General features: G+C 39.8%; 4 protein-coding genes and 2 long non-coding RNA genes across 16 annotated transcripts; 4 read left to right on the top strand and 2 right to left on the bottom strand.

Moving 5' to 3' along the window:
- Nucleotides 1-22416: 22416 nt before the first annotated feature.
- On the bottom strand, nucleotides 22417-47474 carry NDUFAF5 (NADH:ubiquinone oxidoreductase complex assembly factor 5). 5 transcript variants are annotated; one of them, XM_031674418.2, is made up of 11 exons: nucleotides 47207-47474; nucleotides 45006-45046; nucleotides 42581-42644; nucleotides 39432-39479; nucleotides 37835-37938; nucleotides 34936-34975; nucleotides 31744-31941; nucleotides 26717-26777; nucleotides 23121-23204; nucleotides 22701-22783; nucleotides 22417-22528 (listed from the first exon to the last, which is right to left on the bottom strand). In XM_031674418.2, exons 1-11 carry the CDS (start codon nucleotides 47426-47428, stop codon nucleotides 22436-22438), a joined length of 1038 nt encoding a protein of 345 aa, XP_031530278.2. In that variant the 5' UTR covers nucleotides 47429-47474; the 3' UTR covers nucleotides 22417-22435. The 5 variants fall into 5 exon arrangements, 4 of the variants coding, with proteins under 4 accessions (XP_031530278.2, XP_031530279.2, XP_072799873.1 ...); XR_012061606.1 differs by lacking the exon at nucleotides 22417-22528 and adding an exon at nucleotides 25202-25298 and having other exon boundaries at nucleotides 22733-22783; XM_031674419.2 differs by lacking the exon at nucleotides 31744-31941.
- A 76-nt stretch (nucleotides 47475-47550) lies between these two features.
- Nucleotides 47551-100983, top strand: ESF1 (ESF1 nucleolar pre-rRNA processing protein homolog). Of its 2 annotated transcripts, none has more exons than XM_015240869.3 (14): nucleotides 47551-47619; nucleotides 48409-49090; nucleotides 53549-53919; nucleotides 55138-55251; nucleotides 55816-55916; nucleotides 56928-57080; nucleotides 58405-58519; nucleotides 60184-60331; nucleotides 66535-66696; nucleotides 87742-87863; nucleotides 90342-90429; nucleotides 97107-97189; nucleotides 98560-98706; nucleotides 100237-100983. In XM_015240869.3, exons 2-14 carry the CDS (start codon nucleotides 48451-48453, stop codon nucleotides 100528-100530), a joined length of 2538 nt encoding a protein of 845 aa, XP_015096355.1. In that variant the 5' UTR covers nucleotides 47551-47619; nucleotides 48409-48450; the 3' UTR covers nucleotides 100531-100983. The 2 variants fall into 2 exon arrangements, with proteins under 2 accessions (XP_015096355.1, XP_006206253.1); XM_006206191.3 differs by lacking the exon at nucleotides 47551-47619 and adding an exon at nucleotides 47698-47865.
- Nucleotides 100984-150487: 49504 nt separating this feature from the next.
- Nucleotides 150488-407584, top strand: TASP1 (taspase 1). 5 transcript variants are annotated; one of them, XM_072943775.1, is made up of 14 exons: nucleotides 150490-150617; nucleotides 159143-159361; nucleotides 162405-162472; nucleotides 164201-164269; nucleotides 186939-187059; nucleotides 193375-193459; nucleotides 202190-202269; nucleotides 219200-219306; nucleotides 243147-243266; nucleotides 249023-249101; nucleotides 286627-286737; nucleotides 320864-320974; nucleotides 339784-339857; nucleotides 406929-407584. In XM_072943775.1, exons 2-14 carry the CDS (start codon nucleotides 159217-159219, stop codon nucleotides 406977-406979), a joined length of 1221 nt encoding a protein of 406 aa, XP_072799876.1. In that variant the 5' UTR covers nucleotides 150490-150617; nucleotides 159143-159216; the 3' UTR covers nucleotides 406980-407584. The 5 variants fall into 5 exon arrangements, 4 of the variants coding, with proteins under 4 accessions (XP_072799877.1, XP_072799876.1, XP_072799874.1 ...); XM_072943773.1 differs by lacking the exon at nucleotides 406929-407584 and adding an exon at nucleotides 380417-381416; XM_072943774.1 differs by lacking the exon at nucleotides 406929-407584 and adding an exon at nucleotides 374106-375153 and having other exon boundaries at nucleotides 150492-150617.
- A 35505-nt stretch (nucleotides 407585-443089) lies between these two features.
- On the top strand, nucleotides 443090-443917 carry LOC140687364 (uncharacterized). The gene is made up of 2 exons (XR_012061611.1): nucleotides 443090-443465; nucleotides 443742-443917. It is a non-coding gene; the product is annotated as an uncharacterized lncRNA (long non-coding RNA).
- Nucleotides 443918-454920: 11003 nt separating this feature from the next.
- ISM1 (isthmin 1) lies at nucleotides 454921-523500 on the bottom strand. Of its 2 annotated transcripts, none has more exons than XM_072943777.1 (6): nucleotides 523223-523500; nucleotides 480519-480758; nucleotides 471414-471678; nucleotides 463899-464042; nucleotides 461037-461126; nucleotides 454921-455833 (listed from the first exon to the last, which is right to left on the bottom strand). In XM_072943777.1, the coding sequence occupies exons 1-6, from the start codon at nucleotides 523358-523360 to the stop codon at nucleotides 455316-455318; spliced, it is 1395 nt and encodes a 464-aa protein (XP_072799878.1). In that variant the 5' UTR covers nucleotides 523361-523500; the 3' UTR covers nucleotides 454921-455315. The 2 variants fall into 2 exon arrangements, with proteins under 2 accessions (XP_072799878.1, XP_072799879.1); XM_072943778.1 differs by lacking the exon at nucleotides 523223-523500 and adding an exon at nucleotides 481703-481871.
- Nucleotides 481869-484952, top strand: LOC140687363 (uncharacterized). The gene is made up of 3 exons (XR_012061610.1): nucleotides 481869-482081; nucleotides 483477-483541; nucleotides 484680-484952. It is a non-coding gene; the product is annotated as an uncharacterized lncRNA (long non-coding RNA).
- Nucleotides 523501-568909: the final 45409 nt, after the last annotated feature.

The raw sequence follows: 568909 nt of genomic DNA on the forward strand, positions 1-568909 counted from the left end.
ACATAATAATAATGAAGCTAGAATTTGAATCCAGATCTAACTTTGAAATACATCTTTCCTCTCTATTACTGACCCAGAGTAACCTCTTGCTCCTCAACAAACTGCTCCAAACATTAGTGGCTGAAAACAACAATCATATCATTATATCTCAGGAACTTGGGCAGGGCGGGGCCATGCGATTCTTCTGTTCCACGTGGCCTGCATGGAGGCCACGGGGTGTTCCGCTGGAGACAGGCTGTTCTAGGGAGCCGGAGACAGTGTGTTCCTCACTGGCACCTTAACAGCGGTGGCTGTAAGGCTGGGCTCAGCTGTGAGTGTTGACCCCCAGAATGCCTCCACATCACTTATGACCTCTTCCACACGCAGGCAGAGCAGTGGGACATTTTACACAGCAGTTCAGGAGTCCAGAGAGAGTGTTCGCAGAGACCCAGGCAGACATCGTCGGTTTCCTAAGACCTAGTCTTGGAAGTTCTAGAATATCATTTCTGCCGCATTCTGTGGGTCAAGTCCTAGACTCCACCACTCAATAGAAGGAGCAGCAAAGAATCTGTACCCATGTTTAACCTGCTGCAAATATACTGCCCAGTAACCTGCCAAGGGTTCCATAAATTCCAGTACAAAAATTGGCGGAAGGAAATTGCAGCACAAACACTGAGCTGCTTATCTTGGAAGACAGGACTGGATAGACTGGTCAAATCCATGCCTGACTCTCTGTCTTCCCATCTTTCAGACTGAGGAAATCCAGGTGTCTGATGCTAACTGGAGGGAGGGAAAGATGTCCTGCTCTCTTCTTCAGCCAGGCACATGTGCACACACACAGTTTGAGAATACTCAGTTCTTTTTCTGCTTTGTGCTCAAGAGAGTGCAGAGTCCCAGGCTCAATGGGACTGTCCCCTGAAGCACCCTAGGGGCAGTTCCACACTGCATCTCACCTGACCCACACCTGACATGCTTTTAGCAGGTGGGAGACCCAGACCCCCTCCACTCCTGCCCATCCTCATTCACATTCCCTTCCCCACCCCAAGTCCCTATAGAAACCTATCTTCTCTGCCTCATCCTCTGGAACTAAGGTCCTCCTGCTGAGATGCGACCTTCAGCACAGGTAATTGTTGGTGCCCCCTGTCCTACAGTTGTGTTGCCAGATGGGGGGAAACAGGAAACTTTACATCCATGGACTGGGGAGTGGGACGTAGTCTGCACTGTGGACTGGCCTCTAGATTAGAATGTAAGAAAAAAACTCAGGCATCTCTTTTGCACTGTGATGGTTGTTCTTCTGCTAATGTAACTCCTAAACCTTATTACACAAAAGGAGTACCTGCTCCTTCTCAGCTTTAAGGTCCAAGTTGTCCTCCTCTTCCTTTAGCTCTGGGAGGTGCCAGGATATAGTCATGAAGTGTGAGGATCCAAGAATTACTCAGGCATACTCCTCAGGTCAGGCTCCAAGAGTTACTGACTGGAGACTTCTGGTCTAGGAAATTAATGGTTTTTAATTTTTAAATTTAATTTTACATTGTACTTGATCTTATATATGATTATAAAACCCAGAAGTCCCATTTTCCCTAAAGCACAAGTTATCCGGCCATGAATACTACCATCACTCTGTTCCATGCTCAGCAACCTCAATGGGCTTTACCTGAAAATTCCTCCAGGTTCTTCCAAGTCCTCCCACCTCCTTGTACTATTCCCCACATTGTTTAGCAAAGAAAACACATTGGCCCATAGCAAATGCCCTGAGTCTCAGAAGAGATTTACTCCTAATAAAGCCAAAGAAAAAGGTAAGGGAAAACACAGATGGGCTGTTAAAATGTTCTGTCCCCATCATCACAGCAACTGGAAAAACGGACCAGGACAATGGCTCCTGAATCTGAGTTTGTCTTCATGTTAAGAAAACAGGAGGACCTGCAACAGCCCCTGTGGGGCCGCTGTGGGGCCCGGGCCCAGGAACCAGCCAGCTGAATCAGGTGACTCCCCCGGCCTGTGCGGAGGCAGCTCTGGCTCCACAGGCGCGCAGGCCCCAGAGCGAATCTAAGCCAAGCCAAGTAATTTCCAAATTATACAGGGACCTGGAACCAAGCAGAGTATGGCATGGCTGCTGTGGGAAGGAGAGGGCCTAGCTTCACAAAGCCCCACAGGCATTTCCAATCTAAGTGATGCGATTGGCTTAGTTTCAGTTCCCCAGAAGCTGCCCAAGAGACAGAGCTGAGTGCAAGTAGTTTGTCTGGATCTTACGAAGCATAGGCAGGGGAGTGAGGAAGCGAGACAGCGAAGAAAGCAGGTGCAGGGTGGCCAGCCCCTGAAGCACCTGGAGCTCAGTCCCACGGGCGAGCTCGCGCAGCCCATGGAGAGTGCACACCTCACAGCGATCCGGTGCCAGGGACAAGGGAGCCGGGGTGTTTGTTCACAACTCCCAGCAGTCGCTGGTTGAGGGGTGCTCTAAGGTAAGCATTAACTCTGCACTTCCGGCCTTCCACGAAGGCAGGTGGAGTCAGCAGTGGAAGCCCAGTGTGGGGGCAGACAGACAGACAGACGCAGGTGCAGGCGGTTAGCAACCTTGCCTGCCGATGACAAAGGTAAGGCCTGTGGGCCTTGGAGCGGGGCCCCAGTGGCGCTCGCTGTGGTCATCAGAGATGCTTTCTGGACCTCCCACCCTTCTGCTCAGCAATGTCCTGAGCATTTACAATGCCCCAAGCACTCCGCTGAGAACCTGGGATATAAAAAGGAGGCCTACGTGGCCTGCCCTCAGGAAGCTTGCAACACATGCTACAGAAGAGACAAGTCCCCCGTCGCCAGGGCACCACCCAAGGGCCACGCATTTCCCTGGCGCTGACTGGCTTCCTCCTCCCCGACGCGGGATTCTTCTCCCGTTTTACAGGAGGTGGGATTCTTCTCCCGTTTTACAGACATTTCGGGTAATGGTCTGATTACTTCTTCAGAATAGCGTAACCGTGAGCAGAGGATATCTAAAAGTAGAATTGCAGAATTATGATTCCAGCTGCTGAACAGTTCTGTCTCTAAAAGAAATGCAGATGCTAGCAGAGTTAAATAGGTGATACGGTAAGCAGGGTGTCAAAAGAACTGAGTGCAGAAGCAGGCGGGGGCCTGCGTGCTTCAGCCTGGGAGCCTGGAGGGAGGAGGAGTGTGGGAAATGGTTAGTTTCGGCTGTCCCCCTCCCGCCCCTCTCTGGCTCCTCTGTGGTTCGTGGGAGTTGGGGTGGCAAGAGATGTGGTTTAAGGAATTAGGAAAGATTTTACTAAACCAGCACAGAAGTGGTCCCACAAATGTACCCACTGAGCACAGAATCTCACCATGTCGACTCCCAGCCCCTTTGTGGCTTTTGGGGGATTCCCTTGCTGGGAACCTTCTGTCTTTGGGGTCTTGCAAAAGCACAGCCTGAGACAAGATTTGGGTACAGGTGGTTCCTCTGGGAGGTGATCCCAGGACTCAGGAGTGAAGGAGTGCGAAATCTGAAAAGCCAGAAAGAGGTACGTTATCCCTGTAGGCAACGAGGGTTCTCTTCCACCAAGATCAGAAAACTACGACGCCTCGCAGAACTGCCCACCTGACAGGCGGGGGCCTGGACACTTACTTACCCACGGGCTCCTTTCTCCATCATTTGAGGATTGCCTCCAGGGTTCGCTGACTGCACCCTCACCCCATCAGGCTGTTTCTCAGAGGCCGAAAAAGGACCCCTGTGCCTTCCCTTGATGTTGGTCACAGTAACAGGAGTCTGAGCCTGCAGAGAAGGAAGCCACAGCTGCCCCTGAAATCAGGGGTGAGCAGTAAAAGCATCTGTTTCATAAGTGAGGCCCCCTGAGCCCCAAGGCCCTGGCCCTTCACCAGTGCATCCACCAGACCCCCTGTGATCAGCTAAATGATGGCCCCCAAAGGTATCTACGTGGAAGCTGTGACTGTTGCCTTATATGTCAAAAAAGGACTTTGCAGAAGGGATTAAATTAAGGATCTTGAGATGGGGAGATTATCCTGGATGATCAGGTCAGCCTCAAATGCAATCACAAGTGTCCTTATAAGAGGGAGACAGGGGAGATTTGACAGAGACGGAAAAGGACTGGAGGCAACGTGACCACAGGGGCAAGACTGGGCGATTCTCCCCTAGAGCCTCTGGAGGGAGTGTGGTATGGCCAACACCTCGACCTCAGACCTCTGAGCTCCAGAGCTGTGAGGGAACACATACTTGTTGCTTTAAGCCACCAACTTTGTGGTGCTTTTTTTATAGCAGTCCTAGGAGACTCCTACCCTCTCTCTGGCAGCTCTACACTGGCTCCTGCCCCGCGTCCTTTATCTGGTCCCTGAGAAACACATTCTTGTCCCTGCAAGAATGGAGATGGAAGTGCAGCCGCCTGGGATGGCAGCCCCGTTTCTCCTGCTCTCTTGGTTCCATCCTCTCTCCCCACACTAGGTGTGTGTCACACCCAGGCCACTGTGTCCCCCAAATTCTAGGGGTCACAGATCAAGTTCTCCAAGTGGCTTCCTTAGAATCCCTCTCCTTTGGCTGAAGTTGAGGGAAGGGTTCTCTTTTTCCCTTCTCACTGGAAAATGCAACAATTAGAAAACTCCCTGCAAGAAAATTTTGCCTCCACTGCCCAACGTTAAGCCTTAAATACCCAAGCCTGCACCCTCCACCCCTTTACAAGTCCGACTTATCCCCTCTGGTCTCTGGGTTTAGAAAATTGGCTGCTTTCGTTGATTGTCAGACTTTGGGCCTTGGCACAAGTTGAGGCACAGAGAGTCCTGTTTTATCCCCGACAAGCTCGTGACTGAGGTGTGTGCTCTAGGCTGGGAAGCAGTGAGCAGCTCTAGCCCTGGATGTGCTGGGAACTGATGCTGTGGCCTCAGTCAAGTCACATCACCTCTCCGGCTTTACCAGTTTCCCTCTCAAGAAAATGAGATGATTGGATGGGTCTACAACCCCAAAGCCACAAAACTCAGTGGTGTTCACAGATGCAACTTTGGAGCTAAGATGGGACCCCCTGCCTGTGGTAGGTTGTTAGAGAGAAAAGGTTCCTGCAGCCAAGAAGTGAAGTTTGTGCTCTGGCTAAAGGTCAGTGGTGTATGTCTGCAACTGGTTCATAAGAAGTGTTTGCCAACTTTATACCACAGCCACAGAAAACAAAAACAAACAAACAAAAAAAAAACCCTGAGAATTTAATCAGAAAGGGAATTAAATTTTTTTTTAAATTTAGAACCATTACCAAAAAAAAAAAAAAAAAAAGGAAAGTGGGAGAAGGGTAGAGAGACATGAGCTTTGGATTTCACATCTAATCTTGTCCCACGTCGGGCTACGTGTTTTCCCAGCACTTCCATCTTCCCTTCATTCCTTACTCTGCCAGAATGAATTCTCTCTCCTGTGGAGTAGTTTGCTTGTATATGATTAATACAGAAAAAATATTCACCTCTTCTAAGACAGATCCTTTTTAATAAGAAAATGTACCAACCCATAGCAACAATAAATGTGCCTTTCTAACAATAGTTTGTTATTAACAAGAAGAAAAAAATCATAAAACTAAAAATAGTGATTCCACTAGAACTAACTTGATGGAAAATTGTTGTGTGCTGATTCTTTTCCAGAGGCACAATATACCTGAAGCTTTAAATCCCCCCAAACTCCTCAGCCCCCAAAACTTCTCTCCTCAGAGTCTGCTTCTGGGAACCCCAACTCAAACAATCTGAAGAAGGGATTGTCAGGTTTTCCAGGTAAGGACATCCTGGGTCAGAGGGCAGATCAGCAACTTGCCCCAGGTCACGCCGCCCATTAGTGGAAAGATTCAGTATTCACACCTGGAGCCAACCCAAAGCCAGCGCTCTTTCTTCCATTCTCTCCTCCCCCTCATGTTATCTTATTAACTTATTGTCAAATATAGCTTTTGACGTGATATCTATTATTTTTCATTTTTCCTATCAAAATATTAAAATAGACAAAAGTTAAAATTTATATAAGAAAAAAAATCCTTTTTTTCTGTCATCCTACAAAAGCATTGTAGAAAAAAATCTAGCCAACATACAAAATCCAAAAGGATTTTGGACTAATCCAATCCATTAATCTTGCCATTATCAAGTAACAACTGATTCACTAACAACACAAACTGGAACGTGAAATCTGGATCGTGATTCATCCATACTGTTGTGATTCTTCTCTGAGCTACACAGACTTTCCACACTGCGTGACTTTTCTCTTCCATTATCTCCCCCTCTGTCTATGTAAATACACTTTGCAAAGATTTCTCCCTTTTCCAGATGGACAGTGTCTGTAGTAGACAGCATCACTGCCCCACCCATGACCCTCAGCCCAGTTCTGAGATCACCTGCCTCTTCCATGGACAGTCCCCCGTCATCTCTGGCTTCCTTCCTCAAGTACCTGCATTCCTGTGCCTGAGGACGCTCTCTGCCTGCAGGACCATTCTTGGCTGCACACACAGGGCAGGTCATAAGTACTGCCAGGGAGTCAAAGCTCCCAGGAGCAACCCTCAACCAATGAGAAAGAGGAACTGTCCAGTTTCCTTGCCTCCCAGTGGGCTGACTCAGAGTATTTTCTGTAAAGTCTCTCAGAAAGTGTCCAGCAGAACTGAGCACCCACCCCTCTGTTGTCTGCCGTGGTAACCTGCTCGTTTACACATTCCTTACTGGCATTCCTCACTTCCACTTTTCTACTCCCTCACCCTCTTTCTCCCTCTCCCTCACCGAATAAACCACCCACATTCAAATGCTTATCTCAGGGTGTGCTTTTGGGGAAACCCAAACCAAGAAAGAGTCTAAGGAAAAATCATGCTAAATCCACCAGAAGACATAGAGACAGTAAACGTGGGAATTAAATAGTATCTATTTATAGATCATACACTCTGTGGGAGCAGGGGTCGTTTTTTAATTTGTTCGCCATTGTATCTTCAGCACCTGGCATAGCACCTGCACATAATTGATCTCAAATGCTTTTTAATTAGTAAATTAATTAATTAATTAATTAATACATGAGGGCTCCTTGTTCTCTCCTAAGGTTCTTCAAAATTTAAGATGACAAGCTGTCTTAATGTCAAAGAAAGGGCTAGGATTACACAAGAGGAATTTGAAATGATGTAATAATTTAAACAATAATCTATACAATTTGAATAAATGGAAACAAATATATTGTATTTGAATACGACTATGCCAAAATATAGAGATGTTAAATCCCCAAATTAATCCTTAACTGTAATACATTCTTAAAACAAATACCAACGGAATGCTTTCTAAACTAGGCAAGTTACTTCCAAAGTTCATAAGGAAAAATAAATATAGATGAGTTGCAAGGACAATTCTGGAAAAGGAGAGAGAACGAGGAAGAGCTATGATAATTAAGGAGGAGGCTAAATTATTGAACAACACTATAAACCAACTAGACCTAACAGATATCCATAGAACTCTCTACCCAACCACAGCAGAATACACTGTGTAGAAAAAAATCTGGCAGTTTCTCAAAAAGTTAAACCTAGAATGACTATATGACGTCATGATTCCAGTCCTTAGTATAGACCGAAGAGAACTGAATCTGTATGTTTACACAAAAACTTGTACATAAATGTTCATAGCAGCATTATCCTTAACAGCCAAAAAAGTGATAGCAACTCAACTGTCCATCAACTATGAATTGATTTAAAAATATTGTATCTCAAAAGAGGAAAAAATATAAATACAAATTTTAAAATTTAAAGAAGAAAACAAAAACAAAAAATGGTATATCCATATAATGGAATATTATTTAGCAACAAAAGGAATGAAATAAGTAAAGATACTTGCAATAATGTGAATGAGCCTGAAAGGCAGTATGTTAAGTGAAAGAAGCCAGTCACAAGTGGCCACGTATTATACAATTCCATTTATGCAAAATATCCAGAATAGGCAAATTCATAGAGACAGAAAGTAGATGAGCTGTTGCCAAGGCCTGGGGAGAGGGAGACACCAAAGAGTGACTGCTAATGGGTACAGTGTTTCTTTTGGAGGCAATGAAAATGTTCTAATGTTATATACTGGTAATGGTTGCACAACTCTATGGAAATACTAAAGACCACTTTAACTGTTCACTTTAAAAGGGCAAATTTTACAGTATATGAATTATATCTCAGTAAGGCTGTTATTAAAAATAACTAAAAGGATGTAAACATGATGAAATTTTAATAGTTGTTAAGGTGGGTCTTGGGGATATAAATGTTATTTTATTCTTTAAATTTTACCGTAACAGAAATATCCCTAAATTAAAAGACAAGGGATGCTGGTGGCAGGGCGGGGTTGAGGGGTTAGATCTCAGTGATAGAGTACATGCTTAGCATGCACGAGGTCCTGGGTTCAATCCCCAGTACCTCCATTGCAAATAAATAAATGAACTTAATTACCTCCCCCAACCAAAAAAAAAAAAAAAAAAGACAGCGGGTGCTGGAACAATTGACTAGAAAAACTTAGTTTATTTATTCAGGCCCTCTAGCAGAATTAATTGGTGCCCATCAATAAATGTTCCACAAGCTCTCCTAAATTTCCCAGCTTCCTTGGTGGCGTGTTGGGCCCCTGGGACTAGCTCTGGCCAATGAACTGTGAGTAGAAGCAATACTTGTCACTTCTAGGCTGAGGCCTTCAGAAGCTGGTGTGCTTCCTCCATCCTTCTTTTTCTTGCCAAGACCTTGGCAACCACAGGACGAGACGGACGAGGCAGCCGCAGCAGGAGATGGAGCGAGCATGGATCCCTGAGTCACTAGACAGGGGCCCTCCCTACAGCCGAACAGACCTGGCCTGAGTGACAAATACGCTTGTTGTGCAAGCCACTGGCATCTGAGGGTTTGTTACTGCTACCTGGACTAGTCTACCTAAAATAAGTAACAGACACATCAAACTATTTATAGAACTATTTAAAAGTAGCCTAGAAAAAGTTAATCTTAAAAAATGTTTAAGATCTCAGCATGAGGAAATAATTAAGTACTAAAGCAATGAAAATTATCACAAAGGAAAAGCTGTACAGATTTGAATACAAATAACATGTAGGTGCATTAAGAAAGCCACCACACACAGAATGACAGAAATGTGGGGAAATGTCTGCAGTAAATGCTCAGACTGAGAGTGAAGGTCCTTAATGTTTAAAATAAATTACAAAATAGAAAAAAATGGGCAATGGATGTGAAAGTACAAATAATCAATTTAAAACATAAGCAACATTTATTTGTGCTCTGTGCAGGCACATTACGTCAGTCACTCTCACAGTCATTCTATAAAGGAGGCACAATTGTCATGCCCATTTGAAAACGAAGTAACTGAGGTTTAGTGAAGCATTTTGCAAGACTCAAGCTCACACAGCTATGAGGTGTGTGTGAACTTCGATCTTATCAAATGCCGAAGCTAGCCACTGCCCTTCCAAAGGAAAACACGTGAGCTTGTACTTAATAATCAAAGCGATATAAAGGAAAACAACAGTGAAATCTTACTGACAAAGATCAAATTGGCAAAGATCTAAGAAATAATTATAATCAACATACTGAGGGTGTGGTTCATTCACTCACTTTTCATTCATTTGTGATTTCTGAGCGCTCAGAAATTATTGAATACCCACTAGGAGCCAATACTTTCCAGGTGCAGAGAATATAACAATGATCAAAACAGACTAACATCCCTGCCCTCCTGAGGCTGTCACACCAAGCTAGTAGAAGGTGTATATTTGTACAACTTTGCCAGGGTGAAACTTGGCAATGATTAGCAATCATTTGATCTATACACTTAATCCAGTCATTTTAATTCCACTCCTAGTAATGTATTCTTTCATCATATAGGCATCAATAGTGGGAAGAAAAGTTGGAAAAAACAGCTCTACAAAATAGAAATCTTTTAATAATTTATGGCACACTCATGATGAAATATTATGTTGCCATTAAAAATTATGCTTTCTTAATGAATGACAGGGAAACGCCCACAGTATAATATGTGAAAAAGGCCAGGGTTCCAAATGCTATGTGATATGACTTGACTTTTATTATCTAGGTAGCCAAGCAGTTACTAATAACCTGGAGAGAAATACTCTGAAATTTAATGGTGATTTGATAGGAGTATAGGATTTAAAGAATTATCATTTCTCCACATTTTCACAATGAACATGTATAATCTTTATAATGATGGTGGGGCAGGGGGTAACTAGGAAAAACGTTTTCTAAACTGTCTTCGCCATCTTTCAAAGGCCAGCTCGAGTGAGAAGGAAGACCCCTCCCTGGGCTCTCTTTCCTTCTCACTCTACACATTCTCCCTGGACAATTTCACCCACACTCCCCAGGCTCCAAGCCAGTCAGTTAGGAAGCCCTATTGATGACCACCTCTTGGTCTCTCTCATCCTTCCATTTTAGTGTATGCCCACTGCCCTCACCCGAGTCCAGGCTGCTCCACCTCTCACCTGGACTCTCGTTACCCTAAATATTCTATCTCTCCTATTGCATTCTTCACACTGTATCCAGAGAGATCTTTTTAAAAAAGAAATTACGCATCATTCCCTTGAATAAAAGTCTTCAGTGACTCTACCCTGTCTTCAGGGTAAAGGCTAAACACCCTGTTATGTTTGGGTTCCCCCCGAAGTAGACACTGAGACAAGAACTTAGATGCAGGTCACAGATTTGGGAGGTGAGCCTAGGAAGCACAAGCGAGGGAGGAAAGGGAGAAAGCAACAGTGTAAATTGCCCACTGTTGTGGCAAATAGGGTCGATTCCAGTGGGTGTCCTTTGAGGAATCACGCAGAATATGTCTCAGAAACATTCCACCATGAATGGCGGGCTGTGGAATTTATCCACTGCTCCTGTCTCCCACTGGTTGAGGGTGGCCCCAGTGGTAATAGCGTCCCCACATCCCAGGTGCAGCCTGAGCTTGGCTGAGTGAACTCCTGTAGGGCTGGGCAAAGCCCCCAGACAGAGCAGCACAGAGATGGGGGGAAGCTGTCAGCATGCCAGGAACCATTTGCAGCTGCAGAAGAGCTCAGGTGGGTGAGGGGATCTGGCATGGGGCTTCCCCAGGATCTGCTCTATTCCCTATCGTGACTTCAAGGTCCCTAATGACCAGCTCTCGTCACTCCACACTCTCCTGGCTCCTGCCAGCCCACTGAGTACCTTTGTGTGAATTAGATAAAGACACCCCCTCCCTCAACCCCGACCCCTGGTGGATGCAGACTTGCAGCTGCACAACTGGGCCAGGGGAGGGCAGCTTGGTACTAATTAGATGACTCCTCAAAATGGACAGAGCCCTGAGCTGAGGGGTACGGGTTGGAGAAGCTGGATTTTGGTTCTCACCCTTAGCAAAGCATCCTTGTGCAGTCAACAACCTGCCCAACCAGAAGCTGCAGACTTGCACACTCCCCATTCCACATTTTAGGCTCCAGAATGACTGGCCATTCCCCCAAAGTCCTCTGCCCTGACTTACCACCTGGGCTTTTGTGTAGGCTGTGCCCTTGGCCAAGTACACTTTCTCATGACGCTCTCCCACCCCCGTCCTGCCTAATAGCCTGTATAGTACAACTCGATTTCCAGTCCTCAGCTTCCAAGCCCAGGAAGGACTCTCTATCTCCCAGGCCCGAGTTAGATGCCTCTCGCATGAGTCCTGCCTGAAATTCCCAGATAGGCGTCTCCATAGGACGAGATAGGGTCATGAGAAATGTGGGCCACTCATCGTTCCCTTTGTGGCCCCACCTGGGAGTCTCCTCAGCACCACCACCAATGACTCCATCCTGTGCTGAAGAGTGAGGGTTAGGAGGGGATCCGCATATGGGAAGGGAAGCAGCGTTTAGAATCTGTATTTTAAATATGATGCAGTAAAAAAGCACCCAACTGAAATCCTTCCCAAGGATAAGCAGGGTCCCCTTGGGGACACAGCCTGCTTTCCAGACGTTTCCGGGTCCTTAGGTCTACCTTCCTCCAAGGATGAGCCTCTTCATTAAGCTGCCACAGGTCACAGCACAACCATGTTTTGAGGCTGCCGCTCCTTCCTGCAAAGACAGACCTTCCTCAGGATCCATCAGCCACAGAACGTCCCCCAGTTCCAGCCCAACCACAAGCTGTCTGGAGTAGAGAGCAGTCTGAGCAGGTCTTTTGTCCTCAGACCCCAGTCCCTATTGAAGTCTTTCCACCAGGGTCTGTGGCAAACACGCCTCTTTATTTTCAGAGATTAAGCCTAAATTAGTAATTTTCAAAATTTAATGTGTGTAAGAATCACCCAGAGATCTGTTTTCAAGAAGAGAATTCCTTGGTACCTGACAAGAATTCCCATTGTCTAGATCTGCAGAACCTAATGCCGAACTCTGTATGCAATGAATGGAACCGATTTTTCTAAGGTACCCATGATTTGCAACTCTAACCCCCTTCAAAATGAAATTAGCACTCTGAGTAGTAATTTTTAAAGATCAAAGATTTTTGTTTCTTTGTATCTCCCCCTCCCACTCCCCCACCACCGCATTTAAAATCCTGCTTCTTTGGACCTTTTAGAAATAAGAAATGGATCATTACTGAGCCCCTACCTCTTAGCGGCTGTTCCCTTGGTAACACTGAAGCTTTGAAATCACCATCTGTAAAGATCTTAGACAAGAAACGCTCTTCCACAGATGGCCTAAGGGTGGGGGCAGAGGATTTAGCTTTCTAGTGTTCATTCATTCATTTCTTCATTTATTTACCATGTGTTTCGCAAAAGCCTGCTCAGTGCAAGCCACTTGTTACTGCATATAACTGCCTTTTATTAAGTAAAAATCACCATGTGCAAGTACTTAGGGCACTGCCTGGTCCACTGTAAGCACTCCAGGTTATCTATTAGCACATAATTTCATTAATTCTAAAACATGGCTTTTCCAAATTTCAACATCTCCAAAATCAGGCCACAATTCACAATGAATGGCACCCAGCATGGAAGAAAGCCTGTGTTATTTGTTGTTATTCTGCTCCACGTGACTGGAGGCCCCTCAGTGGCTCCCCAGCTCCCAGCACAGTGCCTGGGACCTAGTGGGTGCTTGGTGAATTGATGGGATAAAGGAAAGCGTGAACAGAGCCTTCCCGGACGGCCCCGCCCCTACTCTAGACTGCACAACATCGCGCTCCTCTGAACTCCCCAGGGGCTCTGGTCGGCCCTCCTCCCTGGCGTTTCTCAGCTACCCCAAGCAGTATTGGTTGGACACCTGTCACTCTACACACTGAAATGAAAGCAGGGCCTCTACCGTATTTATCTGAGTTCACCAGGCTCTGTTTTGCACAGTGCCTGCCCATAAGTGTCTTAATCAGTGTACTTTTGGTTGCAAGAAAATACCCCGTGTCAACTTCCCTCTGGGCTCCAGATGGCCCAGCTGTGAGCCCTGTGAGGGCGGCAGGTAGGTCGTCCCATCTCTAGGTATGCAGGGCCTCGTCTACAGCAGGTGCTCCCTAAATCCTGGACGACCATCTCGCCTACCCCCGCTTTCCTCTCCCCCAACCTGGTCCGACACACCCTACTCTCCAACGCAAGCGTGTCCCGAAGTACACAGCAACTCACATTTTTGTGATCAGCACAGCAGCTGGTCCGTCAAAGCTCCCAACTACAACAGAAAGGAGCTTAAAATGGGGTGTTTCTGTGGTTCACAGAGTTCTCTGTTCTCAGGAAGGCTGTTCTCTGGAGGAGGGTCTACAGCTTTTGAAACTCCTGATGGCAAATCAAACCAGACTCTCAGGGGGTGGGATCCAGGCGGCAGAGCCCAGGTCGAGGTCCACTGTAACCTGCAGCACAGAAATGTGCTCTAAACAGATTCAGCATAAAGGGCCACTCTGGGTTTTGCAAGACTGCGCTGAAGGCCTTTGGATGAAGAGCTCTGCTAGGGACGCTCCCCAGCCGCTCTTTCAGAGCTCAGCCTCCTGTGGGAGCAGGGCAGGGGGCGTGCAGAGGCTGGGCCTTAGCTCTGCTCAGGTTGCATGACTGACATCAGGCCTGCCGCAGGCTGCGGGACAAGACTCTGGAACATCTAGGTTCCAGGCCTGTCTCTCCAGGACCAGCTAGTGAACTTAGGCAAAATCAGACCCCGAGTGGGACTCAGTTTCCTCAACTGCCAAACAAGATAGATTTCTCTGACATCTTATAGCTCAGAGGTTCTATAATTCCAATCCAGCCTCTCAGATGTAACATTAGGATTTATAACAGAAAAATGTCTTAAAATCTTTCCATGTGTGGCAAGAAAAGAATTATTTTTCAGGCTGTGAGATTATTTTAATTCTTAGCTTTGTTCTTTTTGTTCCTGCCACCTAATTAATTTCAGCTAGCATTTGTGCCTGTGTTTTGATATGAAAACAGGTTTTTGAGGTGTGTGCTTTTGTGAGTTATCCTAATTTGTGTTTTATTAGTCAGAAAATAATTTCTAGGTAAAGATAAAGTGCCTCTGGAAAAAAAAAAGAAATGTTTAATCTTCACCTAATAGAACATTAGAACAAATATCTAATGAGATGTGGATTTTGCCATAAAGGCAAAGCATCTGTCTGAGGTCCTATATGGTTCATTCTTTCTTAAAAAAGGATAGTGACTTTAAGTGGTATCTGTTTATTAATCAATCTTCTTGTGTGAGCAAGAGGAAATTATATGCAGGACAAACGGTAAGCTAGCATCACAATAGCAGTCAATAATTTATTCCTGAAAGCTTCCCTAGAATTCATTCTGTCTGGAATAATAACAGCTAACATGTCACGCTTATAACGTCCCAGGCACTGTTGTAACCGAATGTATTATTAACTCATTAGATCTTTATAGCTACCTTCCCAGGAGGATTCTGTATCATCTTTCCTCTTTTGTAGAAGAGGAAGCTGGGATCAAGTAACTTGTGCAAGGCCCACAGCCAGGATGACCAGGTCCAGAGTCCATGCTCTTAACCACTGCACTGGACTGCCTTGAGGAAGTTCATAAACAACTCTTACAAATGAGTGCATTCTGATGGCTGATTGCTAAGTTTTCCTGCAACTATTCAAATTATTAAACAAGCCTTTACAGCACTAGGCATTGCACTAGGCTAACATTTCCCAAAACATGTTCAAAGTCTTGCAAGGTGCTCCTCGATATAAGGGTTATTGAGTCATTAAGTCTGGAAGATGCTATAACATATGGACTCCTCTGGGAGATTCACGAGAACATGAGCACATTAAAGATTCTGGGAAGTCTTACAGGGAAGCTATCCACTTCATTTTGTTTGACTCAGCTTTTCCCACCATACTTACTTCTGGAAACTCTTCCTCTCCCCCTGCTCCAGCTCTCAACTTCTTTTGTAGAAACTATTAACAATGTAATTTAAGAGATACTGCAACAGACATGTAAGTCATCTTATGAGCTTGGCTTTCCAAGCCTAAGAAATAACAACTGTGGTGCTAATTCTCTGCAGGGCATTGTACTAATGCATCTAAGAATGGCTCATGTCACTGCAGCTGAGTGACTTACACAAGATAAGCCGGTTCAGGGTGGAAAGGGGAGTTGTGATTTCAGAACTCACGCTGATCACTCCACCAGGTCACCCAGGTATCAGTGACAGCTGGACGTCTTGCCTGGACTGGAGACCTATCTTTCCGCAATAGAACACCCAGTCATCTCTGACGCGGGCCCTGATGTGACCTCGTATCATGGATGGTCCTAATACTATTCTCTAGGACCAAGACTTTCCTTGCTTCCTGGTCCAACTGCCCCCTGCTATCCACATTCTCCTTTGTTTGATACTCAGATTCCACTGGGCTAAGAGTCTAACCTTGAATCCCAGCCATGTAGCTGATCCTTGGAATTCGAAGATGAACGTTCCTGGTGCCCACGGCATGTCTCTCCAGTCTCCTCTGCTTGCTGTGCTCATGGGGATCCCCCCTTGTCTGCCCAGCAGCGACATCTCTGCCTGTCTCCATCAAGGTCTTCTCTGCAGCTGATGGGACCCTAGTTATAGCGGTGCCAGTGCTCAAGGGGCTGAACACTTAGCTGAAAGGCAGAACTTGTGGACAGAAGTCATCGCATAAAGTGCTAATGGAGATGGAACTCACAAAAGGTCAAGATGGCCTGGGACAAGAAAGCAAGATGAATTTGAACTAAATAACTGACTGAGCTTAGAGTGAAAAGGACCAGGAAGAGTTTGGGAGGCAGGCAGTCCACAAGGACAGATTCCAGCACAGGGCTGACATGCTGGAGAGGATGGACTCACCTGCCTGATGTGTACAAAGCTATGGAGGAAGGGGGACATGGAGAGAAAAAGTGGCACCTCACGGGAGGCTTTGACCTCCAAAAGACGGCAGCATAATAAAATTGTTAATCTCTTGATCACATACAAGGGTGAAGTCACATATTGGCTCTCAACAACCTCTCCAAGCCTGTTTCCTCATCTGAAAGATGGATATGAATAGTATTATATCTTCCTGATAGGGAGCATTAGGATGCAGTGAGAATTGAGAATGCATCTCAAAGGCTTAGCACACGGCCTGGCAGGAGAGTAATACACACTGAGCTTTAAAAGGAGGGCATGGCCAACCCACGGCACCTTGGTTACAGGTTAAATGAAGCTGCTTTTGTTTAGCTTAGCTGGCTTCAGATGATATCCAAGGTAACTCTGAAGACAGAAAGTCTCCAGACATCAACATGGAGGCTGAGAAATTGCCAAGATGGGAAGGCAATCCGGTCTACTTCTGTCTCGGGGCTCAGGTCCTAGGGCTGAGCTGAACGCTTCTGAAATCATCCTACTCTGTGACTCACAGCCATTTTCCCACCATAGCCTGATGGCGGGACGTGTCACACTCCCCTTGTGGACAGGGGCTCCCTACAGCCATGAGTCTCAACCAATGGGAGGAAGGCGGAAAACCATTTTGTTTGAAAAAGTCCCTCAGGAACTTGGAAGGCAGGCCTGTGGCATCCTTTGAGATCTGGTCCCATACCAGTAATTTTACAGATGAAAATCCCGAGGTCACAGAGATGGTGTTGGCCCAAGTGTTAGGAACCAGCAGGGCCAGGACTAAACCCACACCAGCCAACTCCCATTCCGCCCTGCTCCCTGCTTGCAGCTGTTTTGGAAAAGGCTGCAGGTCCCCCTTTGGAATTCCCCTCCCCAGCCCCCCCTTCCCAGTCTCAGCACAGGCTCCTGACACCGTGACCTGGAACTGCTCCTGGGTATTCTTCTGCAGGGCTGGCTCTGACACTCGCGTCCGAGCACACGCACTAGCCTCGTACGAGGGGTGGGCTCTGGACTGGCCAGGCTGTGTCTGCCACTGCCAAGTGCAGGCAGTTTACCTTGGCCTGGCTTGGCGATGCTCAGCAAGACCAAGACAGGATCATCTCTGCTTTCGACAGCCCTTGACGGTCTCCGCAGCACCGTGCTCACCGGAGAGCCTGTAACCAGCATGCAGCGTCAACAGTCCGTTGTGACAACGAGCCGTCAGCAGCTGCACGGCTGAGGGAGGAGGTCTGAGCAAAGCATGCCCCGCTGCCGTCTCACCGGTTCTCGGGGTCAGAGCCTTCTCACGCCCTCTGGCTTCATTATGGACTCGCCTCTTCAGCTTTCCAGAAAATTATCCTGATGCCCCTAGGAAATGAAATTTGAGGCCTACTAAATGTACCTTGGGATGTGCTTCTACTTTGAGATACCTCAAATCTCAAGGTAAGAGCATCTCGGGCCGCTTTCCCTGAGAACAAAGGTAATATGGTATTTTATGCCGACTTAACGCAATTTCAAATAAGCAGACTATGTTCTATACTTAAAGTAACAACTTGACACACCCTGGGCCCTTAACTTTTCCTAAAGAGAGCATGCTAGTTATCTTCTGCTGTGTTAACAAATGACTCCAAACATAGTGGCTTAAACAACAGACACTGATTATCAGTTCCTGGGGATCAGAAATTTGGGAGTGGCGTAGCTGCGCAGTCCTGGCTCAGGGTCTGTCAAGAGGTTGCCTCAAGGTGTCGGCCAGGATCATGGTCACCTGAAAGTCGGGCGGGTTGGAGGATCTCTCCCCAGATGGCTCACCCACTGGCAGGTCCTCACTGTCCTCTCCCGAGTGCTGCTTTGGTGCCCTCCCCAGGGAGTGATCCCAGACACAGCAAGGAGGAAGCAAGGCCTCTTACTTGCTCAGAAGGGACACACCATCACTTCCACATTCTGTTTGTTGGAAGCAAATCACTGAATCCAGCCCATACTCACAGGGAGGGAGTGGAGCCCCACCTCTTGGAGGAAAGTGTATCAGAGAATCTGCGGATAGACTGAAAGACCGCCACAGACATCCTTATTTGTTAACAACAGTACCTTCCACCATTCCCCAATTAATTTTTTTAAAGCAGCAAGATAAATACGTGTCAAGTACCTAGGCAGAGAATTAAAGTACGCCAATTTCTGCAAGGTCAGGTCCACTTACGATTAGTTTCCTGGAGATAACTTCACATTATTAATAACAATAACAAACCTCCCCAGAACCTGCCCTCACCCCACCAAAAAAGTTAAACCCTCAGAACATTTCTTCTTAGTCAAGAGAGGCTAAAACAGTAACTTAGGAAGGAATAAAATGATAACCACTATGAAAAGTACCCTTCTTTTCCCCAAATATCTTTTAATGTTCATCTCTTTCTTACACATAAGCCAATCTATGGTTAAATACTTTTATCTCATCCATGCTTAAGGGGTATATACTGAGTTACAAAAACTGTAATGTCTTCAATACAGGCCACACTGTAATTGTTTCCACCTCATGTGTGAAAATAGCACTAAAAGGGTTTCAAAAACAAAACTTGCTTCATAGCTACTTCATGAGGTACACCCTTCTGTAAGTGCAATTTTTTACATTCCTGTCACAAACTTGGTGCCTGCTGGTAGCTTTCATCTCAACAAATCCTGCAGAAATTCTTTGTTTTGTAAATATTAATTTTCTTATGTACTGCCACCTCTGGAATTCTCTAAGCCAACAACCTGGAATACTGCTAAGAACCAGGAAACACTCCAAAAGTCACCCGGCAGCCAGATGTCCCAGGTCCTCACACTGAAGCCCTGTCAGACTGAAAACTAAGAGAGCAGAGAACTGGGAGGCCAGCACATGGGCCTCAGTGAGGATTTGCTGACCAAACCAAACCAGCCCATGCATTTCACTCCAAAGGAGAGCCCTTCTGGCCGAAACGCCTTCCTCCTTCCTACCTCATACACCGGTCCTGGAAACCTTCCACTCTGGATTCTGATTTACACCTTAGAAAGGACAAGAGCGGACTCAAGAAAGGTCATTTTTGTCAAGCCCTTGAGATTGACAGCAAGTAAGTAAAGTGCTGGTAAACAGATAAACCACATCATTCTTGGGGCCAGTCAGCAATGCAGCGCAAGTTGTGATGATAACTGTTAAGTTATAAAGAAAAAAAGTTATAAAGTTATAAAGAAAAAAAACCTGTGATAATTGTTGAGATATAAAGAAAAGATTATGTTCTATACACTGTTTTAAGAACTAACATATGTTAGAAAAATTTTTGATAAGACATTTTTCTAAGCTTTGTTGCTTAAAAGGATGAGTCCTTAATCATTTGGAAAACACGGCTATTCAGAAAAACAAATTTCCTGAGGGTGCCAAACAATTAAGCTTGACAGACATTTCAAGCAGATATTAACAAAAAATATACTTTTACTACCGTCACTCATGTTAAACAAGTGACCTCAATTAGTTATGTGAATTCCTCTTTATTTTTTTAAACCAATGGAGCTTGTTTTTGAGATAGCTCAAGGCAGATTCCTCTCCAGCCAGCCCCACCCCACCATCCACATATTCACTGTTGGCATGAAATAAATGATAGTATCTTTAGTAACAAACTTCAAAATTTAAATAAAGATTAAAAAATGAAAGTGCAAGCCTCACTCCTTCTCTCTGCCTACCTTCTGCACCCCTGCAGGCGTTCAAACACGAGGCCAGGCGCAGACACACCTAGCTCCCGAGTCCCTTTCCTCAGCAAGTACCACTTAACAATTCTGTACGCGTTCTTCAAAAACAAGTCTGATGCATATAAACACTGTCATTTAGGGAACACAGACGCCATGGGGGGTACCTGTTCCTCAGTCATCAGTTTACACCTTAATATGTAGGCTTTTTTGTTTTTGTTCTCTTCTCCCTTCAATTTCTGAAAATTAAGCTAAAAGAAACTTTCCCAAATTCTACTTTTGAGGTATTATTTTACTTTGTATTAAAAACAAAAACAAAACAAAAAAGCTACCAAGAGTATTGCAATTTCTGGGGTGGGGGGGTTCAGCTCAGTGGTAGAGTGTGTGGGTCCTGAGTTCAATCCCCAGTACCTCCACCTAAATACATAAATAAATATAAACCTAATTACCTCCCCCTAACACCTCCAAAAAAGAGAATCCCAATTTCTGATATCAAATGAATATTCTAATTGAGAAGACAGAAATTTTTCTCCTACAAAGCTTTTTATTTTTTAAATTGAAGGATAGTTGATGCACAATATTGTGTTAGTTTCTGGTGCATAGCATAGTGCTTCAGTTATGCATTATACATTCTTTATCACACTCTTTTCCATTATGGCTTATTACAGGATATTAAGTATAGTTCCATGTGTTATATAGCAGGACCTTGCTGTTTATTTATTTTAAATATAGTAGCGTGTATCTGCTAATCCTAAACTCCTAATTAATCCTTCCATCTCCTTTGTTGACCATTTTGTTTTCTATACCTGTGTAAAGAAGTTCATTTGTGTCGTATTTTAAGATTCCACATGTAAGTGATACCATATGATATTTGTCTTTCTCCTTCTGACTTACTTCACTTAGTATGATTATCTCTAGTCCATCCATGTTGCTGCAAATGGCATTATTTCATTCTTTTTTATGTATGGCTAAGTAATATTCCATTGTACAAATATACCACAACTTCTTTATCCAATCATCTGTCAATGGACATTTAAGTGGCTTCCATGTCTTGGCTATTGTATATAGTGCTGCTATGAGCACTGGGGTGCATGTATCTTCTCAAATTACAGTTTTCTCTAGATATATGCCCAGGAGGGGGATTGCTGGATCATATAATAACTCTATTTTTAGTTTTTTTTTTTTAAATCTCCATACTGTTTCCCATAGTGGCTGCACCAAAATACATTCCCACCAATAGTGCAGGAGGGTTACCCTTTCTCCACACCCTTTCCAGCATTTATTATTTGTAGACTTTTGAATGATGGCCATTCTGACTGGAGTGAGGTGATACCTCACTATAGTTATAAAACTTTGGTTTTTAACTGTAACTTAGACTCTGAAAGGGTATGTTTGCCACATAATTTTATTCAATTCAAAATATAGCTGGGTATCTACTCTGTGCAAAGCACTGTACTATGCTCTGAGTAAGAAACAGCCCCAACTCCAGGAGAGCTTGGTGCTCACGTGGGAGAGGGAGGGAGGACAGGTGGGAGAGACAGAGAGAGAAGCAGATCTTACTATAACTGACCTCATGCCCCACTAGGGGAAAGGACAGCAGATGGCTGGGCACTGACTGGTGAAAACACACTCACGCTCACTCTTATCTGCTTCCTGGCTTCCTCCCTGCCTCCCCATCAACACTTCTGCCACCAGCTCTGAGGTGACTGCTTCCAAATCACTCTGATCATGACAATGGGACAGGAGAGGTGGAATGACAGTGCCAAAGGCCTGAAATGACAAAGGAAAGTCAAACACAAACAGCACTTTTCATCACTTTGCAAGTACTTTACAGGTGATTTTTGCCTCTGTAATTCTTTACAACGTTCTCCTCTTACCTAAGGTAGGGTGTAAAATAATGGGGATCTCTCCCAGATCATGAAGGTAAAAAGAAATAAGATTAGAATTCTGATGGCTTAGAAAATAAGATGAGGCAGGATTCAGTAAAGGTAAACACTCTTCCAAAGTACAAAACGACATAATGGCTCTAAAAAGGTGCACAGACCTCTGTTCCTCTTTATGGCAAAGAAGACAGTGTCACTCATAATTCTGCCTTAAGTACCTTAGAGTAGTTATTATAAAAGTCTACGTTTTTACTCTAAATGAGCCAAACACTAAAGAATCTACTGGCTTGTTCCTCCCCTCATCTCCATGGCCAAGGCCCTCTCACAGAAATAACAAAAGATTAGAAGGAGAAAGTGTCACAAAATGTCAGCATGTGCAATGTTTTCCGATCAAGTCAGGTGTTTATATGTGAATACATCTGTGGCTTTTTCAGAGAAATATCTTTCTGCTTTTGGGCTGACTTTGCAAATAAGGCACTCAAATTACTAGACAGCAGCCTCCACATGAAAACAGAAACCATGTGAAACTGTAATGATTACTAAATACAGATGTAGATTAGGTTATTCTCATTATTAGAAAAATCTGATAGTAAATAGCTTATATATTATTACTTCTTGCTTCAAAATGCAGTAATTTTAGATGTAAAAGTTACCCATCATTGATGAAAAGTCTGGACTACATTAACATTAAATAAAGTATTTATTGTGATTTCTTTCCCTGTGACATAAGATCATTTATTTTTCCCAGCTCTCCAAATGATACAGTTGCCGAACCTCTTTCAGCTGGTCTTGCCTGAAAATAATGATAAAGATTAAAGATATTAGAAACAGATAAATATACAGGCCTAATTAAACCCCTGAATTCATCATATTAAAAAAAAAAACTCACTCTAAGTAAATAAACAACAAAAAGCAAATGGAAACACAACCTCACTAAGGAAAGTGACCTGTCTTAATAATATTACCTGTGAATCATGGTATTTCCATCCTATCATGTAATAGATCTGATATGTGGCAGGTACGGAACCATCCTCATTTCTGTACATTTCTATAAATACAAAGAGTGGTTAAAGTCTGAAAAAATGCAAGTAGGAAAAAAATCTGCTCCATAAACGTCACGTCCTCCAAAGAGAAATGAATACTGGAATACTTATGGGATTCTGAGAAAGCCTCATGTGCAAAACCCCCAACACTGAGAAGCTGACAGTAAAGAAACAGTAAGGGCTGTTGGGAATATGTAGCCACAGGATCTGTGTTGTGAAAGGGAAGACAAGAAATCTGATGGGGCATTAACAGGAAAGGGAAATGCAGCTTTAGGGGACAGAGATGACAGGGCACAAGTTCACCAGTGGGGCCTGGGCGGGAACGATGCTCAGCTCCCTCACCTCCATACACGGCCGCCGCCGCCAGCATCGTGTCCCGGTGCAGCAGGGCTTTTCTGTTCCAGGCACAGTTACTCTCACCCATACCTAGAAATTACACTAGAGGCAGTTTGAGATAATACAGCCAACACCCCGAGCAGCTCAATACCACAGATTTAATCTTATTTCATTCAATAGTATACTCGCCCCCATTCTCCAAGAGTCATGTAAAATAACCCAGATAATCTCGTTTCGCTCTCAGATCGTAGCTTGTGACTCTAAGGCAAAAACTGCCTGAAGCTTCTGGATATTAGACAAGTGAAAAAGTCAGATTTCAGGAGGCAAGGCCCATAAGCACACTTTACTTGCCAGCAGGAGTCTACAAGCCGGGTGGGCAAAGCAAGGTGACTGGCCCTTCAGGCGAGCCATCAGGAGTTGGCAAGTGCCTTTCTAACGATACCACATATTAAGCCACTTTTAGCTGCTCTTCAAAGGAGGACAGGACATTGGTACAATGCCTCCTTCCTTCTAAGCTATAAATTTAAGTGTGAACATGTAACAAGGAAGAGGGTTCTGAGACTCATTAGATAGTACCAAAACTCCAATGTGTTTTCAGATTTTACATTTTACTGATCCAGACTAGGAAACAATTGTGTGCATTCTCTTCAGGGGAACTTTTCTTAATGTCTTAAAATTTATTTTTAATTTAGTTACTTCAAGTGATAGCTAAAAGCTAGGATTAAGCTACTCTGTTGTTCACTAAAAATTAGTGTTGTATATTTGATGTTTTTAAATGCATAGTCAAATGAAATTACTTTGAAAGGCCACATTTTAGGCTAGTTTGGAAAATTCAAACAAGTCCGAAAGCAAAAATCCTTTACAGTTATTCTCTATATATGACATGATCAAAAATAAGTTCCTTAGTTTTGTTTTTCTACTTTCACAAAACACACCAACAGACTTCCCAATGTCAGTGTTCTTTAGTGGTTTAAAAATAATAATCTCCCAAGTTTTTAATCAAGTTTAAAACAATCAACAAATTAGCTGTGATAAGTAAGTCTTCTTCTTGTCTTCCATCCCAGAAGGTTCCTATCATTCCCTAAAGTAATGAGTCTCTGGTACTGGCAGCAATGGCCCACACGCTATGAGTGAAACAGCCCCGATTCATGAAGAACAAAAGACACACAAACTAGCAGGTGAATCATCATGAAGGAATCATTATGAAGGAAGGGGTGCCATGCAGCAGCTAGATGACCTGGGATCAACCGCCCTGGATCCTCAAGGTGGCCAGATCAGATGATGTCTAAAGGCTCCCAATGCAAACACTTTAGACCCATCACATGATCTAATTTAAACTCATTCTCCCACACAGTGCGTATCAGCTGCATCAGGAGGCAGAGACGAACGGGGACTCGTAGGAAGGGCTTACTGCTGGAGGGGGTGTTTTCACTCTGCTCAACTTCCCGTCGCCATGACTGGCTTACACAACACACTTACACAGGTGACACCGTGGAAACAGGCTTAATTTTTTTAACGTAAATACTTAATACACTAGAAATTCTAAAATGTCACCTAAATAATGAGAATTGGGGTATATTAATTAAGATTAGGCACAACGCTCTTTCTAATAGAGAAATCAAGAGCACGACTGTACAGCAGCTGGTAACTCGGCTGCTCGGGAAGCCCACCCTTCCCTCGCAAGGGAAGCGCGTGGCCACGTGGGACTTCTCCTTGGGGAAGCAGCGTGGGGCGGCGCAGAGGCTGGACTTTGGGGTCATAATTCCAGTTCTGGCGCTCACATAACCTGGGGCCAAGTTATTTAAGCTCTTTTAAACTCAGTTTTATGATCTTCAAAATGGAAAGATAAAACTTCACAATGCATCCTGCTGGACCCTCACTGGAGACCACCTGGAAACACACTGGGGACTTCTGACCAGCTCAGGGCTCTGAGACAACAGAAAAACCTGGGAAACAGGTCACTGTTTAAGACTCTCACAGTGTTTTTAAGGTTAAGTTCAACTGTTTATTAAAAAAAAAACCTACTTTATTATGGTTTACTAAGAACAATACTGAGTATTGTCTAAAAAAATTATAACTGAACTTACCTTAAAACTACTGTGAAAGCCTCCAAAACTTTTCATGCATTCATCAGCTGATATGCAACTTGTTTTGTAAAATTAGGCCAACATTCTGGACTTTTTTCTGTGAATTAATAATAATGGCAGCTTAAATGAGAAACATCAAAACAATCAAGAAAAAAGTGCAACACAGTGCAAAATATTAAAGGCCAGTTTGAAGGTAACACCTTCTTCCAGTCTGCCAGGAGCACACCTGCAGTCTGCCATGCTCCTCCCCTCCTGCATTCATCCCTCGATCACTCTTCTTCCCAAGTCAGCTGCCTCTGACCTTTTCAGGATAGAGGGTCTGAGATCTCAGGGTCTGAGATCAGGCTGCACCGGGCTTCAATCCTGGCTCCATCACTTACTAAATAACATCACTTGGGCAAGTTACACCTCTCTGTGCCTCAATTTCCTAGTGCATAACAGGAGAGGTTAACCACGCTAGCTAGTCTTAACTTCCTCACAGACATGCCTCATAAACAATGTTGGAGGGTGAGCTTTCTCACACATCAAACTGATTGTCCCTCCTCTGCACAAATTTCTCCCACCAGACTGCAGACCTCACCTGACTAGAGTCTCAAAAAGCTTCTGATGGACCATCCTGCGTTGTTTCCCACCATCTTCCCCTTCTACACATTGAAGCACTGAATTACTGTCCAATTTCTTATTAGGAAAATGAAGGTAATGTGTATCCTCTTGAGTCTCCATGATTTTACACAGGCCTTTCCCCTGGCCGGGAATGCAATGCCCCAATCCCCCAAAAGGTGTGCCCACAAACTCATTTTAGCTTAGGTGCTGCCTCTTCTGCAAAAGCATCCTTGATTCCCTAAAGCAGATTTAGGGATTTTTCCTTGTGTTTCTCCCTGCACTTTAAAAAGTGATTATCTCACTTTACAGTAAAAGCATATGTCTGTCTATGTCTGTGTGTCTCTTTCTCTACGAGAGCGCAAGCTCCCTAAGATCAGGAACAGAGAATTCCCAACACTGGCTCAGTGGCTGGCACATGGTATATGCTCAGAAAATGGTAAGTGAATGAATATAAAATCAACCAGTTAATGTTTTTATTAACTTTGTTACATACCACTTTTACAAGTTATCTTTAGACAATTCCTCTTAATTCTCTTAAGGATAAGAGACATTAAAGACTAAAACACATGATTTGTGTAAAAGGCTTTACAGTAAAAGTAAGAGAAAGCCTCTTGAAGGTAAATATCAGGCCAGTTCCTCAAAATATATGATTTATTAAAACCCTTGGAGGAGGGGGTGTTGTCAACTGGGAAGGGGCATGAGGCAACCTTCTAGGAGCTGGAAGTGTTCTGGTCAGTGGTTTAGGCAGTGGTTAGAAATACAAGCAGCTGTACAGTTAAGATTAGTGCATTTTACTGAGCATCTCTGCCGACTTCAGTGGGAAAAAAGGGCACAAACCACCAAGTATGTAGTAGGACTCTGGATTCAAAATATGACTCAAATGGAGTGTAAAAATTCCTTAATGTGTCTTACCTTGTAAATCTTCCATCAGTTCAAACATTCCAGGATAGTTAACTTGAATTTCATCAGTGTCCTATTTAAAAACAAAAAAGAATATTCACTTGGCATTCACACAAAACAATTCCTGACTGGAACGAGGCTGTAGAGATTCCCAGACCAATCTCTCATGATAAGTAGGAATCTTCTTTGTATTTTTCACAGATGTCATCTGGCTTATGCTTGATGTGTGAAGATTTCAAATTACAGAATAAATGTTTGCCATTCTAAGAGTAGTCTTCTTAAAATTCCATCAACTGGTTCTTATTCCTTGAGAATAACATAGAATAAGTCTATTCTGTACTCTGCAGACGAATACTCTTTTCTTCAAGTCTTTGAAAACTATTCCAGGACACCACAGTTTTTTAGGGGAGGGGTTAGGCTTCTAGACAAAATTTATAGATCCTTACACATTGTGACTCCATTTTTCTGTACACAGCCAATATCAATCTCTCTCTCAAAATGTGGCACCTAGAACTGAGTCAAATAGGGCCATCTCCCAAGATGCTTTCACTCTACTCCCAGCGATGCAGTGCTGGCTCGTTTAGGAGACAGCACACCGCTGGCACACACACAGTTTATTTCTCAAATGAACTGCTGAGCAATGATGCCCCACTCTTTCTGAAGTTTGACACAGGAGTTCACTGTTGGGATAGTGGCAGGGACCACTGATACTCCCCAAATATCCAGGTACTCCGTGGCACTTGGCAACCCCAGACATTTCTTCTGGCAAAGAAAAGTGAGGTGGAGGCAAAGTAATAAAGAGCTGGTGAGCCTCTTCCAGGCCGTCTCTGCTGTAGGGAGCTTAGAGGATACAAGGGCCAGATGGAGCTGAGCTGCCCAACCAGCATGGCTGTGATGTGATAAAAATTTTGTGTTAACCACTAAGATGCAGGAGTTTGTCTATATAGGAAACTAGCCCTGAATACAGGACACTTACTTTTTTTTTCAAGTTCACTATTAAAATGCTGCATGTATCTCAAACTTTACTTTATTGGCACTAACCACTTTCAAAGTATCTAGATCTTTTTGTGTTCTGTAGCTTTATCTAATATGTTAACTATACATCCCAATTTTGGACTTATAATATTGCACAGAAACACTTATCAAAACATCCATTCTAATTCCTAAAGAAACACAAAACAAAATAACCAATTACCTTTTTTTAACCTTAGAGATACAAAATCTAAGTATAAGCAGGAGCTCACATACAGTTTTTTGTTTTAATTTTATTTTATTGAGTTATAGTCAGTTTACAATGTTGTGTCAATTTCCAGTGTTAGAGCACAATTTTTCAGTTATACATGAACATACGTATATTCATTGTCACATTCTTTTTCACTGTGAGCTACCACAAGATCTTGTATATACTTCCCTGTGCTATACAAGATAATTTTGTTTATCTATTCTATATATGCCTGTCAGTATCTACAAATTTTGAACTCCCAGTCTGTCCCTTTCCACCCCCCCACCCCCCTGGCAACTGCAAGTTTGTATTCTGTGTCTATGAGTCTGTTTCTGTTTTGTATTTATGTTCATTTGTCTTTTTCTTTTCTTTTCTTTTTTAAGATTCCACATATGAGCAGTCTCATTTGGTATCTGTTCACATACACTGTTGATGGAGCATATAAATTAATGCTACCTTACAGAGAGAAACTTGACTCTATCTGTCAAAATCTGAAATGTGTAGATTCTTTGACTCAGAAATTCCATTGCTAGAAATTGACCTGACAGACGTGCCAAGATTATGTGAAAGAAAATTCATTGCAGCACTGTTTGAAAAAGTATTAAAAAAAAATCAAATGTTTTGAGAAACCTCCATATTGTTTTCCATGGTGGCTGCACCAATTTGCATTCCCACAAACAGTGTACAAGGGTTCCCTCTTCTCCACAATCTTGCCAACATTTGCTATTTGTGTTCTTTTTGATGATGGCCATTCTGACAGGTGTGAGATGGTGTCTCACTGTGATTTTGATTTGCATTTCCCTGATACTGGTGATGTTGAGCAACTTTTCATATCCATGTGGGCCATCTGCATTTCCTCTTTTGGAAAAATGTCTGTTCAGTTCTTCTGCCCATATTTTAAATGGGTTGTTTGCTTGTTTGCTTTTTAATTGAAGTACAATTGACTTAAAATGTTGTATTAGTTTCTGGTGTACAGCATGGCTGGACTTGGAGGGCATTATGCTAAGTGAAATAAGTCAGACAGAGAAAGACAAATACTATGGTAAGATGTAACTTACATGTGGAATCTAAAAAAATACAACAAACTAGTAACAAGACACAGACGTAGAGAAGGAACTAATGGTTACCAGTGGAGGGGGAGAGGGGCAAGATGGAGGTGGAGGATTAAAAGGTACAAACTATCAGGTATAAAATAAGCTACAAGGATGGATTGTACAACATGGGCAATATAGCCACTGTTTTATAGTAACTATAAATGGAGCATAACCTTTGAAAACTGTGAATCACTACATTGTATACCTGTAAACATATAATACTGTACATCAACTATACTTCAATTTAAAAATATATTGTAAAATAAATACATAAATAAAGTTTAAAAAATTTTAAAGAAAGAGATGATGCAGGGTTTTTGGGAGGGTAATGAAAGTGTTCTAAAATGTACTGTGGTGAAGATTGCACAGCTCTGTGAATACACCAAAAACCACTGAACTGTACATGTGTATGGTATGTGAATGTATCTCAATAAAGTTATTTTAAAAAAAAAACCCAAACAACAAACCAGAAACAATCTAAATGCCCATTAACAGAGAACTGGTTAAAGAAATTAAACTATATCTATTTAATGAAATACTACACAGCTGTCAAAAAAGACTGTAGTAGACATACATTTGTAGGGGAAGATCTCCAAGATATGTTATTGACAGGGTGGGGAGGGAAACATGTAGAAAAAAGCAGGAGTATACATATTGTTGCAGGTGTACGTTTCAGTGATATAAATGCATTCTAGTCTATGAGGAAAAACTGTTCTGAAGGAATACACGAAAGTTAGCACAGGTCATCCTCGTGGAGAGGGGTGGGGTGTCCGAAGTCAGGGGAAGGAGACTTCTTTTCACTTTAGACCTGCTCTATTATACTCTCTACATATGGTTTTTTTTTTTTCATTTTTTTTAAAACATATGCAAGGATCATGCACTTTTTAATATGACCATCTCTAGATAGTCCATTCTTTCTGTTACTTTTATATATTAGGAAACTATTTTTAAAAAGAGATTCTAAGATTGAAAACAAAATTCCTTCCAAGCTGACACCTCTCTATTAAACAATATCCTCTGAAAACAATTCAATGAAACCAACTAAAAGCATCATCTCCTTCTCAGTCAAAAAGAGTACCACAGTAGCCTTGTCTTATTCAAATTAAAAAGGACCATATCTGCAGTTTTCTATTCTATTCTAAAAGGAAATGAGCTTCATTCAGAATGCCAACTAGCTCTAAAAATAATTCACTAAGAGGGTCATATAAATGTAAATATAATTATATGACATTAATTTAACTTGATTTCACTTTAAAAATAAAAATCCATTGCAGTACAAAATAATATATCTAATGTATGCAGCATAAACCTGTATAATTGATCATATAAAAGCTGTTTTGCATGCAATTTTTAGAAAATGAATTAGGATACAATGTTAATATAGCCCTTTAAAGACAATGTATATGTCTCACAGTACAAATTTGTACAGATTTATTATTACATTAGCAACTCTCTGTAAACTATAAAGATTATATGCCAATATTTTTGTATTATATTAATGTTTGAGTCATTCTGCTCAATTAAGGAGAATATGGAAGGTATTCTGAATTAATAGATTTCCCAATTAACAGAAATGTAGGTTTTGAAATGTAGTAATGTCAGATTAAACATTTTTAGAAGAAATCTTTCTAAAATGCACAACCTAATTTTACAACCATAGAAAACCTCATGTGGTTAACATAATTTAATTTCTTTTGATGACCGAGGATCGAAGTCTCATCGCTTTCTTAATGGGCAGCAACTTTTGAGTCCCCTAATATCACTCTCTAACCTGGCACTAGTTCAACATCACTCCCCGAACATTTGCACTCCACCTCTCCGTGCCACTCCCTCCCCTACTCCCGTCTACTTTTTAGTGGCTTCGTGTTCCCAGAGATTCTCTTTTGTTTCATTTCAGTTTGTAACACAGCAATATGACATCCTTTGGATTAACCTGGCTGCTGAAGGGAGTTGGAAGGGGGAAATCGCTGTCTCACCAGATGACTTCCTGTTGGAAGCCTTGCCTGGAAAGTGTCAGGAGTAGAGGGAGGAGAGAGGAAGGCAGGAACTAGTACTTACTGAGCATTTATTGTGAAGGTCCAGGCACTTCACATCCTTTTCATTATTTAATCCTAATAGCCACTTGAGGTGAAACATTTGCATGTTTTTTTAAAAAAAAGAATGCTCAGAGAGGTGAAGTAAATCCCCAAACCCTTCTGGCTAGTAAAGGGGGGCAAGGTAGGGATCCAACTGTACGTGTCAGACACCAATGCCCTGCACCATCGCTGTACCATGCTGACTCCTTGTTTTTGCATCCCTGACGCCCTACGGTCCTCTCTCCAGCTCTGAAGGAGGACAGCCCCCGACATGCCTTCTCCAGCCCTGATCTAATCCTAGGCCTCATGGATGCACATCCTCTCACTTCTGCCTCAGGCAGCACCGCCACAGTCGAGAGCTGGTGCTGGACGTAGAGCAACAGTTGCTCCCGTCTCTCCCCTTTCCTTGTCATCTGGAGCGCTCCACTCCCACCTTACACCTAGCTCTGCAATGAAAAATTCGGATGGAGTAGCACGTCTTGGAAAACAGCCTCCTTATTAGCTGAGGTATGTTTTTTTGAGTTACTTTTTCAGGTAACAAATACTAAAAACTGTACATTCCTACCTCGTGTCAATCATGATAAAAAGAGAGAGAGATTATTTCTGAACTGTGTAATTAATAGGTTACTTGATTCTCTTGATAATTACCACGGTCAGTGTTGTAAAGCCAGCTCTCCCGAGCAGATGTCCTAGGTCACTGACAGCAGTGAAAGGAGAGACGTGTGGAGAAAATCCTCCTTCCCTTTCTGTTTCTGCTAACTGTAAGGAACACCGGAGTTCATAGAGCGTGTCACCTCCAAACATTGCACCAATAAATACTCCATCCGGTTTTAAAACATAATGAATCTGCAATAAATGTAAGACAATAAAACTATTCAAAATTGTATACATAAAAATGTTAAAAGAATAAGTATATGGTGTCTAAATCACGATTTTGTGATAACCATTCTTATGTTGTCAAATTAATAACCCGATAATTTAATAAATAACACTTAGGCAACCGTCAGAAAGGCATTGCAGGATAACATTGTACAGACAGAACACTCATTGATAGTGCTATTATCTATAAAATATATTGTATGTCTTCAAATTTTCTAATAATAGACAGAACTTACTTTTATAATTAGAAAAATATTGAAAGAAAAAAATTTTAAAGTGTGGTCAATTGCAAATATCACAACCCTGCCTGTATCTGTGCTCTTTGAAATGTCACTTTCTAACAACCCCCATTAAGAGATGGAGCCTAACTCCCCCTCCTTGAACCCAGGCTAGCCTTGTGACTTGCTCTGGCCAAGAGAATGCTGAGCAAGTGACAGTGTGTCAGTGTCAGGTCCAGGTCGCCATGGTCCTGCTGCTTCCACCTGTTCTCTGGGAGCCCTGTCTGACCACCACCTATGAACAAGCCTGAGCTGGTCTGGTGAAGGATGAGAGGTTAGGGGAGTAGAGATTAGCCAGGTGTCCCAGCTGAAGCCATCCTTGACAGCTCCAAGACCATCCACCAGCAGATTAGACACATGGGTGAACCAAGTCAGACCCAGAAGAACTTCCTAACTGAGTCTAGCCCAAATTTCCAATTCACAAAGTTGTGAGATAAGTAAATTGCTGTTTTAAACCATGAAGTTGAGGTGACTTGTTATGCAGAACAAGTCTGCATGGTTATGGAGAAACCATTATGATTCACAACATTAATCTAGTAACATTTTAGTTAAATATTAATAGTAACATAGTAATTAATCTAGTAACATAAAGAATTAAGGAGAAATAACCAACTTATTTTTCAGCTTTAAAACAAAAATGTTTAATTGATAACTTAAGCAAAACAGTAGCCAGAATGAATTCCAGAATCATTAATGTTTCCTCAGTGACTCTTAGAACTACAAACTAGTTCTGACTCTATTCTCAACAGTGAGGAGTTACAAGACAGGGTGAATTCTGAAGCAAATCAGAACCCAAACCACAGTAGGCTCTTCTAACTGAAGTATTCATCTTGAATTTATATTTAACATATTTTGAAACAATTACAAAACAGTATATAAGCAAACTGTCAATTTCTTTTTCCTTCTGCTCTTTTAGTGGTACTTCCTTCTCTTGCCACCAAATTCTAGTAACAAGTAGCTTAAATTCAGCCCTCAGCTCTCTGTAGCTTCTCTCTAACTCAAAGGGTTTATCAGTTCCCACGGATTTCACAAGGATGATTTTCCAACCTTGAGCCTGGACAGAATCCGTGAACTCTAAACTCATCTTCTACTTCCTGTGCCATGGAAGTTTGTTTCTTGGCAAACTCATCCCCCACCTTCCCCTGGCATATTCAACACACACACAACAATTATTCTCAAACCAACTCCCCTTCCCAATTGCTGTATTTCTGTTAATGACCATTTTCTATTCGCTGTATCTGATCATTACCTTTCTTTCCTCTACTTTGACTGATTACTCTCCAGACATCCAGACTCAAACCTTTTAGGCAAGCTTTGACTCCTGCCTGTCTTCACTCTTTAGCTCTAACCAGCCACCAAACTGTTGGTTCTTACTTGACAGTGTCCTAAATATCTCTCTCTTCCTTTTAACTCCTACCATTGCTACTGAGGGTTAGTTTACCTCGCACCTGGACCACTGAGACAGTATCTCTTCAATTTAACCAGTTTCTGGCATTAGTTTCCTAATCAGCAAAATGAAGCCATCTTGCAGAGTTATTTAACACACATATGAAACAGAGCACAGTGACAAACAGTATGTGCTTAAGATACGGTAGTTATGATCCTGCCTACCAGCTTTTTAATCATGTCACTTTTCTCTTCAAAATTCTCCAGTGGCTCTGAATGGCATAAAGAATAAATTCCAAATTCCTTAATTTGTCACCCAAATCCTCCTAATTCTGGTCCCTATATACCTCATTTATGCCCAGCACTAAACTAATCCTCCAACAGGCTTCCTCTTTGTCCTTTCATGTTTCTGAGTCTCTTATGCCATCTATCCCGTGATCCTTCCTGGAATGCATTCCCACTCCAAATCTGACCTACTCTTTGAGGCCCTGTTCAAAAAATTCCTTCCTTTTGAAGCTTTCCTAGACACTCCAAGCCACAGTGATCTTCCCTTCACTGAACACAATGCTTCTTACCCATCCCTCACCTGTCTGCTGATAAATATCAACAACCAGAAACTGATACAACATTGTAAACTTACTGTACTTCAATAAAAATACATTTAAAAAATAAAATAAAATAAACCATTTCAGGGAATCACATTCAATATCTTGTAGTAACCTATGTGAAGAATATGAGAATGAATGTATGTGTGTTCCCATGTAACGGAAGTACTGTGCTGTACACCAGAAATTGACACAGCATTGTAAACTGACTGTACTTCAATAAAAATACATTACAAAATTAAATTAAATACCAATCAACCCACATTTACCAGCAATTGTCTAAGTATACAGCATGGGGAAGATACAAATAGGAACAAATAGGTTCCTACCCACAAAAAATTTATAGGCACTTAAGAAGAAGAGAAAGCCACACAGAAAATGTCTTATTATAGCAATACTATTTTACACAAGTTTTAAATATTTATGAAAACTTCTGTAACATCTCCATAATTAGATTTCCTGACTTCCCCAGGGGGCAAGAAGCCATCCATGTATCTTAGCACGCCAAAGGGCACCAAGTATATCCAGCCCATGAAAGATAATTAAATTCTTGATTTGCTTCCATTTCCAATAGTCAAAAATGTAAAACAGAAAACATCTATAAGTCTTGTATAAAAAAAGAAACATCTATAAGTTGCTAATAATAAATAAAATATAACACGGGCTATTAGAATCAACACTAAGGTTCTTACCTGTTCAAGTGCCCTAGGAAGGTCATTCACCCAGTGCAAACTAAAAGAAGAAAATACATACTTGTTTTAGCTTAATTTGTATAATTCAATAGTATAAGTAGCACTAATATGATAAGCCACAAAAAAAGGTATAAATCTTCCAGTTTGAAGTTGCATATCAAGTCACCGACTATTTTCATACAAGTTTTAAAACAAAAATATATTTTTAGGGGGAAACTTCCTCCCATTACAGGAGAAAATATGACAGTGTATCACTTTGCTGATAAGATTATCTGTGCAATTATTCTTCACTGAATAAAGTAAAAGCCAATTTTCACAAAAAAGACACACAAATGGCCAACAGGTACATGAAAAGATGCTCAACATCACTAATCATTAGGAAAACCACAATGAGGTATCACTTTATACCTAGTAGGATGTCTATTACCAAAAAGACAAGAGATGACAAAGGCTGATGAGGAGAAAAGGGAGTCCTTGTGCACTTCTGGTGGGAATGTAAACTGGTACAGTTGCCATAGAACACATTGTGAAGGGTCTTCAAAAAAATTAAAAACTGAACTACCATATGATCCAGCAATCCCATGTCTGAGTACTTGTCTGCAGAAGATGAAGTAATTATCTCGAAGAGGTATCTATACTCCCAGGTTCATAGCAGCATTATTCACAGTAGCCAAGGTATGGAAACAATCCAAGGAGACACACACACACACACACACACTGGAATATTATTCAGCCATAAAAAGAAGGAAATCCTGCCTTTTGGATCAGTATGGATGGACCTGGAGGGCATTATGCTGAGTGAAATAAGTCAGACAAAGAAAGAAAAACACTGTATATTCTCACTTTACACAGAATCTAAAAAAGCCAAACACACAGAAACACAGTAGAATGGTGGCTGCCAGGGGCAGAGGGAGACGGGGAGATGTTGGTCAAAGGATACAAACTCCCAGCTACAGGATAAACAAGGTCTGGGGATCTAATGCACAGCACAGTTTCTATAATTAACAATACTGTATCATATAATTGAAGGTTTTTAAGAGAGTGGATCTTAAATGTTATCACCATACACATATGCAAAAAAAAAATCACAATTACGTGAAGGGATGAAAATTGTTAACTAAACTTACTGTAGTAATCATTTTGCAATATACAGATGTATGTGACCATCATGTGGTACACCTTAAACTTGCATGTTATATATTATCTCGACAAAGTTGGGGAAAAAATAAGGTAGAAATCATTCCTATCTGGCATCTCACTTAAACAGTGCTATTCTGAAAACTTATTTGAAGTAATAAAAATAAACACCAGATAACATGTTCAAGGAAGCTCACCAATTAAATCAAACAATTAAGCTAGAGATATACAGTATTCTAAGTCTTACTTTTGTAGGAAAAAACAAAAACAAACCAAAACTTCATCAGCAGACATAATTTTCCCAAGGCGAACAGTATTATTCACCAAAAATAACTCGATGAGTTTTCTAATAAATAGCATCCCTTATTTTTTAAGATCATAAAAAATGCATAAATCCAGAGTTCCATATACTTAAAACTTAATTAAATAAATGTCCTGCCTTTTCTCTTGATCCTATTTACCCTCTCCCAGCGCGTGGTGTTATGGGCCAACAAGAATTAGTCTCTGCAGAGTCTGGTCACACTCTCCTGGTGAAGTCAGCCTCTTCTGCTGGCTTCCAGGACAGCAATGAAGACCCATTTCAAACCCTAATATGTTAAGCTCATATTTATCTTTCATAACACTTTCTAACAATTAGTTGATACTTTAAAAATTAAGGACACGTTATAAACTCTATCATACTTATGGGGAAACTGAAAGTGACAGAATTACAGCAGTTACCTGCAAACAGCAAGCAGATAAGCTGAAGTTAAAACTTGGGTTCTGACTCCCTGCCCAGGGCTCTTTCCCTAAGACCAAGGCTCTGTAATGTTTTTCACTTCACAATATAATCTGAATACTTTTTAAAATTTGTTCAGCACACCTCAAAAAGGGAAAAAATTACAAACTCACTAAAGAAAACAGCAAGGGTGACCAACTCTCCCAGTTTGCTAGGGACTGAGGCGTTTCCTGGGACACGGGCCTTTCAGGGCTAACCCTGGTAACGCCTGGGCAAACCACGATGACAAGTCACCCTAAAAACAGCCATCAAAGGGTTGTACTGCGCATGTTGAATCTTCGAAAGAAAATACAGCTATGATAGACAGGAGAAATAAGCCACCACAGAGAATAGTTCATTTTCTCTATTAAACACTGAGTTCTTTGAGGACAGGATCCCTCATTTCTGTATTCCCCAAAGCCATCAAGCTCAGTGCCGTGTACATTACAATCTAGTCAATGAATACTTATAATACACGTTAGTGTAATAAATGTGGAGGGACATGGTAGGAAGCACAAAGGTTACTTTTTAAAGTAACCTCAAGGACTATACCCAAATTAAAGTTGAAGGAAATACTGGCTTTTCCTTATTTGCCAGAATGAGTTTATAAGGGCGCTCTAACAGATACATTTTGGAGCCAGTATGCCTTTCCAAATTCCCATCCCCATCAACATGCAAGCAAGTTACATTGGGGAGGAAAACCCTTCTATCACAAATGAACTTTAGCAAATTGAGGAAAGTTGGGGAAAAAAAAGTTGAGGTACTATACCATATTATCTCCACTAGGGAGCATATGTTCTGCAATTCTTTACCAGAGAAAAGTTTATAGCTTACAAACCAAGAAAACTGGTTAGTGACTTCAAAAAAAAGTTATTAAAAATTTACACACACACCAAAAAAAGAAATTTACACCATCACCTATTTTCTTTAACTCATAAGATTAAAACTTTTTAGCATAAGCTATCTATTTTTAAAATTTTTTAAAAGTATGAATGGATTACCAACCTTAAACTGCTAACCACCAGGTCAAATGTATTTTCTCTGAAGGGAAGAAATTCTTCATCAGCTAAAACACTGACAGTAGGAATTTCCGTTTCTAAAATATTTTTCTAAAGGTTAAAAAAATGAAAGTTCAAAAACAAACTCATATAACATCTTAATTATTAACATAACCATTGTTAGTTAAATTTAAGTCAATGTTACATTTTTCTGGCAGTTTCTAGTCCTTCCAAAAAATCAAAATTTAAAAATTTAAAGAGAAAGCACTAAAAAAAATTTCTTAAATGACACTTAAGACCTCCCAGAAAAAATGGTTAGCTGGTTGGAAAAGCACAAACAGGATACCACCTCACACTAAAACAAATCTCAGAAAGCTAGGCGTTCCAGTGGAATAACTGAAGCCATAAAAGTCCTAGGTGAAAATATGGGTGAACACTTTTATACTCTTAGACAAAAAGGCCTAAGTAAACATGACTCAAAAACCAGAAACTATAAAGGCTGTTATACTTGGTAAAATAACCAAAACTTCTAAAAAGCAATAAACAATGTAAACAACACATTTGGGGAAATATTTACAAAACAGATGTAGAAAAATTAAAATCCCTAACAAAACAAGTTCTTACAAACCACCTAGAATAAGAATACAACAATGTTAACGTAGATAAAGGACCAGGGTACAGAAACATCACAAAATTACTTACAAAATTCACAAATTTAAAAATACCAATAACCAAATATCAATAGCCAAAAGATAGCAACAGCTATTTGGTTGCTCTAGTAGTCAAAGAAATACACTCATGTATAACTGAAAAACTGTGCTCTACACTGGAATTTGACACATTATAAAATGACTATAACTCAGTAAAAACTGTTAAAAACAAAAAAGAAATACAAACAAAAACAATAAAATTCTACTTTCTGCCCATTAGGTTGATAAAGACAAAATAACTGGCCCAGTGTTGCCAAAGAGAATAAAAGAGTGCTTTCACTTAATACTGCTGCTCAGTCTTTCTAAGGGCAGTCTGGAGATGTATATTAAGAATTCAAAGATGAAAATCAATGAATCCATATATTCTACTATTAGGAATTTATTCCCAGGGAGAAAATAAATCAAACACACAAAATTGCTTTATATAAGGATGTTCATCACAGTATCAGTTATTGAGAAGCTAGAAATCTAACTGTGTTTTAAGAGAAATGTAGCTAAGTAAATGATGAAATATTCACACACTGGAATACTATATAGGCATATATATAAGTATATGTGTGAATACACCATTCACTGATATAAAAGAATGGTATTCTGTGACAAATATGACATGTTAGCATACATTGTTTGTATAAAACCACGTTGGGGAGATAGTTACATGTCTACAAAAATGTCACCAGTGGTTGCCTCTAAGCACTGGGACTAGGGGTGATTTTTCCTTTCTTTTTATATTTCCTGTATTGTTTAATTCTTCGTTGTGTGTGTTATATATATAAAATTAGCTTAATCATGAAAACAAGCTAATTTCATTTTGAAGGAAATAAAAATAAAGAAGTAAAGAACTAAAATCCAAACCAAGAGATCAGAAACCAATAGCAATAAAAAGCTACCTACCAAAGCATTTTCTGCAATGTCTGTTTGGAAAAACTTTCCAACAGTTTCCTACAATGGAATAAAGATCATCAGATGATATAAAACAAACAAACAAAAAGCCCAGTAATACATAAAACAACTGTTGCTAAAGGAAAAAGTGTTAATTACAGATTAATATTCAGCTTTGCAACGGTATTTTTCTGCATATAGTCAGTATGGTACACAAATATCTTTAATAACACATATTAAATTACATAGAATTAAATATATACAGCTGACCATACATGTAATGTATTTAATAAAACAGAAAACACAGGTGTAAATAATCAACATCCTGAATTTATTCTACTGGGTTAAAGCTTATCTGTTAACTTTTCCATGGCATAATATGCCAAGAGCTGGTCCCCACTCTTGTACCACAGAAGATCTGGTTTTCCTACCGTTTAAATGCTCATTCAAAGAGCTTACAAAGAGTAAAGACTTAACAAACACAGATGCCTGGGAGGGCCTAAGTGGTTTCATTTTCCCTCTCTCTTCCTTCCAAAAGGAAAGGGTACCATGGTACCTCTTTCCCAGATTACTACTTTCCACTGTCCTCTCTTTTCTCCAGGATCCTGCCTCCTCCATCTCCATCTTCTGGGTCTCTTTCCCTCACCTTACAATTGGCATCAGCCTTCCAATATTGAAAAATCTCCTCTTTATATTTCCTGTATTATTTAATTCTTTGTTCTGTGTGATATATATATATATATATATATATATATATATATATATAATCAGGAAAGCAAGCTAATTTCGTGTTATTTGTAATCCACAACTCTACTTCTCACCATCTTTCGCCTCAATTCCCAGTAATCCACCTCCACTTTCACTGCTCCAACACTATAAAGATCACTTGTAACCTAATCACTACTTACAACAGTCTGTCTGCTCTGAGTCCTACTTCACTTGGCCTCTTTGAAGCTCAGCACTATTGATGGTCTCCTAGAAATTTCGTCAATACTTTCTACTCTGGTTCCCCATCTTCATTAGAGACGCCAATCCTCTCCACTTCACCTACACCCCCTTCATAAAGAATGTCCCTGCCCGCAACTTGGAAGGGTTACCCTACCTAGCATTAATTGGCCACTGCTGATGACCTGAGGGCAACTGGTATACAGGTAAATGTTTAACTACAGACAGAAAGGAAGGAAGAAAGGAAGGACGGGAGGGACGGAGTGAGGGAGGGAGGAAGGGAGGGAGGAAGGAAGGAAGCAAGGAAGTAAGGGAGGAAGGAAGGAAGCAAGGGAGGAAGGAAGATGCCCTGAGCCGTAGTGTTTGCCTCTTCCCACAGTGAACTACAACCACTGTGGATTCCACACTATCAGCATGCTGCTGTTTACAGCAGAATTGGGAAGAGATGTGCACAGCAGGCTCTCACGAGCCGGCTCCAGCACACCAGGGCGAGGGGTGAAAGTTAGGTGAGTCATACTATCTATCCCTGTCTCTCACTTGAAAATTTCAACTAAGAGACTTGGAGAAAGGACAGCAGTTCCCAGAGCTGGAGGAGCATGTAGACTTCGGGCTGCAGGCAGAGGTGTGCCAGCAAGTGTTTAATAACTGGCTTTTGGTGGGGGACTGCTGGTAGCATCTGCCAACTTCCATAGTGTAAAACTCCCACCATGGCTGATTTTAAGCTATTGATAAATGATGTCACTGAACACAGAGTTGGGAAGGGATGCTAACAACCAGCACTTGTGAGCTGTGAGCTGGTAGGAGCCAGCTTCAGTGCACAATGGGTGTTGGGATCTCACACTGGGCGCTCACACTGATGAACACCAGGGACAGTCTGCAGGGGAAAAAACAAAGAAAGAAGGCAGTGTGCAGATCTACGTAATCCCAAAGAGCACGTGAACAGGAGGGCCTTCGTTCTGATGCTTCAAAGTTCCCATCCCTGTAAGGCCTGGATGTACTTCCAGTTCCTTGTGTGACATAAGAGTCTCTAATAAATGTCCTAGTATTTAAACTAACTTCAGTGTACTTCTGCTTCTTATAATCAAAATACCTTATTAAGACACTTTCCATCTTACTCTTCCTGGCATCTTTGTTGGCTCCTCTTTCTCCCACCCCAAACACAATTATGAAATGTTCCTTTCTATATTCTTGCCCCAGACAGCTTCCCTATTCCATCAGTTCTGTGAGTTCTCCTGGTCTCTGCATCCACCCCTTCCTTTATATTCTGCTGCCTCCACAGGGAGAGATGCCTGCACCTGCCGATAACCCAGCTTTCTAAGTGGTCTGTTTCTCTATCCTCTACCTTCTTCAATCTTTCCTGCATACCATCCCCAAAATAATCTTCCTTAAACATCATTGTATCATACCCTACAGCTTTCTACCTCGGTCTTACCTCCTGCCATGCCCTTAATTCCAATGCCTATGAAATTCAGATTCTTTCACTCCCAGGGCAGATTTTGTGCTCTTTCAGAAGCCTCTGATCAAATGAACTCTGCTGATTTTCCTTTCCCTTGACTCCTGTGCAGTTTAATGACTGCACCATTTCCATGGCATTTACTATGATCAGTAACAGTGTTTTGGGAGGCTCACATATGCCCCTCCTACTGCCCTGGCCCCAGTTTTTTCTAAGTAGAGTTTATTTAGAAATCCCACTTTAATCTGTGTCCAGCACAGTGTCCTATATAGAGAGGCTAAAACAATAAATAATTTTTTTGGTCTGAATGACAAAATGAAAAATAAAATGGCATAAGCATTAATAAAGACTTCATATTAAATTACACAGAAAGGTTTCTAATCAACTGATGAAATGAGTATTTTAATAGCTAAAAAATTAGCTTAATCACATTTTCTAAATGAATGTCACTGTGATTTTTATTGTGAATTACCAAAAATGTTTGAATGAAGTGGGAATAAAGGGCAATGTATCTTACATAGACTTAAAGAAACTATCAGTAGGAACACTGTATAAAATGGATTCAAAGGAAAGAAAAAATCATTTAAGAAAAAAATACTTAAGAGCAGACACAAAACAACCATAGGTTCTTTCACTTAAAAAAACAAATTAGCAATTCTGATAAAATTGAAATATGATACAAATTGAACTGATTAGGAAAGCCTTTCCTTAAAATCAGCCAATTTTATTTCTTAAAGTAAATTAAGTCATCAAATAAATTTACCTTATTCAAATGTTGTGCTATGTATCCTCTTCCACAACCAACATCCAAAGCAAGGGGGAAATCTCTGAAAAATAGACACAGAAGTAATGCTTTGTCCATACAATGCTTTTGTCCATAGAACAATTATTAAAAACTAACTTTTCTTAAGTAAAAACATTTTAGGAATCACAACTTTCAAAAAATTTATATCATCTGTCTTTGTTGCCTCACCTTATAAGGTACATTTATCAGAGGACACATTGGACAGAGCAAGCTGTCTGGCCTAACCATTCACAAGACCTCATAAAGTTGCTTCATGATGTGGATTTGAAGAACAGATTCAGTGGGGTTATTTTAATTTGACAAGATACTTAGATAAAGAATGAAAAGAAGTTAATGTAAATTAACATGAAACTATTTGGCATACTCATCCCTGTTTCTCAAATTTGTTGAGGCAGCAGACGACTTAGAAATCATCATATGAAATACCATGAAATATAACATGATAAACTAAAAACCAAAGAAAACATCAACTAAATAATAACAATCTTTTACTGAAATCTTACCAGCTTCAAAGCAGTGTGCTAAGTGTTCAGAGTTAAGGAAGTCAATCAACTAGTAAGCAGCAGTCAGAACCTGAATTCAGTCAGCTTGAATCCTGAACCAGAACTATTATCCCCTATGCTATGCTGTCTCCTCTAAATATATCATGTCATACTAAATCATACACACATCTAACTGCAGGTTTAAGAAAAAATCTGTAGCAAAAAAATTTTAATTGTATCCATTAAGAACATTTTTCCTATTTGAACTAAGAGTCCCTTTTCAATGCCTGTTAAATATCTGTTGGAGAACCACTGGTAAGAGAACCATTTATGTACCTAACGCCCTCTATTTCGATTGTGAACACAGGCATTGTGGCAGGGTGAAGCACCTGGCTCTGCAATCACAAAGACATGAGATAGAATTCTGGGCCTGAAACTTATTAGCTCTGTGACCATAGACAAGTGCTTGAATCTTGCTTGATCTGTTTCCCTATCTGTAAAATGGGAAAGTTACTATCTTCCTTAGGGCTGGTACAATAATTTTATGATATAGTGCATTTAAAGTATTTAGCAGAGAACAAATGCTCAACAATAGTTAGGAGTTATTATTATCACTGATTCTAACAGTATTAGGTGAGCCTCAGATATCACAAATAATATTTAATAATCTGTTGGGTTAGTTTTTAAAAATCAACATTAGATCAATGTCAACAATATAAATTACTCTTTCTAATGATAGAACACTAGTGTAAGGACACTTTAGACTGGTATTTTTAATAATTTAATTCCAAAGAGTTACTGTTATTTTAAGGCATGCTTTTAGTCAAATTCACAGGTCCTCCAAAGACCTGTGTTTTGCTCAGTACTATGATATAAAAAGGTTGTAAAATCCAAACTGACTTAAAAAAATTGATATTTCATTTATTAAATCGCAAATGGCCTAAAATCTAAGCAAATGAATAACTACAGTGTAGATAATTAGCTATTTTACATATTTTTAAAATAACAAAACTAATGAAACAGATGAAATGAGGGTGATTATTTGTAACAATGAAGCATTTTTTTAACTTTATGAAATTAATTCACCCCAAAACTCTTTCAAGTAGCCAGCACATACCTAAAATATAATTAAAGAATTTTTAATTATACAAAATTCTTTTTTTAAGACAAATGTAAGAAATTCATCCCATACTGGTCCAATTTAATGGATGTTTTTCACACAAAAGAGCACAAAAAGTGATTTGCTAACATTACAGAGCAATTACATGGCAAAGCCATTATTTAACTGGTTCCTGCCACCTGACTGTAGCTCGAATCTGTAAAGCTTTTGTTATGCCTAGTATACAGCAAGGAATTCTTCCAGGATTTAATAATACTTGATGAAAGTATTCTTTTCTCAAATCTACCTCTATATAATTGTCACAGAACCCTTATTGCTATTAATGATACATTAGATAAAATAGCCAAAGTCATATAACCTGATTGTGGGACAAATATAGGTAGACTCTCTCTTTCACTTAGATGGTTAACAAATTCTGTTATTAATTTTAAACTTTAAAAGCTAGGCTTAGTAAATCTTAAAATTCACAGCTCAATTCTTTATACCTATTTTCGGAGAAATCTATCCACTATTTGCTTTTGGCCAAATCAAGTGGAACAGTCATTCAGGCTTGGAGAGAAGCTGAGTTGTGCTTCCATTCATTCTTTTTTTAGGCAATAATGAAGAAAAGATCTGCTCTCCCAGACATAAAAAAGGAGAAACCTAAGAGTGATTAAAAACACTAATCTTGGTAATAAACTCTTCTAGATTCTGCCATTCCAGATATCAAGCCCTCAGCACTTAATTTCCAGAGTCCCCAGCCAAAAATTAATTGTGTTTTATTACGACTATCATCACTTACCTGGCTACATCATATACACGGTCGGCGATCCGACTTCCAACCTGACAGATTATAAGAGGCAGTGATGTACAAAAGTTAAAGATGAGTTGGTTCAACAGAGAAAACACTTTTTCCAGTATTCAACAATCCATTGGTTACTTATGTTTCAACAGATTAAGTACTTCCCTTTATCCTTTTTTTCAATTTGGCCCCACCAACTTTCTTTTCAAATTCTGAATAGGAACATCATAAATTAAAATATCCAAGGAAACATACTGAGAACAATTAGTTCGTAAGTCAATTTAAGAAAAGTAGGACTAAACACTATATATATGACTTTTTATTTCACGCGCTATAAGGTTGTACGGACTGAAAGCAACAGGAACATAACAAGCATATTTCTGTTCAGATATTAGCTTGAGGTATATGAAAGTGAAAAATTAGTGGGGGATTATTACAGATCAATGTATAAATGAACACTTAATAAAAATTCTTTTATTTAATAACTACTAACACATTTTGTGGAATTCCTGAATGAGTAAACAACTTTTCTGAGCAACATCTGCAAATGAGAAGTCAGTCAAATCTGAAGAAACCTCTTCCTTAATCCCACCCCAACTGAAAAGAGGTCATAAGGCAGGTGCCTCCCTTTTCTGGGTTACCTTCTTCTGATAGGAATAAAGATGTGGGAGCCTAATACCCCAGCGTTTCACTCATTCCCTTACAAATATCCCAGTTTCTATTAGGACTTGCAAGTTCAGAACATAGGTGTATTTTCTTTTGCAGAGGAAGAAGGGCAAGGGAGGAGGTACAGCAGAAATCTTTTCCCAGGGGAGTCCACTTTGTACATCATTCCTAACATGAATACTTTAGGTTATTTTTAAAAATTCTCATAGAATTTATCTCATTTATTCTAGTCCTGCACATTAGTGAGGCCTCAGTCACGATTTAATCCAGGTGCTTTTGTTGGAGAAGAGTGGCTAGGAATTCATATTTTCTAAGTACATGCCATCGTGAACCCTGAGAACAGAGAGTCAAATATCTGATCAGGTCAGGACTTGCACAGAGCTCTGTCTAAAGGAGGAGCTCAATAAACGCTGCACTGGCTTGGAAGAGCTCATTATAGTTGACTTCAGTTTTGGTCCATCCCTAAAGAAACATTTACTTAGGCCTGAGCTCGGTGCTTCCTGTCCAGAGCATAGAAACCCCCTCAAGTCCCTAGTCTATCTGGGCACAGAGAAGAGGTCTCTCACACCGACACAGTCAAACTAGAGATCTTAATTTACCTTAATGAATCTTTCTAAAACATGAGCCAGATCCTACCACTGCAATGCTTGAAACAATGCAACAGCCTCATGTTCCTCTAGTCATGTTGGACAATAGAAAAACAATGAGAGCCACACATGCAATTTAAAAATTCTTCTAGCAGCCATTTAAAAAAGAGTAAAGAAATTAATTTCAACATATTTTAACCCAATATATCAAAAATATAATTTCAACATGTAATCAATATAAAAAGATATTAATGAAATACTTTACATCCTTTTTTCATATGAAGTCACTGACATTCAGTGTCTTTTACAATCACTGCACATCTCAAAGGGGCATTTCAAGTCCTCAATAGCTATATGTGGTCAGAAATTACCATATGGAATGGATAGCTCAGAGAAATAAGAAAATCCAAAGCCCTTATCCATTAAGGCCCTAATAACCTTGGCCCTCCCTGGCTTTCTCTCCCACTCTCTTCTTCACTGGAACTTCACTGGAGGCCTCAACAAGGTCCCTTTGGCCTCTGGGCTTATTTTTTCCTTTGCTCAAGGCTTTCCCCCCCCGCAATGTCAGCTTGGCTAATTCCTCATCATGTCGTCTGTCTGAGTGGCCTTCCCTCCACCGCAGTCACTTTACCACTTTACTTTAACCCCTCGCCTTACTTCTTTAGCCGAAATCACGTTTTTTGTTCACAGTCTGTCTCGTCTCCCATAATAATTAAATCTCACGAGGGCAGCGGTCTAATTTTGCCCTGATAATACCTGTAACTCAAGCAAAATCTGCCGAGGGAGGGAATCAATGAACAGCCCAAAGAAATACCGGCGCCCGGCCCCTGCGTGACTCCAGCGAGGCCCACCCAGGCAGGGAGGCTGCACAAGGTCACACGGCGAGGTGAGGGCGGTCTGGGCCTGGCCACAGCTCCCGCTGCCCTCCCCGCCGAACGGCGGCCTCACCTCCTCCTTCAGGTAGTCAAACTTCATCGGCTCGGGCTGCCGGGCCGCCCAGTTCTTCTGTTTCCTCTTCAAATCCCGATCGAAGATGTTTAGGGCTCTGGGCGAGGCGCTACCCGGGGAAGAGACGCCGGAAGCCACCTTCCTGAGGCCCAGGTTCTTCGCAGGGAACGCCGCCGCAGGAGGTGGCCACCACCAGGGCAGGAGCCGGGTCAGCCGCAGCATCTCTGGCAGCAACGCCACTAGCCGGCCAGCTTATCGTGCGCATGCGCCGCGGCTTCGGCGCAGACTCAGGAGAGCTTCCCAGAAGGCAAGCGGAAGTAGTTTGACCCAGTTCGCGTGCCGTAACCGCAGTGCGTCGCGCGGAGGATTGTGGGTGTGGGGCCCATGTGAGTCTCGGAGAGGACTCGGAGGAGGTAAGTGGTTCTGTGTTCTGGAAGAAGGGCTGTGGAGGGGGCAGAACCAGTCTCTGAGGAAGTCTACTTAGGACTCGTGAGGGCCATGCCCTTCCTCCTTGCCTTTCCAACCCCATTCTTCAAGCCTCCTTGCTCCTGTTCCGGGTCCTGTCGGAGGACCTCAGCCCCAAGGCGGCTCTCTGAGGTTTAGGAGTTGGGAAGGAGATCCCAGTTCCAGAATCACCCTGGTGTTGCCTGCGTTAGAGGGTGGGTAGAAGGGGATGAGTGGGCTACGGAGGTGAGGGCCGGCGTCGGAGACGAAGTCAGGTCGCCTTCTGCTCTCCGAATATCTGACGTTTATCGAGTGCTTTCGTTCTATGAGGGAAGGATTAACGGAGAGAATGGGACCAGAATTTGAAGAAACAAATGAGACCAACTGAGGCTTGGGAATATTTTGATTGCATTACCTTTTTACTTGTAACACACTCAGGTATGCAAGTAGAAAGATAGAACACCTAAGTAAGTGCAGTTGGCTAGTAATCATTTGCCCACCTCCATGAAGTCCTGGAATTCTGCTTGGTTTTGCCTTAAATTTGTTTCTCCAGATGCTCTGAACTTGAAAGAAAATATGCTGATTGTTTTTGCTTTTCTGCATGTGGCTCAAAATAAGTTTGGGAAATGAAATTAGACCTATTTTGTTTTATTTAACATTTAACTTAGTATTGTGAATTAATATTTTTCCCAAAGCATCTTATTTAACTATATTACTGACCTTTCATTATTATTAATATTATTATTATTTTTTTTTAGTGTTTGGTTTCCTCAAGCATTTGTCCAGTCAGACACTTTAAAATGGCGTCCAAACAAGAAATAATGAGTGACCAGCGGTTTAGGCGTGTTGCCAAAGACCCGAGATTTTGGGAAATGCCAGAAAAGGATCGAAAAGTCAAAATTGACAAGAGATTTCGAGCAATGTTTCATGACAAGAAGTTCAAATTGAACTACGCGGTGGATAAAAGAGGACGTCCCATCAGCCACAGCACAACAGAGGACTTGAAACGTTTTTACGACCTTTCAGATTCTGATTCAGATGTCTCTGATGAAGATAACAAAGTATTGAGCCAAAAGAAAATGAAGAAGAAAAAAGCCCAGACTAAGAATGAAGTAGAATCAAAAAATCTTGTTGAGGAGAAAAATGAAGAAACTAAGAAAGTTAATCAAAAAGATTCTGGGAATAAAAACGATTTAGATAACTCTGAGAGAGTTCAAAAAGTAAAAAGCTCATGCAAATCTAAGAAGACAGATTCCATGAGTCCCAAGACTGATAGCAAAGAATTTACACAAAAAAGCACAGAAGGGAAAAAAAACATTGTTCAACATAGTACAGACTTGTTTCCCAAAGGAAAAGTAAGGATGACAGACTTGGGCACCTCTGAAATTGTGCAGTCTCCCAAAGTCAAGTATTCTGAGACAAGAAGAGGAATGCAATCAGGTTGGTTGGAAAGAGCTAAGGATTCTTTAGTGTTACCTTATTTGCTTTTATAGTGACTTTTAAAAAAAAGGAAATAAGTGCTTTCATAGTGTCATGGGAATAATCAAATACTTATTTGGAAGTATAAAGCTATAAAATAAGAAATACTATATGATTAATTTTTTATTTGGTGCTATAATAGAAGGGAGGGAAAATATTTTTGAGTCTTGAGGCTAAGCAGTGGTTTTTGACTTGTAGTGGGCACTGGTGGCAGCTACATTCTCTAACCAGTGAAAGAGTAACATGTTCTCATCACAGGATGAGAGGTATGTCTAAGTAAGGTAAGTAGAGTTGGAGACTCATCCATTCCTTCATTTGTTCAACTACTTTTAGTAACTAATATGTGACAGATGGTACATTGAGTAAGACATAATCTCCCATCTCAGGGCTCCTGCTAATTTATATGATGCCCATGCAAATTAGAAATAGATATGCTCTTCTGGACACACAGAGCTCCCAGAGCTCCCAGTTTGTTGAGGACAGCACCTTTGAAGCAACAGGTTCTTTTCCCTTGAGCAGGCACAGCTCCTCTGCAGGGTACATGGTCTGGTGATTGGAGTTTGGCCTTGATTTAAGTAAGCCCTCTCGCTTCATTGTAGATCCCCTTTCGCAGATAACAGCCTGCTAGACTCTGTGCCACGGCACTGGTCTAAAGCAGCACTGTCTGATAGCAATATATAATGTTGAATTTTCTAGTGGACATATTAAAAAGTAAAAACAAAAAAGAAGTGAAATTCATTTTTTAGTATATTTTATTTAATCCAAAATATCAAAAAGTTAATTCAGTATGTAATCAATATAAAAACTTACTGAGATATTTTACATACTATTTTCATGCTAACCTCAAGTTGGACGAGCCACATTTCAAGTGCTCAATTGTCGCATGTGACTGCTGGGTACCATACTGGACAGCACAGATCTAAAGTGGAAGAAATTATTCAGAACCATAATATGAAATAGAATAATTTTCAGTGCCATGAAAGATGTTCAGGATAGAGCTCTGAATTCAGAGGAGGTCACTCAAAATATGGTAATCTGAGAAAAATTCATAGGTGAAATGCTATTTTGGTGAGGATTTGGAAAAATTAAGTTTGGGGACCAGAGTATTCTACATGGGAAGACCTTTTTGAGTGAAGATATCCTTGGGCATATTCAGAAGAGATCAGTATTCTCATTTGATTAGATAATAAGGTCTCTGAAGGAGTGAATGGATAATACAGCTAGAAATGGTTGTTTGAAACTCAGTAGGAAACATCTGATTCTAGTTCATGTTTACATGTTTTCTGAGCTTATTAAAATTTTGGTTCACCTCTGGCAGCAGGAAATTTTGAGTGTTGGTGTTGCTGATTGTTGTTGTCACTGAAAATTCATGATGTTCAGATGAGCCAGGAAAAGGCTGGCTGTGATTACAGGACCCAGGGAGGGTAGGAATCAGGAAAAGGCAGAAAGACATCTTGACCAGCCAGTGTCACGTTTGGGAGGTAGAAAGTATCAGGCAATGGGCAGAATTCTAAATTTCAGGATGTAGGTAAATTGTAATATATCCAAACATGTCTGTGACATATGAAGTTTTAGAAATAGGTTACAAAATAGAATAAATGGTATGACTAGCTACTTAAAAAAAATCAGTGGGTGTATCATAGAAAACAAATTTAGGAGGTTATGCACCAGAATAACCACCTAGTTATCTCTGAATGAAAAACTAGCCATCTTTAGTTTCTTCGTTAAATCATATTTTCTTAATTTTTTTGCAATGAGCTTTAATTACTTTTATAATCAGAGAAAATGATAAAGCATTTTCTTAAAGTAGGTATGTAAGTAGTGTTTACAATCACTAGTAAAGTGGTACCATCTAGGAATAGATGCAGTTGCTTATTTTTGTATTCCCACATTATTTAGAATAAGGCTTTGTACAAAGTGGGCTCTGAGCAGATATTTAGTAAATCAATAAATACTCTGAATGTACTTGATATTGTCAAAAATACTAAAATACTAGGCCTCTTTAAGTCTCCCATGTATCAATTTATTATACAACCCAAAATGTGATATGTGTACCATTGTCATACATGAGGAGATGTTGTATGTTAATCAACTTTTTAATAGTAATAATCAAAGTTTAATAATCAAACTTTTTAATAGTAATAGTTATGTATTTCAGCATCTTAGGAAAAAATGTAACCACCACATCACATCTATGACTTCAAGGATATTGTTTGAAACAAAGCTAATATTTTTAATTTAAAAAAATCAACTTAGTGAAAAATATCAGTGATATGCAAAAATCATGGAAATTGTATAGTAATATCTGATGCTTGAGAAATACTACAATACTAGAGAGATCTAGGTCCCCAAAGTGTTATTTTAAGCTTACTGCTTAAAAGTGAATTCTGATGCTTACCTCATAGTAACTTTCTTTCACTATTGTGGTGGTGTTTTTCTGATCCCATATATAGAACTTCTGATAATGCCTTTTTTTTTTTTTTGACTTTTTCACATCTACTGGTTAGTTATCTTTTATTACTTCCCACTCTCTTTTGACACGAAGATAAAAGCCCATTTCCTGCTGTTCCTCCTAACTCCTTTTCATTTGGTCTCAAGTCAAATGGCATCTTTGTGAAGCCTTCCTTATTACAATTATCTCTCTGCAAGCAAATTTAGATTATTTCACTCTGTGGTGCTTTAGAACATAGTTCCATAAATCAGTAAATTATTCCTTTTTGTGTATGAGCCCATGAAGAGCATGGGATCATGTTACAAATCATCTCCATTTTCACTTCCTGCAGCTCAATGCTTAGTACGTAGTACTCAATATTTGGTTAGTGAATGAGCATTGTAAGATGATAGGACCAAGAGAAAAACTAAGTTTCAGTTTTATTTCATTTCTTAAACTTTTAGATTTGTTTTTAATTCTCCAAGCTTAGAGCCTGGGAATCAGCAGAAATATAAGCTCCAACTTAAAGATGAGTATAATGTATAAGATACATCTGCACACACAGAGATACACATACAGTAGATGGAAGCATATGATTGCTTTAGAAATAGGAAATGAGCCCTTGCAGAGTACTGAGGGCCAAAAAATCCCCAACTTAAGTGAAAACAGTCTTTATGTATTGCTAATCATAAGTCAGTTGCAAAGTGCATGATTTAGCAGAAAAGTTATTTTGCTCTCTTCGTAGGTGATCTCATCCACATCACAACTTCTGTTATTGCTATACATGAATGATCCAAAATTTTATCTCCAACTCAGACTTCTCCGAGCTGTAGACTCACAGTCTTTTCTGTGTCCTCTTAAATGACTCAAAGGCACTTCAAATTGAGCTTATCCAAAACTACATTCATGATCTACTTCCACCAGACAGACTTGTTCTCTTCCATCATTGCCTGTTTTTCTCTGTCCGTCTAGCCAGCTAGCTTGCTCTGCAAGCTGAGAAGCTAAGACTTACCTTTGATACTTTCACAATTCCTATGCTCCATATCAAGTCCCTGTCACTGATTACTGTTGGTTTTACCTCCTGACTCTGAAAGTCAAAACTGACTCACTACTCTGCATCTCTATTGCCACCAGCTTAGTGTTGCCTTCATTTCTTGCCCAGAGTGCTATACCACCTTTTTAATTCTCTGTTCGCATCCACTCATGACTCCTAGTCGAGTTTTCTACGGTGTAGTCAATATGATCTCAATTTGCAAATCTCATGATGCCCCTACTTCTGAAAAGACAGTGGCTTCTCATGCTTTTACAACTAAGTCCAAACCTTCTACATGGTTTTGGGATAGTGTGACATCTACCTAACTCTTTCAGTTTCATTGTACTGGACTCCTGGCTATCTGTAATCCAGACATGCTTGCCAGCTTTTTCCTACTAGTGGATCTTCACATACGCTTTTGTTACTGCTGTGGCATTCCCCTCATCTGTTAGTCTAACCCTGGTGACTTAATTCCTCCAGTGTTAAATCCCTCAAATAGCAGCTCGTTTATCACTCAGAGACCTCTGTTTTATGCTCTCATGGCATCTTACAACATTTCTTCTTGGCACTTATCCTAGTTGTAATTTCATATTTTAATGTTTATGAATTTGGTTGATTTTACTTGATCAGTATCTGTTCGTCTATCCTCTTACTTGATTGGAAGCTCACTGAGGGCATTGCTTGCTTCTCTTTTGCTAGTGGTAGTATACTGAGTACCTAGACGTAGCAGACATTCCATAAATATTGAATGAGTGTGTGAATCTTTGTGATCTGGGTATATATTAAGACCTTTATTATATAATGTGGTTTGGCATGAATTTTGCTGAATTTATATTTTCCTTTAGTCTCATAGAAATTATTATTTTTACTGGGTTTGAGGTCACAATAATTTGGATTCAGTTTAATTCAGTGTTTATATTTTGTTAATTTCTCCCTCCTTTGACCTTTTTTGCAGTGGTTCCATTCGTGATGGCAAGAGACAGTGATAGTCATGAAAACTCGAAAGATTCTCTGGAGGAAGATTCAGAAAGTGCTAGTGAAACTGGAGGTGATGAAGATTCTGAAGATGAAATTACAAGCATTGGTAGAGCTGCCACTGATGATGTTGACAGTGATGACGATGGTGGAGATGAAAATGATGATGATGAGGAGGAGGATAGTGAGGATGATGATGAAAGTGACAGTGGCCCTGATCTTGCAAGGGGCAAAGGAAATATAGAAACTAGTTCTGAAGATGAAGAAGATATGGCAGATTTACTTCCAGAGGAATCTGGTTTTGAGCATGCATGGAGAGAATTAGATAAAGATGCTCCTCGGGGTGATGAGGTGACCTTTTGAATAAATAAGATTATTTGTCAAGAGTACCGTACAAGTAGCTTTTATGGATGATAGAATTGATGTCATTAAATTAATAAGGAAAAGATTTTTTGGTAAATAATACTCTTGGTGGTGATTCTAATTAAAACTTCTTGATGCAGAATATACCTATTTAAATTAGATGTCTGTCCAAGCAGATAGGGATGAACTTCTGTATAAGTAAAAGTCATGTGAAATTTTGAGAAAATTGTTGTTTTAGCTAGAAGTTTACATTTCAATTCCTGCTGCACCTATTAAAAATGCTATAGAGTATTATACTCAACTTTACTCACACGAGTGATAAAATAGCTTAATAAACTTGGTAGTTAAAAAATCAGCTCGTCATCATATTCTGATTCAAGAACTAAGAACCAAAGTGCTTTTCTGTTGACACTTCTACCATTGTATTATCCATCTTAAGTGCTCTTTTATTTAATTTAATTTAATTTTTTTGTCCTTAAATGTGTCTACCATTTTATTTGGATACATTATTATAATGTATTATTAATATTTGGCGATAAATCCTGTTAAACATCTTCCTTTTGTGTAAACCTTCTCTTAAACAAAATAGATTTTCTTGGACTTTCATTCATTGAATATTTATTGAGCATCTCTTATGGCCTGATTACATAATCTGATGTTGGAAATTTTTCCATTTCTTTTTATTTTATGTAGGTACAGTCTCAGCTTAGAGTGTTGGGAACATGGAGATTCACAATCAGATAGAGATGGCTCAGAAATGAATAAATGAAGTTAGTTAATAACATAAGCTGATTGATTAGTGGGGTTTTTTATAACATTTTTTAATTGAGTTATAGTCATTGTACAATGCATCAAATTCCAGGGTAGAGTATAGTTTTCCAGTTATACATGAACATACATATATTCATTGTCACATTTTTTTTTTGCTGTGAGCTACCACAAGATCTTATATATATTTCCCTGTGCTATACAGTATACTCTTGTTTATCTAGTCTGCATATGCCTGTCAGTATCTACAAATTTTGAAATCCCAGTCTGTCCCTTCCCACCCCCACACCCCCTTAAGTGCTCCTTTAGATGTTGAAACCACTTAGATTAATGATTTCAGGTTTTGGGGGAAAGAAGGCATTATATTTTAAGTATCTTAATTTTGTAAGCATTGGGAATGATATAGATATGTAATACTTAATTTTTCTCATTTCTTAGATTACACATCGATTAGCAGTTTGCAACATGGACTGGGATAGATTGAAGGCAAAAGATTTGCTGGCTTTGTTCAATTCATTTAAACCTAAAGGAGGTGTTATATTTTCTGTAAAGGTGAGACTTGATTTCACTTTGATGTAGATATTTCTAAGCATTTTTTTCTCTTTTTTTTTTCTTTTTTAAGAAATTCTCTTCTGTTTTCAGAATTTCTTTAAAAGAAAGTCTTAGATAAATGATATGACTTAGGGATAAGTTGATTATTACAAATTATTTTTCTTCATTGCTTATGTTTTATGTGTTTCTTTAATCATTTTCATATATTTTATTTAAAGTATTGAATCCAGTCATTTTCATGTGTTTACATTGTATTCCTTGAGCTTAGAATCTTGTTTCACTTTTCTTAATTTTTCCTTTGGAACCCTTAGAACATATAGAGGAGATACTCTGTTTTTGTTCCCAAACCCCATATCTGTTACTCTCCAGCCAAAATGACTATTTTTAAGACTATTCCTCAGGATGCTTTAGCTTCCTATAGTGAGTTTGGAAGTGAGACATTACTGGTGTTTTCATTGAGTCAAGTTGTAACTCTTAGAGTTCCTGACCTTGACAGTTCTGGATATTATAAGAAAAGGGAAGTACTAATTAATTACATTGCTCTTATTTTGTGTGTGTGTTTAGATATATCCTTCGGAGTTTGGAAAGGAGAGGATGAAGGAAGAGCAAGTTCAAGGACCAGTAGAGTTACTAAGTATTCCTGAAGACGCCCCTGAAAAGGACTGGTATTAAATCATTCTAGAAAATAAAACTAAACCTCATATAAGTTCGTGTCACTAATTCAGAATTCTGATCACTTTAATAGTTGGGACTAAAGTTTTCACATGAGCCTTTGTAGTTAAAACTGTTTGCAAAGCAAGTTAAAGTCTGTCAGAAGTGGCACACAATTTCAACATTTTTTATGTGTATTTATATTTCTGTATTCGTGAAAATAATTACTGCATTTTTGAGAAACATTTCATGATTAAATTGATTTAGAGTTCTCAGCCTCATTGCTCTGAATTAGTAAGTTTTGCTTTTTTCTGAGATGTTGCTTTCTACCTAAGTGGCATTGAAACTATTTGCCTTTGAATTATGTAATTTTTCTTATTTAAGGATTAAATAGAAAAATTTAAAAATGATAGGAAAAATTCTTTGCCATAATGTAGTATTTAAAAAAATTTAAGATAGTTTTTAATCCACTAGATGGAGCTATATGTGCACTTAATAAAAATGGTGGTTAAATAGATGGGTGGCAAAAGAGAGCAGATGAAGACCTTCAAAGAATGTGTTGTAATTAAGTAAATTGAACTTATAACCATTCAGACTTGAAAAAACATGAATCTGGAATAAAGTTTTACAAGAGCAGGAGTTCCTTTATAATAAAAACTAATGCTTTCCTAGCATATTTAATAATACAATGATCCTCTCCAGTGGTTTTACTTGAGAAGGCTATATTTGATAGCGAAACAAATAACTATTCTAAGAATTAGAATCACAGGTAAGCACGTGTAATTCTTTCTTTCCTTTTCTAAATACCAAATTACAGTAAAAATCGCTAGTCTGTACCTTGTTGAAAAAAACAAAATGAACTTAAGTATTTAATGTACATGAAGGCAAAGTCATAAAGGAAGGGTGGATTAGAATGAAGACCAGGTTGTAATATATTTTTCTTGAAACAATTACATTTCTTTTTTAAAGGGAGGTGAAGATTTTTGTTTCTGTTTAAGTAAGTCTAATGAATTTTCCCCTTCTAGGACCTCTAGAGAAAAACTGAGAGATTATCAATTCAAACGACTGAAGTACTATTATGCAGTAGTAGACTGTGATTCTCCTGAAACAGCCGCTAAAATTTACGAGGATTGTGATGGCCTGGAATTCGAAAGCAGTTGTTCATTCGTGGATCTAAGGTAATCTAGTGTGTGTCTTACCAATTTAGTGTTGTAACACAGCATGATTATAAGAACTGAAATATTGGAACTGGTAGTGCGCTCTGCTGTTTCACGTTCTAAAAGAGCATAGAGCACTTTTAAGAAAAAAAACTGGAATGAGAAAATGCTAGAGTATTAGATATGAGTCACCTCACATTTATGTCCTTTCAAATATGTCGGTTATGTTTTTAGAATGATAGGTTTTATGTAGTGATACTTCTTTGCACCTCTTTTAGAACTAGCAACCAGGTGAAGTAACTTTTAAAAAAGCATTAAGGTAGGGCAAAGGAATTTGCTAATAAACTAGTATCTCTAGATCTGTGCCATCTAATACAGCAGCCAGTAGTCATATCTGGATTGCTTACATTTATTTAACTAGAAATTAAAAAATTTTAAACCTCATTTGCTTACTCACACCAGATACGTTTCAAGTACTTAATGGCCACATGTTGTACAGAACAGATATAGAATATTTCCATTGTCACAGAAAGTCCTGTTGGGCAGTGCTGCCTGGTGAATGGATAGTGTTGCTGGCATTGTCTTCAGACTTGTGTGTTATTTCCACCACGTGCTCAGGCTTCACTGACCTGACGTGAAAAACTGTAGAGGGTTGTGGATGTCTGTTCTAAGGAAACCAGGAATCCAAACTACTACACCGTTTTATCATTATCCTAGTTCTTTGAACCCAGTAAACCATTCTACTTTGACACTTAGAGTAGAAATCACTTCTTTGTATCCAGGTTTGTTAGAGGCTTTGTTCTGAGAATGAAATATTTTAGGGAAAAAATGTATTAATTCATAGTCACTATATAGCTTTCACACTTCAAAAGCATTCTGACTGGTGGAAAAATACGAATAAAATTTTTGAATTGATAATTGGGCATAAGATTTTAGCATGCATAAGTATATAGCAACAAAGGCATACATAGGTCATCAAACAAGCTGTTTCCTCCTCTTTTCTGTTAGCAGTTTCAATGGGAGGTGATTGTTTTGAATGTTTAAATAGTAGTTACCAAACATTCCTTTATACCTGAGTCATATTAACTGACTCCTAATGCAGGGTTTCTACCTACTCAGAGTTTACTCAGACTTAGTGGAATTACAGATTTATAGCTTATGAATTTCAGAAATTTTGTGCCAAGGTTATTTCTAACATTGTTTGCTTCATCCACATGTGTGTTCTTTAGAATCTCTTATATGGTATTTGTGGATAAACTACACATAATTAGAGGAGAATCTATACTCTGGTTGTTTATCACTGCAACATATGTTTAAATACATTTATTTTTTCTTTGTTTCTTAGGTTTATACCAGATGATACTACTTTCGATGATGAGCCGAAAGATGTAGCCTCAGAAGTGGATTTAACAGCATATAAACCAAAATACTTCACATCTGCTGCAATGGGAACATCAACGGTACCTCTTTAGAAGATGTATAGCTGCAGTGCTTTAAGAAAAGACTTTGTTATTGGCTAATAGCATCTTTAGAAATGGAAAGTATTCAAAATTTTAATGCATAAGTGCAAATAGAACTGAGGCACAAGTGTATTTGCATTTTTATCTGCCACATCTGTTTGAACCTATTTTCAGATTTTTGTTATGCCTTTATGCCTAGTCAGTTACCTGCAAATGTTTCTTCTTCTCTTCTCTTTCCCATACACTTGCTTAACTAGATTCTTCAGTAAGTAATATGTCAGTTATTAATATCCTGGGGAGTAGGGGGGAAAGAGAGAACAGATTACTTCAAATCACAGTTAAAACAAAACTAGTGAAAATTTAAAATAGGAACACATTTTTCTGCAGATATGATACAAAAAACTAGAAAAACAATTGAAGTAGAATAGCTCAGGACTACTAGATGTCAAATTAACCTTTAATAATGAACAGCCAGAAGATTTCTGTTGAGTTAGTTTGTTACTTAGCTGCCTGGCTTCTCTCTGCTCTTCCACCCCGTCTACCTTCTGTCCATGGCTGGACTCTGCGGCGGCCATACAGTCTTCTCACTGCCTTTCTGGTGACAAACCACTGTGTTCTTCTGAGGACAGGCAGGTGGCAGAGGGAGAGCTGCTGTATCTGCCATGGCATGTCACCTGCAGCCTGTGGGAACTGTGTGGCTGTTAGTGACTGAGTGTAGTGAAACCCCACCCTTATGCAATAAAGAAGGCTAAAAGATTCAGTCACATAAAATGTAGGATCATGTTGTTTTCAAGACTGAAAAATAGGCAAGCCTATCCAGCCAGCCAGTATGGAGTTCCTTCGGTCTGGCTGTATCATCCTCACCTGTGCCACTTTGAGCAGTGGTTTTGTGGTCATCAGCTCAGTCTTAATTATCAGAACAGGAGTAATTCTGAATCATGTGACTAGCTGGAATTTCTGCAACAATAGCAGCTATTTTAAGGATCACATCTCTTGGTTAACTGGTGCCCATTTTGTTGTTCTGATCTGGGGAGATTAACCTGAGGAAAAAAACACAGATATGGGACCCGCCCTGTGATGAAGGTAAAACCTCTAACCTGACTGAGAATGAAGGCTCCAGAGAGGGCAGGAGCCAGTCACTAAACTGACCATTTGACAGACCAGTTCCGGTGTCACAGGGGTTCACTGTACTTCCAACCAGTAGATGCCTTTCTCATCAGTGGCTCTTAATCTGTTTTGGAAAATGGACTGAATTGACGTGTTGAAAGGTTTGTCGATGAATTTCACATAGTTTCTAGACTTCCTGGATGCCTAGAACTCCAGGTGAAAAACATGTTTTGACTCATTCATAATAATGTTAACTTTTTAACTAGTGCATTTTCTTATTTCTTTTCACCATAATTAGTCCACACACTGGTGAATTTTTATTCCCAATAATGAAACACCTTGCATAAAGCAGAGAGTTAGGAGGAGAAAGGCACAGATTAATTGAAATGGTTCCCTTTCCACGAATAGAACACTTCTCATTAAGCATGTTATTTATCATTTGTTTTAGCACATGTTAACATTTTTAGTTTACTGTTAAACATCCAAGTTAATGATAAATATTCTTTAACAAAATTGGGTTGCTGACATTTCCAATTTTTTTTCTTTTGTTATGAAAGGTGGAGATCACTTGGGATGAAACTGATCATGACAGAATTACAACACTCAATAGGAAATTTAAAAAGGAAGAGCTTTTGGATATGGATTTTCAAGCCTACTTAGCTTCCTCTAGTGAAGATGAAGAGGAGATAGAAGAGGAGCTACAAGGTACTTGTTCATCTTTCAGTGTTCTTCATTTGTAAGCATTTAGATGCCTCATCTAGACTTGTTAACAGAAATATGTCTTTGGCAGTAGCTTAAAAGGGAGTACCAAACCAATTCTTAATCCTTCTGCAAAGCACGCTCACATATACAGTATTATATACACGTATAGATAGTAATTGAAATTTTTTATTTAGAAATTTTTTTTTAGCCTGAATTTCTTTAACCATAAACACTTTCTAAAACCCTGACCTCACAAAAAAAGCCAGGCCTTATAGACTTGTCATGACTCATGTGTTATGCAATCACATAAACTAGTAAAGTGTTTTATTATCCCCCTTTTTTAAACTAAGAACTTCTTTTGGATTATTTTTTATATTCCATTTTTCTACTCAACTAGTTTAGGAAGTAGACTCTTTCTGTTCATTTAGTAATTATCTTAGAAATTATAACTTGCAGCCTTACCTTACCAAAGTTTAATGCTAATTAATATTTTTACCCTCCTAGAGAATACAAGGCGTTTTAAAACACCTTTCATGCTATCCTGTATATTGTAATTCTTAATTCCCGCAGGACATTAATGTTATTGTTTTGTTTAAATTTACTCACTTTTTTCCTCTACTTTCGTTCCTTATTCTTTTCTAAATCTCATACGTCTGTCTGGGATCATTTTCCTTCTCTCTTAAGTATATTCTTGATAATTTCTGGTAGTATCTACTGGTGTCAGACTCTCTTGAGTCTTAGTTTAGTCTAAAAATGTCCTTATTTTGCCTTCATTTGTGAAGATGTTTTCACTGGTAAAAAAAATTCTAGGTGGACAGTCCTCCCCATCCTCACATTTATAAGAATATTCTGCTGGCTTCTGGCTTTATTGTTGTTTTGAGAAGTCAGCTCAGTCTACTTTTTTCAGTCTTTGAAGATCGTCTGGGTTTTATTCTTTGACTGCTTTTTTTTTTTTTAATTGAAGTGCAATCAGTTACAATGTGTCAATTTCTGGTGTACAGCACAATGTCCCAGTCATGCATATACATACGTATATTCATTTTCATATTCTTTTTCATTAAAGGTTATTATAAGATATTGAATATAGTTTCCTATGCTATGCAGAAGAAACTTTTTTTTAATATTTTTTTATATATAGTGGCTAACATCTGCAAACCTCAAACTCCCAAATTTATCCCTTCCCACCCCCTTTCCCCGGTAACCTTTAAGATTGTTTACTGTGTCTGTGAGTCTGTTTCTGTTTTGTAGATGAGTTCATAGTGTCCTCTTTTTTTTTAGATTCCATGTATGAGTGATATCATATGGTATTTTTCTCTCTCTTTCTGGCTTAATTCACTTAGAATGATGATCTCTAGGTCCATCCATATTGCTGCAAATGGCATTGTTTTATTTTTTATGGCTGAGTAGTATTCCATTGTATAAATATACCATAACTTCTTGATCCAGTCATCTGTCGATGGACATTTAGGTTGTTTTCATGTCTTGGTTATATAGTGTTGCTATGAACATTGGGGTGCAGGTATCTTTTCAAATTAGAGTTTCCTCCAGATATATAACCAGAAGTGGGAATGCTGGATCATATGGTAAGTCTATTTTTAGTTTTTTGAAGAATCTCCATACTGCTTTCCATAATGGCTGCACCAGACTACATTTCCACCAACAGTGTAGCTGGGTTCCCTTTTCTCCACACCCTCTCCAGTATTTATCGTTTGTGGACTTTTGAATGATGACCATTCTGACTGGTGTGAGGTGATACCTCATTGTAGTTTTGATTTGCATTTCTCTGATAATTAGTGATACTGAGCATTTTTTCATGTGCCTGTTAGCCATTTGTATATCTTCATTGAAGAGTTGCTTGTTTAGATCTTCTGCCCATTTTGGATTGGGTTGTTTGTTTTTTTGTTATTAAATTTTATCAGCTATTTATATATTCTGGAAATTAAGCCTTTTTCAGCTTTGATTGCTTTTAAAGTTTTCTTTTTGTCTTTCTGCTGTTTCAATATGAACTAAGAATAGATTTTTAAATTTACTGTGCTTGGAGTTTGGTGGGTTACTTGAATTTATGGCATGGTATCTTTCTTCAGTTTTGGGTATTCTCAACCATCATCTATTCAGATATTTCTTTTCCCGTCTCCTCCTAGGACTCCAATTAAATATATTGTAGATCTTTACCCTGTAACTTCCATGTTACTACTCTCTTGTTTTTGGTTTTGGATTTTTTTTTTTTAATAGTGGTACTGTGGATTGAACCCAGGACCTTATACTTTACCTCTGAGCTATTTCCCTCTCCCTTCTCTTTTGATTTTTGATCTACTGTCTTTCTGTGCTGCATCCTGAGTGTCTTCTTTTACCAGTCTTGCAGTGCACTAATTCTCTTTTCAGCAGTGTTGAATCTGCTGATAGACTATTCATTGAGTTCTTAATTTTGGTAATTGTATTTTTTCACTTACAAAAGTCTGGTTTTAGTATTTTTCAAATCAGTAATGTCACTTTTTATAGTTTAGTCATTGCAGGTGTTTTCAACACTTTCTTTTATTTCTATTAACAGAATAAACATGTTTTTGTAGTGTATGTCTGATAATTTCAGTATTTATTTGAAATCTTTTGGAGTTGATTTTTGTTACTTCACAAGAGATTTCTCTTGTTTACTTGTGTGCCTGGTTAACTTTTTGTGCTGGTTTGGTATTTGAGGTGAGAGTATCTCATCAGAGAGAACTTTGATTTACTCTGATCATTCTGGAACCACATTATTCCAGGTTTTAACTTGAGATTCCCTGGCCCTACTGGGTGATGCAAGTCTGCATGAGAGCTGGTTTACTTGTGGTTGACCCTTGCTCTGGGGTATGTCCCTTGGGTCCCTGCTAAATGTGGGGGTACTACTTGATTCTTCAACTTTTGTCCTCTTGGCCTGCCAGGCTGCCAAAACTGTAGTTTAGTCTCACAGCTGTTTCTTTGATGGCTCAATAAATGCTCTCAGGGCAAAATAGGTCTTGAACGCTGGGGTCATCTCTCTGAAAACCTCTTTGATTTTGACTTGGTAATTCTTCATTAATTTGTCAGTTCTTTGAAATTTTCATTTTCTTTTTTTTTAAACCCCTTTGAAGCTCTTAAAAAGGTTGTTCAAATATTTCATTCACCTTGATGTCCTCAGTAAAAGGGTTGGTGTGATACCTAGCTTCCCATTAATGGAAGCGGAAGTTCTCCAATAGTCTATATCTTTATTTAAAAATTTTTTGAGGATTAAAATGATCAGTGCTACATTTTAAATTTATGTATGCTTTTGCTTAAAATGGCTCATTTTTTAAAAAATGGGGCCAAAAACCTCTTCTCCCCTATATTGGATCTAACTCTGGAAATTTGGTAGCTTGATTGCAATTTCTTAATCAGTTTTGGGTTGATACTCTCTCCCTGATATCTTCACATCTTCATTCCTATCTATTATAAGAATTCCCAACTGTGCACAGTTACGAATAAGACAAAATTATGTGCTGACAGCAAATGAAGAACCATAAATGTGAGACATAGATATCAATGTTTTAAACTAGCAGGAGTGAATATTCTCACTTTGATTTATAGCCTGACATTTTTCATAGCTATCCTTTTGGTTTTCCTTTTTCATATGTATTATTTTATAAATGTGAAATTAAATAAATCCTAAAATTCTTTTTTTAGTATTATCATAGGGACCATGAGATCTTAAGTTAACTTTCTTAAGATCCTGTGATTGGCCTGTCACTGTTCCTTTTAGACTACTGAAGGTTTTGCTTCATTTTCCTAAGTTTTTCATAAAGTACTACTCTTGAACTGTGTCACACATGGAATGAAAAATCATACTTAATCATTCTAGTTTCTTTGTTCAGAAATCTCATTGATAAAAATACATAATTTCTTAGGTATTTAATAGCCTTTTAAAAAGTATATAATTTGTGGCTGTAGTTATATTGGGCACAAAAGCCTTCACATTAAAGTCTTGATGGCTGTTGCTTATTACTTTCTTTGGCATCCAAACATCTGAGTGACTATATTATTTCTAGTGACTTCAGAACAGCCAAGTCTTCTTCAAATAGCCTTTATGTTTTTTCCCCCCATAGCTATGCTGATTTTCTTTTTGTTTATATACCTATATAGTCATTTAGCACTTTCCTGAAAATTCTGGATAGTTTTTCTTTACTAGCAGCTCTAAGATAAAGGAAAGAAGAGCATTCCACATATTCTTGTGAAGATTGGGTACAGATTTTTCAAATAGACTTGGACTGGTTTGGGAGAACTGAACTAGATTTTAAAATGACCTTATTGACATAAGAGTGACAAATATTGTGGGAAAATAACCATTAATCTGTTAGTATATTTTTGTTAAGATCTTAGGCTCTGCTGGTTTCAAATCCTGACTTCACATAGTGAAATTACATTGGTTAAGTTTGCTTAGCCCCTGTGCCTTTCTTTCCATAGCTGTAAAAAGAGGATCATAATAGTTCTGTTCATGGTTGGAAAAATTGAGATAATGTATATAAAGGCTTAGAAAGTGTTAACATACTACCTCATATCGTATATTTTTACTTTAAAACCTTAAGGATTAATAGCTTTTTGTTTGAAATATACTAATTAAGTTCTTAAAAGCATGCCTTTTTCTTCAGTATTTTGATTGATTGCAAGCTTACTTTAATTTATAATTTCGTACCTCTGGTAGATACATTAGTATATGTGAATGCCTTAGAGTTACTAGATGTTCCTCTTGTAGCTTATAAGAGATCATACATAACAGGGCTTCTTCCTGTTATAGTTTTTTTGTTTTGTTTTTTGTTTTGTTTTGTTTTGTTTTTAACTTAATATTAGGCTTTCACAAAATACTGTCCTTGAATTGGGAAAAAACAGACTTACATGAGTTAACCCACATTTTAGAGCTTCAGAAAGTAAAATTTTAGTACTGGAAAAAATCAATTTAAAGTAGGCCATCGGAGACTTACCACTAAAATTTCAACCTGGAAGGAGCTTGCTTCTAATTATGTTTTCAGAAGTAAGCTTTTAATAGAAAGAAGTACATTGCCATTTTGTTAATGTGTTCCTGATGTTTTATCCGTTGAATTACGGGATACATGACAGAATTCCATCCAACATTATTATTGTGGCACAAAGCACAAACAGGAAAAAAATGAATTTCAGCTGTTTGAGTGAAAATGTAAAAGTGTGATAGGATGGAAAGAATGTCGTGGACTATTTTTTATTCATTTAGAGAAAAAGCTATAAAAACATTTACTTAACCAATTTTTTTCATGTCACCTTTTTGAAGATATAAGGACCACCTTAGCATTGATGTTTCATGACTAAATGCTTAATAATGTCAGGCATTTTAGAGGGTCTTCTGTATGCTGCTTCTAAATTTTCCTTTAGTGGGGACATTTAGTCAATTCAGTAAGTCTGCATGTTTTGCATTAAACCTAGGTTCTTATTTATGTTTTTGACTTGGAGAATTGCAGTGGAAATATAAAGCAAACAAACTTTTCACATACTAGTTTTCTTTAGTATTTGTTGCCCATGAATTTTATGCTACTCCTTTGTATTATAATTATTTTTATAAAATTAATAAATGGAAATGTGAATATTTTCCATATAGGGAAATTAATAGCACTAACTTCTAATTTATTCATTTTTATTCTGAAGTGTTAGTGAGATCCTGATAGTAAGCATGCTTGCTTACTGTCCAATGGGAAGGATTCATTATTTTTTGTTTTGAATTACAAGTGACTTCCTTTATCTTTGTCATCAGCGGGAACAGCTAAATCCATGTATCAGATGCATTCCAACACTATCCAGGCTCATTTTACTGACCATACATTTTAAAGCCACAGTATTGGATGGTAGGGGACATAAAGAGGAATAAAATGCCATCCCTGCTGTCTTGCTTGTAGGGAGAAGTCCAGGGATGTTACATGACAACAGGATTATTTTAAAATATGAATTTTAATAAAAACAGATTCCCAAGTATACTACTGTGAGAGTGTCAACTTTGCAACTGATTTTTATTTTAAACAAGATCTAAGTCTTTCACTTAATTCATTTAGTATTAAGAAATTTAAGTCTGATTTTGACATTTTGTTGTTGTTGTATATCTGACGTCTTTTAGAAGGGTGCTGCAGTGACTGAGATTAAACACTGAAATTAGATGTGAATTATTTCCCTGTGTTAAATGAAATTGATTTTTTTGTTAGGTGATGATGAAGTCAGTGTAGAGGAAGATGGGAAAACAAAAAGAAGTCAGAAGGATGATGAAGAACAAATTGCTAAATATAGGCAGCTCTTGCAAGTTATTCAAGAAAAAGAAAAGAAAGGCAAAGAAAATGATATGGAAATGGAAATTAAGTGGGTTCCAGGTAAGAATTAGATTCTAATTAAATGTTTACTTGTTTTCCTTCATTTTGAGATGTTGCATGCATTTTAGCTGCAAGAGAAAACAAGATCAACTCTTTGGAAATATAAACTTAAAATTAAACTGCATTTTCCAGGAATGTTTTGGTGAGAAAGTTAACATGATGTTTGCATACATCATTTAATTCACTTTGGGACTAATGTTTTATACTCTTGCCAGCTTATTCTTGGTCTCTTTAATTTACTAACTGCAAATTACCCATTTATGAAAGTAGGCCTTTCCTAGGTTTGATTCGATTATTCTCAAGGTACAGAAATTTGAATCCAGGTACTATGTATTCTAAAGTCATTAAACTTTTTTTCAAAATATGTAATTCATAAGTGGACTCTTCTCCAGTAACCCCTAACTAGACTTTAAATTAGTGAAGTTTCACTAATACAAAATATGTAATACATAGTTTTCCATCTCAACTTGGCAATTTTTGAGTATTTTTGAATAGTCAAAGAAGTTTAGCATCATAAGTGATTTTTAAAACTGCCTTGAAGGTTTCAGGCACTTTTTTTAAGAGTGGTGCAATATTAGTACAATACTAATTAAAACCATGTCAAAGCTAAACAAAGATAAAAAATGAGATACATGAGGATTGTTTTCTCACATATGCATTTTTTTGTTAACAATCCTGGGCAAATCAACATGTGTCTTTGCAAATAATACTGCTTTTGCAGATTTCTGCTTTTCACCTATATGTATATCTTTTAAAGCTAGATATTGTGAGGGGAGGAAAAACATTTATTTATTTGTTTGTTTTTTTAATGATGGTACTGGGGATAGAGCCCAGGACCTCATGCATGCTAGGCATGTGCTCTACCACTGAGCCCTCCCTCCCCTTCCCCGAGGTATAATTTTTGACAGGGATTTAATTCTTTTCGTCTCAGTTCCTCTGGAGATGAAAAAATACTACTTATAACACCATTGCTTAAAAATTAAGTGTTCTATGTTCAGTTACTCTATTTCTTACAACTAGTATGTTTTTGCCCTGAGAGTAAAACATCTGTTTTCATAGGTTGTGTTCACTTGGGGAAAAAAAAAAAAATACTAGCATATTTTGATATTTGAGGATTGATTGTTTTCATAAATTTATTAGGATTGACACGTCTCCTCCATATTTCTGTAGGAATGTAGTGCTATGTTAATAGCTCATTTATTTTAAATGTTTGGCTTTTTCAGAAAGTGGTGGTAAGAAAAACTGAAGTTCAGTAGTGTTATCATGTCAACAGTGGTTGGGAGAACTCAATGTAGCCTGGAGAGGAAAAGTCTAAAAAGTGACTTAACATTTATTTTCAAATACTTGCGGGATAAATATGTAAATGAAGACTTAATCTCACTTATTACCTCAGAAGTCAGTGCTTTTGCCAGTGGATAAAGGTTGAAGGAAAGTTGTAGGGGGAGGGTGTAGCTTAGTGGTAGAGAGCCATACATGCTTAGCATGCTCGAGGTCCTGGACTCAGTCCCCAGTACCTCTATTCAGTCAGTCAATCAGTAATACCCACCCCCAAATAATCAACAAAATAAAATAGTTGGACCAAAAAATTTTTTTTAAGTTGAAGTAAAGTAGGTTTCAATGTAATATGAAGAGGAATTCTCTGTATCTTTAGAATTGTTCAGCAAAAGAATCCAGAGGCTGCTTTAAGGGGTTGAGTGTCCTTTGTCAGTAAGTCACAGTCAGGCAGTACAACCATACTGCTCAGAAATGTGTGTAAAGTTTTTCACTTGAGGTCCTTGAATTTATGATCCCAGGAAATGTTGAATTATATCTTTTAAGTCCAACATGGTGTAATTGTAGCTTAATTATAATCTTAGAATGAGCTTATTGAATGAGGATATTTTGAATGAACATGTTTTAAATTGAAGTATTCAGTTAACTATTTGAGAAAGAAGATTTAAAATAAACTTGATTGAAAAGTTTTATAGCAGATATTTTAGAGTTATATTGTGGGCCAGATTTAACCTTTGTCTTTATTAATATAGTTACGTAGTACAGCTACGTACAAAAAGGGGTGCATAGGAAACTTTAAGCAGTACAGTTTTCCTAGAATAAGCCTCACTTAGACATGGTACATTATCCTTTTTTTATATATATCCCTAAATTCGATTTAGTAATGTTTTGTTTAGGATTTTGCACCTGTGTTAATGGGGAATATTTGTCTTTCGTTTTTGTTTCTTGTAGTGTCCTTAGCTTTTGGTATCAGAGTAACGCTGACCTCATTGTAATGAATTAGGAACTGTTCCCTCTTAAATTTAGCAGTACATTTTTATCTTGACTCTGCTATTTGTGGATGTGATATTAATGTCATATAAAATATTTTTAAAAAGAAAAATGAAAAATGATCATCTGTAATTCCATTACCCTTATTCAGCCACTGAGTGATTAGGTAGATTGTGGTTTAATTTATCATTTCTCTTTTGTTGAATATTTAATCATATTTCTAATTTTTCACTATGATAGACCTGTGGCATTGGAAAGAAATTTGATCTAAGGCTGTTACCAAACCCAAACCCACAAATACCAGTACTTTCTTAGATCTCTTCACTTTCATCACCAGCCAAGTAATAGGCTTGCTATTTTAGGGCCTTGTACTTATAAAAACAATTTTTTAACAGAGATTCCCCCTCCCGCTCCCCTGCCATTTAAAAAATATCTCTGTGCATGTGAGACCTTGTAGAGACCACAAGGAGAAGCCAGTGCTGGCAGTCAGTCTCACTCCCCTGTTAATATGACTTCCTCACTCACACAGCAGCTTTACTTATGCTGTGGATCAACCTGTGGTTCTCTCACAAGCTGTTAAAACTACCAATGTCCAAGCCTCAAATTTTAAATCTCAGATGCCAAACATCTAGGATGTTATAAATAATGTATAGCTTTTTCCATATTTTGAACTATTTTCATAGGATAGCTTCCCAGAAATGGAATTACTAGGAAAGGACACGAACACTTTTTGTGTTTTAAGATTATTGCCAAATTGCTTTCCAAAAGGATTGTACCAGTTTTTAATGCCTTCAGCAATGATGAAAGTGCCAATTTCATGGAATTATCATCAACAATGGATGTATAATTTTTACTTTAGGTTAAATGAAGGAAAATTGATATTATGCATTTTTTAAAAGTCTTTAACCATAGTATTTTTTAAGGCTTCCAGCGGGGTATTGTTAACCTGTGAGTCTTTGGTATAGACATGCACTTGAGTGCTTGTGTACCTTTTCTATGCGTGTGTGTGTGTGTGTATGTGTATTAATGTAAAGGCTCTTTGACGTACTAGATGTGTTAAATGAGATAATAAACTTATCTTTCAGGACTTCAGTTTACTTATTTGGAAAGTGGGACTAATAATACCTTTCTTGCTTAATTTAACATATTATAAAAGTACTTTGTAAGCTACAGAATACTGTTCACGTCATACATGTATTTTGTTAGATACAAGTTTTAAGAAATGTATGTTCCCAGTAACAGCTACCCTGAACCAAAGGGCTTTTGTGATGTTATACTTCAGTATACCACAGAGGGTCAGTATGAGATTGTACTATATCACCCATCAGCTTTTCTGTGGCTTGAATTTATGAAATATTAAACTCTTCAGAAAAATAAATACTCTTAATCACTAACACTGGCTGGACTATGGCTTGGTTTGGTTTTTAAAAGGAATTTTAGTTTAGACTATTTAAACTTCCTATCTTTTTACATTGGATTATACAGTATTGTAACATTAGAAGTTTAATTCCTTAAGGGTGAATATTAAGGGAGGTGGATAGCAGGTACATGGGTATAACAACTAGAATGAACACTCTTTCTATTGCTATTTTAGTTCTTCATGGACATGTGATAATACAACCTTATTAATTAAAATTATAGATAAGTGAAAATGCTAAATTATAAGATTTTTAAGGAAAGTTGTAATTCATTTTTATGACGTGTATGGAGTAATATTTCCCATCTCAGTGTGTCGCTAAAGAAGTATCCTGCCTGGCTCTCTTTGATGAGTAGACAAGGTGATTCATAATTAGCATATTGAGCCTTCATCAAGGAATGTGCCTCAATTGGGGAACTTGTAGTATACATTTAAATGAGGCATACTGAGTTTTATCTCATAATATATAAGGTATAAATAACCTTCCCTATATTAATAGTTCCATTAATCTATGTGATAGTAATTTTTGTTGTAGATATTGCAAGCTGTGTATTTTAATCTTTGAAATTTCATCCAGAATATGAGCAGATAATGGCGTGTTTTTGTCTGTAATCTTAAAAAAGATTAGATATGTTCTTTTTTTGTTTTTTTTTTTTTTAGTTACTGCCTGATTAATAGACACAGGTGAAAAGGATATCTGGTCTTTTTTCTACTCAACATCCTTCAGTACCTCAGCTTTCCTTTACTTATTTACTGAGCATACGCCAGGAACTGTTCTACACACTATGTGTGCAAAACATACAAATTTTCGACCTCATGAATCTTATATTCTGGTTAAAGGGAAACAGATAAGTCATTAGTAAGAAAAATATTTTAGCAGAGACTAAAGGAAGTAGAGGTCAGGGGTGAGCCATGCAGACAAGAGTGGAAGCAGAAGAAATAGCGCATGTGTGGCCTTGAACCTGTGGCTTATCTAGTGTGTTTGGGGAGCAGCGTGGACAGCAGTGTGACCACAGTGAGTGAGTGGAGGAGAGACTAATGGATGAGGTGAGAGGAGTAGCGGGGCCAGACCATGAGGTCCTGCAGGCCATTTTAAGGGCTTAACTGGCTTCTCTGAGTGAGATGAGAAGCCATTGGAATGTTTGAGCTGAGGAGCATTAATATCTGACTCAATTTCTTTCCAGTTTTTTTGAGATACAATTGACATGTTACTGGATAAGTTTAAGGTATACGGCATAATAGTCTGACTTGCATATACTGTAAAATGATTACTGCAGTAAGTTTGGTAACATCTGTCATCTCATAGATGCAATAATAAAAAGATCTGATTTATTTTTAACAGGATCACTATGGCTGTTCTGCTTGAGGGCAGATTAACATGGGAGGAAAGGACAGAATTGGGAAGATCAGTCAAGAGGCTATCATAATAATCCTGAGATAATAAAGATTATGGGTGGAAGAGGTCTGCAAGGGAACTTCAGAAATTTTCTTCATCACACGTTAAATTTAAGATGCCTGCTATATATTGAAATAGACATGCCAAGGAGATAGTCAGATACATAGTTTAAGGTTTAGGGAAGAGATCAAGGCTGGAGATATAAACTTGGGAATCTTAGTTGTAGAACTTTATAAGTGAAGAACACCAAGGGAGTGATTATAGGTAGAGAAGAAAAGAAGTTCAAAACCTGATCTCTGGAGCGCTGCAGTAATTGGAGGTTGTGGAGGGTGAGCAGGGATCATCCAAAGGCAGCTGATAAGGTGTCAGAAATATAGGAGGAAATTCAGAGTTGTAGGGTATCCAGGCAGCCAGGTGAAGAATGCATTTCAGTTAGAAGATGGCTCAGTAAAATACAGGCTAAGAAAGACCTAGGGATCTAGCTGTGCAGAGATCATTGAAGAGTTCTGGTGGACAGGGTGGATGAAATTAGTGGGCTTCAAATCAGAGACCTTAAGGACAGACGACTCCTTTTTTCTGAATAGTTGATTGTTAAGAAGTTGCAGGCATCATCATGTTTCATCCTTAAAAATACTTCAACATGTAACTTCAAAAAACAAAGGTGCTCTTTACATGAGCAAGATACTGTTACCACACTAAGGAAATTTAACATCGTTAAAATAATAGTCAAATTTCTCACTCATTCCAGTAATACTCTTTACAGTTTTTTTTTTTTCCCCTGGTCCAGGATCAGTCATTTTTAAAATATCTACAATAACTGGCTTATAGAATACCCACAATCCGGGTTTATCTGATTGTTTCCTCACAATTAGTTCAGGCAGAAAAATTTTGGCAAGGTTTTTCCATAAATGATGTTCTTCTGTACTTCCCATTGCCTCACATCTGGAGGCACATAATATCAGTTTGGCCCTTTTTAGTGTGTGTGCTGTTAACTTTGCTCACTCAGTTCAGGTGGTATCTAATGGATTTTTCCATTGTAAAGGCCCATTTTTTTTCCTTTGTGAAGGGTATGTACTTTGTAGGATGTGTGACTATCCTGTTTTCCAATATTTTACTTGGTGACATTAACATTCATTTATCCTTGCTTGGATCAGTTATATCGTTGGTTGCAAAGTATTGATTTTCTATTTCTATCATTTTTTCTGCATTTATTAGTTACCATTCTAATAGAGCTCCCCCTCCCCCTTTTAACTTATAGTGTACTCATGGGTTAACAAGCCCTGAGGATTTTCTTTTAGTGGATCACAGAGGAATGGGAAGGAAACTGGAGGAGGAAGTGAGATCAAGAGAGCATTCATCTTTAATATGGAGGAAAAACAGCATACTGTATACTCCAGGAAAAAATGATGCAGAGACTACATTCTCAAGTACAAAGGGAGTTGGAATATGTTTGCACGAGTAGAGGAATTGCCCTTTGGTAGATGTGCCTGGACATATCATCCATTGTAGGAGAGAAGAAGGCAAAGAATATAGTCCCAGAGGGCAATGGGTAGAAATGATGGTGGCAACTTGTGGAGTCCTTCTGGTTGCTTGTATTTTCTTAATGAAATGGGAAGTAAGTCTCCAGCTGAGAGTAGGGAGGAGGAAGGAGGTAGAGGTTTGAAGAAAGAGGTGTGAAGTAGTTGTCTAAGAGTGGAGAAGAGGGGAGTTCAATAGTATTGTTGCAGTATTAGGGGTGCACGTGAAGTTGATTGTCAAGTAAGATGAGTCAACATGGTTATGTTTTTCTTTACTCACATTTAATGTTGTAGCACAAGCATAGAGTAAGGAGAGTTGGATTAAATCAGACTAGAAGTTTTGTCAGTCAAGTGTGACCAAGCAAGAGGGGAGTGATTGTAACGGTGGACCATTGTCTCTGTGTTGGGTTAGGAGGGAAGTAAGGGTATGTTGAGGGTGAGGGATGGGGAAAAGATGAGAGGATTGGTGGACTGTAGGTCCCTCTGAGACAAAAGAATTGTTACCCTTGGGGAACTAGAAAGAATGAAATGGAAAGAGTGGCACTAGTGTTTGAAGAGTAGGATACTTGAAATTAAGATTATGCTGGGATTGCAATTTTGATAATGACAATTTTAGTTATGATCGTGGGAGGAATTTCTGAGGATTTTCTGGTGGAGTATAGAATAATAGAAGAGGTCAGTGAACTGTGAAGCCCGGGGTGTTGGAAGGATCATCTATGTGGCCATTGGAATCTCCAAGAATTATGACAGGGCTAATATTTGGCAGTGAGCCAAAGCTTAGCTCGTTAAGAAATGAGGGGGTGTGACTGTAGTCATTAGGTGTCTGCAGTGGGAGAGGGGGTTATAGGTGGTATAGTCTGATACATGATATTCAAAGTTAGGGGCCTTGGGAGGAGGGCCATCCAGTGGACTGGAGTTGGCAGTGAGTAGCAAGATGGACAGGCTGTGGGAGAGAAAAATTCACCACATGAAAAGGAGACAAGGGAAGCAGTGTCCTCAGAGAAGAACCAGGTTTCAGTGAGACTCAAATTAGCAAGTGAATGGATAAAGAGGATTTTGTGAGTAACTATTAATGACTGATTATGACTGACTATTGTGTAGAAAGGCTTCATTACTGTGGAAGGATGGGAAATGGTAATGTTTTCAGCATGTTTTTAGGACAAGGGGTGTTTTGGACTTTGTAGACTTCTTGTGATGACAGAATTAAATAGATACAGGACATGGTGAGGTTAAAACTGTTGTCTTAAAGCTGTCCTAGTGGTGGGACTGGGAATGCCTGGGAAGATGTTGTGAGGAACACCCAGAGCTGCAGGATTCTTGCTCTTTGGAGGAGACTTGGCAGCCATAGGAGAAGGAAGCACTCTTGCCGCCTCGCCCCGCGAGAGGAGTCTTTCTTGACTCCCAGACTTTGACGCAGGAGGTGAGGGTGCAGCTCTTCCTTCCTCGACTTGCTGTTTCTCGACTATTTACAATTTTGATTCTATTTGATTCCGGTGTCTGTTCTTCATCCTTTGTACTTCCTCTTCCCCCACCTTTATTCAGTCTCCATTTCTCTATTCGGTGACCCAATGGGAAGCTTAAACACAGAGACACTGATGACATGTATCTGTGGCCATTGTCTTATTCATTCTTTATTTAGAAATAAAATGTTTCTGATCAGTTGGGTGTTCATTTTGAGAGGCAGCCCAGTTGCAAACATTTTAATTTTCAAACATTTCAGAACCTGTGCACTATTTACTTTAGGCTATATCTCTATTGGCATTTATTGCCAGTATATCCATTATTTGAAATATAGTTTACAAAAATTTTTTCGGTCAGAACTTTTAAAATAACCAGATGTTTAAAATTTTGAGTTCATAGTGCAGAACATGAAATGGAACTGATCTTAAAATAAGCTAAAAAGAATTGCAGTTTGCTTCGTATTTTGGTGGTAGGGAGAAAACCAGTTTGCAGTGCACTGTCACAAGTTGTACACAGCTAGTAAGTGGCTCGGATTTTAAAACTTAGGTGTACACTCGTTCCTTAAATCATCCAGTTAACAGGTTGACTATAAGAGCCTTGTAAGGTAATAACTGAAACTTTTTACTGTGCAAAAAAAAAATTTTTTTTGACTCATTTTGGAATGTGTAATAAAAATGAGAAGCAGCTAGGGTTATCTAAAAATGTTGCCAATAAAATTCTTCACAATGTTGCCAGTACATTTCTCAGAATTTCCTGGATTATTTTAGAGGTAATTTTCTCTCTTAATAATATTAAGATTTAATTTTTAAAAACATTTTCTAAGAAGCCTTAGAAAAAGGTCTAAAGCAAAAACTGAAGATATTTTCTTAATAGTAGTAGTTTCAGAAAGTGCTAAAATTCCCATACTTTTTGAAGTTTTAGGTTAATTGCTCTGCTGTTTCAGAATTCCATTTAAATATGTTACATCAATAAGGGCCTCTGGTTGCAAGCATCTAGGGCGATTCCGTTGACATGGTCCTTCCCAGTCTGCATGTGCATCACGTCAGTTGCAACGTTTGCATCTGTAGCCACTATTTCCAGACAGTAGTACTTTTTCGACTTTGCCTTAGATTTATAGTCTGCCTGAAGTCGATTCAAGAACAGAGAGCGTGTTTCATGGATTGTTTTCCCACAGCCCACAGTTATGCTGATTTGTTTGAAGTTGTGAATTCTTTAGTCTTTAAAGCAGAGCTTTTGCCTGTTCTGTTTGAGGTCGTCCCACGTCATCTTTCTGTACACTTACTGCCTGGCTAACAAACTCATTTTTCTCACACATGTTCCATATGTTGTTTTGACAGAAGTTACTCAGACTACTTTCAGCAGTTTCATTATTGCTGTTCTTTTTTTCTAAAATTGGTAAGTCATATAACCTTACATTATTTTAACACATTATGGATTTTTTAAACCAATTTTTAAAATTATCTTAGACTATGCATAAACTTTACTATCTTAACCATCTTTAAGTGTACAGTTCAGTGATATTAAGACATTCGCACTGTTGTACAACCATCACCACCATCCATCTCCAGATGCTTTTTCATCTTTGCAAAACTAAATCTCTGTATCCACTAAGCAACTCTTCATTCCCACTTTCCAGCCCCTGGCAACCACTATTCTACTTTCTCTCTGATTTTGACTAAATACCTTGTATGAATGGAATCATACAGTATTTGCCTTTTTGTCACTGACTTATTTTAGTTAGCAAAATGTCCTCAGGGTTCATCCCAGTTGTAGCATAAGTCACAGTTTCCTTCCTTCTTAAGGCTGAATTACACACAAACACACTTCAGCAGGTACACATGGTTGATTATATTAGATCCCCATTTTGCATTATCCTTTTTTTTCATTTCTCATACTTATTTTTACATGTTTCTAAATAATCTTTATAATCATAATGTCTGCATCATGTTCCATTGTGTATCTGATTTATTAGTTATGAGTCACTTCCCTGTTGTGTTTTAGGCTCTTTCTAATGTTTTGCTATTGTGGGTAACATAAGAACCTTCTATTGGATTTTCCTAGAGATAAATTCCTAAGAGTAGAATATTTTCATGTCTCTTATCATATTTCTTGAAACAGTTCTATTAATTTATGGTCCTAGCTAGGGAACTTCTTATTTTTTATTTTATGAGATACCTCAGAAATGCTGGTAAAATACACAAAATCAAATTTAGTTTCTACAATAGGTTTCTTTTGAAGACACATAAAGTAGAGGGCATAAGTACTTTCTGTAGATCTTTGGTTTGATACGAAACTTAATCCCATTGTGGGGATCATATGCCATTTTCCTGTGCTCTGAAAGATTTGCCAGCCTTTCTCAGTGCCCTTTTGGTTAGACCATTGTAGACAATTGCTCACTGACTATAATGTAATGATAATTTTCAGCTTTAAAGTCCAGGGTAAAGCTGGTAAAAATATTTGTGGTTTGAACTGGTGGCTCAGCAGGCTGAATCTGCAGGTTTTATGTGGAAGGGACTCTGCACTGTTTTCAATACACATTGGCACTGTTTGCCTAAAGTAATCTGCCAGGGGAAGAGAGTGTATGTATGGATGCTTTCCTCTCTCGTGATAATCTTCATCGAGGGTGAGTGGGATAGTTGTTATCAAGTGAGCTGTCAGGAGATAAGCCGTAGTTCAGTCTACTCATCCAGTGACATGGGAATCTTATCTGTAAAGTTATTTGGCATAAACTTGAAAATGTGATCCTATGTGTGTCAAAAGATAAGCGCCAATCATTTGACCTGGGCAGGTTCGTGGTGTTTGGAATGATGTGGTAAATTGAAGCTTGTACTTTGAAGGCATATGCTTCTCTAAGAATTAGTTTGCGTGAGTTAGGGAAATCTGTCTACCTTGGACTTAAACAAGCTTTTCCTAAGCATTATCAGCTTAGATTGTCACAAAATACATTTCATTTTAGATTTCCATTGCTCCTTTTTTCTCTGGAAGCATAGAGAGATTTAAAAATATTTTTAAAGTAATTTATTTGGATGCATAATTTGGAGCCAGAAGCATAGACTTCTCAGGATGGGGGAACATGATGGTCTACAGCCAGGGTCACGTGTGTGACAGTGTCTGAGAAGCCTGTCTTCTGATTAATAAGTTGTTTGGAAGGCTTAAAAAAACAAAACAAAACAAAAAGCAAAGGCAGGCTTTTGTGTATTTGCTATTGAACAGTGCAGGCTTCTAGGTGTGCATGTTATTAGTTGGTATTCCAAGTTTGATATATTTTGGACCCAAATAATGCTTAACCTGTCATAGATTTCTTTAGTAGATTCTATCACCAGAGAATCCCTAAGAATAGAAACAGTGCTTGCCTGTAGGACAAGTCATGGATATATTGAAGTCCTGAATTTTGATGTTACTCTCATTCTGTTTTACTCTCATCCTATGTATATTTTTTACTGTTGCAGTGGAGGATATTGCCAATGAAATAAACTCTGAATTAATTGCAAATACTAAAAAAGTTGAAAGACCTCAAGTGATATTGTACTTAAGAGATTCCCACCCAGTGTACCACCCGTGGATTACGAGTTTGCCGGAATATTGATCCTGTTAGCCTTTAGGTCAGCCAGAGTCCACAGCTTCATTTCCATCTCTGGTTGCCTCTTCCATTTACTCCAGTGTGCTGTTCAAACATTATTTTTTGTATCTATCATAATAGAGAAAAGGTTGGGAAGGCACTGTTTTCCTAATAGTTATTGGGAAGTCTTTTTAGAAGTAGTCAGAGTTATAGTTTATTTATGTAAACTCACCCCAGTAAATGTGGAAGAAAATACTAGATTACAGCAAGAAAAATCTAGCTTGAAAGACTGTTAAATATTGAAATGCTTGGGAGTTGGAAGTGCTTTTCATTTCTTTCTATTTTTATTAAAGAAAGGGGTTTTTTTGTTTAATTGATTTAGAAATGCCATTTTGGTTGTACTACAGCCCCCAGATGCCTTCATGTTAATGGCATGTGTAGCCAGAACCTCTCCTGGGGAGGAAAACAATGAGACACCCCTGAGTTTCAAGCCACCAATTTACAGGTGGATTTTCTACATGCAGTGTATAGCTTGGGACTTTCTCATCATGGCGTTTTGGGAAAGCACTAATAGTTTACTGTGCTCATGGAAAGAGCATGGAGGACTTCATCAGAAAATCTGGGTTTAAGCACTGTCATTTTGGTAGAGACTGAATGACAGAAGGCAGTGAAAGCCAGTTTAGCACACAGTTGTCAAAGAAAGAGCATTCACTACTTTTTTTTATACTTTATTATGGGAAGAAGAACGTAGATACAAAAGGTAAACACAATGTTTATACACAGATTAAAGAAAAAGAATAAGCACCTGTGTACCCAGCTTAAGAAAGAGCATTACCAATGTGTGCAGGCACCTGTGAGACTCCTGTTACAACCTCTTCCTTCCTCTATCAGAAGGAACTGTGAAACTACATGTTAATCATTCTTCTTTTCTGTATAATAGTTTTACCACATATGCATGTATTCCTAAACAGTCAATATTTGGTTTTGTCAATTTTGAAGTTTATAAAATCATCCTCTGTGTATTCTTCTGTCAGTTGGTTTTGCTCTTAACATTCTATTTGAGACTTACCCATAATCCATGTGTGAAGACATGGTCTGTTAATTTTCACTGCTACGTAGGATTCCATTATAGGTATGTCACAATATATCTGTTCTATTGCCAGTTACTGTAGTTTTTTTGCTATAATAAACAATGTCTTTGTGAATATTCTTGGGCTCGTCATGTAAGTATGTATAGAATTTCTTGGATATGTGTAGGATTTTTTGGTTGTACAGTGTGCTTATAGTTACCTTAACTAGATCACGCCAAATTGTTTCTCAAGTGCTTGTACCATTTTACCTTCCCATAGCTGTGAGTTCCCATAGCTCTTTATCCTCATCATTGATATTGTCAGGTGTTTTTTTGCCAGTTGAGTATGTAAGTAATGATATCGTACTATGTTTTTAATTTGTGTGTTATTCTCAAATATTTACTGAGTCCCTGCTGTGCATGCCTGACTCTTCTTTTCTCTGGATAGCACTGAACAGAACACAAAGATCCAGGCCTTTGTGGGGTCCTACATTTAGTATGTGTGCCTTGGGGAGAGGTGATGAAGGGATTAGTAAACAAATAAATAGGTAAAAGAATCAGGTGGTGATTAAGGGCTGTGGAAACAAAAGGATAAAAGCTGGATGGAGAAATAGGAAGTTCAGGGGTGGGAGTGGATAGTAGTTTAAATAGGACAGTCAGGGAAGGTTTCATTGAGAAAATGACATTTGTACAAAGACCTAATGGGCAGAACATTGCACCCTTTGTGTTATCCTGGGAAAGAGAATCTCAGGCAGAGGAAACAGTAAATGCAGAAGCCCTAAGGGGAAGCGTTTCTGATTTGTCCAGGAATAATGAGGCAGAATGAGCCAGAGAGTGGACAGTAATAGAAGATGAGAGCAGAGAGGTGGCCAGATCACAAAGGGTTTTGTAGACCTCTGGATGGACTACAGCTTTTCCTTGAAATGAAATGGGAAACGGAAGGGATGTGACCTGACGTGTTTTTAAAGGATTGCTCAGGCATTTGCCTAATTACTAATGAAAAGAACATTTTTGTGTGTGTTTTCTTTTCTATGAAATGCCTGTTCATGTCTTTTGATCATTGTTAGTAGCGTTCTTTGTCCATGTTTTAGTGATTTGTAGGAATTCTTCGTATATTTTGGGCTGGTCTTTTATCAGTCATATATTTTGCACATATTTTTTCCTAGTTTGTGATTTTTCTTTTTACTCTTTTGAAGAAAAATGGTTTAGTCAAATTTATTAAACTTGTCTATTTATTATGTACCTCTGGTTCACATAATTATATTGATTACAGTCTTTGGATTAAGACAGTCATCATTGGTCCAGCATGACCCTCTTTTATGTATTTATTTTTAGTAAATAATAAGTGAACCCACTACATAGCTAGAATTGTGCAACAACTTAAATCTATCCATTTGATCTCCTCTGCTTCCCCATACCTAAGCATAGCCACATCCAGATTTCAGTATTCACTCCTTCGCTCTCCAAAGCTTGAAAGTGCTGCCTTGTACAATATCTTCAGGAGACACCAGGTTTCAGTTAGAGAAAGAAGATGAAGAAAATGTTCAGAGATACAACAGTTGAGTTTTTACTGTGAATTCCAGAGAGTTTAGTGGTAGAGAATTGAAAGGGAAGGAGACAGTGACAGAAGCGTAGATGTATAGTTAACTTCTGAGGATTAGAACTTGGGAGATTAGGGGGAGCCTGCTGACCAGGGGCTCTTTATGGCAACCAAAATGAATAACGGATGAAAGACACAGAAAGAGACTCTTCCTGGTGAGTTCAAGGCAGATTTTGGTGGTGAGGTTGTGGGTGTTGAGGATTAGGGAGGGAAGAGTGTCTCCTGCTGTCCTGGATGAGCCAAATTAGTCCTCTCTTAATCCTTTTCTGGGGAGGGACAGATTTACTGTGAGCTCACAGGCCTTTCCCTTGACCCCTTTTGACAGAGTTACTGGTGAGGAAGCCGCTATAACCAAAGAATACACCATTAATCCCAGGGCCCGGGATGGGGGCACTTCCGAACCCTGTCAGGAAAGGGTCGGTCTTGTTCTCCAATGCTGTCTTTTGTCCCTGGCTTTTAAAATACTTTAGTGCTCTAGAGTTTCACTATAGTGTATCTAGGTCATTTTTTACTTCTTAGCATTAATTTTGCTCAAAATTAATTGGATACCCAGAATCCTGAAGATTAGTATCATTCCATTCACTTAAAAATTGTGAAAACTCAGCCATTTGCTCTTAAAATACTACCTTTTCCTCTTCTCTATTTTCTCCTTCCGGAAATCCTATTTGATATTTGCAGTGCCTTCTCCTGCTGTATCTAAGTCAGTTCCCATTCCTCTGAATCTGTGTAGCATGCTGGGCAATTTCTTCAGCTCTGTCTTTCAATTCATTTATTTTTTTCTTTACTTCTACATAATCTGCTGTTTAACTTGGTTGACTTTATAATGTTATGTTTTTTTTTTAATTTCTGAAAGGTCTTTTTTCCCCAGATCTGTCTCATACTTTTGGTAATTTTTTAATTTCTTCTTTTGTTTTTTTAAATGTGCTGATTTTATATTATGTTTCTGATAATTCCAAAATCTGTAGTCTTTATAGGTCTGACATGTTATTCTGTTTCTGCTTTCTCTGATTCATACTGAATTTTGGTTATGATCTCATTGTTCTTGGATCTTTCTTTACCTATGGGAATTCTCAGAGGCCGGGGTCAAAAGTGTTTTTTTAGAGAGTATTTGCCAGGTACCTAAGGGCATTTGAATCCAAGACCAATTGAAACCAAATTTTTGAATTAGGGTGTTTGGAGCCACACAGATAGTGTGAATTCAAGCCACAAGCCCATGGATTTGTGGGCTTGTGGTTATAAATTCTCTGGGGGGGAAATGTGTTTTTACTTCCTTTGTTCTGCCCATGGCCAAAGCCCAGACAGGCTTGTGTTCCTTCTTAAGTCGTTGGAAGAGGAGCAGCACCCACTGAAGGCAACCTGGAGGGTCTCTGATGGGACCTGCGGCCATGATGAGGCTCCAGACTTTTTGTCTCCTGCCTCCTTGTCCAGCAGCCCATTAAAACCCAAGATCCGTACTAGACCAAGCAGATCAGTGTATGTCCCCAAGGACAACTCCCTACTTCTGAGCTAGTTTAACATTTCTGTTTGAGCTTTCTTACTGCGGCTAGATTCTAAAAAGTTGCCTTTGTTTCCTTATGTCTTAGTCATTCATTTCAGTTTTCATTTACTTTCTACTCTGTCTATAAACATTATGTGTAAAAAATAACAATAGAACAAGTAGTTCTTCAGCCTTCCTTGCCACAAATTAAAGAGCAGAATGGCTTTATCAGACTTGGCCAGAATTTTAGTCTGTTAGTATTAAGGACAGCTTGCTATTATGTGCATTGTGATCACAAACTACTTGAAAGGCAAAGAAAACATACAAATAAAGTTGAGACAGATACAGGAAACAATAGCTCCCTAATGAAGCCCAAATGTCTTGTATTTGAAGTCAGCTTTTTAAGAACATTTGATTCTAAGAAGCAGGGACAGTTTGGTTCACAGTAAAATGAATATACTTGCAAATGGAAGGCATCATTCTAAGGGAGAGTAAAGGAAATGCAGAAGAGGTTAGGGAATGATAAGCTCAAATTCAAGGCAAACATAAAACAGTTGCTACCCACTGCAGTAGCTGTATACAGCAACAGCACAGAGCATTAACATTTACTCATTTAGTACATACTTTGATAGTATCTTCTTTGAATACCTCATTGACCATTTTGGGAGAAACAGAATTAAATGTTATATAAGAAGCCATTCCCAGTCTGCGTAACTTGATTATACTACTCTCTGATATTTATTATCTTTATGATAGCTGTCTGTGTTGTTTCCGTGTCATACATATCACAATACTAAGTGCCTACAAAGAGTATTTGTTGGCTCTTTCTGGCTGATTGGTACATTTTGCTATTTGCTGTTGTTCCCAAGGCTAGTTGTTATTTTACTTTTTAATTTCATGAATTGTTGGTCCCTGTCTTTAAGGTTGGGAACAAATTTGACTTATTTGTCCTTTCATTTGCACTTCCATTCATTCAGCAGGCATTTATTAAGTATGTGGCCCTCTACTAGTCCCTGGGGTTGCCTTTGTGAGGGGAAAAAAAACAAGCTGTGGCCTCTGCCCTCATGAATCTTGTAGCCTAGTATGGGAAATAGCCATTAATAACAGAAAAAAAAATCACATAAATAAATGCGAAATTGCAACTGTGATAAATAATACAGAATAAAAGAATGTGATACTATAAGAGTTTAGGAGAGAGGGATTTACAGAAGTTCAAATTATGAACCAAATTTTGAATACTGTTCTAAGCAAGTTCTTACTCTGAACAAATCTTGAACTGAGTTCAAAACACTTTAAATCTTTATCTTTCTTGTTACGAAGATTGATAGTTTTGCTTACCCAGTATGCTTTAAGGATACTCTTAAGTACATAATCACTTGATTACCATGGAGAAAAAAATGCCGCTGGGAAAGATCCCCATTACTCATACGGATCAACTGTTCCTGTGACCTCTATTATGTAAGTAACGTCTTTCCCCTCCCCACGCCATTGGGGATTCTGGCCAATTTGAAGGGGTGCCTTTGACGCTAGTGTTCCTCGGGGCATGGTTGGTGGTTTTCCTAAAAAAAAAAAAAAAAATCCCTAGACCCTGAGTGAATTCCAAATTGGGAATTCAGGTGGTGACGGTAGTTATGTTTTAAAAGCTACTTTTGGAATTGAGTGTTAACATGGTCTTATTTAAACATACAACCATAAATAAAGATTGATCCATAAGTGTTCATAAATATTCTCAATGGAGCCTAAGTTCTCAGTTATGAAAAAAAGTGCCGGTGTCAGCCTGGGTCTGAAATTTTGAAACATGTATTTTGTTTTTATAAACAAAACCAATTATACTACCTAGTTGAGTTATTTTAACTTATTCGTGTCCTTTGAAGACTTTTCAAAATTTCAGACGAGCAAGGTCAGAAGAAATGTATATTCTTATTTTGGTGGATTTTGAAAGGATATTTAAAAGTATTTTTGTGTGTATGCAAACTACCAAAATAATTCTGAATGAATTGCACTTCATCTGTGTTCCTGGTTGGCTTTAAGAGAGTTTTCACCCCGTTTGTAGGATTATTGATGTTATTTTTAACTAATTCCACAGTCCTTGGATATGCTTACATTTATTAAAAACAAATTTGCACAAAACTAAAAACATTTATAACGAAGTTGTTTTTCAGTCACATAGTGGTTGCTCTAAAATGAGTCTGAAACTGTCTGAAGAATGTTCTTGTGCATTTGCCAAGAAGCTTCTGGGATGGGCATATTTTTAAGAATTTAGAACAGAAACAACTGTGACCTGTGGCAAGAGATTTAAATGACCTCATGATGACAACAAGAACAAAGCATTTTTAAGTTATCGTGGTGGTGTGTTAATTCATTGCAATGTGTTTGTCATTCTGCTATTTTGGTGTATTAGGCGAGAGCCAGGCAAAAAATTACAGACTGTATTTAACTGAAGATACTACTTCTTTATTGTTGTAAACAAACTAAATACTGGCAAAATATTTCCTGAGAATGGTATTTCATGAATTATTCTAGAGCTAAGGTCCTTTAAACAAACAAACAAACAAACTGCATGAGCCACTTTGGGATAAAGGCATTTATAAAGTTCTGATTCATTTTCTGTTGGAGAGACTGTGTTCCAGACATGAAAGATCAAACAGTTGGCTTGAAATAATAATTCCTCCTTCAAGATTAATTAAGTGCTTATTAAGTACTTGCTGTGGGTCTGGCACTACACTCAATAGTATGGAATACAAAAGGAGGTGACTTTAGGCGCCTTTGTTCCAGTTGGAAGAAAAGGCATACTCAGTTGAAACTTCTAAAATAGAAAAGACATTATTATAGTCAAGTACCAAATAAAATAATAACCTCATTTATGTGACACAAATAATGAAATAGCCCTTCTTTTCTGAAGTGACTTCTAATCATTGTCTAAAACAGTGGTTCTGAACTAGGAGTGATTTTGCTGCCCAAGCGGACATTTGGCAATGTCTGGGTAGGCTTGATTTTCATGACTGGGGCTGCTGGCAGCTAGTGTGGATAGGCCTTCAATATTGCTAAAAATCCTGCAATGCACAGGATAGTCCTTCACAACAAAGAATCATCTGGCCCAAAATGACAGCGGTACTGAAATGAGAAACCTTGATGTTGATGTAGTCAGCGACCAGTTTTGAAGCTGTAGGAGGTGACTCCCATATTGCCCCTGCAGTGCTGTTTGCCTGAGGCCCTTGAGTCCTTAACATAAAAATGAGCATTGAGTATCTATAAGCTTTTGAACATTGTACACAAGTTTTTCCAATACAGTTTTTCAGAGAGAGATTCCATAGTTTTTATAAAATCCTCAGGGTGTCTGTGTTCCCCCCAAAATGTCATGACCCAGTCACGTGTGTAGTAGTTCACAGAGATTGAAACACAGTAAACCAGTGTTCTAGTCACCTAAAAGAGAATAACATAGAGCTTTCTTAGGATCATGCTGAGCTAGAAGTAGAGTTTTATTTTCAAGGATCAGAATTAACCAGAGAATACTTTTTGATGTGGGGAAAAAGCCCTCTAAATATATTACTTAATTTAGCATTTTGGAGTAATAAAATCTTTCTTAATGTATGAGGAAATTATAGTAGAATACCTTAAAGATTAATATTTAAACATATTTAATAATGTACATTTAGAATTTGAGACTGGACTGTGTGTTGACCCATAGGCTATTTGAAATCAACTTGACAATCAGGATTTGCTGCTTTCTCCCAATGGGAATCCAGTTTACATTTCCTAAGGTGCTGTGGTATCCACTAATTCAGTCAGAGATCTGGGCATGGTTTATATGATTCACTTTCTCCTAAAAACTATTCAGTGAAGTGAATTGTGTTTTCCTCATAAGAAACATTTTTGAATTGAGAGCTGTGTTTGTGATTCAGCATCCAGTAAATCAGAGAACCTACCAGCAGTGTGTCATAAATACAAATCTTTATAACCTTGAGTGTGCATATACCTTAATAGTTTTCTGAGTTATAGAAATTTTGAGATTAAGTCTTGGCTTAAAAGCCACATGAGAGACCTTAAAGATCATGTATTCCAGCTGTTTCATGCTGTTCTTTGGGGCTCAGGACCCAAAGCACTACGTTTAGTTATTTTGTATATTTAGACTTCTATCAAACATTTTCTTTGAGGGGAAAGAAAGGTGTATGTGGGAAGAGGGAACTGAATCCTTCTGATCAAGGCCAACCTGAGCTTGCAAACAAGGATCCTGAGGCCCAAAGCTTTAGATTTTATTTATGGGCTATACATTTCTTTATGCTAGATCAAGCCAGCAGTTCAGATGAATCTGATAATAGTATAGAGGACGATTAAGAGTTAAACTTCCAGCTGTGTAGCTTTCTAGACGTGTGTGCTTAGGCATGCTTCTGCACGTTCTGGCTCAGTGCACTCATCAGGGAAAAATGGGAATTATATCCTTAGGATTGTTTTCACTTTCTTAGAATTTAGAATGTGTCTGGGAAGATGATCTGGATTGACCTTCTCTCGAATCATTCCTTTAATTTTTTTTAAGGGATTTTGTGTCCTCTAAATATATGTCCCCTCTCCCCAAACTCAACCGTGACCTCCAAAAAGTACTACAAAATAAAACTAACATCTTTATTATCAAAGAGGATGGCACAGTGGTCACATTTCCTAAAGGAATTGCAGAATATAAGGAACAAGAACCTTTAGTCCTGAACTGTAAGAGCAATTAACATCATTGAAAGAACTAAACCATCCAAAGTGGAATCTGAACTTGTTGGTCCTTTTGATTGTAAAGATGAGGCCTCCCAGAGTGAGTGCTTGAGAAATTACAGGAATTCTTTCCTTCTGGGGTGTTTCAACAGAGATTGCCTTACTAATCAGTTTTTGTTAGTCACTTATAGTTTCCAGAAAATACAAATTTTTACTTGAACAACAGAAGCAAGTAGAAGTAATTATGACCACTTAGCTTTTGTTACCAAAAATTAATTAGTAATTATATCCTGAGAAGATTTTCTTCCAGAATTTTTCTTAGAGTCTCAAGCAGTTAAATTAAGTACAGAGAAGGATTTTTCTTTAGTGGCTTGACCATGTAATCTAGTTGCTGAGCTGATTTGTCTGTTTTGGTTTGGTTAGGTTTATTGTTGCTTGTTATCGGGAAATAGCTTTGATATAAGTTGATCCTACATTACTCTGTGACCTGGGAGTGTTGCATTTTATCTTGTTACTCTAATAAATATATGTAAGTTGCCTTTTTAAGGGAATGAAGATAATACTTTAAACTATTTGTGTTTTCCTGTAGGCCTTAAAGAAAGTGCAGAAGAGATGGTCAAAAACAAGTTAGAAGGAAAAGATCAACTGACCCCATGGGAACAATTTTTAGAGAAGAAGAAAGAGAAAAAAAGACTGAAAAAGAAACAGAAGGTATTAATGATAATTACGACTGAACAATTATTGAACAACTACTAAGTATCAGAAGGTACCAGGTGCTTGGCATCCATTATCTCATAATGTGACCACTTACTGGGGCAGACTTTGTTATCATTGCAATTTTAAGAAAGAGGAAAGAGAAAACCCAACAGGTTAAGTGTTTTCTGCAAGGCTACATAATGATATCAAAGCCCGTAAAAGCCCAGGTGCTGTGCTCTAATGTTTTATGTTTACATGCTACCTAAATAAAATACATAGTTAAGTTGATATCTGGATGTAAGACAGTTTGATTCTATCCTGTGTTTTTGAGGAAGAGGTGCATACAGACATTTTTACTTGAGGATATATACATATAGACGTTTTTAACGTGAGTGAAATTTTTTATATATATTTTTCTATTTCTCAACCTACATTTTTCATTCACTTTTCAGTATTATTTTGTGGATCCTTTAACATCATTTTGTCATTAGGTCCCTGTGTTAAGGATATTTCCTCTGTGCTAATATGTTGTCTATGAAAAATCTGATTTGACTCCCGTCATTCAGGGGTAACATCTTTTCCAGAGTTCGAGTCCTTAGTAATAGCAGGGAACACCTGGGGGTTTTGCCTCTAAAGATACTCTTGTCACTGAAATGCAGCATCCAAGCAGTACATTCCTTGTCTTAAGGTGTTATCACTAATCACAGAATTTTACATCTTGAGGAATCTTAAATGATTAGTTCTCGTCTGGTGTTTTATAGTTGTAGAAAATTAAGTCATTCATCTAAGGATATACAGCTTGTTAAAGGCCAAGCTGAGACCAGAAACTAGATCTCTTGCTCCAGTGTTCTTTCTTTTGTATTGTGTTTCTCTGTACTATGTAAGCTTGTGGTTTTGGTACAAGAGCTGCAAAATTATATGAGGCAGTGGAGTCATTTTGTACTCCTATTATACTCAGTGTTTCTGGAAATAGTAAAACAAGGAAGTGGGGTAAGGACCCTACCCCTGTTGATTTGCTGGCTCTCTTAGGCAGTAAAGTATCTTTTTTAAATGGAATAATTCCGCAAGTTATTAAGCCATCAGTTTTTGGAAGATTTACAAGTGGGTCTTTATGGGGTCAATAAAGTAGTCATTCTTTTCTGAGATCTTTAACAGCTGTTCTCTTTGATTATCATTTGATAGATGCTTTGAGATTATCTTATACTTTTACTCTTTACCTTCATTGGGCTTAGATTGGACTCATTTTATTAATCATATTAAAAATACATTTGTTGATGCCCAATTCTAGACTTAGTGCTCTGCACTGAACTTAGTGATTCCAGCACATTTCTTCCATCTCCCCAGGTTTTCCACCTGTAGAAAAGTTTCAAGAATTTTATTCAAGTTAAACATATATTTTCCCTTTTCAGCTTCATCACTTCAAATTGATATGAGAGATTATTACTGAAGAAATGAATACATGTTTATACACCATAGTTGATATAGCTGTAATTTAGATCTGAAAAACAGTTTTAAAAAATCATGACTAGAAATGTAGTTAGATATGTAAATATTTCATAATCTTTGTTAGAAACATCATATTACTGCTGAATCGGTTATAATAGTTTGGTGAAAAAGTTCTTAGAAGCCCTTGTTCTTAACAGGATATTAATATCAAAATGCATACTCTTTAGGGCTCTGCGGGTCCTCATCAGCGTGCAGGGCAATGTGCATTCTAAATGTTTTTCTTAAATGACTCATGTTTTAGATTCCTGGGGATTAACTCAGTCTGGTTAGTCTGATCTTAGTCCGCATATGTTCTATTTCTTTTATAGACTTGATTTTTAAAATTGAAATATACTAATTTAGTAAACTTCAGATTTGAGTAGGAAAATTGTAACCAACAGATATGCTTAAAAATAGCACAAGAGTTTTCACAAGTGGATTATAGATAAAACAAGATAATTGTTGAAATTGGGTGATGAGAACAAGAGCTAATAAATTGTTTTATTAAATAATAATTTGAAAGATAACCCATAATGCTCTACTTCAGACTGTTGATAATTACTGCCATTTCTCAGTTCTGTGAGACATAAGGCTACGTCTCTTCCCTGATCGCCCATCTAAAAGTATTCTTCTCCTTGAATGTCTGTGTTTTATTTCTGTCTCTTCTAGCATTCCCTATCTTGAATTATTATTACTGTGTACGTCTGTTTATGTGTCTAAATTCCTTTAATAGATTGTAAAATTTTTGAAGACAGAAGCCATGCATCTGATTGCTTTCATTTCTCCCATCAGCCCTACATAGTTCTTGCATTTATTAAGTATTCCATAAATATTTGTTGAACAAACAAACGAACTACTCAGAAGTTATTTTATAAACTGATATGTTTAAAAAAAACTAGTTTAATTTTAGATTGAACTACTTGATTTAAAAGAAATACGGTTTTTCTTCACATTTATATATTCTGGTCCTTGTAATAAACTATTTGTATTTCTTTATTCAACTTTAAGGCTCTTGCTGAAGAGGCCAGTGAAGATGAAGTTCCCTCTGATGTTGATTTGAATGACCCATACTTTGCCGAAGAAGCTAAAAAGATGGGTAAGTTAGTTCATATTTGTAGTTTTCAGTTGAAATCTAAAGAAAAAAAGTGTCTTGGGTAGAAACAGCATAAACTACTCATTCCCTTAAAATTCCCAGAATTTGTACAACTCTCTAGTGGCTTATAAGCAGGTCTGTCCCATGGGCTATAACTATTGATCAGATTAGGATGGGTCAATTTGGCCCTGTACATACAAGGAGTCATTTCATTCTAGGCAGCTTTTGGTAACTCTGATTTAACAGTTTACTAGGATTCCTTTCTAGGAAATATCCTTATAGCCAGACTGACTATAAAACGATGAGAAAAAAAGGAAGTCATAGTTTTGTGTGCTTTCACTGCTTTTTTTATAACACATCCACTCGGTCTGGTCTCTCTTTGCAAAGTCTATGAGGAATTGAAAGCATGGAATAAGTTTGTGTTTATGTGGATATGTGTATAATTTCTTAAAATTTTTGCATGGTTTACATATGTGAAACATGGTTTTATACATAGTAAGAAAGCTCTTTGGCTCAAATAGACAAAAGCATCTATGTTTCATTTTATCCTTTTTTCATTATTCTGCTTCATGATTAGCTTCATTGTAGCTGAAAGCCAGCTTCCTCTCCTTTTCCTTGAATCCCTGAACCGTCTGATACCTGATATCCTGTATCCAGGGAGCCTTGTTTCCATTGCGCATGCACCAGCCACTTGTTTCTGAATGCTTTCATTCTTACCTTTTTGGTGTGTATTAAATGTGTGTGGTAAGGTTCAGGCCATACTTGGACAAGTCAGTGCAGGACCACTGTAAGCATTTTCCGTTTGTTCTCATGCATTTTGCCTTCCCCTGCTCTGAATACCACACACGTGAACCCCAAAGGCTTGCTCCTGGAGCAGCTCCAAGCTGGCATTGTAAAGAGAAGGATTTTATGAAGTTTCCCTGCTTCTTGTCCCTCGTGACTAGTGGGCCAGAATAGTTCTCAACAGGAAAGTCAAAATTGCTCAAAATTATTTCCTGGTTGTTACAGCTTTTTAGCACTGACATTTTATTGATGAAAAAAGGAGATCAAGATGAATAAAGTCTATTACAGGATGTGAGATTCTTAGGAGTTGGAAAGGGAAATGGAAACTTAGCATATTCTGCTTTTTATCATACCTGAGCAGTCATTTCTAGAAGATGATGGATTGTAGCCCTGTCCTCTGATTTCAGGAAACCAAGTTTATAATGGAGAAATGCGAAGCATTATACTTTCCTTGTTCTCATTCCAAAGTGCTTCACTTGGCTTGTGAAATCTGGTCAAACTGTACAACTCAGGGTAGGATTCAAAGAAGAAGTTAAATAGTTTGGTGGCTTAGGGTAGCTTACTTCTTGGAATCAGCACATATAAATTGTGAGTGGTTTTCTCTAAAGTTAGTATCAGAAGTTCCAAGGGAAAGTATAGATAAAGTTTGCTTGTTTTCAGTATACTTTTGATTTCAGAATACTTCCTAGTAGTAATTATTTAGATATTGGCTTAAGTTGTTTTCTTTTAAGGAAAAAGAAAGACAAAGGAGTGAAAAAAATTTTTACATAAAATTTAGAACCACAAAGTGGTATCATGACATGTTTGTTTATTCATTCTATCAATAAATATTACTGAGTACCTGCCAGGTGCTGGGCACTCTACTGCGCTAGAGATACAACAGTAATGATACAGGCAAAGTTACATCCCTTGAGGAGTTTATAGTTTCAAGGAAGACATGCTAAACAGGTATAAAAAAAAAGATGAGAATATGGTCAGTATTTTAAAGAAACTAATAAATAGGGTAATACAGAGCATATAGGAGGAGGAGGAAGGAGAGTGGCTTGCTCTGTTAGGGTAGCCAGGAAAGCTTCTATGAGGTGGTGACATTTGAGCTGAGACCTGCAGAATGAGTAGGTTTCAGGCATAAAGAGCTGGAGGAAGCACTGCAGATGAGGGGAAAGTAGGTAGATCAGCCATGAGGTGAGAAAGCAGTTGTCATGTGGGGAAGCTGAAAGACACCAGTGCGGCTGGAGCAAGGTCAGAGGGGCGAGGCTGGGACACAGGATTGACCCTGCTGGGCCTTGTGTCACGGCAGCAAATTTGGCTTTTACTCTACTGACAGTGAAAAGCCGCTGAAGAGTCTTAAAGCAAGGATGTGACACAATCTGTTACATATTTTAACGTACTACTCTGGGTCCTGTGAAGAGAACAGATTGAAGAAAGGCACTGAAGAGGGCTGAGAGACCAGGCTTCTGCAGACGTCTGGACGAGAGATGATGGCTGGTGTAGACGGCATGCCAGTAATGGAATTGGAAGGAGCAAAGGGACTGGGGTTCTCGATATATTTTGAAGGTAGACTTGCTGATTTTTTATTTGGATAAGAAGGAAATTCAGCACACCTCCTGGATTTTGTTTGCTTTTGCATATAAAGACTTAGGAATCAGTAGCCTTTAAGTAGTATTTCAAACCATAGACTGAGAGGTAGAAAGCAGTGGTGAAGGGAGGAAGATGCAGGGTTGGGCTCTGAGGTCAGGAGCTCTGTAAGGTGCTCTCGTACTGGAGAGGGTACTACTTGGAAGGTAGGGGGAAGGTTTAAGAAGCTAAAATGAACAGCAGAGAACCAAAAGGAACAGAAATAGGAGGGAAAGCGTTAGTGTTTGAAAGGATGTGTAGTTCAAGTCCCACAGTTGAGCAGGACAGAGACATTTTAAGCCAGATGGACTTGGGTACATTTATAACACCTTCGCCGTAGGCAGTCCCAGAGCTAAACTTACACATTCTTCAAAATATGGAGAAATTGAGTTCATTGACTGATGCCAGACCTGGTATTTGGCTCAGGTTTGGAGCCAATGAGAGTACTAGAAATCTTTTCTAATTTTTCCTTCTATTTTTTCCCCCTACACTTATAAATGTACTATAATTTTTCTTTTTCTAAACTGCAAATTGGATATCTAATGAGAGTTTTGAAAATGTACTTCTAGATTTAATAAGATTTTCTTTTTGAAGAAATAGGAGTGAAATAAAGACCATCATGTGCAGATATACCCCATTAAAACATGCCCTTTGTCTTGACAACTGTAGATATTTGATAAATCACCATCAAAATCTATTAATACGGTTCACATATTTGATTCATTCAGCCAGTATGCTGAGTGCTTACAGTATACTGCTCATATGTTGTTTTACAGTTTACAAATGCTTTTACATGCATTCTGTCTTCTAATTCTAAGTTCGGCCCACTTTATAGATGAAACTCAGAAAAGATGGTTGAGTTGCACAAGGGCCAGTGGTAGATGGTAGAACCAGAATCCTAATGGCTCCCTTTACTTTTTGTAACTCGACAAGTATGTCCTAAAGACCAAAGCCAGAGCCAGTGTCCATATGTATAAGAGCTGGACACGAAGAATTGCTGGTTCTCCAAGCAAAGCCAGAATGCCTAAATCCAGAGGAAAATCAACAGACTGTATCTGTTATGGACCAGTGACCTTGGATGCAAGAACTTGCTGCAAAAGAGTGAATCACTAGGGGGCTGAGCACTCCCCGTCTGGTCAGTACTGAGACCAGTCTGCCCTCCAGTGAATTTTCTCAACAGCTCTCATAAGAAGTGCTCAACTGAACACTCTGGAAGGACTTTTTTTATGGGAACAATTCTCTGACATTACAAGTCCTGGAAAGTGGAATTTCCTTGACAGATACTCCTTTTACAGATTGTTTGCAACACATCTTTTTCCATAAATGTGTTCTCTGACATTTTTTGCTTACAGGGATAGTAGCCTCAGTAAGGCTTGTTTGGATTTTAACCCTAACATTCAATTTTTGAGTCTCTGATTAGAATCATCAGTATGTACTTTTTGCAGCAGTCCCAGGAAGATGTGGATTCTTACTTGCCAGAAGTTCACTGAAGTATAAAGATAACACTTCAGAACAGGGACTTTCATTTCCCTAGTACTTGTCATCTAAATTAGGTCTGAAAACTTTCCAGAGGGAAAATGATTTTTTTAAAAAAATAAAGATGTGCCCTCTTAATATAATTTTGTTAACAGTGTAGAAAGGGTCTCTACACATTATTTATCTTCTGGCTAAACAGTTCAGTCTAGCACACAGTAAATTCTTCCCAAGCAAAGAAATTTTTATCACACTAAAACTGGAGATCATTTTTAGCCCTGAACATCTTGGAAATTTTTTTTCCTCACTTGCTGCAGTCTTCCTTTCAAGTTTATTTTTATGACTTTTCACCAGGTTGTTAAAAAATCCGGAACAGTTCATTGTGGGCTCTTTGAAATTGTTTCCCACAGCTGTATGTGAAGATCTTTATCTCCTTTATGTATTAATCACATACAGCCTGATTTTCCCGCCACAGAGGGATCTTCCGCATGTGTCACTTGTCCATTCACTTCAAAAGGGGCTCTTGCCTTGAGAGCATTGGAGCAGAGGGAAACTTAGGGTGTCGGGGTCAGACCCAAAGAAATGGAACCTTGATGACATTTATATATGTAAATACGTACACATACTTTAAAACAGAGGAAAAGTTATCATCATAAAATGGAAGCCTCATTCCCCGGAGAACATTTGAGATAGGAGCGCAGTCTTACTCAGGGGAGGGCCGCAGACAGTGACGCTTCTTGGCCGCGCAGATGGTGCCTTGGTAGCAGTGGGGGTGAACCTGGCAGTGCTGCGCGGGCCTCTTCTCTCAGCTTTGGGCTTTGCTTTTCCCGTTATCCCCCACTAGCTGTGGCTTTTCAGCCGTCCCTGTATGTTCTGTGAATTTCATTTCATTATTTCCCGACAAGTGCATTTTAAATGGAAGGGGCTATTCCAGGGAGGATGGCATCTGATAGCGAAGGAGTGGAGTGTGGGTGGTTAACAGTAGAGGGCCTGCACCAGAGGGCTCGGGTCCGACTCCTGGCTCTTTCACCTACTGAGCCTGAGACAGACGACTTCACCTCTCTGTGCCTCAGCTTCCTCCTCCACAGACTGAAGATAATAATAAATAATACAGTCTACCTCCTAGCGTTGTTGTGTGTAGGGAAGGGGCTAGAAAAGAACCGCTTCCTGACACACAGCGGGTGCCGCAGGAGCACTGACTGTTCATGCCGTCGAGCCACTGGTTCCTCTGCACTGGAAGGACGGAACCCAGCTTCTCCAAGTAAGGCAGCTTCCAGCACTTCAGAGAAGGCTGACCTTGTGTGTTAACGTTCTAGAGTAACAGAACCTGGCTGTGCACACTCTCGACCTTCTTACTCTTCAGACTAGTTCTTCATACTTTGACACCAGTTCTCTTTCAGCCCCTCCCAACAGACACAAAAAGAGAAAAAAACACAGCATCCACATGATCACCAAGGAACCCAGGACATCTTATATATTGTAGTCAGACTTTCATAACAGTAATGGCAGGCACTTTGTAACACCACGTGCCAGACATTAACTAAGCGCCTCACGTTTATTAATTTATTTAGTCCTCACATAATCCTGGGAGGGGCAGTTATTACGATCCCTGCTTTACAGATAAGGACGCAGGCACAAACTGCTGTACGAGGGTGTAGTAGAGCCAGAACTGAAACCCAGGCCAGCTGCTCCACAAGTGCCCTTGACTGCTGTGCGCTGCAACCTCTGATTCAGGACGAGAGCATCTCTTCACCTGACACCTGTGTCTCCAGGAGTCCCTGAGCCCCTGGAAGCACAGGCCCTTCTAACCAGGAGCCACTTGTACCATAAGAAGTTTTGTCTAATAATAATACAACTAGAAAGTTAACCAAAGATCAGATTTATCTTTAGAGAAAGAGAAAGGGTTTTGTTAAACTTTTACTTACAGGTAGTTATTATCAAATTGTTGTTAGAAAGATGAATTTTTCATTTTGCTGATGAATTTTAAAAGTATATATATTAAAATTACGTGAGTTTTCTTTTTTCTTTGTGATTTCTTCTATTGTTCTCATAGTAAGAAAATATTTCTTCTATTTAAGATCAGGTAGCTATTCCCCTGTATTTTCTCATAGGGTTTTTTTCCCCTTAATATTTAACTCTTTAATACATCTGCATTTTATTTCCCTATACATTATACAGTATGGCTATAACTCGATTTTTTCCCCTGGAATAAAACAAATTGCCTAGCACCAGTTACTGAGTAATCTCTTCCTTATCCATTGATGTATGGTGCTATATTTTATTACATACTAAACCATACTGTTCTGTTTTTCTCACTGTACAGTATAGTATTGGGGTTTTTTTTTCCACTTTGTAGTAGTTTAGCATGCTGTATCACTAGTATATCAAATCTATCTTGTTAATCTTTGTAAAGATTTCCTTGAATAGAACTTTATTTAGAATTTTATTAAATATATTTATTTACATTTTTGTCATGAGTGGATATTGAATTTTATCAAGTACTTATTCAATGTCTATTGAAATGCTCTTATGTTTTTTCTTTTTAGTTGATGTATAATTATATATTAGAAGAAATACCTTTTTTCAATATACACTTACTGCATCCAGATTATCATTCTATTCATACTCATCTCAGTAATTTTTTTTACTTTCTTTAGTTTCTATATATTTGTTGATAAGGTTATTCCTAGTCATCTTGCATTTTTGTTGTAAACAAAATTTTAAAGATAAATAAAATGCTATAAACAGATTGTTTACCCTTTATATAGTCTTATAATTTTTAACCATCCTGTGTTCGTTTGTTGTGCCAGGTATAAAAGAAGAGAAAAAAACAATGAAATCTGCGAAAGATGGCACATCTCCAGAGGACGAAGCTGAAATCGAAAGACAGAAGGTAAAACGTGATCATGGATAGTGGGTAATTGATACGGACACTTCAAGCCAAGTTGTCCATATGAGTTTTCAGTATCCCTAATAAAAAAATCTAATTGATTTTAGCAATGAAGTTTTTAAATAAACATTTTAGCAACATAGTTTTTAAATATCACCTTTTTACCAAACATTTCTTCAGCTAGTATAAAGTTAAAATTTACCTCAAAACCAAGGCATGTCCCTTTGTGATTAAGAGGAAAATATCTTATTAAAAACCCTTACTACGACAGAGATTAAATAACGTACTACTGTTAAAACTTCAAAATAATATTGCCATAAGTTTTAATTCAACTGGAATCTGTCCTGTCACATAGGGGTTTGCTTTATGGCTTGTTAAATGCTTGTTTCTCTCTTTATTATTGAAAATAACATAAATTTAATGTACAAAATTAAAGTCCTTCTTGGAAGTGTGGTGAACTTTATGCTCCAGTGACTCCAAAGATCCATGGTACAGAGTAATGTGTATTTTTGCTGAGACAGGAATTGAAGTTGATAGCATTTCTATGGCTGATGTCGTATCGCTGTCTAGGAGTGACCCTGACTGGTCACCTAAACTCTGCATCTTAATGCATCTTCTACTGCATATTCAGTAATGTTCATAGAGTTAAGGAGCACAAAAAAAATCTGTTTTGTAGACAGTGGCTCTAAAGAGAAAGCCAACTGCAGATACCAGTGAGGGAAGGGAAAGGGAATTAAAGCAGTCTGAAGTGATAACATAGGGAGACTCACAAGAGTCTCATAGCATGTGCTGTATTTTCTCCAGTATGCATGGTTGTTTACATGATTCTTGAGGGTTCACATTTAATCCCATGGTGGGTAGAAACAAGCATTTTATTAGATTTCTAAAGCAAATATTAAGGTCCTGCTTTCATAGAAATATAGCAGTACTGGAAAAATAAAGGCAAAGCAAAAGAAAAAAGAAATTCCGTATTCCTGCACGTTTGGAAAGTTTAATTTGTATCACAAAATACTACATGTTTGCTAGATTTAGTGTCTACTTAAAAAAACAAAGTAAAAATCAGAGATTTTACTTGGGGGACTCATTTCTACAGCCTGCTGACCCCTATGTGAAATATGGTCTGGTTTTTAAATAAGACTTTCGCCTGTCTCCTGCTCTTAGTGATGTTGCTTCTAAAAATGACACCACTTGCTGCAAGGAGATACCTGGGTCTCTGAGTTTTGGTGATCCACTGTCAGTTTAGGGTGACAGGTGTTACCCCAGGGCATTGGTCACTGGGTGCTCCTTTCCTAGGGGGATAGCCGTGCCCCATGCTCCTGTTTGGGGGAAGAACAGCACTGTTGTGTACTGGAACCCTTTTCTTCTTTCCGCAGGCTGAAATGGCTTTGCTCGTGATGGATGAGGAGGAAGAGAGCAAGAAACACTTCAATTATAACAAGATCGTGGAGCACCAGAATCTGAGCAAAAAGAAGAAAAAACAGCTTATGAAGAAGAAGGAATTATTGGAGGATGACTTTGAGGTAACCAGCGACAAAAATTATCTTCTTAAAGCTGATGTTGAATCTGAAGTCAGCTCTGGAGATAAAAATTGAGCATGTCCAGAGTTAGCCTTGAAATGTCTCAGGAAGGGCCCACAGTGGGGACAGAGCTACCATCCTTTAGTCCAGCACAGCCACTTCATCCCCAGGGTGTTTCTTTGATTGAGCACCAGGTGAAGTAGTTGACTTGTATTTTGGTAGCTGTGTTGCACCATAATATGTAGCTTTTAGTGTTAGAACCACGTGCAGGTGATACGCTGGGAAGGCTCTGCATGAGGAAGCCTGGCTGAGTGTGGGCTCACGTCACAGCCTGTCATACTCTGTGTGCAGCCACCAGCGCGGGAGGCCGTGCTTTTTTAATGGCTGTGTTTCTTGTTTCCATCGCTCCGTCTCTTCACTCTTCTCGTTAAGTACGTATTCCTGATGGCCACACAGTCCCCGTGCATGAGTCTGAGCCCTGTACAGAAACCTCCAGACAGCTGTCAGGAGTGGTTAACATGGAAGAACAGACCCAAAAGAACATGGGGGAACTTCTGAATTTGTTTAAGAAACTGACAAGAGCATACAGAGAACTTCTAAGCGGCATGTAGACGGACGCTGAGCTGCTCCGTTGCTGTTCCACTGAACTTTTTGGTGAATTGATCTTCTTGTGAAAAGTTAAAAGCAAAGAATGATTTGTAATCACATCTCCTAATCTGAGAACTGTCTCCACACACTAGTCTTCATGCATAGAAACATTTTCCACGGGTGCGGTGGTGGCGGTGGCACGTCTGTTGTCCCTGCTATAACTGAGTAACTCTACAGTCCATCACGGTGGACTCATTTTTCCCGTGGCAGTGAGTCATTCTCCCTTTCTGGCTGGTCACCCCTGTGCCTGGCAACACTTGAATGCCTGGCTGGAGTTAAGGGTACACTCCAAAAATGTGGAACCACAATGTTTTTGTAGAAGGATAGAGGATAAATTTGGGGTTTATGTAGGACCAGATCTTGTCTCAGGGGTATTGTCTTTCCCATAATGGTCTTTAAATCTTTTGATCTATGATCTACCCTCAGTAGCTGCTCATTTTGACACCAGGGTTGAAAAACATTGTAATATGCTTAGAATGTGGTGACTTTGCATAAAACTCCAACAGGAGATGCCATCACTGGCTTACTTATCCCAGCCAGAAAGAGATTTCAGACTGTAAGCATAGGGAAACCTGCATACCCTGTGGTGCCTCCTCCACTCCTTCAGTTACTCGGTCTGCGTGGCCAGCGTGGTTACAGGCCGCTGTGTACATACACACTGTAGGCCCTTTCGAGGAGATTGTCATTCTGTGTAAGAACAGTGTGCTCTGCGCGTTGTGGTTCAAGAATAAGCCTTAAAACTCCATTGAAAGTCTGTGGGGAAACAGTTTTCTAAAGGATCAATGCAAAATGCTCACATTTGTGTTTTATATACTCAACCACTCACTGACTTGGCCTTTTGGTTTACTAATTTTATTTATTTGTGTTTTCCTTTTGGATTTGCAGGTAAATGTTAAGGATGCACGGTTTCAGGCAATGTATACTTCCCACTTGTTCAATTTGGATCCTTCAGATCCTAATTTCAAGAAAACAAAAGCTATGGAAAAAATCCTTGAGGAGAAAGCCCGGCAGAGAGAACAAAAGGAAAAAGAACTTACTCAGGCAATAAAGCAAAAAGAGAGTGAAATTCAGAAGGAATCACAAAAGAGGTCCATTGATCCTGCCTTGTCAGTGTTGATTAAATCTGTAAAAAACAAAACAGAGCAGTTTCAAGCAAGAAAAAAGCAAAAAGTCAAATAGGTCTATGTTGTTTCTTTTTGGATTGAGAATGTATAAAGTATGCAGAAGCAGCAGAAAGGATATTTATTGGGAACAGTGCTACCTTTCAAGAATATGAGTGAAATCTGGCCATTATAAAATTTCTCTCCATGTATAACAGTTAGACCTAATTGTGGATGATTGACAGATTTGTACTGTGTATTTCCACAGTTTAATCATAATTAAATTAATCCTGATTATAGGATTTATAAAATTTTTAGATTTATAACTCTGTTAGCTTTTTTTAAAAGACTGCTTACAATTCTATGTAAAAATAGAGCAGTGCCGAAGTCTTAAGTCTGAATTAGAGTTAGGAACAGTTTGAAAATATGTACATGTAATACATTAATTTCTCTGGAAGTAGGAGGCAGATTTATGTATTTGTTTAAATAACTTATTTTTCTAGCCATAATGAATAAAAGCCAGTAACTTTTTTGTTTGGTCATGTTTATTATAGTTTATGAAATTAATTTGTAAATAAAATATTATTATTTTATATAACACTGATTTATTTCACTTCATTCACCTCAAACTACTCTCTGGAAAAATATCTGAAAAACTGACTAACTCTTAAGAGGGTAACTCCATGGAAAGGCAGTTCCAGGTTTGCTTTGCTCGTAATTGTATTTGAAATGCTCGTGACTTCTGCAGTGATTTTTTTCTAATTGTAGTAACAGAAAATTCTTCTGTCTGCCCTTCACATTTTTGGAATGCTTGGGATGGTGGATATGCTGCTATAGAGTTTAAGGAATCTTAATTCTTTTTAAAATTAAGTTAAAGCACACACCTTCAAGGCCTTATTAAAGATCTTGGATCTCATCTGGTCTGGGTTTTATAAACTATTAACTGACCACTTAGGAGAATTAGGTGTGCTGAATAAATAAAAGAAAATAAAAACCAAAATCATCACTTGGAACAAATAATAAATATGGTAGCTTCTGAAAGGCAGTAGGAGTTTGGCCGGGCTTCTGGTTAATAGTAAACCTGACACTCTTGGTACAAAAATTCAGGCCTGCCAAAGTAGTGTGTGTTTTCAAGATTAAAAGGATATAAGATTCACACTGATACCGAGATAAAAGCATATAAACAGTCTCTGAAAGGGGAAGGGAAAAAGAGGGCATCTGAAACTGCTCATAGTAACAGAAACATGCAGAGTTTTGTGCAGGGAACTGTATTCTTATCATAAAGTACTGACAGTGTTAGGTAATTCAGCCAAATAAAGCATTATTTATGTACTCATCACTGAAAGATCCTGAATCTTGATGTATTTTTGCATGTAGTCTATAAACAGTTACATAATTATTCACGTTTCATTTTTACAAGGAAAAAGACTTGTTTCCTTTAAACTGTTCAGTCATAGTATGAGAATTACTCAGTTTGATTTTACGATTCCTAGGAAACTTAGCCTATCGGTTTTTCTGATCAGTTTGGTTTGGTTTCAATTATTGTTTTTGAGCCCTTTGTTGCTGAGTCACTGTATTTAACTGTTAAATCTCATTTTACTAGTCATGCATATAATTTATTATAACAAATAGAGTATGTAAGCTTTGTGCAGCCCTGGCTCCTTTTCTCACGTAGTTGATATTTTTTAAATAGAAAAAAATGAGAATAGCATTGTCAGGTGCTTCACTAAATAAACATTTACACCAAAAGTTAGGTTCTCAATAAATAATTGCTGGTAGTAAAACTCAGGATTAAAAAATGGCCAGTGTCACAATTCAGCAAACAATGTGAGGGTAGGTTCGGTGACTTAGAGTCACATTTATTTGGATTATTTGTTGTTGCTGTTGGTATCCTTGATACCAAAACCAGACAGTACGAATAAACAAAACCTGCAGGCTGGTATTTATGATTAATTTACAGAAATGCGATTGCTTGTGGAGAATCAATCTACCCCGCAAACTAGGGATAAAAATCCTCAACAAAATATTAGCAAATTGAATCAGACAATATATGAAAAGAACTATAGGATTTCTGGTCAAGATGGTGGGGTAGTAGGACCACGGGCTCACCTCTCCTCACGACTACAACAAAACCACAGCTGACTGCTAAACAACCATCGAAAACGGAGACTGGAGCCTAGCAAAAAAGGTCTTGAACTGGAAACAAAGAGGGAACCACAGTGGGATGGTAGGTGGGGTGTGCTCGCGATAAAATCAGGCCCCATAATCCCCCGGGTGGGTGACCCACAAGCTGAAGAAAAAGTCGCAGAGGCCCTCCCCCAGGAGTGAGTTCTGAGCCCCATGTCAGGCTCCCCAGCCCAGGGTTCTGGCATAGGGAGGAGGAGGAGACCCCAGGACATCTGGTTTTAACGGCCAGAGTTACTTAACTCCAGGAGCCCCATGGGACTGAGGGAAACAGACTTCATTCTCCTGGGAAGCATGCATAGAATCTCCCATGCATAAGGTCCAAGGGCAGAGGCAGTGATTTCATAGGAGCCTGGACCAGGCCTGCCTGCTGGTCTTGCAAGGTCTCCTGGGGATGTAGGGGACAGCTGCTGCTCACCAAGGGGACATAAAAGCTGGTGGCAGACATTCTGGGAGTGTTCATCTATATAACCTTTCCTGGAGGCTGATGTCTTGACTGGATCATTAGCACCAAGGCTTAAGGACTGGGAAGCCTCAGGCCAAACAACATACTGGGTGGGAATACAGCGCTACCCACCAGCAGACCTCCTGAGCCACAAACGCCCCTACCCACCAGAGGTCCAGGACCAAGCTTCACCCAGCAGTGGGCAGGCACTGGATTATCCTGCCAGGAAACCTGCATAAGCCTCTAGTCCAATCTCATCTACCAGGGGCAGATACTAGAAATAAGAAAACAACTACCCCAAAGCCTGTGGAAGGAATCCACAAACACAGGCCATACTCTACAATGGGACCAGCTGGACCCTGGCCCTTGGGTGACAAGAGGGGAGTGCACTGCTGGGACACATAGGACGTCTCCCACAGAGAGCCACCTCTTCTAAGTCAAGAAAGTAACGAACCTACCTAAAAATACAAACAGAAAGACAGACAATATGAGGCGGCAGAGGAATATCTCCCAGGCCAAGGCACAAGATAAAATGCCACAAGAAGAAATAAGTGATGAGGAGATAGGAAATTCATCTGAGAAAGAGTTTAATTATGGTGAAGGTGTTCAGAGAACTCAAGAGTGTAGATGCACAGAGCAAAGTTCTTAGCAAAGAGTTGGAAAATACAAATACCCAGAGTTGAGGGATGAAATCACTGAAATGAACAACACACTAGAAGGAACCAAGAATAGACTAAATGAGGCAGAAGAACGGATCAGCGAGCTAGAAGACAGATTAGTGGGAATCACTACTGCAGAACAGAAAAAAGAAAGAATGAAAAGAAATGAGGATAGTTGAAGAGAACCCTGGGACAACATGAAGCGCTCTAATATTCGCATTGTAGAGGTTCCAGAGAGTGAAGAGAGAGAGAAAGCACCTGAGAAATTTTGTGAAGAGATAATAACCAAAAGCCTCCTTAACTTCGGAAAGGAAACAGTCACCCAAGTCCAGGAAGCGCAGAGAGTTCCACACAGGATCAACCCAAAGAGGAACACAACAAGGCGCATAGTCATCAAATGGGCAAAAGTTAGGGATAAGGAGAAAACATTAAAATTAGCAAGAGAAAAGCAACAAATAACATACAAGGGAACTTCCATAAGGTTGCCAGCTGATTTTTCAGCAGAAACTCTACAGGCTAGAAGGGAGTGGCATGATGTATTTAAAGTGATTAAAGTGGACAACTTATAACCAAGAATATTCTATCCATCAAGGCTCTTGCTCAGATTTGATGGAGAAATCAAAAGCTTCATAGATAAACAAAAGCTAAAAGAATTCAGCACCACCAAGCCAGCTTTACAACAAATGTTAAAGGAACTTCTCTAGTCATCAAACCACAAGAAAAGAGAACAAAAAGAAGAAAGAGAAGGAAAAGATCTATAAAATATTGCTTTGGCAATTCAGGATCTTTTATGGTTCCAGATAAATTTTGGAATTGTTTGTTCTACTTCTGTGAAAAATGTCATGAGCATTTTGATGGTAGTTGCATTGGATCTGTGGGTTGCTTTGTGTAGTATGGCCATCTTGATAATATTGATTTTTCCAATCCAAGAACACAAGTTATCGTTCCATTTCTTTGTATAGTCTTCAATTTCCTTCATCAGTGTTTTACAGTTTTCAGAGTAAGGAAACCTCGTTGGTTAGGTTTATTTCCAGGTATTTTGTTATTTTTGATGCAATGGAAATGTTTATTATAAAATTCTGGTTTTTGAAGTGCAAAAAAAAGCAAATGAATAGGTGCAAATGCAAAATATGCTGCTTTTTTGTGAGTGAGTTGTATTTCATTGCACATATGTGCTACATCTTCTTTATCCGTTCATCTGTTGATGTGCACTTTGGATGCTTCTACGTCTTGGCGACTGTAAATTGTGCTGCTGTTAATAGCAGAGTGTTTCTTTTTGAATTAATATTTTTGTTTTTCTTGGGTATATGCCCAGGAGTGGAACTGCCAGGCCATATGGTGGTTCTGTTTTTAGGTTTTTTGAGAAACCTCCCTATTGTTTTCCATGGTGGCTGCATCAATTTACATCTTCACCAACAGTGTACAGGGGTTACCCTTTATCCACATTCTTGCCAACATTTGTTATTTGTGTTCTTTTTGATGATGGTCATTCTGACAGGTGTGAGATGGTGTCTCAATGTGATTTTGATTTGTATTTCCCTGATATTGGTGATGTTGAGCAACTTTTCATGTGTTTGTGGGCCATCTGCATTTCCTCTTTCAGAAAAATGTTCAGTTCTTCTGCCCATATTTTAAATGGGTTGTTTGTTTGCTTTTTAATTGAAGTACAGTTGATTTAAAATGTTGTACTAGTTTCTGGTGCACAGCATGGCTGGACTTGGAGGGCATTATGCTCAGGGAAATAAGTCTGAAAAAGACAAATACTGTAAGGTATCACTTACATGTGGAATCTAAAACAATAACAACAAACTTGTAAATATAGCAGAAAAGAAACAAGACTCACAGAGAAGGAACTAGCGGTTCCCAGTTGGGTCGGTGGGGGGAGATGGAGGTGGAGGATAAAGAGGTACAAACTATCAGGTATAAAATAAGCTACAAGGATACGCTGTACAGCATGGAGAATATGGCCAGTATTTTATAGTAACTGTAAATGGAGTATAATCTTTAAGAATTGTGAATCACTGTATTGTATACTTGTAACATATAATATTGTACCTCAACTATACCTCAATTGAAAAAATATGATATTGTAAAATAAATACATAAATAAGTAAAGCTAAAAAAAAGAGAGAATTATACACCGGGGCTAAGGGAGTTTAATTCCAGGTATGCAAAACTGGTTCACTCAGAATCCACTTTATCAACAGGCTAAAGAAGAGAAACTGTATGATCATCAATTGATGGGAAAAGAATTTGACAAAATCTAACACCCATTCATGGTAAGAACAAGTTTGGAAAGAAGAGAACTCCCTAACTTGATAAAGAGCATCAACCAAGAACCTACAGTCAACATACTTAGACAGAATGCTTTGCTCAGATTGACAACAAGAGCAGACTGTCTGTTTCAGCAGTTTTTCGTTTTCTGTATTTCGGTGCTTTGACCACTGGGGCCTTGCTGATGCAAGAGGGACAGCCCCTCCCAGTGCTGGCCCATTCCTAGAGATAGTAAATAACTTGCACACAAGCATGGCTTTCAACTGCAAACCAGCAAATTCAGAGGTGGTACCTCCAGCCACCTCCCTTATGGGCTTTCACACACTGGGCCACTATCCCCCTGCCCTAATCACCCTCGGGGCAGGCACCAGATGACTAGGGGCCGCTCCTATACCCTAGAGCCTACTGAAATGCAAGCTAAACCTGCTTCCCTGCCCCGCCCATCCCTTCCCAAAAAAGCCACTATCAGTCTTTCCCACGTTTTCCCCAGCATTCTGTCCCCTCACCAACCTGTTTCCCTGTGTAGCCCCCTTCCACGGCATGCTGTGTCTCCTCTTCCCAGGGAATGTGAGTATAAAAAACTTCATCATGACAGTCATTTCTGTGACTGATTAATACAAATGTCAGTTACCCTAAAAGCAACGTCCACTCTCACTACCCTGGACATTCTAGCCACTGCAGTAAATTAACAAAAGTAAGAAGCACACTGATTGAAAAAGTAAAAATAAAACTGACCCTATTTGCAGATAACATGATTGTCTACACAGAAAATCCCAAGGAATCTACAAAAACAAAAACAAAAAAAAACTCTCAGACTAATAAGGGCATTCAGCAAGGATGCAATGTCAGCAAATAAAAATCAATCACATTTCTATGTACTAACAATGAACATGTGGAAGAATTAAAAACACTGTTGTTCCAAATAAAATCATATACTTAGGCAAAAACTTACCAAAACATGTGCAGGGCTTCTATGCCGAAAATTACAAAAAGCTGATAAAAGATACTTTAAAAAAAAGTGTTTTAAGAGTCTATAATGATATCCCCTTTTTCATTCCTAACATGGTGATTTGTGCTTTTACTATCTATTTTTGGCTAATCTGGATAGAGGTTTATCAATTTCATTGATCTTTCTGAACAGGCTTTTGATCTCATTCATTTTTCTCTATCACTTTTCCATTTCCGATGCCTGTGGCAGTCTCCCCCAGCAATCCAGAAGCCAGATTCCCAGCCTGTCCCGTTAGTGTGGCCAACATCCCCACCACCCACTGGGCCATGGCTGCTCCCTCTCTCACCAGGTGTAGATCTCAGTCCAGAAGGAGGGAGAGGCTCTTCCAGATGTGCAACTTTTTTGAGTGCTTTGCTGCAGCCATAAGAATGGGAGCCTCATTTGTGATTCGTGTACTATTTAGAGTTCTCTTTTTCCCTTCATTACCCTGTTATTTGTGAATCCTGTTACTCTAATACCCTGTTATAATGATTAATTTTTTAAACTTTCCTTGTTCACATCCTTGTCTCTGTCTCCTGATTGGATCCTGACTGACACGCAAAGGCACAAAGATAATCTACCCACCTGAACCATTCTGGGTCCTCGATGATCCTCCCATTCCTAAGTCTATACCCCGTGCTCTTGAGGCCCCGATGTACCCCTCTTCCAGATCTTGAAGGGTTTCCTTGATTGTCTAATGCTTTGTAACAAACCACCTTCAAACTTTGCAGCTTAAAACAATCACAAAATCACTTCTCTTCTCAAAAATAGTCAGTTTGCATACGGCTCAGCGGGGAAGGCTCGTAATTCTCCACGTGGCATTAGCTGAGAACTACAAGATTTGCTTCCAAAATGTCTCTGACTTGCAAGTTAGTGCCAGCTGTTGTCTGGGAGCGTAGTAGCTGGGTTCCAAAGGTGAGTGACATGGACATTATCACTTTTTATGATCTAGACTCAGATGTCATGTAGTGTCACTCCTGTCACCCATAATTAATTGAGGCCATTGTAAAGACCTTCCCAAGATAGGTGATATAAATTCCACCCCTTAATGGTGGAGAGTGGCAAAGTCCTGGAAATTATGTGTGTCCAGAAATATTGTTGTAGCCATTTTGGAAAAATGAGACTTTCTGCAGAGGCCACTTAATAAAAAATCTGTCCCTTACCTTTAAAAATGTGTATATTACAATTACAGTAAGTGCTCCATTATCTGAGATCACCTGAATGAGTCCTTATTCTTTGCAATCATAACACTATAAGCCACAACCCAAATCAGCAGAGAAAACCCTGCCAGCAGCTGGACCACGTTAGATAGCTCATAAAGGTCAGACCAGGAGAAAGTTTATGCATGCTCCTCAAGGTGCTTTAAGTGACTGTGGATGAGGCCAGTGTTTATTTCCCAATATCTGTTCTTTCCATCTTACATAGTACTAGAATCTTTTAACTGAAGGTAGGGTTTTCCAGAATAAGACAATTTTACCCAACCTCCTTTGCAGTCTGCTTTGGAAGAAAATGACAGCTTCTGGGGCTCTTCCTTTGAAGTCATCAGACTAGTAAATTTTCCCTCTTACCTTCTTCCCTCTGCCACCTGGAAATACAGATGTAATGGCTTCAGTTCCTGCAGCCATCTTGGACACTGAGGCCAAAGCCCATTATGTAGAAATAATGTATGGCAAACTGGAAGGAGCCAGGGTCCCGGAGGACTTTAAATAGCAGAGCGACCATATCATCCATGGGCTGTCTTTTTTGGAACATCTGTGTGACAGAAAAATAAAGTACTACCTTGTTTAACCCACTATTTTCTTAAGTCTCTGTTACTTGCTGCTCCACCTGTATCCCAACCAACACAAAGATAAATACAGTGGTGTTGGGCTGTAGACTTTTTGGATGATTTTGCCCTACTTTGCAGATCATTTCTCCATATTCTTAAAGAAACTCTTGATACTACACTATGGTCAGAGTGCTTGCCACTTGAAAGTGCCAGAAGAGGATGCTCGGTCCTGCAAGTTTCCCAGGTCTTTGGATATGGACACGAGTCAAGAGACGTGAGACTAACCCCTTAGGAGGCAACTGGGACTCTTTGTTCCATGAGCCCCACTGACATTAGAGTTAAAAACTCTATACTCAGCATCTCTGGGTTCACATTATCACTTCCTTGAAAAGTTTATGAATAAGGAATTGCCAAGGGCGAGCCAGAACCAGGCCCATGGGAAAACGAATAAGCATGAATGAGAGTCTGTGCTCAGCCTGAAGCACGGATTCTGCACTTCCCAAATTTTGCCAAAATGTGGAGATGAAAACCGCATGCTCTATGCCAGTGCCAAAGCAAACAGACTAACAAATTACACTGTGTTGGGGAAAGTTGTGACAAATGCCAGCTTTGGCTTTATGAGCTATTTTCATGCATTTTTTAAAAATTAAAATTGAGTCATTATCCTTCATACTACATATGCTTTTGTCTTGAGTTTTTAACACTTTTTACTAAAATCTGAAAATAATGCGAAGTGTCTTTTCTCCTAGATCTTAGACTAATAAGAAATGATATGCTCTATCATATTTCCAAAAGCTCACCTGATAAATAAGGCTAGAAATAGCCAATGAAGTACATTAAAAAATTTTAAATCCTTCTGGAAAAATCATTAATCTAAACTGAGAATTATTTTGGAAAGACCTTTAAGTTAGAAGTGGAACAACACTAAAAGGTAGGAAAAGTTTAATCTGACAACAGGTCTTGATTGGACTAAAGAAGAGCTCTGAGAATGATGATTCGGTATACATTTGTTCTCCCACTTGGACCCAGTGTAGAGACTGGTTCTAGGACAATTACAGGGTCCTTCTGGAGAGCCCAAGCCGTAGGAAATGTGGTGTCCCTTCAGATTCCTTTGGATTCAAGTGAACCTCAATTCCCCCAACCACTGCCTTAGGAATGCTGCAAGTGACATAAAACTAACTAATTTAAGCAAATTTGTAAAGCTGTGAGAGATTTTTATTGTAAGGGCCCTGTGGGATCTCATAGCACTGAATCCGAAGGCAGAAAGCAGTTAGTCCTGAGGAAGAAACTGGGAACAGGAACGAGAATGTCCTCCCTTTCGCTCCTCTGTTCTCTTCTATTCACATTGTTTTACTCACGTTAACCCCAACAGGCCTCTCTCCTTAGCCAGTTGGGCACCTGAAGTAAGACGACCCCGTCAAAGTTCCCACATGTTAAGTTACAGGTGCATTTTTCTATGTTGTTAAGAAGGAAGAGGTTTTTGCCTTATGTTCAAGAATCAGGAATAAATTTGGAATTTTTCATTGTGATACCACTAAAGTAAAGATAAAGTGTGTCTACGTGATAAAGTATACTGCAATATTAAGGACTGCTCAGTAAATTTACTTATGAATATTACATTCCAATCCAAAGAATTAAGAAAAACCATTTTTACACTATTATGACCTATGTGATAACTAAAAGACGTTCCAAACATTTGAAACAACTAAATGACAAAGGATCCTTAATGCCTAGAGAGAGAGAGAAGGAAAATACGAAATCTGTTAGCAATAGAAAAACTTTTAGCCTTTCCACAGCACTTCCGACTGCTTGGGCTCTCCAGAAGTACCCTGAACAATGACTTTTGTGTTAAAAATGTGGGAAAATGTATTCACGTGGAAACTTTTCTTCTTTAACCTTTGTCTTGATGGAAAGCAATATAATTCTAAACAGAGATTCAACATCCTTAAAGGAGGAACGTCTACGTCTGATCTCCTTTTTCCAGGAGCTGAGAGGAACTTAGCAGACTAAATGGAATTCCACACGAGCCGCTGGTAACAGGCATTGTCACTGAGACTCACTTTTCCTTAGAAACCTCTTCATATGGCTTTGTTCTACTGTATTTCACTCTAGAAAGACTTTAAATAGTTCAATCTCTAATAACGAGAGACGTCACAAGTGATTCAGAACTGGACCCTTTTACTGTCAAGGACATTATTGGGACAACGGCAGAACTCGAATGGCCTGAGGATGTACTGGCCGCTGTTGTCAGTGTTGACTTCCTGATTCGGATGGCTGGATTTCAGTTATATGAGAGAATGTCTTTGTTTGGGTGATGGGACATCCTGTTGGGAGCTTGCTGTCCCATGACTCAAGGACCAACAATTGTCTTTACCGTCTTGCAAATTTTCTGTAAGTTTGAGATTGTTGGAGACACTTGTTCTGGGAGGTTGAGATGCTGACAGCTCACAGCTGAGCCCCTCTCGGGGCCCCACCCTCTGCTGCCACGTCCAAGATCACAGCCTGCCCTCCTCACCCAGGGCTTGTCGAGGTATAAAGGCCAGGCCCCTTTGCCTCAAGTTGGGACAATACTGAAGGGCCAGCCCTGATGTGAGCTCCCGGTGGGGTCAGCGGAGGTGTCTGTTGTGACTGTGTCCACTTCAGCTTCTCTCTCTCTGCTTCTCCTGCAGCTGTCCTCAGAGAGGGCCTCCCCAGTAAACTCCCTGCACGCAGATCCCCATTTCAGAGTTGGTTTCCTCTAACAAAGGGTCAGCAAACTACAGCCTACGGGCCAAACCCAGCCACTGCCTGCTTTTCTACGTTTTATTGGAACATCGGCTATACCCGTTCATTTGTGAATCATCTACAGGCTGCCTCATACTCTGCTCAGTAAGAGTTGCGACAGAAACTGGACCACGATGCCTAAACAAAAAAGTTTACAACATCTTCTCGAACAACAAATATACTTTCATACTTTATAACCTTTGGGGCAGTTGTCCCTACCCTAAAACAATAAATATACTTTTATAACCACAAAATTGAAAAACACATGTAAACCTATGGTTTTTACATAATTGAAAGTCAGCAAACTATTAAAGACACCTAAATTTAATTATTATTACATATGATTGGTCTTGTGTTATGGCCAACAAGATTTGAATGAGCAATAAAATAAAGACATCATTGATTTATAAATGTATTCCTTATGTACATATTCTATAAATTCCATAAAAATTCCATTATTTGTGTCATAATTTCAGCAAAATCACTATGTTTTATCATTCAGATTTTGTGATTTATATTTTGGTGATAGTAAAGATTGAAGTATTAAAACTAAAATATAATTGTACTTAAAGAGTATTTCAATAAATTTTCATAAAACTTGCAAAGTAAGTGTAAAAAAATAAAATTTTTATATTATTTTTCACATTTTGCATCACAAAATTTTTTCTAGAATATTCAAAAACTAGACAAGTGATTAATGACTTTCAAAATTAAAGAAAAGCTGTATAAAGGTCAAATTTGTATTTAATTTTCTTGTATGTATTTAATTTTTAACAATTTAATAAAACCTTTATAAGTATTTTTGTAACACAAATCTATGCACAGTTTTAGCACTTTTTTTGAAAATTCCTTTAAAAAAATACATTTTATTTAATTTATTTTTTAGTGAAGGTGCCTGGGATAGAACCCAGGACCTTGTGCATGCTAAGCATACGGCTCACCACAGAGCTATACCCCATGCCCCCAGTTTTAGCATTTGATGTGCATCCAGTTGCCACGTGTAGTGAATCAGTATCGTGCTTCACTCAGATGACATCTAGGAGGCAGACACACAACACGAAATATTCCTCACCCACCAGGTGAAAGTGTAACCACCATACTGAACATACAGAGCATGAATGAGAGCATCCAGAGAAGCAAGAAAATGGACACCGAAAACAATACTCCGTTACTCAAGAACTTACTGCATTTCTGAGGGGGAGAATTTAGCAAGTTAATGAATGTGTCTTTTTTCCTTATCTAAGGGCTCTGCCATCAGATCCTCTTGCACCCCGAGCATCGTCTGCACTGACGGTAGAGCTCTATCCCAAGAAACAGAGGTGCCCATGTGTCTTTTAATATGTTTTTTTTTTCGGGTTTTTTTTTTTTTTTGAAAGTGTCTATGACCTATGTTGCTCTATAAAGTATCAGGCCTGGGGGCTGGCCCCTATTGCCCAGGTCTAAGGGCAGTCCTACCAGGGCTCCTATTGGCAAAATCCAACCAGAAGCAGCCACAAAAAGCTCGGGTCAGCAAGAGTCAGACTGCCAGGCACCAAGAAGGGCAAGGAATGGTGGCGCACGGAGGGGGTGGGGGGCGGGGGGGACGTGGACAAACACAGACCACCTTACAGCTATTCACCCTACAGAGCGAGTCTGTGGGCCAGTGGAAGTTATCACATATGTCACCTCTCGAATGTGTGCTAAAGGTCACTGACCTGCTCCTATTTCACGCTTCCATAGTAACCTACCTCTCGTCACAAGAGAGCTGAGCATTTGGGTTATGTGCCACTTCAACTCATTCCTAAGTCCCAAGACTTTTATTTACAGCAGAGTTAACACAAATGACATCCAGAGCCCTCGCCCAGGTGGAGGGTTGAATGGTTTTTATTATTCTTTCTTTTACTACATAATAAAATCATAAATTGCAACTTTGGGGATATGAAAATAAACACCTTTTCATGGGCACAGAGTATGTTGATTTAAGAAACAATAGTGACCTGGTTCAATCTTACAGATTTGCCAAATCGGTCTGAGAACTTCTCAGGTCTTTCCAGAAGTGTGGCTTACCCAACTGGAAGTACGTTCTCTACGTTACATACGTGGAGGTCAGGGAAAAGAGTACTGCTTCAGGAACTCACTATCAAATAAGTATTCTTTTCTACGCAAATGGTGTTCATTCCCTGAAGGGGAAAAGAAAATTCATATTTATTAAGTGTCTACTAAGTGATTCATGGGAATTTACTTTCACTGAGTGTCTACCAAGTAAGTGAATATTTACTGAGTGTCTAAAAAAGCGTCTCTGGGGAGAGGGAAACAGTCAGCCAGGCTGGAGGGTCACCTACACTCAGGTAAAAGCCCTAACGAGCAGTTGGAGAGAGTCGGGCATCAAAGAGAAATGAGATGCAACAGACAGGTAGAAAGACACGGGGATGAGCCACCACGAGACTCTGGAGACAGAAAGTGGCTGCCACATTGTATCTGCTGCAGTTGCCACACTCAAGTCTCCCTGGGGTCCTTACATAAATCCATCTTTCCTTGAGTTAGCTTGAGTTAGATTTCTGCTCCTTCCCACACATTGTTTTCTGAGATGGCCAAAGGGTGTCCGTTCTTATCAACTTTACTAGTAATTTTACCCACGACATGAATGTAGGCTTATTGAAAACACTCCATTTTCACACATACACACAAATTGTGTAAGTCTCTCTGGGAAAAGATAAATCTTTCCCTTTAACAGAATCCTCAGTCACTCTCCTTGGGTTCTGTACAACGAATCTAAATTCTTGCATTTTTCAGATGCTTAAATAATAGTAAATAAAGCTGAAGGGTTAATTTAAATACCTACCTACCTGTTTCCACTTCAGAGCTATTATAAAAGGTACTGCTGTAAACATTCTTGATGCGTCTATGGTGGATACACACAGTTCTTCCTGCTCAGTATGTACCGAGAGCCATGCTGGGCCCCTGGAGATTCAAAATTTGAGCTACATCCCTCAGAACAATAGAAAGTGATGACAGCAGTCCCAGCAACGGGCAGAGGACAGGTTGTTAGCTTCACAGGCTTGTGGGACTCTTGAGAGAAGCTGCCCTCAGACAGGATTTAGGCTGATGCGGAAAAGGTACGGCTTTTAAACTTTTAAATTGTGAAACAACTTCACCTGGAGAAGAGGTCCAGTCATCCCAGAACCGAGCTCTGTCTGGAAACAGCCTAAGGCTCATTTCACTTCGCTGCACATCACCACATCTAAATTCACCGTAAGTAGGTCTTATTGTATTTAATTTTTCTGCTTGGAAAATTTAGGCCTGGGTGTTTGGCTCTCCAGCTCTGTTTCATTGTTTGATTTAGCATTAGGCTTTGCTCTGGGAAGGAGAGACTATTTTTCATAATTTATACCTTTTCTGAGCTTTTTGGGTCAAAGATCATAAGCTGGGAGTTGGCAATACAGCACTAGAAATACTGTCTCTATTTCAAAAAAAAAAAGAAAGAAATACTGTCTCGATGAGGGTTGCTGTGGGGTTCTGGGGAATCTGTGCTTACCGTTGGGTTGTATTGTTCTACCGGGTTCAATTTCACCATCCAAGGGTGCATTAGGTAGGATAAAGTGTTCACTGAGTATCTCTGGAGGCACCGACATTTTTTTTCCATCTGAATACTTTTCCTTCTGTATAGCATTCATTCTGTCCTAAAAGACGTAGAGCAGCTGCCCAAGAGATCACAGGCAACTGATTTTTAATAACTGAAAAACAAGTAGAATAAGCATTTTTCTTCCCATTTCACCACGGGGGAAACCTGAGACTCAGAGAACTTATGTAACTTTTCCCAGATCACACAAATAGTTCATAGTAGAAATGGTATTAGAAGTTAGGACACCTCTTCCTGTGTACTAAACCACCATGAAATGCCCCAAAACAGCATTCAAGCATGCTGGGTCCAGATTATCTCACCAAACTACGTCACCAGGCATGACCGTTTTGCCTAAATCAACTGTATCATTTCATTTATAGTGATTAAGTTCTAACCATGTGCCAAGTACTGAGACCCATTTTAATAACTGGTCAACATGAGCCAAACCATCACACTGTCATGTGCACAGACACAGTGATATTCTATTCCTCCCACGGGTCAGCTTCATTAGATTCTCATGGGTGATAGTTATCAGCCTAAGCATAATGGAATCCTTCTTAATAAATGCACGAAACTTCTCTCAAAAGTGTCTTTAAAATGTTCCTTGAAAGACCTTTAGGAAAGTTACCTTTGAAAGTCTTCCAGAAACACGCCACACTGGAGACTGACGCACCCAGTAAGTGCTGCTCATCGGTCCTTCCTCCAAACATTCTGTCCCTTTTGTTGAGTGTGGGTGAAGGCACTCACTGGTGTAGGGCCATCTTGAACGAAACGTCTACTAGAATCATATGTTTGGTGAAATGTTCATACCATGGGAGGAAGGACAGAACCAAGACGGGCCGAGGGAATAGTTGCTCACATCTGCCATCTCCAGTGAGGAGTGGAGGGGTGGGCAGAGCCACCCAAGCCATTTAAACTGTTACTGTATAAATAAAACTGTTACTTGTATAAGCTAAGTGTCCAGGTGATGCAACTCCTCTGTATTCAATCTCTCCCTGAAACTCAGGCTACTATTTTTCTCTTTTAACTAATTCATTCGAATGTCTTAGTTAACATTCTTGGGGTATAAGTATCAGAAGCCGATGCAGATGAGAAAAGAGGAATTATAAAGATTTGGGGGTGTCTGGCCAAACCAGAAGATGAACACGATGAACAATAATTGGTTCTCTTCCCAGTGTACACTTCCCTTCTGCCCCTTTGCCTAGAGTCTCAGGTTTCTACTTAGGGATCTGTGTGGACCCCAGGGTGCTGACCCAGCTCTAGCTCTAGAGGTGGGACACATGGTCTAGACTCATCCAATCACCATAGTTTATCCTACTCCCCACCCCACATGTGTAGTGATTTATGCAGAAATGGGCATGTCGGTCCAATGAGCATGACTCATGGGATTTTAGTGAAAAGTCTGGATTTCTTTGCTTTTGGATGAAAGAAAGAAAGCATATATCTCAGGGCGTGTGGCAATCATCTTGACGTTGTCATATAGAAGAGGCACAAAAGAGCCCAGTTCTTGGGGATATGGTTGATCCATTTGATCAAGTCTTACCTGAAAACGGATTCCTCTGTCTTTTCAGTCATATAAACCAAGAAAATCTCTCTCTCCTGCCCTCTCTCTTTCTTTATCTTTCTCTCTTTAACTCCCTCTCCCTCATCTCCTCTTGACCTGCTCCTCCCATCTCCTTTGTCCTCTCCGCCCCTTTTACTCTTCAGACCATGTCCACTGACCGTATAGCCAAACATGACTCCCCCAAATGATGGCTGATTTCTAAATTCACCTCAGCTCAAGTAGACAACCCAGACTGAACTAGAATGTCTTCTACCAAGATCACATTTCTCGGAATTGGGTATTTGATTGCCTCAATCCATAGTAGCCTTGATGAAGAACAAGAAAGCAGGGACAATCAAGAGGCAGGAGGAGGAACAAACTCCACTGCAGGTCTACCAAGTCAGTGAAGTGGAAGGGAACTGGACAGAACTCACACCACATTTGTATCCTAACAAACCTGGGGAGTCAAGATCCCCAAGATCAAAATGAACTGAAGGTGATGGGGAAACTTTTAAAGTGGAAGACAGGTGGTCAGGAGGTAAATTCTCCAATTACTTGGTTTTCCTTCAACAGAAATCAGATGCAACAATGTTCTTTTGAAGCAGCATACACAGTGAAGATTTCATCAAAGGCAGTTCCTAGAAGCCTTTTGAAAAACACATCTTAAACTCCTGTGACCACAAGAGCTGCAAGATGGATGTCAGGAAGCAGATGCTGAAAGAAGAAATGAAGAGCAGCGTTTGGGTTTGGGAACTTCTATTCAGATGCGTTGCTCAAAATGATTGCTCGTTGATTTAGGAAAGATCTGGGTTTTAAAGTTACAATTCTTTCACAAACACAGTGCTATGATTTCTTTAAAGCTGGCACATGTGAAAAGCTTCTGGTTCAAGACTGTGTTCTGATTATCCTGCTGTGGTGGCAGACAGTTCAGGATCGTTCTGTGCTTAGCTGAGCTCATTCTTCTAGGTCAGATATCTTTCAGATTGTTATTTATTTCAAGTTTCTTGGGGACAGGAGGGCTTTGAGCTTCAGAAGACGCTACTCAGCTTTGTTTCAAAAAAGTATTTTTAACAAAGAGATTTTTTTCCCCATAGATCCAAGAAACGACATTTTGAAAGATATTTTAAAGTTTTGTAGCAGTCAGGATTCTTTTAAGTTGACAAAAACCCAATACAATCCAGCTCAAGCACAAAAGAGAATTTACTAGTGTATTTGAGAAGTCTAAGCTTGGGTATGCTTCTGGCAAGAATTTATCTTTTAATGTCTATCAATAAGCATTAACAAACATCAAGATTTCAAGCGTTCTAATACAGATACACCCATGCTCATAACATAATTCAGAATTGCCAAAAGGTCTATCAACAGATTACAAATTGTCATATCTTCATACCATAGAATATTATTTAACCATAAAAATGAATGAAGTACTGATGTACACCACAACACAGATGAACCTCAAAACTGTTACGCTAAATGAAGTAAGCCCGACATAAAAGGACACACATTGAATGATTTCATTTACGTGAAATATCCACAACAGACAAATTTATAGAGGCAGAACACAAATTGCCAAAGGCTAGCTGAAAGATGAGACAGAGAATGACTGCTTAATTGGTACAGGGTTTGCTTCTAGGGTGATGAAACGTTTTGAACTAGATAGAGCTGATGCTTGTACAACACTTCCAAAGTACTAAATGTGACTGAATTACTCACTTTAAAATGGTTCTTTTTAACGTCACATGAATTTCATTTCCAAAAAATAGAAAGGGAAAAGAAATATCTTTTAAACAGATTTGGGATGTTTTGCCCTTAAAAATAGGTTTTTAGTAATTAAAAAAATACTGCCTACTAGGATCATAATTATAGTCATGCTCTTATTGTTGGTTTAAATCTTTTTTTAATTTTTAGTTTTGAAATAATTTCAGAGTAAGGCTGTGAGAATAGTATAAAGAGCTTCCATATAACCTTCACCTATGTTCCCCCATTGTCCAAATTTTACTGCATTTGTGAACTCAAAGAAACAAAAGAGCAGAGTGAGAATTACCAGGGGCTGGGGAAATGGGGAGATGTTGGTCAAACTTCCAGTTGTAAGATGAGTAAGTTCTGGAAATCTAATGTACAGCCCAGTGATTACAGTTAGTAGTTTTATAATATATACTTGAAAGTTGCTCAGAGAGTAGAGCTTAAATGTTCTCACCATCACACACATACAAAAAAGTAATTATGTGATGTGATGGAGGTGTTAGCTAAACCTGTGGTGGTAAACATTTTGCAGCATATAAGTGTATTGTCAATCCATTGTACACCTTAATTTACACAATGTTATATGTCAATCATATCTCAATAGTGCTGGAAAAAAATAAAATAAAAAACATAAAGTTTTTTTTTAAACATTTGCTTATTTTCTACCCACCTATCTATCTATGGATCTATCATCATCAGCATGTATCTACCTACCTGGTATGTGTGTGTATGTACGTGTGTGTGTACATACACACACACACACACACACACACACATATATTCACAGTGTTACTTCATTTTTAAGGAGGCCTGCAACTCTGATATTCCATGACTCTATGAATAATGGTGGAAACTGGGGTAGAGGAGCAAGTGAGTCTGAGGACATCCATAAAGTGAACCCTAGATGCTGTGGTTTGGGGTAAGAGTAGTGGAATGGGGGAGGGCTGAAACGTCTGTGGGGAGAGAGGAAGTCCCTGGCCATCTGAAACAACTTTGCAAGTGATGGGTCACTGCCAAGATGAGTGCTGGCGGCCACCAGCACAGGAAACAGAGGACGTGGTGGCACGAGTCCAGCTCCCTGAGAAGAGAAACCTGCTAATCAAGCCACCAGCCCCATCTGCCCACATTTCTGATCCTTCTTTGGATTGTGTTTGCTGTCCTCTGCCTTTGAAGATGACTCTGACAGTAATGCTCCCCAGCTGGGGGAGCAGGTGTCACTGATGAGACCAGTGGGGCCCAGCAATCTTCCCACACTGGGAACATATGGTGATTCCTCTTTGTTTGGGGGCTGTGGTTGCCACTCACAGTCTTGCACTAGGTGTCATTAGGTTTTAGACTTGTGGATTGGCTCGATAAGAGGCGTCTCATTTCTCCTCCTCCTGTGTGTAAGAGCCCTTTTAAGCCATAGTAAATACTTACCATCCAACACAGTTCTGTGGGCCTCTCAGTTGTCACATGGGAATCTATTCCAGCTTCAGTCACATTAATGCAGTTTATGTAATTGATTCTATAAATGCACACATACTTGCAGCTGTTTTTAAAGCAAGATGGCATATGTTTAGAGGTACTTTGTCTGCAGAATCCATAGAAGAGGACGTTTTCTGAGAGTAGAATACACACTACTGTGTGTAGAATAAAATGAAGAGGTTCACAACATTGCTTCCAGGTGAGAGTGCTTATCCCAGCTTTCATGCTTGTAGATGTGAGCGGGCGACTTGAATTTAAACCAATTCAGCCAATCAAAATTCACCAATATCCTGATCACAGGAAAGTCTCACCCTTGCCAGCACTGCAGAAGTGTAACTTGCTCCATCTCGACTCTCCTGGAAGCAGACTCTGAGGCAGGAATCTGAGTGCCAGGAATCTATCTGGGATGAGACTCGAGGAAACACTGATGGGGTGCAGGGAAGAGGAACAGGGAAGGAAAAGAAGCCAACAATGGATGAGTCGGTGGAGGCAGGTTACCTCTGTGCACAGGTAAAGCTTAACCCTACTGGGGAGCTTTGGGGACAGAACAGGAAACTGCCTTACAGTGACCCCCCCACCACCAAGGGCTGAGGGACCTGGGGCAATTACATACTTGAGGGCTGCTCAGGGGCAGGTAGAGTGGGGCAGAGCCTGGCCTAGCTAAGAAGACTTCCAGCAGAGAGACTGAAATGCTTGTAGTCGGAATTTAGGTGGGTCTGTATTATGACAGAAACGCTCGAGGGAATATGTTAATATCTGCTACCTAGGAGGTAGACAGGGTTTATAGTTTGACTATTTTGCTACTCCGGAAGCAAGTTTAGTGACTTTTAGTGATTTTTCCCAACATCATGTGGTGTACCAGAGCTCTTCTAACTACAAGTACTTTTATTGAAAACCTAACTCAAACTGGCAGAAGCAAAAGAGAAGATATTGATGCATGTAACTAAAAAGCTCACGAGTAGGTGGGTCTTCAGGTTCAGCTGGATCCAGAAACTCAAACCACGACATTCACACCATAGTCTGACCATTCTCTTCTGTGGATATTTATTAATTAAATATGTTAAATATTTATTTCCAGAAATGAAACCAAAGAAGTAGTTGACAGGTCATCTTATAACAACATAATTCAAATGAGAAAGTAATTACCTGTGGGCAAATTTTAAGTTAATTTAAAATAATTAAATATTAGTAAGTACATAAATAATATTAAATATAATGTGCATGTATATATATCTACAAGTAGAGTAACAGTTGTAAGCGTAGATGTTTGAATGAATGTATGCAAAAAGCAGGCAATTTTGAAAAAAAAAGGTAGCTGACTTCCTATCCAAGTTCCATTGGAGAACTTACAATTCAAGTGCCCTCTCTGGTATTTCAGAAATGGCTTAGCAGTTCAAAGTCTCATCACAAGGTTTCCAGTGGTGCCTGTGCACATGGGTGATGTGTCCCATCTTCTATCTTGGATCGTGGTTATCCTACTTCAGTGGGCTATTTCAGGAGACCACCACCATACATTCTGCATTCATCCATTCCAGACAGGGCTTGTAGTCCTTACCCTGTCCCAAGGCACTAGCATCAGGGCCCTCAAAATAGAGCCAAGAGTAAAAGGATTCAGCAGGTAACTGGAGGGTGTTTCCTGGTAATGAGTCCAACAGAGAACAGCTGGAGTGGCAGGTTCTGGAAAACCCTGAACAGAAGAACACATTATCAAGTTAGTTCTTGGGAAAGTGGGAGGAGATGCTATCACACCATATGCAAAAATAAATTCAAAATGGCTTAAAGACTTAAACATATAAGACAAGACACTATAAACCTCTTAGAAGAAAACAGAGGCAAAACATTGTCTGACATAAATCTCAACAACGTTCTCCTAGGGCAGTTAACCAGGCAATAGAAATAAAAGCAAAAATAAACAAATGGGACCTAATTAAACTTATGAGCTTTTGCACAGCAAAGGAAACCATAAGCAAAACAAAAAGACCACCTACGGAATGGGAGAAAATATTTGCAAAAGATGATACTGACAAGCACTTACTTTCCAGAATATATAAATATCGTACAATTTATAAGAAAAAAACAAACAACTCAATCCAAAAATGGGCAGAAGACCTAAACAAGCATTTCTCCAATGAAGACATACTTTAAGTGGCCAATAGGCACATGAAAAAATGCTCAGTATCACTAATTATCAGAGAAATGCAAATCAAAACTACAATGAGGTATCACCTCACACCAGTCAGATTGGCCATCATTCAAAAGTCCACAGGTAATAAATTCTGGAGAGGGTGTGGAGAAAAGGGAACCCTGCTACAGTGTTGGTGGGAATGTAGTTTGGTGCAGCCATTATGGAAAACAGCATGAAGATTCCTCAAAAGACTGAAAATAGACTTACCATATGATCCAGCAATCCCACTCCTGGGCATATATCCAGAGGGAACCTTAATTCAAAAAGATACATGCACCGCAATGTTCATAGCAGCACTGTTGACAATAGCCAAGACATGAACACAGCATAAATGTCCATCAACAGATGACTGGATAAAGAAGTTGTGGTATGCTTTTACAATGGAATACCAGTCAGCCATAAAAAAGAATAAAATAATGCCATTTGCAGCAACATGGGTGGACCTGGAGATTGTCATTCTAAGTGAGGTAAGCCATAAAGAGAAAGAGAAATACCATATGACACCACTCATATGTGGAATCTAAAACAACAACAACAACAACAACAAGAAAACAAAACAAAAAAACAAATGAGCTTATTTACAGAACAGAAACAGACTTATAGACATAGAAAACAAATTTATGGTTACCAGAGGAGATGAGATGGGAAGGGATAAATTGGTAGTTTGAAATTTGCAGATACCAACTAATACATATAAAATAGATAAACAGCAAGTTCATACTGTATAGCACAGAGAACTATACTCAATATCTTGTAGTAACCTATGGTGAAAAAAATATGAAAATGAATATAAGTATGTTCCTATATGACTGAAATATTGTGCTGTACACCAGAAGTTGACACAATATTGTAAACTGACTATACTTCAATAAGAAAAAAATACATATACATATACAAAAAGAAAAAAAAAGGAATAGGGAACCCAGCAGCACAGCTAAAACCAGAATGGGACAAGGGCGTGTTCTGCAGGCTGGTTTCTCTTGGAAGTGGACTGGGATGGAGCTGGGTGGGCAGGATGTTTACTGGGGAGTACCCTTGGGATCAAAACCTGAGGAGAGGAAGGAAAAGAAGCAGGAGTGGACAGAGGGAGAAGCCGAGCTGCAGTGTGGGGCTAATGCCAGACTCAGCCAGTCCCTGGGTAGCTCAGACGTCAGATTGGGTCTTCAGAGTTGTCCTGAGTCAAGCTGAGATGGTCAGGCCTCTGTGCTCCAGCATCAATTAGTCATTGGATGGGAGCCGCCCCAGGAAGGGGCTGGCCCTCAAGGAGCCAGCCCCCTGCAGCTGAGAAAATCCCTGAGACATGAATGACCCCAAAATATGACTCTGAGCTTCAGATCTCTGTGTGCTACTACCAACTCAACCTCCCATTCCCGTCTCAAAATGTGTTGGGATTGGGAGCCAGAAGTGGGAACACAGAGAGCAAGATGATGATTGTGGCTGTGGAAAAGCCAGAGGTCAGGGTACCAAAGCTTGTTTCACCCTTTTTATGAAGTTATCAAGGTCTGGTCATGATCTTAGAAATGGCTCCATAAAGAATGGACCCTAGATCTTCAAGCATTCCTGTGACCTCCCTTTTCCACCCAGCACCTCCATTAATGCTCTCCTCACACTTCACACAGTTGTTTGGTATTTTCTCCTTTTGCTTTGAAAGTTGATCTTCTTCTTCTTCTTTTATTACATAGTTCAGTGTTTACGAAAAAGACATTTAGGAATCAATACAAGACTAATGTAATTGAAAGAGCTCAGAGCCAAAAGACTTTGGAAGAAAGAGTCTCAGGCCTTTGAAGCAGAGATGGCAGCCAACAGCTTCAGCTATTGCAATTTTCTTGGGCAGGAAAACTCTGAAATACTGGAATGAGACTTTCCTCCTTTCTCTCTCTCCCTCTTCTGTCTGAAAATTCTTCCGTACGTCAAATATTGAAAGGGAGAAGACTTCAAGTTTGATCCCCAAAACTATGCTTTACCTCCAAAAATTTAGAGAAAGGAAAACAAAGAGAAAAACTTCAGAAGAATAAAATTATACATTTGTGGTGTTGGAAAGAGAATGGGATTGGAAGCCAAGAGACTTAGGTTTCTGATGCTGATTCTGCCACTGAAAGTAGCTTGTGACCTTGAACAAAACACTGATGTTTTCTTGGCCTTTTCTATAAAAGGAAGGGGTCTGGGCATGGGTATCTGCAAGTCCACCCCCCACTTGCTTCTTTTTATTTTCTTATTTTAACTGGTAAAGCAGTTTTATTCTTGGTTCTCCTTCATCTCATTCAGTTTACTCAGTGGCGCTGGTTACTCCTGCCCCTGGATGAAAATTTGGGGCAACCAAAATGACTCTTCTGATAGCTTGTAAGTAATACAGTTTCCCAGTCTAACTTGCCTTTTAATGCTGAGATTCTATTATTTACATAATAGTGAGTAATAATAGCACACATTGCAGGGTTATGTTGAAGTCAGTCATGAGCTTCCATATATAGTAATTCATTTGAGCCTCACAAATGTTAACAGGTACATAAGGTAGGCTGAACAGATAGTAATAATTTTCCTATTTTGATACATGGGGGAAAAGTTTAGAGACATTTAGTTACATAGTGTATCAGGATTATTTCAATTACAAGTTCTTCCTGAAAATCCAATTCAAACTGGCTCAGTCAGAAATGAGACCTCATTGGCTCATGCAATTGCAAAGCCCAAGGGTATGTCTTCAGGTTCAGCTGGATCCAGGAGCTCAAATTATGACATTAGTGCCTGTCTCTTCTCCATCATCTAGTCATTCTCTTCTGTGCATATTTTTCATTAAATTAACAAATATTTATTGAACACCTGCTATGTGTTAATCACTATTGGAGGCACAGAGGGTGCAGTGAATGAAACATTGTATTTAGAGCAGTGACTAATACACAGCTATGTTCAATAAATATTCACAGAACTTACATTCTTACATTCATGGAAATACTCATAGGACTTACACTCTACTGGAAGGAGAAGGCACAAACAAACAAATAAAAGATGTGTGTTGTGTCAGATGGTGAAAAGGACTATGAAGATGACTAAATCAGAAGGTCAGAATAAGGCGGTGTGCATCTGCAGATTATATAGTGTGGTCAGAAGACATCCATTATAAGGTAATTTAAAAACACATTTTAATATGGAAAGTTTCAAACACACAAAAGTAGAAAAAATGATATGAACCTATTACTTGGTTAACAACATTTTTCTAATCATATTTCACCTATCCCCCTTCCACACACACACACACAGAGGCACACACACACACAATCACAGTCACACATAGTGAGCCAATCTAAGACCTATCAGTCCATGCATAGGTAGGTAGTCACAACAGATGAGAGCATTTTGAGAGCATACTATCATTGTACCTAGCAGAATTGACAATAAGGTCTTTAGTATCAGTGAATATCCAATGATAAAGTGATACATGAAGAAGGTGAGAGAGCAAATCTTCAGCTTCCTAAGGGAAGAGCTTTGCAGGCAGAGAGCTGGAGGTCCAGAAGCTCTGCAGTGGGGCCTATCTGGCATGCTTAAGGAAAAGCATGGCAGCCGGTGTGCTTGGAGTGAAGGGAGCAAGGGGGTTAGTGGGAGGAGAGAGGTAAGAGGTGATCCAAGCAATAATCCAAGCGAGAGATAACAATAGATTGGAACAGACTAGTAGAAGCAATGAAAAGTGACTGGTTTTTGGATATTATTTGAGGGTAGAGCAGGAAGCTTTTCCTGATAGATCAACTGTGTCCTGTGAGAGGAAGAGGGGACTCAAGGATGACTCCATGTTTGGGCCAGTGGCAGAACCATTTACAGGATAAAGAAGACAATGGGAAAGCATGTTTGGCATGTGTGGACACCACGAGTTGCTTCTGGACACACGAAGTTGTGATGCCTATTCAACATGCAAGTGGAGATGTCTAACAATCCACTGGGCACACATGTACGGCCTTTAAGAGAGAGGTCCAGGCTGGAGTCCACAGTGTGAGATGTGTTGTTTCTCTGTGAAGATCTAAGCAGCAAAACTGTGCTTCAGTTTTGCTGCTTAGATCTTCACAAACCTAATTCCAGTGGAAGAGAAAATTCTTGCTTTCTGGTTATGGAAGCAGAAGATGATTACTTGTCTTGGTGACCTTGTCATCAGTTGCTGTGGTCAGGGGGAGGGGAAGCTCTGATTGGCCAGGACTGTGTCCTCAGTTCTTTCACTGAGCCATGGTGAGCCCAGCAGATGGACTGAGAGTAGGAAAAGTTGATTCCTCACAGAACTATGAGCAGAAGGGTGGCAAGACACTGGGATTCAGAAGCCATCAAGAATAGGTGGTTTATCTAGGACTCAAAGTAGGAGACCTACACTTTTGTCATAAAATTTTAACAGGAGAAAAACCCCCACCAATCAGGTTAACTGGTAACAATATGGGAAATGAGAAATCATTCAAGAAAGACTGAAATGCTGAAATATTTCTGTTTGTGCCTAATTCCCTATTTTAGGGCTCCATATTGTGAGCTCAAAATAAAACAGTTCCCAGCTGTATTGCAGAGTTACAAACCACCCGAAATCTTAGTGGCTTAAAACAACAAATGCTTTATTATCTTCACTGTTCAATGGATTGATTGGCCTTAGCTGGAAAGTTCTACTTTTGGTTTCATTTCTGTTACAGTCAGAGGGTGGCTGAGACAGGAGTCACCTGGAGATTCACCTGGGATACTGGGGCTGGGTCTCATTCTCTTTCTGTGTGGTCACATGGTCTCCCCAGCAAGGTAGCAAGACTTCTTAAATGGCAGCTCAGGCTCTCAAAGGTAAGTGTTCCAAGAGGGAGACAATAGAACTTGCCAATCCTCTTGAAGGGCAGGACTGCAGTGTTATTTCTGCTCACTCAGTTGGCTGACACAAGTCCCAAATCAGCCCAGAATCCATGTGGGAATGGGGAGTGGACCAACACAAGGGCATGGATAGCAGGAGTAGTTGGTGGGGGGCTATCCTTGAAGACCAGCTACCAAAATCGCATCACATGAAACCCAGGATTTTTGGTCTAGACCATCCTTGCTCAAAGTGTGTCTATAGACCACCAGCATCTCCTTACAAAATATTCATGAAAGAAAGAAGTATTGCAATGTCACTTAACTTAGAGAATGTTATATGCTATAAACAATTTTAGAATATCATGCTGCCCATTAAAAATTAAGGACTCAGAGTTCTTCATTGGAAAAACTGACTTGAAGTTGTTTCATCTAAAGTCTTGCCATAGATTATACAAAAAGCAGAGCCTGAGACAAGGGTTTCTCTGCAAACAGTTTTTTTTTTTTAAGTGATCGTGAGAAACAGGAAGAGTAGAAGAGGGAAAGAAAAAAAAGCCAATCCAAGGCTGTGATATTGAGTTGGTGATATTGAGTAGTCGGGGATCTACTTGGATAGGACTCCACTGATGAGCCGTGTAGAATGCACCTTAGAATTTTCTACCTGAGCAATGGAAGGAGGCAATTTTTATTCATTGGCTCCATCTCACATTTGTCAAAGGTTTCCCGAAGGTGTTACCTCCTTCTCATGTCCAGGGCTGCACATGCAATAGACGCTCTCAACTGGTTTCTGCAGGCATCTCAGCCTTCAAGACAAGGAAGCTCTGGGACTGAAGGCAAGGAAAACATGGTGTGGTACCTACTGACAGTGGGGTTGTCACAGCGATGGCTGGCGTAAAACACTGGGCCAAGAAGATGTGAAATGAGGCATGAGGTATGTTTGATACAGATAAACCTTAAACCTGTCTGTCTGAGGATCCCATTTTTCAAATGGTGACCACCATTATTCCATCTTGCCAATGTGCAGAACACACACTTTGGAGAGGCCCTTTATTAATGCATGGATTGGGATTTCCACTGTCATGATATTTCATGACTACAGAGAGGGTACAGGTCTACAAGACTGCCCTGGAAATCAATGCATTTGCAAGACTTGGAATTCACAGTTCTACACTGGAAGATGCCAAGCTGAAGGCAAATCTGTTTGTTTTATGATGCCTCATTAAGGGTCTCTGACCTGCTCTTGGAAGAATGCAAAACATGTTTTGGTTTGAGAGTAAGACAGATGTCAATCCAGAAAATTTTAAAGGCAGGAATTTGTTCAAATAAGACTTCAAGTCTCAGCTTGAAGAGAAAAAGGATCTGACGAAGAAATGCGGAGAAGGCTCATCTCAGTGGGTTGTTCTGGCACCCGTGGGTGAGTTATAAGCCAACATTTAGAATGAGTGAGCATGGAAAAAAGATTTGATGGAAAGAGGATGATTCACTCACCAATAATAATAGTGATAAATATTGCTGACAAGGAACTTTTAATTAGCAAATGGAAAATCAGCCCAAGACACATATGCTGAGTCCCTTAGAAGTGAGGTCAGAACAAATTCTTTTCAAAAATGGGAACATTTGTAGTAGCTCCTGGCCCTGGAATCTATTGACCTTGCTTTTTTTTTTTTTTTTTTTTGGTATTAAAATTTTTTTCAATGTGGTAGATCATGTTCTCCTCTCTTTCGGAGGAAATCTAATTACTTTCCCGCTGAGTTAACATGAAGATTACTCTGAAATGCATTTAAAAAAATCACTGCACATAGTACTGATTTCTTCCTCCAAGTAAAAAATATTTTAAGTTTTATTTTTCAGAATCATTAACTATGATTCTGATTCACATTCTGCAATTTGGAAAAGGAGGCCGGAACCAAATTCTGGGAAGTAAGCTCAATCAAAGCCTTAATTCAGAAACTTGCTTGGAGGACATCCTGTCCTCTAATGGGGCGGTGACTGGAGTGGAGGGAATGACACTTGTAGGGCATTTACGAGAGAGAGATTGAAGCTCTGTGTGGATGCCTCTTCTTGAATTTCTACTTCAGCATTGGGTCATCCTATATATCCTATGTTAGATCGGATCATCTGTGATTTTAATGTTTTTCTACCTTCTGACAGAAAATTCCCCTCAATCTCCTCTTCTCTTCCCTGTATTCTGCCCCCTCTTCCTTTCTCTTGTTCTTGTCTCTTTACTTCTCAGGTCCATGCCACAGTCTTCTTTGCCATCATCATCAGTAAGCTTTCATTTTGCATGACTCTAGGGAATAAGATACTGGGAATAGAATAAAAGGTGACAGCCAATAAGCCTTAAAAGTTTTCCCACTGAGGCTTCCTGGACCCTCCACCTCCAAGGCCCACCTAGAGTTTGGTATTACCATCTAAAAACATTATCAGCGGAATCATTTCCTCGAGGGCCAGTGCTGATTTGCAACCTGGTCCCATCCCTTGCTTAAGTCAAAGCCCCACCTGTCAACCCTCTGGATCCTTTTATCCTGAAGGGCTTGGGGCTGATGATGTTACTGTTCCTAATCCTTCACTGCTTGCAATGAAATTTATATATTGATGCCTTTAATGTTTTTCTGCGGAGTTTCCTCAAAAAATTAAAAATAGAACTACCATGTGATCCAACAATTCCACTTCTGGGTGTATTTCTGAAGGAAACAAAATCACGACGTTGAAGACTTATCCACACCCCCATGTTCACTGCAGCCTTATTTATGATAGCCAAGACGTGGAAACAGCCTAAGTACCCACATAAGAATGAGTGGATAAAGAAAATGTTATTATTCAGTCATTAAATAATTCAGCCACTAAATAAGAAGGAAATCCTGCCATTTGCAAAAACATGGATGGATCTTGAGGGCATTATGCTAAGCGAAATAAGTCAGACAGAGAAAGACAAATTTTCACATGCGGAATCTAAAACACACACACACAAAGACACACACACACATACAAAATCTAAAACACAAACTCATAGAAAAAGAGATCAGATTTGTAATTACCAGAGGCAGGAATAATGAGGGGGAAATTGGTACCAATGGCTAGTTATAAGATAAAAAAGTACTGGGGATGTAATGTACAACATGAAAAACAAAACAAAAACTAGAATTTAAAGATGTAGAGTCACTTTGTGAGCCTCAGTTTCCTCATGTATAAAATGGGCATAATAGATTGGATATAGAAAGGCTTTTAAACTTGAAATAGCTAAATAGAAGGAAGTTGCTATCTTCCCATCTCCTCAATGGGAAAAGAATTTAAAAAAAAAAAGTTATGGAAAGATTGATTGCTAGTGGCCGTTTCTGGCAAGTGATGAACATTGCAGTAAGAACAAAAGGAAAAAAAAACCCAAGACACGGGCTTCTTGAGGTTTTGGGCTGGGCCCCCAGCCAATCATGATTCCAAATGCTGGCCCGCAAAACAACACAATCACACTGAGTTAAGCTCTTCTGCGATGTTATGGAACATGCATTGGAAAGAGTAGGCTGAGGGTGTGGTACACCTGGGACTCTCAAGAATGTTGCCGAAGCTCAGCCAGGAGAGGCCGCTGAGGCGTTCCAATCGTGGAAATGGAGTGATTATGTGAACCAACTGTTCCTACTTGGCTGGACATCACAAAAATGGCCCAGCTAGTATGGCGGTGAAGGTAGTATGCCTGTAAACGTAGACATGCCGAGTGCCTTCTCCTCGGAAGCACTGCCGGGCTCCTGGTACATCGTGCATCCTAAGACAGAGGTCAGCCATGTTAGCTGTTTTTGCCTTCTTGACTGCGTCTTTCCAAAATAAACCCTCCTGTGTAACTACTTTAATGAATGAACCTGTTACTCCAAACTAATGGGTAGGCTCCTATTTAGAATCAACAACCCCTTCCTGATATAACAGTAGTTCCCAAAGCGTGGTCCCCAAACCCGCAGCATCAGCATTAATTACCTGGGAATTTACAAATGCAAATTCTCAGGTTTCATCTCAGATCCATGGAATCAGAAACTGTGGGGGTGGGGCCCAGCTGTCTGTGTTTTCACCAGGGTTGTGACTTACACCAAAACTTGGGAAATACTGCCCTATACGATCTCCTTTGGCCTGTTCAGGAACGGAGGCCCAACGGTTCTGCCCTGGGCTCCAACATCATCAGTTTCTCCCTCTCCCTTGGATCCTTCCTGTCAGCACACTTACTCACGCTGTTATTTTTCCCATGGTAAAAGAAACAGTCTCTTGACCTCACTTTTCGTACTATAGCTTTGTACTTTGCTTCACTTTGATTTGGGTAAACAAAACTCTTCAAAAGAACTCTCTGTGCTTTCCTCCCAGTCTCCTTTAAACCAGCTCAAATCAGACTTTGCCAGGAGTGCACCAAGAAATTGCTCTGGGCGGGGGTCGAGGGGTGGTGTAGTTCAGTGCTAGAGTGTGTGCTTAGCATACGTGAGGTCCTGGGTTCAATCCCCAGTACCTCCATTAAAAAAATTAATAAAAATAAAAAGACTAAGCAACTGTTCCAGTCAAGGTTACCCAATGACCTCCAATGCTATTATGGCTACTGGATAATTCCCAGCCTGTATCTTTCTTGATCACTTCCTCTTCCTGGGAACAGTTCCTCACTTGGCTTTCTGCTCACCACACCCTGGTAGTTTTCCTCCTCCCCCATTACCTCCTTCTCAGTCTTCTCCATGGATTCTTCCTCCTCTCTGTGGCCTCTCAATGCTGAATGCCACAGAGCTCCGTTTTATACCGCTTCCCTCCTTTATCTTCACCCACTCCCTTACATGCTCTTCTTTTTATTCTCAACTTTAAGTCTGAACTGTGTTTATGACTCTCAACTATGTATTTCCAACCCAGAAATGTCCCCTGAATTCTAGGCTCTTTTGATAAAAAATTAATCAGTCGATCAAAGAAAGAAATGCAAAATTTTATTGAGCCACATTTGAGAATTATAACCCAGGAAGAGTATCTCAGAAAGCTCTGAGGACTGTTCTGGCCATTAGAAGTCATATAACTTTTTTTGAGACTCTGGACTGACGTATTATTGACAGTTTACACAATCCAGATCTAAGCTTCATTGTGTCCCCTTACAAGATCAACAAGGAATATTATCTGTTAAGGAGTCGTCTTGCGGACGCTAGGATGGTTGAGCAGGTATTTCTGCCGAGGGAGAAGGTTTGGGCAATGCATGATGTAGCTACACGTGCACAGTAGCACGGAGAGAGGAAGCCAAAGGGCAGAGAAAAAACTGTATGTTTAAACTTTTCTTGTCTTGCCACGAAATATAAATTTTATTTCATCACTCGTATGTCCTACTGCCAGCCTGATCATTCCTCTTGGGTGTCTCTTAGATATGGCAAAGCTAGCATGTCCCAGCTTGACCTTCTGGTCTGTCCCTACCCCAGAGTCTTCCATCCACAGTCTGCCACATTTCAGTGACTGAAAATGCCATCCTTCTGAAGGAGGATTAATAAAATGGCCAGACTTAGGCTACCAGATTGTTTATTCTTATGCTTATCCTAAAAATGGTCAACTGAGCTGGCTGACCAGTTGCTACTCACAGTTCCAGGACCACTGTTAAAACTAAAGCCATTGATATTACTGTTTCTATTTTATTCCAGTAATCAAAAGCTATAATCATGCTTGGTCTCTGAGTTGACCTCCAGGGAGAAGGTCACAGAACTGTAATCTTACAAAGTAGGCTAAAATACCAAGAGGACCACACCTTGAGTGCTTATGAGATTGAAAAAGTGACAATTACTGGCCTTTATCAAATTGGTCGCCTGGAGGCATTGTGATGCCATTCTAAGTCTTCTGATGACAAAATGATTCTGTTGATTGTTATTGATGCTCTACTATTTGAGCTATGGCTGTATAGCCACCCCACCCCATCCCCAAGGTGGGTTCACAGTTTTGAAGGCACTAGCCTGCTGTCAGTCCCCTTTGCCTGGCAAAGCAGTAAAGCTGCCTCTTTTCTTCGAAGCTCTGAGACCCGGTCTCTGAGTTATTTGGCTCAGCAGGGACAGGGACTGATCTTTCAGCAACAATTCCAATAGCTAAGGCAGAGAAAGAAACTTAAATCACCCTTTACCCTGCTCCTTCTCACATGGCACACATGCAATCTAACATGAAGCCACATTGACTCTACCTTTGAAGTATAACCAGAGTCTGATCACTTCTTACCACATCCACCGCAACCACCCTGGCACAGAGACAGGATGGAAGGGGCAGGGTATAGCCACTCAAGGAATGACAGCAATTTAAACCAAAATGGTGGAAGATTCACCTCCTAGTCGGCCTTGAGGATTAAGAGATTTGACTTCTAGTAGACCCTGAACTTCATTATGTGCTCATTGTAATATAACATGCCCACAGGTGCCATGACAGTTCCAAGGCTAACTGCAAAAGGCCAAAGTACGGGCAGTGGCCCAACTCCTAGGAATCCCAGCCGCTTCCCCAGGGCAGTTGGATTTATCCCACCTGTAAGCCTGCGAAGCTACTGAGCCAATAAAAACTGACACCGCCAAGCCTAGCAGCCTTTTTCACTGCCCTCCTCTTTGGAGATGGCCCACACTCTGTCTATGGAGTGTGTACCTACTTTTACTTTAACTTGAGCACCCAATTCCCACACCTCTTTCCTTGCCTTTCTCTTGCCTTACACTCTATGCAGTGTGTATCTCTCTAAATAAATCTACCTTTACTCAGTGGTGGCTCGCACTTGAATTCTTCCCTGCGCGAAGCCAAGGACCCACACTTGGCGGGGCACGTCCCGGGCTCAACAGAGATACTCCACATCCGTTTTCCTGCATCAACACCACTGTTATCTCTCACCTAGATTTTTTTTTAATTGCTTCGTGAATGTTGTCCTTGCTCTTCCATTGCTGCTCTATAGTCAATTCTCAGCAACTAAAACATTTAAAATATAGTAGGATCATGTCACTCTTGATCTTAAAGCCACGTAACGACACCTATGATTTTGTGACCTTTAATAAGAAATGTGTATTTGGTCTCTGTCCTTTTCACAGGGCAGAGCTCCTAAAACCTTTGGAATGTCCTAAATGATGAGAGCAGTCCCTAAAGTTGGCTTTCATTATGTTAATGAGGTGACTTTTGGAAAGTACCTGAGGGTGGGGGCTGGTTTCCAGGGGAACCAACCACGTGATTAGAGGATTGGAACTTTCAGTCCCATTCCCCAGCCTCCGGGGAGGGGTGAAGGGGCTGAAGATTGAGTTCAATCACCAATGGCCGATGATTTAATCAGTTGTGGCCCTGTAATGCAGTCTTCATAAAACCTAAAGGAGAGCGTTCTGAGAGCTTTTGAGTTGGTGAGTGTGTAGAGACTGGGGAGAGTGGTCTAGCCCAGAGAGCGCGTGGAAATTTTGCATCCTTGCCCACGTATCTTGCTCTATGCACCTCTTATACCTGACTGTTCCTGAGTTACATTCTTTTATATAAGCTGGTAATCCAGGAAGTGAAATGTTTCTCTGAGTTTTGTGAGCGGCTGTAGGAAATTAACGAAACCCAGGGAGGGGATTATTAGAACCTCTAATCTATAAGCAGTGGGTCAGAAGTGCAGGTGGCAACCAAGACTTACAGCTGGTGTCTGAAGCAGGCGGATGGCAGTCTTGTGGGACTGAGCCCTTAACCTGTGGGATCTGACACTATCTCTGGGTCAGAATTGGGTTGAATTGTAGGACACCCACCTGTTGTCAGAGAATTCCTTGGTGTGGAGAAAAAAACAAAAACACTCAGTGTTAGAGAGCAGAATTACCATTCCCTGTGTCATTCAGAATCAAAATCTCCCCTTCAGTTACCTCTGTGCCTCATCTCCTAACTGTCTCCCCCAACCCCCACTTGCTCCTGTTCCAGCTGCACTGAACATGCTCTTCTTGGCCCCTCGGGCTTGTTCTTGCCTCTTGGCCATTGGACTGGTTGCTTCCTTGGTCTGAAATGGCTGGGGCCCTCAACTTCTTCAAGTCTTGTTTCAAATGTCACTTTTCAGAGTGATGCTTACTTTGTCCACTCAATTTAAATTGTGGCACCTTGGCTTCATCTGAAATACCCTGCTCTTTTTTTCTCATTGCATATGTCATCTTCAACAAATTATAGTATTTATTTACCTCGTTCATCCCCTGCCTCTCTTGCACCAGAATATAAATTTCACAAGGGCTGAGATCTTCGTCACGGATGAATCCCCAGCTCCTAGAGTGGTTCCTGGCACATGGTCGGCACTCAATAAATATTTGTTAATGTACAACTAAATGAATAAATGAGTATATGTGAGTCAATGAATGTGGAGTTATTTGGGCCTCAGTGATCCTGATGTCATCACTCTGTGTGTGTCTTTGATCTTAATGTATCTTGTCCAGAGGAGTTTGAAATTTTCCTCCAGTTGTCATAAACCCATCTGGATTTCATTTTTTATTGCTATCATCATGGAACACCGTATCTCCAAAGTCTCAAATGAAACAGAATATAAAAGTGGAAGGGGAAACAGAAAAGGAAGCTGCACATCCCAACTGTAAATTGCAAGAGAACTAAACTTCTAAGCTTGAAAATACTCACTGTGGTTGGTGTTAGTTTTGTACTGGGGCCAGAGGAAAGTGATGGCACTTGAAATATGACTGCAGTTGGGCTGAGTAAACAGAGGGTCAGGGAAACTGCAGAAGACCCTGGTGATAGCCAGAAAGAATGGCAGGAGAGTCAAAACTGAGTGAAAAGGAAAAGAATTATGGCTGTGACCCATGAGAAGGTTTTGTAGTTTCTTCAGAAGCAGTATTGAACCTGGAATGTGGACAATGTATCAGTTTTCTATTGTTGCTGTAACATATTACCACAAGCTTAGTAGCTCTAAACAACACAAATTTGTAATCTTACAATTCTGTAGTAGGAGATGGGTCTCACTGGGCTAAAATTAAGGTGTCAGCAGGGCTGTTCCATTCTGGAATCTCTAGGGGACAATCTGTTTTCTTGCCTTTTCTATCTTCTGGAGGCTGCTCACACTCTTGCCTCATGGCCGCCTCCTGCATCTTCAATGCCAGCAAGTCAAGTCTTTCTCACATCGCATTACTCTGACATCGATACTTCTGATTCTTTCTTCCACATTTAAGGATCCTTCTGATTACACTGGGCAACCATCTGGGCAACCGAGGATAATCTTATTTTAAAATCAGCTAATTAACAATGTTAGTTCTACCTGCAATCTTATTTCCCCTTTGCCTTGCGTGAGATTGTGATTTTTAGTAAGAAATATACATTTGGTCTTTGACACTGTTCCTAGCGTGGAACTCCAAAACTCTCAGAATTTTCTAATTGAAGAGGGCTCTAAAGGTGTCTTCTGCTATGTCAGTACATTTACTTTTGGCAAGCACCGAATGATAAGGGCTGGAAGCCAGAGGAGCCAACTATGTGATTAGACAATTGAAACTTTCAGTCTCACCCCCTGGCCTCTGGGGCAGGGGAGAGGGCTGGAGTTTCAATCAATAGCCAATGGCTAATGATTTAATTAGCCACGTCTATGTAATGAAGCCACCATAACACCTCTAAAGGACAGTGTTTCAAGAGCTTCCTGGCTGGTGAACATGTGGAAATTTAGGGAAAATGGTGTGCCTGAGGAGGGCATGGAAGCTCTATGTACTTTCCTCATATCTTTTTTTTTTAATTTATTTTTAATTTCTTTCCTTTTTTTTTTCTTTTTTGTTTTGGGAGGTTGGGCGGGGAGTTGGTTTATTTATTTATTTCATAATGGGTGTACCAGGGATTGAACCCAGGACCTTGTGCATGCTAAGCACAGTGCTCTACCACTGAGCTATACCCTTCCCCTCTCCCCATATCTTGCTCTATGTATCTCTTCCATCTGGGTGTTCCTGGGTTATATCCTTTTATAATAAGCTGGTGATCCAATAAGTAAAATGTTTCCTGAGTTCTCTGAGCAGCTCTAGCAAATTAATCAAACTTGAGGAGGGGTTGTGGGAAACTCCAATCTATAGCAGGTTGGACAGGAGCACAGGTAACAATCTGGGCTTGAGACTGGCCTCTGAAGTGGGACGCAGTCTTATGGGACTGAGCCGTTAACCTGTGGAATCTGATGCTGTCTCCAGGTAGAGGCTGTCAGAATTGGCAGCTTCCCACAGGAGTGTTTAGGATCTCTTAGGCCAAATAAGACCACCCCCCACCATTTCCCTTCTGTCATTATGTTGTATATTTGCAAACCTTAAAGATAAGTAATAGCAACTAGAAGAAAATTTTGTCAATAATCAAATGGCAATGTTCAGAGCTTCTCAGTGAATGCTGTTGGACTCAGATAAATCTACAGATATTTTCCTACTGGCCTACTTTCCATGGGTGTAGATGATTTGTATAACTTTCTGATCCATCTTTCCCGGCTTCTCTGAGTGTTGGTTAATAACACAGGAATGAGCACCGAAATGCAGGAGGTAATGAATGCATTTGCCATTGGTAACACCCTCACACTGGCCCTGACAGGAGAGAACATGGGCTCTGGGTCACTTACACTTACCCAGAGGTCCCTTTCTCCATGCGTACACTGTGCCCGCACATAGTAGGCCTTCAACAAATATTTGTGGATTGGTGGATTGGGTCAACCATCTGTGAAATGAGTGGGTTGGAGCAGATGAACTTCCTCTCAGGTACATGGAGTTCTTCAGAAGCAGTCCCCGAGATGAGGATTTATTTGTAAGGAATATGTCAAGGGAGGAATTCCAAAAGAAACAGGTAATGGACCTTGAAAGACAGGATGGGGAAGAGGAAGAAGCCAAGCAAAGGAGAGATTTCAGCTTCTGCTTGATCCCATAGCGGGTCTCTAAAGTCAAAATTATACCTCCAAGTTTGTACTTTCTTAAAGGAAGGGAGCTGGGCTTTGATACTCCCAGTACCAGTCCATTGTTGGCCAAAGGCCACACTAGGGGGACGTGGACCCCCAGGCACTTCGAGCTTTCAGCCAAGTGGCTCCAGCTGCCCCAAGAATGGGCTTTGAAGAGAGTCAAGGGTGCTGGCTGGTAAAAGCAAAAACACTGAAGCCAAGGGAGGGGCCCAGAAATGGATGGAGAGATCCAAGTTTGTCCAGGGAGCCCCAGCAACATTCAGCACAGCGTCATCCAGCTCCACGACTGTAGAAACGGTGCAGTCAAGTGTCGGCATGTCCGTGTTTGTATGTGCAAAAAGTCACATTTTGAGAATTCTGAGAGGCATCCCTGTAGTTGAGACACATTTGTCTTTAATAAATATAGCTTGGCTCCCAGGAAATAAATTTTTCCAGCAGCAAATCTGGCTTTAAATGACCATGGTGTATGTAATTTCTGCATTTAAAAAATTCCATGTGGTTGTTTCTAGGGCTGTTTGGGCTTTTCTAGTCCAGTTCTGCTATGCTATACTTGTAGAACTGGACTAGAAAAATGCCGTTGACCGCATGAGATCTAAATGTCGTCCCAATCAGTTATGGTATTAATTTGGTTAATATTGATGTTTTGGACATTATTCGTGGCATGGTTAAAAAGCCATAAAAATAAAACTTGAAGCATATGTTCTTGGGCTCATTTCTGAACAAATATCTCAACAATTAAAGGAAAAAAATTACAGAAAATAAAGGAAACTAAAGAGGCCCGTCTCCTCATGATCCTGGAACCACGGAGGGCAGAACAGTCCCTCAGAAGATTAAGACATTTCACTTATAAAGCTTTAAGTTAATCTGGTTTCCACTGAGAGCAGGTCAAAAAGGCACTTGAAAGCAATGCAAAGTGTTGGTTTTGGACCATTTTAATGCTAAAACACATATTTAAGCCATTTACACAAGATAAACTAACAATTTTTTTGGCCAAGGGCCTGCCAATTACGATGTTAAAAGAGCAAGCGTAAGAAACCACAAGTTGTTTGGGATGTAATTTGAGCCCGTTCTCTGGACCAGCAAAATTGTGAAAGACCAGCATGTTCCTTTTTAGGACCAGCTTGTTTCCATAGGCTTACAGGGCTTCTGTGTGTCAAAACTACTCTTGGAGCTGTTTATCTTTGTCTAGAAAGTGACTGGCTGTGTTACTGAGATACCATTTGGCTAACAGAGTTACAACAGGATGTAATAATTCAGCTGACCTAGAAATGGCAATGACTGATTGTTAAATATACCACATATACCTCCAGTCGTAATGAAGATGTTGATGGTGATAATGAAGAGGAGGAGGAGGAGATTGAGAATACTTTGCCAACGCTCCTGTCTGTGGCTGGAGTACCCTGGGGACTTCGTACTGGCTCTTCCTCCTGCCTGCATCTTGTTCTTCCATATCTTGTCATGGTTGGTTCCTTTCTTCATTGAAATATAACCCAAAAGTCACCTCCTCTATGAGGCTTTCCTAGGATTGATCTAACATTGTTTTCCCCACCACACAGACATGCACTAAGACATTACTCTGCTTTTTCTTCATAACATTCACTGCTAATGATATTATATTGCCCACTTATGCTTTTACTTGTTTATTGTGGGTCTCCTCTAGGTCACCGCTCTCATTTATCGAGGTTTCTGACTCACGAAACTACTGCCTTCCTTTCCCATCCCTGGCTCCATCCTGTGCCATGGGAGGGCCCTTGTACATGCATGTGGACAAGCCAGTTTGCCCATCCAAGCCCCATCCAACACACCATCATCCCTGTAAAGGCTGAGATACGGCATAACAAAAAGAGAACTGGTTGAAATTTACTTTGAAATTTGTTTTTTAAAAAATAGATAGGTTTATGTCCAGGTAGAGAAATGGTTAGATATGTGATAAGCAAGTATAGTTAAATGTAAATCATAGAATCTGTGTGGTAGGTATATATACAGCTGCTTGCTGTTTTTTTTAATGATCCATTTTTAAAAACTTTTATCATTATTAATAATAATTTTTTTTAGTGGAGATACTATGGATTGAATCCAGGGCCTCGTGAATGCTAAGCTAAACATATGCTGTACCACTGAGCTGTTACCCTCCCTCTGCTTGCCGTTTTTATTTTTTAAGTTTTCTGTATGTTTGGAAATTTTCATTATACAAAGTTGGAAGAAACACACAGAATAAAAGAACTGGTTGGGAAGTCAGGAAAAGTCAAGAGTCAGAATCTGATTGGGTCCCAGCTCTGCTACTCACTTCCCATGTAGCCTTGGACAAATCTCAAACATTGTGAGAATTATATTAAAAAAAATAGTTTGACTGTGTATTAGTCAGGACTCTTGGTTAGAAGTGACAGTAAGCCATCTCAAATTAGCTGAGAGAGACAGAGAGACAGAGATTGATCGGCACATATAACTAAGAGGGAGGTCATTTGAAATTTCTCCCCATCTCTTGACTCAGTTTTTCTTCATGTGTTGCCCTTAGATTTTTCCAACTTCAGACGGACTTTCTCCATGCAGCAGGGAAAGGGAATGGGCACAGAGTTTTAATTCTTTCAGTTTAGTAACCCCACACGTAAAAGAGGATCCTCTCTTCAAAAATTCATAATATAAGATTCCAGGAAAGAATCTGGATTGGCCTGAAATGAGTCATGAGATTAGACTTACAGCCCCAGGGATGGTATGTAACTAGCCAGGCTTGGATCACGTGATCATACCCGGGCCAGGCTGCCAGGGCACTGAATAGAAGACCCAGCGAAGCCACGTAAAACAGGGGTTGGGATCAGTCTCCACAGTCCAAGGGATGCTGTTACCAGGGGAAAAATAAAAAGAAAGGATGCTGGAGGGAAAAAAGAAAATAAATGCCTACTGCAGCCTGGGTTCTTTAAGGAATCTTCAAGTGCTAATATACTATAAGTGCTGATTGGACTGCTATGTACCTAATACGCAGAAAATGTTTGTTGAGTGAAAGAATATGTTAAAAAAAAGTCATGAAAATGGCAAGTTATTTAACATGTTAGTGATGGGAAAATTCTTTGGATATCAGTTTGCCTAACTGCTTCATTTCAGAGATAAAGGAAAATGAGGCCCCAAAAGGGTAAATGATAGTCCCAAGGACATGTGGTTACGCCTAGAACTCAAGCATTCTGATCTCCCACACTGCCTCTCCATCTCTCTTTAAAACATTCTTATTTCAGACAGAGTTCTCTTGCCCTCAACTCTCAATAGATTAACCATCAGCTAATACCACCCAAGCATCTGATAGCAAAGAAAACAGAGGCTAAAAATTACAAAGAAAAGGAAAAGAAAAAAAGATCCATCTTTGTTTAATTGTTATACTGATGAGTTAAGCCTTAGATTCAACAGAGGCAGGCTCTCCTAACAGAAAAGAAGACAGATTCACTGGCTGCCCCCACAGTCAGCTTGTGGATAAAAGTGTGTTTATACAGCTGGGTCGGTCCAGAAGGAGCCAGGGCTGAAAACAGTTGGTAAGCAGGCTGATGGCAGGTGACAGCTGGGAGCATGTGTTTCCCATTAGAGACCCTAGGCTACAATAGTGCTGTCCTCTGACCTCTGTGCCCAGCTTCCCTGGAGGCCTGAGTGTGTTCCCAGGTTTCAAGGTGCTGACAGCCAATTCACTTACTAACACATCCTAAGGGCATTCGTGGGTTAGAAGGCTCTAGTCTGGGATTTGGAAGTAAAGCTCAAAATTCAGATTTGATGGGTCAAGTTATTTATGTTCAGCTACCAAAGCACACTTTCATTCTGTAGTAAAAATTATCAGAAAGAACAGGTCATCTATTTTTCCTTCCTCCTTTCCTTCCTCCCTTCCTCCCTTCCTCCCTCCCTTCCTTCCTTCCTTCCTTCCTTCCTTCCTTCCTTCCTTCCTTCCTTCCTTCCTTCCTTCCTTCCCCACTTCCTTCCCCTCATTTCACTTTTTTTTTAATAGCAAAACAGGAATATTGGAAGGGACTGCTACCCTTAATATTTTGTAGAGAAGCAGAGGTAGGCTGCTTCTAATTTTTCTACAGCAGTTAGCCACATCAGCCAGCATCTTGAAAAATATCTTGAGTTCTGTCTACAAAAATGAGCTTCATAGAAATGAATATTAGACTTTGATGGTAACCAAAAGATATGACTGGATGAAGAATGCCAGTCTTAATGTGGGTTCCCTTGAATACAGACCTGTGACAGGATCAGGTGCAGGAGGTTTTCGAGGAGGTGGTTTAAGGAAGTGGAAGCGAAGGACTGTGAGGAGGAAGGCAGGGAGGAAGGAAAAGCCAATGAAAGAATATGTCATCAATTGCTGTTGAGGGCAACTCTCAGAACTCTGAGAAGTTTCCAGAATGCCTTTCAGATTGACCTGAAGGACAAAGGCTGGAGCATTTAAACACCTTGTTGTTTGGGGGTTGACCTCAGGGATGTTACTGCCCAAGCGCTTTCAGGCTGTGTTTGGGCATTAAGGCGGAGCAAGCTACTACTGCACTGGAAATGACCTTGGGCCAAAAGCAGAAAGACAGGGAAGGTGACATTGCAAGCTGAAGCTGCCTGCCAGAGATGGAATCAGAGGCAGCTAAGAAGATGCGGTACAGACACCAGAGGTATCTGCTAACAAAGTGTGAGCAGCCAGAATGAACCCAGGTAAACTACGGATTAATTACTGATTGAAATATGGAATGCTGTTATATTATCCTCCCTACTTTTTTATTTATGTCCTTGAAAATCTCCATAATAAGAAAGAAAAAGTTATAGCTTACTATACAAATTACTTTCCTTCGATGTCATCCTCACACTTAAGAGAAACATTGGAATAGAAACTAAATGACTTCATTTTCCCAAATACTATCAGGTACATTCTTCCTCTAAAGTTTTTAAAGGATGGAGACATGTCATTGGTTCTAAACTGCATAGAATAATAAGGATTAATAATTCCAAACAAATTATGTGCTTTAAGTTTGCTGAAACAGCACTGAATTCACAGAAATAGACAATATAAGCAGACAGATAGAAAGAAAAGAAAATTGTTGGGAGGGGGTAGACTCTGACTGGTCCTCTTATTTTATTTTAGGCAAAGTTCTAGTCAAAGCATCCTGGACAATGACCATTTGTTGTTTTGCAGCCTAGCATTCATGTCTCCTGCTCTTGGGAATGTTCCTCAGTTTCCTTCCCCTATTTTATGGGGCTTTAGTGGAATTATGAGTTTAAGGGTCTTGCTTTCTCTTGTATACAAGATGTGATCTGATTTAAGCTGTAATTTGTTTTTATACTGAAATTCGAATCTTGAACAAAGAGACACAAGTACCAGAAATAGCTGAAGTTGATTCAACCCGTGGTTGTATCTGGAAAGGCTTGTCCATCAACACTAGCTAGGGAGCTAGAACTTCTTTGGTTTCTATCTTTTCTGAGATCTACCCCATCCATTTAATACATTCATTTTCTTGGCTTTATTTAGCCAAAGGGGATCTTGGTCACATGCAACCATTGAATGCTTACTTATTGTGACAGTTTGTCTCCAAGAATGCCACCCTCAATTCCATCCCTCTCTACGAGCTTGTGCCATTGCCCCCATCAAGAGGTGGAGGGAGTCACATATTCCTTTAAATCTGATCTGGCCTTCCATATGGTATCGGTGGCACTCTGCTAATTCTGGGCCTAATTTAAGAGGATTGACAGTGTCCACTTCCTTTTTCTTAGAATGCTCACACAGGGGGAAGTCAGCTGTTAAGTATGAAGTCCAACAGCACTGTGACCTCCATGCTGTAAGGAAGCCCATGTCACACAGAGAGGCTGCATGTGGAGTGATGCCCAACCAGTGCCCAGCTGTTCCAGCTACACCTGTCCAGCCATCAGCCATGGGAGTATAGAAGCCTTCAAGTGACTTTAGTCTCAGCTGCCATATAACTTCAACTGCATGAGACAACCCCAAGTGAAAATTTCTCAGCTGAGCCCAATCAACCTCTGGAATGTGGGCCTGAGTATGACAAAAAGACGTGTACTAGAATGGTCATAGCAGTGCTATTTATATTAGTTTCCTAGTACTACCACAACAGAGTACTACAGACTAGGTGGTTTAAAACAAGAGAAGCCTATTTTCTCATAGTTCTGGAGGCTAGAAGTTCAAAATCAAGGTGTTATCAGGGCTCATTTTTAAGGCTGAGTAGAAGCCTTTCTTGCATTTTCTAGCTCTGGTGGCAGCCTTGGATCCCTGGCATTCCTTGGCTGGCAGCTGCCTCACTCTAATCTCTGCTTCTGTTCTTACAGGATGTTCCCTCTTTTCCCTCTTTGTGTTTGTGAAATGCCCACTTTTTTAGGCTCATATATTCTGTGATCAGGAATTACGGTTTGGGTTTGTTCCGCACCTTCCAGTAAATTACTTCCCTCGCTTTCTTTGAGCCCTCACTGCAGCCTCCTCGAAGCCTTTTAGACTCCTGCTAACATTCTCCTTTAGGATCCTCTCCCACTCTTGCTGCATCACCAAGTCCCAAAGCCAAAGCCATATGGTTTACTTTTTGTGATGTTATTATGTTAAGTTTTGTTATGATAGTCATTCCACTTCCAAGTAGCAAAACCTGTTCCAGTTACTATTGCCATGTAATAAATAAACTGTTACTATTACTACATAATAAACTTTCCCTCCCACCTCTAGAAGTCATTGGTCAAAAAATAACAAAGAAAAAAGCTGTACAAGAGCTGATGAATGGTGGCACTGTTGCTGGAGCCTGTCGTCAAATACCAGTAGCAGTAGAAACAGAGAGATGTAAAACGAAAACCATTTTACTATGCTCACCTGTTCTGTGGATCAGGATTTGGAAAGGATGTGTGGAGATGGCTTGTCTCTGTTTATGACGTCTGCAGCCTAAGTTGGGAAACACACAAACCAACTTCAGAAAGAACAGAATGCTGGAAGTTAATCCATGATTAAGGACTGTAATCTTTAAAAAAATATAGTATAGTCAGTTTACAATGTTGCATCAATTCCTGGTTGATGCACAATACTTCAGTCATATAGGAACATATATATATATTCATTTTAATATTCTTTTTCACCATGAATTACTACAAGATATTGAATGTAGTTCCCTGTGCTATACATTATAAACTTGTTGTTTATCTATTTTGTATATATTAGTTAGTATCTGCAAATCTCGAACTCCCAATTTATCCCTTCCCACCCCATCCCCCACCGGTAACCATAAGTTTGTTTTCGTCTTTTTATTTTTATTTTCTTAGATTCCACATGTAAGTGATATCACATGGTATTTTTCTTTCTCTTTCTGGCTTACTTCACTTAGAATGACAATCTCCAGATCCATCCATGTTGCTGCAAATGGCATTATTTTATTTTTTATGGCTGACTAGTATTCTGCACACACACACACACACACACACACACACAAAACACATCTTTATCCAGTCATCTGTTGGTGGACATTTACGCCACTTTCATGTCTTGGCTATTGTAAATAGTGCTGCTATGAACATTGCGGTGCATGTATCTTTTTGAATTAAGGTTCCCTCTGGATATATGCCCAGGAGTGGGATTGCTGGATCATATGGTAAGTCTATTTTTAGTCTTTTGAGGAATCTTCATACTGTTTTCCATAAAGGCTGCCCCAAACTACATTCCCACCAATGGTGTAGCAAGGTTCCCTTTTCTCCACACCCTCTCCAGCATTTATCGCTTGTGGACTTTTGAATGATGGCCAATCTGACTGGTGTGAGGTGATACCTCATTGTAGTTTTGATTTGCATTTCTCTGATAATTAGTGATATTGAGCGTTTTTTCATGTGCCTGGTGGCTGTTTGTATGTCTTCCTTGGAGAATTGCTTGTTTAGGTCTTCTGCCCATTTTTGGATTGGGTTGTTTGTTTTTTTTAATTATAAAATTGTATAAGCTGTTTATATATTCTGGAAATTAAGCCCTTGCAAATATTTTCTCCCATTCCAAAGGTGATCTTTTTGTTTTGCTTATGGTTTCCTTTATTGTGCAAAAGCTTATAAGTTTAATTAGGTCCCATTTGTTTACTTTTGTTTTTATTTCTATTGCCTGGGTAGACTGCCCTTGGAGAACATTGCTGAGATTTATGTCAGATACTGTTTATCTATGTTTTCTTCTAAGAGGTTTATAGTGTCTTGTCTTATGTTTAAGTCTTTGATCCATTTTGAGTTTATTTTTGCATATGGTGTGAGGGAATATTTTAACTTCATTAATTTACATGCAGCTGTCCAGTTTTCCCAACACCATTTGCTGAAGAGACTGTCTTTGTTCCATTGTATGTTCTTGTCCCCTTGGTCAAAGATTAATTGACCTAAAGTTTATGGATTTATTTCTGGGCTCTGTATTCTGTTCCATTGATCCATATGTTTGTTTTTGTACCAATACCATGATGTTTTGATTACTGTAGCTTTGTAATATTGTCTGAAGTCTGGGAGGTTTATTCCTCCATCTTCACTCTTTTTCTTCAGTAATGCTTTGGCGATTCTGGGCCTTTTGTGATTCCATATAAATTTTAAGGTTATTTGTTCTAATTCTTTGAAAAATGTCCTAGGTAATTTGATAAGGATCACATTAAATCTGTAGATTGTTTTAGGTAGTATGGCCATTTTAACAATATTAATTCTTCCAATCCTAGAACATTGGATATCTTTCCATTTCTTTAAGTCATCTTTGATTTCCTTAGTCAATGTTTTGCAGTTCTCTACATATAAGTCTTTCAATTCCTTGGTCAGATTTATTCCTAAGTATTTTATGTTTTTGAAAACAATTTTAAAAGAGATTCTTTCTTTACTTTCCTTTTCTGATATTTCATTTTTAGTGTAAAGAAATGCCACTGATTTTGTATGTTAATCTTGTATCCTTTTACTTTGCTGGACTCTTTTATCAGCTTTAGTAGTTTTTGTGTGGAGATTTTAGTGTTTTCTATATATAGTATCAGGTCATCTGCATATAATGACAATTTTACCTCTTCTTTTCCAATTTGGATCCCTTTTATTTCTTTTTCTTGTCTAATTGCTATGGCTAGGACTTCCAATACTATATTGAATAGAAGTGGTGAGAGTGGGCATCCTTGTCTTTTTCTAGATTTTAGTGGAAAGACTTTCAGCTTTTCACCATTGAGTATTATGCTGGCTATAGGTTTGTCATCAATAGCTTTTATTATGTTGAGATATGGTCCTTCTATACCCACTTTGGTAAGAGTTTTTATCATAAATGGGTGTTAAATTTTATCAAATGCTTTTTTTGCGTCTATTGAGATGATCATGTGATTTTTGTCCTTTCTTCTGTTGATGTGGTGTATCACATTGATTGATTTGCCTGTGTAGAACCATCCTTTGGGACTGGAATCTTTTGAAAGTCCATTCACTTATAGGTCTGGTAGTTGGTGCTGGCTGCCAGGAGGGGCCTTATTTGGGGCTGTAGGTCACTACATCTCTACATGTTCTCCTCATATGGCTGCTTGGGCTTCCTCAGAGCATGGTGGCTGGGATTAAAGAGTAAGCTTTTCAAACCACAAAGAACCACAAAGAAAGTGCATTTTTGGGGTGACTTTTTCTTAGAAGTCACCCAGAGTCACAAGCCAGCTCAGATCCAAAAGGAGAGAACACAGACACACTTTTAAATTGGAGAAGTATCAGTATACAAATATGATCATTGTCACTACTCTGTTCAAAATATTATGTAGCTGCCCATAGACTACAAGCTAAAACCCAAACTCCACAGAATGGTATAAGGCCACCATAATTTATTCCTCACACAGCACTTCCTTCCATTCTATGACCCCTTAGCAGTGAACTATTTAGAGTTCCCAGAATTCAGTCTTTTGCAAGTCTTTGTTATGTTGTATATAATTTTCTCTCAGCTTGAAGTGCTTGTCTCTACTCTCCAGACTCTCCTTCCCTCTTCTTGTGCTTTCTCAAATGCTTTTTTACATGTGACATCTTTTATAGTCATAGTACTAACTGCTTACTCATTGCTCTTGTTACAATGCCAATATGCTAAATATTTTATTTATTATTATTTAAGATGTACATTGCATCAATTACTCTGGAAAAATCCCATTAAGTAGGTATTGTTATTTCCATTTTCCAGATAAGTTCCAGATAAGATAAAAGTTAGGAAAGGTTATGTAACCTGTTCAATATCAGGCATCTAGTAAGTGGCACATCCAGGAGGTAGACTCAGGTTCATTTGATTTCAAAGTCCTTCCAAATAGCTACTACCCTGTACAGACTAAATATATGATAATTGTATCAGCTGTTATCCAGCTTTTGGTCCCAAGACACCATTGTCCTCTTAAAAATAATTGCAAATGCTCCAGATATTTTGTTTATGTGGATTATGTTTATTAATATTTACTATATTAAAAATTAAAACCAAAATGTAAAACAGTATTTCTCATTTAAAAATAACAATAATAAATCTATTGCTTGTGAATATAAATAATGCATTTTGATAAATAACTATATTTTTTGAAAAACAAACAAACAAACAATAAGGTAGAGAGAAAAGTGTTATCTTTTGCATTACTGTCAGTCTCTTTATGTTTGGCTTGAAGAAGCCAGCTAGATTCTCCTTTCGGTTCCTGCATTCAATTTGTTGTGATATGTTGCGTTGGTTGAAGTAGCTAAAGGAAATTCAGCCTCCCACGGGTTGCATCTGGAAAAGGAAAGAATATTGTAATGGCCGTATCAGGTGATTGTGTGTATTCTTTTTTGATAGTACACCAAAATTGAACAAGTGGAGGGTTTTTTTTAAAGTTAGTTGCAATATGAAATTTGAAATCCTATCTATGAACTTTTTGTACATTTACACTCGTAGGAGAATGAGAATAAAAAGGTAAATAAATATCTTAGTATTATTATAAAATAAGTTTGATATCAATGACCCCCTGACATGGTCCAGGAACCCTACATGTATGAATAACACTTTGAGAACTGCTGCAATATATATAAAGTCTAAACTGTACATTAACTGAGGACAAGTTGGTGTTTCTTGTCCTCATACATGTATACCTGTGGCTGGTACAGCTGCCTCTTGGAGGTGTCACTTGGGGGGCTGGGTGTGCTTGGCTCTGAGATTGACTGGTTGCTAACTCTTCTAGACCTCCAATCCTCTTTTCAAGCCTTCGCATCCTCAGCACTTCTTATGTAAAATGTGTAAGCTCTAATTATTTGTTTAATACATGAATGGCTGTATTATACAGTTTACCCTTCCATTACACAGTACTAATTTATTTTCCAAATTTTAATAACAGTTACTCTATAAGCAAACTGGACATTTTTGGTTTATTTAATGCTGTATGTCATTTACTTGAGAAAGAAGTTTGATTCTTTGAGTATTTTATAGTATATGGGGGTTTAATTTCTTTTTAAAGTAATATTTATTGATTACTTACTGTGAGCCCCATACTTTTCTAAGTACTTCACATATTTTAACTTATTTATTCCATACAACAGCTCTACGAGAGATACTATTATTATCCTCATTTTACAAGCAGGGAAATTGAGTCACAGAAATATTAAGTAAATTGTTCAAGGTGTTCCAGTTGGTAGGTGGCTGGGCTGAGCTAGCAACACAGATTCTTCTGATTCTCTTGCACTTAACCACTGCACTAACTCTGTCTATTCTGAATTAAACACTGTTTTTTCTTATTTAAACCACTTATTTTAATATAGGGCTCTATATTCCCCTTTAAGTCTAAAATTCTGTTTTTATAGGTGACTTTCACAATAGAACTTTTTTATATCCTTTTATTTTTGTTCGCGGAGAACAATATTAGCAGAAAAATATGTTGGATAATACAAAAGTTAAGAAAAATGCTTTGGGATTATTAGCAGTTATGAAGTACTTCCTGTACAATTAACAGATACTTTTATCTAGGAACCCCAGAGTGGGGATCAGCTCTGGGGTCTCATTCCCATACTAGCCCCTGACTCTCATTCTTAATTGCTGGAGGCACAGATCTCAGTTGCTCCCCTTTTCAGAGGCACTCCTTGTGTCACCCTCCCAACTCCACCTCTGAAACTCGGCTAAAGAGAAAGTCCCTGTAGATCAGCAGTTCTCAAATTTTAGAAGCATCTGCATCACTTGGAGGACTTGTTAAAACAGATTGTTGAGTCCCAAACCCAAAGTTTCTGATTTAGCAAGTTTGGGCTAAGGCCTAAGAATCTGAATTTCTGGTAAGAGTCCAGGTGATGTTGAAGCTGCTCATTTGGGGACCACACTTCGAGAATTTTCATAACTATTCCTTTCAATCTCTGCTTCTTAAGACAGGTTTAATAGTGGTTATATGGTAAAGGACTCACGTTAATAGATACAGGGAAACATTAAAGGAATTACATAATGTTACTCTGTCTTGGTCTTAGACACTGGATGGTAAAAGAAAGGCCACCCACACTTTCATTCTCCCCAGAGCAAGGCTAGCTTCCATCTCCCAAATGTAATCCAGGCAGAATTCCAGATTTCCCTTTTGTATTGGGGGTGCTGCAAGGATTGAATGAAATTAAGCTTTTAAGTGACACCTCAGTAAATGATGACTAGCTTAATATCAATTCGTATCACACCGCCGGTCGGCCAACCACTCAGATCAGAAGATCACATCCTTCTGGCTCATTAAGGGGCGGGGTGACGAGAGAGAGGCCACGGCGCCTGCGCAGCTCACAGGGAGGCTCCAGGTGGGGTCTTCGCGGCACCTCCACTGCCAGGTGAGCCGCTCCGGAGGAGAGGGCGGAGACAGAGCGGCGTGGGGGCGCCTGCTTCCGGCCACGGGGCTCTGCTCACGGCCAATGGGAAAGCTTAACGTCACCCCCGCTTCCTCACCCTGGCAACGGGAGGGTGACTACTTCCGGTGCTGTGAGGGCTCGGGACTGACGCGGGTGAGTGTCCCTCTTTCTCACGCTGTCCGCGCCGCTGCCGCCGCCGCGCGCTGCCTCTGTCCGGGCGCCGTGCTCTCGCTGGGACGTGCTCTCCGGGGCCGGGAGCGGGCGGCGCGCAGGACGCCTCTTGCCGGGGGCTGTGCTGAAGGAAGAGACCCGGGAGGTCCCTCGTCCCCTAGTCTCGGTCGCGCGTGGGGCCCGCGCCTGTGCCCTTCCCAGCGGCGGCTGCTTGGCGGCCTCATCCCCTCTCCGTGGAAGGGACTGTCTGTGTCTGTGTGGAGGGGTGGGAGAGTCCTTGCAGTCCTTCAGCCGCTTTGCAGTGCCAGGCTGCGAGTTCCTCCGAGTTTGAGGCTCGCAGAAACCCCGAGGGTGCGCGCCCTGGTCCTGAGTGGCCGGGAAGGGGTGGCCAAAGCAGCCCCGTAGTGTGATAGAGGCTTGCTTAGAGTCCCGCGGGACGTTAGCATTTACAGCTCGGGTGGAGGAGAAGGAAGAGGAAAGGACCGAGAAGATGGAGCAGGAGCAACTGGAGAGGAGGGTGGAAAACAGGAACTGGAGGTGCCCTGGAAACAGAGGGCATCGTGTTTCCGGAGGGAGGGAGTTCAACTTGATTCGCCTCTGTAAGGCGAGGGGAATGAAAGGTACTTTGGGGACCATGTGACTGAGATCGTTGTATACTAAGCTAAGGAATTTTCATACACCTGGGAGTTTAATAATTTGCTTTTTTGTTTAAATAAAGCTTTCCCCCTCACTATTGCTTATTAAAGAGTATCTGGAAAATGCAGAAATACTTAAATAGAGATCATCTGTGGTTCCACCAACCAAGCATTTTGATCTCTTTCTACATTTTTTAATAGTGTGTGTATGTATGTATGTGTGTGTGTGTGTGTATATATATATATATATATATTTTTAATTTTCTTTCTTTCTTTAAATGGAGGTACTGGGGATTGAACCCAGGACCTCGTGCATGCAAACATGTACTCTACCACTGAGCTATTACCCTCCCCTTATAGCATATACTTAACCTACTTAGAATCATAATGTATGTGTATAAAATATGATTTTAATTAAAAAGCATACGATTTGTACATAGCATCTTGGAAGGAGTGATTTTTTTTGAGATATAATTCATAAAATCCACCATTTTAAATTGTAAATTTCAGTGGTTTTTAGTATATTCACAGAGTTGTGCACCCATCACCACTAATTCCATAACATTTTCATCACCTCGGAAAGAAACTCTACCCATTATAGTCGCTCCCCATTGGATTTCCCCTCCCCTTGTTCCCCCAGCCCTTGGCAACCACAGATCTACTTTGTGTCTATGGATTTTCCTGTTCTGTACATTTCATGTAAATGGAATCATATAATATGTGACTTTTTGTTGTTCACCTTCTTTCAGTTAGCATTCTCAGGTTTCATCCATGTTGTATTATGTGTCTACTTCACTCCTTTTTATGGCTGAATAATACTCTGTTATGTAAATATGCCACATTTTGTTTATCCATCATCAGTTGATGGACATTTGGGATGTTTCTGCATTTTGACTATTATGAATAATTCTGCTGTAAACATCCATGTGCAAGTTTTTGTGTGGACATATGTTTTCTGTTTTCTTAGGTGTGTACCTAGGAGTGGAATTGCTGGGCCATGTGGTAACTGTTTAACTTTTTGAGGAACTGTTTTCCAAAGTGGCCTGAACAAGCAGGATATGGGGATTCTGATTTCTCCATATCCTTGCTAACACTGTCTGTCTTTTTGACCATAGCCATTCTGTTGGTTGTGAAATAATATCCTGTGGTTTTGATTTGCATTTGCCTGATGTCTGATAATGTTGAGCATCTTTCTCCTGTGCTTATTGGCCCCTTGTGTATCTTTGGAGAAATATCCATTTAATTCCTTTGCCCATTTTTATTTTTATTTAAAAATTTTTAACACATTTTTTGCTTTTTGTTTGTTTGTTTTATGAGGGGGAGGTAATTAGGTTTATTTATTTATTTCTATTTGGAGGAGGTACCTCATGCATGCTAAGCATGCACACTACCACTTGAGCTATACCCTCCCCCCGCCCATTTTAAAATTGAATTAAAAATTAAAGTTATAAGAGTTCTTTATACTGGACATGAGTCCCTTATCAGATATATGATTTGCAATATTTCTTCCGTTTTTCTCCCATTTTGTAGGGGTGTCTTTTGAAGCGCAAAAGTTTAAAAGTTTGGTGAAATCTAATTTATCTGTTTTTGGTGTTTGCGCTTTTGGTGTCATATGTAAAACCATTGCCAAATTCCGGATCGTGAATATTTACCGCTATGTTTTCTTCTAAGAGTTTTATATAGTTTTAGCTCTTACATTTAGGTCTTGATCTATGTAGAGTTAATTTTTGTATATGGTGTGAGATAGGAGTCCTACTTTATTCCTTGACATGTAGCTCTTCAGTTTTTCCAGCAACATTTGTTGAAAAGGCTGTCCTTTCCCCATTGAATGGCCTTGGCACCCTTTTTCAAAAACCAGTTGACCATAAATAAATAATCATTTCCTAACTATTTCTCTATGTTGGATATTTAAGTTGCTCCCAGATTTTTGTTCTTCTAAATTATCCTATGTTAAACACAGCATGAAAGGCATAAAACCTTTTCTATATTTAAAGTTATTTTGGTAGAAAGTGTTCTCAGAAGTGGAATTACTGGGTCAAGGAGGAATGTATGTTTGGAGCTCATTTAATGAGGCATTAAGCCTTCAATCTCATGATGTTAAGAGCAACAAAATGCTTCTTTATTCATCAGCTGCTATAGCTTAAGGGCTGGATTTCTCTAAAAGCCTTTTGCTGTAAGATGAATGGATTCCATGACTTCCTTCCTCCCTCAGTTGCTTCTAAAAGACTAAGTAAATCTAGAGTGAAAAACTTCAATACCAGAGGCAAACAGGACAGGTAGTGTTCTAAATGGCTTAAAGAAAAAACAAAAAGTGTCATCAAATGCAGTAGAAAATGCAGGAATCTTTGAGAGAAGTGGAGTCAAGATTTAGACCTTAAATCAGAGGTCCCTGAAGCAAAAACTGGTTTTATTCTGAGTTTCTCTTCTGGCCTTGATAATCAAGTTAATTTATATTCATCTTGATCTCAGAGACAGCCAAATTAAGTCTTCTCTTTTTAGTAAATAATACCTAGCTTTAAAAAAATTGAAATACAAAAGGTTATTAGGAGAAAATCAAGTTTCCCTTTCATCCTTGCCCCTCCCTCTTCCCCAGTCTCCCAGTTCTCTAGGAGTCCGTGGTACAGTTATTTGTGTCTGCATAGATTGGTTCATATATGGAGTATCTCTGGAGAGATGGTGTATACAAAATGATACATTTTAAGGCTCTTGATAGTTTCTGACAAATTCCTTTTCAAAATGGTTACATCTATTTATGTTGGCAGTACACTGCTTGTCAGAAAGATTTCTCTCTTTTTTTTGTATTTCTTTGAATACTCTTTCCTTAATATTGGATATCCTGTTTGTATTTCTTTTATGTATTGCCTGCTCATGTCTTTTGGCATGCTGTTTGTCTTGATTGGCATTGTCCTTTATGAGATTTATGTTGGCCACCTTTTGTAGATGATTGTTTTACGATAGCCTGGATTTGGGAAGAAAAGTTAAAATGCCTTTTGTAACACTTATGCTAAGAGGTATGTGAGCTGAGCAGGAGTCAAAGCAGTAGGGCAAAGGAAGTTAAATGCTTAAGAAGAGATCTGTAGAATTTGGAAACTGGGTGCAGTCCAAGATGACTACAAGGTGAGTTAGAAAAGGATGGTGCTATTATGTGGAAAGATCTAGATTTCTGGGGAAAGATGAATTTATTTTGGGTAGGCCTTAGCGAGGAGGATCCAGGCTGAACTATCCAATGGACTTGTGGCCACAGCTCAAGAGACAAAACATTAAGAGTTAGGAATCATCTGACTTACAGAGGGGATAGTTTGAAAGGTTGCCAGTGGATGAAGCTGCTGAAAGAGACATTGGAGAATAAGTCCATGGACAGGCAAGCTGTCTGGGAGTCATGCAAGAGGACAAAGCTGGAAGGGGTGAGAGGGTCCATGAAGAGACAGATTAGTAGACTGACATGATTGCCAAAGAGAACAGGGGGTCTGCAGAATCAAAGGTTGTAACCAGAAGGCTAAGAGAAGGACATTAGGTTTGGTGATTTGGAAAAGATACATCTTATGGGTAAAGATACAATTTATGGGATGCAAGAAGTACCCCACCCCCCAGAAAAAAAATTTAAGGTATAATTCATTTATTATATGATTACATATGGAAAGTGTACAATTCAATAGTATTTAGTATATTCAGAATTGTGCAACCATGACCACAATTAATTTTAGACCATTTTTATTCCTCCCCCCACAAAGAAACCCTGTCCCCCATTAGCAATTACTTGTCAATTCCCCTCTATCCTTCTAGCCCTAGGCAACAACTGACCTACTTACTGTCTCTTTAGATTTGCCTACTCTGGACATTTCATGTAAATGGAAACATACAATATGTGGCCTTTCATGTTGGATTTCACTGTTTTCAGGGTTCATTCATGCTGTAGTATGTGTCAGTGCTTCATTCCTTTTTATGCCTAATAATGTTCCATTGTCCAAATATGCCGCATTTTGTTTAACCACCATCAGTTCACGGACATTTGAGTTGTTTCCACTTTTTGACTATTGTGAATAATTCTGCTATTAAATATCTATGTACAAGTTTTTGTGTGGCCATGTTTTCAGTTCTCATCAGTATATACCTAGGAGTAGAATTGCTGGGCCATATGCTAACTTTATGTTTAACTTTTCAAGCAACTATGCAGAGGAAGGACACATTGCCAGTGTTTTTTAGAAATAATAAAATGAATTTTAATATCATCACTGGTAGGAAATTGCAAAGTGTCCATATTCAAACATATTATTCAGAAATACAGGCATTTTAAAAATGATCTATAAGATTGTTTTCTGTTGTGTAAAACTAACATTCTTATACATCTTTTATTGGAAACCTTTTGTATTGAGTGTTACCTCAAAGGCCTAGCCGAAGCATTAAACATTTTTTTTTCCTATGGATCAATATATTGATGTAAGTATGCTTCATCAGTTTCAAATAATGATTTTAATAACTACAAATGTGATAAAAAAATCACAGGAATATTTGATATTAATCTACAGTCAGATTTATTTTTTTACTCCTTAGTCTTAACTATAGAGATCAAATACTAATTTTATTTTTTTTTAAATTAGGATTATCTGTGGTTTGTATGGCCCTAGAAGTTCAAGATCCAGAAAAATGAAAACAAAAAAGACCCCTTGGGCCAGTATTGTTGATTGGTCATGTTATTGTCTATTTGTTCCCTAGCTGGGATGGGTTTTGAGAATATGGCGTTTCCTCTTCCTGAAGCTTTGAAGTGGGATCGCGTAGGCTTGCCCTGTTTTAGAACTTGGACTTGGCTAGTTACCTTGTATTATCATAAATAAATAAATGAATAAAGAAGTTTTTTTTGGTAAGTGATACAATCAGGTTGTTCAAAATCAAAAAGTATAAAATGGTGAACAGTGAAATTTCCATTCCACCAGTCACCCAAATCTTCTGGTAACCACTAGTGTAATATTTCTTGGTATATTCTTCCAGGTTGTACTTTGCATGTATATTTAGCTGAATTATTTCTTTTCCCCTCCCTTGAATATGGTACTGCATGTATTTCTGTACCATGCTCTTTTTACTTAACAAAATGTCTTCAAGATTGGTCATTTCGTATTTGTATATCAAGAATATCCTCATTTTTTTAAGGGCTGCTTTTATTTTTAACCACCTCCCATCAAGACATGGTGTTGGTCCATCTTTCCTATTGCAGACAGTCCTTCAGTGTGTGTTTGTAGTTTTGGTTGATTTTGCCATACTGAGTTGAGTTACCCTTGTTGAGTAGTACTAATTTATGCCACTACTAGCAATGTATGGGAGCTCCTGTTTCTCTATAGCCTCAAAACATGATGTCATCTTACTTTTTTTTTCTGTTTGTTTGCCAATCCAAGTTAAAAAATGATATTTGAGTGTAGTTTTATTTTGCAGTTGTCTTTTGAGTGAGGTTTGGCATCTTTTGATCTGTTTAAACTATTATATAATTTTTCTGTAAAGTGGGATTTGCCCACTTGTCCCTTTTATTTTATTTATTTTTTTGTCTTTTTTTAGACATTTGTTGGAACTCTGTTAGGAAGGTCAGACCTTTAATGAATTCTGAGTTAAACAAAAACTGATGTTGGAGTAGAAATTGCTTCATTTCTAATTGAATTAAAAATGTTTCAGTAACCTTTGGGAGTTTGGAGGCCAGAGTTGTACACTGGATAGCCTGTCTACTTGAATTCCTTTCCCAATCCAGCAAAACTTTGGGGCCAGCATTTTTGGAGGAGTTTATTGAGATGACATGGTTTGCTACATAAATACATTTCAGATAGTCTTGGAGGAATGGTAGATTGTGCAAGAAATAGCATATTAATTCATCTACCATGTTTTATTTTTTTCAGACAAGCTTGAGAAGCAATATTTTAAAATCTCTCACATATGTTAAAATGCCCATTACATCAAACCTTATTCATTATAAAATGTAGACATTCTGATTTGTTATTCATGAGAAAAAATGCATCTGATGACAGTGAGTCTGAGTAAGTTTTATAACTCACGCTGCTTGGATGTGTTTTCATTTGAAGTGAAGCTTTAATTTTCCAAAATTTGAGTTTTCACACAACTATGTTTGTGGGGCTGGTGGGCCCAAGCTCCTTTCATGGCTGGATCAGACATCATGGCCTGTATAGACTGGCAGATGAACTGCTGCTCATTTAAACTGACTATGTCAGCAGACACAGGAATAAATAGTAACCTATCTCAGAGAAATACCCGAAGTCAGGTAAAAGTAGTTAAGACAGAACCTCGTGAACTCATTGGAAGGAAATCCATCCTCAGAGGGACAGCTACCACCACAAAAGAAAACAAAAACAGACATTAAATTCACTGTTACTTAATTAACCTCAGCACTCTTGTAATCAAAAATTTTTTTCCTGCATTTATGGATATATGTAAACACACACACACCCCCATCACACACACCAGTATATATATATTTATATATATTATTTAAAATTATTATGTCCTTCAAATAAAATGATATATAATAAAATTAAATAGACTGTTAAACCAGGATTTAAAGGAAAGTAAAATACAATATTGCAGTGCTTCACAGACCATCTCTGTTGTGAAGGACCAACTTAAAAATTGTTTTTCAATCCATTGTTGACCATTTCTTCTGTAAAATATCAAAACAAAACAAAACAAAACAAAACAAAAAAACAGCCCACCACAAAAACCTCAAAACAAAACAGAAATATGGAACTGTGAATGAAAGATAAAAGTATTTATGTTTTATATTTGAAAAGACTTGTGCTCCTCCCCATTTCTCAATTTAAAATAAGGTACAGATTTTTACCTAACAGTGTGAATCTAGGTGTTTAAGTAGTTTCAACCACTTGACTCTTTCTTGGCTTTTCTTTAAATCTCTGTGTGTTGATTTTTAAGTGCTCCATTTCCCCCCAGTCTGAAATGTGTTCTGCCATCATTATAGTTATAAAGCCAAGATTGCTAGAAGCTTGTGAGCTTAAGAAAAATTAGAGACTTTTGGCATAAGTTGCCTGTAATTCTTTTTTATTAAATTTAGTATTTTATTATTTATCTTTTGAGAACCTCAGAAATAATGCTTTCATGAAAATTAACAGGCATTTGCAGAAGTGTTATTTTAATTTCTTGGTTTAGTCACAATTTTGTTAGCATTTGTGTTTTACAGTTGACCTGTGAAGCTTTAAACTTTTTCTGAAGAGGTTCTTCACAGGCAGGTGTAAATCTGTCCCTTGCTTCGTTTCTTTAAGCAGGCAATTTAAGATCTGTAGATCTTAAATGTTCTCACCACACACAAAAACTTGTAATTATATGGGGTGATGGATGTGTTAACTAACCTTGTTGTGGTAATCATTTTATACATATGTATACATGTATCAGATCATCATATTATACCCATTGAACTTATACAGTGGTGTATGTCAATTGTATCTCAGTGAAGCTGGAGAAAAAAATGAGCAGCAATCTAGGCTTTATATCAAGGCTCAGTGATGTTGCCAGCAGTGCCTGTGGTTCTAGAATGTCCTTGAGATTATTAGCATTTGTTCTGGAGGGAGTAGAAAGTGATATTTAAGTTATGTTGAGGTTTTCTTCAACATAGATAAAACAAAAGATAAAATATCTTTGGGCTCAATATGAAGACTTTTTATAACAGTTCTTTTGTTTATATGACTTCAAGCAATTACTGTCAGTGGACAGAGAGATTTAAATTATAACCTTTCTATATTCTTTGTATCAGCTAATTAAATAACTTTAAGATTAGGTTTTTTGAAAGTTATCTTTGCATGAATTTCTGTAAGTTATGTGTGTGTTAGTGGAAAGAAACGCATACCATCTTTGCCTGTTTTCCTTTAGGGTAATTCCTCTCCTGCAATCACTTTTGGGTGGAAGTATGCTCTTTTTCCAATAGAAGATGGTGATCTTGGAGAATGACCATGGAGAAGGGGATGAGTTCTGGAGAAGGGCTGCCTTCCAGATCATCTCAGGTTTCGGCTGTTAAAATATCAGCCAAAGAGCTGGAAACAAAGCAGTCCCATAAAGAGAAGCGAGGGGGCTTTGTGCTGGTGCATGCAGGTAAGCTCTAAGTGGGTGAGCTGTAAGATGAAAATGATTTTTTTCCCCCTTGCCTTGAAGTACACTGAGAATTGAATTTCAAATTTGGAGGAGGCAAACTGCCAGAGGAGTTGGAACCAAAGAGACTGACTTCAGTATAGTGAGGTCCTCCCCTAACTCCACATTTGGAAAATGTTATAATGATGGCTCTTTCTTTGTCTTCTTCACTCAACTGCTCTGTTATTTACTTCCCCCCATATAATAGATATATTTAGGTATTGTTAAAACCAGGCAATGTAATTATTTAAACTCTGGTTTGTGTTTTTGAAAATAATGCTGCTGAAAAAATTTTATTGACTTTTTTTTGACTTTGGCCATCTTAGAGTATAATTTACAGTCTTAGAGCTAGTTTGCCTTCTTAATGTTATAAATGAGGAATCTTAAAACTAGAGTGATTAAGTGGCTTCAGCCACATAGCTAGTTTATACAAGAGCCAGGCTGACAGACCCTTAAGTGGGCCCTTAAGACTCAGGCTCGTGCTCTTGGCACTGCATCAGCCTGTAATCTCCACTGCAGAGGACCTTGAAGATAGACACAGTGAAGTCCAACCCCTGGGTCCCCGTCACTGAAGTGTCTTGAGTTTCCAAGCAGTGTAGCCCTTCCTTCCTCTTCCTTAGTCATTTCTATTTGCCTACATTTAGAGTCTGAAGTTCAAGGCCTCTGTGAAGGAAGAAGGAATGGCTGGATCTCCTTTAAACTTTCCTCAGACAATCAAGCAGCATACGAGTGAGATTAACTTTGATCTGGGGTGAGGAGAGGAATTGATTTCTTCTTATCAAACTGGCGTTCTGCCTGGTCGTTAACCTGTGGCTGTATCTAGACTGGATGACTTGGGAAGCCTTACAGAATCTGGTACAGGAGAATCTGGCCAAAAAAAAAAAACCCAGGTTCAATTTTATTTTCTTTCAAATGATTTTTCAAAGAACTGAGGTAAATTTATAGAAAGAATTCAGTTAGATGTAGACTGGGGCTAGAACTCCTGCCTTCAGATTCCTAGTCCAGTATTCTTTCTAGTACACCATGTTGATGGCGCATCTTTATAGGACCCAGTGAGGTATTTTATTCAGAACGAGTCTTTGAAAAATGTACAAGAAAGGCCTGAAATGTGTAACAAGCAACAACATGGAGCTTTTGATTAGCTGGAAAAGATAGCCTTCTGGGACAGTCATGGTGATAACCCTCTTCTTTCATAAACACACATGATGGTAGTGGCTCTTAGACAAAGTTGGTGATGGGGGCCAGCTGTAATTGGAGGAGGTCTGGGTTATGGCAGGAAATTGTGTGGATTAAGGCTGACCTTCCCCTTCTAAATTATTAGGCCAAATAGAGTGATTGATTATGCAGAAGTATATATCTTGTACATTTAAGGAACAAAATTTCAATTCCAGTGTAGATTTTAAAACTTTTGTTTATTATTGTTTTTAAGAACTAGAGACTTACCCAAATTTTAGTCATTTGAGTAGACTGTTGCTTATTCCCAAATCTGTAAACTACCTATACTTTTACCTAATATTAAACAACTAGACACTTCTTACCCTTAAAATTTTAAAGATGAAACTTATCTTTAAGTGGAATGTCAGTATCACTTGCAGGAAGAGAAAATAACTTAACACAATGTAGAAAACCATTGTGATTAAATTTTAGCTAGATCCTGTTCCTGTCAGTGGTTTCGATCCTAAGCTTACCTTCCTTTGTTAAATAGAAGAATTAACGAGATTTAATCAGATATTAAAGGTATACTGGAAACATGCTGAGACGGTTTCCCTATTTTAAGCAGAGGATTTACATGTTGATGTTATTAACGCTGTTATCCATACACTAAAGTTGTCTGTTTGGCTGTGTTATCCCATGTTTTGGGAAACACTGCTAAAAGATTGGGACCCAAGTTCTAAGACAAGAGACCTGAGATCATTTATTAGAGAATCATGAAGAAAGTTCTGTTAAATATTGGCACAGATTCTATGAAGTTTCAGAGTTCTTTTGAGAAATAGGATTGGAATTTGCATGTATTATGGATTCCTGTTTGGGCATCTTTTCTGTTCTCATGGGTCCCTTAACTATAGCTTCTTGGACCAGTTCTTTCTCTGCCTTGAGGAAAGGTGGGTTAAGGTTGTGTCACAGTCTGCAGGCTCACAGGAGGAGCCCTGAAGCTTAGAAATATAGTTCTTTAACCTTCCCTAATTTGGACCCCTGTGGGGCCCAGCAGTAGCTGAGGATGGGGGCTGAAGGGGTGCTTCAAAACTCTGTTAAAGAATTTTGATGAGAAGCCTAATTGTCACAAGAGTTGAAGGTCTCTTGTATTGGTTTCTTTTTTTATTTACATTATTCTCAAATCCCTAACTAAACAAGTATTAATCCTTTTAGGGAAACAAATTTCAGAGCCATCCTCTTAGGAAGTTGCTGGTGTTTGATTAAGAGCTAGAGAGCAACAGGATTTCTAATTGGAAGTTGTGAATATACCATCACTGAGGTTTCAGAGGCACCCAGAGTTACATTCTAGGGGGTGAGAGAATGGAAAAGTTTGGGTAGGAGTGGTAGTGGTGGTGGTGATTGTGGACCAATGGGATTGACACCCCTCAACTTCAAATGTTGTTTAGAAACTACCTAGTTTTTTGAAGTTACTCCTAAAATTTTTGGCAGGTACTTTTCAGAGGTCAACAGGGAGGAACTTGAAGGGACTCTGTCCTTGACACTGCCTGGGCTATCAACTCCAGCCAAAAAGACTGGAGGAGAAGTGACCTTGGCGAAGCCTCTTTGGGGACATGAGCTATTTAGAAATAGAAATAGTGCCTCTGGCAGGAAGATAGCTTTTGAAAAAGGAGGTGAGGTAAATTAAAAAGGCTTACGGTGGAGAAAGAAACTATTACATTTTTAAGACTCTGTACACTTGGGGCAATAGTTTTATTGTCACTAGGAAAGCATCCATTTATATGAACTATTTATATAATATAAGCAGGGTCCCAGGTATCTTAATGATAGCTAACGATTGCTTTTTTCACTACAGGTGCAGGTTATCATTCTGAATCCAAAGCCAAGGAATATAAACACGTATGCAAACGAGCTTGTCAAAAGGTAGGAAGAGAATGTATTCTGCCTGCTCAAAACATTTTGGTTTTGACCATAAAGCAGCTTTACCTTGAAGTTCAAAATTTTAAGGTTCGATTTATAAGATGGTCTTTGATTTGGACCACAAAATAATTTTGCTCATATTTGTGGGATCTTGTTTTGTTCTGTTTTGTGTTTTTTATTCTCCAAATCGTGTTTAGATCTTTTCCTTCCTTTTCCAGATTAAAGTCTGTATTTTTGGAATTGTGGGCACATAATCATATATCTTTTAATCTTTGCAAAGGCGAGCTCTGTAGAAGGGGTAGGGAGAACAGCTCAGAGGCAGCCAATGTGTCTTTCTATGAAGGGATGAAAAAAATAATAAAAAATTAAAATGGGTGCTTTTCTTAGGGGGATTATCCTGCACTTTATCCTTCTGTTTTTCATCACGTAGTTTGTATCGTGGCTAATTCATTGTCGTTCCTGAGTTTGACTTTGCCCTTGTACTCAGTTGTACTTTTTTTTTCCTCTTTGGTTTTTGAGGTTTTGCTAAATTGTTGAATACTTAATGTGGATGCAGGAATGGGCTCAGAAGAAATATTGTTTATTTTTATTTTGATCCTGACTCTGTACTCTTGTAGGCAAACCTTCCATTACTTTTTATGTAAGTAGAATGCTAATTGGATATTGTATATCAAGTAAATATGGGTCTCTCTCAGCTCTTCTCATTTATATTTACATACTATTTAAAGAAGATTATACTTTATTAGAAATCCAAGCTTTTTCTTATGAAAATGCCATAAGTGAATATTTTGTTATAGGGATTTTATTTTATTTTTTTAAAATTTATAATGTTAAATGTTTTCTAAGCTATTTTATTTTTTTATCTCATTTTTCAAAGTGTGAAATCTTTTCATTATGTGAAAAGAAGTGGTTTACTTTTATAGGATTGTAGTCCTAGAAACCTAATACGTTTAGGGTGTGTAACCAGCCTCTTCAGTTTATGCAGTAAATGAAATAAACTTCTTAAAAGTTTAATGAGGAATAGAATTCTTAGTTTTTGATCTTTCTGTTTGTTGATTAAATTGGAGCTTCAGTAATTCATTTAAAATCAGCCTTCCTTCTCTTTCTTTTCTGTCCTCATGCATTCCTAAGAAGCAAGGTGATTTTAGTGACCTTTACTCTCTGTAGTTTCTATTAGAAAAGAATGTGATATGTTTCTCTCAGTGCAAAATGCATTGTAGTATCAGAAATGCTTTTGTCAAATGTATGCTTCCATTTCAGGATTCAGAAATGCCTCTGTGACTGAGTCACTGTATTTTATAGTTGGGGGTATGGAGAGGAGTAACAGTGGGAGAAGAAATTGTTAGCCTAGTCTGAGATTCAGTTATCTATATAAAATACAAATTCCTATTTCAAAACTGAATTCACTTAATTTCTATGGCTATTTGAATTGCCCTGCGATGAATGAAGCCCCTTCACTTACTAAATTCCTTGCACTTTGCCTTTAGTAGCTAGATTTTATTCCTTGTCTTAATATGAATAATTTTAAGTGAGCTATAGCATGAATCATCCTGAGTCACTGCCTATTTTAAACCTAAGTCATTCATGTCTTGAAGGAGAGATTGGAACTCCAGTGATCAATTTTTATTAACTCTAAATGTCTCCTGTACTTCTTTACTCTCTTGGAACGCTTCTGGGTATGTTGGAGAGGTTGTGGTTTTACAGTGAATGGTCTCTCCCCTTGGTTTCCAGGCAATTGAGAAGTTGCAGGCCGGCGCTCTTGCGACAGATGCGGTGACTGCAGCTCTGGTGGAACTTGAGGTATTTCTTTTCTCTGTTTCATTTAAAATACTTGTGAGTTTATGTTCATTTATTCTTAAATGACATGTAACCATTGTTTAATCAACCATCAATTATGTGACCAGTGTTTCCCAACAACATTAATGAGTTATGAAGAAGCCTGTGATTTTGTTAGGTTGTTTTCATTGGAGACTTCCTTGAGTAATATAAAAAGTTGGTTAAATTCATTTTTTCCCTCAGTTATGGGAGATTCATGAAGACAAGTTACTGGTGACTGGATACTTAAAATTTCCTTAATATTTTCAGAAGAAAAATTTCTGAAGTTAACTGCCCACCAAAGTAATACATGTTCTGTTGTTTAGAAAACAAAAAAAATTCCAACTGTCTAGGTGTGTCCAAAGTGCAGGGGGACATTTCCCGACAAACTGAGCAGCTGGATATCGTTTTAAAGTATACATAAGCTGTGTTCCGGGAGGTGTGTCTTGGCCAGTGTGATTGTTAGGCTGGTCTTCAGTCATCTGCAGACACTGAGGGCTTCAGTGAGGAGGCTCTCAAGTTCTCTGTGATTCTTTGTACTCCAGTGTGAGGCTCTCTGAGTTCTCTTAATCTGGAACCCTGAGGATGAGTTTGTCCAGCGGATGTTGAGGGATTCAGAAGACTGACTTCTGCTGCTCAAACTTAGAGAATGTAGATTTGTGCAAGTCAGTTTAGAGGATTGAGTGAGACATCAAGTAAGACATGAAGATAAAACAGTGATGAATTTGAGGGAGGAGGTGATAGAGTAGACTGCTCCAAGATGACTGGATGGTGGCCCCCACCCTGACATGCCAGGCCTTGCTTCTCCCTGTGAAGATTGCCCAGGAATTTACCAAAAGTCCTAGCCATGTTTTCTGTGTATTCTCCTGCTTAATTGTGGAGCTGCACTTTTGATCATACTTTGTAGATTTTACTCTCTCTTGTTAACATGTTGAGCGTGGTCCTAGTGTATGTAATGGGGGAGGGTAGACGTATATGGTGGGCACCAGTTCCATTGTGGTTTGGTCTCTGAGGCATCTTACCTGGGGTTATGTAGTCTCCTCCTGTTGAGATGAATGTATCTTATACCAGCTTTACCAGTCATCAGCTATGAGTCCCTGGGCACCTCACAGCTCTCCTTGACTCAATTTACCCACTTATAATATGGGGATAATAATTCCTACTTTATAGTGTGGTGAAGATGAACTGAGTTAAAATGTGATAATCACTTAGAATAGTGTGTTGCATATAGTAAGCACCCCATAACTGTTAGCAATTATTCCTATGTGAGGAGCTTTGGAAATGATATATATGAGGTGAATATTTATGGTAACTATTAATGACAAGTTTTACAATGTCAAAGAAAGGTTAATTATATGTTATGGATAAAAGGAGAAAAGTGTTGGAAGGAAGACTGATGTGCTTATCACCAAATCTTACCTTTACTCAAAACACACACTAGGAAGCTTCATCTAACTTAATTCAATTGTTGATTACAAATTACTCATCTTTGTGCAGAAGATGATGTCCTGAGGTTACAGGTGCATGGAGTCATTGTGGGTCTGGGGGAGGAAGGTTAATGAATAGCTGGGGTGTATACCATAATGGCAACTGAATACGTAATTGAGTAAAATTACGTTTTCCTTTTTCTTTTCATCTTAGAAGAACTTTAATTTTCTCAAGTCCTACTTATGCTGAATTTTTCATTACATTTTTCCTATGATGAGTCAATCCTACTTTTAAAGAACTTACTTATGTATACTTTAAAATGATTTAAAAATACATTCTGGAATGAGTTACACACGAGTACATGAGCTTTATAGATTTGAATGATGACCTGTGTCTTTTCAGAGTGTGGGTATGAAGGTTTTCTTTTTTACTTTTTTTTTCATTTTTCAGAGTTATTAGGTAGAATTGTTACAATTTGACTGAACATATACAACATATTGTATGTAAATACATATATACAATATACTGCACATATTTTTAAATTTACATATATATACTGTTCATTGTTTCTAGGAATGTTTAGAGCTTTAGTTTTTTAAACTTACATAGTTATCAAAGGAGTAAAGCCAACCACAAAATAAGAATTAATTAAAAAAGATACATACACTCTGCTATTAATAACAACATTATTTATAACTGCCCAGATATGGAAGCATCGTAACTGCACATCAATAGATGAATGGATAAAGAAGATGCAGCATATATATGCAATGCAATACAATTCACCCATAAAAAAGAAGGATATTTTGCCATTGGCAACCCTTCATTCACTTTTTTTTTTCACTTCAAAAACCAGAATTTTTTAACTGGCATAAACATTTCCATTGCATCAAAAAGAACAAAATACCTGGAAATAAGCTTAACCAAGGAGGTTACCTATACTCTGAAACTGTAAAACATTGATGAAGGAAATTGAAGACGATACAAAGAAGTGGAAAGACGTCTTATGTTCTTGGATTGAAAGAATTACAATATCAAAATGGCCACGCTACCCAAAGCAATCTACAGATCCAATGCAAACCCCCTCAAAATACTCATGACATTTTTCACAGAACTAGAACAAACAATTCCAGAATTTATATGGAACCATAAAAGACCCCGAATTGCCAAAGCAATCTTTTGGAGGTTTTTTTTTTTTTTTCCGTCTTTCTTCTTTTTGTTCTCTTTTCTTGTGATTTGATGACTAGAGAAGTTCCTTTAACATTTGTTGTAAAGCTGGCTTGGTGGTGCTGAATTCTTTTAGCTTTTGTTTATCTATGAAGCTTTTGATTTCTCCATCAAATCTGAATAAGAGCCTTGCTGGATAGTATTCTTGGTTGTAAGTTTTTCCCTCTCATCACTTTGAATATATCATGCCACTCTCTTCTGGCCTGGAGAGTTTCTGCTGAAAAATCAGCTGATAAGCTTATGGGAATTCCCTTGTATGTTATTTGTTGATTTTCTCTTGCTAATTTTAATATTTTCTCCTTATCCTTAACATTTGTCAGTGTGATGACTGTGCCTTCGTGTGTTCCTCTTTGGGTTGATCCTGAGTGGAACTTTCTGCACTTCCTGGACTTGGGTAACTGTTTCCTTTCCTAAGTTGGGGAAGTTTTCAGTTATTACCTCTCCAAAAATTTTCTCAGGTTCTCTCTCTTTTCTCTTTCCGGAATGACTATAATGTGAATATTAGTGCACTTTATGTTATCCCAGAGTTCTTAAACCATCCTTACTTCTTTTCATTTTTTCTTTTTTCTGTTTTGCGATGGTGATTTCCGCTATTCTGCCCTCTAGCTCACTGAGCCGTTCTTTTGCCTCATTTACTCTATTCTTGTTTCCTTCTAGTGTTTTATTCATTTCAGGGATTTTATTCTTTAACTCTGGATATTCTTTGTATTTTCCAACTCTTTGCTAAAAACTTTGCTCTGTGCGTCTATACGCCTCTTGAATTCTCTGAACATCTTGGCCATCATTACTTTAAACTCTTTCTCAGATAAATTACCTATCTCCTCATCACTTATTTCTTCTTCTGGAATTTTATCTTGTGCCTTGACCTGGAAGATGTTCCTCTGCCACCTCATATTGTCTGTCTTTCTATTTGTATTTTTACGTATGTTAGTTAGGTGGCCCTCTGGGAGTTGTCCCATGCATCCCAGCAGTACACTCCTCTTTTGTCACCCAAGGGCTGGGGTCCAGCCAGTCCCAGTGTAGAGTCTGGCCTGTGTTTGTGGATTCCTTCCATAGGCTTTGGGATTGTTGTTTTCTTATTTCTGGTATTTGCCCCCTGGTGGATGAGGCTAAACTCGAGGCTTATGTAGGTTTCCTGGCAGGAGGAGCCAGTGCCTGGCCACTGCTGCATGAGGCTTGGTCCTGGACCTCTGGTGGGTAGGGCTGTGTCTAGAGGCATTTTGGCTCAGGAGGTCTGCTGATGGGTGGGGCTGTGTTCCCACCCAGTATGTTGTTTGATCTGAGGCTTCCCTACAGGCTGTTGGGTGGAGCTAGGTCTTGGTGCTAATGATCCAGTCAAGATCTCAGCCTCCAGGAAAGCTCATGTAGATGAACACTCCTAGAATGTCTACTGCCAGCTTTTATGTCCCCTGGGTGAGCTGCATCTGTCCCCTATGTCCCCAGGAGACCTTCTAAAACCAGCAGGCAGGTTTGGCCCAGGTTCCTGTGAAATCACTGCCTCTGCTCTTGGACCTGGTGCATGTGAGATTCTGTGCACACTTCCCAAGGGAATGAAGTCTTTTTTCCCTCAGTCCCATGGGGCACCTGGAGTTAAGCCCCACTGGCCTGCAAAGCAGATGTCCTGGGGTCTCTTCGTCCTCCCAATGCCAGAACCCCGGGCTGGGGAGCCTGACGTGGGGCTTAGAGCTGTCACTCCTGTGGGAGAGCCTCTGCGACTTAACTGTTCTTCAGCTTGTGGGTCGCCCACCCGGGTGGTATGGGGTCTGATTATATTGTGAACCCACCCCTCCAACCTTCCTTCTGTGGTTCCCTCTTCATGTTTCCAGTTGAAGAAGATCTTTTTTCTAGGTTTCAGTCTTTTTAATTTTTGATGATTGTTTCACAGTCAGTTGTGGTTTTGTTGTAGTCGTGAGGAGAGAGCACCTCTTTTTTTTTTTTAAACAAAAAAATTATTTTTTTGACTGGACTGTGGTATGTGGCCTGAGTGAGTTTAGTGTACTTTCCCCTGTTTCACTATTAAATTCTGGGAAAAATTTCAGTGAGTTGTCTTTAAAAATTCATTTCTATATAGAATCTTTGAGATATATGTTAGTAGTTTAACGGTTAAGGCTACACTAAGGAAACATTTTCCTGAATCTTAAGAATTATGTTGGAAGTCATGCTTATACTGCCCGCGTCAGTCACCTTGCATAAGTTGTCACCTTGTATACTTGTGATTCATCACCTTTAAACAGGGTGATGTTTTCAAATAAAGTGTTTAATTGAAGAGATATTATAATAGTTTGGGCCAATGGAAAGATACATAAAAATTGGATTCTTGTATCTTCTGTTCTTAGAGAAGTATGAGTAACAATATGAAGTCCTTTCAGCCAACTGGAAAGTCCCAGAGAGTTCAGTTTATACTGTGTTATGTTTCATTTGACTAACCACTTACCTTCAGTTTTGATCAGTCTATTTAGTAGAAATAAGTTCTATCCTAATTATTAAGAGATATGGACAGTCATCATACTTTTGTTTTTTGGCTTTGCGATATACTTTTGACTTAAAAAACTGTACATTTTAGACATGCTTGTTACATTACTACTTAGGCAGATAACTAAAATTGGTGTGAATTTCTTGAGCACGTAACCAACTGTGGATTGAAATGACTGAAATAGTTTAATGGTGCTTATTGGCTATAAGGTGTATCTAGCCTTGTATTTTGAAAAATGTGAAAATTTGCATTTACCCAAATAGTGAAAAAATACACTGACCTCAAGTTGATGCCACAGAAGAGGTAGAGACGAGGTGAAAGAAAATAAAATTTATAATTAAAAAAATATGTGTTTTGGTGGCCTCTATAAATTATGCAGGGCACCTAGACAAATCATTTTTGGGCTTTTCTTGGAAACCCGTTACCTTGTTCCACTTTTCTCATCTACCAGGACAGAGAAGTTGTGTTATCCTAAGACTATGACTTCTGAACACCAGAGGGGATGTTTCCCTTCACTTAAATAAGGGGTGGCTGGTGGAAGGGGAGGCGCGCTAGTGCATACGTTCCTGCCTATTAGCAGGAACTGACTAGCTTCTCCCTTCAGGGTTTTGGGAGGGAAGGTGGCCACTACTGTATGAGAGGTTCTGCAGTGTGGAAATGGGTGAGATGATGCCAAAGTGCATTTAGTTTATCTTCAAAATGTGGGGAAGGAAATGGAAAGGTCAGTTCATCGATCATATTTTGATGATGTAAAGGTGATTTATCTTCTCAGAGTAGAGAAGACAAATCTGTGACACCATCTGGTCTTCATATCCAGGGCTATCCATTTGAAAGACAGTTGCTTTCATGGCTGCCTTTGAAATAGTTTTGGTTCAGGCAGCGATGGTGGATTTTAAATTCTAGACCATAATGTACATTTCGTATGAGTGGCTTTTAATATCAGTTTCTTCTGTGAGAGGATTGGACTCTGGGTGAGTCACGATGCCCCCGCTAAAGATGTATAAATTCTGATAGAAGATGAACTCATAAAATACTGAAGCTCCCTTCACACAGCAGTATTTTTTTTTAATAAGTCCCAAAACCTGGTTTAAAAAGTTCTAATAAGGAATACTAGGTGAAATATGAATGACAAACTTGAGAGGTTATTTGTAGTCTTGTATGAGGAAACTGATGAATCTGGCTGGGATTTTGCAGATCTCAGTGTGTCCTTTGAGAGATTTTGTTTAATTCATTTTGAAAACTGATTATTTTGGTAGGTAGAATACTGTGCATTAAAAATAGTGATTAGATATAGCTTTTAAAATTTCATATAGTAAGAGGCAAATTGCACAGGCTCCTTTGTTAAAAATGTTTCATTGAACTCAATGTTATTCTAAGTGGACCTTGCAGTTCTTCTCTTGACTTGAGTCATTCTTTAAGTCTTCCTGTGGTCAGGAGAGGTGGTAATTCATGGTTGAAACTAATTTGTTGTCCAAATGCCTTAGCATCTAAAGAGCAGATTATGCTGGGCACAAGTTCTTACATTTGTCTGCTAAAAATGCTTCATTGTTTTTGGATCTCTATCGAATCCAATATAGTGCTTGTTTATCAACTCTAGGAAAATCCTTTAAGAAGTAACTTCTTATCCAGATGGCTAATAGTTTGGGTTGTGAGAGACAAAAAGTAGGTATTTGCAATATTGTATAGTTTTATTATTAATATAATATTGTTATGCATTTATCTGACCTCTACATCTTGAAGTGTAGAGCCAGCTCTGTGATGCAAGGTTCTCCAGATGTCATCACCGTTGGGTAGTCGGTTGTTGGTGGACCCCAGCCGAGGCCTCTGTGCAGCTACGGGGTTAGGCCACACCCCCTTCCCTTGGCTGCGTACTTCTGGCTGAAATTGCTGGTCTGCCTCAGTGGGTGGGAGAGCATCTAAGGCCTGCCAGTCCTTGAGATGCTTCATGAGTGGTCATGAAGATGGTGTGGCTTGCTGCTGGGTTGGGGTGTATCTAGGATGAAAGGGAACACTGGTAAGATCTGATACGACCCTCTTTCTCTCATCAAGCCTGTAGCAAGTTCGCTTGTGGGGTTTCTTTGTAAGTAGCTGCTGAACCACACCTGCTCCCTACCTCACATCAGTGTTGGGTTTTTGTTGCAAAAAAGTTGGAGGCATCTGCTTTATAGTCATTTATGTTTATTTGAGAGATTAAGAATTATTTAAGTAAGTGAGCATCCCTCTCCTGCACATTTTTTGCTTTGCAGAAATAATCTTTTCCTAAGCAGAGGGTGGCTGAATATTTCAGTGGGTTAGTGGGTTATTTCAGTGGGTTCCTCCTCCTCTTCCCTCCCCGATAGGGCTGAACACATTGGAAAGACCACCAGTTGCATTTAGCTCACACATACAGAAGGGCCCGTTAACCATGAGCCTGAAGAGTCCAGTTTTAGATCTACTACCCTTGAAAGTCTCATTTTCTCTTCCATTGATAATATCTTTTATTTTCTGTAATGGCAGGGGAGGTCCTGTTTTTGTGTATGTGATGCAAGGAGTTTTACCTTCTTTCCTCTGCAGTACTTAAAATGTTTTCATAGCATGAAATTTGGATTTTGACTTCTGATGCTTTTTTCCCCCTTTTTTTTAATCCAACTTGGTATCATTGATTATTTCGGTCAAAGACCCTATTTTGCTGTCTGTTTAGCAGTGTTTCCAGTGGTGCTTCAGTATTTCTGTGTGTTCCAGCTGTTTATAGAGTCTTTATGTTTCTCTGCATTTTTTGTTTTATTTTTTGAGGTGTACACACACAGTTACACTTCATGGAGTTGCATCCAGCCAAGTGTCCATGTTCTTCTTGTGAAGAGGCAGAGAAAAACACCTCTCCCAAGAGTTTCCACCTTCTGACCAAGGGAAATGTGTCCTGAAGATCTGTACGCAGATGGGAGGCCACTTGTTTGCTTGCTCTGCTGCTAGAGCATTGATTTAATTAGAAGACAGGCTGTGGGTGGCCAAGTGCAGACAAAGAAGCACCAGACAGAGCCCAGTTAGCCTGGGACAGTAAAAGTAAGTTACACTCTTTCTAAACCACTGTTTTTTGAGTACTGACGCTGATTCTTGCCTTTAGTGCTAAGGGGCAACTTGCAGCTTACTGTCTGTGTTCACACATTAGGTGCATCTGTTCTTTTTTCTAAGACTCTAGAGATGAAACGTGCCCTCCAGCACAAAAGTACCTGCTTAATGGAAAAGCGGTGTTTTTTTTTTTCTTTTAATTTTTTTTTTTAGAATAAAAAGAAAATGGAATCAATGATCACATTCTAGATTTTTACCCTGCATCAAAGCTGTATGTTAGCTTTTGAATGCGGGACCTCACGCATGCTAAGCGCTAGCTCAACGATTGAGCTGTACCCTCCTGCCCCTGTATGTTCGCCTTTGACCTGGCTTTAAATACTCAGATACAGTGCTTGTTATGTTTTAACAGCACAGAGCTTCGTACTGATGGGGACCTGGAAACATTTTTACCCTTTTCCAGCCGTTTCTTGATGAGTTGTGTGGACCTTATTAGATGAGTTCATCTTGGCTGAATCTGGTAGAAGATACGGTCCAAGAGCAGGCTTAGCAGTTCCTAAGGAGCTTGTAGCTTTATGTATGAGCCCCTGTTCCACTGTGGGAGTTACTACTCTCCAAGAATATTCTACACTTTAGGATTCAGTTTTGTGCTGCTTAAAGCTGCGTTTGGTAGTGTGGCGGAGTTGATGGTAATTCTGTGTTTTGGTTATGTGGCAGCAATTTAGACTTTTGGATTGAGCCTAAAATGTCTTTTTGTTCAAAGTTAATAGAGATATTAGATTCATTGGCCCTTGGGATTTATAGTGTTGTAATTATTGAATCATTTTGTGTGTGTGTGTGTGTGTGTTTGAATCTGTATCATTTGAAGCATCAATTTTATAATCTAAAATCTGTTTTTGTTTTCTTGCTTTTGGTAATGAAGGGCTAGGCTCAGAAGATTTTTCTGTGTTGAGCAAAATCACAGGCTGACACCATGAAGGTCAACTGAAAGACAGCCTTTGATTTGAAGTTTTTGTCTATCTCTCAAATGTGGGCATTTATGCCAAATTTGGAAAAGAATGAGGAAGAAACTTAAGTTATATGATTTTTAGGAATCTCATTGAGATCATATCCTAAATCCTGCTCCAAAGCAAAATAAAACATTAATTTTTTTCATTCATTCTCTTTGTCTTCCTGTCATCTAATTTTTATGTGTATATCAGACTACCTAAGAGTTAGAATAATGAAGGATTGCATCTCACTGTAGCAGAACAAACAGCTTAAAATTGAATCCTAGTCATCCCAGTTGACAAAGTTCTTTGGCCATTCCCACTACCAGGGAGCTTTTCCTGGCAGTCATTCCCACTTGGGGTCCAGCCTCTTACTGGTATACGCATTTTCTGATAGCTCTTGACATGCATTTAACATAGGGCATTGACGCTATAACACTTAAGAGGCTTCTCAGAAAATTCAGAGTGGGGAACTTATTTATATTTTCCTCTTTTGGAGTGTGTGCAGATGTTAACATTTTCTAGTGGGTTAGAAATCTGAAATAAAAAGTATTGTTATAAGTTACTTCTTCTAAGTTAGTAATACCCTTCTCTCCCCTCCATTTCTGACCATGTTCTCACTCACGTTTGATAGAAGGATGATTTATGTCATTATAATTCCGTGGTCTGTTAGGTTCTTTTTGAGTGATATTTCCATATTATTGTCAACATGGTTAAAAGGTGTAATTATTTAGGTTGAAGGGAAGTATAAGTGGATGCCAAATTTGGCTTTACTAGAGAAACAGCTACATTTGTCTTTTCTATTGTAGCTCATGTGGAAAGGACAATTTCAGGTACCATGTGTGCTAACGTCTTCCTAGACATCGTAGAGAATCCAACTAAAACAAAGTTTACAACTATTTCAGATGTGCAAGTCTGTGGAAGCCAATATTTTATTGTAGAGATTGTGTTATGTTTGACAAGAAACTCTTTGCAATTCTGTGGCTTTCAATTTTAAAAAAAAACCATGAAAATAAACTGCTGTGATGTCATTTTTATGCTTAATGATATTATGTGTTTATTTGAAAATTAGGCAGATAGTAATAGAAAGGAGGTGAATACAGGTAGGCAGTGGTCTTTTTTATTAAAATACTTTTAAAAATAAAAACGTGTTCCTGTTTTTTTGATAGAATATTGTATGCCAGGTCAACAAATGCTCTAAAACAAACAGCAATATTAGTTGCATTTATTCTGACATTTCCAAAGAGTTTGGACACTTCAAGAAGATCATTAAAAAATCTTAGTTCCTAATACAGATGCTGTTGTGTGTTAGGTTTTTTTTTTTTTTAACATAAAGTATTTTTTGTGTGTGGGTAACTGAACAGTTAAAAGAATGAACTGTCACAAATACTAAAATTGGGTATTCAACATACTATATTTGACTCAAGTATTCACAGAGTGTGATGCAAACAAATGTTCTCTCAACTTATATCCAGGATGGCTAAAATATTACTTTAACACATGTTAAAAGTGGAACACTGTAACTATTTGGCTAGATACAATTCCGGGCTGTCTGAGTTGAGTAATTTCCTCAGGCATTTCTACTTTGATCAACCACGGCACGGACTTTTAGCATGTCTGTAAAGCAGCCAGTGCATCTGTAAATATGTCCTGAGGTAGACAGAAAAGAGAGAATGCCAGAAAAGAAAGAATACTTTCTGTCATTAAGGAGCAGTTACAGAATGAAAATGGAAAGTTTTTAGTTTCCCTAGGAGCTCTTTTTAGATAATTGAGCCTCTGATGTCTAAGTATGCCCTGTGGTTCTGTATTAATGAATGAAAGATACTTCATTTGGGCCTAGTGAAAATGTTTTCTGACTAACTCTGCTGGAATCTATTGGTTAGAGTCCATTAATTCTTAAACTTTCCAGTCTTCATTAGTGTAATATTATTCAGCTAAAAACCTAAATATAAACAATAGTATGTATCTCAGTAAATCATATTTTAATTGTTCATAACTAGTATTTGGGTGACAGTGTTACTATATGACCCTGTTTTAGAGACTAACTCTTAAGAACGGGCAGCACCACTGCAGAAGTAATCTCTTTGTTTTCAGCACATGGATGAAAATAGGCTTTCTGGGCTTCATCTTCAGTGACCTGAAAATGGACTTGCAAATAGCTAATGGTTTCTATACACAAACTAAGATTATTTATAATGGTGAATCCCCCTCTTGGACAAAACATGTTTGTATCATGTGGCTATAACTTCCCTGGAGATCTTTTAAGCTGTGGTAATCAACTACTTGCAAACTGGATGTTAAGTTGGATGATCTGTCTAGCTTCTTTCTGACGTTGCTTTCTGTTGTCCTGTGATAACAGATACCATGACTTCCAATTAGCTCCAATTGTGAAAATTCAGGTTTTTAAGTTAACATTGTATTAAACATTAGGAGGAACCCATGCTCTTCTTGTGATTTCTACATTGCAGGTCTCTGTTACTGTCCACATTCTGCAATTAATCAGCCATGGAAAACAAGGCTAACACAGTTAAGTAGAATTTACTAATAGTAAAAAAAGTTTTAGTGTAGTTTCATCCTCTTCATTTCAGAACTAGACAAGGGCAGTATAACTGGTAGATTTACACTCTTCCAGCACATTCCCGGTAACCTAAGAGAGGTGCAGAGAAATGGCGAAGGGGCAGAGCTGGGGAGGAAGGTGGAGAGGCAAGGCCTGGGTGAGCTCATGTGACCTTCCCGGACAGATACTTGAGCAGACTGCTAGGTTGGTTACCTCGTTGCTGTTTCTCTGTTTACCTAGGAAATTTTTTTCTTGTAAATATTGTCCACCTGAATGCCATAATTTCTTCAAAATTTACTACTTGTTTAATTTCACATGCCTATTGCCTTGAATTTAAAATCACTATAGCTATCACCAAGAACCTAAGAGCCAACTTTTACAAAAACTATGTGGTATCTGGTGTCTAATTTGTAGATAGAAGATTCTCACTATCCTTTATTTTACCCGATTATCCTTTGTCAGTTTTTTGCATGTTACCTCAACATTGATATTCCCCCCTCTCATGTAACTGTATACATTTTATGTGTGTTTGGGTTTTCTTGGTTTGTTTGTTTTGCTCCAGGTTACTAACTCCAAAGAGAATACTCTGTTTTTTCTTATCATTTTGATAATGGCAGTTCACCATTGGATGAAATTGCAGGTGAAGTTGTCTATACGAATGGTGATCATGGTAGTCTTGAGAAAAAGATCATATTTCATCATTCTTCTTGTGGATTCTGGGTAGAAAACTTATCTGACTTGTTTTGGAGAAGCAAAAAAGTATTACAAATTCTAATTGTCATAGTCAGAAGATACGTGGCTTTTCTGCCCACCAACCTGGCTGTTAGTAAAGTGTGTTGACACACGGTAGTTAGTCTACAGCACAGATTAAATGGCTTCTTTATTTATCGTTCTTGTTTAATTGGCAGGAAGTAAGAATATTCAATATTTTAAATATTTAACTAAGCATGAGAATGAAATCATGATTTGATATTGGGACTGACATTTGTGTCAGAGAGCTGCTTTGCCTGAAATCTGTATTGTGTGGAAAACTGAAGACTTAACCAAAGCTCAGAGTTTGCATCGGGAGAAATAGGAGACCTTATTAACCTTTACAAAGTGATGTAGGCCAGAGGTTGCAGAAGAGACAGTTTACAGATGTGTGTTGATTGGCCCATAGACTAATTCTTAAAAATTGGAATTTGTTGCCAACATTTGAAAACCAAGAGATTCATAAAAATCTGGATTTCTAATTTCTGAAAAAAAGAGAGACCTGGCCATATAGAGCATGCATTCTCTCAGGGTTGCAGTATGCCAGGGCTGAGTGACAGCTGTCCCTTTTGAGTTTAGGAAGCTGTGTAAATAAGACTGTATTTCAGCTTAAGGTACAGCTGAAAATAAGGCTTGGACACTTATGCCAACTTTTTTCTTGTTGGAAGGGCTGAAAAAATGAACTGATGATTTAATTGGCATCAGTTTATTGCTCTAGAGGTTGCAAATTGTTGCAACAGAGATTCCTACCAAAAGTAAGAGTAAGACTGGAATGAACTTTGATTTGCTTTTTTAAAATTGGAATTGGAGTAAAGTATTAACTTATTATTTTGAAAATGAACTTCAAATCAAACTAAAGACTTTTCAAAAAATTTCCCATTAAAGCAATTTGAACCAGGACCAAAGTATATCACTCCAAAGAGTTTGAACTGGAGCTAAAGCAAATCAAAATACTCTGTGACCTGACTAAGCTTGAACTAAATTGTTCCTTTATTTACTTCCAGTCCCAGAAGTAAAATATTATTTTCAGTGCTTGTGGTGAAGAATGTACCAGAAATGACCATAAGTACAAGCATATTACTGATTTCCAAACTTTGTCTTGCTAACCTCCTAAAGGATATTTAGCTTCCAACATCAGTTATATTATCTTGATTCCACTACTTCTTAACAGAAAACATACAAAGAAAAATCAATGATTTATGCGTAATATTTGTGGTAGTATCTGTGATGATTATCTGGAAACCTTTGTATGTCGTTTTTGCCAGGGACTGTCTCACGTTTTATTATTTTTTTCCAGTTCATCTAATTTTTTTTTTCTAGCAAAAGTTGAATCCCAGCTCCTGGAGTGGTTATCTTTTGTAGCCTCTCATGGCTCATTGTGCTTTCTTACTCTCTACCTCTTCTGTGCTGTTGCTGATAGATGCCTTTACAAGCCTCCTCAAGGTGGGGTTCGAGGAGAGAGTGAAGTTAAGCAGCTTGTGAAGTTCATTTAGGTTAGAATTTCTCAAGGTGAGGGCCAGGGTCCTGCGGATCAGAATCCCTTGAGGTAGCTTGTGCAAGTGCAATGAAGAGTCCCTGTCCACCTCACATGACCTAACTCAGAATCTTTGGGAAGAAGAACCTGGAAATTTTCATCTTTTTGATTTTGTTTTAAAGTTTTAATTTTGAGATAATTGTAGATTCACATGCAGTTGTAAGAGATGATACAGAGAGATCTTTTAGGTCCTGTAACCCAGCAATGGTAACTGATTTTTATAAATTTGCAGTGAATATATTTTATTTTAAAAAATTTACATTATAGTTTCAAAACTTTTTATTGAAGTGTGGTATACACAGAGAAAAGCGTACAGATTCATGGTAAGGGGACAGCTCCTTGAATTTTTCACAATGAAGCAGCACCCAGATCAGGAAACAGAACATCTGCAACCCTCTAGAAGGCCCCTTCTGCCCCTTTCAGTCACTCCAGGGTAAAGCCTGTTCTGAAATGGAATCATGCAGTATGTATTCTTTTGTGTCTGCCTTTTTTTGTTTAAATTACATTTAAAATTTAATTATTTTAAATAATTAAAATAATTTTGTTTAATTGAGGTGAAATTCATAGAACACACAATTAGTCATTTTAAAGTAAACAATTAAGTGGAATTTAAATATTCATAATATGGTGCTATCACCACCTCTGTCTTGTTTCAAAATATTTTTCTCTCCCTGAAGGGAACCCTGTAACTATTAAGCAGTTGCTCTGTATTCCGTCCTCCCCGAGTCCCTGGCAACCATCAATCTGCTTTCTGTTTCCCTGGATTTACCTATTGGTACTTCATGTAAATGGAACCATACAACATGTGACTTTTTTGTGTCCCACTTCTTTCACTTAGCATTATGTCTTCAAGGTTCATCCACACTGTAGCATGTATCAGTTCTTCGTTTCTTTTTGTGGCAAATTATTCAACATTATTCGTGTATATGCCACAGTTCATTCATCTACTGATGGGCATTTGGGTGTTTTCCACTCTTTTGCTATGAATAGTGTTTGCTGTGAATATGAACAGTGTTGCTGTGAGCATTCCTGTACAAGTGTTTGTTTCAGCATCAAATTGATCGGTTATGGGCTAATTCTGTGTTTAACTTGTTGCGAAATCACCAAACTATTTCTACAACATCTGAACCATCTTACATTACCAACAGCAATGTACAAGTGTTACAATTTCTCTAGGTTCTTGCTAGCACTTGTTATTTTTTGTTTTTGTGATTATAACCATCCTCATGGGTATGAAGTGGTACCTCATTGTGATTATGAATTATTTCTCTATGAATAATGATAAATATTTTTTCATGTGCTTGCTGACCATCTGTGTATATCTTCTTCAGAGAAATGTCTATTGACATCTATTCAAGTCCTTTGCTCATTTTTAAATTGAGTTTTTTTTTTGGTTATTGTCATTGAAAGTTATAGGAGTTCTTCATATATTGTGAATACTATACTACTTTTGCATTTCTCTGTAAGTCTGAAATTACATCAAAAGAAAGAAAAAGGAAAAGTAAATTGTAACTACTCCTGTGATTTCCTTGTCTCCCCCTTAAAGAAGCCCTCTTACCGTGCCCAGTACTTCCCATCTCCTGTTTCACTTTTCTCCATCATATTTACTGCTATCTAATATGCCATCTAACTTTTTTAATTTCTTATTGTCTGTCTTCTTTACCTAGAATTGAGGCTCCATATGGGCAAGGATATTTTTCTGTTTTGTTCACTGCTGTATCTCCAGGGGTTAGGTCAAGGATTAGTAAACCATGGCCTGAAAGCCAAATCTGGACTGTTGCCTGTTTTTGAATGACCTGCAAACTAAGAATGATTTTTCCTTTTCAAAATGGCTGGAAAAAAGTCAAAAGAAGAATAATATTTCGTAACACTGGAAAACTATATGAAATTCAAATTTCAGTGTTTTTAAATAAAGTTTTATTGGAACACAGCCATGCTTATTCGTTTGGGTGTTTTCTCTGGCTGTTTTCATGCTACAAAGGCAGAGTTGAGTAGCTGTAGAATTGTCTGTGTGGCCTGCAAAGCCAGAACTGTATAACATATGTGGCTCTTTACAGAAAAGATTTGCCTGGCATATAGATGTCCAATAAATATTTGTTGAATGAATGAATCTTAACCTACACCACCACAGAGGAATCTAAATTGGCAATCTTTCAACAGCCCAGTTCTTAAAAATTTGCTTCATCGACTGCTTAATAAAAAAAATCCCCAAATGATTTTCTGGTAATACATTTTCACTGGCTTCCATTCATCCTATAAATAGTGAGAATTGTTGATGAAATACCAGGGAATTTGTAATTCTTAGGATAACGTCAGGTAGGATAGGTTTATTGTACAGGTCTTTACCGGTGTTAGTTTGAAGACTATAATAACATGGGGTATACATCCTGTTTTTATTACTCTATTTAAAAAAGATTCAAGAAATAGTTTGTTTCAAAAGATACTTGGTTTTTCCCTCTTTCTCATCAGTTTCAGATTAATAAAGCTACCTGTGTATTAATCAAGGCAGTAATTAAAATAATTTTCATATCTTAGCATACTTAATTTTGAATAGGAAAGTGTATTATTACATAATTTCATTCCTCTGTTGAATTTGCCCTTGAATAACAGTGTATGAGTACTAACATATTAGCAATTTCCTGCAAATGTCTAACTTCTCCTTAAAGGAAGATTGGAAATTGGACAAACATAAATCATTTTATGTAAAAATGATTTTATAATGTGACAGTCTAGTTTTTTGTACAACATTTGAAAATTAAATTGTGTGCATCTGTAAAAGCTGTTAATAGAGGTCTCATAATAGATCCCCAGAGGTACAATATACCCCATAGCCTTGCAAACAGTTCTTATTTTATTTTATGCTTTCAGCAGAGGACATTAAATGGGTAATACAGGTTGTGGTTTATAGTGAAAGAGTAATGCTTTGCAGATCTTTACCTTGGCTTGGTGTTTCCAAATTTCATTAATAAGAAAGGGTTTCCATATCGTGGTGGGGGTGTAGCTCCTGACTCGCCTCTTGGCCTTCCTACCCTGTCTTTGCTGGGTTAAGCAGGCAAAAGGATCTTGCTTTTTAAAGCATTGTCTCCTTTGAAAGTTATAAATAAGCTTAAAAATATTTTGCTTTTAAAATGTTATCTTTTAGAAACTGAAAATTCTGTTGCCTGAATTTATTTAATTTCTTTTGTTTCAATTATGAAAAGACTGGATTTTTAATGCTCTATTACATTTTCCTGGCATTTCTCTGTAGAAATAACCTACAAAAATCAGTAAGTATTCACTTGCTTCAGGGATCATCCTTCACATTGAGCAGTTATTCTGTTTATATCTATTTGTGATTAACTCCTGTTCATTCTTCAAATATTTATTGAGTACCTACTGTGTGCCAAGCATTACTTTAGACATTGGGATACAACACCTCAAAATACAAATTATTATACTTAAGGAGCTTACATTCTGTGGGGAGAATTAGACAATCATATATAATGTCAAGTAACAAAAAGTACCATAAAGAAGAATAAGATAGTAAGAGAAAAAAACAGTTGGGGAAGGTTGGGGAAGTGCTGTCAGTGAGGGGAGGACCGACTCGCCCATTAGATGGCTCTTGAGCAGAGACTTGAAGGAAATGGGGGAGAAATCCAGGCAAGGATGTTGGAGAAGGGAGTTTTGGATTTGAAAGAAAAGTACCCCATTGTCCCTTCTTACTCTGTTTTCTTCTTTCTAATACTTATGACCATGGGGCATCAGCTATTTATACATACATACAAGCATGTGTGTGTTTCTGTATACACACATGCAGTCTTTATTTGTTGACCCTTTCCCTTACTATAATCACTCACTAAGCTCAGCATTTCAGAATATAAAAGCCCTAAGGTGGGCGTGTTCCTCTTGTGCTCAGGAGTTGCAAGGAGATTGTGTGGCTGGTTCATAGTAAGGGAGAGGGAGAGGGGCCAGGTCATGTAGGGCCTGTAAACTCTGCAAATTAGGAGTTCAGATTTTATTCTAAGTATGATGGGAAACCATTGCAACTTTTTGAATAGGGGAGCAACAGGATTTAAACAGATTGCTAACTTCTGATTGGACATAATGATTGCTAGTTTTACAAAATGATTCAAGTCAGAAAATCAACAACAAATGACCATTTAAACAGCTTATGTAGGGGGAGGGTAGATCTCAGTGGTAGAGTGTGTGCTTAGCATGCACAAGGTCCTGGGTTCAATCCCCAGTACCTCCATTAAAAAAAAATTAAAAGAATAAAAAGCTTATGTATATTATAAGGGGAAAGTTAATATATGGGATGGTCAGTTTATACCAGGTGATAGGTATACTTTATTGCCGGTTTTATTGAAATATAATTTATATACAATAAAATTCACCAATTTTAAGTGTACAATTTGATGAGTTTTGACAAATGTATACAATAATGTAGAATCAATACAATCTTGAAATATAACATTTCTGTCACCTCCAGAATCAGCTCATAATGCCTGTCTGCAGTGGATCCCTCCTCTCAGTGGCCCCTGGCAACTACTATCTGCTTTTTATCATAATTTTTTATTGTATACATATATATTTTATTGAAGTATAGTCAGTTTACAATGTTGTGTCAATTTCTAGTGTACAGCACAATGCTTCAGTCATACATGAACATACATATAATCGTTTTCATATTCTTTTTCACCATAAGTTACTACAAGATATTGAGTATAGTTTCCTGTGCTATACAGTATGAACTTGTTGTTTATCTAATGAACCTATGTTGACACATTATTATTAACAAAAGTTCATACTTTATTCAGATTTCCCTAGTTTTACCTGATATTAAAACTGTTTTTTGTTCCAAAGTGTTTTTTACCTTAGATTATTATATTTTTCATCTCAAGAAGTTTGTTTTTTTTTTGTAACTTCCTTTTCTTTCCTCCTTAACGTCATGTTTTTCTGCACATACTTGAACATATAGAGTGTGTTTATGAAAGCTAGTTTAACATTGTTAATTGACATTAGAATTGTTTGCTAACTCTGTCTGTGTCATTTCTGGATCTGTTTTGTTTGGTAATTTCTTCAGGTTATGAGCCATAAGTTTTTGCTTATTTGCATGTCTGGTCATCTTTGATACTGTACTCAACATTGTGAATTTTACTTTTTGAGAGTTAGATATTGTGGTATTTTTTCAAATATTATAGGACTTTGTTCTGGGACACTGTTGTTAAAGTCATTTTGATCCTTTTGAGGCTGCTTTAAACCACTGTTAGTGCTGGTCTGGAGTAGCCGCCTTTTTTGGGCTGACTTGACTCAACTCTGGACTTCAGCTCCTGACTTTCCCAGATATCCTCCCTCTGGCCGATGGGAACGTCCGTGTGAGCTCCAGAAATTGTTTAGCTTACTCTTTTCCAGAGGTTCTTGGGCTGTGGTAGCTTTCTCACAGTACTGCATATTCTAGCCTTCCCCGCCTCCTTGAACACAGCGTTTTCTCCTTCCCTGTGGAGGAATGTTGGCTCTTTTTTTGGGTTCCTCTTCCCTTGCTCTGGCCTAAAAAGAATCTCTAGGGATTAAGTTGAGGCACCTGATTCGTGTCTCTTTCTCTCAGGATCACAGTCCTGTGCTGGCTATTGAATGAAGCCTGTCTGCTTCATGTATTTTTGTCTGATTTTCTAGGACAAACACGGTCCCTATTATGCTTTGATAGCCAGAAACAAAGTTTAGTAGACACACTTTTGAAGTTATAAGTGTATTTTGAAGTAGCAGAAATACTTTCAAAAATTGCTTCTAAGATATCTTTTATTTATATCTTATACCTTTTTAAATCTGTTTTTAAAATGTCAAATTAAACCATTAGGCAAGAGTTCATTTTTAGAATAACTTTATTCAGTTTTTGCTTTCTAATTTTATATTATATTGAAATTAATTTTGCAGTGCTTACCAGCTGATACATCCCACTTTAAAGGTTATTGAGATGGTGTATATACTGTCGCGATCTTTTATGTGTATTTTGAGAATTATTAAATATGGATGCTTTAAATTTTTCTCACATTTCAGTTCGTTTCTCACATACTTTGAAAGATACATGTGATTAGACAAAGGAGGTTATGTACAGCTGAAAAAGAAAACAAAGATCCCTTGAGTGTGGTGGTAATTTGTTTGTGCTTACTTGTACCATCTCTGTTTTGCGTCACAGAGACTTCTGACCTGAGTTTTTATACTTTTTAATGTATGAAATAATCCAGGTCAAGAATTCAGTCTTCATCTGTTCCAAACCATAGTCTCTCTTTAGTTGTGATCTCTTTCCCAGGATTTAGTTGTGAACTAATTTAGCTAGAATATTCACTTGGAAGGCCTTATTCACACTCACCACACCTAATTATGCAGTCTCTTCCCTTCATCTTATAAAATTCCTTTTCTTATTAATGGTTTTATGTATCTCCCAGTTTGGAAGTTTCAGTCCTATTCTCTCTCTTTCTTCTTCCTTTTTCCTGCTGCTGTCACTTCATATGAAGTGGTGAATGTTTCAAGCCTACATTGTAAAAAAGCCTCCAGTGTGATCTCTCTGGTTTCAGTTCCCTCCCCTTCCTTTTCATACAGTGTATGAATGCCAGTTTATGTTTCCTTGACCAATTTACTCGTCTTGACTTTTTCTATTACAGAAAGCTTGAATGGCTTCTCATGTTCCCAGAGAAGTACGGATTCTGATGAGTGGCACGGGGGCAGTCTCCTTTTGGCTCCAGCTAACCATTTTTCCTAAACGTGTCTTCTGTGACTCCAACACTTCACGGCTGCCTACATGTGGCTCACATCATATCCACTAAGTGGAATTTTCTAGCCTCCTGACAGTCTCCGCAGGAATTTTATTTTACATCCTTCAGGAAGCCTGCTTATTGACTTTTTCATCTCATAGTGGGCCGTTCTGTTCTGCGAGCTCTAAGTACTTGTCTGTATCCCTCAGTTTCTGTTTAATTGTACAACTCTTTTGTCATTTTCTACCCTGCAATCTTTTAAAATTCTGTGGACAATTAGATTTTCTAACTGTATTAGGACAAAAAGCCCTGGTCTCGAATCCTTGACCCCTTTGCTCCAGTTACAGGTTCATATTAGGAAAGTCTTAATGTTGTGGTCAGTTTTCCTTGGATCTGGCAGATCTGGTAGATGATTTCGAGTATTTGATAATCTTTAGATTGATCCAAAATTATCCTGGTTTCCTACGGTAGTATTGGTCTTAGCTTAGAACAGAGTTAATTTTCTGGATTGACTGAGATTTCTTCTCAGATATCCCCTTGCAATGGATATCTAGTTGTCCCAGCACCATTTATGGAAAAGACTATCCTTTCTTTTTTGAATTGTTTTGACATCCCTGATGAATTGACTGTAAGTGTAAGGCTTATTCCTGGACAATTCTGTTGCATTGATTTACGTATTTATCCTTAGCTCTATGTCCGTATCACATGGTCAATTTGTAGTAAGTAATAAAATCTAAAAGTGTGAGCCCACCAAGTTTGTTTTTCTTTTAAAAATTGTTTTGACTATTCTTATTTCGTTGCATTTCCATATGAATTATAAGATTGATTTGCCAGTTTTTACCCAAAAAAAAAAGGCAGCTAGAATTTGATGAGGAATTATGTTGAATCAGATCAGTTTGGGGTGTATTACCACCTAAAAGATACTGTTTTCTGATCTATGTACATAGATGTCATCCTTTCATTTATTTATGTCTTTAATTTTTTTAAAACATGTTTTGTACTTTTTGCTGTACAAATCTTACACTTTTTTTGTTAAATTTATTCCTAAGTATTTTATTCTTTTTGATGTTGTTGTCAGTTGAATTGTTTTCTTAATTTCGTTTTTAGATTTTTCATTGTTTATGTATAGAATTGCAATTGATTTTTCCATATTGATCTTGCATCTTGGAAACCTATTGAACTTGTTTATCAGTTCTAATAGTTTTTTAGTGGAATTTTTAGGATTTTTTTTTGTATACAAAATCATGTCGTCTTCAAATAGAGATAATATTACTTCTTCCTTTCTAATCTCGATGCTCTTTGCTTTTCTTGCCTAATTGTCGTGTCCAGAGTATCCACGATGATGTTGAATGGAAGCGGTGAGAGTGGACATTGCTGTGTGGTTCCTGATTCTGAGGGAGAGGGTCTTTCACCATTCATATCAATGTTGTTTCTGGACTTTTGTGGATGCCTGTTATCATGTTAAGGAAGTTTCCTTCTTCTAACGTGTTGAATATTTTTTTATCATGAAACATTATTGGATTTTGTCAAGTTCTTTTTCTTTGTTAATATGATTGCAGTGTTTTTGTTGTTTCGTTCTTTATTTTATTAACATGGTGTATTGCAATGAGTTTCAGATATTAAGGCAAACTTGCTTTTCTGGAATCCCTCTTGTTCATGGTGTATAACCCTTTTATATTTTGCTGCATTTGGCTTCCTTGAAGATTTTGGCATCAGTAGTCATGAGGTATATTGGTCTGTAGTCTTCCTTCCTTATGATGTCCTTGTCTTGTTTTGGAAGCTGGGTTGTACTGGTATCATACAATGAGTTGGACAGTGTTCTCTCCACTTCCTTTCCCTTTCTAGTTTTTGAAGAGTTTATGAAGCACTGGTATTAATTCTTCTTTAAGACTAATGGTATTTTAATTTTTGTTTTTTATCTTTTAGGATTCTCCTTTTACAAATGCAGGAATGGGATCTAACCTAAATCTCCTGGGTGAAATTGAGTGTGATGCCAGCATAATGGATGGAAAATCCTTGAATTTTGGAGCTGTTGGAGCACTAAGTGGTATGTGGACATCATAGCACATTAGCTCTATTCTTTAAAAAAAAAAAAAAACTGGATGTTACCATTTCATCCTTCCTGAAGACTTAGCCCAGTTGTTTTCACCATTCTTGCTTGGAATAGTGTGCAAAACAAACATTTTTTTCTTTTACTGAATTTAAAATGAAATCTTAGCTACAGTTTTAAAGGAGACAGTGAAACAGCTTATGTTCAAGTCTTTGGTTAGAGTTTAATCATTTTCCTCTATACTCTCAAGAAATTGCATTTAAAATGGGAGTTAGCATATTCTATTAATTTTGCCATTATTTGAAATACACGAGTATGTTTTTATTATTAAAAAGCTCAAATGATATAAATAAAGTTTATCTTTGATCTTCCAAGCCTTTCCCTCCAAAATTCTCCTTGGGAGGTTTAACCAGTAAAACAAAGTGCGTTTATCCATATTTATATGTAGTAGAAACATAGTTTTGCACATATCATTAAAAAAATGTCCATATTATTATGAAACTTTCTCTTTTTCTTTAGATAGGATGCTTTGGAATCTTTTTCCACATCAGTACATATAATATATATCTAATATTTTACAGTTCACTTATTAAAGCAAAATATACATGAAGGGCACAAATTTCAAGTATAAAGCTTCATGAATTTCTAGATGTATATTACCATGTAAAGCACCATCTAAATCAAGACATAAAATATTTCCATGTCAAAATACAGAATATTTCCAAACTCCCAGGGTTTTTTTTTAAGCCTCTTCCTAGTTCATATCTCTTGTTCTCTGCTCCTGCCCTTCCCCGCCTCATTTTCCTCTAATTCTGACTTCAGGTACCATAGACTAATTCGCCTGTTCCTCAGATTCGAATGAATGGAACTGTATACTTCTGTGTCTGGTTTCTTTTTCTTAACGCTGTGCCTGTGAGATTGATTTATACCTTGTGCCGCAGTAGTTTTTTCTTTCGTGTTAGTAGCATTTTACTGCATGGATATATAATAGGATATATAATAACTTCTCTGTTCTCCTTTTAGTGGATATTTGAATAATTTCTAGTTTTTGATTGTTGTGAATAAAACTCCAGTGAATATTTTCATACGTGCCTTTTGGTAGACATATGCCCTTACTTCCCTTGGGTATAAACTAGGATTTGGAATGGTAAGTTGAAGTACATATGTGTTTCGCTTTAGTGGTTACTGTCAGACAGTTTTCAAAAGTAGTGTTACAATCTGTACTCCCACCAGCAATGTCTGAGGCATTTCAGGTCCTCTACGTCCTTGCCAGTGTTTGGGATTTTTATTCTTTTTAAAATTTAGCCCTTTTTGATATGTGTGTAGTGGTATTATTGTTTTAATTTGAGTTTCCCTGGTGACTAATGATATTGAGAATCTTTTCAATATGCTTGTTGTCTATTTAGGTTTCCTTGTAGAGTGTGTGTTCAAGTCTTTTGCATACTTTTTATTGGATTATATTTTTTATTGATTGCTGGAATACTTTATATGTTTTTGATACAGCTCCTTTGGTCAGATACATGTATTATGAATATCTCCTCCCAGTCTGTTGTCATTCTCTTAATCCTGTCTTTTGATGAACAGAAGTTTTGAATTCTAATGAAGTTTAAGTTGTCAACCTTTTATGTTATGGTTAATTTTTTTTTTTTTGTATTTTGTTTGAGAAATCTTTGCTTATCTAAAGCTTTTAAAATAGCCCATACTATTCTCTTTTAGTAGTTCTGTTGTTTTTTACTCTGCACATTTAGCTTTCTTATCAAGTTCAGATTAATTTTAGTGTATGTGAGCTAGCAACTGAAATTAACTTTTCCCCTCTTACGGATATCCAAATGGCTCATTGTCATTGTCAATAGAAAGGACAGTCCTTTCCTCACAGAATTGTGTGGGCAGATCAGGTGACTATATGTGTAATGGTTTATTTCTATACCTTTTATTCCATTGATCTGTCTATTGCCAGTGCCACACTGTTTTGATTACTATAGTTTTATATTGTATCTGGATAATCTGGTAGTATAAAAGTTCTAACTTTTTTTTCCCTTTATGATTTCCCCTTATGATTTATTGGCTGTTCTGTTTATGACATTTTCATAAAATTTTTAGAATCGATTTGTCAATGTCCATAGTAAAACCCTGCTGAGATTTTGATTGGTATTATATTAAATGAATAGAACCACATATGGACAACGGACATTGTGACAATATTAATTCTTCCTGTTCATGAACATGGAACATGTACTTTTATATAAATATTACTATTTTGTTCTCAGCATTGTTTATGGTTTGTAGTATATCTTTTATTAGATTTATTCTAGATACTTAGTTTTTGATGCCATTGTAAATATATATTTTAAAATATTCAATATCTGATTATTTTTTATACATAGAAATACAGTTGAGTTTTGTGTATTGCCCTTGTATTTAGTGGCATGATAATGTCACTTATTAATGCAAGCATTTAGAAAAATAGATTCTCCTGTAATTTCTGTGTCCACAGTCAGATTATTTTTGAGTCATGGCAGTTTTTCTTTTTTCCTTTCTAATATTTAAAATTTTCTATGTTTCTTTAAAAGTTGTTGTTCCTGATCTTAGTGGGAGAGCATTAGATGTTTCACTGTACTGTGTGCTACTCGGTGTAGGAATTTCGTAAATGCTCTTTACCAGATTGAGGACGTTTCCTTCTAGTTTTAGTTTGCTGGTAGTTTTTATTATGAATAGGTGTTGAATATCATTAAGTACTTTTCTGCATCTTTGAGTTATGACTTTCTCCTTTATTTCATTAGATAATGATGAAATTTATGGTTGACTTTTGAATGTTAAGCCAACTTTTTATTTCTGGCATAAAGTTTTTTTGATTATGTATTTTTTTGTCTTTTTATATTCCACTGGATTTGATTTGCTGATGTTTAAGATTTTGACATCTATGTTCAGATAACAGATTGGCTTTAATTTTACTTTTTTACAATATTCTTTTTAGGTCTTGCAATCATTTTATGGCTGGCCTCATAAAATGAGTTGGTATTTTTTTTTTTCTTCCTCTATTCTTTGAAAGAGTTTGTGTACGGTTGGAATGATGTCTTTTTAATTGTTTAGAAGAATTCGTTAGTTATTTTGAATTAGTGGAGTTTTCTTTGTGGGAAGTCTTAAATAAATAGGATTCAATTTCCTTAACCAGTTTTAAGAATATCTGTATTTTTTCTTATGTGTGTTTTCCAAAGAATTTGTCTTTTTCATATGAGTTGTCAAATTTATTTGCACAGAGACTTTATTGACTTCCAGTTTAATGTCATTGATTAGAGAACATACTCTGAATAATTCCAACCCCTTGAAACTTTTTGAGGCTTGCTTTATGGCTCAGCTTATGGTATATTTTGATGAGTGTTCCATGTGAACTTCAAAAGAGAAAGTGTTCTGCAATTGTTGGATGTATATTCCATATATGTCAGTTGGGTCAGTTTACTTATTATTTGTCACAATCTTCTCTGTCTTTTCTGATTTTTGTGATAGGTAAGAAAGGACATTTCAATTAGTTTTTATTTCTTTTATTATGAGATTTTATTGGTATTTAATGAAATTTCATATTTTTAAAGGTCATTAGCATTTCTCCATGAGCTGACTATTTATACCTCTTGTGTGGCTTGCATTTTAACTCTGTGTAAAATGTTCTGTATCATATTAGAATTTAAAATTTTGTTTGTCAACCATATTACTTTCCCTCTTGTGGCTTTTGTATTTTGTATTTCTTAGGGTTTCTCTTGCTCATAATTGTAAGCATAGTCACATATTTTTTTTCAAATACATGTATAATTTATTTTCATTGGCCTCTTGAATGCATTGTTTATATTTTTCTGAAATGACCAACAGATTATCCCTATATAATCCATTGAATAACAGTAATCATAAGTGCCATTTATTGGGTGACTATTACATATCATGCATTGTTCTTCAGTAGTTCAGGTATATTGAAACATTTAGCTCTCACAATAACCTTATGAGGCTGTACTTTCATCCCTGTTTTACAGGTGAGGAAACTGAGAGACAGGAGAGATTTAGTAATTTGTCCATGGTTACTCTATCAGTCTGGGTCCAACCAGGAGAAGGAAACCACACAGCAGTTTAAACAGGAGCAGCTTAATATGAAGGGCACAGGGAGAATACCCAAGTAAGGATGAACTTGGAAGGGGGTTCAGACCTCACTGAAGAGGGTGTGGTTGCAGCCTATTGTTTGGCAGAGAAGCTGCAGGGTTACCCAGGCCACAGTCACTACAAGAGCAGAAACAGTTCTGTGGGGCTCAGGCTGGTAGATGGGCACACGAGGACAGGGAGCCATGGAAATTAAACCTCTGTTGTGCAGGATGGAGATGGGCCTTTGGGCTCACTAGGCAGCCAGCCCCATAGGACACTTTGCTGAATGTGGTGCTAAGGAGAGAGTGTGGGGATCAGTGAGGATCTGGGCATCATCCTGTTCCTTCTGGGCTGTCCACTCTGCTGCTGTGGCATGAGTCAGGAGTTGGGGAAAGCATGTGATGTCCAAATGCTGCAGAAAGCTGCACCCTGCAGGCACCTAGGGCTGGAGAGTACCCCGTGGGCCAGAGGGTAAGAGAAACTGGTGCTCTCCAGGGGCCTGGCTAGCAAGCCACCCTTCCTCCTGCAGTGCGTCTCCAGTGCCCTCTACTAACAAAGCTGGCCAGTGTGCCAGTTGGCTGAGGAAACATACTCAAAGGGCCCATATCCATTTTCATCCACCAGACAACCAAGGGTGAATTGTAGCTGAGAAGCAGTCAACCGATAGCTGGTACAGTTATAAAACAGTCTGACTCCCATCACTCTGTGCTCTGTCTGCCTCTCATGAACAGTCCATCCTTTTCCTACTCATTGGAAATATTGTCTGTATCATGTTTAAATCTCCACATTCATGTGTCTGTGTCTCAACCTTAGCTTTATTCTATTCCGTTGATACATTTGTCTATTTTGTATCCAAACCACACTCACAATACCTTCTAATAAAAAATGATATCTTGTAAGGTGAGTATTTCTTCCTCCCTTTTTTCAAAGTTTAACAAAGCTTTCCTGATGAGTTCAAGAGTTAGCTTTGATGGAGAATTTATAGCTTCGAATTTAAAAGTTAATTTGGTAATTACCAGTGTCTTTACAATATTGAATCATCATATGCAGAAATACATTTTATTTTAAGAGCTAGTGCAGATATCTGCGCTTTTCCTTCTTTTGATATTTCATTCTTTTTTTGGTGACCGAAGTTTTTGGTGTCTAGTTTTTTTTTTTTTAAATCAACCCTGGTGACCTTCATTTGAATTTTTATTCTCTTTATGTCCCACTACTGGGTTTTGTTTTGTTTTGTTTTGTTTTTTGTATTAATAGTGTCCTGAGAGGAATCCATAGGTTAGTGGTTAAGTGCATGGTCTTATTAGCTTAGCTGCCTCTGTTAAAATTCTCAGCATGTGATCCTAGGCAGGCAACTTCACCCTCTGTGTAAATGTTTTCTCAGTAATTAGATAGCATTCATAGGTGTACTTATGTGAGAGAGTTGAAGGATCCACTGAACAATTTGATGCATTGAAGGTATGGCACTGGGCCTGGCACATGGAGGGTCCTAAGTTACTATAACCGTCTTCTGTCATCATCACTGTCGTATCTGTCATTGTCATCCTGACAGTTTTTTTCATGCTAATACATACTGTTCATCCTGTTGTACCTCCCAGATAAGCACTGTCTTCTCACCACCATTCATGTTCTGTCTTTCCTCCTGGAAACAATCTGAACTTCACTTTAGGCTCAGTCTTGTACATAGGTGGCCTCTTCTCCCCACCTTTACCCCATTTGTAGGACTTTCTCTTTATTCTGTCTCTCCTGCAGGTGAGAATTAAAATTTTTGGCCATTAACTTTTCTCCCCAAGGTACGTTTGAAGCTGTTTGTAATCATGTTTATTCTTTAGAGGAAATACATGGTTTTGATAATAGATGCCAAATTTTCAGTTTATTTTTAAAATTCTCTTCTGAAATCTATTAAAAGGGAACCTAATTTAAATTTGTATCATTTCAAATTCAGTCTTTGCTGCTGCAGCGCATGACAAAACAAGAATGTATGTTTTATATTTGTTCTTTTCTTGCACCTGTGGGTATTCATATATTTGTCCATTTGATCCTGATTGTTTATGATCATTAAGGGTTTTCATTAGTATATTTAAAGAAGAGCTTTCCAAGATATTTAAAAGTTGTTTTATTGAAACAGCCACAAAACTGAGTAGGAAACTTGAAGACTTCCTGACTTCATTCTGCACCAATTTTCTTTTTTAGGAATCAAGAACCCAGTCTCAGTTGCGAACAGACTCTTGTGCGAAGGGCAGAAGGGCAAGCTCTCGGCCGGCCGGATTCCTCCCTGGTAACTGCTTTGTTCTTTGACTTTCCGGGGTCTTTGGTCTCTGGTGCATGCGGTATTTGAAGGCTATTTTTATCCACAGAAGGCTCATGCTGTTGGTTACACACCAGTAGTAGCTTGCCTTTGAGAGGAAGACATGCTTTGTTCTGTGATCTTGGAACATTTTATATACTTGATAGAGCTCCGATTGGAACAGAATAGAACAGATTAAAGCAGAAGAGAGATCAGAGTTAATTTTCTGTTTTGTAGTTGATTATAGAGATGCTTTTGCTGTTAATTAGTGCTCAACTGGGGTTCTTTTTTATTAGGAAACTTTAAAGTATCTTACACATTTGGGTCCAGAATCTAAACTAATGTTTAATTTTGAGAAGTTCTTAGAATAAAAGTGCTTAATTTATCTCTTCTGGAGATACACATTGTGACCCTGAGATTAGTATGATTACATCTTTTCTCCAGCATTAACATACAATTTTCATTAAAAAAAAAACTTTGAACTTTTAAAATATTTATAAAAGTAGAGAGAACATTGTAAAGAACCCTCATAAACTTCTCATCTAATAATTCACCATAGTTTTGCCCTTTCTCTGTCTCACATGTCTCTTTTTTTCCTGTACTGTTTCAAGCAAATCCTCACCATCACAGTTCACCCCTCAACAATTTTGTAAATTTCTCTGTGTTTGTGAAATATAATCACCATCCTGTTATCAGGCCTAACAATACTAACAAATATGCCTCCATACTCCTTTGTACTCATGTGTCTAGCATGCCTGGCTGTGAGGGTTGCAGTAATGTCCTGTGTTGAAAGTTGTGATGGGGTACCATAGGAATCACTTTGTTTGACTACTGTAGTTTCCAGTCAGAGAGAATAAATGAATATAGTTTTGAAAAATCTTGAAACCTTTTACTCAAATATATTCAAGGTATCCTTTTCATTATATACTTTTCAGGTGTCTAATTGTGGTACTAGAAGAGTCAGTTATGAAAAAATTTCAAAGAAATATTAATTTCCAATATTATGTGTTTTCAAGAAAGCAAAGATAAGGAAAAGCGAATCTGATTTCTTGAAATCACTTCTAATATGTGTTTGGCTTGATATTTGTATGTTTACGTATAACTCTGAAAGTAGAGAAAGTGATTAAAAAATTCGAATGTATACTTTTCTCATAATTTATGTTAAAACCATGCTGCTTTGTTTAATTGGTGTAAAGTCACCAATCCAAAATTTACTAAGTGTTTGTTTAGTACATGCACAGAGTCCTACTATCCAGACCTTTTTAGGGGAGTAATAGGTACAAAGATACTGTCTCTGGATTTGTATTCCCCTCGATGTTAATTTAAATGTGATTGTTTTCTTCCACCCATATTTGCTATTATACATAAAGCATGATTAAATTGAAGCAAACCAATTTTGAAGACACCTGCCCAGTAGGGAGGAAGCAATGCAGTTGTTTTAGTTGACAAGAAAAATAGCATAGGGGGGAAGTTATACTCAGTGGTAGAGCATGTACTCAGCATGCATGAGGTCCTGATTTCAATCTCCAGTATCTCCATTAAAAAAAGAAAAAGAATAATGAATAAATAAACCTAGTTATCTCTCTCCCCCTCCAAAAAAGTAGCCTATTTTTTTTAAAGAGAAAAATAGCATAGACCCTGTGAAAGTTATTTTAAAGTTTATCTACAAACCCACCATAACCCCATTCCCTGCACTCCTCATGTCATTTACCAAGCAGATTCTCAAATTTATCTGGAGGAATAAGTGTGTAACAATAGCCAAGACAATTTGGAACGGATCAAATGTAATAGCCATTATGATTACTGTAATGCTATAGTGACTAAAACAGGTTGATTTAGGTATAAGGGTATGTAAAAGATCAGTAAGACAGACCTGAAAGTCCAGAAGCAGCCTTCTTGTATAAGTGAAATTAGTCTGTGATAATGCTGTCATCTCAAAGCATTCTGGGTATGTCTGATGGATGCTGTAGGTTCATCATAGATGCTCTCTATCATCTTGAGAAAGTTCCCCTCTTTTCCTAGCATGTTGAGAGTTTTTAATAGGAATAGATACTGTACTTTCCAAGTGCTTTTCTGCATGTATTGACATGATCTTATAATTTTTCTTATTTAGTCAGCTAATATAGTGGTTGGTTGATTTTCGACTGTTAAAGCAACAATTGCATTCCTGGGATAAACTCCACTTGGTTATAATATATTACCCTTTTTATATGTTGTTGGATCCAATTTGCTAACATTTTGCAAAGAATTTTTGCATTTATTCTTATGAGAGATATTGGTCTAGCTTTCTTTTCTTGTAATGTCTTTGGTTTGGGTTCATTTTGCTTCTTGGAAATGTAGGGAATATATATTTCATCAGATTTGGAAAAATTTTGGCTGTTATTTCTTCAGATAATTTTTCTGATCCCTCCTTCTCTTCTATCCTCCAGGACTCCAATTACACATGTATTTGATCTCTTGTAATGGTTCTACAGACCACTGATAATTTGTTTACTTTTTCTATTCATTTTTCTCTTTGTTTCATTTTGAATAGTTTCCATTGCTGTTTTCAAGTTTACTAATTATTTTTCAGCAATATCTAATCACCTGTTAATCCTGTCTAGTTTATTTTTTATTTCTGACAGTGTAGTTTTTATCTCTTGAAGTTTGCTTTGTATCTTTAAAAAATGTCTTTCATGCATCTGTTAACATGTTCAGTCTTTCTTGTAGCTTCTTGAGCATGTGCATAGAGTTAGAGTAACTTTAGAACATCTTTGTTTACTATTTGTATCATCATTGTCATTTCTGGGTGGTCTTCAATTAAATGATTTTTCTCCTCATTATAGGTTACATTTTCCTGCTTCTTTGCATGTTTGGTAATTTTTTATTGGATTCCAGGCATTGTGAGTTTTGCCTTATTTGGTGTTGGGTATTTTTGTATTTTAATTCTAGGATGTGGTTAATTTATTCAGAGACAGTTTCATCCTTTCAGGTCTTGCTTTATATTTTGTTACATGCAACCAGAGAAGCATTTAGCCTTGAGCTAATTTTGCTTTGCTGTTGGGCAGAACCCTTCTGAATACTATAACAGATGCAATTAGAATGAGGTTTTTAATTTTGACGGGTGGGACAAGAGTTCTTCCTTGCCCTTAGTGAACTTGGGGACTGTTTCCTCTAAAACTTTAATATTATTCTTTCCCAGGCTTTGGGTAATTTCCTCCTACACATACACTGCTCTCTACTCAGCTGAAGACTAGAGGGGGACTCTGCAGATTTCCAGAGTCCTTCCTCTGTGCACTCTCTCCTCTCTGGTTCTCTGCCCTGGCTTTTCTGGATGCCCAGCTCTGTGTCTTCAGCTCAGAGAGACTGCAGGACTCTTCCTGTGCTGTGGCCTGGAAACTCCAGGCAGTAGGCTGGGGCAGTCATAAGTTTACCTTGTTTGTTTCCTTTCTCTCAAGGATCACTGTCGTATTTTGCCTCCTGTCTAGTGTCTGAGAAACTGTTATTTTCTATATATTGTCTGATTTTCTTTTCATTGGCTAAGGCAAGAGTGTAAACGTATTCCCTGTTACTCTACCTTGACCAGAAGAAGAAATCTCTCATGTACCTGGAAGTTTACTTTATACTTGCAGTACTTAAAAAAAAAAAATTCCTGGAGTATCCAAAATCAACAAAGCCAAATTTATCATGTTTTTACTTTGCACTTATTTACATACAATCCAAATAAATCCAATTATCTAATTTCTGTAATGATAATAGCTAACTAACATTTATTGCATTTGTACATTATGAAAGGCACTGTTTTGTGTGGTTTGCATGCATTATCTCATAAAATTATCAGATGATTTATGAGGATAACACACATTTTGTAGATAAAGAAACTGAGTACCATACTGTTATGCTATTAGAAATTTATGGAGTCCCTCCATAACACATTGGAGGCAGCAGATTAGAATTTATAAATGGGGGAGTAGAATCCTTTTATAATAGTAAGAAGTAATTCTTCATACCCATTTCATTATTCATTCACTTACCCATTCCTTCATTTAGCAAATTTATGATTTACTTCCTGTATGCCAGGCATAGGGGTAGAAAAGCTATCAAAAGCAGATTGAACACTTAAAAACCATGGTTGTCTGGTGGCATCTGTTGAAGAGACAGGCCACTCTGTGTGGGCAGTAAGGCATTGCATATAATGCATATTTTCTAAGAAGTCTTTAAAGTAACAAGTTCATTTGTCTGTATACCTCGCTGAGGAAGGCAGGGAGTGTATCTGCTTCAGCTCTATCTAAACTTGTTAGACTTTTATCAACTCTTATTGCTTTGTTAGAAAAATCCTGAGCAAAACTTTAGGCAGAATGGTATTTCTATTAGCTGAGAACTTTTTGTTTTTTAATTTTCTGGTTATTGCCACCATGATAGGCATTGGTTAAGTACTGGCGTTTGGTCAGACTAGTAGAGTATTTGACATCTTCATAAATTTGATGGGACTACTATCATAAACTGTGTCACATTTCCTCCAGTTTTAAAATTTTATTTATAAAAGTATATTTTCAGAATTTTTTTCCTCCCATCATGATAGGGTGTAACGTTAATAGGCATTATTTACCATCTACAACAGGGGTCGTCAAACAATGGCCTGTGGGGCAGATCTGGCCTGCTGCCTGTTTTTGTAAATAAAGCTTCATTGGAACAGAGCCATCCCTATTTGGGCACATACTGTCTGTGGGTGTTTGTCTACTGCCAAGGCCAAGTTGAGTTATTGCAACAGAGACGTCATCTGGCCACAAAGCCTAAACTATTTACTATCTGGCCCTCTCAGAAAAAAATTTACTGACTCCTAACAGAATAAGTCACAATTTTTGGAAATTATGTTTCTTTTGATAAAAAAGGGAAAGCTAGAAAAGCATTGTTACTTTATGTTTAATATGATTGAAAGCCAAAGTGTTCCTTAGACACTTGGATTTTTTGAGAGGTACATTTAATTTTTGGTACATTGCTTATTTTTGAATGCTATTTAATCTATTGTATTTCATACATTTACTCAGATTTTAGTACTTTTATTGTATGAATGTGCAAAGAAAACTTAAAAACCTAAAGATTAAAAGAAACATAAGAGACCTATCAGCTAATCAGAAGATATGTATGGATTTGTTGGATTCCCATTCAAACGAAACAGTTTAAGAAACAAAATAACAATAGTGGCAAAAAGTTTTATGAGACAATTAGGGAAATAAGACATTGATTGAATAAACTATTTTGATACTAAGGGATTCATTGTTAATTTTTTAGGTGTCAATTGGTTATATTGTGCTTGTGTTTTTAAAAAAAGTCATTTTTTAACTTACATGCTAAAATACTTATATTTGAAGTTATAGGATATTTGAGATTTGCTGCCAAGTAATCTGGGTAGGGATGTAAATGCATTAATTATTGAGGAAATGGGGTGATGATCCATGGGGTTCACTACACTCCTCTCTGTAACGTATATGTTTGAAAATGTTTGTAATGCAATTTTTAAGAAGCGTTTAATCCTTGTTCTTTAATTTGATTGTTACGTGTTATTTCCACGTAGAGCAGACTCCGTTATATACACTTCGTGTGTTTGTATGCTTTAAGTAATCAGAAGCCACCAGTTTGTCTTTCTTCAAATGTGTGTATTTATGATAATTAAAGAAGTAATAAGAAAAGTAGATTGAACTGTTTTTAAGTGCAAAGAAGCTGCTCTAATTTTCTCCTATATCTTTCTTATCCAGAATAATGTATTTTAAGCAGTTCTGAGAGCTTTCTGAATCACCAAATTACACATTTTTAGACTGATTATAGTGTTGCAGTTCTTTGAGTATGGGTGGTTCCCATCCTTAAGACTGTCAGTGACATCACTGCGTTTGCCCGGATGGCTCTTCCCGGGTGCTGGGCTGTGCTGACACTTGCCGCAGCACTTACAGGCCGGCTTGTTGAAGGGTTTCATCACCCCACCTCGGTGCTGGTCTCAGCAGGGTGCTGCTTTTGTTTTACATACTACTTCAGATTTGCTTTAAGGCAAGGGGAGCACAGCACAAGGAAAATGCTGTCCTCTAGAGAATTCTGACAGCCTCATTTATTATTTTGTTTAATCTCTTGCCAGTGTTTATTTAATGCTTAGTGTGCTTCAGGCACTGTTCTGAATGCTTGGGATATATCGACATCAATGAAAAACAAAGATCTCTGCTCTTATGGAGCTTACAGTTTATTTGGGGAAACGGATCTAAACAATAGGGATAATATGTAAATTATAAAGAATATAGTATGTGAGAAGGTGGAAAAAAGAAAAAATGTATAAAGGACAGAATAAGAGGGTTTGGGAATCCTGAGTAGAGGAGGGCTGTGTGTGGGGGTACAGTTTTCAATAGACTTCATCAAGGAGGTATATTTAAACAGATGGGGGAATTTGCTGTTTGGGAAATAAGGAAGAGGTGGGAGCCCCCTTGGCATGTTTGGGTTTTTACAAGAGGCTGGAGTTGAGTAAGCAAGGGGGCAAGAAGAAGAAGAGAAGGGGTGAGGAGGGAGCAGAGAATCAGATCACTCGAGAGCCTGTAGATTCTTGTGAAAGCTCCAGATTTTATGCTGGAGTCCTCACAAGAACTTTTGCAGGATTTTGAGAAGGGGAATGTCATTATCTGACTTGGGTTTTACAAGGATGTCGGTGGCTGGTGTGTTGAGAGTAGGCTGAGGCAGGGGACAGAGCAAGGCAAGTATGGAAGTGATGAAGCCATTGCAAAACCAGGTAACAGATGATGGTGGCTCAGACCAAGGTGGTGGCAGTGGAAGTAGTGAGAAATGGTCAGATTCTGGATGTGTTAAAAGTGGGGTTTTCCAATGCATTGACGTGAAACTTCTCTAAAAGCTTTCTCCTTCGAGAGTCAGAATATTTGAGATAAATTTGAATTGGTACTGAATTTCATGTTCTAGAAAGTGATTTTTTGTTTTTGATAGTATAGTTTTTAGTAAAAGCACATGTAGCTTTATAGCATTTTAAAATGATTTCAGAAGCAGTTTTATGCCATTCTGTGTGATAACGAACTACTAGACAAGTAATTTTTGTTATATGGAAAGGTCAGATATTCAGTATTCTTATCCGTAAGATAGCATCCAAATATTCACCTTCCTGTGAATATCGTAAAACACCCAAAGTATTTAAAAACTTGTATAGCAGATGACACCAACTGATTTTACTTAGAATTAAACCTATGAATGATTAAGAAATGAAAAATAAAACTAAGAATATTTTATAAACTACTTCGGATTCCAGATACTGGGATTGAACCCCAAATGGCCAGTGGGCGTGCTGAGAATACTAGACTCAGCTCCAGACTTCTGTCACAGTCATTTAACTTAACTAGCTCAGTATCTCTTTTACATCTTCACATTGAAGAGAGGTTATTTCTTGTATCAAAGTCTTTTTCTAGAAGAAGGAAGTGCTACAGATGCCAGCAGGACAGCTCAACTCACAGCCAAGTTCCTGCTTCAGTTTTTCCTCCATTTGACCTTTGTGTGACAGCTTTTCTTTGCAGGGGTCTTCATTTGATACAGGAATAGGAGAAACTTTTCTGTTTTTGGAGTCCTTTAGAATTTTTTAAAAAATGGAAGTTTGAAGAGGTAAAGTTGTTTATTCTTGTTGGCTTGCTGTCTCCTCTTTTTTTACTTTAATGCTCCCTCCTTCCCCGCCTTTATATATATTGGAGAACAGTTGTTGGGCTTAGCCCTTTGGTTTCTCATTGGAACCATTTGGATATATTTCTGAGTATCTACTTAGATTTTGTTTTTCTAATCTGTCATTGGTCATCTTATTAGCAATCAAATCCCAAGACCACAATATGTGTTACTTTGAGTTTTTAGTGTTGGAATGATTCGAAGAACAGAAAGAAAAAGTAGGCAGCAGGAATCTAATGAGTAGGCACAAGTTCAAGGAGTCCATTACTAGCTGGCTGAGATCTTTAAGAAGTTGGCTGTGGAAGGAGATGAAGTGATTGATTATTATGGTAACTGCTCGCTGTTACTGCATTGGGGAAACGGGGTGGTTAATTATCCTGCATGCCATTTGAAATCTTTGAAAGAAAGTCTTTTACAGTTAGCTAACCATAGCCTTTTATTCACTTTGTTATGTTAAAACTTGCAGTCTGTGGCTTAAAAAATTACTTTTGGGACACACCACACTACTTTACTTTTACCACAGTAAAAAATGATTCTGCGAGTCAGATATATGTTTTTGTTGCATCAGTGCTTAGAAATGTAAGCACATCTCATTGTGTTTGGGCATCACTGGATGTACCCCTCTCGTTTTGGGTAGATCCAGGTGTTATACTAGGCAAGAATACCGAATTTGAAGACATTCACTTAACCTTTGACTCTTAATCTGATTAAATAGATCTTGTGATGTAAACAGAACCCTGCTGATCCAAGATAAATCTTAATGTTTGCCACTGGGAAATCAACCATTCTTACTTCTTATGTCGAATTTTGCCAATTTTCACTTGTTATTGCAGATGAAATTGTACCGTTTCCAATTGTAAAATTTCTAACTTGGGGAAAAATTAAAAGAAAATTTTTTTGGCATATAGCCATATTATTATTTTGAGGTAAGACTAGAATTGTATCTATATGCAAATTTTTTCAATTGATATACTATATTACTTATATTACTTTATTGAATATGTAGAAGATGACGCTGAATTTTTAAAAGAATTATTTTTCTGTTATTAGCTTTTTAGTTGGAGAAGGAGCCTACAGATGGGCAGTAGATCATGGGATACCCTCTTGCCCTCCTAACATCATGACCACAAGTGAGTAAAAACTTCTCAAAATTAAGCTATATTAGCATATATACCTGAAAGTGTTACATTGCTTTTGATCCATATAGTACTTCTTTTTAAGGAAGAAAGTTTATATGTTGAAATGTTTTAGTTAAAAGAAACATAGAAAGTTATTTGATTTTAAAGCCATCTTTATATTCCTGAGGTTTTCCCCTCCTTGCTTTCTTATGCTTTTAAAGAAGTATTGCTAAAGGATCTCTTTTAGGTTACTTAAAATAATTACTGCTAATAAAACTGTAATACCACCCACTCAGAGAGAGAGGAAAACATAGGTCAACACTTACCCATCTGTGAACTGGGGAAGGGCTATATAGGTACCAAGTGCAGGGGAAGGAAAACAAAAGCGTGACTGCAGAAGAGTTAAGGCTGAAAAAACAATTATCATGAATATGACAATAGGATGTGTTCCCTTAATCTATGAAGATTTTTCCAAATTAAAAACCACGCAAATACATGTAATACTCCAATAGAAAAAAAAAGGTCAAAAGGCATGAATAGATAATATAACGTAACTAATAAGGAAATTCAAATTAAGACAAGTACATGTTAAATTTGCTTCCTCTTGCTTGGTGAAAGAGTTAAAAAATATTATATTACTGCTGGTAAGTGTGTGGTAAAATGAACATAATACATTGTAGGAATAAGTGTAAATTAGCAGAAATTCTGGAGAATAGTTAAGTAACATGGATCAAAAGCTTTATACTTATTCTGCTTCTTGGAACTTGTCATTAGAGACATAGACAAAGATTTATGTAGAAGGGTGCTCAATGAGCATTATTAAGAATATAAAAAAATTCTGTTATGTGTAAAATAAGTTATAAGGATATATTATACAACACAGGGAATATAGTCAATATTTTAACTAGAAATGGAGTGTAACCTTTAAAAATTGTGAATCGCCATATCATACACCTGTGACATATAATATTGTACATCAAGTATACTTCAGTAAAGGAAGGGAGAAAAAGGAACAAACGTAAGAAAAAGATTATATATGGTATAGCACAGGGAACTGTATTCATATCTTATAGTAACCTGTAATGAAAAAGAATATGAAAACAAATATATATATATATGTATATGTATGGCTGAAAAATTATACTATACACCAGAAATTGACACAACATTGTAAACTGACTATACTTCAATTAAAAAAAGAGAAAACAACAACAACAAAAAAAGATTATAGAAATTGGAAAAAAAACCCACCTCATGTTCAATGCAGAAGAATGTGAGTAAATAAACTATCACGTATGAAATGTTATGTCATAACCAGAAATTGTTATAAAAACTGATGTCTGATAATGATTAAATCTAATAATGACTTACACTAAAATAGTGAGGTTATAAATATGTATATATTTATGAGTGTTTTATATATCTATTTAAAAAATCATGGCCACATATGTATGCATAAAACAAAGAAATAGTAAAACCATATACTACTTGTTTTTAAAGTTTTTAATTTTATTTTAATTTTTTATTATTTTTTAAATAGAGGTACTGAGGATTAAACCCAGGACCTTGCACAAGCTAAGCACATGCTCTACCACTGAGCTATACCCCATCCTCCTAAATTTTTAATTTTTATCAAGTAATCTGTGAATATAATTTAATCAAATGAAAAAAAATGAGGAATCATTAGTTCCAAGGAAACCAAGTTGCATGAAAAAGATGATTATATATCATAGCAAGTGTATAATAAAGATTGGCTGTTAGTAATACCATGTTCAAAATTAATATTCATAGAGCTGGCAGCTGTAGTGTCTGGAGGCTGGAAGAAGAGAAATGTGAATGTGCGAGGAAGCAGGGAGTGTGAGAGTCCTCAATTTTCACCCTCCCCAGCATGATTCTACCTTAAAAACTCCCCAGTGGAACTTGCTGTAGAGTTCTTATCTCAGGCAGACAGAGCAGCCCATCTCTCAGTTCCGTTTTGTTTCCGCTCAGAGACACGCCCCCTGGGAACTTGGGGTGCGGTGTGGGGGCTGCCGTACTGCTATCATTTCTCCTCACCGTCACTCTGGAATTCCCTTTTCCCCTCTCCAAAATCAGATGGTCTGTTTCCTGAATTCCATGTGTTTTTCTTTCTCATTTTACTCCTTCGTTTGGGATATGCAAGATGGGAAAGGACTTTCACTTACATTTCTGAAGAGGTTGCTCTGTCTTCTAACTTCCAGTCTTGGTAGTATGCAGTCCGCTGGCATTTTGATTCCCAGTTCTTTGTGGTGTATTTTTCCTCTTTGGAAAGAAGTCCTTAATTCCATGTTCTTAGTACCACAGTAATATCTTGGAATGGGTCTTTTTAAAAATTCATTGTACTGGGTACTCTTTTGGACTTCCCATCTGGAAATTTATGTGCTTCTGATTTGGGGAAATTTTTAAAAAACTGTGTAATAATCTCTTCCCCTATCTCTTCTCTCTTATGTTTTTCTAATTTCTGTGAGTTAAATGTTGGATCTTGTGTCCTTTTCAAGTTATTTTTTCTCCTTTTAAAAATCTCTATCTTTTGTCCTACTGTCTGGGAAGTTTCTTCAATTTTATCTCTCAAACTGCTTCCAATGAATTTATAATTTTGGTTTTCATAGTTTTAAGTTCTAGGGATACATCTGCAATTAATATTTTTGAAACATGATACACTGTTCTTGTTTCATAAACTCAATATTTTTGCTCTCTCTCTTAGGGTATTATGGTTTAAAACTTCTTATCTGCTGTTTCTGCTTCCTCTGTCTTATTTTGTATTTGTTTGTTTGTTTCAGACCCTAATACATATTAGCTAGTTTCCTTAAGTATCTAATAGTGACCCTCTGCTGTTTTCATATTGATGAGTGAGGTGCCTGAAAGCCAGTTGGCAGCTTTGTGAGGGCAGATCTGTTTGACCTCAAGTGGGAGGCGTAACCATTTCTCTATACATTTTTCTTTTGGATTAGGGAGAAGTCTTCCCAGCTCCAGCAGGGCAATTGCCAGTATTCTGGTACAGAGTAAAGGAAGGCACTGGAGGTGTCTCCTTGCCTTTATCAGACTTACAGAAAACTCTCTTGTAGGCGGAGCCCCATACCTGCACCCAGCTGTGTTCCAAGTCTACTAGCTGGGGGCCCATCTGGTTCAGCCTCTCCAAAGACTTCACCCCATGTTTTCTGCTGGCACAAGGAGGGGATTTGGGTATCTAATATTCCTTTTTGACATTTTTCTGCCAGTTCTCCTGTTTTTAGCCCCAGCCTGGCTTTCAGAGATACCAGGTGCTTTCTATCCTGAGTTCTCCTGATGCTTCTGTGGCAGGCACAAGTTTACTTTGGCAGGCATTCATTTGCTTTGTGATGTCTTGGCTACTGGACATTGGGGTTCATCTTCCTTTGCCCAGTTAGTTACTGTTTGTCCACTTGCTTTCTATTTTCTAAAATTGCATTGATATTGCTCATCTCATTATAATCATCCCTTGGTATATCAATCTTTTTCCCCCCTTAAGTTTCTTTTTTGGTAAGGTTTTAGTAGGGCATGGAAATGAATTCATGTGTTCAGTCTGCCAATTTCACTTCACAACATTTATATACAAATGAGTTATAAAATAGTACTAGGTTTTTTGCAGGATGGCAAAATTATCTTTGGCTATACATTAGTATTTTATATTTTTAATAAGAAAAACATAACATGTCATAGATTTTTTTTATAACATATAATCAACCAACAAGAAATGTTCTCTAAATAAATAAGATATTTGAAATTTAAGTGATATATTCATTTTTTGCAGAAAAGGATAGTTTTGACCTATGGAGAATTTAAAAGGAGAAATTAATAGCATTATGTAGATTAAAATAAAAAATGCCATCCTATATTCAGCCATTTGTCTAACCTTCAATAGAAATAAAATTCTGTGTTGATGCTGGTTAATGATAATGTTTTATATTCAGTTACCATTTTGAGGGGCATAACTTGTAGGTTATTATCCCTCTTCAGTGTTCAAAAGCTTTTAGAATGTCATTCTAAGGTTTATCTTAAATTTCTTACGCATTTTGACATGTAATTTCATATTTCATTCTTGTATATAGATTTGAATTTCTTCCTGGCATCACTTCCTTCAGTATGGAATGCTAAAGCTTTTCTGGTGATGTGGTAGATGTAGTGAATTTTTTTCTCAGCTCTAATTATCTGAAAAAAATCTTTATTTTGCTTTTACTTTGAAAAGACTTTTTTTGTTGTTCGATATAAACTTCTGGTTGACAGAGTTTTTTCTTTTCACACTTCTTTTCTTTTATTGTGGTAAAATATTCATAACATAAAATTTACCATGTTAATAATTTTTAAGTGTATAACTCAGTGGTACTAAGTACACTCAGTGCTGTTTAACTATCACCACTGTCCATTTCCACTTTTTCCTCAACCCACACAGGAACTCTGTCCCTATTAAACAAATGACTGCCTATTCCCCCTCTTGCCTGCCCTTGGTAACCTCTATTCTACTTTCTTTGTCTATAAGTTTGCCTATTCTAGGTCTCTTTTCTAAGTGGAATCACACAATATTTGTCTTTTTGTGTCTGGATTATTTCACTTAGCGTGTTTTCAGGGTTCACCCGTGTATCAGAATTTCCTTCTTCTGACTGGATAATATCCCATTGCATCCTTTTAGCACTTTTTAAGATGTTACTTCATTACTGTCTGGATTCCACTGTTTCTTAGAAAGTCAGTCATTATTACTGCTTCCCTGTGCGTAATATGTCTTCTTTTTTCTCTGACTGCTTTTAAGAATTGTTCTTTATTTTTGTTTTTGCCTAGATGTGGTTTTCCTCATACTAGTTTTGTCGTGCCTACTGAATCTGTAGGTACAGCTTTTAATCAAATTAGGAAAACTCTTGGACTTTCTGCTTCATGCTCTCCCTTATTGGTTTCTAGGATTTCAATATCACTTATAGTAAAACATTTGATACTGTCATGTGTTACTGAGGCTCTTTTTTGTTTTAACCTTTATTCTCTGTTCATGCTGTATTACTCAAGATTCCCCATAGAAACAGAACCAAAGGAGAGCGAGCGAGCGAGCTATCTCTCTATCTGTCTTTCTTTCTATCTTTCTATCTAAAGAGATTTATTATAAAGAATTGGCTCATGCAGTTATGGAGGGTGACAAGTCCCAAGATTTTCAGGGCTAGTCAGCAGGCTGGAGACCCAGAAGAGTCATTTTTTTTTTTTTGCTATAGCTTAAAAACTAAAATTTATTTCAGGTTTAAGAAGAATAAATAAAATTGAGATGCATTTGAGGCCTGGCTTTGCACACAGAAGTGGATAATAGGCTCATACTGGCTCTTGCAGCCCAGATTAAATTGGAGGTTCCTTCTGCAGGTAGACACCGTAATGCTTTGTTTGCCTTTGATTCACATTGCTCATCACTGCACTATAATGTTTGTATGTTGAATATCAATATCCAGAGAAGAAGCAGTTCAAGGATGAAAGTCATCCAGTCTTCAGCTGACAAAGCCATTCTAACAGAGAGCAGCAAATATTCTAACATAAAGTGAATAGTGAATTCATGAATCAAGAAAGTCCTTCCACACTGCATCCTTTGGAACAAAGTGTTTAAAATAGGAGCATGTCGATCCCAGGTGTGGAGGATTTTTGCTGGTATAAAATGTGGTTTTCAAGCAAAGATCAAGAAACTGTTTCATGAACAAGTAGCCTATTATAAAAAGTACCTCTTAGGCCAAAAATTAGAAGACAATCCAAATCCAAAGACCTTGAAACCACGATAGTCAATTGTGTCGTTCCATCTGAAGGCTGGCAGACTTGAGACCCAAAGGCAGATAGGCAAGAGGAATTCTCTCTTACTTAGGGAGGAGTCTGCCCTTTTCTTCTATTAATGCCTTCACCTGATTAGATGTAGTCCACTTACATAGGGAGGGCAATCTGTTTTACTTAGTCTGTCAATTTAAATATTACTTTCATCCTCATCAAACATACTCTCACAGACACATCCAGAATAATGTTTGACCAACTACCTGGGCACACCCTGGCCCAGTCAATATGACAAATAAAATTAACCATCATACTTTTATTTGTAAGATTTCTGTTGAATCGTCTTTGAGTTTACTGATCTTTTCTCCTGCAGTGTCTAATATGATAGTAATCTTATGCTATGATTTTAAAAAAATATAAAATATTGTTCTCCAGTTTAAAGTTTCCATTAAAAAAAGCAGCTAACATCTCTCTCTTGAAATTTCCCATGTCTTCACCCATTATATCCATTGTTGACATATTTATCATTGTTATTTAAAAACCGTTGCTAATTCTAAAATCTAGGTAATGTGTAGGTCAGCTTCTATTGAGAGATTTTTTTTCTTGACTTTGGTCATAGTTTCCTGTCAAATTGCATGTCTAATAATTTAAAAAAAATTACAACTTGAGTGTTTGTGAGTGATACATTTTGGAGACTGTGATTTGTTATTTTCCTTTGAATGATGTTTTCTTCTAGCAAAGTAATTAAATTATTTGCAGATCACCTTGATATCATCACAGCCTGGTTTTAGGCTTTGTTAAAGTGAGTCTATTTTCATTTTTGTCCTTGATCCCAGAGTTGTTTCTTAGTACTAGCTTGTGGTCTTTATTCCTTAGACATGGGCTTAAACTTTGTCTCTTCTACAGTGAGTATTTACTAAAATGTCTGCTTTTCAGCCATTGTTTTCCTCAGTGGACTTTATGGAATCTTGCATCCTGTATGAACAGTTAAGGGTTCATTCAGGGATTTGAGGGGAATTTTGTATAGATTCTGGACTTTCTTTTTTGTGGATTCCTCTTTTCCAGAATTCCTCCCTCAATTTCCGGTAGCTTCAGTAGCCCCAAACTGCATCATCTCAGGCCAGTAGGACTGCAGATTGCTACCTAAGCTTTATTTTCTGTGCATCTCACAGAGTGAGGAGTGCCTCATGGGGAAAGCTGTTTGACTTTGGATCTTACCTTGTGTATTTCTTTTCTTTCAGTGGTTGAATTCTCTCTTATTTCTGTCAACTTTAGGTCACTTGCCTTCAAATAGCTTTTTTTTTTAAATTTAAAAATTCTGTCCAGCATTTGTAATTATTATTGGTCTATGGGTTAGCCTGATATAAGCTATTCTTTCATTACCATGAGTTAGAACTGATGTTTTGTTAAGTGTCTGCTATTAACAAATATAATAATATAAATAATAAAAATAACATAAATTAATAAATGTATATAAACATATTTATTACTTTTTAATGTGTGATACAGGAATATGTTATCTTCTTAAATATTGGAGCATTCTGCATAAACCTAATCTTCCTTTTTACTTCCGTTCCCAATCCCAGTCTCCTGCCCAGTCTGATAACCACAGTTACTTGTTTAATTTGCTTCTTTCTGTTTCAGCAGAAATGCTGGAATATAGTAGATAAATGGTATCATACTGTAGTATCTTTAGTAAGTTTTTAGATAAGTGGTGTTATAATCTGGTTCTTTTAGTATTTTTTGTCAGCAAAATGTATTTTGAAATCTATCCATGTTGATACATATAGATCAATTAATTTTTAAATTGCTGAATAGCATTTTACCATGTTTATTTAGTTATTCCTTTATTGCTAGGCATTCAGGTTGTTTCTAGATTTTGCCATTAACATGATGATTCCATAAATATTCTTGTACACACCACTCAATATGCGCATGTTTTATTGGGGTAGATAGTTGGCAGTAGACTTGCTGACTCATAGAAGATGTGCATTTACTGTTTTACTAGCTATTGCCAGATTCCTAAAAGGTTTGCTGTCTACTTTTGAGAAGTCTGGCTTTGTAAAGTTGCTGCCATTGATGATCATATAGTAGCTCAGAGCATAGCCTTTAGAGTGACCATGGACAAGTTACCTCCAAGAAACTTTTCTCATGGAGATGTTGTGATTCCTTGAGGTAATGTATAAAGAATTCTTTCTTCAATTTATGGCACAAAGAAACACTCAGATGTTGGTTATTGATATCATTCTCACTGTTATTCATATGTTGAATGTGAAAACGATCTTGGGGATATGATTTCATCAGAATTTAATAGGCTTAGGTCTTTAACACTGACTGTTGAGATGATTTTAGTGATTGATTGCATTTGGGATTAGGTGTGACCATTAGAGCAGTGCTTTTCAACTTTGGCTGCACATCAGAGTTACTGGGGAACTTTGAAAAATCCTGAAGCCCTGGCTGCACCCAAAATCAATTAGAACAGCAACTCTGCAATGAGGTATCACTGCACACCAGTCAGAATGGCCATCATTCAAAAGTCCACAAATAATAAATACTGGGGAGGGTGTGGAGAAAAGGGAATCCTCCTCTTCTGCTGGTGGGAATGTAGTTTGGTGCAACCATTGTGGAAAACAGTATGGAGAATTCCTCAAAAAACTAAAACTAGACTTACCATATGATCTAGCAGTCTCACTTCTGGGTATAAATCTGGAGGGAACTCTTATACAAAAAGATGCATGCACCCCAATGTTCATATCAGCACTATATACAATAGCCAAGACATGGAAGCAACCTAAATGTCCATCGACAGAACACTGGATAAAGAAGATGTGATATAATTATACAATGGGATACTACTTAGCCATAAAAAAGAATAAAATAATGCCATTTGCAGCAACATAGATGGACCTAGAGATCATCATTCTAAGTGAAGTAAGCCAGAAAGAGAAAGAAAAATACCATATCATATCACTCATATTTGAAATCTAAAAAAAAAAACAAAAAGAAAGAACACTATGGACTTACCTACAAAACAGGTGGGAGGGGATAAGTTTGGGAGTTTGATATTTACACACATTAGCCACTATACATAAAAATAGATTTTAAAAAAAGTTTCTTTTGTATAGCACAGGGAACTATGCTCAATATCTTTTAATAACCTTTAATGGAAAAAATATGAAAATATATATATGTATATGCAAAACTGAGACATTGTGCTGTACACTAGAAGTTGATACATTGTAATTGACTGTACTTCAATTAAAAAAATAAAAAAAGAACAGCAGCTCTGGCTAAATGGGACCCAGGCATCTGCAGTGTTTGAAGTTATGTAGGTAATTTAAATGTGCATTCAGTTTTAAGAATGTCTGGAATAGGATGTTGTACATTCTTTTGAATTTGTCCAGAAAATTCATTAAAATTGAAGGAAAAGTAATTTTGTTGTTCTTTGGTAAAGGACGGCCTTAAATAGTTTGTGCTACAAAGTTTCTACCAATATTCCTTAGTTTTTAACTGTTTTATGCTTTGGGTAGACCTGAGGTAATGAGTAGAATAGGGACATTGTAACAATTTATGGGCATGATTCTGCCACAAGGAATCCTGTTTTCTTTTCTATTGGCTAGATTGTATTACAGTTTTCTGCCTTTAAGTAGGTTATTTTGAAAGACAGCATGATAATACTGAACATATTCTATAATTATAGAGTTTTATCATAATTGGTATACAGTATATCAGCACTTAATTTCATATGGCTGGTTAACATGGCCAGTTATATTGTTTCAGTTTTTTTATGTTGAAGTATTTATAAATTCATGTGCCATCACATGATATAATACAGAGAGATCCCATGTACCCTTTGCCCATTTCCTCCAGTGGGAGCACCTTGGCAAGCCTTTGTACAGTATCATATTCAGGATATTGACATTGATACAGTTGAGATACACAGCCCTTCCATCTCCACAGGGATCTCACACATTGCCCTTTTATAGTCTCTCCCACTCACCTCCTACCTTTACCCCTTCCTTAAAACCTGACAGTTACTAATCTAGTCTCCATTTGTGTGATTTTGTCATTTCAAGAATGTTATATAAATGGCATCATACAGGATGTACGTCTTTGGGAATTGCCTTTTATTTTAATCACTCAGTCCGATTCTTTGGAGATTCATCCAGATGGCTGTGCTCATCAGTAGCAAGTACCATCTCATTGCTGACTATTCCATGGTATGGATGGATGTACCACTGTTTGTTTAATTATTTATCCTTGAAGGGCATCGGTGTTGTTTCCAGTTTTAAGCTATTATAAATAAAACTACTATAAATAAATATTCATGTCGGGTTTTTTGGTAATTCTTTTTAAAAATTTTGATAAAATGCACAATGTAAAATTTACCATCTTAAACATTTTTAATGGTACACTTCAGTGGTTTTAGGTATATTTACGTTGTACAACTGTCACTACCATCTAGCTGGAAAATCCTTTTCATCTTGAAAAACTGAAACTCTGTATTCATTAAACTCTAACTCCTCTTTTCCTCCCATCTGGCCCTTGGCAACCATCATTCAGAGTTCTGTCCCTATGAATTTGACTACTCTAGGTACCTCATGTAAGTGAAATCACACATCTGTTGTTCTTTTGTGATAGGCTTATTTCACTTTGCATGATGTCCTCAAGGTTCATCCATGTTGTAGCATGTGTCAGAATTTCTTTTTAAGGCTGAATAATATTCTATTATGTATACATAATGCTGCTGTGAACATAAGTATACAGAGGTCTGTTTTAAATTCTTTTGGGTACTCAAATGAAATCGCTGGGTTATATGGTAATTTTGTTTTTAATTTTTGGAAGAACCACCATACTCTTCCATAGCAGCTGTACCATTTTTAAATTCCCAATAATAGTGCACAAGGGTTCCAGTTTCTCCACACATATTATTTTCTGGTTTTTTTTTCTGTTTATTTTATAGTAGCCATCCTAATGGGTATGAGATGATATCTCGTGGCTTTGATTTGCAGTTCCCTAATGATTATGCTGTTGACTATCTTTTCATGTGCTTATTGGCCATTTTGTATATCTCCTTAAATGTCTGTCTCTGAAAAGAGGGGAAAAGAAAAAGGTCGGGGCCACAGGAAAGCACTAACTTTTTAGATTCCCTATTCTAAGTCTTTTCAGCTGGAGCAGGAGACATTGCTACAGTGGCTGTCTACCTCTGAGTGTCTGCATCTCTGTGACCAGAACCAGCAATCAGAGTGCTGATTCGGGTAGTTGGAGGATAGGGTCTTTATTGCCCACCCTGGCTCTTACAGACTGTGTGCCGGCTGCCCTAGGAACGTAGGCATGGCTGCCTGCCATGGGGTTGGGGATGGGGAATGGGTAGCAGCTACTACACTAAGAGCTGAAATCGACCCAAATTAACCACAGTCTACGTCCAGGCCTTCCCCTGGGAACCCTCCTCTTTTAATAGACTCCAGAGTTTCATAATACTTAAATTAGACAGATTCCAGCAGGCCAGGTGTTGCCAGGTAGGGAGATGGATTTCCGGTGCTTCCTACCCTGCCGTCTTCCCTCTGGCTCCAACTTGTTCCTTTTATATTAGACCATTCTGATTAAAGGATATCAGTCCTATCTCATAGCTATTTTCATATACTTTAAAATTTAAGGATAGGTCATTTGTCGTTTACCTTTTGTATGATGTCTTCTGCCTTACAGACGTTTTACATTTTATGTGGTTTTGTCAGTGAGCCATGCTTTTAATGGAGTCTGGCTTTGGTAACATTCAGTGTGAAATATTCTACTTTAAAATGAAAACAAAACCAATAAAAAATAAAGTCTCTCTCAAAAAAGACTGATAGGCCTACTGTGTAATGGTTGAATCTTTTTGGACTCTTTTTTTCTTTTTTTTAGAATCTATATGTTTAAATCATTAATACCTGTAAGGTTTCATTTTTGTGTCTGGTGTGAAGTAGGAATCTAATTTGTGTTTTTTTCTCCAAATAGGGAATGTATTGTGCCAGGAAATTTTATTAATAAAATATACATTTCCTACTGGTATGAAATATCAGTGTCATCTCAAACTCCATTAGAATATACGTGAGTTTTTGTCTAAACTTGTTGGTTAGTTCCATTCATTTTTTTGTGTGTGTCCATTACTACAGTATTGTTCTTAGACTTTGTTTTGAGGGCAGCTCTGTTTCCCTTTCCATCTAATTTTCCCAACAAATTTGTTTTTCCTTATTTAAAATGTTATTGATTAATCTTAAAAGTAATATGTCAGGTATCTTTGTTCTTTTTTCATTGTTACTTTGATTAATTTACACCAACTCGGGGGAAAATTAATAGCTTAACAATATTGAATAATAATAATATTGTCCATCCAGGACAGATTTAATCAAGAGTACTTTTTTATTCTTCAGTAAAGTTTTGTAAAATTGTATTTTTGTTTTCCACATCTCATGATTAGTTTATTAGCAGATATTTTGCAATTAGGTTAGTATTGTAAATAATATCTTTTTTTTCACTTTGCTTTTTTGAACCTCTTTATTGTAAACTGTAGTATGCATACATCTTGTCAGTGGACAGTAGTGTTGGTTTCAGGTTGAAGTTATAACAGAGCTGCTACAAATTTTCTTACATATGTCTTTTGTATCAGTGGGCATTCCCTAGATACACGCATTGTAGTGGAATTTGTGGATTGTAACGGCTGCCTGTCTTCACCTGTACAAGACGATGCCAAAGTGTTGGTTTTTTTTTTTTCCTTCTCTCTCTTTTTTTTAATTGAGGTATAATTAACATATAACATTATTAATTTTAGGTATACAGCATAATGATTTGATATTTGTGTAGCAAAATGATCATCATAGTAAGTCTAGTTAACATTTGTCACCATATATAGTTACAGAATTTGGCTTTTTCTTTTGATGACTACAGTGTTTCTCAGAATAATTTTTTTTTTACCAATGAATATAACTGTGTATACACACACACACACACACACACACACACACACACATTTGTTTCCAGCTACCTTGCTAAACTCTTGTATTTTTCTTATAATTTATCTGTGGATTCTTGTTGATTCCCTAAATTCATAATCCTGTCAGTTGTGAATAATTAGAGTTTTGTTTCTTTCCTTCTAATTTTTATACTTTTTTTCCCTTTCATACTGGCAAAGGATCATTAGGATGGAGTTTAATAGAAATGATGATAGTGAGCATTTATTTTAAGTGTGATGCTTTTGATTGAAAATTTGTAGCTATGCTTCATTCTATTTGGGGAGTTTTTTTGGGTAAGATAAAAAATTATAAATGAGTCTTTAATTTTATCAGATCCTTTTTATCTATTAAGAGGATATTAAATAGGATTTGTTAGCATAATATATTATGTTGATTTTTTAAAATGTTAAACAACCTTATATTCCTTGTATTTATCACATACTATATACCGTAAGGACCTAATGAAACTTCTCTTTAGTTTTGCTCCAGTTGTTATGTATTCTACTTGCACATATATATTAATAGCCCCACAAGAGACTTTGGTTAAGTAACCTTTCTATTTTAAAGAAATGGCATTCTGTATCTAACAATACTTACTGCCTTAAAGTCGGCTTGGTCGATACCCAAATAGCTACAGTAGCTTCCTTCTGATTAATGTTTGAATCTGTATCTTTTCCCATCCTTTTGTTTTCAATCTTTCTATGTATTCTTTTATTTAAGATGTCTCTTAAAAGCAACATATATATTAAAAATTTGAGGGGGCAATCTTTGTATTTTAATTGATGCAGTAAGCCCACTTACATTTCATGTCATTATTTATATATTCGAATTTGAATCTACTCTTACTTTTTGCTATTTGCCCCACATGATCTATGTCTCCTTTAATCTAATTTCTTGCCTTTTTAAGGATTATTTTCTATTTTTACATTTTCTCTTCTATTACTATGTTGTTTTTGCCTTCTTTTATCATTCTCTACTAATTAACCTGAAGATTTCAACATACATGCTTGACTTATGAAATTCTGCTAGAAAATGTTACTTTTTACCACTTTTCAGGTAATGCAAGAACTATACAATACTTGAATGAACATTTAATAGCTTCTTAACTTTTTCATACCTTAAGTGCTACTTAAAAAACATCATAGAACTTTAATTATTGTTTTATTCAGCAGTTTTCATTTAGATGTGCCTGAACACACCTTTCCTTTGCACTTAGTTCTCCACTGCTCCCTGCTACCTTTCTTTGTTATTTGAGCTTTCATTTTGTATTATTTATTATTTTTCCTGTTACTGAAGCACACCCTTTAGTGTTTCATCAGAACAGGTCTTGCTGATGGTGAATTTGTTCATTCTTGTTTACCTGAAGCTATTTTTATTTCACGTTCATTTTTGGAGGATTATTTTACTGGATATAGTGCTCTAGGTGGGCAGATACTTCCTTTCTGCACATTGAAGATAATCAGTCCACTGTCTTGGGCTTCCACTGTTGCTGTTAAAAAGTCTGCTATTCTAACTGCCACTTTTTTGAAGGTAACGTTACCCTTACTGTTTTTAGATTTTTCTATGTCATTGTTCTTGTTCTCTTTTATTTGATGTATCTTGTGATGGGCTTTCATGATTTCAGTTTAATTTGTGGGTATTCTTCGGAATTATTAAATCTGTGGATTAATGGCTTTTGCCATTTGGAAAAATTCTTGTCCAATTTGAAAAAAATGAAACTTATGTCATTCTTTTACTTTTCACCTTTAGAAATAATGATTTAAGCATATATTAGAAAAAAAATTAGAAAAAAAATAACCAAACATACAAAAATATATATTAGACCTCAAATTATCTTCCCTGTTTCCTAACCTTTCCTGTGTATCTTTATTTTATCTCTTTCAGCTGCATTCTGGATAACTTCTTTCTGACCAGTCTTCCAACTTACTAATTCTGTTTTTTCTGTAGACTAGAGTATAGGGGCTGCAAGTCCAGGTTGTCACCTGGTCATGTAGGTGTGTTCAGCTACCTGAAATCTCTCCAAATCCTGTGCTTTTGGAAGCTTTATGGAGATTTCGTCAAAAAGGTGTGGCCAGTCAATCATTAATTCAATCACTTGTCTCTCTCCCCTTCCCAGAGAATGGTGATGGGCTGAAAGTCCCAAGCTTCTAATCATGACTTGGTGACCAGCACCCATCCTGAAGCCATCAGGGAGCCCACCCACCCCTCATTAGAGAAAAGACAGTCTGACACCCAGGACATTAGAAGGGATTTAGGAGCCCTGTGTCAGGAACAAAGGTCAAAGACCAAATATTAAAACAAAAGATGCTCCTAGTGCTCTTACCACTTACCAATGACAAGGAGTTTAAGAGCTCTGTGTCAGGAACCGAGGCAGAGACCAAATACCATATATTTTCTATTATTTCACACACGTTCATCAGAATCTTCCTTAAGCCTAGTTCAAAGCTGAATGTTCCATGACCCACTCAGGCCACATGTTTGCAAAAAGAACCCCGGTCAATCCAAAAACTTTCAGGGACAGTTTTCATCTTTTTTTCTTTCTGACTCACCCCATTACCCTTCCTCTCCTCCTTCCTTCTTGTTCTTGTGCTTGTTCTTTTTTTCCCTCCTGTTCTGCAGTGATCTAGGACAGCCTTGCCTGAACACGCTTGGTACTGGATAGAGGGTAGGGGTGGACTTGCTTGGTTCTGGCTCAGCCTTTCTGTGAGGGTATTGGCTCTTTCAATCCCCAGCTTTCTGTGCGAAGTGGCTCCTATAAAGCTCCCCCCTTAGTGGGCCCTGGGTTTGACTTACGCCCCTCCTCGATGCCGTGTAATCCAAGTCAAGTGTGCTGGTGTTGCAGGTGCTTATGGCACAATAATAATGGCTTAGTCCTCAATTTACCCTCAAAATTCAGCTTGGTGTTTTTTTGTAAGGTTTTTTAATGCTTTTAAGGTGGTGTTTTTCATGTTTTATCCAATATTTTTGATAATATTTGGTGGGAGAATTACTCTGAATAATTTAGTCTGCTGTTATCAGAAAACTTTGGTAAATCTTTTCAGTGTTATATTCCAGTTTGTAATGTCCCTTGTCAGCTGAATCTAATTGTTTAAATCTATATATCAAGTTTTAAAATTTCAGTTGTCATATTTTTTATTTTTAGAAGTTCTGTTTGGTTCTTCTTCAACTCTGCCTGGGCATTTTATCATCTTTTGTTCCTTAGTCATATTTTCAATACCTTCTTCTTATGTCTTTGAGTGTAAACCTGTTTTATATTCTGTATCTGATTATGCCAGTATCTGAGGTCTTTGCAGGTTGGATTATACTTTCTAATGTTTGACTGACTTTAATTTTTTCATCCTTGATTTACTTCTCATGTATTTTATGAGTTTTTTTAAACTATGGGCTCATGTTCATTGGAACATGGGAATTCTTTGATGTCTGGGTGAGTTAAGGTGGGTTTTTCCAGGGAGTATTTACATTTGTGTTTAGTGGGTTTTTGACTCATTACCTCACAAACATCATTTTTGTTTTCTTCAAGCCACACAGATCATATGAATTCTCCTAATCCTATCTGAATATTTAAATATTTTTTACATTTTTGTATTTTAATATTATTTATATATTTGCTTATAATTCCAATCGTTCTTTAAAAATAAACCCTCCCCACGTGTGCACCCCACCCCCAGCAGAAATCCCCATCCCAAGCCAGTTCCGTGTAACAGGACCTTTCTTCTCTTACATTTGTAGCCAAGGCTGTGTGTTGCAAGTTTCCTGCTGCTTTGCATATTGGGATTTTTTCTAATTTTCCTTTTCACTGGGCATTTCACCCTGTGGGGTTCCTGCCATTTTAGGTGGATGATCTCCAGTATGTTTTCTTCTGCTGCAATGGCCCAGCCGAGTCTCATCTCTTGTCTCTCATACAGAGACCTTCCAGACCAGGGCTGACCATGCATTATCTGCATTAGCAGATACTCCCAGACAGCATCTACCTTCAGAACTCACTTGTCTCTCTGGATTTGACCTTCTTCTTGATTTTTTAACCTTAGATTATTTTTCTTATCCTTACCACCTCAGTGTACACTGAAAAGACTTATAAAACTCTTTATCCAACATTCTCAGGGATTCTGTCCTGAGAAGGCTCTTCAGGATTTCTTGTCTGCCCCCATTGCCCTAATATTTTTCAAATGTTATTTTTAATGTTTCTTTTATAGGATTCAGTTTAGCTGCATTTAAAAGAAACAAGAGGAAACTAGAGCTGGCAGAAAGGGTGGAAACAGATTTCATTCAACTAAAGAAAAGAAGACAATCAAGTGAAAAGGTCAGGAGGTGTTTGAAATATTAATAATTAATGTATCATAATGATATATTTAGTCTGCATTTAGATGTATAAGCTTCAGAATAGTACTATCAAGTAAAAATGTAATGCATGCCGCATACGTACTTCTAAGTTTTCCAGTAGCTACGTTTAAAAAAGTAAAAAGAAACAGGAGAAATTAATTTTAATAATTATTTTATTTCAACCAGTGAATCCAAAATATTACTTCAAAGATGTAACTAATGAAAAAATTCTTAGTGAGCTATTTTACTTTCTTTCCTTTTTTGTATTAAGTCTTCAAAAGCAGTGTGTACTTAACACTTTTACATCATGTCTCAATTATGACACTAAATTTTCCTTGGCAGTATTTGGTCTGTACTTATATATCCTAAAATTAACAGTTGAAAAAGTAGGTTTATGTAACAAGTTATATTATAAGCATACTTAAAACTTTCCACTAATCGAATTGAATATCTGTTTTAGAATTAAAATTAATTAAAATATAATAAAATAAAAAATTTAGCTTCTCATTTGTCCTCGCTGCATTTTCAGTGCTCAGTGGCTGCGTGTGGCTCATAGCTGCTGTTTTTGGTCCTTGCAGCTCTGGATTAACACAGCTGTTCAGGGGATAGAGTGTTATAAGGAAATGTATATATTGGATTCATGTAGTTTTTTTGCACATTCTAATTACACGTCTCTACTGCTGCTTCTTATGCATTCTTTGTTTGCCTTTCATGCATTAGTGTTGCCATCATGAGTCCATGTGTGGCATTTCTTAGGTGTTTGAGGGATAGAAAAAAGTTAAAAACAGTAATATTCTTGCTCAACCTGTGGCTTAGAGGTCCACTAGCACACAGTTCATGATGGACTTCTCATGTCACATAGTCATTTGATACGTCTTGGCATCTCCTTAATATCCTTCACTGATTAGCCCTTCTGTAATTGCTTGTGTACTGGTTTATGTGTCCTATCATAGCTGTGTATGGTTTACTCATCTCTGAATGCATACTGAATCACCGCTCATCGTGATAGTTATTTCCCCAGTATGTTGCCGCATGGGCCTGTTAATCAAACATTTTGGTCCAATGCTTTTTGTTTTCTGCCAGAGAAGAGTAGGAGTTTAGGAGGCAAATGAACAGATGAGTAGGGAGAGCTTGGTGAAAGTAGACAGTAGTATGGTTCTGTCTTGGGTTTTGTATCTCATGTGATGTCTGAGTGAGCAAATTTAGGACTTTTGTCCTTTTAAAAAAAAGTGATAAAATTTGCATACTGTGAGCAGTTTAGTCATTTTTATAAATGTGTACACCTGTGTAACCCATATACCTGTCAAAATGTGGAACATTTCTGGTTCTTTTGTGCTTCTTCCCAGCCATTCTCCACCCTCTGTAGGCAGCCACTACTCTAATTTTTATCGCCCTGGATGTTTTGTGTTGCTCTTAAACTTTATGTAATTGGATTCATACAGAATGTGCTCTCTTTTCTGTTTGGTTTCTTTAACAAATGTTTTTGAGACATTGTATCTCAGGTTTATTTTTATTAATTACTGACTAGTATTTCCTAGTATGAATTTACTGTGATTTGTTTATCCATTCTCTTGTTGACAGACATTTGGTTTGTTTTCAGGTTTTCACTATTATGAATAAAGCTGCCATGACCATTCCTATACAGATCTTTTTTTCTTTTTCATGAGCATCAGTTTAGGGTTCTTGTGCATGGAAATATCAGTTGATCTCGTGGAGAATATCTTCAGCTGGTCTTATTCAAAAGATTCATTTTTTTATTCAGAAAATACTCATTAAGCAGCTACTCTTGGTACTGAGCTGGGTAGTAAGGAAACAGTGATGAACAAGCTGGAGGAAATTCATGCTCTAATGAAACTTTTCATTTTAGTGGATAGCGGTGCAAACATATAAACACATAACTAAGTGTGACGATTGCTATGTTTGGTAACTCTTGTAAAGGAAAAACAAAAGCACAAGCTGATGTGATGTAAAGTAACTCGGATGTGAGAGATGGAAAGGAGACTCAGAGGAAGACTCCTTTAGTAGGATGATCAACGGAGACCTCTATGAGGATGGAACACTTAAGGTGACAACAGAAAAATACGAAGTGAGTTTTATGGAAAGTCAGTGGGAAAATGTTCTGGGGAAAATGACCTGCATGTGCAGTTGCCCTGGTAGGGGCTTGGCATACTGGAGGAATGGGGAAGGAGGGTCAGTGTGCCCAAAGCAGAGTGGGCAAGAGGAGAAGGGTATGATCTGAAGCTGGAGAGTTAGGAAGGTGCTGGCTCTTTGAGGAGCTTCCCCTTGTACTTCAGGAATAATGAGTAGCTGTTGAAGAGTTACAAGCAGAGAAGCAGTGCGACCGTGTTCGCATCTTACAGAGTTCTGCTGGGCTGCTATGTGGAGAACAGGAGGAGGCAAGAATAGAGGTGAAGCGAGGAGACCAGGCATGAAGTTATTACAGTTGGGAGATGATGGCACCTTGGACTGTGGGTGATTGGGATGCAGACAGAGAGAAGTGAGTATATCCAGGATATATTTTAAAGTTCTTCTCTAGAAAGACAGGAATCACTGAAACCTTAAATATTGGTAAGCTAGAGAAAGGACCAAAAGATTTTAGCTTTAGGCTTTGGGTATTTGCCATTTCCTAAGGTGAGGAGGGCTGGAAAAAGTTGGCTTCATGGTAATGGAGGTGGGAAATGAAAGTCAAGAACTTTCTTCCTCCATATTCCCTTAGTAGACTCAGATTAACTAATGCTTCCTATTTTCACCATAAAACCTATTATTTGATGCCAAAGCACTCTAATCACCCAAAGCTAATAGACACTCTCAGTGTTCTGTGTTCCTTTTACTCCTTTGAGTTGAATTTTATGCCATCAAAAGCTTCATTATGCTAATTGTTTTTTATCATTGTAACAACATAATTCATCAAGAGCTTGTAAACTGATGAATATTGAGGCTAAAAAGAGACTTGTCTGCTTGAAAACTAAGAGTTTGTTTGAAAACTAACTTGAAAAAGCAGAATGGGTCTATAAAAATTTGCTATAGAATTAAGTATGGGCAAGCCAGCTGTAAGAGATTGCAAAAAATCAAAAAATCTAGAAACATTCTGCATTCAGAGTGCACTGTTAATGTCTTTGTATTCTTGTTCTATTTTAGATAAAAGCTTGAAATCATGGGACAATCCAGGTTGTTATAGAAAGATGATATGGAACATTTTTATGTGGGCTCACATTCAGAGAAAAGGCTTTGGTCTTACATGAAAAGGTTGGCTGGTGAGAATGAATTGATTTTTGTGTTTTAAATAAAAAGGAAATATTTACTATATGTATCCTTTTTTATGATTCTCTGCTTCACCAAGAGAATATTCAGATTTTGAAAAAATTGAATAACCACTCATTAGCCTGGTTAAGGAGATTTCCAATAAAAAGCTTGAGGTGGCAGGAAAGGAGTTGATTATATGTGTCTAAAGCTTGAGTGGGGCGGTTAGGAGGGAGAGTCCCATTTGGAAATTGTTGACATCAAACGGCATATAAATACGTGTGGCCAGATGAGCGAGTGGAGATGGAGGTCTGGAAACTGAACCTTGGGCCAGGCCATCGTGTACAAGTTGAGAGGAGGAGAAACCAGCATTGAAGAAGGATGGAGAAGCCAGTGAGGCAGAGGTGCCGCCAGGAGAGCGTCTAGTAAGCAGAGCAAGAGCATCCAGAGTTAGTCAATGCCTGGGTCAAGTGCTGCTGAGAAAACAGGCAGGACAGAGGACTGGCCATTGTATTTGGCACCTGGAGATGGTGGCCTTGGATAAGGACCGTTCTGTGACATGGATTGTAGACCAGTGTGGACCAGGTCCATCAGGGAGAGCAAGGAAACAAACGTGGAGAAAACTCTTCTGGGAAATCTTGCCACAGAGTGGTGAGAGAGAGGGAGATGGGGTCAGGAGAGTGTACTGTTGTCAGTTATATTCTGTGAATTCAGTGAATAATTTCACCTATGAAGGCTCAGTTTCCTTAACTGAAAATAGTGATATTCTGCTCTTGTAGCAGGACTGTTAACGAGAAACAGAATTGTTAATAATGGATGTTCAAGTGCTTGACAGCTGTCACTGACTTAGACACTGTCCTCTTTGCCATTGTGGCCGTCATCTTTAAGGTCACTCAGCCGAACAAGAAGGAAAAGTGCTACCGAAGGAATTGCCTTGAGTGGAGTCTTGTAATGGAGGGACGGAGAGAAGGGAGGCAGGTCATTGTGGGTGGAGAGGTTGAATTCAGGCATGATTCAAATAGAGTATTTTAGGCCCCAGAAATGATAAGAAGATATTTTTAATGTTCAGAATACATGAACTTCAATGTGTTCAAAGCACTGTGTTTGACATTGGTCTCTAAAAAAAACTAGGACCCAGCTCCTGCCTTCAGGGAAGGATGCTGGCCACAGGCTTTGTTTTACAGATGTTTGTTGCATAACCTTTGTAAAGGTAATAATGCTCCCAGAAAGAAAAGACCACCAGACAGTGAGCCAGTGGAGCATAAAACTGTCGTTTTTAAGAGGAAGTGTAGCAGTTTTTAGAGATAAGGCAGGAAAGGACAAATGGCTATTTTCTACGTCAACCTGTATTTAGTGTGTTTCTCCCTGCCCTGTGTGTATAGTCTCAGCATAGTCTTGGTTAGCCAGCGTTGACTAAGGCCCCATAGTGCTGGGGGATAAGCTACACAAAAGAGGCTGTGAGTTGGGTACATAAATATAGGAAGAATAGAGTTTTTGATAACTTCCCTAATGTTCACGTTTTTTATTACGCAGTGCTGAAGGAGATAAATATTGTTTTGAAAGGAGTATATAGTAGGATAAGTATTTTAAAGCCTGAGAATAAAGTATATAAATTTAGAAATTTTTCTTACATTGATACTTTTTTTCCAAAAACGAGAATTGATTGAACAGACATGATCACAGTACTAATAGAAATCAAAGTTAAAGCAAGAAAAATGTTTAGCTTGTTACTTCAATTAATTAGAGTATTTCTGTTTTCCTGTCTTTGACCATTTACGTTTACATCTGACTTAGTTTTAAGTAGGAATGGTTAATCCATGGAATGCTTTTTGCTGCAAACAACAGAAGACCTGACTGTGACTTAGGAAATGCAGATTTGTCCCTCTGCTCCCTGGCCTTTTGCCTCATAATAAAAAATTTGGGTGTTTGCGAGAATTCATTAGCTTAGGTTCTCAGTGATGCTAGAGCCAGCGCATCTGGGATTCTCTTGGGCCTTCCTCTCATGCCGTTCGCTTTATGGTTGTAATGTGGCTCCTGCAGTTTTAGATGTCACATCTGCATCCAAGATGAGAAGAAGGTGGGTGGGGGTGGGGAGACTAGTGCCGGGTGTGTCTGTCACTTTTTAATCAAAAGTTTCCCAGAATCTCTCTCAATAGACTTCTCCTTAGTTACTTCTTGGAGGGGCAGTAGACAAGGGGGACCATTTGGTCCCATGGCTGGCTATTCCCAGCTGCAAAGGCGCCTAGGGAATGAATGGATTTTCCTAATTACTGTCTCATAGTTCATGGCTGGCTGCTAGACACATTGTCTTCCCAAACAGAATACTTGTTTTGTTGTCAAAGGAAGGGGAGGGGAGTAGTAGGTAACTTATGGTACGTAGCATAAGTGGAGAAAGTTGTTTTTTTTTATTATCTTCCTCCCCACAATTAATATTGTTATTGTCCCTTGTTGCTACAAACCAGTACTGGGTTACGCAGCTAATCCACAAATAAATCAAATAAAAACACGTTTTGTCTTCACTTTCATAATACATGGATTTTCAGATATAATATTAAAAAATGAGGAATTATAAATTCCAAGTAATTGTGTATTCTTAACCATTGACATCTCTATGCCATTCATGCCTCTGTGTGTGCGTTGTGTGTGTGTGTGTGTGTGTGTGTGTGTGTATGTGTGTGTGTGTATGTGTGTGTGAGACTTGGAGGGAAGACATGCTGGAGAAAGGAAAGGTATTATTATTTACCTGTAGGGTTGTATAATGTATAATCAGTAGTTGTCTACTCTCTGTTCCACTCCCATCTCTGGGTAGACCTGGCTCTTCTGCATTTTTCCTTACCCTTCCCTTTCCCATATAGATTGCCACTTTGCTTGGCAGTGCCAGACCATAAAAATGACTGCAGACCAAACTGTACAAAGGGATCTTAATGGCAAAAAATTACACTGGTTCCATGATTTTTAACCATTTTTGTTAAAACATCAAAAACCCTTTTACTCTTGATGATAAATGTGTGGAAAAACAAATAATAAAAAGAGTGAAATGAAGATTTATTTAGTATACTACTTTAAAACGTTGAGAAGTAAAGTATGTTATTTCTGTGTAAAAACCACGTATCAAGAATCATTTGAACAGTGCTTGCCTTCCTGTCATATAACTTGTGATACAGAGTGAGCATCTGTTTATGTCGTGGTGAGCTGTCAAACTCTTTTTTAATTTTGAATCAGCTTTCAGCATTTTATCCTTTGCTGTTTCCATGTTGTATAAAATATCTCTCAGATATTTCATGTCAAGAATTTTTTGCCAGTGACACTTCCTCCAGGACATCTTCATCCTTTTGTCACAGCTGCATTCCTTATTTATGTTGATAAGTTTGTCTTCACTAAGTTCTCTGACTAGATCTACAGTCTCTTGAGTGGTGGCAGTGTCGAAAATTCCCACAGTCAACTATTTCTTCCATAACTTCATTTATCTTTTATTAGAATTTTACTTCCAGCATTGTCACTTTGTGTTTCTTTGCTTCACTTTCATCTTTCTTGGCTAGTGCCCTTTTTTGATGATCTGTTTTTGTAAAATGTCACGTGGATTCGTCACTGGGAGACAAGGAAGCAACACAGCTATACACTTTGCTGTCTGTGCAATGGCCCATCAGTGACAGACTTTGAATGAAATGGCATGGTTGGTCACTGATCATCATGGGCGTCTAATATTTACATAGTGATCTCTGAGCTGAAGAGCTGGTAGTGAAGTTTGTATTTTATGCAGTTACTCACAGTTCGTACACCATGGTAACTGAAATTTGAACCATGTTGTTGAGTGGTATTATTTAACCAGGCTATGGTAACTGAAATTTGTCTGTATCAGAACTACACAAAGTGAGGACTGTGTTTGTGAAAAGGAGCCTGAACTGTTTGTCCTGTGGAGCTTCCTTCGGCCTGAGTTTTGCTGATCACATATCCACGGTGCAGCTCAGCATGTTCCTCCATCCTTTCTCCTTCCTGCAAATTGGCATCTGCGTTCTCCCCAGACAGTATTGCCGTGGACTCTCATTGCTGTGAGGATATTTAGTTTATGTAATGAAGTGTTGACATGTTTTAAATTTACCTTTTGATACAAAAAGTAAAAGGTAGTTGTGTTGGTGTTAATCTTTATCACTTTTTGAAAAAGGAAAAACCATCTTGGAATGAAGTGGTTGACTCATTGCCCAGTCGCTATTCTTAGCTTCTGCTCCAGGACTGACTGAGTTGTCACATAATTGGAAGGGTTGTGCACAGAGGAGGTACACATGTTGGGAAAACAGACTGTGCACATCATGATCGAGATTTCCTAAATATCAGTTTCAAACAACTAGCCCTGGATATTGCTGGAAGAGACTTTTCTTTTTTGAGTGTTAAAAGAGGTTGGGGGTATTGTTTGATCTCAACATTTTTGATGTTTCAAGCCTTTTTTTCCCCCTGTTCACTTTTCACAAGCATATTGTTGAAATAGTTTCCATGTCTTTTTTTCTTTAATAACAGATTCTACAGTTGGATATACATGGAATTCTTTGCCTCCTCCCACCACTTTTACAAAGTAATTTAAGTTTCCAATTAATTTCATTGGTTTTAGGTAAAGCAGTACTTGTATAGGGCAGTGATATGAACGATAATCAGACCTTTTCCATCATGTAAGTATCTTTCATTCTTCAATTTCTGATGAATAAGTTTAGAAAATTTTGCAATGCTTTGTACAGTGTTGTGTGTCCAAAACCACTCTAAAGAGATGCTACAACTTTTAATTTTGTGTTCTTTAGCCACCACATAGGGACATCAAATTGGCCACATGTTTCAGAAAGGAAATGTTGGGCATTGCTTTGTGCGCTTCATATAAATATATTCTATTCTTTTGAAGTATATTGTGGGTAACATTTTTCCCTTTTATCCACCATCTTGAAATTATTATGTAAACGCTTAACTGTATCATACTAAATCACTGTATTTTTTGGGTGAGAGGTAGGTTAAGATCAAAGAAAATAAATGCACAAAAAAACAACATATTCTTCTCAGATTGTTCTATTTGTACTTGTGTACATGTCTGTGAATTATGTGTGCAGAAAAAGGAGTAATTAGCCTTTTATAGATGTTTACTTGATCTGGAGTCTTGCTGTGTTTCTCAAGTAGTTAATGCATAGGTATCCGAGTAAACAGAAGTAAGAAACTGCTTTGCCTCCTCTTTTACATAAAGAAATATACTTTATATATTTAAGATTTTTCATAAAACTGAAAATTCATCCCGTGGAGTGATTATCTTCTGTTGGAAATTATTTCTTTGAATTGTAAGTAATATATTAAAAATAATATTTTCATGCCCTCAGACTAGCTTGATTAAGCCTATAGAACTTACATGTAAATCAGTAAGTAGGCCAGTAGCTTGTTTAAGTATATTGCTAGATAACCACCACCAAATGCATTTATGTAGCTTCCAGAGCCTAGTGATCACTTTTCCTTTGCAATAGGGGTTTCGTTAAATGTCTGTGATTTGCAGCACTTTATGTCAGTTCACCAGTTATCCAAATCCAGAACTTTCAACCCTTGATAGCTGGACAATTGGAATATTTTTTTTCTCCAGCTTTCGAAAAAGCTTCTAAGTTCTCTTATAAAGATTCAATAGCTAGTAGGTTGGATTTCTTCCCAAGTCTTCCCTAAACCCTCACAAAGCTGTGCCTTAAATTTATACTGAGTCTTAAAGTTGTAAGTGAGATATGATTGAGGTAAGAAATGAGTGTTAACAGATCTTAACTGCTGTTTTTATTTTGTAAGGAAAGTAACTTGTGGTTTTCCAGGAGACTTGTTTTAGGTTGACATCAGATATTGTCGGACTTGTAAATCCCCCCTCCAATTTTAGTATCATCAGCTCTGTTGAGCCTCCTTTAAATTTTAGCGTTTAACAGAACCAAGGGAGGGGGGAAAACAGAGCTTTCCTTCATTGTCATAGGGATAGTCTCAGCTGATCCTGTATATAATGTGCAAATCACCATTTATAGCGTTCCTAAAAGGAAGTGCCTCCAGGGAATGGAATTTCACTGGGTCTACAGATAGATCTTCCTATCTGAGAACTGGCTCAGACCATGATGTTAAAAGCATCAGATACTAAGTCAGAACTTTTAAATATGTCCTCACACGATATCACCATGTGCTAATGACCTGAGTTGACCATCACAGGCGTAGTAGTGCTGACTCATGTATGGCTAATAAGACCAGTAGAATAGACAAACACATGAAAAGACAAATGTGTACACACACACACACACACACACATGCACGCATACACATACGCACACACAGATAAATAACAAGGGTGTTTCCAGATCACAAGATAAGATCCATGCTTAATTAAGTTGAAGGAAAACTATCTAGAATTTTTAAAGGCCTGATTGGCCTGTGTCTTCTGTAATCAGCCTAGAACCTTTTAAATAAAAGATCAGATGCCAGAAACTATTTAGAATTTAAGACCTGAGGCTAGGATTACTTGAGGAGCAGACAAAGCAGGGAAGCCTGAGAGGTGGGGTCCAGTGGACTGGGAGTTCTAGTCCCAGTCTGCCATTAACAGCCCGGAGACCTTGGGCAAACAGGGAGCCTCTCTAGACTTTAGTTCCCTGAGCAGTAAAGGCAGCATGCCGAACCAGATGATCGCCATCATTCTTTCCAGCTTGATAGTTCTCTGATGTGTTTTCACTGGCAACATGACGTTTGTCCAAACCTCTTGATCCTCTCACTAAGAGATTCTTTATCCTAGCGTTTGCTAAACCTGGCTGACCATTGTATTCATCTGGGGAGTTTTAAAACTGCAGCATCTTAGGCTCTGCTCTCAACAGACTAAATACAAATCTTCAGGGCTATGTAAAGTACGGGGCCAGTGTTTAAGACTCATTGCTTTTTCTGCCTGATGTGTCACAGTGGACCTAGAAGAGCACCTGCTTAGTGATCATTGTTTACATGAACGCAGAACATTCTAGAAGAGTTGGTAATTGCATGGTTGCATTAGTTAATAGTTTCATGTCCACTCTTACTCATGTAGCTCTCTTGCAGGTGGACTAGAGCCTTTTTCTCCTTACTCCAGAATTTTTCTACAGGTAATTGTCATTTTCCACAGGCACCTGACACAGTGTCCATTTAATGAAACTTTGTTGGAATGGATGAATCTAAAATTTTATTTCCTTGCCCTAAACTCTTCCAGTTGCTTTTACACATTTCTCTTCTTTGCCCTGTCACACCCTACCTGAGAATGTCTAGAATCAAGCGTCATCGCTGTCTCCTCGGTGACTACAGCAGCATTCTGACTCGTCTGCTGGTGTCCCTTCCAGTCAGTCTGCACACAGCATTCGCAGAATCATTTTAAAGTGTACCCTGATTTGGTCATGGCCCTGTCTACATTCTTCAGTCACTTCTAACTGCTTTTTAAAAATTGAAGTATAGTCAGTTTACAATGTGTGTCAATTTCTGATGTACAGTATAATGGTTCAGTCATACATATACATATGTATATTCATTTTCATATTCTAAGCTGCTCTCAAGAATAAAGTATAGGCCCCTTAACAGAGCTCATAGGACTTGATAGGAGCGAGTGCCTGTCTTTCTTTCTAGTCTTTTGCTCTTTTACTCTGAGTCTGGGTCATGTTAAGATTCTACCTGAGTCAGGGCCTTTGTCCCTATGGTTTCAGATCCCAGGAATATTGCCTCTCCCACCAAATCTCATTTCAGCTGTCGCGCTGCTCCCATTGCCTCTCCATTAGTGTGCTCACTTGACATCTTTCTCTTCCACTAGAGTGTAAGTTCCAGGAAGACAGGGATTATATATGTTTTGGTTATACCATGGCTTCTCAGCTTGGCATATTAGTGTTCAATAAACATTTGTTTAGTGAATACAAGCACTGTTTTTTTTTTTTGGTTTTGTGGTTTTTGTTTTTGTTGTTTTATTTTATTTTGTTTTTGTTTTTTTTTTACTTACTCCTTTTTGGTGTGTTTACCACCATCAAGTCCTTACCTTTTTGCCCTTAATGGTTGGACAGTTTAAGTATCTTCATAACTGGCCTCCCTGCTTCTAGCCTTTTTCCATTCCTTTTAATTCTGTGTATTATCCCAAGATACATTTCCTTAAAAGTGTCTGCATTGGTTTTGTTCTTATCCTGGGAGAAGCTTTGATAGAATCTTTACTATCTGTAGATTAAAACCCAAAGTTTTGAGCCTGACTTTATGAACCTCTTGAAACTTGGACCCAACCTACTCTTCCATTATAGCTCTTCTGGAATAATCTTTTTTTTCTCCTTCCAAATACATTTCTCTATTTGACTTTTCTTGAATTTGCTGAAAGTTTTCATTTCTAAGTTTTGCTCGTGTGTCTTTACCTTTGTGGAGTAAATAATACTTAATAATGGAATACCAACCACTTCTCTTCCTAATGAAATTTTAATCCACGTCCTTCTTTAAGGACCAGCTTAAATGCCATCCAGATCAAAATAAATTCCTTTCTTCTACTTAGTACATGTAATGGGTACTCAATAAATGCTCGTTGAATTGAATTATCTACTTTACATCATTGCCATTTTGAGATTGGTGTGTGTGGTTATTTTATCATATTTTTGTAGGCATATAGAGGCATGAACATTTTGTTTTTTATTCCTATCACAATGCCTTTCCTTAGTTGACATTACTAACTTAAATATCTACAATCAGTGATTCCAATATTAATTTTGAGAAAGCAAAGCATATGTTATTTTCTTTAAATGTAAATCTTATGGTCTTTCAAGATAAGTTTGAATCTTTTATTTAAATACTTCAATCATACGTGTCTAAAACTATGCCTCACTTTTAGCAATAAGCTTGTATTTGGGGATATAGTGAAAGTAGAGTTAAATTATCTGAAATATTACTACTAATATTGAGTGAGGGAAATGATTGCAGGGAAATAAGGTCTTAGAAACAGCTCATAGTTGCAACTGACCATTCCAGAGGTGAGTCAGGAAGTGTCCACAAGGGGGCGTGCCCATCTAGCCATCTAGAGAAAATTGACCAAGTCCCTCTTCTATTATGCAGGTAGAAATGCCTGTTTTACAAATGAACTCCTAGGTCATGTCTTTTTTTCTAGGAAAAAGAATGGAGCTTCACCACAATAGAAATTCCTACCCATTTTCTAATACCTGTTTATTTTGGTTGTGTGATTTTCCAGGGAGGGGCAGGGGACAGGATGGAAATGGGGATTGCCTTGTAAGCTAAGGCAAGTCTATGAAGCTTGTGATTGTGCATGCCCCCCCCCCCATTTTGAAAATATTTTCACTGTGCAAGCATTGTCATTGCTTCTGTGGTCATTTAATGTCATTTGCTCAAGGGACTGGCAGTGCTGCATTTTCATTGCTCCATTGATTTGCATAGCCTGAGGTTATGAGCAACTCACTGGCCAGGGACCTTAGGAGTGACAGGTTTTGAGTGATGTTTCCATCAGAGGTCATGGCCTCTTGGGATCTTCAGTTTTTCTTTCCAGTACCTGTTTTACCTTGTCTTCAACATTATCACCAGCAGACATTTACTGACTACTACTTACGTGCAGGTTTTAGGGAGAAAGTAGAGCATGTGGCCCCTGACCATTGTATGTGGTCCAGGGGAATGAAACGGTAAAGGGAGATCATACTGTTTGGTATGTGCTAGAAGAATGAAACCATCAGTGAGAACTACAGGGACTAGCAGGATGGAGAACTTGCCCTAAGTGCACTGTTTCTCACTGTAGGCTTTATGGAAGAGGTGGACTTTAAGCTGGGTCTTGGATAAAGATTAGAGCTTACATACCTGTGTGCAGAGAAAAAGAAAGTCCTAGGTTTAGAAGCCTGTGAGTGGATAAGCTGGTTGCACCACAGAGTTTCTGTAGGATAGTGGTTTCAAACCCAAATGCTTATAGGGGCCAGGCAAGTAGCCCGAATGTGGGAGGCAGTCTGGGGAGGGAGGGGCATGGATTGCAATACATATTCCACTTTAAGTTATTCAACAAACAAAATTCGCAACACCAAAATCCTATACCATGCTGGTCAAACCAGACTATGGTTTTTACAGCCTGTGATCCCCAGTGGGGCCATGACAGTTGATAAGATTCAGCTGTTCACAGAATTTAGCAAAGTGAAATAGGCCATAGAGGAGGTAAGTCCACAGCCAGAGTGTCCTCTCAATGTCCATCTACTTTTGTTTGCAGGAGAATATTTTGAAATATATATGAATGGGGCCCTTCCCCGAGGCTGTTTGCATCAAACACAGCCTTCTGAGTGTTGGGAATCTCTGAAAACATCATTGAGGTTAATTAGAATGGTGCTAGAATTTCTCAGATATACTAGTGTCTTAATTACTTTATATCCTAGAATATACTTAGCTTCTTTCCTGCTCTTTGTAATTCTTTGATCTATGTCTAATTTCTAATAAAATTTTAATCTGTTGAGGAACAAAAAGAAAATAAGCATATGGACACTTGTTCTTTTTTGCTTGTTAACATGTTTATCTTTAGTTATATATTTATGATTTTGAATAATAATTTTTTGTGAGTATACTCACATGGTCAAATAAATACTGCTTTATCTAAAAAAAACTCATATCAAATAAAGTCACTTGTTACTGTGTTATTAAACTCAGTGTCAAATATTGTTCTTCAGTCTGAAGAGGGTGGAATTTAAATCCAGGTTAAATGACCCATCCCATTTGTTATGGTGTTTCATTGGCAGGAATAGACTCCAGATTGTCCAAGTTACTTTCCAGTCCTTTATCTGTTATTCCCCACTGCTTTAAGACTCAGTTCAAAGGCCAGAGGGGCTCTGGTATTTAAAAGAAAAAGTGTAATTTTATCCAGAGAAGGTAAATGTAAGCTCTGAAATGAAAGAAAGACCAGAGGTCCAGACCACGGCCAGGTGTTCCTGGAAAGAGCCAAATTGGACAACTAAATTGAAAAAGGTTGCCTGCTCTTATTTAACAGACTTTGTTACTGTCTATTTAATTAGCCGGGTCTTAGCTCATTTATGTGTGTGTTTTTTAATCTGCCAAGGTAGTGACATTCATGGCCTGTTAGTGTGTGTGCTGGTAGTGTGTTGTGCTATCTCTGTCGCTGAAGTAGGTGATACATGTGCCTCTGTGAAGTGGAGCTGCCGAATAAGGGGCATCCCCTCCTTCTCCCTCGAACATGGTTCCCAGACGGCAGGGAGTGAGTTTAGGATCGTGAAGGATGACTAGCTCTCTGGTGGGAAAAGTGAAGTTCAAGCTAAAGTATTGTATGGGTATTAATTACTTAGAGCTTTTAGGGAAAGCAATTTGGAATTAAAGAACCTGAACTGATTAATCAAAAACGAGGAAAGTGTGATCTGGCGCCAGATGAACTAAGAGGATGGGAAGGAAGGAAAGAAGTGTCACTGAGTGGTGGAGTGTGCGACCGATACAAAGATACATACTTTCTTCATTGATAAAGTGAGAGGCTTAGTGTTTCATGGTAGGAGCCTTAGAAGTTTATTTTGAACAGGTGACCAAAGGGCACACAAAATCCCCTGAAATAAAGATCATTTCCATATTGTGAGAAATGAATCTAGACTTTGGTTGTTATGGGACGAGTAAAAGATTTCTCAGCAGTTGTTTAAAGATGTGCTTTGGGGGCAGAACCCATTTAGGAGGGATGTGCAAAAGCATTACATTTAGGGAAGCTCTAAATGTGAAATAATCAGAGAAACTTGTGAGGTTGTAGGAACACTGCTTTAAATAGGCTGAGTCTGGATTGTGAATACAAACTGAGAAAGGTGCAGTTTCTGAGGACGGGGAGTTTGAGTTGTATAGATGAGGTTCAATTAAAAATATTTATTTCTTGACATTTTGTTAGTTGCTGCTTACAGGTGGATGAAGGGCAGGACAAGCTTTGAAGAGTCCTGGAACAAGCCAGTGTATAAAGAGTCTTCCAGACTGGGGAGAATGGCTGTTTTTATGTTGTGCCTTTAGGGCCAGGGCCTCCCGAGACCTTTTCTGGGGTTACTTGAGGCTCTGGGACTTGAAGAAGGGCAGAGTTTTGATGTGGCTCAGGGCTGGGGAGTAGAGAAGAGCAGCATTTGGGCTGAACGAAGTGCCAGGGAGGCAGGAGTGGCCGTGTCTGCTGTCCCTCCAGTGGGCCAGGGCTGTGCTGGAGACGGGGGAGCGCGGCCTTTGCTGAGGCTGAGGTGATTCACAGAGAAAACGATCGCCTGTTAGATTAATTCATTGAGTTCATCCATTTAACAAGCTGTCTCATCACAGAACCAATTTTGCCCTTTTTTTCTTTTTATTTGTTTATTTTTTGTTAAAAAAAATTATTATTTTTAATGGAGGTCCTGAATGGAGGTACTGGGGATTGAACCCAGGACCTCACGCATACTAAGCGTGAGCTTTTACCATTGAACTGTGTCTCCACCCCCTTATTTGTTGATTTCCTTCTATTGCCTTTTTGGATCTTAATGTTTAATCATTAAGATTTTGATTTTTTGATTTTTCATCTTATCTCTCTTTTTTCTCGTCAAGTTTATCTTGTTCTCTTTCAGTCTTGTTTAGCTGGACACTTAGCTTACTAATTTTTTTTCTTGCTGTTGTTTTGGATATGAATTTCCCTGTGAGTACCATTTTTCCTATATCTCTCATAAGTTTTGCAATGTAGTATGTTTATTATCATTCATCATTAAGTATTTTTTGTTTCTATTTGGATTTCTAATTTGATGCATAATTTATTTAGAAGTGCTTTTTTCTTTCCTAATTTTCAAATTTTATTCATCTTTATGGACTCCTAGCTTAATTGTATTATATTCCGAGATTGTATTCTGTTTGATGTTGTTTCTTGAAATGTGTTGTGATTTAGTTTACGGGTTAATGTATGATCAATTTTTGTAAATATTTATTTGTCTTTGAGAAGAATGCTTCCCCTCTAATAGTTAGGTACAGAATTCTGTGAATGCCTGTCTATTTAAGCTTTTTAATGTGCTATTCAGATCTTTTATTTCTTACTGATTTTCTTTTCTTTTCCCTTTTTTGGTCTTTTGACCTATTCATAGCTAAGAGAAATGTGTTAAAATAGCTCATTGTGAGGCTTGGTTTGTTGATTTCTCCTTGTTGCTGTGTTTTTGCTTTATATAAATTTGAGGCTTTTTTTTTTTAGGTACATACAAATTTAGAATTATTATATCTCCTTGGTGAATCTAAACTTTCAGTATTTGTCATGTAGCTATCCTTTGGTTCCGTTAACACTTTGTGTCTTAAAATTTATTTTTCTTGCTGTTAATATAGCTACATTGTTTGGGTTGGTACCTGCCTGGATCTCTCTCTCTCTCCTTTTTCCCTGTCCTTTTACTCTCAGCTTTTCCATGTTCTTATTCTTCAAGGGTACTCGTATGAATAACATACAGCCAGATATTAAAAGCTGATTAATTAATTTTGATTTTCATGAAGGCTTGTTGTTTTATTTGCTTACCCATTCCTTGTTTCATGCCCGATTGTTCTTCTCCATCTTGGATTATTGTCTTATTCCTTTCAGGCTGCTGTAACGAAATACCATACGCTGGGTGGCTTACAGACAACAGGAATTTATCAGAGTTCTGGAGGCTGGGAAGTCCAGCATCAAGGCCTAGCAAGATTTGGTGTCTGGTTGGGGACCCACTTCCTAGATGGCCATCCTTCTGCTGTAACCTTTCATGCAGAAGGGGCAAAGGGCTTTGTGGGCTTCTTCGAGAATCAGGCATAATCCCATTCATGAGAGCTCTGCCTTCATGGCCTAACCATCTTCCCATGCCCCACCTGCTGACACCATCAGCTTGAGGGTGAGAATTTCAACATGTGGATTTTTGAAGGAAGGACAGATTCAGATCACAGCAGTTATTTTTCTTCTTTTTAAAGTATACATTTATTTATTCATTCATCTGTTTAACAAATATTTACTGAGTGCTTAAGATGTATCAAGTACTTTTCTGTGTTAAACACACAGAATGTTAGTGAATATGCATATGTTAGTGAATAAAACATACACAGGTTACTGCCTTGGTGGAGCTTCCAGTCTTGTGGGGGAGGTTGGCAGTTTAAATAATACAAAAATAAATTGTATATTTTAGAAGATGATGACGTGTTATGGAAAAAAGAGAAAGTAGAGTCAAGAAAGGAAGAGTAGGAATGCTCCTGGGTGGGAGGGTGGGAGGGTTAGAGGGAGGTCAGTTGGCGGTATTAGTATGATCCTCTGGGGCTTCATTTAGTGCAGGTCTCCTGGTGGTAAATGCATTTCATTTATTTATTTATAAATGTATTTTATTTTATTTTGTTCCTAAAAGGTAATTTTGTTAGATACCCACTTGTAGGTTTGTAGTTACTTTTCTCTGAGTACCTTGAATATCTATGACCGCCTCCTGGCGCCCATTGCACTTGTGGGAATTCCGCTGTCATTCTGTCGTAGGTGAGCTTTCCTTTCTGTTTGGCCCCTTTCCTTTCTCTCTGCTTCCTTGAGATCTGGATTCTTATTTTTCATTAGTTTGAGGAAATTTGAGCCATTTTCTCTCTAAATACTTTCACTTCTCTGTTCTGTTCTTTCCAGTTGGGCATACATGAGACTTTCTCTCATCAATGTTTTTTACCATCTCTTTCATATTTTCTGTCACCCACCCCCAACCACTGACAATTGCAATCAAATATGTATTAAATGTTATATAAATATAAATGTGTTATGCTATTAGGAAAAAGTTGAATAATTTGTTTATGACCTGACGTTTTGAATTCTTGGTTGTGTACTTTAATATAGATACACCTGTTGATTTTTTTTAAGGCAAAACTTACAATCGGTGAAACACACACAATCTTAAGTGTTTAATTTGGTGAATTTTGACATGTGTACACAACCGTGTAACTTGCACCCCCAGCAAGACAGGATGCTGCTCCTACTGTAGAAGGTTTCCTCGTACCCCTTCATAGTCAATGCCCTCCTCCAAGACAATCATGTTTCTGATTCTTTTTCACTGTAGAGTAGTTTTACCTGTTCTAAAACTTCAGGTAAATGGAATAATATATCATGTACTTTTTAGGATCTGACTTCTTTTGCTCCGCGTACATCTAAAACAGTATCCATGTTGTTGTACACATCACTGGCTCTTTACTGAATAGTCCTCCACTGTTGCTGGTTTCACAGTTTGTGTATCCATTCCTCTTTTGATAGACATTTGAGTTGTTTCCGCGTTTTGACTATTGCAATTAAAGGTGCTATAGACATTCTTGACAAGTCTCTCTCTCTTTTTTTAAATTGAAGTATAGTTGATTTACAATGTTCTGTTAGTTTCTGGTGTACAGCATAGTGATTCAGTCATACATTATATATACATAATTTTTTCATTGTAGGCTATTATAAGATATTGAATATAGTTCCCTGTGCTGTACCTTAGGTCCTTGTTGTTTATCTTTATATAGTAGTTTGTATATGCTAATCCCAAACTTCTAATTTATCTCTTCAACCTCCTTCCCCTTTGGTAACTGTAAGTTTATTTTCCATGTCTATGAGTCTGTTTCTGTTCTGTAAATAAGGTCATTTGTCTCATTTTTTTAGATTCCGCATATAAGTGATATCATGTGATATTTGTTTGACAAGTCTTTTGCCATATATTTTGATTTCTCTTGCGTAAATACTTAGAAGTTTAATTGCTGGGTCATAGCTAGGTGTGTTTATTCAATTTAGAATTTAAAATTTCTGATTTAGAATTTTAAAATTGTGATTAACATTTAGTCCAAAAAAAGTAAGAGGCCAAATTAGATCAGCATCATATTTTTTAACTGACTTTATGTCATTGGGATGTATTCTATAAGTGTTTTTACCAACTGAATGGAATTTAATGATCTAGTCAATATTTTCTTAAGGAAAGTGTCATAATTATCATTATTCTTAGATTCCTCAATTTTAATTTTAACTCTGGTATATCTTAGGTTTGCTATCCTTAACCTGCGGTTCATTATGAGTACAAATTAAATAATATTAATTAAACAACATATTAACAAGAATAAACAAGATTTAGAGCTGTATACAGCTACGATGGTGGTGGTTTTTATGGCTCAGCTGTGGAATAATCTACGTCACGAGCATATTCACCTGGTTTCCACTGTCACTTACACGTGCTCACTCAGCATGAACACTGAGGCACTCACAGGTTCCATTTGGAAGAGAAAAGAAAACCCATAATTCATTATTTGTAAGATTATTTTAAAAAACCAAGATTAAAACCACTGCCTTTTCCATCTTTAATGTTGCAGGCCCCAGAACACTATAGGAATTCTGCCAGTTGGAAAATTTGTCCTTTGCTACCTTTGAGGGTTTGGAATTTTTAGGTAATCCTCTGGAGCTGTGTTATAATATGAATTTATACTTAAAGCTGTAATCTAGGTATATTAAAGCCCCTTAAAAGCCTGGTTAACACACTTTATTTTTATTTTGAGCTGAAATTTTTTCTGTTAACTTTTGTTAAGTGACAGCGGATTAATAACAAAGATTTTTATATAATATATTTCTTTTCTCTGTTGTAGATGTGTTTGGCACTAATTTGTGTAGTGCGGCAAAGATTTTAATACATATTCATTAAACCAAGAAAATAAAGGATCATTTAAAAATAGGCATCGTGACTGGTTGACAGAAGCATCGTTTTTAGTATTGGGCATCAGAAGGGTGGTGTTTCTGGAGAAGCGAAAGGTCGTCAGGTATTCTTATATCCAAATTTTCCTTGGTTTCAGCCAAGCCAGAGATGTGAAAGTAGATAATTCTAGCTAAATCGTACTTTGTTTACACACGCAGTGGATATACTCTGAGCCCATAGCGGCCCCACTGTAGGAGATGATGTGGAGCCAGACCGAGGTCTCCGGTAGCCTATCATTCCATCATCAGGATGCTCCAGGGTGGGAGAGCTTTATGCTGCATCTGCTGTGTTGTGATGGAGGCTGTACGTCGACAGTGTTTCTCAGGTGGAGGCTCATGCCAGTTACAATGCTACTCACCGACCTAACAAAGGTGTATTAGGAAGGTTCGTTATCTTTTGAAAAGATGTATTTCTGTCTTTATTATTGTATTAGGGTAATCCCACCATACACTAGTTTCAGGATGCACTTACACATTTGAGATACCATTCTTGTGTTTTAGCTCTTAGATATTTGAGTAACTCTGTACAGAAGACAGACCAAGTTAATGAGATAAGTAACTGATGGATGGTGTCTCTTGGCAAGTTGCAGAGTTACAGTGTAGGTTCGAGGCTTAATTTTCATGTGGAAAGTACCTGCACTTTGTTCTAAGAGATTTATTCCTTTTAAAGTAGTTTACATGTGTTACTTAATTTAATTCTTACAATAACTGTGTAATAGCCATCTCCAGTTTGGAGCAGAGGAAAATAAAAACTTTTGACATTAAGCCCAACAGAGATTACTGCGTTATTGGTTACTTCAAGAAAGTTTTACTTCACTCTTTTCCATGACGCATGCAAACTCTGTGCCAACTTCATATACAGTTGTTTGTTCCGATGGGAACTATAGTTCATGCCGTTGCCTTTAGTCACATTTCTATCCAAAAAAAATAATGCACATAGCAAGCTTTGGTCAAGGACAGGAGGTATATGTGATCTGTGTGGTTCATGTACTGAAGTATTTATGGAGTGCAAGAGTATAATAGTAGCTCTGCAGAAGAACAGTCATTGTGTGTTTTTAGCCTTTCTAAGATTTCATTTCTGTATAAACAAGCTCTGTGAAATTATTATGGCCAAAATACCAATGTTTGTCTTTCACCCAGTTTATCTACACTTCATAAAAATGCTTAAATATTACTTCGTCATTCTTAAATTTGCTTTTCAGTATGTGAAATCTAGGAACTAATTCTCAAATATTTATGAAGCAATTCTGGTTTCTGCAGGTGTTGCAAGCCATTAGGAATATTCAGCTTAATTTGGAACAGGATTCTCTATTTTTTGCTTGATTTTTCAATTTTGGAAAACAAGTTACAGTAAATCCAGCTGCACATGATCCTTTTTGTCTTTCTAGAGTATTAGGGTTAGGAGTTACAGTTCACAATAGCGTGATTGAAATGCTAAGCGATTGTTTCGCAGGTAATGTACATCACTGTGTCTATGTTACGTGTCCCCTCAGTAAAGTTCTATTTGTAGAATGTTTGTGTAGGATCAGCAGTCACAGTTAATGAAAAAGGACTAAGCAGGAATACCCTTTCTTGACTTCGCTGTTGCTGTTGTTGAGGAAAGCTGTTTTACAGTGTCTATTTGTGCGACCGTTATCTATTTCTAAAGAACCAGTAGATTCAATAAGATCATACTTTAAAATACTTTGCAGTGTGTTCTTGGTGGTATGGTCATGGTGGTATGCTGCCAATCGGCAGTTAAACAAGATAGAACCTGACTCTTTCATGCTGACATAATGCTGGTCTTACGTGGCTTAAGTTTCTCCTTCAGCAGATTTGTGCCTATAGAATTATTTGCTCCTATAGAATTATTTACCTTGTAATGAGCAGAGCAGACATTTGACTGATAGTGAACTTGTGGGATGTTCTGAGACCTTGTTTCTCCAAGTGGGATCTACGGACCAGTAACATCAGCATCGGCATAGCTAGGAGGTTGTCAGAGGTACAGTCGTGACAGGTTGTAGATTACTCCATCGGCATCTGCATTCGACAGACTCTCCAGATGGTTGGTGTGTACTTGTTAGAGCGTGAGAAGCCCTCCTGTGGAGGACGTAAGACTCGGCATCTGAAGGAGGAGAAATCTGTCTGAGCTTGCAAGGATATAAAGGTTTAGGAATTATTTTTTGGAATAACGAAACACACGTTCACCTTAAAAATACATTTCTCTTTAGGGTTATCCCTCTTTTCAGGAATAAAACGTGTTCAGTGCATTTCTTTACTTCGATGCTTCCACCTTATCTTCCAAAGAAGACAGACTTCCCTTTGTCTATACCAAATGAGTAGGCCTGGTTATTGTCAAGTCTTCCCTTACATTCTCTGGATTTGTCTGAAATTGAATCCTGGGAAAAGGAGACAGAAGAGACGCGTCCTGGCGTGAGGACGGTATTGCACGTGTCGTCACTCACTGGGCTTGTGTTTGTGACACCAGGGATGCAGACGTGCTTCATTTACTCCTGATTAAAAAATAAGTGTGTCCTGAATGTCTGCTGTGTGCAAAGTGAAGCAGAATGGATCAGACCTTTCCTTGGTGTTTATAGTCGGGTTGGGAAACTATCCTTGAAAGTCAGACAACCTGCTGTCGGCAGAACCGTGATATTCTGGGATTTGGCTGTGTCAAGCCTTTGGCTGGACTTCTCCCAGCTGTGCTTAACAGGAAGCGTGGGACTGTAGCACTGATTTCAGTCAGTTACACCTTTTATGTTGAAGTCAGCACTGTCATAGAATGGCAGTGTGTTTAAGAGGAGTTAGAATTTAGAGCTAGAGTCTCCTAGCAGATGTAATGTTTGTTATGGTGTACTCTACCTCTAAATTTTCTAGTTTGCTTTAAGGCAAAATCTGTTGTTTGCATTCTGCTTCCAGTATTTCAGAACTCCCTTTTATGTTGCTCAGCTTCTAAGGTGGCCCTGGGGGCTCATTGGCTTTTCTGGGGATTGCCTTAGTGTGGCATTTCAAAACCCACCAAGCCGGGGACCGCCTGCACAAATAACATCTTGCTCAGTAGTTGGAGCATAAACCACACAGGAGGGGGAGCTGGTCTTGTGCCCTAGCGTAAGAGAACCACCACGACTGCTCTGAACCTCAGGACCTCGAGTAGCACGCCCTTTTAATACATTTAAAAGAGATGATGTTTCATGGAACTTACCCTCCCCTTCCCTTCCTTCTGATTTTCATCCAGCGTGTAAGATTTGTCTGTTTTGCACAGGTGACCCAAAAATCTTTGAGTAGGAGACAGCTGCTTGTAGTCACAACATGTGAAATGCCTTAAGCATGTGGAGCCTGAAACATGACACAGAAAGACAAAGATGCGTCCCAGGAATGTACAGTTTTCTGCCATATGACTGACAAGCGTATTATTAATATGCAGAGAAGAGAGCTTGCCATAAAGTTTCTCCCAAGGAAGGAAATATAAAAGAAAATTGCAGTATGGTCTTCTTCAGGACCATAAATGTCATTCCCTTCACTTACTGTGCTGAATATATTACTTTTAGAAATTTGTATATAACATTTTATAAAACACTAATAAGGCCATTTATTAGTTCACTTACACCATAGATCTTTTCCTCTATGAATTCTCAATCATGAACTTAATTCTTGAGATTAAGGAGACACTGGTATACTGTAATTTATATTAAAATTTTTTTTCCTCTCCCTTAGAAAGGCATGTTAGGCTTATTGTTAGAGTAAAGCAATGAGACACTCTTTGTTCAGGATTTTTTCAAAGGGAAATAAATTTTGACTTGAACCAGATTTAAGTGGCAACTTGATAATAGATAATTTCAGGAGATTACTGAATGTCCCCATTAAGGATTAGCTCAGATTTCGTTGTGTCACGATATCATTGTCACACACCGTGCTCAGCCGCTGCTCGGGCCACTTTTGCTCTGCAGGAGAACGACTCAGGCACTTTGGACACGGTGGGCGCGGTAGTTGTGGACCACGAAGGGAATGTCGCTGCTGCCGTCTCCAGTGGAGGTCTGGCCTTGAAACATCCAGGGAGAGTTGGGCAGGTAAGTAATTATAGGGTTTTTAAACTAGCTTTTTAAGTCAAAGCATGGAGTTTTCTAGCTCACAAGTTTTTAAACCAATAGAGACATTTTTTTTTCCTTTAGAAAAAAAAATACTGTTCTTGACACTTACGTAGTTTAAATCATCAGTCAAATACCTATACAGGATCCTGCCTAAAATTAAAACCTGCCTCATAGTAATAGGGTTCCTTCTGATCTTTATAATTGTTAATGTTACCAAGTCCCAACTTGTTCTGGTTGCTGCACATCAGTCCAGTAAATCAGGAGATGAGGTGCTGGGGCAAGGAATAACTTTATTTGGAAAGCTGGTAGACCGAGAAGATGGAAGATGAACGTGCTGGAGAACCATCTTCCCCAAATCAGACGTCAGGCTCCTTTTATACTAAAAAGGGGATGAGGTACGGTTGGTTGTTCGGCTGGTTGTTGCAAACTTCTTGGTGTCAGAATCCTTTGTTCTTGCAGCTGTCCACATAGGTCAGGTCATGATGTTCGTGTAAACCTCCAACAAGACAAATATTATTCTCTCTTCTGCAACTTTTTACCTCTATATAAGGGAAAAGTATACCCTTAAAGGTCAGAGCCTTGAGAATGGGCTCTCCTGTATATTTCAGGCTCTAGGCAACATTCTTTTACAAAAGGTGCAGAACCAGCATGACTGAGCCCAGGAGACAGAGCAGAGGGTTAGAGCCAAAGGAACAGATCTCATATGGAGTCAGACTTGTTCTTCCCTATTACAGTAATCCTGTGTTTTGCTGCCTTCCACAGGCTGGGTACTGGCCTGGGCATTTAGTAGACATTTAATAAATGTGCATTGATTCCCATTTTCTTTCTTTGTAAACGTCATTCTCTTTAGGAGCAAGCACCTATGTTGCTGCTTATTTTTCAGGTGGGAAATTATTTTAGAGTTACATTTTGTATTTCCTCCATTCAAGGGCCAGTAATATTTTGACCCTTAATCCCTCAGATTAAGCATATCAGCTATTATTTTTATAGACTGACTAGTATTCAAGTCACCAACACATGATACCACTCAGGAAACTGAGATATAATAAGGAGGGTCTAATTTACATGCAGCTGGCTCACTCTCAGTTCACTTGTCCATCTTCACCCTGACCCCCCCATCTCCAGCCTTTAGTACTGTACTGTTAACAATCCATTGGATCTAATAACCTTTGTGAGTATAGACCAATTTGGAAAATTACTTATGGGCTTAACAAATATTTGTTGAGTGAACAAATGAATTGGACACCCTCACGAAGTCTGTTGAAGTAGTTGCACGGGGTGTGTTTTAAGCTCAGTAATTGGATCTCGTGTTACACCTGGAGCACCACACGGCATGGTTTGTGTGCTTTGTCTGTCATGTTTGGAGGAGAGTCGGGGTCACAGTTGCTTTGGACATGAGGGTTAGCGAGTGCTTGGAACAGAGTGATCTGATTCATGGAACACATCTTTGCAAAGCCCCAAGCGATGTTCCCTGATCTGCCCTTTCTTGTGGACAAGCCACATACAGTCCTATGGTGGGAAGGGGAAGGGAAGAATAATTAATTTTGTGCTACTCTTTGCCTCCCATACAAGGGGATTTATGGGGAATGATTACCCAACATGTGTACAATGCTTTGAACTCATTATAAAAAGCCTTTGTCTGGTCATGGTATTTATTTTTTCACATTACAAAGCCCTGTGTATTTGTCACGTTTGGAATAAGACCAAGCTTGGCCTATCAGATTTGGATGCCTTGGTGGAGAAAGAGAGAGAGGAGCCAGCAGAGCTGCTTTCACTGCATTGCTGTTCCCATGACTTTCTCACTGGGTTTTGTTTGTTTGGGCTAGCAAAACAGCAAAAGCAGAACCAAGGACGACCCTGGACTATGTTAGCAGGATTATACTGGACAATCTTGAAGCCCTTCTGCCACTGATTGTCATGGAAAAAGAAATATTGTGAAACCTACACATACACATTTGAAAGTTGCTGACAGAGTAAATCTTAAAAGTTCTCATCACAAGAAAAAAAATTCTGTTAACTATGTATGATGATGGATGTTAACTACACTAATTATGGTGATCATTTTGCAATATATGCAAATATTGAGTCATTATTTTGTACACCTAAAACTAACATGGTGTGTGTCAGTTATACCTCAATTAAAGAAAGCTTACATACTGATTTTCCCCACTTGGCTAGTTTATGGAGACACAGTTTGAGGGCTGAGAGGTCGGGAGAGGGTGTGGAGGGGAGGTGTAGAGGTGCTTACAGAAAAACGCAGTTGCTTAATCAGGTGCGTTGCTCAGACAGGGGAGAGGCAGTAAGCTTGGAAAAATGTAAGCATCAGATGAGAGGGAAAGAGCCAGTCTTCTTGACAATCAGGACAGAATGAAATATAATTCCCCAGCAAATTGTTTAAAAAAGCAAAGACCAATTTTTTTTAAATGTAGTGAAATGAGATTTTTGATACATTTTAAGTGCACAAATAACTATTTACAAATTTTAGCATATTACTCATGTTAGTTCAAATGGTGAGGTGGTAATTTGAATTAGAACTTCTTTGTTTCCTTAACTTACCATAATAATTAGAATTTATAAGTGGGACATGAGAAAGTAATTACTATATTCCAGTCCTCCCCACCCCCTCCCCTTCCCACACTCAAACAGGCAGTTGAGTTTAGGGGTTAAGAGATTTTGGAATTAGGTAAACCTTTATTCTAATCACACCTCCCGTTTACCAGTCTCCTTACTGTGGCCAAGTAACTCAACGCATTTAAGTTCTGCTTCCCACAACTGTAAAATGGGGATAAATAGCTACCTTACAAAGTTCTAGAAGATTAAATGACATAATGCATTCAAATTGCTTATCATGGCCCCTGGCAATAACAGCTGTAGCGCGTGTTTGTTAATCACTTGCTGTGTGTGGCAAGTGTGTTGATTCCTGTGATCCTGGGACACTGTGAGGTGGGTGTCCTTATTATCCTCATTTTATAAAAGAGGAAGCTAAGACCCTGAGAAGATTAAATGTTAATAGTAATATCATCGTATATATGACCTACTTTTACTGCGTGATAATAGCTTTAATAAAATTTTGCTACTGAAAACAAGGAAGCTTTGGTTGTTGTTTTTGAAAGTCTGTTGAAGGCTTGTTATGTTTTATCCAAAGGAGTGAATAAATGAGGGACAATCTCCCATGCTTTCTTTTATCTGACCAATCATTGTCTCAGCCCAACCAATTTCAGAAGCTTAAGAAGGAGGACAACTTTAGGTCATGAAATTGAGAAGGGGTGCATAAAGGAAATCTGCTTAGAGAGGAGAAGCAAGAGTAAGACTAAATGGTCTTTTTTCCCATGACTTCCTAAATGGGTTTCTAAGGGGTATCTTATTTCCTATTTTTGGGGTGCAGGCTTCTGGTCAAGATAACTGTGAGGAATGGAAAGGGCAACGGGCTCATATCCAGGCTTTTCGGTGAGGGAAGAATGGGTCCTTCCATTGAGGTCGTGTGTTCTCTGAGGCTGTGGCTGACCCAGCACTTGACCTGGATAGTCCCAGTTAAGTGGCTCATCCCACAAGTCTGCCAGTTTTATTCCGAAATCCACAGCTGGATCACTCATGTAGGGCTTTTAGTTGCCACACTCATTCAGCCGTCTTGTGTATTTTAGAAGTACGGTGTTTTCAAAGACAGTAATAGATTTTCTGCTGTCTGCCGTATTAGGGGTGTTGTGTTCAGTTCTTGGCTTTACTTTTATGAGGGGAATTGTCAGTGATAATGGGGGATGACAGCTGTGGATCACATGAGCACGGTCAGACTTCATCTATAATTATCCTGGACTTTGGATTATTTCTCAAAGAAGGTCATTTGGGAGGTGGGGTGTGTACGTGCGTCTCAAAGTCATGGGGAACAGTTCACACATTCTTCAAGAGAGAAAAGAGGAATGAGGGCATTAGAAGAGCTGTTTTCAAGAATTTGGAGGACTTAGGGGGAGATTAAAGTATTTCTAGAGAGTAGAGCCAGGATTTGTAGGTGGAAATTATGAGAAAGTAGATATTCCTTAGAGCAATCCAAGGAAGAACTTTCTACCAATGGCAAGTGTCCAAAAGGAGGATATGTTCCCACATGAGGTTGTGAGCTTCTCAGTATCAGACGTGCATAGGATATTTCATGGAAATTCCTGCTTTGGGTAGAATATTGTAGCAAATTAGTTCTGAAGTCCTTGTAAAAAGGAATAAAACATCATAGAAAGCTGAAATCTGTCTGGTCACCATCCTCAGCCTTAGTTCCTTCTCCCAGTCCTCACAAGTGAGTTTCTAGAAAACAATAGTACTGTTTATGGGAGTATATATATGTATTTTTAAACAGCATCTCTCTCTTTTTTTCAATTGAAGTATGGTTGATTTACAATGTTGTGTTGGTTTCTGGTGTACAGCATAGTGATTCAGTTATACATATATATATTCTTTTTCATTATGGGTTATTATAAGCTATTGAATATAGTTCCCTGTGCTATGCAGCAGGACTTTGTTGTTTATCTATTTTATATATAGTAGTTTGTGTCTGCTAATTATGGGAGTATCTTTTACCTTCAATCACAGAGAATACTGAATGTATTGTAGTTTTATTTTTTTAAATTTAATATGTTCTCGGGTTTTTCTGTAATAGTTCTTAAAAATCTTTTTTAAAAAACTTAATTCTTTTTTTCTAATGTTTATAATGAACTTCATATGTTGCTATACCATTGTTTATTTAGCCATTTATTTACTGATTGACATTTATGCTGTTTTCAGTACTTGGTTCTTATCAAACAGGTGAAAATGAAGATGCTTGACCATGCCTCCTTGTATTTCTCTGTAATAGCCATCTAAGGGTTTTTTCTAATTCTACCTCTAAGTAAGGAATGGAAAAGTTATCAATTGTGATTCACTTCCAAAGGCAGAGAAATCACTGTCAATGTTGAAGCCATGAATCCAGAGATTCTGGGTGGCACTATTAGAAACAAAATAGGAATGATTGTCAGATACTTCTATAAAACCATAGTAGCTTATTGTGTTCCTGGTGGTTTCAGACATATAAGTTTATTCCACCAGCTCACAAAGTGATCAGCTTGAACAGGCCTTTTTGTGTCCATTATTATATCTGGCAGAATCTAGCACGGTGGTGAGCACACACTAGGCTCTTTGGTACATAACTGTTTGCAGTTCCTATTGTGCTGCCCTGAAGGAGGCATGGAAAAGGCACTTTTAAGGCAGAGCATAGCAGGTGGGCAACCTGTGTTCTAATCCCCCAGGGCCCTAGTTAATAATGCTGAATCCTGGGCCAACCTCCAGACCATTGCGTCGGGATATCTGGGAACCCATTCCGATCAGCATGCCCCCAACTAATTTGACACACATCTGGTTTGAGAAGCACCACTTTAAGGCAACCACAATGATTTCAAGGGGCCAGAAGAGCAAGACCTGACAACATACAGTAAGAGGAAGAGTTTTCAGGGAAGGAAAAACTTACTATTGATGAGACCAAGAAACTTTCTTCTGCTATTTTCTGAAAATTTTTAGATTAGAAGATAGCTGAAAATACAGTTTTGATGGTGTTAGAATCGCTGTTTGAGTGGGTCTTATATAAGCTCTGCCTGTCACCCGTTTTTCACATCATTATTAAATGAGGCTTTATTCGATGGGTATGATTTTGTCTTCTGTTGAAAGCCAGTAATTACGTATAATACTCTTAAAATCTTATGTTTATCTGTTTTTTCCCCCAGGCTGCTCTTTACGGATGTGGCTGCTGGGCTGAAAACACTGGAGCTCACAATCCCTACTCCACAGCTGTGAGTACCTCAGGTATTTGCTGCTTTCATGACCATTTTTCATGACTTCAACCTGTGGGTCATTTAATGATTGAAAACAGTATTTTTATTGTAAACATAAAGCATGTGCTAAGACACTGTGTGGACAAGAACACTGATGCCTGAAAGATCTTTGACCTTTGAGAGCCTTTGAGAATTGTTTCACAAAGTGAGTATCACAGTGTAAACGCTTTGCTATCCTTTTCAATACAACTCTGGAGTTAACTAGAATTTAATTACATCTTTAATAGATTTTTTTCCCTCTAATGACTCATGAGAATGCCAGGTTCAGATCAAAATGATGTAAGAGTAGCAAGGCATTTCAAAAACTAAGAGGTCATTTCTTAAGTAAAATGTTGACATAAAACTTACAAAGTGCATTTCAAAATGTATTGTTTATGATATCTACATTTTTAATAAAATGTATGTCTTCTTTTTGTATTTGCATTAGAAAAGTCATTATCATTTAGGTAGGGGTGCGTGTGTGTGTGCGCGTGAGTGTGAGTGTGTGTTTGGGGGAGTGGGTTTCAGTGGGTGGGATGGTTGTGGTCTAGAGCCAGGCTTTCGTATGCTCCTGCCAGGTGTACCTGAGGCCTGAATGCGGTTGACATGCATGGTTGACAAGTCATAGTATTGGTTGTCTCTCAAGTAGTAGTCCTAGGCCTTTCTCCCCGGCATCTTCAGGCTTTATCAGGAGGGCGGGTAGACAGGCTGTATTTCCTCTTTTTCTCTTCGGTTTCCGCCACGTTGTTTTCTGTCCCACCATTCTGATCACCCACCCAATCCAACAGCCCCCTTCTTCTGCGTACTCCTGACTCCCTGTGATCTCTGGCACCGGCGACACTCTTCTTTCTGTCTGGAGCATAGACCCAGGGACTCTCCTTGTTTGTCCCGCTCGCCTCACCTGCTCCGCCTTGGCCTTCATCACCGACTCTTCCGTTGCTGACAGCCCCAGGTGTGGCCTCTGTCAACTTTTCTTCACCTCACTCTGTGCTTCCTCTCGGAGACATGGTCTTATTGCTGTCGTTCTCATGATCTCAGTGGTTATCTCCCAGACTGCTGGCTTCTGCGTCTGTCTCTACTCTGACTCTTCTCTTGAAGTCCACCCGAGTCCTTTCTGCCTTCCTGTCGGACACGTCCCTGTGGGTGTTGTGTGTGCACACAGGTTCAACAGAACACCTTGTTCCACACCCTACCCCTGGGCCACCTCTCTCCTGTATTCTTGTTCTCTTTTACTGCCCTATTTGGTCAGACTTGGAATCTTGGTATTTGTAGCTTCTCCATTTCTGCTGACGATTTCTCCTGGGATTTCAGACCCATAACCGCCTGCCTGCCTAATGTAGCAGCCTCCTCACCTAGATCCATTACCAGGTGGAAAAATTTGATTTTGAGCCACTGGCCCATCAGGTGAAGTCCAAACAGAAATTAATGTTAAATCTAAACCACATTAATACAATAGACAAAAGATTTGCTTTTCAGTCTTTCACTTTTGAAGAGATGAGCATAATGTAATAATATGAGTTGAATTTTAATTTAATACTGGTGGCAAATAAAGATCTTTACACATAACATTTAGGAATTAGCTTGTGCATAATTAAGTATGCCCATGCATATGGAAAATTGCAGTATTTGAATAAACCAAAGTCTAACATAGATAATCCATTATTTCATTTTTAATTTCCTGGAGAAGTATCAGTTTGTATCATGTGTTGCGTTGATTTTCTTTCTGGATTGGTATGTGGTTCAGTGAGTTGGTTTGTTGCTGTTTAAATGTTACCCTCACGTCTAGACGTTTGGAGACCTGAATTCTACTTTAACCTGGAATCCTGAGAGCCTGCCTGACTGTCACTTTGGAAAAGAAATTCAGTCTCCTTAGGATTGTCCACCTCCTTTTTTTTTTTTTTTTTGGTGATATGGAAGTTGGAATAAGAGCATAGTTTATGTGGTGGTGAAAAAGAATATGAAAACAAAGATATGTATGTTCATGTATGACTGAAGCATTGTGCTGTACACTGGTGATTGGCACAGCATTGTAAACTTACTGTATATATATATATATATATATATAGAAAAAGTGTAAAAAGAAAGAGGACAGTCTATGAATTTGATTCTATTAAATGGAATACAGTGGGTGAAATTAAAATGGCAAAGTTAAGGTCCTTCTCTCTTCCCCTTGAGAATTTCCTTCTTTGCCCATCTTTGCATCAGTTGAAGATAGTTCTGTATGACTAATGGTACCTTCAGGTTTTCAGGTTATGATATCCAGTGCAGCTCTTTAGCCTGAATGCCCAGCTCATCGTGTTGTATCCTTCTTAAGTTTCAGGACTAATCACCATCAGCCCACAGAACCTGAGGGTAACAGACCAGTCTCTAGTCCCTTCCATCTGTGGGACTTTGTACAGTTGCTTCATCCTTTTCTCCTGGGGCTGTTGCTGTGAGTTTGACAAAGGAAACACATGGCAGAGTTGGGTGACCAAGTCAGAAGAAAGGTGGAGCACAGAATTTTGCAATTTATTAGTCAGAATAAAAGAGACATGTGCCTTGGGCTGTTTCAGAAGATCCAGAGACCTGGCCTGCATTGTAGGTTTATAGTTCTTGGAAGGGGATAATTGAGAGACAGAGGGAAGAGGGTTAGTTAAGGTCAGGGTAGGGCTCTCCTAAGGCCAGACAGGCGACTTGGTCATTAGCCTGAGGGATAAACTCTGGCATCTTGTTCTCATCATGGTGGGGAGGAATGGGTGGGGACTGGGGAAGACGGGAGGGTGGCAGGAGCTGACCTTGCAAATCCTGGCTAGTGTTCAGCTTCTTGGAGATTGGCCTGGCTAGGGAAGGGGCAGAGTAGACACTTGGGTTCTTGTTCAGACCCTTCCACTCACTGGCTGAGACATACATCCTGGCAAGGAGTTAATTGTACAACAGGAATAGGATCTATCTTAATATCTGTGAGGATTTAATGAGTTGATGTATAGGTCCCTAGAAATTGTTCCTCTTGTATAACTGAAACCATGTGAATTTTGAATAGCAACTCTCCATTTCCCCTTCCTTAACCCCTGGCAGTCACTGTTTTACTGTCTGCTTCTATGAGTCTGACTGTTTTAGGTACCTCCCATGAGTGGATTCATGCGGTATCTGTCCTGTGACTGGCTTATTGCATTGAGCATAATGTGTTCTAGGTTCATCCATGTTATATGTGGCAGGATTTCCTTCTTTTCAAAGGCTGAATAATACTCCGTTATATGTATATACTACATTTTCTTGCTCATCTGTCAAAGGACACTTAGGTTGTTTCCACATCTTGGCTGTTGTGAATATTGATGCAATGAACGTGGGAGTACAGATACCTCTTCGAGACCCTGATTTCAGTTCTTTTGGATAAATACCCAAAAGTAGAATGGCTGGCTGGATCATGTGACAGTCCTATTTTTAGTGTTTTGGGGAACCTCCATACTGTTTTCCACAGTAGCTGAACCACTTTATACTCCCATAAGCCAAGTATGAAAGTTTGATTATCTCCATATCCTCACCAACATTTATCTCTTTTTTTCCTTTTTTTAAAACATTTTTTATTGAGTTATAGTCATTTTACAGTGTTGTGTCAAATTCTAGTGTAGAGCACAATTTTTCAGTTATACATGAACATATATTCATTGTCACATTTCTTTTTCGCTGTGAGCTACCACAAGATCTTGTATATATTTTCCTGTGCTATACTGTATAATCTTGTTTGTCTATTCTACATATGCCTGTCCATATCTACAAATTTTGAACTCCCAGTCTATCCCTTCCCACCCCCCCACCAATATTTATCTCTTGTCTTTTTGAGAATAGCTATTTTAACAGGTGTGACACAATACCTCGTGTTTTGATTTGCACTTCCCTGATGATAAGTGATGTTGAGTATCTTTTGATGTACCTGTTAGCCATTTGTGTTTTCTTTGAAGAAACATCTATTGAGGTCCTTTGCCTATGTTTTAATTTTTTTTTTTTTTTTTTAGCTATTGAGATGTAGTTCCTTCCTTCTCTATTTTGGATATTAACCCCTTATCAGACATATGGCTTATAAATATTTTCTCCCATTCCATAAGTGTCCTTTTCATTTTGTTGCTTTTTCCCTTTGCTGTCTTGAAGCTTTTTAGCTTGATATGGTCCCATTTGTCTATTTTTGCTTTTGTTGCCTGTATGTTTACTGTAACATCCAAGAATAAAATATACCAATATAAGATTCATACATTAGGGGGAAAAAGGCAGACAGTTATGACACACTGCTTTCTCATCACTTAACACATGGCTGCTGCTTGACAAGAAACAGAATTGGGGCTATTCTTCCAACAGGAAAGATTTATTTCCCTGATAATAATGCCATGCCCCTTTGCTACTTCCATGTCTTCCGATGGATACAGTCTCTTTTGTTTGAATTCTGTATCCGGCTGTAATCCTTTTGAAGACACTCAACACATGTAGTTTCAACATAGCTCACAATCAGCTGAAGACTCAACACACGGGAGCAGCGAGGCGGTGGTGGCTGGTCCCAGCTGCAGCCTAGAGGGCAGACGGAGGAGGGGGCCATCAATTACAGCCCGTCTACCGATTTCAGAAGATTTAAAATGTAAAAAAAAGTATGCTTTTCTGATTCTCAGATTTTTAATGAAAATAGTTTCAAGTTTTCTTTAAGCTAGGACATAAGTCTTGAGAAAAGGGGGCCTGTGGGTATGTTTGTGTTTCCTGAGCGCGTGGACCAGGGCTTTGCACTTCATAAATGCTTATCAGACATGTTCAAATTAAAAAATGTGTCAGTACGGACAACAGTATTGTATTATAATCACCAAACTTGATAAGAGACTGGAACTTAATTATTCCAACCATTAAAAAGAGAGGTTAACTAAGTAATGTGGTAGAGGTGCTGATGATTGCACAGTGGCAGTCGTGTGCCAGTAGATAAATGTGTCAAATCCACGTGTTGTACACCTTAAACCACACAGGGTTATATGTCAAATATAAACAAATATATTTCAAAGCAAAAATTTGTATGTGATTCCTTCCTCTTTTAGAAGGATTCTTGTCTTCTCAAAAATATTATTCACCATGGAATTTCTTTAAATAACATTTAAAAATTTGATTTAAATTGCCAAAATTGGATTCACAGATAATTTTTCAGTAACACATCAGATGCATGACGTGAGATCCATCTGTGGCCTTTCCCTGGCTGTGGGGAGGGAGAGCAGGTTGAGGGTTGGAAGATCAGGAGGAGGAAGAAGCAAGAGGTGAGGGTTCTGCTCTGGCCGACCTCCGCACTGGCCTCCTGTGACTTGTCTGTAGAGTCTGGTTTTTTCCTCTTAAAGAGAAGCAGCGAGTCCAGGGGTCTTGTGGCAGGTGACTGGAGAGCAAGACGCTTCAGCCTCGCTCTTTTAGAGTTCTGGCGTGAAGAAGAATCTGCTACCTGGTGTGAGCCTCAGTGATTTCTGATTTTCTAGCTTCATTGATTTTCCGGGTCTTGGCTGTCCTAGAAACCAGAGGGCGGTGAGGGGGTGGCCGTGGCTTGCTGAGAGCAGGTTCAAAGGTGGGTGGGATGAAGAGTGCAGAGAACGAGCCAGGCTGTGGCCTTGACGTTTCTGAGCCAGTGGTTGCAGTGTCCTCCTCGGGGGCTGGGAAGGGTGTCCTGCTGCTTGACTCTCCCACCTAGCAGGCTGCCGCCGATCGTCCCCTGCCCGTCTGCGGGAGGTCGTCTGCTGAGTCCGCTGCAGACCTCCGCCCCAGGCGCCTTTTCAGGAGGTCACGAGAGTGAAGTCACCTGGCGCAGGAGCCCGTGGGAAATCCTTGATGAGGCATTTACACGTGCTGTGTGGTCACTGCTCCCTGGGGCCCGAGGGGGCGGGGAGGCAGGAATCCCTGCTTCCCCTTCCCTTCTGAGAGGAGCTGTATTTCTCTGTGTGACTGTCTGTCTGTCACAAGCTCTCTTGGTGGCCCACTCTCTTGACTATCATGAATAAAAGCCCTGTTCTACTCGGGACTGGATGCAGGTCACCCAGGGGTTCAGCCTCCCTTCCAGCTCTCTTCCCTGTTTCTTTAGCAGCCTCTCAAGGTGCGTCTTCAGGGAGTTGTCTCCTTGAGGCCCACTCCTTTTCTTCACTCCTTCTACTCATTGACTCGTAAGTCCACTTTCGTCCGGCCTCCTCCTCCACCACTCTGCTGGTCTGCTCCAGTCAAGATGAACAGTCGCCTCCAAAGCCCAGCGGTCACCTCCCAGTCCCTTGCACAGCCCTGGACACAGTTGCCTGAATGGCTTGCTCCTCCCGGAAGGACTGTTTGTGGTGGGCTTGCAGAGCACCAAACTCACCTGGTCTCTTCCTGCCTCGCTGGCTGCTGGTTCTCAGTCTGCTTTGTTAGTGTTTCTCGTCTTCTTGACCTCTCAGTGTTGGAGTGCCTGGTGCCTGTCCCTGACCTGATCTTTGTCTTGGAATACTTACTCCCTTGGTGTTCTCATCCAGTCCAGTGGCTCAGTACCACAGATATGCCAACTCCCATGTTTTTATCTCCAACCTGGGCCTCTCCCTGGAACTCAGTTACTTAACTGCTTGTTCAAAGCCTCGCTTGTGTGTGTAACAGGCAACTCAAACTTAGCCTGTCCACGTGGGAGCTCTTGCTGTTACCACCCCCTTCTCCTCTTGTGGTCTCCACACAGCAGAGGGCAACTCCAGCCTCCCACTGGCTCAGGCCAAAATCCTGGAGTCATACCTGAACCTCTTTTCTTTACTATCACCCGCCTCCACTCCAGCAACAGACTCTGTCCACTCTCCGCTCTAGATATATTTTAAATCCAGCCACTTCTTAGCACCTTCACTGCCGTCAACAGATTCCAAGTGCTGTCACCTCTAATCTGGATTATTGCAGCCGTCCCTTAGCTGGTCCCCCATTTTTGCTCCTTTCCTCCTTTGTTCAGTTCTCAGCAACTCTCCGTGGACTTGGTGTTGCAACCTAACTCCGCTCATGTGTCATACCTCCTCTCCAAACTGCCCAACGCTTCCCATCTCACTCAAGGGACGTGCCAAGGCTCTTACTCAGGACTGTGAGGCCTCATATGAGGTGCCCCCTGCCCCTCCAGACTGCAGCCCTTGCTTGACCCCCTGCCCATTCAGCTCCCGCTCCGCTGGCCACTGCTGTGCTTCACACCCGCCAGGCACACGCCCACCTCAGGGCCTCCGCCTGAGTCGCTGCCTCTCCCGTTAGCTCTCTGCCCTTAGTGTCTTAAGCCCCTGCCCCGACCTCACCAGCTCGTATTCGGGTGACTCGTCTTCTCACCGAGAGCTTCCTTGACCATGCCATTTTAAACATGTAAATCCTCCCTCAGCCAGTGTTCCCAGTCTCCCTTCCATGTTTTATTTTTTCCCATGGAATGTATCATGTCTAACATTTTATATCTTCTACATATTTATTTTGTCTTTATCTTCTACCACACTCAACCATGAGACTGTGTGAGGGTTGGGGTTTTCCTCAGCTTTCTGCACTGATGTGTGAAGGGTGCTTATCAGATAGGGCCTCTGATGTTTGTTGAGTGAATTGATGTGAACAAATAAATACATTGGCGTGGTGTCTTAGTCATCTCAGGCTGCCGTAACAAAATACCAAAGACAGTGGCTTAAACGGCAGACATTTACTCCTCGAAGTTCTGGAGGCTGGAAGTCCAAGATCATGGCGCCAGCAGGTTCAGTTCCTGGTGAGAGCTCTCCTCCTGGCTTGCAGGCTGCCACCTTGTTGCTGTGTCTTCATGTGGCGGGAAGAGAGAGCAGAAGAGAGAGAGAGCACACTCTGGTCTCGCCTCCTCTTTTTAGGGGTTTGGTCTGATGAGAGCAGAGGGGTGAGTGAGCGCAAGGTGTGTGGCCTTAATCTGAGGTCTTACTAGATGATCCCTAGATGGCCTTGACTAAGTGTTTACATTTTCTTTTGTATAAAGTGGAGCCCTTTTGAGGAGGGAGAGGCTCATTCTTCTAGAGGACGGATGAAGGCAGATAGAGCTCTGGTCTTTGAGGTTGCTCTGGAATGAAAGGCGAGAGTGGTCTCAGAGTTGAGTAAACTGCTGTAGGTTCTCCTGGGCAGCATCGAGGCTCTTCCACCCACACTGTGTCCTTTACCTGCCTCACTAGGCCGTGCTGCTTCTCCTTTCCGTGGCCGACACCGGGGCTTCTCAGAAGCGTCTCGTCTTTATGAAAGGAAAAACTTCATAATCTTGTCACACTCAACAAGACTCTTAGAGAGCAGCCACTTAGTCTGAAGTAATTTGGGATTTTAATATGTAGGGTTGGGGAGAACGCCATGGGAAATCTTTTCGTGTGAGTTATGACTTCTAGATGTGAATATAGATAAAACCCTACTATTTGTAAGCATCATCATCATCTTAGAATCATTTGACTCCTTGGACAGTTTGGCCAGTGGGAGTGGGGAAGAAATATTGTTCACTTACAGACAACGAGTATGTAAACTACCATCACTTTTCCCAAAACTAAGGGAATTACTTGAGATGGGAATTCTATTCAGAGCCGGTTGCTTACTCTAATTAGGTCACTTCATACCTGATGAACTATTAATATATGATTTCTTGCTTTTTAGATAATTAGAGTCGGTGATGGTTCAAAACAAACCAGAACTCTGAATCATGCTAAGTTATTTCCTAGAAAGCCAGTTCAGGGTGACAGCTTTGGTTATCACGTATCTTGGGTGTTTTAAATGAGTTTTTCTTTTTTTTTCCTGACTGTGAAACAATACATGGTCATTGAAAAGAGTCTAGAAAATGAAACGGATAATTCTGCTATGCTGTGATAGTGTCTTAATATTTTTGGTAGACTTTTGATAGACCAAACAAAAATGACAATATTGTTTAACTTCTGTTGTTCTTTGTCTATTTAATATTATATGATGAACATTTTTATATTTCATTACAGTTTTCTTCAAAATATAGTTTTAAAGGATGTGAAAGCTGTCTTTCCCGCATCCATGAGTTCAGACATTTTGGTCTTATGTCAAATGACTTGTAACTGCACTCATGCTACGAAACAGCATCTCTCATAGAGGCTCTTACCCTGTGCTCCATTGTCTGGGTATGCTGAGAGAAGACCATCCCTGTCTTCAAAGGACATGAAATTCAAGGCCTTACTTGATAAGACAGGGAAGTTCCTTGCCAATATAGAAGTACATTGGAATAATGGCTGTGATGAAGGCTTGCCAGCCCTGAATGAGGGGACGTGCACCACAGTCTCCCAGAGGGACCTGGGCGCGCCCAGCAGCCTGACTGTTGCTGCTGCCATCAGTGCATCTCCCTTCTTGCCACACACCCTCTCCCCAAAGTCCCACCAAGACCAGCTGCCTTTAAGCTGAGCGTCACCCAGCTCACTCATGTTCTCACTGAAATGTCTCTAGCACCCCAGGAGAGTTCAGGACATTGTGAAGGAAAGTCGGTTTCTCTCTGAAAGAGACTGTAGACTTGGGTTAGAGTGGATCAAGTGAGCTCCAAGATGTTCTTTTGATGTTGTTACTTTCTCAGATTTTTTTTTTTTTGCCAGATACTTATTTCGCAATGCTTTGTTGTTGTTTGGGGTGGGAGGAGGGAGTAGAAAAGACTTCTGAAATGCAGGGTAAAGAAATGGAAGAAACAGAAGCAGAAGATCAAGTGATGAGTTAAAATGCCAGTGCTGTGATCCTTAGTGTAATTCCCCCTTTGACTGTTCTCACTTGAAAGAATGCCTTTCCCTCCTATTGCCGGGCACTACCTGCTGTCGGTGGGAGAGGGAGTGAGTCGAGCAACTTGTCACAGCCTTTCCGAGCTCCCTTCATATGGTTCACAGAAACAGAGCTGGGTTTTCATTTCTTCTTTCATTCAACAGGAGTCCCTTTCATGTCTGAAAATTGAAAACGCGTGTTTTTCCGTGTGGAGCGAGGATGTGTGCCCTCTGGCACACCTGGTTCTCATTTCCTGACTTGAAAGCATAGCCCATCAAAAGGAGCAGAAAAACAATTTCTTTCTGACACGCTGCTCCGTGTTCCTCACTGGGCTGAAGGCCTTCGTGGCTTTGCCATCTCGGTCCCCTTGGTAGAAGGTTCTTGTTAGAGGCAGAGTTCACTCAGTACAAGAGTGCCTTTTACGGCACAGGGCCGTTTGGCGTATTATTTTGTTGCTGTGGTGGTGGTGGTAGTGCTTTTCTCAGCTCAGGAAATTTACTTGAAATAAGATTTATTTTTAAAAACACAGGGAAAGGTCTTAAAAAATTTTTTAATATTAAGTTTAGCTGGGCAGTATACGTTGGAAGTGTCTGTGTAAGCTGATCAGTGAACCGATTGGCCAGGAGTAGGGTTTGGTCGAGCGTACGAATGTTTAAATTCCAGAGCGCTGTTTAACATAAATCAAATATTTCCAACGCATTACTTCAGATTTGTGTGTACTTTAAAGTCTTGCCAGCTTAAATGACTGTGAGGCACAATATGTTGACTTTGAGTTTCGTAAATTGATAATTTGTTGCTATGAAAGTTGTACATGGTATAACTCATCACTTTCTGAAGGTACATAGTGTGTCTGATGTTGCAAGCTGTTATGGAAAAAAAAAATGATGCCCAGGGAATTCAAGTCTTTAGCGCTCAGATGCTTGAATTTGGATCTTCAGTTCCTCATGAGTTCCCTGGACATTGCTCTTTAGACACAAACTTTTGGTTTAGGCTTTCTATTTCTGACTTATTTCGGGTAATAATCTTAATGATATTTCTTCAGAAACAGTTTCTGAGGCTTTTTTTTTAACACTCACTTTTTTCATACTTTAGCACATATGAAATATCTGTTAAAATACAGATTATGATCCAGGGGGTCTGGGAGAGGCCTGGGATTCTGCATTTTTCATAAGTTCCCAGGTAATACCAGTGCTGCCGGTCCACAGATCATACTTTAAGTAGCAAGTCAACATTTTGGTGGGCAAAGTGGTGCTGTCCTCAACTGTGCATTGCTTATAACGCTCACACCATACAATTTACTAGCCTCTTTCATCATATTTCGCTGGATCTAAAGCTAAGGAGATCTGGTGTATATCCTTGACCCTAAGCATCCCTGAAAACTTTAACAGATAGTTAACTAGTGACTATATGGGCCAGCTTGGATAGGAACCCCTGAGAAAGGATTATTGTACTGACAGAAATGATATTTATGTTTCTGGACCCATCTGGGATACACCTAACCCTGACACAAATTAGCCAAGATTCATGTTGCAAACAGAAGTGGGTAAAACAAACTACTGACTGTAAAAGGTGCTGATAGAGGAGTTAGAAAGACATACTTTCTATGGATCAGATGCGTTTTAACCGGCTCTGTCCATGGTGGCTGGTTAATGTGGGCCAAAAGATTTATTGGTGAATCATGGAGAAAAAATGGAGACACTTAAATATAAAACGTAGACACATTTGCATTCTTACTACCTTGTTGTTGAATACACGTCCTGGTTCTCATTAGCGGATCACAGCATAATTTTTTTTTTTTTTGAGATTCTGAATTTTTTTTAATCTATATTTTCAAAATATTTCATAATGAAGTTATAGTAGTCTGGTCATTGGAAAGGTTTATAAAAATATATTTTAAAATAACTTATGATGTGCCACATTGTCAGTGTTCTCAAGTCACTGTAACTAAGTCATCTTTGACCATGAATCACAATGGTTTGCCTTCTGTAAGCAGTTTTCAGGATCACAGCATAATTGAGCCCATAGTGTAACACATCATGACCAAAGGATAACTGACATTTTTATGTTCAGAATGTTTTGTTCATATCATGGAAAAGTACATTTATTTGTATGTCATATTTGTCTTTTAGCTTTGATGAAAAAAAAATTTTTTGAACCACTATTGGCTAGTAGAAAACATGGATAGCCATTTAAAAAAAAATCTGAGTTTGGTGTCAAAGAACTAGACATTTCTTTAAAATTCCACAGTGGTATTTCAGGTCTACAGGTACTCACATTGAATGGAAGAGCAGGTGCACTCTGGAGGCAGTCTGGGGTATGGGATATCATGGACTTGGAAATCAGACTTGGGTTGGAATCACAATGGAGGGAGCAGGTTGGAAGGGTGGGTTCACCTGTGGCCAACCAGGACTGGAGCATCTTTTCTTTTATGGGGGAGAGACATACAGATATGCTAATTACCATTGATGTTGTCACTCTGTACCATCACATCTCCTGTTAGTTGGGATTCAGTGTTGTATGTTTTTTAATGCTGAGGAGTTCTGCTTTCTCCAACTACTTCTCTACATTCTGGCCCTGAATGAGAATGTTCCCCTGATTCTTCATCATTTCCTGATAAATTGTATGTGTCATAATCTAACAGAATAATGATTGTTTACTAATAGTGATGATAGAATAATAAGCTCCTGGTTGGATTCTCCTAGGATGATGTGGTGGTGTGTTCTGGGAAGTGCAGAAGAATATTTACCCCATGCAGCTAAGATAGCTAGTAAAGTTCATGTCAGAGGGCAATAAGGATTTAAGATTTACTGAGATCTGTTTCATATGAGTTCTTCTTATTCCTAAAATTTAGATTTGCCTTTGCTTACCTGTTAGGCTTTCTTTTTAATATTAACGTACATTGAGTGGAATATAGAGAGGTAATAATCTTAGTGGAAATATTTTTTATGTATGTGTCTCACATGTCTTCATTCCTCTGATTTGTCCCGTCCTGATTTCACTTCACATGTTGGTAGCAGTTTATTCTTTGTAGCCTTTCACAGTAGAGCTGTAGCCTTTCTGCATCTGGAGTAAATATAAGCACAACAAACTTGAGTTTGTGTACAGCCCTCCAGTTTCTGCTCTTCAGAACAACTTTTGTAGGTTAAACCCTGCCCCTGTCATCAAGTTCATGTATATTTTTCAGCAACTCACTATGTACATTGCACAGGTTTTATTTTGATCTTCAAGTTGGGGCAATTTTCATTAGCAAGTCCTAGCTAGCGTCGTTTACTTCATTTCTTTGTATCTGTCATTGTAACCTAAACAATTTAGCACAATTTCTCAGGGAAGGAGTACATATTTCTCTTTCCGCTCCTGCCTAGAATCCCTTCCCTCCTTATCACACCTGGTGAAGCCTGGCTCATCTAAGATTGAGCTCAAATGTCTTCTTTTCTGCAGCCTCCCTCCTCCTCTGCCTTCCACCCTTGCCCAGTCCCACAGATGTACTCCTTTCGTAGTCAGTGCTGCCATGACGTAGCACTTACACCACGCGCATGGTTGTTTCCTTCACCAAGCCTGGGAACTCCTTGAGGAAGAAACTGGTGCCTTAAAGATACTGTTTGATTAAATTCAGTAACCCTTTGCATATATTGAGGCAATGTCAAACAGATTCTGATGGGCATCGTGACTTAATTGTTCCACATTGGTAAACCAGAGCTAGTCCTCCTGCTTGTTTAAGAGCTTCAGATTTTCATGATAAAGGCTCTGTTCTGAAGAGAAGGGTGGTTTAATTTTAATTTAGTTTTGATAAAATCCATTGCAGTTTTCACACCCTTCAATGACCATAGTAATTGGAGTACTTTGAGCTGATAAGTAACAGAAATCACAACTCAAACTGGCTTCGGCAACAAGGAGTGGTATGATTTCACAAAGGAGGAGGTTCCAAAGTAGGTGGATTTCAGGATTGGTTGGTTCAAGGGCTCCATCAAGGGCAGCAAGGATCCAGTTCTCCACGTCCGTCGCTTGCTCTGCTGTCCTTGTTGCTGGGCTCTTCTTCAGGCTGATGGGAGAATGGCTGCTGCATTGCTAAAAAAGCTCACCACATAAAAATCTTGAGAGTCTGTTTCTGTTTTGTAAATAAGGTCATTTGCCTTTTTTTTTTCTTAAAGTTCTGTGTATGAGTGATATCATATGGTATTTTTCTTTCTCTTTCTGGCGTACTTCACTTAGAATGACAGTCTCTAGGTCCATTCATGTTGCTGCAGATGGCATTATTTTATTCTTTTTATGCCTGAGTAGTATTCCATTGTAAATATACGACAGCTTCTTTATCCAGTCATCTGTCATTGGACATTTAGGTTGTTTCCATGTCTTGACTGCTGTAAATAGTGCTGCATTATGTTGTACACCAGAAACTGACACAACATTATAAACTGACTATACGTCAATAATATATATATATATATATACAAAAAAAAATCTCTAGAGGAAGAAAAAGCAATTTCTTTGTGTAGCTCTTTTCTAGGAGTGAGGAACGCTTCTCAGAAGCTCCCCAGTGGACTTTTCACATTTTGTTGACTGACTAATTTTGGGCCGCATGCCCGTTCCTGAGCTGATCACTGATGAAAGGGATTGCCCTTGAACCAGTCATGGGCACTCGACATGCCCGTAGATCACGTACATGACTGTGGATGGGGGTGGTGATAGAAAGCAGAACAAAATCAGGATTCTTTTAGGACAGGAGAAGGAAATGAATGTTGTGCAAGTGACCACCAAGATCCTGCCAACCTGACACTTGCCATTATTTGTGGTCAGTAATAAGGATGGTAACAGCACCTGTCATTTGTTGAGCACTTGCTGTGGCCAGGCACTGTGCTGAGTATTTTTACATAACGATTCTCATTTTCAAATGAGAAAACTGAGGTTCAGAAAAATCAAACAGTGCCTGAGTGCCTGAAGAATCTAAACACTCAATGACAGTTACAGAAATGTGAAACAGTCGAGGGGCCGAACTGAAATTTAATTGGCTGTTGTTCTACTAGAAATGTTACAAGTTAGGTATTTAGAGAGTTAAAAATGTGAAGTTATCTTTTAAAATCTGTCCTTACCAAAGCCATGCCTCTTGCTTTTTTTTTTTTGGCTAACAGAAAGCTGGCTGTGGAAAATGGATGTTTTTGTTTTGAAAAATCAAATGCAGTAGATTAAAAAAAAAACCCGCCCCACCACAAAGTTTGTTTATATCTTCATTTCACTCAAATTGAATAGATGAAATGGGATCTGGCCATTTTCATATTGTTTATGTTCTGCTTTGCTTCTTGGTTCTAGGGCAGGATTCCTGGTTCTGCCTGAATTTGTTTTCCTCTCCAGTATCATTTGCAAGATTACTGTAGAAATTAATAAAGAGAAAGTACTTCTATTCAGTAAGCATTGTAATTGCCTTAATATGACATAATACGATGCTATTTTATTAGCATCATAAAATACCTTTCAAATGCGTGTTCCCTGAACCTCGGTCTACTTTGTTGTTCTTTTTTAGTCCAGAGGGAAGGAAAGTGATTTACATCAGTAACCACTGTAATATTTTATATGAAGGGTCATTTGAGGGTCTCATTTCTTTTCATCTCTTTTAATATAAGGACAAAGTTAGATGCTTGGTCTATGTTTCATTTATATGTAATAAAAGGGCCTATGTAAATAAAATACATGAAATCAAAGTGACAAAAGTTGTTTTTACTCAATGAAACTATTATATAAATGGCATCTGTGTGTGTGGATAGGGATTGCACAGAGGACTGGGGAGTGATGTTATATCCTCTGATGGATAGCTTCTGACTTTTGTTTCACCCATTATATTGCAAAATATTAGGTCCTTAATTAGGTGAGGTTACTCAGTCTGAACTAGCAAGTCCGTTGCTGTTTAGTTACCTACTACCATTTAACAAATCACCCCCAAACTTTGTGGCTTAGAAAAATAACCCTTTTCTTATTTCTTATGATTGTATGTGTTAACTAGGTCTCAAATGGATGGTTCTTTGTGAGTTATGCTTGGGGATTCTCACATGGCTGCAGTCTGATAGTGGTTTAACTAGGTGTCCATGATGGCTTCATCACATGGCTGGTGCCTTGATGGGCACAGCCAGAAGGTTGGGCTCAGCTGGTATGCTAGGGTGCTTTGGCCTTGCTGTCTTCCTATGTGGTATCGAGGAATCCCTCTCTCATGTGGCCTCTCCAGCAAGGGAGGGATCCTTACACAGTAGTCAGGACACTCAACATACAAAAGCAAACGTTATCAAGCCTCCTTAGGGCTTAGGCTTGGGACTGGAATTGTGTTAGTTAAGGTAAATCAGAGGGCCAGTCCAGATTCACTGTAGAAGGGGAACAAACATGGGTGCGAGTACTGGGCAGCTTTGTTCATTGGGAGCCATCTTTGAAGACTAGCTACCTTAGGAACTTTTTTTTTTTGAGTAAGCATTCTCTGTTTGAGAACCTAAAAACTATGGATCCTCTCCCTGGAAACATGCATGTGAACACAGTTACCTGCATAAATGGACACACATGTCTAGTAAAACCATGGGATTCCTCGCTGGAAAATCCATGATTGTCCAGGTAGGTATCTTTGGTTTAACTGGTAAAGTTTAGAAATTTACTAACTCCTCAGTTAATGATTTACATAGTAACTTATTTTAAAATAACTACATAAAATTCTTTCCTATGGCTGTTTTAGTCTCTTAGAATAGCCAATGAGTTATTTCCTGGTGTTCATTTTTTTTGCTCTTCTAAAAACAATGATTTTCTTGTAGACAGCTTTTATATACTTGTCTACTTCTTTACCATAAATTCCTGGAAATACATGATGTGAGTCAAAAGGAATGGACATTTTAATGGATTTTGGTAGATATTGACTATGTCTTTTTTTCTTATTAAGAACTAAGTTCTAAAAATTGCATTATTGGATACATATAAAATAATGTACTATATGTAAATTATGAAACAAAAATAAAATCAAATCCCTTGAACTTATCATTTGCTTAAACATTAATAGTAATCATATTGAATCTACTTCTACTCTTTCTCAAACTCTTCTCCAGAGATAACTACTATCCTTAATTTTGTGTATCATTCCCTTGCTTAAAAAAAGTTTAATCACATATGTATGTGTTTTTAAACAGTACATTGTTTAGTTTTATGGGTTTTATTGAGTTATAGGAACATGGTATTATATGATATATGGTCCTCTGTGACTTGCTTCTTTCACAAAATGTTGTTTTCATAGTATTTGTCTATGTAGTTTCTCTGTAAAATTTTTAAAAATTCTTTTAACTTTTAAAATATTTCATCATGCAACTATATCCCAGAATTCTGTGATTTCTCCTGTATCTATTAGTTGTAGTTTCTCTAAAAAGAAAATCTCTTCCCTGTTATCTATTTAACTACCCAGACATACAGTTTAGAAGCTCTAACATTTAGAAGTATTCTAAATACTCTGTATTTGGAAGTTATTAGGTACATACACATTTAGAATTGCTATATCTTCTTGACAAATTGATACTTTTATCATTATAAAATATTCTTTATCTCTAGATTATTTTCTTTGTTTTGATGTTTACTTTGTTTAACATTAATATAGTCACACCAGCTTTCTTATGCTTAGTGCTTGTCTGGTATATTATTTTTCACCCATTTTACTTTTAGCCTGTTTTGTCTTTATTGTAAAGTATATTTCTTATAAATAAATAGGTCCCTTCTTTTTTAAAATTAATCCAGACTGATAATCTGAGGCTTTTACTTAGAGTGTTTAGTCCATTTATATTTAATATAATTATTGATATGATCGGACTATATCTACCATCTTGTTTTTTGGTTTGTATTTGTTCTTTGTTTTCTTTGTTCCTCTGTTCTTCTTTTCCTGTTTTCCTTTAGATTGAATAATTTTTAGTATTTTATTTTTTTCTCCTTTGTTAACATTTTGTTACACTTTTATGTATTATGCTTTTTGTGCTTGCTCTAGAGATTACATATGCATCATTAATTTAGTATAGTCTGCTTTAGAGTAATAATATATTACTTCACAAACAATGTTAGATTCTTAGTATAAATCCATTATTCCTTTCCCATCCTTTGAGCTCTTGGTATATATTTTAATGTCTACATTATGTTATAAAAATGACATTATCATTATTTATTTTTGCTTTAAATAGTTGTCTTTTAAAGAAATTTATACATACATGCATACAAACACACATCTAATAGCTTTAAAACTTAAAAAAAAGTGTTTACCACACTAGTTCCTCTCTCTGGGACTCTTTATTCCTAATATCAGGCTTTTGCTGGTAGTATTTCCCTTTAGCCTAAAGAATGCCCTTTAGTATATTTATAGTTAAGATCTGCTGGTGATGAGTCTTTATTTCTTCTTTATTTTTGAAGGATATTTTCTCTGCATAAAGATTTCTATGTGGACTTTTTTTCCTTCAATAATTAAAAAATGTCTTTTGTCTTTTTATTGTCTTTTTTTACTTCCTATTTGTTAATTGTCTTTTTTACTTCCATTGTTTCTGGTGAGAATTTTTATGGTTGTTCCTTTGTATGTAACATGTCTCTTTTTTTCCTGCCTGTTTTTAATATTTTATCTTTTGTTTTCAGTAGTTTGACTCTGATGTTCCTAAATGTGATATTGTCTGTGTTTATCCTTCTCAGGCTTTGCTGAACTTCTTGGATTATTGGGTTGATGTCACTTGCCAAGTTTGGAAAATTCTCAGCTATTGTACCTTCAGATATTCCTTCTGTTCTGTTCTCTCTTCTGGAATTGCCATTATATGCATTTGGTATTATCCTAAAGATATGGGGAGTTTTGTTTTATTTTTGGTCATTCTTTTCCTGTGTTTTAGCTTGGATAAGTTAGTATGGCTTTTATTAAGTTCACAGATCCTTTCTTTTGCTTATCTTCTATTTACTCTTAAACCCACTGAATGCATTTTCATTTTTGATACTATATTTTTTATTTAAATTATTTCCATTTAGTTCATATTTGAAGCTTTTCTCTGCTGAGATTTCCCATATTATTATGAAAACTTCCCCCGTTTCCATTAGATGCTTACATAAAACAATTAATTAGTAGTTAATTAAGGTTCTTATCTGATAATTCCAGCATCCAGATCATTAGTAGTCTACTTCTGTTTACCATTCCTTCTCTTGTTTATAAGGCATGTTTGTTACTCTTTCATGTCTTATAATTATTGATTGTATGCTAAATGTTATGTATAGAACACAGACAAGACTAAAGAAAAGATTTGCCACTGAACAGGGACACACTCCTTCTGACGTGCGTCAACAGTCTCGTTTGTAATTACGTTGGGGCTGGGTATTCTCGTAGCAGTAGATACAGTTCACTCCTGGCGTCAGGTATTTTGGTGGTGGTATTCAGACTTACCATTCAGCAGAGCTTGGGGTCTGTATACCAGCACAATTCTAGATATCTGTTTATATTATTTATTGTTCAGCTGTCAGCTTTTGGAATCATGGGGAAACCTCTCTCTCTCTGAGTGGAAATCAGACTTGCTTAGTGAGCGGGGCTTCCCTGGATTCTAATTCATCATGTCAGCCCATGTGGTCATTTAAAGTTTGTTAAAGTTCAACCTGTTTCCCCTTAGCCTAGCCTATAGCATTTCTCCTTTTCCCACTGCTTCCTGGGGGATAAAAAGGCCACTGGCCTTTTCTGTCATAGGAAAGGCTTGTCCCTTTTGCGAATTTAGTTCCTTGAGGTATCTTTGCATCATCATCTCTCTGAGTTTTTAAAAAAACGCTAGTGTTGTAGCTTATCTGGCTTATTGGTTCTTGTTAGGGTGGCTCTGTTGGCTTTTGTTGTTAAGGTCGGAGTGATAAACTCTTGCCATTTTCTTCGTCTTAACTAGAAGTGGAAATCCAAGTCATTTGTTTTGGAGGCTTGCAGGACATTAAAGAGTTAGGGACCTTTTTATTCTTTTTGCTGGTAAAATTGTTCCATCTCTTGCCATTGAAAGCCCCTTTAAGTTGGTTTGTGTGGTCTTTGCCATGACTACCTTTGATAGTTTTCTTGCTTTTAGGTGGAACAAGATGTTTCAGACTCCTCTTGGGCACTTCTTTAGCCAGATCCAGAGCTGATCATTTCCCCAGGGATCAGTATGTCTTTTTTGTTTTTTACAGAAAATGGTATGATTCTAATATGATAATCTGATTTCATTATTTTCACTGCAATTTCCACATTAGACTCTGAGTCTTTGTCACACGGAGTTCATGGTCCCAGCAGTAAATATTTTTATTGGAAATCAAAATGAAAGTTCAGCTTACTGACTTATAACCACATGCTTGTAGATTTTGAAATAAAATGATAACTGTGTGGGTTCTTAATTTGGGGTTTGTGGACCCTATGGAGTCCATACATGGGTTTTCCTGGCGAATTCTGTGAATTTCCTGAGACTGTTTAATTTTAGGCAAAGATACATCTTTTTTTCTCATGACCTCGGTAAAATTAGCAAGCACAGTTTTAGGTAACATAAAAATTGTAAATACACTCACCTGTATTACTTTTTAACTTTTTATTTTAGCCAGGAAGTGTATTTCCTGTTTTACTAGCATTGTTTCTTAATAGTAGTGCCAGATGAAAACCTTGAGAAATGCTAAATTTTATATTGTCTATTTGTCTTTTGCTACATGTCTCATTTGATGTCTACCTAATTTGCTTTTTCCTTTTTTTTTTACCTGCTATATGATGGTTCTGCCTAGTGGGTAGTGAGATAGCTTTGGCACTATTTATTCTTATTCCTTAATTTATACTCTGATCTAGACAAATGAATATGATCACCATTTTCCTTTCCACCTTCAGAACTTTTGTGTCTTTCTCCAGTCTCAGAACCACCCTCAACACTGTGTTGAGTAGAGAAAGGAATAAGCAATGACTGGTGAACAGATTTAAAACTTTTTTCCCATCATCCTTCATGAGGCCTCCAAATACCGAATGTTGTTTTTTAAACTCTGAGTACAGCTTTAAAACTGATGAAATGATTTATATTGCCTCTCCTTTGTACGGAGGAATTTATTGAGAAGTAACATCAACTCAAACTTCCCTTTTCAGTTTTTAAAGAGGCCTTGGCCATTCAAATCACCCTCATAAATCACTTCTAAATTTTGTCATTAAGAAAATTATTAATTAAATGTTTAATATATTGGCTGGCTTAGTAGTTACAGGTTAAATTTATAGTGTAGTATAACTGTCTTGCATGCGTTCTTTCTGTTGTGGGCTTTATATTACATATATAATCAATATGTATGCTGAAATATTTATTTTACATTACATCACAGCTACATTATTGTGGATGTTTATAGCCGTGCCTTGGCTTTTTTTTCACTCATAAAATACACACTGTGGTCTTGGTGCAAAATGAAATCTCCAGTTTTAGCATTTTCCCTTTGGGACTGCTTCATGATTATGTCTAGGGTGTTGTGGTTAAAATTGGGGGCTACCTATAGACCTACGTGTTGGTATCAGAATTTGTTGTGCTTCTTATCTGCAGGTAATTATTACTTTGATCTTGATCATGGATTCAAGTTTTTGAGGCTTTTGAATTTTCTTTGTTTATATGTCCTTCATTTATATGATATATTAGTCTTATTTTTACAGTGGTGGACTCTCATGAAACAAGTGTATTATTTTCAGTTACAAGACTTGGATTTTAGAATCTTAGTTCTTCCATTTCTCTTTTCTTATTTGTCAAATTGAGATGACAGTCCCTTCCTTAAAAGTTAATTGTAAGGCCTTACAGTGATGATATTTGTGAATGCCCCAGATACGAGGTAGTTGATCAATTAACGGTGAATCAGTAAGTCAGTGATTTTTTCTTTTCTCCCTTAAAAAAATAAATAGATTAAAAAATAATCTAGATATACTATTTCATGAATTAACAGCTTTTTAAAAGGGTTTTCTCCTAAGTGGTATGCTCATTGCAGGCCTTTTAACTAAGTTTTAGCCAGAAAGTTACTGAAATTCCAAAAGTACTTCCATCTATAAAATTTTGTCCTGAGGAATTTAGAACCATTTAAGTTAAGCCATTTATTTTTTCCAGTGAGGAAACTGAGATACGGAGATCTGAAGTGCCTCACTTTGGGCTCCACAGATGGAGGTGGTCCCTCCCATCAGTATCCCTCTCTCGAATGGAGCAGAAATCCAGACAGAAGATGTACAAGAGCGTCAGCTGAACATTACAAACGGTGCCTGCTTCTGTTGTGGCTGCTGCTCTAGTCAAGTTCCCGAGTGTGGATAAGTCTCACGCTCATGCATGTAGCACGTTTTCCAGACAAATACAGTGGTAGTGCTAGGATTTTAGGGGCTCCAACGTAGCTAAGGAACAGCATTTCTGCAGGGGGTGGTTTTCTCAAATTCTTTCTGCTGCATGGGACCATTTGTTCCTGGGGCCTTGATTGGAGGTTGTATTTAGATAACTAAACGGAAAAAACTTGGAGCAGAAAGTAAAATCGTATTCTATCATCTGTATTCATGCCCTCAATGAGTACTGGATAAGTTGCTGCACTGAGATGTGACTCCGACAAAGAGAGGGGCCAAGGGAAAGAAAGGGTGGAGATACCTCTGTGTTGTGAACCTCAGAGCTGACACTCTGATGTGACAGGTAGGATAAGGGATTTCCACACTCTTTTTTTTTTTTTGAAGCTTTTTTGTTTGTTTTTATTCTTAGTTTCTTTGGGGGGGGTAGTAATTAGGTTTATTTATTTATTTGTAATGGAGGTACTGGGGATTGAACCCAGGACCTTGTGCATGCTAGTAAGCACGCACTCTCCCCTCCGCCTGTATGTCTTAGTTTTTTTGAAATAGGTTTCAATCTAGGAAAATATTTGCCTTCACAAACTAGAATTCTTCCCATTTATGCAGCTACTTCTTATAAGGACAAGTTAGATCTTTTGTGGTTTGGTTATACCTTCTCAATAAAATCAATGATAACCAATAAATACCCAGCATTTAATATATGTGCCATATGCCTAGCACTGTGCTCTAGATGAGAGATTTTCCTGTTTGAGTGTAACTATTCTAGTATATTTTTCTGCATTTTAAATAATTGTGAAATGCTAAAGCATATATGAATCACATTCTAGTTTGTAAGAGACGAAGTCTCTAGGAGATAATTGTAAAATTGGTTTTTCTTTTGATTATTTATTATTTATTAAAAAAAAATAGGAAAGCCTGAGTTGTTTTTGATAGATTATTGTAAATATCCAAAGTGTGCTAATGGGTTATGGGTTCGAGAGAGCTGAATGTAGAGGAAACACTAAGCGTGTGTTGGTGACTGCACCCTTTGGACTTGACTGGATTAGACATCTCCACTGCTTATTCCATCTCTTTATGAAGCTCCTTATATTTGCTTGTATATAATAGGTTCCAGGTTTGATAGCCATGGGGACACTGTGAAGACTGAAATCATGTGTGTTCTGTCACTTTTAAGTCAGCCCTCTCTTTAATTTCACAAGACAGGCTTGAAAACCAGAAGTAACCCAACTCCAAAATTGGCAGTAAATCCTCCGACAGGGAAAAGGTGACGTACTGTGTAATAAATTCCTTTGTTGAAAAAGAGATGTTGCAATACTGGAAACTGAAGTACCAAATGTTTCCTTTTAAATTTGGAAAGGCCTTTCCTCATTACTTATCTGTCCCTGTGGACTTCTAACAGGGATGTGTTGAAAGATTTTTCAGATGCCCACTAGCCACAGTGAGAGCAAATGGCAGCATTTATAAGATGACATAAATACTTCGAAATCATCAGTAGTCCTTGGAGATGCGTGGTGAGCCTGTGGAACTGAATGTGAGCTTTTGTTGTCACGGAGCCTGCTGTTGGATGCAGGCTGCCTGGGAATGTGGGTTATGTCTCTCCTGTGAGTGCAACTTCCCTTTCCTCCTCTGGGGGCCCTTTGTATCAGAAATGAGGTTAGACTTGTTTAGAAGAAATGTCTAGAGGAGGAGAGAAAGATTAGGAATTATACTTAAAAATCCTAATCTCATTTTGAGATCCTCTAAAGGAATTGAGTCATAATCTTCTACCATTTAAACACTGCACAACAACCCTACATTAAAAACTTGACACAGAAGGGCCTTTAATTTTCATTTTGTAATAATTTGGTTGCTTTCCACCACTGCTGCCTCCACTAAGTGAGACAAAGATGAAACAATTAAAAATTATCTTGAGATGCAATGAAGCTGTATCTTAAATGTCAGCCAAGAGCTGGTAACTTTTCATGTTTCTCTGTCCTCAATGCAGGTCTTTTCAGTTTGTTACTTGCTTTGTGGACCTAAAATGTGCTTTGACAGTATGATGTTACTGGGCTGACACATTGCATTTTTTTAGTTGTTGTGATTTGGCGGATGCATCCAGCACTCATACTGAAGTGAAAATACCAAGTGTGATGGAGGGCGGATGAAATAAAACACCTGTAGTGTTAGTTCACAAGCTCAGATATAGGGAAGTGAGGTGTACGGGACCAAATCCCATTATGGGATACCCGGTCTTGCCCTTTACTGTCTTATCTGGAGAGAAAGTATTGTGAATGCAGGACTATAACTTTGATGTTGGGCAATAAACCTGTTGTAAAGAAAGATAGTTGTTTTTTTTTTTTTACAGAAATTGGGAAAAATAACAGAAGGAATATATAATGAATAAATATCATGCATAATCCATAATTCTTGGCTAACTACAGTTAAAATGTTTCCTACCACACTAAGTGGACTTCTATCACGTGATTTGTTTTGTTCTGCTAATGAAAGGCTTACCCGAGTGATCATTTGGACCCTTTGAGAAGGCTCAGCTTTCTAGAAGCAGCGGATTTCAGAGCTGCAAATTAAAGGCTAAACTTTTTAACTCTACTTTGGGCCCTCAGTGGTGATTGTCAGGCTAGCTGGGAATCACCTTATTCCCAAGGTGAACAAGAGAGACAAGAAGATGATAGACGATGGTTTTTCTCAAGGCCGTCATTCTCCTCACGGCAGTACAGAGTGCTTGCTGAGTGTCCAGCCCCGTGTTGCGTGCTCTGTGCACCGTCTCATTTTGTGCTCAGGAGGTATTACTACTCCCACTGCCCATCTTTATAGGTGAGGAAACTGAGGCTTAAATAAAGTCCCCAGTCTTACTCAGTTGGATTCAAACATCTGTCTGATTGCAGAATAGAAAACTAACCCCTACTCTGCAGGATCTTTTGGCCTTAAGGTAGAGGGGGTGTGTGTGTGTGTGTAACCGAGGGAGAGAATGAGGGAACTGAATACATAGAATGCAGAAGCTCTTCTCTAAAAAAGACCTTGCTGCTTAACCCCGGAACTCCCAGCTTTTTCCTTTAGTAAAGATACAGCAGCTCTTTTGTAATGTAGGCGAGCATTTCACTAGAGAAATGATGGCAATATTGGAAACATTAAGATGAGGAAAAAGTAAAGATACTCTATTAACCCATCTAGTTTCCTCGAAACTCGAAAGTTTTTCTGGATTCTAAACGAACCCACAAACAAGCATTCTATAGATGGCCTCCCTGAAGTGGTTTCATATGGCTCAGGGAAGTGGTCGTCCTTTACCTGGATAAAAGGTGCTCTTAAATATTTGAGACTCCATTTTCAGGCATCAGAAAGGATTTATTTTAATCAAATTACTCTCATTTATTCAAGCAAATTAAAAAGAAATTTGGTTGTTGGTAGAAATTAAATATACGATGAACTTCCCATAATAACTCAGTTAAAATAAATGTTATCTTGCCAAGGGTGGGGGGGGTTGGGAAGAGATAGACTGGGATTTCAAAATTATAGAACGGATAAACAAGATTATACTGTATAGCACAGGGAAATATATACAAGATCTTATAGTAGCTCACAGAGAAAGGAATGTGACAATGAATATATATATGTTCATGTATAATTGAAAAATTGTGCTCTGCACTGGAATTTGACACAACATTGTAAAATGATTATAAACCAATAAACATATTGTTTTCTGTAAAAAAAAAATGTTATCAGACCAAATGACCTTTTTCATGTATTGCTGCTAATAATGTCTGATAAATACATCTACATGAACTTATCAGAAATTGTATTTGACTCAAAGCAAAGTCGTCTGTTTGAGCTGGAAGAAGTCTTCTTTCAATGTAAAGTTTTCTGAGCCATTTTCCTTCACCTGCAAATGGCTCTGTTTATAGATTATAAGAATGTATTTGGCCCCAGATATCCATTGGTGGATGAATGGACAAGCAAAATGTGGTATATACATATGGTGGAATATTATTCAGCCTTAAGAAGGAAGGAAATTCTGAAACATGCTACAGTATGGATGAGCCTTGAGGCCATTGTATTCAGCAAATTAAGTTAGTCACAACAGGACAAAAGTGTATGATTCCACTTATATGAGGTACCACATAGAAATGGAAAGTAGAATGGTGGTTGCCAGGGTTAGAGGGCAGGAGGGATGGGGAATTGAATGGGTACAGAGTTTCAGTTTGGAAAGATGAAAAAGTTCTGGAGATGGATGGTGGTGGTGGTTGTACCACAATGCAAATAAAAATGCCAGTGAATTGTATGCTTAAAATGATTAAATGATAAGTTTCATGTTATGTAAGTATTTTACCAAAATAAAGAAGAAAAGAATGCATTTGGGCTTAAAAAAGAGAACTCAGTTACAGTCCCTATACAGATAGTTTTTGTTTTCTTTTGTTTTTTATCTCATGTAACGAGAGGCCTCAAAAGAGACGGGCTGGTTGTGCTACCCAGCAGTGCTGTCTGGTCCTGGGTCTGCCCTCCGTCTCCTCCCTTCCTCTGTGGTCAGGCCTTCTTGCTTGTGCATGTCACCCCGTGGTTGCAGGATACCTGCTGTGCCTTGATTAGCTGTGCAGATGCAGGCATGGGAAGTTGCATTTAGTCAGATGTTGCTGAGACATTTAACGTAGCGCTCCCTGAACATCCACTGCTCCTCCATATTTCACAGCCCTGTTGCAGTTGTCTGAGCCCATATGGCTGTTTCTGGCCAGTGGACTAGAGTGGACATGGTATGTGTAACTTCCAGGCTAAAGCTGTAAAATGGCCCTGGGTAGCCCATTGGCTCTCTTGGTGGGGAAACGATCCAGGAGGTGCATTTATAGATAGTGGCGCTTCCATCACCCTAGGCTTGTTCCTGAGTGGCTTTGGAGCACAATCCCTGGTGATCCAGATACAGCTTATAACATTAAAGAGAATTTATATTTTTGTTGTATTAAGCCACTGAGATTTGGGGGTTGTTTGTTTTTACAGCTTTGTGTACTTGTTCTGACTGATACTCCAGTGTGGGCTTTTGCCAGATAAGTTTGATGAAGTGAGCAAAACATGGAGGCTTTCAGGATGGGTGTACGTTGATGAAGCATGGAATTCAGTTGGATAAGGAAGAAAGTGAGGGCCTAAGTGGAGTGAGGGATAGTTAAAAAGCAGCAAAATTAATGGGTGGCACTTTTTGATGAGGTGGAGAGAATGTTGGAATAGGAGTGCTCAAAAGATGAGCTGGATACAGCCTCTCCAGCATTTGTCATTTGTGGATTTTTGAATGACGGCCATTCTGACTGGTGTGAGGTGATACCTCATTGTAGTTTTGATTTGCATTTCTCTGATAATTAGTGATATTGAGCATTTTTTCATGTGCTTTTTGATCATTTGTATGTCTTCCTTGGAGAATTGCTTGTTTAGGTCTTCTGCCCATTTTTGGATTGGGTTGTTTATTTTTTTCTTATTGAGTCATATGAGCTGCTTATATATTCTGGAGATCAAGCCTTTGTTGGTTTCTCTTGCAAAAATTTTCTCCCATTCCGTAGGTTTTCTTCTTGTTTTACTTCTGGTTTCCCTTGCTGTGCAGAAGCTTGTAAGTTTCATTAGGTCCCATTTGTTTATTCTTGCTTTTATTTCTTCTAGGAGAAACTTTTTGAAATGTATGTCAGATAATGTTTTGCCTATGTTTTCCTCTAGGAGGTTTATTGTATCTTGTCTTATGTTTAAGTCTTTAATCCATTTTGAGTTGATTTTTGTATATGGTGTAAGGGAGTGTTCTAGCTTCATTGTATTACATGCTGCTGTCCAGTTTTCCCAACACCATTTGCTGAAGAGACTGTCTTTATTCCATTGTATATTCTTGCCTCCTTTGTCGAAGATGAGTTGACCAAAAGTTTGTGGGTTCATTTATGGGCTCTCTATTCTGTTCCATTGGTCTATATGTCTGTTTTGGTACCAATACCATGCTGTCTTGATGACTGTAGCTCTATACTATTGTCTGAAGTCTGGGAGAGTTATTCCTCCAGCCTCTTTCTTTCTCTTCAGTAATGCTTTAACAATTCTAGGTCTTTGATGGTTCCATATAAATTTTATTATGATTTGTTCTAGTTCTGTGAAATATGTCCTGGGTAATTGGATAGGAATTGCATTAAATGTGTAGATTGCCTTGGGCAGTGTGACCACTTTAACAATATTGATTCTTCCAATCCAGGAGCATGGAATATCTTTCCATTTTTTAAAATCTTCTTTAATTTCCTTCATCAATGGTTTATAGTTTTCTGTGTATAATTCTTTCACCTCCTTGGTTAGATTTATTCCGATATTTTATTACTTTGGGTGCTATTTTAAAGGGGATTGTTTCTTTACTTTCTTTTTCTGTTGATTCATCGTTAGTGTAAAGAAATGCAACTGATTTTTGAATGTTAATTTTATAACCTGCTACCTTGCTGAATTCTTCAATCAGCTCTACTAGCTTTTGTGTGGACCTTTTAGGGTTTTCTATATATAGTAACATGTCATCAGCATATAATGACACTTTTACCTCTTCTTTTCCAATTTGGATCCCTTTTATTTCTTTCTCTTGCCTAACTGCTGTGGCTAGGACTTCCAGGACTATGTTGAATAGGAGGGGTGATAGTGGGACTCCTTGTCTTGTCCCAGATTTTAGTGGGAAGCTTTTGAGTTTTTCACCGTTGAGTACTATGCTGGCTGTAGGTTTGTCATATATAGCTTTTATTATGTTGAGATATGTTCCCTGTATACCCACTTTGGTGAGAGCTTTTATCATAAATGGATGTTGAACCCTCCTACACTGCTGGTGGGAATGCAGTTTGGTGCAGCCACTGTGGAAAACAGTATGGAGATTCCTCAAAAGACTAGGAATAGACTTACCATATGACCCAGGAATCCCACTCCTGGGCTTGTATCCAGAAGGAAATCTACTTCAGGATGACACCTGCACCCCAATGTTCATAGCAGCACTATTTACAATAGCCAAAACATGGAAACAGCCTAAATGTCCATCAACAGGTGACTGGATAAAGAAGAGGTGGTATATTTATACAATGGAATACTACTCAGCCATAAAAACCGACAACATAATGCCATTTGCAGCAACATGGATGCTCCTAGAGAATGTCATTCTAAGTGAAGTAAGCCAGAAAGAGACAGAAAAATACCATATGGGATCGCTCATATGTGGAATCTAAAAAAGAAAAACAAAAACATACAAACAAACAAAAACAAAGCATAAATACAGAACAGAAATAGACTCATGGACAGAGAATACAGACTTGTGGTTACCAGAGGGGTAGAGGGTGGGAAGGGATAGACTGGGATTTCAAAATTTTAGAATAGATAAACAAGATTACACTGTATAGCACAGGGAAATATACACAAAATGTTATGATAAATCACAGAGAAAAAAATGTGACAATGAGTGTGTATATGTCCATGAATGACTGAAAAATTGTGCTGAACACTGGAATTTGACACAACATTGTAAAATGATTATAGATCAATAAAAAATGTTAAAAAAATGAGCTGGATAGATAGGAGTAGAATGATGGCAGTGAGACTATGGAGGCGTTAATGTTGCTGATTATGACATAGTCATGGGAATGAATTTACAAGGTAATGTGGGTAATTTGAAGAGAGGATATCAGAAAATCTAGAAGCCAAGGTGTTGGGATCATTATCTAGGTAAATATTAAATTCAGCAAGAATTATGACAAGGTGTAGTGTTGGGCAGAGCAGAAGTAAGCTTGGAGCTTAAATCTTAAAGGAATGAGTGTGTAAGTTTGAAACTTTTTATATTCAACTCATTCTAAAATGGTAGTTTAACTGACTCAAGGTTGACAAGTTTTTTTTTTCTGTTTGTTTATTGCCTTAGCATCTTTAAGATACTAATCTTCTGATGTCTTCTATTGCTTGAGAATATATAACTTGCCAGTTAAACTTATAAATTAAAAAATTTTGTAGATGATCTTCTTTTTCTTTATAGTTAGTTTTTAATGTTTTCCCTTTGTCTTTAGAGTTTCACATGGTACACCTAAGGATGGATTTGTTTTTTATTCATCTTCTTTGGAACTCTGTATCCATCTTCTCTTTAAAGATTTCCGTACAACTTACATTCTGGAAGCTCTTACTTATTATTTCTTCCCCTGTTCTTTCTCTTCTCTTTCAAAATGCCTGTTAATATGTTGGATGTTCTCATTTTACATTTCAGATTTCTTAACTCCTCATTTTTCATCTCTTGATCATTCTAGTTTGTTTTTAAGTGTTTTTCCATGGATATGTATTCTAATTGTCTCTCTTGCCTTGAGTTTTAAATAATTCTTTTTAATTTGAAAAGCTTTATTTGATTCCTTGAAAAAATCTGCACACCTCTCCCAACCTCCAGCTGCCAGATTGCCCTGGTTTTAAAAATTATGATCTCCCTTTTTATCTTTGTTCTATTACACGGCTAGTCAAACTATGATCTGTGGGCAGATCTGGCCTGTGGTTGATATTTGCATGCCCCATGAGGAAAGAATGATTTTTAGTTTTTTAAAGGGTTGTTACAAAAATAAAAGAGTGTTTGACAGAGATCAGGTGTAGCCTGCAAAGCCTAAAATGTTTATCTTTCTTTTTCTTTTTACAGAAAATGTTTGTCAGCCTCTGTTCTGTTATCACCACTTCTTGGTTTGGTAACCCCTCTGTGTTTTGCATCTACTCATTCTGCGTTATAAGCATGTGTGTGGTGCGTGTGCGTGTGCGTGGTTTGGAATGTTCAGTGTGGGTTGTGAAAGGTTGAGGATCGCTTCTAAGAGAGGAACTATGTTATAATTCTGATGTCTTAGGTGTGGGGCATATTGGAGTCTCACCGATAGGAAGCACACTAGGAAAGTGAGCTGGGGCTGGGCCAGGGGTTGGGATTAATGGTAGAAGACCTGGCCATGGAGATTGGCTGGCTCTCAGCAGGCTGTGGAATGTCTAGGGTTTCTGCTGAGTACAGGGTTCCAAACCAAATCCCCAAGGTTGGTCTATACAGCACACAGTCAAGGCCCTGGCACCTGGACTGGCCAGAATGACAGTTAACTGAATATTCAGTGGCCAACCAGAGGTCCAGCACCTTTGGGGAGATCTGACAACATGCAGCAGCTCCTCTCCCAACTACTGTGTACTCTGGGTCTAGCACAAGTAGGTGCTCAGTGACAGTCTGGTGAATGAATGGATGGGGGAAAAAGTGAAAATCAAGTTCATATTTTAGGGACTGATAAACACCAGCAGGTATCTGCTGAAAACCTTTGTCCTAGACTCCTAACTAGTAGGAAGAATCTGGAGAGATACCTCTAGTGGTGGTTTTGTAGATGCCCTGGAGATTTTCTATGTAAACAATTGTATCATCTGCAGATAGGAGCAGTTCTGCTTTTTCCTTCCTGGCCTTTATGCCTTTTATTTCTTTTTCTTGAATTAGTGCAATGGATCAAACTTCCAGAACATTGTTGAATAAAAATGATAAAAACAGACATCATTGCCTTGTTCCTGAACGTATGAAGAAAAAATTCAGTAGAAGTTCGTTATTTCCAGAAATTAGTGATTGAACTTAGAGGCTTTATCAAATTGAAGTGTAATTTTTTTGGTATTGGGCAAGACTACCAAAGTATAATTTTATTGAGACATCATGTCTGGTTGTATGTTTTTGTAATATTAGAAGCCATTGATGACTGTTACCTATATCAGTTATTACATTATAGGTTACAAATGGTTATATTCTAATTTTGTTAACTTCTTCTTCATTCATTAGCTTCTATGGAGAACATTTTCCTTCATGAACTTTTTGGTGACCCTGCTATGTGGTTCCTATAGGAAGGACAGAGAAATGCTTGATTGTTTTCTTTCATTTATCCTTTTCAGAATAGTGAATTAGTTCCATAGCATTTTCCAAAGGTGACAAATGCTTTTTAAAACATAAGTTGTGAATTCACTATGTGTTTCCATCCACCTAGTTGTCATTGATGCTAAATAAGTGTGTACTTTTCTAAGTTCTTTTTAAAATTTTTCATTTTTATTAAGTAGAATGGTTACAGTTTGACTGCACATTTACAATATATCACATGTAAACACACATGTACAATATACTGCACCTATTTTAAAAAATTTACATATGTGTACTGTTCATTGTTTCTAAGAATGTTTAGAGCTTTAACTTTTTAAACTTACATAGTTATCAAAGAAATAAAGCCAACCACAAAATAAGAATTAATTTAAAAAGATACACGTACCCTACTATTAACAGAAACATTATTTATAATTGCCAAGATATGGAAGCATCTTAACTGCACATCAAGAGATGAATGGATAAAGAAGATGCAGCATATATATGCAATGGAATACAACTCACCCACAAGAGAGAAGAGTATTTTGCCATTTGCAGCCCTTCATTCACTGTTTTTTTCACTTCAAAAACCAGAGTTTTATAACTGGCATAAACATTTCCATTGCATCAAAAAGAACAAAATACCTAGAAATAAACTTAACCAAGGAGGTTACCTATACTCTGAAAACTGTAAAACACTGATGAAGGAAGTTGAAGATGATACAAAGAATTAGAAAGATATCTTGTGTTCTTGGATTGGAAGAATCAACATTATCACATTAGCCCTACTACCCAAAGAAACCCACAGATCCAATGTGACTCCTGTCAAAATATTCACGACATTCTTCATAGAACTAGAACAATTTCAAAATTTATATGGAACCATAAAAGGCCCCAAACTGCCAAAGCAATCTTTTGTAGATCTTTATTTTTTTATTTTCTTTCTTCTTTTTGTTCTCTTTTCTTATGGTTCGGTGACTAGAGAAATTCCTTCAAGTTTTGTTGTAAAACTGGTTTGGTGGTGCTGAATTCTTTTAGCTTTAGTTTATCTGTGAAGCTTTTGATTTCTCCATCAAATTGGAATGAGAGCCTTGCTGGATAGAGTATTCTTGGTTGTGTTTTTCCCTCTCATCACTTTTAATATATCTTGCCCACTCCCTTCTGGCCTGTAGAATTTCTGCTGAAAAATCAGCTAATAACCTTATGTGAGTTCTCTTGTATATTATTTGTTGCTTTTCTCTTGCTAATTTTAATATTTTCTCCTTATCCTAAATTTTTGTCAATTTGATGACTGTGTGCCTTGGTATATTCCTCTTTGGGTTGATCCTGTGTGGTACTCCCTGTGCTTCCTGGACTTGGTTGACCGTTTTCCTTTCTTAAGTTAGGGAAGTTTTCAGTTATTATCTCTTCAAAAATTTTCTCATGTCCTTTCTCTCTCCCTTCTCTTTCTGGAACCCCTATAATGTGAATATTAGTGCACTTCATGTTGTCCCAGAGTTCTCATACTTCTTCACTTCTTATCCTCACTTACTTATCCTCACTTCTTTTCGTTCTTTTTTCTTTTTTGTGTTCTGCAGTAGTGATTTCCACTAATCTGTCTTCTAGCTCATTGATCCGTTCTTTTGCCTCATTTAATCTGTTCTTGTTTCCTTCTAGTGTATTGTTCATTTCAGTGGTTTTATTCTTCATCTCTGTTTGGTTATTCTTTATATTTTCCAACTTTTTGTTAAAAACTTCACTCAGTGCATCTCTACTCCTCTTGAGTTCTCTGAACATCTTCATCATCATTACTTTAAACTCTCAGATAAAATGCTTATCTCTTCATCACTTATTTCTTCTTCTGGGATTTTATCTTGTGCCTTGGTCTGGGAGATATTCTTCTACCACCTCATATTGTCAATCTTTGTATTTGTATTTTTGGGTAGGTTAATTACATTTCTTGACCTTGGAGAGGTGGCCCTCTGTGTGAGAGGTCCTTTGCATCCCAGCAGTACACTCCTGTCTTGTCACCCAAGGTCCAGGGTCCAGGCAGTCCCATTGTAGACTCTGGCCTGTGTTTGTGGATTCCTTCCACAGACTTTGGGATTGTTGTTTTCTTATTTCTGGTTTCTGCTCCCTGGTGGATGAAGTTGGACTAGAGGCTTATGCAGGTTTCCTGGCAGTAGGAGTTGGTGCCTGCCCACTGCTGGGTGAAGCTTGGTCCTGGACCTCTGGTGGGTGGGGTCATGTCTAGAGGCATTTTTGGCTCAGTAGGTCTGCTGATGGGTGGGGCTGTGTTCCCACCCAGTATGTTGTTTGATCTGAGGCTTCCCTACAGGCTGTTGGGTGGAGCTAGGTCTAATGCTAATGATCCAATCAAGATGACAGCCTCCAGGAAAGCTCATGTAGATGAACACTCCTAGAATGCCTACCACCAGCTTTTACATCCTCTGGGTGAGCCTCAGCTGTCCCTTATGTCCCCAGGAGACCTTCCAAAACCAGCAGGTAGGCCTGGTCCAAGCTCCTATGAAATCACTGCCTCTGCCCTTGGACCTGACGCATGAGAGATTCTGTGTATGCTTCCCAAGTGAAAGAAGTCTCTGTTTCCTTCAGTCCCGTGGGGCTCCTGGAGTTGAGTCCCACTGGCCTTCAAAACCAGATGTCCTGGGGTCACCTCCTCCTCCCAATGCCAGAACCCTGGGCTGGAGAGCCTGACATGGTGCTTAGAGCTCACACTCCTGTGGGAGGGACTCTGCGACTTAATTATTCTTCAGCTTGTGGATCACTCACCTGGGGGGTATGGGGCATGATTATATCATGAGCACTCCCCTCCTACTGTCCTACTGTGGTTCCCTTTTTATGTTTCCAGTTGAAGGAGAATTTTTTTGCTAGGTTCCAGTCCTTTTTTTGTTCGTTGTTTAGCAGTCAGTTGTGGTTTCCTTGTAGTCACAAGGAGAGGCAAACTCGTGATCCTTACACTCTGCCATCTTGAGCAGAAATCTAAGTGGTTTTAGAGATTGTTATTTATCACTTTTCCTCTAGGTTTGTTGTTAGGTCTTCATTCTTTGTACAATCCACATTTCTGCTAAAATCTCAGAATGTACACACACTCTTGCTTGTAGGATTAAGGACAAAAGGAGGATGTACTGGAAGAATTATTTCTAGTATCTACGAATAAAGAATGGAACTGTTTGCCTCTGAATTACACTTCAGCTGTATGGCAGCATATTCTAAGAAACCTTGGAATTTTGTGGACAAAACCACAGAAGTCAAAATTTTCTTTGATTGGAACCTGTAGAAGAACAAACCTTTGGTGTCAAGAATCTTATGTTGAAGGTGATATACGTCAAATAGAAGTCATAATTTTTTAAGTTTCTTGTTTAAAAAAAATCAATCATTGGAAAACTCTACATATTCCTGTGTAACAACAGAGGAAAAAAATCTCTCTGACACATACTATGTGTTTTTGATGTAATGTTAACTTCATGTGGTTTAGCTATTTGACTTGAGGCATGTGTACATAACCTTCTGAACACCCATTTAACTTGTAATATGCCAATTTCCTAACAATTATTATTGTTCTAAAGTATAACATTTCACTGTTCAACATCAAATATGTACACAAAGGGAATTAAAATTTATGGAGTTTCATGAGCTTAGCACAGTGTCTCTACATAGTAAATGTCAAAAATGGTTTCTTTTCTATTAGCTTCATTTTAATTTTTCCCTGATTATAAAAATAATATTGTAAAAAATTAAAAAAATTAGACACCATCATAGTCCTGCCCACAAAGTTACACATTAAATTGCACATCTAGATCTTTGTCTAAGGATAGATACTCACAAAGAGATATTTAGATCTTGAAAGATATTTACATTTACTTTACAAAAAATACAGGAAAGTTATTTCTGGCAAAAAATAAATGATTAGAAAAAACCTTTGACAGGTTGAATGGTTTGTATTTTTGGCAGTGAGTGTATAAGGTATGTGCATACATAATATACATATGTATGTGTGTGTGCATATGTGCATGGTTATCTGGAGGGCAGAGAAAGTGAGGGAGAGAGGGGAGAGAGGAGCTGTACATATGAAGAGAAAATTTCTCAAATGAATGGCACCAACATTATTGAACAATTACAGATAATATGTTTAAGGGAGATTTGCTCTTAGTGCCTAATGACTGTCACAGTATATACTACCCAAACAGAGACTGCATGTTGTATCAGTTTGTGTTGGTTTTGGCTTCCTGTATTTAAGATTTTTTTAGACATTATTTAAAAGAAGTTGTTTATTTCATAATCTTAGTCCACATTTCTTTTTGATTGCTGAGATCCTCCCTTCTCCATTTTCCATTTACCAATGTAGTGTGCCTGTGTGTGCGTGCATGTGTGCATGTGTGTGCGTGCATGCGTGTGCATGTTTATACCTGCATGCAGATTCATGATGTGAAAAAAACGTTATCTTGTCCTTGGTCCCCTTGGAGAATCTGAGTGGACTCTGGAGATGCTCCTTCTTTCTCTGTGATTTTTTGATCTATAGAGTTGAGCCTTACTTCTTTAGTCTCAACAGATGCTTAGATCATTTGATACCTTTCACCTATTACATGAATTAGCGGAGGGCTCGATTTTCTAATAAAGTAGTAGAACGTCTTTTGTAGGAATCTTCTTTTTTTAAGAGATGGGAAGCGGAAGTTCAGTTGGGGGAGGAATCATTTTTAATGGAAAAAGGTTTTATATAAAAGATACCAAAGTCTACATATCTACTGTTCTTGTTTGGGTACAAGGACACTGACCTTTTTGTTAATTAAATTGATTTTATATATAAAAAGCATTTCAAGTGGCATTTAGTATTTTTTAAAATGGGCATACTTCTCCAATGTTTATCAAAGTAGCTTTTTTTATATATTTTATATTTCTAGGAAAAAGTCAAGCTCTTTCTTCAGAAATCTTTTATGTGAACTTATCAGCCTACAAATTAAATTTCCCTTGTCTCTACTGTTGCGGCAGTTTCTACTCTAAGCAGGTAGAACTGCAGTGGAATTCTAGGCAGTGCCTCCCCCCACTCCATGCGTGCCCTTCCTCCCTGTGGCTGAAAGGTCCCAGTTCACCTCAGAGGGTTAAAATGCACTCTTTCTTTAGAACTACAGAGAGTATATGTAAATTAAGAAGGTGAGAAATGTGCTATTTTATTAAGTCCACTTTGCATTTGCTGGTGTATGGTGGGCATTGAGGTGGAGAGTAGGTGGGGGAGGTTGAGGTTGCCCCTGGCTGCCTAGATTTCTCCCACGCTCCCTCATGTGTGGGGTGCCAGAGAGAAAATGGGAGACTCAGGCCAATTGAATGTAAACAAATAAAGACATTCTTAACAGTTTTTGGTAGTTAGCCATCAATGAAAATGAGACAGAACCCTAGGCGATTCCTAGGCAGGGAATCTAAATTCCTGTATTATGTGAATTATTCCTATGAAAGGGGGGGTTCCCTTTTATTTTTCTTTGTGTCCTTCGTGTTTCTTTAGTTTCTGCCAAATCTTGTTACTAAAATTAGTAGATTGTCCTTAGAAATCATTTCATCCATCACTGAATTATTCTCCGGCATAACTACCTCTTAAGTGGCGCATAACGGTGTTTTAATGCTAGTAATTCAAGAAGGATGTTTAGTACTGCCTTTCCTCAACTGCTGTTGGTTTCCTTGTATTTCCAGGATGTGGGGAGCATCTTGTGCGCACCATACTGGCTAGAGAATGTTCACATGCTTTACAAGCTGAAGATGCTCACCAAGCTCTGCTGGAGACTATGCAAAACAAGTTTATCAGTAAGTATAATGTTTAGAAAATTACTTCCTTTGAAGTCGAGATTGTTTCACTGAGCTGTAAGTTTCGTGAGTCAGGTACCATATTCATATTGCTAGGCCTAGGTCCAGGGCCTGGCATAGACTTAGACCCTCAATTAATATTGGCTGTGAAAAGAAAGAAATATAGCTACTATAAATAGCTACTCAAAATAGCTACTATGGCATGCAGTTTACCATTATAATTAATCGAATGCCTAAGTTGTGAGACATGGTCCGGGATTAGAGTGATACACAGTAGAATAAAATTCTACTAAAAAAATCAAGGGACACCCTCCTCTAAAAGTTTTTTTGTAACACAGTTTCACTCTTTTTTTAAAAGTCAGTGTTGTCTTTATGAATCTAGTGCTGCCACGTACGTTGTATAGGGTTGAGTTGGGATCCTGCTGGGTTCCGTTTGCCAAACCACGTAACCTGCTGTGAGGCTGCATCTGCTTGGAGGAAGGGGTGCCTTTTCTAATCTCTAGAAAGATTTTGTGTAGCCCAGCAGTGGCTCTGTACAAAATCGTTACTTGGGGTTAAAACAATTTGACTTAGTCTGATTTTTCCCATCATTTAACATTGAGCTTATCACTGTGGAAAGACTTGTGAAGTTGTATAGGAAATACAAAGCACAGTGGAAAAGGGTAATAAGCCATGAACACATTAACTAGGAAAGGAGTATCCCAGGGTTAATCTGGGGGGTAGCTCCACTTAGAGAATTAAGACAGAATATGATAGGGTGCTAATTATGTGGTGAGGACGACGCAGACAAAAGTGTAGGAGAAAGTCACCCGAAAAGGACTCGTGGATGACAGGCCCCTGGAACTGGCCCCAGAAGACCCGGGGAGGAGGGGAGGGAAGGAGCACAGACCTGACAGTGGGGCTAGGCACGGTGAGGGCTAGACGCCTGTGCATCTTACCTGAGGGAAGTGGGAAGTGGGCAGGGCTGTCTTGGCCAGGTGGGGCCAGGGCACAGGGGGCCTTAAAATCTCACCGTAGGAGTTCATATTTGGTCTGATAGGAAAGAAAGAACCTTTATGTGTTCCTAAGTTGATAAATAAAATGATGCTTTAGGGGAGGGTTTACAGAGCAGATCTAAGGTTGTCCAAGCCCATGTCTGTGGGAGAGAGCTTGGAGGCTGGGAATGATGGGTGATGGAGAGGAAATGATGATTTTGAGGGAGGCATCAGTGGAGAAAGTAGAAATATTGATAGATTTTGCTACTGGAGAATGTGGCCCTCTTTGTCCAGTCAGGAGGTAGAAGCTATACGTAAGGTTAACCAGGGGAAATTTAATATAAGGAATCGTTAACTAATGAAAGAGTGACTGTAAGCTATAGGGAAACTCTCTGTGGTGCTCTGGAGCTGAGAGAGAGTCTCCAGGGAAGGACATACTTGGAAAGGGTTCAGACCTTGTTGGGGAAGGTGTGGTCTGGCCACCAGGTTGCAGAGAAGTTCACTGGTTTGGCCAGGCTGGGACTGGCCTGGAGTTGCTGACAAACAGTAGCCTACCCTCTGGAGTGCAGTGTGTACCTGTCTTTTGAGTGGTAGTATGTTTGATAACTCTGACCTTCTGCAGCAATAAGGGATTTTTTAAAAAGTAATTTTACACTATGATTAAATAATTTGTTTTTCTATATTTTTTTTCTGAAGCAGTCTTATTAAAGTGAAGATTTTTTCCTGCTTTTTTTTTTTTTGCCATTTGAAACAAACTCTAAAATGACCTTAAATGCAGGGTTCTTTAAAAACTCTGTTTTTGATAAATGAGACTTTAATGTGATAGAATGGAGTAAAATTGAAAGACATTTTGAAGATTAAAATGTTGTTTCCACTTGTATTACCATCATGTCAAGATCCAGAGCTTTGGTTTGACTTAATATAGGAAGCATAAAACAGAATAACCAATTCGTGCGTTTTTTTTTTTAAAAAACCACTGTTCGTGTAACATACAAAACCCATAAAAATGGGTACTGTAAAAATAGTGCCTTAATAATACTTCATGCTAACCAGCTGATTATAGACTGAATGCTTAGTTAAGTAGGGAAGAGAAATAAATAGATTTCCTTTTCAGTTGTGCTTTTTAAATCACACACACACACACACACGATTCAAATGTGACTTTTCCTATTCATGGTTATTTTTGAACGAACTTGGTTTCATGAATTATTCTTTTTTCATGCAAACTGTGGCTGCACATGTGGTATGTGGACTTCGGGGTGGCATTATAGCTTCCTTCTCAGTTCTCAGCAAGTAATATCACAGTACATTTTTTAGTTGGTTTGACTCTCTACTAAATATAATGGCTGATGAAATGTTATCTGTAAAAGTCAAATTTCCCTTGTCTTCTCTTTGCATTTCTAAGCTAAGTTGTTGGTGTCATCAGCCTGCAGTCTGTGTGACTGTTATTGAAAAACTCTACATGGTGTATAGTAGTATGATTTTTAAAAAGTGGTTTTTGCTCTATGTTTGTTTTATTCCTTTGGGGAATGTTCTTACGCTCTTACTGACATCATAGGTTTACTGTCGAGGGCTGAATGCCATCAACAATAGAGACTGAAGGGTCTCTAAGTCCACTCATGCTTTTCTGCCAACTTGAGAAGTTATGTTTGATAAATATTTTCTTTTAATGACCAGGTTCTTAGCTAAAACCCTGATAATTCATGAGCATTACCTTCACAGGAGGAACAATAGTACATCGTCATTACACACTTTAACCTCTTATCTGAGGTCATCGATTATGTTTCATGAGTTTCTTTATAATTTAGAAAACTTAAAAACATACTGTTCTCTTCACCAGTACATTTTTGGATTTTTACAAGACTTTTCTCCATATTCTGTATGTTTCTTTTTTTTTTTTTAAACACTAAAATCATTCCTAAGAGAACTATTTGTTTTCTAGTCAAAAATCAAACATGTTTCTCCTTCATTATTATAAGCATTGTGATATATGGCCTATTGTACACATATGTCCAAATTGCTAAATAAAGAAAATAATAAATTAGGCATTCCCCAAAGCATTATTCATTACTAATTCTGGGGCCCAAGGCTTTTTTTTTCCAATTCTATAATTCTATTCTTTTCCTTTTCTCCAAGGTTTTTATACCTTGAGAATTTTTAACATCTTTTTATTTAAATATTCGTTAAAAGTCATGTATGTACTTTGCTGGCTACTATTAAAGAGTTGCAAGTAAACACAGCAGAGCAGCCTTGTTATCAAGGAACTTGCCTTTTAGGAGAAGGAAAAAGGCAGATGTGCCATCAGTGAAATCCAAGATGCAGTATGTTTCATATTAAAGTTCAGGAAGTACAGGGACTTCCCTTCCTGGCAATTTCATGAAATGGAGATCCTGGAGCCTTTGCAAATAATCTAACAATTCTGGACAAAATACTCATGGCAAGATCACACTTACAAATGAATGAGGGAGAATTTTTGCTTAAGAGAGCCTTAGATACATGAAGCTGCCAGGGGCTTGACAGAAGAAAAAGAAGATCCTTCCTGAAGCAAGATTCTTTCAACTCCAGATCTCGAAGAAGAGCTCAAATATTAATTCAAAATAAAAGCTTAAATTAAAATAAAACACACATAAAGGAGAGCCACCATGAGAGAAAATATATCAACAGAAATTTTAACCAGACCACCAAAATCTTTAGATACTAGAATCACTAGGTAGAAAATATGCAATAAGTATGTTTTAGACATTGATTTTTTAAGTAGGTATAATCATTTTGGAAAATGTTTACCATTATCATGACGAGTAGAACATGTGTGTGCCCCACAAGCCAGGAATTCTAGTCCTAACTATGTGTGCGTGCCCTAGATTTCACGCACAAGAATACCTACAGCATTGTTTTTTCTTAACAGCAAAAAATAGAAACCACTGTAATGTCCATCCGTGGGAGAGTACTAGGTGGCAGTGAAAGCGGGTGGACTGCAGTGACACACATCAATCTGGATGAACCTTCAAATCATAATGCTAAGTTAGAAATACAGTTTGTGAAGGACTTCAGTCAGTGTTCCCACCATTAATACAACTTTGCAAAACCATACACTAATTATACATGTGCATATGGCAAGACATTATTAAAAAGTAATTCAGGGTAGTGGTTTCCTCTGGGAGGGAAGACCTGACAAGTCTCAACAGTACTGAGGGCTAGTGTTGGGTTTTTCTAGTTGTTTGGTGGATTAATGGACACATGCTCCATTCATATGCTTAATAAATTATATGTTACATACATTATTTCTATGTTTTATGAAAAAATTCCTAATTAAATGGAGTTTAAAAGAAGCAGAGGAAGAGGTGTCTGGTTGATCAAGGAGAGTGTCTTGAATGAGGTACTGTCAGGAGGGAAAATCTTGGACTGATTTTGTGAACAGCAAGTGATGTGGTTTAACAAGTGAACAGAGTGCATTAGGGAGAGTGGTGTAATTATAAGTGGAAAAAAACCCAAACCCCAAACTGGACTTACTGTAAGGCTTTGGCTAGTGTTACACTAGGATGTGGGATAGATTGGAGGAGGGAGATCCTGTAGGTGAAGCTACTAATTTGAAGCCATGACAATTGGAGAAGCGCAACTAGAGTGGATGGAAAGGAGAGTCAGGTGCCAGAGACTCTCAAGGGCAGAATCTTTGAGATTCTTGACAGATGATTAAAGGGACAGATGCAGTGAAAGAGGCATCAAAGTAACTAGAGTTTTGATTCTCCTGGACTTGGAATCTCAATGCCAATAAGAGATAAGAATGTCACGTATGAAACACTGGACATGTAGAGAGAATGAGCTTGATTTTGACCATGTTGGCATAGAGGTGTTTGCAGACATGACAGTTAGTTGGCTGTATGGGCCTGGAGTTTGAGAGGGAAGTTGAGACCTTGAGCTTGTCCTCAGAATTTATGGTGTCTTTCACAGAATTGGTGGTCCAGCTGAAGAGACCACATTTGCTTGCATGTCATCTCCTCAAAGAGGTCTTTCCTAACCACCCTACCTAAAATTTTAACTTCTCTTTCTCTCCTCCTACTCTGGTTTGTGTTTCTTCTTAAGCACTTGATTTATTCTGTACCTTTTTGTTTACTATTGTCTCTTTCCCTTCAGGATGTCATAAACTATGAGAGCAGAGATTTTGATTCTTATTTTCCCCCATTGCTGTTTTCCCCAGTGACTAGAAGAGTGTCTCGCAAATAAAATATATGTGGAATGAATGACTGAATGAATGAATGACAAAGTGTAAACCTTAAAAGATGTCTGTCTTCAGGGTGGGTGGAAAGATTACCTTGTGAAGAGACAAAAAAGAGAGAGAGAAAAGATGCAACTGAGGAAACCAACGATGAAGGAATCTTTTGAGATAAGCAAGGAGATGCCATGCATTTAGAGATGTGAATGAATATCAAGAGAAAACTTTTAGATTTAGGCATTAGGAGGGTTTGAATCAACTCTCAAGCGTGTGGAGTGGCAAGGTTAAGAAAAGAACTTCACTCAGCAGCTCAGGGGGAAAGAGGACCAGAAATGATGACAGCCTTTCAGCCAAGGTCCTTGGTGACCAGCTAGACAGTTTAGAGTTCCCTGATGACTGGTGTCCACAGCTTTGCATGCAAACTGTATACCAATAGTGCACCAACTTATCGAAGAATAATACTTAGTCTTTCACCTTTTTTCTTCTTTACCTGGAATATATTTCATGGAGGGTCACAAAGTTGCAAAGTCAGTCATATTTTTCTTCCCATGTGACATAAGATACATATATAGAATCCCAGAATATTTTTAAGTGTATTAAAGTTTTACGAATCAGAATAAATTTAAGTGAGTGGGTAGAATGGAAATAAAAGGAAAAAAAAAAGAAAGATAACAAATGACTACAAGGATGATAATCATTTTAGAAATGAATGTGATTTCCCAAGGGCCTTCAGAAATGTTCTTGAGGAAGCTAATGGCAGAACTGAATGCTTTTTGCTTGTCTCTCTCTGGGGAGTTGTGGTGAGCTCTGAAATACCTCTTAGAGTGGCATCTTTTTATTTTTTTAATAGAGACTTAAGAAATAATCTTGTATCTTATTTAAAGCAAGACACAGAAAGCTTGTGCAGGAAGGCTGGGCGGTTGTAGAGTAGGAAGAGTGATTAGTTAGAGTGTACTCAGTGGAACTGTTGAAAGTAGTAAGAATTTGAGACATTATTTCTTTCGTTCAGCTAGAATAAATGGTTAAAACTCCCATTTATTGGCCTGAGTAATCATCATTTGAAAATAAATAGTTCATCTGCTTGTTAATGGAGTAGCACATAAATTTGGTTCTTCAGTGCATATTGAGTTTCAGAAACAGAATCATCGCAATTCCCAAGAAACCCAGAAGTTGCCTTCTGTGACGTGGCTGATGCACTGTCCAGAAGGAGAGTCCTCGGGTGAGGCTGAGCCCTCCTGTCCTGGGCCGCTCAGTCGTGTTTCTCTTCTTCCTCTTACAAATAAGAAAAAAAGAACAACTTGTGATTATATTAAATCACTAACAGAGTTGATCAGTAGCAGATCAGCAAAATGGGCTTATCAGAAAAAGTGGAAGTGGGTAGCTGGTGGTGGAAGTGTGGCTTTGTAGGGCTTTGTGCATTCACAGCCCAAGTTGGTTTTCTTCCTGTGGCCTGGGTTTCCTGTTTACAAATAGCTCTAGCCTTCTCTTAGAGCCTGGAAATCCTGTTTATTTTGGACACTTGGAGCTTTTTAAATAGCAGAGGATGATTGTGTCAACAGCAAATGTGTTCTTACTCAATCAAGCCTTTTGGGAAACAAAGAAAAAGGCCATTTAAATTAGCTACCAAATTTTGATAACTGGAAATAATTTGGTAATATTATTTGGTTGGAAAGCAAGTAATAAGCATAATACTAAAAAATGTAGAAACAAAACAAAACAACTCTGTAAACAGTTGTCACATTACTTTAAAAAGAACCATAGTTTTGTTGCTGGTCTGTTTAATTTCAAAGGTGGCCAGATTTAGGGACCATGGACTTGATTATAAAGGTTGGTGCCATCGCAGAATTAGGAGCTGCCAAGCTATTGACAATAGGTACTTTATTTTAAATTTTATGTTAAAAGATGTTTATGAAGTATTCAAGTATAATTAAAACCACTCACAGAATTTGTTTTCATCCCATGCAGAAAAAAAAGAAAAAAAAATAAAGACCTTTGTTTCCATATTAGAATCTTTGTTTCCTCATAAGGGTACTGATTAGGTGATCAAAAAGGCTTTTGTCTGTTTCTGTAGTTGTGAGCATGTGGAGAAAACCACTAATATTAGTTACAGTAAACTCAGAGCACTTAATTATAATGTTGCAAGAAGGAAAGGAAAATTAAATCATATGAAGCTGAAGGCTGAGTTGTACGTATATTGACTGATTAGCTTGAATAGGGCTTAAGTTGCATTTGGTGGATGTGGGTAAATAAGTAAATCCATAATTATTATAACGTTCATAATAGATTTTAGAATTGTTTTTATGGTTGTGAATTTGTTTTCCCTCGTTGTAACCTAATTTTTCCAAAGCCACCAGCTATTTGATAGTAACTATGATTTTTGAGCCTGTGAAAACCACATATTCATGAGGGAAGAATAGAGTGCATGTAAACAACACTATTCTTAACCTTTCGTGAATGTGGCGAAACCCAGTCTGTTCGTTAGCATTAATCGTGGGCAGCTCAGGCTGAGGGCTTCTCACCTGGTCCATCCGAGGCTCAGTGACGCAGGATTTTCCATTCACCTCGCTTCTGGGTTGATTTTGGTTTCAGATGGGGTAAGCTTAGAGTATCTTCTCTTTTTGTTTTAAGTAGAAGATTTACATTTATTTAAAAGATTTAAATCAAGTAGCAGGCTTCATTATTTGAATTTGTGATTAAGAATTTTGTAATTGTATTTTTTGGGTAAATTTGGAATGCGTTGCTGTTAGTCTGTGTGTGCATGTGTATGTGTTTTAGAGGTTTTTTTTTTTTAAGGTCAAAAACAATCCTGCTTGTCTTCTTTCCCTTCTTTCCTTTTTTCCCGCTGTAAAATATAATATTCCGAAGAGCTTCTTGTTCTATTATGTAACTATTTAGGTACAGAGATGCAAAAGAAGTGGCTATTTTATAAATACAGACACCTGTATTTAAAGAATCCAAACCAAATACCAAATGACCGACAACCAATACAAATGATATAGGTTGAAATTAACTCCCTTTGGTTGAATGATTTTCAAGCAACACTTTAAGCAAAAACATTTGGGAGTGATAAGACTTTGATTTAAAAAAATGCTTTTTAAGACAATTGGAGAACTTTTAATAGATTAAATGATAATATTTATTATTTATAAATGTTATTTATAAATATTAAAATTTTTATAAACATTTGTCTTATTAATTAGAATTATTATTAATGCTCTTAGACATGGTAATATTATTGTGGTTAGGGAAGAAAATGTCCTTGTTCTTAGGAAGTGTCTTCTGCAGTATTTAGGATAAGGGGTTATAATTTTGCACATATTCAAATGGCTCAGAAAAAAGTATTTGTGAAGGCAGTGCCTTTGCACGCTAGGCTAGTGGTGACTCCATAAGGTGACTGGCTTTCTTTGTAGGAAAGCTTATGATAGAAATAGCAAATCTTTGAGACTTAAGTTATAACTAACCTGTTTACTGTTTAACAAAGCTGAGGGAACAGAACTGGTTGGTGGATCCTGATAAATTAATTAAAATTATAACATAGTCCATTAAACAAATGAAAAGGTATCTTAGGAGAAATGAACAGAAAATAAATGTGTGTAACTTTTGGATGTGCATTTATTTGACAGGAGGATTACATTTTAATAGGGAAGCACAAAAATGTAAATGTGTGACTAGTAGGTTAATGTTTTATTTTTGAATTTATGTAAAGCCCTCAGTATTTCCACTTCTCAGCTTATGCATCCAGTCTAAAACTTATTATATTGCCACATTTAAAAATACTCTCAAAGCAGGCAATAGAGAATATAAGCTGTCAGGGTCACACTTTATCACGGCTATATGCCAGCTGTTGCTCCCTATCAGAGTAATACGCAGAGTGGCACACACCGTGGGCTGGCTTGTCCTGCAGTCGTTCTCAGCTTCCTTTGCCCTTCCGTGCCTCTCCTACATAGACTGTAAAAATTATTTACATTTTTATTAAGACTCCTTTACATTTAGGAATAGCCATATAACATGGGTCAAGCCAATAAGACACAAGCCAGAGTCTGCTTGAGGGTTTCTGGGAGAGCCTTTTATCTTCTTGATAAAAAGGGCTGGCATCACCCCTTTTCCCTTCTTCCTGTCCTGAATGTGAGTGTGATGCCTGGAGTAAAAGCAACTATCTTGTAGCCATGAGGGAATGGATAAGAGAATCATAGAAATCATGGCCTTTACACTGTAAACCTGCTGCTGCAAATGCAAAGGCCACTTTCCTCCAAACTACTTGTTCAATGGGAAAAGTAAACCCTAAGTTGTTTTAAGTCGCAGCAGGTCTGGGTTCCTGTTAGTTGTTGCTGAATACACTCTATGTCTGTGACATGGAGAGTGCGTTGAAAATCTGGCCGCTCATTTATTTTCAAACTATATTTTATGCGTGTGTGTGTGTGTGAACAACCACATCCATCCATCCTTACATACTTAAATGACGGTGGTGCCCTTGTTTGAATGACTTGGAACCTAAGGTCATGTGTCAACCTCCTGACCTGCTTCTAGTTAGAAAGCTATGCCTTCAAGCCACATCTCCTAATCTCCTGGGGGTACTCACCAAAAAAGTGCTGTGTGTGTACACGTGCGTGTACACACTTCAACACTCCTCTTCCCATGTCTTCTGGTATCAGAACCCCTTTTTCCTGGGAGGAATCGTTCAGACCCCAGCTGAATGGGGCTGGCTCATCTATCATGCCACAGGGGTGAGTGTGTATCCCAGTCTAAGTTGATCAGCATAGTCATCCTTCTGGCTGTGGTGGTTGGTTCCAGGATGAGCACGGTATCCAAGTCAGGCCAATGAGAGTCCTCCCTTGGGCTTTTCTGCCAAAGCTCTTGGAGAACCAACTCTTTGCAGCTTAGGCTGCAACTGATAGGATCAGCAGTGTGGCTCCATGTCCGACTCTAGGTAAAATCCCCAGAATTCCTAGTTGTTTGAGCCTGAGATATGATCTTTTTTGGGTGGGAGCAAGGCTTGCTTAATTCACATACTGTCTGCTCTGTATGCAGTAGCATATTGTGGCTTTTATTCTGTCTTTGAGAGCGGACTGGCAGGGAGAAGGACTACCGAAGGCCCAGGATCAGGTCAAATCTCTGTTCTGCCTCTTCTGGCTTTTACGATCTTGGATGATTCATTTGCTTTCTTTAAAAGCTACTTATAGCAGCTTAACCAAAGATTTGTTTTCTCTCTTTAAAAGTCTCTCTTTAAAAGCCACTTATCATGGCTTAACCAGGGATTAATTTTTCCTCTCATTAAAAGACATTCAGAGGACCTGGGCACCAGCTCCACCAGGTCTTCTGTGTTCCTGCCTCCCCTCCTCCTACTCGGCCATCCTTAGAGGGTGGCGCTCATTGCTCCCTGGGGTTGCATTTGCGTTTCAAACAGGAAGAGGGGGAAGGGTGAAGAGCAAGAAGAGTGTGCCTCCTGTGAATGCTTCTTACAGGACTTTTCCTAAAAGGCCCTTCATTCGACTTCTCTTCGTGACTTCCTGTCCAGAACCATGTCCCACGGTCACTTCTAGCTACAGAGAGACTGAGAGATAGTTTCTGAGCTGGGTACATCGCTGTCCCCTCAGTAAAATCAGAGGGGAGGATGGATACTGGATATGCATCCCCTGTCTGCCGCGGGGGTTGGGTTAGATGATCCTGGGTCTCGATGGCCCTTTCTAGCCCTAGAAGTTATGAGCTGTTACAGCTTCTGGGAGAACTGGTGATTCAGGCCTTAATGCTCAGTGCAGCAGATCCAGTAACCCAGCGCAGGGTGTGGCAGACTGTAGTCCACAGGTCAAATCCTGCTAGCCATCAGATTTAAAAATTTTATTAAAACACAGCTCCACTGATTGGGTTACATACTGTCTATGACTGCTTTTACTTTACAGCAACCAAGCTGAATACTTGTGACATGGATTGGATGGCCTGCAAAGTTGAGAATACTTACTGTCTGGCTTTTTGCAGAAATAGTTTGCCAGTCCCTGGCCGAGACGATCCAGAAGAGCCCTTCCATCTTGGTAGTTACAAAAACATGCATCTATTTATTCATTCAATAAGTATTAGCATACGCTACATTTCAGGCACTAGACCAGGCACTCGGGGTACAGAAATGAACAAAACAAAGCCCATATCCTCGTAGAACTTACATTTTATCAAGTTAGGCAGACAGTAAATAAATAGGTAAAACTTACCTTCTGTCATACGGTAATAAGAGCTACAGAGAAAAATGAAGTAGGAAGGGTGGATAGTAAGTGCAGAAGAGGAACTTGCAGTTTTTAAAGAGATATTTGAACAAAAATCCAAAGGAAGAGGAACAGAGCCATGTGGCCAATGGAGGGAAGAACATTTCCAGAACAGCATGTGCAGAGGAGGTTGCATTGTGTCTGGAGAGACTGAGAAACAGCAGGGAGGCCTGAGCAGAGTGAGCAAGGAAAAGAATGGTGGGGGGTGAGCTCAAAGAAGTGGCTCCAGCCACCATGTTAGGACTCATAAGTCACTGTAAGCTGGGAGCCATGGAGAGTTTTGAGAAGAGGCATAGCATGACCTGACTTACATTTTAACCTGGTCATTCTGACTCCAGTGCTGACAATGGACTGTGGGGGGCAGTAGTGGAATCTGGGAGACCAGTTGGCTAAATCAAGCTGGATCTGATAGTGGCTTAGACTAGAGTGGTGGTGGTGGGAGGGAAAGATGTGGTTGGATTCTGGTAGTTCTCAAAGGTACAGCTAACGTGATTTGCTGATTGGTTGATACTGGGTGAGGGATAAAGAGAGTCAGGAATGGCTTGGTTTTTGGCCTGGGAAACTGAAGGAATGGTATTTCTGTTTCTTGATGTGGGGGAACCTCCAGAAAGATTAAGTCTTGAGGGAAAAGACCAGGAGTTTCAGGTGATGCTTACTGAATGCACAGGAGCAGAGTTAATTAGGCAGCTGTATATTTAAGTCTCTAATTCAGCAGGAAGGCCTGGGCTAAAGTAAATTAGAGAATTAAGAGTGTGCAGATGACGTTTTAAAGTCCTGAACTGTATGAGATCATCAGAGGAATGAATGTAGATAAGAGAAGGTGATGAATGGCTCTGTAATATTCCAAAATTAAGGTCAAGGATTTGCAGAGGGACCAGCAGTGAGACTGAGGAGGAGCAGCTGATGCTCTTCCTGGAAAAAGTCTGGGAGTTTGTGAAATCCGGGAAGGCAAGTAAAGTGCTTTCTCAGCAAAGAGCGGTCAGTAGGTTAAATGCTGTTGACAAGTTGTCAGTAAGATGAGGACCAGGGGGTGAACCTCTGACATTAGCACCCTGTGGAGGTTGCGGATGACCTTGGAAGGAGGGTTTGGATGCAGTGACAGGGATAGAAATCCCAATTTAAACGGGTAAGGAAAGAGAATGAGAGGAAAGTAATAGGAGACAGTGAGCATAGACATATCTTTCAAGGAGCCTTTCTTTTCTTAAAAGGAAGAAGAGGATGAGGAAACAGCTGGAGACGAAAGTGGATTTTATTTTGTCTGAATAGGAGACAAAGGATATGTTTACTTTTCTATGTAGGAGAATTTAAGAGTAAGTGACTTAGGTGAGTGATCCAGGAGAGAGACAAATGAGTGCTGTGTGTGTTTGCTGAGGGGTGAAGGTGGGAAATGGATCACCGTCTTGAGGTCCTCGAGTGAGCGAGAAGGAATGGGCCTGTGAACGGGCAGAGATGATGACCTGGAAGGAGCAATGAGCAGTTTTATCTGCAGTAACCGGAAGGACGTCCACGTGCCCAAATCAAGACGGTGTCGTGGGAGCTTGATGAGGGTTCTCTCTGATTGCTCCTGTTTTTTCTCAGGGAATTAGGAAGCAGGTCAGCTGCAGATTTAGGCTGGAAAAGGAGATCCTGGAAATTGGAGGAGAAATGAGAAACTAGAAGTCAGTACTTGGAAATACGTGATGACTGCTGGGCAGCATTAAGGGCCCAAATTGAGGTTAGTGATCATGAATTTATAGACACTGCTTAGCGGGCAGTGCGACTCCTCAGCCAAGCTCAAGTTATGGGTGCCGGCACAGAGGAGAATTTAGTTGTGGTTGGAGTTTTGCTGGGGAGTATGATGAACAAGAATAGGCGAGAAGACCTCACAGATTCTGCAAGGAATTAATTATAATGATGGACTGTGGATGTTAGCCCACTGAAGGACCAAAGTGAAGACTGGAGGGGGATGAGGGACAAGTTGAAAGAGCATTGGAGTCTGGGTGCTGGAGGGTGAGCACTGGAAAGTTAGGGGGCGATGCTTGGTAAGGACTAGGGTATGGTAAGGGGAGTGGGTGGCTGACCATGAAAGAAAAGGTCAAGGAATTGAGAGGTCAGGGAGTTGGAAGCATAACCTCTACACCGTGAAATCACTAGGAGTTCTGGCAGGATGGATGTCGGAGAAAAGATGAGCCAGGAACATAAATCTTTGAGGAGTGACAGGGAGTGACCTCTGGGGGCCAGTAGATGAACTGCCACCCAGGCAAGTCTGATGACAGGAAATCCAGATCGGGTTAAGAGTCTGTGGGCAGCTCCAGGGAAGAAGGAAGACACTAAACTACCCTGCTCCAGGCACAACATGGTATTTTATCGTTTCCCCCAAACTCATTTACATGAGCATCAATTTCAAAACCTTGTCTACCAATTAAGATAGGAAGAAAAATGCACAGTTCTCTGAACCCACAAGCACTAACGCTGTGTGTTGGCATGTGGACCTGCACATCCTCAAATCTGCTGGATTTTTTTGCTGAGCTGTGGCATTAACTGACACAGACACGAAACAGCCACAGGGCTCAGGAGTCCCAGGACGGAGCCCAGCCGGATGGGCACAGCAAGTGAGTGATTATTCTTTTCTTTAGCCCAGAAATTGAGGCATAAACAAGTACAAAAATGAAAAAATTTGTATCACTGGCACTGCCCCCTTTCCTTCAGGGTGTTGAGGCTTCAAAACAACATTGTTCACCGGACTGTCTGCATAGATCGTGCTCTGTTAAAAATATGTGTGCTGTTTCGAAACGTTTTGACTTGACCACTGTTTCCAAGGTTGCATGCTAGATTAAGGTTTTGTGCGGCACCACTGGCTGAGCTATCTTTAGTTGTCTCTCTTGGTAGAGATGCCTAATTGAAAAGACATCCGTCTGTCTTCTCTTCAAATTTAGAATTTTTTATGAGTCTCACAGCAGAGTTTCACTTGATTTCTGTGTCATTGGACAGTTTTGTGGGTGGAGGATCTTTTTGCTGTTTCGCAAATAGACCTTTCTTATGTGGAATTCTGTAGATTCTTAGAGTGACATTTCAGTGTTTTCCTCAGCTTGTTAACGCAACTCTTTTTATGAAAATGTGAATGTGCGTCTGTGTTTGCGGATAAAATTCCCAATCTGTAGATGGAGTTCTGAATATTCTTAAGAGTAACGTTTCGGCTTTATCCCAGATTATCAATGATTTTTTATGAGATTGCTATAGTTTTATATATTCATCCATATGTATTTATACAGAAAAATTATATAAAACAGTTTTCTTCATTTAATTTTATATTAATTAAACCCTTCAAGTAAATCTGGAATATGGTTTTCTGGATTTTTTTTTCTTACAAAAATTCTACAAAAAATTTGGTTTTGATCACAAAGATTATTGATTGATAATTTCCTAAAACCATCCTATTATATATATACTATCCTGTTTTTGAAATTTTATTTACCTAAATGATGGGATAATGTGTTTCTTATGATGTATATAATCTCAAAGAGCCTCATTTTCATTTTTGGTTCCTCTTCTCATATGTTACGGACAAAAGATAAGTTTTTCTTGTGGGTTATATTGCTCATTTTTTCCTACCAAGTATCTACTCTTGTTTTTTGTCCTTTTTTCAATATAAGCTTTTAAATTTTATTTTATTATTTTTTATTTTACGTTTATTTTATTTTGTCCTTAGAGTTGCTTGGGCTTGATGGTCTCCTGCCATCCTCCTATAAACTAAAGCCAAGGTGACTGACAAATTAATTTGGTCTTTCAATGCCATTGATGTCATATGAATTCTAGTAGAGGTACATCTACAAACACAAATTAAGAAAAGGAGTTAAATTTTTCATTACCTTTGCTTTGTTTCTAGCTGTTCTGTAATGATAAGATCTTACCTTCCAAAAAATGTTTTAAAAAATTTAAAAATTTATGGCTCTCATTTTTGCCTATCGACTGGTCTTTAAGGCATTTATGGTTTACTCCTGCAGTTCCTTTTTTCATTTTATTTATTAGACATAGTAAAAGTCTGCCCACAGCCCAAGGCTTCTAGGCATGTGTAGACTGTAAAAATCTATAATTAAGTCCAACAAGGCAGCTAAAATTCCACAACGAAGGGGAAAAAAGTTCTTTTTTTTATTTAGTAAAGAATGACAAGCTGAAAAATAGATCCTGCCCCGCAGTCTAAGGCTAACAGACTAGAGCACTGCTGAATGGGGCAGAAGGGCGTACTGGAGATGAACAAGACCATGATGGATGGACAGAGGGAGGGAGTCAGAACCTCGGACCAGGGAAGGAATTTCACAGGAAGCGACTCCCGCGCCGTGCCCAGGATTCTCAGCCCCAGCTGTCCTTGGGGCACTGCAGTCGATCTTACATGATGATGAGGGGACGTGTAAATAACCTGATTGAAATGACAGGTTGAAGTCAGGACCCCTTGCACATGTTCCTGTGTGGTACCCAGGCCTCCTGATAGGAGAACACCTGCCTTCAGGCCCCAGTGCAGTTTCTTCTTGTCCCACTTCTAGTCTGAGCAGCCTGACAGGGGGAGTACTGCCTGTTCAGCTGCCTCACTGGGCCCCGGGGAAGGGAGGCCATCCAGAGGGCAGCTCCACCCTCACTGAGGAGCTCTCACCTGGACGACCACAGAAGTACCCTCAACAGTCTTCCTCCTCTTCTCTTGACACCACCCCCAAGCCTGTCTGTTCTCCACATAGCTGTCCATTCCAGTTTCTCCTCTACCCCTTTGATGGTCCTCCACTGTAAAGAGGATAAAATGCAGATGTGACCTCCTGGCCTCAGCGATGTGATTCCTGACTGTCCCCTCAACTCCGTGCCTGGTCACTCTCCTCCCCTCCTTGCTCTTCTTTTATGTTTTTCTAAATCCCCAGGCTTTTCATACCCCAGGACCTTCACATGTGCTCTTTCCTCAGTCTCACAGGTTTCTCTTTCCATTCTTTCTTCCTTACCATCTTTTAGTCTAAATTAAAATGCCACCTGCTCAGAAAGGCCTGTCAACCACGGGTTCTGCCCCCGTTAGTCTCCATCTCAGCCCTTCTGTTTTCTCTGCGAAACTGTCACAACTGGAAATAACGTGTGTGTATTTACTTACTTGGGCATCAGAAAGTAACCTCCCCGTGAGCTCCAGCCACGTGTGTCTTGTTTACCGATGTAATCCCAGCACCTAGCAGAGGCTCAAGTGCATAGTTCACAGGTCCTCAATAAATACTTGCAGACAAATGAAAGAAGAGTGACAGTGATAGCCACACACTCTTCTAGATGATGGGCCACCTTTCTGTTGTCCCCCCCCCCCCGCTTTTCAGTGTAGCCTTTTTTATTTTCCTTAACCTAGGTCCCAGAGGTGAAACTCCCAGCAGGAAGGGGTCGCTTATACAGCTCTCACTGTGGGAACTCTGGGTCGAGCAGTGCTTGCTTGACTTTTTGAAACAACTGCAAATATTGTTGGAGCTCTGTTAGAAAGCTGATGTGACCACTGTCCTCAGCTTGCTAAGCAGGAGATCTTAGTGATGATACTGCCTTCTTGACTTTCTCCATCACCGATTGCTGCCATTTATAACTGTCATCTCATTCTCTTATTTTGCTCCACGAGCCCGCAGATCTTTTTCTTCCTCTGCTGTTCCTCCTTTCAGCAAGTTGACCTGCTCTGGACACTGTTTCCTTGGTAACTCACTATATGTGGATACATGACAGCTTCCTTTAGAGTTCACAGTGTAAACACTGCAGTGTTTCTAGACTGACAACGGTAAGCTCCAGCACTGAGAGATAACGTTGATAATAGGCATTTATAATTATCTAACTGTATACCCCTCAATACAGTAACAAATGGAAAAATACTGAAACATGCAGAACTTGATAGAAACTGCAGTATAAGCGGTCACCATTTGCTAAGGGAAAACACAGTCCCATGTGTCTTCTCGGCTCTCAGTGCTTCACTTCTGACACTTCTGGTCACCAAATGTGTTTGGTGAGGGGAGGATTCCCACACAAAGCAATTCTCCGAGTCTCTGGACACCAGCTGGGTGTCCTACTGTTGAACTCAATTTTGACACTCTTTACCTAGAGAGAGCATCAGATCCCACAGGTCCCACAAGATTGAATCCCTTCCCACCTGCTCCAGATGCCAGTCATGAGTCCAGGCTGTCACCTGCATTTCTGACCCACAGCTGAAAATTCTGAGGCTCTCACCACTGCCTCCTGGGTATCTTTAATTTGCTAGAGTGGCTCCTAGAACTCAGGAGAATTTTACTTACTAGGTTACTAGATAAATCTTTTGATATAAAAAGACACAATTCCTGGACAGCCAGGTGGAAGAGATGCATAGAGTAAGGAATGTGGGAAAGGGCAGGGAGCTCCCACACCTCCTCTGGGCTCACTGCTGTCCCAGTACCTTCACATATTCACAAACCTGGAAGCTCTCCAGACACCATCCTCTGGAATTTTCATGGAGGCTTCATTCCACAGACAGGATTGATTAAATCATTGCCAATCGGCGATTAGTTCAGCCTCCAACTGTTCTTCCTGCTCTGAAGTGGAAGGTGTGGGGCTGAAAGTTTCAACCCTCTAATCACTCGTTTGATTCCCCTGGCAACCAGCCCCTATCCTTAGACTACCGAGAGCCTTTGCAAGAGTCACCACAGTAACATAAACACTGGTGTGGTTGAAAGAGACTCACTGTGAATAACCAAAGACATTGATTTCACTTTTATTGCTCTGGAATTGTTTCAGAAACTGAACAAAACTAAATATTATACAAAAGATGCCCTTATAGCTTTTATATAGGAATATATATACATATATATACACACACACACACACGCGCGCACGTACATATGTAGACACACACAGACATATTCTTTTTCATTACAGGTTACTACGAGCCATTGAATATAGTTACCTGTGCTGTACAGTAGGACCTTGTTGTTTATCTATTCTGTACATAGTTTATCTATTCTATAATCATAAGTTTGTTTTCTATGTCTGTGAGTCTTTTTCTGTTTTATAAATAAGTTCGTTTGTGTCGTTTTTTAAAAGATTCCACATATGAGGGCTATCATATGATATTTGTCTTTCTCTGACTGACTGACTTTACTTAGTATGATCATCTCTAGGCCCATCCATGTTGCTGCCAATGACATTATTTCGTTCCTTTTTATGACAGCCAATATTTTATAATAACTATAAATGGAGTATAACCTTTAAAAATTGTGAATCACTGTGTGGTACATGTAAAGCTTATATAATATTGAAATCAACTATACCCCAATTAAAAAAAATAAAGGTTAAAAAAATACCAGCATAGGAGAGGTGGCCAAGATGGCAGAGTAGTAGGACACACATAGCTCACCCTCCCCCACAGATACACCAGACTCACATCTACGGACCCACTCAGCCAACCAGGGCACCTGTGGAACTCTGACAGAACATTGCCCTCTTCAAAAGACAAAGACAGCAAAAATCAGTTTTATTCCTACATAGGCATTAGATAGATAACTAAATAAACTCCTTTAAGGACCACAGTAGAAAACTGATGCTCCATAAGCCACAGGACCAGAGACATATAAGCAAGATGAAGAAGCAGAGAACCATTCCCAATTAAAAGAACAAGAGAAATCCCCTGAAAGAATGATCAATGAAGTAGACATCGATAGCCTATTAGATCAAGATTTCAAAAAAGGAGTGATCAAAGTGCTGAAGGAACTAAAAGAGATAGTGTTTAGAGATATAAAATATGTCAAAAATGAAATTGAAGCTATAAAGAAGAGCCAGGTAGAATGGGTAAACTCATTGACTGACATGAGGAATGATCTAAAAGCTGTGCAAAGCTGACTAGATAATGCAGAGGAATGAATTAGTGACCTAGAAGATAGGACAACAGAAAGCACCCAATCAGAAGAGCTACAAGATAAACAAGTAAAGACAAATGAAAATAGCATAAGGGACCTATGGGATAATATAAAGTGTGCCAATCTTTGCATAATAGGGGTCCCAGAAGGGGAAGAAAGATCAAAGGGGATTGAAAAGGTTTTTGAAGAAATCATGACTGAAAACTTCCCAAATACAAAGAAGGAATCAGAGATCCAAGTTCAGGAAGCTTAGAGGGTCCCAAACAGGAAGAACCCAAATAGACCCACACCAAGACATATCATAATCAAGATGGCCAGAATCAAGGATAAAGAAATGATTCTAAAGGCAGCAAGAGAAAAGCAAAGAGTAAGTTACAAGGGAACCCCCGTAAGGCTCTCAGCTGATTTCTCTACACAAACACTACAAGCCAGAAGGGAGTGGCAAGATACGTTCAAAGTCCTGAATGAAAAAAAGATACAGCCTAGGATACTTTATCCAGCAAGGCTATCCTTTAGGATAGAAGGAGTGAGAAAGAATTTCACAGACAAGAAAAAGCTGCAGGAGTTTAGCAACACTAAACCCATGCTAAAAAAACATTGAAAAGTTTACTCTAAATAGAAAAGCAGCAGGATGCTACGGAAATGAGAAACTCACAACTGGAAAGGTGATAACTCATGAATTACAAATAAAATAAAGACAAAATTGTAAAAGAACACATAGAAATCATTGAGAGTGGGAGAGGGAGGCAGGGAAATATAGAATATTATTTTTTCTTTCTTTTTTAAATTTTTTGTTCTCAGTAGGATGGTTTTGAGATCATGTTACTATCAGTTTAATAAAAACAGTTATAGTAAGGGGCTAATAGATTTACAAAAAAGGGTAACCACAAGCCAAAAACTTACAAGGGAGTCATAAAAATTAAATAAAATCCATGATAACACAAAGGAAAATTACCAAACCACAAAAGGAAGAGGAAAGGAACAAAGAGGAAATACCAATTCAACTGCAAAGATAAGTTCAAAATGGCAATAAACACACATCTATCATTAATTACTGTAAATGTTAATGGACTAAATGCTCCAGTCAAAAGACATAGACTGGCAGACTGGATAATAAAGCAAGAACCTTCAGTATGCTGCATACAAGAGACCCACTTTAGGGAGAAGGACGCATATAGATTGAGAGTGAAGGGATGGAAAAGGATATTCCATGCAAATGGAAAAGCCAAAAAAGCAGGTGTAGCAGTACTGATTTCAGACAAAATAGACTTTAAAACAAAGGCCATAAAGAAAGATAAAGAAGGACATTTTATAATGATTAAAGCAGTGACACAAGATGAGGATATTACACTTGGTAATATATATGCACCCAATATAGGAGCACCTAAGTACATAGAACAATTACTAACAGAGATAAAGGGGGATATTGATGAGAATACAATCATAGTTGGAGATTTTAACACTACATTAACATCACTAGACAGTCTTCCAGACAGAAAATAAATAAGGCAACAGAGAAATTAAATAATACAATAGAAAAATTAGATTTGGTGAATATTTTCAGAGCATTACACCCCCCCCCCCCAAATAGGATAGACATTCTTTTCGAGTGCACGTGGAACATTTTCCAGGATTGATCATGTGCTTGGGCACAAAAGAAACCTCAACAATTTTAAGAAGATAGAAATTATCTCAAGCATCTTAACTGACCACAATGCCATGAAACTAGAAATCAACAACAGAGAAACAAAGGAGAAAAAAAGTAAAGCATGGAGATTAAACAATATGTTATTAAAAAAAAATGGGTCAATGAGGAAATCAAAGCTGAAATTAAAAAATGCCTTGAGACAAATGACAATGAAAGCACCACCACTCAAAATCTATGGGACACAGCAAAGGCAGTGCTAAGAGGGAAGTTTATAGCTATACAGGCCTTCCTCAAAAAAGAAGAAAAATCTCAAATAAACAATTTAACCCACCAGCTGAATGAATTAGAAGAAGAAGAACAAAAAGCCCCAAAAGGCAGCAAAAGGAAGGAAATTATAAAGATTAGGCAGGAAGTAAATAAAATACAGATTAACAAGACCATAGAAAAAATCAACCAAACCAAAAGCTAGTTTTTTGAAAAAGTAAATAAAAATGACAAACCTCTGGCAAAACTCACAAAGAAAAAAGAGAGAGAGAGCACAAATTAGCAAAATAAGAAAGGATAATGGAGAAATTACAACAAATAAAATAGAAATACAGAATATCATATGAGAATATTATGAAAAACTATATGGAACCAAACTGGATAACCTAGAGGAGATGGACAAGTTTCTGGAAACAAACATACTGTCCACCAAGACTGAATCAAGAAGAAACTGACCACTTGAACAATCCGATCACTAGAAATGAAATAGAAATAGCAATAAAAACCTCCCTACCAATAAAAGTCCAGGACTGGACGGCTTCACTGGGGAATTCTACCAAACATACAAAGAAGAACGCATACCAGTCCTTCTCAAACTCTTCCAGACAATTGAAAAGGAGGTTATACTCCCAAACTCATTCTATGAAGCCACCATCACCCTGATACCAGAACCAGGCAAAGACACTACCAAAAAAGAGAATTATAGGCCAGTATCACTGATGAACATAGACACCAAAATCCTCACCAAAATATTAGCTAATAGAACCCAACAACACATAAAAAAGATTATACATCATGACCAAGTGGGGTTCATCCCAGGGACACAAGGGTGGTTCAACATACGCAAATCAATCAATGTAATACATCACATCAACAAGAGAAAGGACAAAAACCACATGATCATCTCAATCGATGCAGAAAAAGCATTTGATAAAATTCAACACCCGTTTATGATAAAAACTCTCGCCAAAGTGGGTATAGAGGGAACATATTTCAACATAATAAAAGCTGTATATGACAAACCTACAGCCAGCATAGTACTCAATAGTGAAAAACTCAAAAGCTTCCCACTAAAATCTAGGACAAGACAGGGATGTCCACTATCACCCCTCCTATTCAACATAGTCCTGGAAGTCCTAGCCACAGCAATCAGACAAGAGAGAGAAATAAAAGGGATCCAAATTGGAAAAGAAGAGGTAAAAGTCTCACTTATGCAGATGACATGATACTATATACAGAAAACCCTAAAAGGTCCACACAAAAGCTACTAGAGCTGATTGAAGAATTCAGCAAGGTAGCAGGTTACAAGATTAATGTTCAAAAATCAGTTGCATTTCTTTACACTAACGATGAATCAACAGAAAAAGAAAGTAAAGAAACAATCCCCTTTAAAATAGCACACAAAGTAATACAATATCTGGGAATAAATCTAATAAAGGAGTTCAAAGAAGTATACACAGAAAACTTTAAACCATTGATGAAGGAAATTAAAGAAGACTTTAAAAAATGGAAAGATATTCCATGCTCCTGGATTGGAAGAATCAATATTGTTAAAATGGTCACACTGCCCAAGGCAATCTACAGATTTAATGCAATCCCTATCAATTTACCCAGGACATATTTCACAGAACTAGAAAAAATCATAGTAAAATTTATATGGAACCATCAAAGACCTAGAATTGCCAAAGCATTACTGAAGAGAAAGAAAGAGGCTGGAGGAATTACTCTCCCAGACTTCAGACAATACTATAGAGCTACAGTCATCAAGACAGCATGCTATTGGTACAAAAACAGACATATGGACCAATGGAACAGAATAGAGAGCCCAGAAATGAACCCACAAACTTTTGGTCAACTCATCTTCGATAATGGAGGCAAGAATATACAATGGAATAAAGACAGTCTCTTCAGCAAATGGTGTTGGGAAAACTGGACAGCAGCACATAAAACAGTGAAGATAGAACACTCCCTTACACCGTACACAAAAATAAACTCCAAATGGATCAAAGACTTAAACATAAGACAAGATACAATAAACCTCCTAGAAGAAAATATAGGCAAAACATTATCTGACATACATCTCAAAAATTTTCTCCTAGAAGAAGAAAAAGCAAGAATAAACAAATGGGACCTAATGAAACTTACAAGCTTCTGCACAGCAAAGGAAACCGTAAGGAAAACAAAAAGACAACCTACGGAATGGGAGAAAATCTTTGCAAATGAAACCGATAAAGGCTTGATCTCCACGGTATATAAGCAGCTCATACGACGTAATAAGCAACAACCAAACAACCCAATCCAAAGATGGGCAAAAGACCTCAACAAGCAATTCTTCAAGGAAGACATACAAATGATCAATAAGCGCATGAAAAAATGCTCAATATCACTAATTATCAGAGAAATGCAAATCAAAACTGCAATGAGGTATCACCTCACACCAGTCAGAATGGCCATCATTCAAAAATCCACAAATGACAAATGCTGGAGAGGCTTTGGAGAAAGGGAAACCTTCACACTGCTGGTGGAAATGCAGTTTGGTGCAGCCACTGTGGAAAACAGTATGGAGATTTCTCAAAAGACTAGGAATAGACTTACCGTATGACCCAGGAATCCCCCTCCTGGTCTTATATCCAGAAGGAACTCTACTTCAGGATGACACCTGCACCCCAATGTTCATAGCAGCACTATTTACAATAGCCAAAACATGGAAACAGACTAAATGTGCATAAACAGATGATTGGATAAAGAAGAAGTGATATATTTATACAATGGGATACTATTCAGCCATAAAAAAACGACAACATAATGCCATTTGCAGCAACATGGATGCTCCTGGAGAATGTCATTGTAAGTGAAGTAAGCCAGAAAGAGAAAGAAAAATACCATATGAGATCGCTCATATGTGGAATCTGAAAAACAAAAACAAAAAAACAAAGCATAAATACAAAACAGAAATAGACTCATAGACATAGAATAGAAACTTGTGGTTGCCACAGGGGTGGAGGGTGGGAAGGGGTAGACGGGATTTTAAAATTGTAGAATAGATAAACAAGATTACACTGTAAAGCACAGGGAAATATACACAGGATCTTATGTTAGCTCACAGAGAAAAAAATGTGACAATGAATATATATATGTTCATGTATAACTGAAAAATTGTGCTCTACACTGGAATTTGACGCAACATTGTAAAATTATTATAAATCAGTAAATAATGTTAAAAAAATTAAATAAATTTTAAAAATACCAGCATAGCCCTCCTGAAGCAAAAGGCATTCATTGCTCATGAACATTAGTGCCTTGTAATGCTATACATTATTTAGCACAAATGGAATCTAGAATTCCATAAGCATTAATTTTATTATCCAGAAATTTTTTTTCATGTTTTAAACACTTTTATGTACTTGCTTTTGATTAGTGAACCTGAAGTTTTACCAGTCCAGAGTGTTTTCACTTCATTTACAGATAACTTGGCACCAGATCTCATAGAATTGAGGGGTTTTGTTTTGTTTTGATTTTGTCTTGATTTTGTGAGCAGGCTGAGGGTTGCTGAGAATGATTTTCTTTATTTGGGAATGTTATAAATGGTGACTGTAGCCTGTAGTAAATCTGGTAAGATGGATCAGAAAAATAAGAGCTGTCCATGGAGAAAAAATAATTTGTTGATTTTTCATATTAAGTTTTCATCTTAGAAGACATTCTACAGTATTTACTTGATCCTTTAAACTGTATAGAGGTGTGTTTACAAATTTTGTTTTAGAGGTACCATGTCACATTTCCTTTTCAAACATCCACATGGCCCCAGCATTTAGAGGTGTCAGAACATAACCAACTTCATCATTAGGCTTTCTTTGGGAAAAACTGTCAGGACACTCTGTCTCTAAGCAAAATCACGATTACTTTTATTAAACTGTGTTCATATGAAAATTCTAGTGAGAGTAGGAAGCAAGAATACTAAAAAGCAAGCCTGTTTTTAAGGTCATATTAAAAAAATCACATGAAAGCAACAAAGAATATTGTAAAAATAATGGATAATGTGAAGACAGTGAATAAGCAGAGGCTCAGTCAGGTAGAATGTACTTACAGAGCTATAATAAAGCCATTCAGTTTCATCAATGGAGCAGGGTAATCCAGATAGAGATGCAGATACATATGAAAATGTAATATGTGGTAAAAATGCATTTTAAGTCAATGGGTAAGAGATTAATTTTACAACAAATTTCTATTGGTCAATAAAGCAGGATCTCTACTGCAGTCCTTATACTAAAATGAATTCCAGATAGACTGAAGTTTTAAATGTAAAAACTGAAAGTATAAAAGCACTAACAAAAAAACACGGACAACTTATTTTCATAATTTTGGATTACATAAGACCTTTCTGTAAAACTCCCAACACAGAAGCCATAAAGGAAAAATACTGGTGAATTTGACCACGTAAATATTAAAACCTTACTTATTACCCAAAAAACTCATAGATAAAATCAAAAGATACAGACAAACTGGAGAAAAACCTTTACAACACATATGATTGATGAGTTTAGCAGATTAGAAGAAAGAAATCCAAGAACCCAGTAGAGAAATGGATAAAGGAAATTTTCAGTTTGGGATTATGTTTTTTCTTTTGACAGAAACTCAGCTCTAGGTGCTCAACAAAATGAGGGCTTTCCTTTCCTCACCTAAGTCTGAGAGCCCAGAGTTGGCACAGTGGCCCCAGAGTGCACCAGGGATCTAGACTCTCTTCAGGTTTTGCTGTCTTTATTGGGTGGCTTCATCCTTCATGGCCACAGGCTGGCTGGTCCACTTCTAGGCACCACATTCAAGGCACATGGCAGCAGATGATAAGTGCATGCTGATCAGTTCTGCCCGTTAACAAGGTCTCCTAGAAACTCTGCCACATGACCTGCCAGCTGCAAAGGAGTTTGGGAAGCTGGGCACATTTCTACCCCAAACAAAATGAGAGGTTTGTCTATAAGGAAGAGAGGGAGAATGGCTAATGGGTAGGCAACCAGTTGTGTATGCCACAGATATGAAGGTAGCTCACAAACTAATACAAATGACTTGTAAACATATAGACATTTAACTTCATTCATAAAGAAATGCAAAGTAAGCAACAGTATGATACCATTTTTCATGTATCAGATTAGTAATAATCAAAGAGTTTGCTAATATGCAGTTTTGGTAGGTTATGGGAAAATGGGCACTCTCAAACACTGTTCACTATGGGTATAAGACTTTTTAGAAGGCAGTTTGGGAATCTGTAGCAAATACTTTAAATGAATGTGCTGACTGATTCATCAGCTTCACACGGAGAACTGTATCCTATAGATACATGCACACATGTATAAAAGGTAAATGTCCAGATGTCCACTGAAGCATTATTTGTAATGGCAACAAACAAAACTAGAAACAACCTAAATGCCCATCACTGGGGGACTGGTTAAAGAAGTGATGGCACACATGTCCAAGAGTATAGCCATTGTTAAAAAGAATGAGCTAGATTTGTGTGTGCAGATATGGATTACATTACTGAATTTAAAAAGCCAGAAACAGAATAGTTTATGTAACATGGTCCAGTTGAGTGAAAAATTGAAAAGGATGTTTGTATAAGTATTGATAATCTCAGAAAGGATACACAGGGAACTCTTGGTGGTACTCACTTCTATGGAATGGGACTGCAGTAAGATATACTTTCATTGATGGTCATCACTCAGTATCTGCTGGGGGCTGGTTCCAGGACCGCCTTCGGATACTGTCCTCAGATGCTCAAGTCCCTTGTATAAAGTGGTGTACTGTTTGCATATAAACTTATGCATATCCTCCTGTATACTTTAAATCATTTCTAGATTACTTATAACATCTGATATAGTATAAATGCTATGTAAATAAGTGCTGGATCACAGCAAATTCAAGTTTTGCTTTTTGGATTTTTTTTTAATTAAAAAAATTTTTTTTGAAGTACAGTCAGTTACAATGTGTCAATTTTGGTGTACAGCGCAATGTTCCAGTCATGCATATACGTACTTATATTCATTTTCATATTCTTTTTCATTAAAGGTTATTACAAGATAGCTTATTGGATTTTTGAAATTTTTTTCAAATATTTTCAATCCACGGTTGAATCTGTGAATGTGGAACTTGTAGATACAAGAGAGCTGACTATATATTATTTTTTGAAGTATTTGGAATGCATGTATGGTTTTTATAGTACATTTGAAAAGATACAATAATGAATTGAAAATATGCCTTTTGTCAGGGGATGGTCAAGAGTGTTATTAATATTACCAGTCGGGACACCAGCCATTAACAGTCAGCCAAATACCAGCCCTTCTGTCTCTTGGCTTGAAATGAGGAACACCCTGGTAGTTAGGCATGATTGTGTATGGGGGTATATTTCTCTCCTACGCTGGAAACATTGTTGCCCCAAGGCCCCAATACCTGTATTCCTCTTCTCTCACTTGCTTGGGTTTTTTTCTTTAAGTGTCTCTCTTATCATTTATTTATCATTATCCCAGGAGAGAGAAGCTGGCCCTGATCATCCTGATTAAAATAGTCTCTGTGCATCACTGTATCTCCCTTTTGCTACTTCATTGTCCTCTCTACCACTGATGGTATTTGTTTATTGTCTTTCATGTCATAGATGACTTGGTGTCTCAGTCTATTCGGGCTGCTCCAACAAAATACCACATCCTGGGTGATTTATTAAAAATATAAAGAAATGTATTTCTCCCAGTTCTAGAGGCTGGGAGTTCAAGATCAGGTTGCCAGCATGGTCGGGGGAGGGCCCTCTTCCAGCCTGCAGACTCCTCATTGTATCCTCACATGGCCGAAAGGGCAAGGGAACTTTTTTGGGCCTGTTTTATAAGGTCACTAATCACATTCATGAGGACCCTGCCCTCATGACCTACTCACCTCCCAAATATCCCACTTCCTACCACAAAGGTCCCACTTCCTAACACTATCACATTAGGCATTAGATTTTCAACATACGATTTTGAGGGGACACAGACATTCAGATCACACTGGAGACAGATTTTGCTTTAATCATTGCATACTGAAGGCCCCCAAACAGTACGTGACACAAGGTGGATGTAAATAGTTTAAAGCGAATATTTACAAAATATGAAACATTCGTTGAATGATTGCTATACTTCTCAAATTCATGACTGCTAGTCTAGCATTAATAAGCAGGTATGAATCTACACCACCCACCCTATCTCCATGGAGGCCAGTTTACCTGGTATGGGCCCCGTCTTCAGCCACTATCACCATTTCTGCCTTGGGAAGCTCCTGGAGATAGAAGTTCTGACCCCTGGAACTGGGGAGAAGGGTGTCCTCTGCAACCCCCAGCAGTCTGGAGGGACCTGGCAGAGTCTGAGGGTTAAGAGGTTAGTGGGCAAAGTTCCAGGGCCAGGGCTCGGAAGCTGGCCCTTTGGCTTCAACTGCAGTGAGTCTTCAGTTCTCTGTAGGACAGTCTCACCTGCTTCTCTGTCAGGGATTCATTCTCATCCTATCCTTTTGCTTAAGTGGATCCCTCCACGTGCAGATAGAATGCTGGGCCAGAATATTCAGGAAAAGAAGACGCCTCCTGGTCCGTCTTGAATTGATTTCATGATTTTTGAAGTGTGTTGTCTTCTCCTCAGCTGAATTGTTCCCTTCAGGACAGAAACCCTGTATCAAACTTAAAAAAAAAAATCTCCTATCATTTCTAAAACAGTATAAGGGGCATGGTTTGGTTTCACCAAGAAGCAGAGGCTTTAATGGAATCCTTAATTTGGTTTCATGTTCCTAATCTTTGTAGCAGAATCAGAAAGTTTTTCAAAAGATTGAATGTCTCTGATACGTTTATGTTCTGATTATAGTTTAGAATTTTCTGTTCTGAAACAAGTTGACTTTTCCTACCTTTCAAACATTGGTAGATAAGGAGGGCCATTGGCTACATTTAACCCAACCCAACTCAACTCACCTCTTCCTCTTTAAGGAGTTAAATTGGAGTCTTTAAAACTATGCTGGTGATCAGAAAACTGCACAGAACGATGGCCCTTGAGCTCTGGTGGAGGTGCGTTTTCAAGGAGCAGGTGTGCTGTCAGGCTTTGTGGTGAGAGGACCTGGATCCATGGTTTGGTGCCTCTCTCCCCCCTTCCTCTTAGTGTTTCTGCAGGCCTGTCATTCACCTTCCTGGGCCTCACTTCTTCCTTTCGTTACTTTGGTTTCTCATCTGTCAAATGAATGGAGTAATAATCATTCCATTGGGATTTTTGTGGGAACAGGAAATGAGAGGATACAGTTAAGTTAATGTACATCTTACAGGGTGATGGCGCACTCTTGTAGACGTCTCAGAAGTGGAGTATAGTGGCACTTCCTTAATGAAGCTGTCACTTCTGAACTTAGTGATGGACTCCCTCAGTGTGTTATGTGGTCTTCATGTAATTCTGTTAAACTTCACATCCATGAAAGTTATGTTAACTAACTTAAGTGCATCTTCAGAGAAAAGGTCTTTGGTCTTTCAGGAAGTGTAAACAGTTATCTGGCTTTTGTGTCCAAAGAATATTTATAATCTCTCTTTTTCTTTTGGAGTTAGAGGTATGTGTTTTTAGTGGGGAACATTCATTATCCCCTAGTCTTCATTTTCTCACTCGCTTGACCTCCAAACCGTCTCTCTCTTTGTGCCAGTCTATTTCTTTTTCTAAATATATGTGTAATTTCTCAAAGGGAAAATAGTGTTCAAGTGATTTGTCATTTAGACATTAAAAAGAAGAAAACAACGCACAGAGTTGTATTTAAAAGATAGAAATTCTTTGTTAAATGTAACAGGAAGATGGAACATTAACAACTACATTCTGGCTATAGAGTTACTCTCTTGGTAAGTTCTCACATATTGAAGAGGAAGTTCTGTATCAGGTTTTACAAACGGAGCTCTAATGCTTTGGCTTGCTGGCGTCAGGTAATGGCTGGTTGCTGCTTGTGGGTAGACACGAGTCTTTAAAACTTAAAATACTCCTGCCTGTTAGGACTTGTAGAGACATCAGAGATTACTAGTCTAGTCTTCTAGTTTTTCAGATGAAGGTAGAAAGCAAGTTTCAGAGAAAGTGTCTTGTCTAAGTTCAGGTAGACAGCACCAATTTCCTGGTAGTGTCTCCTATCCATTTGTGTTTTGTAAACATCTTTGGATTTTTCTGTCTATGACCCCACTCCACTGGACTCTTGGACAAAGTGGATTGCTCTAGGCTCAGCCCCTAACCTAAAGCCAGGCTAGTCAGATTTCCCTCTCTTCCTAAGTCTGATTGATGGGCTCTAAGAATGCTAACACTGGTAGAGGAAGTCTCTCTGGTGGTGGAAGTTGTGTTAAGTATACTGCTCTGGAGCTGTCTGTAGATGACCATCGCCATCCAGAGAGGAAGCTGTTTCCAGCTGTTCCTGAAACCCATCACATCCTACCCTTCCAGAAGTTTGATTTTTTTTTCTCTTGGATTTTATGAGCCAGTGAACCCTCCTTTTTGTTTAAAATCATTTTAATTGGGATTCTGGCATTAGCAATCAAATCAATATGGGTTAATATTCCCATTAATTTCTCTCCTTCAATACTTACAGGGATTCACTTTTAAAATTTCTTCAGATTTTTTGTTCTTAAAGATTATGGCACAAATACAACAACTAGGTATCTCCTTTGTTTACAGTCTGGATTAACAATCTAAATGAAATCCAGAATACACACATTTGATCGCAGTGAATATGTTTCTTACCATCTGTAGTTATAATTTCATTCCATAGCAGCTACAAATCTGAGTATTTAAAGAATCTATTTGAGACATTTTAGTAGGGTGAAAGAAGCTTAATTTTTATTATTTCTTTGTTTCTTTATCTTCTTTCTTTTTTTATGCAACTACTTGCACATGGAACTGTGGATTGTTTTAGTTAATTTTTGCCCCCTGCCCATTTGCTATTTCATTATAGAAAGCACTTGTCACAGTCCCCAACATAACACTCTATGTCAGTTTTTCTTACTGGGAAGAATAAGAAAGTGTTTCCTTCTATATAGACACTGTTTAACATTTTAACTTGGGAAATAGATTTTCTAGCACCACCACCATCTGTCTAATCACAGAATGTCAGTTGAGCACTTCATCCAGCAGTTGTGGAAGGTTAATCAGGTAGGTACAGTAATAGATCTCGTTCAGCATGATAATCTTTGAGAACGAGCACAATGCTGAAGTGTGTTCCCACCATTAATATTACTACCACCAAATGTTTAAATAGCACCTCAGAGGTTACAAAGTTCATATATATATATAAATTCAACCCTTACAACAACCCAGAAAGATATCTTTTAATATCTGTAATTTGTAATTGAAGAAACTGAAGCATAGAATTTCTGTTTTTAGTATGTCTTACTTAATACCACAGAGTTATTACCTTGAGACTCAAAACAGGGTCTTGTGTTTGAGTCAGTGTTTGTCTTCCCACTTGCCCAACTAGATGTAAGCAGGTGCTTCATTCGTTCATTGCCGTGTCCCCAGTGCCTCGATGAGTCCTGGCACATAGTACATGTGTACTGAATTAAGTACGCCAGAGAGGTGAGTGACTAGGGCAGGGAGGCTAGACTGGGGCCTGTTGCAGTGTTTCCAGGACAGGGAGAGAACACCGAGGGTTGCGTCTGTGGGAGCGATGGGGTGGAGGCAGGTACAGGAGCAACGCAGAGAACTGACAGGAGTTGATGTGGTTTAAAGTGTTGAGTCGTTGGAGAGGGCAGAGATAGAAGGCTCTGAGCTTGGGGGAGCTACAGGGATCCCAGGAGCTGTGCTGGGAGGTTGTTGAGTCTTTTCGGTCTGAACACTCATCCTTCAGTTCTTGTAATTATTTTGCAATTATTTTTTTTTTGACATTTCCTCCCCTTCATTTCTTTCTTTTCTCTCTTTGAAACTCCTCTTGTTCAGATGTTGGATCTTCTGGCCTGTTCTTCTGATTAAAAAAATTTTTTTTCTCTTATTTTTCATCTCTGTCTTTTTAACTTTTTTTTTTTTTTAATTTTTCTTCTGCTTAGTGCATTTGCCTAAGTTTTTCTTCTGTTACCTTTGTGCTTGTTTTGGCTTCCGTGCTTCCTAGCAGCCTAACCTGGCAATCCTAGGTTGTCTATACTCTTTAACAGTTAAGTAACAGTTTAAGCACCTAGAAGCTGGACTACAGTCCTTCTGTGTATGAATCACACTTGTCATCTGGAAGCCTTCACCATAAGGCCAGGACAAGCTATTTTTTAAGGGTCTCTCAGGTAGGTCTTTGCTCTTGAGCTGTCTGGGGCACTGGAAAGGAATTATCCAGTCTCTGGCTTGGAGGATTATCAGGTTAACTCCTTGCGGAGCCTGTGGGTGAAGGGAGCGGGTTTTTTCACTGTTTAACTTAAAGAGTCCACTTCAGCCCCTGTTTTCAGTGTGGAGCCTCCCTCCTGCCCTGGGCTCAGCCTGATGTCCCCAAGTCTCAGGTCCCTCTGGCTCAGCCTCTCTCTCTAGAGAGTAAATATTCTGGTTTCTCCAGGGTTTGGGAGGAGTAACTTTCTCGCTAGGCAGGACTCTGGGGCTCGAGGTCAAGGGTAGGCCGACTTTGTAAAGGACCAGAGAGGGAAGATTCTAGATTTCCTGGGCTACACTGTGGTCTCTATCACATACCCTTCTTCTCCTCCTCTTCCTCCTCTGTCTCTTTCTCCTTTTAGAAATAACTTTAAAAAATGTAAAATAAGCATTCTTAGCTCACCAACTGTACAAAACCAGGATACAAACCAGGCAGGTCAGAGTTTTCGGACTACTGCAGGATGCGTTGGACGCTCTCAACCAACTGTCTTTATTTCAAGCTCACCCTTCACCCCTGCCTTCAGAAGAACTTGAAGCCTCCAATTGCTGATCCTTTGGGATTTTATGACAAAACCGGGTGGTTCCTTATAGGTGTCCCCCCAACTCCAATCAGCCTCACCCCCAGTCCCGCCACGGAAGCTTGGGTTTCAGCTTTCCCAGGTCTGCTAGATGAGCAGGTGTCTGTCTTCTTTCTGTTTTCTAAAAGGTCAGTTTTTTTCCTTGTCTTTCTGTCCTCATTGGGCCGCACCTTTTCTTCTTCCTTTCACCTCAGTTTGCTGGGACTAGAGAAAGGAGTGAAGATAAATGCATGTGTTTAATCTGCTAAATTTAACCAGAAGCTTCCCCCACCCCCAAATCCAATTTGGCTGATTTTTTTTTTTATTACTTTCTTTGATAGTACCTGGGTTAATTTTGCATTTGTTCTCCACGTGCTCACTTGCTATGCCAGATGTTCGAGGAAGATGTCCTTGGGGAGGAAAAATGAGGGATTTTAAAACGCAGTGTTCCTGAAATGCTCACAGGGGTTCAGTGTGTGAGATCTCTGTGAGGCACGGCTGTTTCTAACCACCAGACTCTCATAATAGAAATGCAGTTTCACCCTTATTTGTGTGAACCATCAGGAGCATTTTTAAATGTTTGTAATAAAGTTTGTGGCTTATTGTTTAAAATTGAATTTAAGGTAGTAAATCAAAGCTTTTGGTGGCATGACCCTGACAGCAGGGAGAGCCTGGTAAGTGATCCTTAAGAGCTGATCAAAGGGAGTTGCTGAGCATTTTTTCCTGTATTTGTGTTTTGGTCCTTTAATCTGGTAGTGTTTCCAGTTCTGTTCTAAATACAGTCATGCACACTCCGCCCCAAACAGGTCTTCTTGGCGGCATCTGGCACTGTCTTTGCCAAATGGCCCATGGTCGGGCGCGAGCCTGCCTTTACCATCCAGCCTCTATGAGGTATGAACAATGGCCAGTGTCAGAAAATGGGCATCTTTCAAGATCGTGTTCCTATGCCGTATTTGTTCTAGTAATCCAAAATGAAAACGAAAAAAGTAAAGTTAACTGAAAATGACCACTAATCATTTCTGTGTAGGTTCACCTTTCCTGGCCAGTGAAGATGGTGTGCTTGGAGGAGTGATAGTTCTCCGGTCCTGCAGATGTTCTGCGGAGCCTAACTCCTCCCAGAATAAGCAGACACTTCTAGGTAAGTCAGACATACACGTTGTGTGTCTTTCTCTCTCATTTCCTCAAGAGATGGAAAGGTGTATATCCTTAAGTCGATATTTTAACCTGGGCCAGGATGCTCTACTGATAGGTAAACATCTCTGTTCTACTGATCTTTTTGCATAGGTAAAATCTGAAAGATGGATCTTCATTTCTGAGTACCCACTTATAGCATATATTTCAAATGGGCTTAGGACCTAGCACCTTTACTGAAGCCCGACATTAAGAACATCAGACATATGCGTATCCCCTGCCTTAATCCACAGAGCATTTGAGATGACCCCTAACAATATACACAGTAACATAGAAAGAAGATTCCTCCTGTTCCCCTCCCAAACAGGACTCAGAATCATGTGAAGATTCTGGCCTAGAAGTCCACCCTGGATCCATCGCTCATTTGCTGTGACCCCCTCGTGCATCAGTCTCACTGTTCTGTGCCACTTCCTCAGCTGTACAGTCAGGATGTCTGCCCTGCCCTTCTCATAAAGTGGTGGTGAGGAAGTGTCACACGAGTGTTCTGCAGATTTGCAGATGTGTATCCAGATGTGTGGTTTTATGTCTAGTCAAGATGGAACCCAGCCCACCCTCCACTTGCCAGCTTGTTCGGCTGCCTCTGCCCATGGGGGTGCCTTTTTCTAATTCATTCATCCAGAGGGGGCATTTAAAAAAATCTGTGTAAAGGTGCCACGTAAGCTAGCAGGGGACCCTATATTTTATTTTTTAATTTACTTTTTAATCAAAGTGTATGTTCATTCAGAAAAGTGCACAAAATATTTTTTTCTTAATTTTTCTATTAAAGTGTAGTTGATTTACAGTGTTAGTTCTAGGTGTACAGCAGAGTCATTCAGGTGTACATATACATACCATAAATTATTAACTGCAGCTGCTTTGCAAATATTACATACTGAACCCACCTATGTGACCAGCATCTAGATAAAAAATAGAACTTTACAGCAACCTCAAAAGCTCCCACATAACCTCTCCCAGTCTCTACCCCCTCCAAAGTTAACTATTATGCTGACTTCTAACACCATGATTAGTTCTATTTGATTTAATATTTTGTATAAATGGAATAATAGAATATGTATTCTTTGTGTCTACTGTCTTCAGTCAACAATAAGTCTGTTAGAGTCCCCCGTGTTACTTGTGGAAGTAGTTTGTTTTCATTGTTGTATGGTATTCCACTGTATGATTAAACCACTCTGTGTTCATTCATTCTTCTCTTAAGTATCTCTTTTTTATATAAGCACTGTAAGTCATCAGGAGCTGTGGTCGTTCAACCCTCTGTATAAATTTACTTTTATCTAGTGTGGATGGTACCTGATCTATATTGTATGATTGTTGAGAATTGCTGTAGGTTCTATGAGTATATAATTGTTGTGAATTCCTGAGGTTCCATGAGTCTATAAAATAGAAGACTGAGCATTTCTTATGAGTATAAAAAGGATTTTTTCTATAAAAGCCCCCAAATTTTTCATAAAATCTCTCCTCTCATTCATCAAAAAAATGTACTTTTATATAAAGGTCCTCCTTCTCCACTTGGAGTCTGATCACCAACTTCACTGTTTTTCTTGCTCTTCTTTCTTTCTCCTTCCATCCAATATACTTGGTACCGGGTTGCTCCTGGGAAATGTTCTTTTTTTTTTTTTTTAATGGCCGCCTTTGTTAAACAAATAGCCACTTGTTTCTTTGGTATCTGAATTACTGTTGAATCCTTCAAATATCTTCCACAGCTAAGTAGTAGGGAATTTGTTTTTAAAATATGCAGAGGGTGTACCTGGGCCTTCCAAAAAACTCAAGAATAATCTTTAGTACTTGGGGGCAGGGCAGAGACAGTTATTAAAACTCCTTCATGGACTGTTGCTAGGATGGAGTTTCAGTTCTTCACTGATCCTGGACTCTTGCCTATTCAAGTTAATCCTGAAAATCGTAAGGGTTTTTGGTTGTCCTTTCATTTCTGGTGGTGTCAGATAGAAGTGCGTATTTAAGGATAAATCATAGAGTTTTAGCTCATGTGAAAGAGTTTTTATCACCAAGGTAGTAATTTGTAAACTGATGCCTAGTCTCTATCTCAAGAAGAAGAATGAAATACAAAGTGTCAATTTATGAAATAAATGAAATCTTGCCATTTGTTAACTAGAGGGATTGATGTTTGTGAAGTTTATTAACTAAAACCTGGTGAACATAGGCTACGATCAACTTACAGATGATGTGCGTGTTTACATTTTTTGCTTTAAGAAAGTACGTATGTTCAGCATGTGGTGAGAAAGTAAATGCCGTATGGAAGGATAGAAAATGTGAAAGTCACCTTCGCCACCCTGTTCCCAGAGCCACTGGCCTCTGAGTCTGGTTGTTCTCGCGGGAGTCACCTTCACTCTACAGAATGTGCTCGTGCTTCTGTGTCTTGATTAGTCAGTAACTTGTGACTTCTTTTTGGTAAAAAATGAAAAATGTTGTTCATACCACTCCCCAATCCCTTTTCCTCCTGACTCTTGTTAGAACTCTAACTTGAAATCGTATATTTTAATTTTCTTGCAACTTTAACGTGCTGCTTCTTGATTCATCAACTTTTTATCATCTCTGCCTACCATCCTTCACCCCTTGGACTATGTAAGCTTCTTTTCTCTTCCTCCCACACCCCCAGCTCTCACCTCCACCTCTGGCAACCAGGTCATTATTGTCATGGTTAGTAACACTTTCATCCTGTCCTATAGCTAACTTGCCTTCTATGTTCTGATTAAGGGTTGATTCCAGTGACAATTAGTAACCAACATTGATGGTGTCAAGAGTGTGTAAATATTGTTACCTGCAGATCCCAGCAGTGGAAGATTGGACCTGTAAGAAGGGAAGTATTTGTCATAAGTCTCTGCCTGGAAAAGGGGAATGTTTCAAACATCAAGCTTGAGAGGGTTCGTCTGTGTTTTACCATGTTAAGTCCTCCAGGTCCCACCACAACTTAATTTGCTTCATGTTTGGACTGTGACTTCTCATTTATCACTTTATACAACTCTCATGAAAGTATAACTTCATAAACCCGTGGCTTCTTAGTGCTCGGTCATAGCTAGTAACCAGAAGGCCTAAGAAGTCTTTCTTTCCTATACATCTAAGTAAAATAAAACAATTCCCCACACTTAAAAACACACACAAAACACTTAACTGCTGTATATTGTTCAGTCACTTTTTTTGTCCCAAGAATAGTATAATCAAAACAATCTCTAACTTCAGCTTTTTCTGTATTCACTCTCTTTTCTGAAAATCGTAAATAGCATTTCCATCACACCACAAAAGCAGTTTCAATCAAACCCCATTGCCACTTGACGAGGCTTCCAGGAAGCCATTACCGAGCCTTTCCTCTCAACAAATACATCAATTATAAGAGCCCCAGGAGGCCACTTCAGGGAGGGGATGCCTCAAATACAGGCACTTTCAAGGTCTGTCCTTTGTTTACCGATTCGTGAATACAGTTGGAGAATCTCAGGTGTGGAGGAGCTTTCAAAGTTCTCCTGCGTGACCACGGGGCATGGCTTTGGCCATAAGCTGTTTGCGAGAGAAGAAGCTTAATTCCTCTGCCTTTGTGACTCTCTTCAAATGCATAAGAATATGTCAGGGTAACCGTGTGTGACTCCAGGCTGGATCAGAAAAGGCACTGGGACTGACTTCTTGCTTTCTTGGAACACTCACTTTAGGAAAGACCACTGCCATGTCATGAGGACACTCAAGCAGCACTACGGAAAGGCCCCTGTGGCAAAACAAACAAACAAAACAAACAAAAACAAAAACAAAAACAAAAAACAAAACTACAACCTCCTTCCAGCAGCCGCTGGGTTTCCTGCCAACAGCCTCAGCTTCCAGTGAGCCTGCCCGTGACTGAGGCGCTGGGCAGATTTCTAGACTGAAATCTCTTTAGACCCTGAGCAACAACCACCCAACACAGCCACTGCTGAACTCATTCACAGAAACTGAGATAAGGAATATTTGTTGCTTTAAACCGCTACATTTTGGGTAATTGATGCAGTAGTAGATAACACCGATAAACTTTTTAAATGCTCTCACTGCCAAATGGTCCTCTGGTTTGTCTGAAGAACTGCAATGACAAATCAAGGTGCTGTGTTGCATCTTGAGACAGCTCAGACTGTCCACACTTCAGTTTAAATCAGTGGCTTTTGCTTTTCTGCTTTGGGATCCTCTGGGACAGATGTGCTCAGGGCCCTCTTACTTTGCAGGCCCTTCTCACTCTTTTCCAGACTGGCCTCTAAGCCTCCCCCACCTCCATCCCGCCAGTTGACTTCTCTTCCTCTATAGCATATCTGTAGCCGCCCAGAGAACCTGACCATGGGCTCAGAAACAGGGGCTGTCAGGAGAGAAGCAGGTGGCCCTGAATCAGAAAGGGCCAAAATGAAAACCTGACCTAGTTGTGGCTTCAAGAGCCACACCAACCCCAGGATCAGCGAGATAATGGTCAAAACAAGTGCCTGGAAGCATCTGTAATTAGTATAGGCTATATAGTTCAGCTAGATGTTGAGTAACTTTCTATATAAGTTAAAATAAAGCAAAATATATATCTCTTACTGGTCAGTCCCATGTTCCTACTTTCAGTTCTTCAATCAGGAAACACACACACACACTCTCTCTCTCTCTCTCTCTCACACACACACACACACACACACACACACACACACACTTGCATTCACTCCTAGCTCCGCTGGTCATTTCCCTAGAAGATAAATGGGAAAAGCCCAAATAACTTGATGCAAAAGCCCTCCCCTGATCTGACCCCAGAACATGCTTTCAGTGTCATTTCCAATTAGTCCTTCCTTTCTTCCACTCGTTCCCAATGCGCCAGATTCTGGCAGCATCACATTGGTTGGTCTTCTTCCAGGGGGTCATGGTTTTCCCCCAGTAACTTTCACATGTGCTTGGAAAGCCCGGAGCTAATTACATTCCTTCTTTAAGACCCTGGATAGAGAGGACTCTCCTTGGAGTCCTTTGGAAGCCCTTTTCCCAGGTGATTTGTTCCTTCTTTGTGTGCTTTTTGCACCATGCGATTTCCATCCTTCCTAGCAGTCACCATGACATCCTAGATATCCATTAAAATGTCTGCCCCTCCCTCTAGGCTAGCACTTCTTAACCGTTTTTTCTGAACTCAGTTATTTGAAAGGAACAGATCACAGGTCTTTGAGCCCCAGCGACTCACGTGGAGGTGTTTGAAATCTCTTTCTAAGTGTTAAAAGATTCCACTGCCTCTGAAAAATCACACCACTAGATTGTGAATCGTTTGAGGGCAAGAACTGTATTCTTATCCAGCTTTGTACCCATCCCTGTAGTAGGCACCCAGTAATTACTGGATGAGTACAGTAAGTGCCAAATGGAATTTCTTTACTGATTATTTAGCAGAAGTTTTTAATGAAATTGACCAGTTTTCCAGAAAAATGAAATGTCACATAAAATAGCTTCACATGCTCTTAAAAAACAAACAGTATGGTTCGGAAATGTTCGATAATGACAAGTGTCCGGGAACAAGAAGAGCTGGAGACAGTTTAAACGGATCCCAGAAGACAGCCTTTGCAAACGGCCTTGTAAAAGGACAATTTGGACATGAATGTGTTTGCAACACCCATCCTACCACCTCCCACCCCCTAGATCATGAGATGCTGGCAAAGCCCAGCCTACAGATCACAGCTTTAACACAAAGCGAATGCTTGTCCCTAGAATGAGACAGCTGAAAAGAATTAATTTTCTCTGCTTTTAGAGAAAAAAAAGCCAATATATTTTTACCTAAAATGCAATTACATGTGCTTCCCAGGCCTCTGCAGAAGTGCTTTTTGAGGCTGCTGCATATAGTATGTTTAATAGTTGTGTGAACAAAGGCACATCAAGCCTTCCAGTGGGAAAAATTAGTTCTTTTCCATTTTAAGCATACGATTCAATACAAGTAATTAGAATATATGCAAAAACATGGCATGAACAGTCAATCTCACTATACGGGTGCATTTTTTCTCTTGGAGCCTGACAGACCCTGTGAAGTTCAGGGTCTCCTGCCTCAGAGTGCTTAATAGGAAGCACTATGAGGATCAATGTGAAACAGATTCCATATATTTAAGGAAAATCTTGAGTAATTCAAGATAGGAGGTGTAGGGGCTCCCAGGGATAAAAAGGCTATGTACTTGGCCAGCGGCCTTTGCGCCAAGCCTGTCTGTGTTGGTTGGAGTCCGTCTTCCTACATAGATTTAAGGCGCACAGCTCAGCCACGCCTGATCATCTGATGAGCACATGTGGTAACTGTTACTTTCCCATCAGGTCACCATCACCTCACTCAGAGGCTGACGTCAGGTGCTTTGCTATCCAGGAATACATTCATGTGCTGATGGTTATTACATTTTGTACGTGATATTTCTTCTACTTGTCCAGCTACTCCTTTTTCCCCCATTTTTTCATCTTTACTAGGAAATGTTTCATATATTTTTAAAAGAAGAATGTAATAAATTTGTAAGTTATAAAGGATAATCATAAAATGAACACCTGTGGACCCACCACCCAGCTTAAGAAATTGCCCATTACCTGTATCTTTGAAGGTCCCCACGTGGGCCTGTCTGAACTTTCTATAAATGGTATGCCAGGTGATTTCTTCTGTGAGAATTTTTGCAGTTTCTTACATAATTACTCGAAAGGGGAACGAATCCCTTTATGTTTTAGACTTAGCTCTGTCAGGTCCACTGGTCTTCAGTTACCAGTTAAAACTTAAAGGTAGCCTCTCCCCTCTCTCTTCAGAACAGGAGCAGTTCACGGTCGAGTTCTCTTCTTGTCACTGATATGAAAACTTGCTATGGTTTAAAAATAAAAAATGTTAGATTGAATTGATGCTTCCTGGAACAGTAAAAAGATAAAAGGTCATTTTACTGTAACTTAAAATTCCAAACCGCCTTTTGGTTTTACTGGCATTAAAAAAAGTTGGTGCACACATATAAACACATACACCTCAAAGGGGCTTCGTTCTCGGGGCCCAGCAATGTCTCTTATTTCCACTCCACAGCACATGTCACTGTGAGCACTTGTGACTCGGCATTCTGCTGGGCTTGCACAATCGTAAAAATCACCCTCAAGAGAAGGCAAATTAGTTATTAGGCTGGTAGTGGGAAAAGAGGTACTTATAATTGGTTATCTGACATTAATACCTTGTCTTTAAAATAGAACTAAAACTTTGTTTTAGAAGAGGGTCAGTGCCATGGCAGGAAGCTTATTTCCTTAGTGCCTCAGCAATGCTTTGGAATTGTTACATCTTTACTATAGTCTTAAAAAATAGGTGGGCTTTTTGGTTCTTATTTAAGTATCAGATGGAAAGAAGCAAGTTAAGTCATTTATTCTTAGATGTGAAGTGAATAAGGCAGACATAATATTTAAACTTTTCAACAATTGAGTTGCATTAATCTGTTGAGGTAGTGCTATGAGATTTATATTTTTCAGAGTTGGTTTTCATTTTTAAAATACCAAGATGTTGATTATAAGTAGGTATAATTTGTTTTGCTTTATAACAGAACTTTTCTTCCATTAAATATTGCTAATACACTTAAAAAAATTGCAAGTAGCTTTTCATCTGTAATTTTCTTCTCCATCAAGTATACTTCTAGCTATAATCTAACCATACAGTATTTTTTTATTTTTTTGGCCAGAGTTTCCATCTGAAATAAAGAATACAAAGATTTATGAATAGAATTCTAGTGATTATATAATTTTTATTACTGTAGTTCTCCTGAAACTCCCAGAAAAACATTTTGACAAATTTTATAGTCAATTTTCATCTACTCACAGGGTAATGGAGTTCACCTTAGCATGAAATAAATCCTAAAAAAATATTTGTTGAATGAATGAAATCTTGTTTCAGTATAGTTTCACTGAGTGCTTTTCTTTTTAGCAGAGAACTGCTGAGTCCCAGCCATTGGCCCCTTCTTTCCAGCAGTTTCGAATACAATAAAATGATAAAACAGAAATAGAATCGAAATGTCCTTTGGGGCTTGTTTTACTATTTGACCCACATCCCTCTCTTCCTTTTTCAGTCAACATCTTTCTTTAGTCTTGAACAAGTCAGAGTAAGCCTTGGAAAGAGAGAATAATTATTTCCTTGGCTCAGTGTAACTGAGCTTCTAAAGAACTCCATCCCTATAGCTCCCAAGACAATTCAGTGGTGAAAGTTTTTCAGGGAAGCAAGCCAACTCAAAGCTACTTCATGGCCATAGTGGGACTTGCGCTACATGAATCTTAAGGATTCCATGTCAGGACAGTAAAGCATCCTTGAATGAGCCCTCTACTGTGTTATAAAGAACCTACCGAGGGGGGGAAGAATGTACAGAGATAAGAAGAGATTGTTCTATTTACATTCTTCCCATTTTAACAATGAATTTGTGTTTATTCAATAAGGAGTAACTTAGACACTGTGCAAAATGTCCGAGGGTAAACCATTTGACCTGGGGTTAAGGAGCAGCAGCTGACTTGGCCACTGCCCAGCCCAAGACGGTTCTGATTTGAGAGTTCTGTTTTCCTTGCAAGAAAATCTGGGATATGAAGCCAGGCAGAGAAGTTTCAAATGGGTATGGGAGCCAGTGCAGCTGAGGGTTGTTAACAACAATTGGAGAGCAACCTTTAAAAAAGAAAAATAAAAGAGGTGGCTGCTTTGTTTGAATCGGAAAAAACTAGCTTGCAACCCCGGTAAGGAAACTTTGGTTGACTTAAACAGGATGACTCGCAAATCATTTTGAAAGATTAAGGGGTGTCCTAGGGGAAGCATGATGCAAGGAGTAGCTTGTAGCCCTGAGATTAACCAGTAAAGGTGGTGATTTAAACGTCACGAGGAGACAGACCTTGCACAGGGGCTAAAGGCTGTCTCGTGCAGTGGGAGGGGGGGCATTGGGCTAAAGTGAGACTGCTCTTGGACATTACACCCATCGGTGAATTCATTTGTTCCAAAGCATTAAATTCAACTTTCCAATCCAGAAAGGCTGGCCTCTAGGATTAGCTACAAATCCATTCCGAATGTCCCCGTAAGGCAATTAACTTGTCATTCTCGAGGGGCACAAGTACAGCACATCCTCACCTAATCTGTTCTCCGGCACTGGAACAGGATCCGTAGCATTAACCTTTTTCACACTGTGCTGGTGTCATGTGACCTTCTGTGAAGTCACTTGATGGAGAAGAGTCCTGCCCGACCCCCATGTCCATCTTTCACATGTTAAACCCACTCAGTAACTTAGCATGGCTTTGGGTGTACTTGTTTTCTGATGGAGGTCTTTCCAGGATCTGGGCATTTCCAGTAGCCTCACAGTCCCTGGGCTTTGGCTTTCTGAAAAAAAAAAAAAAAAAAAAGCCTTTTTCAAATCAGTAGTTGAGGTGTAAATAGTCACCAGCCACTACCAAAGGAGCGTGGTCATTAAAGAGAGGCCAGGGGCATCATCTCTAAATGCAAATCAGCCTGAACCTGACCACACCAAACATTATTTTAGACAGCACATTCACATTTTAGACAGCTCAGACGCGCCGCTCCAGGCCGCTCATTAACCCTGCTTGGAGCTTGGCCCCCTGCATGTAATTACACATGGAAAATCCTGATACTATGCTGTAGCATCTGCCCACCCACTGTATTGTTCTTAGCACCATTTTTTTAACACTCTTATCATAAACTTCAATTTTTAGTATATGAGAGAATTTTAGATTTAGCCCCTAACATCAAGAAACAAATGATAGACTTCTACATACCACTTCTAGATGGTAAGAAAAGCTACTTTTATTGAGTATGATTTACATTTCAGTTTTCTTCTGTGTAACTGTACTTGAGCAAACTTCGTGCTACTCTTGACTGAGTTTTAATTGTAAATCAAGACTTGAAACGATTTTGAGAGATTTTTGTGAAATAAGCTTTACCCTTGAGATGAATAAGTGTTTTCTCACTTTTAAAAACTTACCATGGTTTTGACATTTTTTAATTTGAATGGAGATAATTATTTGCTTTTTTTGGTTTGTTTTGATTGCTCTTTGAACATAGCAGGTTTTGTTCTACATATATGTGCCCAATATAAATTCAAGTAGGGACTTATTTATGCCTCTTTATAAGATATGTCTGTGTTTTAGGTAGTCATGAGACATGAAACAATTTGAAAGAATTAGAAGAGTTTCACATCATAATAAAGCATCCTCATGAAGAGCAATTAATAATATATGGTAATATCTCATTCCATCAAATTTCAGTAGTTCAGAATGTCACAGTCTAAAACAGGGAAGAAATTAATTCTTCATAGATAAATTAGATTAGCAGGGTAATTGAGATTCCTAGGGGCAATTTTTAAAAATAAGACATAAATGAAAACAGGATGAAATTCACAAATTTCAGAGGGGGTATATGGTAAAAAATAGGTTGCCCCCTACTTGACTCCCTTAATCACCCAATTCGCTCTACAGAGGTAACCGCTGTGGCCAGTTCTCAGGTATCCTGCCAGAGAGACCCCAGGTGTTTACAAACGTAGTCATCCAAGGTGCCCTTTTATTTTCTTTCACAAAAATGGCAGTGCCATCTTTATACATCTTTCTCCACCCTGCCATTTCTTTTAGGTAAACTATATATTTTACAGATTTGTGGGGTTTTTTTTCCAAACTGTAAATGTCACATTAATGAGGTCTAATTTAGTGAGTCACAAGCAGAGTCTTTTCACTGTAGTGGATAGACTATAAAGAACCCAATAGGATAGACCAGTTCATTGTGAAGAAGGGCTATTACTTTCATAAATTTCACTTACAAAGAAATGTGCGTACTACTTGACAGAGTGTGGGACTGTTTTGGTTTGGTTTTACTGTGGTTCATGATCAAAAAGTTCGAAAAACACTTAGTGTGGATGGTTCCCTATCTTCTCTGTGGTACTTTCCCTTTGTTTTTAATTGTTGCACAGTGTTCCGTTGTATAGGGTACCATAGTTGTTCATACATGGTCCCCCCGAAAGGCAGCAATGCTATTTCCAGTTTCTTCCTAATGAAAACTGCGTCACTGAATATCTGTGTAAAGATGTTATTTCATATCTTGTAGTAACTTATGGTGAAAAAAACTATGAAAACAAATATGTGTATGTTCTTGTATGACTATAGCATTATGCTGTACACCAGGAATGGACACAACATTGTAAACTGACTATACTTCAATTAAAATAAATATATAGATACAAAGATGTTATTTCATGCATATAAAGGCATGGCTGTAGAATAAATACCTAAAAGTAGTCAAAGGGTATATCATTTTGATAGTCAATCCTCATTATTTACAGCTTCCGTATTTGTTAATTTTCTTACTTGCTAAAATTTACCTGTTATCAAAAGACCAGTACTCCTGGCGTTTTCCCAGTGATTGGTGGGCTTGGGCAGAGTGGTGAAAAGTGTGAGTGACCCAACATACACATTCCCAGCTGAGGTGAATGAGGCACGGCTCTGCTTTCCTGTCTCCGTTCTCATACTGTCAACAAGTGTCCTTGCTGGTGATGGTTCCGCTGTTTTAAATGCTTCCCCCCTCAGCAGAGTGCTAAAGTGCTGTCTAGTGATCCTAAGTGCAGCAGCTGTGGTGTCTTGGGGGGAAAATGTGCATGTTGGGTAAACTCCATTCAAGCAGGGGTTATAGTGCTGTTGGCCATGAGGTCAAAGTTAATGAACCAACGATACCATTACTGTACATCCAGAAAAAGGAAGAGGACATTCATCGATCTGTGTGGGAGGGGAGCTGCTCCAGCAACTACTGAAGTAACATGGATGGGGCACAATGAAGCCATGAAAAAGCTGGAAAAGTAGCTAACCTTGGGGATTCAGGAGTTGACAACCAGTATAAAGAGCATGAAGGGCAGCACTACTGGAAGGTTGAAAGCCAAGGAAATTCATGGGCAGGTTACCCAGAGTCAGGAAACTGTGAAGCCCTTCGTGGCTACTGTATTAGTATAAATAAACACTGCATATAATTAATTATTTATAAGAAATATATGTTAAATAAGATGGCTTTAAACAGAAACATACATAAAATAAGGTTACTTATTGATTGAAAATGTGACCAGAGCTTGTAGGGACCTAACCCTGTATTTTCCTTGGGAGCAATGGCTCAGAATTTGCTAATTCAGTGTTCATGGCAAATTTACAGGCAGTAACTACCACAAGGTACGGGAACGTATTTCCAAATGGCCATGGTCCCGCTGTTGTATGAAAGTGCTCTTTCTCCACCCCCAGCTAACATAATGTTGTTTCAACTGTTTGGAATCTGATAACCTGAAAGTTGAATAATGATCTCTTGTGGTTTTAATTTGCATTCTTTTGGTAGGAGATATGTAGAACATATTTTCACATTTTAGAGTGATTCATATTCCCTTTTGTTCATGTCCTTTTTGCTTTCTCTTTGGATACTTGTGTTTTCCTTATTAATTTGTAGCAGATCCTTATCTACTAAGAAAATGAGTCCTTTTCCTGTGCTATGAATTGCAAATATTTCCCCATTTGTCACTCATCTCTTGACTTGTTTCACGTGGCAAAAGAAAATACTATGCGCACTTTTAATATAGCCAAATGTATTGGTCTTGTTATAGTTTTAAAAGCTTTCTTTAAGAGATATATAAGAGTTGTGTTTGTGTTCAGTGTTCTGTGGTCCTTTGGTGTTTGTGAAGAATTTTATCCTCTTTATATGTACCGTCAACTATAAAACCTTTTCAAGCTGAGTAAATTTCAGAGTAAGAGAACAATGGATGATCACAGGTTTTGGAATCCAGAAGTCTAGTTTGAATCCCCGTTCCTATACTCACTCGGATGACCTCAGCAGTGATGCTTAACCTGCTCTGAGCCTCAGGTTCCCCATCTAGGCTTTGCTGAGTGAAAGATAGTGCCGAGCGTGGGATAGATTCTGCATTAGTTCCTCCCTCTCTCTTTGAAGTCCTCCACCAAGAAATAGTTTGTTAAATTATTTATTAATTAATAGCCTATTAAATTATTGGATTAAGACATGCACTAAAATAAATAAAATAGGGTTTGTTTCTTTTCAAAAGCATTTTATAATTTAAATTTTTAGAGTTCCTGCTGGGTATCTCAAGCTACCCTGAACTAGTAAGTGATTTGAAATGTTGGTATTAAAAACACTGCCTTTTGTTTGTTTGTGAAAAGAGTGAAGACTGAATTTCTTGACGCTGAGTTACTTTCTTTAAGAAATCCTACAGTCTGTATCTAGAAGCTTTGTTGAAAACCTTTCAGTATAAAAGTATTTAATGTAGTCTATCAGTATACCAATTTATCCTGTTTTGTAAGTCTAAATTTTTAATATTACATTTCCTTAAAGCAGTCTGTATTTTCACAGAGAATAATGCAGATTAAAATCATTCAAATTGTCTTTAAAAATAATGTGGCAGTGTTTTTATCCTTCACTTTCATGATGAGATTGACTTTATTTCCATGTATTTTTCTTGGCTAATTCACAAGCAGTTACCGCCTTAACATTTGAAGAATAAGGAGTCACAATTTGAGAAACGACTTAATTTTGCATTTAAATACAATTGCATTGTCACTATGCTAAAGAAATTCAGTAAGACTCCAGTGCCTTTGCTCTATTAGGCAATTTAGTATATCCCAGATGTTGCTCTGGACTTCAAGATTTTTGAAGTTCAAAGCAGATGTGTGAGAAAGAAAAAACATCTGGCGAAGAGAACTTGCTTCATTGCGTGATGCTGTTTTCTTGTACTCTTCAGGGAGCAGGTTGGCAGGTTTGAGAATTAATTAATGATGAGGGAATGAGCCACGTATCTGAGGAACTCAGTTTTTCCCTTTACTTCTTCTTCCCTCCCCGCGTGTCGGGCAAAGCCTTCAGAGTCTAGGACCCTTGATCCCACAGTTGTGTCTCACCTCTCCAGGCTTACTTAGCTCAGAGATGTAAATGGATGGGTGGCCTGGGATCCAGGGGATTTGGTGTTGAGCAAGGCAGTTTGATTACTGGTGACCTTTGAAATTTTTGTGAAGTGCATCAACACTACAAAAATGCCTTAAAAAAAACCTTGGAGTTTTAAAAGTACGTACTTGAAGATGACAAAACTTTGTGTGTGTCTTAGTATTTTTCTTTTTGTAACTTTTTTTCCTTTTTTTTTTACATTTTTTTAATTGAGTGATAGTCATTTTACAATGTATCAAATTCTAGTGTAGAGCACAATTTTTCAGTTATACATGAACACGAACATATATATATTCATTGTCACATTTTTTTTCCACTATGAGTTACCACAAGATCTTGTGTATATTTCCCTGGGCTATACAGTATAATCTTGTTTATCGATTCTGCATTTTAAAATCCCAGTCTGTCCCTTCCCACCCCCTTGCCCCCTTGGCAACCACAAGATTGTATTCTATGTCTATGAGTCTGTTTCTGTTTTGTATTTATGTTTTGTTTTGTTTTGTTTTAGATTCCTCATATGAGCGATCTCATATAGTATTTTTCTTTCTCTTTCTGGCTTACTTCACTTAGAATGACATTCTCCAGGAACATCCATGTTGCTGCAAATGGTGTTATGTTGTCAGTTTTTGTGACTGAATAGTATTCTATCACACAAATACACCACTTCTTCTCTATTCAGTCATCTGTCGACAGACATCCAGGCCACCTCCATGTCTTGGCTATTGTAAATAGTGCTGCTATGAACATTGGGGTGCAGATGTCATTTTGAAGTAGGGTTCCTTCTGGATATATGCCCAGGAGCGGGATTCCTGGGTCATACGGTAAGTCTATTCCTAGTCTTCTGAGGAATCTCCATACTGTTTTCCACAGTGGCTTTCCTTGCTTCCCTCTCCCACTCCTAATGATTTAGATGTCTTCTTTTACAATGTTGTGTTTATTCTTTTTGTAATTCATGGCAGTTATCTCCTTTCACGTTACAAGTTTCTCATTTTTGTAGCATCCTGCTTCTTTTCTATTTAGAGTAGACCTGTCAACATTTCTTTTAGCATGGGTTTAGTGTTGCTAAACTCTTTTAGTTTTTGCTTGTCTGTGAAGTTCTTTATCTCTCCTTCTATTCTAAAGGATAGCCTTGATGGATAGAGTATCCTAGGCTGCATCTTTTTTTCATTCAGGACTTTGAATATATCTTGCCACTCCCTTCTGGCCTGTAGTGTCTGTGTAGAGAAATCAGTTGAGAGCCTTATGGGGGTTCCCTTGTAACTCATTCTTTGTTTTTCTCTTGCTGCCTTTAGGATCATTTCTTTACCCTTGACTCTGGCCGTCTTGATTATGATATGTCTTGGTGTGGGTCTGTTTGGGTTCTTCCTGTTTGGGACCCTCTGAGCCTCCTGTACTTGGATATCTGATTCCTTCTTTAGGTTTGGGAAGTTTTCAGTCATGATTTCTTTAAATACCTTTTCAACCCCCTTTGTTCTTTCTTCCCCTTCTGGAACCCCTATTATGAGTAGATTGGCATGCTTTATATTATCCCATAGGACCCTTATATTGTTTTTTGTTTGTTTTTCTCTCAGCTGTTCTGATTGGGTGCTTTCTGTTGTCCTGTCTTCTAGGTTACTTATTTGTTCCTCTGCATTATCTAGCCTGCTTTGTACAGCCTTTAGGTCAGCTCTCATCTCAGCAAATGAGTTTACCCATTCTACTTGTTTCTTCTTTATAGCTTCTATTTCATTTTTGACATATTTTATATCTCTAAACACTGTCTCTTTTAGTTCCTTCAGTACTTTGATCACTCCTTTTTTGAAATCTTGACCTAGCAGGCCATCAGTGCCTATTTCCTTGATTGTGCTTTCAGGGGATTTCTCTTGCTCTTTTAATTGGGAGTGGTTCCTCTGCTTCTTCATATTGCTCATATCTCTCTGGAACTGTGGCTTAAGGAGTGTCAGTTATCTAGTTCTCCCAGAGACCATGTGCTCTTAATGATTTTATCGAGAGGTCTTTGTGTCTTCGCCCTGTTCCGCGTACTCAGCTTCCTGTTTCCAGAGGCCCTCTGTTGGCGCCCTTATCTGTGCTGCTCCCAGTGGCTGTCAGCTAGAAGATTGCAACCCCTCCTAACACTGGGTCAGTGAGCTCTTACCCGGTGAGTGGGTGGGTGGGTCACACCCCCTTTCGATGCCGCAGTCAGATGCTGCACTTTGGGGTGAGGCAGGTGGGTGGATCGTGCCCCCTCCCAGTGCCATGGTCAGGTGCTGCTTTCCTGCCAGGAGGAGTGGTGGCCGCCTACCCTCTCCTGGCGTTGGTAGCTCCTCTGCTCTGTGCAGATGCCCACTCCACCTCCGGTTGGTGCTCCAAAGGTGGTCTCGGGGAAGACCGCAGAACGGCCCTGCCCCTGCTCCGTGCCAAATCTCAGCTCCTCGTTTGTCTTGGTGGTGCAAATTCGCTGAGGTGCCAAGGCAGAAAGATCCTGTCTGCCTCAGGCTGTAAACAAGTCTCAGTCCTGCCCAGGAGGTTGCGGAGCCCCCTGTGCGGATTCAGGTCTCAGCCCTGTCCCCGCCCAGGCGCTGCGCACAGGAGGAGATGGCAACTGTGGCCATGCCCCGCCTCTCTTCACGCGAGAAGTGCCAGTAATGGTGGTGCAGGTCTGGGGAGACAAAGGCTAAGGCGCCCCTCCGCCCAGGGCACACCAGCCATGTTGCTTTGCTTTTTTTGAAATTTATGGGGGACTGAGGTTGTTTGTGCCGTATCCCCTCCCAGCCATGGTGCGCAGCACCCTGCAGTCCCCCAGGGCTGCCTCAGTGCAGCTGCCCCTGTCCTCTGCCCAGTTCGGGCCGCCTGCCCCGGCCCCAGCTGCCAGCTCGTGTTTCGGGCTGGATGTCGTGTGGACCCTTTCTGCCTGTTTAACTCAGTTCTGTCCGTCAGGGGGGTGCTCAGGGCAGATCTGAGCCTTAGAGGCCCCCCCTCCATCCCACTGGCCTCTCCGTTGTAGAGGGGAGACCCAGTGAACGAGTGCCAGTCCTCCTTTGCTGCTCCCCCACCGTGGGATCAGTCCCGCACTGTTTTGCTTTTTCTTCTTTCTTTTTTCCTTTTCTCCTACCAGATTTTTGGCCTTTGTCTTTCGAAGAGGGCAGTGTTCTGCTGGAGTTCGGCAGGTGCCATGGTTGGCTGATTAGGTCTGTAGATGTGAGTTTTGGTGTTTGTGGGAGAGGGTGAGCTATAAGTGCCCTTCTACTCCACCATCTTGCTTCCCACCGTAACTTTTAATTTAGATAAAATTTCAAACTTACAGAGAAATTGCAAAAGTATTACAGGGGATATCCATGATTTCTTTATCCAGATTCACTCATTGTTTTCATTTTCCCCCATTGGTTTTTCCATCTTCACTTCCTCCTTCCCTCTTCTTTTTACACACACACACACACACACACACAGAGAAATGTGTACCTTTTTTTCTGAACTACTTGAGAGGGAGGTGGAGATGTCAGGTATCTTTATTCCTTATCCTTCAGTGTATTTTTCTTAAAAACAAGATCATTCTTCTAAATAATCATAGTATAGTTATAAAAATCATAAAATGTAATATTGATACAACACTATTATCTAATCCATAGTCTGATTTCAAACTCCATCGGTTGTCTCACTAATGTCCTTTATAACCTGCGCCCCCACCCCTACGTGTCCAGGCTCCGTTCCAGGAGGACACATTGTGTTTAGTTGTCATGAGTCCTTTGCCTCCTTGAAATGGGAACAATTTCTCAGCTTTCTTTGTATTTTATTACTTTGACATGTTTTAAAGAGTTCAAACCAGTGATTTAGTAGTGTTCCTGTATCAGATTTGTATGGTGCTTCCTCATGCAATTCTGACTCTGCATTTTTGGCAAGCACACCACAGAAGTGGTGGTGCGTGTCAGGGTGTCTATCAGGAGGCACACTGTGCTGATTTGCATCACTTGGCTAAAGTAGAGTCCATTGGTCTCCCCACAGTGAACTTACACTTTGCCCCTTTGTATTTCATAAGAATTTTGTGGTGAGGTGACGTTGAGACTATGTAAATAGCCTGTTTTCTCCCAGTTTTCACCTACTAGTTTTAGGAAGCAGGTGGTGTTCTGTTACTTCTCTATTTGTTAGCTAGCATTCTGCTGCAGAAAGTGCTTTCTCTTCTCCTCTGTTGTATTTATTCCTTTACTTGTTTGTGTTAGCATGGGCTAACTAGTTTTAATTTTGTTCTGTGGTAATTATTCTTTGCTATTATTATTTACTTTGATACTGAGAGTGACACAGATATGGCCAGTGGGAGTCCCTTCAGGCTGACCCCTGGGTCCTTTTGATAAGTTGTCATCATTCTTTGAGCACTTCCTTACTTTCTGGCATGAAAATATGTTCCAGATTCACTTAAAATTTTCCAACCCTGGAATCAGCATTTCTCTGGGAACTCCTGGTTCCTTTTCATGGCAAATGGTATTTAAAAACCTCAACCTGGGGTGTGTGTGTGTGTTGTAAAGGAAACTACCTAACTACCTTGTGGAATATTACATTTACTAAATCACCATGTACTGCATGTATGAGTGTGCGTGCCTGCATGTGTGTGTGTTTAATGTTACGAGTTTCAAACAGAAGAGCATTTATTCTACATGTAGTAATCATACGTTTTGACAAGAAAGAAATACATTTTTCATTTCACAGTAAATGGCATTACCCAGTTTGGAGTACTAAATCATCTTGACATTTATGAAGGAGCGAATGGAAAGCAGGGAGCTGAGCATGTTAAGTATAAAGCTATCCTTAACGGTTCTATTAAAAAGCAGAGATTTATTTTCCATCTGTGATCTGAATGTGCCTCTGTGTGTTTTCTTCCATGGTAGTGGAATTTCTGTGGAGCCACACGACGGAGAGCATGTGTGTTGGATACATGTCCGCCCAGGATGGGAAGGCCAAGGTAAGCGGGAAAACGGGGGCATAACCTGAAAACCTTGCAGCCACTGCACGAACCTCTAACTGGACAAGTGGGTCTGACAGAATTTTTTTCAGCCTATCTTCGGCAGTAGCTCCAGGGTCTTTATAAGAATCTGATAGAAAAGAGTTAACAATCCCAAAGAAAGATAGCTGGTCTTTTTTTGCATTTAATGATGGAGCCGGGGAGGTTAGGAAAACCCTTTTTTTCCCCCATCTTGTTCTTCTTCATCCACTGTGAGTAACTGAAAAAGAAGAAACTGGGGATTGGGAAGAGAATGTAGGTGTGATGCTGATGGGCTGCGGGGCTGGGAGACTTCGCAAGGAACATCCAGACAGCTAAAGGGAACCGAGGCAACGTTAGCCCAGCGGCTGGACCACATCCGGCCTGTGTGAGGGCAGGGGCGCCCGCGTGCTTGCAGACACAGCATGGCTTGTGCTCCAGAGTGCTTTGCACAAGTGTGAGAGGTCTGTGTCCTGTGTGCCACACATCCCTCGGCGAGTCACCACGATCACACACACATCCGCGCAGCACCTCTTGAGTTGCTTGGCTTCCCTGCACTTATGATGGGTAAGCCTGGGAGGAAGAGACATAATCTGTGGATTTATTTTATGCTGGCCTCGTGTTCTTCTTGTTCATAAAATGTTTTAGAAACAGCTGTGGCATGTGATGTTTACTTGGCCTTAAAGTACCTCAATTACAAAGCTGTGAAGTGGGGCAGCCTCTTGTAAAGGGCATGATTGATTTTACACACTTGGAAATACAAGTCAGGGAACTTCTGAGGTACATTGTCTGATACAGACTGAATCGTTAACAAGTTAAGGCTCCATGGAAGAAGGAATCATTTCTTGCCTATTTGTTGTGTAACACCCACCCAGACCAGCCTCCAGACACTGTCCAGCAAGTCAGTCGTGTCGCAGGGCTTTGTGAGTACAGCGTACAGGAGCTCACATTCGTGAAAATATTACTGAGGTCTCCCACCTTTGTCTCATCCTCCCCTAATACAGCATTTGTGTTGTATTGGTAGACTTATTTCATAGGAGGATGCTTAAACATTGCTTTGATATATAGTATTTAGAGAAGAGAATGATAATCGCTCATTTTGAAAGGTGATTTATGGCTTTAGAGCAACACTAAGAGAATTTTCTGTGTTCTGTGGCTCGTACGCCTGAGGAAAAGAATTTTAAATTTTACTTTGTTTACACTTAAATAGCCACCTGTGGCTAGTGGCTTCCATATTGGACAGCACAGGCTTAAAGAATAAGTGGAAACGTGCTTACTTAAATAAATATGTTCAAAACATTCTTTTCTTCCCAATGGTAAAATGGTTCCCAAATATAAAATGAGCCTGATAAGAATCCTTACACAAGAATGGCTTGCGGCCACTTGGGTTTCTCTCACCCTTTCCATGCTGGATCTGAGCTAAAATTGCTTTTTAACAGAAGAATGTGGATGAGGCAGACTTCAGTACTGAAACCGGCCTGAAGCCTGTCTGGTGGGTACAGTCATGCTGTTAAGTCCTTTGTGTGGAGATGTTGCTCTTTTCCCTACTGGTGGCCTATGGAAGACACCCTGCTATTTAACGTGAAATATGGGAAGTAAAGAGAGTGGACAGTCTTGCATTGAGTCCACAGATCCTTGGCTTCTAGTTGCATCGCTTGGCATCTGGTGGATGTGGTTTTCATACTGCTGGTAAATTCTCCAGTTGGTAGTACTGACTGGACCGACAGATACAGCTGCTCCTCTTGCCTCACTTGTAAATTATGTTTTTGACCTTCCTTGCAGAGAGTTAATCCCTCTCTCTTTCTTCCTCCTTTGAGTCTGTGGCTACAAATGCTTCCCCGCCCCCAAAACCAAACAAACCGAAATAAAACCCCAAACCACTACAGCTTTGGTTGCTGAGTTCTGTTGATAAAAAAAAAAAAAAGCCATCTCTTCTGTCATAAAGCCTGGAATTTTCTTGTATGGCAAATACGACAAAGTTATAAACGAGAAACTGAGCTCAGAAGACGAAAGAGGAGCTACAGCAAAGTTTATATTATTCTTAAGAGCAGGAGCCTTCGGCCCACTCCCCTGGTCCCCTGATTTCTATGAAAGAATTATTGAATTAGTAGCCCACCCATTCAGCGTGATGACTGGCTTGTGGAACATGCCCTCACGTGCTGTTGCAAACCACAGTAGCAGAATGAGAGAACGAAGGATCTTTAAAAACTAAAAACAACATTTTTTTTTAATTTAAAAACTATTTCCTAAATTTTTTAAAAAATTTGCCCTGCTTTCCCAAAATTGCCTGCTTTCTCCTTGTTACCAAACTCAGAAACTAAAGCTACCTGACCATTTGAACATTTTATGTCAACTATGTTTAATCCAAGTTAAGACCTTGAATTAAAGTTCATCTCAAATCATACTTAGATTAGACTGGATAATAACTAATATCGTTATAACCAGAATCTGTATATAATTTGAATAAATAGAGATGAGTTCTTTTATAAGTTTCTTTCTTTCTTTCTTTCTTTCTTTCTTTCTTTCTTTCTTTCTTTCTTTCTTTCTTTCTTTCTTTCTTTCTTTTTCTTTCTTTCTTTCTTTCTTAATAGAATGTTCTTGCGGTTATATAACCCAATTTAATTTCTAAGCCACTTCTGTAGCATAAGTTAAAGAAATGTATTTTTATTAAGCCAAAATGAGGGCATTGATACCAGTTGGATGTAAAAATCAGACTGCATATATCCTACCCAAGATAGCAGACAGTTAATGAACGGTTTTTAATAAACACCCAGTATGCAAGGACTACTGTAATAAAAACAGATGTTAAAATTGGCATGGTACTCACTCAAGTATCATAAGTGAAACCTAGGTCTCTTTTACTATGTAGAGGTCATTTTTTATAGCATAGTGAAAATTCTGTTGTAAAAATTCATCCTTGAGGAGGACCAAGCTACTTTATGATCTTAAGGTGTTGCCCTACAGATTTCTTATTAGTTGCAGGGAAAAATAATAAGTATAGAATGGAGAAACCAGGCAACAACAGAACTGTGTGATCAAAATTAATATCACCAGTAAGGGACAGATGGACATCATGTGCCTCCAAATATGATAACCTGAGAAAGACACAACATCACTTTTGCAGTATCTCATCTGGAAAGTGCATAACCTGAATCTAATCACAAGGAAACAGACAAATCTAAAATGAAGAACATTCTAGGAAAAAAGAAAAAAGGAACTGTAGTGTTCAAAAATGTCAATGTCATAAAAAACAGAGGCTGACGAAATGTTCCAGATTAAATAATATTAAAGAGACGTGACAACTGGTGTATGCAATAACTGATACTAGGCTGGATCTGAGTGGAAGCAGGGGAAATGGATTATTAGGTCAATGTGCAAAATTGAAATATAGATAGTAGAAAATGTTATATCATTTAAAAATGTGTTTGTTTTAACTGTACTGTAGTATGTAGGGAAATAGTCTTACTCTTAGGAAATACAAACAGAAGTACTTAAGGGTTAAGGGTCATAATATATCCAATATCTTCCCAGTGATTCAGAAAATAACATTATGTGGATGGAGGGGTGGACAGATGGATAGACAGACAGCGAATTACAGAGCAGATGGAGCAGAATGTTAGCAATGGGTGAATCTGGGTAAAGGATGTGTGGTGTTCCCCAAACGGTTCTTTTGTAATTTTTTGAAATTATTTTTAAATAAAAAGCTTTTATTATGGCACATTTGATTAAATTCTTTTGTGTCTTGCAGTTGAAATGAACAAGTATCGGAATGGGCGCAGTGCCAGGAAGTAGAAGCCTGGGTTCCCCCGCTGCTCCTTGTGTACTGTGAGGCTTGGTGTGATCACTCTGCCTCTCTGGATCTCACAGGCTTCATGTGTAAAGTGAGAGTAAGAAAACCATACTCCACCTGAAGTCCTTCCTGGGGTTGGGTATAGGCACAAGGAAGCAAAATCTCATCTGTTGGAATACAGATGAGTGGACCCCGGTTAAGCTGTTCATATATGATGGATATTGTATATATTATGGCCCTTCATCTCTAGATACTTGCTTGCAATCTGTAAAATTCTAAATTCTACATTCCAGATGAATAAGCATATATGTTGCTATTTAGTTTTCAGTAGGATTTTTGCAACCCCAAATGTGGTCTCGACCATGTTTTATTTTTATGCAGATAGTTTCTGGGGCTTTTAAAAATTTCAACAAATGTCTGTGTAGAAGTGATAACAGAGGTGAGATTTCTGAGAGCTCTTTGCTAGGCTTAAATTGCCTCTCAAGGAAAGCCTTAGGAGAAAGACTTAAATATAAAATATGAGCTACACAAGAGGGAGTTATCAAAAGGAGTAAGAAAAAGACTTCCACTTCCAATTAGGATGAAGAAAGTCACAAGAGCCTGTTGTTCTTACTCCCAATAATGAGAATAAGATGGATAAACTATAGAGTCATAGATTTAAAAACTTATTTGAAAAGGTGACTATGCTAGAAAACTTAAATGAACTAAATTTCGGGAAGAAATAAGCCTTTCCTAAGAGAAAAAAGCTCTGACTGCTTCATTCCTGGCAGAGCAGCAGGAGGAAGAGTAGAATTGACCCAGAGGAGTATAAAGAGAAACCAGCCGAACTTTTGATACTAATTATGGCCACATGTGAGCTGGCATGACAGATTAAAATCCTGAGAGTCCCCAGTCACAGGTGAGCCTTGCACCCGCCACTAGTTTTCCCTGTGAAGCCTTCACTAAGTGAGCATACCAGAGGCTTGGAGCAGGACAAAGAACCGAGAGTGACCGGCCCATCAAGATATGTAGAATTTTCACCAAGTGCACGGCAATGGCCAAAGAAAGACTGGAGGCAGAGCAAGATTCCTGAAAAGACATACACCATGGCATGGAAAGCCAGGGGAGGTTATCAAGAGCAAAGAGAACACATAAACAACCAAGAAAATTAGTACTTGGGCTATAAACAGAGAGGAATCTCCTATGGTTAGAATGCTGACAACTGGATAATAAGACATACAGAAATCTCCAGAGTCTTACCAGGGCTCAGATCCCAGACTTTGCTTAAGGGGAATTACTATTTCAGACCTCAAAATTCTAGCCAGTAATGAACTAAATCTAAAACTACCACAAAGCCCAGAGAGCTCAACTAGAGATAGAGTGACTAACAGCCCAAACCTAGAGGAAGGGATATGCCGTTTTTAGGGTAAGTATTATGTACTTTAAATATTATTTACTGTTCTTTTTCATGCATTTTCTGTCATACAATAAAAATTATGAGTCCTGTGAAGAATCAGGAAAATGTGATTTGTAAGAGAATTTTAAGAGAAAAATTAGTCAATAGAAGTTTGCCTATAGATGACCCAGATTTTGGAATTAGCATAATGAAATAATTATGATAACTATAAAAAGAAGCAACGAATGGGAATGGTATAATGGAAAAATAAAATATCAGAAGTAAAGAATTCATCTGATGAGCTCAGCAGGAAATGGAGTAGAAGACGATTAATGAATTTGCCAACGAGTCAATAGAAATTATCCAAACTTAAACACAAAGAGGAAAATGAAATTAAAATACTAAAGAGTGGCTGTGACCTGTGGAACATGACAGCATTCGGAAGTAATGCGTACGCATTTGGAAATATATAGCTGTAAGGGTCTTACATTTTTCGTGAGATAGTATGTTAATATTTGAATGTACTTTGTGTTAAGTTAAGGATGGCTCTTTCATCTATAGAGTAACAAATTTAAATATAACAAAAAAAATCAGTACAAGACATAAAAGGAAGTACTACAAAACACTCAATTAACCCCAAAAATAGGCAGGAAAAGAGGGACAGAAAAGCAAAGATATAAGAGACAAATAGAAAACAAATACCAAAAGACTTATACTCAACCATATTGATAATTACATTAAATGTGAATAAACTAAACTCTCCATTTAAAGGGAAGAGATTTTCAGGCTGGAAGAAACCCCTTGAAGACCCAGCTTTATGGTGTTTATAAGCTGTTCACATTGAATATGAAAAAAGCACTCAAACAAAATTGATAGTAAAAGTGTGGGAAAATATTTATTATGCAGACACTAAACATAAGAAAGCTAATGTGGCTATATTAATGTCAGACATAAGAAACATTATGAGGTAAAGCAGGACATTCTATAATGATAATATGGTCAATTCATCAAAAAGTCATAAAAATGCCAAATGTACCTAGTAACATGAGAAGAAAAATTGAGAGAACTATTGGGAGTAACAGATAAATCTACAGTCATGTTGGCAATCTTAAATCCCTCTCTCAGTGATAAGTAAGTAAAAATTAGTAAGTATACAAACAACACTATTATCACTTCACCAAGTGATATTTCTAGATCACTATACTCAGCATGTTATTTTTTTCAAGATCACAAGGAGTACTCACCAAGAAAAATTGGAAATTATTTCAGATTGAATGATAATGAAAACAATTTGTCAGAATTTATAGGATGCAATGAAAGCATTAAAAGGAAAAGTATATCCTTAAATGTTTCTAGTAGAAAAGAAGGCTTAAAATAAATTAGTTAAATTTCCATTTTAAGAAGCTTTAATAATAATAAATTCAAAATAATCAAGATAAAAGGAAAAACAATGACTTAAAAAGCAAAAAACAGAGGAAAATCAACAAAATCAGAAGTTAGTTCTTTGAAAAATTAATAAGATGGATATAACCTTAGAAAGAATGATCAGAAAAGAAATAAAAAATACAAATAACCAATATTAAGATGAAAAGGGAGCATCAGTGCAGAATCACAGATCCTACAGACACTAAATGGACAATAAAGTGATACTATGAACAACTTTCTTACAAAAAAAAATTCTGCAACATGGGTGAAATTCCATAAATTCCTTTTAAAAATCCTGAGAAAATCTAAGGCAGAAAGTTAGAATACCCATATATGTATTGAAGAATTTGAATTTATAATAAAAAAAAACTTCTCACAAACAATGTTTCATGCCCAGATGGCTTCACTGATATGTTATATCAGGCATTTAAGGAAGAAATAATACACTATTAAACCAGTTGGGGTTTTTTTTCCAGAAAAACAAGGTAGAGAGAATGCTTTCCAACTCATTTTGTGAGGCAAGGGTAACTTTAATATCAAAATTTGACAAAGATGTTACAAGGGAAACTGCAGGCCAATATCCCTTGTAAACATAGGTGTAGGAACTCTTAATAAGCTAATTATTAATTTAGGAGTAAAAATCTAGCAATATTACAAACACACATAAGGATACATACAGACACCATACATACACATCAAGTAAAGTACAGTTCCACTGACATTTAAAAATCAATGTTAACAAATGATTCTAAGACATGTGGATATACATATGCAAAAGAATGAAGTTGGGCCCTTACCTCACTATGTATAAGTTAACTCAGGGGGGATGGGTAATAGCTCAGTGGTAAAGTGTGTGCTTAGCGTGCACAAGTCCTGGCTTCAATCCCTAGCATTTCCATTAAAAAAAAAAAAAGCCAAAAAGCAAAACTCAGAATGGATTAGAGATCAAAATGTAAAAGCTGAAACTATAGATTTCTTAGAGGAAATCTTAGGATAAATCTTCACAGTCTTAGATTAAGCAATGCTTTCTTAGCACAAGTAATAAAAGAAAAAAATAGTAGATACATAGATCATCAAAATTAATAAATTTTGTGCTTCCAAGGACATCATCAAGAAAGTGAAAAGAAAACTCACAAAGAAGAAAAAAATTTGCAAATAATTTATTTGGTAAGGGATTTATATCAAAATATGTAAAGAACTTTTACAAAATGATGATGAAAAGACAAAAATATGGGCAAGGGATTTGAACAGACATTTTTGCAAAGAAGATATACAAATAGCAATTAGTACATGAGAAGATGTTCAACATCAGTAGTCATTAGGGAAATGCAAATCAAAACCACAATTAGATACCACTTTACATCTACCATAATGACTATAATCAAAAAGATGAGCAATACTAAGTGTTGGCAGTATATGTGACCTCATATAATGTTGGTGGGGGTGTAAAATGGTGCAGTCACTTTGGAAAACAGTTTGGGAGTTCCGTAAAAAATTAAACCTAGGGTTGTATGACTCAGCAATTCCATTCCTAGGTATATACCCAAGAGAATTGAAGAGCTATATCCACACAAAAACTTGTGCACAGACGTTTATAGCAGCATTATTCAGTAGTAGCTAAAATATGGAAACAACCCAAATACCCATCAACTGATGATAAACAAAATATGATATATTCATACAATGAAATATAATTGAACCAAAAAAACAAGAGCTGATACATACTACAGGCTGGATGAACCTTGTCAACGTGATGCTAAGTGAAAGAAGCCAGACACAAAGGCCACATATTGTATAACTTCCTTTACCTGAAATGTCCAAAATAGGCATATTTATAGAGACAGAATGTAGACTAGTGACTGCCAGGGGCTGGCAGGAGGGGAGTGTGGGGTCTAGTGCTAATGGGCAAAGTTTTTTTTTTGAGGTGATGAAAATGTTATGAAATTGGAGTTACACAACTTTGTAAATATATTAAAAGTACTAAGTTGAACAGTTATTTAAAGAGTGAATTTTGTGTATGTGAATTATATCTCAATAAATCTGTTAAAAATATCAACCAATGTAATTTACTTTAATGCCAAAATAAAGGAGAAAAATCATATGATACCTTGATATCATATGCTTATCTCAACTTCCACTCCTGATAAAAAAAACTTGAAATACCAGAATCTGATAAATACCTCAATCTGAACAAGTGCATCTACCAAAAACTAGTTAAAACCATACTGACTGTTGAAACACTGAACTAACACTGAGCACAGACAAAGAAGAGGTTCACTCTCATCAGTTCTATTCACTGTTTTACTGTAATTCCCAAAGAGGACAATAAAGCAAGTAAAAGAAATAAAAGACAAAAATTGGAAAAGAAGAAGTAAAAACTGTAGTTATCTTTAGATGACATGGAATGGATCTTAACAAATAGCATGCAAGGCTTATCCTCTGAAAACTACAAAACGTTGCTGAAAGAAACAAAAGAAAAGCTAAATAAATGAAGAACTCAGTGTTCATGAGTTAGAAGATGCAATAATGTTAATATAGCCAAATCTACCCTTAGATTCAAAGCAATTCCAATCAAATTTCCAGCAGGTATTCTTTGTTAAAAAATGATAAGCTGATTTCAGATCTTACCTGGAAATGCAAAGGACCTAGAATTACAAAAATCAACTTTAAAAAAGAAGATTATAGTTAGAAGACTTACCTGATTTTGAGACTCACCAAATTAGCTTCTATTCAAGGCAGCGTTCCCTGGCATAAGAGACAACCCTAAATCCTTTTTCAGAAGCTTTGAGATCAGCAAGAGTCCCATCTCCCTTTTCTGCAATTCCACAGCATTCTATAGGAGGTAAATCACCAGATTTGCTAATGTAGCAGGGTCCACCAGATGCTATAGAATTTATAAAAACATCACCTCAGAAATACAGATGGAAACTTGTGTCTCAAGGAGAAATTGAATGTATCCAACATAGAGATCCAGATTTATTGGCAGGGACGCTGCTGTTTGTCATTAGATTAAAAAAGAATTGTCTTTACAATAAGGATTTCCAAAATGACAAATGTTAAAGTGTACATTCAAAAACTTTATTATTATTATTATTATTATTATTATTATTATTATTATTATTATTATTATATTGAAGTATAGTTGAATTAGGCACTCAGCAACTTTAATAAAGTAGTCTGTAAAAAAATGAAAGACGATTTAGACAGACACATGTATCTTCTAATTTGTGTCTGTTGGTCAGCTTCTTCACAAGCTTATCTAACTGTTTATGTACTTTGTACTTAGTAAACATACACACTTTTAAATATTAACCTATCAATTTACTCTTTTTAAATTAAATTTTATTTTTTATTGAAGTACAGTCAATGATAATATGTCAATCTCTAGTGTACAGCACAATGTCCCAGTCTTGCATATACATACATATATTTGTTTTCATATTTTTTTCATTAAAGGTTATTACAAGATATTGAGCATAGTTTCCTGTGCTATACAAAAGAAACTTTTTTAAAATGTATTTTTATATGTGACGGCTAACGTGTGTAAATCTCAAACTCCCAAATTTATCTCCTCCCATCCCCTTTCCCCAGTAACCATAAGATTGTTTACTAAGCCTAAGTGTCTGTTTCTGTTTTGTAGTTAAGTTCATAGTATCTTTTTTTTTTTAAGATTCCACATATCAGTGATATCATATGGTATTTTTCTTTCTCTTTCTGGCTTTCACTTAGAATAATGATCTCTAGGTCCATCTGTATTGCTGCAAATGACATTATTTTATTCTTGTTTATGGCTGAGTAGTATTAGATTGTATATATACCACAACTTTCTTATCCAGTCATCTACTGATGGACATTTAGGTTGCTTCCATGTCTTGGCTATTGTATATAGTGTTGCTATGAACACTGAAGTGCATGTATTTTTTCACATTAGAATTCCCTCTGGATATATACCCAAAAGTGGGATTGCTGTATCATATGGTAAGTCTATTTTTAGTTTTTTGAGGAATCTCCATAATGTTTTCCATAATGGTTGCACCAAACTATATTCCCACCAACAGTGTAGGAGGATTCTCTTTTCTCCACACCTTCTCCAGCATTTATCGTTTGTGGACTTCTGAGTGATGGCCATTCTGACTGGTGTGAGGTGATACCTCAATGTAGTTTTGATTTGCATTTCTCTGATAATTAGTGATATTGAGCATTTTTTCATATGTCTGTTGGCCATTCGTATGTTTTCATTGGAGAAATGCTTGTTTAGACCTTCTGCTCATTTTTGGATTGGATTGTTTGTTTTTTGTTATTAAGTTGTTTGAGCTGTTTATATATTCTAGAAATTAAACCTTTGTCAGTTGCATCATTTGCAAGTATTTTCTCCCATTCCGTGGATTGTCATTTTGTTTTGCTTATTGTTTCCTTTGCTCTGGAAAAGCTTTTCAGTTTACTTAGGTCCCATTTGTTTATTTTTGTTCTTACTTCCACTGCCTGGGTAGACTACTCTAGGAGAATGTTGCTAAGACTTATGTCAGAAAATGTTTTGCCTATGTTTTCTTCTAGGAGATTTATTGTGTCATGTCTTATATTTAAGTCTTTAAGCCGTTCTGAGTTTATTTTTGTGTATGGAGTGAGGGAGTGTTCTAAGTTCATTGGTTTACATACTGCTATCCAGTTTTCCCACTATCACTTGCTGAAGAGACTGTGTTTATTCCATTGTATATTCTTGCCTCCTTTGTCGAACACTAATTGACCATAGGTCTGTTGATTTATTTTTGGGCTCTGTGTTCTGTTCCATTGATCCATATGTCTGTTTTTATGCCAATACCATGCTGTTTTGATTACTGTAGCTCTGTAATATTGTCTGAAGCCTGGGAGGGTTATTCCTCCAGCTTTGTTCTTTCTCTTCAATAATTCTTTGGAAATTCTGGGTCTTCCATGATTCATAAATCTTAGGATCGTTTGTTCCAGTTCTATAAAAAATGTCCTGGGTAATTTGATAGGGATCTCATTAAATCTGTACATTGCTTTGGGTAGTATGGCCATTTTAATGATATTGATTCTTCCAACCCAAGCACATGGGATATCTTTCCATTTCTTTAAGTTATCTTTAATTCCCTCAATCAATGTTTTTGTTGTTCTCCATGCATAAGTCTTTCACCTCCTTGGTCGCATTTATTCCTAAGTATTTTATTGTTTTGGATGCAATTTTAAATGGGATTGTTTCTTTACTTTCTTTTCCTGTTGATTCATTATTAGTGTAAAGAAATGCAACTGATTTTTGTATGTTAATCTTGTATCCTGCAACCTTTCCAAATTCTTTTATCAGCTCTAGTAGTTTTTATGTGGAGCTTTTAGAGTTTTCTGTATATAGTATCATGTCGTCTGCATATAGTGACAATTTTACCTCTTCTTTTCCAGTTTGGATCCCTTTTATTTCTTTTTCTTGCCTGATTGCTGTGGCTCGGACTTCAAAGACTGTGTTGAATAGAAGTGGTGAGAGTGGTCAATCTTGTCTTGTCCCAGATTTTAATGGAAAGATTTTCAGTTTTTCACCATTGAGTACTATGCTGGCTGTAGGTTTGTCATAAATAGCTTTTATTATGTTGAGATATGTTCCATCTATACCCACTTTGGTGGAGTTTTTTTTATCATAAATGGGTGTTGAATTTTATAAACTGCTTTATCTGCATCTATTAAGATGATCATGTAGTTTTTGTCCTTTTATTTGTGGATGTGGTGTATCACATTAATTGATTTGCATATGTTAAACCATCACTGTGTTCATGGGATGAACCCAGCTTAACAATGGTGTATGATCTTTTTATGTGCTGTTGGATTCTGTTTGCTAATATTTTGTCAAGGATTTTTGCATCTATGTTCATCAGTGATATTGCCCTGTAGTTTTGTTTTTTGGTAGTGTCTTTGTCTGGTTTTGGTATCAGAGTGATGGTGGCTTCATGGAATGAGTTTGGGAGTACTCCCTCCTTTTCAATCTTTTGGAATAGTTTGAGAAGGACTGGTATGAGTTATTCTTTGTACATTTGGTAGAATTCCCCAGTGAAGCCGTCTGGTTCTGGACTTTTATTTGCAGGGAGGTTCAATTTACTCTTCATCGTCAACTACTACCAGTGTTGAACTGTTAAAAGCACACAACGTCCAATAACTATCATAGGTTTCCCCTAATTTCACTTTTCTTTCAGTCTGTTTAGAGATGATGGAAAGAATTTATTAGACAGAATTGCTGCTTTAGGGAAGTGATTTTTCTGAAATTGCAGTAGGATCAGTGCACTAATCACCCCATTATTTGTTCTTAATTCTCTAAAAGTTTTGCATTCACAAGGTTTTTGGAGTAGAACTAAGTGAATCCTCTCTAATAACAATATAACCAAGTTTAAAGATAAATAATAGTGTGGCATTAAGACTGGGAGATAACACAAAAGATTGTTTGCAACCTATGCTCAGAGAAAATATCAGAGAGTATAAAATAGAAAGTCAGTTCAGAGGTCCAAGTAGAGCATAGGAATAAATGTTTGACTAGAAATTGCGTTTTATTATGTTTTGGGGGGTATTAAAAATTCTTGTTCTTCACTTTATTTTACCATTTTGGCTGTGGTCATGTATGCACATTTTGGTGACCATTAGCTTTTTCAAACTTAATGTCTGAATGCCTTAAAATACCAACCTAGATATTTACCTAATTAAAACAATTTTTAAAACTTTGATAAGGTCTTCCTATGCCAAGGGTTTGTATCATTGTGACAATAAAGCTTCAAGAAGCTGAGTAAATTCACTTTTATATCTTAAAAAAAACTTAAAAACATACTGAGTGGACAAAGGCAGACACAAAAGAATACTTAATGAATTGTTCCATTTACATGACGTTGGAGAACTGGCCAAAGTGAGGTATGGTGAAAGGAATCTGAAAGTGGTTGCTTCAAGAAAGGAGTCCGAGGGAGTTTAGGGAGGAGAATAGAAATTTTCTAAATGGAAAATTGTCAAGGTTTTGGTTTCATGGGTGTACAAATGGCCAAAAGTCGTCAAACCCTTTACTTAACATTTATGCATTTTATTGTATCTAAATCATACCTCTGTATTTTAAAAAGTCTAAATAAAGGTGTTAGCAAGACCATCTATAAAGAAGCAGTGTGAAATAGTAAGAGAATAGACTTTAGAGTTAGCCAGACTTTGATTTTGAGCCTGGAGCCCCTGGGATAGGTCAGAACTCTGACCCTTGGTTTCCTCATCTCTAAAGTGGGAATATTACTGATGCTTTTATAGTATCTTGAGTATTAATTGAATAATACAAATGAAGTGCATATAACAGCGGTGCCTAAGTCATGCTGGGTGGTGGTGAGAGGAGGAATGGATGGTAGAAGTTGTAGAGAATCTCTCAGGGCCATCACCTCACAGCTTCAGCCTCATTTACCCTGCAATTGTGCTCCTAAGGATGCCATGTATGCCACAGGAGTGATATCTCCTGAATTTTCACCCTCTTCCCCTGTTGGAGATGGTAAGGGGTTATTACATTTCTAACTTGTAAATATAAACCAACTGACAAGTGAAGTCAGAGCTCCCAGAAAAAGAAAAAAAAAACTGTTTGAAGCTACAATGGACACACACACACACACACACACACACACACACACACACACACACACATACACACCCAAGCCTGCGATTCAGGCCAATATGGTGGTAACAGAGCCCCTTCAAAAAGCTTTCTGACTAGAGGTCTACCAACTTGACAGCATCACAAAATTAGGTTTTTAAATGACATCTAAGTTGCCTGCAGCATTTCTATTAAGTTCACCTAACTGAATAATTTTTCTCTTAAAAGTAAGAGGGCAAAATATTGTTTACTAGCTACTATTGAGTAGCTCGTCTGCAAACACTGGCAGTGTTCTCAGATTCCATCGAGCTCTAGGCAGTGGAGCACCTACGGTTGTGCTGACCATGAGTTCCTTAAAAGAGACTTCAGTTCAATGGTAGTGGCCAGTGACATTCAGTCACTGGGTGGATTTAACAGACCGTATTTTAGATTTATGAAGAACCACTTAGACACAAGTTGGCTTCGGTCTAAACCAAATTTGAACTGCTTTTGGTAATCTAGTCCCCATATTACCCAACAACTGAAGGAGTCTGATCCCTGGCAGGAATCCAACTGCCCTGGGATGTTGTTAGGTGCCTCCAACAAGCTATGTACTAGGAAAACATCCCAGACAGCTCAGTTTGGCAAGTGAACTGATGGAACAGAAGGAAAAGTGGCTAATCAGTGATTTTACTTGTACTTTTTAAGCTTGCCCGGAATTTCAAATATAGAAAATTGCATTTCTTTTCCATGCTCTTAGGGTTGCTAGAAGGATCCAATTGGGTCTATTTAGAAAGTCCTTCAGACAAACAGGAGAAGATTGTAGAAGGTTGAGTATATGAGCAACAAACTTTGAGACAGACGTTTCCTCAGCCTCAAGTTTATTTCTAAGAGTAGCTGGTAATTTTATTTTTGCCTAATTAGTCTTATGCCATCAGTTTCTTCCAAATGATTCGTTCGACATAGCGCCAAGGCAGTAAATAGAATAAACACAAAGAGGGAATTCACTCTGTTGGCAAGAGCATAAATCTTCTCAGAGGTATAAACCATATTTATCCAAATAAATCTCATTTGAATCATGGTGTAGGGTTAGATCTTTGCAAAGATAAATATGTCTATTACTTGCACTTGTAGACACTCCATGTTAGTTTGAAGGAAGTGAATAAGCCTTTTTTGATGTTGTTTTTATAGCAACATGAACACATTAATTTCTCTCCTTCTACATATTTATATAGCCAACAGTCTACATAGTTCACATCAGGTGTGACTTAACATTAGAACAGCACCTTGTTATCTCCTAGTACTTAACATTTTAGGTAAATATGTACCTTCCCAAAGCAGACATGACTCTGTTTGCTCACAGGCTAACACGTAACCGTGAGATGTAACTGAGACAAGCATTCATGAGAATGATCAGCGTTATTACCCACAGTGGGTAATGGTTACAGAATGGTCTTTTCTTTTTCTTGGTTGGAAAGCAGTGGACAACTGACAAAAGGACTCTTTTCTTGTTTTGGGGTTTTTTTTTTTTTGAATCTTAAAACAAAAAAGGCCATAATCTTGGCCCATTCTTATTTCATATTAACTTCCTAACTCAAAACAAGGTATTGATTTGTTTGATTGTAAATATTCAAGATCACTCATTGGTTTTATGTTGCAAGAACTTTTACTACATTATTTTATTAAATAGGTGAGTAGTGATAGGACCTGAATCTACAGACATGCAGTGTATGTGGAGGTGCCAGTGGCCACGCAGGGCCTTGCACATGGAGGTAGGTGTTCATCCCATGGATACGTGTCTAATGAGTGATTCCACACTGAGGGTTAGGATAGAATGTTGAGTTCAGATGGTTGTTTGCATACAACATTTTATCCCTGCTGTGCCTGCTCCCCAGTAACCTCTAGATTTGAGAGCAAAAGCTGGATTCATTAGCAGATCAGCTTTTTTAAAAAAGTTGAAAATATTTAAAGGTTTTAAACTTACACAAAATATAAATTTTGTATAAAATTTTTATACAAGATTTAAACATTCTTAAAAAAAAGATTTAAATGTTCTAAGTTTTACATAAAAATGCAATTTTTTCCCTCCTAATTTGTTAGAGTAGAAGATTTGGCAACACTGGCTCCTACTTCCTATGTGGCCATGATTAGTTGGAACCAAGTGGCAGCCACTCTGTTTGGTGGGGCCTGGGCATTCTGCTCTGACAGTCCTACACCTTGCCTGCTCCACTTACAAGCATCTGAGACTGACCCACGTTGTAGATTTTGAACCCTCAGCAAAGTTTATCTGCTCAAATACATTCTCGTTCCACTACCACTCTTTCAAGTAATATCATTTCTATCTTCTTTAAAGCCTTCATCTTGGCGTGTCCATTCTGTCTAATCCTAAGATTTAAAATTCTTTTATGGTAGTTAATATATGAGTTTTATGTCTTCCAAGTAAAGCAGTGCTGTAAATTGGTGAAATTTTAACATTTTATAATAACTAATTGAGACATTTGGATATAGTTGAGCTACCCTCTCTGTTTACATTCCTTTCAAATACTTCTGGATGCAATAAGTGGTACATATGACAGTTTACTTTTATGTTCTTGAGCTGTCATCACTGTACTGTGCATGTTTGGACTACATTGCTGCAGTGTTGAAGGGATAAAAAAACTTAATTTAGAGTGAGGGTTATATTAACACTTTGCTATTAGGAGATGCTCAGAGTACTTGGAAACAGCTTTTTCTTCACTTGAAATAGAAAATTGATCTCATTTTAAATGTGCATTCTATAATAGATGAAAAACCCGATAATCCCCTGATTTCTTCCATTGATAGGTCTTTTGGATATTATAGTAAATTTTTGAACTGTTAGAGCATGCCAACGACACTTAGAACCTGCTCCATTAAAAAATGCTTATGATATGTATTTCTAGGGAAAAATGGAAGATCTTGGCAAAACAAGCTCTTAATAAGAAGTTAGTAATAAGCCCCAGTAGCCCCTGCATATAACATGCTTCCCATGAACTTCCAAAGCCCCGTGGTCTCACAGGAAGGATTGTCTTTAAGGTGATACCCTCCTAGGTACAAGTTCCTGAATCTAGCAATTTGTATTTTTGTTCAGTAGGCCATATTTGGGGCAAAAAAGAAATAAATACAATTTATAAGGTTTTCCCCATTAAAGATGATAAAAGTTCACTTCTTCTTACCTTCAGTTAATAAGCATTAGAGCTAATCAGGGGTTTATTATAGTGATTAATAATGATTACTCACTATAATATTAATAATATTAATATTAATAATTATTAACTGGGAAGGAAGCCTTGATTCTTTACCTTTGAGATTTCAGCTATTAAAAAAACTCAGTATACTTAGGGGCAGAGTTTTGATAAAACATAGCAGCTCATTTTAAAAAATGAAATTTTTATTGAATAAATGCTATTGAGTGACTATTATGTTCAGGTACTTTCCTGGAGACATAATAGTGAACAAAAAAGCCAAGAATCTTTGTACTCATAGGCTTACCTACTAGTCAGGGAGATAATAAACAAGATAAGTAACGCATATACTGTGTTTTTTGACAGATGCTTAAAAGAAACATAAAGCTGGGAAGGATTTTAGGAACTACGAGGTTTCCAATGTTAGGTAGGTCTCATGGAGAAAGTGACATTTGAGTAAAGTCTTGGAAGATTTATGGGAACAAGGCAAGAGCATTCCAAGCATGGGAAACAGCAGTGTTAGAGGACTTCAGGTAGGAGTGAGTGTTCCTGGTGTGTTGGAGGGACGGTGAGAAGGCCAGTGTTAGTGGGTCAGAGTAAGCAATGGGACCAGATCATGTGGGTTGTTATCATTGTCAGGATTTGGGCTTTTCCTCTGAGATGGGAGCTATTGGATGGTAGTGAGCAGAGGAGTGGCATGGTCTGACTTAACATTTTAAGAGGTGTCTCCAGCTGTTGAAAGGAGGCAGAGTGGAAGGCTGTCACCCCTCATGTGAGTGATGATAGTGAGTTGGACTAGACTGTTAGCTGTGCTGGTGGTGAAAGGCACTTGGCTTCTGTGTACATTTTAAGATACAGCCAACAGGATTTGCTGATGCTTTAGATAGAAGTATGAGGGAATAGAGAAGGCAATGATCACTCTTATGATTTTGGCCTGAACAGTGAGGAGAATGGAGTTGCTATTTACTGAGAGGAGGAAAAAGATGAGTGGAGAGGAAAAAGACTTGAGGGAAAGTAGAAAGAGCTCAATTTTGGGCGTGTTAATTTTGAGATGCCTGTTAGGCATTGAACGGAGATATCCAGTAGGTGGCTGGATATATGTGTCGGGAGAGAGGACTAGCTAGAGATATATATTTGGGAATCTCAGCATATAAATGCTTTTTTAAAACTACAAGACCAGATGAGATCACCCAAGAGTGACCACAGCCAGGAGAAAAGAGTTCTGAGGAATTTCTGTTTGTAAATTAAAGGGATGGAGGAACCAGCAAAGGAATCTGAGAAATGGCCATAGAGGTTGGTGGAGAGCCAGATGAGTGTGGTGTCTGAGAATCCAAGGAGAGCAAGTATTTCAAGCAGAAGAGTATTGACTTATCAGATCCCATAGTCTGAGCCCATGATGTGAGGTCTGAGGATAGACCGTTGATTTTGCATTTAGAAGTCACTGCTTACCTTGAAAAGAGCTGTTTCAGTGGAGTGGTCAGGGGAGAAACCTGAGTGTAAAGGGTTTACAGAGAATGAAAGGAAAGAAGTGGAGGGTACAAGCATAGATAAGTCTTTTAAAGAACTTTGCTGTAAATGGAACAAAAAAATTGAAGTGGCAGCTGGAGGAGGTAGGTCTGGAGAGTTACTGTTCTTTCCTCTTTCTCCAGTGCAAGCAGATGCTTTACTTTCTGTCTGAAACACTCCAAAGTTATTTTTCTACAAAATGAGTTGAGGAAAAGTGGTCCCACTATTGAGTCCTGGGGTACCCCAACATTTAGTGGTTGGGGAGATGAGGAAGAACTAGCAAAGGTAACTGACGTCTCAGTGTTAGAGTAAAGGGACATTTCAGCATATTTATTTTTTGTTTCATTTTAAAAATTTTTATTTATTTTTATTGATGTATAGTCAGTTTATAATGTATCAATTTCTGGTGTACAGCATAATGTTTAAGTCATACATATACATACATATATTCTTATTATAAGTTACTACAAGATACTGAATATAGTTTCTTGTGCTATACAGTAGAAATTTGTTATTTATCTATTTTATATGTAGTATGTAGTCTGCTAATCTCAAACTCTCAATTTATCCCTTCCCACCCCCTTTTCCCTCTGGTAACCGTTAAGTTCGTTTTCTATGTCTGTGAGTCTGTTTCTGTTTTGTAAATAAGTTCATCTTTTTTTTTAGATTCCATATATAAGCAATATCATATGGTATTTTTCTTTCTCCATCTGGCTTACTTCACTTAGAATGATGATTTCCAGGTTCATCCATGTTGTTGCAAATGGCATTGTTTTATTATTTTTTATGACTGAGTAGTATTCCATTGTATAAATATACAACTTCTTTATCCAGTCATCTGTTGATGGACATTGAGGTTGTTTCCGTGTCTTGGCTATTGTAAATAGTCAGCATACTATAGTAGTTAGGATGCAGCTAGAAGACATTTGTTGACATTTGGGGTGAGCTGGCTTAAAGAGTTATGCAGGTTTCTTTATTGAAGGGTGTCTGCACCGTTACGTGCTCACGTGCCTGTCTAGCTGTAGGAAGAGTGGGCTAGGGCTGACATTTGACCACACTCCCTTTATTCAGAGAGCCTCTCCCAGGACCAGCAGAAATCAGCCTGGGAAATGCTGCTCCCTCTGTCTCAACACTTTAGCAGTTCTTTGGTGTCACATGGGTCAGATCCATAAGAAGTCAGGAAGCAGATGGTTTTGACAAGGAGAAGTTTGTTCAAAGAGTGTGTTGGTGGTTTTTATTTTTACCCCTCCCAAATTCCTTACTGACAGATCAGCTGAAATTCTCAGGAAATAGTCCATGACACAAACGGTAGTTTCACTCTTTATTATAGTTTCAACATTAGCCTTTCATTTCTTTTCAAATACAAGATGCTCTTTTCAAGCCATAGTAAAATCTATGTTATCTGGCAGCTTACCAACCAGAAGATTGTAACTGACATCTTGGGTTTTCACTCAGTACAAATCATCCGGATGTTGAGATTTACCGACCAGGTTCTCCAAGAGGAGGCCACCTGGTTGTCTTTACTGACGAAATGGTGGCCCGGAGCTTCCCCTCATAGAACCGAAGGTAAACCCCACAGCCTCGTGCAGGGACTTGGGGGCAGCTGCACCTCGGCCTGCAGGGTTTGGCTAGATCTCCTCCTCTTATCTTAGGTCAGCACCTCCCCTGGTGTTAGCCCCTCCGAGAACAAATATCTGAGATATTAGGTTGCTTATGTAAGGTCATGCAGCTGCCAAGAGTGGAGCTAAGATTCAGGCCAGACAATCTGGACTCTAGAACCCCAGCTTCTAACCATTTAGTTGTCAAGAGAGGCGTAAGCTAGAGATATGTATTTGGGAGTCTCAGCATATAAATGCTTTTATAAAACTACAAGACTGGATGAGATCAAGGGAGTGACCGCAGATGGAAGAAAAGAGACCCGAGTCCTGGGGAACTCCCATGCATTTAGGTTGGGAACACGAGGAGAAACCCGCAAAGGAGGGTGAGAAGTTGTGGCCATAGAGGTTAAGGAGAAACAGGTGAGGGCGGGTCTTGGAAACGAAGGAAAGGAGTTGTTTCAAGGAGGAGAGGGTGACCATCTTGATCAGAGGCTGCTGCTGGGTCCTGTGCAGACATTGCAGTTGTTTTGTTCATCCTTTTTTGGCAGTGCTGGGGAGTGGAGTGGGGGCACACTCGCGCCTTCCAGAATGGGTCTCAAACAGTAAGAAAGGACATAGATTAATTTCTCAATAGATTATGTTGCTGCATTAAACACTCACTAAATCACTCTGCCACATAATTAAGAAAACACAGAAAAATGACGGGAAGAAAAAAAAATTAATCCTGGCCCTGAATGCATCCTTCTGGAATGCAGTGGGTTGCCCCACATTAACCACTGTTAACATTTTGATATATTTCCTTCTATTTTTGCAATTATGATATTTTTTACACAATTGTGATTGTATAGAATACAGGGAATGGCATATACCGATTTTCTGCTTTTTTAAAATCAAGTTTTAATAGAAAAACAGTCATGCTCCTCTTTGAACATTTTGAACAAGAGGGTAAAGAAAATTTTAAAAATCAGAGTAAAAACTGTAAAAGGTCTCCTCGGTCTCAGGATGCACCATTAACATGACGGTATCAGATGTGCGTTTCCATGTAGTCTGCATGACATGTCTGCTGACCTTTCTCCCTGCCTGTCTACCTGCTTATCGAAGAGGAGCCTAGGGGCAAGCTTTGTTCCTGCAGAGATGGGGGTGTAAATCCGAGGTAAGAGGGTGGGGTGGAAACCCTGGCCCCCACCCTCGGATGCACTGGGTCTCAGGAAATGGTCCCAATACCATCCTGTAAGAGCAGCACTCTTAAGTCCGACTGGGTCTACAGAGAAGGTGATGCAAGCCCTAGGACCAGTTGGGATTTTAGTTAGTTCTTAGAAGGGCTATTGAAAAAAATCTATAACCTGAATTCTAGGAAAATTTAGACGTGGGGTTTTTTGAAAAAAAAATTTAAACAGCATTTAGAGGGTGATTCTATTGCAAAACTACAGAGACTGTTAGAATGGGAAAGAACCCCCAACACAATTGTGTCAAATTTTTCATTTTTACCTGCAAAGGTGCTGAAGACCAGAGGGCTAGTCACCCTCCAGGTGAGACTCTCTAATCCGTCTGCAGTGGAGTTAAGGCTCAAGCCCAGTTCTCTGAATCTCAGGATAACCCTGAGATTTGTTGGTAGAATTTGTGGCAGTAGCTTTTCCGAGCAAGCCCTATTTCACCCTGAAAAACTACGTAGTCGTAAACCTCCTGTAGTGGAAATTGTGTCTCTTAACAGAGCTCGATTTAGAAGCCTTCATGGAGGCTTTGTGGGAGTAAAGAGAGCCCTAAATTTGGAGTCCAAAGGCTTTCATTCAGGTCTCAGTTTTTCCACTTCCTCTGGGACCGTAAGCCAACCACATAACCATTCTGAGCCTTGCTTTTTTTCCAGCCGAAAAATGGGTATAGTATACATGTTTCTACCTGAGAGGGGGTTTTGAGGAGATCCTGCTGATGCAAAGTACTGTGGAAACTAAAGCATTATGCAAATATAGGGACTTAGTATTTTTATTAAGATTTTATAGGGAACTAGTTTCACGAGGAATTAGCTTCCATATCCTACAAAGACCTAATTGCCTTCAGAGCAATATCCATGTGTGTTTCATTCTTCTGTTTTCTGTTCCCTCCTAATAAGTGCAGAATAAATATTTGCTAAATAGTGGAGAGCTTTTATCACCTTTAGCAAAATGGGATATCTATAATAATTCTCTGTGTGAGTGGTGATACAATAGGTACTGTGGGGCTTGCCCTGTTAATGTGGATGCCTTCATGGGGCTTTTTTTAAGTTAAAAATAAAGGGGCAATGTTGTCTGATGTTGCCTCTGAAGTGTGGTGTCGTCGGCATGGTCAAAGAAGTAACAAAAGTTGCCGAGAGACTGGAACCACATGCTGTTCTCATCAGACAGCGTTTTAATCTTATTTTAAGTCTCCCAGACAGGATATTTCTACGTGAGAACAATAGAACTTTTCCCTCTGTGTAGCCTTGTTTCAGGACTAACAATGAAATTCACCATAATGCTGTCTTTGTGCTTCGTCCACATTTGCCAGGGGTCTTTTATGGCCTCTTTGTTTTAAACGTGGAAAATCGGGCCGGGGCGACATGGAGTAAAATGACTAACATGTGGAATCAGTTCCTCAGTCTATTGAGATTACTGATTTGTTGGGTTGAACTTAGAAATTACATCTTCAAATTGCTCTGGCCTGTTTACCACTTTTTAGCTTAAGACAATGATAGAATAGAAGCAAAATGCTTACTTTTAGAGTCATCAACAAAGGATGCAAAAACTCAGTGAAGTCAGTGTGAGAATGTTCAAACTTTGAGAGGCTGTGCTGGATACCGTCTAACCCAGAGTCCTCGGTTCACAGTCTGAGATTTTCACTGATGTGCCCAATAGCACACAGGCTGAGAAGTGAGCGCCCCGACCTCTGGCCTGTCGTTAAATGGGGTTTTATTCTACAGAATATACACATTACTCTGGATTATATTAAGCAGGTTCATGTGAAACTGTCAACTAGTTGAGTCCATCTGCTTTCAGGATGAAGTCTGAGGCCCATAGTCTATTTTTAGAGCAGTAACTACATTCCATGGTTTAATTCAGCACACAAGGAATGCTCAGAATATATTTATTCACAAGTTGTGTCTCCTTGAAAGACAGCTCTTGAAAGCGAGGGGCAGGGAACTTATGGGAAAAGGATAAGGGGGTGGGGGTGGTGTCTACTGACTCAAGTCATTAAGAGGGGAAAAAAAAAAGGCCCATAATAGAAACAAAGCTATAAAAACCAACCAGACATACTTCCTCAGCCCTTCTCTCTGGAATCGGTCATTTAAGGTCTGTCACGCTTGTGCCAGTAAAAGGAAGCAGACAGTGACTGTTATCACATCAGGTAAGAATTCACTATATAAGGGCACAAGGTGTGCTCAGCCAGCGTGCCACTCACAGCATCAGCTCCCCATGCCCCGAGGAGCACAGTGATTAATGCAGAAAACAAGCTTAGCCTGGGGCTGCATGGATCTGTAGTCTACAGTACATACACGTCATTCTGGGTTATATTAAGGAATTTCATGTGAAACTGTTAGTAGATTGAAAAATATGTTACCTAGGACTCAACAACTTGCAAAATGTGGCAGAATTAACAAGAGAAGGAGAAGTGGTAGGGAAAAGGAATTTCTGTCTCTTCAAAAGATCATAATTATATAAAATTGAGTGTAAGACACTCTCATCCTGCTCTCCAGGAGGGAAAATGCCTTGCAAACAAGGGACCCCTCCTTCTTTTCGTATTCCTTTTAGTGCGGAATTTGACAGAATTTCCTTCATGCAGCATAACGCCGTAGACACAGCAGGCCTACAGCCCCACGTGACCACTGTCCAGGCTGTTGCTCTCTCCGACGGTTCTCTCTGGAAGAGGGTAATGCATGTGCAGTTGTTCTGTAAGATGAATGAACAGAGAATGTCAGATCATATTATTTCTATATTTTGTGTCAGTCTTGGGAAATATGTAGGCTCTTATTTTCAGAGTTTTAAGGTCCACAACCTCAATATCATTTTAATCATTTAATCTCATCAAAAATTTGTAACAAACTTATAAGCTATAATCAAAACTACAAAACATAAAAGGAAGAAATAGAAAATGTCTAATTTGTAGTTTACTCTCTTTCATTTCCTAAATCCTCATTTAAAAAAAAAAAAGGTCCTCTATTCACTTAGCAAAGGTACAGAGCCCCTACCATGTGCCAGGCTGTCTTTTAGGCACTGAAGGAAAAGCTGTGAACAAATAAAACTCCCTCCCCTCATGAAGCTTTTCTCCCAACGGGGGAGACAGGCAAAGAATAAGATACAGGAGTGAAATAGGTGGATGGTTAAACAATGGTAAGAATATATGAAATGTTGAGGCAGAGCAGGTAGTGGTGGTGAAATTCAGGTGAGTGGCCAGTGGAAACCTTCCTGAAAAGGTGGCTTTTGAGTAAAGATCTGGCAGAAGTGGGCAAGTGAGCCACTTGGACACTGGATGGAAGCGCTTGCTGGGCAGTGAGAACAGCACACACAGTGGCCTCGAGGCAGAAGTTGAGGAGCAGCATGAAGGCTGGTGGAGAGGGAGAGGGGCCAGCAAAGGGAAGGGCAGGAGTTCAGCCTGGAGAACTATCACAGCCCACGGCATGTGGAGCATTGTTGGATTTTACTCCGTTATCTGTTATGGACTGAATCCTGTCCCCGACAAGTTCTCACCTTAGAGCCCTAACCCCCAGTGTGATTATACTTGGAGACAGGGTCTTTAAAGAGGTGATTAAGGTTACATGAGGTCATAAAGATGGGGCCCTCATCCAATGGGATGTCTTTATAAGGAGAATTACCAGGGATTTGCACCCACAGAGAAGAGGCCATGTGACGATCCTGGGAGAAGACAGTCATCTGTGAAACAAGGAGAGAGGCCCCAGAAGAAACCAGCCCTGCTGACCCCTTGGTTCTGGCCTTGCAGCCTCCAGAACTGTGGGAAGATACATTTATGTTGTTTGAGCCACTCAGCCTGAGATACTTTGTTATGGAAGCCCTGGCAGACTAATATATGATCCTAACACCCAGTTATCTTTCACAAGAGAGCTTTCTGCTCAATAGAAAAGTTGATCTTAAGCAGACTTTACTATGTTAACTAACAGCAATACTCAATCCAAAAGGAGCTCCTTTTGGAACTGATTTTGCAGGTACTATTTTTGACTTTAAACAGGTGAGCCTACAAATGAGTCCTCTGAAACAGAGCTAGCGAGTCAGTCCAACCAGTTTTTTTGTTTTGTTTTGTTTTTTATTGGCAGTTCAAAAGCAACTCTCATGATTCCTTTACTTTTGTCTTTTTTAATACAGAAGGATTGGCCTTTGGCTGGTGTGAATGAAGGAGATGCTGTCCCTTCTCTTTCCATCCCTTTTCTCCCAAACCCTGCTCCCTCTTGATCTCTTACCATCTTCCTCCTAGCAAACTGCCTTCTGAACCTCACAAAAAAAAAATAATGAGGAGAAAATATTTGGCTGCTTTTTGAGGTTTTTTTATTCTGAACCCTGAGAAGGAAGTGAAAGAATCAAGTGTTTTTCCTTCTGAATCCTTTCTTCCGTGCACTTTTATCATGGAATACCATGCAGTGATGAAAATTCTTCATAAAATTCCAGCTATTAATGTATTGATAATGACAATTAGGAAGCCACTCTCTGGTAACTCTTGAATTAATGGTGTCTAGGCAGTGAATATCAGAGGCTGCTAAAACTGTTACCAAGCAAAGGGCTCACTGCTGATGCACATAGAAGCCGGCATTATGGCACCGGCTTTTGAGAAGAAAAAAGCTTAAGGTGAGGTTGGCTGGCAAGGAGACAGAAGGCATGGCTCAAACCTGTCTCCCCACCTGGGATCTTGGGTTGGGTCAAGTTTTTATGAGTTCGGGGGGGGGGGGTTGGTGTGCGGAAGTGCTGGCGGGACAAGTTTTGATTGGAGGGATTTGGGGCTCGGTCATTTATGGTAAGGTGTGGCAAAGGGGCTTCAGCACTGGCTTTTTCTGGACAGCAGACCCTTTGCTTTTGAAAGGGCTCGGGAGTTCAGGTTCGGGTCATGTCCTGGTCCTTTGGAGGGGGGCAAGGAGAACACCTGGAGTTTCAGGGATTGTTTGAGGTCAAAATCTCTCCTCTGTATGCTTCTGCTGCATGACTTGTAGTTTTGATCTGTTGTCTCTGCAAAACAACTAAGTATCTTGTGAGAAACAGGATAGGGTCAGTTTGAGCCCGGTTCTGTGGTTACAGAACCATTAGGCACAGTTGATAGGGGAGCTTTCTAATGGAAGGATCGGGCTGCCACCATCTGAACCCAATGGACCAATAATATTAACCCCAGTGAAAGACAAGCACCAGATGTTAGGGCCATCTGAGCACACACCATAGGCAGAGCACAGTCCCACCCGTGGAAAATTATTGCCCAAAATGCTCTTCTAAAGATGGTAGCTGTGACTACTCTGGTGAGGGAATGCAGGGGTTGCCAGATTTTTCTAGAATAGGTAGAAATCAAGATGCTTATATGCAACTTCCCCATTTTAAAATATTTTCTATTAATTTTTTAAAAGTTGGGAACACTATGCGGGCCAAACCAAATGAACTTGTCGGCTCTGCTTTACATGGGCCCCACACGTCATGTTCGTATTCCATGCGCTCCAGTGCTCCTTGACTTCCAGTGTCATGACCTCTGGAAAGTCTTCCCTGCCTCCTTGATGCACATCTCTCCTCTCCTCCTCTTGACTTCCTATGGCATCTGTGGTTGGGTATGTATGATATTGTGAGTTATCATAATAAATACTTATTTGTTCTTCCTCGGTGGTTCCTGACTCACAGCTCCTGAAACCCTTGGAACTTCCTAAGTGATAAGAGCTATAGGAGCATCTTCTGTCATAACATTTCATCTCTAGTCCTCAGTTCCCCAAATCACTGCAGAGCAAAAAGGTCAACTGGGTATCTTGTTATTCACAGCAAGCCCCTTTCAACCATACCTGTTTATTTTAATGAGATGATTTTTGGAAAACCCCAAGGTAACTTAAGGTTGGGGTGTAGTTACCAGGAGAACCAACTGTGTAATTAGAGGGTTGAAAATTTCAGCCCCACCCTCTAACCTATGGGGAGGTAGAGAGAGGCTGGAGATTGAGTTCAGTCACCAATGATTTAGTCAGTCGTGCCTGGGTAATGAAACCTCCATAAAAATCCCTGAACTACAGGGTTCGGAGGGCTTCCAGAATGGTAAACACATGGAGATCTGGGGAGAGTGATGCCCCTTCCCACTTCCCCTGCCTGTGCATTGCTTCTCTCTGACTGTTCCTGAATTGTATCCTTTTACAATAAATTAGTAATCTAGTAATTAAACAATTTTCCTGAATTTTGTGAGCTGCTCTAGCAAACTAATCAAACCTGAGGAGGGGGTCATGGGAGCCTTTAATTTATAGCTGATTCATAGCCGTGGACCAGAAGTGCAGCTGATAGCCTGGGCTTGTGACTGGCATCTGGAGTGCCAGTCTCCAAATAGGACTGAGCTCTTCATCTGTGGGATTTGACTGTCTCCTGAGGACTGAGCTCTTCATGTGTGCGATCTGACTGTCTCCTGGTAGAGCGAGTCAGAATTGAGTTAAATTATAGGACACCCAGTCAGTAGTCACAGAGTTAATTGCCGGGCGGTGTTGGAAAACACACACATACTCTCTTAGTCTGTGTGATGTGCCTTCGTTAAATGGTTTTCTAATTTCATATGGCTGTATTCGTCTTCCCAACAACACGACGTGTTCTTAGAAGGTACTTTGCCAGTATTCTACCACTTTGGTTTTCTCTGTAGCACCCAAGGATGTTGAGCTGATTTTGGATCTTTAGAAGATGAGCGATACAGCAAACTGGTATATGCAAAACCTGTGGTAGTTAGTAATTACTCAACAATTGTTAATTATTGCATCAGTGACAGCCAAACAACAGCATCAAAAATATTGGCCTAAAAATGTCCATTTTCTTCAACCTTACATTTTAGCATGCAGCTAATTTTTCATTAAAATACCTTGCTCTATTTTTGCAGAATGTCAAACATTTCAAATAAAATTGCCCGATTCTAAGATGTCAAATAATCTTTAATAGAGATTGTGCTGCCTAATGTTTTGTGCTATAGCAATGTATTTGTTTGAATAATGAGAATCTAACATGTATTGACGTATGCCTTCATTGCATGCAGTCTCATGCAGTCCTTGTCAACCTGATGACAGATGCTATTGCACCTAATTCATAGGGGGCCCAAGAAGCTAGTAAGTGCAGAGGCCTGCACAGAATCATTGTTAGGATAATTCCAGCTGCTGCAACAAGCACACCCCAGAATATATGTGTATAGTTGTTCAAACACAATACGAAGTATGTTTCTCATTCACATAAAACACAAATTGCGGTTTCTAATTGGCAGAGGGCTGTCCTCCAAATTATGATTCAAGATCCCAGCATTACAGAGGCTTTAGGTCATCAGAGAAAGATCATGGGAACGGGTTATAAAAAGGTTTTCTGCTAGGTCTGGTAGTAGCACATAGCACTTTAGTCCATCAGCCTGATTTCAGTCACGTAGCCATACCTAACTGCAAAGGCGGCTGGAAAACGTGCTTCAGCAGCATGTCCAGGAAGAAGAGATGGCCCAGGACCCAAGGTGCTTGATTCTGTAACCCATGCACATGGCCATTATGATGAACTGCCTTTGTAGATTAACCTTGGAATTGGACGCAATATATTGTATGCTACACGTACTTTCTTAGCCATTGATTGATGAAAAAACTTGCGTTTTTAAAAACAGAAACTCAAACTCTTAGAATTATGAAACCAATGAATATTTCCAAGAGCCTTTTTTTTTTTTTGAGCTATGTCTGTCTAGATTTTATTTTCCGGACACCAGAGGAGGATAATAACTTGTTTAAGAGAATCTTCCTTGACTGTCGTGGCAGGTCTCGAGCAGTTCTCCTACGAGTAGAAAGATGGATTAAAATATAACCACTAAATAAAGGCTTTGAGACTTTTAAAATTAAATTGTGCTGGTAGTTTTCCTGGAAACCACAAAAAAGCAGTCGCTAAGGTGATCTTTAAAGATTTAAAGACATGAGTATGAATGATAGGAGGTCTCAGCTACTACTTAGATCGTGATTAGGACTTCAAGCAATGATATAATTTCTATATTATTTTTTTCTTACTTTAACTTTCTCATTTTGAAGTCTTCAGGTTAAATGTGTTATTATACAATGCATTTGGCTTTACAAAAAGATGTAGCCCTAAGATTACTGGCTCTAAATAGACAGTTAAATTTACAAATTGATAGTTCTTCTAGGAGTGTTAATCTCGAGGATCTGTCCGGCCCCACATGGAATCAGCAAGAAAGCAGAGAACTATAACTACAAGGCCATTGGGTTCCATTAATGTGGAGCCATTAGCATCTGAGAAATCTAAAGCTCCATCTCCATTCTAACAATACAGTCTCTTGAAAAGTGGGAAATCGGAGTCAGTCTATACTTTAAAAAAACCTATTTAAAAAAATCTTTATTATGACAAACTAGTGTGATTGACTTTTTAACCAACCGACTGGTCACACTAGTTGAAACACTTGAGATTCTTTGTCCATAAACATAGCCCTGAAGGGTGTATTTTAGTCACTCCCCCACTCAGTAAGCATTTCCAGAGTGTGCCCTCTGTGTCAAGCACTTTGACAGGTGCAGGGAATACAAAAGTTGGTCTCAGACAAGCTCTTGCCTCCAGCTGACTTTCCAGAGACTCAAAATTTCAAAACAAACCAAAGTCTGGACACTTACATCACAGGACGTGTGCTGTTCAGATGGGTGCTATCGGAGCTAGTCAGAGAGCTCTAGTGGAGCGCAGGATCCAGTCAAGGACGTCTTTCCTGAAGAAAGAGCCAACAAAAGGGTATTAGAATGGAGGGAGAATACCCCAGATGCCGCAGTCTGCGGCTCTGTCATCAGTCCTGTTCACGTGTTATTTGTCATTAGTTCTAAATTCCAGTAAAAGTACATTGCTATTTAAGTGGGTTTAAAGACACCTTGTTAAGTCCTTATGCTTGTAGGACACCCTAGAATCTGCTCAGGACTTAGATACTCAATATAAAATACTCCGTTGCACTTTTAAATGTTGCATGCAAGTTCATTGTAGAAAGTGGTCTATTTTTAGGCTCGAATTCAAACCCACTTCTCTAGAACTTATAGAGATAAACACTCATATAAAATATTCTCTTAAACAGCTCCCACTGTTTATAATATGATTTGATGCTCCATTGAAATCTCCACAGAAAGTTTCAAATACATCTTGACTCAAACTTTTTCAGTCCAAGATCACTTACTTTCTGATGAGTCAGAAGATCACACTGATGGATGAAACTGGGGAAGTGTTGACATATATTTGGATGGTTAACCATTTTATTCCCCTCAACACCAAGACCACGCGAGTGTGTTTGGTAACTGCAAAATCCCCCTTGACTAGATGATGATTTGGGGAAGAGGTAATCCTGAGAAATTAACCTTAACAATTTGTTTGTCTAGTTGAACATTTCTGTCTTACGTGAACAGCTCAATTTATACAAATCTCAATATATTTTTTTAGTACTTTGCCCATGTGCCATTAATAAGTATCTAAGACCGTTCTCATTTTTTTTTCCCAATTCTTTTTTCTTTTACTTCCTAACTCTCCTTGACACCTTGTGGTTTAGTTAAGTATATTTAGATGTTTTTCTGTTGTAAACTTGATAGGGGTGGGGGTGCTAAAGATAAGTTTGGATTGGCCATCTGTGTTTTTATAAATCTCAAAGGATTGCTTGCTACCAAGTCCCCTGGCCTATGGGACAGGAATTTCTCCTTCTAGTTCTGGGTCTTTTTCATAGTCAGCACAAAATCAGTTGCTTTAAGTCTGACATCGCCCTGGTCAAATTGCAGGCTGTCGGCTTGGACACATAGTCATTCTTTGATCTTCTAACAATGAATTTATTCTCTGTTGCCTCTGGTGCTTGGACCACCAGTCCTGCCAGGAAATCTCATTGGATTCTCCCTGAATCTCTGGGAAATATGAGGATGGATTTTTCTGTTAGCTTCTCTTTCTGGGACAGATATTTTAAGTAACCTGATTGGAAATTTTCAACCTATTTGTGAACAGAACCTGACAGTATTAATGTTTCTCCTTTGGAGTCTGCATCATGGATTCATTCCTAGCTGTAACTCCTTCTCTCAGTGCCATCTTATAGAAAATTCTAGACCAAGAAGGAAATTGTCATTTCTGCTTTATTCTTCTTTTTCTTTAAATTGTGCTAAAATATGCATAACATAAAACTTACCATTTTAACCATTTTGAGTGTACTGTTCAATGGCATTTAGTACATTCACATTATTTTGCAGCCATCACCACCATCAATTTCCAGAACTTCTCACCTCTCAGACTGAGACTCTGTGCCTGTTAAACAATGACTCCCTATTTCTGCCTCCCCTGAGCCCCTGGAAACCACCATTCTGCTTCCTGTCTCCAGGAATTTGACTTCTAGGTACCTTGTACAAGTGGAATCATGCAATATTTGTCCTTTTGTGTCAGGCTTATTTCATTTAGCATAGTGTCTTCAGAGTTGATCCACGTTGTACCATATGTCAGAATGTCACTCCTTTCTTAAGGCCGAATAAATATTCCATTGTATGTATAGACCACATTTTATTTATTCATCTATTGATGGACATTTGGGTTGCTTCCCACTTTTTGGCTGTTGTGAATAACGCTGTTGTGAACATTGTGTACAGATACCTTTTTGAGTCCCTGCTTTTACTTGTTTTAGGTTCTATACCCTGAAGTGGAACCACTGGATCATATGATAATTCTGTGTTTAATTTTGGGAGGAACCTCCATGTTGTTTTCCACATTCTTGTTCCCTGTCGTAGCTGTGTGACTGTGTTCATGGCTGAAGAGGGTGAGATTAGGGATGAAATGGACTAAGGGACTTCTACTCTCTCAGGGATCTTTGTTTTGAAGAACTTTTTTTTTTTAATTGATGAATGATGCCTGAGAAAAAAAGTCTTTGACCTCGTCTTAATGAGTTCCTGAAAGAGTAAAAGGGCCCCATCCCCGCTGAGCCCTGGGGACTGTGGATTTGAGCTTTTTGTGCCTGATGTGACAAGGGCGCTGGGGAGCAGCACCAAACAGCATGTCCTCTTCAAACGTGTCCCACTAGGTTAATGAGACATTACAAGAAACAAAAGATCCACAAGTGTGTCTTACTGTGGACTTCTTGAGTATAGTATATCCCCGTGGTGAGCCCCAAGGATGTCTCTCAGATGCAGTCACGAGGCCAGATTCTGAGACACGGTTCCCAGAAGCATGGGCCTGGTGAGTGAACTCAGTATCACTCGCCTCCGAGGAGATACCTCAGAAACTACCTCGCCCAGCTGTCCATCCCAAAGACGACAGACCTCCCCCCGTAGGTTACAGGTTGCTTCCTTCCCTGCACACAGGAAAACTAAGTACCCAGAGAGCATTTCCTTTTCTCCAGACCTTTCCAAATCATTGACCTGTGTCAGCTACCTTAATAGGACTTGTGCAGTGAGACTCAAGAACAGTGTCCACCCTCAAGCTAAAACCAGTCAGCTTCCCCACGGGCCCATCTAAAACATATGCTTGCTTCATTTTTGGTTGCATGAGAGGCTGTCAGACCCAACCTGGGCCTGGCAACCTCACCAGCTGCTTCCGACGACTTCACTCTGGGACTTGAACTCCCCGCAGTTCAGTCCTTAGAAAAAGCTTTGGTGGAGAAGCAGAATCAGAGAGGATTACCTGAAGGGTATGTAGTCCCTCTGTTCTTAGAAACCCGGCATTTATCTATCCCTGGATTAAGCCAGACCATCAAAAAGGAATTCCTGGCTGACGTCATCCTGACCCCTTGTGGAAGGCCTTTTACTGTCTTCCCCCTGGGCCGGCCTTCTCCGAGTAATGTTGTAGCGCTTAGCCCTACCAAACTCCTGTTTGTGCAACTGGCGTCTTCACTCGTCCACTGTATGCAGTGTCTACTGCGTATGAAGCCCTACGAGAGGACGGCTCCTTGGACTCAGTGCCAGGAACACTTCTCTCCTTGAAGCAGTTGGTCTGTTGTGATCGCATTACACCACGTGACCCACTGTCTGGTTGTGGCCACCAGAAAGCTCAGATAGGGCAGCAGCTGACCTCTAGCACGGGTTCAGAACTCAGGCTAGATTTTGTGTTAACCTCACACCTGTCTTTAACATAATTATAAGTTCTTTTTCTTTTTTTTTCATTGCCTCACTCACTTGAGGTTGTTGAATGATCTGATTTTTGTAAGCTATTTAAATCCTTTAAGGGGTAAATTGAGGGAATAAACATGAATCAGGTATTCTCAATTGCTTTGAACGTTTAGAGGAAAAAATGTATATGAATTGTTAGTTACCAGGTAACTAATGTGCTTAATAGAGTTGGCCTTAAAACCACTGTTTTTCGGAGCATGACTGCACTGGGGCCGTGGCTGTCCCGGACAGACTCTGTGTCTCCAGGTGCTGGCGTTGTGCTGGGCAGGTAGCAGAAGCTCAGCTTTTGCTCCCAGATTTGGACACACAGGATCTGTCTGCACCTGAGTTACCACCAGCACAGCCTGTAGATGCCCGGAAGCAAAGAGAAGCCGTGAAGCTCTGGTGTTTCCTCCGCCTTCGTTGCCCGTTGGGGAACACAGGCGGCACCTCTAACATTCTCCCATCTCCCCCTCTGCAGACTCACATTTCCAGACTGCCTCCCGGGGCGGTGGCCGGACAGTCCGTGGCAATCGAAGGTGGGGTCTGCCGCCTGGAGAGCCCAGGGAGCTGAACCTTCAGGCTGAGCGCCGAGCATCCAAGAGGCATTTCAGAACCTGAGCTTCGTGGGGGTTTTAACGGAAGTCAGATGTTTTTACCTTCCTCGTTTTCTGAGTCCTGTGGCAGCCTCGGGCACTGCTAGTGACACTAGCGCTGCTGTAGTTAGTGCTTGGCGACACACGGGCCTTTGGCGGATGAGCAGGACTGAGTGTGCGTGTGTGTGTGTGTGTGCGCACACGTGCAGTGCGTGCGCTTGCTTCTCCTTCGATGAAATAGAAACTCCTCCTTGTTGTGTAACCCAAGACCAGGAATGATTTAATCCTCTTCACAAAATGTGTTTACGAGTAAAACCTACTGTTACAAGAAGCAGTTTTGATCTCACAGAGAGGTACCGACCGTCGCTGATGCCATGTGTCTGAGCTGCAGAGTCCGTCTCCTTGTTGAAATGATCTGCCCGTGTAGTGCTCCCCTTGACAACAGTAATAGTAACGCAGTGTTTTTATTTGTTAGCCAGTTTAAGTGGATCCTGTGATAACTTAAACTGTCCTTCTCCTCCCTCGTGTGGGGCATTTTTCTTTAACAAAGAATGGTTTCAGTGAAACAATCTCACGGAGAATTAAGGTCAGAGCCTTTTTAAATAATAGTCTTATTGATGAAGTTTGTACTTCTTTCCTCAAGCTTTTCGAAGCTTAAATACGGCACAGCCTCGTGCTGTGGGTGCTGTATTATGAGAGACTATGTAAAGAGAACAGACGGTGATGAGCAGTCCTTAATTTGTGTATAATGGAATGTTATTTACAATGTAACACTGTAAATAAGAAAGCAAAATTTATGGGGAAATTCAATATTATCTTTGTTTCTTGTTTAAATATATTTTTAAGATAAAAGGCACAAAAATAAAAGAAGCATATTACTGGGTATAGTGTGTGACTCCTCTTCTCAGACTAATAAATTATCTTTGAAGCCTAGATTGGCGAGCTGTTTTTATTTTCTTCATAAAAAGTTACTTCTTCCAGAAGTTATACCTTGCTCCCTCTTGCTGTGGTTCTGATTGTTCAGAATCCAGTCTTAGCTCTGTGTCGTTAGGCTGGACACCAGCAAGACAAAGGATGAACTTAGTACATATGTGATTAAATGATCGATATAGAGGTCCCAAAATGTCCTTTGTAATTTGAGTTAAAAAAAAAAAAGGAAAGGAATAAGAGTATTTTGCTTTGAGAAATGGTAGTGGCAGCTGAAAACTCAATGATTTCAGTGATAAATTGCTTCTAAATGTTATATTTAGTGATTCTGGAGCCACATAAGAAAACCAAGGCTTCCTTTTGATTTTACATGTACGAAGTAGCTATCAAGAAGACACTAAAGATAGATTCACTGGGGGTGGGGGGGTGGGCTCCCTGCACCATATAATCATGGCTCTGGGCGATGACTGATAAAGCCTCAGATGAAATTATACACTTGACATCGATGTATGGCCAAATTATAAAGGAAAGACAACCAAAATGGAGTGGGCGTAAATATGAATGATTTGGGAGTTGCCGACTTATGTTCCCCATACAGGCAATTACATTTGTCTCGCTGTGTTCTCGTAGACAGGTTGGTGCCATGGTATCTGTTTCTCATTCTTAATGAGGCTGAGAACTTGGTAAGAGATGGGCTGGCTGGTTGGGGAGCCTTTGGCTTCAAAAGCTTTCAAAGACCTGTTACCTGTTGGCAGCGTTTTTTCAGGAACTGGATTGGATCACATAAAACTATCAGGACACTTTGGAGTCTGAAAATCATCTGAACTATTTTACCAGGAATGCCATTTCTTTCATCTCCTTTTGACTTCTTTTTCATTCATATCTAAAAGTTTGAGCTTGTTAAACACCCCTTTTATGAAGAGTTTAAAAACTGGTCAGTGTAAAAGGGCACAGCCCCTCCAAGGACGGTTTGTTAAGGCTTTATTCTTCAATTTCTAATTTTTTTAAATTTAAGAATTATAAAACCAGGAGGAAAAAAAGTGATACTCAAAATTATGGAGACAAAAAAGTAATGTGTAGTATCAGTCCCTTAATTATAAGATTAGATGTTAAAGAAGCGATACGGGAACCAGGAGAAATTGACAGAGATAAAATCAACTTAATTTCGCACAAAAGTAGACAAGGTAGAAACAGGTAAGGATGTAACATCATTCCTTAGTCTGACTTACATCTCCCAGACTCTGACGCTGTGTGTGCAGGTGCCCACTTTTAATGCGGATGGTCCTGACTGCAGGCCTGTGTTCCATGACTTCTAAAGGCCTGAGCAGTGGATGTTAGGTTCTCGTGAGTATAGTTAAGCCAGGCCTGGATTCCTCAAAGCCATCACTGTGCTCTTGCTCTGAGTTTGGAAATGGGGGTGTCTTCCACACGCTAAGGTGGTGGAGGATGTGGGCTCTGCCCTAGGGGGCCCGGAATACCTGTGCTGATCAATGGGCGTGGCAGCCTTGTCTGGGCTCCGTCCTCACTTGTCTCCTCTGCCCTTCTCCCTGCCTCCGGTGTGTCTGCCTGTGGCAGGCCCTCTCTTATCTTCCAAATGAGAACTGAACTCAGATACCAATGTCTGTTAGAACCGTGTGCAAAGTACACATACACAAGCCCTTAACACTCATCTGAGGTGCTTGTCTGGGAGTTTGCGGATGTGGAGACATCTCTTACAGCTGCTCAAAAGCCTTTTGTGCCGAATCCCTCATCTCCCCCGTTTGAGAGTGATGGTGTTGCACACCAGTTGCCTGCAGGGAAGCAAGATTACTCTGCTAAGTGTTGGATGGAGGGTGTGAGGGAGGAAAGGTGGGGGAAGAAAGGAAGATTTAGAAAAGTTCTAGAACTAGTCTCAAAACTTGAGATTGTATTTAATTATTGTGGAATTTTAAAAATTTGTTCATTGTTATAAAAGCAATCCATGCTTATAATTAGAAACTAGAAAATAGATAAAGAAAAGCAAGAAAAGATTTAACTCATAACCCCACTTCCCTAGAGACAAGAGTTAATAACACATTAGCTTGCATCCTTATAGACTCTTAAGCATAAATTTTCTGTTTCTAACACAAAAATGGGATTATATTGAACCCCCCAAATGGGGTTCTGTAACCTGCAGTTTTCACTTAATAATATGAAAAGCTGTCCAGACCTGTAGGCTTACACAGCACCTCATTTACAGCTTCCCCATACAATACTGGTTTAGCTAATGCTGTTGAATTCGTGTATTTTGTCCCCATACTTTTGTGTAAATCCATCACGGTGCTGAGAACACGGTCGGCGTTCATTTCCTTAGGCCACAGGTCCTCACCACGAGCGCTGTGGTGAAGTCTTAGCGAAGGAGCGTCGGCTCGGCAGGGGTCCTAGAGCTACCTCTGTCGTTGCAATCGCGGATCTTCTGTTTCAGAAGGTCCCAGACAGCGTTCACAGGCTAACATCTGCACCTCCGTGCCTGAGGGCTTGTTCTGGAACCTTGGAAAGCTGCTCCGACCCTGCACAAAGCAGACCAGAAGTGCCAGGGGGTCCACACTCCCAGAAGCAGTTCAGCAGGTGATGGACAGTGGCTGGTGTAGAAACACACAAGGGGCGCCCCGGCTCCTCGGCAGGATGGCTCCGATGCATGTATTGCACACTGTTCTTGAGAGATTTAAGCTCCAGTTGCCCCCTGTGGTCATTGACTATTAATACACCTTCTATTAGCTTTCTTCCCTTCCCTGCACTCTTCTCCACCCTGCCTGCCCCCAAACCTGTGTTTCCTGGAATCATCTCCTAAATGAACTACCTGCACTTGACTCCTTATTTGGGGGTTACTTCTGGGGAACTTGAAACTAAGATACATTCCGTTTCATATACTCTTGGCCACGAGGCTTTGGTGGGCCTTTGTCCCTCTCCTCCGGAGGGTGGGCTCACCAGTCTGCTTGTGCACCCCACTGGGGCCTCTCTTCCTGCTTTGTTGAACCATTTTCATCCATAACATCATCCGATGAACATTCTCCAGGTGATACGGCTGGAGGTACCACAAAGGTGGGAGTTTACAACTAAGTCAGTGCTGAAAGGCACCAGACTGCTGGGGACAGGCAAACACTTTCAAGGAGGCGGTGAAAAACAGAAGCTGAAGGATGCCAGTCCATCGAGGATTGATGGACACCTTAGAGGAAATGGCCTGGAATTGTGTTAATGGTAGTGGGAAGAAATCGTGGCCAAAAGTGTGTTAGGGACCTGAAGAGACTTGAAGAGACCGAAAGAGTGTCACCAGTGTCCCTGTATCATGAGCACATCTCCATGATGACCGAGCTATAACAACCACATACGGTGCCTGTTTCCAGAATGCCATCTCTCAAGCCCGGACGTAACATAATTTTATGGTTAAATTTGTAAACAGTGCCTCCCAACATTTTTCTTAAAACAATCTGTTTATTAAGTCAAGCCTATCAACTTTATTCTGACAGAAACCCTATCCTTGCTCAGTGCTGTGAATCCATTGGTGCTGTGAAGCCCGGTCTTCTTGCCCTACGAAGGTTGCAGTGGTGGGGCAGGGGGTGGAGGGTCTTAAAGGGATGATGATGGGAGCCAGAAGATGAGCCCTTGTGTGTATGATGAATTTGTCTTCCTTTAACTATATTCTAAGCTTTCCCTCAAATCTGGTTAAGTGTGGGAAGGAGGTGCTGGGAGTGAACATGGTGGGCTACCGGTGGGAATGAGTAAGTGGGAGGTTGGCAACATAAAAGTAATTCTTTTACATTAATATTTGTTCTGGGATGTTCAGAATTCTTAAGCAATGCCCTGCCTTTCCCCAGCACTTAATTTGGGGAAAGTTCATAAGATGTCTATTACCAGAGACCCACAGGCTGACTGGATTGACCAGGCAGATTTCCTCTCCCCACATGCTGCTGTCTCTGAAGTGTACGGCTACAGGAAGGATTAAATCTAAACCTGGCATGGGCCTCCCTCCGAGGCTGCGCCCTCAGCTTTCTGAGACCCATCAGCCCCGCCCAGGGCAGCTCTTCATGACCAGCTATGGAAAGCGGGAGGGAAAGCAAGCTCCGTGGTTTCTCCTCTACGTGCTGGAGTCGTCGAAGCCCTGAAACCACAGTGGTAAAGCCGGAAAAACTGGGCGAGGGTTTCTCTGCCTCAAACCTCCATGGGGGTTTCACTGATTGTCAATAGAGCTTCACAAGCTAGAAAGAAAAAAAAAAATCTAAACAATTCCTTTACCCTCCGCTGAGGCTATTATGTTGAAGAGCCAAAGAGTTGCTCCTAAAATGGCCTTTCCTGGCCTTGGAAAATCCAACAACGCTTCAGAGATAGAGGATCCTGTTCTTCTATATGAAGAAAAATGGGTTGGGGGAGGGGGGAGAGTACGCATGTGTGAGGTCCTGGATTCAATCCCCAGTACCTCCAGTAGAAAATAAAAAGGAGACAGAGAGAGAGAGAAAGAAAAAAAAGAAAAACGTTCATTTCCATGCAGAAGTAGTAAGATTTTTATCTTTCCACCCAAGATTTCCCCCAAACCTGTTAACTAGCTGCCTTCTCCATCTGACTAGTGGTCACTCCATTCTTCTGGGTGCTCAGACCAAAATTCCCTGGAGTCTGTTTTTCCATGCATCCCAGCATAACAAACTGCTCCAAACGTTAGTAGCTTCAACTGCAGTAGCCGTTTTATTTGCTCACAATTCTGTCAGCAAGGCTTGGCTTCACTCAGCGATCTTTCTGCTGCTCTCACTGGTGGTCAGTGGTGTGCTGAACTTAGAGGGTGAGCTGGGGACTGGCCGACTGAGTGTCCTTCCTCTGGGAGACTCAGAGTCTCCCCCTCTGCACCAGGCCTCTCTCTGGGGTCATTGGCGAGACAGGTTCCTCAAGGTTCCCAGGAACACAAGCAGAAGCTGCTGTACCTTTCTAAGGTTTTGGTCCAGAGCTGGCCCAGCATCACATTTGCCACCTTTATTGCTTAAATCAAGTCACCTGGCCTAGCCCAGATTCAAGAGGAAGGGACTGCCTAAGAGCATGACTCCAGAGGCAAGGCTCACTGGGTGCCAGCAACCCACTATCCTTGAGTCTGCTTTCTCTCCTATTTTACAACTACTCAATCAACAAAAGCTGTTGGCCCTCCTTTAAAGTGTATCCGGCGACCAACCACTTCTCGCTGTCACCACTTCGACCAGCAAGATCCTCTCTTAATGAGTCATTACATCATGGTCCTCACTGGTCTCCCTGTGTCTGCTCTTGCCCACAGGCACTTACTTGTCTACCTGGCAGCCGAAAGGAATCCAGTCATGGTGCTCTTCTGCTCAAGCCGTCCAGGACTTCTTGTCCCAGGGTCCATATAAGACCCTGGGATCTGCTCCCTGTCATTCTCTGACGCACTGCCTGCCATTGCTCACTCTGCTCCAACCGTCCCAACTTGGGAAAGGAAACACTCACCCAAGTCCAGGAAGCACAGAGAGTTCCACACAGGATCAACCCAAAGAGGAACACACCAAGGCACACAGTCATCAAACTGACAAAAATGTAGGATAAGGAGAATACATTAAAATTAGCAAGAGAAAAGCAACAAATAACTCACAAGGGAGCTCCCATAAGGTTATCAGCTGATTTTTCAGCAGAAACTGTACAGGCCAGAAGGGAGTGGGCAAGATATAGTTAAAGTGATGAAAGGGAAGAGCCTACAACTAAGAATACTCTGTCCAGCAAGGCTCTCGTTCCAGTTTGATGGAGAAATCAGAAGCTTCACAGATTAAAAAAAACAAAAGCTAAAAGAACTCAGCACCACCAGACCAGCTTTACAACAAATGTTAAAGGAACTTGTCTAGTCATCAAAGCATAAGAAAAGAGAACAAAAAGAAGTAAGAGAAAAAAAAAAGACCTACAAAAGATTGCTTTGGTAGATCAGGGTCTTTTATGGTTCCATATAAACTGGAATTGTTTGTTCTAGTTCCGTAAAACATGTCGCGAGTACTTTGACGGGGGTTGCATTGGATCTGTGGATTGCTTTGTGTGGTGCAGCCATTTTGATAATGTTGATTCTTCCAGTCCAGGTGCATGGGATATCTTTCTATTTCTTTGTATCATCTTCAATTTCCTTCATCAGTATTCTACGGTTTTCAGAGTATAGGTAACCTCCTTGGTTAGGTTTATTCCTGGGTATTTTGTTCTTTTTGATGCAATGGAAATGTTTATGCCAGTTATAAAATTCTGGTTTTTGAAGTGGAAAAAAAGAGTGAATAAAGGGCTGCAAATGGAAAAATATCCTTCTCTCTTATGAGTGAGTTGTATTCCATTACATATATGGGCTGTATCTTCTTTATCCATTCATCTGTTGATGTGCACTTACAATGCTTCCATATTTGGACAGTTATAAATAATGTTGCTGTTAATAGCTAGGTGTATGTTTTTCCATTGTTTTATTTTAGTTTCATTCAATTCATATTTATAATTAAGGAGCTAGTTGCAGATAGTTGACTCTAAAAGGTGAAATTCTTATTATTTCTAAATAGGGCAATGCTGGCTGCACTATAGATAATCCCCCAAATCTCAAAATCTTTATATGATAAAAATTTTCCCATACAGATGAAGTCCAAGTGGCAACTGTCCTTCAAGCAGTGATGCAGGAACTCAGGCTCCTTCCATATTTTGACTCCACCATATTTCAAACATGGCTTCCAAGACCTTTGCAGAGAGGGAGAGAGAGAGGCTCACATGGAGCAGACATGAGAGGAGAGGGCTAGGGCTGCATGTCAAGCAGCATGGGATGTGAATGTGACTACCTGAGCAAGTGTCTTCACTGGAGCTCAAGTCTGACCTGCCTTTCAACTCTTCTACTTTTTTAAGACCATTTTGTTAAGGATATTTGTTTCTGGATTTGGAGTCTTAAAACTTCATGCCTGAACAAGGCAACAGAGATCACTTAGTAATTACCAACATTTAATATTTTAAAAATCTTCAGAAAGAGAATGTGATATGCCCCCCATCTTGGGGGAATTAGACTTCACCAAAATAGCCTGGTGATGTCATGAATCAAATAAGCAATCAAACAGCAACAAAAATAAACCCCAGATTGAGGAGGGAAGTCAGTAAGCAGAGTTGCTATATTACCTAAAATATCCAGTATTTAAGAAAAATTTACAAAATAGCAAAAAGAATAGGAACCTGTGACCTATCCATGGAGGGAAACAAGCAACAGTAACTATCTCAGAGGAGGACCCGATGTCAGATTTAACAAAGACTTGAAAGCATCCATCACAAATAATCTTATGGACTAAATGTTTATGTCCCTGCACCAAATTTAGAATTTGAAATCTTAGCCTCTAATTCTCTCCGATCTTGGATTTCTCAGCCTTCAGAATAGTTAGAAATAAATGTCTGTTGTTTAAGCCATCCAAGATAGAAATGCTCAAAGAACTATAGGAAACCACAATTAAAGAAGTAAAGTGAGGCATGAAGACCTCTATTTCTCATGAAACAGAGAATATCAGTAAAGAGACAAAAATTATTAGAAAAATTAAAAAAGAACCAAATGGAAATTCTGGAGTTGAAAAGTACAAAACTGAAATAAAAAGTGTATTAGAGGAACTCAACAATAAATTTGACCTAGCAGCAACAACAACAACAAAAAGAATTAGCAAACTTGATAGGTTGATAGAGATTACACAAGGTGGAGAACAGAGAGAAAATAAAATGAAGAATAAAGAGCCTCAGAGAGATGTGGGACACCTTTAAGCTCAGGGAAATCAGTCTTTTTTGTTCCTTTTAAGGCTTCAACTGACTGGTTGAGGTCCACTCACATCATGGTGGGTAATCTGCTTTACTCAGTGTTCACTGATGTAAATGTTAATATTATCCAAAAACGCCTTTCAAATTGACCCATAAAATTAAACATCACAGATGTGAATGGATTAAACAATCTAATCAAAATGCTAAGATTGTCAGACTGGACTGAAAAACAAGATCCAATTTTCTCCTCTCTATAGGAGACTTACTTTGCTTGTTTGTTTGTTTGTTTGTTTGAGATTAAACCATTTTATTGAGAGGCTTCTGGGCAAGGTCGAAGGGCTGGAAAGACAATGAAATCTGGTGTCCTTGTGCTGACTAGGATCTCCCTGCCTTCACAGTCACTAAAAGCAGGAGCCACACTTTAGATCAATATATACAAATAGGTTAAAAGTAAAAGAATGGAATAAGATATGCAAACAGCAACCACCAAAAAAGCTAGATTGACTCTACTAAGACAAAACTTTAAACTAAAAGGTATTACTAGAGATAAAGAGGATAATTTTATAATAAGGGGCTCAATCCATCAGGAATTTATAAAAATTATAAACATACAGGCACATAACAGCAGACCCTCCAAATACATGCAGCAAAGCAGAAACAATTGAGGGGAGATAATATCACAGTTATGGTCAGAGACTTCAATACCCCATTTTAAAACTGCATAGAATAAGTAGGCAGAAGATCAACAAAGGAAATAAAATACTTGAATAACACTATACGCAATGTTTATTTACCTAATAGACATTTGTAGAACACCCTGCTCAACAATAGCAGATGCACATTCTTCTCAAGTGCACATGAAACATTCTTCAGGGCAGACCTTATGCTTGGCCATAAAACAAGCCTCAATAAATTTTAAAGGATTAGTTTAGAAAATATTTGCAAATGATGCAACTGACAAAGGTTTAATTTCCAGAATATATAAACAGCTCATACAGCTTAATAACAAAAAAACAAAACTCAATCGAAAAATGGGCAGAAGACCTAAACAAGCAATTATCCAGTGAAGATATACAAATGGCCATTAGGCATGTGAAAAAATTCTCAATATCACTAATTATCAGAAAAATGCAAATCAAAACTACAATGAGGTATCATCTCACACAAGTCAGAATGGCCATCACTTAAAAGTCCACAAGCAATAAATGCTGAAGAGGGTGTGGAGAAAAAGGAACCCTCCTACACTGCTGGTGGGAATGTGGCTTGGTGCAGCCTTTATGGAAAACAGTATGGAGATTCCTCAAAAATCTAAAAATAGACTTACCATATGACACAGCAATCCCACTCCTGAGCATATATCTGGAGGGAACTCTAATTTGAAAAGATACCTGCACCCCAATGTTCAAAGCAGCACTATATACAATAGCCAAGACATGGAAGCAATCTAAAGGCCCATCAATAGATGACTAGATAAAGTTGTGGTATAATGGAATACTACTCAGCCATAAACAAGAATAAAATAATGCCATTTGCAGCAACATGGTTGGCCCTGGAGAATGTCATTCTAAATGAAGTAAGCCAGAAAGAGAAAGAAAAAAACCGTATGATATCACTTATATGTGGAATCTTGAAAAAAAAGGCAAACTTATTTACAAAACAGAAACAGACTCACAGACATAGAAGATGAACTTATGGTTACCAGGTGGGAAAGGGGGTGGGAAATGATAAATTGGGAGTTCAAGATTTGCAGATACTGACTAATATATATAATAGATAAACAAGTTAATACTGTATATTCAAAATCTTGTGGTAACTTATGGTGAGAAAACATATGAAAATGAATATGTGTATGTTCATGTATGACTGAAACATTATGCTGTACACCAGAAATTGACACAACATTGTAAACTGGCTATACTTCAATAAAATTATATATATAAAACAAAAAAGTTGTGATATATTTATACAATGGATTACTACTCAGCCATAAAAAAGAATAGAATAATGCCATTTGCAGCAACATGGATGGACCTAGAGATTGTCATTCTAAATGAAGTAAGCCAGAAAGAGAAAGAAAAATACCATATGATATTACTCAAATGTAGAATCTAAAAAAAAAGGGAAAAAAACCAGGACACTAATGAACTCATCTACAAAACAGAAACAGATTCACAGACATAGTAAACAATATTATGGTTACTGGGGGAAGGAGGTGGAAAGGCATAAATTTGGGAGTTTGTCTTCTTTATAGCATGGGGAACTATATTCAATATCTTGTAATAAACTTTAAGGAAAAAGAATATGAAAACAAATATATGTATATATATGCATGACTGGGGCATTGTGCTGTACACCAGAAATTGACACATTATCACTGACTATACTTCAATTAAAAAATAAAAATAAAAATTTTAAAAAGGATTAAAATCATGCAAAATATGTTCTCTGATTACAACAAAGTTAAAAATTCATAAGAGAAAGAAATTGCATAAATTTATCAATATATGGTCAATTTTTTTAGCATAACCACAATAACCTAGCCATATTGTTACATCTAAATCATTTAATAATAATTCTTTCCTATCATTAAAAGGCTATTAAAAGTTCAAATTTCCAGTTGTTTTGTGTATTAGTTTGCTAGGGCTGCCATAACAAAGTACCACAGACTGAATGACAAACAACAGAAATTTATTCTCTCACAGTTCTAGAAGTTAGGAGTCTGAGATCAATGTGTTAGCAGGGTTGATATCTTCTGAGTTCTCTCAAGTTGACTTAAAGGTGTCTGTCTTCTCTGTCTTCCTCTCTGAGTATCTGTGTCCTAAACTCCTCTTCTTATAAGGATACCAGTCATACTGGATTGGAGCCCTTGCACATGACCTTGTTTTACCTTAGTCAACTCTTTAAAGGCTACCTGTGATATTTGGCTAGAGTAGATCAGAGATTGTCTAAAAGTTTCTTGTTTGGCTAGGCTGTCCCTTTTCAAGTCCATTGGAACTGAGAGAACAGACTTTTCCTGGGGCTCATTTTGTGTGTTTATTGGTGTTCCTAGGTTGCTGGCATCTCCAATACCCAGCGTGGACACATCAGGCAAAATGAATACTCAAACTCATTGCTATGTTGTTCCTCAGGATACAAGGTCCCTAACTGGTTTGACTTCTTTTTTTCACCTTTCCAGATTTCCCTTCCTCCCTTCCTTCCTTCCTTCCTCCTTCCTTCCTTCCTTCCTTCCTTCCTTCCTTCCTTCCTTCCTTCCTCCCTCCCTCCCTCCCTTCCTTCCTTCCTTCCTCCCTTCCTTCCTTCCTTCCTTCCTTCTTTCCTTCCTTCCTTCCTCCCTTCCTTCCTTCCTTCCTTCCTTCCTTTCTTCCTTCCTTCCTTCCTTCCTTCCTTCCTTCCTCTGTCTCTGTCTCTCTCTCTTTCTCTCTGTCTCTCTCTCTCTCTTTCTTTATTTTTTAAAATAGGTAATGCCCCATTATTTTTAGCTGTACTCAGTGGAAGGAATAGAGGAAAGTATCTTTCCAGAATCAGCAGTGCTGATTTTTATTATAGAAGCATTTATTTGGAAACTGAACATTTCACTAGTTAACTTGATTCTCTGGGCTTTGAACTTGACAATAGCCATCATCTGAGTCACTGATATGATTGGCATTACACATCCTTTTGGACAATAAGCTTGTTTTTAACTACCTACCTATTATTTTTCTAGCTGATTCACTTAAAAGACACTGTGGGAAATTATGACACAGCTATTTCATGAAAAAAATTTCTAGGTGAGAGTTGACTACTACATTTACTGCTGACCATAGACTGATCTGTGCACCATCTCTGCTCAACCCTAAACAATAAAGATAATATCACTCAGGCTATTTTTTACATGCAACATACCCTTGAAAATCATGCCTCGGTTCTCCCACTTTCTCTTTTTCAGCTACCTGAAATCTTTTTTGGGCGTCAACATTGCTACAAATACAAACGCAATTGAACTTACACTTCATGAATTAGTTACAGGGACCCTGAACATGTTTATATTAATTACAGTTTGTCATCAAAGTGAAAAAAATATAATTGCAAAATTCCTTGAATGCACAAGTTCTGGAGGCTACACCTCCTGTGAGCCCACAGACTCCAATTTGAGAAACTTAAGGCTGGACTATTTTCAGATCTAACTGGTTAGCGAGAAGAGTTGCTAATGTACTGCTAGCTAGCCTGCAGGCTGTTAAAACACTGGAGCACTGGGTTGGGGGAGGGCACAGGCAGGCACCATCCGGCTGGGGTAAGAATGGTGATGACAATAAGTTCATTCTCTGTATCTCTGTATCATTCATTGACAGTCCTCCTCCATACCCCTGGACACTATCATTTTCAATGTGATCTGGCTGATTTCCAGCTACCAGTGTCTGCATCTCTGTGCTCCACAGTTTTCTCCAAAACTACGTGTTGCTTGCCAGAAACGCTAGGGAATTAACACTTCCTGGAGCAGCCCTCAACTGATGACTCTCAGGAGTTGGGTTATTTGTCCTCACTCTGCAGTGGGATATCATTGAGGACTGTGTTTGCACCATTTCCCAGAATGTCCATTTGGTATTTCCACGTCTGCTATTGGATGCCTCCCCTTCCTGGTTTCATATCCCCACTATCAGCGTTTCCTGTACCTCCCTAATAAAGTCCTTGCCCTCAGATTCTTATCTCAGGGTTTAGTTTATAAAGTGCTTTTACTTACGATACCTCATTTGACCCATACAACAATTCCAGTAGGTAGGAAGTTATATTAATCAAGACCCATGATAGATGGTGAGCCCCATATCCTGTTCTGTTCTTTCATGTGGCCCAAGAATAGCACCTGGCACATTGCAGATGCTCAATAAATATTTGATGAATAAGGTAAGAAACTGATGCTCCTTTAAAGTAATTTGATCAAATTGCCAGTGAGAGCCGGGACTCAAATGCTGACCTTTTGACTCCAAGCACAGTGCTCTCTCCACTCTCCACACAGATTCCTGTTCCTAACCCTCCTAACCCTCAGATCATGGTTTATAGAAGAACTTAAAGTTTATTTAAATATGCCAGTATCATCAGCCAGCTCTAAACCATAGCGATGTCAGTGTTTTCAGGGTTGGTAGAATTGATATGTTGGTGAAAATATTTAAGATATTTATGGCTTGAATTGCCAAGTTGACTTGTTGATATCACACAGACATGTGGGGTCACATCATTCCCACGGTGGTCAGCTGGAGTAGCAGAGCCCCATAAAACAGAGGCAACTAGTCTTTCTCAGCTGCAAGATAGTTAAACACATCCTAGCCCGGCCTTGTTTTTACATTCTCCTCAGCAGCAGTGTGAACATCTTAAAGTCACTTTGCTGGGAGGAACCTCATTCTTTAACATTCTAATTTGGGCTTTAAAAAATTATTTTATACCTCTTTTAAGCATTCTAATGAGTTCTGTAATAAATGGAATTTTGTAGGTAAAACCATATTCAGAGGTATGAACAAAGAAAAAAGCTCCATTGCAGTTAGCTGTTAAGATTAGATACTGACTCATTAATCAATTTTTACTTGAATCATGCATCTTCCCCCCAAATGAATGGTTAGTCTGTGAAACCATTTGGATTCCCAAGAACTGCTTTCCCTAAACTCCTTAAAGTCATCAGGCACATTAAAGGATATCCAATTTCATTGGGCTAAGCTGAGTGATCGCAATTCATCAAGGCATGAAAAGTCTGTCCAGCCTTGTGGAATATCATTAAATGGTTCAAGGACGTTTCTAATCTTAATGATGGCCAAGGGGGAACAACTATTATGATGATGAATGGGAATGAAAATCTGGAGAAAGTTCAAGGCATATTATACTTACAAAGACTAATACATGTTGTTTATCTAAATCATCCAACTGATTAAAGAAACACACAAAGCCCAAGACAGTTAAAAGCAGAGAACCAAATAGGGTTTGACCTACCCTGGTATATTTATCGCTGACCATGTCATGCATGTAAAATGGATTGCTCCACAAAGATGCTGTGTATATAAATCGGGAGGGTCTTTTGAGGCTGATGTTGAGTAATACAGGCCGTCCAGTTTATTGCCTGGCTAAATATTTATATAAAATGAGTTCATTGATGGTGGGGAAGCCTTCATAAAAGGAGTCTTTCAATGTTTCTAACTGATTAGCTACAATGCCCACGGCTGAGCAAGAGCTTGGTGGTGGTAACTTTGGTACTTCCACTCTTGAAACCAATTTCTGAGCTGCTCAGTGTTTTTAATCCCTGACCTGAGTTAGACTTTGTGTGTGTGTAAAGCCAAGTAAGGAGATACCATCTTGGTTCTAGGAGCAGTTCAGAGTCTGCAAGGAAAGGGGAAATGCTTTTTGGTAAACACTTAGAAGAAGATGGTTCTTTGGGGCCATCTCTTGTTGGGAGAACACATCTATTAAATGCACAGTTATTAGCACAGCTCAGTCAACGCTGGGTTAAATGAGGGAAGACTCATTTCACATCATAAAGACCAGAGAATAAATCTCTTATGCCGGGGGACTTTGTTTTGGCTGACCTTTCCCTGGGCAGGAGGAGGGAAAATCAACCACCTAGGTGGTTGGGAGGATGTTGGGCCGTGGTCCAAAGACTTAATCATAGTAAATATCTTTTCAGTAGTTCTGGGAGAGGTAAGTTGTTGGGCTGAAAATTATTAGTGCAGCCATTGCTTAAAGGATTGTTTAAAGATAAGCTGGAGTAGCAGACGACTTAGAATTAAAGACTCCCTTCACTTGAAATCTGATACATCCCATACTTCTGGTTTTCCTCATCCCTCCCTAGTTCCTCTTTCTCTGTATACTTTCATGGTTTCTCTTCACTTCCTGCTTTCTGAACATTGATGGTCTCAGGGCTTGGTTCTCCAGCCTTCTTGTCTCCATAGATGATCTTATTGAGTCTGATGGCTTTAAATATCATACCTCCCAAATCTCCAGCATGAACTGCATCTGAACTCAAGACTACCAACTGGACATCTCCACTATATCAAATAAAGTAGTTTCATAATATGTCAAAAGAGAACCCTTAGTTTCTATCTCTCCATCCCCTGAGCCCAGCCTGCTCTTCCCTCAAAATTTACCATTTCAGTTGATGTTCTCATTTACTTAGTCGCTCCTGTTAAAAATACAGAGGCTGTCTGTGAGTCCTATTTTTAACTCACCTCCACAAAATATATTCTGAACCCTACCCAGCATGAGGCGTAGGCTGACTTAGAAAGTTGCATTCTAATTTGGTCTTGGGAGATGTAGTAGGTAGGGCATCTGATGAACAACAGACCACTCCAGGTCACGTCACATTCTTTTTGCTTTTGCACATTTCAGTGGAGATACCAAATTGGCCCATCTCAGGGGTCAGCTATGTAGACTTCAAATCCTGGGTCTTTGTTTTCAAAACTAGGAGTTTCAGTCCAGATCTCTTAAGCCCACAGGCAGGAACACAGGGTAAACTCTTGTACGCCAAGTGGACTTTTGTTATCTGTCCATCTTTGGTCACTGCAGGCACAGAAGATGTGAGAAGAATTGACCAAATCAGCATTTGCCCTCCCCCAGTAGTCATGGCTCTATTCATTTCCATCTCCTGGTATCTCTTCCTCCCTAAGGAATTGTCTCCCTTCTTAACCTCATTTCCCTCTTCTGCTCACTGTTGTTGAGAAGCCATGGCCTGTCCTCCACAGACCCCTAGACTTTTGCATAGTTCTTGCTTCATTTTTTTGTAGTCAAATATTTTATAACAAAGAAATGGAATTCTTTCTTTAAATGATGATGAAAAATGTTTTCTTCTTATTATATCACTTGTATGTGGAATCTGTATCACTCATATGTGGAATCTAAGAAGAGAAAAAAAGAAAAAGGAAGACACTATGAACTCACCTACAAAACAGAAACAGACTTGCAGACATAGTAAACAATCTTATGGTTACTGGGGGAATGGGGATGGGAAGGGATAAATTTGGGAGTTCGAGATTTGCAGATATTAACTACTATATATAAAACAGATTAAAAAACAAATTTCTTCTATATAGAACAGGGAACTGTATTCAATATCTTGTAAAAACTTTTAATGAAAAAGAATATGAAAATGAATATATGTATATATATGTTTAAGACTGTGATATTATGCTGTACACCAGAAATTGACACAGTGTAACTGACTATACTTCAATTTTTTAAAAAAATCAATAATTTAAAAATAAATTTTCAGTTTTTAAATACATTTTTTTTAGAAAAGAGAACATTCACAATAGAAATAAACAGTGTGAAACATCTAGGAGTAAATCTAATAAAACTGTGTAGAACAACAACAAAGAAGGAGCAATTCTACTAAAGATGTTCATCTCTAGTCTTTGTGTTTACATCTCTCTTGGGTAAGCACACATAGTTATGTATTTAAAAAGCCGTATTCATGTAGGCTTAGTTCTGATAGTTAAGGCAGCTCCTCAGTCCCAAAACCCAGAGTCCTAAGACTGAGCGTAGGAAGGCAGATGGCTTCTCTGACCTTTGCGTGCTAAGTGAAGAGAGGATGTTTGTAACTGCTCGCACCGTTGACTGTTAAATCTGGAAAACTGTGGGCATGCCTGGGGGACTAACTCCTGCTTTCCCACCTCTTGACTAGAAGCCGTAAAACCTTTTTATTGAAAATAGTGACATCTCAGCAGCAAGTCCTGAAATTAAGATATGGATTTGTGATGCTTCTCCCTTTTTGTCCTTCCCCTGACTTTATTTTTTGATTTGTGGTTGCTTTATAAGACAAAACGCTAGCTTCCTTGTCAAAAATCCAGTGGGAATGAGGAGTGGAAGGAAGCACCAACAGCATGTTAGTGCAACAGCTACGTGAGGAATGGTGAGATCTCAGTAGGACTCGTTGGGAATGGAGAAGCTTGTTGACCAAGATAAATAGGACTGGGAAGTTAGGAGGAAGCAGAGCAGAAAGAGTTACACAGAGGCAGTTAAGCGCAGTTAAGTTACGTTGTCATTTCCCTACCAATCAGATCCCTAGTTAAATCATGAACCATTCAGCTGGTTGAAATGGAAGACAGAGCCAGTCCATAAAGCATTCCAAAGGCACCATCACCATCACGTCACACATAATTTGTGACCAAGGCTTGAACACCCGTGTAGGAGGAAGCAAGCTGGGGCTTGAGCAATTCCTCAGCCACATGTATAGCAGGCAAAGGGTGTGGGAGACTTTCTGGCCATGGAAAGTAAACATCTCACCTCCAAAAGGGTACAGTCTTGCAAACATCGTGAAACAAAGACTTAGTATTGTGAGCTGAGCCAAGAATTTCCCAAAAGGGAAGGTGGAGCTTGGGCACAGCTTTCCTTCTCTTCCCCTGTGTAATATCGTCACATCATCTGGGGGTAACGTGTGCAGAAGGGAGCCTTTAGAAAGCCAGCTGGGCTACAATTTATGGTTCCCCTCAGCAACTAAATCTTCGCTCTCTGTTCTAGAGCCCAGCAACTATAATTGCTCTCTCCCCTTCTAAAAGTTATTTTTTTCCACAAAATATATGGATGTAATTTTAAAATTAAATAATATGCTCCCAAATAGCAGAGGCCTTCCCCCTTCCTACCCCCAAGTCCTGCTGCCCAAGACCCACTTTTGTCTCTTTCAACTGTTTCTTCAGGTGCTTATCCGTTTGCATATCCTCTTTCTAGATTTATTTGTTTTAAACTCTGTGTGCTGACTCCTGCTGTGTTAAAGACACAATACCTTTATATAGTTCCTCCCCCTTTTCTGTCTCCCTATTCTCATAATTACACCACAATTTTTAGCTAAGTCAATTGTCATTGTTTATATTAGTATGATTGGCAAATATGGTTTACCTTCTAAGTATGGTTCAGTTTTTCCCATCAGATTTACTGATGTTCATTGATATTTTTTTCCAAAAGCTCAAACATATCTGATAATATCTCTATTCTTCTTTTTTTTCTCTGAAGACTTCCTGCCAGACCCCTCTCTTCTTCAGTTTTGATACAGTCTTTGGGACTGCTGCACAGTTGTCATTCTGGAATTCTTCTTCACTGTCACCCTTTCCAGATCCCCTGTTTCTAGAGGCCCATGTCTTCTACTTTCTTGGTCCACTCTCGTCTTCTGTAGGATAATCTCTAGTTTTCTAAGAACGGGCACAGGGAGGCATTTATTTTCTAGTTCAGGGATGTGTCTGAAATGTCTTCCTTCTCCCTCATACAATTATTTATTATTTGGCTGTATACAGGTTCCTGGTTGAAACTCAACTCCTTCATTTCTGTGAGCACACATACTGCTGTGACTAGTCCAATGTGAAGTTCGTTTCCAATCCTTTGTAAGTGAGAACCCTCTCCTCGCTCTGGGATAGTTTTTAGGATTTCTGTTTATTTTGATGAGCTCCAGAAGACTGGTCACTCAGTGGCATTTTTGAATTTCAAGGTACATTCTTCAATTATGGAATTTTTATTTTATTACTTATTTGATAATTACCTTCCCTCTCTTTTCTCTAAGTCTCTGGAATATCTATTATTGGGACTTGGATCTCCTAGATTGATTCCCCAGGATACTTATCACTCTTTAAGAAAAATCTTTTTTGATCTATTCTACTTCCTAAAAATTGTCATCTACTTTGTTTTCCAAATATTCTACTAATTAAAACAAATGTTAACCATCTTCATTTAAATGTATAAGAGTTCTTTCCTATAATGCATTCTCGATGAGTACACGTGTAGTACATTTTGGATTTCTCATTATTCTACATAGTCCTGTTTTCTGCATCCACACAAGCTCTGGAACACAACACAGCAATTCCAGTGTTCTGTAACTGCACTGCTCAGCACGGTAGCTGGAGCCATATTTGACTGTTTAAAGTTAAAATCATTAAAAAACAGCTCAGTGTCACGCACTAGTCACATTTCAAATACTTTCTAGTCACATGTGACTAGTGGTTATAGTACTGGATATCACAGACGTAAACACTTTCATTACCAAACATTCTCTTAGATACCACTGTTCTATGGTTACACATATAAGGGAAATGTAACTCTATATTAGTTTCAGGTACACAACATAAGAATTTTTGTATTGTACAGAGCCTACTTTTAAATTAAAAAATCATTTTAAAAGATTTTTTTTAAATTAACATACTGTAAAACTGACATTCTTGTGTGTGTACAGTTCTGAACTTTAGCACAAGCACAGGTAAAGGTAACCATTACCACAATCATGATGCAGAACAGTTTTATACCCTCCCCCAAATTCCCTCATGCTACTCCTTTGGAGGCAAATGCTCTCACCCACCCCCACCTCAGCCAAATAACCACTAATCTATTGTCTGTTCCTGTTGTTTTACCTTTTCAAGAACAGAGCATAGATGGCATCATATAATATGTAATCTTTCGAGACTGGCTTCTTTCACACATCTTACTGTCTTTAAGATGCATCCAATTTGTTGCATGTACCATCTTCAGTGCTGAATAGTGTTTCAGTATATGGTTGCACCAGTTTGCTTTGTTGTTCACAGATGTCCACTGAAGGACATCTTGGTTATTTCCAGGTTTTGGAGTTTATGAATAACTCTGCTAAAATACTTGTGATCAAGTTTCTGTGTGAATATGTTTTTACTTCTCTAAGGTGAATATTCAGGAGTAGGTTTGCTGTGGCATATATTAAGTCTATGTTTAATTTTATAAAAAACTTCCAAACAGCATCTCAGAGTGGCTACGCTATTTTACATTCCCAGCAGCACTGTGTTCAGTAGCTCTGCATCTTTGTCAGCACTTGATATTGGCTTTTTTTTTTTGCCATTCTAATACATATATTTATTTTGGGTTTAATTTGCAATTCATACATATAAAAAATATTGAAGTATAGTCAGTTTACAATGTTGTGTCAGTTTCTGTATATAGCACAATACTTCAGTCATACAGGAACATACATATATTTGTTTTCATATTCTCTTCCACTGTAAGTTCCTACAAGATATTGAATATAGTTCCTTGTGCTATACAGTGTAAACTTGTTGCTTATCTATTTTTTGTATATTAGCATCTACAAATCTTGAACTCCCAATTTCTCCTTCCCACCTCCTTCCCCTTTCATCCATGTTGCAGCAGATGGCATTATTTTAGTTCTTTTTTATGGCTGAGTAGTATTCCATCATGTAAATACACTACAATTCTTTATCCAGTCATCTGTTGATGGACATTTAGGTTGTTTCCATGTCTTGGCTACTGTATATAGTGCTGGTATGAACATTGGGGTGCAAGTGTCTTTTTGAATTAAGTTTCCCTCTGGATATATGCCCAGGAGTCAGATTGCTAGATCATAAGATTTTTAATTTTTTAGTTTTTTAAGGAATCTCCATACTGTTTTCCATAATGGCTGCACCAAACTACATTTCCACCAACAGTGTAGGAGAGTTTCCTTTTCTCCACACCCTCTCCAGCATTTATCATTCATGGACTTTTTAATGATGGCCATTCTAACTGGTGGGAGGTGATACCTCATTGTAGTTTGATTTGCATTTCTCTGATAATTAGTGACATTGAACATTTTCTCATGTGCCTATTGGCCATTTGTATGTCTTCATTGGAGAATTGCTTGTTTAAATCTTCTGCCCATTTTTGTATTAGATTGTTTTATTTTTATTTTTAAGTTGTATGAGCTATTTATATATTCTGGAAATTAAGCCCCTGTCAGTCTCATTTTTACATATATTTCTCCCATTCCATAGGCTGTCTTTTTGTTTAGCTTATGGTTTATTTTGCTGTGCAAAAGCTTATAAGTTTAATTAGGTCCAATTTGTTTATTTTTGCTCTTATTTCTATTGCCTGGGTAGAGTGCCGTAGGAGAACATTGCTGAGATTTATGTCAGATAATGTTTTGCCTATGTTTTCTTCTAAGAGGTTTATAGTGCTTTGTCATATGTTTAAGTCTTTAAGTCATTTTGAGTTTATTTTTGTGTATGATGTGAGGGAGTATTCTAACTTCATTGATTTACATACAGCTGTCCAATACCATTTGCTGAAGAGACTGTCAAATCTCCTTTGTCAAAGATTAACTGACCAAAAGTTTGTGGGTTTATTTCTGGGCTCTCTAGTCTGTTCCATTGATTCATGTGTCTTTTTTTTTTTTTTTTTACTAATACCATGCTATTTTGATTACTGTAGCTCTGTAGCATTTTCTGTAGTCTGGGAGGGTTATTCCTCCAGTTTCATTATTTTTCTTTGATATTGTTTCGGTAATTCTGGGTCTTTTGTGATTCCATATAAACTTTAGGATTATTTGTTCTAATTCTGTGAAGAATGTCCTGGGTAATTTGATAGAGATCACATTAAATCTGTAGATTGCTTTGGATAGTTTGGCCATTTTAACAATATTAATTCTTCCAATCCAAGATCATAGGGTATCTTTCCATTTCTTTAAGTCATCTTTAATTTCCTTAGTCAATGTTTTGTAGTTCTCCACATACAGGTCTTTCAATTCCTTGGTCAGATTTATTCCAAAGTATTTTATTTTTGTTTTTGATGCAATTTTAAAAGGGATTGTTTCTTCGTTTTCCTTTTCTGACATTTCATTATTAGTATAAAGAAATGCCACTGATTTCTGTCTGTCAATCTGGTATCCTACTACCTTGCTGAATTCTTTTATTAGCTATAGTATTCTTTTATTTTTGTGTGGAGCCTTTAGGATTTTCTATATATAGTATCATGTCATCTGCATATAATCAAATTTTTACTTCTTCTCTTCCAATTTGGATCCCTTTTATTTCTTTTTCTTGTCTAATTGCTGTGGCTAGGACTTCTAATACTATATTGACTGAAAATGGTGACAGTGGGCATCCTTGTCTTGTTCCAGATTTTAGGGGAAGGCTTTCAACTTTTCAGCATTGAGTATTATGCTGGCTGTAGGTTTGTCATAAATAGCTTTCATTATGTTGAGATATGTTCCCTCTATACCCACTTTGGTAAGAGTTTTTTTTAAATCATAAATGAGTGTTGAATTTTATCAAATGCTTTTTCTGCATCTATTGAGATGATCATGTGGTTTTTGTCCTTTCTTGTGTTGATGTGGTGTATCATGTTGATTGATTTCTGTATGTTGAGCCATCCTTGTGTCCCTGGAATGAATCCAGCCTGTTAATGGTGTGTTATCTTTTTTATGTGGTGTTGGTTTCTGTTTGGTAATATTTTGTTGAGGATTTTTGCATCTATGTTCATCAATGATATTGGCCTATAGCTTTCTTTTTCGGTAGTGTCTCTGTCTGGTTTTGGTATCAGGGTGACGGTGTTTTCACAGAATGAGTTTGGGAGTATTCCCTCCTCTTCAGTCTTTTAGAAGAGTTTAAGAAGGATTGATATGAGCTCTTCTTTGTATGGTTGATAGAATTCCCCAGTGAAGTCTTCTGGTCCTGGACTTTTGTTTGCAGGAAAGTTTTTTATTGCTGATTCTATTTCACTTGTGGTGATTGGCCTGTTCAAATGATCTATTTCAAATTGATTCAGTTTTGGTGGACTGTATGTTTCTAGAAACTTGTCCATTTCTTCTAAATTGTCCAATTTATTGCCATATAGTTGTTCATTGTATCCTGTTATGATTTTTTATGTTTCTGTGGTGTAGGTTGTAATTTCTCCCTTTTCATTTCTTATTTTGTTTATTTGTGTGCTGTCTCTTTTCTTCTTGGAGAGCCTGGCCTGAGGGTTGTTAATTTTGTTTGGTCTTTCAAAAACCCAGCTCCTGGTTTGATTGATTTTTTCTATTTGTTTAAATCTCTTTTTTATTTATTTCCTCCCTGATCTTTCTAATTTCTTTCCTTCTGCCGACTTTAGGTTTTGTTTGTTTTTGTTTTTCTAATTCTTTTAGGTGACAGGTTAGGTGTTTATTTGAGATTGTTCTTATTTTTTGAGAAAGGCCTGTATTGCTATGAGCTTCCCTCTTAGGACTACTTTTGCTGCATCTCATAGATTTTGTGTGGTTGTGTTTTCATGGTCATTTGTCTCAAGGTATTTTTTAATTTCATCTTTGATTTCATCATTGAACCATTGATTTTTAGTAGCATGTTGTTTAGTCTCCATACTGTTGTTTTTTTCTCATTTGTTTTTCTGTAGTTGATTTCTAGTTTCATGCCATTGTGGTCAGAGAAGATGCTTGAAATAATGTCTATCCTCTTAAATTTGTTGAGGCTTCTTTGGTACTAGAGCATGTGATCTATCCTAGAAAGTGTTTCATGAGCACTTGAAAAGGATGTATATTCTGTTTTGAGGGGATGTAAAGTCCTGAAAATATCAACCATGTCCCACTGTACTATTGTGTCATTTAGTATTTCCACTGCCTTACTGATTTTCTGACTGGAAGATCTGTCCAATGATATTAGTGGGATGTTAAAGCATCCTATTAATATTGTATTCCCATCAATTTCTCCCTTTATATCTGTTAGTATTTGCTGTATATATTTAGATGCTCCTTTATTGGGTGCATATACGTTAATGAGTGTAATAGCCTCATCTTGTATTGCTCTTTTGATCAGTATATAATGTCCTTTTTTTATCTTTCTTTATGGCCTTTGTTTTAAAGTCTATTTTGTCTGATAGGAGTATTGCTACTCCCACTTTTTTGTCATTTCTATTTGCATAAAATACCTTTTCCCATGCTGTCACTTTCAATCTATATGTGTTCTTCACTCTAAAGTGGGTCTCTCATAGGCAGCATATTGTAGGCTTTTGTTTTATTATCCAATCTGCCACTCTGTGTGTTTTGAGTGGAGCATTTAGTCCACTGACATTTATAGTAATTATTGATAGATATGTGTTTATTGCCATTTTGAACTTTGTTTTCCAGTTGACTTGATATTTCATCTTTGTTCCTTTCTTTTCCTTTTTGTGGTTTGATAATTTTCTTTTGTATTATCTTGGTTTCTTTTTGTTTTTTGTGACTCTGTTGTATACTTTTGACTTGTGTTTACCCTGTTTTTCAAGTATGTTAACCCCTTACTATATCCATTTGCTTTAGACTGATAGTCATGTAGGCTCAAACACATCCTATAAAGAATGAAGGAAAAAAAGAGAAAAAAATAAGAGAAAAAAAATCTATATTTTCTTGCTCCCCTCTTCCACCTATTATTATTTTGATATTCTTTATTTTTATTTTTCTACATCCTCATTTTTATTCTCTTGCAATTCATTGTAGTTATCACATTTCCAACTATGATTTTCTCATTTCTATAGCTTCCTATTTCTTTTCTATTTAGAGTATTTCAGTATTTCTTTTAGGATAGGTTTAGTATTGCTGAATTCTTTTAGTTTTTGCTTGTCTGTGAAATTCTTTATCTCTCCTACTCTGAAGAATAGTCTTGCTGTATAAAGTACCCTGGGTTGCAGCTTTTTCTCATTCAGGACTTTGAATATATCTTGCCATTCCCTTCTGGCCAGCATTGTTGTGTAGAGAAATCAGTTGAAAGCCTTATGAGGGTTCCCTTGTAACTAATTCTTTGTTTTTCTCTTCTTGCCTGTAGAATCCTTTCTTCATCTTGTAACTTTGGCCATCTTAATTATGATATGTCTTGGTGTAGGTCTGTTTGGGTTCTTCTTGTTTGGGACCCACTGTGCCTCTTGTACTTGGATAACTATTTCCTTCTTTAGGTTTGGAAATTTTTCAGTCATGATTTCTTCAAATACCTTTTCAATTCCCTCTTCTCTTTCCTTTCCTTCTGGGACCCTTATTATGTGTAGGTTGGCATGCTTTATATTATCCCATAGGTCCCTTATGTTGCTTTCATTGGTTTTTATTTGCTTTTCTGTCTGCTGTTCTGATTGAGTGACCTCTGTTATCCTGTCTTCTAAGTCACTAATTCATTCCTCTGCATTATCTAGTCTGCTTTTGATTGTCTTTAGCTTAGCTCTTATCTCAGCAATTGAGTTTTCTGTTTTTAACTGGCTCTTCTTTATAGTTTCAATTTCCTTTTTAAAGTATTTTCTGTCTCTATTCACAGTCTCTTTTAGTTCTTTTAGTGCATTGATCATTCCCTTTTTGAAGTTATGACCTAGTAGACTATTGAGGTCTATGTAATTGATCATTCTTTCAGGAGATTTTTCTTGTTCTTTTAATTGGGAGTGGTTCCTCTGTTTCTTCATTTTAGTTATATTTCTCTGGTTCTATGGATTTAGGAGTATCATTTATCTACTGTGGTCTTGAAAAGCTGTTTTTTTTTTTTTTTTGGTTTGTGTTTATTTAAAGCGGGAGTGTTCCTGTGTAGACTGGGTGCATCTAATAAGTTTGTTATTGATGTTCTTAGTATAGAAGGTTGCCACATCTGTCTTCCATGAGTGTTGGCTCTTATCCCTTTGATTGGCAGTGTTGTGGTGATCAGAGTCTGCCCTGGTTGTTGTTGTTGAGCTGGGATTCCTTTTTCATTCTGTGATTCTCACAGCCTTGACAGGGACCAAGTCTGCTCCTCTGTTCTTTTGCTGGAATAGAGGCTTCTAGTCCCGTTTCTGAGCTGCAGCATGTGGTAGGCAGGGCTGGATTGCTTCAGCTGGGAAAGAGAGTAGGCAGGAGGTGTCCAGAGAGAAGTGCCCTGTGTGGTGTTGCCTGTCTCTTGTTATGGAGGCTTACAAAGTATTCTTTGTTGATGCTGCCTTTGTCCTCACCTTAGCTGTGAGAATGTCAGCCACCTATTCTGGTGTCCCCCAGGTTCTGAGCCCCAGGAACCACCAGTGCAGATCCATCATTGTCAGGTGCTAGGAACCACCGTAGCATGTGTGCTGTTACACAGCTGAATCTGTGGTGCACCAAAGGGTCAGGGCAGACCCCAGCCCCACCTTCACATATGACCCAGTATGCCAGCCTGTTGTAAATACCCATACTCGCCCCCACTGTGAGTTAGAACTCTGCTCACTGCCTGTTCCAGAGAGAGCAAATCCACTCTCTATGCCTGCGGCTGTAAACAAATCTCAGTCCAGCCTGCGAAGTTGCCAGGCAGCTGGGTATGGATTCAGCTTTAGCCCCGCCTCTTCACAGCAGTGATGGCTATGACCAAGCCCCACTTCTCTTCTCGTGAGAACACACCAACAATGGAGTCAAGTGGAGAAAGTGGCTATGGCGTGCCTGAGTTGTGACACTCCCCCACTACACACACCAACAGTGGTGCTTTTTTTGGGAGTCCCAGGCTATTCTGTTCTACACACACCCCCAGCCAGAATTCCACCACTCTCCAGTCCCCTGAGGCTGTCTCTGTGAAGGGGACCACAGCCCCCTGCCTGGGCTCCTCACCCATCTCCAGCAGCCAGTCCCAACTCATACCTGCCAGCTTGTCTAAGGCTGTGGATCACAGGGACCCTCTGTGGCAGTTACCCTTAGTTCTGTCTGCCAAGCAGTTGCCACTTTCTCCTCGGAGTTTTGGAAGCTCCTCTTCTGTCCCCACCGACCTTCTGGCTTGAGAGGGGGCATCCCAGCTTGAGGGTGCCTTTCTTTCTTTGCCACTCCCTCCCTACAGGACCAGTCCTGCACTGATTTTTTTTCTTTTTTTTTCTTACCAGCTTTTGTGAGAATCCTCCGTATTTCAAAATGAGAGACACTCTGCCAGATTTCAATAGGTGTTCAGTGTGATTCAGTGGGTTTGCAGATGTAATTCTTGGTGTATTTGTGGGAGAGGGTGAGCTGTGAGTCTCTCTACTCCACCATCTTGGCTCCTCCTTCAATTTGCAATTCCTTAAAGGCTAATTATATTTTGCTTCTTTTCATGTGCTTATTTACCATCTTTATATCTTTTTTGGAGAAGTTCAATTTTTTTGCCTATTTTAAAATCAGGTTGTTTATTTTCTTACTGTTGAGTTTTGAGATTTGTTTATATTCTAGTTATAAGTTGTTTGTCAGATATGTGATTTGCAAATACATCTCCCAGTCTGTGGCTTGCTTTTTATTCTCTGAATAGTATCTGTTACAGGGCAGAATTTCCAATTTTGATGGTTCTGATTACTGTTGCTTTATAATAAATCTTCAAATTGGATAGGGTGATTTCTCCAATTTTATTATTATTTTTTGAAATTACTTTGACCATTCTAATTGCTTTTCCATATACATTTTAGAGCCAGTGTACTATATCTACAAAAGAAAATCCTAAGGGGGTTGAGATTGGAATTTAGTAAAATGCTTAGATCATTTTGGGGTGAAATTAACATCTTAACTATGTTGAGTCTTTCAATCCATAAATGTGGTATACCTCTCCATTTACTTAGATCTTCCTTGAGTTCTTTCATTAATGTTTTATAATTTCTATCATACAGATTTTGCACATTTTCAAGATTTCTACATCATAATGTTATTTTTTGAAGCTATTATAAATTATATCTTTTAAAATTTTGATTTCTAATTGTTTACTACTAATACACAGAAATACAATTTATTTTTAAATGTTGATTATGCATTTTATGTTCCATTTTATGTACCTGTGATCATTCACAAGTATCCTGTAACCTTGATAAACTCATTTATTAGTTCTAGGAGCTTTTGGGGCAGATTCCTTGCAAATTTCTACATAGATTATCATCTTATATGTGAATGGGCAGAGCCTTCTTTCTAATGTCAGGGTTTTGGTGACAATATACTCAGAGATCAGATAAAAATTTCAAGTGTCATAAAACAAAGCTGGAGTTTTTGATCTCCTTCTTTTTCACTTCTGTCTTCCTGATTTAAACTCCTTCTGGATTATCTGCATGCTTTCCCTCCCACTCCCCTAATCATATTTTCATATAAATACTCTCCCAATGAAATGGTGTTATGGCAAGAGTGGTTTTAGTGACATGGTCTTTGTAAAACATTAACTATTCTAAAAGCAAAATCAACTTTCCTAGGTGGTCTCAGAACCTTTAACTTCATACCCAGCAGCCCCCTCAAATAAGTTATTCCACTGAGTTACTTGGTGGTAAATGTTGCATCTTTAACACCAGTGATGATAAAATTGAACTGGAGCCAGGCATACCTGTTGTCCAGATGCCTCCTCAGGGACTTCTGATAAAGGGATGGAGAAGCATCAGTCCCAGGACTGAGACAGCCTGGGGAGCCACGGAGGAAGGGGGCCGATGGTTCTGGCTCCTCCAAAGGCCCCTGGAACCAAACCACAGCTGGTGTCTTCCAGACAAAGTGGTTCCATCATTTGTTTATAGAAAAATGGTCCTCCCACCACCGGCTGACCCTTTAAGGATGTTTCCAACAGCTTAGCCCACACAAATGACAGGCTGAAGTTAACTGTACCACTCTAATTGAGGACTGCCAAAAATACCAACACGCAGGAGGTGGCACTTGGGTCCCAAATTGTCCTAGAGAATAAGAAGGAAGATGAGAAAAATATTCCCCGTGGGCTGCCTTAGCTTACATGCATTATGTCATTAATTTGGCGGCAAAACAGGAAACAACACCATGCTCAGAGCCAAAAATAAAGCCCAGGCGCCATGTCCAGAAGTCCTAAAGACAAGATGAAGGGAGTTTTTAATTAGGACCGACCACCATAATAAACCTATGGAGACAGAACTGCATGCTCCCTGGCACACACTACCCCACCCATCCAGCAGGGTCAGTAGCTAGAAATGCACTTTGAGTGGAAAGAATAAAAAAGCCAATGTGAAATCCATTAGGCCCTAGCAATGCGTTGACTTGCCAAGTTTTTTCACTAGTAATGCACAGCTGTGAGAAGACTATCACACCCAACGTCTCCACCTCTCAGGCGCTGTTTATGTTCCAGAGGGGCTTCCAAGGAGCACACAGAGCTGTTAGCAAAAGCCCGGTTTTATTTTCTTCAATAAATACTCACCAAGATGTGGCCACGCCTGAACTTTGTGCTACAGCCACTTTATCTTTTTTCTATCTTTTCCAGCTTTATTGAGATATAATTGACGTAACATTGTGTACAATATGATGATTTGAAATGTATATACACTGCAAAATAATTATCATAAGACATTCAAGTGTTCTTGGTGATGTTGAGGCAGATATAACCCATCCACCCACCCACCATTACCAGGCATCTACCACATTCCAGATACTGGTCTAGGTGCTTAGAACACAAAGTGGTACAAAATGTAGACATCCCTGCCCTAAGAAGTTCATAGTCTTGGCAACCTTTTTTCAGAAGCCATATTGTTCTTTCCATCATTCATTTATTCAATAAATCCTAGTTGTGATATTATCTTAAATTTTATTTTTTTAATTATCTTAAAATTTATTTTTTTAACACTTCTTTTTTCTTCTTTTTTTGAAGGGGTAAGTAATTAGGTTTATTTATTTATTTTTAGAGAAGGTACTAGGGATTGAACCCAGGACCTTGTGCATGTTAAGTATGTGCTCTACCACCTGAGCTATAGCCTCCCCTAGTCTTAAATTTTAAAGAAACTTTTTTCCCCTTATGATTAAAGCAACATAGAGATACTGTAGAAAAACAAGAGGATACAGGAAATAGTAGACAAGTTGTTGTTAGCACTTTTATACGTGCCCTTAAGACCAAGGTTTTCCAACATTGGCACTATCCACCTGTGGGGAGGACAATTTTTCAGGGTGGGTGGCATCCTGTGCACTGTGGGGTGTTTAGCAGCATCCCCGGCCCCTGCCCTCTACCTCCTAGATGCCAGTAGCATAGCAACTCCCTTTCTACTCATCACTCCTGTTGGAACACCTCAAAATGACTCCAGATGTGGCCTGTCTCCCAGGCTCTCACTGACTTAGGCCATTCCAAGCTTGGGGTGGGGTTTGTTGACTGAATTCTGCCATTCACCCTTTTCCCCTCTGGGAGTCTAGATGACACTTATAAACACAGGGAATTGAGCCAAATGGAATAAAAGTTAACTACTTTATTCATTACCCAAATTGAGGTAACTGGACCTCATGTAAGCTGGACTGGTTTCACTCATCCAAATCTAAGAAGCTGGGACTGGAAAGAAGAGGCCTGGCTGGGCCTGGCTGGGGCAGGACATGAGCCTCTGGGAGGGAGCAGGTCTGAGAGGCCAGGAAATGGGGAGGTTCTGTCATAGAGTTTTGAGGCAGAATGACCTGCATCTACTTGTATGCCCATTTGGCCAACTGAGATGAGCCTCTCTCTCTAGGTTGGAGGGTCAGTGCCAAGGCTGGGCACTGCCCCTTTAGCTCTGCTGAGAAAGCCATGGAATTGGAGGGACCTCCTGTTTTATGAGTCAAGGCAGGAATGCAGGGAGTGGGGGCTGGGGAAACAGGTAAAGAAGGGCTCAGATATGTAGTTTCCTTTCTGTAAATATAGAAATACACAGACACAGTTTAAGCAAAAACAGTGTCATACTCTACAGAGTGTTTTATAGCCTTCCTGGTGTCACACTGTACCTACTCTTTTTAATCCTTTTCAGTTAACGTATCAGCACTTCTCCTGTTAAATTATTTAAGACGTAATTTTAAATGGCTGCCTACTGCTTGCTTGTACATAATGTTTTTAACCAATTCATTTTCACCTTTGATGCTTGTTGTTTTCAAATTTCTTCTAATATGAAAACACTTGGGCATCTAAGACAGCACATTTATCCCTGATCATTGCCTATAGGCAGATTATTAGATATAGAAGCATCGATTCAAATGGTGTGCATTGCAATATCCTCCTGGAAGGGGACCCCAAATTATATGTAGCTGAGATAACTGGGCCATAAATGAAGAAAAGGCAACTTAACAGATGCACTGCATATCTTTCTAGCTTCTCTGAAGTCCAGATGATTGCTTAAGTCTGGGGCCCCCAGTTTCAAAGGCTTGAGCCCTGGATGTGGGTTTTGCTGCCCCCCCCACTTCCCCTAGCAGCCAACAGCTCTGATGTCCCCGGAAAGACTCTGGTCTTCCCTCCTTGGGCACCAGACTCCTTGTGCACCACGTGTGCTTTGTTACTGTCGCCGTGCTGTGCACAGAACCCTGTTGTCTTCTGGATTTAACACCCCTGATGAGGTTAGATGCATTTTCATTGGCTGTAATCTCAACTGGAGAAGGCTGTTGTCTATTGTAAATGTTTGTAATTTTCTGTATATCATGATATTTTGCCATCTTAGGAAAATTGTTCTGATTTTCTCCCCTGGGCTAGCCAGTTCTTAGAGGTGGCAGAAGACTGTCTTAGAGGTGGCAAAAGACTGGGCCGGGAACATGCCCTTGATACGCAAACTCACCATTCCAGGTTACACCTACTCCACCTGGCCCCGGCACCCCAGGAGGCAGCATTCCTCTGCCGTAATCATCCCAGGGCAGTGCCAGGTGCCAGGCAACTAGGGACCACCCTTAAAGCCCAAAGCCTGCCAAAAAAACCTCAGACTAGCCAATCCTAAAGAGTCCTGCCCTGCCCTGTCTTGCCTTTCCAGAGGACTCCCCAGTAAAGGCCATGACCTGAATGTCCCCCTCACTCCTGTCTTCTGCCTCCTGACCCCTCTAGTGTCTTTCCCACACGGCCCTGCATGGATGCCGTGCCTCCTGTCTCCAGGATCCCTGCGTATAATAAACCTTGGCTTTTTCCGAGCCTCTCTTCTGCCTCCTGTTGTGGCTAACCCTGCTGCCCATCTCAGAGAAGAATATACAACGGCATGGTTCAGGCTTTATGAAGCAGATTCCCAAGGCTTCCTGGGGATGAGTTATCAATCTTCCAAGAATCCAGGCAGTGACATTTTTCTGTTGTGTTTCCAGCCTGAGGATCCCATAAGGAAGAGCTGCTGGGATTCACCCACACACTCCCTTAAAGTGACCTTTAACCAGGGTGGTTGTTAAACACTAGAACCAGTGAAATACTGTCTGGAAATCAAAAGCTCACTTTGTTCTAGGAGACTTTTTGTATCTTTTTTCTTCATCTTTCTCTTCCCCAACTTCAACATGACCCCAAAAAGCGCCGTCTGAGTTGCGAAGCAGGAGACAGCCCGACTGCCAAGCTCAATATTTGTGTTTGGAAGCGTGGCCCCCGGCAAACAGTAGTTGCCCTTGAGCTGCCTCCAAGGTCTCTCTTAGCCAGTGTGTTGGCCAAACACTCCTGCTCTTCATTTTTTTGTCCTTTTTTGTTTGTTTGTTTGTTTAGGTTTGGAAGGGAGCTGAGTGTCTTCAGGGGAAGCGATGGACTACGCACTGAGGAGGCTATGGCCGTGATGGGGCTCAGTCCCCAGAGTCCGGCTGTACATCCCCAGCTGCCCCTTCTAACCTCTGGTGGAGTCAGGAAAAGCCTCTGGGTTTGTGGAAACAGTGGAACCAATGGGGTTGGCACAGCCAACAAAAGCCCAGTGTTCCACCCACTCTGAATCCAGTGCCCAGGTCCATCTTCCAGAGACACTGATGGCTGTGTTCTGCGAAGCACCGGCCTTGTGTCACCGACCAGGAGAGAAGGCGCATGCGAGACCTCCCTCTTGCAAAACGCAGAGCCGCCAGAGAGCAGGGCCAGAGCCCTGATGTTGGATCTAGCAGGGTGTTTGGTCAGGGAGGCCATTCATCTTTCTCCCGGCGCCCCATGGAGGTCAAGGACGCTTCAGGTTCTGTCCGGGAAGGATGAGGAGGGCAGGGTCAGCCCTTGGACGATGCCTCTGGAACGCTCCTGGCACCCCTGCCACCGTTGGTAACTCCAGGGCCCAGAGGCCTCACCAGTCTCAAAGTGCAGCTGAAGTGGAGAAAAAGCCAGCCAACAGAATTCCCTACATTCTGATTATGGCTCTTAAATGGAGAAACAAACAAAAGACCCCTACATGCATGCAAATAAACAGAAATACAAATAAAAATGTGAGCTGCAGCTTCTTTATTTTCTGTCATGTGCTTATACTGTCTTTCTAATTAGAAAAGATAGAAAGGAAACAATTCAAAAATTTTCACCAGGTTTTCAAAGGTAGAATCAGGGCAGAGTGCAGGCATCCAGCCCGGTGAATGTGTGGAAACATGCTCGAGCCTGGGGAGGTGCTACATGGGGGGAGGTGGGGGGCACCACTTTGACCCGACTTGCTTACCTGTCGGATAAGGCCTGATCTCCTTACATGGATTCGAGGAGCAGTGGAATCTTGGAAGACTCAGGCCTCTACTGTGCCTCAAGCCAAAGAAATCCTGGAGGTGGCTGGGGCTGTTTTCTGGGCCTGCTGTGGCCCATTAATCATGTCAGCTGCTGAGAGAGCCTGGAGGGGGTGAAGGCAGGGCAAGCATAGATGGGGAGGGGCTTGTGGTGCATGAAGACAAGGCCCTGTGGAGACAGGAGGAGAATAAAAGATGCCAGAGAAATTTGTCTCAAGGGACAACTTCAATCACACTTGATACTGACCCCATGGGATCACATTTTCTTCTCAGGAGATTGGATGTTTCCAAGGGTAGCCAGGAGATTGTTGAAAGAATAAAGCTTTCATTCCAGAAACCCGCCCCTGGACACAGAGATATCTACTGGCAGATCTTTCTGTGAAATCTTGTGGATCTCTGCATTTAAGTGAAGAATCTCCCCATCTCTTCTCTCCCAGCTTCCCTTCCCATCACGTAGACACTAACTCTTTCCTTTGCCTCCACTAACTTGGATTAACTTTTCAAAGGTTTTTTAACCCTTTTATCAGGATCTGAAAAGTCTAAATCTAAATATTGTGTTGAAGGAAACTTTGGGTTTGGGGATCCTGTCTGGGCAGGTATGTGTGTGTATTCCAGACGCCGTAGACCTGAGGGCATCCCCAATAGCCCCACCCCTCGGGCCTGGAGTTTAAGACCACGGGTACTTCCCGGCCTTCTTAGGTCCTGCTTCTTTCTCCCAGGACGGAATTCCTGTTCGTGTCACACAACTAAAAAGCCCATTGGGTACCTGAAAAGAGGATTCTCTTTTTTGATTTTCTTAATTCTTATTTTCTATTGAAGTGTAGTCAATTTACAATGTTAGTTTCAGGTGTACAGCAAACAGTTCAATTATATATATATAATTGAATATATATATATATATATATATATATATATATATATATATATATTTTCAGATTCTTTTCCATTACAGCTCATTACATGAAATTGAGTACAGTTCCCTGTGCTATGCAGTAGGTCCTTGGTGTTTATGTTTTTATGTAGAGAATACTCTTTAAAAAACAAAGAAAGATGGCATCAGCCTGGGGTTGAGCAGTTGAGAAAAGGGAGGAGGAAGACATCCCCAAGCAGAAGGGCTGTCGCTAAGTGGGTGATGCTATAGAAGTGTGCAAAGCTTGTGGACGAGGCTCACCCAGCTCTTGTGGCGGCTCCGAGGCAGGGCTGCCCAGTTAAGGCCTGGGAATCCTCCTGGCTTCTGGACCCTATTTGTTGGGGTCCCTAGTGTCTTTCTTCCTCCAGGCTGGCTGCAGCCGTCTGCCAGGAGATCTGGGCAGGTGCTCAGCAAACGGGAGTCACAGGTGAAAGGAAAGAGCATAAGTGGGAGGAGGGGGAATTGCAATTCACAGAGACCTGGGAGAGCAAGAAAGCCTGATGGGGGCCCCGCATCCCAGAACAGGAGTGGGCCATCCTCAGATCAGGAGGACTTCCCCACTCTGGAGGGCAGGAAATGAGTTGCTTGGCCCAGATCCGCGGCCCCACTCGATGCAGGGGGAAATGCACAGGAATAAAGTGGATGCTTTCTTTAGTTTGTGCCCTGGTCCAGGCATGGTTTGGGGCACCTCCTTGGTTTTGGGATTTGGAAACTTTCCTGCGGGTGAGAACTGAACTTAGCCTTGTCTCCAGAGCCAGAAAATTTGGGCAGTAAAGCCCAGCAGGGCCGCTTCCCGGAGCGACCCGGTGCCTCTGCGGGTGCTGAGGAGCCTCTGATCTCCGGAGAGTGGAGGCCAAGGTGGCGGTGGTTTGTTTTGGTGGAGGTCCTGGCTTCCCCACCTGGCCTCCGAGCAGATCTGACACTGGCCTCTCACTGGGCTCATTTAATACTTACGTGTGGATGGGGACAGTGGCAGTGGAATTTCTCATTTTGCCCACTCACGCAGGAATGGCACCACGCAGGACTCTGCCCGAGGTAAAGAGGCCAGGGAAAGAACATTTGCCCCCACCGTCCGGGACCCTTCCCTGACTCTGCAGCAGCTCAGCTGTGTTGCTGCAGAGAAGGCCCTGTTCTTTGAGGCTCTGCCAGCAAAATGCATGTGAGCAATTTTCCCCTCTTCTTGAGATATTCCTTCCTGCGTCTTTGCAGTCACAACCTCTAGCTTCTCCTTTTCCAGGGCCCAGATGGTGAGAAGTGATCGGAGCTGGGTGTACACCCACCCCCAACCTGCCCACACCCAATGTGCCATCAGGAGGACCCCGTCAGGAGCATGCGACCCCCCTCATCCTCCTGCAAAGGGCCCCGTGGGTGATTTCATCAAAGGGACATTCCAAGGTCTTCTGCAACCTTTCGATCACTTGTGAAATTGTCACTTGTGCAATCTCCAAGCTTGAAAGCAGAGGAGGCAAGAGCCGGGTATTGTCATCTGAGGGCCGTGAGTGCCACAGAGATTCATTGGGCTGGGCATGCCTTAGACCAGCTGGCGAGGTGAACATCTCCCTGTAACCCGAGGAAGGGCTGGGGATAACAAGATTTTGACCTGCAAACGCCTGGCTGTGAGGCAACTCCAAGCACCTCAGAAGGACACCATCATCTTTTTCCTTTGAAAGGGTGGCCTCCAGTGCCCCAGGAACCTGTCTCAGTCCCTGCTGACTCTGGCCTCACCAGGTTCCAGGACCTCTGACCACAGAGCAATGCTGCGTCACGGCTCATCTTAATGAAGAAGGCAGACAGAGCTGACCCTTTCTCCCTCTTGAAAGAAACATCCTGGAAATAGCTAAAAGTCAAAACAAACACAGAAACAAACAACTTGTCCAGACCTGCAATCTGTGTCCCACTGGAAAAACATTCTGGGTTTTGGAGGCAGAGAAAACTTGAGCAGGACAGCCCACATTTGTGGCTCCAGAAAACTTGCCAAGTCTGGTCACCGATGGTTAAAATGGCCACGTATGCTTCCTGACTTTGTACGCGACTTTGCAGTTCCTCTCCTCCTGGGGTGGGGTCTGTTTCCACACCCGCTGAGTCTGGGCTGGCCTGTGACTTGCTTCGACGAATAGAATGTGGTAGATGTGAGCATGTGCCAGCTGTGAGCGTGTGGGCCTCAGGGGTGCTGCACACTTTCTCTTGGTCTCTTGTGACCACCCTGTGATCAGGGCCCAGCCAGCCTGCTGGAAGATGAGAGACACAGGGCTCGCCACCTGCAGCTATCGCCCCCGACATGACTGCATTCCTTCTAGAACAGCCGGCCCCCAGCGGACCCCTCATCCCACGCTGGATCACAGACAAGTGGGAGGGTCTAGTCGAGCCAGCCTAGATAAGAAGCATCCAACTCACTGAAGAATTTTGAAAAATAATAAAAAATATTCAATGGTGGTTGTTTTAAACCTCTAAATTTTGGGATGGTTTGTTACGAAGCAAAAGCAGTTGATACACCAGCTAAGTCCGTCATCGGGGGAGGGTGGGGAGAAGAGGGGGGAGAGAAAGGGACTTCAGAAGAAGGGGCTGTCGTGGATGTTTTCTCAGCCTTTTTGTATATATCATCTCCTTTGTTTTTTCGTCAACCTTACTTTACTGGCAAAGTTAAAACAGAACAAATAAGTTGTTTTTCTGACCTGTCCAGTGACCTTTCTAGTAACGGTGCTATAGCTGGACAGTTTTCTTAGTGGATTAGCTCCCTGGTCTTAGATGCACCTGGCTTCAAATCCTGGCTCCACCCTTCCCCAGAGCCCTGATCTCAGGCACGTGGTTTAATTTCTCTGAACTTCTGTTTCCTCATCTGCAAAATGGCACTGTCTAACAGAACTGTGGTAAGGAATTCTGTTTGTAAAGTATTTCTCATGATGTTTGGCACAAGGAGTGACATTATTATTTCCCTCTTTAGGCTACTGCCTCTATCTTTTCTCAGAACTACATTTTCTGGTAAGTATGGGTAGCAATAGTCAGAGGATGGCATCTTCGATAATTACATCTTCCCTTCGTTTCTCATCACCTTCTCCTGTTAACTTGGCCCTGGTTAGACTGTGATACTGGTGACACCCAGTGAACAACACCTCCTGGTATAAACAGGCACACCTCAGAGATATTGTAGGTTTAGAACCAGACCACTGCAAAGTATCACAGTAAAGTCAGTCACACAAAATTTTTGGTTTCCCAGTGCATATCAAAGTTATGTTTCCACTATGCTGTAGTCTCTTAAGCGTGTAGTAGTGTTATATCTTAAAAAAAAAAGTGTACATACCTTAATTTAAAAGTACTGTTAAAAAGAGCACTTTTTATAGGAACCATCATAGGGACTTCCTTCAATGTTGATGCTTGCTAAAGGCTGGGGTGGCTGTGGTGATTTCCAAATATAAGACAACAGTCAAGTTTGCTGCATCAACTGATCCTTGCTTCCATGAATGATTTCTCTGCAGCAGGCAGTGCTGTTTGACAGCATTTTACCCACAGAAGCACTTCTTTCAAAATTGAAGTTGATCCTCTCAAACCCTGCCACTGCTTTATCAAATAAGTTTATGTAACATTCTAAATCCTTTGCTGTCATTTTATTTTTTTATTTTTCATTTTGTTCTACATACCTTTTTACTAAAAATTATTTTAGCTTCAATTATTTTTTTAACATTTTTATTGAGTTATAGTCATTTTACAATGTTATGTCAAATTTTAGTGTAGAGCACAATTTTTCAGTTATACATGAACATACATGTATATATTAATTGTCACATTCTTTTTCGCTGTGAGCTACCACAAGATCTTGTATATACTTCCCTGTGCTATACAGCATAATCTTATTTATCTATTCTTCATATGTCTGTCAGTATCTACAAGTTTCAAACTCCCAGTCTGTCCCTTCCCACCCCCCACCCCCTTGGCAACCACAAGTTGTATTCTATGCCTATGAGTCTGTCTCTGTTTTGCATTTATGTTCATTTTTTTTTTAGATTCCACGTATGAGTGATCTCATATGGTATTTTTCTTTCTCTTTCTGGCTTACTTCACTTAGAATGACATTCTCCAGGGACATCCCTTTGCTGTCATTTTAATAGTCTTCACAGTATCTTCACCACAAGTGGATTCCATCTCAAGGAACCACTGTCTTTGCTCATCCACAAGAGGCAACTCATCTGTTAAAGTTTTTTCATGAGACTGCCACATCTTCAGGCTTCTTTCCTAGTTCTCTTGCTGTTTCCACCACATGTACAGTGACTTCCTCCACTGAAGTTTGAACCCTTCAAATTCATCCATGAGGGTTGGAATCAACTTCTTCCAAACTCCCGTGAAGGCTGAATCACTTCTCATAAATCACACATGTTCTGAATGGCATCTAAAATAGTGAATCCTTTTCAGAAGGTTTTCATCAGAGGAATCATTGTCTATACCAGCTATAGCCTTACAAATTGTATTTCCTAAATAATAAAACTTGAAATTTGAAATTACTTCTTGATCCATGGGCTGCAGAGCAGCTATAGTGTTAGCAAGCATGGAAACAACACTAATCTCCTTGTGTATTTTTATCAGAGCTCTTGGGTGGCCCAGGTGAATTGTCAATAAGCAGTGGTATTTTGAAAGGAATCTTTCTGAGCAGCAGGTCTCCACAGTGGGCTTAATATATTCAGTAAACCATGTTGTCAACAGACGTGCTCTCATGCAGCTTTGTTTTTCCATTTCTAGAGCACAGGCAGAGTAGATTCAGCATAATTCTTAAGGACCATAGGATTTTCAGAATGGTCAGTGAGCACTGGCTTCAACTTAAAGTTACCACCTGCATTAGCTCCTAACAAGAGACTCAGCCTGTCCTTTGAAGCTTTGAAGCCAGGTATTGACTTCTCCTCTCTAGCTATGAAAGTCCTAGATGGCATCTCCTTCTAATAGAAGGCTGTTTCATCTACACTGAAAATCTGTTGCTTAGGATAGCCACCTTCATTAATTGTCTTACCTAGATCTTCTGGATAATTCCCCGCAGCTTCTACACCAGCACTTGCTGCTTCACCTTGCACTTTGATGTTACAGGGATGGCTTCTTTCCTTAAAACTTGTAAACCAACTCTGCAATTTCCACATTTTTCTTCTATAGCTTTCTTATCTCTCTTAGTCTTCATGGACTTGAAAGTAGTTGGGGTTTTGCTCTGGATTAGGCCTTGGCCTTAGAGAATTTTGTGATTCATTTGATTTTCTATCCAGACCACTAAAATGTTCTCTACATCAGCAATAATGCTGTTTTTTTTTTTAAATCATTCATGTGTTGACTGGAGCAGCGTTCCAATTTTCTTCAACAACTTTTCCTTTGCATTCACAATTTGGCTGTTTGGTAAAAAAGGCCTAGCTTTAGGTCTGCCATGGCTTTGACATACCCTCCTCACTGAGCTTAATATTTTCTAGCTTTTGATTTAAAGTGAGAGATGTAGGACTTTTCCTTTCATTTACACACTTAGAGCCATTGTGGGGTTATTAATTGGCTTAATTTCAATATTATTTTGTCTCTGGGAATAGGGAGGCCAGGAGAGAAGGGGAGAGATGGGGAAACAGCCCAAAAGTGGAGCTGTCAGAACACAAACATTTATTGATGAAGTTTGCTGTATTCCATGGGTGTGCTTCATGATATCCCAAAGCAAATACAATAGTAACGTCAAAGATTGCTGATCACAGATCACCATAACATATAATCATAATGAAAAGTTGGAAATACTGTGAGAATTACCAATACGTGACATGAAGTGAACAAATGCTGTTGGAAAAATGGCGCTCAATGCAGGGTTGCTACAAACCCTCAATTTGTAAGAAAATGCAGTATCTGTGAAGCACAGTAAAGCAAAGTGCAATAAAATGAGGCATGCTTGTATACCCTGTGTTGTCCATTTCCTCATGACCATGTGACTTCCTTTGGCCAAAATACTGGTGTTTATCCTCATGCTAACTGTCTCTGGGTCCCAGAATAGATGCTGCAGCTCCAGTCAAGGGAGGAAGATGGGAGAATCTGGATTTTTCCCAAAAATTCCCTTAGGAGTGTTTTTTTGTTTTGTTTTGTTTTTTCCTATTTAGGTCCCATTGGCTAGAAATGTGACATATGACCGCCTAACTTGCCACAGAGCTTGGATAATATTTATCTTCTTCAGACTCTGTAGTGGAGACATCCAAGTGAGAAAGTATTGGTTTAACTAACCAAAAGTGATCCCACAGGAGAAATTTGAGTATTTCCTTTTACTTTTTTAAACTTTTTGCTTGCCTGTACTCCCTGATATTTAGGTAACAGACGCATTTCGTGTTTTTATAATAAAGAAACTGATGAAGGGCTATTATTTTAAAAGTAATCAAATGAAAGACCTCAACCTACTGTTTTCCCATTGGACGTGATGCAGGAAGGACTTGATTCCACACGTGTTGCCTGGCTGTGGGCTCTCCTTTTCTTAACTTTCAAACCAAGCAGAAGATTCATGTTTAACACTTGTAAAAAGTGGACCAACTGCCACTAGTGACTCTGGGGAAACAAGGACCAATAATAATTGAGTTTTATTCTCTATTACACACTCTGCAGAGCACTTTTTGGGCTCTCATTCTCTACCAAAAGCTCACACATAAGGAAAGAACAAAGTTCAAAGACACATGGAAACAAGTTCAAAAGTGGGAATGGCCAAATGTCAAACTCTGGTAGGGATGAGGTATGCAGGAAAAGTTTATAATCAAAATCCTCTTCTCTGAATAACTGTTATTGACTAAGTGGCTGGTAAGCAAAAAAAAAGAAGGTGACAAATGATGGCACCTGGAGATGTAGCAATCAGCAAACATGTTACGGATTAGCTGGTGTTGTCCTCGCCAGTGAGACCTGTTTTAGGGAGAGGGGGAAAATGTGGCTTGATTTAGAGCTGATGATATCATGTGTCTAGTGTCTGAAGATCAAAAGAAAGCCTGTCTGTAAAACATTGCTAACGAAGTTGGAGCAAAGGGTAGGCTCTTCTCTTGGGTGTGTCAAAGAGAAGTTTTGCTCTGCACCAGGCCAGTGGGATGTGAGTCATTGTATGTTCTCTGGAATGTGGTCATGGCTATATGACCTCATGTTCACCCCCCACCAACCCTGAATTCTACAGTTATCAATTGTGTGTAATTACCCTTTTAATACCTGATGATTTGGGAACCAAATGGTTCTTTTCTTTTCATCTGATATGTGACTAGAGGCTGCAGCTACTTTGTTTTGTATTATCTCAGAAAGCAACGTGTGTGTATGTGTGTGTCTTGTTGATATTGGTGAAGGGGAGTGTGAAGAAGCAGCTGACTTAAAATTTTTTTTAATTATTTTTTTTGAATTGAAGTATAGTTGGTTTACAATGTAGTGTTAGTTTCTGGTGTACAGCAAAATGATTCAGTTAAAAAATATATATATTTTCATATTCTTTTCCATTATGGTTTACTATAGGATATGGAATTCAGTTCCTTGTGCTATACACTAGGACCTTGTATCCTACTGTATGAAACAGGAAGTGTCATACACCCTTTTTATCTGCCTATTTTATATATAGTAAAGTATCTGTTTTACTGTATATCTATTTTATATCTGTTTATCTATTTTGTATATAGTAGTTTGTATTTGCTAATCCCAAACCCTTAATGTATCCCTCCCCCCACCACTTTGGTACCCATAACCATAAGTTTATTTCTTGTGCTTGTGAGTCTGTTTCTGTTTTGTAAATACGTTCATTTGTATCATTTTAGATTCCACATATAAGTAATAAATGGCATTTGTCTTTCTCTGTCTTACTTCACTTAGTCTGATGATCTCTAGGTCCAACCATGTTGCTGCAAATGGCATTATTTCATTCTTTTTTATGGCCGAGTAGTGTTCCATTGTATGTTTGTACCACATTTTCTTTATCCAGTCATCTGTCGATGGACATTTAGGTTGGGGAAGCAACTGATTTTCATGTTCTCACTCTGTAAGACCAGATTTTGAACAACCCACCTGTGATGACTTAGTATCTTTTTCCTGAAACTAGAAACTAATACGCAGAGGGTGGATTGGCCTACACCTTCTAGGGTAACTCTGAGGAACACTGAGGGTGCTATAAATTCAGTCAAGTCCAAGAAGTAAACATCACATTCTCTGCAGTGTGAAGATATTTTTAGCATGAAACCAAAATGAGGGGAAAAAAAACCAAATTCTACTGTATCCTGCAGCTCAGAAGAACTTGACCAAGGTAGAACTTCTTATCCTGCACAAGGACAAATTCTATCAATACAGTGGGAACCAGTGGGAAAGAGTGGCCTGGCTCAGCCACCTTCTGTTAAGTCCCATGTGCCTGAATTTCCACAGAATTCCTATTTATAACACCGCAGAGGCACTGAAGAGCTGTCAGAGCCACACTCAAAGCTTCACTGCAGCACTCACGTTTCCTTCCCTTCTGGCCTCTGGTTACTGAAAACATTTGCTGAAAATTGCTGTCCCACTCAAGAACTGTCAAAGGTAATTGTGTTGCACAGAAGTTACCGAGAAGCATGAAATAATATGGTTACCACCTGGCGACCATGTTAATAGAACCTGTCTGATGAGCTACAAGCCTGCCGCATGTGGGTATGCCAGTTTCTGTCTGAAAACCACGACAGCCTAAATTTGTGAGGAAGATGTGTATCAGAGGCCTCTTAGTGGCAATTTATGATACAAATCCCTATGTAAAGGGCAGTTGTCAGGTCACCAAATCCAGTGATGTCTGAGGTTCCAGGGGTAGCGGCGGGGGTGCAGGGGTAGAATTCAGTGCTTTAGGAATGTGGATCTGTGTGAAGCAAATAGCAGTACTTACTTCAAAAAGCAAGGTCTAGACTTGGCTCTTCTCACAGCTGGCAATGACCTTGGTGTCTAAGAAAATGAAAATCGGAGACTCAGGCGGTGGGGGAGCCCAGAGAGTCTGTCTGAGTCTCCCACCTCCTCCTGCCCTTTGCCTCTGGTGCCAGCTATGCCTATCCAGATGAGCAGAAATCTCTTTTCCTCTTAAACACCCCCAGAGAAGTAAGTCCTCCTCATCCTTTGTAGCCATTTTCAGTCTCATTCTCCTTGAGATGATTTTTCCCTTCACTTGAATTTAGAAGACCTCAAAAAAAAAATCTCCAGATATAAATGCCTCTATTCGTATGGCAAAAACTTCACTAACCCCCACAAATTCACTCATGGATTCCCTTGGGAGAATCTAGTTCTGTCTGAAACTGTCTCTTTTTTTTGGTCAGAAAGTGTGGCCGTCTGGCTGTGAATCCAATGTCCAGTGTCAGCCCTCAAATTCTGTACTTAGGGTGTGGCTCAGAAAAGACACATTGGAACTAGGAATTTTCAAACCTAAGATGGGGTCCACATTGGAGCCATCCCAACATTCTTATAAAATCAGCCAGTGTTAGTATTACCTGCTCTTTTCATCTTTGGTGATATTCACATTTGAGCTTTTGAGGTACAAAAAAAAATTCTTACTTCTCAAGCAGTCTCTAAATTAAAACCAGGGCTGGCTACATAATTCATAGGGCCCCAGTGCAAAATGAAAATGTGAGGCCTTTTTTTTTCCCCCAAAAAGCAGGAAAAAAGCCTTTTCCTTTCTTTTGTGACCTTCTCTTTCAACCTCTCACAGTGTTTTTTATTTGCTGTTTTAATGTCACACTCCCTCAGGCCTGGGGATACGTGAGGGGTGAGTATGGTCATCTCTTGGTGGGGCTCAAGAAGCAGGCAGCCCAGGACCCACACCAAGGGAGAGAGGTGACAGGAGGCAGCACCGCATATGCACCACAGTCCAACAGCCTTCATCACAAAACGCAAACTCAAATATAAAATTATTAAGATTAAAAAAGTGGTGACCACAGTATTAAATCAAGTGCGGGGCCCCCTTCCAAGCCCGTGTGACACCCCTGAGGCTGGACCACATTGAAACGCATTCTGTCTCAGGATTGCGAAAGCATGACATAACTCAGTGTCCTAGAATCTTCTCATTAGTGACTCTCTGATTCCCCTTCTTTTCTGTATAATCTGTTTTTAATTCCCGGAAACTTTTAGGACCTTCTTTTTTAACCCTAAAATTCAGAATTTCTCACTTGTGCACTTTGATGTAAAATTTTCATCCTTTGTTGTCTAGAATCCTCAGAGAACCCTTTCAGTGAAAGCCTGTGTCTTTCTGTTCTGGGAGATTATCTTGTATTGTTTCTTTGATAATTTTCTCTCTTCTCTTTTTTTCTTGTTCTCTCTTTTTGCAGCTCCTATTAGTAGATCTTGGATTAATCCTCTAATTTCCTTTTCTTTCTTATCTTAGTTTCTGTTTCCTTGATCTTTGTCTTTTCTCTCTGGGAATTTTCCTAACTTTTTGTTAAATTAAAAATTTTTTGCAACCCTATTTTTTATTTTCAAGAGCTCCTTTTTTTTGGCTATAACTGTTTATTTTTCATAGCAACCTGCTCTTTTGGATGAAATCTTTCTTTTCATTTGAGAATATTAATCATATTTTCAATTTTTATTCATTCCTACACTAATTCTGTTCCATTGCTTTTTCTCTTTGAAATGAGATATCCTAGATAGCTTCAGAATGCTAGCTGTTCCCCAGGAAGCTACAGCCTTGAGAGGGTTGGGACTCTTAGCTCTACTCCCTGACCTCGGGGGAAAAGAAAGGGGCTGGAAATTGAATTCAGTCACCAATGGCCAATGATTAATCAATCATGTCTATTATAATGAAATGTCCATAAAAACTCCTAAACCACAGGATTCAGAGAGCTTCTTGGTAGGTGAGCACATGAAGGTGCTGGGAGGGTGGTGTGCCCGGAGGGCATGGAAGCTCTGGGACCTTCTCCCCATACTTTGCACTGTGCACTCCTCCATCCGGGTGTGCCGAGTCCCCTCCTCTATAGTAACAAGTAATAGTAAGTAAAATGCTTTCTTGAGTTTTGTGAGTTGTTCCAGTAAAGTGTCCGACATGAGGAGGGAGTTTATGAGAACACTTAGTTTATAGCTGATGGGTCAGAAGTATGGGTGGCCTGAGAGGGAGGTGTGATTGGCCTCTAAAGTGGGAAAGTCTTGTGGGAGTGAGCCCTTTAATTTGTGGAATTTGAGATGAATTCCAGATAGATAGTGCCAGAACTGAACTGAATTGTCGGACACCCACTTGGTGTCAGAGTGTTGGAGAAATGGTGTTGGGAAAAGACACCATGTATTTGGTGTCAGGAGGAAGAAAACCTTTCCGTCTGTATTCAGGGGTGAGGCACCATGACTGGGGGCAGTAAGATCACGGATGGGGAAACTTCACCACAAGGTAATCAGGAAGTGAATCACGGATCCACTGGAGAATCCCCAGATGTTATTATCCATAGGTCTTTTCTCTGGATTGCTTAGAGGATAAACTAGGTCTCCTGCCACAGGGTGTCTGTGTGTGTGTGTGTGTGTGTGCTCATGCATGGGTAAAAGGATTCTGGAAGCTGAGTGGGGATGAGGGATCAGAGAGTCCACAGTAAGACACACAGACTTTTACTTTACCCTTACTTCGCTCTGCATTTCCTGGAGGCTGGTGCCAAGTTCATTTCTCAAGAGTAAATCTCCAGCTTTCTCCCCTGAAGCAAAGAAAGGTAGTTGCGTGGGTGCATTCACGGGGAGAGGATAGTTGATGGGCTCAATTGTGCTACGGGTAGACTTCCAACAGGTGCTTAAGCTCACCTTTTTGAATTTTCATTGCTATAAACCCTGAACCACTCAGTTTCTTCAGGGTGAAGCTGCACTGTTCCCACTTGTCTGCAAACAACTGGCTTTCCCTTTTCTTCTGTCTGCCAAGGTAATTGCCACTCCTCCATCCATTTCTCATCTTCCAAAAATTTGCTAAAAGTGTTTATAGAAAATTGTCTCTCCATCTCTTTGATCTTGTTGATTAATTTGTTTTTTAAAATTCCTTGGCTGTCATTTTAATGAGATTTGGGTAGGAAGAAAAGATATTCATAGTCAATTCCACTATTTTTAATCAAAAGTTTCCTTTAGAAATCTTAACTTTTGTTGGAGTCAAAACCCATTCGTTTAAAGGTGGATCCTTGCTGTTCACTAAGTGAAATAATAAACAATCTTGAGAAATATTACATTTCAGTTAATTTATCATACTCTGTATATGCTTATTTAAATACAATTCTAATAGTCTTGGTGATTTAGTTTCCTAACACTTAGTAGACTAGAAATAGAATTTTAATAGAAAGTTAGACTTGATTGTGGCTAGAGTCAGACATCCTGACTGGCAGACCAAAAAGTGATAGAAAACTTAAAATAACAAGTTAAAGTAACACAAAATGCTACAACAATTTCTGGAAGTACAAACAATCCTATACATTTCAAAAGGCATGGCTGCATTAAAGTGTAACACTGAAGCCATCTTTCTATTACAGAACCTTCTATGGCTCCCCATGCTGTAGATGTGTGTTTAATATTCTCTCACTGTTCCATCTATTGCCAAATATATGATCTGAGTTTTCAGCAAAACACCCTGCTTTACTTTGCACCCCTGAATTTCCGTTTCTGATGTGTGAATATATATATATTTTTTAATTGAAGTATAGTCAGTTTACATTGTTGTGTCAATTTTTGGTGTACAGCATAATTCTTCAGTCATACATGAACATACATGTATCTATTTTCATATTCTTTCTCACCATAAGTTACTACAAGATATTGAATAGAGTTCCCTGTGCTGTACAGCATGAACTTGCTGCTTATCTTTTTTATGTATATTAGTATCTGAAAATTTCTAACCCCCAATTTATCCCTTCCCACCCATTTCCCCCCTACTGTAAGTTTGGTTTCTATGTCAGTGAGTCTGTTTCTGTTTTATAAATAAGTTCATTTGTTTTTTGTTTTTTTGGGTTTTTTTTAGATTCCACATACAAGTCCTATCATACGGTATTTTTCTTTCTCTTTCTGGTTTATTTCACTTAGAATGACATCCATGTTGACATCCAGGACCATCCATGTTGCTGCAAATAACATTGTTTTATTCGTTTTTATGGCTGAGTAGTATTCCATTGTGTAAATATACCACAAATCCTTTATCCAGTCATCTGTTGATGGGCATTTAGGTTGTTCCCATGTCTTAGCTATTGTATATAGTGCTGCTATGAACATTGGGGTGCATGTATCTTTCTGAATAAAGGTTCCCTCTGGATGTATGCCCAGGAGTGGGATTGCTGTATCATATGGTAAGTCTATTTTTAGTCTTTTGATGAACCTCCATACTGTTTTCCATAACTGCTACACCAAACTACCTTCCCACCAACAGCATAGGAGGGTTCCCTTTTCTCCAAACCCTCTCCAGCATTTGTTTGTGAACTTTTGAATGATGGCCATTCTGACTGGTGTGAGGTGACACCTCATTGTAGTTTTGATTTGCATTTCTCTGGTAATTAGTGACATTGAACGTTTTTTCATGTGCCTATTGGCCATTTGTATGTCTTCATTGGAGAACTTCTTGTTTAGGTCTTCTGCCCATTTTTGGATTGGGTTGTTTGTTTTTTCCTTATTTAGTTGTGTGAGCTGTTTATATATTCTGGAAATTAAGCCCCTGTCAGTCTCATTTTTGCAAATATTTCTCCCATCTCATAAGTTGTCTTTTTGTTTTGCTTATGGTTTCCTATGCTGTACAAATCTTATAAGATTAATTAGGTACAATTTGTTTGTTTTTGGTCTTATTTCTATTGCCTGGGTAGACTGCCATAGGAGAACATTGCTAAGATTTCTCTGATAATGTTTTGCCTATTTTCTTCTAAGAGATTTATAATGTCTTGTCTTATGTTTAAGTGTTTAAGCCATTTTGAGTTTATTTTTGTGTATGGTGTGAGAGAGTATTCTAACTTCATTGATTTACCAGCAGCTGTCCAGTTGTCCCAATACCATTTGCTGAAGAGACTGTCTTTACTCCATTGTATGTTTTTGCCTCCTTTGTCAAAGATTAATTGACCAAAAGTTTGTGGGTTTATCTCTGGGCTCTCTATTCTGTTCCATTGATCCATATGTCTGTTTTTGTACTAATACCATGCTATTTTGATTACTGTAGCTCTGTAGCATTTTCTGTAGTTTAGGAGGGTTATTCCTCCAGTTTCATTCTTTTTCTTCTGTATTGCTTTGGCAATTCTGGGTCTTTTGTGATTCCTTATAAATTTTAGGATTATTTGCTCTAGTTCTGTAAAAATGTCCTGGGTATTTTGATAGAAATCACATGAAATCTGTAGATTGCTTTGGGTAGTATGGCCATTTTAACAATATTAATTCTTCCAATTCAAGAACATGAGACATCTTTCCATTCTTAAGTCATCTTTAATTTCCTTAGTCAATGTTTTGTAGTTCTCCACATATAAGTCTTTCACTTCTTTGGTCAGATTTCTTCCTAAGTATTTTGGGATTTTTTGAATGCAATTTTAAAAGGGATTGTTCATTTACTTTCTTTAATGATATTTTATTATTATTGTAAAGAAATGCCACTGATTTCTGTCTGTTAATCTTGTATCCTGCTACCTTGCTGAATTCTTTTATTAGCTCTAGTAGTTTTTGTGTGGCGCCTTTAGGGTTTTCTATATATAGTATCATGTCATCTGCATATAGTGACAATTTTACCTCTTCTCTTCCAATTTGGATCCCTTAAATGTATTTTTCTTGTCTAATTACTATGGCTAGGACTTCTAATACTATCCTGAATAGAAATGTGAGAGTGGGCATCCTTGCCTTGTTCCACATTTTAGGAGGAAGGCTTTCAACTTTTTATCACTAAGTATTATGTTGGCTGTAGGTTTGTCATAAATAGCTTTCATTATGTTGAGATATATTCCCTCTATACCCAGTTTGGTTGAAGTGTTTATCATAAATGGGTGTTGAATTTTATCAAATGCTTTTTCTTCATCTATTGAGATGATCATATGATTTTTGTCCTTTCTCTTGTTGATGTGGTGTATCACGTCGATTGATTTGTGTATGTTGAACCATTCTTGTGTCCCTGGAATGAATCCAATTTGATCATGGTGTATAATCTTTTTATGTGCTGTTGGATTCTGTTTTCTAGTATTTTGTTGAGGATTTTTGCATCTATGTTCATCAACAATATTGGCTTGTAGCTTTCTTTTTTTGTAGTGTCTTTGTCTGACTTTCTTATCAGGGTGATGGTGGCTTCATAGAATGAGTTTGAGAGTACTCTACCCTCTTCAATCTTTTGGAAGAGCTTGAGAAGGATTGATGTGAACTCTTCTTTGTATGTTTGATAGAATTCCCCAGTGAAGCCTTCTCATCCTGGACTTTTGTTTGCAGGGAAGTTTTTTATTGCTGAGTCTATTTCACTTGTAGTGATTGGTCTGTTCAAATGATCTATTTCTCCTTGATTCAGTTTTGGTGGACTGTATGTTTCTAAAAAGTTATCCATTTCTTCTAAGTTGTCCAATTTATTGCCATATAGTTGTTTATAGTATTCTGTTATGGTTTTTTATATTTCTGTGGTGTAGGTTGTAATTTCTCCCTTTTCATTTCTTATTTTGTTTATTTGTGTGCTCTCTCTTTTCTTCTTGGTGAGCTGGCCAGAGGTTTGTCAATTTTGCTTATTCTTTCAGAAGACCCGCTCCTGGTTTGATTGATTTTTTTCTATTTTTTTAAAATCTCTTTTTATTTATTTCCTCCCTGATCTTTCTTATTTCTTTCCTTCTGCTGACTTTAGGTTTTGTTTGTTCTTCTTTTTCTGATTCTTTTAGGTGATAGGTTAGGTGTTTATTTGAGATTGTTCTTTTTTGAGACAGGCCTGTATCAATAAGAACTTCCCTCTTAGGACTACTTTTGCTGCATTCCATAGATTTTGTGTGGCTGTGTTTTCATTGTCATTTGTCTCAAGGTATTTTTTAATTTCATCTTTGACCCATTGTATTTTTTTAGTAGCATGTTGTTTAGTCTCCATGCTGTTGTTTTTTAAAATTTGTTCTTCTGTGGTTGATTTCTAGTTTCATGCCATTGTGGTCAGAGAAAATACTTGAAATACTTCCTATCCTCTTAAATTTGTTGAGTCTTCTTTTGTGCCTGAGTATGTGGTCTATCCTAGAGAATGTTCCATGAGCACTTGAACAGATGTATATTCTGTTTTTTGTGGATATAAAGTCCTAAGAATATCAACCAATCCCACTGTTCTATTGTGTCATTTAGTATTTCCATTACCTTACTGATTTTCTGTCTGGAAGACCTATTCAATGATGTTAGCAGAGTGTTAGAGTCTTCTAATATTATTGTATTCCCATCAATTTCTCCCTTTCTGTCTGTTAGTATTTGCTGTATATATTTAGGTGCTCCTATATTGGGTGCATATTTGTTAATAAGTGTAATAGCCTCATCTTGTATTGCTCCTTTGATCATTATGTAATATCCTTTTTTATCTTTCTTTATGGTTTTTGTTTTAAAGTCTATTTTGTCTGATATGAGTATTGCTACACTCGCGTTCTTGTCATTTCCATTTGCATGAAACATCTTTTTCCATCCTCTCACTTTCAATCTATGTGTGTCCTTCACTCTAAAGTGGGTTTCTTATAGGCAGCATATTGTAGACTTTTGTTTTATTATCCAGTCTGCCACTTTATGTCTTTTGAGTGTAGCATTTATTCCATTGACATTTAAAATAATTATTAATAGATATGTATTTATACTCATTTTGATCTTTGTTTTCCAGTTGACTTGGTATTTCATCATTGTGCCTTTGTTTTCCTTTTTGTTTTTCTTTTTGTGGTTTGATAATTTTCTTTTGTATTAGTTTGATTTCCTTTTGGTTTTTGTGACTCTACTGTGTGCTTTTTATTTGTGTTTATCCTGTTTCTGAAGTATATTAACCCATTACTATATCTGTTTGCTTTAGAATGATAGTCATTTCGGCTCAAATACATCATAAAATGAACAAAGGAAAAGAAAGAAGAGAGAGAGAGAGAAAAATCTATTAATTCTTGCTCCTTTCTGCCACCTTTGTTATTTTCATTTTTTAAATAATATCTTCATGTTTTTTCTCTTGCAACTAATTGTAGTTATCACATTTCCAATTATGGTTTTCTTGTTTCTATATCTTCCTGCTTTTTTTCAATATTTCTTTTAGGATAGGTTTAGTATTGCTGAATTTGTTTAGTTTTTGCTTGTCTGTGAAATTCTGTGTCTCTCCTTCTTCTCTAAAGGATAGTCTTGCTGGATAAAGTACCCTAGGTTGCAGCTTTTTCTCATTCAGGACTTTGAATATATCTTTCCACTCCCTTCTGGCCAGCACTGTTGTGTAGAGAAATCAGCTGAAAGCCTTATGAGAGTTCCCTTGTAACTAAGTCTTTGTTTTTCTCTTGCTGCCTTTAGAATCCTTCTTTATCTTTAATTTTGGCCATCTTAATTATGATATGTCTTGGTGTAGGTCTGTTTGAGTTCTTCTTGTTTGGGCCCCTCTGAGCTTCCTGTACTTGGATATCTGTTTCCTTCTTTAGGTTTGGAAAGTTTTCAGTCATGATTTCTTCAAATACCTTTTCAATCCCCTTTTCTCTTTCCTTTCCTTCTGGGACCCCTATTATGCATAGGTTGGCACACTCTATATTATCCCATAGGTCCCTTATATTGCTTTCATTGGTTTTTATTTGCTTTTCTGTCTGCTGTTCTGATTGAGTGACCTCTGTTATCCTATCTTCTAAGTCAGTTATTTGTTACTCTGCATTATCTAGTCTGCTTTTGACTGCCTATAGCTTGACTGTTATCTCAGCAAATGAATTTTCTATTTTTAATTGCCTCCTCTTTATAATTTCTATTACCTTTTTATAGTATTCTCTGTCTCTATTCATAGTCTTTCTTATTTCCTTCAGTGCTTTTATCATCCTCTTTTTGAAGTCATGATCTAGAAGATTGTTGAGGTCTATCTCATTGTTTGTTCTTTCAAGGGACTTCTCTTTGTCTTTTAATTGGGAGTGAGTCCTCTGTTTCTTCATTTTATTTATATTTCTCTAGTTTTATGGATTTAAGAGCATCATTTATACACTGTTGTCTTGAAGGATTTTGTTGTTGTTATTGTTGATTGTTTGTATTTAAAGTGGGAGCATTTCTGTTAGACTGTGTTCATCTAATAGTTTTGTTTCAAAGGCTGTTCTTACTATGGATGGTTGCCCTGTCTTTCTTCTATGTGTATTGGCTGTTATCACTTTGATTGGCTGTGTAGTTGTTGTGATCAGAGCCTGCCCTGTTTGTTGTTGCTGAGTGGGTCCTCCTTTATTATTCTGTGGTTGTCACAGCCATGACAGAACCGTGGATGGGTCTGCTCCCCTGTTGCTGGAATAGAGGTTTCTAGACCCATTTCTGAGTTGTGGTGCATGGTAGGCAGGGTTGGAGTCCTTCAGCTGAGAAGAAGAGTCACTGAGCATACCTCTGCAAGAGGTGGTCACTGAGAAGTGCCCTCTTTGGTGTTATCTGTCACTTGTTATGTGGGGTTACATAGTACTCTTTGCTGATGCTGCCTTTGTCCCTACCTTAGCTGTGGGGAGGTCAGCTACCCACTCTGTGTCCCCAATATTCTGGGCCCCTGGAACCACAAGTGTAGATCTGCCAATGTCTGGTGCTAGGACCCACAACAGTGAGCATGCAGTCACACACCTGAATCTGTGCTGCACCACAGGGTCAGCACAGACCCCAACCCCATGCCCACCTACTATATGGTATGCTGGCCGGTTGTGAAAAAACCTACATGACCCTGCCATGTGCCAGAACTCAGCTCTCTGACTGTTCATCCCAGAAATACAGGTTCACAAAGTTACTAGTGGAGCAAATCTGCCCACTCTGCCTGGGGCTGTAAGCAAATCTCAGTTCCGCCTGTAAAACTGCAGGGAAGCTGAGTATGGATTCAGCTTTCAGCCCTGCCTCCACTCAGCAACAATGGCTATGACCAAGCCCCAACTGTCTTCACATGAGCACACACCAACAATGGAGTCAAGTGTGGACAGCAGCTATGGTGCAGCTATGTTGTGCACCCAACCCATGCACACTAACAGTGGTGCTTTTTTATGGGGCTCCCAGGCTGTTCCAGATACACCACCAGCCAGAGCTCACACCACCTTCCAGTCCCTGGAGGCTGCCTCTGTGCTGTGGGCTCCAGCCCTCTCCCAGGTCTCATCATTGATCTCTAGCAGCCAGTCCCAGGTGGTCCCTGCTGGCTCATGTCTAGGGCTGGGGATGGCAGGGACCCTCCATGCCAGTTTCTCTTAGTTCTTTCTGCCAAGCAGCTGCTACTTTCTCCTCTGAGCCTTGGAAGCTCTGCTTCTGTACCCGCTGGCCGCCTGGCTGAAGAGGGGCATCCCAGCATGAAGGTGCCTTTCTTACTTTGCTGCTACCTCCCTGTAGGACAGATCCTGCATCAGTTTTTTTTTCTTTTTTTCTCTTATCAGATTTTTTTAGAATCCTCCTGTATTTCAAAGCAAGAGACACACTGTCAGAGATCTGTAGATGTTCTCTGTGAATCAATGGGTTTGTAGATGTAATTCTTGGTGTATTTGTGGGAGAGGACAAGCTGTGAGTCCCTATTCCACCATCTTGGCAAGTTCCCCCATTTCTGACCTGTGAAATTCTTGCATGGCTCACTTTCTTGACATCAGAACTCATCCTTCAAGACCCATTTGAGTTCTCAGTATGTTCTGTCCTTCACCTTCTATGTCCCCATGGTACCCTTTAGATTTATATAGCAGCATGTATTGTGTTTTGAGAGGAATTTTCAACTTATGCATCTGCCTTACCTCTCTATTTGGATTATAAAAACCAAATAGCAGGGCCACTGCAGTGGACTGAATGTATCCCCCAGATTCCACATGTTGAAACCCTAATGCCAGTGTGGTGATTTAGAGGTGATTTAGAGGTGGAGCCTTTGGGAGGTAATTAGGTCATGAGGGTGAAGTCTTCATCAAAGGTATTAGTGTCTTTGCAAGAAGGGGCCAGAGAGCTAGCGAGCCCTCTTCTCACCTTGTGAAAAAACAAGGAAGTTGGCTGTCTGCAAACCAGAAATTGGGCTTTCACCAGAAACTCGACCATGCTGGCACCCTTGGACTTCTCCAGCCTCCAGAACTGTGAGAAATAAATTTCTGTTGTTTATAAGCCAACCAGTCCATGGTGTATTTGTTACAGCATCCCAAACCGACTAAGACAGCATTAGCCTTGGCACAATGCCTTGCCTATAAATGCTCCTGAATATATGTTGAGTTCAATTGAAAGTGTGATAACTGATATTTGATGTGATAATTATTAGGCCCCAAGGAAAGGTTAAATAGAAATCTAAAGGAAGATTACCAAACCACAAAAGGAAGAAGAAAAGAAGAAAGAGGAAATACCAAATCAACTACAAAGATAAGTTCAAAATGGCAATAAACACACATCTATCATTAATTACTACAAATGTTAATGGACTAAATGCTCCAGTCAAAAGACATAGAGTGGCAGACTGGATAATAAAGCAAGAACCTTCAATATGCTGCATACAATAGACCCACTTTAGGGAGAAGGACACATATAGATTGAGAGTGAAAGGTTGGAAAAGGATATTCCATGCAAATGGAAAAGCCAAAAAAGTAGGTGTTGCAGTACTGATTTCAGACAAAATAGACTTTAAAACAAAGGCCATAAAGAAAGACAAAGAAGGACATTTTATAATGATTAAAGGAGTGATACAAGATGAGGATATTACACTCGTTAATATATATGCACTCAATATAGGAGCACCTAAGTACATAAAACAATTACTAACAGAGAAAAACGGGGATATTGATAGGAATACAATCATAGTTGGAGATTTCAACACCGGATTAACATCACTAGACAGATCTTCCAGACAGAAAATAAATAAGGCAACAGAGAAATTAAATAATACAATAGAAAAATTAGATTTAGTGGATATTTTCAGAGCATTACACTGCCCAAAAATTGGGTATATATTCTTTTCAAGTGCGCATGGAACATTTTCCAGGGTTGATCATGTACTTGGGCACAAAAGAAACCTCAACAATTTTAAGAAGATAGAAGTTATCTCAAGCATCTTAACTGACCACAATGCCATGAAACTAGAAATCAACAACAGAGAAACAAAGGAGAAAAAAAGGAAAGCATGGAGATTAAACAATATGTTATTAAAAAAACAATGGGTCAATGAGGAAATTGAAGCTGAAATTAAAAAATACCTTGAGACAAATGAAAATGAAAGCACAACCACAAAAAATTTATGGGACACAGCAAAAGCAGTGCTAAGAGGGAAGTTTATAGCGATACAGGACTTCCTCAAAAAAGAAGAACCACCTCAAATAAACAATTTAACCCACCAGCTGAATGAATTAGAAAAAGAAGAACAAAAAGCCCCAAAAGGCAGCAAAAGGAAGGAAATTATAAAGATTAGGCAGGAAGTAAATAAAATACAGATTAAAAAGACCATAGAAAAAAATCAGTCAAACCAAAAGCTGATTTTTTGAAAAAGTAAACAAAATTGACAAACCTCTGGCCAAGCTCATAAAGAATAAAAAAGAGAAAGCACAAATTAGCAAAATAAGAAAGGATAATGGAGAAATTACAACAAATAAAATAGAAAAACAGAATATCATACCAGAATATTATGAAAAACTATATGGAACCAAACGGGATAACCTAGAGGAGATGGACAAGTTTCTGGAAACAAACATACTGTCCACCAAGACTGAGTCAAGAAGAAACTGACCACTTGAACAAACTGATCACTAGAAAAATGAAATCAAAATAGCAATAAAAAACCTCCCAACAAATAAAAGTCCAGGACCAGATGGCTTCACTGGTGAATTCTACCAAATATAAAAGGAAGAACTCACACCAGTCCTTCTCAAACTCTTCCAGAAGACTGAAAAGGAGGGAATACTTCCAAACTCATTCTATGAAGCCACCATCACCCTGATACCAAAACCAGACAAAGACACTACCAAAAAAGAGAATTATAGGCCAATATCATTAATGAACATAGATGCCAAAATCCTCACCAAAATATTAGCAAATAGAATCCAACAACACATAAAAAAGATTATACATCATGACCAAGTGGGGTTCATCCCAGGGACACAAGGGTGGTTCAATATATGTAAATCAATCAATGTAATACATCACATCAACAAGAGAAAGGACAAAAACCACATGATCATCTCAATCGATGCAGAAAAAGCATTTGGTAAAATTCAACACCCGTTTATGATAAAAACTCTCACCAAAGTGGGTATAGAGGGGACATATCTCAACATCATAAAAGCTATATATGACAAACCTACAGCCAGCATAGTACTCAATGGTGAAAAACTCAAAAGCTTCCCACTAAAATCTGGGACAAGACAAGGATGCCCATTATCACCACTCCTATTCAACATAGTCTTGGAAGTCCTAGCCACAGCAATCAGGCAAGAGAGAGAAATAAAAGGGATCCAAATTGGAAAAGAAGAGGTGAAAGTGTCACTATATGCTGACTACATGTTACTATATATAGAAAACCCTAAAAAGTCCACACAAACTTCTACTAGAGCTGATCGAAAAATTCAGCAAGGTAGCAGGTTACAAGATTAACGTTCAAAAATCAGTGGCATTTCTTTACACTAACAATGAATCAACAGAAAAAGAAAGTAAAGAAACAATCCCCTTTAAAATAGCACCAAAAGTAATAAAATGCCTAGGAATAAACCTAACCAAGGAGGTGAAAACTATAAACCATTGATGAAGGAAATAAAAGAAGACTTTAAAAAATGGAAAGATAGCCCATGCTCTTGGATTGGAAGAATCAATATTGCTAAAATGGTCACACTGCCCAGGGCAATCTACAGATTTAATGCAATCCCTATCAATTTACCCAGGACATATTTCACAGAACTAGAACAAAGCATAATAAAATTTATATGAAACCATCAAAAACCTAGAATTGCCGAAGCATTACTGAAGAGAAAGAAAGAGGCTGTAGGAATTACTCTCCCAGACTTCAGACAATACTATAGAGCTACAGTCATCAAGACAGCATGCTATTGGTACAAAAACAGACATATAGACCCATGGAACAGAATAGAGTGCCCAGAAATAAACCCACAAACTGTTGGTCAACTCATCTTCAACAAAGGATGCAAGAATATACAATGAAATAAAGACAGTCTCTTCAGCAAATGGTGTTGGGAAAACTGGACAGCAGCATGTAAAACAATGAAGCTAGAACACTCCCTTACACTATATACAAAAATTAACTCCAAATGGATCAAAGACTTAAACATAAGACAAGATACAATAAACCACCTAGAGGAAAATATAGGCAAAACATTATCTGACATACATCTCAAAAATTTTCTCCTAGAAGAAATAAAAGCAAAATAAACAAATGGGACCTAATGAAACTTACAAACTTCTGCACAGCAAAGGAAACCATAAGCAAAACAAAAAGACAACCTATGGAATGGGGGAAAATCTTTGCAAATGAAACCAACAAAGGCTTGATCTTCAGAATATATAAGCAGCTCATACGACTTAATAAGCAACCACCAAACAGCCCAATCCAAAGATGGGCAAAAGACCTCAACAAGCAATTCTCCAAGGAAGACATACAAATGATCAATAAGCACATGAAAAAAATGCTCAATATCACTAATTATCAGAGAAATACAAATCAAAACTACAATGAGGTATCACCTCACACCAGTCAGAATGGCCATCATTCAAAAATCCACAAATGACAAATGCTGGAGAGGCTGTGGAGAAAAGGGAACCCTCCTACACCTCTGGTGAGAATGCAGTTTGGTGCAGCCACTGTGGAAAAAAGTATGGAGATTCCTCAAAAGACTAGGAATAGACTTAGTGTATGACCCAGGAATCCCGTTCCTGGGCATATATTCAGAAGGAACCCTACTTCAAAAAGACACCTGCACCCCAATGTTCATAGCAGCACTATTTACAATAGCCAAGATATGGAAACAGCCTAAATGTCCACCAATGTCCACTGGATAAAGAAGAAGTGGTATATTTATACAATGGAATACTATTCAGCCATAAAAACTGACAACATAATGCCATTTGCTGCAACATGGATGTTCCTGGAGAATGTCATTCTAAGTGAAGTAAGCCAGAAAGAGAAAGAAATATACCATATGAGATCGCTCACATGTGGAATCTAAAAAACAAAAACAAAGCATAAATACAGGACAGAAATAGACTCATAGACATAGAATACAAACTTGTGGTTGCCAAGGGGGCGGGGGTGGGAAGGGACAGATTGGGATTTCAAAATTGTAAAATAGATAAACAAGATTATACTGTATAGCACAGGGAAATATACAGAAGATCTTATGGTAGCTCATAGAGAAAAAAATGTGACAATGAATATACATATGTTCATGTATAACTGAAAAATTGTGCTCTACACTGGAATTTGTCACAACACTGTAAAATGATTATAAGTCAATAAAAAATGTTAAAAACAAAACAAACAACAAAAAAAGAAATCTGTACACGCTTTTTAAGAAGTTAAATGTGTGATGTCTTTTTACATGATTTCAAAAATAAAAATGAAACAAGAAATATATCTTTATAATATATAAAAGGTATGTTACCTTTACTTTATCATAAGATTTATTCCTTGTTGGTAGAATAATGAGGTACTTGTTTTTCACGTGAGCTACAATTGAGTTGCATCACTGAGCTGTTTATGTTTGAACATTGTAGCTTATATATGGAACTATGTCTTTGTAAAAGGAGGCAGGGTGAAGGGAGTGTGGCAGGTAGAAAAAATGTGAATATTCTCATTTCAGTATGTTTTATAGGGTGGCTCTGTGTGCCTTGACATAATCGACCTGTTCCCAAAATGTTTGGGAACAAACCCTGTCTTGCTATTGACTCGTGTTTTCATTTCCAAGGTGCTTTTATCTTTGTTTTGGATTGATCTTTGATTAGGTGTGACTCCTGACACATTTGCTTTAAATTTCTCTCTCCTCCCCTGTCAAGTGGTTAATGATCTCAAAATGTCACACTGGGTTCTGAAGATTTCCCAGGAGGTCAAGTGTGGACAGAACAATAAAACAAATAAAGAAAATACAGAATCACCTTATTGGTTATTTCTACACACACACACACACACACATGCCAGGCCAGCTTCACGGGTGTATAACTTGGGCAGCTGCAGGGGCCCGGGCTCAGAAGGGCCCTGTACTTGGCTGAATGCTCTGCTGTTGCTACCTTGACATTTTTAATCATTTTATCTTTTAACTGGTGTCTAAATGAAGACTAGCTGGGCAACGGAGCATGTATGTTAGCAGGAGAGATCTGGACAACATGTGGGTCTGCTGTTTATCCCCACGGGGTGTTTGCCATGGCCTGTGAGCGCGGAGCTCGGGTGGGCTCGGGATGCGTGGGAGTTCTGCAGGACTTCGCAGTGTGCGATTCTACAGGCTACAAAGTGAGCGAGGGCGCTGACAGCCTTGGGAGGCCACACTCTCCCTTCAAACGAGAAGCGGCTTTGAATGCAGGAAAAAGCAAATGGCTTGTAAGAAACATGAATGATCTAGAAAGCTTATTCTACCCTGCAGTAGTCAACTGCATCTGCTGAATGGCAGGAGGGGGAAGGGAGAGCTTGGACAACGTCGATCTCCTCTTCCTTTTGTCCTTGCGAACTCATCAGTAAGCCCCAAACAGAGACTGTTGGTAGAATGTGAGTTTATGGAGAAGTGAAATTAGAACACATGCTTTAGTCTTTGCAGCATTTCTGCTCTTCTGATAAGAATGAAATACATACACATGTAGGAATTATCAAATGCAAATTGTATAATTTTTGTGATTCCTCAAACCAGTTAAACGCTCTTATATTTGCGCTTAAAACTAGTGGTGCACAATACGGAGATGAATGGTAAAATTCATGCGAATGACAAAATTTCAATGTAATAATTTTACTTTGAATAACATTAAACAGCAAATAAAAAACACCATGACAAGTCAAGAAGACTTGTGGAAGAGAGGGAAAGCTTTATATCTAAGTACATTTAATGGCACTTTTTTCTTGTTTTTTGAACAAGGACCCAACATTTTCATTTTGCACTGAGCTCCCCAAATTACATAGTTAACCCTGCATGAAAGACATAAGCAAACACAAGCTAATGCAACTTTGAAGTAAGTAAACGCTATCTCAAAACTACAAAGAACACTGTCAGAAGTCGTCCAGGATGGGATAATGTTTTTTGTGATCTCTAGGGACACAGTGAGTGAGCACCCAGTAATGGCCACAGCCAAGAAAGGAAGTAATGCGGGGAATAACCTGTGGATCAGCCCACTCACATTCAGGAAAATGTTCTTTACATTCAGGGAATCAACCAGTCATTTGCACCCTGACCCATCTGTACCCAACTAACCCCAAGTGAAGACCAGTGGCCCTGGGCTTCATTCCACAAATGTAGACTGCTCATAAAACATTGTATGATAAATGAGACAGTCTCAGTCTTGGAATTCACAGACCAGTGCCATGGAAAGTAACAAATAAAGAAGGGAAAGTAAAGTTAAAAAAAACAAACCTAAAAGTACAGTGGAGTTTCCTATTTATAGGAATTTGTAGTTGTCATCAGTACCCTTTCTTTGCAAGTGAACCCCAAAAAACTTATCTACTAACTTAAGCAAAAATTAAAAAGTGTAAATTCGTATAATTTAAATCACAAAAGCTGTGAGTGAAGCAGAGGTGATTCTTCAACAGAAAACTAGGCAATTGTATCAAAAGAGGGGGACTGGATACTCCACTACAGACTCTTTAAATAAATCTTTTGACAGTGTAAGTAATCACTCCTATTTCTATTGGAATGTGTTCTCTCAAATGTGGGCCTGATGGCTTTTCTGAAAGCAGGAAACTCCAGAATGTTCTTCTTATTTTGGGCTGTGCCTTGAGTCAGGAGGACAGCACCACTGGCTTGCTGGGAATGTCAATGTAAGATGTGGGTACAATGTCTTGGAGCACTACAAATGTTCACTCAGCAGAAGGCAGGAAAGGAGAAACAGAGGACTGAGGGAATAGAGGAGACAAACAGAGAATTAGAAGATATTTAGAACTTAACAAAAGTGAAAATACAGCATATGGAAATTGTGGAATGAAAATAATACAGTTCTTAGAGGTAAGTATAAATCATTAAGTGCTTAACATAGGAAATAAAAAGAAGGTCTGAAGTCAACCCAAGCTTCAAGGTTATGAAACCAGCAATGAGAGTGAGCAAAATAAACTCAAAGCAAGCAGAAGGACGGAGGTGATCAGGGAGATACAAGCAGACATCAATAAAACTGAAAACAGGAAAACAGTAGAGGAAATCCACTAAACCAAAAGTCGTTTCTTGGAAAAGATCAATGAAAGGAATCAACTCTAGCAGGACTGATAAAGGTAAAAACTAGAGAAGACAAAAATGACCAATATCAGGATTGAAAGAGGGGATGTTAAAACAGAGCCCACAAACATGAAAAAGATAGTAAGAGAATACTACATGGGAGTCAGTGTGCTTAGATTCTACAGCCTAGATGGAATGACGAAATTTCTCAAAACCCACAAACTACCAAACTCACTCAAGATAAAAGGGATACCTGAATAGTTCTATTACTAGTAAATAAATTGAATCCATAGTTTAAAAGTTTCCACTAAAGAAAATTCCAGGCTTGCAATTTTTACACTGGCACACTCTACTAGTTATTCTAAGAAGACATAATACTAATTCTATAAAGTGACCTCCAGAAAATAAAGGAAGAGGCAAACATTTCTAAGCTCATTTTATGAGGCCATTATTACCAAATCAAAGACATTACAAGAAATGAAAACTACAGACCAATATCCTTCATGAATACAGATGCAAAAATCTACAAAAATGTTCAACAATCAAATTTAACAATGGTTAAAACCGGTTGGGGCTTATCTAGTAAATGCAAGACTTATTGAATGTTGAAAAACTAATCAAAGAAATCCAATGTATTAACAGTTGAAAGAAGAAAAGCCACATGGTCATATCAATAGATACAGAAAGAGCACTTGACAAAATTTAACATCCATTCATGATAAACATTCTTAACAAACAAGGACTAAAACAAACACCTCCAACTTGAGAATGATATTTTACAGAAATCCTACACCTAACATATTTAATGTTTAAAGACTGAATATTTTCCCTACAAGATTGGGAACAAGGCAAGGATGTCTATTCATATTATTTCTAGTCTACAGTTTACTGGAACTCCTCGCCTTTGCAGCAGCAAGGGTGAGAAATAGGAGGCATTCAGACTGGAAAGGAAGAAATAAAACTGTCCCTGTTTGAGGTGACATGGTTGTCTAGGTAGAAAATCTGAAGGAATCTCCAGAAAAAAGCTTATAGGAATAATAAATGAGTTTAACAAGGTTACGAGAAACAAGGTAAATACAAATCAACCGTTTTTCTATACACTAGCAATGAACAACTGAAACTGATCTTGAAAAAAAATGAGTATTGTATAAAGTTTACCAGGACTGCCATAGCAAAGTACACAGACTGGGTGGCTTAAACAACAGAAATTTATTTTCTCACAATTTTGGAGGCTGAGGTCAAGGTTTTGAGGGTGCTGGTTTCTCCTGAGGCCTTTCACTTTGGCGTGTAGATGGCTGTCTGCTCTCTGTGTTTCCACATGGTCTTCTCTGTGTGTGTCTGTGCCCTAAGCTCCTGTAAAGATATCAATCATACTGGATTAGGGCCCACCCTAATGACCTCATTTTAACTTAATTACCTCTTTAAAGACTCTGTCTCTAAATACAGTCACATTTTGAGGTACTATGAGTTAGGACTTAAACATATGAATGCTGGAGGGACAAAATTCAGCCCATAATGATTATTAACAATAGCTGCAAAAAATGAAATAATTTACAAATCTAAAAAAAAATGTGCAGCATCTGTATGCTTAAGACTTCAAAATGTTATGAAGGAAATGAAACATGCTCTAAATAAATAGGGAGACATATCACGTTCATGGATTGCAAGATTACACTTAGTAAATTGTCATTTGTACCCAACTGACTTACAGATTTAATGTAAGTTTAATCACAGTGTCAGTAGGATTTTTTTTTTTTGAGATAAGGACAAGCTGATTCTACAATTTATATGGGAAACTAAAGGAATTAGAATAGCCAAAACAATTTTGGAGAAGAATAAAGTTGGTGAACTCAACCTGATTTAACGAGTTACCTTAAAGCGATGGTGATCAAGACAGTACTGGGGGCAGGATAGGCTTATAGATCAATAAAGCAGAATAGAGCATTCCAGAAAAAGACCCACACAAGTAGCATCAACTGATTTTTGGCAAAGGTACACAGATAATTAAAGGAGAAAGCATAGTTTTTTCAACAAATGGTGTTGGAATAATTACCATCCTATGCAGAAAAGTAAGCCTTGACCTAAACCTCACACTTTATACAAAAATTAACTCAAAATGAATCATGGATGTAAGTGTTAAATACAAAACTATAAAAACAATTTTAAAGAAAACACAAGAGAAAAACTTCCACAAGTGGAATGCTCACATATTACTGGTGGGGATGCAAAATTGTCCAGTCACTCTGGAAAATCTTCTGCTAGTGTCTTAAAAAGTCAAACATATATTTACCATATGACCTGGCTATCCCACTCCCAGGTATTTAGACATTTTCTTGAGAAATGAAATCTGTACATTATTGTTTATAGCAGCTCTTTTCATAATTTCCCAAAACTAAAACAACTTTAATGCTGTTTAATGGGTGATGGATAAACAGCGGTATATTCATCCATTGGAATACTACTCAGCAATAGAAAAGAGTGAACCGTTCACACACACACACACACACACACAACACAACTTGGATGAATCTCAAAGGCATTATGCCCAGTGAAAGAAGCCAGTTGCAAAAGATTAACACACTGTATAGAGCTGTTTATAAGACATTATAAAAAGACAAAACCATAGTGATCAGTGGTTGTCATGGGTTGGTGGGGCTGGGGTGGAGGGAATGGCTGCAACTGGTAGGTAGAGTTTTTGTGGAGTTGATGAAACTGTTTTTTATCCATAAAGAAGCCTCCATTTCAAACTGCTGGGGTTGAAGAACAAGGTTTTCTTTCAAGTGTTCAAAAGAGTGTTAAATACTCCTTTTTTTAAAAAAAAAAGTTTCTTTTAAGAAGCAGCTCTACAAGTAGCTCATGGCATATAGAAGAAAAATAAGAAAAACCAGGCCCAAATACCCAGCTCACCAAATGGGAATTATGAATAAATACATATGAACCACAGTCAGGGTTTGGACGCAGGTGGGATTCATTGAAGAGCAGCTCATTTCGGATCTGGCTTCTGCTGGAGGGAGTTTGTTCTCTGATGGCAGCAGTGGGGGGGTTGTCCACGGTCATGTCTCTGGGGACAATAGGCAACTGCCCAGGGAGAGGTGAGTTACATTATAACCCCCCTTATTGCCTTTCCTGTAGCAGACGTGAGCCCTCTCATGGCATCTTCTGCCTTGTTTGGGAATCAAAGCAACAGGTTTCTCCCCTGGAGACAGGGGAGACAGACATCAGAAGAGCCAGCCAGCAACCAAGAGCTGTAAACAACAGTGTCTCAAGCACGAGGTTTACACATGTTGCAGATTTGTGTTCCCAGTACAGATGTGCAACCTTGCTTTTCAGAAAGAACCTGAGACCTCTAACCCCTTGCTAAGAACAAAAGATAACAGTCTGAGTTGTGGCATCACACGTTTCCCAGGAGAAGGGAGAGTCCCCAGGGGCACCTCCCAGTTGCCAGGCTGTCCCGTGGGCACGCCCTGGAAGTCACTCCAGTGGAGCATCTCTCTGTTCCTTGCCTCCAGAAGCTCCCTGGCTGGAACCCTCCTATAAAACAAAGAGAACATTCCGATGTGTTTCTTGGGAATAGAAGGAAATAGCTGATCACCAAGAGAAGCAGCAGCAAAAAAGAAACAGAGTCGCTTCTGACCAAATGGTGTTATATGTGGTCATCTGAGTCCTTGTGTTTCCTTTCCTCCACCAGCAGGACTCCTTCTGCTCCCCCCAATCCCCACTTTAGTTTTCTCATCTAGAAAATAGGAAACTTAAACTAGGTGATTTCTAAGGGTGCTTCTGGCTTAGACCTACCTATTGTCTAATACACGAATTTATATGTTTAGTAGGTGTCTCCTGCAGAGGTATTGGAGGCCATTTCTGCCACTTGGCTTGGCACCAGCCCTGAGAAGAGATCAGTACCTGGAAAACTGAAGAAAATGTAAAGACACTGTGTAGACATCTCTTTGACCTACATCATCCAGCCCTTTCCATGTGTGGCAGCGCGAGCTTCCTAAACATTTGAAGTAGATGATCGTGATTAGGGCATAATTAAAGCCAACTGAAACTTAGCTCACTTTCTTCCTGCAGGCTCTCATCCAATTGCATTAAAACCCACCAGTCTTCAGAGAGACCAAAGGATGTGAGTCTAAATCCTCCGCTCCTGCTAAAAATATAGACAAGACCCTCTTTCTGCACCTTTGGGTTTTGCCCATCACTTAAAGCTTCATAAATCCTGAAGTTAAAAGTTGTATTTTAAAAACACACCTCACATTTAGTTATGTCTTACAGATAATGAGGCAAATGACCCCTACAGTGTCCCAGGTATTTTTAACCCCGTCACTTCATTGCTCTCACCATTTGTCTCCTTACCTGTGGGTCAGGGCTGTGAAATCAGACACAGCCCAGGGCGACATGATTTGTGAAGGGCTAGGCGAGCATTAGTGAGCGCTGTTAATGCTGCTTTCACAGCCAGAGCCCAGAGATGGTGCCTGCAATTTGCAGTGTTTTCCCACAGAACATCAAGCAGTTCCTTCACATGTTTCTTGGCTTAAAATTCTAATTCCTCTCTAGTGCAAGTTGTCCTGATTAGAAGGAAGAAACAGAAAACACTTCTTAGAGAAAAAAACACATCCTAAAAGTGATGAGCTGACTACATAGAAACCCAGAAAGGCTCACAAGGAATAATGCATTTCTCCTCAATTTGGCTATTAAAAAATTAATTCTGTCCAGAGGAGAGGACAAAAAAAGGTTCGCCCTCTCTTCTGTGAGGAAGCCTCCATTTCATGCTGTTGGGTTTGAAGAACACAGTTTTCTTTCAGGGTGAATATTAACTACTCTTCTTTAAAAATTTATTTAAACAATCAACTTTAGAAGCAGTCCATGGCACGTATAAGAACAATTAGGTCCAAACTGATGAACCCAGTTCATCAAATGGAAGTGTAGTCATAGAGTAGTTATAAAGATTAAATAAGATAATTTATTAAAAATTAATAAAATTATATTTATTAAAACATATTTAAAGTGCCTAACAGAGTAAATGACCAGGAAGTCGTCGCTTTCTTATGACCAGTTCTGTCCGTAGGGTTTGTTTTGGGAAGAGATGGGTACAAGGGCATGAGCTGCACTGGGAGCCGGCGCAGAGCTTTCTCCATGGTCATGCGTCGAAGGGGGTCCCTGGCTCTTTGGACCTTTGTAGTGTGATTCCAAATTTCCTGTCCTGTTCCCCGAGATTCACTATATTTCTAAGAAGTGACCGCCCTCCTATTGGACCAGTCTCCAGCCTCCTCAGCACCTATCTTTTCGATCTTTGTGTATGCCCTGATTTACGTGACCCCATGGCACCCTGGCCTTACCCATCCCTTCATCCTCTGGGTCAAGGAAGATTTGGGGACTGTAGCTGTGATTCCCACGTCACAGTCCAATTGCTCCCCCTTAGTACCCGCTTTTCCTCAGAGTTGTCCTGACACGCCTGGCAGGCTTGTGACAAGTGGCCGTGTACTTTTCAGGACACCTTTGATGGAAGGGGATGGTGGGTGGCGGGGAGTCTACCCAGAGAAATGAAATGGTGCCATCTCCCCTGGAGCACACACCTCGTCATTCTGGGGGGCCAGGAAGAACGGTGGCTTCGCCCAGCGTTTTCTGCCTGGCTTTGTCCAATGTCTCCTCTTCCTGCAGTAATCCGGGGACTCCTTCCATCCCAGGGTTTTATTCCAAGTGGAATGTTAAGAGGGTTCAGATGCCGAGAGACAGGTCAGGGCGGTGGGGGCGGGGAGAGGTGTGAGCTTGTCCAGATCTGTGACTTTGCCAGAACTGTTTTTAAGTTGACACAGGGCTAAATAAAAAGCCCCCTTGCTTTGATCTCAGGGACTTCCTGGGTAGACTGCCTGATTAGATAAAGATCACGTACCCACCCCCAACCCCCATCATCTTTCAGGCAGTAATCTAAGCTCTGCAGCCATTCCTTGTCCTGTGCTACTGTCTCTTTCTCAAAATCTGTTTCTATCTGTCTCAACTGGTCTCTCCCTGTGGCTTGAGTTTTTCTTTCTGTTTGAGCAGGAAAAGGAGCCTGAGAAAATAGAGCCCTTCTTCTCCTGTAATTCTTCTTAAGTTGTTTAGGAACAAAGCTTTGTTTGAGAGCCTCATCTGGACCTGGTCTGGTCCTGGGCATCAAAGGAAATTGGTCTGTGTCTGCAACAGAGTCAGCTGCTGGGATGCTCCAAAGTGAGCCAGTTGGCAGGTGGAGGATTTGGAGAGAAATACAGTGTCTGCCGTGGGTTTGTGGGCCAGGACAACAGGGTGGTGAGGGGTACAGGGGGAGTCTCTTCTCTGTGACTCTTTAACTTAGATCTGGACACCCAGGAGATGCGCCACAAATCATCTTTGATAGTGATGAGGTGATGTGTCCTTGGGCGTGGGGCAAATTTCAGAAATGATTGAACCTAAAGAGGTGCCAAATGGAAAATCATCTAGGCTCGGTAGACGACAGCTTTCCAGCTTTGTTCAGAAGAGAATCTCTTTATGACATTAAAAACATAAGACTTTCCAAAAGGGGATTTGCACTTTTAACATTTTATTTTATTTAACCTTTTGTGCTGATCCCTGTTCTAAATGACACACACACACAGAGTTTACATAATATCAGTGTTAACTCATTAAACTTTCATGACAACCTTTGAGCAACAAACAGTACCTTTTGCTAGTCATATTTTATAAACCAGGAACCTAAGGCACAGAGAGGTTAAGTATCTTACTCAAAATCACACAGCTAGTGTGCAGCAGGTCAAGGATTCAAACCCAGGCAGTCAGGTCCAAGACTCTGACTCTGCTGCCTGCCCACCAGCCCAACACATACACACTTAGAAATTCACTAAGAAAACACACATGGGGAAAAAAGTTATGAATTTATGAATTCAAGAGTATTAAAAATATTTACATGCACACAAAAAATAGTCACATATTTATGTGGGAGGCAGTTGAATATAGCAATTTATTCATCAGCTTCACAAACATTTCTTTGAGTGAGCCAACCAGGTCCTGGGCTAGGTGCTGGGGATTGGATGGGGGCCTAAACACAGCAGGTCCCTGTGTGTAACTTAGGTTTTGAGGCAGTAAGTCTGGGCCAAGGGACAAGCGTCACGTTTACATGGCAACATTACTGAGGGTTTTAGATGCTGTGGGGCCAGGGTTCTGGAACTTCCTGGAACAGGAAGTTCTACTTCTTGCCTTGGGCCCAGCAGTCATCACTTACCCAGAGAGGAAGAGCCCTGCTTGATGTGGCATGCTGCGGAGGGGCCCTTGGTCTGAGCACATGACACAGGTATTTTGACTACAGTTGTCATGGTCAGGGTTCATAGGGTTTAAAGCCCTGTGGAAGAAACTGCTAATTTTCTCTCCAGCATCTTCTTTATTTGTCACAGAATCCTTATTTGTTAGCTGGGGCTTGTGGCTGCCCCACATAAAGATGATATTCCTTGTTGTCTCTTACAACTAGGTGTGGTTATATGACTAAGTTCTGGTCATGGGATGCAAAGAGAAAAGGTGTCTGCAACTTCTGGGAGGTCTTGTTTTACTCCTTCCTCTATTTTTGTGGCAGGAATATGAACGTGATGGCTGGAGCTTGGGCAGTCATCTTACGTCATGAGTTAGAAACTGCATGAAGAGAAATGTCAAACAATGAGACTGAGGGGCCTTGGACCCCATACCTACCTGGGACTATTTACTTCCAGGCTTATTTTTCACAAGAGAGCAATAAACTTTTATCTTATTTAAGCCATGGTTACCTTGATTCTCTCTAACCTAATGTGGTAAGCCTGATTCTAATTGTTAGAGCATCCCTCTAAAATAATACGTGATGTGGTTTTATTCATTAGAATCTTTCTAACGCTACCTACTATCTGCCCAGTATGCATTCTTTCTCTTTAAATTAACCAGAGTTAAGTTCTCTTGTTTTAACCTTGAGCCCTGACTGGTACCATCTATCTCTAGGTTCTGCCCTTGGGTTTGCAAACATAGGATGATGTTAATGCTTTTAGGGTTAAAATATCTCCTCAAACACAAAACTAGTGTACTTTACAGAACTCTGCTAATGAAGTCTGAACTCTCTTGGGAATTTGAGGAGTATTTTTGCTCTAGCATCCTTTCCAGGGATTCGCCTTAATTCTAAGAAAAAAAGGTAACTTCTTGTGTTCTTCTAGAGCCCCCCAGCTCCTTAGCAGTGCTGGGGTGGGGTGGGGGCTCTCACTGCAGGGCATGGTTCGTGGGGCCAGGGGCCTGAGTATTAGCCACTTCCCACAGGATGGGGAGCCCGGGCCCCTTTCTTTGCAGCGCCACCTGCTGACCACCTGCCCCCCAGCCTCTGACTTTGAGGATGTGGGTCACCTCTTCAAAGCAGGCTGGGCAGATTCTCTAGCCCGTAATTCTTAGGTGGGGTTTTCAAAAACCTCAAGTGCTTTCACAGAAGCCCTGAGCCATTTCTCTGTGACCCGTGCTGGTCTGACAGCCCTCTTTCTTTAAGCCGACTCCAGCCATGCTGTGTCACAGGTCACAGGCCTGGGGATGACAGGACGAGATGCCTTCATGGGCCTCTCCCACTCCTGGGGAGGGGGAGGTGTAGTGGGGAGGGGATAAACTTACAGTAGTCATTTTCCCCTTCATATCTTCAGGCCTCAGAGCAACCCTAGAACTCTGAAATCCAATCTCTTTTTGAACAAATAGGTGAGACAGAATGTAAGATTTTTTTTTTTTCCCTAAGCCATGTTTCACCTTTCTTTTTTCCCTTTAGCTCTCTCCTCTCTCCTCTGTGCCTTGTCCGGCTCTCTCCTCCCTCTCTCCAGGTGACTGTCCCCTGTTAGGGTTAAGTGAGGCTCCTGCCTCCACCCTTGGCCTTTGGGAGGCACAGATGTGATGTGGGTGGGCAGCCCCTGGTGTTCCTGTAACTTCTACTTTCTGACTAGAGGCAGAAACACCTGCCAGCCGGGCTCACATCTGGCTCACCCAGAGGAAGCTGGAAGTTGCTCATAGTCTAGTTGTTCTTACCCTGTTTGGTTTTTTGCAATTTGATTTTCGGCGGAGCAGCCTGTGACAGAAGTCTGTGGGCAGGCATAGCAGTGCTGAGGCCTCTGTTATCTGCGGGACGGGCTGCAGGAGGGACTGTGGGGTCAGGGGCCTCTCTTGAACTTGGAAGGCACTTGGATGAGAATCAAATCTCATTGACTCTCACTCCAGCCGGAGGCCAGTTTGGGGTAGGCAGGGTGGGACAGAAGTACCTGCTCCATGTGGGAAGCTCAAAAGGTGAGAGAAGAAAGATGGATTGGGAGGTTTAAAAATGGATCTTAACGTGTGATGGAGGATGCACCTCTCTGCTCCCTGAGCCTTGGGGTCCTCACCTGGGACATTTTTAAAAGGTGACTGTGGTGATTTCCCCCTCCAGTGTCCGTCACGAAAAAGATGCTCAGTAAGGGGGCTTTTCAGCGTTCACCTGCTCCCACCACCACTTTCCTTCCTCTGCCGACTGCTCCCTTCCTCTCTCGCGCACACTGTCTGGGATAAACAGAGCACTGGACTGGGAGCCTGGTCCCAAAGCCAGCATGACCGGACAGAGGCCCCACGCTGGTCCTGCCTTGCTGGGTCAGGGTCCCCACTGCCCCCTGTGATCCTGCCCGAGGAGCTGAGCTCCCAGGGGAGCCAGGAGACAGTAAACAAACAAACAAACAAACAACCCTGCCAACTCTGGGGTCATGGGATCCCACCCAAGGCTGAAAAGCCCGCTTACTGAACACCTACCCCACTCTGCCTGCCCCAAACCAGCCTCTGGCAACATCCCTTTAGTGATTAACAACCAACAGAATACAAAGTTTAAAGTAAAAGAAACAGATCTAATATACAGTCAGATTTATTCTTCCCTATTACAGTTTTATGACACGTCTGTGATGAGCCTGGCTCCAGCTCATTTAACAGATGGAAGGTATTCTATCTTATGAATACAACATGGTTTACTTGCTCATTCCTCTGTTGGTGGACAATATTACTTATTTCCAATGTTTGATAATACAAAAAAGACCCTCAGGAGGGCAATTGGTGAATTCTGCTACGTGATACCTTCAGCTCTACTAGGTATAGTCAAATTGTTCTCCAGCTTACATCACCACGAGCAGTAGTGCTAAAGAGTTTCTGTTTTCTCACCATCTTGCCAACACTTGGTATTGTCAGATTTGTTTTCCTAAATAAAATGTGGCAAATCTGGGTTATTAATTACGATTGCCGGGATTAACCATGTCCTCGTCTGGTCCCAGAGCCCCATCACATCATATTATAGTCATCTGCGTTAGTCAGCTGCTCCGAACCATTTGTTTAGGACAGGGTTCCCATCCGTTCCTTTTTGTGACTCTGGTTCCTAGCATGGTGAATGGTGAGTGGCACACAGTTGGTGCTCAGTTGCTCAGCACATACGTGCTGACTTAAATGTAAGAACAAAGAGATCAAACAACAGAACAGACAGTGAATAGGATAGAACCAAGATTGGGCAAAGAATCGGAACCTTCAAACACTCCTGGATAGAGTGGCATCCAGTGTGACCGCCTCGGGAAACCCCTGGGCAGTATGCAGTAGCGCTGCCCTCCCAGCAGAAGTGCTGTGTGCATGAGGACCAAAGACACACCCTGGACTGTTCACAGCAGCACTGTTTGCAAAAGCTCAAAACCAGCCACATGTCTATCCCTGGGAGAATGATTAAATAGACGTGAGCCACCCCGGGCAGTGATGGACTTGCAGGACCTAGAGCTGCAAGGACCAGCGTGGAAGATGACGTGGAGCAAAAGACGCCAGGTCTCAAGGAGCCTATGCTGTGTGATTCCATTTACCAGAAGTTCAAAATCAGGCAAAACTGATCTAAGTTCAGCAGTCATTATACTGATGACTTTCAGTGCAAAGTGGGTGCTGACTGGGAGGGGAAATGGCATGCTGGGGATGTTTTCTTTCTTTAGTTTATATTGGGGTAAAATTTACACATGATGAAACTCAGATTTCTGAAGTGCACAATTCAGAGAGTTTTGACAAATGCTTACAGTTGTGTTGCCACCACCATGATCAAGACCTAGAACATTTCTATCCCCGCAGAGAGTCCCTTGACAGCCTTCTGTTCCATTTCTTGATCTTTGTGATGAGCGTTGCTTACATATGTGTTCACTTTATGAAAATTCATGTAGTCGTGCACCTGCGATAGGTGTGCATTTTTCTGCATGCATGCTATGCTTGAATAAAGTGTTCAAAGAGAATCTTTAAAAAAGGATTGGCTCCGGGGGAGGAGGGATAAATTAGGAGTTTGGGATTAACAGATACAGACTGCTATATATAAAATAGGTGAACAACAATGAGCTACTGTAGAGCACTGGGAACTAGTTTCAATTATCTTATAATAAGCTATAATGGAGAAGAACATGAAAAAGAATGTGTATATATGTGTATATGTGTAACTGAATCACTTTGCTGTACACCTGAAACTAACACATTGTAAATTAACTATACTTTAACAATAATTTAAAAGAAAGTTTGGCTCCAAAAATGGCAGTTGGCTACCAGATGGCCAACTGGGTGGAGAGGGGATGGGAGAGGAGTGAGAGGAAGGTGCTTGGAGAGGTGCAGGTGGAGAAAAAGCAGAGAAGGGGAGGCCGAGGGAGGCTGCACTTTTAGTTCAAACTTCGGTTCCTTACACTTGCTGCTGGTGAGTGGTGAGCCAGCCTTTGTCTTCCCAGCACCGGATCCCACCTTCCTCTTTTTCTTTATTTATAACATCCTGTGATAGCAGGAGGGAGCGCTCACCAGAGGCTGAGAGGCAGGCTTTCTCCTGAGACGTGGAGCAGGTAGCCTTGGCCTCCACTCAGCAGAGTCCTCAGGAAAGGACCCTGAACATTCTTTTTATAAAAAATTGTATTATTTTTTGTTGAAGTATAGTTGGTTTACAATGTTGTGTTAGTTTCAGGTGTACAGGAAAGTCATTCATTTATATATGTATAAGAGAACTTTTTTTCAGATTTTTGTCCATTATAGGTTATTACAGGATACTGACTATAGTTCCCTGTGCTATAAAGTAGCCCTTGTTGTTTATCTGTTTTATATATAGTAGTGCGTATTTGTTAATCCCAAACGCCTAATTTCTCCCTCCCCACCCCCATTCCCCTTTGGTAACCATAAATTTCTGTCTATCTCTTTCTGTTTTGTAAACAAACAAAACAATAGATACAAAGTTCATTTGTATCTATTTTTGGATTCCACATGTGAACCCTGAACATTCTTATCAGAAAGTTCTACCCTCCACAGCCAATCAGCACAGGACACTTTGCTCCCTTTTGACAGGAGGAGTCCTGGTCACATAGCTCTCAGGCCGGAGGCCTTTGGAAATCTCTTACTGGTCTTGGCTGAGCAGGACCCAGCCACCCTTGAAGGGGGATTTGAAGGCTCCTTGGGGACAGGTACATCAACAGTGCAGGTCTCTCCAGGTCCCCCTTTGTAAACATCTCACTTTATTCACGTTAAAACAGGGGCAGTCAGTACTTAGAGGTTCCAAAGAGAATTTCATCCCGGCAGATCCTGGATTTTTTTTTCTCTCTCCTTCTCCATTTTTTCAGCAATCCAAAGGTTAAAAACAAACAAACAAAACCCCAAAACACAACCAAGTGGGGACTAGAACGGAGGTTACAGTTAAACAAAGTGAAACTACACGTCTAGTGATATAAAAATTTTAAATGGTGTCTCTTAAGATCTGCTACCTTTCCCTCTCCATAAGGAATTAGAAGTGTACTTCATTTAGACTGTTTCCTTCCATGGCAAATAAACCTCACATTTAGCCATGACCTTTGTGAAAATAAACTTAGGAACTTGCCTAGAAAAAAGAATTCCTTTTTCTTTTTTAAAAGTCAGGCTTGAAATTTTTTATATCCTTTGAGTCATATTCTCGAAGCAATTGGCTGATTACTTTAAGGAATGTTACTTTCCCAATTCAAACATGACATTTTGGAAATCATCCATGAATTACACACCTCGAGAATGAAAGGCTTTTCTGTGACGTTTAAAAGCTTTTTTTTTTTTTCATCTTGAGGACAATCATTGAATATCTATAAGGGCACATTTATCACCCCCAGAACAGATAGAAAATTAACAATGTCATAAAACTCTTACCCAGCTTTGCTTTTGCAGCTGTGTCTCAACCCAGTCCCCCCGCCAATTCCCCTGCTGCTAAAATGGTTAACGATGTTTCTATATTTGCCATTACAGGCAAGGCAATGGTCTTTGTATGTTGACTTTTCAAATCTCTACATGGAGATCTGGGGAAAAAAAGAAAAGGAAAGAAAACGGTCTGTATCTAAGCTTTGTTCTTCTGGTTCAACAAAGAGTTGCTAGTCCAATAAATTTGTTCCTGAAAAGTCTTACCTTCCAGTTCTGGAAAACAGCCCCTCTTCTCTTAATCCCATAGAGTAAATCAGAGCTAAGCCTCAGAAAAGCAACCGACTGTAAGCTTTCTGCCTTAATTTACACTACTGTATCCAGGGTCTGTGGACATGGAAGTATGTTTCTGTATATACCCACCCAGCAATTACTGAGGCAAGCCTTTAATTTGTCTGAAATCGTGCAGGCATAATGGTGACAACCCACACATTTTTCCATCGGAAATTGTAAATGGATGACAAAGAAAGAAGCCTGGCCCCTCCCCTCCCCACACACACTTCCTGGGAAGCCTTTTCATGACTCTTTGTCCATCGGGCTAGAATCAATGCTCATGGGGTGTCGACCTCGGTCACTCAGGAGGTTAGAGAGAGCAGTGCTACTCAAAGTGTGGTCCATGGAGCAGGACTGGTCTCAGTCAGTAAGGAGATGAAGTAAAAAATTAAGAAAGGGTGTTCACAAATATTTAGAGGTTATTTGGCAAAATCATTTTCTGCCTGTTGAATCTAATCATAAAAACTGGGGCTTTATTTTTAATTTGGAAAAACTAAATGGTATTGAAATCTCAGAGAGCTTCTATCTCTGGCCAGAATGAGACTGAATTTTCTTTTCTGGAAGAGCTGTAACCAACGCAAAACCTCATCTCACATGAGTGTGATGGCAATTAAATTATTACAAACTTATATTTGAATAATGAGGTAAGTATTAGAGCATGAAATGATGTCTTGATTGGGGACCCCCCCCCCCCCGCCCCGGAAGCAGATCTAGACAGAAGGAACCGAGCAAGTAGCTTATTTGGGAGATGGTTCTAGTAGGGAAGTGGGGGAGATAGACAGGAAGGGAAGGAGGCCAATAAGTAGTGGTAGCAAGCAGGCTACCACCGTGGTGACTGGAGCTCAGGCCCACTGGGAGCCCCAGGCGTGGTATAAAATATGCTCAGAATTGCCCCACTCGAGGGATGCGGAAGATGGGTTATTCATCCATCAAGTTCCTGTTGTGTCTCCTGGGGACTCTGTTCACTCCCTGGCACTTCAGCCTGCACTGTGCGAGCTGAGGGCCCCAGCAGCTAGAGTAACGCCATCAGGTGACTGATATAGGAGCGGCCAGCTTAAATTTGGGCTGCTCTGTGCAGATACAAAAGGTGCCAAGGGATCCAAAGTGTGAGACATCCAAAGCACCTATCTGCCACTGAGTAGACAGGAAGGTGGTCTCATCTCTACTTACAGACAATAAACTGAGGGCTGGTTGGGAACCATGGTGCAATGTGGAAGGAGGTGAATGGGGTGGAAGGCTCTACCCCTTGGGTCACTAACTTTAGGCCCATCTAGAACCCCCTCCACCAGCTTTCTTTCCTGCCTACGTGTAATGAGTTAGCTGGTGGTCTGCCAGTGTGGCAGAGACTGACTGGGTACTCACACAGCCCACCTCTGCCGCCCGGGCCCCCAGCTGGGCTCCATTTCCCAGTTTCCCCTAGAGATGTGTGTGGCAGGAAACAGCTGTGCTTCCCCGCGCCCCCTATCCAGGTCTTGACACAGACTCTCCCTGCTCTTTACTCCTTCGGCAGCCTGGCATAGAGGTGCCCCCCAAGGTGTCCTAGAGAGTCATGCCTTGAAGACAGGAGCCTGGGTCCTTGGGTCATCGCTGAGAAGAGAACCACTTGACCAGAAACACACCCTTTAGATGTTTTTGTGTTAAGCCATTGTGATTTTGAAGACTATCTATTACAGAAACTAGCATTACTGTAAATAATGCAACATACACGTGTGAGCAAATAATTTATTTTTCCTTATACCATTTACTATTATTTCAGATTATGCATTTATTTATCAGCTGTCTCCCATCCACCAGAAAAACTTGGATTTGGACACTGCTGTATCTCTGGCATCTAGAACAATACCTGGTAACTAGTACGTGCTCAATAAATATGACTCCAATGACTCAACACCAGTGCTTTACTGCACATGGTCCTACTGGACGGGCCCTGTGCTGGGAACTTCATATCTTTTCACTTATTTCATTCTCAAAACAACTGCATGAAGAAACTGGAATCAGAGGCTGATTAACTTATCCAATGGTTCTCACCAGGCAAGTGAAGGAGCCAGGCTTGGAATCCAGGCAGTCTGACTCAGTCTTCAAACTCTTCAGCCCTCTGTTGCCTGATTACATCTGCCAGGTACAGGATTAGGCGCTGGGACGTAGGAAAGCACAAGACATGGCACCTGCCCCCGAGGTCTACCCAACAGGCAACAGTTGGCACGGGGCTCGGGTGTAGTGGGGGAAGCAGACCAGCCTCTGTTCTTATCTGTGGGGCGGTCTGTCTTCTAGAAACGTCACGCTCTGCTAGTCACCCAACCTGAGCAAGGGTTTGGATACAGGATTAAAATCCTCTTATGGGCTATGAGAGAACTGAGCAGAGTTAGGAAGAGAGTAGGGAGAGTAGGGGATGAGGTCAAGAACATGGGCTTGGTGATGAGACAGAAAGGGCTTCAGCCAGCTTAGTCACTTACCGAGCCTTCTGGCCTCGGGCAAGTTAGAGGGCCTCGCTGGGCTTCTTTTTCTTTGTCTGTACAATGGATGTGATCAGCCTGCCTCTCAGGGTGAAGTGATCAGCACAGGGCGCAAGGTGTGTGCTCAGAAAAGGGTGGCTGGTATTGTGCCTATTCCTTGACCCTTGATCCCTGGTCTTAGGTTGGGGAACTCTACCCTCTGGCCACTGAGCTACAAAGATGGAAAGGCTCAGAGGCTAATCATGGCGGATGCTTGAATAAAAGAGGTGAAGAGGAAGCCCAGCTCTTCCGGGCCCTCGCCCTTGACCTTCCATGTGCGGCCGCTAGAGGGCCGTGGCTTCTCTGCCGCTATCGCCTTGCTCAGACTTGGCACCTGAGAGCCCCAGGGGATTCCTAGAGAAAGGGCTCTCTTCCCAAGGAGAGGCAAAGGAGCGGAGCATTCGATGAGAGGCGTTTGTAGAGCAGCTGCTGAGGGGACATATTTGTAGGTGCTACAGATGAGGGGCAGACAGACTCCCCCACTGTGGGCAAAGTTGGTCCTTGAGCAACTGATCTCTTTCCATGAAGGAATTACCCAGGGTTACCCTGGGGCTGGCCTGGGGCCCTGCAGTGAATGAGATACATCTGGATACAGGCAGATCATAGTTCAGAAAATTTCCAGAGGGGTGGCACCTCTGGATGATGGATGGGAGACTAGTAGTGTTCTCAGTAGGCCAAGAGCCCAGGAGCCACCCCTGGCTCCCAGTTCACCCCGTCTTCCAACTCTCTGTTCATGATGTCAATAAGGTCTGAAATGAAGAGGCAAAAACAGCCCACTGGAAACATGGCTCTTATCAGTCACTCTCACTGTAGTAGGAAAGAGCTTTAATTTGCCATGCTAAATCCTTAACAGAAACACCTTAGATGTGGCTCCATAACTCGTCATGCTTCTCTCTCTGGTTCATCAGGCTAAACCCCACAGTTTTCAGAAAACACCAAGCTCTCGCCCAGTTTCTTGCCTTTGTCAGTACTGTTTTCTTCCTTCAAATGCAACTACTTCCGCTCCCTCTTCTCTGCTTTGTGAAATACCACTCCTCTGTTAGAGCCAACAGGTGCTTCCCTGATTCCTGCCTCTGTCTTCCCAGAGTACTTTCCACTTGCCCTTCATAGAACGCTTATCAGAGGGGGTTCCTGCCGCACGTGTTTGTCTCTTCTCATCTCTAAAATGAGCTTCTCATGTGATTTCACCTCCAGCTCGGCTCAAGTACATGTCCTGACAGGGTCCTCACCCTCCCAAAGGCAATGCATTCCACTGCAACCAACCTTCTGCAAAAATGGTCTTCCTATTATTAGGAACCAAATCTGCTTCCCTGATATATGGAACTATTGGTTTTCTCCTTCGCCTAAAATTCCTTCAGATGTGAATAAGTATTCTCATTCTATAATTAGAAACAGATCTTAAATATAAATATCCTGAGAGTGGGCAATACGTGGAGAACACATTCTAATGTGTAAAGACTGATAAGAGCTTTTCTATAAAAACAAGATTTTATTAAGAGAACCTAAGGGTAGGATCAGGAATACCAAAGACACCAGGAATATAAGGACGTCACACACTTGATATTGTCAAAGGAGCACTAGGCTAGGAAATGAAGGATGGGCCCAGTGTGATTTATTTTTTCTGAGCTTTGGTTTCCTTATCTGGAAAAGGAATAATTTGCCTGATGAGGAGTTCTACTTACTACTGTAATTGCAAAGTTTTGTCTGGAAATGGTCCCACTCACCTGGGCTGTCTTAAGCCTTTGCTTTGGGTGGGCAAAAAGTCACATGGTGTCAATGAGCTTCAACCTCCTGGGGGCCGGGTCGATGTTCTTGCTGCCAAAGATGCTATGAGCTGCGCCACCCACCATCACGTCAGTCAATGAGCCTTTTATTCCTACGTGGTTTCAACCTTCTTCTCCTCTGCCTTAAAGTCCTGCTTTACCAGGGCTATTTAGGGAATTTGTATCATAAATATTTGCAGGTCACACATTAACTGCAGGTAACACATGTTATTATGATTTTATTATATAATCTCTTTTCCTGGAGTTTTGCAAGTAAGGACTGCATGAGAACCAACTCTTTATTTATCCTAAGTTCCACCCTACAGAACCAGGTCATATTATCACTGCTTGATGCACAAGACTCAGCGACTCAATAAATACTTTACAAAAATAATGTAGTTTTCTTTCCTTTCTTAAAACATAAAAAATTAGAAATTTCTAGACTTGAGGTCTCCTTTTCTTTTTTATATTTATTTATTGGGCATATATTGGTCGAGAAAAATATTAAGATGGTATTAAAATAAAATAGGTGAAATGAGGTTTATGTTCTTTTCCTATCTGTTTTGCTTTTTTCCTTTGGAAAAGTGCTAACTCCTTATTTTTACGTCTGGCCTTCCTGCAGCCTTCTAAACCGACTAAGGCATGAGCAGAAATTCTGCCATTCTGGGTCCTTTTAGTAGAATCATAGCATTGTGCTAATATCGGCTTTTATTTTAAAGCCTATTTAAAACCAGGCCTCAGATTTGCTTCCAAAATGCCCATTTGCCCCCCAGTTTCTACCCAGTCTGAGGCAAGGGCATTTTGGAAGCTGAGACTCCAGCAAGGTACCTCATGACTAAATAACCTTTGGTTTAAGGTGGGCGTTTTCTTGTTTCGATATATTTCCATTGATTTATTTATTTTTTAAAGGAGTCATCACTAGAAAATTCTCTTTCTCTTCCACCTCCCTAAGCCTCCTTCTGAATTCTCTTGGAAGTGATTAAATAATTTCACGACTGACAACTCCAGAGAAAAGGATAGGCATAAGTCACATTCACATTAAATAAGTTATATATAAAAACTGCTTATCACGTTTACAACTTCAGTTTCTTTCGCCTTTTGCTTCCCTTAGAAACACTGGATCCGGGGTGTGACTTGAATCCTGCCCGCTGTGGCTTCCAGGGTCCTCTTCCCGCTTCCTTGTCCCCATCCTCCTTGTGGACATCACCCCTAGGAAGAGCTCCAGGGAGGTCTGTAGGCACTGAAGACCACAGTGGTGGCTTCAGATGGCAGTCACGGGGCCTGGAGCACACCCCTAGTGTAATTTACACAGATACTCACGTGGCATATACACACATACACGCATGCGGGTGAGATGGCCTCTGGGCCAGGAGGCAGATCAGTGCAGTGCATTTGTGTCACGAACATTCTGGTAGCGTCTTCTTAATACTCCCTGGCCTCTTGGAACTGCTTCATGTAATCTTCATCTGAGGGGCTCTCCGCGCACTTCTGTCCGTTGTTGGGAGGCCGGGCCTCATTGTACCTGCTCCAGTCGCCCTTGCAGATGATCCAGGGCAGGATGTCCACTTTGTAGTGGAGCTCCGCCGAGAACTCGGTGCTGATGAGGTTGGGCGTGCCCGCCCCTTTGCCCCTGGTGATGAGCTGCATGTTGTCACCATAGCAGCAGTGCTGGGCGGCCAGCGTGGTGCTCTCCAGGGACAGCATAGAGCGAATGCAGTAGCGGGCGGTAGGCTTGTAGATCTCCAGCTTCTCCTTGGGCCCGCTGGCATCCCTCCAGCGGAAGTCCTTGTGCTTGATGTGGTCGAAGATGTCGGCTGTGCTGTAGGCCACCTCGGTGGGGTAGGAGCAGGGGCAGCTGGGCAGGTCATTGATCACCTTGTGCATGTACTTCTTTAAGAACTCGCTCTTGCAGCTCATCCACCGCTCACAGCTGTCCGTGTCTGAAACAGGCCACAGAGAATCCTCATCACGTGCCAGACTGGCCAGGGGATGATGTTGCAGTAAACCGCCCCCTTTCCAGAGTTTAGCCCTGCAGCCCCTGGAGCCCCCAGGCCATAGCTGAACACCCTCACCTCCCTTGAACTTGGGAACTTCTTTGTTCACAAGGTTCTCTGCTCCACCCACTCCTTAATTTACAGTATGAAAAATTTTCAGATACGTAGAAAAGTAGAGAGAATATACTTACACAATGCCTACCCAGATGCCATCACCTAGATTTAACCAATCATGTTTCCTTCATCAAAAAACGTTTGGGAACATATATGATATTATTACCCCTAAATTTTAGTAGGCATCTACATAAAAAGGAGGATAATCAAACCATATTTCCTATGGTTTCCTAGATAACCATAACCTCATTATCACTCGTAACAAAATTAACAGTTCAGGGGGCTATTCTGAATCTCCTCTCTACACCAGTGATAAGTGGTAGAAAATGCCTCAAAGGAATATTTGTAGGACTAGGTTTTATTTCTGCCACTCACTGACTAGTTAAACTAGGCTAGTGGCCTAACCTCTTAACCTTAGGCAGGAAACAGTAACAATAATTACATGCAAATTTCTGTGATAAAATGCCTTAAAGAGGTAAAGCTGGTCACCCCAGCTTTTAGTGAATTTAACACTGACCTGTAGGCTTCAAGCCAGAACCAGCCCCCAGAGGTGTCTGTTGTTCAGCCTTTACAGTATTAAAAAAGATTGGATTAATTGCCAACATTTAAGAATCAGGTGATTCTAGTTATTAATGTAGATTCCTAGTTTCATTTGGAAAACCAAAAGAGATGTTTATGCTGGTCCTGCAATGCTCCACGGGAACAAGTGGCCCTGTGAGCAGGCGACCAGTGACCACTTCTTTGTCGAGGCAGGAGTTCCCCAGTTCACGACCATCCCTGCCTGACCCCTTCACTCATGGATGTTCTTGGTCCCTTAGTCATCTGAGTCCACACCTCTGGGCTAGTGCGTGTCTCAGCTTGTGCTTTCCCAGACCCTGAGACAAAGATGCTATGAAAATGGTTCTCTGGGAGGTGATTCCGGGAAACACCAGCAGGGAGCAGGGAGCACGCAGGAGGGACAGGGAAGGGAGGGCAGCAATATAGGGTGTGGCTCAAGCAAGTAACCACCGCACAAAACTGGAGCTTCTTCCTACTAGAGAACATTTCAGTTACCCCGTCAGTGACAGGCTGGAACTTTACCCCGTGTTCCTGGGATACAAACAAGGTCAAGGATTCCCCGCACCCTGCACATCCTGGAAAACCACTTACTGTAACAACCGTTCTTCCCGTGGCACTTAGCTAAGACGCACAGAGACCCCTTGTTTACTGTGACAAAGCCAGACACAGACCCTCCAAATTCCCTTTCTTTGCCTCATAAATGATTAGCTAAGCTGCTTGTCCCCACTGATCAGTCAGAACAAAATGCATCTCAACTAAACTTTAGTTAAAGCTCTCCTCTTCTTTCAAGTCCCGTAACTTTGGCCTCCCAGCCTGAGCTAGCACACAGACTCTCCTTAAGGGTCCCTCCTGGAAAACAGGCTGGCCTCAAGGGAAAACTTTCTCTGCTGTATTATCTGCCCTCGCCTCCCATTCATCCCACTTCCCCACACCTGGTCCTTTCTAGCCTGAGTCACCCCTCAATAAAGGAAAGCGCTTTTGCCTAACCCTTGAGATGTTTGTGGGCCTAGAGTCCCTCTCTTGCAAATAGCCCCTTCCCCTCTTGCAATAATCCTTTGAATACTCTTTGCAGAAAGATTTGTTTCTGATTTGGCGGGGATCTGGGCATTCTCCCCCAGCTCCCACGCATCACGGATAAGGGGCTGCTCCTGGACTTCCAGCTGCCCATGCATTCATGGGCTGGTGCACTCTGGGGGCCAGAAGTTCTCCGGCAAAGAACCACAGGGGCCGCTGGGGCGTGGGCACCTGTGCGGGCAGCGCAGTGAGCTCAGTCAGCCATATATACAGGGAAGCCACCCGTGGTGGAATGTGGGGGTGCATTAAGGGTGCATCAAAGCAGAGTCCCAAGGGGGTTACAAAGTGTCATTTCTATCAGTGCAAGTCAGGGAGTGCTTCAAGGAGTGTGAGACCCTGGGCTGGTTCTGAGGCTTGGCTGGGCTGCATGGTTGCCCCCAGGTGTCCTGCTCTGAGCTCCTGCAAGGAACCCTGTGGCACTGTGCTGACTGGCAGCCTCTGCGTCTGCGTCGGTGTTCACATCAAAGCCACGGCTGCCCCTGGTTGCTGACTGAGTGTGGTGAGGGTGCTTGCCCAGCTAGGGACTAGCAGCCTTTGCTGAGGGTGCCCTGTTGGCATGGCCAAGACTTCCTCAAGCTGCCCTGATGTCCTTGCCTCCCAGTCGTCTTTCCTTCCCTCCTCCCTTTGCAGGGTCAAGTTTGCCCCTTGGTCTGAAAGCCCTCCCTGCCTGCTCCTCTGCCTTCCCCCTGTGCCCTTCTGAGTGCCTCCCCAGGGAGTCTCCTGAATGTCCAATCCCATCTCAGAGGGCTGGAGCTGACAGACTACAGGAGCAGAGATGGGGGCAAGGGGGGCCACCCAGATTAGTGTTAATTGTGCAAACCAGGGTTTGTGGGGTTGTCTGGGAGTAGGGGACACGTTCACTTTCCCTGGAGCAGAGGATATGGGGAAGGGAGGCGGTTGGTGTCAGATCATTGGGGTCTTCAGTACAGTGTAGGCTTGTTCAAGAGGGCACTAGGGAACCACAGAAGGTCTTTGAGTGATAGTGTTCAGTAGGAAGATATATTCAGTGCTGACGTCAATTGAAAGAGCCCAGGTGAGGTGCTCTGGGAGGGAACAGCAGGTGAGATCAGAAGCAGTCAGAGAGTTAGGGCTGCCAGGCCTTGGTGGGCTTAGAGGTGAAGGGGAGAAGGTATCAGAAGGTCTCTCCAGCTCTGACCCAGGGGCCTGGGAGGCGGGTGGTGTCATGAGTAAAAATCAAGTGGTCAGAACCGGGGGAGCAGCGTGGAGTGGGGCTCTGGTTTCCCTTGAGTGAAATGAGGAAGAGAGAGATGGGGGCACTTCTCAGGAGCTGAGAAGGGCCTGGCCTAAGATAAAATGTATGGGATCTTGTGCAAGATGGCCTGGGATCAAATCAACTCAGGTGTCTAGTAGCCCTGTGACCTTGAGCAAGGAATTCGACCTCGCTATGCTTCAGTTTTCTCATCTGTAAATTGGGGATTAAAATAGCACCTTTTTCAAAAAATGCGATGAGGATTAAACCAGAGGGAAGGCAGCGAGTACACAGAACAGGGTGCCCCCCGCAGGGATCTGCTGAGGCTCCGAGTTCTAGGATTCCACCCCTAGAGCCCCTGACTGAGCAGCTGCTAAGAGAACGGAGGTTCCACCCTGGGACGTGTGTGTCTGTGAAGCCAGTGGGGGTCCCCCCTCAGAGGGCAGGGTGTTCAGAAACAAAATTCAGTGAGACCCCAGAAAATAGCTTTGTATTTTTCCTCCAGGGTGGAAGGCCATCATACTTCATGTACCTACGAGACGTATATCTTTTGACTTATTTTTCTCAGACTACATGGAGTGTACAGTGTGACTATTCTAAATGCTTTACAAGTATGAACTCATTTAACTCTACAACAGATCTAGGAGGTAGGCACCATTACCATGTCCCATTTTATAAGTCAGAAAACTGAGGCCATAGTAGGTTAAGAAACTTGACTTTGTGCTAGTTAAGCTTTTCTCATCTCTGCTGGGCATCTTCTATCTGTCTTTCTAGATCCCCACTCCATATTCTTCCTTGCCCTGGAAGGTTGCCCAGTGTGGACTGGATCAGTGGGCTCTCTGCACCCTGACTTCTAATTGGGGTGAGTCCATGGGAGAAACTGGTCAGAGACCAGAGGGAGGGAGGAAGGAGCAAGGTCAGGGTATGGTCCCCTAGGCTCCCCCCTCACTGTTACAGGTTGGCTGCATCCTTCTGAGAGCCAAAGTGCTGTCAGGTAGCCCTCCCCTGTGGTTCTGGTAACCACTCCTTCTCCTGGTCCCTCCAGGCCAGGAGGTGATAAGGGCTCTCCACTGTTGCCAGCCCCGGGGGTCTGTTTGATCCCTTCTTGGTCTCCATCCACTGCTCATACCTTTGCAAACGGACCGTCATCAAATGCTCCTCTGCTACCTGATTTGAGTGTGTGCCACATTTGTTCCTGCCCAGAGCCAGACTGATCCACCATTCTGTCTCCCCCCTGTGTGTCCTTAGCAGCCACTGGACCCCTGGCCACAGGAAAGGGCAAGCAGCTGCCTGAGACGCAGGGAGGCCTGAGACGCTCTTTTCCCCAAAAGGCTGTCTTGCTCCTTCACCACTGTGTGGAAAATTCCCGCTTTTAGTCTTTAATTTTTTTTTTTTGATCAAATGCATTGTGTTTGGAGAAGGCTCCTACTGAAACAGTTTGGTTCTGTGTGAGGCCTGAGGTGGGAGCCCCTGGGCAATTGAATTTCCAAACTGACTCCAATTTGGCTGAGGAGGGCAGAAGTGAAGAAGCTAAGGAAGAATTCTGGGGGCGGCAAAAAGAAATGGGGCAGAAGACGTCTCACCTTTCTGCAATACAGAATTACACCCAGAAGTATGCTGTTTTGAAAAAGCGAGCCTTCCCCTGGCACCTGAGGAGGCACTTGCTCCATGTTTGTTGCACTTGCTCTAGCATTTTCTAGTAGATGAGTAGCAGGGTGCACCAACGGTTTACAAAAAAATTCAGTGGTTGGGGGCAGGCATCATGTTGAAAAAATTCCCTTTCTCCTCTTCCCTCCCCCGCCTCTCTGCTGGAAAACTGACATCACCATTCCTTGATTTCACTGGGGACCCTTGGGGAGGGCTATGGGAAGAGAGGTCATGAGGCTTGAGGCCCTTACTCTGGACGGGTCCCATGCTAGGGGGAGGGCAGTCCCTGCCAGCTTACTGTGGACACTGTGTCCCTGGCAGGGTGGACACAATAGAGCTGTTGGGTTCTGTCTGGCACAGGAGGCCTGGGATGGCTCTCTCTTGCTTGGGGTATATTTGGTGAGGAAGAAATATGCTGAGAGAATTGGACCCCATAAGAGGAAAATGGAACATTTAGATGGATACAAGGATGGCATTGCAAAGGTGAAAGGCATCTCTAAAACACTAAGTCAATATCTGGATGAAAAAGAAAGAAATTCTTCTTACCAACTTCAAAGAGCTTGGTGGCATTAAACTCTTCACTTCCCGCAAGCAGACTCACTTCAGTGGCAGCTGTCCTGAAGGTGTCTTCAATCCCTAAACAGACAGGACTCATTTTTTCCTGGTTCTATGGAAACAGTCACCGCCCCCCACCCTCAAGACTGGCAAATAAAGAAAAAACAAATACACCTGAACAAAGCCTTTTTTGTATTCATCGCTACTCATGGGCAGAAACTGGCCAACAGAGGAAACAGTAAAAAGCAGGTAGTAGAGCAGAAAATATATTAACCCCCCAGATACCATTTGCAGCATGAAATCAGATCCAAACATGCCTGAATGAGTTCCTAAGGAATGTATTCCCTGGGCTCAGGAATGGGGTTCTGGGCGCTGGGGGACACACGTCAGGATGGCTGGCTGTCCGCTGGTGTCAGGATAGAAACCAAATCGGAGGCTGTGGACCACAGTGATAACTTGCTGTGTGGCCAATACCAGTCTTGAGGACTTATTCACTGGGTTCAAATCATTACTAGCAGGGTGACCTTGGGCAAGCCACAGAACCCTGGTGTGATTCAGTTTTCACATCCATGCATGGGGAGAACCAAATGGTCCACCATACAGTGTTGAATGAATTAGATGGGTCATGTGTAAAGACAGCCCTGTGAGTAGGAAGTGGTAAGTGAGGGTGACACTTTCCCCTTGAATATTTCTCTAGCTCATTTTGAGAAGGCAGCAGTCCTTAGCTGAAACCTGATTGCTCATATTCTAGGACTTTTAGCACTGCTGATGATGCTCCAGAGGAAAGAAGCTGGGGTGGTCATTACTCACTCGGAGACAGTAAACCTAGCTTGCCTCCAACTTCCTGGCTCCCTCCCCTACCCAGACTATCCACCCGACTCCAACCCGTCCAGGCTTCCTTTGCAAACAGGGATCCTATGTAAGTGTAGGCAGCCAGGAGAGGAAGCAGCAGTAGAACACAGACCCTTTGTTGGAGAACCTTGGCTGTTCTGCTAGGCATGACTTGATTTCCTTTAATAGGCTCTCTCTGATTTTACGTGAGACCCCTAGAACTTGTGTGTATGGTTGGCCTAGGGGACAAACTTTTACAGTGTGATCACTGTCAGGCCCGGGAGATGGCCTGCCTCCTGAATCTTTCCAGTGAGGCTGAGAATCAATCAACCAGAAGAAAAAAGAGATCCTGTAAGAGGAGATCCTTCTTGCTCAAGGGAGCCCTGAAAAGCTGGCAGTCAGAACAGAGAGGCAGAAAGGATGAACAGAGGGCAAGGTCAGATGAGAAGAAAATGGATGAACAGGACTGCTGGCCACACTGCTGTCACTGCGGGGAGAAAACCAGAAGGAAACATTCAAAATGGCTGCAGAGAATATATCCCCTGACAAGACCTCTTGGTCCACTGCTTTTGGGTCTAGGCACCAGCTAAGCTGCCGAGCCCCAACACTGAGTGCTGTCTGGGTCCAGCTTCACTAGGATGAATGCAGGAAAGATGAGGAAAAGCATCTTGATGGTCGTCCCACTTTTGGAAATCCATCTGCATGGCCAACCAGGGCCACAACAGCCTCTTCTCCCCTGTCAGCCCCATTTTCTACACACACCCCCCTTTGCTGTCGCACACATGCCCAACCCCATCCTCTCTCAGCTCAGAAATCCCTTTGCTTTTGGACTTCATTTTTTGTTCTAAGTCTCAGTCTTACAGTTTGAGAACAGAGTTTCCAGGAGTCAAAACAGGATGTCTAGGGTGCGGGGAGCAAATGTTCCATCTCTGAAATTTCTTTCAGAGGAAGCCATTTGAAATGTGGGATTTCTTGGAAGAGCCCAAGATGGCATTTCAGGCTGGTACTCCACCTGGCCATGGGGAACATCTGGTAAGTGGAAAACTACAAACCAGGAGATGGTAAACTTTTTTGGTCAAGGGACAGAAAGTAAATATTTTAGGCTCTGGGGGTCACATGGAGTCTTGCTTGCATATTCTTCTCCTCCTCTTCCTCTTTTCCCCCTCCTTTCCTTCCTCCTCTCCCCCCTCCTTTCCTTCCTCCTCCTTCTTCTTCACAACCCTTTAGAAAGTGTGGGCCAGACAGAAACAGGCTGTGGTTTGATAACGCAGCAGTCACAACTATTTTTTAACCCAATATGGCCTCTCACCAAGCTTGCAATTAGTTACGTTTTTAAAACATTGACGATGCAGTTTAAAGTGATAATTAATGGCCAAGTTGCCCCAATTTGCTCCCCTGGGAGCCTTCAGCAGCTCTCAGGCATTACCAATAGGATGAACACATGGTTTTTCTCTAGATGGCTGTTAAGCCTCTGCTCCTAGTTTCCTCGCGAGACCATTAATGTCTGTCTTTATGTGTCTTTTTAAGGTACAACCAATCCCACATCAAAGGCCCGAATTTGCCAGAGTCCCTCCTTTAAATTAAGTACATGGTGGCATTGTGTTCTAGGTCATGGTTACTGTAATTGTGCATAGGACTCAGAAAATCCATCTTTTCAGCCACTAAGCTGATTACTTGTGTCTTATTGTCCCTGTTTGGTCAGAATTCTTATTAGAAAAATGGTTGTCCTGTAAAAAGTCAATTTGTAAAAGTTTTTAAATATAAATTAAAAGCTTCCACAGGCTCACAGATATGGAGAACAAGCTAGTTGTTACCAGTGGGGAGAGTGGGGAAGGGCAGTGTAGGGTCGGGAAGAGGAAGATATAAACTAATGGGTGTAAGACAGGGATGTACTGTACAACATGGGGACTCTAGCCAGTATTTTGTAATAACTGTAAATAATCTTTAAAAATTGTATAAAAAATAATAAAATAAAATAAAGCTTCCAGTTGAACGTGGAGCCACATCCCGGGGTAAACCCACCTGGGCAGTTTGGATGGTCACAGGTCCTAGATTCTGTTGCAGTACATGCATAGCCACAGGACCTGGTCCGTTTCTGGTTGCCATTTCCACAGGTGACACTGCAAACAGACCAGAGACTCCAGTCGCCCTCACCATCTGTGGAATCTGGAAGGGAGCCAGGGAGATGGTCACCAGCCTCGCCCAGAGTCCCCATGTCCTCCCTTCAAGCTGCCTGACAACCATCCGCTTCCATTGCTCCAGCTGTTGGAGAGGCCAGATGCCAGCTGGAGTCAAAGGGTTTATGACTGCAGGGTTCATTTTCAGGATTAGCTTCAAGGAGAAAGGGACTCTGTCTGAGGTTTGGGGCACGTGGCCACGCCCTGACCCCTTGAAGCTGCCCCGTAAGTGCTTGTTGAGAAGGCGTACATTTGCAGAGTGTGGGCCATGGAATAATATGGTAGGGATTTTCCAAAATGACCACCATGACTTCCTTTACATGCAGAGAGAGGAGCTGTCTGGAGGGCCACCCATACACCACACATGGGAGTGAAGCCTTCCTGGATCTTCCAGCCACTTCCCAGTGGACAGATGAGTGCAGCTGATGCCATTGGCAGTAGAGGAACTGTCCACTGGGGCCCTGCCTGAACTCCTGAGCCACAGAATCATGAGAAAGGATACACTGCTGTTGTTCTAGTCGTCGAGTTTGGGGGTGGTTATGCAGCAGTAGATAACTGACACACGGTGGAAGCTAGACATGGTCCTTGGAGGTCATCACTTAGCATCTATCCAACAAATACCTACTGGGCCCCTATTATGTGTCAGGCACAATTCTGGGTATGTGAGATATATCATTAAATAAAACTTTTAAAGATTTCTGCCCTATAGAATTCATATTTTAGTGAAAAGGGTCAGACAATAATCAATAAACACAAAAAATGAGTGAATTTTGCAGTATCTCAGAAGTCAATGAGTGGAATGGGAAAAAGAGAAGGAGACCAAGTTAGGGGGGCCTGGGTGCGTGAGAGATGCTGGTATATTACTGAGACGGAATTTGCCTTTTTAAAGGTAAGGAAACCAAGTCCTGAAATGGCTGGGTGATCCACTCAAGGCCATCAGGGTGAGAGCAAGAACGTTTGGGCTCGCGTGCCAAGTCCCTGATCTCTAAAGCATGACTCTTCCTGAGCACCTTCACTATGAAATGCCTTTTCCTGCTTTCTCCAAATCTTCCTCCAGCCTTGGATCCTCTGCCAGTGCCAAGCACGGAGCCCCAGACATGTTCCAGCAGGGAAGGGGTCCACTCCATTCATAACAGTTCACAGAGATTGTTACTATGAAGGCCTGGCAAGAATGTAGTCCACACGTGTTTCTGCCTGAACCGCGGGCCCTGTGCCAATCTCCCAGGTTGCTGTTTACCTGATGCTCACTCTGCACGCTGCTTAGGCAAACATCGGGCCATTGGTTCTCCTCGGCCCACTACACAGAGTCTGTGGTGGGGGTTCCTGGTTGAGGCCTCTTCCCTAGCCCAAAGTGAAGAGTTTGCTCACACCTCACCTGCCCCCAGGACCTCATTCATTTCTCTTCCCTCCCCAAAAGGAACTTTTCCAAACTTTATTTCCTTCTAAGAAATGGTTTTCCCACCTCACGGCCAAGACGTTTGAAACGATTGCGTCATGTGAGGGGACAGGCCTGCTTCCCCCCATCAGCTGCCTTCATCTCTGCCGCCTCCCACCTGGGCATCAGTGCAGTGAAACTGGAGGGACCACTGAAGAGGTGGGCCTTGGCTGCTCCCTCCAAGACCACTCAGTGAACTCCCCAGAACACAAGGTGTGTACCTGGAGCAATCACAAGGTGGCGCACTTATCAGCGGGTGTATCCAGATGTAGCCGGTTATACGTACATATGAACATACCCCCCGGGGCCAAAGTTTCTTAAAAAGAACAGCCACCACAGCAAAATGTCACCAGTAAAGACTATACTGTCCTTAGACTCATAGAAAGGGGGTGGTGGGTCAGTTATAAAAAGCTTATTAAATCATGTAAGTAAAGTCCATGTCACCTGTGTGGTGAAGACATGATCCAATGATGCCAAGAGGTCTCCCGCTGGCCTCAACCATCTAGAAATTTCTGGCAACCTTTTCCCCAGTTATAGTCAAATGGATAGCTAGTTTTGGGAAATATCCCCCAAATTCAAGATTTTAGCATTAAACACACCACGGGACCTATACTGGAATCTCTGCCTGAGGTAATTTCTCATTTTGGGTTCTTGGATCTAAATTACTGAACGTTAGTCCTGTGTCAGATTATGTGAAAACTGACTTCCATAATTCTTCCCCCAAACCCTCCCCTGGGTTGGTACCCTTTCACACTAACCCCAGTCCAGGCCACATGCCTTGCTTTGGACAATGGGGAAAGAGCAAATATGATGCAACCACAGGCTGAAAGCGTGCTTGTGCATTAGGGCGGCCTTCTTGTGGTAGTGAACTCTACTACCAAGCGAAGAGCCCAGGCTAGCATCCTGGAGGGCGAGGGATGGGGGAGAGAGGGCCAGCCATCTCAGCAGCCCCTGCTGTCCATCTGAGACTCCATCACTGTGAACGAAGCCATGCTAAACCACGCACCTCAGCCAAGCCAGCCCGGAGCAGCATAGTCCAGACAACCTGCAGACTCTTCTCTCAGAATCACATTTGAACTTTTAAGCCACTCAGTTTTGGGGGTGGTTTCTTATGCAGAAAAAGCTGACTATTACAAATACTCCATAAAAATCCTCCCTATAACAGGCTCCCTCGACGGCTGGCGGACTTGGAGCTGTGAAGAAGTATTACTTTCATCAGTGGCTTTCTCTATGTCTTTATTTTAAATGCTCACAAAGCCATTTATTTTTCAAACACTTTTTTTATCCTGGTCCCCCCAAATTAGGCACAGAACGTGTATACAGCCAGGTGCCTAATCATTTCTACTGGGCTAGCAACAAAGCGAAACGACCTCTTGGAGGAAAGTGGGCATGTCTGCCTGCTGCTCTGAAGCATCTACAGCATACAGCCCCAGAGGAATGCCACAGCCAAACCTCCTCGTGGGGGTTACTATTTGTTTTATGTGTTCAAAGGACAGAAAGGGAATTTCTGACTGGAGGACAAAGATTTGAGGGTGGGATTTCTTCCTGCAGTAATGAAACTGGGGCACATTGCTCAGAGCAGAAGATGAGTGTAAGCAGCGATAATTACAAAGATGACAACAAAGACAGTAGAACACTGTCCCTGCAAACATTTGTATGGTGCTTTGACGGCCCCTGTGAGGGCAGAGAACACTCCCCAGTGCAGTGGGCTGAAAGCTGGGTTTCAAGGACATCACTTGAAATTTTAAAGTAGTCATTATATACTTTCAGGGCACTTGAGTTCTGTGGGCCGGGTATAGTGTTTGGGTAACTGACGTGACTTGGGTCTTGGCTTGGCCACTGGTTAGTCTCCACCACCAATTCTAAATGATAGTGGCTTCTACTTATTGAGGGCACACTGGAACCAACCGCTCTGTCCAAACACACGGCTTTAACTCCTATAATAATCCTGCAAAGTTGGTAGAAACTTTCTCCTTTTGTGATTGAGGAAACCAAGGCTCAGAGAGCTTAAGAAACTTGCCTAAGGTCACACAGCTCAAACTTGGCAGAGTAGGGATCCGACCTGAGATCTGCCTGCTCGTGCCATATCTTATTCTATATCCTGGTGTTCTAGCAGCTTTGATTCTGGTCCAAGCAGCCCTTCCTTAAGATACTCACTTATATGGCCAACAATACAAAGAAAAACCCTTACAAAAAATCATGGTGGAATCTTCTATTAAAATAGGACCCTGATCAGTCAGAGAATTGCAAAGAACTGAGTCTCCACCCCAAAAACACTAAGCAGTGCCCATCTGAAATCATTATACAGGGTATTCAGAACAACTTGGGGGATGGTATGCTACTATTTGACAGAAAAATATTTATGTGGATTCTTTCTTTTCTCTGGGTTGTACCATCAGTATCTCAGACACATACAGTTCAGAGCTGAGCTGACTCATGGTCACATAATGCGCTTCTATGATCGCAAGTTAGGTCTAACTAGCTCCTATTTTGTGTTTCAGAATTTATTCTAAAGATGCTGTTCTAGTCTATGTCACCTAGGATTTTTGGCAATTCTCTTTGGTCTCAGGCATTTAAATTTATTAAAAATCCTACCTTTGAAAATCTGAGCTCAGTATCTCCCACAAAGACCAGTTCCTGTGGCAAGTTTAGTTGGCCTCAGACAGGTGGGCAAGTCCTTGTATTTGAGCTCCTTTGCCTCTGCATGGACCTCACCTTTCTGGGCTGTATTTTCTCTCCTTGTATCCTCCACAGTGTACTATTTTTTATTTTACTCGACATAGAGATAAATACTTAGAAATTTCTCTGTATGTTCTTGTGGGTTTAAATGAAAGAGGACTCAACTCATCTGATGCTGTAAGGAACTCGGAGATCTCAAGTCCCTTGTCAGCCTGATGGAGAAGCAGTAATCAATCACTCATCCATTTTGCAATGCTACTGAGCTCAAAGTGGTCCGAGGGCCAACAGCGTCAGCTTCACCAAGGCTGCACATCTTTCCTACATCTACTGCATCAGAAGCTGCTTTCACCAACATCCTCCAAGTGATCTGTGTGCACATGAAGTTCTGAGAAGCACTGCTTTAGAGGTATCATAAGGGCCAAGATTTTTTGTATAAAGTAGCAATCCTGATATCCAGCCTAACATTGGAGATGTTACTAAGGGAGACTCCAACATCATAAAAGATGGGCGTTTCTTCCAGCGATGCTGGAAAGTTCAGGTGCAGGGTTCCCTCCAGGAACTTCAGGTCTAGAAAGGTGAGGTGAAGGTGGCAGAGGCAGCCACTGTAACTGGTCCAGGAGAAGCAAATTCTACCCTCAAGGTGGAAATGGAGGGGGTATTTTTAATATTCATAAATCTGGCGGAATATATTCTTCAAATGCTTTAGATGAAAAAGTTGTTTCTAAGTGGTGGTCTTCAAACTGCAGTGAGCATTCAAATCCCCAGATGACCATGGTTGAAAAAAGGAAGAAATGAGGAAGAAACATTCCTGTATATTCTGATACAGTAGAAGGACAACAGTGGCCCTGAACCTGGGCTGCACATTGGAGTCACCGATGGAGCCTTAAAAACACTGATGCCTGGGTCCCACCCCCAGGGATCCCAAGTTAATTGATCTTGAGAGAAGTCCAGGCATTGGGATTTTTAAAAAATTGTGCAGGTGAGTATGAGCAACCTTACTGAGAAACACTGGTGCACTGGGCATCACTATTTCAGATCAGAGGCCCCTGGAGCGCTTGCTCAAAGATAGATTTGGAGGAGCCTTCTCAGAGTGGCTGAGAGTGGGGCCTGAAAATTTGCATTTTTATCATAGCCTCAGGTGATGCTGATCAGCTGGCATGGGGACCACACCTTGAGAAATGCTCGTATATAGGGAAGGGGCTGCGGCCCAGGATGGGTGTTAAATTTTAACATGCACCCAGAGATTCTGATGTCGAGGGTCTGAGCTCCACTCAGAGAAACACTGTTCCATGTGGGCTGGGCAGCCCTGTTAAACTGCAGTCCTGTGCAGTTTTGGGCTGGTCTCCAGCTCTTGTCCAACAGTTCAGTTCAGCACTGGACTTTTCCTTCCAATCCTATTTTCCAATCTGTCACTTTTTAGATCCACTCTACTGTCCGAACAGATACGCTTTCCCCGCCCCACCCCACAACCCGAGGCAGAATAACATAGTGGTTAAGAGGTTAAGAGGTCAGGCTCTTGACCCAGGCTGTCTGAGATGAATCCTAGATCTTGGCCCTTGAGACCAAAGTTGCTGACCTTCTCCAGGCTTTAGTTTCCCCATCTATGAAATGGGGTACCTGCCTCAGGGAGCTGATTAAATGGGCCAAAATATGAGAGGTGCTGTGAAGACGGACTATGCATGGCAAGTTCTATATAAAGGTTGGCTACTGTTCCCAATCCTTCCTCTTGGAAAATAAATCGGACTTCTTCTGGGAAAGCGGAAGGTTTCACGACCCTCCTGGTTGGATGGGGTATGGGAACTCTCTTTCTACCCCCATAGCATTTGATGTGTACTTCTGCCATGGCACTTTTTTGCTCTCTCAGTTAACTTTTCTCTTTTGTCCATAGGTAGGTGAGATGCCTTTTAGGGAAGAATCGTGTCTTACTCATTTTTGGCTTTCCAGCACCTAGCGTAGTGATGGATATAAGATGTGGTCAGTGTCAGTTGAACAAATGAATGATGTGGCTGGAGAAAAAAAAATTGTCTTACTCTTCTGGAAGTGGCCTAAGTTCATCTATTAGCAGGCAGAAATGACTGTCCAATATACAACTCATCTTTCTGTTGAAAAATGGGGGTAAGGGTGAGCTTGCACATGGTGCCAGGCAAGTCATCTCCATCATATAGTGTTTGCTCCTACATCTGCAGGTGCTGACCCACAAGAACATCATGATGATGGCTGCATTTGTAAGAGGTCAAGGACTTTTACAACGTGAGGCACACTGCCTGATTCCTCACCAAGCCTGGCCAGGTGCTTTCCAAACCTGCTTCCTCTTCATCTAGGACACACAGAGAACATTTCCCAGACTCCCTCACATCTATGTGGGGCCAGGTGATGAGGTCTTGCCAATAGAATTTGAGCAGACGTGAGGTGGGTTACCTCCAGGCTGAGGGGGTTAAGAGCATGCGTGCCTTTTCTGGACTCTGTCTCTCTACTCATCTGCCAGCCAGACAAGTAATTTGAGCAGAGCATCCAGTGGGTACTTTTCAGGCCCTCACATTTGGTGGAGCTTCAAGATGGAAGGAGCCTGGCTAGGTCCCTGAATGACTGAGTGGAGCTGAGTCCCCCCGATCCTGTCTCCCAACTCAGCTTAAGTGAGAAATAAACTTTCATTATTTTAAGTCATCGAATAAAATTGTTATCTCATCTATCCTACTCTGAAAGCATGGGAAACTCTAAGTCCCCATTTGGAGGTTTTGAAATTTATGGGTGGGGAGACCTCACTGTGACGATGCGTGATAACACACGTCCATAAGGGTCCCCAAGGGCCGCCCTGCTGCCAGCGTCCAACATAACACATTTGCCTGGTCAGAGGAGGCAGCTGGGCACATCTCCTTCACTAAACTGATTTTCAGTATGAGTTTTTACAGGCAAGTATGCAAGGGGGTTAATTTGGTGATTTCTTCATTTTTGCAAAAAAAGAAAAGTTTGGGGAAAAATAGGGCAGAACCTTAAAGAGCCCCTGACTAAAAAGAAAATTCTTTCCAAGGATAATTGGTATTATTTTAAAATTACAGTCTTTCCAGAAAATGTGGCTGCTGGAGCCTCTTGGGGCTTCTGTGGACAGAGCCTGTAGGAGGCTCGCCTCACAGAAGACCAAAAGCCACACACTGTAAACTGGGTTTTGCTTGGCTCCGTGTCTGTTAGGCCTCATCCGTCCTCACTTATTCTCCCCACCAGTTTCACATTACTGGGTGGTCAACTCACCATATTCTGGCTGATCTTTGGTTTCAAAAGTCCGGTGGCCTGGGGCCGGACGGCCCCACCCCCCAGGGGGGTTGAGGAAGTTGCTGTCGTCTGAGGTACTGTCGTACTTGTAGTCCTGGTCCCCGCTGTTGGCCCTCGCCAAGGACAAGGACCTCTGCCACCAGGCCCGCCAGTCGGGGGGTGGGACAGACCAGCTGGGCTTATTCTCCGGATGCTGGTCTTTATCTGCTTCCGAGTCAGGACCGTCCACCACCTCTATGGTGACCTGAAGAATTCAGAACAGGCTAGGGTCAATGAGGAGTCAACAGCCTCCAAGCCGGGTGACCCTTGGAAGAAAGTCTGAGATAGCAGAGGGAAAGGCGTCCCTCACGAAGGGAAGTTGAAGCTGTGTGGCGACATGGAACGGGGAACACCCAGGGGTGCCCAGACAGACCTCACGACTAGATGGCACTGATACCCACGGGCCTAGGGCTGGGAGGAGGCAACACATCACTAGGGTCCCTGGTTTACTGACAACTACGTTGCTGGGTAAATATGTACTGTGTATGCTCTTGAAATGACACAAGAATAAGTATAATAAAACCAAACACTGGTGGAGTACTAACTGTATTGGGCACCGTTCCGAAGGCCTTATATATATGAATTTACTTAATCCTCATAACAACCTTATAAGGTCAGTACTATTGAATGGCCTTTGTGGTTGGTGATCCGTGAAGATGGCCCTGGCAATCCCTCCCATTCCTGTACGTGCATGCCTCTCCTCCCATCGAGAGGTGGAGTTCATTTCTTCTCCCTTTCAATCTGAGCTGCAATTGTGACTCACTTTATCCAGCAGAATGTGGTAAGGGTGACACTATGACAGAAGCCTTACGAGGTCTGGTAGCTCCCTTTTCCTTCTCTTGGACTGTTCCTACCATGATGGGAGGAGTCCAGCAGCCTGGGCTGCTGTGCACGCAGCGGCCACGTGAAGAGGGAGACCACAAGGAGAACAAGGTCTCCTCCGTCACTGGCCCCAGGCATTTTGTGCGGCCGTCTTGGATCCTTCAGCCCTGTGGGGTCACCCCAGCTGATACCATGTGGAGCAGAGATGAGCTCTCCCCTCTGAGCCCTGGTCCAGTTCCTGCCCAGGACTGTGAGCAATCCAGTGGTTGTTGCTTCAAGCTATTAAGTTTTGGGGTGGTTGCTAGACAGCAATAGATAGCTTCTTATAGACAGGGAAGACTGGCACACAGAGAAGTTCACAGCTTGCCTAAGGTCACACAGTAGTCACTGGCAAACGTGGCTAGTCCGGCTCCAGAGCTCTTACCACTGTGCTCTTGCTGACTTTGCCATACCGCTCTCAAAACATGAATCACAGAGGGGCCATCCTGTCCTGTGACCAAGTGAGCACAGAGGCCACTGATGCCGGTGGGGGTTGGATGCCACAGGATGTGTAGAGATGTGAGTACAAGGTCCCTGTGGTCTAGGCGTTCCCAGCTGTGATTTTCACTTATCCCACAGTCCGGATCCAGTGCACCCTCCTCAATCAACCCTCAGGGTCAGAGCCGATCATCCTGGAGCCAAGGTCAGGACTTGCTTGTGGATTTATGGAGCCTGGTTTGGAAGTCACGGGGCTGAAAGAATGCAGCTTCTTGGCTCCAAGAGACAATCAACAGAGAAACTTGTTTAAAAAATATAATAAAAGACTCCTTGGGTTCCTTTGGCCATCACACAACTCTTGCAACACCCTCTGGATAAGTTATGTGCAAATGAATCAGAAACATGCCTCCCAGTAATCTGCGCAAGATGTACTGGGCAGATGCTTCTCCAGTTTCGCCCTAACCTGACATCTGAAAGATCTGCCAAACTGCACCAGGTCGTGCCAACCCCAGGGACAAACAGCCCCATCCTTTTGTCTTAGGAATGGGGAAGTCTGAGTTCTATTTGCTGTGACATCCAAAGACGTTGCTCCACTGATGGTACATCCAAAGACGTTGCATCCAAAGAAGATGCTCCTGGGCTGCGGCCTTGTGGTCCAAATACAAGGTCGAGGGTGTGGCCTTCAGTCTCTGAGTGTACCCAGGCAGCGGCAGACCGAGTGCATCTCTTCCTCTGGTGTGGGGTGCTAGAAGGGGACCACCGGCTTTATCCCATGCCACCACTACCCCATCTCATAAGAATGCCTTGCATATTTATAAATAATTGTGGAATTTTTAGCAATCCCCCCAAAAGAAAAAAAGAATTACATCATACGCCTCGTATCATGGCTGTCTGCTGGAGGGATGGTTGCTGGAGACAGACGGTGGCTGGGACCCACACGCAACCCTGGAAGGACAGGAGTGGAAGGACTACACAGCCGGGTGGCGGAGAGCTGAGCTGGGCAGTGACGCGGTAATGTCAAGCCTTTGAAGATGTAACCTTTCTCCTCTGCAGTCCCATCCCCCTGCAGACAGAACTGAGCAGCAACAATCATCTGCAAGGCTATTAAGGGGCTTGGAGGGGAGAAGCTGCCAAGAGCCAGGCAAGCCTGCAATTATGGTAATGAAATCAGTCTCTGGGTAGGAGATAAGGGGGAACAGGCCGGACAGTTTTGGTATTCCAGTTGTATTCGGACTGGGGTCAAAAGGATTGCCCAAACAAAACGTGCCCTGCAATTTCTCCCAGCTGGGAATAAAAACAATTTCATGTTTTAAGTTATTACCGTCAACACGACCACCCCCTCAACACGTCAAAAAAACCAAAAAACAAAAAACCCCCAAAACACAACTGCTGCTCAGATCCAAACAAAATAGATTTGTTGGTTGGCTGGCCAGGCAATGAGAAGCAACAGACCAATTTACTCCAAAAACTTTATCAATGAGTAAATCTCATCCGCTTAGAGATTTCTTCTTCCCCTTTAATTTCTAGCCACGGCTCCAGCTGAATTAAAAACAACGCCAAACCAAAATAAAAACCACACAAACCTTAGGATACACCCTTCCCTGCAGTTAATAATATGGAAACCTCGTATTGATATCAAGAGAAGAAATCTAATCTTGAACCCGAAATTTCTAGGCATCCAATTAAAAAGATTTAATGAGCGTGATCAATGACTTCTTGGATGGTGGGGATTAGTTTTATATTTCCTGTTGCTCTTATTCTATTTACATGTTCTTTAGCATCAAAGAATCCATTCACAAGAATGTCTTGAACAGTAATCGGTAGGATGAGCTGAAGGTGTGGGAGTGAGCACAGCAGATTTCCCAGCTGATAGTTCTAGATCTCGCCACCCTTTTGCATCCTTATACACATAGTTGAAGCGTCTTAGTATATTTGTTTCTTCTGGACTTTTTCATACCGTGAATCAAGACGGTAAAAGAAAGGTAACTTTTCCAAAAGACCCAAGTCCAACTTTTGGCACAATCTTGTCAGCTCCAAGAAAAAGAATCTAGAATAGGTGCCAATTTGGGGAATTCCATCCAAAATTGGGAAAGGAACATAAGATCCTTTGCAATACTACCAGCTTCTTTCTTCCTCTTGACAATTTGAACATTTATCAGAAACAAACTCTTTACTCTTGCTCTGAAAACCACTTTCCATTGGGAAACTAACATAATTCTTAGTCTAACTGAATAATAAATAAATGACACTGGGAATACAGAAGCCTTGCTCTTCTAAGTTCAGGAGAATCTTCCAGAACCTTTTAGTTTGCTAGAGGGCTATAGTGACTAGGCAGAATTGGGTTCATATTTATTTCACAGAGAGAAGAATGAGACCTGGGAGGTAAAGTGCCTCCTCCAAAGCACAGAGCATCCAAGGACAGGGCAACAGTCTCCGGTGAAGGGTCAGGGCCCTGATTACGTACCCCTCCTTCCTTGAGGATTGCCGAGGAAAGAACACAGAGGACTAGGAGGACACATAATCCCTCCTTCTCAGACCCACGGATGCTCGTGACACAGCTCTGGAAGCCCAGGTAACTGTGGTTAATGCTTTGAGACTTGCAGCATGCTTGTTCAAACATCACTGCTTGTTCTCCACAAGTGAAACCCAAATTTCAGGTACAGAAACTGGCCTGCAGAATTCACATTCCCGAGGTGAACAGCAAGGAAGGTGGAAAGCTGGTCTCAACACTAGGTCTTCTGATTCTTAATTATTTTATGCTCATTTCTTCTGTCGTTTTCATTCCCACTGTCACTGCCAACCAGCATCCAGCAGTTTGGGGAAGCTTCCCAGATACCTGTCCCTGGGCTAAGTGCCTCACACGGATGATCTCATTTAATCCTCCCCACAACCCTACTGGTGCGGTCTTGTACTGCAGAGGTGCTCATAGGTAGAGTGTTATCGCTCCCATTTCATAGACAAGAAAACTGGGGCACAGAGAGGTCAAGTTACCTGCAGGAAGCCAGAGAGGCCAAGTCTGGCCAATGAAATGGTGGCACCAGATTCCAAGTGCAGGTCAGTGGACTCCAGATCATGATGGAGACAGCAGTGTTCCCTGAAAATCTGAAAAATACCAGCTCGTCCCCAGGAGTGTGTGGGTCTGTGTCTTGGGCACAGAAATTTCTTGGTTCTTCCTCGGCCAGACTTGCCATTCCAAAAGTATTTTACGGTAAAAGGGGGAGAGGAAATCAGAAGTACAGTCACGTACAACACCTATAGCCCTGGCCAGCGCATCTGATTGTTATCAAGAGCTTGGCGGCCATGTAAACAAGTCTGTGCACGGGGGAAAAAAGGCCTTTAGATGACTATTTTTAAGTCTCTTTCAGAAGAAGAACAGAAATAAAGATATCGGATGAAATGAATCTGAATCTCAGATTGATCTAGAAAAAGAGAAATATTTGGTGGTGAATAGCTACTGTGGTAATAACGCGTTGATGCAATAAGCCTAATAATGAGTTTATTTTAGAGATTTCTGTCTTTGCTATCTGTCAGCTGCAGACCAAAAACCCAGCCAAAGATACGAACATTCAAGTTTAACTTGTCCTGGGGGACTGACTTTCTTTCCTGAATGATTTATTTAGTTATTTATCCATTCATTTATTTTCCTGCCAAAAACCCGACTTCTAGTTTTGTTTTAAATTTAATATGGAGATCGGGTTTAGGAGTTTGAGGCTATTTCTTTTTATTCTGTGCATTTTTCCCCCCACTCACTTCCACAGCCTGAAGTCTTAAAATGGAGAGCCTCATCCACATGGGTCACAGGCCGCCTGGCTTAAGGGGCTTGGGTGGAAAAAAAAAACAAGAAAAGCTCTCAAAAGCAGGGCTTTTAAAAGGATTTCCCTTCCTAAAAGTCAAGAGGCCCGAGAGCTCAGCATTGTCACTTTGGGAAGGTGTGGACTAGTTGGCAGGGCGAACGGCAGACCCCAGCCCTGGGGCGTGGGAAATGCCTCCAGACACAGGAAGGACTGGGGAGATAGATTCAGAGAGCGGGGTATCAGATTCCTGTCAGCTTCCTGGTTTCTATGGGGGCGAGGGGCGGGATGCCAGGGGGCGGAGGGTAGACGAGGTCGGGGCTCTGGCAGCGGAAGCCAACCGGCCGAGGCACCTACACCTGTCTTCACTCTGCTCCCTGGGGGAGCAAACGCTTTGACGGCCCCGTGGCGACCAGTGGGCTGTCTGCTTGACTGAGTGGGGCCCGTGTCAAGCCAGTGGATTTCAACAAAAGAGCAGTGCTCTAAGGAAGGGGCGAGTGCTGCCAACATGAAAACCATCACCCCCTTGTAGAAAGCACCTCATCTCTTAAAGGACCACCGGGGAACTGGTTTACTCAAGTGCAGTGGTGCATGGGGCTACAGCGGCCAGCACTCGGGGTGTGTGTGTGTGTGTGCAGGCACTCACACACGCAGACCTAGGGCTGGGGCGCTCAGGGGTAGCAGCTATGACAGTCTTTCTTTGAACATCTTTCTGAGTGACCAATATTAACCTTTTACAGTCTTCCAGAAAGAGAAGGCCAGAAACACAATTCAGTTTTCCTTTCTTCTGTACCAAGAGGTCATCAGATCAATAAAACACAGGCCGCCCTACCCCTCACACTGCCTGCAGAAGGTTAACAGACACAGGACTTGTACAAAGCAAAACAGGATGACCCCACCATCCGGCGGGAGACAAGACAGCACAGGTCTGGTCTTCTCGGGTCTTTGGCTGTGATGGCGTCGAGGTTGCAGCCTCACTAGCTTCTAGTCCATTTTGCCAGTAACCCTGGTATTTGGAGCTACGGGGACACCCGTGGGCACACCGTGGAGTTATAGTGATAGCTTCTGTTCAAGGAGTAACTCAAGAAAAGTATAGGGACGTCATAGGAGTGGCCCGGTCCCCTTTCCACTCTGTGCTCCAAGGCATCCCTTTTGGGAGCAGCACCTGGAGGCGAGCTTCTTGTTGGTGCTGGGGCAGAGCCGAGACAGAGCGAAGTCAAAACTGGTGATTGCTTTGCACTGTTAGAAGTCTATACAAACAGGTGGCTGGGGTCTCAGTGGGGACAAGGGCAAATGATTTCCACTCATACTATTTTCACAGCCGTCCTTTGTGATGGCACATGAGGAAGTTACATTTATAAAACTCCAAGAGGCAAGAGGCCTTGTCCGAGAGTCTCTAGGGTGGTCTTCTCATAACCCATCCTCCACTTATTCTCTGTCCCCTTGCCTCACTTTATAGTTGCCTCCACACTCACAAACTCCAACAGCCCCCTCACCTCTCAGGAAGCCCAGCGGCACCGTTCCAAAGCATTCTTCACTTTGCGTCCGGCTAAACAACACAGCTTACTCTGATGAACGATGGATGGCAAGCTTGAGGGCGTTCATGCACAAATCCATTGCACGGGCTGGAGGGGGCTTAGCGCCTCATAGTTGCCTTTTTCCTTTTATGGAAAAGTAATCTGGGTCTCCCAGATCTGAGGATCCCAGCCACGTTGGCACCACAGTTCTTCCCTGACATTCAAGTTAATGTTTACAAAAGGTCCCAGTGGGGTCTGGGGACGTCCTGACTGATGGATTTATCTGGGAGGGAGAACGGGGATCCTGAGAAATTCTGCTAGGAAGTTGGTTCTTAGGTGGAGCAGGCACTTAGTATGTTTCCAACGAGGGGACACTCCCCCTGCAGCCTTCCGGTCCCCCGCGTCCAGGCATTTTCTTGCACGTCTCCATTAGTAGTCCTTAAATCTATTACGTTAATAGCTCAGTGCTCAGCATTAAGCCCCACAGTGACATGTCCCGCCTCTGGGAAATAACCGCAAACCACAGCAAACCTAAAATTGTCTGGGGAAGGGCCTAAGCACCGCTGGGGTAAGGGTGGTCTAGTCCTAGAACCATAAACTCTGCCAACAAGGGAAAATCACTTCCTGTCGCTGAGGACATGACGGGGAGCAGTGCTGGGAGACAGAAGGAGATATCTGCACTTTTTCTTCCCCCCGCAAGTCTGCACTTCCCCTAAGTGGATCCTGTGTTCTTTGTCGGAGAGCCGCTCGGCCAGTTCCTGCTGAGAGTGCAGTGGCGTGAAAGGGCCGTTTTTCCAATTAATCAATTAGAACAATGCAAAGATCTTTCAGAAATATTAATAGATCCAAGCGGTGATTTCGGCACGTGGGTTGTCAAATAGTGACTTCCGGAACACTTTTCACTTCTGTGCCCTCAACGCTGCTCTGCCCTAATCCTCCCAAATGTTCCACCTATCCAGGTCTGCCCGCCGTAGGACACAACGCCTTTCCTGTCCCTGTCTCACGACCACTTTGGCACCGTCTTAGGTGGTAGCTGGGATCTTCACACCTGTGTTGTTTCCTGGAGGGAGAAGCGCCTACATTTGTTATCTTCGCATAAGCTAGCACGGCATTTTTATACGCGGTGGGGGCTGGCCGATGAATCCCACCTGAGGCATATTCCCAGGGACACTCAGTAGCCACCACAACACTGGTTTTATGAGCAAAACAACCCTGGCCAAGGAAATCTGATCTAAAAGGGTGTCATGCAGAGAGCGTTAGTCTGGAGAGACAGCTAACTTAATTAAGGAACAATTGCTTAAGGTCAGGTTCAGGAACTTTCTGCCATGGAAGCTAATTGGAATTGGATGCAGCGAGGAAGAAAAAGGACAAGCTGCCTTTCCCCAAGTGAGAAGAGTTGAGAACCAAGCTTGGAAGGATGGAAGCAGGTACAGGAGGACAGGGGCTTAGCGGGGGCCAGGCTGATCAGGGCGGTGTGACGAAAGGAGAGCCTCCCTCAGCCACTGTGGGGACCATCTCTGGGAAGAAACAGAGAAGCATAACAAAATTCAAAATGAGGAGTTTGTCTCTGAAACATGAACGGCTAGGGTGAATATTCCTGGGAGCCTGAGAGCCTGGATTTGAGCCCCAACTACCATTTACTAGCCATGTGGCCTTGGGCAAAGTGAATGGAACTTCCTGAGACTCTGCTGCATTATTAACAATACCAGAAGAATGAAACGTGGTTCATCTCCTTCAGGAGGGTGTTGGGAGAGTCAAATCAGATCAACCTTTGCTTTGTATACTGTGCTATTTCCGTGTAGATGAGAGTTATCATTTTCAGTCCTTTCCCTAAACTTTCATTTCCTCCAGCTTCATCCTATCCCACCGTAGTGATAAGTATTGCTCTCTCCTCTAGGAACTTCTGTGCTCACCTCCCTTCCCCTTATCAAAAATTTTTATCAGTCATTTATAATTTAAAGCAACCCACATATTGTCATCTCCTAAAGGAGTTTCTGGTGTCCACGGCCAGCTAGGAGGCATTTGAGAGACAGTGCCTTCCTGGGCATCTTTGAAATCATACTATGATTTGCTTCATCTACTCACGTGTTAGATTGGCGCTTTCCTGTGGTATGTATTTCCTCAGTTTCAGGACATATTTTTTGTTTGTTTTTTGCTTTTAGATTTCAACATCTCTGAAATCAAGACATATCTTATCATCAGTGGTGTGTCATTCTTTAATTAGCAGTGTTTTCTTTTCTCAATGGTTGATAAAATAACTTCATCTCACAGTAATGCATCTCACAATCAGTGGTGTCACACAGATGACATACAATACAGCAGGATTCATCAAAGGGTTAGGGAAAAAAGTGAGGTAAGGCAGAAGTTGCTCTGGAATCAGATCATGAAACAAAGACATGGCCTATTTTTTTTTTCACCTTTCAGTTGCTAAGCATTACCTGGATATTTGGATTCTGCCCATTGATATCAGCTTTGGAAAGATCTGGAAAGTTTGGTAGATCAAGGAGAAAGGATCGGGGGCCGTCTCTTTGCAATGAAGGGTGCCCAGCCTCTTGCTGGAATCGCTGTCTGGGGAGGGGTTGGTGTGCAGTCTCGTGGTCTGAATGCTCCCCTGGTGCTTCTTTGGAGAGAGGAAAGCTGGTTCCTGATGTAGAATCACTTTCCACGTTGAGGTTATTCTGAAACAAACAAGCAAGCAAACAAATAAATCGATAGGAGAAGTATAATTTAAAAATACCACCCTCAAAAAATTTAGGACAAGGACAATTCCACTGGCTGAAATAAAGCCAGGATGATATTCCCAACACATTTTCATTCCCCATGGCTTAGTCTTTCCATCTTCAAAAAGTTAAGTCATCAGGAAACTTTTCCTAGCCTGCTACTTGGGAATATCCTGAGGACTAATACGCTATGGGATATTCATCAAACAATAAAGCACATCAACACAAAAGTGCCATTTTGAAGGAGAACTCATGCAGAGCTGGAATCAAATTACGATTTCCTTCTCACAGCTTTGACCGATGAGCTACTTTGGCCCAGTGTCCAGAGTTCGTTTCTTTGGTATGGGTCATGGAGCAAAAGATCTGATCAAACTGGATCGAACATTTCAACCAAATCATTGATTACATCCATTGCTCCATCCATTCATCCATTTTTCCATCCATCCACCCACCAACATAGTCAACCTTCTTCCCTCCTTCCCTCCCTCCTTCCTACTTTCAGTTCTTTCATTCATCCACTCATCCATCCTTTCATCCATTTATCCATCCATCTCTCCATCCCTCAATCCATCAAGAAGTGTCAACCACACGCTAAGAACAGGAGAACCACAAACAAGACAGACAAGGGCCCTGTTCTCCTGGGGTATACGTCTAGTTGCAGGGAATAAACTAAATAATAAAATAAATCAGACCAGAGAATGGTGATTGCTAAGAAGAAAAGGAAGAAGGACAAAGAGCAGCCAAGGACAACATTAGCTGGTGGATGTTCAGGCCATCAGAGATGGCTGTTCTCTTGCTCTGTGTACATCCTCTGCTCTACCAGTCCCTGCTTCACCTACACCCTACACAAAGACTGACCTTCCCTCCTAATCTTACAGCCTAATCAGTAAATGACTATGTACTTGCTCCTGGCCCCAGCTAGTGATTGTTCTAATCATTTAGATAAGGACTATCTCCACGATGACAGTTTATCAAAGGGCTGGTGAGGGGTGTGCCCCTCGGCTGGTTTCCCTGGTAACCAATGAGCCAATGTGACATCAATTCCCCTATGAATGGTAATCTCCCTCTTCCCAGGGCAGTGAAGACGGCCACTACGTCCTGCCCCCCCGTCTGCCACACATGGTGGAGTGTCTCTCCAAGACCTTCCTTCAGACATGTGAGATCCCCCATCTATAAACCACTGATGTCTCTGTCGATGACTCTGGGCTCTTCCCTCGGCCTTGAGACTTCCCTCGGTAAAGACAGGGCTTGCAGGGCTATGGAGTGCAGCCCAGCCAATAGGTAAGGAAGACCTCTGTGAGAAGGTAACATTTGAGGTAAAATCTGAACACCAGTAACTATCTGGGGGAAGAACATTCTAGAAGAGGGAACAGCAAGCAAGACAGTCCTGAGGTAGGGATGGACTTGGCTCATTTGAGGAACACAGAAGGCCAGTGAGGCTGGTAGGGACTGATGGAGGGAGAGTGACCCGAGAGGAGGATGAAGCGATGGTGATGGCCAAAGGGGAAGGGACCAAAAGGCATTCTGAAATTTAATGTCTCTCTCCTGAAAAGAAAAGTGCCAAGTCAATTGTTTTTCCAAGTGTGTGAAAAATGTCTAGTTGTCAACAGGGGGAGTTCTTCCCAGTGATTGAGGAGCACTGAAGTTGCTGGACTTCTTTCCCAAGCCAGCCGTCCTGCTCTCATTCTCCTCGGACCTCTTGTTGGAAGCTTCTTCCATCCCTTCAGGGACAGCATTTTCATGTTTACTGGTGGAGGGAGATGCGGAGATAGAATTTCACCAGCGTTTGGGTCGGTGGTTAATGTTCTTGTTGTTCTTGGGCATATTTGGGGGTTTGGGAGGGAATATTCCAGCACATTGTCTCCACATGCACTCCCTGCCCCCAACTGCGGCGTCTGTGACCCAGCCAAAGGGTTACATCTGGTATCAAAACACTCCTGACCCTGAGTGCCCAAGGTCAAGGACGGCCTGAGGATGAAACACATGCAGATAATGATCTTATTAGAGAACTAACCTGAGGGAACAGAGTTTTCCATCTCTTTAAACAAAAATGGGACCAAGGAACAAGCTCACTGGTGCTCTTCATGTTTTTGCCTGTCCTTCTTCTTTGCTCAGGAGATGTGACTGGGGGCAGTGTTTTTGTTCACCTTTCCAAACACCTCTCCACCATGGTTTCTGTCTCCTGGCACATCCTCTTAGAGGGAGTTGCCCTGGCATTCCCAGGCATTGCTCAGTGCAAGAGAGGCCAAATGCATTAGACTGGGATTGTATTATCCAGGACATGGAGAGAGAGAGAGTGGAGGGGTCATGCTAAGTCCTTCCTCAACACAAGACCTCTCGATCATAGCCCAAGGGGACATAATGGCTCCCTTGCTTTTCTCCCTGGATCCTCCACAGTGTTAGTGAGAACAGCTGACTTCTCATGAATTTCTTGTGTAGGTTTTGGGAATCTAAGTTTCAGAAGGGGCCGTGGCTTTGCTTGCCAATGGCTTGAGGGATCGCCTGCAAATCCAGCCCTCACTTCATTGTAGCAACCGAGACATACTGCTTAACTGGGTTAAAAATGGAGCTCTCCTTCCTTCTCCCTGTGATGAAGTACTCTTTCTACTATGAAAACTTACATTTTAAAAGAAGAGATAGGAAACATGTTTTTGCTGCTTATTTGCATTTGCTTAGGTGGCTGAAAAAACAAGGACTGAATCTGCTTGGCTTCTCGATCTGACTCTGGAATTTTTTTCCTGGTAGGTGATACACCACCACAGAGTGAGCGTGGTTTAGACATGGACCAAGAAATCCCCTTAAACTCTTTGTGGCCCGATGACCTGCCATGTAAAACAAGTAGACAGTAGGGAGAATCCCATGCTGTCCCAGAAGGAAGATCAAGAGAGCTCAGCGTAGGTTGTCAACACTTGAAAAGAGAAATACAGAGTTAGGGCAATTGGGCTGAATAATTCAGGCCACAAGCATCTCTGTCGGGAATAGACCAGGGTTAAATTATGTTTTGGCTTGAAATATGCACACAGTTGTGACATATCTCCATCTTTCCCCACAAAAGCTCAATGTTCGTAAAGCATTTGGAAGATAGGAATGGGAAGTAATAAAAAAAATGCTAATCATGACCTCTGAATATCTGAATTATTCTTATATTTCTACCAAAACATATTTATCTGGAAATCTTGGCTCCCTCCAAACCTTGGCATGCTCGTAAACTGTTCAGAAACTGGAAGTCCTAGGAATGGGGAAGGGTGCCTTACAATGGCTCCTAGAAAATTAAACTCCAGTTGATTTAATCAATAATAAGATTCAGGAGTAACCACCATTTTGGTAGTCAAGATTTCAAACCTGGGGCAGGAGACAGTAGACAGGATCTGCTAACAATGCAGAAAAATGCCTTTCTTCATCCTTTGTCAAAGACAGACTGTACAGTGTCCTTATAGAGGCCCCGTTGGAAGCCTTGGTTGATGGACTAAGCTCCACTCTTATCATCACCAAGCTCATTCACTGAGTGTTCCACTTAATTAATTTGGGATTGGCTGATATAAACTACTACGTACAGAATAGATAAACAACAAGGTCCTACTATATAGCACAGGGAACTATATTCAATGCTTATAGTAACCTGTAATGAAAAAGAACATAAGAATATGTATGTGTATACACACACACACACACACACACACATATATATACACACAGATACATATATATATAAAACTGAATGACTAAGCTGTACACCAGAAACTAATACAACACTGTAAATCATTCATAATAAATAAATAAATAAATAAATAAATAAATAAATAAATAATTCTAGCAGAGTGAAAAGTCTCAGAAAGGGTGAGTCTCAAAATAAATATTTAAACAGTGTGTTTCATTCAGAAAAGAACTTGCCCTTCTCTGAGGACCTGAGCTTTGGAAAGTCCAGGAACTGAAGACAAGAAATGTCACCACCATTCTTTCCAAGGTGCTGCAGGATTCATTTTGCCTAATTTCAAGTGACAAGAAGGCGCCTACTCAGTTTGGGAAAAGATTTCTCTATCCACAAGCTGTCTTTGAGTTGACTTTCCATCTGTTACAATACTCAGCTCAAGCAACAATGTTCTCCCTGCAACTCTAATTTGACTACTAATAAAGAAAGACAGAATAACTAAAGCTAGTGTGTGATTTATACAATGTTCTGTTCAATTGCTGAGGAAGGTGACCCATGGTGGCCAAATTATCCAGCTGCTACTTGATGCTCCCCACCTTTGCACACAGCTGTCCCTCCATTATTGTTCTCTAAAATAGGAATAAAGTAATAATAAAATGTTAACAACAATAGTAAAATAACAAAATAGGTTTGATGCTTATGCATGGAGTGTTTTGCCTCAGATGGCTATATCACTGCAGCAGATACTGCAATTTCCTCCCCAATATCCATTCCCCACTTTTTTTTCTTTAACTGTTTATTATTAAAGTGGTAACATGCTTACCTAAAACTACATTTCCCAGCATCCACTGCAGCTAGGGATGACCATGTGATACAGTTCTACCCAATGACGTATAAGTAGAAGGTGCTGGGTGGGACTCTTGGACGGGAGGTGGAGTCAGTTTGCCTTTTGCTTTTTTCTGTCTTCCATTTTCTCCTGCTTGAAGTGTGGATACAAGTGTTTGAAGTGAAATGAGGCCGGTGGCAGGGAAGAGGCTGACGACTATACTCTAAAGGTGGCTGAATGGAAAGAGAGAGGAGCTGGGTCCCTGACAGCAGGGTGGAACCATCATGCTAGCCTGGGATGGTGATCTCTGAACTGCTTTTACTGATGCTACAAACATTAACATCGACACGACAACACTAGCAGCAGTGTTCCTTGTGTGTCTCTAACTTGACAGCTGTGACTCCCAATAAAATAGGAAAAGCCCGTTTTTAATTCAGCTGAGTGACCCGAGGTTGGGTTCTCTGGTCTGTGCAATGGAACACAATCCCCAGCTCGTGGAGGTACCAATGGGACACTGAGTGAATCATCCCCGTGAAATTCACAAGGCAGCCAGCTTGCGGGCACCCTGTTCTGCAGCTCATGTTCACAGTATCCCATTCCAAACCTGCCCTTCCCCACTCCATACACTTGTGGAATCTTCCCGTGTCAGCATCTATACCTTACATTTCTCAAATCTATTACTCCTCGTGTAAAGTAATATTTCCTTTAATTTGTCCTAAAATATTATAATGAAATTTCAAGGAGTTTGCCCTCACTCAAAGAATCCAGAGTTCCCTGGACAAATGGCTGATTCCAGAGCTTGGGCAGGGAAGTAAAGGTGAATTTGGGATACTTTGCCGTGTCAGAAAGCAAGGAAGCTTTCAGTGACTAATAGTGTCCTCTCGGAAAAACACAGGAGCCAGCCTGGGGGGCCCTGCTGCACAAGGACCAGACAATTTGAGCATCAAAACAAAGAGGTTGTAGTTGACTGCCATACTTTGAATCTGTGAAATTTCAAGAAGCGACGATGATATTCACAAAAGAGAGAAAGCCAGAAAAACGATCGCCCGCATTCAGGGTAGGGATTATAAAACTCTTCGAATATTCTTATTAAAAAGAAAGCTTTTCCTGAGGCAATAATGTTTGAACTGAGATTGAAAAGGCAAGTAAAATTAAGCACATGAAGCAAGTGAGGAGAACAGAGCAGAGGGGGAGGTGGGCCAGCGAACACTGCATCCTGATGAAGGATACGGCAGTGCAGACTCTCTCCTCAAGGCCTCACTGGGCCTGGCACCAAGGCCAGCGGCTGTCAGAGCTGGAGTGGGCGTTAGGCTCAGGGCCACTCAGCTGTCTTAGTAAGAGATCCCTGAGCAAATAATATAAATGCCAGACCCAACGCCCAGACACCTGGACACACAGCCTTCGGGGTCTGAAGGCTTTCTATCACAGGGCATTGTGACTTTTCCCTTAGGCCACCGCCTCCCTGGTGGCCTTCCTGGGTCATCTAGAGGCTTGCTGGGATAGCCTCCCACCTCCCTGGCTCTCATCAGCTGGTCCAGAATGCCCCCAGGAAAGCTTGCCAAGAGGAGCTGATCAGAGAAAAGCTCTCATCTGCAGACTGGGTGCAATGTCTAAAAAGCCCAGACACTTTGTCATTTGTGTCCCTTCTCCCCAGGACATCACTGGCCCAAGACCAAGGTGCCCTCCGCCACCACAGGGTAGACCTGCTGTCCTTGTGATCAAGGTGGATCTCCACAGCCACGTCAAGGTCAAAGTAGTCACAATGGTGGTCAGAGTTGCCAGCTGGCCACTTGGCGCAGGAGCGAGAAGGGGAGGGGTTCTTTGGAGAATCAGCCACAAGGTCAATTACAGTGATCAGCTAGAGGCAGACAACCAAGGTGTGACGGGTCCACCTTTGGAAAAAGCGCGCTAAGCAACGTTGTCCCCGTCTGCCAGCAGCCACCTGCCCTGTTCTGCAAACACTGACCAAACACTGACTGGTGTGTGAAAAACAGGGCTGATCTGACCACTTCCAGAACTTCTAGAAGAGGCACAAATGAGTAACAAATTGTGGCTGGCTTGGACAGTTTCAGTGTTTTTTGGTTTTTTGTTTGTTTAAAGGCTGTGCTAACTATTCCCAGATTAACACAACTAGGCAGACTTCTTGGAGGCAGATGGGATAGCAAATCTCTGGAGGGCAAAGAACAGGCTGTATCTGTGATCTCAAACCCCACACCCTCCTATTCCACGAGTTCAGGGCAGGGAGGGGCACCCAGTAAGTACTGGTTGATGATAATGATGGCCACGGGCCTAGTTAGATTTTGTTTTAATTAGGCTCAGGCTACAAGCCTCATTACCCCTCATGAGGCTTTTATGTGGGATTCTAAAGAAAAAAAAATCCAAGAATCTTCTATTGAAGATATTAAAGAAGATATTATTAGCAATGCTTTCGGTCTCACAGACTTTGAACAACAAACAACAAAGATTATAATTAACGTCACTGCAGCGTCTCTCCTTAAAACATATTAACAATATAGCTAATTAGCAATATGTCCTCATTTGGGGCTGGACATCTGCATATTATTATCGACAATGCTTGTTTCCTTTTTCCAGATTAAAGGCAGCCACACTGCACCCCGGCGTATGGCCACACTCCTTCCACATGAAAACACTCCGTTTTCTTCTCCCCACTATAAACACACTCGGGGCTTTATCTGTGCTGGGCATTGATTCTTGTCTGGAACATTTCCACACATCTAAAAATAAGTTCAAGAATGTCATTGGTGGTATTTCAAAGGGAAGAGCAAGCATTTCCCTGTTTGTGGAGAAAAAAAACAAAAAGAATAAAAGGGCACACTGCTTATCTTGACACATGATTGGGGAGCAAGCACTCCTCAGAAAAGACAACCAGGAGAATGAATTTCAGATGGGAAATCTGCTATCTTGGGGGGGGGGCACACTTGTTCTCAGGGCTCAGGAGGATGGCAGAGAGACTGTGATCACAGGAGCGGCAGTAGCGGCTGGTGGAGGCTTGCTCTTTGATATGTTGGAGAGAGGAACCAGGGCCCATTGGGAGGGTGATCCTGCGCCACCGATCACACTGGGGGGGAGCTCGGCTCCCTTCTGCTCTCTCCACTGGTGTGTGATGCTAATCTCTCCCCTCCAGGCACCAGGAACAGAACAGATAGCAAGGGCTCTATTTTATAGCACAAATATGCAATGCCCCTTTGCCCTAAATTCCTGGCAGAGGGAAATGAACAGAACTGGGCTTCAGTCTTTGCTGTTGGATCCTGGAGACAATCCTGGGAGCTAGTGACACGGGCACGTCATGCTTCAAGATGCAGGAGTGTTTCGTCTTGGTTGGGAAGGGAGCCTTCTGTTGAAAGTCCACCTAACAGCTGAGGAACCTTCCCTTATAGTGGCAGAGTGTACATAAAGCTGTTTACTCTAGGGCTTGGGAGACCCCTCGCTTATGATGTCTGGCACCGCTTTGGAAGGACTGAAGCATGGCCAACTCCTTGCTCTTGGGCAGGGAGCTGGCTCCATAGGGGAAGGGGCCACTGGTGTGGCCTCCCACCCCTGTGCTTCTTTCTTAATCGGAGGTTCTTGGGGCCAGCTGACAAAATGGAAGTCAACACTCCACTAGCTCGTCTTGGATACCTCTGTAAACAGCTTTGATCTTGAGAATGTGTGGATTATTGGTGATTTTTCAAGTTGTATTTTCTCCACTGCTGGCAAAGAAATCAAGAGTGAGAACTCTCCAGGCCCCACTTCCTTTATGTCCTGTTAGGCTAAAGAATGAACAGAAATGAAACGTGAATTACTCCTTCAAGTCTAAGAAAACACATAAAAGTCAAGTTCAAGGCTGATAAGCCAATTTGGCTAAAGAAACCTTCAGCCATCATCTAAAACTTCTCTGCAAATAGAAAGGGATGAAGAAATTATATTTTCCAGAATTCTTTGCAGGGTGTAATGGTGGACTTGCCCAGAGGGGACACTTGGATAAAATCTCTTGGATTGTGAGGCAAACCTGCCTCACCAGTAAGCTAAGGGAGGGATGTGTCTGCTGAGAGGGGTATTTGAATTTGAGGGCAGAGCTAACCTGCTTAGAGTTATAAAGAACAGGCCAGGCGTGGCCACCAGGGGGCTGCAGTGTTGTAGAGCGGAGTTTCCCATCCAAGTGAACCTCGAAGCAAATATTTAATGAGTACGGATTACTGTGGATTGTTTGTGTTGTGCCCTCTCCACATGTGGGAAGGAAAACTGAGTGGTAACGATCCGGGACCCTGTTCCTCGAAGAAGCACCAAATCATTATTGTGCCTAATGGCCCAACCAGAGGGAGGGGCCCCTTGACCAGAGGGAGGGTGTCATACAGGACAAGGAGACTGGAGGTGAACATCCCCGCAGGGATTTTGTGTCTCCCCACATGGAATGGAGGGGCACCCAAGGCCAAGTCAAGGCTGGCATTCTGCCATCGCTAGGCAGGAACTAGAAGGCAAGCCAAAGGGCATGGGTTGGCAGAGTTCAGGCTGGGATAGGGGTATTCCTGGGGACCCTTGCCCAGCTTATAGTTTTAATTGAGAAGATGGATTTCTCTCAACACCCAAAGACCTGTCACTGAAACCTATCACAAACCTCTCTGCTCTGAGTATCTCTAGACTAGATTTTAAAGGGAACTGGACCTTAACTTTGGAATCCTAGAGAAGGGATCATGGTGTTGTGGGAAGGGCCTGGGCCAGGAGGGATAAGGCCTGGCTCTATGTTCCAGCATTGTCCATACCTATTTTTCGTAAGCTTAGGCAAGTTACTGTACCTTTGCAGCTAGATTGGTTTGCAAAAATGTCTATGGATTCTCTTTCTCTAAATATCTACATTTTGGGTATTTGCCCTCACACTATCTTTGCATTTGGCTGTGTGACTTACTTTGGCTGATGGACAACAATAAGTAGAGAAGAATGCTTATATATTGGAACTTGACATTTTTATTGCTCTTTGGAACCCTGAGATCACTGTGTGAAGAGGCCTGGACCAGCCTGTTGGATAAGGGCAGACAGGGGGAACAGAGATGATCTATCCTGGACCAAAGAGCCAGCCAATGACCAGTCACTCAGATGAAGACCATCCTAGACCACCTGGCTTCAGCTGAGCCAATGCAGGCTAGAAAAGCCACCCAGCTGACCCACAGAATTGTGAAAAATAATAAACATTTGTGGTCTTAAGCTAATGAATTCAGAGTGGTTTGTTACACAGCAAAAGCTAACTGATACAAAACCTGTTATTTCTTCTATAAAATGGGTGTGGTAGAACTACAGAAACTTTCTCCATCCACCTGGTTCTGACTTTCTAGGAATAGAATTGTCGAGAGATACTTGTCCTCCAGAAAATATTTTCCAACAACAAAAACTGGTACCAAATACTGAAAACATCAAATTGAGGGTGGGCAGATTAAACAAAAATCTGATGGTTCTAAATGCATGATATGCAGATGCGATTGATCTTCAATGCCTGGCCTACCTTCTTCTCTCTCACATCTCTTCACCTGCTGACACAAGGTTAGTAAAATCTGTTGGAAAACACCCCCCATCTACTGCTTCTGTCATTTACATGTGCTGCTTTAACAGCTCCACTGACAGGGTTTCAAATATTCAGAGCTGAGACTTAACTGTTCTCATTTACACTTTCATGATGCACCTGTAGAGCTCTGTTGGCTGCCAGAAACTAGTCATGCTCATTTATTAGGGAACCCCTACTGACACTGTAAAGCAATTACAGAGCTATCACAGACCCACTCATGGCCTGAGGAGAAGAGAAGGCTGTACACCGCCAGGACCAGTTCTTTCTCCACCTGCCTGTACAGATTGTTCTTATTTGGGCTGCTGCTCTGTTCTCCTCCAGGGAAACCGTTTGATCCCTGCTTGGAAAGCCAGTTGCTGATGCGATTGTGGGCCCTTGACTTAGCTTGGCTAACCTTTCTCTAAAAATGGAGTTTTGTTCTATTCATAGAGTCATTCAACAAACACTTCCTGGGCGTCTAATTTGTGGCAAGTGCTGTGCTGGGGTAAGACAGTTCAACAGCACATATCTTGTTAAAAGAAATTATCCAAAACTTGGAAATAAAGCAAAAGAATGATTGCAAGGTGATCAGTTCATATTGGGACTTAGTCTGACAGGCCTGTCCAAGGTTATTCACTTTTCTAGGAGAACAGACCTTCGTTTCACTTATTGCTTACTACTGATTAAGGCTCAGGCCAAAAGTTACATGCTAACTTGTAGATTTTCACCCTATGGAAGTAATTTTTTTTTTCTGGTAGAAACAGTAACTCATTAAAAGTTCTCATCACAAGGAAAAAAAATGTAAGTTTGTGAGGTGAAGGATGTTAACCAAACTTACAGTGGAAATCATTCACAATATATACATGTTTACATATATTAACTCATTATGCTGTACACCTTGAACTTATACAGTTATATGTCATTATATTTCAACAAAACCAGGGAAAAAAACACAGCAAAGGAAACCATAAACAGAATGAAAAGACAACCTACAGTGTGGGAGAAAATATTTGCAAATGATGCGACTGACAGGAGACTAATTTCCAAAATTTACAAGCCACTCACGCAGCTAAATATCAAAAAAACCCCAACCCAATCAAAAAATGAGCAGAAGACCTAAATAAACATTTCTCCAGAGAAGACATACAGATAGCCAACAGGCACATGAAAAGATGCTCAACATTACTAATTATTTGAGAAATGCACATTAAAACTACAATGAGGTACTACCATTACTATGTACAGAATAGATAAACAACAAGATTCTACTGTGTAGCCCAGGGAACTATATTCAATGGCTTGTAGTAACTTGTAATGAAAAGGAGTATTAAAAAAAAAAGGTGTGTGTATAACTGAATCATTATGCTGTACACCAGAAACTAACACAAGGATAACTCAAGGCTTACTGGCTTATTGCACTATAGGACATTAACCAGTTTTGTTTCTAGCATTACTTTGTCATGATTATCCCAACTAATTTTATAAATATCTGTTCCTCACATGCTCTGAACTGGCATTAGTTCCCTTGTTAATTAGTTAAATAAACCTTTGACATATATTCATTTTATATGCTACCCATGTTTTTAATATTATGAAAATCATATTTGGACAGGCTTTAGGGACTTTGGACTCCACTAAGGAAATTAAGAAATGCTTATACATAAAATGCAAGGTAGAAAGTGGGAAATTCTTCAGGGGTGAAAGAGTTGCATGTGCAGAAGTAAAATTATCCATATTTCTAATTATGATGCCACAACTCACCACCTACTGAATCTTTAACAATCACCATACAATGATCTTTCATTTTCTCTAGAAGACCCCTATCTGGATACTGGTCCAATGCACTAAAAAGCTGAAACAAGTGTGGAGAAGCATGCTTTGTGAGCAGGACTTTTCTTGGGTTTCTAGGGGCAAGTCAGGGTTGAAATTGGGGCTGGAGGAAGGGACCTTGTCCACCCAGAGGGAATGTCTTGCTGTAACTCCTACAGAGACTAATAGGTGCTAATAGATGCCCTCGGGTCAAATATCTTTCTGTCTCTTCTACCTGTAAAGCCTTTCTTTCCCTTATCAACACAAAACTCCGATGCATCCTTAAAACCCCTATTTAGACACTGTCTTCTCTGTGAAGCCTTCCCTGATCTTCAGCAGAGTTAGTCTTTCCTTGCTTTGCATTACTTCTGTGCTTTACACATACTTCTTTTACTGTATTTTTATACATTCTTAGAGTTGTATTCATTTCTGTCCAGTTAATGACTAATAAAGGCACACAAAAAGTGGCTGAACTGCAAACTCAACTGCACAAGGGGTAAATTAGATTAGCCTTGTTAGCTTCTTCAGGTCCATTCATTCCTGCTAACAAGAAATAGAGTATTTTGTCTAATTCTGAAATTTCTCTGCCGTCATCCTAGTCCAAGTTCCTGTCACCACTCTTCCCCTGTCGTTCAAAACTCAGCTTGAATATCACCTCCAGGGTGGGAGGACTTCTCTGATTATGTAAGCAGTATCCCTCCCCCCAAATTGTTCCCTTCCATCTCTCTGCTTCTTTCCCTTGTAGTATTTGTCACGAGCCAAAATGATTCCATTCATAGGCTTTCTTCCTTGTTCTCAGCCCCCATCAGAAAGCCAGCTCCTTTAAGCAGGGGTTACACCTGTTCTGTCACCTCTGTATTCTCGGCACCTATCCCAGAGCCCAGCACACAGTAGGACCTCACTGGTGCCCTCTGAGTGGATGGATGGATGGACAGACAGTATTTCAAAGTCCAATAAGCAGGGGCACAGTTTGCTCCCCCTAGATCTCTGGAACCACATCTGGGTTCCCAGGTGTGGGGGTGAGGAGAAGCCCCAGCAGCGGTGAGGAATGGCTCCCTGGCTTGGCTCCTGGCTTGGTCTCCATTTGTGTGATGACCGCAAGTCCTGGTACAATTGCCTGCCCCAGCGTGATGTCATGTGTTGTGCCTGGCTCCTCCCTTTGCCCAGAGAGAATGTGGACACTGGGCTGGAGGTATCAATGGTGACAGCGACCTGTGCATGACCAAGTCACCATTCAACACCCAGCGGGCACACTGAGGAGTAGCCCTGGTGGAGCAACAGGGGGCAGTGGGGTCAGGAAGCAGGAGCAGAAAGGAGACTCAGAGGGAGATGAAGCACAGGGGCCCAGGAATTTTGCTGTTTTGAATTCATTTCTGATTCTGAACACTTTCTGAATCTATTTGCTTCTTTTCAATGTCCAATAAGAATTCAAAGACTTCATATAGGTGTATATCAATATACATATTTTATATGCACTTCCTTCTGTGTGCACGTGTATAGAAATAGACATTTGTGCATATCAACAGATTTATAAGTATCCTTATATCTATAAGTAGACACACATATTCATCTATACATGTATGGATGCATGTGTTTTAATTTTAATTTCTGTTTTAATTTTTAATTTAATTTAAAGGTATCTTAAGTTGCCCATTCTTTTCTGCTCAAGCTCAGAGAAAAGCTGATGATAACGCTGAGTGGTCACAGTAGTCTGATCATTCTCAGAGTATGGTCCTCAGACTCGCAGCATCAGCAAAAATTGTTTATAAAGTGCTGGTTTTCAGGCCCTGCCTCCACCCAGCAGAATCAGCGTCTCTGTGGTGGAGCCCAGCAACCTGTGTTTTAACAAGCCCCACCAGGGATTCTGATGTGGCTAATATCTGAGAACCTTGGCTTTAAGCAAGAGAACATGAGGGACAGGTGGTTAAGCAGTGGTTAGGAGCCATTATTCTGAGGGTCACTTTAGCAAAGGGAAAGTGTTCTGAAAGATGAAGGGCTCTCAAATGGGTGGTGGATTTTTATTAGGGAAAATGCAATCAGGTTAAAAGCAAATGAGCCCCATGCATCCCATCCACCCTGGGGAGACCCTTGGAGCAGTCGGTCACCCACTCCTCAGGGTCCCCCCCAACAGTGAAGATGCTGTGAGGGGAAGGACAGAGCTCCTTGCCCTCCTGGGTCCCTGAGTCAAGTGACAACACCGACACACGAGGTGAAGAGACAAAGCTCCGAAGGTGGAGGACAAACTGTAAGACTTGCCTTATCAAGCTCTCTTAGGTAGCAAGTGTCCCAGATCGGGCAGCAGAGGAATTCTGGCTGATTTCTCCCTCCCTGTGTCTGTCTCTGAACAAGCCACACAGACCCATGAGGCAGGAGAGGCTGGGGTCCTAATGGATGACTGGATACACTCTCCTAGCTCAGAGGACCAGCAGATGATAAAATGAGGCTGGATGGGGGGCCCTCAGCCCAGCCTAACAGAGAGAAATTATCCATCAGTCTAGGAGAGAAGTGGGATGAGAAATGATTGGGAGACCAAGGAGAGAGCTAGACAGAGAGTTTCTCTGGGTGCCCCAGATGCCAAATGACTGTCCCCATGGTTTGCAGATGGCTTCTCTGTAATCTGACAGCTCCCTGGCGCCCCAAAGCCCCTCCACAGACAATCATTCTGAGACTGCCCAGCCCCTAACCTGCAGTCTTCCAGGAGATTGAAGCAATGACTCACATATGAAGTTGAAGAAGCAAAATCGGTCTGTTCCCAACACATGCCCAGCAGTTACTAAGGCAAAGGCTCCTTCTCTAAGGAAAAACCCAGGGCAGTGTTCATTTACCAACTCCCCTGCACACGTGCTCCTGAGTCTTCAGAGAGATCTTCCGAAACAGAAGCCAGAGGAATGCATTCACCCTGTGTGTGGGGAGGCGCCGTAGGCACCTTGGCTGCTGCCAGGAATCCACCTAAGAAAATGCTCTCTGCACAAGCCACACAGGCAGCGACTCAGGAAGGCTCAGGGAGCGGCCAGAGAATCACTTGCCTCCAGCAACTTTGTATCTCGTTCTGTGAAAACGCTGTTTGTCTGCTTTAGCCCTGACTCTCTCCTCTCTACTCCCCAGGTCCGCAGATGGAAGGACTGCTGTTTAGATAGAGTTCAACCCATTTTTAACCAAAGCCCTGGGCTCCAAACATTCACCCTTCCAGGACCTACAGAAAAGGCACACAGTCCATGAAACTCTCCAACTTTGTGGTCTGTTACAGTAACTTATGAATGGCTTCTTTCAAAATCCAGATTTGGAAAGCAAGCTCAAGAAGGCCAGAAGACAGTTTGTTACAAGTGGATCTGCTCCCTCTCTGACCAGAGGAAACAGTTTCCAGCTTCTCGAAAGAGAAAGAAAGCATTGGGAGCTCGCCCTCCCGCGCCCTGCTGGCTCCCTCCCTCCCTCACACCTCACTTTCTCTCAGGCCAGATCATGATCTCAGGCCTCGAGCCAAGCCCGAGGAATAGAGGATCCCATTCCCCGGAGTGCCCGCCCCCGCCCCAAGCAGAATTTCTCCCGTTCCAGGCTTTGAACAAAGATTCCCTGACACACGTTTGATCCCTTCACGCTCCATTCTCATTAGTCCTTCACACTCTCCATCACTTGGAAAAATACAAACAGCATGGTTCAGTTTGAAGGTTAAGAACTGACAGTCTCCATAAACATTGTTACAATAAAAGCTGACTTATCCACTGCCAGGATTCAGTGTCTGCAGGAGGGCGATGTGGAAACCCCAAGCGTCAGAACCAGAGAACAAGTGTTTTGCATCCAACTCCTGGGTGAAAGATGCCCTCACGGTGTTGCTGGCAAAGACCTGGGTTGACCCATTTCTGAGTAATTAAAGTATTACAGGGAGGGATGTGGAAACCCAAGGAGCAGGGTGGCTCAGGTATAAATTCCTGACCTATGGAAGATGATACACAGCCATCAATAGTCCTAAATTATGAGATCATAAAAATTAAAAGTGGTCCATGAAGAGGTTATACAATCATTCTCAGGATGCTATAAGTAAGGAGAAGCAGATGATAAAATAGATGGGAGCAACGAAGACCTAGAACTTAAGCCACACTCCGCCCTCAGCTACCCCAAATATTTACATGCTGAGACCATCTAATTAGCTGGCATTCATTTTGATGGTGTGTGGGCAGATGAGTGTCAGAACCCGTTTTCATCTACTCATTTACTCATTCAGCTTATAATTACTGAGAGCCAATTAGTCTGTTCCAAGTGCTGGGAATGCAGCTTTGAGGAGACAGGGATGGTCCTTGCCCTCATGGGGTTTAGTCTCCAGTGGGGTCTCCCAAACTCTGCTCATCTCCTGACGACATCACCACCAGGTCTTATCCCATCAGGGGTGTGGGGTAGGATCCAGGCATTAGTACTTTCAAAAGATCCCTACAGGGTTCCAATGTGCAGCAAAGTTTGGGAACCACACAGGATTTGTAACTGTGTCGTCACCATTGGCCTGATGGATAAACCTGGAAGCTTGGTCCCTGGTTCACCTTAGCAGCTCCTGCCCAGTTTCCTGAAACTCCGTGCGCCCACAAGGACTGCAGCTTTAATCTTCAGTGCAAATGCAAAATTTCTGTACGTTTAAGTCTCTCTGAGCCCTTCTGAGGGAGTTTCCTAATTAAAAGTACTAGCCGCATCCTCACACACTGGTCGGGGGACTTCCTTAACCCAAACCCTAAGTCAGAGCACATTACCAAGCACCAATCTGATAATGATATGACATATTCAAAACCCAGGCCATCCCAGAAAACCTAAGCCCCTTGGCTGCTGTATCTACAAGGTAATTTCATGGCATGAATCCTGGGAGCAGACTCACAGCGGGCTTAAATCACTTGATTTCTTTGTTAAGGTTGAAAAAGAGAACTTGCTTCTTAAGTCCTTCCCTCTGTTCTCTCTGAGCTTTGATATCCTATTCCCCTTTAAGCGATCAATGGAAATCCAATTAGAGTGTCTTGGACCTACTCCTGAATTTTCATCGATTTAGAAAGGAAACATTACATTAAGTCTTTTTTATTTTCTTTTTTTCTGAAAGGGATCAGGAATTTTAAAAAATGAGAATAAAGGAAAAGGGAAAGAAAAAGAAGTCTGCCTCGAAGTTGCAATAAACATGCCAGAAAACAAAACAAAACACAACAAAACTAAACTAAAAATAACGGGTCTTGAGAAAACTGTTTCAGGAGAAGTACTTCCCCCTGTGTCCCATTGTGCGTTCTTAAGGGTGAAGTGGTTCCCACTCAAACCACCAGAGCCTTCCAGTTGGCCAACCCAGCAGCATTCCACTATAGAGATTAAAACCACCTTTATGATTGTGGTGCAAATAATAAAGAGCCTGGCAGGGTTTCCTTCCAAAATGAAAGCTCATTTATTTTCCGAGGTGTATAATTTGGTTGTAAATGTTTCCTTTGGGCCAAAACATCCCAGATTGGGTTTTTGCCTGGAACACATCATGGCTTTGCTGGGGGAGAATGGACTCCGTGTGGTCCTGCCACGTCCATCCAGTTCATCCACTCAGGGCATGGAGGGGTCCAAGCTGGCCTGCTCTTGCTTCACATCTGGTCCGACTGCAGCAGTCTGCTGGGCAGACCCAGGGGTGAGGATGCAGGAGGCCCTGGGCTGGACTGGCTGCACTCCCCTGAGTCCTGGTGCATCTGTGAAATGGGCTGGCTCACCACTGTCCCCCATTCAGGCCTATTCTGGTCCCTCTCAGTGGTGGGAAGAGAGGAAGAGCCTTGAGAAACCCATTCCCTGACTAAGACTTGGCTTTTCCTCCAGGTCTTTCTGTCCATATTTTATTTATCTTTTCAAAAAAGCATCCCAAAAAATCCACCCAGCAATGACTAATATTTGGATAAAGGCAAAGCCAGATTCTTTCCAGGGCTCATGGGCTGACCACCTGTATTTGGGGTCAGAATTTGGACCATAGTGTTAAGCCAATCTCACCCAAATACAAACAGCTCTTTCTTCTATACAAGTGCCTTAAGAAATAACAAGGCTTTCCACCATTTTCATGTTTACCAACTCTCTTCTCTACATCATATTCTTTTCCAGTTTTCCATTTGCGTCTTCATATGAAATTCAAAGCCAGGGCTACACTTTGTAAACAAAAATATATTTATTCCATCTTTTTTTTTTCTTTTCCTCCCAAACAGCTGGTAATGCAGAACAGGGAAACATTTTGTGGGATCAGAGGGTTGACAGCAGAAGTTGTCATGTGACATCCCTTCAGGATATCAGAAGTTATTCCCAAGACTGGGATCGGGTGAAGAAGGGGGAAAGAAGTGGGCTGAAAGGGCAAACAAAATCAGTGCAGTTCACCCAGGGAAGATGAGAAGAGCACTGGTAGAAATTATTGTGTTACAGGACCTGGCTTAAGAGGGGAAGTTCAATGGTCTTGTGAATTATGAAGTCACCTGACAGGAGATGATGGAGAGTGCTTTCACTAAACCCGAGAGCCTCCCGAGATGGACCATAAAGCAGAATCTCAGGTAAAAGGTAACATAAAAAAGCCTCCTATGAATTACAGACATCTCACTGCTAAGATGAATGATCCACCAACTTGTCAGAATTAGATCACAGTTTCCAGTTGGTCATGGCCCCTCCGAGTCAGTTCACATGCCAGCTACACAGTTCACACTCAGCTTTTTGGATAATCACCTGCTGCCAGGCATCAGGCCCTTAATTCAAGTGGAACAATAAGAAATGTTCTCATAAGAGAACTGAATGAAGAAATGCTGGAGAATAAAGGTTTCTGACAATTCATACATGAAAAAAAAAGATCCTAATATGAACTGGGCAACCACAGCCTCAGTCTCCAAGTAACCCAGTGGCTCCAGCTAATTTCTTCAGCACTTCTGGCTGCGGCCATAAGCAGCACATCGCCCACCTGCAACTTGGAAAAATCAGGTTCACACAGTGTTTGGAAACCACAATACTGACACAGGATGAAAAAGTCACAGGGGAAATTCCGACTTGCCTCAGTATCAAATCCACAAAAGCAAGTGATTCAAACCATGTCCGTTGCATGAATGTCACTTTTGCACTGTGGTTAGAGGATTTTATTCTAGGACACACACATCATACTGAGATAAAAGAGAAACCAAGATCCGACTGCTTTTTGAAAGCTGTAATTCTTTCTGACTTCACTACCTTATGTCAATACATCTGAGCCTCTGGGGCTGTTAGTCACTTCCTGTCGTGGTCAGGTTTCATCTCTGTCAGAAGCTTTCAATACTTTTCACAGTTCCCAGGTGCAAACGTGACTTGGCTGAAAGTCATTCTGAATTCAGAATATTGCCTAGAGAGGTCTGGACAGTGGGTTGAAGAAATAAACCTCATGCCTAAGTCTCCCTTTTAAGTTGCTCCTCTTCCTGCACACACACACACACACACACACACACACACACATACACATATCAACATACACATACACACACGGACACATGCATACACACACACACTCCAACAGATACATACACATACACACATCAACAGACATGTACATAATCTTACACACACACACACACACACACACACACACACACACACACACACACCCCACTTTCCTGAAGAAAAGCCTGTGGTTCCAGTCAAGGCATCTGGCAAAGGGATCCTGGGTCACTAAAACCCTCTTGACCCATGCAGGCTACAAGCTGCTGATAACTTACTTCATCTCATGGTCAGAGGTGAATCAGGGGACAGCAAGAGACATACAAGGTAACATTGAAAAACACTATGTTTTCTGATGCCGCGTTTTTTGCTACGTTGAAAGGTTAATTCATAGAGGAACAAGACATTGCAGATCCAGGCCCTCCTGCCCCAATGGGCTTTTATTTATTTATTAAAGTCTCTGTTCCACTCCATCGTTTACCCTGGAGTGGCTAAAAAAAAAAAAGTCAGAGAGTGGGACATTTATTACAATGCAGGGGTTGGTGAGTGACTGTGGATTGCTCCATGAAAAAATCAGGTCAAGTTAGGTGGTTTCACATTAGAAGGTAAAAAAAAAAAAATAGGTATGAGTGGAGAAGCCCAAGCTAGTCACCTTCCTCTTACAGGTCAGAACGCTGGGAGACTGGGCGGCATCTTGGCACTTGGGATTTCAGTCAGGGCTCTGCCTCTACCTGCTGTCAGCAAGTGGGTAAACCTTCTGGGTCTCAGTTTCCTCATCTATAAAAAAAAGAACAACATCCACTCCCCATATGTGGTGAAGGCATTTTGGAAGGCACAGCACTGGCTGACACACCAGATTTTATCAGACAGGTGCTGTATGTGAGGGAATGTAGTTCACACTGCGGGGTAGGAAAGAGAACTAAGACACCATCCTGTTCTCTGGACCCTTCCTCTTTTTTGGCAGGAGGGAGTGGGGCGTAGGGATGTTTTGTACTTTACATTTTATATATATGTGTGTATGTGATTGCATTACATACATGTAGATAAAATAGATAATCATATGTAAGCAAGAATGTAATCCTCACTTAATGGATGTGCAAGATTATCTGCCTTCAGAAATGAGCCCATTTCCACCTCGACAGCTCCCAGGGCAGTTTCTGTGGCTTGTCCAGAATTTTTGCAGCTGGAAAGAGAGAAGAAGGCTGTCTTAGCCAAGAGGATGTCTTGAGCAGAGAGGCAAAAGAGCACAGGGAGGGCACAAGGACTAGTCAGAGTCTAATTTGGCTGCAAATACAGCCTATAAAGCAAAGTGCAAGAAAAGCTGATTAATTCCAGATATGCAGTTCCTCAGTACCTGTTTTGAGGCAAGTAATGGGGGAGGACCATTGGACGTTCTTAAGCAGGGAGGGCAACAACTGTTAAGAAGATGAATCCGAGCATTATATTTTTGAAGAACATGAGAAGAGAGAAACTAGAATTGGAACGGAGATCTGGGAAAGTCAAGACGCAGGCTGCCACACCAGAGAGCGAAGGGGAATTGTCACTGTTGGGACAACAGCAATGGGTGGGGACCTGTGTTCATATGGAGGGGAGTATAATTTTTTTTTTTACTTTACCAAATCTGTCTTCATTAAAGTAAACAAATCATTACAGCACTATCCAAAACTTAATGAATGTTGGCTATAATTTGCTCAACTTGCCTATCGTCAACTAGGCAAATGCCAGCAAAGAGTAGCACTCACCTTCCTTGTGACTACATGTCAGCAAAAATTCCATCCCTACTTATAAACGTTATTTTAGCAGAAGAAAGCCTTTGCAGATTTCACGGCTTTTAGTGAAATGGTATTTTCAGTAAACTTTTTCTGAGTGGCAAGGAACCAGGATTTTTTTTTCCTCTAGAAATCTTAAAACTGGATAGAAATGCTGGCAGTAGACACAATCAATAAATATCGTAGTTTCTCAAATGAAAAAGATTTCCCCAATATGAATTCCTTTCCTAAAGTCATTCAAACACCCTGACCTGAGATTGAGTCTCAGTCCTATAATCACAGAGATTAGAGATGGCCAACAAGAGAGGTGTCAGGTCATGTGCAAAAGGGGACTCCTCCTGGGATCACGCCTTCATGCAGTCCTCTCCCTTTGCGTGTGGGATGAAGTGAGTAACTTGCTTCTAACAGAGAGAATAAGATAAACATGATAGGAGGTCACTGAGACTAGGTAGCAGAAATTCATAGATTACATCTTGCTAGCACTCTGGCTCAGATGAGACCAAGTGCCATATTTGAGTTGCCCCAGGGACAGGTCTACGTGGCCAGGAGCTGAGGGCACCCTCTGGCTGTTAGTCCTTGAGAAAATGAAATCCTGACAATGACTGTGCCAGTGAGCCCGGAAACCAGTCTTCCTCCGGAGACACGTGTAGCCCTGTCTGACACACCATATCAGCCTGTGAAACACCCTGGACCAGGGGTGCCCAGACAGCATGTCCAAATTCCTGACCCACAAAAATTCCAAGATAATAAATGTCTGATTTTTTTTAAGCTGCTAAATATTAGAACAACAGATAACTCATCCAAGGAAGATGATACTTAACTGACCTGGGGACAGTGGGGGACGGATGCTCTTTGAGATAAAAATCCCAGACTCGTTGGCCAAAGATGTACAGACTCTTTCTTTGAGGCTTTGTTGATTTTAGAAACTTTTCATAAAAAGAAACCTCTCCATCACCCCTTTCTTTCACTGTTTCCTAGGGCTGATTAAAGAAACGTGAGTTGATTTTCAATTTCAGGCGACTCAGGGGGGCATTCCAGGAGAAAAGCGGCAGGAAATTGATGCCATACACACCAGGCAAGGCAGATGCTTCTGAAGCTGACACATAGGTGAAGCGCACCTTTCCTTTGTATGCATCTTACCTTCTTTTGATTTTGCACTGGTATTTGCTTTTAGGAATCTGGGAAAGGGGGACATATACTCTCAGTAGAAAATACCATCCCAGAATTGCATGATTGACACCAAAATACTTAAATGATAGTTTAAAAATGTCACCAAAGGACTTTTAAGAAATCTCATTATCTCTTCATTTATGTTTAATTTTGGCGTTATCTAGAGAAGTTATTACGCCTGTGAACTGTAGGATAAACCTCCACGCTAAACCTTTTAAATATGCTTTTATGTGAGATAGAATTACTTGTGGTTAAGTTCTTTTCACCAGTCCTCTTGCTGTGAGAAAAAAAAATTACAGGACAATCTTGTCACATAATTTGTAGAACTTAAAGATATTCAATGTCCAAATCAGTAACCACTTCTTTGCATTAGCTACTTCTGGTCTTTTCACATGAATCTTCCACGGGAGTGGAAGGCAGAGCTTCTCTGTACTTGAGCTTGACACCTTGGTGAGACTTGTGGTCAGGGACTGTCACCTGAAATCCAGTCAGAGATGAGCTGTCCTGAATCAAGTCTCCTGCTCTCGGAGACTTTTCAGCCTTTGAAAGTGCAAGCAGATCTTTGCATTTCATCCAAGACTGAGGCCAAGGTTTTCTCTGTTTGAGTTGACCTGGCCTGTCTGTGAGTGAAGGACAATGCTGTTTGCATTTGTTCCTCAGCGTTACCTTTTTAAGCTGGCTACTGGAGCCTCTCTCTCTCTCTCTCTCTCTCTCTCTCTCTCTCTCTCTCTCTCTCGGTGGTAGATCAGCACCATCTCCACTGCAGCTGTGGTAATAGATGAGCATTCCCTTCTGCAAACACCATGAGCACCATGAAGCTTATGTCCATGCCATTAAAGCAAACCTATTATGTGGATAACTGAGGCAATAAGTCCATCTCTCCTTCAAGCATCTGACTATTTCAGGGAAACGGTACCTGCTGTTCTAACTAGGTAAACACTGTGGACTTCTAAGTCTTGTATTCCCTATGGAATAGGTTATAACAACTCCTACCAAAAGTGGGTTTTGCTGATTAGTATCTGGATAAATATTCACAATGTAAACAGATGCCTAAAGGTGATGACTATGGCTTCCAACTCCGGGCATGCTTAATTTCTTCCCTGGGTTTTGGCACTGGGGAAGGACTAAGCTTTTTCTCGATTCACATCTTGTCTTCTGAGACATGATGGGCTGCATGGTCAGTTATTTGTCCTGTGATGAGAAAACCTAGAGGTGAGGCAGGAAGAAGGTCAAGAAATGCGAGCCCAGGCTCAGGTGTGGTCCACAGAAGTGCACACACAGAGTCCCAGAAGCACAAGCTCCTATGAGCCTTATGGCAGAGAACACCAGCTCCAACAAAAATATGTGCCCCTGCTCCAAAGTAGAGGCAGCCCCCCAGCAAGTGGATGCCTTTCCGAGTGACCCTGCATCGCGGTATGATTGATGTGGCAGAACTGATATGTGTCCCTTCTGAGTCGAGACTGTAGAAGACATCAGAGCCTCTACTGGCTCATTCCCCTGGTTTTCCACTACCACTGTCCTTCCTCTTTCTCTCACTTGGATGTTATCAGCACATATTCTGATTCCTTTGCAAGTCCCTTCAACTCTCCTTGCCCTCTTCTCTCCCTCTGATCTAGTTCACTGGCAAAACTTCAGATCTGGTTGAACCCAATGATCCGACTTCTCTAGGTGAGCAGTCAAACAGGTGGGCGATGGGAAAAATAAAATAGCCAGACTGGAAAACCTTGCTCCATTTTGGATACATGTTCTCAGACCTCAAAGGAGTACTCAGGACTGTTCCAAATTTGACTGCCCTTTCCTCATAACCTTGCCTTCTCCAGTATTCAAGATGACAGTTTTGTATCTTCTCTCTCCAAATTTCCTACTCTTCCTCGCTGTCTTCACTGCATCCTTCACTGAAGGAAGAGGAGTTGACCATCAGATGGCAATGCTCTGTCCCCACCACTATATCACACTCTCCTCTGCATAGCTCATCTTCTCCCTTATCCTGTTACATGAAATGATCATCCCTGCTTCTATCAAAGGCCGATTCCCATACTTATGCTCCTGTCTTCTTGAGAAATTTACTGCTCAGTCCTCCCCTCTCAATCTGCCGTCATTAATTTCTCCTTTTCAACTGGCTCAGTTTCATCAGCATCGAAGATGCCCTGGTATCTCTGATCTTGAAACAAATGAACCCCAAAACCTTCCTTCAGCCTCATATCCACGTTTTCCCTTTCATAGCAAAACTTCCCTAAGATTTACTTTTAGATTTTATTTTTCTTTCCCTCATATTCTTCTTCATATATATGTATACACAGACATATATATGTATACATTTTTTAATTGAAGTATTGACTTACAATGTTGTGTTAGTTTCAGGTGTACACCATAGTAATTCAGTTATACATATAAATATTCTTTTTTCATATTCTTTTTCATTGTAGGTCATTACAAGATACTGAATATAGTTTCCTGTGCTATACAGTAGGACTCTGTTGTTTGTCTATTGTATATGTAGTAGTTTGTATCTGCTAATCTCAAACTCCTAATTTATCCCTCCTCTGCTTTCCCCTTTGGTAACTGTAAGTTTGTTTTCTATGTCTGTGATTCTGTTTCTGTTTTGCAAATAAGTTAATTTATATCATTTTTTAAGACTCCATATATTAGTGATATCATATGATACTTGTCTTTCTCTGTCTGGTTTGCTTCATTGGTATGATAATCTCCAGGTCCTTCCATGTTGCTGCAAATGGCATTATTTCATTCTTTTTTTTATGTCTGAGTAGCATTCCACTGTACATATATATACACCACATTAAACTCTATGTCTACTTCCTCACTTTCGATGTGCTCCTTTACCATTAGAGACTGACATCCGCTCCCATAATGCCTCTGAAACTGCTCTCATCAAGGCCACCAGCAATGGCCATGCTTTCCAGTTGAATGGGCACTTCTCTGTCCTCATCTGTGCTCTGACAGGGGCATTCCATGGGAGGACTCTCCCTGAGGCATGGCACTCCATCAGTTTCTGTGGCACAACTCTTGACTCTCCACCTACCACTTTGGTCGTGACATCTCAGCCTCACCTCCTGGTCCACTTGTCCACTTTCCTGCTCATCATCTTCACTTAGATGTCCCACAAGCATCCCAAATCCCATACTCACAATATAGATCTACTGACATCTACGCTGCCCCCCACCCATAAAGCTGGAAGTTATCTTGGACTCTGAAATCTGATCCATCAGCATATCCGGTTGGCTCTGTGGTTTTTGCATCCATTATCCATCTACTCCTCCCCACCTCGGTCCATGTCCCTTCCTCTCTTGCCTGGATTATTTTATTATGAAGCCTCCTGACATGTCTGCATCCTTCCCTCCCATTCTCTGCAAACCAGAGTCATTATTCAAAATCTCTTTAGTGAATCCTTTTTTGCTGATCTTAAAAGAGCAGCCAGGTTCTTTATCATGACCTACAAGGCCCTGTCCCCTTTGAACACGTTCATAAACCACTTTCTCCCTTACACACTGTTTTTTAGTCTCTTTTCTGTCCCTTAGTCAAACCAAAGTCCTTCCCACCTTAAGGTTTTAGTATTTGTGATTCCACCTGCCTGACTGGCTCTCCCCTTGGTTCCTTGCTGACTTGGCTCTTTCTTATTCCCCAGCTCAGGACTTAGATGTCACTTTTCCACCAAGTCCTCCCTTGGCCACCTTCTTTGAGTAGGTACTCCCCAGGGGTCACTATCTTTGCTCCTTGTTTATGTCCCATTAAGCACCTATCACAAGCAACAATAATTATTTTATTTATGAATTATTTTCAATCTGCCCTGCTGGAACATAAGCTTGTTCTCTATTGAATTCCAGTACCTGGCACCACACCTGCATACAATAGGCACTCGATATGTGAGTCCTAAGTGAATGTACGGAGTCATGGGATGATTATTATATGGTTGGGTCGTGTTCTGCCCTTACCTGTACATTATTTCATTTACCTGAGTGCAACCTGGTTGCCTCTGAAAGAAAAGAGAAACAATTCATGGTCATGTATTTCCTTCCCATTCCCTTAACAATCTAACAGCAACTGTAATGCCGCAGAGTCTGGGCATTTTAGATGGACATTTGCTCCAATTCTCTTCGGCAAAGAGAGACCATGAAAACTCTTAAAGGTGTTCAGAGATGGGGTCGTTCAATTTCATGAAAGAGGACTGGCTTGGAAGTCAGTCACCCTGCCGTAAGTAGTGTGGTCTCAGGCAAGTCTTTTCATTTCTCTGGATTTTTGATTCCTCAAGTACAAAAAGAGAAGTTGTGACTCAGTTTTCCAGGTTTCTTGCCAACAACAAAATTCTAGGATTTGGTGAGTGTCTGCAACCTGCCTTCTAAGCAGAGCGCCTCATTGTGGTGGTGGGGGTGGCGTAGAGCTTGAAGGAGTCCCAGTTCAGCCCAGTGAGCATGGCAGTGACCATGTGTGCAGCCACGTGCAGTGACCCTTGCATACACAAGCACCTGTAATGTGCCCGTGTATCCTGTTGCCACCAAAGGCATTCCACTTATATTGTAGGACCAAGACGAAACCTTTCAGGGGCACGGCCACAGCGATTCCCTGTCAGCATCCAGCATCCAGGAGCCTGCAGATGGCGCCCTGAGGTCACTCAAGACTGAACACTTGGGGTTTTGTGGGTGCTGAATTTTTCTTTTAAAAGGAGTCCATGTAGCCTACAGACAGCTCATGGCATTGAGGCAGCCTCCATCTCACTGGCAGGTTTCCACAGATCTTCTATTTATACCACATTCTAAGTAGCATGAAGAACCCCAACCCAAAGGAACAACAGACCCATTCGGGAGCCCTCAAAGTAGAGAGAACTGAGTTAATGGTTTGAGCATTTAGGAGCAACCATTCAGAGGCCGGAGAAAAGATGCAGCCTCCTTAGTTAGAGGGTGGCTCTCTGAAGCTGTGATTCTGTCTCTGTTTTCACCCGTGTTCTCATCCCCATCCTTGTTCACATCAGGAAAGCGAGAATAGCACCCGTCCTGGCCCCAGGGCACAAAAAGCTCCCCTTATTTGGGGCCACGTCATGCTGTAATTTTGTTCACTGCATCTGGTCCAGGCCGCTTCCCTTCTCTGACTTCCCATTTAGGAGCAAATTTAAGGCCAAAGATACTGATGATCATTTAGGGGGTTATTCCAGAGCCTTGCACTGGGTGGAGAACATGCAGTGACAGAAGCACCGCACTGGACGGCACTTCAGGGCAGCGAGGTCAGTGGGGAGGACTTGGAACAGAAAAGCCGTCTGCCACAGGTGCCTTCCAGAGAGCCTGGCTCTCATTACCCCCACCTGTGGCTCAACAGTACAGTCACTCTCCTTGGGATTCCACAGCCTCTCCAAATATTGCCAGTTTCTTCCAATAGAAGTCGATTCTCATTTATAGGTGAGGTTGAGCTCATTTCCTGGGTGTCCTTTGTATTGAGTACTTTGCCTCCATCAAAATCTCAGCAGGAAAATCACAGCTGTTTCACAAGTTTGGCATGTCTTCCCTAAAGTGCCGGCCAGGGACGCAGAAAGGAAAGGTTCTGCTTGGTCGTTAGCCTTTTTCCAGTAAAGTGTGACATGCTGAACCTTTCAAGAGTGATGGATTAAACAGAAGTGGAAGCTCCAAGCCAGGATGACTTGGCTACTCTTTAAGATGTTATATCCCGCCATGGGTTGATTTGCTGCTATAATGAGGGATTGCATATTGAAAGGTCCATTCTGGATGGTTCAGTTTGGAGCAGGCTGGTAATTCTGACTGTCGATGCCTTTTTCCACCACCTGGAGAAAGACTCCACCCAAAGCAAGCCGAAGACATCCTTTAGGTTATAAGTAATTTTATTTGTATGCTTTAGAACTACCTTCCCTCTTAGAAAGAGAATAAGATGCTTTGTTTTCTTATAATCAAACAACTCCATTCCTTCCTCACCCAGTTCTAGTATCTGTAAATGCTAAAAACTCCCTGAGATTCCCATACCAGAGCCACATAAAGATATGCCGCCCATGTGGATATTGGGGGACTGCACAGAACTGATCCAGGAGCTCAGTTTGGCCTCAGTCCTTAAAAAAAAATGTTTACTCTACAAAAGATAACTCCAAATAAATTAACGAGTAATGGGATATGAACTTTGCCATTTGCCTGACTTTGGTGAGGTGCCATCTGGTTTGAATTTGATCGCCTCTCACTAATGACTTTTCCAAGACGTTACAGAGACTAGGGAAAGGGCTGGAGCATAAAAATATAGCTCAGTTAGTCAAAAAGAGTCACCATGTTGAATAGAAAGCTCTCAGACCAGTGGCTAGACTTTCAGGAGTGTTTGGGCACATGTAACCACAGCGATGGAATGCCTGTCTCACAGCGCTTTCAAAGGTATTCTTAAAAAAAAAAAAAACCCTTAAGTTATTGCTTCTCTTTATTGTACATGGTGTCCTATAAAGAAGATATATGTCCACAATTGAGCTTTGAAAGTGGACCATGTGGCCAGTTCCATTTAAAGGGGATGAAGTCAAGCAGTAAATTTGCTGGTCTCTCTTTTCATATGGACTGTATCTGAGCCAGCAGTTGGTCTTTGATGTCATAACAATGGCTCTCGGCCACAGAGGCAGAAGAGGATCCCTGTAACACGGAAACTAGTCCACACTGATTATAATCTGGAGACCAGCCTGCAGGGAGTGCACATCAGGGAGCGTGGGGAGTGGGTCCCAGGGCTGCCAGTTGGTTGCCTTTCCCAGTGAAAGATGGCCATCCCCTCTGCATTATCTACCCCACCTCCTGCATTCTTGACTGCATTTTTAACTGAAGCATGATATACACATAGAAAAATGCACACCTATAACTGTACAGCTCAGTGAGATTTCACAAACTGAACACACCGATGTGACCAACACTCAGATCAAGAAAGAGAACCTTGCCAGCACCCTAGATGGCCCCCTTGCACTTCCTTCTAGTTTCTTCCTTGATGGGGGTAACCAGTGTCCTCTCTTCCAAAAGCATGGTTAGTTTTTCCTGATTATTTTCACATAAACAGAACCATCCAGCATGTACTCTTTTTGTGACTGGCCTCTTCCATGCAACACTGCACCTGTGAAGTTGTACATGTCGTGTGGAGCTGTGATGGGCTCGTTCCCAATATGTACACTTACTGCCTAATTTTCCATCCTACTGTTGATAGGCATTTTGGCTGTTTCCAGTTTGCAACTATTTTAAGTAGCACTGCTGTGAGCATTCTTTTTCAGGTTTTTGAGTCCATAGATGAATACATTTCTGGTGGGTGTGTACCCAGGAGAGATTGCTGGGTCAGAGGGTACATATGTATTCTGTTTTACTAGTTTCTTGGGAAAAACAATTTTCCAAAGTGTCCGTATCAGTTTGCATTCCCTGTAGGTGCTCCACTGTCTTGACAACACTTGCTAACTTTTTGGTTTTTCTTTTCATTTTGCCATTCTGGTGGAATAACGTAGTGATTTCACATTTCTAGTGAAGTTTTAAAGTTTTTTCTTTTAAAGTTATTTCTTTCTGTTTGAGCGATCTACCTAGTCAGTGCTCATTTCTGCAACAATCACAAAATTAATAAGCTTTTAAGATCATTGAAATGAGACTGGTCCCAACTCAACACTTGGGGAGACAAAGGGAGAAGAGAGAGGGCGCTCTAGAACATATCTAAAGTATGAGACACAGCGAGTCAGAACTAAAGCAAAACAAAGCATAAACTCACTGGGGGTCCAGGGTGGTCAGAGACTTGGGAAGAATGACAGAAAAAGATCTGAAAACAGAGTGGACCAAAAGCTGATTAGATATTAGCTCTGTAATGCTGTAACCAGAAAAAGAAATATGATCCTACTCTCAGTTATGGGGAACATTTAAGAAACTCTGATACTTGTTCCTCAGAAGACCTTGAGGAAATGGACTTTGTGACATATGGAGGAAAGGGACAATCTGATTAATCACAAGGAAGAGATTCTTCTGGTCAGCAACTGTAATTAGACTATCATTTTTTTTTTGGTGGGGGGAGGTAATTAGGTTTATTTATTTATTTTTAGGGGAGGTACTGGGGATTGAACCCAGGACCTTGTGTATGCTAAGCATGTGCTCTACCATGAGCTATGCCCTCCCCCTCAGGAACCATAGTTAGGGAGCAGAACGTACAGCTCAGAAAGCTTGTGAAAGTCCTGTCCCCAGGCAGGGAAAGTGGTTGCAGGCTTAAATTGTTAAAGTGAGTGATAAGTAACATATTTGCAGGCACAGGTCCATCCCTGCCATGGAACACACAATTTTTAAGCACAAGGGCAACCATTCAGCAGGAAGATGGAAAGAGATGGACGTGTGTATCTCGATTCAGAAACCACATTTGGTGGACTGCAGTGCTGACAGAGCAACCCATGGGAGGCAGGGTCCTTGGGGTCCCATCCTTCCACTCGGCCCAACTCCAGCCCTGAGCCAGGCCGAGCAGCTCCACAGCACTGCCTTAGGTAATGGTCGGGTCCCACTGGAGATGTGCAGCACATCCATCCGGCATCTGCTCCCCAGGACGTGGCCGCATGGTGGGCGAGATGGGGAGAGGGCCTCTGTTTAATCAGGAGGCCAGTTCTTTCCCGATCTCTTCTCTCGAGATGCCCCTATTTTTTCCCTTTCCTTATCCCACATGAGAGAAGAAGTCAGGAATAACATTTTTAGAAGCCTCACTGATTGGCAAGAGGCAGAATGTGTGTCAGCCAGCTTGGACTCCCTCAGTTCTGTGATGTGTTTCCCTCCACATGAGCTGCTCAGAATAATCAGATGTTAAACCTTGATTTCCTTACATTGCTGTACCTCAGTTTCTTCAGCTGCAAAATGGAGAGAATGCTTATTGAGCTATTATAAGAATTAAAGGTGTAAATACACATAAAGTCCTTACAGCCATGCCTGGCGCAGAATAAATGCTCAAGGTTAGCTTTTGTATCACTATCACCATCATCATCAAGGTTTGAAGATAAAGTTCAAAAATTAGTAGAATTATCCCAGGAGGATGTCTAATTTTAGACAAGGAAAATGAAGCGCAAGGAGCTCACGTGACTTGCCCAAGGTCGCAGTGCTCTGTAATACCAGCATCCATGAGTTACACCGTTCCTATGCACCTATAACCTCCTACGGATGTAACTTTCATTATCCCATTTTACTGAACAGGACACAGAAGCACAGAGATGTGTGAGACTTTTGCCTAAGGGCACCCATGTAAGAAGTAGATGTGGAATTGAAACAAATCCAAAGCCCATGCTTTTGGCCACTTGGTAGGGCCTTGTGACTACTTTTGGCTGATAGGATGCTGACAGGTATGACCCAAGAAAGGCTGGAATGTGCTTGTCCATCCGGCTTGACTGCCTTTCTGTAATTTTTTATCACCATGAGAGAAACACGTGGCAGGTAGCCCTGCTGGTGGCAGAAGTACAGGAGATGCATGGAAGAAACCCAGCCCAGTCTGCCTAGATCTACTGAATCCCAGCAACTGGCAGACCCATGAGCGTGAGAACACACGCTTATGTTGCAGGCCACTGGGTTTCAAGGTAGTCTGTCATGAAGCATAACTGGGCCATAACTAAAGAATACCTGACCTGAACTGAGTGCTTCCTGACACTTGCGAGAAAAGCATGCACTTGGATAAGTACTTCTTCTTAAACTGTATCACGCATATTATTCACCTGGACCACTTATTAAAATGCAGATCCTGATTCAGCAGTTCTGAGTGGGGCCTGAGATTCTTATTCTCCAGTGAGCTCCCAGCAGAGGCTGCTGCTTCTGCTCCACAGACTGCACTGTGGATACAAGTGCGGAGACGGCTTCTGGAGCTTCCCGCTTGTAGGTCCCAACTGCGCCTGGTGAACTTGGGGCAGCAGATGGACCACCCTAAGTGCAAGGGAAGGAGAGTCCGCGCCCTCTAGTGAGAATCCTCCATGGGTCTCTAATATCCTTCACTCTCCTTACGTCCAGCTTGGCCGCGGGGTCAGTTCATGTTAACGTTTCCACAGCCTGTTTCCTGGGCTGAGGATTAGAAACACCTAGTGAGGGCTCCCCTTTTTAATTTTTGCCCTTTCCGCTTCCTGGAATTTGAAGGTTCCCGGCAATAAACCTGGGAACCTTCAATTCATTTTGAACTCAAAACCAGTACCAGATTTCCATGTCACAATGTAAGTGAGTCCCCAGGCAGGGATACAGAATCTATTTCCGGTTCTCTGAATTTCCAGCCAGGCAGTGCACGGGACAAGAAGATGAAGGGAACATCACACAGCAGCTTGTGGAAGAAGCTGAGTCTTCTGCCGGGACGCTCTTCTACCTGGTTCTGTCTAGCAACTAAGTTGCCTTCCACAACCACCAGCACCACCACCAGCACCACCATCACCTGGAGAACTGAGCTCCAGGAGACTTGTACTTTGGGAATCCTGAAGCTGGGACGCTCTTCTACCTGGTTCTGTCTAGCAACTAAGTTGCCTTCCAGAACCACCAGCACCACCACCAGCACCACCATCACCTGGAGAACTGAGCTCCAAGAGGCTTGTACTTTGGGAATCCTGAAGCTGGGACGCTCTTCTACCTGGTTCTGTCTAGCAACTAAGTTGCCTTCCACAACCACCAGCACCACCACCAGCACCACCATCACCTGGAGAACTGAGCTCCAGGAGACTTGTACTTTGGGAATCCTGAAAAGACCTATCTTTCCAAGGAAACAATACCTTCTCCCCTTCCCTTAGTTTTTCATAATATACTATAGATTATACACCTATGTATTAGCTCTAGGACAATATCATCCTAGGTCTCAACTTCCAAATTTTCTGAAGTTTTTTTAATGGTGTCCTGGGTTGTTGTAGATCCTAAACACATTATGTGGGTGCCTTTAAAAGATTGCCACAATTTTTTAATAAGCAAAACATACACCAACCATGCGACCCAGCCATTCTGCTCCTAACTATTCACACAAGAGAAAGGAAAGTACATACTTATGCAAGGACTTATACCTAAATATTCGTAGCACCTTAATTTTGATAAGCTCAAGTTGGAAACAACCTAAATGTGTTTCAATGGGTGGGTGGAAAAGCATATTCTATACGCATACAATGGAATACTAATTGGCAATAAAATGATCAAACCCTTATGCACCAAACAATATGGATGAATCCCAAAGCCATTATGGTGGCCAAAGAAGCTCACTATACCATGCATTCTGCATGACTTTACTTATGGGAAAGTCTAGGAAATTCAAAAACTGATCTATAGCATCAGAAGGCAGATCAGTGGTGGAGATTCCTGGAGAATGAGGGAGGAATCCCCAAAGAGCACAAGGAAACTTTTGGAGATGGTAGATTTATTCATCATCTTGATGGTGGTGACGGTTCACAGGTGTCAGCTCTTCAGACTGTTCACTTTAAACATCCACAATTCATTGTATGTCAATTATACCTCAATAAAGCTGTATTTTAAAAAATAATAACACAGCTGCCACCGTCCCTCTCACTGTCTCTCCATCACTATCAGTCAGAGGCAGCTGGGAGCCAAGGCATGTTTTTTGTTTGTTTCACTGGCTTTGGCATGAATATTCTGTCTGGATGCTGGTGGGAGTAAAGTAACCTTTGGGTGGCCAATGACACCATTTCCCACTTTCCTGTATCTTTCACACAGATTCAAGCCCCATCTTGTTATTTTAGAAAATAGTGATGAGATATCCAGCAGAAAGCAGCCTCTTGAATTCAGTCTGCCTTCCTTTTTCCAGGTTATTTCTGTCACACATCTGGGGATTGACGTGCCCCAGACTGTGAGTCCGGCAGCCCAGAGTCCCAAATTTGAAGCTGGAATTCTCCTATTCCATTGGCCCCACAGCACTGTTCCTTCTAAGGGGCCCTGGGGCGTTGCTATCTGATGAAGGTATATTAGCCACAGAGAGTGCTCTACATGTGATGACTCAGTTTACTAAGTGTCCATGGGTCAGGTCAACAGGAAGAAGGGGTAGTTAATCTACTGTTTTTACTTCTACTCAGTTTACAGAAACAACTTTCCAGTCACACACGCCGGTTGTGCCTGGGGAGTTGATGCAAAGCTACATTTATCAAGGTCCCCTGACTTCTGTCTTTTTTAGGCATTAGAAGACAGTCCCAAACATCATTGAGAACTTCCCATTGCTGCTCATCCTGGCACCTAAAATAGCAAACAGGCACGGGATGAGGCTCTCAGGAAAAAAAACAACAGTCATCTCTCTAAATGTTAGCAATTCGTAGGCTTTGCCTAGGCTTGACCTTTCCCATTCCTACGATTTTGGAATTCCTCTCTTTCCAGCTGCTCTGGGAGGGCACAGCACAGCTGGATTCTGTTGCTGCCACAGCACCCCCCTTTCTGACGGTAACAGACTTCAGCTTTGTTAGTGACAACAAGAAGCAGCAGGTGCCTCATGGAAACTCTGCTCTGCACTTTTCTATGCCAGCATTACCTAGAGAAATGGTCACTGTTCCCATGGCTAACGTTTAAGTAGCCTTGGCTTCCTTTAGTTTGGGCTCTTCTGGAAGCAAACTCTGAGACAAAGAGCAAGTAGTAGACTTGGGAGATGACTCTCTGGTAGGAGAAGGGGAAAGAAGGCAGAGAAGGGAAACAGCCATAAGGTTATGTTATCAAGCCAGTGACCATAGTGGGCAGTGAGTGCTCAGTCCCAAGGGGAACACTGGGCACTAGTATGCTGACATTATTTTATTAGCATTGCACTCCATCCAATCGTTGGACTGATATGCCAGAGCAAGAAATGAACTAAACTTTATATGTTTTATGTTCTTTTGGAAGTTCTTATGGAAGAGGAGTTCAGACAAGGTTTAAATAAAATGCAAAATGAGATTTTTTTTCAGTAGCAAACTCCCTTGTTAGTTCTGTAAATTCAGTGCATACAATCCTGGGAATTAAACTGAAACTCCTTCCCCATCCCCTAAATAATCTTCTGTCTTTTGGTGGATGAGTGCTGATGGAGGAATTGCTTTGGCTGTCACTGAAGAAAGGGGCTTCACCACCATCCTTTTCTTTATAAATCATAAAAGCTTGGGCCAAAGGCTGCAGAAGAAAGATGGTCTCAGACAATGAGAGAGAAATAAGAGGATCACAAAAGACATTAAAACATTGTAAAATAAGATCAATGAAGACAAGTTAAAAAACTGAGATAATCACATCTAGAGAAGGCAGAGGAACTATTAAATGCTAATCTTCAAGTCCTGCATGAGTTGTTTCTTGAAAAGTGAATGAATAGCGGAAAAAGCAAACATGAAATTAAGATACAGCATAAAAGATTTAAAGAAGACATTAGAGAAAAAAGTGTTCTGACACTGAAGTTTGTTAAAAGATACTTGTATGACATATAGAAGTTGGCTGTGGGATTCTTTCTTTTCGAGGCTTTCAAACCACAATAGATTCTTCTTTACTGAATGGATAGTTCTCATGACTTCTTAGGGTGTCCCAAAGCCTCAAAAATCAATGCCTTTTAAAACATGGCTAGAAAATAATGAGTGAAAGGGCTTCTGGTTTGTATACAGGAAAATAAAATTAAGAAATAAAATTATAGTGTTTCAGTTCAAGGTGGCAGACTGAACATTTTTGTTTATTTTTTTCTTCTTCAAATTCTACTGAAAAAGGAGATGAAGTATAAAAATAAATCCCCAACAGAAGTGGAAGCTGAGAGGGAGTCATCTACAAAAGAAGGAATGGTTTCTGGTAGATATGAAACAAATGATAACCAATTGAAAATGAAACATTGCATTTAAAGCTAATAAAGTGAAAGAAAGATCACAAGGAAAAAAAATGAGTTTCTTTAGAGGAATTTCCATAATAATATCAAGAACAGAGGCTGTGTCAAGTTTCACTAACAGGTATTTACTCACAATGTGATTTTTTTTATAATATCCAAAGCACTGGAAAGAACCCAAATGTCCATCAATGGGGGAATGGATTAATAAATTGTGGCATAGTCATACAATGGAGTACCACTCAGCAACAAAGAAGAGAAATCTACTGATGTACATAGCAACATAAATGAATGCCAAACACATTATGTTAAGCAAAAGAAGCCCGGACACACAAACAGAAATGCATACAGTACGATTCCATCTGCATGAAGCTCTAAAACAAGTAAACTAATTTATGGTGGCAGGAGTCAGACATCGGTTGCCTGTGGGAGGAGTGACTTGCCTACAAAGGTGCATTAAGAGACTTTTTGGGATGATGGAGATATTCTAAAATGTATTCAAGACAAAAGTCAATAAAAAGATATATAAGGAATTTCACCTTGATAAAAATATAATCACCCCCCCCAAAAAAAACCAAAGAGAGACATTTTATGTCCTAACACCATGGATTCTAAACAAATAAATGGGATCATAAGGAGAAATAGACAAATACACAACAGTAGGGTAAGAATTCAGTTATTTGAGGACTCAGCAGATAAGTAAACAATAAATAAATCAAGGCATGAAGCATTTTCCTAATATAATTAACCATCTTGATCTGACAAGTCTTATATATGCAGTCATTAAATATTTGCAAAATATGCTTATATTACATACAAATTTTATACTGATAAAGTCAAAATCTGATAAAATGTATGATTTGCTGAGAAAACATAAATTATCAAAAATGATTACAGAAAAGTTATAGTATCTGAATAGGCTATTCACTATGGACTAAAATGGAACATTAATCAGAGGTCTCAACCAAAGAGGTACCAAACTCAAAAGGGCTGTATGAGTGAATTCTAACAATCTCATAAGGAACAGATAATTCTTATTATTTAAAGTGCTAAAGTGAAAGAAATAAAAGGATGTTCAATTCATGCCATGAAGATATAATATCACTATTGAAATCGATACTGCTAGCTCTCATGAACATACCAAGAAAACTGTAAGCATGTAATAGAAAATAAAACAAAATTAACAATAGCAGTCAAACCTAGAAAATAGCTTGTCAAAAGAAATGTGAAAAGAAAGAAGAAGAAAATTATAAAACTTTACTTGAGAAATAGAGATACATAAACCAGGTCCTGAATGAGATAATTCAAATGATAAAATTCTCAATTCTTCTCAACTTACCCCCCACCAAATATATATAGCAATTCCCATTAAAAGCTCAGTGAGTTTTTAAACAAAATAATTTTAAAGTCTGTTTGAAAGAAAACATTTTAGAAGAATTTCTAAGAAAAAAAATCTTAATAAAAGGACATTTGCCCTATAAAAACATACTATGAAGCTACATGAAATAAAACTGTGTGGTGTTTGTACATGAATAGAAAAATGAAGGTCAAGAAACAGACTAGTGAATATGTGAAATATTAGAATGTGATAAAAGTGGTCTTTTGTATCACCAAATTCAGAATGGAGTATTTAACAAATAGGATAGGACAAGTGGTTAGTCACTTGGACAAAACCAAAGTTGTATCTTTATCTTAAATCTTAAGCCCACAAATAACTTCAAAGTAGATTGTAGTTCTAAACAACAACAACAACAAAACAACAAAACAACAAAAATGCTATGAAACTGTTAGAGCAAAATACATTTAAAGATTTGACAATCTTTATTTGAGCAATCTTTTCTCAAGAAAGACAGGAAAACCAAAAGTCACCAGGGAAATGATTCAGAGTTGATTACACTTAAAACAGTTAAGTCTCTGCATGGCCAAAAGCAAGATAAACAATGTTAAAAGATGAATGCAAAATTGTTTCAACATTTGCAAAGTCTATGAGATAAAGGGTCAGTATGGTAGGTATTTTGCAAAGACAGCTACAATGACTCCTTCCATCCCTGTACACATGCTCCTTTGCAATGTTACTTTGCTGGACCTCCCATCAAGAGGAGCATATTTCTGGAATCTGAGCTGACCCAGTGATTTGTTTGGCCAACAGAATGTGGCTAAAGTTGTACAAGTCCATCAAGAGGAATTGCAATTTCTATTTTTACTCTCTTGTTGTTCTGAGTCCAATATATACAGATATGTGGGCTAACTTCCTTGAGGATGAAGAAAGAGCAGAGGTGACCTCCAGCACCAACTATCAAACATATGAGTAAGGTCCTCTTAGACCATCTAGCCCACATCAAGCCAACAGAAGGTTATAGCTACATGAATAATCCTAGGCAAGATTAGCAGAAGAACCACGCAGGTGAGCCCCACACAAACTGCTGGCACACAAACTCATGAGCAAATAAAATGATAGTTGTTTTAAGCCACTGTGTTTTGGGGGTGGTTTGTTGTGTAGCAATAGCCAAGTGGAATCCATAACTTATGAAGAATTCCAAAGATAAGAGCAAACAACCAGCCTGCAAAATGAGCAAGGCAAGTCATGAAGCAAGAAACATGTAGCTGTTGACTTGAATCAGAGCTAGAGGAGTTTTGTGGATGAACTGGACCAAGAACTTGAGCTCCACAGTCAGCCTGCCTGGGTCTGAATCTTGTTCCTGCCCACCATGGCCTTGGGCAAGTTACTCAGATCTCTCCAGGCCTCAATTTCCTCATCTGTAAAATGGGTGTGTAAATACTATCTATCCCTTAGGGTCATTGTAAGGAAACTTACTAGCATTAAACACACATAGTGTTTTTGCTTCTACTGCTATGAATAGCTCAGATGAGCTCTTGAATCAGAAACAGTGGGTACAAGGAGCTAATAAGCAGTATTGAAGGGGGAAAGTACTGCTAAAGATGGCAGAAGTTAGAGAGCAAACACATTTAGTTACATTTCAGAGTCTAGTTTGCCTTCATGTTACTGTAAAAACGATCAATTTGACAATTTATAATACTTGCTTAAATCTCACCGTTTTAATGAGTTTTAGCTTTACTATATAAAATCTGTTGAAATTCATGACTGAATCTGACTGAGATTTAGCAGACAGGCACTCATTTGAATTTCAAGTGAAAAATATTATTATTATTATTATTATTTCCTATGGATTCTCTTTTTGGAGATATTCTGTCTTTCAGACTGCTTTTATTATATATAATTGTTTTCTTACTATGATCAATAAAGACATACAAAAAAACTAATCTGAGTATCTGCTCAATGTGAGACAAGTTTATCTCAATGAGGAGATAAATTTCATTCAAACATGAAGAAAGTTTCTGTCCATTTTTCTGTCCATTTCTCTGCAGCTGCTGTAAAATTTCTCATTTTTTTAAATACTGAAAACAGTGCAAACACTAACATCATTATTTTTATGAGCCACATACCCTATATAAATAGTGTATTGAAAGCATTTGACTACCACCTCATAACAGCACACCAAACAGTACAGGGACAGTCACTTATGTAGTCAAAAAATACATCTCCTAGTATGCTGAAACAACCAAAAAATCATGTTAGATCATGTTTATATACATGTATGTATATCTAATGTGTAGAGATATATATAGACATGTATGGTGATATTTGATACAGTAAAATGTGTTTGAAAATGTAAATTGTTACAAGGCTTTCTCTCTTTTGTAATCCGCATGATAACTTCATCAAGAACTTGGAATACAAATATTCTTCAAAGATTTTTACACTTATAAAATACCAACAACAAATCAAACAGCTTCTGGTTGTGCAAATTGGGGCAAGTTATCCAACCTCAATTGTTTCATTTTAAACAAGGATAATGGTAATGCCTAATTTATGAGATTTTTGTGAGGATTTAAAAGTTACTATATGAAAAGTACTAAGCACAGGGCCTGACACATAAAGGACCCTTGACAAATCTTAGCTGCTATTGTTATTCTTACTACTACTTTTATTGGGTATCCTTGATACACCAGATCTTAAATAAAGGTGCACCTCTTTTAAAAGGATCCCAATATACTACAATTTGGGTTAATAAAGCTACCATTGTGTATTTCTGACTCCAATCTCATATTTCTGAATGTTTTAAGCAGAGATAACAACACTAATAACATAGTATAAGAATTGATTACCTTTCTGGTGGCAAAGAATGATTTTAGCAGCTTAAGATATCACAAAGCCCACAAATTAAAGTTTAAATGGAGTTTAAGACTGGTTAAAAATGATGAGTAAACAGAGAGAATAGAGTGCCCGCAGTTTTGTTTTCAAATACACCTGCTACTAACAAATTCACTTCCAGGGGCCTGAAAAAGACAGACTAATAAGTGTCTTTTGCCGACGGGCTCACTTGGTGGAACTTATTCTCTCTGCTGGAATTGTGATACATTTGGAGAGTTAGAGTGCCAAAGAAATAACTTTAGTCAGGAAGAATATAAAACTTTTATGATAAATTACAAAAGAGAGTGAAATTATGAACTAAACTGTTGAACTCATCACTCTGCCTGAATAAGCTCATTGAGTGGACAGAATAAGTGAACACTATTACAAAACAAGCTGAAAGCTGGTGGATTAGCAGCTACTTGGGACCCAAGATACTCCTAGGAGCATGACTCTAAATTCCCCACTTCTTCTGCCCTCTTGGGACAGTTCTTCAGCCAAAGGCTCTTTTGAGAATTTAATCTACTTCCCCTTTGCAGTTGCCACTTCCAACCAGCTGCTTCTCTCATTACCTTAACATTCAAGCAGAAAAGGCCAAGCCCAGGTTATTCTAATGATAGCAAACACCTCATAAAGAAATCTTCCAAATTTACTTTTTCATAGAACATCATTTTTACAGCTTTTCATGAGTCCATGAGGAAAGAAAGCATCATGTATAAAATATGACTTCCAGAAGTCTTGAAGATACTAAGAATTGTCCCTACAATGTGAAAGTGGTGGATGTAACACTGTCTATAGAATGGGGGTGTCTTCATTTTCCCCATAGGAATCCCATCAGGCTGTCACTGCACCTGTTGCCCACAGGAGAAGATGAGAGGGCCTTACAAAATTAGGACATTTTCAGAAATGTCCACAATTTAAAAGAACTTTCAGCTCTAGGGTGCATACTTTTTCATTCCTGGTTTTGCATTTGTGTGTAAGGATCACCTTGCTTTACTCTATGACATCCTGGCAAAGAAAAAACATGGTGTAATCAACCAAAAGTTTGGAATGTGTAACCTTTGCAACTTTCTTAATCTCTCAGTACATCAGTTTTTGCATCTTTTGGGGGATATTAACAGTATAGTACCTCATTAAATCAATTAAATTCTGTGAAGCACTTACAACTAGCACATGGTCAGTACTATGGAAGCATTTAAGTGAATTCTATCTTCAACAGTGGGTTTTTTAAGCAACAAATTACATAAAGGTGTGAAAAGTGAATTGACAGGGGCAATCTTTAAGACCCTTGGAAAGAATGAATAATGCTTACTTTGACATTGCAGAGTAAAGAGTTTTAGAGGGGGTGGTTTGAGGAGGAGATTTTAGAAGCCAGAAAATTCCCGCTGCTTCCTGGGAAAATCCCTACTGACTTCTACCTATGCTCCAAGTTGACAGTTGTTACACCTCTAAAGAGATCCAAGGAAAAGTTCTTTCCAAGACAGCGACCGGAAATCCCTACCTAGGCAATCCTTTATTTGGAAACCAGAATTTATCTTGTGTCTGATGCCCACTACCTTCTCCCCAGTTGCGACGCCCTCCCCTGACTTGGGGCTGAACAGATCATCAGAAGTCCATTCCTAAAGTGACCTTCAACGGAGGCAGAACGCTGGGAAGAAGTCTTTGTGGTTAGTTTAAAAGCCCTGGGTAACCCTGGTCCAAGGCATACCAGGTGGCCTGACTCCACGCCTCCCGAACGGCTGGGGAGGTAGAAGGTAGACGAGGGAACCACGTGCCCGCACAGGGGATATCTGGTCATTCTCTTCGTGGGGAATTATTCTCACCTTCGGCATTGCTTTCTGAGGGGGCAACTCACCAGGGTTCTTCCTCCCAAATGCAGTTTGGGGATTCATCCTAGGTAACGATTCTTTCAGCTTCCCCCTCCTCCCAGAGTAATGTTACTCAGCAGCCGAGGACTGGCAGCACCCCAAAGCAAACACACATACTCCACACTTTCTCCGCCCATCTCCAGCTTCGCACTCCCAGGTACCTGGTGACAAACCTGCAGGAGCGCGTCAGCCAGGCCTCGAAGCCGATCCAGCCTCTAGGCACTTACCGCGCCCACCCCCCACCCCCGCCCCTGGTCGGTCTCTGCGGGAGACGGACGTTCCCGGCAAAACTGCTGCCAAAACAGTTGCTCTTTGGTTGGGCAGGGACCGCCTCCTCGCATCCATCAGGTGCTAGCTCAGCACCCCGCCACCCGGGTCCCCGCTGCCACGCGCTCCCCTCTCTGGCGGCTCGCTCACCTGCAGCTGGGTCCGGCTGGCGTTGGCCGCGGCCGCGTCCGGCCCGTCGGCGGCTCCGGAGCCGCGCAGCACGGTGATGTGCAGCGTGAGCAGCAGCAGCCCCAGCAGCAGCAGCAGCTCGGCCGCCAGGCGCACCATTCTCCTGAGGCGCGCGGCTTTAGGACCCGGCGGGGCGGGCGGCGGCGGCGGTGCCGGTGGAGGAGGAGTCGGAGCCCGGGAGCCCGGCAGCGCGGCTCCCGCCTCGGCCCCCGCCGGGGCCCCGCTCCCCGAGCCCGCAGGACTGGGGCTGGCGCTGGACGCGGCGGGGAGCGCCGGGCCGGGGGAGCAGGAGCCGCCGCCGCCACCGCTGCCGCCGCACCACGGCGGAGCCACGGCGGGGCCGGGGGCGTCCAAGCCGGCTGCGGAGCAAACCCCGGCGCTCCCCGGCGGCGGTGGCGGCGGGGATGGAGGGCTGCCCAGGGCCTGGGCCGGGCCAGGGACCACCCTGCGGGCAGGGGGCAGCGGGGGCGGCGGCGGGGCGGGCGCAGCCAAACCCCCGAGCGCACATGGGCGCCCCAGATGTGGCCGCGGCGCCGCAGCTGGAGCGGGAGCGGCCGCCAGAGGAGCGCGGGGAGCAGGAGGAGGAGGAGAAGGAGGAGGAGGAGAAGGAGGAGGAGGGCTTCAGTGGCGGCCCAGAGTTACCTCCACGCTTGGCTCCCCCGCCCTTGCTGCCCGGAGCCACTCACCCGACGAGCCACCTCCCCTCCTCCCTGCGCTCCTTCGGGCCGCGGGCCGCGCTGCCCCGCCGCCGAGTCCTAGGGTGAGCCGGCTTCAGATGAGGGCCCCGTGTACACCGCCGCTGTTAGTGTTTGGAGGTGACCTGCGCGCCCCTCCGGAGTCGGCGTCCGTCTGCCGGGCTGTGCCAAGTGCGCGCCACCGCAGCCGAAGTCCCTGTGCGCACTGAGGCTCGGGGCTGTGGGTGGGTAGGGGTGCCTGGGCGAGTTTAGAAACCTTTATTGAAAAAGTGCAGTTGGGAGTTGTGGTGATGGAGAACGGAGAGGGCGCAGGACCGGCCAGGTGTCTGTCTGTGGCTGTGTGCCCCTCCCTGAAGCTGCCCTGTGTATGTATTGGGGGAGAGGGGAGATAAAGTGCCCTTCCAGAACGGTCTTGACACTTGCCCCGGGACGATGGGAAGCCAGCTCTGTAAGCACCGCTGCTCACGCGCCCGCGGCGCCTGGTAGAGCCTGGAAAGGGAGGCGAGTCGGATTCGCTGGGCGTCCGTCTGGACTAGCGCACAGGTGTCGCGGCGGGAAGCTGCCGGGGCGCAGTGCCCGCGGCTCGGGCGCGCAGAACGTAGGTGGGGCACTGGAGGTTAAATCTCAGCTCAGGCAGTCGCCGGTAAGGGGGTGCTTATCCCGGAGGCGCCAAGCCCGGAGGGGACCTGGGGGCTGCCGTCGCACAGCCGCCGCTCCTAGGCCTGCGCTTCATGACCGCGCTGAAGCCTCCGGCTCCCGCGCGCCACTCATGCCTTGCAGGGAATAGCCGGCGGGTGGAAGGGCTCGAGGGTCGAGCTGAGGGCACGGAGTCCTCGCCTCCGATGCAAGCGTGAACCCGGTAGAGTGCTGGACTCAGATCACAGACAGCGGCACTGTGCGTTTCCCTCCCTCTGGGTCTGGGTCTGGGTCTCTCTGACTCCCGCCTTCTCCAAGTGGCTCGGAGTGGCGGGCGCTGGGTCTGGCTGGGACTTTTATACTGCTCTTCCCCCACTTCCCACTCGGTTTCCTCCTTCCCTCCTCCCCTGTGCCCGCCCAGTCCTTTCCTCCCCGCGAGCATGAGCGGAGCCTTCAGCCTAGGCGTTCATAAATACTGCAAATTTCCAAGCCCATCTCGCATCCTTGGATTCCAGTGTCCCCGAAATGGATCCTCTCGATTCTCCCTTGGAAAGTGAAATTAAATAAATAAACGTTTTTCTGCGGCACGACCCCCTCCTACCCACCACACCCAGCGGTACAAACGAAGTAAGATTCTTAACTACCTTCCGAGTTCATGTCTTTACGTAAGGCAACTCAACCAAGTGTTATCCAAGTAACACTTTCATCAAGTTCCTCGGGTCACCGTGGCATTTTTGGAGTATTTAAATAATGGTGGTTAAGGTATGGTGTGTTGGTTGGGTTTATTTGTGTCAGGGGCAGGAAGGACTAGTGGTTGCCTTTAGAGATGCTTTGTGAGCATCTTTAAAGTCCTAACCAGCCCTTAGCATCTTATTAATAAATCGACAGCTTTATAAAGCACTCGATTTCATTTCCTTTTCAGTAATCTTTTTACGGGGAGCGTTAAGAAGGGGGAGATGTTTGGAGGGAGTGCTTGCTTTAAATTTTTAGGCAGCCGGTACTGTCAGGCATCTTATTGCAATCCTCAGGCTCTAAAATGCAAATAATTGTCAACTGGAGCGCTAGGGGAGAATTTGAAACAATAGATGGTCCCTGGTTCAGATGGGAGATCAAAGAGGGGATCCCAGCGGCTTTAAGACCCCACAAGGATCCTCCTGTATATTTTCTAATTACAACCACTTAGAAAGGGGTGGGGGAGTGCAGGAGAATCAGCACACCTATGGAATATATAAAATAAGATGGCAAACTAGAATCCTGTATCCAAAGAGAGTTTAAGGCTGGCTCTGATCCCCAGCTGTGCCAGATTGTGATGCGGGCACTCAGGGACAAATGACTTCCCTATTGCCTTGGGTGAGCTGGTCTAAACGAGAATACAGGTGCTGCCCTATGAATCCTCATTTCCATCACGCAGAGTTGCCACAAGTGAACTTCCACTGCCTCTTCTCTCATCTAAAATTAAGAGTTTTTGGATCTAAGGAAAAATAACTTTTTTAAAATGTTGGAAAAGAAATCCTTGCAGTGAGGGTAAATTCTTATAAATTTGTAAAAAGAGAGTTGGAGATCAAAGTCTTTGCAAAATGTTGTAAAAATTGTAAATTGAATTTTGAGGACAGAAGTCTTTATAAAATGTTGGCCAAACTATGAATGAATCCTATTAAAATTCTTTCATGCTGTGAGCTCCAAATTCCAGGTGAGTTTATGTTCGAGAAAGCACACATGACTGGTGTTGATAAACCTCCATGCTCTGTGACTGCAGTTGCCAAAGAAGGCTATCAGCAGTGCTCTGCTTTTGAGGAGTTGGGGAAAACTGGATTACAAATTTTGTGGAAAAAGAAACAAATTTAATAGCCCAAGCAAACTGAGTTTCGAGCACATTTAGGAAATCACACCAATAGCTGATGATTTAAAACTCTTTCCTCCTTCTCTAGAGTTCCCACAACACCTTTTGCATCTTCACTACTGATCTTGTTATCACTGATCTTATTATGCCCTAGTAGAATGTGTCTGTTTGCGTGACTGCCTTTTCACTAGACCTGGATCACCTTTGCAATAGAACATCCCAGAGCACATCCCCCTTACCCCAGTATCCAGTTTTCTTCTTTCTGTGTTCACAGCCAGAGACACCAGCAACACTGGGTCGAGAGGGGACTGTGGAGAGGTCTGTCACATCCAGATCTGGCTATGAATCATCCTGAGTGATCATCTACCATGCTCTCTCTTTCCTTTCTACATGAGAAGGACTCTCAGGTGGACAGAGCCCAATTCTCTGAGTGACTGCTCAAAAGAGAGCTATGGGACCAGGAATACCTGCATTTAACGTTGCACAGTAAGAAATAAACTTTGTTGTTCAAGGCCGCTGTGATTTTGGAATATCTGTCACACAGCTGCTACATTCCTTACTGACAAGTACAGTTCTCCAGATAACTCCCTCATCATCGTTCTGTTTCTAGAGCTGAGCACAATGCCTCACATGGAGTAGTTGCTCAACCTGTGTTTGTTTGATGAAAGTAACAAATATGGTTTTCATATAGACCCTATTTAATTAACTCTCTTTTGAGTGTTCCTACTATAAGGAGCTGTTCTATGAATATTGACTCTTCTGTCTCTTGAGTGTGCTATTCTCTCACAGACTTTATCTTTTATTACTGATCCATTACTTTTGCAGACATGTTTAATTAACTGGAATAGTTGCATAAAGTAAGACAAATTAACAAGCCAGAACACCTATAGTAAATGATATTGCAGGAAACCTTTTAGTCTATTATGGTCAGGATTTTGTTTTTACTGTATTTTTTTTAAACTAAAAACTGTTGTAAGACAACAAAGAGTAGTTGTAGTGTAATCTTTAAAAAAAGTTTTTTATAATGGAAAATTTTAAATATATACAGAAGTAAAGAGAATATAATGAATCCTCACATAACTAAGCTTCAGCAAAACTCAATCGATTTTGCCTCATCTGCTTTCTCACTTCCTACCTCTCAGATTATTAAGAAGCAAATCCATAATATCACATCATTTCACTTGTACCTGTTTTAGTATATATCTCAAGGAGGTAAGGACTCAAACCAAAAAAATTTACACACATGTATACTGTATGTGAGGTATAAAACAGATTTGAGAGATCAAAACCGGAGACTTTCTAGATGTAAGAATGATTAGCATAGGGATTGTGGTGTTCACCAAAACCTGCTTCCTCTTCTTCCTCAAACATACCAGTAGGTATCTACCAGTAGACTACGTTTCCCAATATCCTCTGCGTTTAGATACAGCCACGTGACTGAGTGCTGGACAGTAGAATGTGGGTGGAAGTGATATATGCCACTTCTATATCCAGCCCATAAACGTCTCCTGTGTGTGATCCTCTCTTTTTTCCCTTGTCTGCTGGCTGGGTGTTTCTGTCCAGGGTGACCTTAGAGCAATGATCAGCCTGGATCCCTGGCCAGAACTCTTACCCAATTCCAACTCTGCCCAGAACACCCTTGCTGGGCTACTGTGTGATTAGAAATAAACGTTTTAAAAAATGTTTTGAGCCACAAAAATTGGAGTGTTTGCTACAGGTGTTTACATTTCTTGCACTAATATGTTCTGTGAGGGAGGGCTGGCAAGTCTTTGGAGGGCCAGATAGCAAATATTTTTGTCTTTGTGGGCTGTCAGGTCTCTGTCACAACTACTCGACTCCGCTGTTGCAGTGGGAAAGCAAAGAAATTACGTGAACGGATGAGTATGGCTGTGTTTTAATAAGATTTTGTGTACACAAACAGGTGGCTGGAGTACCTAACTTAGTTTGCCAATCCATGTTCTAAGAGATAGGCATGCTTCACCACTTCACCTCAGGTGCTATACAGGAAATGAATTACAGCAAAATGGGTTTGGATAGATTCTCCTTACTCACTGTGTAACCTCTCAGGCAAGTTATTTTACTTCTTTGAGTCTCAGTTTCCTCATCTGTAAATTGGAGCTAAGTATGCCTACTCTCAGGTTGTTGTGAAGTTCAACTATCACTGTCACAAGGAGACAAAATGAATAGTTCCAGGCCTCTCGGTCCAGGAGATGAAGGACTTCATTGCATATCCATGAGGGCAGTGAGCCAGTCTGAGGTCCCATGGTAGCTGTTTCGTAAATGTTTGTTCCATGCACACAACTTTTAGAAAACTGTCAAAAATTGTAGCTGTAAGGAGCCCTAGAGGTAAACTCTAAGCCCTCGAGGAAACACAAGCAAACAAAACCTCCAAAATGTTGTTCCATTAGAGTCCTTTGAACTGTGCAAGGGGTCACAGTGCTCACAAGTGAGAAAATCACCACCCTCAGAGGCTCAGAGATGCGCTAACCGCTAAAGCAACAGCCAGGCTGTGGGACACCTGGACCACTGGCAATTGTTTCAATTCCTGAGGCTCTGACACACACACAACATTTGAGAACTGGGGGCATGCTTGTGTCTCTCTCCACTTCACCCTAAGAGCCCCTAAATGTACAAAGGACCCAAGAGACCTCTGAGTGTATGACCTATGAGAAACTTCATTCCCGAGTGAGGACAGTCCTTCCCAGCCACGGGCAGGAGTGGTGGCAAAACAGGATGGGCTTTTTGAAAAGATTCATGATGGTCCTTCTTTATGTGTCAGGGTCATTTACTGCACTTCCAGTATGAGATTAAAATGTGATGTCCTACACAGATGGCCAGTAGGCACATGAAAAGATGCTCAATATTGCTAATTATTAGAGAATTGCAAATAAAAATTACAATGAGATATCACCTCACACAGAATGGCCATCATCAAAAAGTCCACAATTGATAAGTGCTGGAAAGCATGTGGAGAAAAGGGAACCCTCCTATAATGTTGGTAGGAATGTAATTAGGTGCAGCTACTATGGAAAACAGTAAGGAGATTCCTTAAAAAACTAAAAATAGAGTTACCATATGATTCAGCGATCCCACTCCTGAGCATATATTTGGAGAAAATTCTAATTCAAAAAGATACCTATACCCCAATATCCATAGCAGCAGTATTTACAATAGCCAAGACATAGAAGCAAGAGATGACTGGATAAAGAAGTTGTGGTACACACATACACACACACACACACACACACACACACACACACACACACACACACACACACCAGAATACTACTCATCCATAAAAAAGAAATGAAATAATGCCATTTTCAGCAACATGGATGGACCTAGAAATCATTATACTAAGTGAAGTAAGACAGAGAAAGACAAGTATCATGTGATATCACTTATATGTGGAATCTTAAAAAAATGACACAAATGAACTTATTCACAAAACAGAAACAGATTCACAGACAGGAAACAAACTTATGGTTGCCAAAGGGAAAAGAGAGGGGGAAGGATAAATTAGGAGTTTGAGATTAGCAGATACAAACTACTATATATAAAAGAGATAAACACAAGGACCTACTGTATAGCACAGGGAACTATATTCACTATTGTATAATAAAGTATATTGAAAAAGAATATGAAAAAGAATATATATATGTATAACTGAATCACTATGCTATACACCAGAAATTAACACAACATTGTAAATCAACTATACTTCAATTAAAAAAATGTGATGTCCTGCCTGTCCACTGATTTCTGCAAATAGCTAGCCCTTGTAGCCCTCATCTGTACTTAAAATATACACTTTTATTGCTTTTGCTTTGCTATAATGATTTCTGTGCACGTTCTGGAAAGCAAAATAAAATCCCAGGGACGTGTTACAACTGGAGGAAAAAATATAATTATACTTTGTATAATTACAAGGTTATATGTTGTATATTATATGTTGTTTTAAACTTCTGACAAGTAATTTCTAGGCACAAAGAGAGCAAACTATTCAGTCAGAATTGAATCTCAGAGTCTAGAGTTGGGAAGATGCCAACCAGAGTTCACCCAGCTTCCTTTTACAGGTAAGGAAACTGAGGCCCAGGGAATTAAATCGACATTTTTAATACTGCAGAGGAACTGGGTGGCAGCATCAGGTTTCCCAGCTCCAAGGCCATTACTTTTTCTATTTTTCAAAGTACAGTTTAAAAAATTAAAGTATGACATACATATGGAAAAGAGTGAATATCCTAAGCATTTATGATGCAATGGAATTTTTACCACTCAGATCAAGAAACAGTATATTACTAGCACCCCAGAAGCTGATCACCCAAATGTTACCAATGTTCTGACTTCCATCACCATCCATTTGAATTGCCTTAAAAATCAATATAAATTTAATTTTACAGTATATTTTCTAGGTGTCTGGCTTCTTGTGCTGTCTTCCATCCCTCTCCTCAACATTTTTAAAATTATTATTTTATTGAGTTATAGTCAGTGTACAATGTTGTGTCAATTTCCAGTGTAGAGCACAATTTTTCAGTCATACATGAATATATATATATTCATTTTCACATTCTTTTTCACCATGAGCTACTACAAGATCTTGTATACATTTCCCCGTGCTATACAATATAAACTTGTTTATCTATTCTATATATACCTGTCAGTATTGACAAATTTTGAACTCCCAGTCTGTCCCTTTCCATCCCCCTCCCCCTTGGCAGCCACAAGTTTGTATTCTATGTCTGTGAATCTGATTCTGTTTTATATTTAAGTTCATTTGTCTTCTTCTTCTTTTTTTTTTTTAAGATTCTACATATGAGCGATCTCATATGGTATATTTCTTTCTCTGTCTGGCTTACTTCACTTAGAATGACATTCTCCAGGGCCATCCATGTTGCTGCAAATGACATTATGTTGTCATTTTTTATGGCTGAATAGAATTCCATTGTATAAATATATCACATCTTCTTTATCCAGTCATCTGTCGATGGACATTTAGGCTGTTTCCATGTCTTGGCTATTGTAAATAGTGCTGCTATGAACATTGGGGTGCAGGTGTCTCTGAATTAAGGTTTCTTCTGGATATATGTCCAGGAGTGAGCTTACTAGGTCATATGGTAAGTCTATTCCTAGCCTTTTGAGAAATCTCCATACTGTTTTCCACAGTGGCTCCACTAAACTGCATTCCCACCAGCAGTGTAGAAGGGGTCCCTTTTCTCCACACCATCTTCAGCATTTATCATTTGTGGACTTTTGAATGATGGCCATTCTGGTTGGTGTGAGGTGATACCTCATTATAGTTTTGATTTGCATTTCTCTGATATTAGTGATATTGAGCATTTTTTCATGTGCTTATTGATCATTTGTATTTCTTCCTTGGAGAATTGCTTGTTTAGGTCTTCGGCCCATTTTTGGATTGGGTTGTTTGTTTTTTTCTTATTAAGTCATATGAGCTGCTTATATATTCTGGAGATCCAGCCTTTGTCAGTTTCATTTTTTGCAAATATTTTCTCCCATCTCCCCAACTTTTTATTTTGAAAATTTTCAGCATGATTTACAATAGCCAAGACATGGAAGCAACCTAAGTGTCCATCGACAGGTGAATGGATAAAGAAAATGTGAATACTACTCAGCCATAAAAAGGAATAAAATAATGCCATTTGCAGCAACATGATTGGACTTAGAGATTATCATATTAAGTGAAATATGATTACCATATACACACTACTATATATAAAATAGATAAACAACAAAGACCTACTGTATAACACAGGGAACTACATTCAATCTCTTGTAATAACCTATATTAGAAAAGCATTGGAAAAGAATATATGTATATGTATAATACACACAGGGTCCACAGTGCTGACAGTACTGATTTACCCAGTTGTTGGGGAATCTCTTTCAATATGCAGAGGTCTTAATCAAATGGGAAGAGTTCTTGATTGACAGTATGTTGGTGTGTTACAGTTTCCCTCTGTGGAAAGAGAGAAAACGTGAGTTCATCCAGTTTCTCAGGAACCTACTCCACTTTGTTCTAAGTTGTTTGTTAACCTTGTCTAGCCCCCTTAGGCAGTGGGCTGTGACCTCATTAGAGGGTGACTTACCCATATGAATCAGTTAATTTTTTTTTGTTTGCTCTAAAAAGTCATCAATTCATTCTTAATATTTTAGCTTCAATCTCCCTCTCTCACTCCTTCTCAGAGTCTCTCTTTTTGCTAGCAAGCCAGACTTGGTATAAGACAAAGGAGAAATAAATTTGTTATTAATCAAAGTTGACTTCAGTGGTTTAAAATCAGTAAATGCCTTAGCTTTAATGATGCACTTAAAAAAAAAAGTGCAAGTAATCTAAATATACCCAAGGAAGTTAACAAGAGCTCAAAAGAAGAAAAAATCCAACAGGTTGGTAATGTTTGCTACTTTTTTAACAGCTAAAGAGTAGTTGAAATAACTTTTTTCAACAGCTCCAGCTGAGGTTAAGATCTGAAAGAAGGCTAAAACTGGTAAATTCGCATTTAGAAATAAATTTAAAGATAACAGTTCTTTAGCAGAGAAAGATCAAACTGATACCTTGAAGACGCCACGTCAGCGATGTCTCCACTCAAAATAGATTTGCGACCAACTGATTTTCACATCTTTGCTAATAAACACAAGATCTCATCACCAATGCTTGTGGCAAGGATTTCACAACAATTAGGGGCTGTCGTGCCTCATTTGTGAGCCAGATGTGTCTAAACTGAAATCTGAAAACTCTCACTTGGTAAACTTGAAACAGGATGATGAAAACTAGATGTGCAATAGTCTTGTGGAGAAATAAGCATGGAAAAGCTGTTTATACATTTTTGGAGCTCCAATTTGGGGAAATTGTTGTTTGAACAAAGGTCAGGATTTTCCTTTATTTACCTGGCGTCTAAATTGGTTCTCAAGTTGTGGTTCAGTTTTATCCATAAGTAACAAAAGTAGTGTTTGGGAATAAAGCTTCTATTTGTTGGGGCCATAAAAGCCAAATAATATTTTCCAGGGATGTTTTGGTTACTCAGAAAGATTGAAGGGTAAACTGTTTGCACATTTTTTGGGGTGTGTATGTGAGAAAATACATGCTGTGATGATATCAGGCACAGCAGTATTGGAAAAACAAATTATGCATGTATCAATCAGGGAAAGAAACATTGGCTGTATAAGAAACAATTCTCCAAAACTCAATGATTTCACACTATAATATTTTATTTCTTGTTTGTACCACAATACTTTGAATACCTTTGTATTCAACGGGCAGCCTTCCTTTGATTAAGGGGCCCAGGCTCCTTCTATTTAGTGGCCATGTATTTTCTAGAACCTTTATCCAGCAGACAATGGAAGAGAGAAAAGTATAAATCGAATATCATTCAGGAGGCTTTAAGGGCCAGACCACGTGCCATTGGCCAAAACTCAGCCACATGCTGCAAGGAGAGCTGGGAAATGTAGAATTCCTGTATCTCTTGGAGGAAAATAAAATGGACATATTGAATGTATGGTGCTGTTTCCACATAGAATCATTTCTGTCAAAATAATACTCATTTTCACCAGTATGTGAACAAAAGCTTGTAGTGTCATGGGTGAACTGGATAGAGCAACGGTTAGCATAATTTTCCAAAAAGGGCTGAATAGGAAATATTTTCAGCTTTGTGGCACAGGAAGAAAAAAAAGTACATTATGTATGTACTTTTATAACCATTTAAAGTGAAACTATTTAAAAATGTAAAAAAAACAGGGACTGAACAAAGAGGCAGTGGGCCGACCTGGGCTTGTGAGCCATAGTTTGCAGACCCCTGGACTAGAAAAATTCTAAAAGGAAATAATTGGCACTGTAGGACTTTCTGTTTCTCAGATGATTCCTAAGCTGATTTTGACTTTGCTGAGATTTCTTAGATAACTGTTGGTGGCAATTATAGAAGAATAGAGACTTAATTGAGATTATGTAGATTATGCAGTCTTAAATAGTAGTTTTGTGTGACAACAGTTACATTCTTGGGAAATAACAGTTATAAACATTTACTATAGACCGAACAGTAATAAGAAATATAAAATTATATTTCAAAATACAGTCAATGCGTATGTCATTATAAAAGAGTTTGCTTCGGCAGTAGGATGCACAGTTACATTGTGCTAATCTTCTCTAGGCACTTTGTAATGAGATTCACCTAGTACTTCTGTTGGCTCAACGAAGCACTCAGATGCTGCCTTTCTCCTTGGTCCTCCCTCTCTCCTAGAGTTAGGATGGCTATTTTTCCTGGTTATCGTACAATGGGGTAATGATGAGAAACTGGACTCACAGAATAGCCGAGGCGGAGCCGCAGAGAAGGACATCTGCTTGGCCTGTCCATTTCAGTTCTGCCTCATCAGCGGCTGTGGTAACAGGTAAGATTTCATATATCATTTAGATCAAGAAAATGATTACAATTTTTTAAACTAAAATTAAAAAACATTGCAAAATTGTGGTTGGTAATATAAGACTTTACTAATGAGTAGATTTCTGTTGTTACTTTGAATCATTTCTTTTATTAAGCATTTTGTTAATTAAAAAAGCCATATATTTTTACTGTTGAAAATATGGAAAATTATAAATAAAAGAAAAATTGAAATGATGTATATTTCTGTCACCTAAAGATGATCATTGTTAGCCTTCTGGTGTAGTATTTTTCTGTTTACACACACATATACACACACTGAGCACATACATATCTTTGCACATACAAATATGCATGGCCTGTGTACCTATTTAGATATTTTTACATAGTTTGGGGACATAATTGAAATCATGTTGCATGCAGTCATTAAAACTCTTCTGAAAGAAAACTTATAATGGCTGTAGCATATTCTCTTACATGAATATATTGTAATTTAATTAGTCTGACTTCTATTTTTGGACACTTATTTTGTACAAAATTCCCTTAATTAGAATACCATTAAGAGAGAGATGTTCCGCAAAATAAATGCTTATATCAACAAAAAGACATGTGTAAGAATAGTCATAGCAGCTTTATTCTTAATAATATGCAGCTGAAAACAATCCAAATATGTGTCAATTTTAGAATGGATAAACAATTTTCAATATATCCATACAATGGAATACTTATTAATGGAGAAGAATTAATAGAGCTGAGTGCCGCATGTGACAATATGGGCGATTCTCACAGACATGATGATTAATGGGAAAATAGATACAAAAGAATATATTACATATTGTTCCATTTATATGAAATTCCAGAACAGGTCCAACTAATCTAAGGTGATGAGAGATCAGAATAGTGCCTTGGGAGGGGTGTAGACTGGGACAGGCCATGAAGAAACCAGAAGTGTTCTATATTTTAATCTGGGTGCTGATAAATTGTACCTCAATAAACAGAAATAAGAATAAAAATATTGTATGATACATGTTTGATGATAGGTTTTGATTACATTTCTTATAAATTCCTTAATATAATCTCATAATTTCTAAAAAAAATACTACTTTGAATTAAATAGTACTTTCCCCTTAAAAGTCCATAATCTCTTTTACTGTTACAGTCCTCTTATAAGCTAGATAAAGGGCAGAATTTTTCAGATCCTGGCAGTAGTGTCAAAGATAGTAAATCAACTGGGAATCAGGCCTAGAACTCTTACAGTCTTCCTTGGTCTTCATATAAGTTTCCATTTAATCTAGCATTGAATATTTGAAATCTGAATTCAAAAGTCAATATAATTAAAGATGTTGCTCCACAAACTGCAGTTTATGAAAAGGATTCATAATTGGATTCTTTATTTGTGAAATTTCCTAGTAAAATTCAGTTTTTATATAATCCATAAGCAATTATTTCATGTTTTCAAGGATGTTGTTAGTTTATGGAGTAAGATTATATGCATCCCAGAGTTCATTAACTTTATATGTGGATATTCTGTGTATTAGTCAGGTTTCTGCTATGATCATGCTGCTTGACAAAAACACCACGATTTTAGTGGGTTACAATAATCAATATTTTAATTCACACTCACCAATAACCTGCAGGTTGGCTGTGGTTTGACTGATTTTGTCTAGGCCAAGGTAAACTATGAGTTTCAGGTGAGTTTCAAGTCTGCTCCCATGTCTGTGTTCCAGGACCTAAACTAAAGGAAGAACTACCTGGGGCTTCCTGTGGAAGGTAGAAGCTCTGAAAGGCCTGGTCCAGCTGCACAAGCCCATATAAGCTTCAGTTTTGTGTCACCTCCACTTACATTCCATTGGTCAAAGCACCATGGTTAAGTCCAAAATCAATGGACTTTGGGAAGGGGAAAAACTTAGGTGAGTTTCTCCATCTGTATCAGTATGTAGTGCTGCATAACAAACAATGCCCAGACTCACTGTCCTGAAACAATAATTTATTATTTCACACAAGTATATGAGTTGGTTGGGGTGGCTTTGCTAATCTGGGCTGGTCTCATGCATCTGTGGTCAGGTGGCATGTGGTCTGGGGACTGTTCCATGTGGTGTCTTATTCCTCAACAGGCTGGCCTGGACTTGTTCTCATAATGGTGGCAGAATCCAAGAGAGAATGGATGTTGGCCAGGCTCCTGAGCTAGGCTCAGTACTCATACAGCATCACTTCTGCTGCAACCTGTCATCTGAAGAGAGTCACAAGACTGGTCCAGATTCAAAGTGTGAGCACATAGACTCCACTGCCTGATGGGTAGAACTGTGAGACTCATTGCAGAGAAGACAGATAAAGGGAAGAGCAGGGGGCTGTGATCTACCTTATCCACCACCGTGAGGTCTGTGAGGGTGGGAAGGGAGGCAACACCTGGATTCTAAAAAGCAGAAAAAATATTTCAACATTGTTAATTAAGTTTCAACCTAGGTTTTCTACAACAGAGATGCCACATAAGGGGGAAAAAACTGGGTTTTTCCTATACTGGGTTGCTTATCTTATGTTAAGTTGCTACAATGTGCTGTGCAAAACCATTAAGACATCACTAAGATGATGGTTTTTGCCCACCAAGGACCTGAGTCAGGCTCGTACTGAGACCTTGAGGAAGTTATTTACTAGCACTTTATGACAGCAGAGGAAGGTGACATGTAGTTCTTTGTCTAATTTGTCTCTCCATATTTTCTGTGTTCATCATTCACTTAACTGTAGGAAAGAACCACATGATCAGAGACACTGATACCAGAATAAGTTTTGGTAATGAATAAAATTGTGTGAATAGGTTGGGAATTTTATTCTCCTTTCCTCCATTTTTGTCTCCCCAAGATCTCTCATTTCTCCTTTGGATGTCTTAAAGGGGCCCCGAGTGCATTGCATTATTTTCCCCAGCTCTTCAGTGGAGTGTATTGTCCAACCCTATTGATATTAGGTTTAGCCGAGTGCCTTGCTTTGGCTTGTGGTGTGTGGACAAGAGCAGTGGTGTGTCAATTCTGAGGCTGGGCCATAAGAGACATTGGTGTGTTTCTTCCCAGTCTCTTATGCTTCTGCCCTGCGGCAGCTACTGTTCTAAGGAGGATGAGAGATGTGTGTGGAGCGGACCTGGACCCTGCCGGCAGCCTGGGGCTGATGCCAGCTGGACTCGAGTAGGTCACCTAGTTCCCACCTGCTCTGCAGACATCTAAATAGATGATTATTGTTTTAAGCCACTGAGTTTTGGGATGATTATTACCCAGAATTACTGTAGAGCTAGTTAACTGATTCCTAAAATTTCCAGAAACATGACCTGAATTATTGTCCTTGACTCACTGTCACAGTTACCATCACAAAACTTGAATAAAAAAATTATATATTTGGAAGACACTGATACTCCACCTTTACAATTTGTCCCATCTACATAACTCCTCCAACAGTATTAATTTAATCATTTAAAAACTTAATTTTAAATCAGTCATTTAGAACATTTCCATGTACACATAGCCAAATAATAACATCTATGAAATTAAAATTTGATCTGTTGTATTTTTCACATCTATATCTGTACCTGTATCTATATCTCTATATCTATACGGACATACATCATACTATGACAGTGATCTTCTATGTGTGCATTCAGCAAAACTCATTTGTTATTTTCTTGGGTACATAGCAAAACTGCATTTCCAAGCTAGCTGGGGTCATGTGATTGAATTCTGGACAAGATGATTATATCAAGAATAGTCAGGGTCACACAAACAAACTTATCTACAAAAAAGAAATAGACCCACAGACATAGAGAACAAACTTATGGTTACCAGAGGGTAAAGGAGGTGGGAAGGAATAAATTGGGAATTCAGAAATTGTACTCTTGGGGAGGGATGGAAATGTCAGCTGTCTTGATTGTGGTAGTGGCTTCACTGGTGTAGACAACCAACAAAATTCATCGGAATGTATGTGTAGTTTACATACGGGAGCCATACCACAATAAAGATGTCAAAAAATTTAAAAAAAAAAAGAATAGTCAGGGTCAGTGATACTGATGTCTTCATATCTAGACTGATTCCTGAAGTTTCCTGTCCTCTCTCTCTCTCCTCTTGTCTGCTGGCTGGATGCAAAGAATACAGTTTAGGCCTCCAGGGTCCTTGAAAATGGCAGAGTCAGTAGAGGGAAGGAAGCTTGATTTTTAAACTGCCTTGTAGATCAGAGGCCTTCCTGCTTCCCTTCCACCCCTCTTTCCATCGCACCAGCCTTCACTGGGACTACCCATGAGTGAGAAATCAAGGCTTACTGTGTTAAGCAACTGGGCATTCAAGAGGTATCTGCTTTAGCAGTTAGAGTTACCTGTCTAATAAAAAGGCATAACTCTTAAAATAAGAACATATTCACCCATTTATTACCTAAGCTTACCTACATACCACCTGTGATTCGTATGCCACACTTTGGAAACACTGCTACGACCCAAACCCCCACTTTACAGTCAAAGAAACGATCCCAGAGAGAGAAGGTGCCACCCAAGTGTGCACAGTGAGCTAGTGCATGAGCTCACCTCCCAGACTGAGTCTGCTCCAAGAATGCAATCCCTGTACTTGGTCCCCATGCAATTAGGGAAGCGTGTGCACCTGACACGGCCAATTCCCCGTATTGCCTTGGCACCACTGATGGATGCCAGGGACCCCCTACTCAAATCATCCTGGCCTCTGCTCAAGGATGTTTTCTGGCCGCAGGAGGGCGTCCCACCTGCCTGCAGTGATGGATGCCCTGGGAGCTGACCTCCACCAGGGCACACACAGGAGATGGTGGGCAAATACCACAATTTCCTTCCTTCAAGGCCTGTTCTACACAGTCTCCCAGTGGGTCTTTGGAGGTACTCAGCCCCCATTGTTCGCAAAGGTCACCTGCCCATTAATGCCCCTCTCCACTCCCCACCTCACTCTCACCCTGCCTTCATGACAAGGCAGAGAGCTTTTGTTTTTCTCCCCATTTTTTAAAAAATTGAAGTGTATTTGATTTACAATGTTGCGTTAATTTCTGGTGTACAGCATAGTTATTCAGTTATACATATATACATATATATACATATTTTTTCATATTCTTTTTAATTACTGTTTACTGCAAGCCATTGAATGTAGTTCCATGGGCTATATGGAAGGACCTTGTTGTTTATCTATTCTGTGTATAGTAGTTTTTATCTGTCAATCTCAAGCTCTCAGTTTATCTCTCCTTTCCCCCTCCCCCCACCCCATAACCATAAGTCTATTTTCTATGTCTGTGAGTCTTTCTTTTTGGTAAATAAGTTCATTTGTGTCATCTTTTTAGATTCCACATATAAGTGATATCATATATTTGTCTTTCTTTGACTGACTTCACTTAGTATGACAATCTCTGTGTCCATTAATGTTGCTGCAAATGGCGTTATTTCATTCTTTTTATGGCTGAGTAATATTCCACTGTGTATATATATCACATCTTCACCTGTTGATGGACATTAAGGTTGCTTCCATGTCTTGGTTATTAGAAAAAGTGCTGCTGTGAACATTGGGGTCCAGATATCTCTTTGAATTAGACCATATGATCATCTCAATAGATGAAGAAAAAGCTTTTGACACGGTGGAGAGCTTGAGGGAAAACTTTTGAACAGAGACGAGAATTTGAGGAGAGACATACTAAAGGAGAGTTTTAGGCACTTAAAATAGTTCAGGAGGTGGGAAGGACTTGGCATGCTCCAGGTATAGCAGTGAGGCCTGGAAGGTTGGAGCAAGCAGGTGGCTGGTAGGGGGAGCCCTGAGAGAGATGGACATGGGCCTCATCCCTGTGGAGAGGTTTGAGTTTATCCTAAGAAAGATGGAAAGCTAACAAAGTGTCTTAAGCAGAGGAGCCATCTAACCTGATTTATGTTTCTGGAGTTCAATAGCAGACCTTTCCAGAGCTTGTGGGGACCAAAGCATTAGTGCTTTTTGGCAGGAGGTATTATAGCTACCCAACTGTGAACCCCCTCTTGGGGGGGCATCCATGCTTGGCGACCACCCCCTCCCTCTGCCCTCTGTTCTCACAGTCTGTTCCTCCTCCAGTCAGATCAGGCAGACATGGCCCTAGGTGGGTAAAGATACCCCCACTGCTTTTGAACCTGACACATTGGGCCCAATTGTGTCTTAAACCCCTTAAACTGCCTGCTACCTCATAGCAAATCCAAAGTGGGGTTAATTCACCTGGGAAGAAAATATGAGCCATGATTAAAAAGGCATTTCCCCTACATTTTTCCCCACAAGAAAGAATTATCTTTCTGTATCACACCCTGTGAAAATTATGAAAGGAGGCTCCAGCAGTATTTCCATGCCCAAGGGAAGAATTCAATTACAAAGGTGGACAGAATGGGCCCTTGAAAACTTCAGCAAGGGGAGAATTGTTAGCTGTAGATGTGAAATAATTGACTAAAAGTGGACCAGACAGGCAGAACGACTCAACGCTCTGAGGGAAGACTTTTTCACCCCATTCCCTTCAAATGTGTGTTATTCTCTTGTGAAAGCAATTAGGTTGTTTGAGACTTGGAACTAAGATGTCTCAAAATTAAAATAAAACTATGGAAATCCAAAACCAATCAGTACTCAAAAGACTGATTAAGTTTGTCTTTGAATGTATTGATGCTTGAGTAATACTATTTGAGTTATTACATTCATGAGGATTCTGAGAAGTCTTACGGTATCATTAAGTTTTATGTGAAATGATTTTGCAAAGCTGTTTTTGGTGTGAGTCCATGTGACAAGCACTTGGATTAAACTTTTTTTTTCCTCTGAGAGGCCCATTTATTGTAGATTCAAAATGGATTTAAAGAGTTGGGTCAGAAATTATTTTAAAAGGTGAGCTTAACCCCTGTAGCTTTTGCATTTCTTAGTCTGAAGCCTCCAGCCCCCATCCCTACTCTGAAGTTTAAATAGATGGTTGACAGTACAAATTACTTTCTTTGTTTTCCATTGAACAGCGCTTCTGGTTTTTACAGGCCTATAAACTATTTTTATAACTTAAATGTCCACAAGTTGTGGCATGAAGAGAAGTAGTGAATGGCTATAAAAATATGTGTGGTTCAATCACTGCTGATTAAAAATGCAAATATTGTACTGAACACTGGAATTTGACACAACACTGCAAAATGATTATGAATCAATAAAAATGTAAAAAAAAAATGCAAGTATTGACCATCTTAACTGAATCAAATACTTGCTTTTTCATATTGTCATTTAACTAAATTATTTTTTTAATCTATAAAGGCACAAATTATTAAAATACACCATTATTTCAAGGGCACTGAGGCAGTTGAAAGTACAAAAACTTTTCCAATATATGAACAAGATGCAAAAGTTTGATCCGCAGACATTAAATGAGTGTTTACAGATGAAATAGTTACATATGCATGTGTGTCATTCTGAGATTGCTGAAGGAGAGATTTTACTTCATTTTTGTTTATTTCCCTTAACTTTCGGGAAAGAGTTCAAGTCGTCATGTTTTCAACTGACTGACCTCTGTGTTCCAATTTTCCTCAAAAAATGGAGGACAATAATAATAATAGTATCTACTTATAGTGACTATTGTTGCAGGTGTTAATTCAGTTAAAGAATCTACAACAGTAACTGGCACACAGTAACTTTCAATATATATTACTTATATTCCCCAACCCCTAGTCCTTGAGCATGTAGCTAAGTGCTTAGGAATTGCTTATTAATGAAAATTCTGTTAAGATTGAACTTTTCTAGAATTTGAATGGTAAGACTAATGTCTTCTGAGTCCAGGTTGCCCAGTGAAGTTCATTCAACACACATTCACTGGTATGTGTCATGAGTTCCAGTGGACAAGCAGCAGTGTGGTGGAGAAAGAGACTGACTTGTGAAAGTCAAATGTTACATTTCCAGGAATTTTGTGAGCTGCTTTTAAACATGGTTATTTTAAAAAATAAGATTACATAAACGTACAATTAAATAAGTTGTATCAGGAGCAAAGGTAATGCTCAAAACTTATTTCCTGATTATATTCCATTTTACAGTTACTCGTGCTGTTGAATTTATTCATCTCCATGGTAGCTCATACCGCGGAAATACTATATGATGGTGTACTTTTGTACATTGCCTTCCAACTCTGTGTTCAGTGACTTTACTCTTTGGTAGACTGAAATCAGCCATGGAGGGAATATCTATACTGTGGAAATCAGTAAATACTACAAATTAGGGGTCTTCACCTGCTCCCTACTCCTCCTGCCCAAGCTTCCCCTCCCCAGAAAATAAATACTTTTCACCACACCACTGACACTGTCTGTCCTGAGAGGGGAGTTGCGAGAGGTGGATTTCTTCAAAAAGTTTATCATCTGAGAGTCCACAACTTTTTATTGCTTTATCTCAAATTTTTCTTCACATTGAAGCTCACAGGTCATTACATCAGGGAAAACTGAACCTATATTTGTGCAATTTCTGATCAGAGTGAAACTCTGCATGTATTTCCCCTTATTTTCTTTCTTTGCATGTAAACATTTAGATAGTTAACTTCTGGGTAGCATATCAATATCATTTTAGGAATTCATATGAGAATTGGATATTATATTCTTTCTTTTTTAATTGACTGATAATGTTTAAAGATGTATACTAATACAGGTAGCTATGGCATGGAAAATCCAAAATGGCATTGAATTAAGTACCATCATCTTTCATTCTTACCCTCCTCCAATCCTTTTCTCCAAAGGCGTAAGAATGACCTTTTCCTTTCAGAATACATTCACTCTATTTTTTACACTAAGAAAATCACTTTATTGAGTTATGACTGACATACAAAAGGCATAAATACACATTTGTAAAACCATCACCACAATCTATGCCACAAACATATTCATTGCCTGCAAGTTTCCTTCCATCCTCTGTTTATGATGATGATGATAATGTGTGTGTGATAAGAATACACTTGTGAGCTACCCCTCGCAAATTTTAAAGTCTACAATACAGTATTAGTAACCGCAGGCACTATGCGATACAGTTGATCTCTAGGGCTTAGTCATAGGAATGGTCTTTTAAACATGCAGATTAGGTCATGTCACTCCCATCCTAAAACCCATCCAGGGTTGGGAGTTGCACTTAAAATAAAATGCAAATTCCCTGCCATGGTCCGTAAAACTCTGCAAGATCCAATCATTGCCTGTTTGCCCCATCTCATCTTGGGCTTCCTAACCTCCAGGCTTTTTGTTCTTCTGACAGTTCCTGGAACACATCCATTCTTTTCTGTCTGGGGGCTGTAAAAGTTAAACAGAAACTTCCATTAAAATAGAGTCTGGAGTCCAGAAGGGGGAGCTATTATGACCTAAAACAACAGTAGCAAAGCCCAAGAGAAAGAATGAATATTCCTCTTCTTGCCTGGCAAGAACTCAGCCAATGAAAGCCTGTCACAAGGCAGCCAATGAAAAGCCATTATGCTTCCAACTCTCAGTTCTGAAGCCCTTCAGACTTTAGCTGAAATGTCACCTCCTCAGAGAGGTCTTCCTTGATCATCTTGTATAGAGTAGGTCCCCCCTCTTGTATGTGTTCACCACAGGTCTGTATCTCCTTCATTTACTGCATTTTCCATCACTTGTCAGTGTGCATTATTTGTTTACTTACTTATTTCACCTGGTTCCCTAACTAGACCCTAAGCTTCATGAGCTCAGGGGCCATGCCTGCCCTGCTTCATCAGAGCCCACCCAAAGCCTAGCACAGTGCTGGACACACAGTGAATACTCAGAGACCTGTACTGGATGAAAGATGGAAGTGTGGCCATATGTGAAGAGTTCTTTAAGCCTAGAGTTACATTTTGTTATAACTACCAGTTTCAGAGAAAATAACTCTCATTTTGCTTTTTTCTCTTTTGACAAGATAATCAGAATTTGTTTCCCAACACTCTCATGTATTCTTCTCACTTTTATTTATGCCTCTACTTGTCTGTTTCTTTTTGCCTGGCATACCTGCTGCCCCATTACCACCTCCTATCCATGAAGTCCCCTCTCAGAGGCTACTTCTCCATGAGCTTTTCTCTGGTCTTTCCCGAAGGTATGCCCTTTAGTGAGCCTTCCTTTTCCTCTCTGGTGCCTTCTTAAGGCTCTTCCCTTACTGAAGGTGCTTGTAACATGGACCATAATCTTTTCTGGAGCCCAAACAACCCTACATCTTCAAGGAACCTAGCAGCATGCTTTATAGATAACCTTGCCCTTAGTAACTAAATTGATCAATTAATTTGTTTACAATGAAAGACTGAGAAATTGAGTTAATTACCCAGATGTTTCCAAATGTCCAGATGTTTATCCTCATGTAGGAAAAAAGAAAATTCTGAATGACTGATTACATGTCTTTTCATCTTTGTGGTTTAGAATTGTTTAAACACAATTCCATGATTTATTTCTTATTGGTTTACCTATGTTCTCTCCCCTGCTCCAGCAGTGCAAATTTGCCTCAGTCTAATGCTTCCTTCTTTAAAAATCTTTTAAAAATTTAGTGCTTCCTCTTTAAAAAATGGCTGAGAAACACTACAAATAGTAATAATGAATAATAAATGTCATGAAGTGAAATTCCTTCTGCACATTTTGTAGGAAGAGTCAAGCCAGACCTGCTCAAAGGACTGGCAGTCTCTCTAAGTTGGGATCAAAGGGCAGGTGACCTAGATTCCAGCCTGATGTTTACAGCATAATATGTTTTCAGCTCTGCCTCAAAATTCCAAAGAAGGTCACAGAGAAATGAATGGGGTTGTGAGGACTCCATTTTCTTAACTTAAAAGGCTTAGAGATGTAATGTGCCTCTCATTTTAGAAGTTCCAACATCCCTTTAAAAAAAATGACATTTTACAATGTTACCCTATAACCTGGCTATGCAGAACAGGGCTATGAACTTTCTGGGGGTGATGACAATGATCTCTATCTTGATAGGATTGTGGATCATCCAAGTGCATGCATTTGTTAGAACTCATAGAACCGAGCACATAAAGATCTGTATGTTTCCCCCTACAAGTATCTTACAACAATTTTTAAAGGAAAGAAAAAGATAACACATGGGTACTGAAAAAGTCAAGAAGTACAGAATTGGATAAAGAAAAAAAAACCTAACAATAATGATAATAATAAAAAAAAAACTACACGGGCAATTATCACATAATGTGGTCCATGGCCAGCTGCATTTCTCCACTTCACCTAAGAGCTTGTTTAGATGTGAAGACCCTCAGGCCTGACCAGGGATGTGCTGAATTAGGATCTATAGGTTAGCAAGATGCCCCAGGAGATTTGTCTGCACGTTAAAGCCAGAGAAGCCCTGCCTTAAAAAAAAAAAAATGGGGCCAGTGATCTACATGGTGAGGTCCATCTTATCCCCTGTGCTGTACTGCTTACCTGTACTTTGGTGAAAATTTAGCCATTTCCTTACTTTCTTGACTTTGGACTGACTTTGCAGAATTCCTCTTCCCTCCCTCCCTCCCTCGGAAACTCCAGTGCTTGTGACTGGCGTTGGTGGCTGCCATTCAGATCCGATTTTGTTCACAGCACGGCAGTTGGCTGGTCAAGGAGCCTAGTGAAACCACTTAACTTCCTGAACTTCTGTTTACTCTTCTTTACAAAAGACATAATGGCACTGGGCGACCCGGAGCTTAAATTAATTAATGTTTATAGAGTACTTCAAGCCTGGGGGATAAAAGTCTCTTTGAAAGTGCTCATAATTATCATTATGGCTAATGAATCTCATTGCTCACCCCTCCCCCTCACTGGGGGGCGGGAGGTGCCCTGGTAACATAATCCAGGGAAGGTGGAAATTTAACTCCAATGTCATTTTCCTTCTTTGGTCAATCTATTGGTATTTCCCAATTTTTTATTCTTTTTGTAAGTACAAATTGGATGTAGATTAACTAAGTCAAGTGAGTTTATGGTAAACTTCCGGGAACATATTTAGTGCTCATTGCAGTAGAGAGACCTCAGTTAGTCTCTACCCTGAGAAAATAACAGTTTAATAGAACAGAAGGGTCTCCAGGTAGGAAACTCAACAACCAACAATGTTCAAAGGGAGCCCCGTTTACTTAACGCAGGTTGAGGTGCCAATGACAATTTTAAATTACTCTATTCATTTCTACAGTTTATGTCTCAGCTCATTAGCTTAATTTTGGAAATCATGAAGGATGCCAATGCAAAAACGTCAGTAAAAGAGCCATCGTGCTCTTTGTGAATTTATTTTAAAATGATTTGTTATTCGAGTTTGGGGAAATCAATTCATATTTGTGTCAGTGGGAGAAACTTCAACTTTATCTATTTGGAATCATTCTGAAGAGAGACACTTTATAGTTTGAAAGGATCTTGGAAGGATAAATTCACATGTTTCTGAAACTGGGTTTTATCACTGCTGGTAAAGCTATCTAAGTGTAAGGGTTCTCAAATCGGGCCTCGAGGCTGGGCTGAGCACAGAGTGCACTCAACAGCCTTGGTTAAAGGAGTTTATCACAGCACAGGTCACCCTCGCTGGAAAGAGGAAGAATCCTTGAAACTGGAGTACAAGTGATGTCTTGACTTGTAAATCCCAACACTGAGGCACCATCTTGGCAGCTTCCTGAAGACAGGCTCTCCCCTTTTCACTTTCTTTGTTTAGGACACAGCTGCAGAGATGGTGGGCCACCGCTCACTGAAAACCAGAACTGGAACCTGAGAGGCAAGTACACCTGTCAGTGATAAACATAAATATCAAATTCACTTGAGTCTTGGTCAACTTAACAGGCAGTTCTCAGCATCTCCTCTGTCCCTCAAGGGCCTTGTGAGTGAGCTACAGAGTGGAGATAAATGTGTTCACATTCGTCTTTTCCACTAGAGGAGTCCCATGAGGACAGGATCCAGGTCTGTTTCAGCCACTGCTTGGGTCTTAGTGAATAGTAGAGGCACAGGAGGAAGAGAGGGAGGAAGAAAGAAGGAAGGAGGAAGTGAAAGAAGGAAGAAAATGAATTAAAATATCCATGTTTTTATTATTCGAATAGAAGTCAGTTACTCTGGGCAGGTTTTGTGGAGGGAGAGGCATCAAACAGGCTTCCAATGGCAGGATGGAGGAACAGATGGGAAAAGGAAGAACATTCTAGTGGAGGGAAATGACAAGAATAAGAATGAAAATAAATATGAATATGCAGATTTGTGGATGAAATACAATTAATGCCCCCTCACCGCAAAAAAAAAAAAAAAAAAGGACAGAGAGATTGGGGCTTAGTTACAGGCATTTAGGTATGAGGTAGAAAGATAAGAAATGTACTTTATCAGGTCACATCTACATAATAATGAGAATCTAATTAAAACTGAAAAATTAAAAAATTCAGACACTCTTAAATAACTGAATATTTGTGATATATGGAGAATAATATTAAACTGCTAATTAGGCTAAAATGTTCCAAGCTTTGCTATTTATGTATTCATGCTAGATGATATTTTTAATTAATTTTGGGGGAAAAATGTGTGTCTTAGGAAAGGCATGATTAGTATGTACATAAAAATCAAACTTTTTTTTTCATGGCTACTAAAGTATTTTGCCATGGGTATATCCAAAGAGAGGACACAGGAACAGAAAAAGGTTGAAAATACGTTTGAAACCTTTTTGTAAATCATTGACAAGATAAAGTTGGAACCCTAGGTTCACTGGATCAACAATGACATAACTTCTCTATTCCCTGAATACAGGAATCTCTATTCTAGGATTAAAAAGGGGAAAAAATTCAATTTATCACATAATTTATGGAGCACTATGGTTGCCTAACTCTAGACTCCTGATTTTCTGTGTAAGACAGAGCCAATTCAGCGAGCGAAATAGAAGATTTTGACTTGGTCTGGACAAAGTCTTTGAGTCTTCAGACAGACAAATCTAAAAATAATAGCACTGAGTAAAGTGTGAACTTGCCCATTCATCTTAATAGGGTTGTCAAGTATGAAGCTTAATTATATCACTGGTAGCCATTTGACGGCAGTTATGGGACTCAGAGGCCAGCAATTAGTGGTGACTTCTAGTCCAATGAAGTACCTTCAGATTCTTGATTGTTGTAATGATTGTTCACTAAGCAGAAGGTCAGTTAAAGTCTTTTTGATCCCAGTCAATCGCCTTAGTTACTGAGTCATTAGCTTCCTAATAACCGGCAAATCCTCTGCTCAGCTAGATCCTCAGTGTATTGGTTATTCTTACCAGATGAGCCAAATAGCCTTGCATTTCTGATTGTGATTTCATGAAGAAAACCGCAAAATAGAATTAAGAAATGGCCAGCGAGCAAATTCTATTTCTTTTGTGTGCCTGTCCCTTCTCTCCCTCCATGGGGTTCTGATCCAGCTTATCAACCTGGTGGGGACTGAGTGAGGCTGAGTTGCTATTGATGGAGAACTCTCAGGACAACAGGGCACCTGGTCCACTTCGTCCTGTATTCCTTCATCTATGCATTTCATAAACTATGTTTTCAACTCTACTGTGTGCCAAATGCTGGTGTAGAGTAAGCTTGGCCCAAAGGATCCTTGGAGCTTACTGCACCCAGGTAAGCAATTCAGTGTACAAGTAACTACTTTAGAATTTACCTGTGTAAGGGTGATAAAGTGCTGTGATGACAATAAATCAAGGTGTAGAAGTTTGTGTGGACATGACTTTAGGTCAGCACTGAACAACAGAAATATCACACAAGCCAAAATACAAGCAGTATATGACATTTTAAATTTTCTGGCAGTCACACAAAGAAAGGTAAAAAGAAATAGGCAAAATTAATTTTAATAATATACATTTAACTCAATATATCTAAAATAATATTTCAACGTGTAGTCAATATAAAAATTATTAATGAGATGTTTTACACATTTTTTTCATACTAAGCCTTTAAAATTCAGCATCTGTTTTATATATGTGATACCTGTAAAGTGCACAATATCCACATTTGGCCACTGTATGGGACAGCACAGTTTTAGACAGTGGATGAAGAGAGACTTTTTACCACCCTAATAGTGAGAAAGAGCCAGCCATGCAGACGTATGCACTCCAGACAAAGGGGTCACAAGTGCAAAGGCCCTGAGGCAGGGTTAAGCTTTTAAACAAATTATTTGAATTCCATCATAAAATAAGAAAACAAATATAGCTGGGCATTCAACTTATAATACTTATATGTAGTTTTTTGGAAAAAAAACCAAATCATTTTTTCAAAATGCTTATGACAGGCCATCATTTCTTACGAGCCTAAATGAAATGGTCTGTTCAGCTCAATCACTTGATTATGATAGAGATGAACTCAGTGCAAAACAACTTTTTCTTTAGTGATGGTTAAGTGGATGCATCCTGAACATATTTTTTTCTTTTGCCTTTAAACATGCAAATTCATCACTGTCTAGTGTGTATTTTATGGATAAATATACTAATTGCAGATTCTGAGTTCTAATAGCATTATCTATCTTCAGGACAGGACTTTATAGAAAATACATCTGGGGACCATTGCTCGTGTTTCATCTTTCTCTGGAGTCAGGCCATGTTTGACCCCTCAGTTAGACTAGCAACATAATGAATTAATTAGCAACAAAGGTATGCTCTATAGAGAAAATGAAAACTCACAGAAAAATCACTTAAAAAGAATCACTGGATGTATTTTAAAATAAAATGTCTGGGATATACTTTTCATGTCAAATAAGAATTCTTTTATTTGCACGATACTGGTTGGATGTGTGTCTTCATTTGGATTCCTCTAGAAGGAGCTTCTGAGAAAAGGATGCGAACACAAGGAGTTTATTTGGGAGGTTATCTCAGGAAGCAGGAATTAGTGGGAGGAAGGGGGAAGGGAGGGAAGGAAACCAATATAAGTTGCATTAGCAAGTCAGCTGCCAGCACGGACACCTGGAGACGCCACTCTGGGATTTGTGCAGAATGTGCCCCACCTCAGGAGCAAGGAATCTATTCCTCAACACTGTCAGTCACAGGCTGGGCTGCTCCTGGGCTGGAGAGAAGGATGTTTATCCCCAAGCCCTTGTGACCTGACTCTCACATGGGCAGAGAGGGTTCTGGTGCCCAGACAAAAACCTCAGGCAAAGGATGTAGGTGTCAGTAGTTGGAAGTTGGATGGTGTGAATGGAAATGGGAAAGGCCAAGTGATGCAAGTCAGTGACAGTAGCTGTTCAACGTATATAATGGAAGTTCATCCAGAAGCTTACCTTTAGCGCTCAATAATTTGTGTACCTCATCTTGTTGAATACTTTACTGTTTACAAAGATCCTTCATTTACGTTATCTTGCTCAGTCCTTATAAGGACCCTGAGGGGTGGATTGAGCTATTTAGCAGGTTTTACTGTTCATATGTTATGGAGGAGGGAGCTGAGGTTTGTGGAGACTCATGCACACAGATCGTCAGGAAGCAATGCAGAGAGCCAGCTCTAGTGGAAACTGTGGTTTCCTCTCCAGCACCCCAACAGTTCTTTCTCTCCCACTATGCAGTGGTGCACTTTGTCCTTTGTGTAGGATGGACCCGATCCCTATAGTTGGCTGACGCCAACCAGATCTTTGTGTTCTATTGATACTGTGATTGGTTCAGTTCAATCAGAGCAAAGTGAGGGACTGTAGCAAACTAAATGACCAGACTAAGAGAGAGACATCAATTTATCTCTTGTATATTTTATGTGTGTATCAGAAAATACGTTGTCCTGTAGTTCTTGGCAGCCATCATGTAAGCATGAGGCAATCCAGCCTTGGGGTGAAGACTATGTCATTGACGGCAGAAAAGACAGATTAAAAAAAACCCAAAAAGTGAAAAACAAAAACGGGATCCTTGGTGACATTTTTGATTCACTGGATAAAAGTCTGCTGAAGCTGAGAAACTCCTTTTATTGTTTAAGAAAGCCGTCTGGAGTTGGGTTTAAAAACCCTTGCAGTTGAGAACATTCTGAGAGCATCTGGCTGCGTGCTCCACACCAAGAGTCCCACGTCATCCTAAAATGAAGTAAGTTAAATCTCCCGTATGCAAAACCTAGAGGGATTTTACTTATCATTTGCACAACATGTTCACCTAAATTACATTGCTTCTTTTGAAGTGTGCGTCATAATCTGTGGTAGCATCCAGGTTGTAGCTTGGAGACCACCTCTATGTTAGGGAATGGAGAGCAAAAGGGTTATACAGATGAAAAAGAAAGGTGTTTCAGTTTTAAGTGAAGTTGTGGTTCATATGCAGAATATTCAGTTAAATCTTTTTTTTTTTGAGAAATCACAATTTCAAGAAATTAAAAGAAGAAAAAGCAAAACTAGTGCTCTAATGTTTGCCTTATAGGGCTCCCAGAAAGAGAAGAGAGAGAAAGGACCTGAGAAAATTTTTGGAGAGGTAATAACTGAAAACCTTCTCAACTTGGGAAAGGAAACAGTCACCCAAGTCCCTGAAGTGCAGAGTGTACCACACAGAATCAACCCAAAGAGGAACATACCAAGGCACATAGTCATCAAACTGACAACAATTAAATATAAGGAGAAAATATTAAAACTAGCAAGAGAAAAGCAATGAATAACATATGAGGGAAGTCCCTTAAGGTTATCAGCTGATTTTTCAGCAGAAATTATACAGGCCAGAAGGGAGTGGCACGATATATTTAAAGTGATGCAAGGGGGAGACTTACAACCAATAATACTGTATCCAGCAAGGCTCTCATTTAGACTTGATGGAGAAATCAAAAGCTTCACAGGTAAACAATAGCTAGAAGATTTCAGTACCACCAAAACAGCTTTACAACAAATGTTAAAGGAACTTCTCTAGTCATCAAATCATAAGAAAAGAGAACAAAAAGAAAAAAGAGGTAAAAAAAGAGACCTACAAAAGATTGTTTTAGAAATTCGGGGTCTTTTTGTGGTTCCTTATAAATTTTGGAATTGTTTGTTCTAGTTCTGTCAGGAATGTCACAAATATTTTGATGGGGGTTGGGTTGGATCTGTGGGTTGCTTTTGGTAATATGGCCATTTTGATAGTGTTGACTCTTCCAATCCAAGAGCACAAGAAATCTTTCCTTTTCTTAGTGTCATTTCAGTTTGCAAAGTATAGGTAACCTCCTTGTTAAAGGTTATTTCTAGGTATTTTGTTGTTTTTGATGTAATGGAAATGTCTTTGCTGGTTATAAAAATTTAGTTTTTGAAGTGAAAAAAATGGAGCAAATCATAACAAAATTATATGGAACCATCAAAGACCTAGAATTGCCAAAGCATTACTGAAGAAAAAGAAAGAGGCTGGAGGAATAACTCTCCCAGACTTCAGACAATACTATAGAGCTACAGTCATCAAGACAGCATGCTATTGGTACCAAAACAGACATATAGACCCATGGAACAGAATAGAGAGCCCAGAAATGGACCCACACACTTTTGGTCAACTCATCTTCGACAAAGAAGGCAAGAATATACAATGGAATAAAGACAGTCTCTTCAGCAAATGGTGTTGGGAAAACTGGACAGCAGCATGTAAAGCAATCAAGCTAGAACACTCCCTTACACCATACACAAAAATAAACTCAAAATGGATCAAAGGCTTAAACATAAGACAAGATACAATAAGCCTCCTAGAAGAAAATATAGGCAAAACATTATCTGACATACATCTCAAAAATGTTCTCCTAGAACAGTCTACCCAAGCAATAGAAATAAAAGCAAGAATAAACAAATGGGACCTAATGAAACTTACAAGCTTCTGCACAGCAAAGGAAACCATAAGTAAAACAAAAAGACAACCTACGGAACGGGAGGAAATTTTTGCAAATGAAACCGACAAAGGCTTGATCTCCAGAATATATAAGCAGCCCATACGACTTAATAAGAAAAAAACAAACAACCCAATCCAAAAGTGGGCAGAAGACCTAAACAAGCAATTCTCCAAGGAAGACATACAAATGATCAATAGGCACATGAAAAAAATGCTCAGTATCACTAACCAAAGAAATGCAAATCAAAACTACAATGAGGTATCACCTCACACCGGTCAGAATGGCCATCATTCAAAAATACACAAATGACAAATGCTGGAGAGGCTGTGGAGAAAAGGGAACCCTCCTACACTGCTGGTGGGAATGCAGTTTGGTGCAGCCACTGTGGGAAACAGTATGGAGATTCTTCTAAAGACTAGGAATAGACTTAACTTATGACCCAGGAATTCCAATCCTGGGCATATATCCAGAAGGAACCCTACTTCAAAATGACACCTGCACCCCAATGTTCATAGCAGCACTATTTACAATAGCCAAGACATGGAAGCAGCCTAAATGTCCATCAACAGATGACTGGATAAAGAAGAGGTGGTATATTTATACAATGGAATACTATTCAGCCATAAAAACCGACAACATAATGCCATTTGCAGCAACATGGATGCTCCTGGAGAATGTCATTCTAAGTGAAGTAAGCCAGAAAGAGAAAGAAAAATACCATATGAGATCGCTCATATGTGGAATCTAAAAAAGAAAAACAAACATAAATTCAAAACAGAAACAGACTCATAGACATAGAATACAAACTTGTGGTTGCCAAGGGGGTGGGGGGTGGGAAGGGACAGACTGGGATTTCAAAATGTAGACTAGATAAACAAGATTATACTGTATACCACAGGGAAATATGTACAAGATCTAATGGTAGCTCACAGAGAAAAAAATGTGACAATGAGTATATATATATGTTCGTGTACAACTGAAAAATTGTGCTCTCCACTGGAATTTGACACAACATTGTAAAATGATTATAAATCAATAAAAAATATTAAAAAAAATGAAATGATGAAGCATAAGAAACATTTGAAGTAATAATGGCAGAGAACCTTCAGAAACTAATGATGACTACTAAAATACTACATGTCCAGCAAGCTCAGAGATAAAAGGGTAAATCCAAACAAAACCAATGAAAACTCTACATACGTCATATTCCAACCACAGAAAAAGACAAAAAAAAAAATCTTGAAGAAGTCAGAAGAAGAAAACCCCTTACCTAGAGAAGAACAATGTGCGGATTACAGTGGACTTCTCATCAGAGACCATGAAAGCAAAAGGAGAGTTATGTGAAATATCTGAAGTCTTGAAAGAAAAAGCACCACCAACCTAGAATTCTATGTTCAGCGAAATCATTCTTCAAAAATGAAAAAGAAAAAAGACTTTCTCTGACAGACAAAAATTGTGATAATTCTTCACCAGTGGGCCTGGACCCCTCTGCAAGAAACGTTAAAAGAAGTTTTTCAAGCAAAGTAAAATAGTATAGGTTGGACACTTGGATCTGCATAAAAACAGAAGAGTGTTGGAGAAGGAATAAGTAGTTAAAATAAAATATTTTATTCTTGTTATTCTTAGACTAGCTAGAATGATAACTTTTTAAAGTAATAATAGTAACAATATATTGCAATGAGCATAGCATATGGAAAATTGAAATAAATAACAGCAATGTCACAAGGGATGGGAGAGATGAGTTGGGAACATTCTACTAAAAGGTATTTGGACTTCATGTGAAGTGTTATAGTGTTATCTGAAGGTGGACTTAGATTAGCTTTTTTACAAAAAAAAAATAGTTGTATTTCACTCTCTAGGGAAACTACAAAAAAGTTTTAAGTATAATTGTTGTGCTAAGAAAGAAGATAAAATAGGATCAACCATAAAAAATGCTCAATTAAAACAGAGAAGGAAGAAAAAGAGCAGGAGAAAGAGGGAAAAAGAAACCAATACAACGAAAAAAAAATTACAAACATGGTAGATGCTAATCCAATTATATCAATAGTCACTTTAAATGTGGATGTTCTAAGACACCAATTAAAAGACAGATTGTCATAGTGTTTGAAAGATTAAAGAGGCAGTTAGTGGAAGAGCTCAGATATACCCCCATGACTGACTCTGTCATAGAGGTTCTTTCTGCTTTACCAGAGCAGAAGGATGTTTCTTTTATTAAAAAAAAAAAAGACTTAGCACTGACATGTTTGATATACAAATATCTCCTGTTATATTCATCAAAACATTAAAAAACAACAACAGAATTAGAAATCTGAACTAACCATGATCTGAAGGATAGTCAATCTGAAAGATAGTAAAAAAGTTGTTAAAATTACTGCATATTCCAATTAGGAATGCATTAGGCTATGAGTAAAAAATATTCCATAAACACTGACTTAAGAAATAGGGTTTACAATTCTCAGCTAAAAGAAAGTCCAAAGACAGGCAGTTTCTGGCATAAGTTCCACTGCTCAACAGTGCCATCAGGGAGCCAGACTGGTTCTCTTTTCACTCCACTTCCCTTGACTTTGTCCTCTTGTCTGTTGCCTAATTATCACAAAACAGTGGCCATAGTTTTGGACTTGACAGCATCATTCGAGGCAGGGAAAAGAGGAAAGTGTCATGCTGGTAGCATATGTCCCATTTTAAAAGGAAAGAAAATGCTGTCCCTGAACTTCCTTCAGAAGACCCTAGTTACATCTTATTGGCCACAACTGTATCACAGAACCACCTGTAGCTGCCAGAGGCTAAGAAAGTGAGTATTTTGGTTTTCTAATCTAAGTGAGGTAAATGAGGGAGAATAAGGCAGACAAGCCAATAGTGGCTACCACTGCATGTCCAAATAAAAAGAGAAAATTTGACTTTCTAGCTATCAGTAGTTTCGCTTTTGCTTTTTTTCTTTAATAGACTTTATTCTTTTAGAGTAGTCTCAGGTTCACAACAGAATTGAGCAGAAAATACAGAGTTCACACATAGTCCTCCCCTACCCTCAAAATCCTTCATCAGTGTGGCATATTTGGTACAATCAAGGAACCACCATGGGCACATTATTATCAGCCAAAGTCCATAATTTAACATTAGGGTTCACTCTTGAAGTTGTACATTCTATAGGTTTTGACAACTGCATAATGACATGTAACCATCACTATAGTATCATACAGAATAATTTCATTGCCCTAAAAATCCCTTGTGCTCCATCTGTTCATTCCTCCCTCCCTCCCTCTCCCCAAACCCCTTGAAACCATGATCTTTTTATTGTTTCCATAGCTGTGCCTTTTCCAGAATGTCATTTGTTTGAAATTGTACAGTTTGTAGCTTTTTCAGACTGGCTTCTTTTGTTTAGTAATATGTCTTTTAAATTTCTTCCATGTCTTTTATGGCTTAATAGATCTTATTTTTTTACTGAACATATATTTTTTAATTTACATATATGTACTGTTCTTTGTTTCTAAGTATGTTTATAGCTTTAAACTTTTAAATTTACATAGTCATCAAAGGAATAAAGCCAAGCACAAATAAGAATTAACTCAAAAAGATACATACACCCTGCTATTAACAGCAACATTATTTATAATTGCCAACATATGGAAGCATCCTAAGTGCACATCAATAGTTAAATAGATAAAAAAGATGCAACATATATATATATGTAAAGGAACACAACTCACCCATAAAAAAGAAGGCTAATTTGCCATTTGTGGGTCTTCATTCACTTTTCTTTTTTTTCCAACATTTTTTATTGATTTATAATCATTTTACAATGTTGTGCCAAATTCCAGTGGAGAGCACAATTTTTCAGTTGTACACGAACATATATATATACTCATTGTCACATTTTTTTCTCTGTGAGCTACCATTAGATCTTGTACATATTTCCCTGTGGTATACAGTATAATCTTGTTTATCTAGTCTACATTTTGAAATCCCAGTCTGTCCCTTCCCACCCCCCACCCCCTTGGCAACCACAAGTTTGTATTCTATGTCTATGAGTCTGTTTCTGTTTTGAATTTATGTTTGTTTTTCTTTTTTAGATTCCACATATGAGCGATCTCATATGGTATTTTTCTTTCTCTTTCTGGCTTACTTCACTTAGAATGACATTCTCCAGGAGCATCCATGTTGCTGCAAATGGCATTATGTTGTCGGTTTTTATGGCTGAATAGTATTCCATTGTATAAATATACCACCTCTTCTTTATCCAGTCATCTGTTGATGGACATTTAGGCTGCTTCCATGTCTTGGCTATTGTAAATAGTGCTGCTATGAACATTGGGGTGCAGGTGTCATTTTGAAGTAGGGTTCCTTCTGGATATATGCCCAGGATTGGAATTCCTGGGTCATAAGTTAAGTCTATTCCTAGTCTTTAGAAGAATCTCCATACTGTTTCCCACAGTGGCTGCACCAAACTGCATTCCCACCAGCAGTGTAGGAGGGTTCCCTTTTCTCCACAGCCTCTCCAGCATTTGTCATTTGTGTATTTTTGAATGATGGCCATTCTGACCGGTGTGAGGTGATACCTCATTGTAGTTTTGATTTGCATTTCTTTGGTTAGTGATACTGAGCATTTTTTTCATGTGCCTATTGATCATTTGTATGTCTTCCTTGGAGAATTGCTTGTTTAGGTCTTCTGCCCACTTTTGGATTGGGTTGTTTGTTTTTTTCTTATTAAGTCGTATGGGCTGCTTATATATTCTGGAGATCAAGCCTTTGTCGGTTTCATTTGCAAAAATTTCCTCCCGTTCCGTAGGTTGTCTTTTTGTTTTACTTATGGTTTCCTTTGCTGTGCAGAAGCTTGTAAGTTTCATTAGGTCCCATTTGTTTATTCTTGCTTTTATTTCTATTGCTTGGGTAGACTGTTCTAGGAGAACATTTTTGAGATGTATGTCAGATAATGTTTTGCCTATATTTTCTTCTAGGAGGCTTATTGTATCTTGTCTTATGTTTAAGCCTTTGATCCATTTTGAGTTTATTTTTGTGTATGGTGTAAGGGAGTGTTCTAGCTTGATTGCTTTACATGCTGCTGTCCAGTTTTCCCAACACCATTTGCTGAAGAGACTGTCTTTATTCCATTGTATATTCTTGCCTTCTTTGTCGAAGATGAGTTGACCAAAAGTGTGTGGGTCCATTTCTGGGCTCTCTATTCTGTTCCATGGGTCTATATGTCTGTTTTGGTACCAATAGCATGCTGTCTTGATGACTGTAGCTCTATAGTATTGTCTGAAGTCTGGGAGAGTTATTCCTCCAGCCTCTTTCTTTTTCTTCAGTAATGTTTTGGCAATTCTAGGTCTTTGATGGTTCCATATAAATCTGATTATGATTTGTTCTAGTTCTGTGAACTATGTCCTGGGTAATTGGATAGGGATTGCATTAAACGTGTATATTGCCTTGGGCAGTGTGACCATTTTAACAATATTGATTCTTCCAATCCAAGAGCATGGGCTATCTTTCCATTTTTTAAAGTCTTCTTTAATTTCCTTCATCAGTGGTTTATAGTTTTCTGTGTTTAAGTCTTTCACTTCCTTGGTTAGATGTATTCCTAGGTATCTTATTACTTTTGGTGCTATTTTAAAGGGGCTTGTTTCTTTACTTTCTTTTTCTGTTGATTCATTGTTAGTGTAAAGTAATGCATCATTTCTTTACTTTTCTGGTAGTTTAATTACTTGCATGTTACACCTTTCAAAACTGTCCTGTAGTTTGTTGAAGTTCTACTCTGGGAAGCTTGTATCTTCAAACTCACTGATTCTTTACTCATTCATTTCAAATCTACTGATGAGCCCATCAAAGGTAATCTTTATTTGTGTTAGTACCCCCCCCAAGATTTCCTTTTGATTCTTTCTTAGAGTTTTTGTCTCTCTGTTTATGTTATCCACTTGTTCTTGCATGTTATCTACTTTTTCCTTTAGAGCCTTTAATATATTAATCACAGTTATTTTAAATTCCTTGTCTTATAATTCAAATATCTATGTTATATCTTGTTCTGGTTCTGATTTTTGCTTAGTTTCTTCAGGCTGTGTTTTTTCTTTTTGTATGATACAAGTTTCAGTCTACATGTATCACAGGCTTCTCAAGAGGTTTCTATATTCTTTCATCTGTGAATGCAAACTTATAGTCTGTAAGCAGCCTTGACCACTATCTTTAGGGCTCAGCAAGAGTGGTGTTCTGAGTGAATCTAATAAGTTGGTATTTTCCCTCCAAATTAAGTTTATTTTATTTTTTTCATTGTGAAAGATTTTGCACACACACACAAACACACGCACACACATCCAGTACCCTTACCCAGAGAAAATAGGCTATAGTCTTTTAGATATTTTCTTATGGATTTATGTACATACTTGTTCTAAATATTTACTTAGTTTTATAAAATATTTATGTTTGCAATATTATTTTTACAGTGTCATTAAACTTATAGTTATTTAAATTTAAGTAAATCTTACACTAAATAAAAATCTTAATAAATAAGACATTAAAATCAAACAAACCTACTTATAGACAGATATTTTATTTCTAGCCATTTTGATTTTACAAACAATACTCTGATTCTTGTTGATAAAGTTCTGTGACATCCTCAAATTGTTCTTAAGCTCTCTTTCATATTTTTAAAACTCTCTTTATCTTTCTGGGCTGCATTCTGAATAATTTTCTTTCTTATAGTTCACTAATTCTCTCTTAAACTGTGTCTGAGACATTGTCTAAGGCATCTATTGAGACTTTATTTCCAATAATATTTTCACATTTCTGAAAGTTCTGTTTTCAGAATATGTCCCATCTTTCTTATGTTTCCTGCACATTTTTTATGTCTTTAATCATTTAAGAATGATTTTTTTGTCTTTCTAAAGGTGTCTACTGACATTGTTTCTGATATTATGTACTTCTCTTGCTCATAGTAGATTATTTCCCCATAAGTTTTGTAATTTTGGACGATGAACTCATCTTTTGTGGGATCTCAATGGGAATCCTAGTTTAAGAAAATGCCCCTTAAGAGAGATTTTCTGATACTTTCTGTCATGCATACCATGGGTGCTATTAACTCAGAACATGTTTTGTGCTAGTTTCTTGACATGGGAATTCTAGTGTAATTATGAGGCCAAACCCATGTGGTCAGTCTTATGGTTATGAATTCTTAGAGCAGACCAATTTTTTTCCCTCCATCTAGAGCCTGGAGAGAAAAATGTCCTTGTGGTCTCATTCTGCCTTTGGGTGGATTTTTCTAGTCCAAACTTTCACATCTTACTGACCTAAGTTTTTGACTGTGTTGCCAAATGAACATTAAAACTCTAAGCATCTATGTTTTCGAGACCAGAAAACACCCATGGTGTCACTAGAGTTTCTGCTGAGCTCTTACAGTTTAAGATTTCAAGATCCTCTTCATTTTTCATCCCTGGGGATTTTTCCAAATTTCTTACAGGTTCAGCTCTGCATTTAAAAGGATCTTACATTTCTCTAGTATTTCCTCCTTGCATTGGGAGGGGTTCTGGTTACTTAGACCATAATGTTGTCAGCAACTAAAGTTTGTCCTCATTGGAAAATCTTCTGAGTATAGTTCAAGAGCACAATAATGGAACACAGGACAGATTTTAAGTAATTTCTTAGCTCTTTGGATAACTAAATCTGTGTTCATTTGTCTGTCTCTAATATTAAGAATCTTTTTTCCATTTTTTGGTTTTATTAGGTAGAACTGTTACAATTTGACTGCACATATACAATATGTTGCATGAACTACATATATACAATATACTGCACATATTTTTAAAATTTACATATATGTACTGTTCATTTCTTCTGAGAATGTTTGGATCTTTACCTTTTTAAACTTACATAGTTATCAGAGGAATAAAGCCAACCACAAAATAAGAATTAATTTAAAAAGATACATTTACCCCACATTTAACAGCAATTATTTATAATTGCCAAGATATGGAAGCATCCCAAATGTACATCAACAGATGAATGGATAAAGAAGATGCACCGTACATGTGTAATGGAATACAACTCACCCCTAAGGAAGAAGAATATTTTGCCATTTGCAGCCATTCATTCACTTTTTTTTTTCATTTCAAAAACCAGAATTTTATAACTGGCATAAACATTTCCATTACACCAAAAACAACAAAATACATAGAAATAAACTTAATCAAGGAGGTAACCTAGTCTCTGAAAACTATAAAGCATTGATGAAGGAAACTGAAGATGACACAAAGAAATGGAAAGATATCTCATGCTCTTCGATTGGAAGAATCAACATTATCAAAATGGCCACACTACCCAAGGCAATCTACAGATCCAATGCAACCTCTGTCAAAATACTCATGATATTCTTCATAGAACTAGCACAAACAATTCCAAAATTTATATGAAAACATAAAAGACCCCAAACTACCAAAGCAATCTTTTGTAGGTCTTTTTCCCCCTTCTTTATTTTTGTTCTTTTCTTATGACTTGATGAATAGAAAAGTTCCTTTAACATTTGGTGTAAAGCTGATTTGGTGGTGCTGAATTCTTTTAGCTTTTGTTTATCTGTGAGGCTTTTGATTTCTCCATCAAATCTGAACAAAAGACTTTCTGGATAGAGTATTCTTGGTTGTAAGTTTTTCCCTTTCTTCACTTTAAATATATCTCATCACTCCCTTCTGGCCTGTAGAGTTTCTGCTGAAAAATATGCTGATAATCTTTTGGGAGTTCCTTTGTATATTATTTGTTGCTTTTCTTTTGCTGATTTTAATATTTTCTCCTTATCCTTAATTTTTGTCAGTTTGATGCTATGTTCCTTGGTGTGTTCCTCTTTGGTTTGATCTTGTGTGGAACTCTCAGTCCTTCCTGGACTTGGGTTGCTGTTTCCTTTCCCAAGTTTTTGGTTACTATCTCTCAAAAAATTTTCTCAGGTTGTTTCTCTCTCTATTGTCTTTCTTGGACCACTACAATGTGAATATTAGTGCACTTTATGTTGTCCCAGAGTTCTCTTAAACTATCCTCATTTCTTTTCATTCTTTTTTCTTTTTTCTGTTCTGCAGTAGTGATTTCCACTAATCTGTCTTCTAGCTCATTGATCCATCCTTCTGCCTCATTTAGTCTATTCTTGGTTCCTTCTAGTGTGTTATCCATTTCAGTGATTTTATTCTTCAACTCTGCTTGGGTGTTCTTTATATTTTCCAACTGTTTGCTAAAAACTTCACTCTGTGCATCTATTCTCCTCTTGAATTCTCTGAACATATTCACCATCATTACTTTAAACTCTTAGATAAATTGCCTATCTCCTCATCACTCATTTCTTCTTCTGGGATTTTATCTTGTGCCTTGGCCTGGAAGATATTCCTCTGCTGCCTCATATTGTCTATCCTTCTATTTGTATTTTTAAGTAGGTTAGTTATGTTTCTAGACCTTGGAGAAGTGGCCCCCTATGGGAAATGTCCTATGTGTCCCAGCAGTACACTCCTCTCTTGTCACTCAAGGGCCAGGGTCCAGCTGGTCCCAGTGTAGAGTCTGGCCTGTGTTAGTGGATTCCTTCTACAGGCTTTGGGATTGTTGTTTTTTTATTTCTGGTATCTTCCCCTGGTGGATGAGGCTGGATTAGAGGCTTATGCAGGTTTCCTGGCAGGAGGAACTTTTGCCTACCCACTGCTGGGTGAAGCTTGATCCTGGACCTTTGGTGGGTAGGGCTGTGTCTAGAGGCATTTGTGGCTCAGGAAGTCTGCTATGAATAGGGCTGTGTTCCCATCCAGTATATTGTTTGATCTGGGGCTTCCCTACAGGCTGTTGGGTGGAGCTAGGTCTTGGTACTAATGATCGAATCAAGATGTCAGCCTCCTGGAAAGTTCATGTAGATGAACCCTTCCAGAATGTCTACCACCAGCTTTTATGTCCTCTGGGTAAGCTGCAGCCATCCCCTACCTCCCCAGGAGAACTTCCAAAACCAGCAGGCAGGCCTGCCCAGATTCCTATGAAATCACTGCCTCTGCCCTTGGACCTGGCACATGCTAGATTCTGTGTATGCCTCCCAAGAGAATGAAGCCTCTGTCTTCTCCAGTCCCATGGGGCTCCTTCAGCCAAGGCCTGTTGGCCTTCAAAACCAGACATCCTGGGATCTCCTCCTCCAAACACTGGAACTCTAGACTGGGGAGCCTGATGTGGGCCCCAGAACTCTCACTTCTGTGGGAGGGCCTCTGCAACCCAATTATTCCTCAGCTTGTGGGTCACCTAACTGGGGGGGTATGAGGCCCAATTATATCATGAGCATGCCCTTCCTACTGTCCTGCTGTGATTCCCTCTTTATGTTTCCAGTTGAAGAAGATCTTTTTTGATAGGTTCCAGTCTTTTTTTTTGATGATTGTTTAGCAGTCAGCTGTGGTTTCATTGTAGATATGAGGAGAAGCAAGCTCGTGGTCCTACCATTCCACCATCTTGACCAGAAATCCTTTGAGATCTATTTTCAAGTCCCACCCTAAGCATCTTTTTAATAAAAAGATTTCAATTTTTTTCCAGAGACAAAAAAGCCAGTTTCAAAGTATGAAGCCTACTGTTATATTTTTGTTTCTGGTACATTTCACTTCTAATAGAACATCTGTCTAATCATGAACTTTGCATGTATAAATTTAAAAGAACTGAACATGAATGCTCCTGGAATTCTGATGAACAAGCATTTTCTAAAAGCATGTCACTTCAACTCTTACATCTGCAAGAAGACCTACCATAAGTAAATTATATTTTCACATCACTCACATATAGTCACATTTAAGGCTGAATGGTGAAAATGGAGGGAGACACTGCATAGGGATGGGGCAGGAATGAATTGCTGTGCACACTGTTATTTTTAGTGGCTACCTCACCTCATCCTTAAAGTGTCACTGAAAAGTAGCTTTGAACAAGCTGCAAAACCCTGAAAGGTCATAACCCAGGAGGGGAGAGACTCTAGGAACGTGCACCAGGGAAGATGTGAATGGATAAACAAGCCATAAAGTGCACCATATTTTCTCATTTCCAGTGTTTCACTGAAGAGTTGACCCCAGGCTATTACTCTGTAAAAGTGGAATTTTAAAAGAGTCAACCCCAAACAAACCTATACTAATCCCCAGTTGGCTGGCTTTCCCCATCACTAATGAAACCCAGGAGGGTTCCAAAGTGAGGTGTGACAATTTGAGAGGCAGAGTGAAGATCACAGAGGTGAGAAACCTATCACCTCTCTTTTCATATCCTGAGCAGCATATGGGCCAGGCTTAGCACTCTCGAAGTTCTCATGGCCTGGACAGAGTTCCCACTTCCTGAGAGCGGCATGTAGGTGGACACCCACCACTGCAACACTCTCTTCTGGCCAGGCCCAGCCCAGCCTTTTCAAAGATGCCTTAACTGAGAGTATTCAGATGTGACAGGAACATTGCTCATTTGTTTCTGAGGAACAAGTTGGGTGCATCCACATGAGAATGAGAGATGGGATAAGTGACTGGCTGATCTGCTCCCCAGCCAGCTGTGGGGTTATGATTCTGGGCTCTAGGACTGGAGTTTACAAAGTCTTATCTATCAGCCAGGGGTAAGTGGGGTTGGCACTGGAGTAGTGTTGTGGGAAGAGGGCTGTATCTCTAAGCGCTGAGAAATCAAGCTGTTATCCACAGCAATTCTACTTCTTACAGATCTCTCAATACTCCCTTTGGGATTGTGGAATCAAGGCCTGTCATCCTCCTTGGAATGCGTCCAAAGTTACGTCAATCAACAGAAAGGGATAAGAGGTGGCCTCTTCCATGCTCATGTTTCTTTTTGCACAGATTGAAATCTGGAGTCTCAGCCACATGTGACATGACCAAGTCCTAGGGCTTGGTGGAGCCACAGTTGGGAAAATAGCCCAGGTCCTTGAGACACCTTGTGGAGGAGGGTTCTTGCCAACCAGAAACATGAATTTTGACTTCCACAAGAGGAAAAACAGCCCACCATCTTTTCGTACAAGTGTTGAATCTACTTTAAGTAATAAGTTATTATTCTGGGATTTTTTTTTTTTACTCCTGGATTAATTCTGGATGCCATGTCTTTCTTTAGTTTGGATGTGTTTTTTGAAGTATTTGTTAAGAATTTTTTTTAAAGAAAATAAACCTTCTGAACTTTTTACGTAAAAACAAGTTCTTATTTTGCCCTCCCTTGATTAGATATGTTTTTCTGGATATAGGATTTTAGACTCAGAACTATTCTCCTTCTGATTTCGAAGGCATGGCTTCATTGTCTTCTAGCATCTAGTGATGCTAATGAGACATTCATGATAGAAAAAGCAGCAGGGAATACACAAAAAAAAATGTGCAAAAGACCAATACAAGCAGCCATACATACATGGAAAAAAAAAGTGTCACTAGTAAATGGGAATCAGACATTAATAAGAACCCATTTCTCTGTCAGACTGGCAGAGATTATAAACATGGTAATATTCAGCACTGGCACAGATTGTGGAAATGGGTATTTATATACACTCCTTGATGGGTTTGGAAATTGGAATGAACTCTCTGGAGGACACATTGGTAATATTTAGAAGTAAAGTCTGTTTCTTTTATTTTCATAGGAGAGACTGGGTTTTTTTCTAGTTGAAAGCTTTTTAGTTCTCTTTTTCCTTGGTTTAGCAAAGTTTCAAGAAGATGCTTTTAGGTGAAAATCTATTTTTCTTCATCAGCTTAGTACTTATTGGGCCTTTTTCTACCTTCTGTTTTGTTTCTGTTTCAGGAAAATAGTTTCTCTGTTATTTCTTTTATTTTTTGCCCCCTACCTTCAGTTGTCCTTATTATTTCTTTCTCAACTTTTCATTAGCTGGATGTTGGTCCTCCTGTATGGAGGACTCCTGTTCTATACTTAAAATTTTAATCTCGCATTTTCTATCTCTTTTGTCCTTTGTTTTATATTCTGAGAGAGATTTAAATTTTTTCCTTCTTTGCTTCCTATTGATTTATTTTCACCAAACATTTAAATATGAAATATATCTAATTTTTACCTACCCTCATTCCTTTTCATGTCAATTTATTCTTGTTTTGTGGATGTGGTATCTTCATATAATCAGGTTAATTCACAAGAATAATAATTAGGATATTTGAAAAGTTCTCTTTTCTCTGATTGTCTGTTTCTGTTGGTGAAAATTTTTCTCTTTTATCATGTTGGTTACTCGTTTTGGTGTTGTTGGTTTTCCTCAAATATCTGGTAATCCCTGATCTTCCATCTTTATTCACAGTTGAGGTCCATGTTGACTAGTTTGAGTAGTTAGAATTTTTCTTCTCTACTCAGCTATTATAAATAATAAATGCACAGTAAGAAATGTAACTTTCATAAAAGTTAATATTAGTAATAGAAATAGACACACTTTAATAAAATATTTAAATTTTTCTATGTAATGTGTCTATAACATTGACTATCTGTGAGGCTTATAGAAGTATCTATTTAGGGAGATCTTTGACAATGGTTCACCCCATTTAATTTCTCCAACTTAATGAGTTGTCTCATTAATAAGATATCTTACAAATATATACTTTGTGATTTTGTCTAAGACTTTTTGGGGGGTTAAAAACTCATCATAGATATTTAGCTGAAAATGTTTTAGGAGGCCCAGATTATATTTTTTAATATCAACATGCTATTTTATGCATAAAGAAAAACCCATTTTATCATAGGTGTTCATAATTTGTGATCAAGATTTACTGATGCTTCATATGCAGAGATGTTTTTAAAAGACTGGTATAAAGTATATGAAATTGATAGAAACACTATTAAAGAAGAGGCATGACTTAACTACAATCATTTACTAAATAGACGTTTATGGCGAAAGCATGTAATGTTGGCAAAAGAGATTGTTCTTTCCCTTTAGAAAACTCATAGCCTGATTGCTGAATTAGACTGGTGAAAAATTTTCATTCAGAAGATGCCAAGATCATTTTCCATGGTCTCACATTGTTACTCATTCATTTTTCAGATACAGAGCCTTATTCATGTGGGGAATCACTAGTCAAGGAAGCTAGATTTAGTTCATTTCAGTGAAGCCATTAGACTTCTTTTGGTCTTCCTTACACATTTGCTCATGAAAGCTTCAAATCTGGAAAAGAAACAGACTTATGGGCTGGAGAAACAAAGAAGGAGCAATTTCCTTGCTTTATTCCTTGGCCGGTGATGAAGTAGGGAGCGTGTGGTAACTAGAGCCAGACCTAATGCTGGCCACGGGCACCACAGTCCACCCAAACTAATTACAAAGATCCTGAATAAACTTGAGTCAGAGCCAAAATCCCTAGCCCCTTCAACCAATTTTTTTGATATAAAAATTATCTTCTGGGCTGAATAAAAGGGAGAACTGTTTCAGGTCACTGCAAGAACAGAAACAAAAACAAGCTCTCTTGCTTCTACTTTGACCTCCTCCTCATGTTGGATATTGTTATTGATTTGTGTCAGTGATAACTTTTCAGAGCAGTTGGCTTACAGTCATCAGATGTAAGCCTCTCATTTAGACAAAGGGATGCAATGAGAATGATGCTGACAAGTTCTACCTTAAACTCTGTCACAATCACCACTGTTTTCCAAATGGGTAAGCTAGTCTCACTTGTTCTTATTCCTGCTTGAATTATCCCTGCTAATATATAAAGTTTACCTGAAGTAACTTTTTAAGAAACTTGATTCAGTAAGGAAGAGGGCATTCTCAGGAAAAAGCAACACCCTGTTAGAATCTGGAAAGCCCTCTTTAGGCACTGTGAATCTGCTGACAACTTCAACACTGCAGCCTTCCAAGGTGAATTCTTTATTAGTCTCTGTGACCGTCCCAGATGATTAGAGTTCTTGGTACAGTATCTGGTACATGTGTCCAAAATGATTGATTTATTATCTTTCAAGGCACCGCATATCTTCTTTAGAAATAATTTCTAGTCTTTTTTAAGTTATTTTTTTAAATTGAAGTATAATTGATTTAGAATATTGTGTTAGTTTCACGTGTACAGCATGGTGATTCAGTTATACGTACATATATGTGTGTGTGTGTATGTTATATATGTATATATTATTTTTCAGATTGTTTTCCATTATAGGTTATTACAAGATATTCAATGCAGTTTCCTATCCTATACCATAGGTCTTTGTTGTTTATTTATCTATTTTATATATAGTAGTTTGTATCTGCTAATCCCAAACTCCTAATTTATCCCTCCCTTTCTTTCCCCTTTGATAACCATAGTTTGTTTTCACATCTGTGAGTCTATTTATGGTTTGTAAATAAGTTCATTTGTATTATTTTTTAATATTCCACATAGAAGTGATATCATATGATATTTGTCTATCTCTGTCTGACTTACCTCACTGATAATCTCTAGATCCACCCATGTTGCTGCAAATGACATTATTTCATTCTTTTTTTTTTATGGCTGAGTAAAATTGTAGT

Source organism: Vicugna pacos, chromosome 19 (genome assembly GCF_048564905.1).
Source record: "Vicugna pacos chromosome 19, VicPac4, whole genome shotgun sequence".
NCBI lineage: Eukaryota > Metazoa > Chordata > Mammalia > Artiodactyla > Camelidae > Vicugna > Vicugna pacos.

What these genes read in the sequence shown, in the direction of transcription:
- NDUFAF5 (XM_031674418.2), bottom strand. Translation starts at nt 47,428, where the DNA reads ATGCTGCGGCTGACCCGGCTCCTGCCCTGGTGGTGGCCACCTCCTGCG. An exon ending in ACATTGCAGAAAATGCTTTG is followed by an intron (nt 37,939 to 39,431) that starts GTAGGTAGCTTT and finishes TTTAACCTTTAG; the next exon opens with AAAAATATTTTAGAAACGGA. An exon ending in GGAAATACCATGATTCACAG is followed by an intron (nt 22,529 to 22,700) that starts GTAATATTATTA and finishes CATTATTTTCAG; the next exon opens with GCAAGACCAGCTGAAAGAGG.
- ESF1 (XM_015240869.3), top strand. Translation starts at nt 48,451, where the DNA reads ATGGCGTCCAAACAAGAAATAATGAGTGACCAGCGGTTTAGGCGTGTT. An exon ending in GACGCCCCTGAAAAGGACTG is followed by an intron (nt 55,917 to 56,927) that starts GTATTAAATCAT and finishes TTCCCCTTCTAG; the next exon opens with GACCTCTAGAGAAAAACTGA. An exon ending in CGAAGAAGCTAAAAAGATGG is followed by an intron (nt 90,430 to 97,106) that starts GTAAGTTAGTTC and finishes TTGTTGTGCCAG; the next exon opens with GTATAAAAGAAGAGAAAAAA.
- TASP1 (XM_072943773.1), top strand. Translation starts at nt 159,217, where the DNA reads ATGACCATGGAGAAGGGGATGAGTTCTGGAGAAGGGCTGCCTTCCAGA. An exon ending in CTTTGTGCTGGTGCATGCAG is followed by an intron (nt 159,362 to 162,404) that starts GTAAGCTCTAAG and finishes TTTTCACTACAG; the next exon opens with GTGCAGGTTATCATTCTGAA. An exon ending in TATGCAAAACAAGTTTATCA is followed by an intron (nt 286,738 to 320,863) that starts GTAAGTATAATG and finishes ATTTCTGTGTAG; the next exon opens with GTTCACCTTTCCTGGCCAGT.
- ISM1 (XM_072943777.1), bottom strand. Translation starts at nt 523,360, where the DNA reads ATGGTGCGCCTGGCGGCCGAGCTGCTGCTGCTGCTGGGGCTGCTGCTG. An exon ending in GGCAGAATCCAAATATCCAG is followed by an intron (nt 471,679 to 480,518) that starts GTAATGCTTAGC and finishes TGAATTCTTCAG; the next exon opens with GTCACCATAGAGGTGGTGGA. An exon ending in CACCAAGCTCTTTGAAGTTG is followed by an intron (nt 455,834 to 461,036) that starts GTAAGAAGAATT and finishes GGCCTGTTTCAG; the next exon opens with ACACGGACAGCTGTGAGCGG.